The 535,294-nt window shown below is 49.8% G+C and overlaps 9 protein-coding genes, 4 long non-coding RNA genes, 1 other non-coding gene and 1 pseudogene across 91 annotated transcripts in view, besides 25 other annotated features; 8 read left to right on the forward strand and 7 right to left on the reverse strand.

The window, feature by feature from the left end:
• Positions 1–17,995, reverse strand: part of CRLF2 (cytokine receptor like factor 2) — a 22,160-nt gene extending 4,165 nt beyond the window's left edge. The window contains exons 1-6 of one of the 4 annotated variants that reach the window (NR_110830.2): positions 17,902–17,995; positions 14,152–14,251; positions 11,779–11,945; positions 7,748–7,881; positions 4,147–4,491; positions 2,126–2,246 (exon numbers count right to left, since the gene is read on the reverse strand). Coding sequence is in view for 3 of the 4 variants with exons in the window: in NM_022148.4 (NP_071431.2) it covers positions 2,126–2,246; positions 3,908–4,070; positions 7,748–7,881; positions 11,779–11,945; positions 14,152–14,254; positions 17,902–17,980 (767 nt within the window). In the remaining variant the exon portion in view is untranslated. Of the gene's footprint in view, positions 1–2,125; positions 2,247–3,907; positions 4,071–4,146; positions 4,492–7,747; positions 7,882–11,778; positions 11,946–14,151; positions 14,255–17,901 lie in introns of all 4 variants that reach the window. The other 3 variants (XM_011546181.3, NM_022148.4, NM_001012288.3) reach the window with 3 other exon arrangements.
• Positions 9,858–10,707: an enhancer, noted in NCBI's record as "NANOG-H3K4me1 hESC enhancer chrY:1273405-1274254 (GRCh37/hg19 assembly coordinates)". NCBI's record gives its function as "activates a minimal SCP1, AML or CMV promoter by ChIP-STARR-seq in primed H9 embryonic stem cells {active_cell/tissue: H9 hESC(primed)}" and the evidence as "EXISTENCE:reporter gene assay evidence [ECO:0000049][PMID:30033119]".
• Positions 9,858–11,555: a biological region, named in NCBI's record as "hESC enhancers GRCh37_chrX:1324089-1324592, GRCh37_chrY:1274255-1275102 and GRCh37_chrY:1273405-1274254".
• Positions 10,542–11,045: an enhancer, noted in NCBI's record as "NANOG hESC enhancer chrX:1324089-1324592 (GRCh37/hg19 assembly coordinates)". NCBI's record gives its function as "activates a minimal SCP1, AML or CMV promoter by ChIP-STARR-seq in primed H9 embryonic stem cells {active_cell/tissue: H9 hESC(primed)}" and the evidence as "EXISTENCE:reporter gene assay evidence [ECO:0000049][PMID:30033119]".
• Positions 10,708–11,555: an enhancer, noted in NCBI's record as "OCT4-NANOG-H3K4me1 hESC enhancer chrY:1274255-1275102 (GRCh37/hg19 assembly coordinates)". NCBI's record gives its function as "activates a minimal SCP1, AML or CMV promoter by ChIP-STARR-seq in primed H9 embryonic stem cells {active_cell/tissue: H9 hESC(primed)}" and the evidence as "EXISTENCE:reporter gene assay evidence [ECO:0000049][PMID:30033119]".
• Positions 53,859–54,375: an enhancer, noted in NCBI's record as "H3K27ac-H3K4me1 hESC enhancer chrX:1367406-1367922 (GRCh37/hg19 assembly coordinates)". NCBI's record gives its function as "activates a minimal SCP1, AML or CMV promoter by ChIP-STARR-seq in primed H9 embryonic stem cells {active_cell/tissue: H9 hESC(primed)}" and the evidence as "EXISTENCE:reporter gene assay evidence [ECO:0000049][PMID:30033119]".
• Positions 53,859–54,386: a biological region, named in NCBI's record as "H3K27ac-H3K4me1 hESC enhancers GRCh37_chrX:1367406-1367922 and GRCh37_chrY:1317424-1317933".
• Positions 53,877–54,386: an enhancer, noted in NCBI's record as "H3K27ac-H3K4me1 hESC enhancer chrY:1317424-1317933 (GRCh37/hg19 assembly coordinates)". NCBI's record gives its function as "activates a minimal SCP1, AML or CMV promoter by ChIP-STARR-seq in primed H9 embryonic stem cells {active_cell/tissue: H9 hESC(primed)}" and the evidence as "EXISTENCE:reporter gene assay evidence [ECO:0000049][PMID:30033119]".
• Positions 66,538–67,047: an enhancer, noted in NCBI's record as "NANOG hESC enhancer chrY:1330085-1330594 (GRCh37/hg19 assembly coordinates)". NCBI's record gives its function as "activates a minimal SCP1, AML or CMV promoter by ChIP-STARR-seq in naive H9 embryonic stem cells {active_cell/tissue: H9 hESC(naive)}" and the evidence as "EXISTENCE:reporter gene assay evidence [ECO:0000049][PMID:30033119]".
• Positions 74,160–130,564, forward strand: CSF2RA (colony stimulating factor 2 receptor subunit alpha). Of its 38 annotated transcripts, none has more exons than NM_001379159.1 (14): positions 74,160–74,225; positions 80,101–80,164; positions 88,024–88,125; positions 91,124–91,266; positions 93,865–93,988; positions 94,105–94,234; positions 95,683–95,855; positions 99,674–99,807; positions 100,773–100,802; positions 105,837–105,972; positions 109,269–109,365; positions 110,792–110,873; positions 117,615–117,721; positions 130,374–130,564. In NM_001379159.1, the coding sequence occupies exons 3-13, from the start codon at positions 88,050–88,052 to the stop codon at positions 117,681–117,683; spliced, it is 1,194 nt and encodes a 397-aa protein (NP_001366088.1). In that variant the 5' UTR covers positions 74,160–74,225; positions 80,101–80,164; positions 88,024–88,049; the 3' UTR covers positions 117,684–117,721; positions 130,374–130,564. The 38 variants fall into 38 exon arrangements, 37 of the variants coding, with proteins under 37 accessions (NP_001366088.1, XP_047297802.1, XP_047297803.1 ...); XM_047441846.1 differs by lacking the exons at positions 117,615–117,721; positions 130,374–130,564 and adding exons at positions 127,811–127,833; positions 127,922–128,192 and having other exon boundaries at positions 80,101–80,188; XM_047441847.1 differs by lacking the exons at positions 117,615–117,721; positions 130,374–130,564 and adding exons at positions 127,811–127,833; positions 127,922–128,192.
• Positions 98,892–99,344, reverse strand: LOC124905238 (uncharacterized). Its single transcript, XR_007068370.1, has 3 exons — positions 99,275–99,344; positions 99,189–99,231; positions 98,892–98,928 (listed from the first exon to the last, which is right to left on the reverse strand). It is a non-coding gene; the product is annotated as an uncharacterized LOC124905238 (long non-coding RNA).
• On the forward strand, positions 99,264–99,338 carry MIR3690 (microRNA 3690). Its single transcript, NR_037461.1, has one exon. It is a non-coding gene; the product is annotated as a microRNA 3690 (primary transcript).
• On the reverse strand, positions 105,602–105,721 carry RNA5SP498 (RNA, 5S ribosomal pseudogene 498; annotated as a pseudogene).
• Positions 130,565–142,130: 11,566 nt separating the features above from the next.
• IL3RA (interleukin 3 receptor subunit alpha) lies at positions 142,131–188,035 on the forward strand. 7 transcript variants are annotated; one of them, NM_002183.4, is made up of 12 exons: positions 142,131–142,272; positions 147,074–147,175; positions 150,662–150,780; positions 153,777–153,891; positions 157,446–157,578; positions 157,668–157,852; positions 161,567–161,682; positions 164,207–164,233; positions 170,484–170,598; positions 184,005–184,110; positions 186,369–186,450; positions 187,737–188,035. In NM_002183.4, the coding sequence occupies exons 2-12, from the start codon at positions 147,112–147,114 to the stop codon at positions 187,809–187,811; spliced, it is 1,137 nt and encodes a 378-aa protein (NP_002174.1). In that variant the 5' UTR covers positions 142,131–142,272; positions 147,074–147,111; the 3' UTR covers positions 187,812–188,035. The 7 variants fall into 7 exon arrangements, with proteins under 7 accessions (NP_002174.1, XP_005274489.1, XP_005274488.1 ...); XM_005274432.2 differs by having other exon boundaries at positions 157,671–157,852; XM_005274431.6 differs by having other exon boundaries at positions 147,077–147,175.
• Positions 142,620–183,822, reverse strand: LOC101928032 (uncharacterized). Of its 18 annotated transcripts, none has more exons than XR_007068371.1 (9): positions 183,668–183,822; positions 173,302–173,436; positions 170,449–170,517; positions 166,951–167,095; positions 160,918–161,486; positions 157,966–158,064; positions 157,656–157,817; positions 146,944–147,159; positions 143,042–144,135 (listed from the first exon to the last, which is right to left on the reverse strand). It is a non-coding gene; the product is annotated as an uncharacterized LOC101928032 (long non-coding RNA). The 18 variants fall into 18 exon arrangements; XR_007068372.1 differs by having other exon boundaries at positions 166,717–167,095; XR_007068373.1 differs by having other exon boundaries at positions 157,898–158,064; positions 166,717–167,095.
• Positions 191,498–197,459, reverse strand: SLC25A6 (solute carrier family 25 member 6). Its single transcript, NM_001636.4, has 4 exons — positions 197,245–197,459; positions 194,587–195,073; positions 192,625–192,765; positions 191,498–192,105 (listed from the first exon to the last, which is right to left on the reverse strand). Exons 1-4 carry the CDS (start codon positions 197,353–197,355, stop codon positions 191,948–191,950), a joined length of 897 nt encoding a protein of 298 aa, NP_001627.2. The 5' UTR covers positions 197,356–197,459; the 3' UTR covers positions 191,498–191,947.
• Positions 196,723–197,318: an enhancer, noted in NCBI's record as "NANOG-H3K27ac-H3K4me1 hESC enhancer chrX:1510270-1510865 (GRCh37/hg19 assembly coordinates)". NCBI's record gives its function as "activates a minimal SCP1, AML or CMV promoter by ChIP-STARR-seq in naive and primed H9 embryonic stem cells {active_cell/tissue: H9 hESC(naive and primed)}" and the evidence as "EXISTENCE:reporter gene assay evidence [ECO:0000049][PMID:30033119]".
• Positions 197,319–197,913: an enhancer, noted in NCBI's record as "NANOG-H3K27ac-H3K4me1 hESC enhancer chrX:1510866-1511460 (GRCh37/hg19 assembly coordinates)". NCBI's record gives its function as "activates a minimal SCP1, AML or CMV promoter by ChIP-STARR-seq in naive and primed H9 embryonic stem cells {active_cell/tissue: H9 hESC(naive and primed)}" and the evidence as "EXISTENCE:reporter gene assay evidence [ECO:0000049][PMID:30033119]".
• Positions 197,319–197,959: a biological region, named in NCBI's record as "NANOG-H3K27ac-H3K4me1 hESC enhancers GRCh37_chrX:1510866-1511460 and GRCh37_chrY:1460904-1461506".
• Positions 197,354–204,207, forward strand: LOC124900597 (serine/arginine repetitive matrix protein 1-like). Its single transcript, XM_011546186.2, has 5 exons — positions 197,354–197,577; positions 197,688–198,109; positions 200,476–200,894; positions 201,718–202,570; positions 204,171–204,207. The coding sequence occupies exons 1-4, from the start codon at positions 197,354–197,356 to the stop codon at positions 201,736–201,738; spliced, it is 1,086 nt and encodes a 361-aa protein (XP_011544488.2). The 3' UTR covers positions 201,739–202,570; positions 204,171–204,207.
• Positions 197,357–197,959: an enhancer, noted in NCBI's record as "NANOG-H3K27ac-H3K4me1 hESC enhancer chrY:1460904-1461506 (GRCh37/hg19 assembly coordinates)". NCBI's record gives its function as "activates a minimal SCP1, AML or CMV promoter by ChIP-STARR-seq in primed H9 embryonic stem cells {active_cell/tissue: H9 hESC(primed)}" and the evidence as "EXISTENCE:reporter gene assay evidence [ECO:0000049][PMID:30033119]".
• Positions 202,371–204,758, forward strand: LINC00106 (long intergenic non-protein coding RNA 106). The gene is made up of 3 exons (NR_130733.1): positions 202,371–202,570; positions 204,171–204,304; positions 204,713–204,758. It is a non-coding gene; the product is annotated as a long intergenic non-protein coding RNA 106 (long non-coding RNA).
• ASMTL-AS1 (ASMTL antisense RNA 1) lies at positions 205,877–220,767 on the forward strand. Of its 2 annotated transcripts, NR_026711.1 has the most exons (6): positions 205,877–205,932; positions 206,808–207,571; positions 208,807–208,931; positions 218,089–218,234; positions 219,108–219,656; positions 220,089–220,767. It is a non-coding gene; the product is annotated as an ASMTL antisense RNA 1 (long non-coding RNA). The 2 variants fall into 2 exon arrangements; NR_026710.1 differs by lacking the exons at positions 219,108–219,656; positions 220,089–220,767 and having other exon boundaries at positions 218,089–218,932.
• Positions 208,485–259,102, reverse strand: ASMTL (acetylserotonin O-methyltransferase like). Of its 3 annotated transcripts, none has more exons than NM_001173473.2 (13): positions 258,964–259,102; positions 247,532–247,663; positions 244,443–244,490; positions 241,040–241,104; positions 240,368–240,429; positions 237,615–237,723; positions 233,080–233,467; positions 230,871–231,033; positions 227,004–227,188; positions 224,328–224,460; positions 223,319–223,462; positions 218,078–218,200; positions 208,485–208,835 (listed from the first exon to the last, which is right to left on the reverse strand). In NM_001173473.2, the coding sequence occupies exons 2-13, from the start codon at positions 247,580–247,582 to the stop codon at positions 208,615–208,617; spliced, it is 1,692 nt and encodes a 563-aa protein (NP_001166944.1). In that variant the 5' UTR covers positions 247,583–247,663; positions 258,964–259,102; the 3' UTR covers positions 208,485–208,614. The 3 variants fall into 3 exon arrangements, with proteins under 3 accessions (NP_001166944.1, NP_004183.2, NP_001166945.1); NM_004192.4 differs by lacking the exon at positions 258,964–259,102 and adding an exon at positions 258,094–258,255; NM_001173474.2 differs by lacking the exons at positions 244,443–244,490; positions 258,964–259,102 and adding an exon at positions 258,094–258,255.
• Positions 267,927–342,531, reverse strand: P2RY8 (P2Y receptor family member 8). 9 transcript variants are annotated; one of them, NM_001424188.1, is made up of 4 exons: positions 342,267–342,531; positions 286,321–287,455; positions 273,848–274,016; positions 267,927–271,928 (listed from the first exon to the last, which is right to left on the reverse strand). In NM_001424188.1, the coding sequence occupies exon 4, from the start codon at positions 271,902–271,904 to the stop codon at positions 270,825–270,827; it is 1,080 nt and encodes a 359-aa protein (NP_001411117.1). In that variant the 5' UTR covers positions 271,905–271,928; positions 273,848–274,016; positions 286,321–287,455; positions 342,267–342,531; the 3' UTR covers positions 267,927–270,824. The 9 variants fall into 9 exon arrangements, with proteins under 9 accessions (NP_001411117.1, NP_001411115.1, NP_001411116.1 ...); NM_001424186.1 differs by lacking the exon at positions 286,321–287,455; NM_001424187.1 differs by lacking the exons at positions 273,848–274,016; positions 286,321–287,455 and adding an exon at positions 288,510–288,596.
• Positions 271,842–272,342: an enhancer, noted in NCBI's record as "H3K4me1 hESC enhancer chrX:1585389-1585889 (GRCh37/hg19 assembly coordinates)". NCBI's record gives its function as "activates a minimal SCP1, AML or CMV promoter by ChIP-STARR-seq in naive H9 embryonic stem cells {active_cell/tissue: H9 hESC(naive)}" and the evidence as "EXISTENCE:reporter gene assay evidence [ECO:0000049][PMID:30033119]".
• Positions 286,274–286,442: a silencer, noted in NCBI's record as "fragment chrX:1599821-1599989 (GRCh37/hg19 assembly coordinates)". NCBI's record gives its function as "represses an EF-1alpha promoter that drives an FKBP-Casp9 reporter gene in an ReSE screen in HepG2 liver carcinoma cells {active_cell/tissue: HepG2}" and the evidence as "EXISTENCE:reporter gene assay evidence [ECO:0000049][PMID:32094911]".
• Positions 286,908–287,619: an enhancer, noted in NCBI's record as "OCT4-NANOG-H3K27ac-H3K4me1 hESC enhancer chrX:1600455-1601166 (GRCh37/hg19 assembly coordinates)". NCBI's record gives its function as "activates a minimal SCP1, AML or CMV promoter by ChIP-STARR-seq in primed H9 embryonic stem cells {active_cell/tissue: H9 hESC(primed)}" and the evidence as "EXISTENCE:reporter gene assay evidence [ECO:0000049][PMID:30033119]".
• Positions 287,116–287,615: an enhancer, noted in NCBI's record as "OCT4-NANOG-H3K27ac hESC enhancer chrY:1550663-1551162 (GRCh37/hg19 assembly coordinates)". NCBI's record gives its function as "activates a minimal SCP1, AML or CMV promoter by ChIP-STARR-seq in primed H9 embryonic stem cells {active_cell/tissue: H9 hESC(primed)}" and the evidence as "EXISTENCE:reporter gene assay evidence [ECO:0000049][PMID:30033119]".
• On the forward strand, positions 396,950–407,866 carry AKAP17A (A-kinase anchoring protein 17A). Of its 2 annotated transcripts, NR_027383.2 has the most exons (6): positions 396,950–397,115; positions 398,790–399,570; positions 400,730–400,878; positions 404,538–404,778; positions 405,484–405,553; positions 406,005–407,866. NR_027383.2 is itself a non-coding variant. In NM_005088.3 (5 exons), exons 2-5 carry the CDS (start codon positions 398,809–398,811, stop codon positions 406,938–406,940), a joined length of 2,088 nt encoding a protein of 695 aa, NP_005079.2. In that variant the 5' UTR covers positions 396,950–397,115; positions 398,790–398,808; the 3' UTR covers positions 406,941–407,866. The 2 variants fall into 2 exon arrangements, 1 of the variants encoding a protein (NP_005079.2); NM_005088.3 differs by lacking the exon at positions 405,484–405,553.
• Positions 413,622–413,794: a silencer, noted in NCBI's record as "fragment chrX:1727169-1727341 (GRCh37/hg19 assembly coordinates)". NCBI's record gives its function as "represses an EF-1alpha promoter that drives an FKBP-Casp9 reporter gene in an ReSE screen in HepG2 liver carcinoma cells {active_cell/tissue: HepG2}" and the evidence as "EXISTENCE:reporter gene assay evidence [ECO:0000049][PMID:32094911]".
• Positions 414,811–415,395: an enhancer, noted in NCBI's record as "H3K27ac-H3K4me1 hESC enhancer chrY:1678358-1678942 (GRCh37/hg19 assembly coordinates)". NCBI's record gives its function as "activates a minimal SCP1, AML or CMV promoter by ChIP-STARR-seq in naive H9 embryonic stem cells {active_cell/tissue: H9 hESC(naive)}" and the evidence as "EXISTENCE:reporter gene assay evidence [ECO:0000049][PMID:30033119]".
• Positions 415,396–415,978: an enhancer, noted in NCBI's record as "H3K27ac-H3K4me1 hESC enhancer chrY:1678943-1679525 (GRCh37/hg19 assembly coordinates)". NCBI's record gives its function as "activates a minimal SCP1, AML or CMV promoter by ChIP-STARR-seq in primed H9 embryonic stem cells {active_cell/tissue: H9 hESC(primed)}" and the evidence as "EXISTENCE:reporter gene assay evidence [ECO:0000049][PMID:30033119]".
• ASMT (acetylserotonin O-methyltransferase) lies at positions 420,405–448,427 on the forward strand. Of its 3 annotated transcripts, NM_001171038.2 has the most exons (9): positions 420,405–420,614; positions 428,485–428,659; positions 429,615–429,744; positions 433,049–433,117; positions 435,167–435,285; positions 438,050–438,133; positions 438,496–438,636; positions 441,784–441,906; positions 448,149–448,427. In NM_001171038.2, exons 1-9 carry the CDS (start codon positions 420,546–420,548, stop codon positions 448,358–448,360), a joined length of 1,122 nt encoding a protein of 373 aa, NP_001164509.1. In that variant the 5' UTR covers positions 420,405–420,545; the 3' UTR covers positions 448,361–448,427. The 3 variants fall into 3 exon arrangements, with proteins under 3 accessions (NP_001164509.1, NP_001403454.1, NP_001164510.1); NM_001416525.1 differs by lacking the exon at positions 438,050–438,133; NM_001171039.1 differs by lacking the exons at positions 438,050–438,133; positions 438,496–438,636 and having other exon boundaries at positions 420,479–420,614.
• Positions 423,856–424,493: an enhancer, noted in NCBI's record as "OCT4-NANOG-H3K4me1 hESC enhancer chrX:1737403-1738040 (GRCh37/hg19 assembly coordinates)". NCBI's record gives its function as "activates a minimal SCP1, AML or CMV promoter by ChIP-STARR-seq in naive H9 embryonic stem cells {active_cell/tissue: H9 hESC(naive)}" and the evidence as "EXISTENCE:reporter gene assay evidence [ECO:0000049][PMID:30033119]".
• Positions 454,896–455,415: an enhancer, noted in NCBI's record as "OCT4-NANOG-H3K27ac hESC enhancer chrY:1718443-1718962 (GRCh37/hg19 assembly coordinates)". NCBI's record gives its function as "activates a minimal SCP1, AML or CMV promoter by ChIP-STARR-seq in primed H9 embryonic stem cells {active_cell/tissue: H9 hESC(primed)}" and the evidence as "EXISTENCE:reporter gene assay evidence [ECO:0000049][PMID:30033119]".
• Positions 462,644–463,145: an enhancer, noted in NCBI's record as "H3K4me1 hESC enhancer chrX:1776191-1776692 (GRCh37/hg19 assembly coordinates)". NCBI's record gives its function as "activates a minimal SCP1, AML or CMV promoter by ChIP-STARR-seq in primed H9 embryonic stem cells {active_cell/tissue: H9 hESC(primed)}" and the evidence as "EXISTENCE:reporter gene assay evidence [ECO:0000049][PMID:30033119]".
• Positions 463,146–463,645: an enhancer, noted in NCBI's record as "H3K4me1 hESC enhancer chrX:1776693-1777192 (GRCh37/hg19 assembly coordinates)". NCBI's record gives its function as "activates a minimal SCP1, AML or CMV promoter by ChIP-STARR-seq in primed H9 embryonic stem cells {active_cell/tissue: H9 hESC(primed)}" and the evidence as "EXISTENCE:reporter gene assay evidence [ECO:0000049][PMID:30033119]".
• Positions 484,065–484,632: an enhancer, noted in NCBI's record as "OCT4-NANOG hESC enhancer chrY:1747612-1748179 (GRCh37/hg19 assembly coordinates)". NCBI's record gives its function as "activates a minimal SCP1, AML or CMV promoter by ChIP-STARR-seq in naive and primed H9 embryonic stem cells {active_cell/tissue: H9 hESC(naive and primed)}" and the evidence as "EXISTENCE:reporter gene assay evidence [ECO:0000049][PMID:30033119]".
• Positions 514,596–515,095: an enhancer, noted in NCBI's record as "H3K4me1 hESC enhancer chrY:1778143-1778642 (GRCh37/hg19 assembly coordinates)". NCBI's record gives its function as "activates a minimal SCP1, AML or CMV promoter by ChIP-STARR-seq in naive H9 embryonic stem cells {active_cell/tissue: H9 hESC(naive)}" and the evidence as "EXISTENCE:reporter gene assay evidence [ECO:0000049][PMID:30033119]".

Consider the following 535,294-nt stretch of genomic DNA (forward strand, 5'->3'; position numbering starts at 1 on the left):
ATGGGGAGTCTCTAAAAAGGTGATGATAGTAAAATGAGGTCACTAGGGAGGGTTCTGTTTCAACAGGGCTGAGGTCTTTATAAGAAGAGAAGGTTGGCCAGGAGTGGTGGCTCACGCCTGTCATCCCAGCACTTTGGGAGGCCGAGGAGGACGGATCTCCTGAGGTCAGGAGTTCGAGACCAGCCTGGCCAACACGGTGAAACCCCGTCTCTACTAAAAATACAAAAATTAGCCAGGTGTGGTGGCGCGCACCTGTAGTCCCAGCTACTCGGGAGGCTGAGGCAGGAGAATTGCTTGAATCTGGGAGGCGGAGGTGGCAGTGAGCCGAGATCATGCCACTGTACTCCAGCCTGGGTGACAGAGTGAGACTCAGTCTCAAAATAAATACATAAATAAATATATAAGAAAATGACTCAACCTCCCACCTACTGGGGAGGCTGAGGCAGGAGAATTGCTTGAACTCGGGAGGCAGAGGTTGCAGTGAGCCGAGATCACGCCACTGCACTCCAGCCTGGGTGACAGAGTGAGATTCCGTCTCAAAATAAATACAGAAATAAATAAATCAATAAATAAGAAAATGACTCAACCTCACATTTTTGAAAAGTTCTCTGTGGTCTGAAAGAATATTGTTTCGTCTAGAACTCTCACTGGATTCAAAGCCAAAAATTCAGTGAGAGATGGAGCAAAGACAATATTAGATCTTGGACCATTCTTCTTGCTGCCCTCACCAAGTTGCACAGCTTACCTGGACTTCTTTAGCTTTCTTTTTGAGAGACAGGATCGTGCTCTGTCACCCAGGGTGGAGTGCAGTGGTGCAATCACAGCTCACTGCAGCCTTAAACTCCCAGGCTCAAGCCGTCCTTCCACCTCAGCCTCCCAAATAGCTGGGACTACAAGTGCACGCTACTACGCCCAGCTAATTTTATTTTTTCCTTTTTTTCAGACAGAGTTTCACCCTTGTCGCCCAGGCTGGAGTATAATGGTGCAATCTCAGCTCATGGCAACCTCTGCCTCCTGGGTTCAAGCGGTTCTCCTGCCTCAGCCTCCGGAGCAGCTGGGACTACAGGTGCTAATTTTTATATTTTTATAAATATATATATATTTTTATATTATATATATATTTATATAATTTTATATATATTTATATATTATATATTAAATTATATATATTATATATTAAATTATATATTTATATATTTTTATATAGATTAAATTAAATATATATTTTATATAGATTAAATTAAATATGTATTTATATATTTTTATATAGATTACATTAAATATATTTATATATATTTTATATATAAATTAAATATATATTATATATATTTTTATATATTTATATATATAATTATATATAAATATAAATATATATAATTATACACCCGGCTAATTTTTATATTTTTAGTAGAGGTGGGGTTTCTTCATGTTGGCCAGGCTGGTCTCGAACTCCTGACCTCAGGTGATCCACCTGCCTCGGCCTCCTAAAGTGCTGGGATTACAGACATGAGCCACCACACCCGGCAGGGCTAATTTTTTTTTTTTTTTTTTGAGACAGAGTCTCGCTCTGTCGCCCAGGCTGGAGTGCAGTGGCGCAATCTCCGCTCACAGCAAGCTCCGACTCCCAGGTTCAAGCAATTCTCCTGCCTCAGCCTCCCGAGTAGCTGGGATTACAGGTGCACGCCACCACACCCGGCTACTTTTTGTATTTTTATTAGAGACGGGGTTTCACCATGTTGGCCAGGATGGTCTCGATCTCTTGACCTTATGATTCACCTGCCTTGGCATCACAAAATACTGGGATTACAGGCGTGAACCACCGTGCCTGACCCTAATTTTTGTATTCTTAGTAGAGATGGGATTTCACCATATTGGCCAGGCTGGTCTCGAACTCGTGACCTCGTGATCTGCCTGCCTTGGTCTCCCCAAGTGCTGGGATGACAGGTGTGAGCCACCATGCCCAGCCCCTCCGAAATTTCTTATAATCCACCATCAGAAGAGTGGGCATTGTATGGAAACTGAGGCCCAGGGAAATGACTCTATCAGGCGATTAATCTTTTTTCGTACTTCACAGACATTGTGCAAGCAGGTCCCTCCACCCACGGGCGGCAGGAGTCATCCTTACCTCCATAATTTCCATAAAGACAGAAGGAGGAGAGACACCATCAGAAGGATGGCCAGGCTGGAAATTAAAATAAATTTGGACAGCTTTGGTTTGGGAGGCGTTGGTGTCTCTGCACAGGCATCTGAAACAAAATGAAAAGGCGGCTGTCAGTTTTCAACATGACGTGCGGCTGTACGTTTTCAACGTGATGTTACATCTCATCCCTAACCAGTCTCCCTCATTTTTTGGTGTTCGTTTTTTTTTCTTGGTTCTCGTTGTTTGTTTTTTGTTTTGTTTTTGTTTTTTGTAAATATTCGTGTCAGCAAATCTTTTACTTTTTTTTTTTTTTTTTGAGACAGAACCTCACTCTGTTGCCCAGGCTGGAGTGCAGTGGCTCCATCTCAGCTCACTGCAACCTCCGTCTCCCGGACTCAAGCGATTCTCCTGTCTCAGCCTCCCGAGCAGCTGGGATGACAGGCATCCGCCACCACACCGGGCTAATTTTTGTATTTTTAGTAGAGATGGACCTATTTTTTTTTTTTAATGAATGTTAGTGTCAGCAAATTTTCATTCCTATGGAAAATATCCTGGAAAGAGACACCGTGTCTCTGGACAACAACACATCCCACAGCCACCCCGAGGAAGTAAGGGCAGGTCCAACATGTAGCCTTTGGAGGCTTCTGGTTGCTGGAGGTGTTTACAGCATATGAGAGCTTGCTTTCGTGTGTTGGTGGCTGTGCTCCTTAAATCATGCCCCCTGAAAACATACGTCAAAGGCCGGGCGCGGTGGCTCACGCCTTTAATCCCAGCACTTTGGGAGGCCGAGGCGGGCGGATCACAAGGTCAGGAGTTCGAGACCAGCCTGGCCAATATGGGGAAACGCCATCCCTACTAAAAATACAAACATTAGGCGGGCTTGGTGGTGCGTGCCTGTAGTCCCAGCTACTTGGGAGGCTGAGGCAGGAGAATCACTTGAACTCGGGAGGCGGAGGTTGCAGTGAGCCAAGACCGTGCCACTGAACTCCAGCCTGGACCACAGACTGAGACTCCCTCTAAAAAAAAATAAAAATAAAAAAATAAAAAATAAAAAGATTTAATCAGGTGTGGTGGCGTGTACACTGTAATCCCAGGCACTCGGGAGGCTGAGGCGGGAGAATCGATTGAACGTGGGAGACAGATGTTGCAGGGAGCCGAGATCGCGCCACTGCACTCCAGCCTGGGCACCATGAGAATGTTTCTCAAAAAAACAAAAGAAAGAAAACTCTCCCAAGTGAAAGCAGCCCGAGAATGAAACAAGGAGAGGAATTACTTTCAGATGGGGCCCTGGAGGATGACAGAAGGCTGAGCTTGCTCAGACACACCCTCCTGGGAAGGCAGGACACCCTCCCTCCCACCTCGAAGGCAGGACACCCTCCCTCCCACCTCCCAGGAAGGCAGGACACCCTCCCTCCCACCTCGAAGGCAGGACACCCTCCCTCCCACCTCCCAGGAAGGCAGGACACCCTCCCTCCCACCTCCCAGGAAGGCAGGACACCCTCCCTCCCACCTCCCAGGAAGGCAGGACACCCTCCCTCCCACCTCGAAGGCAGGACAGCCTCCCTCCCACCTCCCGGGAAGATAGGACACCCTCCCTCCCACCTCGAAGGCAGGACACCCTCCCTCCCACCTCCCAGGAAGGCAGGACACCCTCCCTCCCACCTCGAAGGCAGGACACCCTCCCTCCCACCTCCCGGGAAGGCAGTGGCTATGCCTACTCCAGCCTGGTGACAAGGCTATGGGACACTGCCGCGTAACAAGCATTACCCCGAATCTCGCCTCTCTGCCAGCATGTCACCTCTGACCAGTCGCTTGGGTATGTGTCTGGCCCATATACATCCTCCATAGCCTTCACCCTGACCCAGAAAGAGTAACACTTCTCGGCATCCAAGCCTTCTATGGTGACGTTGCAGGTATTTTCCTGTTTGGACTGGAGAAACATACACACACACACACACACACACACACACACACACACACACACACACAATGATTAGTGATGTAACCTGTCTGTCCAGAGTTTTCCTTCCGGAGGGTTCACAGTCTCGCTGACTTCAAGAATGGAGCCGCGAGGCCGGACACAGTGGCTCACTCCTGTAAACCCAACGCTTTGGGAGGCTGAGGCGGGTGGATCACCTGAGGTCGCAAGTTCGAGACCAGCCTGGCCAACATGGAGAAACCCCGTCTCTACTGATAATACAAAAATTAGCCAGGCGTGGTGGCGGGTGCCTGTAATCCCAGCTACTTGGGAGGCTGAGGCAGGAGAATCGCTTGAACCTGGGAGGCGAAGGTTGTAGCAAGCAGAGATCGCACCACTGCACTCCAGCCTGGGTGACAGAGCGGGACTGTGTCTAAAAAAAGAAAAAGAGATGGGGTCTCACTCTGTTGCCCAAGCTGGTCAACAACTCCTGGGCTCAAGCGATCCTCCTGCCTTGGCCTCCAACAGTACTGGGATTACAGGCATGAGCCACTGTGCCTGGCCTGTATTTACTTTATTATTATTTTAATATATTATTTATTTATTTACTGAGACAGAGTCTTGCTCTGTTGCCCAGGCTGGAGTGCAGTGGTGCGGTCTCGGCTCACTGCAACCTCTGCCTGTCGGGTTCAAGCAATTCTTGTGCCTCAGCCTCCCGAGTAGCTCGGATTACAGGCACCACCATGCTTGGCTAATTTTTGTATTTCTAGTAGAGATGAGGTTTCACCACGTTGGCCAGGCTGGTCTTGAACTCCTGACCTCAGGTGATCCACCCTCCTCGGCCTCCCAAAGTGCTGGGATTAAAGGTGTGAGCCACTGCATCCAGCCTGTATCTACATATCTTTACAGATATAAATGGATATAAAGATACAGATGAATGTTCTATTCTATGTATCAGTTTATACATATATAGTTTATATATGTTTGTAGATATATGTACCAATAAGATATCTCTATATGTATATTTATATATGTGTGTATATATAAGCTGTATATATAAGGTGTGTATATATAATTGTGTATATATAAGTTGTGTGTATAAGGTGTGTGTATATCTGTGTGTATAGAAGCTATGTATATAAGATGTGTATATATGTGTATATATAAGCTATGTATCTATATGTGTGTGTATATATGTGTATATATAAGCTGTGTATGTAAGGTGTGTATATATGTGTATATATAAGCTGTGTATATTAGGTGTGTATATACGTGTGTATATATATGTGTATATAAGCTGTGTATATAAGCTCTGTATATATGTGTGTGTATATATGTGTGTATATAAGGTGTGTATATATGTGTATATGTATTGTATATAAGCTGTGTGTGTATATATATAAAGTTTGTGTATCTATACATGTGTGTATATACATGTGTGTATATATACCTGTATATAAGCTGTGTATATAAGCTGTGTATATGTGTGTATGTGTGTGTATATACGGTGTGTGTATACGTGTGTATAAATATGTGTATATAAGCTGTGTATATAAGGTGCATATATATGTGTATATATACGTGTATATAAGCTGTGCACATATGTGTGTATATATATGTGTGTATATAAGATGTGTATGTACATGTGTATAAATATGTGTATATAAGGTATGTATATATGTGTGTGTATATGTGTATATAAGCTGTGTATATGTGTGTATATGTGTTTATATAAGGTGTGTGTATACGTGTGTATAAATATGTGTATATAAGCTGTGTATATAAGGTGCATATATACATATATATACGTGTATATAAGCTGTGTATATATGTGTGGGTATATATATGTGTATATAAGCTGTGTGTGTGTATATATGTGTGTATATAAGATGTGTATATACGTGTGTATAAATATGCATATATAAGGTATGTATATATGTGTGGGTATATATATGTGTATATAAGCTGTGTGTGTGTGTATATGTGTGTGTATATAAGATGTGTATATACGTGTGTATAAATATGCATAGATAAGGTATGTATATATGTGTGTATATAAGCTGTGTATCTATATGTGTGTATATGCATGTGTATATATGTATATATAAGCTGTGTACACAAGGTACGTACATATATGTGTGTGTATATGTGTGTGTGTACACACACATATAGGTAGATATACAGTCATGCATTGCTTAACGATGGGGACATGTTCTGGGAAATGCATTGTGAGGTGATTTCTTCATTATGAGAATATTCTAGAGTTTACTTACACACACCTAGCTGGTCTAGCCTGCTGCACATCTAGGCTGTATAGTAAATTGCTCTTCAGCTACACACCCATACAGCATGTTACTGTACTGAATACTGCAGACAAACCTAATGCAAGGGTAAGTATTTGTGTATCTAAACATAGAGAAGGTACAGGAAAAATATGGTATAGAAGAAAATAATTGGGACAGCTGCATAGGACAGCTGTGTGATAATCATAGGAGACTACCGTGGTACATGCAGTCTGCTGATGACCAACAGGTCGTTAGGCAGCACATGACTGTGTGTGTGTGCCTGTGTGTGTCTGTGTGTGTCTGTGCATGTCTGTGTGTGCCTGTGTGCCTGTGTTTGTGTGTCTGTGTGTGTGTGTGTGTAGAGAGACAGGTGTGTAGAGATACAGGTAGAGATAGGACTAGAGGTAGACAGATAAAGAAATGATAGATACATAGATAAAACAGAGAGATGACAGAGTTGATAGATGATACATAGACAGATGATAGAGAGATAGATAGATGATACATAGATGATAGAGCGATGAGAGAGAGATAGATGATACATAGATGATAGAGTGATGAGAGAGAGATAGATGATACATAGATGATAGAGCAATGATAGAGAGATAGATGATACATAGACAGATGATAGAGAGATAAATAGATGATACATTAGATAGAGAGACAGACAGACAGATGATACAGAGTAGATAGATAGATGATACTTAGATAGATAGAGACGGATAGATGATAGATGTATAGATACATACATAGATAGATAAATACATAGATAAGATAGTAGATGGTAGAATAGAGATAATGGGTAGGTAGTTAGATAGAGATGATAGATAGTTGAACTACATAGAGATAGGGATGATATATATAGAAGATTGACCATACATAGATAGATAAAAGAGAGTTGGTAGATAAAATAGATATGGATAGAGCCATAGAGAGATAGATAGAACAAAGAGAGTTAATAGATAAAATAGATGATAGATTGAAAGACAGAGATAGAGATAAAATAGAATGAGATAGATTGAAAGACAGGGATAGAGATAAAATAGAATGAGATAGATAGATGATAGATTGAAAGAGAGGGAAATAGAATGATATAGATACATAGATAGAGGTAGAGATAAAATAGAATGATATAGATAGATTGATAGATAGATAGATAAATAGATTGATAGACAGACAGACAGACATATTATTGGTTCTCTTTCTCTGGAGACCCCTCAGAGACACAGAGAGAAACATGAAAAAGCCAAGCTGGACTAGAGCTCTCTCAGGAAGATACAGCAGAGTGGAATTCAGGAAGGTGTAGACAGAGGGGAGCGAGGTCTGATGAAACAGCGAATCCCACAGCCCGCACCTGGGGGACGCTCAGCCACCATCGCCCTGAGTCGCGGCCGCCCGGCTCACCTGCCACTCGGTGTCGAAGGGGCTCCGGTACTGAACCTCATAGAGGAGATCCCCGTAGGACAGGTCAGAACACGTCACCGTCACTGCATCCTGATGCCACGAAAATCTCACGTGCTTCGGGGAACTGGGTTTCACTGAGAAGAAGAAATAACGGAAGCGACGTCCCTCCTCTCTGAGCTGATTGTGACAGGCTGACCTCATCCCCTTTCTCTAGCCTGTACCCCTCCTCCCCTTAATACCTTATGGTGTCTCGGGGTTCACCCGTCCTCATTACTTTTATAGGAGAAGCTTCCACCAGAGCTCCGAGAACCTGTAGGTTTGTGAAGGAAGGAACTCTCTAAAATTCTGCGGAAAATGTCCTGTGTGTCTGTTACGGGCTAAATTAAGTCCCCCACAAAAATATATGTTAAAATCCCAACTCCCCAGAAACTCAGAATGGAACTGTATTTAAAAATAAGATCCTTTAGAAGGCCGAGGCGGGTGGATCACCTGAAGTCAGGAGTTCGAGACCAGCCTGGCCAATATGCTAAAACCCCGTCTCTACTAAAAATACAGGCATGGTGGCCAGCGCTTGTAATCCCAGCTATTAGTGAGGCTGAGGCAGGAGAATCGCTTGAACCGGGGAGGCGGAGGTTGCGGTGAGCCGAGATTGAACCACTGCCCTCCAGCCTGGGTGACAGAGCGAGACTATCTCAAAAAAAAAAAAAAAAAAAAAAAAAAGGATCATTATAGATTCAGTTAGTTAGGATCATTATAGATTCAGTTAGTTAGGATGAGGTCATACTGGAGAAGGAAGGGTTCTAAATCCAATGACAGGTGTCCTTCTCGGAGACAGAGGAGGAGATGCAGACACAGAGGAGGAGGCCACGTGGAGACGGAGGCAGAGACTGGAGTGATGGGGCCACAAGCCCAGGGATGCCTGGAGCCCCCAGGAGCTGGGAGAGGTAGGAAGGAGCCTCCCCTAGAACCCTGGAAGGAACTGAATATAATTATACTGAATGGAACAGTGGCCCCCAGAAACATCTGTCCACATCCTAAAGCCCAGGACCTGGAATGAGACCGGATTTGGAAATAGGCTCTCTGCAGATGTAATTAGGTGAAGGACCTTGAGGTGAGATCATCCTGGAGTAGGGTGTCCCCTAAATCTAATGACAGGTGCCCTTGTAAGAGACAGAAGAGGAGACACAGAGGAGAAGGCCACATGGAGACGGAGGCAGAGACTGGAGTGATGCGGCCACAAGCCCAGGGACACCTGGAGCCCCCAGGAGCTGGGAGAGGCAGGAAGGATCCTCCCTTAGAACCTCCAGAGGGAATGCGGCTCTCAGAAATCTCCATCTCAGACTCATGGGCTTCAAAACTGGGAGAGAATAAATTTCTGCTGTTTTAAGCCTCCAGTTTGTGGTGACCTATTATAGCCCAGGAAACGCACCCAGTATCTGTAAGTAATTTCGCGAATAAAGAGTTCATAGTTCTCACCGGATTCTCAAACAGATCCGTTTCCCCTACCTCTAAAAAATAAAAAAGTAAAAAAGAAACCCAGCCTTACAGAATTCTAGGATAAAGAATAAACATTTTGGAAACAGGGTTTCCCTACATTTGTCCCTCATTTCCTCGCCCGAGACTTAACAGCCAGTTCTCAACGCACATAAGAAAACCAGCCTGGGCAACAGAGCAAGACCCTCTCTCTCAAAAAAAAGAGAGAACATCCAGTGAGTGGGATGAGGATGAGAGAGTATTTCCAGCTCACTCTGTGTGTGTGTGTGTGTGTGTGTGTGTGTGTAGGCAGGGCACCAGAGAGCATCTCTAATTAATTCCCTTATTTAATTTAATGAATTTATTTATTTGAGATGGAGTTTCACTCTTGTTGTCCAGGCTGGAGTGCAATGGCGCGATCTCGGCTCACCACAAACTCCGCCTCCCAGATTCAAGAGATTCTCCTGCCTCAGCGTCCCGAGTAGCTGGGATTACAGGCATGCACCACCAAGCCCGGCTAATTATGTATTTTTAATAGAGATGGAGTTTCTCCATGTTGGTCAGGCTGGTCTCGAACTCCCCACGTCACGTGATCCCCCTGCCTTGGCCTCCCAAAGTACTGGGATTACAGGGGAGAGCCACCGCCCTGGGCCTTATTTATTTTTAAATAATAAATTTATAAATCGCCCAGGCTGCAGTGCAGTGGCACCGTCTTGGCTCACTGCAGCCTCCGCCTCCCGGGTTCAAGCAATTTCCCTGCCTCAGCCTCCCGAGTAGCTGGGATTACAAGCGTGTGCCACCACGCCTGGCTAATTTTTTTTAAATTATTTTTAATAGAGACGGGGTTTCACCACGTTGGCAAGGCTGGTCTCGAACTCCAGACCTCAAGTGATCCGCCCGCCTTGGTCTCCCAAAGTACCGGGATTACAGGGGTAAGCCACCACCCTGGGCCTTATTTATTTTTAAATAATGAATTTATAAATCGCCCAGGCTGGAGTGCAGTGGCACCAACGTGGCTCACTGCAGCCTCTGCCTCCCAGGTTCAAGCAATTTCCCTGCCTCAGCCTCCCGAACAGCTAGGATTACAGGCATGCGCCACCAGCCCGGCTAATTTTTTGTTTGTTTGTTTGTTTGTAGAGATGGGGTTTCACCATGTTGGTGAGGCTGGTCTCGAACTCCAGACCTCAAGTGATCCGCCCGCCTTGGCCTCCCATAGTGCTGGGATTACAGGCGTGAGCCACCGCGCCCCGCCTTTAATTCATTCCCTTAAATCACAGTCTCCCGGGGTCATCTGGTCTCCCCACTGGGGGCAGATTCAATCCCCAACCAGTGTGCGTGTAAGAGGGAACTTCCTGGAAGGCCGGTTTCTTCCCACTTGGAGTGAGGAGCTGGGCACCGGGCTCTAGTGGCCAATGGTCCATGAGCTTGATTTTCAGAACTTAACTGAAAGTAACTGAAGGTAAGGAGATGAAGGGGTACTGAAAAGTGTGCTGGGATTGCTTTTCAATCGTTACGGTAATCATTGATCCCGCGACTTGCGAGAGCTTGCTTTTCGGTACTTATGATAATCAGCTGAAGGAAGTACTGAAAAGCATGCTGAGCTTGCTTTTCAATTGTTATGGTAATCATTGATCCCGCGACTTGCGAGAGCTTGCTTTTCAGTACTTATGGTAATAAGCTGAAGGAAATACTGAAAAGCATGTTGAGCTTGCTTTTCAATAGTTACGGTAATCATGGATCCGGTTATTTGCATGAGCTTTTTTATTTATGGCAATAAGCTGAAGGAAGTAGTGAAAAGGATGCTGGGCTGCTTTTCAATAGTTACGGGAATCTGATCCTGCGACTTGCTAGAGCTTGCTTTTCAGTACTTATGGTAATAAGCTGAAGGAAGTACTGAAAAGCATGGTGAGCTTGCTTTTCAATAGCTACGGTAATCACTGATCCAGTGACTTGCATGAGCTTGCTTTATCAGTACTTATGGTAATAAGCTGAAGGAAGTACGAAAAGCATGGTGAGCTTGCTTTTCAATAGTTATGGTAATCATGGATCCGGTAATTTGCATGAGCTTTTCAGTACTTATGGTAATAACCTGAAGGAAGTAGCGAAAAGTAGGCTGGGTTGCTTTTCAGTGGTTACGGTAATCATTGATCCAGCGACTATCATGAGATTGCTTTTCGGTACTTACGGTAATCAGCTGAAGGAAGTAGTGAAAAGCGTGCTGAGCTTGCTTTTCAATTATTACGGTAATCATGGATCCGACGATTTACGTGAGCTTTTCAGTACTTACGGTAATAAGCTGAAGGAAGTACTGAAAACTATGCTGAGCTTCCTTTTCAATAGTTACGGGAATCATTGATCCCGCGACTGGCTGGAGCTTGGTTTTTCGTTACTTACAGTAATAAGCTGCAGGAAGTACTGAAAGGCATGGTGAGCTTGCTTCTCAATAGTTAACGGTAATCATGGATCCGGCGATTTGCATGAGCTTGGTTTTCAGTCCTTGTGGTAATAAGCTGAAGGAAGTACTGAAAAGCATGGTGAGCTGGCTTTACAATACTTACGGTAATAAACCATCCAGCGACTTGCGGTGAAAACGGGGTGCGTCCCATTCCTGATGGAGAAATAGAGAATGTCGTCTCGCTGCTCTGCGTCTAGGAGGCACCCCGAAGTGTGACCTTCCTGGAGAAGGTAGTTGGTGCACTGGTCATAGGCCTCATCACCGTTGAATCTGTGGTTTAAAACGATGACCATTCAGCAACAAAACAAAAAAGCATGTCTTATTTATTTAGAGATGGGGTCTTGCTCTTGTCGCCCAGGTTGGAGTGCAATGGCGCGATCTCAGCTCACTGCAACCTCTGCCTCCCGGGTTCAAGCAATTCTCCTGTCTCAGCCTCCTGAGTAGCTGGGATTACAGGCACCTGCCACCATATACAGCTAATTTTTGTAGTTTTACTGGAGACAGGGTTTCACCATGTTGGGGCCAGGCTGGTCTGGAACTCCTGACCTCAGGTGATCCATACACCTTGGCCTCCCAAACTGCTGGAATGAGAGGTGTGAGCTACCACACCGGCTTTTTTTTTTTTTTTTTTTTTAAGATGGTGTCTCGCTCTGTCCCTGAGGCTGGAGTGCAGTGGCACGATCTCGGCTCATTGCAATCTCTGCCTCCCGGGTTCAAGCGATTCTCCTGCCTCTGCCTCCTGAGTAGCTGGGATTACGGGCACGCACCACCACCCCCAGCTAATTTTTGTGTTTTTAATAGAGATGGGATTTCGCCATGTTGACCAGGCTGGTCTCGATCTCCTGACCTCAGGTGATCCACCCGCCTCGGCCTCCCAGAGTGCTGGGATTACAGGCGTGAGCCACCGCGCCCGGCCGTTTTTTTATTTGTTCGTTTGTTTTTTGAAACAGAGTTTTGTTCTTGTTGCCCAGGCTGGAGTGCAATGGCGTGATCTCGGCCCACTGCAACCTCTGCCTCCCGGATTCAAGCGATTCTCCTGCCTCAGCCTCCCAAGTTGCTGGGATTACAGGCGCACGCCCCCGCGCCCGGCTAATTTTTTTGTATTTTTAGTAGAGACGAGGTTTCACCATGTTGGCCAGGCTGGTCTTGAACTCCTGACCTCAGGTGATCCACCCCCCCCCCCCTCAGCCTCCCAAAGTGCTGGGATAACAGGCATGAGCCAACACCCCCCCCAAGAACTGCCCCTTTTACAGAGGAAGAAACTGAGCTGAATTCTGCAACTACGTGCAAAATCCAGCACTTTTTTTTTTCTTTTTGTGAGGTTTTTGTTTTGTTTTGTTTTGTTTTTGAGACAGTCTCGCTCTGTCGGCCAGGCTGGAGTGCAATCTCGGCTCACCGTGAACTCCGTCTCCCAGGTTGAAGCGATTCTCTTGCCTCAGCCTCCTGAGTAGCTGGGATTACAGGCACCTGCCGCCACGCCCGGCTAGTTTTTGTATTTTTAGTAGAGTTGGGGTTTCACCATGTTGGCCAGGATGGTCTGGAACTCCTGATCTCAGATGATCCACCCACCTCGGTCTCCCAACGGTGAGTCTTATTTTCCAAATAACTTCGTTTTAAAATTTCCCTGTTCTGTACGCTTTGCCGTTTATCTCTTTTGTTATCAAACTGAAGAATCATCCACCCATGATTAAATTTATTGGAAAAACCCTTCCTGCAATGTTCGTACGCATACTTCTGGGTGTCTAACTAAGCCAAAGTAAAAATAAAAATAAAGTCACATCAGGGAGACACAGGGTTGGGGGTAGCCCCGGGTAAGGCTGTGAAATGTTTCAGAGACTGAGTCTTTCCCTCCCCGGCTGCCTAGCAGATAAGACTTAAAGTTCACCCAGAGCTCTGGGTGAACAAAACTCTCTGTTAATCTCCCGTGAAGAATCTAGGTGATTTTCAGTCCGGATGCCGTGGCTCACGCCTGTCATCCCAGCACTTTGGGAGGCTGAGGCAGGTGGATCACATGAGGTCAGGAGTTTGAAACCGGCCTGACCAATATGGTGAATCACCATCTCTACTAAAAATACAAAAATTAGCTAGGCATGGTGGCAGGTGCCTGTAATCCCAGCTACTCGGGAGGCTGAGGCAGGGGAATGGCTTGAACCCGGGAGGCAGAGGTTGCAGTGAGCCGAGATTGCGCCACTGCACTCCAGCGTGGCAACGGAGTGAGACTCCGACTCAAAATAAAAACAAACAAAAAAAAGAATGTAGTTGATTTTGACAGTGAGTCAGCCATCCCTTGGCAAGAAGGTTTGGGGCAATGAGATTGTGGTTGTGGTGAGGGCTGAGGGTTTCACAGAACAAACATTCCGGCTTGCACAGTCTGATGCTTTACACTTTTGTTCTCAAGCATTCCCAATCGCTGACGGCTCAGAAGAGCGATTTTGAGCCCCCTGGGCGTGGGGTTCGCTTTCTGGGGGCCACTTACCTGTAGTGGAAAGTCAGGTTGGTCCTGGAGTATTTGCTGGCATTCCATGTCACCTGCACGGTTTCTAAATTGAAGTAGATGATCTGAATCTGTACTCCTTCTGCTAGACACAGAGAGACGCATGAAGTTCACGGTGAGGCAACTCTATTTTTTTATTTTTTTAAATTTATTTTTCTTTTTGAGACAGAGTCTCACTCTGTTGCCCAGGCTGGAGTACAATGGCACGATCTCGGCTCACTGCAACCTCCGCCTCCCGGGTTCAAGCGATTCCCCTGCCTCAGCCTCCCGAGTAGCCGGGATTACAGGCACCTGTCACCACACCTGGCTAATTTTTTGTATTTTTAGTAGAGACGGGGTTTCACCGTGTTAGCCAGGATGGTCTCGATCTCCTGACCTCATGATCCACCCGCCTCGGCCTCCCAAAGTACTGGGATTACAGGCGTGAGCCACCGCGCCTGACGTATTGTATTGCATTGTATTGCATTGTATTGTAGTGTAGTGTAGTGTAGTGTAGTGTAGTGTAGTGTAGTGTAGTGTATTGTGTGAGACAGACTCTCACTCTGTCACCCAGGCTGGACTGCAGTGGCGCAATCTCGGCTCACTGCAAGCTCCGCCTCCCGGGTTCACGCCATTCTCCTGCCTCAGCCTCCCGAGTAGCTGGGGCTACAGGTGCCCGCCACCATGCCTGGATAATTTTTTGTACTTTTAGTAGAGATGGGGTTTCACTGTGTTAGCCAGGATGGTCTCGATCTCCTGACCTCGTGATCCGCCCGCCTCATCCACCTAAAGTGCTGAGATTGCAGGCGTGAGCCACCGCGCCCGGCTGCTTTTGTTTTTGTTTTTGCAAAAGGTAAGTTCACCCACTAGTGCCATGCACAGATGTATCTGTATAGATCAATCATGTATCCAACAACACATCCCCTGTGGATACCTAAGGTGGCATCGGAAACTGTCCCCATCGATCCACCTTACTGTCTTTCTCAAAACACCACACACACCAACTTCAGAAATGGACTGGCCAGGTGCAGCGGCTCACGTCTGTAATCTTAACACTGGGAGGCCGAGGCGGGTGGATCACCCGAGGTCAGGAGTTCGAGACCAGCCTGGCCAACATGGTGAAACCCCGTCTCTACTAAAAACACAAAAAAATGAGCTGGACATGGTGGTGGGTACCTGTAATCCCAGCTACCTGGGAGGCTGAGGCAGGAGAATGGCTTGAACTCAGGAGGCAGAGGTTGTAGTGAACCGAGATCGTGTCACTGCACTCCAGCCTGGGTGACACAGCAAGACTCCCTATCAAAAAAAAAAAAGAAAAGAAAAGAAAAGAAAAGAAAAGAAAAGAAATGGGCCAACCGTAAAGAAGACTTTCTACGTTTGCTAGGAAGGTTGCATAGACTTCAGTAGGTTTGATGTTTCAAGAGGTCTGGGTTTGTAATTCCGAACAGGGACAATGGAAATATTTTAGAATTGAGCAAACATGTAATGATATTTTGCATAATGAAAGCCAAGTCTCTTTTTTTTATTTTGAGACAGAGTCTCGCTCTGTCGCCCACGCTGGAGTGCAGTGGTGCGATCCCGGCTCACTGCAAGCTTTGCCTCCCGGGTTCATGCCATTCTCCTGCCTCAGCCTCCCAAGTAGCTGGGACTACAGGCACCTGCCACCATGCCCGGCTGATTTTTTGTATTAGTACAGACGGGGTTTCACCGTGTTAGCCAGGATGGTCTCCATCTCCTGACCTTGTGATCCGCCCACCTCGGCCTCCCAAAGTGCTGGGATTACAGGCATGAGCCACAGCGCCCGGCCAAGTCTCTCACTGTCAAAGAAGTCAGTTACAGGTTTGGAAAGATGGGGTACAGTGAACCTTGTCATGTTGGGTTCTAAGTGGAGGTATCTGGAGGATAGATAGATACAGATAGATAGATAAATGGTAATGTTAGATAGATAGAATTATATAGATGATGATAGAAATAGTTAGACAGACAGACACAGATAGATAGGGATGGGTAGGTAGATGGATGAATCAATGGACAGGTGGGTGTATAGGTGGAAGACAAGTGGATGGGTGGGTGGATGGGTGAGTGGATGGATGAATAAATGGATGAACAGATACACAGGTGAATGGGTGGATGGGTGGATGGATGCATGGATAGATGGATACATAGATGTGTACATGGATGGGTGGATGGATGGATGGATGAGTGGATGAAAGTGTGGGTGAATGCATAGGTGGATGGATGGTTTGATGGGTGGGTGGATGGATGTGTTGGTGGATGGATGGATAGATGGATAAGTGGATGAAAGGATGGGTGGGTGGATGAGTGAGTCAGTGGATAAATAAATGGATGAACAGATACATAGGTGAATGGATGGATGGATGGATGGATGGATGGATGCATGGATAGATGGATACGTAGATGTGTACATGGATGGGTGGGTGGGTGGATGGATGGGTGGATGGATGGATGGATGGATGGATGGATGGATAAGTGGATAAAAGTGTGGGTGAATGCATGGATAGATGGATGTATTGGTGGGTGGATGGGTGGATGGGTGGATGGATGGATGGATGGATGGATGGATGGATGGATGGATGGATAAGTGGATAAAAGTGTGGGTGAATGCATGGATAGATGGATGTATTGGTGGATGGATGGGTGGATGGGTGGATGGATGGATGGATGGATGGATAAGTGGATAAAAGTGTGGGTGAATGCATGGATAGATGGATGTATTGGTGGATGGATGGGTGGATGGATGGATGGATGGATAAGTGGATAAAAGTGTGGGTGAATGCATGGATAGATGGATGTATTGGTGGATGGATGGGTGGATGGATGGATGGATGGATAAGTGGATAAAAGTGTGGGTGAATGCATGGATGGATGGATGTATTGGTGGATGGATGGGTGGATGGGTGGATGGATGGATGGATGGATGGATAAGTGGATAAAAGTGTGGGTGAATGCATGGATAGATGGATGTATTGGTGGATGGATGGGTGGATGGATGGATGGATGGATAAGTGGATAAAAGTGTGGGTGAATGCATGGATGGATGGATGTATTGGTAGATGGATGGGTGGATGGGTGGATGGATGGATGGATGTATTGGTGGATGGATGGGTGGATGGGTGGATGGATGGATGGATGGATGATAGATGGGTGGATGGGAGGATGGATAGATAACAGCTGGGTGGATGGTGGATGGATGGATGAGTGAATGAAAGGTTGGGTGGACGGATGGCTGGGTGGGTTGATGGGTGGGTGAATGTATGAGTGGATGAATCGTTTGATAGATGGGTGGATGGATATATTAGTGGATGGATCAATGAATAATAGATGGATGGATAGTGGATGGATGGGTGATTAATGGGAAAAGATAGATGAGATACATTGATGGATAGATTAAAAATGAATATATCTACCAATCAATCAATCAATAGATAGACACACACACGCACACATACAGTTCCTAGTTCTGGCCACCGAAAGCTCATATAAGCAGTGGATATTCCGGGAGCAATAAGTATACTTAATATTCATGTATTTACTTATAAATATGTTTTGTCCCAGCTACTTGAGAAGCTGAGGCAGGAGAATTGCTTGAACCCGGAAAAAAAAAAAAAAAAAAAAGAAAAGAAGAAAGAAACCTCCATGCTCATTGTTTAAGTTTTACAAAATAAAGAGTGCCTGGTTGCAAAGCAAACCACAAACCAAAATACAACAAGAAGAGGGTGTTTAAATAATTACCTGCTCCTCCTTGCCCCAAAGCCATCCAGCCTCCCAGCAGAAAGACGGCAGCTCCCCACAGCAGAACCAGCCGCCCCATGCCTGAAACAGGAGTGGAGAGTGAGGTCCTCAGGGACCTACAACGAACAGATCACTCATGACTCATAAGCAGAGGTCACCATCGATTTTAAAAAGTCAGAAAGGAAACTAGGGAAATGATTACAGGCAGGAAGCACAGTGACAGTTGATTTTCAAAGATACACTTGTCAAGAACACACACACACACACACACACACACACACACAATCAATCCAGGATCAGGACTGCCACGCACACTGCTGAGCTGAGCCCTCCCCTTCCCTCCCCCTCCCCCATCTCCTCCCCCTCCCCTCCATTCCCTTCCCTCCCTCCCCCTCCCCTCCCCTCCCCTCCATTCCCTCCCCACTCCCCTCCCCTCCCCCTTCCCCTCCCCTCTCTTTCCTTCCTTTCCCTTCCCCTCCCCTCCCCTCTCCCCTCCCCTTCCCCCTCTCCCCTCCCCTTCCCCCTCCCCTCCCCTCCCTTCCCTTCCTTTCACTTCCCCTCCCCCTCCCCTCTCCCCTCCCCTCCATCCCCTCCCCTCCCCTCCCTTCCCTTCTGCCTCTCCCCCACCCCCTCCTCCCTCCCCTCCCCCTCCCCCTTCCCTTTCCTCCCCTCCCCTCCTCCTCCCCACCTCCCCTCCCCCTCCCCTCCCCCTTCCCTCCCCTCCCCCTTCCCTCCCCTCCCTTCCCTTCCTTTCCCTTCCCCTCCCTTCCCCTTCCCCCCCACCCCACCCCCTCCCTTCCCATCCCCCTCCCATCCCCTCATCTTTTGTCCCCCTCCCTTCCCCCACCCCCTCCACCTATCCCCTCCCCTCCCCTCCATGGATGGTATATGGATGGATGGATAAGTGGATGAAAGGATGTGTGGATAGGTGGGTGGATGGATGGATAAATGGATGAACAGATACATAGGTGGATGGGTGGATGGATGCATGCATAGATGGATACGTAGATGTGTACATCCCCTCCCCTCCCTTCCCCTCCCCCCTCCCCCCACCCCCTCCTCCCTCCCCTCTCCCTCCCCCTTCCGTCTCCTCCCCTCCCCCTCCCCTCTCCTCCCCTCCCCCTCCCCACCTCCCCTTCCTTTCTCTTGCTTTTCCTTTCTTTTTTTTTGAGCTGGAGTCTCACTCTCTGTCACCCAGGCTGGAGTGCAGTGGCACGATCTTGGCTCACTGCAACCTCCTCCTCCCGGGTTCAAGCGATTCTCCTGCCTCAGCCTCCTGAGTAGCTGGGATTACAGGCGCCCACCACCACGCCTGGCTAATTTTTATATTTTTAGTAGAGATGGGGTTTCACCATGTTGGCCAGGCTGGTCTCAAACTCCTGACTTCAAGTGATCGGCCCGCTTCAGCCTCTCAAAGTGCTGGGATTATAGGCGTGAGCCACCGTGCCCAGCTTTTCTTTCCTATTCTTTGAGACAAGGTGTTCGTCTGGTACCCACGCAGGAGTGTTGTGGTGCAATCAGGACTCACCACAGCCTCAAACAGCTTGGCTCAAGCAATCCTCTTGCCTCAACCTCCCTAGTAGCCGGGATTACAGATGCATGCCACCCACCCTGCTGATTTTTGTATTTTTCATAGAGACGGGGTTTCACCATGTTGACCAGGCTGGTCTCAAACTCCTGGACTCAGGTGATCCACCCGCCTCGACCTCCCAAAGTGCTGGGATTATAGGCGTTAGCCACCGCACCTGGCCTGAGCTTTGCTTGAAAGCATATCACAGAGCAGCCTGGCCAACATGGCGAAACCCTGTCTCTACTAAAAAAAAAAATACAAAAATTAGCCAGGCGTGGTGGCACGCACCTGTAATCCCAGCTACTCAGGAGGCTGAGACGGGGAGAATCGCTTGAACCCAGGAGGCAGAGGTTGCAGCGAGCCAAGGTCACACCATTGCACTCCAGCCTTGTTGACAGAGCGAGACTCTGTCTCAAAAAAAAAAAAAAAATATGACATGCTAACTTTCTAAGCCCGGAATTCTTGCTCTCTGCTAAATGATGAGACTCGTGGATGAGTGTGCAGTTGTGTGGTCAGTGTTCTGTGATATACTCTGCACCCAAGCTGGGCTGGACATCCAGAGACTTCATAGTTCATCTGTCTTCAGACAAACGCAGAGTTCACCTTTGCCGCTGACCAGCTTCCCAGACCAAGGGACTCAAGCTTGTAGGCATTCTCCTCGTAACACCACAAACACTGTGATGGTAGCATATGCTGGGTAGATGGGGCCCCAGTTTAAGACTGTAGAGGACCGGGCACGGTGGCTCACGCCTGTCATCCCAGCACTCTGGGAGGCCGAGGCCGGAGGATCCCCTGAGGTCAGGAGTTCGAGACCAGCCTGGCCAACACGGTGAAACCCCGTCTCTGCTAAAAATACAAAAATTAGCCGGGCGTGGTGGTGGGTGCCTGTTATCCCAACTACTCAGGAAGCTGAGGCAGGAGAATGGCGTGAACCCGGGAGGCGGAGTTGGCAGTGAGCTGAGATCGTGCCACGGCACTCCAGCCTGGGCGACAAGAGCAAGACTCCGTCTCAAAATATATAAATAAATAAATAAGTGAATAAATAAAAGTCTGGAGAGAGCTGGTTGGAACAGACATGTCATCTTAAAAGATCTCGGCTCATGCCTGGAGATTCCTTGCGGTCAAAACACAAGTGTGCCAGGCAGAGCAGGTGATTCCTGTTGGTTGCCACCACTCCTTCGTACAAGCAAAGCAGAAGTGATTGTGGGAACTGTTTAGAGATGCGGTTTGGGGACTTTCAGAGCACAAATGCAGGATCTTTCTCCAGTACGTGACGGAAGAATTTTAGGTGTTCTTTTGCTTGACAGCAGGAAGATTGGATTAACCGTGAGTGACCAGTTTGAGACCACTAACATTTGTTTTATGTTTTTTTGAGGTGGAGAGTCTCCCTCTGTCACCCAGGCTGGAGTGCAATGGTGCAATCTCAGCTCACTGCAACTTCTGCCTCTTGGGTTCAAGCAACAGGCACCTGCCACCACACCTGGCTGATTTTTTGTTTTTCTGTTTTTGAGGGGTTATTTTTTGAGACGGAGTTTCTCTTGCTGCCCAGGCTGGAGTGCAATGGTGCAATCTCAGCTCACTGCAACTTCTGCCTCTCTGGTTCAAGCAGTTCTCCTGCCTCAGCCTGCCGAGTAGCTGGGATTACAGGCACCTGCCACCACACCTGGCTCCTTTTTTGTTTTTCTGTTTTTTTGTTTTTTGTTTTTTTGAGACGGAGTCTTGCTCTGTCGCCCAGGCTGGAGTGCAGTGGTGTGATCTCTGCTCACTGCAAGCTCCACCTTCAGGGTTCACGCCATTCTCCTGCCTCAGCCTCCCGAGTAGCTGGGACTACGGGTGCCCACCACCACGCCCGGCTTATTTTTGTATTTTCAGTAGAGACAGGGTTTCACCATATTAGCCAGGATGGTCTCGATCTCCTGACCTCGTGATCCGCCAGCCTCAGCCTCCCAAAATGCTGGGATGATGGGCATGAGCCACCGCGCCCCGCCCAATGCTTTCATTATTGAGAGCTCTGAGCTCCATGGTTCGTCATGGAAGAGATAAAATAATCCAAATAATGACACAGTGTGAAAGGTTAGATGACAACGTTGACCAGAATACCATGTCTCACGGAACCCTGTAGAGAGTAGGGGACAAGAAGGAAGTGTGAGCCTCAAGAACCATCTCCTGCCGGGCTCATTGGTTCATGCCTGTCATCCCAGCACTTTGTGAGGCCGAGGCGGGAGGATCACCTGAGGTCAGGAGTTCAAGACCAGCCTGGCCAACATGGAGAAACTCCGTCTCTACTAAAAATACAAAAATTAGCCAGGCGTGGTGGCAGGTGCCTGTAATCCCAGCACTTTGGGAGGCTGAGGCGGGAGGATCATCTGACTTCTGGAGTTAGAGACCAACATGGTGAAACCCTGTCTCCACTAAAAATAGAAAAATTAGCCAGGCGTGGTGGCATGCACCTGTTATCCCAGCTGCTCGGGAGGGTGAGGCAGGAGAATCGCTGGAACCCGGGAGGCGGAGGTTGCAGTGAGCCGAGATGGCACCACTGCATTCCAGCCTGGTGACAGGGCAAGACTCTGTCTCAAAAAAAAAAAAAAAAAAAAAAAAGCATCTCTGCCCAGGACCCTCCACAACTTCTGCTTCTACAGATGACAGAAATGGCTTCATTCAATACTCACTCAAGATACATTTGTTGAGGGTCTGTTATCTCCCAGGCACTGGGGAGGTGACAATAATATCACCTAGCTCAGAGAGACAAAGTGATAATATACATAAAACATTGAGCATTGTTCTGAATTCAGCCCCCAATCAACGTCCACTGTTACTACTGGACAGTAGATACTGTCGCATGCAAAGTAGGCAAGTCTGCAGAGAGAGAGAAAGGAGGTTGGCCTACAAACAGACAGGACTCCCTGCCCTCGTGAAGAATGCGTTCTGTAGGACGAGACGAAGCTTAAATAAGTACGTATGCTCTGGACATGGTCATGGTGAGCGCTGGGAAAAGGGGAAGTGGCCGGGCGCGGTGGCTCATGCCTGTAATCCCAATACTTTGGGAGGACGAGGCGGGTGGATCACCTGAGGCCAAGAGTTCAAGACCAGCCTGGACAACATAGTGAAACCCTGTCTCTACTGAAAATACAAAAATTAGCTGGGCATGGTGGCGGGTGCCTGTAATCCCAGCACTTTGGGAGGCTGAGGCGGGAGGATCACCTGAGGTCAGGAGTTCGAAACCAACATGGTGAACCCCCGTCTTCACTAAAAATACAAATATGAGCCGGGCATGGTGGCATGCACTTATAATCCCAGCTCCCCAGGAGGTTGAGGCAGGAGAATCACTTGATCCCAGGAGGCGAAGGTTGCAGTGAGCCAAGATCACACCACTGCATTCCAGCCTGGTGACAGAGCAAGACTCCATCTCAAAAAAAAAAAAAAAAGAAAAAAAAAGGAAGCATCTCTGCCCAGGACCCTCCACGAGTTCTGCTTCTACAGGTGTCAGAACTGGCTTCATTCAACATTCATTCAAGATACATTTGTTGGCCGGATGCGGTGGCTCACGCCTGTAATCCCAGCACTTTGGGAGCCCGAGGTGGGTGGATCACCTGAGGTCAGGAGTTCGAGACCAGCCTGGCCAACATGGTGAAAGCCCGTCTCTACTAAAAATACACACACAAAAAATTTAGCCAGGCGTAGTGGCAGGCACCTATAATCCCAGCTACTTGGGAGGCTGAGGCAGGAGAATCACTTGAATCCAGGAGGCGGAGCTTGCAGTGAGCCGAGATCGAGCCACTGCACTCCAGCTTGGGCAACAGAGTGAGACTCTGTCTCAAAAAGAAAAGAAAAGCAGCCAGTCACGGTGGCTCACGTCTATAATCCCAGCACTTTGGGAGGCTGAGGCGGGTGGATCACAAGGTCAGGAGTTTGAAACCAGCCTGGTCAATGTGGTGAAACCCTGTCTCTACTAAAAATACAAAAATTACCTTGGTGTGGTGGTGCATGCCTGTAATCCCAGCTACTTGGGAGGCTGAGACAAGAGAATTGCTTGAACCCAGTAGGTGGAGGTTGCAGTGAGCCAAGATCGTGCCACTGCACTCCAGTCTAGGTGACAGAATGAGACTCTATCTCACAAAAAAGAAAAAAAAAGAGAGAGAAAAAAGGAAAGGAAAAGGGAATTGGAGGGGGAGGAAGGGCAGAGGCAGAACTGCTGATTTCTGTGGTCAGGAAGGTTTTCGGACTGAGGACCTTCAGGCGTAAAGGAAGAAGCCCCTAAACCCAGCCTTGGCATCTCACTTACCCAGGGGTTCTTGACCTCTACCCTCGTGAGATTTTAGCTGGATAATTCTTGGTTGTGTGGGCTGTGTTATGCTTCATAGGATGCTGAGAAGTGTCCATGACCTCCACCCACTAAATGTCAGCAGCCCCTCCCAGCTCTTGCTGTGACAACCAAAAATTCCACTGAGGTTGCCAAGGGTTCCCTGGGGGGTGAAATCACTCCTCATTGTAAATCGCTGCCATAGATAGATAGATAGATAGATAGATAGATAGATAGATAGATAGACAGATATATAGACAGATACATAGCTACATAGAGCGATAGATAGATAGATAGATAGATAGATAGATAGATAGATAGATGATAGATAGATAGATATATAGACAGATACATAGCTACATAGAGCGATAGATAGATACATACATAGCTACATAGAGCGATAGATAGATAGATAGATAGATAGATAGATAGATAGATAGATGATAGATATATAGATACACAGATACATAGATAAATGAATGGGTAGATATGACAGATAGATTAGATACATAGATAAATAACAGATTGATAAATAGATGATAGATAAATGGATAGATAGATACATAGATACATAGATGAATGGATAGATGTGACAGATTAGATAGATAGATGGATAGATGATAGACGATAGGTAGATACATAGATACAAAGGTAGATAGATGAATGAGTAAATAGATGATAGATAAGTGGGTAGATAGAGATTGATGACGGATGGATAGATGATAGATAAATGGATAGATGAATGGATAGATATGACAGATTAAATAGATGGATAGATGAATAGATAGATTATAGGTAGGTAGATACAAAGGTAGAAGAATGAGAGGCGGGTAAATAGATGATAGATAAGTGGGTAGATAAATGATAGACATAGATAGACAGATAGATAGATATGACAGATGGATAGATAGATGATAGATAAATGGATAGATAGATACATAGATACATAGATGAATGGATAGATATGACAGATAGATTAGATACATAGACGAATAGATAGATGATAGGTAGATACATAGATACAAAGGTGGGTAGATAGATAAGTGGGTAGATAAATGATAGATAGATAGATAGATAGATAGATAGATACATACATACATACATACATACATACATACCTGAATGAGTGAGTACATAGATAGATGATGGATGGATAGATAAATAGATGATAGATAGATAGATAAATGAATGGATAAATAGATGGATACACGGATGAATGGAAAGATAGATGATACATAGATATATAGATAAACGAATGGATAGATGACAGATAGCTAGATAGATAGGCAAATGGATAGATACATGATAGGTAGATACATAGATACAAAGGTAGATAGATCAATGAGTGGGTAGGTAGATGATAGATAAGTGGGTACATAGATAATAGATAAATGAATGGATAGATGGATAGATAGATGGATGAATGGATAGATCATAGATACATAGAAACATAGATGAATGGATAGATGACAGATAGATAGATGAATGGATAGATAGATAAACATAGATAAATGTGGGCCGGATGCGGTGGCTCACACCTGTAATCCCAGCACTTTGGGAGGCCAAGGCAGGCAGATCACGAGGTCAGAAGATTGAGACCATCCTGGCGAACACAGTGAAACCCCGTCTCTACTAAAAATACAAAAAAAAAAAAAAAAAAAACTGAGTGTGGTGGCGGGCACCTGTAGTCCCAGCTACTTGGGATACTGAGGCAGGAGAATGGGTTGAACCTGGGAGGCAGAGGTTGCAGTGAGCCGAGATCACACCACTGCACTACAGGCTAGGTGACAGAGCGAGACTCCGTCTCAAAAAAAAAAAAAGAAGCATAGGTAAATGAATGGATAGATAGATGACAGATAGATACATAGATGAATGGATAGAAAGATGATAGGTAAATACATAGATGCAAAGGTGATAAATGAGTAGGTAGATAGTTGATAGATAGCTATATAAATCCATCCATCCATACATACATAGATACATACATAGATGAATGAGTGGATAGATGATAGATAGATAGATAGATACATAGATAGATAGATACATAGATACATAGATACATAGATAGATAGATTGAATGGGCCAGGCGCGGTGGCTCACACCTGTTATCCCAGCACTTTGGGAGGCCGAGGCTGGCAGATCACAAGGTCAAGGGATCGAGACCATCCTGGCCAACACGGTGAAACCCTGTCTCTACTAAAAATACAAAAATTAGCTTGGTGTGGTGGTGCCTGCCTGTAATCCCAGCTACTCAGGAGGCTGAGGCAGGAGAATCGCTTGAACCCAGGAGGCTGAGGCTGCAGTCAGCTGAGATCACAACACAGCACTCCAGCCTGGCGAAACAGTGAAACTCTGTCTCAAAAAAAAAGATAGGTGGATAGATAGATAGATAGATGAATAGATGGATAAATGGTTAGATAGATGATAGATACATATATAGATAGAAAGGTAGAAGAATAGATGAATAGAAAGATAAATGGGTAGATAGATGATATTAATAGATACATAGAAGAATGGAGGGGTAGATAGATGATGGATGGATAAATAGATGGATACGTATATGGATGCATGGATAGATGAATGGATAGATGATAGATACATACATAGATGATAGAATGGATTGCTAGATAGATGAATAGACAGAAAAGTGATTAGATAGATGATAGATACATAGATAAATAGATTAATGAATGGGTAGATAGGTGATAGATAGGATAAATAGATGAATAGATGGATAAATCGTTAGACGATAGATACATAGATAGGTAGCAGAATGGATGAATAGATGGATAAATGGATAGATGATATTAATTGATATGTAGATAGAAAGAAGTATGGATGAATAGATGAATGGATGGATAGATAAATGATAGATGAATGATTGATAGATAGATAAATAGATAGATAGATAGAGAGAAAGAACACAAGATAAAGAGAATTTCTCACGCTAAGTCAGGGTTTCTCAACTTTGAAGCTGTTTCCGCCCAGGATATTCTCATCTGCGTCGTTCTCTGCTGTGAGGCCGTCCTGTGCATTGGGGGATGTGGGGCAAACGTCTAGACCATACCCAGTAAATGTCAGCAGTATCCCCCACCAAGTCATGACAAGCAAAAACGTCTCCATCCTTTTCCAAATGTCCACTGAAAGTTGAGAGAGAGACCTCCCTTCCTCTCCCGTCCCAACCCTCCATTGTCCCCAGCGCCGCCCCAGGGTCACTGGAGCTTCCAGCTCTTCTCCAAATGCCTTCTGGGAGCTGTGATTTCAGGAATTTTACGCAACAAGAGGAGACAATTGTAGGCTGATAACAAGGGGAGACCTGCGGGCCACAGAGGCCAATCCAAAGTCAAACTAGACAACCAGGGTTCACCTTAGTTCTTCTGAGACTCAGGAATTGTAATCTGGAGAAATGGGTCTTTCATGGAGACAGAAACACATGGTTCCTGAAAATGGATTATTACAGCTACTCAGCTCAATTAAATTTAAAAAAAGGAGTATTTGCTCTTGGGGGAACCCGTAATGCATGATGAGAAACTTGGAATACATCAAGTTCCCTTGCACCTCCTTGTCAATTACTAAGCGCATTTCCCCCGCGCTTCATAGCTCCTTCCACTGAAACACAGAATGAAAGACACGACTCTGGGAAGGGTGATACCGTGGGAAGAACACGCTTGCTGGAGTTGGGCGAACAAGATGAACTGCCAGGTGTGTTTGTTTTTTTGTTTGTTTTTGAGACGGAGTCTCACTCTGTCACCCAAGCTGGAGTGCAGTGCCTCAATCTCGGCTCATGGCAACCTCCACCTCCTGGGTTCAAGCAATTCTCCTGCCTCAGCCTCCTGAGTAGCTGGGAGCACAGGCACCCACCAACATGCCCAGCTAATTTTTGTATTTTTAGTACAGACAGAGTTTCACCATGTTGGCCAGGCTGGTCTCAAACTCCTGACCTCAGGTGATCCACCCACCTCAGCCTCCTAAAGTGCTGGGATTACAGGCATGAGCCACCATGCCTGGCTGCCAGGTGTTATATGTAAAGTTTCAGTGCCACAAAAGGAATAGCACTCAAATATAAAATTTTCTTTTTAATTCTCAGCAAGGCAAGGTACTTCTATAGAAGGGTGTCCCGTACAGATGGAACAATGGCAAGTGCATAGCTGGACAAGGGAGGGGAAGGGGTCCTTATCCCTGACGTACGTGGCCCCTGTGCTGTGTCGTTCCTCTGTTGGCTAGGGTTAGACCGCACAGGCTAAACTAATAACGATTGGCTAATTTAAAGAGAGTGACGGGGTGAGTGCTTTGGGGGGAGTCAGGGAAGAGCAGATAGCATGTAATCGGAATGAGTCAGGGTGGAGCAGGTGATCGAAAAAGTTTGCTTTACAAGGAAGTTAAAAAGTAGAAGGCAAACGATTGAACATACTAACATATTAACTCTTTGAAAAGAAACTTAGAACTCATATCTAATACGGGGAAATTCGTCAGCCACTTCAGTGCTCTGGCTTTTCCCTTTACAAGGGTATACGTTTGGGGGCATTAAGGTCTGAAGGGGCAGGCAAAGCACGTCCTCCTTTCTGGACTCCAGAGTGGAAACTTATTCTACGCACGTTCTGAAGGTCATCCTTGTCTGTCATGCAGATGACACACACCCAACTGCCCCGCTTCCTTTTTCTTCATCATCTTTATCCCAAACCACAAACCAATATTCTGTTGTTTGTGTTTCACAATAGCAGGCATGGACAATGAGTCAGCTGGGAGGAAAACAGGAGGATGGCAGCCATCAAACATCTCTTCCAATGCAGCTCAACATGGAACAGCTGCTCTAAGAAGGCCTTTCTAATTTCTTCCATAGATTGCTTTTTACTAATCCTGAGTGAGGGGATTGTTTTGGTTATCAATTGTCATGTGACACATTAACCTGGAAACATAGAGGCATTGAGGAACTCCAACTTGTTGTTATGTGGTGTGATTCTGAGGGCTGACAGGGCTCAGCTGGGAGGTTCTTCTGCTCCATGTGGTGTTGACTGGGGCTGTAGGAAACTGGAGGATTGATTGGGCAGGTGTGTTCTAGTTGGTTCAATCACATGTCTTGTAGCTGGGCTGAAGTTCAACTAAGGACTTGACTTGGGCTGTGTCTATCTGCTGGCTTAATGGATCCAGAACATTCTAGATGGCTCACTCATATACCTGGAAGCTGGGCTGTGTGTCAGCTGACTTGGGCCGTACCTATCTGCTGGCTTAATGGATCCAGAACATTCTAGATGGTTCCTTCACATACCTGGAAGCTGGGCTGAGTGTCATCTGATAGTGCTTAACTCAGGCCGTATCTATCTACAAACTTAATACGTCCAGAACATTCTCAAGGGCCCATTCATTTGGAAGCCCACCTGGAGGCTGAGTGGAAAGTCAGCTGAGAGCTTGGCTTGGACCCTATCTATCTGCAAACCTCAGAACATTCTCAAGGGCCCATTGATTTGGAAGCTCACCTGGAAGCTAGGCAGGTCAGTTGAGAGCTAGACTTGGGCTGTATCTATCTATGTGCAGACTTACTTGGTGCAGAATCTTCTGGATGGTTGACTTACATATGTGGAAGCTGGGCGGAGACTCAGCCCATTTGTGCTGGAAGGCTGATAGAACCAGAACATTCCGGAAGGTTCGCTCACATGACTTTCATTTCCACCCCATTCTATTGGCCAAAGCAAACCATGGGTTAGCCCAGACTCAATGGAAGACAAAGTGTACTCCAGCTCTCCTGGGGGTTTGGGAAAAGGGCTCTGTGAAGCATTTGCACCCACCTTTCTTTCTCCACAATAGGTACCTCCTTTAAACAAAGTCTACTGGCAGGGCAGGGTGGCTCACGCCTGTAATCCCAGCACTTTGGGAGGCCAAGGTGGGTGGATCACCTGAGGTCAGGAGTTCAAGACCAGCCTGGCCAATATGGTGAAACCCTGTCTCTACTAAAAATACAAAAATTAGCCTGACGTGATTGGGGGCGCCTGTAGTCCCAGCTACTTGGGAGGCTGAGGCAGGAGAATCACTTGAACCCGGGAGGTGGAGGTTGCAGCGAGCCGAAATCGAGCCACTGCACTCCAGCCTGGGCAACAGAGTGAGACTCCATCTCAAAAAAAAAGAAAAGCAGCCTGGCGCAGTGGCTCACACCTGTAATCCCAGCACTTTGGGAGGCCGAAGTGGGCGGATCACAAGGTCAGGAGTTTGAGACCAGCCTGGTCAATGTGGTGAAACCCCGTCTCCACTAAAAATACAAAAATTAGCCCGACGTGATTGGGGGCGCCTGTAGTCCCAGCTACTCGGGAGGCTGAGGCAGGAGAATCACTTGAACCCGGGAGGTGGAGGTTGCAGCGAGCCGAGATTGCACCACTGCACTCCAGCCTGGGTGACAGAGCAAGACTCCGTCTCAAAAAAGTATATAAATAAAATTTTAAAAATTTTTTAAAATATTTTTTAAAAAAATTTTTTTAAATTACATAAAAATTAAAAAAATAAAATACAGGCTAGTGTTACTTCAAAAAAACAAAAACTTCATTCTCGGCTTTAACTCAAGATTCGGTCTCCTCATCGCCAGGGTAAAGCCTCAATCTTAAATGTCAAACACTTTCTGTATTGAATTGAGTCAAAATGTACATTGTGAGGTGATCTCTTATCTCTAGCTGTTTCTGTTTCGAAAAATCTGCCAGACCAGCTGAATCTAATCATGAAAAAGAAATAGGGGCTTGCTGCCGTGAGCAGTGTGGTTTCCTATCAGATTAAGTGCCGAGCCAAAGCCAATTGACTCCACCTTGCTGTGAGGATTCCCCTCCCCGTCCCAACCCTCCATTGTCCCCAATGCCCCAGGGACACTGGAGCTTCCAGCTCTTCTCCAGTTGACTTCTGGGGGCTGTGATTTCAGGAATTTTACACAGGAAGCGGAGACAATTGTAGGCTGATAACGAGGGGAGACCTGCAGGCTGCAGAGGCCAATCCCAAGTCAAAATACATAACCAGGGTTCACCTTGGTCCTTCTGAGACTGAGGAATTGTGATCTGGAGAAATGGGTCTTTCACGGAGACAGAAACGTGTGGTTCCTGAAAATGGATTATTACAGCTACTCAGCTCAATTAAATTTAAAAAAAAGGAGTATTTGCTCTTCAGGGCAACCATAACAGAAGGGTTTCCCCACTCCAGCAGAGGGAACGGTTATATGCATAGTACTGCAGTGTTTTATTTTATTTTATTTTATTTTTTGAGGCAGAGTCTTGCTCTGTCACCCAGGCTAGAGTGCAATGGTGAGATCTCGGCTCACTGCAACCTCCGCCTCCTGGGTTCAAGCGATTCTCCTGCCTCAGCCTCCTGAGTAGCTGGGAGTACAGTTGCCCGCCACCACGTCAGGCTAACTTTTGTATTTTTAGTAGAGACGGGATTTCACCATGTTGGCCAGGCTAGTCTCGAACTCCCGACCTCATGATCCACCCGCCTTGGCCTCCCTAAGTGCTGGGATTACAGGCGTGTGCCGCCGCGCCCTGCCACAGCAGTGTTTTATAGCACAGGATGATGCTAGGAGTCTGTTGTGATTTCATTTGTTTGAGGCAAGATTTTGTTCTGGGCTGGGTACAGCCAAGAACTGTACTACTGCACTCCAGCCTGGGCAACAGAGTGAGAATCCATCTCAACAAAAAATAATAAATAAATAAATTGATATATGAATTGTCAGATAGATGGGTGGGTGGAGGGAGGAAGGGAGGGAGGGAGGAGTAGATGAATGGATAGATTGATGGATGGATGGGTAGATGGATAGGTAGATGAATTAATGGATGGATGAACAGATGGATAGATGAGTGGGTGGATGAATAGATGGGTTGGTAAATGGATGGATGGATGGATGGATGGATGGATGGATGGATGGATGGATAAATGCAAGAGTGGGTGGATGGATAGATGGTTAGATGGGTTGGTGGATGAATAGATGGGTTGGTGGATGGATGAGTGGATACAAGAATGGATTGAGGAATGGATGGATGGGTGGGTGAATGGATGGATGGATAGATAAATGAATGGGTGGTTGGTGGGTGGGTGGATGGATGGATGGATGGATGGATGAGTTGGTGGGTGGGTGGTTGGATGGATGGATGGATGGATAAATGGATGGGTGGGTGCATGGGTGGATGAATGGATAGATGGGTGGATGGATGGATGGATGAGTTGGTGGATAAATAGATGGGTTAGTGGATGGATGGGTGAATGGATAAATGGATGGATTGAGGAATGGGTGGATGGGTGGGTGGATGGATGAATAGATGGGTGAGTGGGTGGATGGATGGATGGATAGATGGATGGATGGGTGGATAGAAGAGTCAGTGGATAAATAGATGGGTTGGTGGATGGATGGATGGATGGATGGATGGATGGATACATGAGAGGATGGATGATCTATCTATTAGACAGATGGGTTGGTGGATGGATGGGGGCATGAATGGATGGATGGATGGATGGATGGATGGATGGATGGATGGATGGATATATGAGAGGATGGGTGAGTGGATGGGTGGGTGGATGGATGGATGGATGGATGGATACATGAGAGGATGGATGATCTATCTATTAGACAGATGGGTTGGTGGATGGATGGGGGCATGAATGGATGGATGGATTGAGGAATGGGTGGATGGATGGATGGATGGATGGATGGATGGATGGATGGATACATGAGAGGATGGGTGAGTGGATGGGTGGGTGGATGGATGGATGGATACATGAGAGGATGGGTGAGTGGATGGATGGGTGGATGGATGGATTGAGGAATGGGTGGATGGGTGGGTGGACAGATGAATAGATAGGTGAGTGGGTGGGTAAATGGATGGATGGATGGATAGATGGATGGATGGGTGGATAGATTAGTTGGTAGATAAATAGATGAGTTGGTGGATGGATGGGGGTATGGATGGATTGGATGGATGGACGGATGGACTGAGGAATGGGTGGATGGATGGATGGATGGATAGATGGATGGATGGATGGATACATGAGAGGATGGGTGAGCGGATGGGTAGGTGGATGGATAGATGGATGGATGGATGGATACATGAGAGGATGGATGGGTGGATGGGTGGATGAGTGGATGGATGGAAGGATGGATGGATGGATGGATGGATGGATGGATGGATGGATGGATACATGAGAGGATGGGTGAGTGGATGGGTAGGCGGATGGATGGATTGAGGAATGGGTGGATGAGTGGGTGAATGTGTAGATGGGATGGGTGAGTCCACAAGTCTTGCTCACCTCCCAGCTGAGAATATGTGTCCTACTTTATTTGGTCTATAGACAATGCTTAATTCTTGGACCCACAGAAGAGTGTCTTGCCAACACTCCCCCATCTCATGCCATCCATAGGTGAGATATCCTCTGGCCACTGAAGGGGCCTCTGACATCTATATTTTTTTTCCAGAAGCTCAGATCCGTTCCCAGACAAAATCATAAAACTCTTAACAAACATTATAATGATGGATGGATGGATGGATGGATGGATGGATGGATGGATGGATGAATGAATGAATGGGTGGATGGATGGATAGATGGGTGAGTGAGTGGGTGGGTTGATGGATGGATGGATATTACTATTATTTTATTTATTTATTTTTTTGAATTGGAGTCTCACTCCATTGCCCAGGCTGGAGTGCAATGGCATGATCTCGGCTCACTGCAACTTCCACCTCCTGGGTTCAAGTGATCCTCCTCCCTCAGCCTCCCAAGTAGCTGGGATTACAGGCATGCACCACCAGGCCCGGCTAATTTTTTTTATTTTTGGTAGGGATGGAGTTTCACCATGTTGGCCAGGCTGGTCTCGAATTCCCGACCTCAGATGATCCACCCAACTCGGCCTCCCGAAGTGTTGGGATTACAGGCATAAGCCACTGCGCCCGGCCCTATTCCTTTATTGTTATAAAATAATAATAATAATGTAATTAAGTAAATGGTCCTTCACCTCTCTGTTCAACCATTTTCCTACCCTTGATTTACCATCAACTGCCTTTTTTTTTTTTTTTTTTGGAAAAGTGTGGAGTTATTCCAAAGAAAACCTCCTATAGGTAATGTGTAAACATCGTGACCAGAAATCCTGGAGATCCACGAAGGCAACTACAAAGACTATGAAGGGAAACTACAGAAGTGGTTTTCTTAAAAAAATATACAGGCTATTTTTAGAGTGTTTTTAGGTTTAGAGCAAAATTTGCAGAAAGTACAGAAAGTTCTTATATATCCTCTCCCCAGCTCACAGCTTCGTCTATGGTGAACACCCTGCCTCAGCTTGGTGTGTTTGTTACAATCCATGAACTAATACTGATATATTATGAACAGAATAGTCAATAACAGTTCACATTAGAGTTCTTTTTTTTGAGACAGAGTCTCACTCTGTCGCCCAGGCTGGAGTGCAGTGGCGCGATCTCAGCTCACTGCAACCTCCGCCTCCTGGGTTCACGCCATTCTCCTGCCTCAGCCTCCCGAGTAGCTGGGACTACAGGCACCCTCCACCACGCCCGGCTAATTTTTGTATTTTTACTAGAGACGGGGTTTCACCATGTTGGTCAGGCTGGTCTCGAACTCCTGACCTCAGGTGATCCGCCCGCCTCAGCCTCCCAGTGCTGGGATGACAGGTGTGAGCCACCACTCCCAGCCCATGTTAGAGTTCTTTGTTGCTGTTGGCCGGGCGCGGTGGCTCACGCCTGTCATCCCAGCACTTAGGGAGGCCGAGACGGGTATATCACCAGGTCAGGAGATTGAGACCATCCTGGCTAACATGGTGAAACCCCATCTCTACTAAAAATACAAAAATAATTAGCCGGGCGTGGTGGCGGGCGCCTGTAGTCTCAGCTACTCGGGAGGCTGAGGCAGGAGAATGGCGTGAACCTGGGAGGTGGAGTTTGCAGTGAGCTGAGATCGCGCCACTGCACTCCAGCCTGGGCGATAGAGCGAGCCTCCATCTCAAAAAAAAAAGAGTTCTTTGTTGCTGTTGTAAGTTCTGTGCGTTTGGACAAACATATAGTGACGTTGGATGGACCATTATACGATCAAATGGAGGAGTTTCACTGCTCTAAAAATCCCCTGAGTTCTACCTGTTCATTCCTCCCTGCCTGACACCTCTGGCCACCCCTGATCATCTTACTGTCTGCATAAGTTTGCTTTCTTTTTCTTTTCTTTTCTTTTCTTTTTTTTTTTTGACACAGAGTCTCACTCTGTCTCCCACGTTGGAGTGCAGTCGCGTGATCTGGGTTCACTGCAAGCTTTGCCTCCCAGGTTCAAGCGATTCTCCTGCCTCAGCCTCCCGAGTAGCTGAGATGACAGGTGCCCGCCACCAAGCCCGGCTGATTTTGTGTTTTCTGTAGAGACGAGGTTTCCCCATGTCGGCCAGGCTGGTCTTGAACTCCCGACTTCAGGTGATCCACCCACCTCGGCCTCCCAAAGTGTTGGGATGACAGGCGTGAGCCACCGTGCCCGGACAGTTTTGCCTTTTCTAGAATGTCTTATAGTTGCAGCCATAGTCTGTAGCCATCTCAGACTGACTTTCTTTTTTCATTCAATGGTTTTTTGTTTGTTTGTCTTTTTGTTTGTAGAGAAGTTCAGGTTTAAAGAAAAACTGAGCAGGGGCCGGGCGTGGCGGCTCACGCCTGTGATCCCAGGACTTTGGGAGGCCGAGGCAGGTGGATCACCTGAGGTCAGGAGTTGGAGACCAGCCTGGCCAAAATCACTAAGCTAAAGAGAAAATTCAAGCTAGGAGGTGCTCAGGGCAAATCTGCCTCCGTTTCTATAAAAAGTCAACCCTGTGGTCATGGAGATAGATGCATATTCTGATTGCCTGCTTTCGAGAGGCTTATCAGAAACTCAGAGGAATACAGCCATCGGTCTCTCACCTACCTCGGACCTGGGAGCCCCCTGCTTGCTTTAAGTCATCCCTGCCTTTCTGCACAGAACCAGTGTACTTCTTACATATATTAATTCACATCTCATGTCTCCTTAAAATGCATAAAACAAAGGCCGGGCGCGGAGGCTCACGCCTGTCATCCCAGCACTTTGGGAGGCCGAGGCGGGTGGGTCACCTAAGGTTAGGAGTTCAAGACCAGCCTGGCCAACATGGTGAAACCCTGTCTCTACTAAAAATACAAAAAAAAAAAAAAAAATTAGCCAAATGTAGTGGCAGGTGCCTGTAATCCCAGCTACTCGGGAGGCTGAGGCAGGAGAATCGCCTGAACCCAGAAGGCGGAGGTCGCAGTGAGCCGAGACCGCGGCACTGCACTCCAGCCTGGGTGACAGAGTGAGACTCCGTCTCAAAAAAAAAAAAAAAATGCATACAATGAACTGGGCGCAGTGGCCCACGCCTGTCATCCCAGCGCTTTGGAAGGTTGAGCCAGGCAGATCACCTGAGGTCAAGAGTTTGAGAACAGCCTGGTCAACAGTGTGAACCTAGTGTCTACTAAAAATACAAAAACTAGCCAAAAGTGGTGGCGGGCGCCTGTAGTCCCAGCTACTCGGGAGGCTGAGGCAGGAGAATCGCTTGAACCCTGGAGGCGGAGGTTGCAGTGAGCGGAGATCACGCCACTGCACTCCAGCCTGGGCGACAGAGAGAGACAACATCTCAAAAAAGAAAAAAGTATAAAACCAAGCTGTAAGGCCGGGCCTGATGGCTCATGCCTGTAATCCCAGCACTTCGGGAGGCCGAGGTGGGTGGATCACCTGAGGTCAGGAGTTCGAGACCAGCCTGGCCAACATAGTGAGACCCTATCTCTACTAATAATACAAAAATTAGCCAGGCGTGGTGGTGCATGCCTGTAATCCCAGCTACTCAAGAGGCTGAGGCAGGAGAATCGCTTGAACCCAGGAGGCAGAGGTTGCAGTGAGCCGAGATCATGTCACTGCACTCTAGCCTGGGCAACAGGGTGAGACTCTGTCTCAGGAAAAAAAAAAAAAAAAAATGGCCAAGTGCAGTGGCTCCAGCCTGTAATCCCAGCACTTTGGGAGCCCAAGGCGGGTGGACTGCGTGATGTCAGGAGTTCAAGACCATCCTGGCTAACACGGTGAATCCCCGTCTCTACGAAAATACAAAAAATTAGCCGGGCATGGTGATGTGCGCCTGTGGTCCCAGCTACTCGGGAGGCTGAGGCAGGAGAATCGCTTGAACCCGGGAGGCGGAGGTTGCAGTGAGCTGAGATCGTGTCACTGCACTCCAGCCTGGGCAACACGGTGAGACTCCGTCTCAAAAAAAAAAAAAAAAAAATCAGCCGGGCGTGGGTGCCTCTCACCTGTAATCCCAGCACTTTGGGAGGCCGAGGCGGGCGGATCACCTGAGGTCAGGAGTTGGAGACCAGCCTGGCCAACATGGCGAAATCCCGTCTCTACTAAAAATACAAAAATTAGCTGGGGTGTTGTGGCAGGTGCCTGTAGTCTCAGCTCCTTGGGAGGCTGAGGCAGGAGAATTGCTTGAACCCGGGAGGTGGAGGTTGCAGTGAGCTGAGATCATGTCACTGTGTTCCAGCCTGGGTAACAGGGTGAGACTCCATCTCAAAAAAAAACAAAACAAACAAACAAAAAAAAAACCAAAAAACCAAAACAAGCTGTACCCGAAGCATGGGCACGTGTCATCAGGACCTCATGAGGCTGTGTCACGGAAACACATCCTCAGCCTTGGCAAAAGAAGCTTTCGAAGTTAAATGAGACCTGTCTCAAATTTTAGGACTTCAAATTTTTATGTATGAATTAGAATGAATAAATACATTTCCTAATGAGATAGAATGAAAGAGAAGGCCTCCTTCTGTGTGGCAGGTCTGCGAAAGTCTCTCTGATCTGAATTGCAAACCGTTTCTTGCAGTTCCTTCTGCTTTGTGATAAAAATCAACGGTTGCAGAGATCAAGGGGCTCAGAACATTGCGTGTGGCTCAGCGCTGGGCTTGCATCTTGAGATGTATGGCTTTATTCGCTCCCTACTACAGACTTGTCAGGGAGACCTGAATCTGTGACTGTATTTTCTTTTTTTCGGGACGGACTCTCGCTCTGTCGCCCAGGCTGGAGTGCAGGGGCGCGATCTCAGCTCACTGCAACCTCCACCTCCCGGGTTCAAGCAACTCTCCTGCCTCAGCCTCCCGAGTAGCTGGGATTACAGGTGCATACCCACACACCCAGCTAATTTTTTATATTTTTAGTAGAGACGGGGTTTCACCATGTTGGCCAGGCTGGTCTCAAACTCCTGACCTCGTGATCCGCCCGCCTCGGCCTCCCAAAGTCCTGGGATTACAGGCGTGAGTCACTGCGCCCGGCCGATCCGTGCCTGCATTACAAACGTGTGATCTAAACACCAGCGAGGTGAAATGTCCAAGATAAGAGGCAACCACTGGCCAGGTGCTTTGTGTGAGCAAAATAAAGCTGTTTGTTCACTCGGGTGCAAGTAGGCTGAGTCCGAAGAGACGGTCAGCGAAGGGAGATGGGGAAGTTGTGGCTTTATAGGAGTTGGGTAGGTAATGGAAAATTACAGCAAAACGTGGTTCTCTATTGTTAGCACGGGAGGGGGTTTGCAAGGGGCATGGTGAATGAGAAGGGAAGGGATAGTATAACATTATTGATAAACTACGCTAGACGCCAAGGCTCATGCGTGTAATCCCAGCACTTTGGGAGGCCGAGGCGGGCTGATCACGAGGCCAGGAGATCGAGACCAGCCTGGCCAACATAGTGAAACCCCGTGTCCGCTAAAAATACAAAAATTAGCCGGGCGTGGTGGTGGGTGCCTGTATTCCCAGCTACTCAGGAGGCTGAGGCAGGAGAATCACTTGAACCCAGGAGGCAGAGGTTGCAGTGAGCCGGGATTGCACCATTGCACTCCATCCTCGGTGAAAGAGCAAAACTCCGTCAGAAAAAAAAAAGAAGGAAGGGAGGGAGGGAGGGAAGGAAGGAAGGAAAGAAGGAAGGAAGGAAGGAAGGAAAAGATGCAACCACCATTGGATAAAGAAAATGCGGTACATTAGAGGCCGGGTGCAGTGGCTCACACCTGTAATCCCAGCATTTTGGGAGGACGAGATGGGTGGATCACCAGGTCAGGAGATCGAGACCATCCTGGGTAACAGGAGACCAGCCTGGCTAACACGGTGAAACCCCGTCTCTACTAAAAATACAAAAAATCAGCCCGGCGTGGTGGCGGACGCCTGTCGTCCCAGCTACTCGGGAGGCTGAGGCAGGAGAATGGTGTGAACCCGGGAGGCGGAGCTTGCGGTGAGCCCAGATCGCGCCACCGCAGTCCAGCCTGGGGGACAGAGCGCCAAAAAAAAAAAAAAAAGGAAAGAAAAAAAGAAAATGTGGTACATTAGGCTGGGAATGGTGGCACGCACCTGTAGTCCCACCTACTCGGGAGGCTGAGACAGGAGAATCTCTTGAACCCGGGAGGTGGAGGTTGCACTGAGCCGAGATCGCACCACTGCACTCCAGCCTGGGCGAAAGAGTGAGATACTGTCAAAAAGAAAAAAAAAAAAAAAAAAACAGAAAAGAAGAAGGTGGTACATTGACACCGAGGACTAAGATCTGATTCTTTATCTTGCCCAAGTTCCTGTGTAATCAGGAGTCACGCCTTACAAATCATAAGTTTTCATTCAGTGGGTTTTATTTATCGCTATATATCATGACTTACTTTACGGTCGGGCTGTGGTATCACATTATGTGACAAAGAAGCAAGGCAAAATATTTTGCCCCCAAACATGTTCCTTTGCTATATTTGGAAATGGCCCCGCAGAGCTGTCCTTTGTGGGGGGAAACTGGCATCTGTAAAGAATCTCTTTTGACGTAGTTAGATCTTTTTCTTCCAGGCCCTCCCAATCCTGAAGACATTAGCGGAGAGTCTAGCAGCTTTTAAAGGTCTGAATAGGGCCGGGCGCGGTGGCTCACGCCTGTCATCCCAGCACTTTGGGAGGTCGAGGCGGGCGGATCATGAGGTCAGGAGATCGAGACCATCCTGGCTAACAGGGTGAAACCTCATCTCTACTAAAAATACAAAAAATTAGCCGGGCGTGGAGGGTGCCTGCAGTCCCAGCTACTCAGGAGGCCGAGGCAGGAGAATGGTGTGAATCCGGGAGGCGGAGGTTACAATGAGCAGAGATCGTGCCACTGCACTCCGGCCTGGGCCACAGAGCGAGACTCCATCTCAAAAAAATTTAAAAAATAAGTAAATAAATATATAAATAATAAAGGTCTGAATAGGAAACATTTGTCATCTATTGTCTCTAAGGGCAGCCACCTTAGGATTTCAAAAGAACCTTGATCTGAATTCACAATCTTTTATCTTTTTTTTTATTTTTTTTCTGGGACAGAGTTTCGTTCTGTCGCCCAGGCTGGAGTGCAGTGGCATGATCTCGGATCACCGCAACCTCCACCTCCCGGGTTCAAGTGATTCTCCTGCCCCAGCCTCCCTAGTAGCTGGAATGATAGGCCCCCGCCACCACACCTGGCTAATTTTTGTATTTTTAGAAGAGATGGGGTTTCACCATGCTGGCCAGGCTGGTGTCGAACTCCTGACCTCAAGTGATCCGTCTGCCTCGGCCTCCCAAAGTGCTGGGATTACAGGTGTGAGCCACCCCGCCCGGCCATATTTTTCCTTTAAGAAAATAGCTTGGGAGTCTCGTTCACTCAGTGCTCAATGGTGCCCAGGCTGGAGTGCAGTGGCATGATCTCGGCTCGCTACAACCTCCACCTCCCAGCCGCCTGCCTTGGCCTCCCAAAGTGCTGAGATTGCAGCCTCTGCCCGGCTGCCACCCCATCTGGGAAGTGAGGAGTGTCTCTGCCTGGCCGCCCATCGTCTGGGATGTGAGGAGCCCCTCTGCCTGGCTGCCCAGTCTGGAAAGTGAGGAGCGTCTCCGCCCGGCTGCCATCCCATCTAGGAAGTGAGGAGCGCCTCTTCCCGGCCGCCATCACATCTAGGAAGTGAGGAGCGTCTCTGCCCGGCCGCCCATCGTCTGAGATGTGGGGAGCGCCTCTGCCCCGCCGCCCCATCTGGGATGAGAGGAGCGCCTCTGCCCGGCCGAGACCCCGTCTGGGATGTGAGGAGCGTCTCTGCCCGGCCGCCCCGTCTGAGAAGTGAGGAGACCCTCTGCCTGGCAACCACCCCATCTGAGAAGTGAGGAGCCTCTCCGCCCGGCAGCCACCCCATCTGGGAAGTGAGGAGCGTCTCCGCCCGGCAGCCACCCCGTCCGGGAGGGAGGTGGGGGGTCAGCCCCCCGCCCGGCCAGCCACCCCGTCCGGGAGGGAGGTGGGGGGGTCAGCCCCCGCCCGGCCAGTCGCCCCGTCCGGGAGGGAGGTGGGGGGGTCAGCCCCCTGCCCGGCCAGCCGCCCCGTCGGGGAGGGAGGTGGGGGGGGGTCAGCCCCCGCCCGGCCAGTCGCCCCGTCCGGGAGGGAGGTGGGGGGGTCAGCCCCCGCCCGGCCAGTCGCCCCGTCCGGGAGGGAGGTGGGGGGGTCAGCCCCCCGCCCGGCCAGCCGCCCCGTCCGGGAGGGAGGTGGGGGGGGGTCAGCCCCCGCCCGGCCAGCCGCCCCGTCGGGGAGGGAGGTGGGGGGGACAGCCCCCTGCCCGGCCAGCCGCCCCGTCGGGGAGGGAGGTGGGGGGGACAGCCCCCTCCCCGGCCAGCCGCCCCGTCCGGGAGGGAGGTGGGGGGGTCAGCCCCCCGCCCGGCCAGCCGCCCCGTCCGGGAGGTGAGGGGCGCCTCTGCCCGGCCGCCCCTACTGGGAAGTGAGGAGCCCCTCTGCCCGGCCAGCCGCCCCGTCCGGGAGGGAGGTGGGGGGGGTCAGTCCCCCGCCCGGCCAGCCGCCCCGTCCGGGAAGTGAGGGGCGCCTCTGCCCGGCCGCCCCTACTGGGAAGTGAGGAGCCCCTCTGCCCGGCCAGCCGCCCTGTCCGGGAGGGAGGTGGGGGGGGTCAGTCCCCCGCCCGGCCAGCCGCCCCGTCCGGGAAGTGAGGGGCGCCTCTGCCCGGCCGCCCCTACTGGGAAGTGAGGCGCCCCTCTGCCCGGCCAGCCGCCCCGTCCGGGAGGTGAGGGGCGCCTCTGCCCGGCCGCCCCTACTGGGAAGTGAGCCCCTCTGCCCTCTGGGCCCGTCTGGGAGGTGTGCCCAACAGCTCATTGAGAACGGGCCATGATGACGATGGCGGTTTTGTGGAATAGAAAGGGGGGAAAGGGGGAAAAGATTGAGAAATCAGATGGTTGTCGTGTCTGTGTAGAAAGAGGTAGACATGGGAGACTTTTCATTTTGTTCTGCACTAAGAAAAATTCTTCTGCCTTGGGATCCTGTTGATCTGTGACCTTACCCCCCAACCCTGTGCTCTCTGAAACATGTGCTGTGTCCACTCAGGGTTGAATGGATTGAGGGTGGTGCAAGATGTGCTTTGTTAAACAGATGCTTGAAGGCAGCATGCTCGTTAAGAGTCATCACCAATCCCTAATCTCAAGTACCCAGGGACACAAACACTGCGGAAGGCCGCAGGGTCCTCTGCCTAGGAAAACCAGAGACCTTTGTTCACTTGTTTATCTGCTGACCTTCCCTCCACTATTGTCCCATGACCCTGCCAAATCCCCCTCTGTGAGAAACACCCAAGAATTATCAATAAAAAAAAAATTAACAAAAAACAAAAAACAAAAAACAAACAAAAAAAAAAAGAAAATAGGTTAAACAATTTGTTAAAAATTTTCCATCTTATTTCATTTCTGTAGCAGTTGATATCTGGCTGTCCTTTTTACAATGCAGAGTAAGAACTTTCCCTACCATGTTTGAGAAATGTCCTGGTTCCGTTGCCAAGAATGTGTTGTCCAAGATGCCTGTTTAGTTTTTAAAGATGGAACTCCACTCTTTGCTTTTTCTTCTTCTTCTTTTTGACGGACTCTCGTTCTGTCGCCCAGGCTGGAGTGTAGTGGCGTGATCTCAGCTCACTGCAACCTCCGCCTCCCGGGTTCACGCCATTCTCCTGCCTCAGCCTCCTGAGTAGCTGGGACTACAGGCGCCCGCCACCACGGCCGGCTAATTTTTGTATTTTTAGTAGAGACGGGGTTTCAGCATGTTGGCCAGGCTGGTCTCGATCTCCTGACCTCGTGATCCACCCGCCTCGGCCTCCCAAAGTGCTGGGATGACAGGCGTGAGCCACCGCGCCCGGCCACCTTTGCTTGGTGTTAAGTACGTACGGAATCTTACGATAGTACATAGTCGTAGCAGTGGTCAGACGTGGAAATGGTGGGGAGACAAAAACATACATGTGAAATAAAACTCAGTATTTTAATAAAGTAGCACAGTTTCTATTGAAAAAATAAAAAACAAAATAAATAAAAATACAAAATAAATAAAATAAAATACAAATAAAATAAAATACAAAATAAATAAAAATACAAAAATTAAATAAATAATACAAAAAAAATAAATACAAAAAATACAAAAATTAATAAATAAATAAAAATAAATAAAAATACAAAAATTAGCCAGGCTTGGTGGTGGGTGGTGGGATTACACACGTGAGCCACCACTCCCGGCCTTATCCCCCGCCTTTCTACACTGAAGCAATGTTCATCTTACCCACACTGATGGATGTTTCACATCTCCCTAAAATGTATGAAACCAAGCTGCGCCCGGACCACCCTCGGCATCTGTCATCAGGACCTTCTGAGGCTGCGTCACAGGGACGAATCTTCACGTCCTCAACCTTGGCAAAATAAACTTTCTAAATTAACTGAGACCTGCGGCCGGGCATGGGGGCTCACGCCTGTAATCCCAGCAATTTGGGAGGCCAAGGTGGGCGGATCACCTGAGGTCAGGAGTTCAAGACCAGCCTGGTCAACATGGTGAAACCCCATCTCTACTAAAAATACAAAAATTAGCCGGGTGTGGTGGCGGGTGCCTGTAATCCCAGCTATCCAGGAGGCTGAGACAGGAGAATCTCTTGAACCCGGAGGCAGAGGTTGCAGTGAGCCAAGATCATACCACTGCACTCCAGCCTGGGTAACAGAGTTAGACTCTGCCTCAAAAGAAAACAATAAAAAAAATTAACCAGGCGTGGTGGCAGGTGCCTGTAATCCCAGCTGCTTGGGAGGCTGAGACAGGAGAATCACTTGAACCCAGGAGATGGAGGTTGCAGTGAGCCGAGATCACACCACTGCACTCCAGCCTGGATGACAAGACTGAAACTCCATCTCAAAAAATAAAATAAAACAGGCCGGGTGCGGTGGCTCATGCCTGTCATCCCAGCATTTAGTGAGGCCGAGGCGGGTGGATCACCTGAGGTTGGGAGTTAGAGACCAGCCTGACCAACCTGGAGAAACCCCGTCTCTACTAAAAATACAAAAATTAGCTGGGCGTAGTGGTGGGCGCCTGTCATCCCAGCTACTCGGGAGGCTGAGGCAGGAGAATCGCTTGAACCAGGGAGGTGGAAGTTGCAGTGAGCCGAGATCACGTCATTGCACTCCAGCCTGGGCGACAGAGCGAGACTCTGTCTCCAAAAAATAAAATAATAAATAAAATAAAGGCCGGGCACGGTGGCTCATGCCTGTAATCCCAGCACTTAGGGAGGCCAAGGTGGGCTGATCCCCTGAGGTCGGGAGTTGGAGACCAGCCGGATCAACCTGGTGAAACCCCGTCTCTACTAAAAATACAAAATGAACTGGGCGTGGTGGTGCACGCCTGTAATCCCAGCTACTCGGGAGGCTGAGACAGGACAATCGCTTGAACCCCGGAGGCAGAGGTTGCAGTGAGCCGAGATCACACCGTTGTACTGCAGCCTGGGCAACAGAGAGCTCTGTCTCAAAACAAAATTAAAATAAATGAATAAATAAATAAATAAAATAAATGTACTGAGACCTGTCATTGCAATGAAAAACCCACTCATCCTCAAACATAAAAAAAAAATATTCGGTCGGGCGCAGTGGCTCACGCCTGTCATCCCAGCACTTTGGGAGGCCGAGGAGGGTGGATCACGAAGTCAGGAGTTCGAGACCAGCCTGGCCAACATAGTGAAACCCCGTCTCTACTAAAAATACAAAAAATTAGCCGGGCGTGGTGGCGGGCACCTGTAGTCCCAGCTACTCGGGAGGCTGAGGCAAGAGAATGGCTAAACCCGGGAGGCGGAGGTTGCAGTGAGCTGAGATCGCACCACTGCACTCCAGCCTGGGCGACAGAGTGAGACTCTGTCTCAAAAAATAAAAATAAACATAAATTAATTAAAAAAAATTAAAAAAACACAAAAGTAAGAGACAGGTGAATTAACCAGGAGGCCGGCTCGTCTTGCGGTCTGGGAAGGGCGTAACTTCAGAGGATCCCGGGCTTTGGAAAATTTGCCAAAATGAGACATTTCGGCTCCATTTAGCTGCGGTTTCTCTCCACTCCCACTTCCCCTCTGCCTAAGTTCCCCGTATGCCGGGCGGCCCCGGGGCAGAGGTGGGGTTCTGGGGAGCTGAGACAGGGAAGTTGACCTGCAGTTGATTTGCATGTGGTCTTTGAGGGATCTGCCCGTGGGTTCCAACGTCACGGCCAGGCCTGGCTCACTGCGGTCTGGCCTCCCATGATGATAGCAGTATCTTCTAGGAATATTCCCACCCACCCACGGCGCTGACGCACGGATACGACAGGGAAGCCTCCAGACCCGTCCTCTGGTGCTGGGTGTTGTCAAGAAAAAAAAGAGCCAAACTCTGGCCAGGCGCGGTGAGTCACACCTGTGATCCCAGCACTTTGGGAGGCCGAGGCGGGTGGATCACCTAAGGTCAGGAGTTTGAGACCAGCCTGACCAACATGGCAAAAACCTGTGTCTATTAAAAATACAAAAATTAGGCCGGGCACAGTGGCTCACACCTGTAATCCCAGCACTCTAGGAGGCTGAGGCGGGTGGATCACCTCAGCCTGAGGTCAGGAGTTTGAGACCAGCTGGACAACATGGCAAAAACCTGTCTCTATTAAAAATACAAAAATTAGGCCGGGAGAAGTGGCTCACGCCTGTCATCCCAGCACGTTGGGAGGCCGAGGCGGGTGGATCACCTGAGGTCAGGAGTTCGAGACCAGCCTGACCAACACAGTGAAACCCCATCTCTACTAAAAATACAAAAATCAGCCGGGCGTGCTGGCATGTGCCTGTAATCCCAGCTACTCGGGAGGCTGAGGCAGAAGAATCGCTTGAACCTGGAAGGTGGAGGTTACAGTGAGCCAAGATTACACCACTGCACTCCAGCCTGGTGACAAAGCGAGACTCCATCTCAAAAAAAAAAGAAAAGAAAAAGAAAAGACAAGACAAGACATCCATAAAGATCCCTGAATTGCCTAGGACCACTGAACAGTCGGCCACGGCCCCATCCCAGAGGATCACGGCCCCAGCCTCGCGGAGTTCGCCGGCTGAGTGGGGTCTCTGGAGCATGGTGGAGATTTGGGGTGAGTGAAGGCCTCTGCAGGAGGGGTGATTTGGGGTGAGTGGGGGGTCTCTCTCTGAGGGATGGAGATTTGGGGTGAGCAGGGGTCTCTGTGAGCGATAGAGATTTGGGGTGAGTGGGGTCTCTCTCTGAGGGATGGAGATTTGGGGTGAGTGTGGATCTCTCTGAGGGATGGAGATTTGGGGTAAGTGGGGGGGTCCCTGAGGGATAGAGATTTGGGGTGAATGGGGGTCTCTCTGAGGGATGGAGATTTGGGGTGAGCGGGGGTCTCTGTGAGGGATAGAGATTTGGGGTGAGTGGGGTCTCTCTCTGAGGGATGGAGATTTGGGGTGAGCGGGGGTCTCTGTGAGGGATAGAGATTTGGGGTGAGTGGGGTCTCTCTCTGAGGGATGGAGATTTGGGGTAAGTGGGGGGGTCCCTGAGGGATAGAGATTTGGGGTGAATGGGGGTCTCTCTGAGGGATGGAGATTTGGGGTGAGTGTTGGTCTCTCTCTGAGGGATGGAGATTTGGGGTGAGTGGGGGTCTCTCTCTGAGGGATGGAGATTTGGGGTGAAGACCATCCATGGGGTGACGATCAGAAATGCAGTAACCTCATCACATTTTCTCTCCTGCATTTTTTCCTGGAACTGTGGGCCGGGCGCGGTGTCTCATGCCCGTAATCCCGACAGTTTGGGAGGCCAAGACAGGCGGATCACTTGAGGTCAGGAGTTTGAGACCAGCCTGGCTAACACGGTGAAACCCCGTCTCTACTAAAAATACAAAAATTAGCCAGGCGTGGTGGCGGGCACCTGTCATCCCAGCTACTCGGGAGGCTGAGGCAGGAGAATCGCTTGAACCCAGGAGACAGAGGTTGCAGTGAGCCCAGATCACGCCATTGCACTCCTGCACTCCAGCCTGGGTGACAGAGCAACACTCTGTCTTAGAAAAATATATTTTAAAAATAATAATAAATAAATAAAATTAGCCAAGCGTGGTGACGCATGCCTGTCATCCCAGCTATTAGGGAGGCTGGGGCAGGAGAATCACTTGAACCCGGGAGGCAGAGGTTGCAGTGAGCTGAGATCACGCCACTGCACTCCAGCCTGGGCAACAAGAGCGAAAGTCTGCCTCAAAATAAATAATAAATTATTTAATTAAATTAAATAAATAAATAAATGAATAGGGCTGGGCACGGTGGCTCACACCTGTAATCCCAGCACTTTGGGAGGCCAAGGCAGGTGAATCACTTGAGGTCAGGAGTTTGAGATCAGCCTGACTAAATGGTGAAACCCCGTCACTCCTAAAAATACAAAAATTCGCCAGGCATGGTGGCAGGCGCCTGTAATACCAGCTACTCGGGAGGCTGAAGCAGGAGAATCTCTTGAACCCGGGAGGCGGAGGTTGCAGTGAGCCGAGATCGCACCAGTGCATTCCAGCCTGGGCAACAAGAGCGAAAGTCCGCCTCAAAAAAATAAAAAAAATAAAAATAAGTAAATAAATAAAAAGGGCCAGGCGCGGTGGCTCACGCCTGTAATCCCAGCAGTTTGGGAGGCCAAGGCAGGTGAATCACTTGAGATCAGAGTTCGAGACCAGCCTGACTAACATGGTGAAACCCCCGTCACTCCTAAAAATACAAAAATTAGCCAGGGTTTTTGGCGGTCACCTGTAATCCCAGCTACTCGGGAGGCTGAGGCAGGAGAATCACCTGAACCTAGGACGCAGAGGTTGCAGTGAGCTGAGATCGCACCACTGCACTCCAGCCTGGACAACAAGAGCAAAAGTCCGCCTCAAAACAATACAAAAAATAAAAATAAGTAAAATAAAAAGGGCCAGGCGCGGCGGCTCACGCCTGTAATCCCAGCAGTTTGGGAGGCCGAGGCAGGTGAATCACTTGAGGTCAGAGTTCGAGACCAGCCTGACTAACATGGTGAAACCCTGTCACTCCTAAAAATACAAAAATTAGCCAGGCATGGTGGCAGGCGCCTGTAATACCAGCTACTCGGGAAGCTGAGGCAGGAGAATCGCTTGAACCCGGGAGGCGGAGGTTGCAGTGAGCCGAGATCGCATCAGTGCATTCCAGCCTGGGCAACAAGAGTGAAACTCCATCTGAAAAAAATTTAAAAAAAAACAAAAACACACAGCAACCCTCCTCTTCCCAGCTGAGTCATCCCACCTGTGGCTTCCCACTCAGTGCTTGCTTTCGGGGTGTGAGAATATGCCCTGAGGCCTAGGGCCGAACCCCACAGGAGGAAAGAGCAGGGGGGCTGGCTGGCAAAGGTACTGGGAGGCTCCCCAACCCAGGAAGGTCCCCCCACCCTCCCCGCCCAGGAAGGACCCAGCATGTGGGAGTTACACCCCGGTTTGCGGGTCTCCCAGCCCAGGATGTTTTGTCAAAACTTAGCAAACCAGAGAGCGTCCTGGCCTTCTTGAAGGCATCTGATTTCTCTTTTCTTGTGAAGATTTTTCAAGCCAAGTGCTGGAGGTGGGAAGGGGGTTTCCAAGGCACCAACATACAAGATAACTCCAGGAGATAAGGACGCTGAGAGTTTTCAGGCAGAGCCGGTTCTGCAAACACCAGGAAATAGAAACAACAAGCAACTCACAAGCAGCTCACGCCTGTCATCCCAGCACTTTGGGAGGCTGAGGCGGGTGGATCACCAAAGGTCAGGAGTTTGAGACCAGCCTGGCCAACATGGTGAAACCCCGTCTCTACTAAAAATACAAAAATCAGCCAGATGTGGTGGTGGGCACCTGTAATCTCAGCTACTTGGGAGGCTGAGGCAGGAGAATCGCTTGAACCCGGGAGGCGGAGGTTGCAGTGAGCTGAGATCACGCCGCTGCACTCCAGCCTGGGCAACAAGAGTGAAAACTCCATTAAAAAAAAAAAAAAAAAAGCAAGCTACCTAGATTTTCACAGCTGGTTCAAATACCGCCGGGGGTATCCAGTCAGGAAGGGGTACTGTCTGAGGGGGCCAGGGGATACCTGTGCAAGTTGTCAGTTCAGAATGAATTTCTGAAACCCTCACGTGGTAACAAGCTCCCAGCCTCTTTCTAATGGGCTTTGGCTAAAGGTCCAGCACGTAAAACACAAAGGCTCTCCTGGGCTTGGCTCAACAGGGAGGTAGTTCCCAGAAAGAGACCTTCCTAGCTGGGCGCGGTAGCTCACGCCTGTAATCCCAGCACTTTGGGAGGCTGAGGCAGGCGGATCACGTGGTCAGGAGTTCGAGACCAGCCTGGCCAACTTGGTGAAACCCCGTCTCTACCGAAAACACAAAAAATTAGCCAGGCGTGGTGGCGGGTGCCTGTAATCCCAGCTACCCAGGAGGCTGATGCAGGAGAATGGCGTGAACCCGGGAGGCGGAGGTTGCAGTGAGCCGAGATTGTGCCATTGCAGTACAGCCTGAGTGAGAGAGCAAGGCTCCAAAGAAAAGAAGGAGGAAGAGAAAGAAAGACAGAAAGAGAGAAAGAAAGAAAGAGAAAGAGAGAAAGAAATGAAGGAAAGAAGGAGAAAGAAACAGAGAAAAAAGAATGAAAGAAAGAAAAGAAAGGAAGGAAGCAGGGAGGGAGGGAAAGAGAGGAAGGAAGGAATGTGAAGGGAAGGAAGAAGGAAGGAAAGAAAGAGAAAGAAAGAAAAGGGAGGAAGGAAGGAAAGGGAAGGGAAGGAAGGAGAAGGAAGGAAAGAAAGAAAGAGAAAGAGAAAGGAAAGAAGAAGAAAGGAAGGAAGGAGAAAGAAAAAGAAAGAGAAAGGAAGGAAGGAGGGAGGGAAAGAGAGGGAGGGGAGGGGAGGGGAGGGGAGGGGAGGGGAGGGGAGGGAAGGGGAGGGAAGGGAAGGGAAGGGAAGGGAAGGGAAGGGAGAGCCCCAGACATCCCAGGTATCCTCATCCTAAATTCCTTCCACAGCTCACTGCGTCCCAGGTGTGGGATTAACACAAGCCTCTGGTCACCTTTGAGGCTGGCGAGACAGCTTGACTCCAGCCCCGGGGGACACTGGGTCTCCAAGTGCTGCGGGATACAGAGAGGCTTTTCCAGCCCCTCCTGCGGCCCTTTCATCGCCGACAGCTGCTGGGGGGGGCTGAGCCAGCCAAAGCTGAATTTGCAGAGGATGCTTCTGACCCCTAGTGTCCAAAACTTCCAAATTAAAGGCGTGTCCCTGAGCAAGGGCTGGGTGGGCTCAGGGGGCCTGGGGGCCTGCAGTTTAATGAACTCTGCAGAGACGCTTTAAACCCATCTATGGCCGGGCAACGTGGCTCATGCCTGTAATTCCTTTTTTCTTTTTTTTGAGACCGAATCTCGCTGTGTCACCCAGGCTGGAGTGCAATGGCATGATCTCCGCTCACTGCAACCTCCGCCTCCCGGGTTCGAGCGATTCTCCTGCCTCAGCCTCCCGAGTAGCTGGGATTACAGGCAGCTGCCACTACACACGGCTAACTTTTGTCTTTTAAGTAGAGACGGGGTTTCACCATGTTGGCCAGGCTGGTCTCGAACTCCTGGCCTCAGGTGATCCACCCGCCTCGGCCTCCCAAAGTGCTGGGATGACAGGCGTGAGCCACCGCGCCCGGCCTATAAACGGGTTATTTTTTATTATTTTTTATTTTTTGAGACAGAGTCTGGCTCTGTCCCCCAGGCTGGAGTGCAATGGCACCATCTCGGCTCACTGCAAGCTCCACCTCCCGGGTTCAAGTGATTCTCCTGCCTCAGCCTCCCGAGTAGCTGGGACTACAGGCGCCCACCACCATGCCCTGCTAATTTTTTTTTTTTTTTTTTTTTTTTTTGTATTTTTAGTAGAGACAGGGTTTCACCATGTTGGCCAGGCTGGTCTCGAACTCCTGGCCTCAGGTGATCCACCTGCCTTGGCCTCCCAAAGTGCTAGGATGACAGGCGTGAGCCACTGCGCCCAGCCTATAAACGGGTTATTAATGAGCTCTCCAGCCAGGCAAACTTGAAAGCTCCAGGGCAGCCTTTCCGTGGCCGACGACGAGCAGAAGAAGCAGAAGATGGGAGATGCAGCAGGATAATTTGTTAAGGGGTGAAATGTACGTTGAGTTCCCAACTTCCAGTCTCTGTGAATATTGGGACCTTATTTGGAAATGTAATTAAAATGTAAATTGAGATGACATCATTTTTGATTAAGGTGAGTCATAAATCCCATGAGTGTAGGTCTAAGAGACAGAAGGGGCCGGGCGCGGTGGCTCACGCTTGTAATCCCAGCACTTTGGGAGCCCGAGGCAGGCGGATCACCTGAGGCCAGGAGATCGAGACCAGCCTGGCCAACATGGTGAAACCCTGTCTCTACTAAAAATACAAAAATTAGCTGGGCGTGGTGGCAGGCGCCTGTAATTCCAGCTATTCCAGAGGCTGAGGCAGGAGAATCGCTTGAACCCGGCAGGCGGAGGTTGCAGTGAGTCAAGATCGAGCCACTGCACTCCAGCCTGGCGACAGAGTGAGACTCCATCTCAAAAAAAAAAAAAAAAAAAAAAGAGACAGAAGAGGAGACACAGACAGGGGAGGAGGCCACGTGGAGACGGAGGCAGAGACTGCAGTGAGGTGGCCACAGTCCCAGGGACGCCTGGAGCCCCCAGGAGCTCGAAGAGGCAGGAAGGATCCTCCCCTAGAGCTTCTAAAAGGAACCAAACCAAACTGCAGTGGGTTGAATGGGGATCCCCCAAAGACATGTCCAGGTCCTAAACCTTAGAATCCGTGAATAGGACCTCATTTGGAAATAGGGTCTTTGCAGATGTGTTTAAGGGAAGGATCTCAAAATGAAATCGCCTTGCATTGGAGTTGGACTCTAAATCCAATGAGGGGTGACCCCATAAGAGACAAAGAGGAGACACAGACACAGAGGAGGCCACGTGGAGATGGTGACAGAGACTGCAGTGAGGCGGCCACAAACCCAGGGACGCCTGGAGCCCCCAGGAGCTGGGAGAGGCAGGAAGGACCCTCCCCTAGAGCCTCCAGAGGGAGCACAGTCCTGAGACACCTGGATCTCAAGACTCCTGGTCTGCAGGCCTCAGAGAGGATACATTCCAGTTGTTTTAAGGCCCTCGGTTTGTTCTGTCCACCCCAAGAAACTACACACCCTACAAATGAGGACTCCAAGCCTCATTCTCCCGGCACCGCACGCCTGCAAACATAGGCATGGCCAGCAGGTGGCAGTCGAGTCCCCAAAAAGAAATTGCGTGGCTTAAGGTTCCGGGATTTGAATAAATACGGTAATAAAAATCCGGCGGGCGGATCACGAGGTCAGGAGTTCGAGACCAGCCTGGTCAACATGGTGAAACCCTGTCTCTACTAAAAATACAAAAAATTAGCCGGGGGTGGTGGCAGGCGCCTGTAGTCACTGCTACCGGGAGGCTGAGGCAGGAGAATGGCATGACCAGGGAGGCGGAGCTTACAGTGCTCTAAAAAAAAAAAAAAATCAGGCGGGCGGATCACAAGCTCAGGAGTTCGAGACCAGCCTGACCAACATGGTGAAACCCCGTCTGTACTAAAAATACAAAAAATTAGCCGGGGGTGGTGGCGGGTGCCTGTAATCCCAGCTACTCGGGAGGCTGAGACAGGAGAATCGATTGAACTCAGGAAGCAGAGGATGCAGCGAGCCAAGATCGCGCCACTGCACTCCAGCCTGAGCAACAAAGCGAGACTCCATCAAAAAAAAAAAAAAAAAAACCCACAGTGTAAGGGGTCCCAATGCAGACCTCAACAGAGGGTTCTTGGATGTCGTGCAAGAAATTATTCGAGCCAGGCGCGGTGGCTCACGCCTGTAATCCCAGCACTTTGGGAGGCTGAGGTGGGTGGATCACCAGAGATCAGGAGTTCGAGACCAGCCTGGCCAACATGGAGAAACCCCGTCTCTACTAAAAATACAAAAAATTAGCTGGGCGTGGTGGTGCACACCTGTAATCCCAGCTACTCGGGAGGCTGAGGCAGGAGAATCGCTTGAACCTGGGAGACGGAGGTTGCCGTGAGCCGAGATCGCGCCATTGTACTCCAGCCTGGGCAACAGGAGCAAAACTCTATCTCAAAAAAGAAAAGAAAAGAATCTCAAGAAAGAAAGAAGGGAGGGAGGGACGGAGGAAGGAAGGAAGGAAGGAGAGAGAGAGAGAGAGAGAGAGAGGGAGGGAGGGAGAGAGAGAGAGAAAGAAAGAAGGAAAAGAAAGAAAGAGAAAGAAAGAAAAAGAAAGAGAGAGAAGAGAAGAGACAGCCTGTACTACCCACCCGTTGAGTTGAGGGGTGAAGAGAAGAGAAGAGAGGAGAGGGGAGGGGAGAGGAGGGGAGAGGAGGGGAGGGGAGGGGAGGATAGGGGAGGGGAGGATAGGGGAGGGGAAGATAGGGGAGGGGAGGATAGGGGAGGGGAGGGGAGGATAGGGGAGGGGAGGATAGGGGAGGGGAGGATAGGGGAGGGGAGGGGAGGGGAGGGGAGGGGAGAAGAGAAGAGAGGAGAAGAGAGGACAAGAGCCTGTACTACCCACCCGTTGACTTGAGGGGGAAAGGGAGGGGAGGGGAATGGAGGGGAGAGGAGGAGAGGGGAGGGGAGGGGAATGGAGGGGGGAGAAGAAAAGAAAAGAGAAGAGGACAGCCTGTATTACCCACTCGTAGAGTTGAGGGGGGAGGGGAGGGGAGGGGAGGGGAGACTAGACGAGAGGAGGGGAGAGGAGAGGAGACGAGAGGAGAGGAGAGGAGACAGCCTGTACTACCCACCCCTTGAGTTGAGGGGTGCCGGAAAACCCCGGACTTTTCTTGTGGAGGTGGAGGGGAGGGATTCCAGGGTTAGTCACAGCTGTCACTTTTCTGCTTCTTGTTTCTGGCAGGGTTCACTGTCCTGGGTGCTTGATTCGTTACTAGCGATCCGGAGAAGAAAGGGTTAAAGGAATCCCTCCCCCACCCCTGGAATCCCTCCCCCACCCCTGGAATTCCAAAGGCGCAGCCAGGCTCGGATTTCCACGCGGGCGGTACTGAATTAACGGCTGGGCCCCGGCGCCTTTCTTTTAACTAATTACATCTGCAAGGGCCTTAATTCCAAACGAGGCGTCATTCCCGGAGACCAGAGGCGTTTGGAACTCAACGTATATACTTTGGGGCCGCGATCGAGGCGCGTCTCCCGTCTTCTGCCTCTGCGTGTCCTCAGCTGCAGAAAGGCCGCCCCTGAGCCTTCGGGTTTTCCTGGGGGGAGAGCTCATGAGGAACCCGTGTATGCCTAGCGTTCCATTATTGGAACGCTAAGCTTGTCTGAAGGCTGAAGGTCATCGCCAAGATCTGGTTTTTTACACCAAAAAAACTTGCAACCTCCGGCATAAATGGGCTTAAAGTGTCCGTGAGAGCTCATTAAACGACAGGCCCCGGGTCCCTGACCCCCCCCCCCACCAAGCCCTTGCTCTGGGACGCGCCTTGGACACGTCTGCAGATTCAGCCCTGGCCGGTTCAGCCCCCAGCGGCTGTCAGCAATGAAAGGGGTCCCAGAAAGGACTGGAAAAAGCAGATCACAACGGGAATCCCGAGGCAAGAATGCAGGAGCCAGGCTATCTGGCAAGCCTCAAATATAGCCAGCAGGTTGTGTTGATCCCGCATCACGGACGCTGTGAGCTGTGGAAGGAGCTTGGGATGAGGATTGCTGGGGATGCCTGCAGCTGTTTCTGCTGGAGCTGCCTCTGGGGCAGGAAGTGTCACGTTGCACCCCAGGAAGGTCTCTGTCCAGCGCAGACCACGTGGCCCTTCCTGGTGCTACTCAAGCCCTGGAGAGAGCCTCTAGGCTATTTGAGGTTCCTGGACTCCAGCTTTAGCCAGAGCCAGCTAGGAGGAGGCTGGGAGCTTGTTAAAGCCTGAAGGTAAGCCGGGTCAGGAAGTTGAGATTTGGAAACAGGCCTGATAGTCTGTGCTTCCTCTTCGGGGAAAAAGAGATGTTACAACGCGCTGGGCTCCACCCTCCCCCGAGAGCTTGCAGATTTCCGGCTTCTGAGGAGCTGCCCTACCACAGCTCCTTCTGTTGCTAGATAAGGGGTTGGGGTCACACCCTCCTCCCTTCTGTGGCTGGAGGGATGGTCTGTGGACAGAAGAATGTGTGGCCACAGGGAAAGTGAGCCAGTATCAGCAGAAAAACAAACTGAGGCTGGCACGGTGGCTCACTCCTGTCATCCCAGCACTTTAAGGCTGAGGTGGGCTGATCACGAGGTCATGAGTTCGAGACCAGCCTGGCCAACACAGTGAAACCCCTTCTCTACTAAAAATACAAAAATTAGCCGGGCATGGCGGTGGGTGCCTGTAATCCCAGCTACTGAGGAGGCTGAGGCAGGAGAATCGCTTGAACCCGGGAGGCGGAAGTTGCAGTGAGCCGAGATCGCACCACTGCCCTCCAGCTTGGATGACAGAGCGAGACTCCATCTCAAGAAAAAAAAGAAAAGGGAAAAGCAAACTGATATTGTCCCCAACATGCAGGATGGGGCATTCTCAACCTCGGCACTGCTGACATTGGGAGCGGGAGGATTCTCTGTGGTGGGGCTGTCCTGGGCACTGGTGGGTGTTGAGCAGCCGTCCTGGGATCCACACACCGGGGGCCAGGAGCAAACTTCCCAGGACTGACACCAAGGGTGTCCACAGATTGTCATTCTCTTGTGATTGTCTCTAGACATTGCCAAGTTTCCCCTGGGGGTAGAATTCTCCCTGGCCTGTGAACCACTGTTATAGATAGATGATACATAGATAGATGATAGCTAGATAGATAGCTAGATAGATAGATAGATAGATAGATAGATAGATAGATAGATAGATAGATGGAGTAGATAGAAAGATAGATAGACAGATAGACAGATAATAGATGGAAGAGAAGATGGACCGATATAATGAGTGATCATTACAGATATGATAGATGATAGGTGATAGGTAGACAGATGATAGATAGATCAATAGATAGATAAAACTTAGATGATAGATATAACAAATGATTATGATAGGTGATAGATACATAGATATCTATATAGATATATAGAGGGAGTAAATAGAAAGACACATAAATAATAGATGGAATAGAAGATCGATTGATATAATAAGTGATCATTATCAATATGATAGATGGTAGGTGATAGACAGATGGTAGACATATAGATAGATAAAACTTAGATGATAGATACAATAAATGATTATGATAGGTGATACATATCTATATAGATAGATATCTATATAGATATAGAGAGAGTAGATACAAAGAGAGACATAGATAATAGATGGAATAGAAGATTAATTGATATAAGTGATCATTATAGATACGATAGATAGTAGGTGATAGATGATAAACATATAGATAGATAAAACTTAGATGATAGATATAATAAATGATTATGATAGGTGATATCTAGGTAGATATCTATATAGACAGATATCTAGATAGATATCTAGAGAGAGTAGATACAAAGATAGAGGGACATAGATAATAAATGGAATAGAAGATCGATTGATATAATGAGTGATCATTATAGATATGATAGGTGATAGGTAGATAGATGATAGATAGACATATAGATAGATAAAACTGAGATGATAGATATAATAAATGATTATGATATCTATCCATATAGATATATCCATATAGATATGTCCACATAGATATACCCATATGGATATATCCACATAGATATACCCATATGGGTATATCCACATAGATATACCCATATGGGTATATCCACATAGATATACCCATATGGGTATATCCACATAGATATACCCATATGGGTATATCCACATAGATATACCCATATGGGTATATCCACATAGATATACCCATATGGGTATATCCACATAGATATATCCATATAGATATATCCACAGATATATCCACATAGATATATCCATATAGATATACATAGATATCTATCCATATAGATATATAGAGAGAGTAGATACAAAGAGAGCATAGACAAATAATAGATGTAATAGAAGATTAATTGATATAATAAGTAATCATTATAGATATGATAGATGGTAGGTGATAGGTAGACAGATGATAGATAATTGATAGATGATAGGGTAGATAATTGATAGGATAGATAAGTGATAGATGATAGATAGATAGATAGATAGATAGATAGATAGATAGATAGACAGACACATAGATAGATGCCGGGTGTGGTGGATCACGCCTGTAGTCCCAGCATTTTGGGAGGCCGAGGCGGGTGGATCACGAGGTCAGGAGTTCGAGACCATCCTGGCCAACATGGTGAAACCCCGTCTCTACTAAAAATACAAAAATTGGCCAGGCATGGTGATGCACGCCAGTAATCCCAGCTACTCAGGAGGCTGAGGCAAGAGAATGGCGTGAACCCGGGAGGCAGAGATTGCAGTGAGCAGAGGTCGCGCCACCTGCACTCAGGCCTGGTGACAGAGGAAGACTCCCTCTCAAAATAATAATGATAAACAAAGTGCTGGGATTACAGGCTTGAGCCACCACTCCCGGCCTGGGGCTGTAGTTTTCCATTTCTTTGTTCCAAAGGCCGGAGTCACCAGCTTATCTTAATTTGCCTTGTGGTCTACCTGCCAACCTTCCCACCACCCCACACAGGAAAACTCATTGAGTCTGCTTCAGCAGACAACACCCTGAGACTTTTCCCACTGGTGCCTTTACTTATTACAACGCCGAGCTGCTTCAGAGGCAGAACAGGCTTATCTGAGTCCTCAGACTTCTCTCCTTCCCAACAGCATCAACATTTTCCAGGAAAATCACGACTTGTGAATTTATTATTTTTATTTTATTTTATTTATTTTTTGAGATAGAATTTCACTCTTGTTGCCCAGGCTGGAGTGCAATGGCATGATCTCAGCTCACTGCAACGGCCACCTCCCAGGTTCAATCGATTCTCCTGCCTCAGCCTCCCGAGTAGCTGGGATTACAGCCAACTGCCACCACACCCAGCTATTTTTTTTGTATTTTTGTTAGAGATGGGGTTTCACCATGATGACCAGGCTGCTCTCGAACTCCTGACCTCAAGTGATCTGCCTGCCTCGGCCTCCCAGACTGCTGGGATTACAGGTGTGAGCCACTGCGCACGGCCCATGTGTAGATTTATTAAATGCCCCTGTTCGGCCTCCCAAAGTGCTGGGATTATAGGTGTGAGCCACCTCGCCCAACCCACCATCTAAAGTCTGTCTCTGAGCTTTACCTCATACCACCCCCCCTCCTGGTACCCATCCCTGCCCCTGAGAAAAGGGAGGTGAAGGAGACCAGGAACCACAGTTTTCAGCTAAGAGGAAACTCAGGTCAGAAAGTCCCTGCCTGGCCCACATCCCTCATTCTAAAGAGAGAACTGGGGCTTCCCAGCAAGGAACAAGGAGATGGCACAGACAAGGCTATGTCTGTTCAAACAGTGACATTCTCTGGGCCATGTGTCCATCAAGCAAAAGATATCACCATCCCCAGGTTCACAGACCAGGACAGGCACCTACAGGAAGCCGCTTACAGGTGCTGGGATGTATCTCAGAGCTCGGTCCTTTGAACACATCCCTCCGGGCCACGTTCTGGCGTTAGTACTGGAGGTTAAAGATTCACGGGACCATTGTTTCTGGAAAGGCAGGGAAGTATAAATAAACAAATGCTCAATGTCATCTGAAGGTGACGTACGAGGGAAGCGGAGAACTGAGAACTGGAGGCGGAGGGTTTCCAGTCATGGCAGAAGGCAAAGAACTGGGGCTTCCCAGCAAGGAACAAGCAGATGGCACAGACAAGGCCATGTCTGTAAAAGCAGTGACATTCTCTGGGCCATGTGTCCATCAAGCAAAAGATATCACCATCCCCATGTTCACAGACCAGGACAGGCACCTACAGGAAGCCGCTTACAGGTGCTGGGATGAATCTCAGAGCTCGGTCCTTTGAACACATCCCTCCAGGCCACGTTCTGGCCTTAGTACTGGAGGTTAAAGATTCACGGGACCATTGTTTCTGGAAAGGCAGGGAAGTATAAATAAACAAATGCTCAATATCATCTGAAGGTGACGTATGAGGGAAGCAGAGAACGGAGAACTGGAGGCGGAGGGTTTCCAGTCATGGCAGAAGGCAAAGAACTGGGGCTTCCCAGCAAGGAACAAGCAGATGGCACAGACAAGGCTATGTCTGTAAAAGCAGTGACATTCTCTGGGCCATGTGTCCATCAAGCAAAAGATATCACCATCCCCAGGTTCACAGACCAGGACAGGCACCTACAGGAAGCCGCTTACAGGTGCTGGGATGAATCTCAGAGCTCAGTCCTTTGAACACATTCCTCAGGGCCACGTTCTGGCCTTAGTACTGGAGGTTAAAGATTCACAGGACCATTGTTTCTGGAAAGGCAGGGAAGTATAAATAAACAAATGCTCAATGTCATCTGAAGGTGACATACGAGGAAAGTGGAGAACTGAGAACTGGAGGCGGAGGGTTTCCAGTCATGGTGCAAGGCAAAGGGGTAGAAGGAATTACATGGTGAGAAAGGAAGCGAGAGAGAAGCCAGGGTCTTTTTTATTTTTTTGAGACGGAGTCTCACTCTGTTGCCCAGGCTGGAGTGCAGTGGCGCGATCTTGGCTCACTGCAACCTCCGCCTCCCAGGTTCAAGCGATTCTCCTGCCTCAGCCTACTGAGTAGCTGGGACTACAGGCGCCTGCCACAGCGTCTGGCTAATTTTTTTTTTGTATTTTTGGTACAGACGGGGTTTCACCATGTTAGCCAGGATGGTCTCAATCTCCTGACCTCGTGATCCGCCCACCTCGGCCTCCCAAAGTGCTGGGATTACAGGCGTGAGCCACTGCGCCTGGCTTTTTTCTTTTTTTGAGACAGTCTCACTCTGTCACCAGGCTGCAGTGCAGTGGCGCAATCTCGGCTCACTGCAACCTCCACCTCCCGGGTTCATGCCATTTTCCTGCCTCAGCCTCCCAAGTAGCTGGGACTACAGGTGCCCACCACCACGCCCGGCTAATTTTGTGTATTTTTAGTAGAGATGGGGTTTCACCATGTTAGCCAGGATGGTAAAAGAACAAACTCTCACACGAATTCACAGAGGAGAGCTCATTTACTGTCTCATTACCTTGGGGACTGCACCAAGCTATTTACTAGGGATTCACCCCATGATCCAAACACCTACCACCAGACCCCACCCCCCAACATTGGGGATCCCATTTCAACATGATATTTGGAGGGTACAAACATACAAACTCTATCACCATCTCAATTTTTTTTTTTTAAAGAGGGAATCTTGCTCTGTTGCCGGGTTGGAGTGCAGTGGCAAGATCTCGGCTGATCGCAACCTCCACCTCCAGGGTTCAAGCGATTCACCTGCCTCAGCCTCCTGAGTAGGTGGGATTACAGGGATTACAGCTGCATGTCCATGGTGGGCTGTGGGATGGTGATAAAAGTAGGGACAGAGAAGTCTACGTTCAGCCAAGATGGAATCATGGAAATGCACTTTACCCTCCCATCTGAAACAATCAAGAAAAACGTGGAAAAATGCAACTGTGTTAATTTCTTTTTTTTCTTATTTCTTCTTCTTATTATTATTGAGACAGAGCTTCACTCTTGTAGCCCAGGCTGGAGTACAATGGCACAATTGCAGCTCACTGCCACCTCCACCTCCAGGGTTCAAGCGATTCTCCTGCCTCAGCCTCCTGAGTAGCTGGGATTACAGGCACGCACCACCACACCTGGCTAATTTTTGTATTTGTATTTGTATTATTGTTTTTTTTTTTTTTAAGATGGAGTCTCCCTCCCTCTTGTTGCCCAGGCTGGAGTGCAGTGGCGCGGTCTCAGCTCACTGCAACCTCTGCCTCTCGGGTTCAAGTGATTCTCCTGCCTCAGCCTCCTAACTGGGATTACAGGCACGCACCACCATGCCCAGCTAATTTTTTGTATTTTTAGTACAGATAGGGTTTCATCACTATACCCAGGGTGGTGTCCAACTCCTGAGCTCAGGCAATCCGCCCGCCTCGGCCTCCCAAAAGTGCTGGGATGACAGACGGGAGCCACACCAGGCTGGGCTGCTTCTGTACATTTTAGGTAGACGTGAGACATGAATCAAACATATTTAAGACACACATTGCTTCAGTCCGGAAAAATGGGGAAGCTCACAGCAAACGCTCCCAGGTAATAGGTAGATTTAAACATTTTGTGATTGGTAATTGTTTGAAATAATTTTTCTTTTTTTTTTCAGATGGAGTTTCACTCTTGTTGTCCAGGCTAGAGTGCGGTGGCATGATCTCAGCTCACTGCAACCTCTGCCTCCCGGGTTCAAACGATTCTCCTGCCTCAGCCTCCCGAATAGCTAGGATTACAGGCATGCACCACCATGCTCGGCTAAGTTTGTATTTTTAGTAGAGATGGGGTTATTTTTGAGGTGGAGTCTCACTCTGTCACCCAGGCTGGAGTGCAGTGGCATGGTATCAGCTCACTGCAAACTCTGCCTCCCTGGTTCAAGAAATTCTCCTGCCTCAGCCTTCCAAGAAGCTGGGACCACAGGCACCCGCCACCATGCCCGGCTAATTTTTGTATTTTTAGTAGAAACAGGGTTTCACCGTGTTAGCCAGGATGGTCTCGATCTCCTGACCTTGTGATCTGCCTGCCTCGGCCTCCCAAAGTGCTTGGATTACAGGTGTGAGCCACTGCGCCCGGCCTATTTGTTTTATTTTATTTTTGAGGTGGAATCTTGCTCTGTTGCCCAGGCTGGAGTGCAATGGCGTGATCTCGGTTCACCACAACCTCCGCCTTCTGGGTTCAAGCGATTCTCCTGCCTCAGCCTCCCTAGTAGCTGGGACTACAGGCGCCCGCCACCACGCCCGGCTAATTTTGTATTTTTAGTAGAGACGGGGTTTCTCCATGTTGGTCAGGCTGGTCTCGAACTCCCAACCTCAGGTGATTCACCCTCCTCGGCCTCCCAAAGTGCTGGGATGACAGGCGTTAGCCATTGTGCCTGGCCGAGAATTATTATCAATAGAAAAGAATGTCTGGGTTATAATGGTATAGGGTTTGGGGACCAAGGTTTTATCAAGCAGATGACGCCTCCAGGGAGCAGGCTTCAGAGAGACTAGATTGTAAATGTTTCTCCTTTTGTTTTTGTTTTTGTTTTTTTTTTTTGAGACAGAGTGTTGCTCTATCACCCAGGCTGGAGTGAAGTAGCATGATCTCGGCTCACTGCAACCTCCGCTTCCCGGGTTCAAGTGATTCTTCTGCCTCAGCCTCCCAAGTAGCTGGGATTACAGGTGCCACCGTGCCTGGCTAATTTCTGTATTTTTTGTATTTTTTGTAGCCACCGGACCCAGCCAATTGTAAATATTTCTTTTTCAGACTTAAGATCTGTGTTAGGCCGGGCGCGGTGGCTGAAGCCTGTAATCCCAGCACTTTGGGAGGCCGAGGAGGGCGGATCTCCTGAGGTCAGGAGTTCAAGACCAGCCTGGCCAACATGGGAGGTTGAGGCAGGAGAATGGCGTGAACCCGGAAGGCGGAGCTTGCAGTGAGCCGAGATCGTGCCACTGCACTCCAGCCTGGGCCACAGAGCGAGACTCCGTCTAAAATAAATAAATAAATAAAAATAGGACTCTGATTTTCCCTCCCCTTTTCTGTGTAAAAACTGGCCATAAGGAAATTCCATGACCTCCCTTGTTTGTCTGAAGATCCTAAGATTTCCATTCCAGAGAGGAACAGGAATTCCGTTCTTTTCTTCTGCCCCACACCCAGAAGAAAAGGAGCTCTGCTGAGAGACACCAAGAAGAATCTAGAAAGACAGGCCTGGCTGGATTTCCTCACTCATTCATTAGCCTTAGATCAGGCCTTTTTCCACCAATTCTGCTTCTACACAGGTGTCCAGACTGTGTTAAACCTAAGCTTAAAAATGAACAGTTTCACGCCTGTCACGGTGGCTCACGCCTGTCATCCCAGCACTTTGGGAGGCCGAGGCGGGTGGATCACGAGGTCAAGAGATCGAGACCATCCTGGCCAACATGGTGAAACCCCGTCTCTACTAAAACTACATAAATTAGCCAGGCGTGGTGGTGTGTGCCTGTCATCCCAGCTGCACTCAGGAGGCTGAGGCAGGAGAATCGCTTGAACCTGGGAGGTGGAGGTTGCGGTGAGCTGAGATCAAACCACTGCCCTCCGACCTGGGTGACAGAGTGAGACTCAGTCTCAAAAAAAAGAATCTGCCAAGATCATGTATCACTCTGTGGTTTTTCTGCAGACAGATCATTTGGGCCCAGGAGTTCGAGACCAGTCTGGGCAACATAGTGAGACTTTGTGTGTACAGATAAGTTTTTTTATAAAATTGCCCGGGCACGGTGATCCCAACCTGTCATCCCAGCACTTTGCGAGGCCAAGACAGGCGGATCACGTGACGTAGGAGTTCGATACCAGCCTGGCCAACGGGGTGCAACCCCGTCTCTACTAAAAATACAAAAAATTAGCCGGGCGTGTTGGCGGGCGCCTGTAGTCCCAGCTACTTGGAGGCTGAGGCAGCAGAATGGCGTGAACCCAGGAGGCAGAGCTTGCAGTGAGCCAAGATCGTGCCACTGCACTCCAGCCTGGGAGACAGCGAGACTCTGTCTCAAAAAAAAAAAAAAAAAAATTGCCTGGATACCATGATCCCAGCCTGTCATCCCAGCACTTTGCGAGGCCAAGAGAGGCAGATCACATGAGGTAGGAGTTCAAGACCAGCCTGGCCAACAGGGTGCAACCCCGTCTCTACTAAAAATACAAAAATTAGCTGGGCATGTCGCTGCATGCCTGTAATCCCAGCTACTCAGGAGGCTGAGGTATGAGAATCACTTGAACCCGGAGGCAGAGATTGCAATGTGTTGAGATCACACCACTGTACTCCATCCTGGGGGACAGAGTGAGACCCTGTCTCAAAAAAAAAAAAAAAAAAACAAGAGAAAAGAAGAGAAAAAACAGAGGTTTATAGCATCTCCACAGGCTCCTGTTATCACTAATGTAAACCACAAATAAAATTTGAATGCTTGCTCAACTATCTGAATGGATCCCTTCCCTCAACTAAGGACATTTGAAAGTTAAGGCCGGGCGCGGTGGCTCACGCCTGTAATCCCAGCACTTTGGGAGGCCGAGGCGGGGGGATCATGAGGTCAGGAGTTCCAGACCAGCCTGGCCAATATAGTCAAACCCCGTCACTACTAAAAATACAAAAAATTAGGTTGGCGTGGGGGCAGGTGCCTGTAATCACGGCTACTCAAGAGGCTGAGGCAGGAGAATGGAGTGAACCCAGGAGGCAGAGCTTGCAGTGAGCCAAGATTGCGCCACTGCCCTCCAGCCTGGGTGACAGAGTGAGACTCTGTCTCAAAAAAAAAAAAAAAAAAGTTAACCTGAAAGTCCACTTCAGGCCGTCATGGAAAGTGGGGCCGGACATGCCTCATTACAGCCTCCTGCCTTTAGAATTCAGGCACAGCTGAGCAGCATTCACGTGAAAACCAAGATCATAAGATTCACAAAACAGGCCGGCACAGCGGCTCATGCCTGTAATCCCAGCACTTTGGGAGGCAGAGGCAGGCGGATCACCTGAGGTCCGGAGTTCGAGACCAGCCTGGCTAACACGGTGAGCCCCCTCTTCCCCCATCTCTACTAAAAATACAAAAAAAAAAAAATTAGTCAGGCGTGATGGCACATGCCTGTGATCCCAGCTACTTGGGAGGCTGAGGCAGGAGAATCGCTTGAACCCGGGAGGCGGAGGTTGTAGTGAGCCGAGATTGCACCACTGCACTCCAGCCTGGGCAACAGAGCGAGAGTCCGTCTCAAAAAACAAAACAAAACAAAACAAAACAGTAGCTAATAAGTAGCCTCTGAAAAGGACATCAGTTTCGGAGTTTTTGGCCCAAACCTGGGAGAATAATAAGACGTGGGGAATTCTTTCTGTGGGCAGAAGAGCATGCAGAGCGGGAAACCCAGTCTCCGTTTCTTGGAAAGCCTGTTTCTCATCTGTTCTCAGAACCTTTCTCTCAGCCACTAACCTTTAGGATAAACTGCCAGACAAGGGAGATTTGAAATCCTGCAACTCACAGCTTCCAGGTAATCCTCGGTCCTAGAGAAGTAGAAACCGACCCCTCTGGGCCATGGGATTTTGGTTCTGGAAGTTCTGTGGGCTCCAGAGGAATGAGGGTTTTTTGGTTTTTGGTTTTTGTTATGAGACGGAGTTTCACTCTTGTCACCCAGGCTGGAGTGCAGTGGCACGATCTCGGCTCACTGCAACCTCCGCCTCCCGGGTTCAAGAGATTCTCCTGCCTCAGCCTCCCGAGTTTCTGGGAGTACAGGTGCCTGCCACCACGCCTGGCTAATTTTTCTTTCTTTTTTTGTTTCTGTATTTTTAGTAGAGACAGGGTTTTGCCATGTTGGCCAGCCTGGTCTCGAACTCCTGACCTCAAGTGATCCACCCGTCTCGGCCTCCCAAAGTGCTGGGATTACAGGCGTGAGCCACTGCGCCCGGTCAGAAACAGGGTTTTTCTTTTGTTTTGTTTTTATGTTTTCAGACGGAGTTTCACTCTTGTTGCCCAGGCTGGAATGCAGTGGCACAATCTCGGCTCACTGCAACCTCTGCCTCCCAGGTTCCAGAGACTCTCCTGCCCCAGCCTCCTGAGTTTCTAGGAGTACAGGTGCCTGCCCCCACGCCCGGCTAATTTTTCTTTTTTGTTTTTGTATTTTTATTTGAGACACGGTTTCACCATGTTGGCCAGCCTGGTCTTGAACTCCTGACCTCAAGTGATCCACCCCTCTCGGCCTCCCAAAGTGCTGGGATTACAGGCGTGAGCCACTGCGCCCGGTTAGCAAGAGATTTTTGTTGTTTTTTTTTTTTGTTTTATGTTTTGAGATGGAGTTTCACTCTCCTCACCCAGGCTGGAGTGTAGTGGCACGATCTCAGCTCACTGCAACCTCCACTTCCGGGTTCAAGCGATTCCCCTGCCTCAGCCTCGCGAGTAGCTGGGATTACAGGCGCCCACCACCACACCCAGCTGATTTTTGTATTTTTAGTAGAGACGGGGTTTCTCCCTGTGGGTCAGGCTGGTCTCGAACTCCTGACCTCAGGTGATCCGCTCCCCTCGGCCTCCCAAAGTGCTGGGATGACAGGGTAAGCCATTGCACCCGGCCTTTTTTTGATATTTTTAGTAGAGATGGTGTTTCCCCATGTTGGCCAGGCTGGTCTCGAGCTCCTGACCTCAACTGATCCACCTGTCTCGGCCTCCCAAAGTGCTGGGATTACAGGCGTCAGTCAATGAGCCCGGTCAGCAAGAGATTGTTTTTGTTTTGTTTTGTTTTGTTTTATGTTTTGAGATGGAGTTTCACTCTTGTCGTCCAGGCTGGAGTGCAGTGGCATGAACTCAGCTCACTGCAACCTCCGCCTCCCAGGTTCAGGTGATTCTCCTGCCTCAGCCTCCCGAGTAGCTGGGATTACAGGCGCCCGCCATCACGCCCGGCTAATATTTCTTTGGTGTTTTTAGTAAGAGATGGTGTTTCACCATGTTGGCCAGGCTGGTCTTGAACTCCTGACCTCGTGATCTGCCCACCTCAACCTCCCAAAGTGCTGGGATTACAGGCGTGAGCCAGCGAGCCTGGACCAGAAGCTTGAGCTTTTTGTCATGGAGAATTTCCAGTTGGGAAGGAGTTATCTGGACAGGATCATTCTGATCACGGTGCCCCAGGGAGACCCCTGTGAGGGGCGCTTTCTGTCATGTAGAGAACAAAGAACAGCCTGAATGAGAAGCTCTCTGGCAGCATCATCAATGCTCCCAACCCGGCAGAGGGCAGGTGCTCTGCAGACCCCTCCCCACAGCTGAATGGTTTCTCCCTGGGGAAGCTGAGCCCCCCTCCTTGCCCCTTAATCCCATTCCCCTGAGAGCAGAGCTTCTATTTCTTTTTTTTTCTTTTCTTTTCTCTTTTCTTTTCTTTTTTTCTTTTCTTTCTTTCTTTTTCTTTTTTTTTCTTTTTTTTTTTTTTTTGAGACAAAGTCTCTCGCTCCTGTTCCCCAGGCTGGAGTGCAATGGTGCGATCTCAGCTCACTGCAACCTCTGTCTCCCGGGTTCAAGCAATTCTCCTGCCTCAGCCCCCCGAATAGCTGGGATGACAGGTGGCTGCCACCATGCCCGGCTAATTTTTCTATTTTTAGTAGAGACAGGGTTTCACTATGTTGGCCATGCTGGTCTGTAACTCCTCTGACCTCAGGTGATCCTCCCGCCTCCACCTCCCAAAGTGCTGGGATGACAGGCGTGAGCCACCGCGGCCAGCCCAGAGCTTTTATTTCTTATCTCTGCATTCCCCCAACTCAATCTTCTCCCCAGCTCCCCTGCTCCCCTACTCCACCTCCTCCCCAACCCACCTCCTCCTTCACCTGCTTCTAGCCCCTTCCACGAAAGCTGATGTCCCTTGTGAAAGAAAAATAAATCGCCAGGCGCGGTGGCTCACGCCTGTCATCCCAGCACTTTGGGAGGCCGAGGCGGGCGGATCACGAGGTCAGGAGATCGAGACCATCCTGGCTAACACGGTGAAACCCCATCTCTACTAAAAATACAAAAACTTAGCCAGGCGTGGTGGCGGGCGCCTGTAGTCCCAGCTACGCAGGAGGCTGAGGCAGGAGAATGGCGTGAACACGGGAGGTGGAGCTTGCAGTGAGCCCAGATCGAGCCACTGCACTCCAGCCTGGGCGAGAAGAAAGAAAAATAAATCTCTGGGCCCCGCTGGGAACTGCTTAGGGCCTCTCCCTCTCATTCTATTCAAAGTGACCGTCTGTGCTCACTGAGATAGATGCATATCTAATTGCCTCCTTTAGAGAGGCTAACCAGAAACTCAAAAGAATGCAGCCATTTGGGAGGCAGACAGGGGCAGATCACCTGAGGTCAGAGGTGTGAGCCACTGCCCCTGGCCCATCTTGCTTATGTTGATTGATTTCTTATGTATCCCTAGAATGTATAAAACCCAACTGTGAGGCCGGATGCGGTGACTCGCCTGTAATCCCAGCACTTTGGGAGGCCAAGCGGGCGGATCACGAGGTCAGGAGATCGAGACCAGCCTGGCAACCATGGTGAAACCCAGTCTCTACTAAAAATACAACAACTTAGCTTGGTGTGGTGGTGGACGCCTGTAGTCCCAGCTACTCGGGAGGCTGAGGCAGGAGAATGGCGTGAACCCAGGAGGTGGAGCTTGCAGTGAGCCGAGATCGCGCCACTGCACTCCAGCCTGGGCGACAGAGTGAGACTCCTTCTCAAAATTAAAAAAAAAAAAAGAGAAGAAATTCAGTTCGTGGTGTAATTCTGAAACAAAATGGAAAACAGCCCCTTTCCCTAAGAGCTAAGGTCCAGTCTGCCTTCACAGGACTCACAAATTAGCTACAAAATTAGAAATTACAGTTTAGGGCTCCTGCAGGAGTATGTCACTGTTGTAAAACTAAGATCGATGCTTGAGATGTTTTGCAGAGCCTGCATCTGGCGGATCGGCTGACACCACCTAGACTGGCCATCTGGCAAAACCAGTTCTGCCATCCCATCCAGGAACAGAAAACAACAAGAAAAACTCACTTCAGGCCGGGGTGCAGTGGCTCACACCTGTAATCCTAGCACTTTGGGAGGCCGAGGCGGGCGGATCACAAGGTCAGGAGATAGAGACCAGCCTGGCTAACATGGTGAAACCCCGTCTCTACTAAAAATACAAAAACTTAGCCAGGTGTGGTGGCGGGTGCCTGTAATCCCAGCTACTCAGGAGGCTGAGGTAGGAGAATCGCATGAACCCGGGAGGCGGAGATTGCAGTGAGCCGAGATTGCACCATTGCACTCCAGCCTGGGAGAGAGTGCAAAACTCCGTCTAAAAAGAAAAGAAAAGAAAAATGCTTAAGGTGCTTTGTGAGGGTCGGATGAATACAATTGAATGGATCTGGCCCTAAGCTGGGAGTGAGCCGTGAGATACGAGCCATTATATCACGGTGTGCATCTGGTGTGCCATCTGGTTGAACTCGGGAATTTAAAGTTCTCCACATTGATGGTGAAACTCAGAAACAAGGTGTGAGCCATTGACAAGAAGTAGTATAACAGTGCCAGTTCCAGCAGCCTTGGTGAACCGTCTGGTTGAGCTCTTGGGAAGATAAACTTCTCTACATCAATGTCAAAAGGAAGATATGAGCCTTTGACAAGAATATCCACCATGATGCCCAGTTCCAGCAGCCTGGGTGAGCCATCTGGTTGAGCTCTTGGGAAGATAAACTTCTCTACATCAATGTCAACAAGAAGATATGAGCCTTTGACAAAAAGATCCACCATGATGCCCAGTTCCAGCAGCCTGGGTGAGCCATCTGGTTGAGCTCTTGGGAAGATAAACTTCTCTACATCAATGTCAACAAGAAGATATGAGCCTTTGACAAAAAGATCCACCGTGATGCCCAGTTCCAGCAGCCTGGCTGAGCCATCTGGTTGAGCTCTTGGGAAGATAAGCTTCTCTACATCAATGTCAACAAGAAGATATGAGCCTTTGACAAAAAGATCCACCGTGATGCCCAGTTCCAGCAGCCTGGCTGAGCCATCTGGTTGAGCTCTTGGGAAGATAAACTTCTCTACATCAATGTCAACAAGAAGATATGAGCCTTTGACAAAAAGATCCACCATGATGCCCAGTTCCAGCAGCCTGGCTGAGCCATCTGGTTGAGCTCTTGGGAAGATAAACTTCTCTACATCAATGTCAACAAGAAGATATGAGCCTTTGACAAAAAGATCCACCATGATGCCCAGTTCCAGCAGCCTGGCTGAGCCATCTGGTTGAGCTCTTGGGAAGATAAACTTCTCTACATCAATGTCAACAAGAAGATATGAGCCTTTGACAAAAAGATCCACCATGATGCCCAGTTCCAGCAGCCTGGCTGAGCCATCTGGTTGAATTCTTGGGAAGATAAACTTCTTTACATTGATGTCAACAACAGGGCATGATTCATTAAAGACAAAAAGGCCCATTATTGTGCCCACTTCCAGCAGCCTTGGTGAGTCATCTGATTTGGCTCTTGGAAAGACAAACTTCTCTACATGAATGGTGAAAGTCAGAAACAGGGTATGAGCCATTGACAAGCAGACCCACTATAGTTTGCAGTTTGAGCCTTGGTAAGCCATCTGGTTGAACTCTTGGAAAGTTAAATTTCTCTACATCGATGTCAGCAACAAAGTATGAGCCATTCACAAGAAGATCCACCATGGTGGCCATTTCCAGCAGCCTTCGTGAGCCACCTGCTTGAGCTCTTGGGAGATAACCTTCTCTACATCAATTCTGGAGAGAGGCAGCATGCTACAGTTTGGATACGGTTTGTTTGGTCCTGCCAGGTTTCATGTTGAAATTTGACCCCCTGTGTGGTAGGTGGGACCTGGTGGGAGATGTTTAAACCATGTGGGTGAATCCCGTATGAATGGCTTGGTCCTGCCCCCATAGTCATGAGTGAGTTCTCATTCTCAGTTTCCAGGAGAGCTGGTTGTTGAAAAGACCCTGGCACCTCCCCCCGCTCTCTCTTGCTTCCTTTCTGCCCATGTGGTCTCTCCACACACAATGTCTTCCCTTCACTTTCTGTCATGACTGGAAGCAGCGTGACGTCCTCACCACAAGCAGGTCCAAACACCACGCTTCCTGGACAACCTGGAGAACCACTATGAGCCGAATAAATAATCTCTTTTTTTTTTTACCTTTTTTTAAAAATTTTATTATTATTATACTTTAAGTTCTAGGGTACGTGTGCACAACGTGCAGCTTTGTTACATATGTATCCATGTGCCATGTTGGTGTGCTGCACCCATTAACTCGTCATTTAGCATTAGGTATGTCTCCTAATGCTGTCCCTCCCCCCTCCCCCCACCCCACAACAGTCCCCGGTGTGTGATGTTCCCCTTCCTGTGTCCATGTGTTCTCATGGTTCAATTCCCACCTATGAGTGAGAACATGCGGTGTTTGGTTTTTTGTCCTTGCGATAGTTTGCTCAGAATGATGGTTTCCAGCTTCAACCCTGTCCCTACAAAGGACATGAACTCATCATGTTTTATGGCTGCATAGTATTCCATGGTGTATATGTGCCACATTTTCTTAATCCAGTCTATCGTTGTTGGACATTTAGGTTGGTTCCAAGTCTTTGCTATTGTGAATAGTGCCATTATAAACATATGTGTGCATGTGTCTTTATAGCAGCATGATTTATAATCTTCTTTTTTTTTTGAGACACAGTCTCGCTCTGTCGCCGGGCTGGAGTGCAGTGGCAGCATCTCGGCTCACTGCAAGCTCCGCCTCCCGGGTTCAATTGATTCTCCTGCCTCAGCTTCCCAAGTAGCTGGGACTGCAGGTGCACGCCACCACACCCAGCTAATTTTTGTATTTTTAGTAGAGATGGGGTTTCACCATGTTGGCCAGGCTGGTCTTGATCTCTTGACCTCATGATCCGCCTGCCTCGGTCTCCCAAAGTGCTGGGATTACAGGCGTGAGCCACCGCGCCCAGCCAATGATCTCTTCTTTATCAATTACCCAACCTCAGGTATTCCTTTCCAGCAACATGAATGGACTAAGACAGCTCCTGCAGGAATGGGGAGGCTAAGACGGTAGAGGTGCAGCCTGGTCAGCCATCTTTCACCTTTGCTGATGTTGCTATCCAGGTGTTTTCCATTGCATGTGCATGAAGCCCTATGCTTTGTTTAGGCGCCAACTGTTAGTATCGTAACACATGTCCAGTCTGTTTGGTTGTTTTTTTTGAGACGGAGTTTTGCTCTTGTTGCCCAGGCTGGAGGGCAATGGCACCATCTCAGCTCACTGCAACCTCCATCTCCTGGGTTCAAGGGATTCTCCTGCCTCAGCCTCCTGAGTAGCTGGGATTACAGGCACTCGCCACCACGCCTGGCTAATTTTTGTATTTTTTTTTTTTTAGTGAGCCACTGCCCCTGGCCTGCGTGATGTTTCTTATGATTTTGTAGACAGCACAAAAGGCATCTGTATTTGTGTGTGTGCAAGTGTCTGTGCAGGTGTGTGTACACCAATATGCTTGTGCAGAGGCGTGTGCAGATGTGTGTGTAGTTGTGTGTATGGATAGGTGCACTGTGTGCAGGTGTGTGGGGATGTGTGTGTGCAGGTCTGTGTGTGCAGACATGCACGTGTATGCAGGTGTGTGTGTGTGTACAGATGTGTGTGCAGGTGTGTGTGCAGATGTGTGTGTAGTTGTGTGTATGCACATGTGCATTGTGTGCAGGTGTGTGGGGATGTGTGTGTGCAGGTCTGTGTGTGCAGACATGCATGTGTATGGAGGTGTGTGTACAGACGTGCGTGTAGGTGTGTGTGCATGTGTGTGTGTGCAGATGTGTGTATGCACATGTGCACTGTGTGCAGGTGTGTGAGGATGTGTGTGTGCAGGTCTGTGTGTGCAGACATGCGTGTGTGTGCAGGTCTGTGTGTGCAGACATGCATGTGTATGCAGGTGTGTGTGTGTACAGATGTGTGTGCAGGTGTGTGTTTGCAGATGTGTGTGCAGATGTGCATGTGTCCTTGTGTATATGCACATGTGCACTGTGTGCAGGTGTGTGTGTGTACAGATATGTGTGCAGGTGTGTGTGCAGATGTGCTTGTGTACAGATGTGTGTGTGTAGTTCTATGTACGCCCATGTGCACTGTGTGCAGGTGTGTGGGGATGTGTGTGTGCAGGTCTGTGTGTGCAGTTGTGTGTGCAGACATGCATGTGTGTGCAGGTGTGTGTGCAGGTGTGCGTGTGTAGACAAGTGTGTGTGTGCCATTGTGCTTGTTTGTGCAGACGTACGTGCAGGTGTGTGTGCAGATGTGTGTGTGTAGCTGTGTGTACACACATGTGCCCTGTGTGCAGGTGTGTGGGGATGTGTGCGCACGTCTGTGTGTGCAGACATGCATGTGCCTGCAGGAAAGTGGGGATGTGTGAGTGTGCAGGTCTGTGTGTGCAGATGTGTTTGCAGACGTATGTGTGTGCAGGTGTGTGTGCAGGACTGTGCCAGTGTGCTTGTTTGTGCAGATGTGTGTGCAGATGTGTGTGTAGCTGTGTGTACGCCCGTGTGCACTGTGTGCAGGTGTGTGGGGATGTGTGTGCAGTTGTGTGTGCAGACATGCATGTGTGTGCAGGTGTGTGCGCAGATGTGTGTGTAGTTGTGTGTATGCACATGTGCATTGTGTGCAGGTGTGTGGGGATGTGTGTGCAGGTCTGTGTGTGCAGATGTGTGTGCAAACATGCATGTGTGTGCAGGTGTGTGTGCAGATGTGCGTGTGTAGACAAGTGTGTGTGCCATTGTGCTTGTTTGTGCAGACGTACGTGCAGGTGTGTGTGCAGATGTGTGTGTGTAGCTGTGTGTACACACATGTGCCCTGTGTGCAGGTGTGTGGGGATGTGTGCGCACGTCTGTGTGTGCAGACATGCATGTGCCTGCAGGAAAGTGGGGATGTGTGAGTGTGCAGGTCTGTGTGTGCAGATGTGTGTGCAGACATGTATGTGTGTGCAGGTGTGTGTGCAGGACTGTGCCAGTGTGCTTGTTTGTGCAGATGTGTGTGCAGATATGTGTGTAGCTGTGTGTATGCCCATGTGCACTGTGTGCAGGTGTGTGGGGATGTGTGTGTGCAGGTCTGTGTGTGCAGTTGTGTGTGCAGACATGCATATGTGTGCAGGTGTGTGTGCAGATGTGTGTGTAGCTGTGTGTACGCCCGTGCGCACTGTGTGCAGGTGTGTGGAGATGTGTGTGTGTGCAGGTCTGTGTGTGCAGGTGTGTGTGCAAACATGCACACGCGTGCAAGCATGTGTGCAGGAGTGTGTGTGCACGTGTGTGCGGGCGTGTGGGAATGTGTGCGTGTGCAGGTCTGTGTGTGCAGATGTGTGTGCAGACATACATGTGTGTGCAGGTGTGTGTGTGTAGATGTGTGTGGGACTCACACTTGAGCTGTTCCACGGGCCAGTCTTTGGAGACGAGGTCAGGAGCCAATGAACTCACGGAGCAATTACAGGTTTCCCAATCCTATGAAATGAGGAAGCAGGGGAGGGAGGGGCAGGGAGTGTATGATGACACAGAGGAACTCTGAAGGGAGCTACTCAGAAGCGGGAGTCTCCGAGAGAAGAAAAGCAGGTGGAAGGAGAGGAAGCGGATGCCGTGGGGGTAAGCTAAGTTCTTTCCTTCTGTGGTCTTTGAGCATGTCGAGTCACCCGGGTACATGTTTCTGCTGTGTCTGTCGATAGAAAAGAAAGAGACTGAACTGGAACATAAGATTTCAAACGTTGGCTCGAGCCGAAGTGGGGACAGCGGCCCAGAAGACTGAGAGCCAAGGAACCTTGCATATGAGTTGTCTTCTGCCTTTGTTATATGCAGGTTTTTAAAGGCAAAATTAAAAAAATAAAATAAAATAAAAAGAGGGAGGTGTTGTTGGAGGACAGGGAGGGGGCTTCTGTGAAGCTGTTTGCTGGGAATTCTCGTTGGTTTACAGAAAAAAACAATTGATTAATGATTGGCTGTACATTGCTAAGCTACAGGGCGTTGGGGTGTAGTATCTAGCACGGAATTATCACGTGAATTCACAGCTATCTGTGGCATCCGGAAGCCGTTTCGAGAGATGAACGCGGCCGGGCGTGGTGGCTCACGCCTGTAATCCCAGCACTTTGGGAGACTGAGGCGGGTGGATCACCTGAGGTCGACAGTTCGAGACCATCCTGGCCAACATGGAGAAACCCCGTCTCTACTAAAAATACAAAATTAGCCGGGCATGGTGGTGGCAGGCACCTGTAATCCCACCTACTCAGGAGGCTGAGGCAGGAGAATCGTTTGAACCCGGGAGGCGGAGCTTGCAGTGAGCTGAGATTGCACCACTGCACTCCAGCCTGGGCAACAAGACGAGATTCTGTCTCAAAAAAAAGAAAAAGAAAAAAAAAGAGATGAAAAGAGATGAACGCAGAGCTGAAAGGGGGAGGGAGTGTGATGGTGTTACTAGTTACTAGAAAGGGGTCCTGATCCAGACTTCAAGAACGGGTTCTGGGATCTTGCCCAAGAAAGAACTGGAGGCAAGTTCACATTGCAAACTGAAAGCAAGCTTATTAAGATAGTAAAGGGGGGCCGGGCACGGTGGCTCATGCCTGTAATCCCAACACTTTTGGAGGCTGAGGCGGGCGGATCACCTGAGCTCAGGAGTTCGAGATCAGCTTGGCCAACATGGCAAAACCACACCTTTATTAAAAATAGAAAAAATTAGCTAGGTGTGGCAGTGTGTGCCTGTAATCCCAGCTACTTGGGAGGCTGAGGCAGGAGAATCGCTTGAACCCGGGAGGCGGAGGTTGCAGTGAGCCCAGATTGCACCGTTGCACTCCAGCCTGGGCAACAAGAGCAAAACTCTGTCCCCAAAAAAAGATAACTAAAAGAAAAAAGTCGTGGGGAGAGATGCTCCACTACAAGGGTGACTGATAAAGGATTCATCTTTGTCATGACTATCTTTTGCAGTAATCAATATTGTATATATACATATTATATATTTTTTATTATTATTATTTTGAGATCATCTGGCTGTGTCATCCAGGCTGGAGGGCAGTGGTGCAATCACAGCTGACTGCTGTCTTGAATTCCTGGGCTCAAGCAATCCTCCCATCTCGGCCTCCCGAGTAGCTGGGTCAAAGGCAAATGCCACCATTCCTGGCAAATATTTGTATTTTTGTAGGGACGAGGGTTTCACTGTGTTTCCCGGGCTGGTCTTGAACTCCTAGACTCAATCTATCTTCCTGCCCCAGCCTCCCAAAGTGGTGGGATGACAGGTGTGGGCCACCGCGCCTGGCCCAATATTATCATTTTTAAAGCAAAACGGATTCTCACACTATGAAAGCTTTTGTTCTGAAGATATCAACACATCAGGAGGTTTCTGTGTCTGTTCAGTCCTCGGTCTGTTTAGTAAACAGTATTGATCTGTTCACATATCTTGCGTCAGGAATGGCTGACCTCCAGGGAATGCTGCCCAGCCTGTCCCAGCCTCCCTGTTCCCAGCCCCTATTCTAGATGGAGTCCCTCTAAGCTGGGCGTGGTGTAATCCCAGGACTTTGGGAGGCTGAGGTGGGCGGATCACCTGAGGTCAGGAGTTCGAGACCAGCCTGGCCAACAGGGTGAAACCCCATCTCTACTAAAAATACCCAAAATTAGCCGGGGCGTGGTGGCGGGCGCCTGTAATCCCAATATTTTGGAAGGCTGAGGTGACAGAGGATTGCTTGAGGCCACAGCAATTCCAGACCAGCCCGGGGCAACATCGTAAGATTCCCCCATCCCTCGTGTATAAAAAAAAGATTAAATTATTACAAATTTTAAAAAAGACAGAAATGAAGCATCTTAAGTTACCACCCAGATTGGGGTACTAAGAGTCTGGATTTGGACAGCTTGTTGCGCGTTTTATAGGTGTGCTAAATCACATTTCACTCTTTTTGTTGAGACAGAGTCTCGTGCTGTCGCCCAGGCTGGAGGGCAGTGGCGCGATCTCTGCTCACCGCAACCTCCGCCTCCTGGGTTCAAGCAATTCTCCTGCCTCAGCCTCCTGAGTAGCTGGGATTACAGGCACCTGCCACCACGCCCGGCTAATTTTTGTATTTTTTTTTTTTTTTTTTTTTTTTGGAGACAGCGTCTTGCTCTGTCGCCCAGGCTGGAGTGCAGTGGTGCAATCTCCGCTCACTGCAACCTCCACCTCCCGGGTTCAAGCAATTCTCCTGCATTAGCCTCCTGAGTAGCTAGGATTACAGGCACGTGCCACCATGCCCAGCTAATTTTTGAATTTATTTATTTATTTTTTTGGAGACAGTATCTTGCTCTGTTGCCCAGGCTGGAGTGCAGTGGTGCGATCTCGGCTCACTGTAACCTCCGCCTCCCGGGTTCAAGTGATTCTCCTGCCTCAGCCTCCTGGGTAGCTGGGATTACAGGTGTGTGCTACCATGCCCGGCTAATTTTTGTATTTTTAGTAGGGATGGTGTTTCACCATGTTGGCCAGGCTGGTCTGGAACTCCTGACTTCAAATGATCCGCTCACCTTGACCTCCCAAAGGGCTGGGATTACAGACATGAACCACGGAGCCCGGCCGGATTTCACTCTTTAGATTTTTGGTTTAAACTCGAGAAGCTCTTCTCGAGGGCTGAAAGCTCTTGGTCCCCTGTAGGTTTGCTGTAGATGACAGACATGAGGCAGATTGATTAATAAGAGAAAAGACATGCACTTTTTTTTTCTTTTTTTTTTTTGAGACGGAGTCTCGCTCTGTCACCGAGGCTGGAGTGCACTGGCATGATCTCGGCTCACTGCAACCTCCACCTTCCAGGTTCAACTGATTCTCCTGCCTCAGCCTCTCCAGTAGCTGGGATTACAGGCGTGTGCTACCATGCCTGGCTAATTTTTCTATTTTTAGTAGAGACAGGGTTGTTCCATATTGGTCAGGCTGGTCTCGAACACCTGACCTCAGGTGATCCGCCTGCCTCGGCCTCCCAGTGTGCTAGGATTACAGGCGTGAACCACTGTACCCAGCCAGATTTACACATTTATAGAATGTGTATACACAAGATTCTTCAGAATGAGGACTCCACCCCACAATGAGGTTCAGAAGCTAGTACACCACATTGAGACTACAGAAGGATAGGGGATTGGATCCTGGTACAAAAAAAAAAAGGTTATAGGGTTGGGGGGAAAGAGGAATTCTATTGAGGAGCAATATATAATTTCTACTGCGGACTGAACTCTGATTTTTTTCTTTATTTTATTTTATTTTATTTTATTTTTTTGAGACAGCATCTCACTCTGCCGCCCAGGCTGGAGTGCAGTGGTGCGATCTCAGCTCACTGCAACCTCCACCTCCTGGGTTCACCCGATTTTCCTGCCTCAGCCTCCCGAGTAGCTGCGATTACAGGCACCCGCCACTACGCCCAGCTAATTTTCTTTGTATTTTTAGTAGAGACGGGGTTTCACCATGTTGGCCAGGCTGGTCTTGAACTCCTGACCTCAGGTGATCCAACCTCCTCGGCCTCCCAAAGTGCTGGGATTATACGCATGAGCCACTGCACCTAGCTTCTTCTTTTTCTTTTTTTTTTTCTTTCTTTTTTTCTTTTTTTTTTTTAGATGGAGTCTAACTTTGTCGCCCAGACTGGAGTACAGTGGCACAATCTCAGCTCACCACAGCCTCCACCTCCCAAGGTCAAGCAATTCTCCTGCCTCAGCCTCCCAAGTAGCTGAGATTACAGGCACGTACCACTACTGCCTGAGTAATTTTTGTGTTTTTAGTAGAGACAACATTTCACCAGGTTGGCCAGGCTGGTCTCGAACTCCTGACCTCAAGTGATCCACACGCCTCAGCCTCCCAAAGTGCTAGGATTATAGGCACCAGCCACCACACCGGGCCTCTGACTTTTTTTATCTTGCCCAAATTCCTATCTAAGAGGTCTGAGGAGGCAAGCCCTACAAACCATAAATTCTCATCAAATGGGATTTATTGAACCCTGTATATCGTGACTTACTTTCCAACCTGACTCTGGCAAACGTTACAAGACAGAGAAAAAAAACAACATATGTTGCCCCAAAATATGTTTCTTAGTTGTATTTTTTTTTTCTTTTAAGATGGTCTCATTCTGTTTCCAAGGCTGGAGTGCAGTGGTGCAATCTTGGCTCCCTGCAACCTCCGTCTTCTAGGTTCAAGCGATTCTCCTGCCTCCTCAGCCTTCCAAATAGCTGGCGTAATATGCATGAGCCATCGTGCCCAGATAATTGTTTTTTGTTTTTTGTTTTTTTTTTAGTAGAGATGGGGTTTCACTGTGATGGCCAGGCTGGTCTTGAACTCCTGACCTCAGGTGATCCAACCGCCTCGGCCTCCCAAAGTGCTGGGATTATAGGCGTGAACCACTGCTCCCGGCTGGAGTACAGGGGCATAATCTTGGCTCACTGCAGCCTCTGCTTCCCAGGTTCAAGTGATTCTCCTGCCTCAGTCTCCCGAGTAGCTGGGACTACAGGCGCCCGCCACCACGCCCAGCTAATTTTTTTTTTTTTTTTTGTATTTTTTTTTTTTAGTAGAGATGGGGTTTCACTGTGTTTGCCAGGATGGTCTCGATCTCCTGGCCTCATGATCTGCCCGCCTCGGCCTCCCGAAGTGCTGGGATGACAGGCGTGAGTCACCGCGCCCGGCATGAAAGGGTTTTTCATTAAAAATCCTTGTTATACCGTGGAGCCCTGTGTTGGGGTAAAATATCATGATTTCCCTCACTCTCCATCATTCTTGCTTTGAATCTGAGAAGGAAGCTTGGCGGCCTCTATTTTAGGATCAGCCGAAAATTTCCAGAAAGGGGAAAGAAAACTCATTCTGTAAACACAAAAAAGAAGAAGAGAAAAAAGTATAAGCGGTACAGACAAAACGCAAAGATGTTGCATAATTTTCCGTGAGTGCAAAATGTCCTGTAAACCAAAAAAGAGGTATCTGAGACAGGTCTCAGTCCATTTAGAAAGTTCATTTTGCCGAGGTTAAGGACGCCTGCCCATGACAGAGCCTCAGGAAATCGCGATGACAGGTGCTGTGGATACACAGGGCACAATTTGCTTTCATACATTTTTTTGGCGGGGAGGGAGCTGGGGATCCAGTCTTGTTCTGTCACCCAGGCTGCAGTGCAATGGTGCAATCTCAGCTCACTATCACTGTAACCTCCGCCTCCCGTGTTCAAGCTATTCTCCTGCCACAGCCTTCTGAGTAGCTGGGATTATAGGCACCCACTACCGCGCCCAGCTAATTTTTGTATTTTTAGTAGAGACGGGGTTTCACCATGTTGGCCAGGATGGTCTCGAACTCCTGGCCTCAAATGATCCACCTGCCTCGGCCTCCCAAAGTGCTGGGATTATAGGCGTGAGCCATGGCGCCCAGCCCTGGTATGTAATTTTTAAAACCTTTGTAGTACCTTATTTACGAATAAAATGCGAGGCAGGTTTGCCTAAGACAGTTTCCACTATAACCTTTCATGATTTTGGGGTCCTGAGACTTATTTACCTTTCACAGTTTACAGCAGGAAAATCCGTGGAGACAGCAGATCCGAGAAGCGGCGATGTTTGCGTAGAACCCTGTACGTGCTTCCTTCGGCCTGTCGGTAATGTGGTTGGGGATTTTCTTTTTTTTAAGTGAAGTCTAAAGAACTGAAATGTTTTGCTCCATAATGATGAACCAGGATAGAAGTGAGAACTCAGGGCAGAAGAATCTGAATGAGGAACTGTCTGACCTATGACAAATTTAACATGTCACGTTCCCTCTGAGACAGTACACATCCTCCTGAAGCAGCGTGACAAGGCACATCCTCCTGAAGGGTCTCCAGGCAGAAGAGACGCATGAACCTGTCAAAAAAAAAAAAAAAAAGAGCCGGCCGGGCGCAGTGGCTCAAGCCTGTAATCCCAGCACTGTGGGAGGCTGAGGCGGGGGGATCATGAGGTCAGGAGTTCCAGACCAGCCTGGCCAACATGGTGAAACCCCATCTCTGCTAAAAATACAAAAATTAGCCGGGTGTAGTGGCAGTTGCCTCTAGTCCCAGCTACTCCGGAGGCCGAGGCAGGAGAATCGCTTGAACCCAGGAGGCGTAGGTTGCAGTGAGCCAAGATCGCGCCACTGCACTCCAGCCTGGGCAACAGAGCGACAGTCCGTCCCAAACACTGCAAAATATTTAAAGAGATTTATTCTGAGCCAAATATGAGTGAGCAAGAAGGCCCAGGGAAAATAGTCTAAAGAGATCCTGAGAACACGTATCCAAGCTGGTTGAGCGGCAGTTTGGTTTTATATGTTTTTGTTTGTTTACTTATTTTACTTTATTTTATTTATTTATTTATTTATTTTGAGATGAAGCCTTGCTCAGTCTGTTAGGCTGGAGTGCAGTGGCGCGATCTCGGCTCACTGCAACCTCCGCCTCCCGGGTTCACGCCATTCTCCTGCCTCAGCCTCCCGAGTAGCTGGGACTACAGGCGCCCACCACCATGCCCAGCTAATTTTTTGTATTTTTAGTAGAGAAGGGGTTTCACCGTGTTAGCCAGGATGGTCTCGATCTCCTGACTTCGTGATCCGCCCGCCTCAGCCTCCCAAAGTGTTGGGATTACAGGCACCCGCCACCACGCCCGGCCAATTTTTGTATTTTTAGTAGCGACGGGGTTTCACCATGTTGGCCAGGCTGGTCTCAAACTTGTGACCTCACATGATCTGCTCACCTCGGCCTCCCAAAGTGCTGGGATTACAGGCGTAAGCCACAGCGTCCAGCTATTTTATTTTATTTGTTTTATTTTTTGTGACAGAGTCTCACTCTGTCGCCCAGGCTGGAGTGCAGTGGAGCGATCTCAGCTCACTGCAACCTCTGCCTCCGGAGCTGAAGCAATTCTCCCGCCTCAGCCTCCCAAGTAGCTGGCATTACAGAGGTACGCCACCACGCCTGGCTAAATTTTGTTTGTTTGTTTGTTTGTTTGTTTGTTTGTTTTTGTTTTTCAGTAGACACAGGGTTTCACTATGTTGGCCAGGCTGGTCTCGAACTCCTGACCTCACATGATCTGCCTGCCTCAGCCTCCAGAAGTACTGGGATTACAGCCGTGAGCCACCTCACCCAGCCAGCAGCTTGGTTTTATGTTTGTTTATATATTTATTTATTTATTTATTTTTAATTTTTGGAGACGGAGTCTTGCTCTGTTGCCTGGGCTGGAGTGCAGTGGCATGATCTTGGCTCACGGCAACCTCTGCCTTTCGAGTTCCAGTGATTCTCCTGCCTCAGCCTCGCGAGTAGCTGGGAGTACAGGCGCCCGCCATCACACCCGGCTAGTATTTGTATTTTTAGTAGAGAGAGGGTTTCACCGTATTGTCCAGGCTGGTCTTGAACTCCTGTCCTCAAGTGATCCACCCACCTGAGCCTCTCAAAGTGCTGGGATTGCAGGCGTGAGCCTCTGTGGCCAGCCAACAGACAGTTTTGCAGGACCATTTCAAAATATGTCAAGTAAATATATTTTGGGGTGAAATGTATTTTAAAGTGGCATATACTGATTTCCCACAGTCTTGTCTGGGGAGGCATATCCTGGCCTCCTAGAAAGCATACACAGTAGCAGACAGGTGTGGTGGCTCACGCCTGCAATCCCAGCCCTTTGGGAGGCCGAGGCAGGTGGATCACAAGGTCAGGAGATCGAGACCATCCTGGCCAACATGGTGAAATGCTATCTCTACTAAAAATACAAAAATTAGCTGGGCGTGGTGGTGCATGCCTGTAATCCCAGCTACTCGAGAGGCTGAGGCAGGAGGACCACTTGAACCTGGCAGGTGGAGGTTGCAGTGAGCTGAGATCACGCCACTGCACTCCAGCCTGGGAGACAGAGCGAGGCTCCGTCTCTAAATAAATAAATAAAGCTTACGCAGTAGCTGAGAAGACAGGGAAAAGAGGTGAAGAAATGACAGAAAGCTTAGAAGTCGCTCATTATAACCCCTTCCTACCCCATCTCATGCTTCCCTTAAAGCATAAACGAAGGGTGCTTGTGTTACAGGAAAGGGGTTCGGATCCAGCCCCCAAGAGGGGGTTCTTGGATCTCACGCAAGAAAGAATTCAGGGCGGCCGGGCGCTGTGGCTCACACCTGTAATCCCAGCACCTTGGGAGGCAGAGGCGGGCGGATCACGAGGTCAGGAGTTCGAGACCAGCCTGACCAACATGGTGAAACCCCATCTCTACTAAAAATACAAAAATTAGCCAGGTGTGGTGGTGCGTGCCTGTAGTCCCAGCTACTCGGGAGACAGAGGCAAGAGAATGGCGTGAACCCGGGAGGCGATGCTTGCAGTGAGTGGAGATCATGCCACTACACTCCAGCCTGGGCGATAGAGTAAGTCCATCTCAAAAAAAAAAAAAAAAAAAAAAAATTCGGGGTGAGTCAGCAGTGCAAAGCCAAAGCAAATTTATTACAAAAGTAAAACAGTGAAAGAATAGCTACTCCAGAGGCCGGGCGCAGTGGCTCATGCCTGTAATCCCAGCACTTTGGGAGGTGGAGGTGGGCAGATCACCTGAGGTCAGGAGTTCGAGACCAGCCTGACCAACATGGTGAAACCCCATCTCTACTAAAAATACAAAAATTAGCCAGGCATGGTGGTGCGTGCCTGTAGTCCCAGCTACTCGGGAGGCTGAGGCAGTAGAATTGCTTCAACTTGGGAGACGGAGGTTGCAGTGAGCCGAGATGGCACCACTGCACTCCAGCCTGGGCAACAGAATGAGACTCAGTCTCAAAAAAAAAAAAAAAAATTTCAGGGCGAGCAAGTTTATTATGAAAGTAAAATAGTGAAAGACTAGGTACTCCAGAGGCCAGGCGCAGTGGCTCATGCCTATAATCCCAGCACTTTGGGAGCCCGAGGCAGGTGGATCACCTGAGGTCAGGAGTTCGAGACCAGCCTCGCCAACATGGTGAAACCCCATCTCTACTAAAAATACAAAAATTAGCCAGGCATGGTGGTGCGTGCCTGTAGTCCCAGCTACTTGGAGGCTGAGGCAGTAGAATTGCTTCAACTTGGGAGACGGAGGTTGCAGTGAGCCAAGATGGCACCACTGCACTCCAGCCTGGGCGACAGAATGAGACTCAGTCTCAAAAAAACAAAAGATTTCAGGGCGAGCAAGTTTATTATGAAAGTAAAGTAGTGGAAGACTAGCTACTCCAGAGGCCAGGTGCAGTGGCTCATGCCTATAATCCCAGCACTTTGGGAGCCCGAGGCAGGTGGATCACCTGAGGTCAGGATTTCGAGACCAGCCTCGCCAACATGGTGAAACCCCATCTCTACTAAAAATACAAAAATTAGCCAGGCGTGTTGGTGCGTGCCTGTAGTCCCAGCTACTCGGAGGCTGAGGCAGTAGAATTGCTTCAACTTGGGAGACGGAGGTTGCAGTGAGCCGAGATGGCACCACTGCACTCCAGCCTGGGTGACAGAATGAGACTCAGTCTAAAAAAAAAAAAAATTCAGGGCAAGCAAGTTTATTATGAAAGTAAAATAGTGAAAGACTAGGTAATCCAGAGGCTGGGTGCAGTGGCTCATGCCTATAATCCCAGCACTTTGGGAGCCCAAGGCATGTGGATCACCTGAGGTCAGAAGTTCGAGACCAGCCTGGCCAACATGGTGAAACCCCATCTCTACTAAAAATACAAAAATTAGCCAGGCGTGTTGGTGCGTGCCTGTAGTCCCAGCTACTCGGAGGCTGAGGCAGTAGAATCACTTGAACCTAGGAGACAGAGGTTGCAGTGAGCCGAGATGGCGCCACTGTACTCCAGCCTGGGCGACAGAGTGAGACTCCATCTCCAAAAAATAAATAAATAAGTCAACCAAGAAGGCCGTACGTACAGTGGCTCACACCTGTCATCCCATCACTTTGGGAGGCCGAGGCAGGGGGATTACTTGAGATCAGGAGTTTGAGACCAGCCTGGCCAACATGGTGAAACCCCGTCTCTACTAAAAATACAAAAATTAGCCAGGCGTGTTGGTGCGTGCCTGTAGTCCCAGCTACTCGGAGGCTGAGGCAGTAGAATGGCTTCAACTTGGGAGACGGAGGTTGCAGTGAGCCGAGATGGCACCACTGCACTCCAGCCTGGGCGACAGAGCAAGACCGTCTACAAAATAATAATAATAATTAATAATAATAATAATAACTAGTGCAAGAGAAGTACACAAATATCCCAAACATTTAGTGACTCAGCAGAGGGGGCCAGTCTCAAGGAACAGGACTTCTACACCTGTTACCACCACCTGGGGAGTTGTATCTGAATCTCAAGGTCAGGCCCACCCAGACAGAACATGCATCTCTAGGGTGCCACAGGAGAGTCTGTCCAGTGCCCAGAAACACCTGCAAGACCCAGAAGCAGGCTCCAAGAAGCGGGGTGCCACAGTCCAGTGGGGGAAGCGGCCACATCCCTGTCATGTGGGCTACAGATGAGTTGGGGGGCAGGGGCAGGAGAAGAAGAAACAGGTGTGGCCTACATGCTTTTACTTCCTCTTAGCAAGCGAGGTTCCTCTTGCAGAGGAACGGTCTGAGAGACACAACCGTTTTTTTTTTTTGTTTGTTTGCTTTTCCTTGAGACAGAGTCTCCCTCTGTCACCCAGGCTGGAGGGCAGTGGCGCGATCTCGGCTCACTGCAGCCTCCACCTCCTGGGTTCAAGCGATTCTCCTGCCTCAACCTCCCGAGTAGCTGGGATTACAGGCACCCACCACCCCACCCGGCTAATTTTTGTATTTCTAGTATAGATGAGGTTTCACCGTATTAGCCAAGCTGGTCCCGAACTCCTGACCTCAGGCGATCCGCCTGCCTTGGCCTCCCAAAGTGCTGGGATTACAGGCGTGAGCCACTGTGCCCGGCCGAGAGACGCAATCTTTCAGAGAGGAGGTTTGGAGCAGGAACCTCAGGGTGGACAGATGGGTCCCACCAGGTGCAGATGCTTGAACTAAAGATGCTACAAAGGCCGGGTGCAGTGGTTCATGCCTGTAATTCCAGCAGTTTGAGAAGCTGAGGCAGGCAGATCATCTGAGGTCAGGAGTTCGAGCCCAGCCTGGCCAACATGGCAAAACAGCGTCTCTACTAAAAATGCAAAATTAGCCTGGCATAATGGCGGGCGCCTATAATCCCAGCTACTTGGGAGGCCGAGGCAGGAGAATCGCTTGAACCCGGGAGGCGGAGGTTGCAGTGAGCCAAGATTGCACCACTGCACTCCAGCCTGGGTGACAAGAGTGAAACTCCGTCTCAAAAAAAAAAAAAAAAAAAGAAGAAGAAGAAAAGAAATACATTAGTTTGGTCCATAAAGGCGGGACAACTCAAAGTGGGGGCTTCCAGGCTATAAATGAATTTAAACATTTTCTGGTTGACAATTGGTTGAGTTTGTAGCTCCTCCTCCTTCTCTTCTTCCTCCTCCTTCTCCCCCCTTCCTCCTCTTCCTCCTCTTCCTCCTCCTCCTTCTTCTTCTCTTCTTTCTTCTTCTTCTCTTTCCCCTTCTTCTTCTTCTTCCTCCTCCTTCTCCTCCTCCTTTTTCTTCTTCTTCCTTATGGGCTTGGATAGAAGTATATTGACATGGATCCACCATTTGTAGAATCATACCGAGTAGCTTCTTTTCTCCTCCTTCCTCTCCTTCTCCTCCTCCTCCTCCTCCTTCTCCTGCTCCTTCTCCTCCTCCTCCTCCTGCTCCTTCTCCTCCTCCTCCTCCTTCTCCTCCTCCTCCTCCTGCTTCTCCTCCTCCTCCTTCTCCTCCTCCTGCTTCTCCTCCTCCTCCTTCTCCTCCTCCTCCTTCTCCTCCTCCTCCTTCTCCTCCTCCTCATTCTCCTCCTGCTCCCCTTCTCCTCCTCCTTCTCCTCCTCCTCCTTCTCCTCCTGCTCCCCTTCTCCTCCTCCTTCTCCTCCTCCTCCTCCTCCTGCTCCTCCTCCTCCAGCTCCCCTTCTCCTCCTACTCCTCCTTCTCCTCCTTCTCCTTCTCCTCCTTCTCCTACTCCTCCTTCTCCTACTCCTCCTTCTCCTACTCCTCCTTCTCCTCTTCCTTCTTCTCCTCCTCCTGCTCCTTCTCCTCCTCTTCCTCCTACTCCTCCTTCTCTTCCTTCTCCTCCTCCTCCTTCTCCTCCTCCTCCTTCTCCTCTTCCTCCTTCTCCTCCTCCTCCTTCTCCTCCTCCTCCCTCTCCTCCTCCTCCGCCTTCTCCTACTCCTCCTTCTCCTCCTCCTTCTTCTCCTCCTCCTGCTCCTTCTCCTCCTCCTCCTTCTCCTCCTGCTCCTTCTCCTCCTCTTCCTCCTACTCCTCCTTCTCTTCCTTCTCCTCCTCCTCCTTCTCCTCCTCCTGCACCTTTCCTCCTCCTCCTTCTTTTTCCTTTTTTGCATAAAGAAGTATCAAATAAGAGTAGTTTCACTGCCCTAAACATCCTCTGAGGTCCATGTATTCATCCCTCCATCTGCCCAACGCCAACCAACTCCGGATCTTTTTACTGTTTCCATGATTTTGTCTTTTCCACAGTGTCCAAGTGTTAGAATGACTCAGTCTGCAGCCATCTCAAAGTGGATTCTTTCCCTTAGTCATAAGTATTTAAACTTCATTCATGTCGTTTTATGTACTCACCCTTTTTTTCTTCCTCTTCTTTTTTTTTTTTTTTTCACTTTCCTTTTATAGCTGTTGCAAAAGTCAAGATTTTTTAAAAAATATAAAAGAGCAGGGCCGGGCACGGTGGCTCACGCCTGTAATCCCAGCACTTTGGGAGGCCGAGGCAGGTGGATCACGAGGTCAGGAGATGGAGACCATCCTGGCTAACACGGTGAAAGCCTGTTTCTACTAAAAAAAAAAAAAAAAAAAAAAAATTAGCTGGGTGTGGTGGCAGGCGCCTGTAGTCCCAGCTACTTGGGAAGCTGAGGCAGGAGAATGGTGTGAACCTGGGATGTGGAGGTTGCAGTGAGCCGAGATCGCGCCACTGCACTCCAGCCTGGGTGACAGAGCGTGACTTTGTCTCAAAAAAGAAAAAAAAAGTACAAAAGAGCAAAACAAAACAAAAGTTATGAAAATGAAAACCTGAGCCATCGTTTATCTTATTTCCCCAAATCCACTAATTATTAACAGAAAGTAAAAGCTATGAAAAATGAATGAAAGTGACTGCAATTTCCTTGAAGTGTGTTAGAACCTGCCTTTAGTGTCAGCTATGGGTTCCCTCATGAAGGTCAGCTGAGCCATGACCCATGAACCATGGAAGCTTGACTCTAGATTGACCATCTTGAGATGCCAAAGATGTCCACGTCCTAATCCCATGTGGGAGACAGAATAATGGCCCTGCAGACCTTCCCAGCTGGCCATGACCCCTCATTTGACCAGGTCAGCGGCTGACCACCATCCTGGGTTTGTTTCCCCAAATCACCTCCCTGGGGTCCCCTGCCAGGAATGTCCTGGGAGAGGCAACCTTCTCACTGTGTGATATTTTCTCTCCTGCAGCTCTTCCCTTCTCTCTGACCAGCACCATGCTTCTCCTGGTGACAAGCCTTCTGCTCTGTGAGTTACCACACCCAGCATTCCTCCTGATCCCAGAGAAATCGGGTAAGTATGGAAACCTGGCTGAACCTTCTCCGCGGCCCCTGTTTAGATGTCCTGCATCTGGAGACCCATCTGGATACCTGGGTCCATCTGCATTTCATCTCTAATGTTTATGAGGGACCCAATAAGCACCAGCCAACCCACCAGAAGCTCAGAGCTCCTCTTGTTCTCACCTCCTTTTCTGCTGTTAATTCCCATCCACCCATTCTACAGATGAGAAAACGGAGGCTCAGATACCTCCACAGTTTAACCCAACGACCATCCAGGTAGTGATGGGGCCAGGATGAGGACCCATGTCTGCATGGGGCCAAAGTGTTCCTTCCTTCCTTCGTTCCTTCGTTCCTTCGTTCCTTCCTTCCTTCCTTCCTTCCTTCCTTCGTTCCTTCCTTCGTTCCTTCCTTCCTTCCTTCCTTCCTTCCCTCCCTTGCTTCCTTCTCTTCCTCCTGCCCTCCCTCTTTCCATCCTTCCTTCTCTCCTTCCTTCCATCCTTCTCTCCCTCCTGATTCATTTCTTCTCTTTCTTTCTCTTCCTTCCTTCCCTCCTTCCCTTTCTCTCTTTCTTCCTTCCATTGTTTCCTTCTTTCCTTCCTTCTTCCGTCCCTCCCTTCTTTCTTTCTCTTTCTTCCTTCCCTCCTTCCCTCTCTCTCTTTCTTCCTTCCATTGTTTTTCTTTCTTTCCTTCCTTCCCTCCCTCCCTCCCTCTCTCTCTCTCTTTCTTTCTTTCTTTCTCCTTTTTTTTTCTCCTTCTTTGTTTCTTTCTTCCTCTTTCTTCTTTCTTTCTTTCTTTCTTTCCTTCTTTCTTTTTCTTTCTTTTCAGAGTCTCCCTCTTGTTGCCCAGGCTGGAGTGCAATGGCTCAATCTCAGCTCACTGCAAACTCAGCCTCCCGGGTTCAAGCGATTCTCCTGCCTCAGCCTCCCGAGTAGCTGGGATTACAGGCGCCTGCCACCAGGCCCAGCTAATTTTTTTGTATTTTTAGTAGAGATGGGGTTTTGTCATGTTGGCCAGGCTGGTCTCAATCTCCTGGCCTCAGGTGATCCCGTGCCTCGGCCTCCCAAAGTGCTAGGATTACAGCTATGAGCCGCCACACCCAGCCTCTTGTTTGTTGACTTCTTAATAGCAGCCATTGTGACTGGCGTGGAATGATAGCTCATTGTGGTTTTGATTTGCGTTTCCGGGAGGGACCCTCTTGACTGAGGGTGTCAGGGCCTCTGCTTCAGGAAAGTATTTCCAGGTTTTTGTGACCTGGTTCAGGGAAGACAGACAAAGACAGCTTTCTGTTTCTGCAATTTTCTCAAATTCCTTCAGCTTTATATTAAACTGCCAAGGTTCCATAATTTGGGAAGTGTGTTCAGAGCCACATCACTCTGGATAAAGAGCCTTTGCCTGTTCTCATTCAAGCGGTTTTCTTTCTCTGTCTCTCTTTTTTTTTTTTTTTTTTTTTTTTTTGAGACAGGATCTCGCTCTGTCTCCCAGGCTGGAGTGCAGTGGCGTGATCTCGGCTCACTGCAGCCTCAGCTTTCTGGGATCAAGTATCCTCCCACTCCAGCCTCCCAAGTAGCTGGGACTGCAGAAATACACCACCATGCCAAGCTAATTTAAATTTTTTTTTTAATTTTATAGAGGAGATCTTGCTATGTTGCCAAGACTAGTTTTTGATTTTTTTTTTTTTTTGAGATGGAGTCTTACTCTGTCACCCAGGCTGGAGTGCAGTGGCGCGATCTCGGCTCACTGCAGCCTCAGCTTTCTGGGATCAAGTATCCTCCCACTCCAGCCTCCCAAGTAGCTGGGACTGCAGAAATACACCACCATGCCAAGCTAATTTAAATTTTTTTTTTTTTAAATTTTATAGACGAGATCTTGCTATGTTGCCAAGACTAGTTTTTGATTTTTTTTTTTTTTTTTTTTTTGAGATGGAGTCTTACTCTGTCTCCCAGGCTGGAGTGCAGTGGCGCGATCTCGGCTCATTGCAACCTCCACCTCCCGGGTTCAACCGATTCTCCTGCCTCAGCCTCCTGAGTAGCTGGGATTACAGGTACCCGCCACCATGTCCACCTAATTTTTTTGTATTTTTAGTAGAGACAGGGTTTCACCACATTGGCCAGGCTGGTCTCGAACTGCTGACCTCAGGTGATCCGCCCACCTCAGCCTACCAAAGTGCTGGGATTGCAGGCATGAGCCACCGCGCCTGGCCAGTTTTTGATGATTTCTGCAGTAAACATCTCCATGTGGAGAAGGAGCAAGCTGGGACCACAGATGTGCACCATCACACCTGCCTAATTTAAATTTTTAAAAAAAAATTTTTTTTAAAGAGATGCGATCTTGCTATGTTGCCCAGGCGGGATCTGAACCTACTGGGCTCAAGTCAGCTTTTTGCCTCAGCCTCCCAAGGTGCTGGGATTAGAGGCGTGAGCCACCACCCCCAGTCTTCAGATGATTTTTGAATATTTCTGCAGTAGAAATCTCCTTTTTCAGAAACAGCCAGGGGGCTGTGAAAAGGAGGGAAGATGGACAAGGGAGGAACAGATACCTGAGGATGTGGGACGTCCTGGGGCCATGTGGGTGACAGAGGAAAATCAGCAGGCTTCAGCCCTGAACTTCACCTCCCAGAGCCGGGTGGGAGGACAGAAAACAGGGCCGGCCGGGCACGGTGGCTCACGCCTGTTATCCCAGCACTTCGGGAGGCTGAGGCAGGCGGATCACCTGAGGTCGGCAGTTCGAGACCAGCCTGACCAACATGGTGAAACCCCCATCTCTACTAAAAATACAAAAATTAGCTGGGCATGGTGGTCGGCGCCTGTCATCCCAGCTACTCGGGAGGCTGAGGCAGGAGAATCATTTGAACCCGGGTGGTGGAGCTTGCAGCTTGCAGTGACCTGAGATCACAGCACTGCACTCCAGCCTGGGAGACAAAGCCAGACTCCGTCTCAAAAAAAAAAAAAAAAAAAAAAAAAAAAAAGGAAAAGAAAAGAGGAAATTCTGAACCCAGTGCCCGCTCCTTGCAGATCTGCGAACAGTGGCACCAGCCTCTAGTCTCAATGTGAGGTTTGACTCCAGGACGATGAATTTAAGCTGGGACTGCCAAGAAAACACAACCTTCAGCAAGTGTTTCTTAACTGACAAGAAGAACAGAGTCGTGGAACCCAGGGTGAGACGAATTTCCCATTCTCAACCCCTGTCCTTTACACACCCCTTTCTGAGTTAAAAGCAACAGGGCCGGCTGGGCGCGGCGGCTCACGCCTGTCATCCCAGCACTTTGGGAGGCTGAGGTGGGCGGATCACCTGAGGTCGGGAGTTCAAGACCAGCCTGACCAACATGGTGAAACCCCGTCTCTACTACAAATACAAAATTAGCCGGGCGTGCTGGTGCATGCCTGTAGTCCCAGCTACTCAGGAGGCTGAGGGCAGAAGAATTACTCGAACCCGGGAGGTGGAAGTTGCAGTGAGTCGAGCTCGTGCCATTGCACTCCAGCCTGGGTGACAGAGCGAGACTCTGTCTCATAAAATGCAATAAGGCCGGGTGTGGTGGCTCACGCTTGTCATCCCAGCACTCTGGGAGGCCGAGGCAGGTGGATCACCTGAGGTCAGGAGTTCAAGACCAGGCTGACCAACATGGTGAAACCCCATCTCTACTAAAAATACAAAAATTAGTCGGGCATGGTGGCAGGCATCTGTAATCCCAGCTACTCGGGAGGCTGAGGCAGGAGAATTACTGAAACTCGGGAGGCGGAGGTTGCGGTGAGCCGAGATGGTGCCATTGCACTCCAGCCTGGGCAACAAGAGCAAAACTCTGTCTCCAAAAAAAAAAAAAAATAATAAATTCAATTAAATAAAAGCGAGAGGGCCACAGACACAAACAACACAAGTGTGGTATTTGGAGAAATGTCACAGCCATAATCTCACGGGAACCGGGAAAGTGCTGTTAGCTCATGTCCACAATGTGTACCAGAGCCTGATTCCCTGAGGCAGAGCCTATGTTACCGTATTTTACCCCAAGAGAAGAGAAATCCTGGCAAATGCAGTTGGATGTGCCCCTGGGTCTGTGGTGGAAGCAGGACGGAGAAAAGTAAAGTGTCAGTCACGTTGTCAGTGTGTCACCGTCCTGGTTCCCCAAGGGATTAAGGTCAGGGTTTTTGGAACACAGGAGACAGAGACAGAAGAGCGGGGAGAGGGGAGGGAAGGAGGGAGAAACACAGAGAAAGGATAGAAGGAGGAGGGAGAGGAAGAGAGAAATATGGATGATCGATAGATAGGTGATAGATGATTTATTGACTGATAGGTGATAATAGATGATTGGAAGATTGATAATCAATTCTATAGGTAGATGCTACACGGAGGGATGGGTGGTCTTGCTATGTTACCCCAGATGACATACTTTTTTTTTTTTTTTTTTTTTTTGAGATGGAGTTTCCCTCTTGTTGCCCAGGCTGGAGTACACTGGTGTGATCTTGGCTCACTGCAACCTCCACCTCCTGGGTTCAAGCGATTCTCCTATCTCAGCCTCCTGAGTAGCTGGGATTACAGGTGCGTGCCACCACGCCTGGCTAATTTTTGTATTTTTAGTAGAGACGGGGTTTCACCATGTTGGCCAGGCTGGTCTCCAACTCCTGACCTCGTGATCCACCCTCCTTGGCCTCCCAAAGTGCTGGCATTACAGGTGTGAGCCACCGTGTCCGACCTTTATTTTTTGGGATGGAGTCTCGCTCTGTCGCCCAGGCTGGAGTGCACTGGCGTGATCTCAGCTCCCTGCAACCTGTGCCTCCTGGGTTCAAGAGATTCTCCTGCCTCAGCCTCCTGAGTAGCTGGGATTACAGGTGCCCACCACCACACCTGGCTAATTTTTGTATTTTTAGTAGAGACGGGGTTTCACCATGTTGGCCAGGCTGATCTTGAACTCCTGACCTCAAGTGATCCACCCGCCTCGGCCTCCCAGAGTGCTGGCATTACAGGTGTGAGCCACTATGTCCGACCCTTTTTTTGGGGGGATGGAGTCTCTGTCTGTCACCCAGGCTGGAGTGCACTGGCGTGATCTCAGCTCACTGCAACCTGTGCCTCCTGGGTTCAAGAGAGTCTCCTGCCTCAGCCTCCCGAGTAGCAGGGATTACAGGTGCCTGCCACCACACCTGGCTAATTTTTGTATTTTTAGTAGAGACGGGGTTTCACCATGTTGGCCAGGCTGGTCTTGAACTCCTGACCTCAAGTGATCCACCCGCCTTGGCCTCCCAGAGTGCTGGGATTACAGGTGTGAGCCACGGCACCTGGCCTCTAGTCTGGTACTTTCAGCACTGCTAGAGTATAAGATTGAGTTTTCACCTGCAAGCTGGTATTCAGCGTATCCACTCAGAGCCCTCGGAGGAAGCTTAGGGGGATGATTTCACAAAGGGAGGCAGGTGCGTGTCGCCAAATCCAGGTAAAAACCAATACCATGGCCGGGCATGGTGGCTCACGCCTGTAATCCCAGCACTTTGGGAGGCCGAGGCGGGTGGATCACCTGAGGTCAGGAGTTTGAGACCAGCCTGGCCAACATGGTGAAACCCTGTCTCTACTACAAATACACAAATTAGCAGGGTGTGGTGGCGGGTGTCTGTAATCCGAGCTACTCGGGAGGCTGAGGCGGGAGAATTGCTTGAACCTGGAAGGCGGAGGTTGTAGTGAGCCGAGATCACGCCACTGCACTCCAGCCTGGGAGACTGTAGGAGACAGAAGGTTGTTTCCTAATCGGCTCTGTCTGGTTGCAATTCTTCAGCTCAGTAACAACGAATGTTCGTGCACATTTCGTGAAATTTGTCTGCATGAAGGAGTCACATTTGAGGTTCACGTGAATACTAGTCAAAGAGGATTTCAACAGAAACTGCTTTATCCAAATTCAGGTAAGCAAGACAGCTCAGGGATCCGTTTACAGCACTGGCCCCACCACCCCGCCAGCATCAAAGTACATCCCGTTGAACTTCGGAGTGAAAATTATTTTGTTTCTACCTCTTCCCAGGAAGGGAGGGTACCGCTGCTCAGAATTTCTCCTGTTTCATCTACAATGCGGATTTAATGAACTGTACCTGGGCGAGGGGTCCGACGGCCCCCCGTGACGTCCAGTATTTTTTGTACATACGAAACTCAAAGTAAGTGTTCACCTCATGTGAAGAATTATGAGGAATGCAGGGATGGGAGAAAAAATCATGCTGGTTTTCTTTTTTTCCTTTTTCTTTTTTTAAGACATGGTCTTGCTCTGTTGCCCAGGCTGCAATGCAATGGTGCCACCTCGGCTCACTGCAACCTCGACCTCCTGGGTTCAAGCAATTTTCCTGCCTCAGCTTCCCAGGTAGCTGGGATTACAGGCGCCCGCCACCACACCAGGCCACATCTATGTATTTAGAGACAGAGTCTTGCTCTGTCGCCCAGGCTGGAGTGTAGTGATGTGATCTCAGCTCCCTGCAACCTGCGCCTCCCTCCAGGGTTCAAGTGATTCTCCTGCCTCAGCCTCCCAAGTAGCTGGGACTACAGGTGCACTCCACCACACCTGTCTAATTTTTGTATTTTTAGTAGAGACAGGGTTTCACCATGCTGGCCAGGCTGGTCTCCAACTCCTGACCTCAAGTGATCTGCCTGCCTCAACCTCCCCAAAGTGCTGGGATTACAGGCGTGAGCCACTGCACCTGGCCTGTTTTTTTGGTTGTTGTTTTGTTTTGTGTTTTTTGTTTTGTTTTGTGTTTCTTTTTGTTTTGCCTTGTGTTTTTGTGTTCTTGTTTTGTTTTGTGTTTCTGTGTTTTTCTTTTGTTTTTGTGTTTTTTTGGTTTCACGTTTTTGTGGTGTTTTGTGTTTTTGTGTTTTTGTTTTTTGTGTTTGTTTTTGTTTTGTTTTGTGTTTTGTTTTGTGTTTGTTTTTGTTTTGTTTTGTGGTTTTTGTTTTGTGTTGTGTTTGTTTTTGTTTTGTGTTTTTTTGTTTGTGTTTTGGTGTTTTTGTTTTGTGGTTTTCTTTTGTGTTTGTTTTTGTTTTGTGTTTTTGTGTTTTTGTTTCATTTTGTTTTGTTTTGTGTTTTTGTGTTTTGTTTTGTTTTGTGTTTGTTTTTGTTTTGTTTTGTGTTTTTGTGTTTTTGTTTTGTGTTTTGTGTTTTTGTGTTTTGTTTTGTTTTGTGTTTTTGTGTTTTGTTTTTGTGTTTTGTTTTGTTTTGTGTTTTTGTGTTTTGTTTTGTGTTTGTTTTTGTTTTGTTTTGTGTTTTTGTGTTTTTGTTTTGTGTTTTGTGTTTTGTTTTGTGTTTTTGTGTTTTGTTTTGTTTTGTGTTTTTGTTTTGTTTTGTGTTTTTGATTTGTGTTTTTGTGTTTTGTTTTGTGTTTGTTTTTGTTTTGTGTTTTGTGTTTTTATGTTTTGTTTTGTGTTTGTTTTCGTTTTGTTTTGTGTTTTTGTTTTGTGTTTTGTGTTTTTGTGGGTTTTTTTTGTTTTGTGTTTTTGTTTTGTGTTTTTGTGTTTTGTGTTTTTGTGTTTTGTTTTGTGTTTGTTTTTGTTTTGTTTTGTGTTTTTGTGTTTTGTTTTGTTTTCCTGATTGCTCTCTGAGCACTTTCTAATCTTTCAGGAGAAGGAGGGAGATCCGGTGTCCTTATTACATACAAGACTCAGGAACCCATGTGGGATGTCACCTGGATAACCTGTCAGGATTAACGTCTCGCAATTACTTTCTGGTTAACGGAACCAGCCGAGAAATTGGCATCCAATTCTTTGATTCACTTTTGGACACAAAGAAAATAGGTGAGAATAACACATATGATTTTCCTATTGTTTATAGGTGAAATGGAATTTGCCTTAAAATCTGTGTAACTGAGGCCACGTGCGGTGTCTCACACCTGTAATCTCAGCACTTTGGGAGGCCGAGGCGGGCCGATCACCTGAGATCGGGTGTTCAAAACCAGCCTGACCAACATGGGGAAACCCCATCTCTACTAAAAATACAAAAATTAGCCGGGCATGGTGGCGCGTGCCTGTAATCCCAGCTACTCGGAAGGCTGAGGAGAATCACTCAAACCTAGGAGGCGGACGTTGCAATGAGGTGAGATTGTGCCACTGCACTCCAGCTTGAGCGACAGAGCAAGACTCTGTCTCAAAAACAAACAAACAAAAATCTGTGTAACTTTGGTGCTGTAACAAATTAGAACTGAGCTGATTTAACTTTCCTTTTTTTGAGATAGAGTCTCGCTCTGTCACCCAGGCTGGAGTGCAGTGGTGCAATCTCAGCTCACTGCAACCTCTGCCTCCCAGGTTCAAGCGATTCTTCTGTCTTAGTCTCCTTAGTAGCTTGGATTACAGGTGCACACCACCACGCTCGGCTAATTTTTGTATTTTTAGTAGAGGCAGTGTTTCACCATCTTGGCCGGGCTAGTCTCGAACTCCTGACCTCAGATGATCCACCTGCCTCAGCCTCCCAAAGTGCTGGGATTACAGGCGTCAGCCACTGCACCTGACCTCCCTCTTTACCTCCTTCCTTCTTTCCTTCCTCCCTGCCTTTCTGCCTTTCTTCTTTTTTCTTCCTTCCTTCCTTCCTTCCCTCCCTCCCTCCTTTCCTTCCTTCCTTCCTCCTTCCCTCCCTTCTTCCTTCCCTCCCTCCCTCTCTCCCTCCCTTCTTCATTCCTTCCTTCTTCCTCTCCTTCCTTCTCCTTCACTCATTTCCTCCTTCCTTCCTCTTTTTCTTCATTTCTTCCTCACCAGCACCTCTTCGTGTCCCAGTGCCCTGCTCCTGGCTGGCCTCTTGGAGCCAGTCCCATATGCCCACACGCTCTCCTCTTCCCAAGCCCACCGCATCCCACCCGTGGACTCCTTCATCCCGTTGGACGTTCCCAGCCTCTTCAGGCTTAGGACTCTCACAGAAGTGTGACTCCTGCCCACCAAGCCCATCCCCACCTCCCACCCTGGAACCCCTGCCCCAGTGGGTATCTCTCCTGTACATGGTAGCTGCCCCACCTCCACTTGGACCCAGTGTAGACAGGAGGAGACCCTGTACCACCTCCACCTGGACCCAGTGTAGACAAAGAGGTGTCCCTACTCCACGTCCACCTGGATCCAGTGTAGACAGGAGGAGACTGCACCACCTCCACCTGGACCCAGTGTAGTCAAAGAGATGTCCCTACTCCACGTCCACCTGGACCCAGTGTAGACAGGAGGAGACCCTGTACCACCTCCACTTTACCCAGTGTAGACAGAAGGAGACCCTGCACCACCTCCACCTGGACCCAGTGTAGACAAAGAGGTGTCCCTACTCCACATTTACCTGGACACAGTGTAGACAGGAGGAGACTGCACCACCTCCACTTGGACCCAGTGTAGACAGGAGACCCTGCACCACCTCCACCTGGACCCAGTGTAGACAAAGAGGTGTCCCTACTCCACGTCCACCTGGACCCAGTGTAGACAGGAGGAGACTGCACCACCTCCACCTGGACCCAGTGTAGACAAAGAGGTGTCCCTACTCCACATTTACGTGGACACAGTGTAGACAGGAGGAGACCCTGCCCCACCTCTACCTGGACCCAGTGTGAAGGCGACCAGCCCTTCCACACATGTGGGTATTTCTCGTCAGGTGGGACGAGAGACTGAGAAAAGAAATAAGACACAGAGACAAAGTATAGAGAAAGAACAGTGAGCCCAGGGGACCGGCGCTCAGCATACGGAGGACCTGCACCGGTCTCTGAGTTCTCTCAGTATTTATTGCTTACTATTTTCACTATCTTGGCAAGGGGAATGTGGCAGGAGGACAGGGTGATAGTGGGGAGAAGGTCAGCAGGAAGACATATGAGCAAAGGAATCTGTGTCACAAATAAGTTCAAGGGAAGCTACTATGCCTGGATGCACACGCAGGCCAGATTTATGCTTCTCTCCACACAAACATCAGTGTAGCAAAGAGTCACAGAGCAGTATTGCCACCAGCATATCTCGCCTCCAGCCACAGGGCGGTTTTCTCCTGTCTCAGAATAGAACGAATGTACGATCGGGTTTTACACGGAGACATTCCATTCCCAGGGGCAGGCAGGAGACGGAGGGCTTCCTCTTATCTCAACCGCGAGAGGACTTCCTCCTCGGCACAGACCCTTTATGGATGTCGGGCTGGGGGACGGTCAGGTCTTTTTCCCTTCCCACGAGGCCATATCTCAGACTGTCTCAGTGGGGGGAACCCTCAGACAATACCCGGGCTCTCTCGGGCAGAGGTCCCTGCGGCTTTCCGCAGTGCATGGTGTCCCTGGTTAATAGAGAATGGAGAATGGCGATGACTTTTACCAAGCATGCTGCCTGCAAACCTATTGTTAACAAGACACAGCACATGTTTCTGTGAGCACAGTGTTGGGGCTACAGTTACAGCTTAACAGCATCTCAAGGCAAAACAGTGGTTCAACATACAGATCACAATGGAGTTTCTTACCTTCCTTTCTACATAGACACAGTAACAGTCTGATCTTTCTTTTTGTTTGTTTGTTTGTTTTTCTGAGACAGAGTCTCACTCTGTCGCCCACCCAGGCTGGAGGGCAGTGGCGGGATCTCGGCTCACTGCAACCTCCGCCTCCCGGGTTCACGCCATTCTCCTGCCTCAGCCTCCCGAGTAGCTGGGACTACAGGCACCCGCCACCACGCCCGGCTAATTTTTTTGGATTTTTAGTAGAGACGGGGTTTCACCGTGTTAGCCAGGATGGTCTCGACCTCCTGACCTCGTGATCCTCCCGCCTCGGCCTCCCAAAGTGCTGGGATTACAGGCGTGAGCCACCGCGCCCAGCCCCCTGATCTCTCTTTCTTTTCCCTACACAGAGTAGACAAAGAGGTGTCCCTACTCCACATTTACCTGGACCCAGTGTAGACAGGAGGAGACCCTGCCCCACCTCCACCTGGACCCAGCGTAGACAAAGAGGTGTTTCTACTCCATATCTACCTGGACCCAGTGTAGATGGGAGGAGACCCTGCCCCATCTCCACCTGGACCCAGTGTAGACAAAGAGGTGTCCCTAGTCCACATCCACCTGGACCGAGTGTAGACAGGAGGAGACCCTGCCCCACCTCCACCTGGACCCAGTGTAGACAGGAGAAGACTCTGCACCACCTCCACCTGGACCCAGTGTAGACAGGAGGAGACCCTGCCCCACCTCCACCTGGACCCAGTGTAGACAGGAGAAGACTCTGCCCCATCTCCACCTGGACCCAGCGTAGACAAAGAGGTGTTTCTACTCCATATCTACCTGGACCCAGTGTAGATGGGAGGAGACCCTGCCCCACCTCCACCTGGACCCAGTGTAGACAGGAGAAGACTGCACCACCTCCACCTGGACCGAGTGTAGACAGGAGGAGACCCTGCCCCACCTCTACCTGGACCCAGTGTAGACAGGAGGAGACCCTGCCCCATCTCCACCTGGACCCAGTGTAGTCAAAGAGGTGTCCCTACTCCACCTCCACCTGGACCCAGTGTAGACAGGACCTACTCCACCTCCACCTGGACCCAGTGTAGACAGGAGGAGACTCTGCACCACCTCCACCTGGACCCAGTGTAGACAGGACCTCTCGGGTTCAGGGGTGTGTCCTGCGCCCTCGTTACAGAACGATTCAACCCTCCCAGCAATGTCACCGTACGTTGCAACACGACGCACTGCCTCGTACGGTGGAAACAGCCCAGGACCTATCAGAAGCTGTCGTACCTGGACTTTCAGTACCAGCTGGACGTCCACAGAAAGGTCGGTGAGAGCTCCCCGGGGCTGGGCACCAGGAGGGAGGCGTACGGGACACGCCCGCACAGGAGCCTGGGAATCCCGGGGAAGTGGCCTGGGGGAAGGATGCGTGGGTGGTGAGCGGTGACTCTGGGGTGAACGCACTTCGGGTAGCGGAGGAAGAGGTGAAGGGTCTGTGGCCTGTGGAGCCACCTTGAAAGAGGTTGCAGGGAGGGTGGACAAGGATGATCCTGCAACCATGGAACCAGGAAGTGGACCGGGAGGTGTGGGGGACGATGCCACAAGCAAGGAGAGCCTCTGCTCCACCTCCAGCTGGACGCAGTGTAGACAGAAGGAGACCCTGCCCCATGTCTACCTGGACCCAGTGTAGATAGGAGGACACCCGACCCCACCTCCACCTACACCCAGTGTAGACAGGAGGAGACCCTGCTCCACCTCCATGGAGACCCAGTGTAGACAGGAGGAGTTCTTGTCCCACAACTACCTGGACCCAGTGTAGACAGGGAGAGAGACTGCCTCACGTCCACCTCGATCCAGTGTAGACAAGAGGAGATCTTGTCTCACAACCTCCTGGACCCAGTGTAGACAAGAAGAGACCCTGCCCCATGTCCACCTCGAGCCAGTGTAGACAAGAGGAGATCTTGTCCCACAACCACCTGGACCCAGTGTAGACAAGAAGGAGAGCCTGCTCCATGTCTACCTGGACGACAGGAGAACACCCTGCCCCAAGGCCAGTGGGACCTTTCTGGATGGGTTACAGGAAGATATCTGGCCAGGAAGACTTCTGTGTTTGCAGCTCCTCATCCTACCTGTCTTGTAGATTCGGGGTTTGTGGAGGGAGACCTGCCTGCCACTCCGCAGGGACTCCTTCCCATTCGGTGCCCACACCAGGGGAGACACTGTGTGAACCATCTACAGTGTTTTAGAAATGGAAACAGTGAGCCTTGTGTTGTGTTTTGTTTTGTTTCTAGAATACCCAGCCTGGCACGGAAAACCTACTGGTAAGTGAAACCACAGACCCTACTGACAACCCTCAGCGTAACCCTACGGTCCCCTACTCACCACACCTAGTGTAACTCTACAGTCCCCTACTCATGACCCCTACAGTCCCCTACCGACGACCTCCAGCGTAACCCTACGGTCCCCTACTCACCACACCTAGTGTAACTCTACAGTCCCCTACTCATGACCCCTACAGTCCCCTACTGACGACCTCCAGCGTAACCCTACAGTCCCCTACTCACCACACCTAGTGTAAGGAGGAGGAGACCCTGCCCCACCTCCACAGAGACCCAGTATAGACAGGAGGAGCTCTTGTCCCACAACCACCTGGACCCCGTGTAGACAGGAAGAGACCCTGCCCCACGTCCACCTAGCTTAATCCTACAGTCCCCTACTCACCACACCTAATGTAACTCTACAGTCCCCTACTCATGACCCCTACAGTCCCCTACCGATGACCTCCAGCGTAACCCTACAGTCCCCTACTCACCACATCTAGTGTAACTCTACAGTCCCCTACTCACGACCCCCGGAGTAATCCTACAGTCTCCTACTCACGACGCCTACAGTTCCCTATTCATGACCCCTAGCGTAACCATACAGTCCCCTACCCATGAGCCCTGGCATAACCCTACAATCCCCTACTCACCACACCTAGCATAAACCTACAGTCCCCTACCCATGACCCCTGGAGTAACCCTACAGTCCCCTAGTCACTACACCTAGTGTAACTAACCATACAGTTCCCTATCCATGACCTCTGGCGGAACCCTACACTCCCCTACTCACAACCCCTAGTGTAACCCTACAGTCTCCTACCCATGACCCCTGGCGGAACTGTACAGTCCCCTACTCACGACCCCTACACTCTCCTACCCATGACCCCTGGCGGAACCCTACAGTCCCCTACTCACGACCCGTACAGTCTCCTACCCATGACCCCTGGCAGAACCCTACAGTCCCCTACTCACGACCCCTACACTCTCCTACCCATGACCCCTGGCAGAACCGTACAGTCCCCTACTCACGACCCCTACAGTCTCCTACCCATGACCCCTGGCGGAACTGTACAGTCCCCTACTCACGACCCCTACAGTCTCCTACCCATGACCCCTGGCGGAACTGTACAGTCCCCTACTCACGACCCCTACACTCTCCTACCCATGACCCCTGGCGGAACCCTACAGTCCCCTACTCACGACCCCTACAGTCTCCTACCCATGACCCCTGGAGGAACCCTACAGTCCCCTACTCACGACCCCTACAGTCTCCTACCCATGACCCCTGGCGGAACTGTACAGTCCCCTACTCACGACCCCTACAGTCTCCTACCCATGACCCCTGGCGGAACCCTACAGTCCCCTACTCACGACCCGTACAGTCTCCTACCCATGACCCCTGGCAGAACCCTACAGTCCCCTACTCACGACCCCTACACTCTCCTACCCATGACCCCTGGCGGAACCGTACAGTCCCCTACTCACGACCCCTACAGTCTCCTACCCATGACCCCTGGCGGAACCGTACAGTCCCCTACTCACGACCCCTACACTCTCCTACCCAAGACCCCTGGCGGAACCCTACAGTCCCCTACTCACGACCCCTACACTTTCCTACCCATGACCCCTGGCGGAACCCTACAGTCCCCTACTCACGACCCCTACACTCTCCTACCCATGACCCCTGGCGGAACCCTACAGTCCCCTACTCACGACCCCTACAGTCTCCTACACATGACCCCTGGCGGAACCCTACAGTCCCCTACTCACGACCCCTACAGTCTCCTACCCATGACCCCTGGAGGAACCCTACAGTCCCCTACTCACGACCCCTACAGTCTCCTACCCATGACCCCTGGCGGAACTGTACAGTCCCCTACTCACGACCCCTACAGTCTCCTACCCATGACCCCTGGCGGAACCCTACAGTCCCCTACTCACGACCCGTACAGTCTCCTACCCATGACCCCTGGCAGAACCCTACAGTCCCCTACTCACGACCCCTACACTCTCCTACCCATAACCCCTGGCGGAACCGTACAGTCCCCTACTCACGACCCCTACAGTCTCCTACCCATGACCCCTGGCGGAACCCTACAGTCCCCTACTCACGACCCCTACAGTCTCCTACCCATGACCCCTGGAGGAACCCTACAGTCCCCTACTCACGACCCCTACAGTCTCCTACTCATGACCCCTGGAGTAACCCTACAGTCCCCTACTCACGACCCCTACAGTCTCCTACTCATGACCCCTGGAGTAACCCTACAGTCCCCTATTCAGGAGCCGTAGTGTGACCCTACAATCCCCTACTCACAACCCCCGGTGGAACCCTACAGTCCCCTACCCATGACCCCTGGTGGAACCCTACAGTCCCCTACTCACGACCCCTACACTCTCCTACCCATGACCCCTGGCGGAACCCTACAGTCCCCTACTCACGACCCCTACAGTCTCCTACCCATGACCCCTGGCAGAACCCTACAGTCCCCTACTCACGACCCCTACACTCTCCTACCCATGACCCCTGGCAGAACCCTACAGTCCCCTACTCACGACCCCTACAGTCTCCTACTCATGACCCCTGGAGTAACCCTACAGTCCCCTATTCAGGAGCCGTAGTGTGACCCTACAATCCCCTACTCACAACCCCCGGTGGAACCCTACAGTCCCCTACCCATGACCTCTGGTGGAACCCTACAGTCCCCTACTCACGACCCCTACACTCTCCTACCCATGACCCCTGGTGGAACCCTACAGTCCCCTACTCACGACCCCTACACTCTCCTACCCATGACCTCTGGTGGAACCCTACAGTCCCCTACTCACGACCCCTACACTCTCCTACCCATGACCCCTGGCGGAACCCTACAGTCCCCTACTCACGACCCCTACAGTCTCCTACCCATGACCCCTGGCAGAACCCTACAGTCCCCTACTCACGACCCCTACACTCTCCTACCCATGACCCCTGGCAGAACCCTACAGTCCCCTACTCACGACCCCTACAGTCTCCTACTCATGACCCCTGGAGTAACCCTACAGTCCCCTATTCAGGAGCCGTAGTGTGACCCTACAATCCCCTACTCACAACCCCCGGTGGAACCCTACAGTCCCCTACCCATGACCTCTGGTGGAACCCTACAGTCCCCTACTCACGACCCCTACACTCTCCTACCCATGACCCCTGGTGGAACCCTACAGTCCCCTACTCACGACCCCTACACTCTCCTACCCATGACCTCTGGTGGAACCCTACAGTCCCCTACTCACGACCCCTAGTGTAACCCCACATGACCCCCAGTGTAACCCTATAGTCCCCTACCCACGACCTATGTCTGCCTAGACCCAGTGTGATCAGGAGGAGACCCCACCTCACCTCCCCCTAGACCCAGTGTAGACAAGAAGGAGAGCCTGCCCCACGTCTACCTGGATCCAGTGTAGACAGGAGAATACTCTGCCCGACATACAGTTGAACCACTCACAACCCTAGCGTCACCCTACAGTCTCCACGAACCCTACAGTCTTGGTTTATGGGACTCTTAGTGCCAGTGTGGCCCAGGGGTGGACACGGTGGATCCTGAACCAGAGGATGCAGATCTCACACGGGTGAGGGCCCCCTCATAGTTCTCACTGGGCAGGGTCTGCTCTTGGCCTCAACCTTCGTGTCCCAATGGTTGGAATATTTATGCTCAGCCTGTTCTACTGATTTTCCCATTTTATTCCTCTTTCCTCTACGTGGGTTAAGAATATATTCTAGTGACTGTCTAAGGAGATTATGTCTCCCTCTAAAATGCTTTTAGAGTGAGTACTGTTGCCGGGTATTTACCAAGTCTCGCGGCCACTCTGACCCTCGGTATCCTCCTCTGTCCGATGAGTATGCTAGACTTGGGGATCTTAATATCCCTTGCTAAACTATCCGTCTGAAGGTCTGTTAATATCAGTTGTTGATCCTGAATCATTTATTTATGTATGTATTTATTTTTGAGACGGAGTCTCGCTCTGTCCCCCAGGCTGGAGTGCAGTGGTGCGATCTCGGCTCACTGCAAGCTCCACCTCCCAGCGATTGTCCTGCCTCAGCCTCCCTACAGAGATTCTACAGTCTCAGCCTGTAGCTGGGACTACAGGCACCCACCCCCACACCTGGCCAACAATTTCTGTTTCAGAAAATAAAATTTTAGCCAGGCACGGTGGCTCACGCCTGTCATCCCAGCACCTTGGGAGGCTGAGGTGGGCGGATCACTTGAGGTCAGCAGTTCAAGACCAGCCTGGGCAACATGGAGAAACCCCATCTCTACTAAAAATACAAAACGTACCCATGCGTGGTGGCGGGCGCCTGTAATCCCAGCTACGTGGGAGGCTGAGGCAGGAGAATGGCGTGAACCCGGGAAGCGGAGGTTGCGGTGAGCCCAGATCATGCCATTGCACTCCAGCCTGGGCGACAGAGCGAGAGTGTCTCAAATAAAATAAAATAAAAGAGGCCGGGCGTGGTGGCTCATGCCTGTAATCCCAGCACTTTGTGAGGCCGAGGCGGTCGGATCACGAGGTGAGGAGATCGAGACCATCCTGGCCAACATGGTGAAACCCCGTCTCCACTAAAAATACAACAAAAATTAGCCGGGCGTGGTGGTGGGCACCTGTAGTCCCAACTACTGGGGAGGCTGAGGCAGGAGAATGGTGTGAACCCTGGAGGTGGAGGTTGTAGTGAGCCAAGATCGCGCCACTGCACTGCAGCCTGGGTGACAGAGGGAGACTCCGTCTCAAAAAATAAATAAATAAAATAAAATAAAAAAGCTTAAAGCCTACATCACCCAAATTTTCCCAACTTGTCTCCCATCGAAATACTAACGAGGCTTGACTCTGCTTAGCTTCGAAGACCCGATCAGACCAAGTGCATTCAGAGTGGTAGAAAAAAAAGAAGAAAAAGAAAAAAAGAAAAGGAGAAAAAAACTTAAAAGACAAAAGAACGAAAAAAGGCAACCTTTTCCTCCACACAGAAGACGCCTATCTCTAACTTTCTTTTTTCCTCCAAAGATTAATGTTTCTGGTGATTTGGAAAATAGATACAACTTTCCAAGCTCTGAGCCCAGAGCAAAACACAGTGTGAAGATCAGAGCTGCAGACGTCCGCATCTTGAATTGGAGCTCCTGGAGTGAAGCCATTGAATTTGGTAAGCGTTGGGCGGAGGTAAGGGATGTTTGTGCCGTCTGCGGCCACCCTGCAGCAGGCACAGAGGTCAGGTGCTCTGTCCTGGGCGCTGAGATCGAGTTGAGCACGTCGCTGGGAGTAGTGTCAGGCTCTGAGCTTATCGCTGAGGCTCAAAAGAAGGAGGTGGTCTCGTACTTGGTCCCGCAACATTGCTTTGCTGATGTTTTTTCAGGACGGATGAGTTGGCTCCCTTAATAACCAGAGAAGGGCCAGGTGCAGCGGTTCACGCCTGTAATCCCAGCAATTTGGGAGGCTGAGGCCGGCGGATCACCGGAGGTCAGGAGTTTGAGACCAGCCTGGCCAACATGGTGAAACCCCGTCTCTACTAAAAATACAAAATTAGCCCAGCATTGTGGCAGGTGCCTGTAATCCCAGCTACTCGGGAGGCTGAGGCAGGAGAATCACTTGAACCCAGGAGGCGGAGGTTGCACTGAGCTGGGATCACGCCATTGCACTCCAGCCTGGGTGACAGCGTGAGACTCCGTCTCAAAAAAAAAAAGAAAAAAAAATACAAAAACTAACCAGGATTGGTGGCACATTCCTGTAATCCCAGCTACTCAGGAGGCTGAGGGCAGGAGAATGACTTGAACCCGGGAGGTGGAGGTTGCAGTGAGCTGGGGTCACGCCATTGCACTCCAGCCTGGGTGACAGAGTGAGACTCTGTCTCAAAAAAAAAAAAAAAAAAAAAAAGAAAAAGTAGAAGGAGGTGGTCTCATACTCATACGGGGTCATGCAACATTGCTTTGCTGGTGTTTTTTTCAGGGTGGATGAGCTAGAATCCCTTAATAGCCAGAGAAGGACCCCACTGATAGCCCTCCTAAAGTCCCACCTCCCTCTGCTCCACTGGGAAACAATCAGTCAGTCTTTGTCCGGTCAAACCGTCACCATTCCGGCTCCCTGGCCAAGGGGAAGCTCTCTCCCTCTTTTTTTCTTTTTTTTTTTTTTTTTTTTGAGACGGCGTTTCGCTCTTGTCGCAGGCTGGAGTCCAGTGGCGCAATCTCGGCTCACTGCAAGCTCCACCTCCTGGGTTCACGCCATTCTCCTGCCTCAGCCTCCCCAGTAGCTGGGACTACAGGTGCCCATCACCACGCCTGGCTAATTTTTTGTATTTTTTTTTTTTTAGTAGAGACAGGGTTTCACTGTTTTTTAGCCAGGATGGTCTCGATCTCCTGACCTCGTGATCCGCCCACCTCGGCCTCCCAAAGTGCTGGGATTACAGGCGTGAGCCACCGTGCCCGGCCCTCCCTCTTTTTTTTTTTTTTTTTTTTTTAGATGGCGTTTCGCTCTTGTTGCCCAGGCTGGAGTGCAGTGGTGCCATCTCGGCTCACCGCGATCTCCGCCTCCCAGGTTCAAGCAATTCTCCAGCCTCAGTCTCCCGAGTAGCTGGGATTACAGGCGCCCGCCACCACACCCGGCTAATTTTGTATTTTTAGTAGAGACGGGGTTTCACCATGTTGGTCAGGCTGTTCTTGAACTCCTGACCTCAGGTGATCTGCCCACCTCGCCCTCCCAAAGTGCTGCAATGACAGGCGTGAGCCACCCTGCCCGTCCGGGGAAGCTCTCTTCAAAGCCAGGTCTCGGCTGCCCAGGAGACAGGTCTATGCTTTTCTCTGAAGATGATTTTGAGGGCTCCAAATTGAAAAGGGGAAGGGGCAGGATATTGAGAAGTATGCGGTTTTCACCTCAACAAAGGGTACAGAAGAAAAATTGTGAGCTGCAGTGCAGTGGTGCACCTCTACCTCCCAGATCACACAGACAAAATGGGGTACAGGGATGATCAGAGGTGCATTCGTGTCTGGTGGGCCGGGGTGACTGCACCTGTAAGAAATTTTTTTTGTTTATTTATTTTTTGTTATTTGAGACGGACTCTCGCTCTGTCACCCAGGCTGGAGTGCAATGGCACGATCTCAGCTCACTACAACCTCTGCCTCCTGGGTTCAAGCGATTCTCCTGCCTCAGCCTCCCGAGTAGCTGGGATTACATTAGACATGCATCACGCTTGGCCAATTTTTGTATTTTTCTTTTTATTTATTTATTTATTTATTTTGAGATGGAGTTTCGCTGTGTCACCCAGGCTGGAGTTCAATGGCACGATCTTGGCTCACTGCAACCTCCGTCTCCCAGGCTCAAGCGATTCTCCTGCCTCAGCCTCCTGAGTAGCTACGATTACAGACATGCATCATGCTTGGCCATTTTTTAAATATTTTTATTTATTTATTTATTTTGAGACAGGGTCTCACTCTGTCACCCAGGCTGGAGTGCAATGGCACGATCTCGGCTCACTGCAACCTCCGCCTCCCGGGTTCAAGCGATTCTCCTGCCTCAGCCTCCCGAGTAGCTGGGATTACAGACATGCATCACGCTTGGCCAATTTTTGTATTTTTATTTTTATTTATTTATTTATTTATTTTGAGATGGAGTTTCGCTGTGTCACCCAGGCTGGAGTGCAATGGCACGATCTTGGCTCACTGCAACCTCCGTCTCCCAGGCTCAAGCGATTCTCCTGCCTCAGCCTCCTGAGTAGCTGGGATTACAGACATGCATCATGCTTGGCCATTTTTTAAATATTTTTATTTATTTATTTATTTTGACACAGGGTCTCACTCTGTCACCCAGGCTGGAGTGCAATGGCACAATCTCGGCTCACTGCAACCTCCGTCTCCCAGGCTCAAGCGATTCTCCTGCCTCAGACTCCCAGGTAGATAGGATTACAGGCACCCACCACCATGCCTGGCTAATTTTGTATTTTTTTTTTAGCAGAGATGAGGTTTCACCATGTTAGTGAGGCTTGTCTCGAACTCCTGACCTCAGATGATGCGCCCGCCTCGGCCTCCCAAAGTGCTGGGATGACAGGTGTGAGCCACCGTGCCTGGCCCAATTTTTGTATTTTTGGTAGAGACGGGGTTTCACCATGTTGGTCAGGCTGGTCTCGAACTCCCAACCTCAGGTGATCCTCCCGTGTCGGCCTCCCAAAGTGCTGGGATGACAGGCGTGAGCCACCGCATCCGGCCCATGGTGGCAAAGTTTTAACAGCTCACCAGAAATTTCCTTGTGGGCAAAACATAGGGCAGGCAGGTTGCTTTCATCTCAGAGCCATCTTAGTTAAGAACCAAAAACAGGGAGGCAGGTTTGCTGGGCCCAGTTCTCAGCTTGACTGTTCCCTTTGGCTAAATGCATTTGGACACCCGAAGAGATTTAATTTCCTTTCACATGTCCGTCAACGATTCACCGCAGACGCAAACCTGTGTGTCTCTCCAGGTTCTGACGACGGGAACCTCGGCTCTGTGTACATTTATGTGCTCCTAATCGTGGGAACCCTTGTCTGTGGCATCGTCCTCGGCTTCCTCTTTAAAAGGTAACCTGTGAAACACCTGGGCCTCCCCAATGAAAACAGGCCAGGCCGGGAGGAAAGCGCTTTGTCCAGTCTCTGTCTCTGTCTCTGAGAAAGAGAAACACAGCCTTGGCCGGGCGTGTTGGCTCATGCCTGTAATCCCAGCACTCTGGGAGGCCGAGGCGGGTGGATCACGAGGTCAGGAGATCGAGACCATCCTGGCTAACACAGTGAAACCCCGTCTCTACTAAAAAATTAGCCCGGCGTGGTCGCGGGCGCCTGTAGTCCCAGCTACTCGGGAGGCTGAGGCAGGAGAATCGCTTGAACCCGGGAGGTGGAGGTTGCAGTGAGCCGAGATTGCACCACTGCACTCCAGCCTGGGCGACAGGGCGAGACTCCATCTCAAAACAAACAAAAGAACGGAGAAAACGGGAGATCCTACAGGAATACACAGTGATGCTCACAGGGAATCTTTCTAGAATCTTCCCTCAGCCCCTCGGGCACAGGGATGGGAATGGAACAGGCAGTCAGCTGTGGGCAGCTTCAGGGAGTCTGAAGTCACTGCTGTTGAAGGGCTGAGCTCCAGAGGGGAAACGCCTGCCTTGATCCCACTAGCCTTGAAGAGCGTGGTTTCTGGGTTGGAGGTGGGTTTTTTTTTGTTTGTTTGTTTTTTTGTTTTTTGTTTTGAGACAGACTTTTGCTCTTGTTGCCCAGGCTGGAGTGCAGTGTTGCAATCTCGGCTCACTGCAACCTCCACCTCCCGGGTTCACGCCATTCTCCTGCCTCAGCCTCCCGAGTAGCTGGGATTACAGGCATGCACCACGATGCTCACCTAATTTTTGTATTTTTAGTAGAGATGGGGTTTCACCACGTTGGCCAGGCTGGTCTCTAACTCTTGACCTCAGGTGATCCACCCGCCTTCGCCTCCCAAAGTGCTGGGATTACAGGTGTGAGCCACCATGCCTGGCCTAGTTCCTTAAGATGTTTGTCATTTGGTGATTTTTTTTTGTTTTTTTGAGATGGAGTCTCACTCTGTCACCCAGGCTGGAGTGCAGTGGTGCAATCTCGGCTCACTGCAACCTCCACCTCCCAGGTTCAAGCAATTCTCCTGCCTCAGCCTCCTGAATAGCTGGGATTACAGGCAAGCACCACGATACTCAGCTAATTTTTGTATTTTTAGTAGAGACGGGGTTTCACCACGTTGGCCAGGCTGGTCTCAAACCTCAAGTGATCCACCCGCCTCGGCCTCCCAAAGTGCTGGGATTACAGGTGTGAGCCACTGCACCCGGCCTAGTTCCTTAAGATTTTCGTCACTTGGTGATTCTTAGTGAAGTTTTGCATAGTTGAGCGCAGACACCCCGCACGCAGCATCCCTCGGCACAGGGCGTTGATGGAAGGAACTCTGGTGACCCGGGGTTCATTCTCTTCACACTTTTTCTCTGTGTCTCAGGTTCCTTAGGATACAGCGGCTGTTCCCGCCAGTTCCACAGATCAAAGACAAACTGAATGATAACCATGAGGTGGAAGACGAGGTAGGCAGGGGTGGGCGGAGCAGTGACCTGGGATGGAAGGTGGGGAGTGGGGAGCGTGGGACACGGCCTCTGGGTGTCGACCATCTTGCTTCTCCACCAGATGGGACCGCAGCGTCACCACCGGTGTGGCTGGAATCTGTATCCCACTCCTGGGCCTTCTCCCGGGTCGGGGTCTTCTCCAAGGTTGGGGTCAGAGTCATCTCTGTGAGCTCCATCAGGAGAAACTGAGGCAGGGTGGTGGTCAAGAAAAGGAGGAGAAGACGGTAGAGAGGGCCAGGCACGGTGGCTCATGCCTGTCATCCCAGCACTTTGGGAGGTTGAGGCATGTGGATCATCTGAGGTCAGAGGTTCGAGACCAGCCTGGCCAACGTGGTGAAACCCCATCTCTGCTAAAAATACAAAAAATTAGCTGGGTGTGGTGGTGTACGCCTGAAATCCCAGTGACTCGGGAGGCTGGGGCAGTAGAACGGCTTGAACCCAGGGGGCGGAGGTTGCAGTGAGCCGAGATCGCACCACTGCACTCCAGCCTGGGTGACAGAGCGAGACTCCATCTCAAAAGAAAAAAGAAGGTAGAGAGGAGAGGCAGAAATAGAGACAAGAGACAGAGGCAGAGAAAGATGGAGGGAGAGAGATGGAGGAGAGAGAGAGGAATGTAGAAGAGAATGAGGAGACACAAAAGAGAGGGAAACAGGCAGACAGACTGACAGAAACAAAGGCAGACACACAGACAGAGAAACAGAGAGAGGGAGGGAGAAAAGGGAGAAGGAAAGAGAGAGACACGAGACACAGATGGAGAAACAGAGACAGATAAACAACAAACATAAAGACCCAGGCGGGGGCCGGTCGCGGTGACTCACATCTGTCATCCCAGCACTTTGGGAGGCCGAGGCGGGTGGATCACTTGAGGTCGGGAGTTCGAGACCAGCCTGACCAACCTGAAGAAACCTCGTCTCTACTAAAATTGCAAAAATTAGCCAGGTGTGGTGGCGCACACCTGTAATCCCACCTACTCTGGAGGCTGAGGCAGGAGAATCACTTGAACCCAGGAGGCGGAGGCTGCAGTGAGCCGAGATCGCACCATTGCACTCTAACCTGGGCAACAGAGCAAAACTCTCTATCAAAAACAAAACAAAACAAAAAAATCATCCCCAGCAGGGAGAGGAGAGAGACAGAGAGGAACAGAGGCACAGAGAGGGGAGAGAGACAAAGACAGAGAGACACAGAGAAAGACACAGAAAAAGAGAGAGAGAGGGAGAAGGAGACATAGAGACAGGGACAAAGAGAAAAAGACGGACAGAGAGAGAAACAGAGAGACATAGGTGGACACAGAGAGGGGAGAGAGAGAGAGAGACAGAAAGAGACAGAGAGCAAGGGATGGGAGTGGAAGAGAGAGACAGATGGAGGAAAAAGACAGAGAGGGAGGCAGATAAAAGACACACAGAGACACCGAGAGAGACAGGGAAGACAGAGGAGTCGGACTTAGTCTCAGCGAGAGCCCAGAGAGGGTGAACAAGGGCGAGGAACCATGTGACCTGCACCCTGAGACCCCATTGGCGCTCCTCTCCCACCCACCTCTCTCCGGCTCAGGGACTGCGTCTTATGTTGCAGTAGGCTGGCAGGCTGGAAAGTCAGGCCAGGGCTGATGCTGCATCCCAGAGGCAGAACTGTCCTGCATTCTCAGAGTGGGAGATGAAATTTTTAAAAAGGAAATAAAACTCTTGTCGGGGAACCTCAGCTTTTATCCTTTAGACGTTTGACTGATTAGACCAGGCCCACTCTTCTCCTTTACACTTTCGGCTGATTGAATGAGGCCCACCCTTCCCCCTTTACACCTTCGACTGATTAGATGAGGCCCACCATTCCCCTTTAGACCTTCGACTGATCAGATGAAGCCCACCCTTCCCCTTTAGACCTTCAGCTTATTAGATAAGGCCCACCCTTACCCTTTAGACTTTCAACTGATTAAATGAGGCCCACTCTCCCCGTTTAGACCTTTGACTGATTAGATGAAGCCCACGCTTCTCCTTTGGACCTTCAACTGATTAGATGAGGCCCACCCTTCCCCCTTCAGCCTTTCGACTGATTAGATGAGGCCCACCCTCCCCTTTATACCTTCGACTGATTAGATGAGGCCCACCCTCCCCTTTATACCTTCGACTGATTAGATGAGGCCCACCCTCCCCTTTATACCTTCGACTGATTAGATGAGGCCCGTCCTTCCCCCATTTAGATCTTCAACTGATTAGATGAGGCCCACCTTTCCCTTTTTAGACCTTTGACTGATTAGATGAGGCCTACCCTTCTCCCTTTAGACCTTTGACTGATTAGATGAGGCCTACCCTTCTCCCTTTAGACCTTTGACTGATTAGATGAGACCCACCCTTCCCATTTAGACCTTCAACTCATTAGATGAAGCCCACCCTTCCCCCCTTCCCCTTTAGACCTTCAGCTTATTAATTAGACAAGGCCCACCCCCTTTAGACCTTCAACTGATTAGATGAGGCCCACCCCTCTTCAGACCTTCAACTGATTAGATGAGGCCCACCCCCTTTAGACCTTTGACTGATTAGATAAGGCCCACCCACATTCTCCAGTCCAATCTCTTTTCCTGGAAATCAGCTGATTGTGGACTTGACATCTACAAAGCCCCTTCGTAGCAGCCGCTGAGTCATGGTTTCATTCAATAACTGGGGACTGTAGCCTAGTCACGGGGACACGTCATTGGTGCCGGGTATCAGAGACGAAGGCCAAGAGATGAAAGAGAAACAGAGACTGAACCCAAAAGAGGCAGACACACAGGAAGATGGAGATAGAGACCCAGAGATGGGGGTGGAAGAAGGTGAGAGGGGGAGGAAAGAGAGACAGAGAGGGAGACAGAGAAAAGAGGCAGAGAGACCGAGAGAGAGGCTGAACAGCAAGACCCCAGAGAGGGTGACTAAGGGTGAGAGACTTGCGTGACCCACATCCCAAGACCCCGTGGGTGGCCCTCTCCCACCCACCTCTCTCCAGCTCAGGGGCTGTGTCTTCCTCCCATGGGGAACTCCAGTTGCAGCCCAGGGTTGCCCCCAGCGCCCTCTTCTCTGCCACATAGGTAACATCCTCCTGGTTGCCACTTGCACACCCCCATCCTAGACCTGGCCATCTGTCATTCCATTACCTTCCACCCCCACGCCAGCCTCCTCCCCGGCCCCCGCTTTCCACTGACCCCCAGGGGTCCCCCACATCGAGGTGCCAGGATGACGGCTTCAGGCTTCAACCTTCCCTTCTCTGAGCTCCATCAGCTCCAGGGGCTTAGCACCTGCTGTACCCTGCCCAGGTTTCATGCTCACAAGCTCTTCCAAAGACCACCCTGTTCATCGTCAACTATGAGGTCCCATGGGTGGATCTGTCTCAGATCTTTACCCCAGGAAAAACCCATGGCCAGGTGCAGTGGCTCATGCCTGTCATCCCAGCACTTTGGGAGGCCGAGGCGAGTGGATCACCTCGAGGTCAGGAGTTTGAGACCAGCCTGGCCAACATGGTAAAACCCCATCTCCACTGAAAGTACAAAATTTAGCTGGTGGCGGCTAAAGGGGGAAAGGTGGGCCTCATCTAATCAGTCGAAGGTCTAAAGGGGGAAGAGTGGGCCTCATCTGATCAGTCAAATTTGTGGTGGCGGGCGCCTGTAATCCCAGCTACTCAGGAGGCTGAGGCAGGAGAATCGCTTGAACCCGGGAGGCCGAGGTTGCAGTGAGCTGAGATGACACCACTGCACTCCAGCCTGGGCAATAGAATGAGACTCCGTCTCGAGGGAGAAAAAGAAAATAAACACAGCCCACTGAGTCCCAGGCTGAGCTCGTGAAGATCTGACAGCCTGAACCCTCCTTTTTCTCAGATCATCTGGGAGGAATTCACCCCAGAGGAAGGGAAAGGCTACCGCGAAGAGGTCTTGACCGTGAAGGAAATTACCTGAGACCCAGAGGGTGTAGGAATGGCATGGACATCTCCGCCTCCGCGACACGGGGGAACTGTTTTCTTGATGATGCTGTGAACCTTTATATCATTTTCTATGTTTTTATTTAAAAACATGACATTTGGGGCCAGGCGCGGTGGCTCACGCCTGTAATCCCAGCACTTTGGGAGGCCAAGGCAGGCGGATCACCTGAGGTCAGGAGTTCAAGACCAGCCTGCCCAACATGGTGAAACCCCATCTGGACTAAAAATGCAGAAATTTACCCAGGCACGGCGGCGGACGCCCATCATCCCAGCTACTTGGGAGGCTGAGGCAGGAGAATTGCTTGAACCCGTGAGGCGGAGGTTGTAGTGAGCCAAGATCGCACCATTGCACACCAACCTGCGTGACAGAGCAAGATTGCATCTCAAAACAAACAATAATAATAAATAATAAAAACCTGATATTTGGCTGGGCGCCGTGGCTCATGCCTGTAATCCTAACACTTTGGAGGATTGCTGGAGACAGGAGTTTAAGACCAGTCTGGGCAACATAGCAAGACCCTGTCTCTACAAAAAAGGCAAAAATTAGCTGGGCGTGGTGGCTTGTGCCTGTAGTGCCAGCTATCTGGGAGGCTGAGGCGGGAGGATCACTTGAGTTCAAGCTGACAGTAAGCTATGATTGCACCGTTGCACTCCAGCCTGGGTAACAAACTAAGACCCCATCTCTCTGTCTCAAAAAAAGTGATACTTCGCAAAGATGCTTAGACTCCAAGAAGCTTTTGCATCTCTTTCCAACCCAACTACTGAGGTACTGTGTAGCCTCCTCCTTGAATAACTAACCTGGTGAGCTGAGATTGCGCCATTGCAATCCAGCCTGGGCAACAAGAGCAAAACTCCATCACATTTAAAAAAAAAAAAAAATTGATGGCCGGGCGCGGTGGCTCACACCTGTAATCCCAGCAGTTTGGGAGGCCGAGGCGGGAGGATCACGAGGTCAGGAGATCGAGGGCATCCTGGCTAACATAGTGAAACCCCATCTCTACTAAAAATACAAAAAATTAGCCAGACGTGGTAGCGGGCGCCTGTAGTCCCAGCTACTCGGGAGGCTGAGGCAGGAGAATGGCGTGAACCCGGGAGGAGGAGGTTGCAGTGAACCGAGATCACAACACCGCACTCCAGCGTGGATGACATAGCGAGACTCCATCTCAAAAAAAAAAAAAAAAAATTATTATTGTACAGTGCCAGGCCTCCCTGGGTTATAAATCCAGTTTTTAGTAGGTCCGGTTCCTTCTGGAGGACAAAGTGATGATATAGTTTGGTTGTTTGTCCCTTGCAAATCTCAGTTTGAAATTTGGTTCTCCGGGTTGGAGGTGGGACCTGGCAGGAGGTGTTTGAATGAAGAGGGGGCGGACTCCTTATAAATGGCTTGGTGCCTTTCTTGTAGTAATGAGTGAGTTCTTTCTCTATTTGTTCCTGAAAGAGCTGGTTATCAAAAAGAGGCTGGTGCCCGGGCATGGTGGCTCACGCCTGTAATCCTAGCACTTTGGGAGGCCGAGGCTGGTGGATTGCCTGAGCTCATGAGTTCGAGACCAGCCTGGGCAACATGGTGAAACCCCGCTTCTACTAAAAATACAAAAAGTTAGCTGGGTGTGGTGGCGGCCACCTGTAGTCCCAGCTACTCAGGAGGCTGAGGCAGCAGAATTGCTTGAACCCGGGAGGCGGAGGTGGCAGTGAGCCAAGATCACGCCATTGCACTCCAGCCTGGGCAACAGAGTTAGATTCTGTCTCCAAAAAAAAAAAAGGTAAAAAGAAAAAGAGGCTGGTACCTCCTTCCCTGCCTCTTGCCACCTCTCCCACCATGTAACACCAGCTCCCCTTCCTCTCCCACCAGGAGTGGAAGTTGTTGAGCTTCTCAGCAGCAGATGCTGAAGGCACAATTCCTGTACAGTCTGTGGAATCATCAGCCAAATAAACCTGTTTGTTTTTTTTTTTAAGTTGGAGTCTTGCTTTGTCGCCAGGCTGGAGTGCAGTGGCACAATCTCTGCTCACTGCAACCTCCATCTCCCCAGTTCAAGCAATTCCCCTGCCTCAGCCTCCCAAGTGGCTGGGAGTACAGGCGCCCGCCACCATTCCCGGCTACTTTTTTTTGTTTTGTTTTGTGTTTTAGTAGAGACAGGGTTTCACCTTGTTGGTCAGGCTGGTCTCCATCTGACCTCGTGATCCGCCCCCCTTGGCGTCTCCACGTGCTGGGATGACAGGCGTGAGCCACCGCGTCCAGCCAAATAAACCTCTCTTTAAAATACATCACCCAGCCTGGGGAATCCCTTTGTAGCAACACAAAACAGACTAAGACGAGACGGAAATTCATTTCCCTCCATTTCCCACATCTAGAAAAGGCTGACTTTCTTCATTGGTGGTTGCTGTCACTCAGGCCTGCTGTTGACTCCTCATATCTCACTGGACTGTGACTCTCCTGCCTCCCTCTCATAAGGACAATTATTATTATTATTATTTGAGATGGAGTCTCGCTCTGTCATTCAGGCTGGAGTGCAGTGGCACGATCTCAGCTCGCTACAACCTCCACCTCCCGGGTTCAGGCAATTCTCATGCCTCAGCCTCTCGAGTAGCTGGGATGACAGGCACCTGCCACCACACCTGGCTAACTTTTGTATTTTTAGTAGAGATGGGGTTTCACCATGTTGACCTGACCACAGGTGATCCACCTGCCTCAACCTCTCAAAGTGCTGGGATTACAGGTGTGAACCACCACACCTGTTCCTTATAAGGACAATTGTAATTACATGTCAGGCCCACGGGGACACTCCAGAATCATCTCTCCATGGCAATATCCCTGGAATAAAAGTCCTCCTTCCATAGAGAGCATTCTGTAATGTGTCCACAGCATGCTTATCCAGGTAAGAACATGCTGGGGGCCATTATTCTGTCTCCCACGTGGAATTAGGACGTGGACATCTTTGGGACCATTATTCTGTCTCCCACATGGAATTAGGACGTGGACATATTTGGGGACATTATTCTGTCTATCACATGGGATTAGGACGTGGACATCTTTGGGGCCATTATTCTGTCTCCCACATGGGATTAGGACATGGCCATATTTACGGGACATTATTTTGCCTCCCACGATCAGTGAGTAATTCAATCGCCACAGATACCGAAACATCAACTGAGATGGTGGCTGACAGGTGGTCTAGGGCCTACAGGGGACTTCAGGACTTGGAGCCGAGAGAGAGCCGAGCTTGGGATGGATCTGACGGTGAGGTGCCAGCTGTTTCCTCCCTCGTGGGTGTTCCACGTCCCTCCTGCAAACCCCAGCCGGCCCCTTGCTTCAGAGTTTCAGGGGAGATTTGACGATGGAGCAGAGGCAGCCTTCCGGAACCTTCTACCCCTGACCTTTTGATTCACAAGTCAAAGCTTGGGGAAGAGATGGAGCCAGGCTCTTGGTGGGGAGAAGCGTCTAAAACACAGCAAGGAAGAAAAAGCGTGGAATCCTCTGGGCCTGCAAGAAGTGAGAGGAGGAGACTCCCACAGGGCGCCCCAGGAAGCAGGTCCACCTCCCCAAGGGAGCACCACATTCCTGGGTATGAACCTGTGGGTTTCAGAGACCTCAGGCCCTATTTACCTCAGAAGCAGAGGCCTCCGGTGTCAAAGAGACAGCAGAGGCCGGGCGTGGTAGCCATGCCTATAATCCCAGCGCTTTGCCAGGCCAAGGCAGGTGGATCACTTGAGGTCAGGAGTTCAAAACCAGCCTGGCCAACGTGGTGAAACTCGTCTCTACTACAAATACAAAAAAAAAAATAAAAAAAGCTGGGTGTGGTGGCACACGCCTGTAATCCCAGCTACTCAGGAGGCTGAGGCAGGAGAATCACTTGAACCTGGGAGGCAGAGGTTGCAGTGAGCCAAGATCACGCCACTGCACTCCAATCTGGGTGACAGAGAGGAGCTGTGGTCAGGCACAGTGGCTCATGCCTGGAATCCCAGCACTTTGCAAGGCCAAGGCAGGCAGATCATTTGAGGTCAGAGTTCAAAACCAGCCTGGCCAACATGGCAAAATCTCGTCTCTACTAAAAATACAAAAAAAAAAGCCAGGTGTGGTGGCAGGCACCTATAATCCCAGCTACTTGGGAGGTTGATGCAGGAGAATCGCTTGAACCCAGGAGGCGGAGGTTGCAGTGAGCCAAGATCACGCCATTGCACTCCAATCTGGGTGACAGAGAGGAGCTGTGGCCAGGCACAGTGGCTCATGCCTGTAATCCCAGCACTTTGGGAGGCCGAGGTGGGCAGATCACCTGAGGTCAGGAGTCCGAGACCAGCCTGGCTAACATGGTGAAACTCCATCTCTGCTAAAGATACAAAATCTTAGCCGGGTGTGGTGGCACCTGTAATTGCAGTTGCTGTACTCAGGAGGCTGAGGCAGGAGAACCGCTTGAACCTGGGAGGCAGAGGTTGCAGTGAGCCCAGATCATGCGATTGCACTCCGGCCTGGGTGACAGGGCGAGATTCTGTCTCAAAATAAATGAATAAATAAAATAAAATTAAATTAAAATAAAATTAAATAAAAAATAAAAAACAGCCAGCAGAGATAGGGCCTAGGATGACTGAGGCCCCTGAAGGCTGTGGCGATCAGCCCCTCCCCTGTGTTCTTTGGCACCTACGGACCCTCTCCAAGGAATGGGTGGGCAGAGGCTGTCAATATTGGCTGAGAGGGAGCTTTTGCAGAACCGCACTGCACCTGCCCAACCCCACTGCACCTGCCCAACCCCACTGCACCTGCCCAACCCCACTGCGCCTGCCCAACCCCACTGCATCTGCCCAACCACTCTGTGCCTGCCCAACCACACTGCACCTGCCCAACCCCACTGCGCCTGCCCAACCCCACTGCATCTGCCCAACCACTCTGTGCCTGCCCAACCACACTGCACCTGCCTAACCGTACTGCACCTGCCCAACCGCACTGCACTTGCCCAATTGCACTGCACCTGCCCAACCCCAATGCACCTACCCAACCCCACTGTGCCTGCCCAACCGCACTGCACCTGCCCAATCCCACTGCACCTGCCCAATCCCACTGCACCTGCCCAATCCCACTGCACCTGCCCAACCCCACTGCACCTGCCCAACCCCACTGCACCTGCCCAACCACACTGAACCTGCTCAACCCCACTTCACCTGCCCAACTGCACTGCACTTGCCCAACCCCTCTGTGCCTGCCCAACCCCACTGTGCCTGCCCAATCGCACTGCACCTGCCCAATCCCACTGCACCTGCCCAATCCCACTGCACCTGCCCAATCCCACTGCACCTGCCCAATCCCACTGCACCTGCCCAACCCCACTGTGCCTGCCCAACCGCACTGCACCTGCCCAATCCCACTGCACCTGCCCAACCGCACTGCACCTGCCCAACCACACTGAACCTGCTCAACCCCACTTCACCTGCCCAACCGCACTGCACTTGCCCAACCCCTCTGTGCCTGCCCAACCCCACTGTGCCTGCCCAATCGCACTGCACCTGCCCAACCCCACTGCACCTGCCCAACCACACTGCACCAAAGGAAGAGCAATGCAGACATTCAATCCTTTGCATGCCTAAACTGGAGAAGACTGTTTATAAGATGCATGCAGGTGGGAGTCACACTGTGGGGGGGAGGGTCATCGGTCACCTGCGTGAGATCAGGGTTGTGCAGGTGGAGAAAAGAGAGGGAGGGGAGACAGATTCTATGATGAGGACAGGTGTGGTGAAAATGGGTCTCAAAAGAAATTTAAAAAATAGATGATATATATAGAAGACAGATAGATGATTGATAGATGACAGATGAAAAATATATATGATAGATGAATAGATGTATAGGTAACAGATAATAGCTAGATACATGATTGACTGATAGATATTTGATAGATAGATGATAGATGAATTTTATTTTATTTTATTTTGTTTTAAGAGACAGAGTCTCATTCTGTCACCCAGGCTGGAGTGCAGTGGCGCGATCTCAGCTCACTACAACCTCCGCCTCCCAGGTTCAAGTGATTCTCCTGCCTCAGCCTCTTGAGTAGCTGAGATTACACGTGTGCACCACCACCCCCAGCCAATTTTTTATATTTTTTGTAGAGACAGGATTTCACCATGTTGGCCAGGCTGGTCTCGAACTCCTGACCTCAAGTGATCTGCCCGCCTCAGCCTCCCAAAATGCTGGGATTACAGGCGTGAGCCACCTTGCCCAGCCATAATGGATGAATTTTAGATAGATGATAGACATAGATAGATAGATAGAAAATAGATAAAATAGATAATAGATAGATAGATAGATAGATAGATAGATAGATAGATAGATAGATAGATTAGATAGATGAATGGATAAATAGATGGATAGATAGATGGATGAATGGATAGATGACAGATAGATAGACTCTAGATGGATAATAGATGATGGATAGATTGATGATAGATGGATGATAGATAATAAATGATAGATGATAGATAAATAGATGATTGATAGAAAATAGATGATAGATGGATAGACAGATAGATAGATATATAGATAGATACATAGATAGACCAATAGACAGATAGATAGATCAATAGATAGATAGATAGATAGAATAGATAAATGGATAGATAGACACATAGATACATAGATACATAGACAGATACATAGATAGATGATAGATTAGATAGATGATAGAAGAGCTAGACAGATGGATAGATAGACACATAGACAGATACATAGATACATAGGTAGATAGATAGATGATAGATGACAGATGATAGATTAGATAGATGATAGATAGATAGATAGATAGATAGATAGATAGATAGATAGATAGACAGACAGACAGACAGAGAGGTAGTTGGGATCTATCTGCTATTTCTCAGGCTCCCTCCTGGAAGTTGGAACTGATCTCACTTGTTCCAAGACCCTCACCTTAAATCACATTGTTAGACGGTGAACCATCCAAAGCCCCCAGGCCAGCAAAGATACTACCAGGGGCCATTCCAGGACCTGAGGTATCACCACCCTCCAGCCAAGACCCAAGGCAAGACTTCCCTTTGGGTAAGGCTAGGTCTTCAGTGCACAGCGTCTAACAAGCGACAGGAGAAAGGTATGTCCTGGAGATGGGCTTGGCCCGGGAAGAGCCATGGAGACTCACGTTCAGCCCCTGCCCATCCACGCGGGAGGGAACACCGGCGTCATGGGGCTCCCCAACGCCTGGGTTCTCCTGAATGAGATCAACAGCACCACCACCTCCTACATCCGTGCCTGCGTCTCTCATCCTGTTGAGTCATGCCGTGGGGAGCAAGTTCCCTAATTCTGTCTTCCTGTGTGGACACAAAACCAGCAGCCGACGCCCCAGACACAGAGGCGTTGAGGGCGTGGGGCCAACACGCTTGCCCCCCTAACGGTTTGCTGAATAATCACTAACAATGAACTAGATAGATTACTAAGAAACAAGACATGCATATTTTCTTTCTTTCTTTTTTTATTGAGACGGACTCTCACTCTGTCGCCCAGGCTGGAGTGCAGTGGCGCGATCTCGGCTCACTGCAAGCTCCGCTTCCCGGGTTCACGCCATTCTCCTGCCTCAGCCTCCCGAGTAGCTGGGACTACAGGTGCCCACCACCATGCCCGGCTAATTTTTTTTGCATTTTTAGTAGAGACGAGGTTTCACCATGTTAGCCAGGATGGTCTCGAACTCCTGACCTTATGATCTGCCTGCCTCGGCCTCCCAAAGTGCTGGGATGACAGGCGTGAGCCACCACGCTCAGCTTTTTTTTTTTTTTTTTTTTTTGAGACAGAGTCTTGTTCTTGTCGCCCAGGCTGGAGTGCAGTGGTACAATCTCAGGTCACCACAACCTCCGCCTCCCGGGTTCCAGCGATTCTCCCGCCTCAGCCTCCCGAGTAGCTGGGATGACAGGCATGCACCACCACGCCCGGCTAATTGTGTATTTTTAGTAGAGACGGGCTTTCTCCACATCAGTCAGGCTGGTCTCGAACTCCTGACCTCAGGTGATCTGCCCGCCTCGGCCTCCCAAAGTCCTGGGGTTGCAGGCGTGAGCCACCACGCCCAGCTTTTTTTATTTTTATTTTATTTTATTTTTTTTTTTTGAGACGGAGTCTTGCTCTTGTCACCCAGGCTGGAGTGCAATGGTATCATCTCAGGTCACCATTTCTGTAACGTGCAAATTTCTGTAACGTGCACGCACAGAAGCCTTCAGAATGAAGACCCACGCTCCCAGGGAGGTACAAGCTTTTGGAGTGGAAGAAGAGGAAGAAGAGAAATTCTAATGGGGCTTGGATCTTCTCTCCTGGAGTGGGAAAAGAGGAATTCTATTGAGGGAAAGTAAGAGATTGCTAGGAAGATCCTTTGCCCAGGCTGGAGTGCAGTGGCGACTCTTGGCTCACGGCAGCCTCAACATCCCAGGCTTAAACAATCCTCCCACCTCGGCCTCCTTAGTAGCTTGGATGACAGGCATGCACAACCATGACTGGCTAATTTTTTTCTTTTCTTTTTTTTTCTTTTTTTTGTGAGACAGAGTCTCACTGTGTCACCCAGGCTGGAGTGCAGTGGAGCGATCTCGGCTCACTGCAACCTCCACTTCCCGGGTTCAAGCGATTCTCCTGTCTCAGCCTCCCGAGTAGCTGGGACTACAGGCACCCGCCACCACGCCCGGCTAATTTTTTTTTTTTAACTTTTTTTTTTGAGACAGAGTTTCATTCTAGTTGCCCAGGTTGGAGTGCAATGGCGTGATCTTGGCTCACTGCTACCTCTGCTTCCCGGGTTCAAGTGATTCTCCTGCCTCAGCCTCCCAAGTAGCTGGGATTACAGGCATACGCCACCACACCCAGCTAATTTTGTATTTTTAATAGAGACGGGGTTTCACCATGTTGGCCAGGCTGGTCTTGAACTTTCTACCTCACGTGATCCGCCCACCTCGGCCTCCCAAAGTGCTGGGATTACAGGCGTGAGCCACTGCGCCAGGCCGAAGCTGAACTTTTGTCTCCACTGGCCAAAGGGTGGTTGCACCTTCTCCTCTTACCCCCAGGCCGTTGGACTTTGCCCCACTCCCCCTGAGCCGCCGATAGCCCCTCCTGAGAGAAAGGATAGAAAAGACTTTGGAGAGGTTTGCAGATGTCTGGGAAGACAATTGCAAAGCTGACCGGGCGCGGTGGCTCACGCCTGTAATCCCAACACTTTGGGAGGCCGAGGCAGGCAGATCACAAGGTCAGGAGATCGAGACCCTCCTGGCTAACACGGTGAAACCCCATCTCTACTAAAAGTACAAAAAATGAGCCTGGCATGGTGGCGGGCACCTGTAATCCCAGCTACTCGGGAGGCTGAGGCAGGAGAATGGTGTGAACCCGGGAGGCGGAGCTTGCAGTGAGCCGAGATCGTGCCACTGCACTCCAGCCTGGGTTACAGAGCAAGACTCCATCTCAAAAAAAAAAAAGAAAGAAAATTGCAAAGCTTCCTTTCGCCCCCTGGTGATGATGATCCTTTATTTATTTTATTTTATTTTATTTTATTTATTTTTTGAGACTGAGTCTTGGTCTGTCACCCAGGCTGGAGTACAGTGGCATGATCTCGGCTCACTACAACCTCCGCCTCCCGGGTTCAAGCGATTCTCCTGCCTCAGCCTCCCTAGTAGCTGGGATTACAGGTGCCCGCCACCACGCCTGGCTAATTTTTGTATTTTTAGTAAAGACAGGGTTTCACCATGTTGGCCAGGCTGGTGTTGAACTCCTGGCCTCAGGTGATCCACCCGGCTCGGCCTCCCAAAGTGCTGGGATTGTAGACATGAGCCACCATGCCCGGCCTCCTTTTTAAATTTTTGAGACAGCATCTTGCTCCTTTGCCCAGGCTGGAGTGCACGATCATGGCTCACTGTAGCCTCAGACTCCCCGGCTTAGCGATCCTCCTCTCTCAGTCTCCTGAAGTAGCTGGGACCACAGCTGAACGTCACCACACCCGGCTAATTTTTGTATTTTTAGTACAGACGGGGTCTCACTATGTTGCCCAGGCTGGTCTCCAACTTCTGGCCTCAAGCGATCCACCCTCCTCGGCCTCCCAAAGTGATGGGTCTACAGGCATGAGCCACCATGCCTAGCCCAAGTTTTTTGTAGAGATGGAATCTCACTATGTTACCCAGACTGGTCTTGACTGCTAGGCTCCAGTGATCCTCCTGCCTCAGCCTCCCAAAGTTCTGGAATTACAGCCATTCTTCACGCCTTTGCTGTTTTTTTTTTTTTTTTTTTAGACAGAGTCTCACTCTGTCGCCCAGGCTGGAGTGCAGGGGCAAAATCTTGGCTCATTGCAACCTCTGCCTCCCAGGTTCAAGCGATTCTCCTACCTCACCCTCCCGAGTAGCTGGGATTACAGGCACGTGCCACCACGCCTGGCTAATTTGTTTGTTTGTTTGTTTGTTTGTTTGTTTTGAGATGGAGTCTCGCTCTGTCCCCCAGGCCAGAGTGCAGTGGCACGATCTCGGCTCACTGCAAGCTCTGCCTCCTGGGTTCACGCCATTCTCTTGCCTCAGCCTTCCGAGTAGCTGGGACTACAGGTGCCCGCCACCACGCCTGGCTAATTTTTTGCATTTTTAGTACAGACGGGATTTCACCATGTTAGCCAGGATGGTCTCGATCTCCTGACCTCGTCATCCACCTGCCTCGGCCTCCCAAAGTGCTGGGATTACAGGCATGAGCCACTGCGCCCGGCCTGTTTGTATTTTTATTAGAGATGGAGTTTCAGCATGTTGGTCAGGCTGGTCTCGAACTCCTGACCTCAGGTGATCCACCCGCCTCGGCCTCCCAAAATGCTGGAATGACAGGCGTGAGCCATTGCACCCGGCTAATGCTGTCTTCTTTGTGGTCACAAAACTTCCCCAGAGAGAGAATTTACAACACTCATCATTTTTCAGAGGTTTTTGCTTTTAGTCAGAAAAGGGAAGCTCCAAGAAGTTTCTTTCTAGATCTGTTGATTCTCAAATGCCTCAGTTCAGAAGAATTTATATGCCAATGTGGCTTTTTTTTTTTTTTCCGAGACGGAGTGTTACTCTGTCACCCAGGCCGGAGTGCCATGGCGTGGTCTTGGCTCACTGCAACCTCTGCCTCCAGGGTTCAAGCGATTCCCCTGCCTCAGCCTCCTGAGTAGCTGGGACTACAGGCGCCCACCATCATGCCCAGCTAATTTTTTTTTTTTTTTTTTTTTGTATTTTAGTAGAGACGGGGTTTCGCCATGTTGGCCAGGATGGTCTCGATCCCCTGACCTTGTGATCCGCCCGCCTCAGCCTCCCAAAGTGCTGGGATTACAGGCATGAGCCACTGCACCCAGCCTGTTTTGTCAACCTTATGATCTCTGTTTTTTTTTGTTTGTTTGTTTTGAGACAGAGTCTCACTCTGTCACCCAAGTTCGAGTACAGTGGCGCGATCTCAGCTCACTGCAACCTCCACCTCCCAGGTTCAAGTGACTCTCGTGCCTCAGCCTCCCAAGGAGCTGGGATTACAGGCAGACGCCACCACGTCTAGCTAATTTTTGTAATTTTTCTTAGCAGACATGGGGTTTCACCATGTCAGTCAGGCTGGTCTTGAACTCCTGACCACAGGTGACCCACCCTCCTCGGCCTCCCAAAGTGCTGAGATTATAGGCTCAGCCCCAACTTGGCATATTTTGGATTGACCCATTCTAGTCCCTTTTAAGAAGTGCAGACAGAGGCCGGGCACGGTGGCTCACGCCTGTCATCCCAACACTTTGGGAGGCCGAGGCGGGTGGATCACGAGGTCAGGAGATCGAGACCATCCTGGCTAACACAATGAAACCCTTTCTCCACTAAAAATACAAAAAATTAGCCGGGCGACGTGGCAAGCTCCTGTAGTCCCAGCTACTCGGGAGGCTGAGGCAGGTGAATGGCGTGAACCCGGGAGGCGGAGCTTGCAGTGAGCCGAGATCGTGCCACTGCACTCCAGCCTGGGTGACAGAGTGAGACTCCATCTCAAAAATAAATAAATAAATAAAATAAAAACCCAGGAGGCAGAGGTTGCGGTTGGCTGAGGTCGTGCCACTGCACTCCAGCCTGGGGGACAGAGCGAGACTCCATCTCAAAAAAAAAAAAAAAGAAACGCAGACAGCATTTCAGTACACGCTTGGGGGTTAACTTAAACAGTGACCATCACCAAGCGAAATCTTAAAATGCGAGCAACGTGGAGCTAAACGGACTGCAAAAAGAAGACCATTGTGTATTGTAGGCACTGTCACAAAAAGGCAGAACCCCGCTTCTTCAGCGTAGCTGAGAACGTCCACATCAGGCAACTCAGATTTTTTTGCCACACTGCTTATGATGCCTCTGAATGGCCACAAACTTGCCCCAAGTATCAGCCGGGTGCGGTGGCTCATGCCTGTAAATTGCATCACTTTGGGAGGCCGAGGTGTGGGTGGATCGCATCATGAGGTCGGGAGTTCGAGACCAGCCTGACCAACGTGGTGAAACCCCTTTTCCACTAAAAATACAAAATTACCCCGGCATGGTGGCTCATGCCTGTAATCCCAGAACTTTTGGAGGCTGAGGCAGGAGCATTGCTTGATCCCAGGATTTCAGGACCAGCCTGGGCAATATAATAACATCCTATTATTTATTTATTTATTTATTTTTGAGACAGTGTCTCACTCTGTTACCCAGGCTGGAGTGCAATGGCGCAATCTCTGGTCAACGCAACCTCCACCTCCCAGGTTCAAGTGATTCTCCTGTCTCAGCCTCCCGAGTAGCTGGGACGACAGGTGCCCGCCACGTCACCCGGCTATTTTTTTTTTTTTTGTATTTTTAGTAGAGACGGACTTTCACCGTGTTAGCCAGGATGCTCTCGATCTCCTGACCTCGTGATCCGTCCACCTCAGCCTCCCAAAGTGCTGGGATTACAGGCATCAGTCAGCACACCTGGCCCACTTACCATCTTAACTGTGTGTGTTTGTTTTTTTTTTTTTTTTTTTTGAAAGGTAGCTCTCCAGAGAAAGACCCTGTAAGTATCTTTTTCTTTCTCAATGACATCCTGTGATTGGGCCATGAGTCACCTCCAAGTTCAGTGCTCATTTCATGGAACTGTTTAGCTGTGGGGCCCCACTGAACCCTTTGTGGTCACGCGGCAGCTCTCGGAGGAGCCACGGTTCTCCTGAACGCCCCTGGCTCAGCTACTCAACAATCACACAATGGACAGAGCGACGTCCTTCCTCCAAAGCTGCCCACTGAGAGATTTTCAGGTCAAAAATTGTAGTGCGTTGAACAGTGACCCTTAACATTTATGTCCACGTTAACCTCAGAATGGGACATTATTTCAAAATAAGGTCTTTGCAGATGTGATGAAGGAAAGAATCTGAAGATTGGCCGGGCGCGGTGGCTCACGCCTGTAATCCCAGCACTTTGGGAGGCCAAGACAGGCAGATCACGAGGTCAGGAGATCGAGACCATCCTGGCTGACACGGTGAAACCTCATCTCTACTAAAAATACAAAAAATTAGCCGGGCGTGGTGGCGGGCGCCTGTGGTCCCAGCTACTCGGGAGGCTGAGGCAGGAGAATGGCGTGAACCCGGGAGGTGGAGGTTGCAGTGAGCCGAGATCGCGCCACCGCACTCCAGCCTGAGCGACAGAGCGAGATTCCGTCTCAAAAAAAATACAATACAATACATTACAATTATAAAATAAAATAAAATAAAATAAAATATAAAATGGTCTTTGCAGATGTAATGAAGTAAAGAATCTGAAGATGAACCGGGAGCGGTGGCTCACGCCTGTAATTTCAGCACTTTGGGAGGCCGAGGCGGGCGGATCACCTGAGGTCGGGAGTTCAAGACCGGCCTGGCCAACATGGTGAAACCCCGTCTCAGGGTGAGCCACCGCACCTGGCCCCAGTTCCTGTTATTAAACGTCCATAGTTACTAGTCGGGACTGGCAGGGATGGCTGCAGAGAGGAGCATGTCGTCAGTCACTAGAGGGCAGCAATGTCCCCCACCTTCAGGCGACCGGATTCTCACATCTGGGTGGTGGCCACAAGGACCTCCCAGCAGCTCTCAGGTGGTGCTAGTGATGCTTCCATGGACCGCACCTCGAGAAGTGGGAAGAGCTTTAGAAGCTGTCTGGGCTGGGTGTGGTGGCTCACACCTACAATCCCAGCACTTTGGGAGGCTGAGGCAGCAAGATCTCTTGAATCCAGCAGTTTGAGGCTAGCCTGGGCAACATAGTGAGACCCCCATCTCTTAAAAAAAATGCAGGCTGGGCGCAGTGGCTCACGCCTGTAATCCCAGCACTTTGGGAGGCAGAGGCGGGCAGATCATGAGGTCAGGAGATCGAAACCATCCTGGCTAACACGGTGAAACCCCGTCTCTAATAAAAATACAAAAAATTAGCCGGGCGTGGTGGTGGGCGCCTGTAGTCCCAGCTACTCGGGAGGCTGAGGCAGGAGAATGGCGTGAACCCGGGAGGCCGAGGTTGTGGTGAGCCAAGATCACCCCACTGCATTCCAGCCTGGACAATGGTGTGAGACTCCGTCTCAAAAAAAAAAAAATGCAAAAATTTAGCTGGACATGGTAGCATGTTCCTGTTGCCCTAGCTACTGGGGAGGCTGAGGTGGGAGGATCACTTGAGTCTGTGAGGTGGAGGTTGCAGTAAGCTAAGATCACGCCGCTGCACTCCAGCCTGGGTGACAGAGTGTAACTCTGCCTTTAAAAACAAAAACAAAAACAAAACAGAGGCCAGGAGGGGTGATTCACGCCTGTAATCCCAGCACTTTGGGAGGTAGAGGCTGGAGGATCACTTGAGGTCAGGAGTTAGAGGCCAGCCTGGGCCACATAGCAAGATCCTGTCTCTAAGAAAAAGGAAGGAAGGAAGGAAGGAAAAAGAGAAAGGAAAGAAAGAGAAAGAAAGAAGGAAGGAAGGAAAAAGGAAAAGAAAGGAAAGAAAAAGAAAGAAGAGAGAGAGAAAAAAGAAAGAAAAAGAAAGAGAAAGGGCAAGCAAGCAAGCAGGGAGGGAGGGAGGGGAGGGAAGGAGGAGGGAAAGAAGGAAGGGAGGGAGGGAGGGAGGAAGGGAAAGAAAGGAAAGAAAAGAAGGAAGGAAGGAAAGAAAGAAAGAGAAAGAGAGAAAGAAAAGCAAGAAAGGAAAGAAAGAAAAAAGAAAAAGGACATAAGTGCTTTGGCCCCACTGTGGATGGAGAGGTTGCTTTTGCCCAGCAGGGCCGCTTGGGCATGACCAAGAAGCACTCTCGTTGCCACCTAACAAAGGCCTGTCTGAGTCGGGACCACGCAAGATGTGGACGCACGCAGGGAAAGCTGTCAGCAGCTTACACCCATGAAGCCCTTTGCTGTCCTCACCCGGAGGTGCAGACTCTGAGGACCCCTGAGGGAAAGAAAGGCAGGAAAGTCTGACCTCCTTGTCAGAGCCCTGTGTCCAAGAACTGGGTACTCAGCGATCACAGGACGGTTGGGTTTCTCCGCCTCCTCCCTCAGGTCACAACTCAGCTGTCTGTGCCCCAAACTGGCCACCGACACCAGGTTCTCTCTTCTTTTAAAGGTTTTCCAGAGAGGTGTACCTGGTGCCCCGTCCTGAGTTGAAAACAAAACATACTTTGCGCCGTGGCTCACGCCTGTCATCCCAGCACTTTGGGAGGCCGAGACGGGCGGATCAAGAGGTCGGGAGATCGAGACCAGCCTGGCCAACGTGTTGAAACCCCCGTCTCTACTAAAATACACAAAAAAATTAGCCGGGCGTGGTGGCGGGCACCTGTAGTTCCACCTACTGGGGAGGCTGAGGCAGGAGAATTGCTTGAACCCAGGAGATGGAGGTTGCAGTGAGCCAAGATTGCACCACTGCACTCCAGCCTGCGGACTCTGTCTCCAAATAAAAAAAGGAAAGGAAAGGAAAGGAGAGGGGAGGGGAGGGAGGAAGGAGGAGAGGGGAGGGGAGGCGGGAAGGAGGGGGGGAGGAGGGGAGGGGAGAGAGGGAGGTGGGGAGGAGAGGGAAGGGGAGCGGAGGGGAAGGCGAGGCAGGGGAATCTCGCCAGGCCAGATGCCTCAAATGTGCTATGAAGGAAAAGTAAAAATGCCTGCGGTGGGTGCTGAAGACACACACCAGCCAGGAGATTCCCGCGGGAATTAGAAACACCCTGACCCCGACCTTGGGTCAAAACAATGAAGAAATAACACATGTCCTAAGAGGCCGTGGCTCCTGATCGGACAGATTTTAATTTCAAAACTTCATCCACGTCTTTGGGTTCAGGCAGGGGGAGCGATGAACAGGTGCTGACAGCCAGCATCTTTCGAAAGATTTCCTTTGTGTTGACAGACTGAGTTGACACTTGCCCAGTGAAAGAGAGATGATTTGCTCTCTCTGTGACCACCTGCCCCCCAGGAGCCGGTGACCAAGATAAGCCCCGTGTCCCCAGCCAACCAGTCAAGGTGCCACCTGCGATAGCCCCTGAGTGACTCAGGCGGTGCCCACATTACCGTCGGTGACGGTAGCTTTGGTTTTCAGAACCTCTGATCACAAAACAAGGTTTCTCTGGGACACTCTGGCTGTGGCTCTACGGATGAGCTCAGCTGTGGAGAAACTTCTGAGTGAGCAGGATGGAGTTATAGAAAAAATATCAGGCCGGGCGCGGTGGCTCACGCCTGTCACCCCAGCACTTTGGGAGGCCGAGGCGGGCGGATCACCTGAGGTCAGGAGTTCGAGAACAGCCTGGCCAACATGGCGAAACCCCGTCTCTACTAAAAAGAATAATAATAATAAAAATTAGTTGGGCATGGTGGCCTGCAATCCCAGCTACATGGGAGGCTGAGGCAGGAGAATCGCTTGAACCTGGGAGGCAGAGGTTGAGGTGAGCTGAGATCGTGCCATTGCACTCCAGCCTGGGTGACAAGAGTGAAACTCCATCTCAAAAATAATAAAATTAAATTAAATTAAATTAAATTTTTTAAAAAAAGATATCAGACCGGGCACAGTGGCTCACACCTGTCATCCCAGCACTTTGGGAGGCCGAGGCGGGCGGATCACCTGAGGTCAGGAGTTCGAGACCAGCCTGGCCAACTGGGTGAAACCCCATCTCTACTAAAAATACAAAAATTAGCCGGGTGTGTTGGCGCGCACCTGTCATCCCAGCTACTCGGGAAGCTGAGGCAGGAGAATCGCTTGAACTCGGGAGGCGGAGGTTGAGGTGAGCCGAGATCATGCCACTACACTCCAGCCTGGGCAACAAGAGTGAAACTCCATCTCAAAAAAAATAAAGTAAAATAAAATAATAATTTTAAAAAATAAAGATATCAGGCCGGTTGCAGTGGCTCACGCCTGTAATCCCAGCACTTCGTGAGGCCGAGGCGGGTGGATCCCCTGAGGTCAGGAGTTCGAGACCAGCCTGGCCAACAGGGTGACATCCCATCTCTACTAAAAATACAATAGTTAGCCGGGCGTGGTGGCGGGTGCCTGTAATCCCAGCTACTCAGGAGGCTGAGGCAGGAGAATCGCTTGAACCAGGAAGGTGGAGGTTGAGGTGAGCCTACATAGAGCCGCTGCACTCCAGCCTGGGCAACAAGAGCAAAACTCCATCTCAAAAAAACATAAATAAAAATAGATAAATAAATAAATAACAAAAATATCAGGCGAGGCACTGTGGCTCACGCCTGAAATCCCAGCACTTTGTGAGGCCGAGGTGGGCGGATCCCCAGAGATCAGGAGTTTGAGACCAGCCAGACCAACATGGTGAAACCCCGTCTCTACTAAAAATACAAAAATTAGCCGGGCGTGGTGGTGTGCACCTGTCATCCCAGCTACTCAGGAGGCCGAGGCAGGAGAATCGTTTGAACCCGGGAGGTGGTTTTGCAGGATAGATAGATTCAAGAGATCTATGGTACAATGCATGGCTGGGCGCAGTGGCTCATGCCTGTAATCCCACCACTTAGGGAGGCAGAGGTAGGCGGATCACAAGTTCAGGAGTTCGAGACCAGCCTGACCAACATGGTGAAACCCCGTCTCTACTAAAAATACAAAAATTAGCTGGGCGTGGTGGTGTGCACCTGTCATCCCAGCTACTCAGGAGGCTGAGGCGGGAGAATCGCTTGAACCCGGGAGGCAGAGCTTGCAGTGAGCCAAGATCACGCCACTGCCCTCCAGCCTGGGTGACAGAGTGAGGCTCCATCTCAAAAAATAGATAAATAAATAAATATGAGCACAGTTGGAGCCCCTCATCCCCACGACCCCTTTTAACAGTAACCCAGGGGATGGTATCTCACGTTCAGACAGAAGTGGGTCGGTCTTGCAACTGCCGGAGACCGTGGCCCCTGCCCTGGGGGGCTCTGAGCAGTAGCAGAACCAGCCACATTGCAGAAGCCGGGAACCAGGAGTCAGCCTCACGGTGGGTGGAGGGTGGGGGGCTGGAGGATCCCTCATTTCCCCGGGACAGACCTGCACGTCCACCCTCTTAGAAGCCAGGGCAAGAGCAAAGAGTGGGCACGTGGTCTGAGAGACCCACTGGTCACGGAAGGTCTCAGCAACACCATCCCCAGGAGGGTCCTTGCAGGCACCTGTGGGGCTAGTTCCTGGCTCCAGGCAGCCTTTACCGTCCAACCCAGGCAGGAGTGGTTTCCGTGACCCCAGTATTGCCCGTGGAATTCCCCTGAGACGAGGGGCTTTCCTGGCGAACTTTCCCAGCGAAAACACATCCGGTCACAGGCTTTGCAGCCCCCTCACTCCTGGGATCCCTGGGGAAGGGGGGCTGAGTTTCTGAGATTTCTTTTTTTTTTTTTTTTTTTTTTGAGATGGAGTCTCACTGTGTCACCCAGAGTGGGGCTGAGTCTTTGAGATTTGTTTTTTTTTTTTTTTTTTTTTTTGAGATGGAGTCTCACTCTGTCACCCAGAGTGGGGCTGAGTCTCTGAGATTTCTATTTTTTTTTTTTTCTTTTTGAGATGGAGTCTCGCTGTGTCACCCAGAGTGGGGCTGTCTTTGACATTTGTTTGTTTTTTGTTTTTTTTTTGAGATGGAGTCTCACTCTGTCACCCAGAGTGGGGCTGAGTCTCTGAGATTTCTATTTTTTATTTTTTTTTTTTGAGATGGAGTGTCGCTCTGTCACCCAGAGTGGGGCTGAGTCTCTGAGATTTCTATTTTTTTTTTTTTTGAGATGGAGTCTCGCTCTGTCACCCAGAGTAGGGCTGAGTCTCTGAGATTTCCAATTTTTTTTTTGAGATGGAGTCTTGCTCTGTCACCCAGAGTGGGGCTGAGTCTCTGAGATTTCTTTTTTTTTTGAGATGGAGTCTCACTCTGTCACCCGGAGTGGGGCTGAGTCTCTGAGATTTCTTTTTCTTTTTTTTTTTTTTTTGAAACAGAGTCTCACTCTGTCTCCCAGGCTGGAGTGCAGTGGCGCGATCTCGGATCACTGCAACCTCCGCCTCCCGGGTTCAAGCGATTCTCCTGTCTCAGCTTCCTGAGTAGCTGGGATCAGAGGCGCGCCCCACCATGCCTGGCTCATTTTTTGTATTTTAGTAGAGACAGGGTTTCGCCATGTTGCCCAGGCTGGTCTTGAACTCCTGAGCTCAGTCAATCCACCCGCCTCAGCCTCCCAAAGTGCTGGGATTACAGGCCTGAGCCTCCGTGCCCGACTGACTACTCCTGGTTTAATTCATCCCAGGCAAATGCAGGCTGGATATGCTGGGACCCCTCTTTCATGGCAAAGAGGTCTTTGTAGATGTTGTTAAGTAAAGGATCTTGAGATGAGATCGTTCTGGAGGGGGGTGGCCCTAAATGCAATGACAGGTGTGTTTCTAAGAGACAGAAAAGGAGACACAGACAGAGAGGAGGAGGCCACGTGGAGACGGAGGCAGAGACTGGAGTCATGCGGCCACAAGCCCAGGGATGCCTGGAGCCCCCAGGAGGCGGGAGAGGCAGGAAGGACCCTCCCCTAGAGCCCCCAGAGGGAGCTCAACCCTGAGACACCTTTTTTGTTTTCTTGTTTTTTGCTTTTTTTTGAGACGGAGTCTTGCTCTGTCACACAGGCTGGAGTGCAGTGGCGCCATCTCAGCTCACTGCAACCTCCGCCTCCCGGGTTCAAGCCATTCTCCTGCCTCAGCCTCCCCAGTAGCTGGGATTACAGGCACCCGCCACCACGCCTGGACAATTTTTGTATTTTTTAACAGACACGGGGTTTCACCATATTGGCCAGTCTGGTCTCGAACTCCTGATCTCATGATCCGTCCGCCTCAGCCTCCCAAAGTGCTGGGATTACAGGAGTGAGCCATCACGCCTGGCCCGACCCTGAGACATCTTGATCTCAGACTCCTGACCTCCAGGACTGGGGGATAGGATGTTGTGATCAAGGTGCGGCTTCTGGCATGGAGATTGGCAAGGCCCGAGATTGCTCCAGCAGGCACACAGGAGGGCTGCGTCACCAGAGGGAGACCTGAGGTCTCCAGCCATCACCCAGGCTGCGGAAGAGCAGCGGACGGAAACCCAGAGGAAGGTTAACCAAAGCCAGGTCCCATCCCACTTACCTGGCCACTGTGCACCCCTCAACATCCTCACAAGGGATGCCTCAGCCTCCCGCCTAGCTGGGATGACAGGCACCTGCCATCATGTCCAGCTCATTTTTTTCTTTTTCTTTTTGAGACGGAGTCTTGCTGTGTTGCCCAGGCTGGAGTGCAGTGGCACCATCTCAGCTCACTGCTACCTCCGCCTCCCGGGGTTCAAGTGATTCCCCTGCCTCAGCCTCCCCAGTAGCTGGGAGGCAGAGGTAGCAGTGAGCCGAGATCTCGCCACTGCACTCCAGCCTGGGCGACAGAGCAAGACTCCGTCTCCAAAAAAAGAGAAAAATTTAGCTGGACATGATGGCAGGTGCCTGTCATCCCAGCTACTTGGGAAGCTGAGGCAGGAGAATGGCGTGAACCCAGGAGGAAGAGCTTGCAGTGAGGCGACATCGCACCACCACCCTCCAGCCTGGGCAACAGAGCAAGACTCCATATCAAAAAAAAAAAAAAAAATATGAGCTGAACATGATGGCAGGTGCCTGTCATCCCAGCTACTGCGGAAGCTGAGGCAGGAGAATCGCTTGAACCCGGGAGGTGGAGCTTGCAGCGAGCCTAGATTATGCCACTGCTCTCCAGCCTGGACGACAGAGCGAGACTCCGTCTCAAAGAACAAAGAAAAAGTCGGCTGTGCTCCTGGCATGGGTGGCACACATACGAGGGTCTGCACACACAGGTGCACGCCTTGCTGCGTTAAGGAGGTTCTATTTCGGGTGTCTCCCATCTGTGTTATCTCCCAGACTCACCCACCATCCCTTCTCATTTCCTTGTTTCTGTTCCTCCTGCCCAAGTCCTGCCAAGGCCGCCACCCCTCCCGCAAGCTTCTGAAGCTATTCCCAATTGCCTCCCTCCTCTGCCACCAGCCCAAGGAGTTTTTCAGAATGACCCCTGCTGGGTGCGTGGCTCACGCCTGTCATCCCAGCCCTTTGGGAGGCAGAGGCAGATGGATCACCTGAGGTCAGGAGTTCAAGACCAGCCTGACCAAGAAGCTGAAACCCCTTCTCTACTAAAAATACAAAAATTAGCCGGGCATGGTGGCGGGCGCCTGTAGTCCCAGCTACTCGGGAGGCTGAGGCAGGAGAATCGCTTGAAGCTGGGAGGCGGAGGTTGTGGTGAGCTGAGATCTTGCCACTGCACTCCAGCCTGGGTGACAGAGGAAGACTCCATCTCAAAAAAAAAAATTAGTTGGATATGATGGCAGCTGCCTGTAATCCCATACTCGGGAGGCTGAGGCAGGAGAATCACTTGAACCCTGGGAGGCAGAGGTTGCAGTGAGCCGAGATCGCGCCACTGCACTCCAGCCTGGGCGAGAGAGCAAGACTCTGTCTCAAAAATAAATAAATAAATAAGTAAATAAGTAAGTAAATAAATAAAATGGCCCCCACCAGGCATGGTGGCTCACGCCTGTCATCCCAGCACTTTGGGAGGCCGGCAGATTGCCTGAGGTCAGGAGTTCGAGACCAGCCTGACCAAGAAGCTGAAACCCTGTCTCTACTAAAAATACAAAAATTAGCCCGGCGTGGTGGCAGGTGCCTGTAGTCCCAGCTACTCCGGAAGCTGAGGCAGGAAAATCACTTGAATCTGGGAGGCGGAGTTTGCAGTGAGCCGAGATCTTGCCACTGCACTCCAGGCTGGGCGACAGAGCGAGACTCCGTCTCAAAAAAAAAAAAAAAAAAAATTAGCTGGACATGATGGCAAGGTGCCTGTAATCCCAGCTACTTGGGAGGCCGAGGCAAGAGAATCGCTTGAACCCTGGGAGGCAGAGGTTGCAGTGAGCCGAGATCGCGCCACTGCACTCCAGCCTGGGCGAGAGAGCAAGAATCTGTCTCAAAAATAAATAAATAAATAAGTAAATAAGTAAGTAAATAAATAAATAAAATGGCCCCCACCAGGCATGGTGGCTCACGCCTGTCATCCCAGCACTTTGGGAGGCCGGCAGATTGCCTGAGGTCAGAAGTTCGAGACCAGCCTGGCCAACATGGCAAAACCCGGTCTCTACTAAAAATACAAAAATTAGCCAGGCGTGGTGGCGGGCGCCTGTAATCCCAGCTACTCGGGAGACTGAAGCAGGAGAATCTCTTGAACCTGGGAGGCAGAGGTTGCAGTGAGCAGAGATCACACCACTGCACTCCAGCCTGGGTGACAGAGAGAGACTCCATCTAAAAAAATAAAATAAAAATAAAAATAAAATAAAATGACCCCATCCCCCCAGACTCAAGGTGGAGGGGAGGTGTTGGTTTTTAAAGGGCTGTTTTCTTTGTTTTTTATTTCTATTTGTATTTTATTTTAAGTTCTGGGGTACATGTGCAGAATGTGCAGGTTTGTTACATAGGTATACATGTGCCAGTGTGGTTTGCTGCACCCATCAACTCGTCATCTACATTAGGTATTTGTCCTAATGCTCTCACTGCCCTTGTCCCCCAAGCCCCGACAGGCCCTGGTGTGTGATGTTCCCCTCCCTGTGTCCATGTGTTCTCATTGTTCAACTCCCACTTATGAGTGAGAACATGCGGTGTTTGGTTTTTCTGTTCCTGTGTGAGTTTGCTGAGAATGATGGTTTCCAGCTTCATCCATGTCCCTGCAAAGGACATGATCTTATCCATTTTGATGGCTGCATAGTATTCCATGGTGTCTATGTGCCACATTTTCTTTATCCAGTCTATCATTGATGGACATTTGGGTTGGTTCCAAGTCTTGGCTATTGTGAACAGTGCTGCAAAAACATACGTGTGCGTGTGTCTTTATAGGAGAATGACTGATCATCTAAAGGGCTATTTTCTTTCTTTCTTTTTTTTTTTTTTTTGAGACAGAGTCTTCCTCTGTCACCAGGCTGGAGTGCAGTGGCATGATCTTGGCTCACTGTAACCTCCGCCTCCTTGGTTCAAGCCAAATTCTCCTGGCCCAGCCTCCTGACTAGCTGGGACTACAGGTGCCCACAAGCACACCCAGCTAATTTTTTTTGTTTTTTGTATTTTTAGTAGAGACAGGGTTTCACCGTGTTAGCCAGGATGGTCTCGATCTTCTGACCTCGTGATACGCCCACCTCGGCCTCCCAAAGTGCTGGGATGACAGGCTTGAGCCACACATGTGATAAAATTACTTAGAACTGAATGCTTAGTAATACTGGGAACACCCAAGTAAGATTGTATCAATCTCCAGGTTGCAACATTGCAACCCTCATTTTGTAAGATGTTACCAAGGAAAAAAAACTGACCCAAGCATGCCAGGGTGTTTGTATTAATTTTTTTTTTTTTTTGAGATGGAGTCTTGTTCTGTCGCCCAGGCTGGAATGCAGTGGCACAATCTCAGCTCACTGCAACCTCCACCTCCCAGGTTCAAGAAGTTCTCCTGCCTTATTCTCCTCAGTAGCTGGTATTACAGGTGCCTGCCACCATGCCCAGCTACTTTTTGTATTTTTTTTTTTTTTGAGACGGATTCTTGCTCTGTTGCCCAGGTTGGAGTGCAGTGGCGCGACCTCGGCTCACTGCAACCTCCGCCTCCCGGGTTCAAGCGATTCTCCTGCCTCAGCCTCCCGAGTAGCTGGGATTACAGGCATGTGCCACCACAACCAGCTAATTTTTGAATTTTTAGTAGAGGCAGGGTTTCAGCATGTTGGTCAGGCTGGTCTTGAACTCCTGACATTGTGATCTGCCCGCCTCGGCCTCCCAAAGTGCTGGGATGACAGGTGTGAGGCACCGCGCCCGGCCTGCCGCCATGGTTTTCTTAATACCATTCTTTTCTGTAGCCTAGTTAATTGCAAGAATGCAGTATAGCATACACAGAGCATAACAAATATGTATGAATCAACTGTTTATGTTATCAGTAAGGCTTCTGGTTAACACTAGGCTGTTAGTTGTTACGGTTTGGGGGAGTTAAAAGTCACACTTGGATTTTTTTTTTTTTTTCAGATGGAGTCTCACTCTGTTGCCCAGGCTGGAGTGCAGTGGCGTGATTTCAGCTCACTGCAACCTCCACCTCCTGGGTTCAAGCGATTCTGCTGCCTCAGCCTCCTGAGTAGCTGGGATGACAGGCATGTACCACCGTGCCTGGGTCATTTTTGTATTTTTAGTAGAAATGGAGTTTCGCCATGTTGGTCAGGCTGGTCTTGAACCCCTGACCTCAGGTGATGCACCCACCTTGGCCTCCCACAGAGCTGGGATTACAGGCGTGAGCCACTGGGCCCCGCCCTGTATTTGGATTTTTGAGTGCACGAGGTGGCAGTGTCTGTAACCTGCACATTGCCTAAGAGTTAATTCTGTATCAAAACATCTTGTTTGTACGTTAAATATATCCAGTTAAAAAAAAATAAGGAAGCGGTTAGCCATGAGTTGACATCACATTTACAACCCCATCATTTCAAACTTCCTTTTCTGGGTGTGGTGACGGGCACCTGTCATCCCAGCTACTCGGGAGGCTGAGGCAGGAGAATCGCTTGAACCTGGGAGGCTCAGGTTGCGGAGAGCTGAGATCGCGCCACTGCACTCCAGCCTGGGTGATAGAGCAAGACTCCATCTCAGAAAAAAAAAAAAAAAAAAAAAAAAAAGATATCTTAGTGGTCAGGTGCGGTGGCTCACGCCTGTCATCCCACCACTTTGGGAGGCCAACGAGGGTGGATCACCTGAGGTCAGGAGTTCGAGACCATCTGGCCAACATGGTGAAACCCCGTCTCTAGTAAAAATTTAAAAATTAGCCGGGCGTGGTGGCAGGTGCCCGTAATCCCAGCTACTTGGGAGGCCGAGGCAGGAGAATCGCTTGAACCTGGGGCAGAGGTTGCAGGGAGCCGAGATCGCACCATTGCACTCCAGCCTGGATGACAGAGCAAGCAAAGCGAGACTCCGTCTCAAAGAAAAAAAAAAAAAAAAACAGGAGCCGGGCTGCAAGGTGGAGGCTCTGGGGAAGGGCTGAGGTTGGGGTGGAATTTGGGAAGGGTGCCGAGAACCAGAGAAGAGTTGATACATTCAGAGGGAAGGGAAGGGCTGTCTGGGAGTGCGCGTGCTGAGTAAACAGAAATAACAGATTTCAGCGTTGGAAAGAGAAGCCCGGGACAGGTTGGTGAGTGCCCCATTCAGGGCTGGACTTTACTAAGGGTTTTTGTTTGTTTGTTTTCTGTTGAGACAGAGTTTGCTCTTGTCACCAGGCTGGAGTGCAGTGGTGTGATCTCGGCTCACTGTGACCTCCGCCTGCCGGGTTTAAGTGATTCTCCTGCCTCAGCCTTGGGAGAAGCTGGGATTACAGGCACCTGCCACCACGCCTGGCTAATTTTTAAATTTTTACTAGAGACGGGGTTTCACCATGTTGTCCAGGCTGATCTTGAACTCCTGCCCTCAGGTGATCTACCCGCCTCAGCCTCCCAAAGTGCTGGGATGACAGGTGCGAGCCACCGCGCCTGACCACTAAGATTTTTTTTTTTTTTTTTGAGACGGAGTCTCGTTCTATTTCCCAGGCTGGAGTGCAGTGGCGCCATCCTGGCTCACTGTAACCTCCGCCTCCCAGGTTCAAATGATTCTCCTGCCTCAGCCTCCGGAGAAGCTGGGATTATAGGCACCCACCACCACGCCTGGCTAACTTTTTTCTTTTTACTAGAGACGGGGTTTCACCATGTTGGTCAGAATGGTCTCGAACTCCTGACCTCAGGGTGATCCACCCTCCTCGGCCTCCCAAAGTGCTGGGATGACAGGTGTGAACCACCGCACCTGACCACTAAGATATCTTTTTTTTTTTTTTTTTGAGACGGAGTCTTGCTCTATCACCCAGGCTGGAGGGCACTGGCGCCATCCTGGCTCACTGTAACCTCTCTCCCAGGTTCAAACTATTCTCCTGCCTCAGCCTCCAGAGAAGCTGGGATTACAGGCACCTGCCACCACGCCTGGCTAATTTTTAAATTTTTACTAGAGACGGGCTTCCACCATGTTGGCCAGATGGTCTCAAACTCCTGACCTCAGGTGATCCGCCCTCATCGGCCTCCCAAAGTGCTGGGATGACAGGTGTGAGCCACCACCCCTGACCACTAAGATATCTTTTTTTTTTTTTTGAGACCGAGTCTTGCTCTGTCGCCCAGGCTGGAGTGCAGTGGCGCGATCTCGGTTCACTGTAACCTCCTCCGCCTCCCAGGTTCAAGCGATTCTCCTGTCTCAGCCTCCCGAGTAGCTGGGATTACAGGTGCTCACCACCACGCTGGGCTAATTTTTGTATTTTTAATAGAGACGGGGTTTCACCATGTTGGCCAGGCTGGTCTCAATCTCTTGACCTCAAGTGATCTGCCCGCCTCGGCCTCCCAAAGTGCTGGGATGACAGGCGTGAGCCACCGCACCCGGCCACTAACATATCTTTAATAAGATCTGTCATCTGAGACCGGGGGCCACCTCCCTGTCTGGGTGCTGTTTCCCACGAGACAGGGAGGAAACACAGGCAGGAGCCCCTGGACACCAGCGTTCACGCCTCCAAGGCTGAATTTACTATGTCAGGAAGTTGCCCAACCCTGCCTGTATAGCCAGCAAGAATTCTAATTATAGCAAACAGAAACACTTGCAGAAAAAAAAAAAAATGAGAACGGGAACATGATAATTTTCAAAGAAAGAGTCTTTCTTTCAAGGAAAGTCAGGTTCATGGTTACGAAGCTGCTGACCCCAGGATCCCAGCCCGTGGGAGAGAAGGGGGTCTCTGACAGCCCCCACCCCTCCCCACTGCCAGATCCTTATTGGGTCTGAGTTTCAGGGGTGGGGCCCCAGCTGGAGGTTATAAAACAGCTCAATCGGGGAGTACAACCTTCGGTTTCTCTTCGGGGAAAGCTGCTTTCAGCGCACACGGGAAGATATCAGAAACATCCTAGGATCAGGACACCCCAGATCTTCTCAACTGGAACCACGAAGGCTGTTTCTTCCACACAGTACTTTGATCTCCATTTAAGGTAAGGTCCCCCCTCCAGGGTGGGATGAGGGAAAAAGAGGGCAGGCAGGGGAGGCGGTGGACTGTGGGTTCCCAAATCCAAGCTGGCAGACACGGGGCATTGGCATGTAACAGGTTTCTGCTGAGACCTGCTGTCCGTGTGGGCACCACACCACACATAGAATGACCCGGTACCAGAGAAGTATGTTTGCGATCTCATTCACCCTTTTGTAAGTGGATCGGACGCTGAAGCCATCATAGCATGTTAGATGCCTTGGGTTTATAAAGGTGATAGCATTAGGAGTAATTTGACAGTGCTTTCTGCTTTTTCTGTGTGCTTGCTAGAAAATGTACACACCTACACATGGCTAGAGTTCTCTGTTTATTAGAAAGCGCTGGTTCAGTTAGTCAATGAGCTCACGCCCAGGGCGAGCTGACTGCCAGCCGGGGAGCCGCTTTTGGGGCTGGGACCCCAGCCTGCTTGTAGTGTTTCTCAGTGGTTTTCAAAGGCTGGCGGGACTCAGAATGTTCCAGATGGCTGGTGAAACCTCAGGTCCCTCCTAGCAGCTTTATTCACAGTAGCCAAGAGGTGGAGACAGCCCTCGTACCCATCTATAGATGAATGGAAAAATATAATGTCCATCCACACAGTGGAATATTACGCAGCCATGAAAAGGAACAAGCAGCTTTATTCACAATAGCCAAGAGGTGGAGACAGCCCTCATACCCATCTATAGACGAATGGATAAATATAATGTGGTCCAGCCACACGGTGGAATATTACACAGCCATGAAAAGGAACAAGCAGCTTTATTCACAATAGCCAAGAGGTGGAGACAGCCCTCATACCCATCTATAGACGAATGGATAAATATAATGTGGTCCAGCCACACAGTGGAATATTACACAGCCATGAAAAGGAACAAGCAGCTTTATTCACAATAGCCAAGAGGTGGAGACAGCCCTCATACCCATCTATAGATGAATGGAGAAATATAATGTGGTCCAGCCACACAGTGGAATATTATACAGCCATGAAAAGGAACAAGCAGCTTTATTCACAATAGCCAAGAGGTGGAGACAGCCCTCGTACCCATCTATAGATGAATGGAGAAATATAATGTGGTCCAGACACACAGTGGAATATTATACAGCCATGAAAAGGAACAAGCAGCTTTATTCACAATAGCCAAGAGGTGGAGACAGCCCTCATACCCCCATCTATAGATGAAGGGAGAAATATAATGTCCATCCACACAGTGGAATATTACACAGCCATGAAAAGGAACAAGCAGCTTTATTCACAATAGCCAAGAGGTGGAGACAGCCCTCATACCCATCTATAGATGAATGGAAAAATATAATGTCCATCCACACAGTGGAATATTACACAGCCATGAAAAGGAACAAGCAGCTTTATTCACAATAGCCAAGAGGTGGAGACAGCCCTCATACCCCATCTATAGATGAATGGAGAAATATAATGTGGTCCAGCCACACGGTGGAATATTACACAGCCATGAAAAGGAATAAGCAGCTTTATTCACACTAGCCAAGAGGTGGAGAGAGTCCTCATACCCATCTATAGATGAATGGAGAAATATAATGTGGTCCAGCCACACGGTGGAATATTACACAGCCATGAAAAGGAACGAGGCTCTGCCACAGGTGGCAATGTGGGTGAATGCTGAGGACATCATGCTTCCTGAGAGAGGCCAGATACAAAAAGATACATAGTGTCTGTATGATTCCATTTATTCCCTATGTCCAGATACAGGCAAATCCACAGAGACAGAAAGTGGATGAGTGGTTGCCACAGGCTGGGGAAGAGGAAGGACGGGTCTTTAATGGGTCTGGAGTCTCCTTTTGGGGTCGTGACAATGTTCTAGAAGATAGAAGTGGTGGTTTTTTTTGAGACAGAGTCTCGCTCTGTCGCCCAGGCTGGAGTGCAGTGGCGCGATCTCAGCTCACTGCAACCTCCACCTCCCGGGTTCAAGCAATTCTCCTGCCTCAGCCTCCTGAGTAGCTGGGACTACAGGCACCCGCAACTACGCCTGGCTAATTTTTGTATGTTTAGTAGAGACTTTGTATGTTTAGTAGAGTAGTAGAGATTTTGTATGTTTAGTATGTTTTGTATGTTGGTCAGGCTGGTCTCGAACTCCTGACCTCAAGCAATCCACCCCCCTCAGCCTCCCAAAGTGCTGGGATTATAGGCGTGAGCCACCGCGCCTGGCCAATGAAAATATTAATCAATAAATGTTAAGAGCACAGATTTCCCAACGTTCTGACTCAGGCATCTTCCTGGACCACAGCCCCTACAGGCAAGTGTGACTGTGTGTGGTGAGCCCATGAGCTGAACACAGGCTCTGTCCGAAAGGAGACTCTAGAGATTGCCTGTTGCCTTGGAGGTGGGCTGCGGTCCCTCTGCCCAGGCAGGAAGGGGCTCCGAGGCCTCTGGAACCTCATTTTACCTTTTCCCTGCTGCCCTCAGTCCCGTCCCCAGCCTCAAGGGGCTCAGCTTTTTCCAGGCTCACCCCTTCCATTTATAATTTGGAGACAAGCAAGGTCCACTGACGCTAACGCCATTTGGTTCTTTAAAAGATGTTAGGCCGGGCGCGGTGGCTCACGCCTGTCATCCCAGCACTTTGGGAGGCCAAGGCGGGTGGATCATGAGGTCAGGAGTTCGAGACCAGCCTGACCAACATGGTGAAACACCATCTCTACTAAAAATAGAAAAATTAGCTGGGTGTGGTGGCGGACACCGGTAATCCCATCTACTGGGGAGGCTGAGGCAGGAGAATCGCTTGAACGTGGGAGGTGGAGGTTGCAGTGAACCAAGATCGCGCCACTGCACTCCGGCCTGGACAACAAGAGTGAGACTCCATCTCAGAAAAAACAAAACAAAACAAAACAAAAAACCAGAAAAGACAGCTGCCACCCCAGAGCACAGTGTAGGAGAGCCAGCCTTTCTGGGATGCGGCAGAAAGTTCCAGTGCAGGAGGCTGAGGTCCTGTACCCCCTTGTTACGGTAACTGCAGCCACTTAGGAATTTCCGTGTGTTGATTTCATCATTGTAATTATACTTCCTTCCACTGCTTTGTCATCTGAGCTTCCTGGTGTGCCGCAGAGGATGTGTTTTCCTGGTTTGTGGATACAGCTCGAGCCAAGAACGGGCTAAACCCCCAGGGCAGCAACTCTTTCTTTTCTTTTCTTTTTTTTTTTTTTTTTTGAGACGGAGTCTCGCTCTGTCGTCCAGGCTGGAGTGCAGTGGCGCCATCTCGGCTCACTGCAAGCTCCACCTCCCGGGTTCAACTGATTGTCCTGCCTCAGCCTCCCGAGTAGCTGGGATTATAGGCACACTCCACCACGCCTGGCTAATTTTTGTATTTTTAGTAGAGACGGGGTTTCACCATGTTAGCCAGGCTGGTCTTGAACTCCTGACCTCGGGCAATCTGCCCACCTCTGCTTCCCAAAGTGCTGGGATTACTGGCATGAGCCACTGCACCCAGCCGGCAGGGCTTCTTTCAAAAGGGAACGGCTGACACACACACAGATGCATGCACATACATGCACACATACACACTGATGCAAACACATTTGTACACATACATTCACACATGCATGCACATAAATATGCACTTCTAGGCACATGCATGCACACATACAGACTCATGCATGTATATTTGTGTATGCACATATATTTATGCACATGTGTGTACACGTGGAATGCATGCACAGATACATATGCATTCAAACACAAAGACTGTGTGTACCTGCATGCATGAAAACACACAAACACAGCCGGGCACGGTGGCTCACACCTGTAATCTCAGCACTTGGCGAGGAAAAGGCGGGCGGATCACCTGAGGCAGGAGTCCGAGACCAGCCTGGCCAACATGGTCAAATCTCTACTAAAAAATACAAAAAGTGGGCTGGACGCGGTGGCTGACGCCTGTCATCCCAGCACTTTGGGAGGCTGAGGTGGGTGGATCACCTGAGGTCAGGAGTTCGAGACCAGCCTGGCCAACACGGTGAAACCCCGTCTCTGCTAAAAATACAAAAATTAGCCGGACATGGTGGTGGGTGCCTATAATCCCAGCTACTCGGGAGGCTGAGGCAGGACAATCGGTTGAACCTGGGAGGCGGAGGTTGCAGTGAGCCCAGATCACGCCATTGCACTCCAGCCTGGGCAACAAGAGCAAAACTCTGTCACAAAAAATAAATAAATAAATAAATAATACAAAAATTAGCCAGGCATGGTGGCGAGTGCCTGTAATCCCAGCTACTCAGGAGGCTGAGGCAGGAGAGTCGCTTGAACCTGGGAGGCAGAGGTTGCAATGAGCCGAGATCATGCCACTGCACTCCAGCCTGGACGACAAGGGCGAGTCTCCATCAGGAAAAAAAAAAAAAGAAAACACACAAACACTTATGTGTGCACACAGATACACACGGGCACAAAAATGTACACACGTGCAAGCACACACACACACAGACACATGTACACAGTACCCGTGTGTGCACAGGCATGCATGCAGTCCTGCAAATGTGCAAACAGACATGGCTACATAGAGGCATGCACACATATAGACCCATGTACACACACACGAATATTCGTGCACACATGTAGAAGCACACTCTGATGTGCATGCATGTGCAAAGGCGCATTTGCACACAGACACATATGCACACTCACCACCGCTTTCCCTCCAGAAGCAGCTCCTTCTGCTGTGAGCACCAGGCTCTGGAAGGGGCAAGCATCCTTCATTACCCGCAACCCAGTTTCACAGCCAGTCCCCGCTGCCTGACTCTCGTTTCTCCTGCAGCAGGCACCTCTGTCCTGCGTTCCGGAGCTGCGTTCCCGATGGTCCTCCTTTGGCTCACGCTGCTCCTGATCGCCCTGCCCTGTCTCCTGCAAACGAAGGAAGGTAAGAACTGGAGAAAAAATGCACGTGCCACCTGGGGAGCGGTGGGGGTAGACAGACACACAATGTCAGCGTGCCGTCCTTCAGGGAAACTTTTCATGCTGAGCTCATGGCAGAGTCTCATGCAGTGGTCGGGAATGACTCAGACACTTCCCTGTACCCGTCACCAAGTTCCCTGTAATGCAGCATCTTGCAAAACGGTAATACGACCTCACAGGCAGGGACCTGATCGTGACACAGATGCCATGTGAGGTGTTTTGATGAAACTCACACGCTGGGATCAACAGCACCAATAACAATTTCCAGTTTCCTTCATTGTTTATCTTACTTTTTCATTTTCTTATTATTTTTATTTTGGAGACAGGGTCTTACTGTCTTGCCCAGGCTGGAGTGCAATAGTGTGATCTCGGCTCACTGCAACCTCTGCCTCCCGGATTCAAGCGATTCTTCTGCCTCAGCCTCCCGAGGAGCTGAGATTACAGTCGCGCACCACCATACCCGGCTAATTTCTGTATTTTTGATAGAGACGGGATTTCACTATGTCGGTCAGGCTGGTCTAGAACTGCTGACCACAAGTGATCCGTCTGCCTTGGCCTCCCAAAGTGCTGGGATTACAGGTGTGAGCCACAGCGCCCGGCCTTTTTTTTCATTGGTTTTTACAGTCTATTACTGCAGGGTTTCACTTTACCTTGAATTTCTTTTAACTTTAATTTGCTTTTCATTCTTTAACTTCTTTTTTTTTTTTTTTTTTGACACAGAGTTTCATTCTGGTCGCCCAGGCTGGAGTGTAATAGCGTGACCATGGCTCACTGCAACCTCTACCTGCTGGGTTCAATTGATTCTCCTGTCTCAGCCTCCCAAGCACCTGGGATTACAGGTGTCCGCCACCACGCCCAGCTAATTTTTCTGTTTTTACTAGAGACGGGGTTTCACCGTGTTAGACAGGATGGTCTCGATCTCCTGACCTCATGATCCGCCTGCCTCGGGGTTGGGATTACACACTTTGGGAGGCCAAGGCAGGTGGACGATCACAAGGTCAGGAGTTCGTGACCAGCCTGACTAACACGGTGAAACCCCGTCTCTACTAAAAATACAAAAATCAGCTGGGCGTGGTGGCGGGCGCCTGTAATCCCAGTTACTCGGGAGGCTGAGGCAGGAGAGTCGCTTGAACCCGGGAGGAGGAGGTTGCAGTGAGCCTAGATCACGCCATTGCACTCCAGCCTGGGCGACAGAGTGAGACTCCGTCTCAAAATGAATGAATGAATGAATGAATTTCTTATAAGAATTTTTTTCCCCAGACAGTTTGTTTTAAGGGATAAATTATCCTTCTAAGTTAGAAGAAAATAATGCCAGAAGTCTAGACATTCTTATGCTTTGGTCCCGCTTATCAAACCAAGGTTGCTGACCTTGATAACCACTCAAGATCCTTACAGTTTATAAAGTCATTTCCTCAAGTTTTCTAAGTGGCCGATCAGAGATAAACCCTAGAGAAATAGTTGATGTATGTTTCTAGCTTTGGGTGACCAGCAAAATGTGATAGAATATTGCCTTTTACTGGCCGGGTGCAACGGCTCACGTCTGTAATCCCAGCACTTTGGGAGGCTGAGGCGGGTGGATCACTTGAGGTCAGGAGTTCAAAACCAGCTTGGCCATCATGGTGAAACCCCGTCTGTACTAAAAATACAAAAAAATTAGCTGGGCGCGGTGCTGTGCACCTGTAATCCCTGCTACTCAGGAGGCTGAGGCAGGAGAATCACTTGAACCCGGGAGGCGGAGGTTGCCGTGAGCCAAGATCACGCCATTGCACTCCAACCTGGGTGACAGAGCGAGGCTCCATCTCAAAAAAAAAAAAAAAAAAAGAATATTGCCTTTAACATCTTTGTACAGGTCATTTATGAAATATCTTGAGCTCTGTGATGGCTAAGAGAGACCTTCTTTTTCTTTCTTTCTTTTTTTTTTTTTTGAGACGGAGTTTTTTTGTTTTTTTGAGATGGAGTCTCGCTCTGTTACCCAGGCTGGAGTGCAGTGGCACGATCTCAGCTCACCGCAACCTCCGCCTCCCGAGTTCCAGTGATTCTCCTGCCTCAGCTTCCTGATTAGCTGGGATTACAGGCGCCCGCCACCACGCCCAACTAATTTTTGTATTTTTAGTCGCGACGGGGTTTCACCGTGTTAGCCAGGATGGTCTTGATCACTTGACCTGGTGATCCGCCCACCTTGGCCTCCCAAAGTGCTGGGATGACGGGCGTGAGCCACCACGCCCGTTTGCTTTATGACTTCTACCAGCTCACAGAAGTCTCCTGTGTACATAGAACTCCACTTCCCAGCCAGGCTCAGTAACTCACGTCTGTGATCCCAGCACTTTGGGAGGCTGAGGCAGGCAGATCATGTGAGGTTGGGAGTTCGAGACCAGCCTGGCCAACATGGTGAAACCCCATCTCTAGTAAAAATACAAAAATTAGCCGAGTGTGGTGGCAGGCACCTGTTATCCCAGCTGCACAGCAGGCTGACACAGGATAATCGCTTGAACCCGGGAGGCGGAGGTTGTAGTGAGCCGAGATCGCGCCACTGAATTCCAGCCTGGGCGACAGAGTGAGACTCCGTCTCAAAACAAACAAGCAAACAAAAATACCCATTACAATGTTGTTTTAAGATTGTTGTATATCAACTGGGCATGGTGGCTCATGCTTGTAATCCCAGCACTTTGAGAGGCCGAGGCGGACAGATCACGAGGTCAGGAGATCGAGACCATCCTGGCCAACATGGTGAAACCCCATCTCTAGTAAAAATACAAAAATTAGCCGGGCGTGGTGGTGGGCTCCTGTAATCCTAGCTACTCGGGAGGCTGAGGCAGGAGAATCGCTTGAACCCGGGAGGTAGAGGTTGCGGTGAGCTGAGATCGTGCCACTGCACTCCAGCCTGGGTGACAAGAGCAAAACTCCGTCTCAAAAAAATAAAAAATTTAAAAAAATAAAGAACTCGACCTCCCAAAGGTATTGGCTAACTCCACGGGCAAAAAAACCATACCCATTACAATGCTGTTTTAAGATTGTTGACCTGGTGCGGTGGCTCATGCCTGTAATCCCAGCACTTTGGGAGGCTGAGGCGGACGAATCATGAGGTCAGGAGATCGAGACCATCCTGGCTAACACGGTGAAACGCCATCTCTACTAAAAATACAAAAAAAAAAAAATTAGCCGGGCGTGGTGGCGGGCGCCTGTAGTCCCAGCTACTCGGGAGGCTGAGGCAGGAGAGTTGCTTGAACCAGGAGGCGGAGCTTGCAGTGAGCTGAGATCGTGCCACTGTAGTCCAGCCAGGGCGACAAGAGTGAAACTCCATGTCAAAAAATTTAAAAAAATTAAATAAAAGAACTCCACCTCCCAAAGGTATTGGCTAACTCCACGGGCAAAAAAAAAAAACCATACCCCTTACAATGCCGTTTTAAGATTCTTACGTATCTCTTCGAACTCCAACCTGTCACCGTTTTAGATCCAAACCCACCAATCACGAACCTAAGGATGAAAGCAAAGGCTCAGCAGTTGACCTGGGACCTTAACAGAAATGTGACCGATATCGAGTGTGTTAAAGACGCCGACTATTCTATGCCGGTAAATCATACTCTCTATTGTTTTTTTATTTTTATTTTATTTATTTATGTATTTATGTATTTATTTATTTTTTGAGACGGAGTCTTGCTCTGTCGCCCAGGCTGGACTGCGGTGACCCGATCTCCGCTCTCTGCAACCTCCACCTCCCAGGTCCATGCCATTCTCCTGCCTCAACCTCCCGAGTAGCTGGGACTACAGGCGCCCGCCACCATGCCCGGCTAATTTTTTTGTATTTTTAGTAGAGATGGGGTTTCACTGTGTTAGCCAGGAGGGTCTCGATCTCCTGACCTCGTGATCTGCCCGCCTCGGCCTCCCAAAGTGCTGGGATTACAGGCGCGAGTCACCGCGCATGGCCCAGACTCTCTAATGTTGACGAACAAGACGTTTCCGTCTTCTGCAGGAATCTCAGAACCAATACTGCTCCCATCGCTGGTGTCATGACTACCTGGTTTCTGCCCCGAAGTCAGGTGTGGGATTTGAAGTGACTTTGGAGGGTCTGGTTCCCCGTCCGCGGGACATCTAAGATGGCACACACTGGACAGGGTGGATGTGAAAGTGAAATGAGGCTAAGCTATGACTGGTGCGAAACCCAACCCCACGCTGGGCGTGGTGGCTCACGTCTGTAATCCCAGCACTTTGGGAGGCTGAGGCGGGCGGATCATGAGGTCAGGAGTTCGAGACCAGTCTGGCCAACACGGTGAAACGCTGTCTCTGCTAAAAATACGAAAGTTAGCCGGGCACAGTGGCTCACACCAGCACTTTGAGAGGCTGAGGCGGATGGATCACCTGGGGCCAGGAGTTCGAGACTAGTCTGGGCAACATGGTGAAACCCCGCCTCCACTAAAAATATAAAAATTAGCTGGGCATGGTGGTGGGCGCCTGTAATCCCAGTTACTTGGGAGGCTGAGGCAGGAGAATCGCTTGAACCCGGGAGGCAGAGGTTGCATTGAGCCGAGACTGTGCCACTGCACTCCAGCCTGGGGGACGAGAGCAAGACTTCATGTCAAAAAAGAAAAAGAAAAATTAGCCGGATGTGGTGGCACATGCCTGTAATACCAGCTATTCAGGAGGCTGAGGCAGGAGAATTGCTTGAACCTGGGAGGCCGAGGTTGCACTGAGCCGAGATTGTGCCACTGCACTCCAGCCTGGGTGACAGAGTGAGACTCCATCTCAAAACAAAAACAAAAACAAAAGCAAAAACAAAACAAAAGTGTGTGCTCAGGAAACAAGGTCCTCATCACGAAATCCTTCCAAATCCCCCATCTTGTCATCACCTGCGTTCTCAGGGTTTGAGAACAGCGCCAGACCTCATGGGGTGGCCCAGGTGACACTGTGAGCTATTTACAAGTCAGTGTCTTATGGGAAAGGAGCACGTTTCCCTGAGAACCTATTTGGTCCCCTCCAAGAGCTATGTTCGTTCAATACAATTCAAATCACGGCCCTTCATGCGTCTGCTCGGGCCACCATTATAAAATCCTACCCCCAGCTCCAAATACAGTCCCATTGAACTTTGTGATTTTGGAGAGTAGAGATAAAACAGTCTAGAATCCCAGAGCGATTTTACCATACCATGGCAAACTGACTCTCAACTTTAGAAACACAAATGCTGAAAAAAAAACTAAGGAAATTTTGAAAAAGAAGGTGAATGAAGGAGAACCTGCCTTACCTATATCAAAAGGCACTGAAAAGTTCATACCCAATGTGCGGATTGCTATAAGAATACACAAGTAGGCCGGGCGTGGTGGCTCACGCCTGTCATCCCAGCACTTTGGAGGCCGAGGCGGGTGGATCACGAGGTCAGGAGATCGAGACCCTCCTGGCTAACACGGTGAAACCCCGTCTCTACTAAAAATATAAAAATTAGCCGGGCGTGGTGGCTGGTGCCTGTAGTCCCAGCTACTCGGGAGGCTGAGGCAGGAGAATGGCTTGAACCTGGGAGGCAGAAGCTTGCAGTGAGCCGAGATCGCGCCACTGCACTCCAGCCTGGGCGACAGAGCGAGACTCTGTCTCAAAAAAACAAAAACAAAAGCAAACAAAACGAAGAATATACAAGTAGATTAATGAAATGTGGCCGGGTGCGGTGGTGAGGCAGGAGAATTGCTTGAACCCGAGAGGTGGAGGTTGCAGTGAGCTGAGATCGCACCACTGAAGTCTAGCCTGGGCAAGCGGAGTGAGGCCCTGTCTTAACAAAAAAACAAAGAAACAAAAAACAAACAAACAAGAAAAAAACAAAGCAAAACAAACAGAAAAGTATTTCACTAATATTTACTGCTAAGTGGGATTATTTTTATTCAAGCTTTTGTATCTTTAGAAAAAAATTGTGGCCGGGCGCGGTGGCTCACGCCTGTCATCCCAGCACTTTGGGAGGCCGAGGAGGGTGGATCACGAGGTCAGGAGATCGAGACCCTCCTGGCTAACACGGTGAAACCCCGTCTCTACTAAAAATATAAAAATTAGCCGGGCGTGGTGGCGGGCGCCTGTAGTCCCAGCTACTTGGGAGGATGAGGCAGGAGAATGGCATGAACCCGGGAGGGAGAGGCTACAGTGAGCCGAGATCGCGCCCCTGCACTCCAGCCTGGGCGACAGAGCGAGACTCCCTCTCAAAAAAAAAAAAAACAGAAAAAAGTCTTGGCCGGGCACGGTGGCTCACGCCTGTAATCCCAGCACTTTGGGAGGCTGAGGCAGGCGGATCACATGAGGTCAGGAGTTCGAGACCAGCCTGACCAACATGGTGAAACCCTGTCTCTACCCAGAAAAATACTTTAAAAATTAGCTGGGCGTGGTGGCGGGCACCTGTAATCCCAGGTGCTCGGGAGGTTGAAGCAGGAGAATGGCTTGAACCCGGGAGGGAGAGGCTGCAGTGAGCCGAGATCACGCCACTGCACTCCAGCGTGGGCGACGAGAGCGAAACTCTGCCTCAAAAAAAATCTGAACATCATTAGCGTCAAATTAAGCATGGTCTGTCAGCAGCCATCATAGTCCTATGTCTCTCTTAGGCAGTGAACAATAGCTATTGCCAGTTTGGAGCAATTTCCTTATGTGAAGTGACCAACTACACCGTCCGAGTGGCCAACCCACCATTCTCCACGTGGATCCTCTTCCCTGAGAACAGTGAGAAAAATGTTCATTGTTTGTTTATTCTCTATTCCCTCCCTCCTTCCCTCTCTCCCTCCCTCTCGCCTTCGCTGTGTCTTTTTTCTTTTCTTTTTCTCTTTCTTTCTTTCTTTCTTTCTTTCTTTCTTTCTTTCTTTCTTTCTTTTTCTTTCTTTCTGTTTCTGTTTCTTTCTTCCTTTCTTTTTCTTTCTTTCTTTCCTTCTTTCCTCTCTTTCTTTTCTTTCTCTTTCCCTCCCTCCCTTCTTTCTTTTCTTCACTTCCTTCCCTCCCTCCTTCTCTCCTTTTCCTCCCTCCTCCTTCCCACCCTACTTCCTCTCTCTCCTTCCTTCCCTTTCGTTTTCTTTTCCTCCCTGCCTCACTCCCTTCCTTCCTTCTCTCCCTCCTCTTTTCCTTCCTTCTTCCCTCCTTCCCTTTCTCTCTCTCTCTCTTTCTCTCTTTCCCCCTCCCCTCCCTTCCCCTCCTCTCCCCTCTCCTTTCCTGACACGGTCTTGCTCTGTTGCCCAGGCTGGAGCGCAGTGGTGCAATCACAGCTTACTGCAGGCTTCACCTCCTGAGCTCAAACAATCCTTCTGCCTCAGCCTCCCACGTAGGTGGAACTACACCCATGTACCACCATGCCCACCTAATTTTTTAAACACCTTTTTTTTTTTTTAGACAGAGTCTCACTCTGTCCACCAGGCTGGAGTGCACTGGCGCGATCTCGGCTCACTGCAACCTCTGGCTCCCGGGTTCAAGCGATTCTCCTGCCTCAGCCTCCCGAGTAGCTGGGATTATAGGCGCCCACCGCCACGCCCAGCTAATTCTTGTATTTTTAGTAGAGATGGGGTTTCACCATGTTGGTCAGGCTGGTCTCAAACTCCTGACTTCGTGATCTGCCCGCCTCGGCCTCCCAAAGTGCTGGGAGTACAGGGGTGAGCCACCGCGCCCAGCCTTAAATACTTTTTGTAGAGATGGGGTGTCGCTATGTTACCTGAGCTGGTCTCAAACTCCTAGGCTCAAGTGATCCTCCCGCCTCAGTCTCCCAAAGTGCAGGGATTGTAAGCATCAGCCACCACGCCTGGCCTCTTCTTTGTTTTTTAATTAATTAGAAGTCCATGGTTTATTTTTTTGTTTTGTTTTGTTTGTTTTTCTGTGATGGAGTCTTGTTCTTGTCGCCCAGGCTGGAGTGCAGTGGTGCGATTTCAGCTTACCGCAAACTCCGCCTCCCGGGTTCAAGCGATTCTCCTGCCTCAGCCTCACAAGTAGCTGGGATTACAGGCACCCGCCACCAAGCCCGGCTAAATTTTGTATTTTAAGTAGAGACGGGGCTTCACCATGTTGGTCTCGAACTCCTGACCTTGTGATCCACCCGCCTCAGCCTCCCAAAGTGCTGGGATGACAGGCGGGAGCCACTGTGCCGGGCCTCAATTTAATTATTTTTAAGTTTAATGGATTTCCAGGGAGTTATGCCGAGTCGGAAAAAAAAGACCACTCCAGAGCGTGACACACACAGTGATTTCATTAATACAACTGTCTTGAAATGGCAAAATTTTACAAATAGAAAACAGTCTCCTGGGTTGCAGGGATATAAGCAGGAGTGAGAGCTGAGAGAGGTGGGTTTGGCTGTAAAAGTGCTCCTTGGGGAGGCCGGGCGCAGTGGCTCACGCCTGTAATCCCAGCACTTTGGGAGGCCGAGGCGGGCGGATCACCTGAGGTCAGGAGTTCGAGACCAGCCTGGCCAACATGGTGAAACCCCGTCTCTACTAAAAACACAAAAATTAGCCGGGCATGGTGGCTCACGCCTGTAATCCCAGCACTTTGGGAGGCCGAGGCAGGCGGATCACCTGAGGTCAGGAATTCGAGACCAGCCTGGCTAACATGGTGAAACCCCATCTCTACTAAAAATACAAAATTAGCCAGGGGTGGTGGCACATGCCTGTAGTCCCAGCTACTCAGGAGGCTGAGGCAGGAGAATCACTTGAACCCGGGAGGCGGAGATTGCGGTGAGCTGAGATCGTGCCATTGCTCTCCAGCCTGGGCAACAAGAGTGAAATTCCATCTAAAAAAAAAAAAAAATTAAAAAGAAATTAGCGGCCGGGCCCAGTGGCTCACACCTGTAATCCCAGCACTTTGGGAGGCCGAGGTGGGTGGATCGCGAGGTCAGGAGATCGAGACCATCCCGGCTAACATGGTGAAACCCCATCTCTACTAAAAATACAAAATTAGCCAGGGGTGGTGGCACATGCCTGCAGTCCCAGCTACTCAGGAGGCTGAGGCAGGAGAATCACTTGAACCTGGGAGGCGGAGGTTGTGGTGAGCCATTGAGCTCCAGCCTGGGCAACAAGAGTGAAACTCTGTCTTAAACACACACACAGATGCACACACACGCACACACACACAAACAATGAAAGAAAAACATCTGTAGTCCCAGCAGTTTGGGAGGCTGAGGCGGGTGGATCACTTGAGGTCAGGAATTCGCGACCAGTCTGGGCAACATGGTGAAACCCCATCTCTACTAAAAATACAAAAATTAGCTGGGTGTGGTAGTGGGTGCCTGTTGTCCCAGATACTTGGGAGGCTGAGGCAGGAGAATTGCTTGAACCCGGGAGGTGGAGGTTGCAGTGAGCCGAGATGGCGCCATTGTACTCCAGCCTAGGCGACGGAGCGAGACTCTGTAAAAATGAATAAATAAATCATTAAAAGAATATGCAGGATCTCTCCATATTATTATTATTTTTTACAACGGCTTGTGTATCTACCATGGTCTCAAAATACAAAAGGCACTCTAAAAAGGAATTAGAGTTTTATTTTTTTTTTTGAGACGGAGTCTCGCTCTTGTCACACAGGCTGGAGTGCAGTGACGTGGCCTGGGCTCACTGCAACCTCTGCCTCCTGGGTTCAAGAAATTCTCCTGCCTCAGCCTCCCTAGTAGCTGGGATTACAGCGGCCCGACATCACGCCCGGCTAATTTTTGTATTTTTAGTAGAGGCAGGGTTTCACCATGTTAGCCAGGCCGGTCTCGAACTCCGGACCTCAGGTGATCCTCCTGCCTCGGCCTCCCAAAGTGCTGGGATTACAGGCGTGAGCCACCATGCCTGGGTTTGTTTTTTTATTTTTTTGAGACGAAGGCTCACTCTGTCGCCCAGGCTGGAGTGCAGTGGCGTGATCTCAGCTCCATGCAACCTCTGCCTCCTGGGTTCAAGAAATTCTCCTGCCTCAGCCTCCCGAGTAGCTGGGATTACAGCGGCCCGACATCACACCTGGCTAATTTTTTATATTTTTAGTAGAGACTGGGTTTCACCATGTTAGCCAGGCTGGTCTCGAACTCCGGACCTCGGGTGATCCACCTGCCTCGGCCTCCCAAAGTGCTGGGATCACAGGCGCGTGCCACCAGACACAGCTAATTTTTGCATTTTTAGTAGAGATTGGGTTTCTCCATGTTGGCCAGGCTGGTCTCGAACTCCTGACCTCATGTGATCCACCCGCCTCGGCCTCCCAAAATGCTGGGGTGACAGGCGTGAGCCACCGCGCCCGGTCCCGATTCGAGTTCTCTTTCATGTTTGTGAACCCAGGTGGGAAGCCTTGGGCAGGTGCGGAGAATCTGACCTGCTGGATTCATGACGTGGATTTCTTGAGCTGCAGCTGGGCGGTAGGCCCGGGGGCCCCCGCGGACGTCCAGTACGACCTGTACTTGAACGTTGCCAAGTAGGTGTGCCCGTGGGCAGAGGCCGGGCTGTCCCTGGTGCGGGTGCCATCGGCGTGGGGTCGTCCCCCAACCTTACCGCTTACCGCAGCAGGCGTCAACAGTACGAGTGTCTTCACTACAAAACGGATGCTCAGGGAACACGTATCGGGTGTCGTTTCGATGACATCTCTCGACTCTCCAGCGGTTCTCAAAGTTCCCACATCCTGGTGCGGGGCAGGAGCGCAGCCTTCGGTATCCCCTGCACAGATAAGTTTGTCGTCTTTTCACAGATTGGTGAGTAGCCCGGGACACTCCCTCCCACCCTCAGTTCTGTGATACCACGGCTTTAGCGCCAGGCCAGATCCCACGGGACCACGTGGCTCCCAACGCAGACGTTGGCCTCTCACATTTCCAGAGGCTGGACGTTGGAGGTCAGCGTGCTGGCTGGCTGGGCTCCTCGGGAGGTCTCTTCCTGGCTTGGAGAGAGGGTCATCTTCTCACTGTGTCTTCACGTGGTGTAGAGAGAGAGAGAGATGAAGTTCTGGGGTCTCTTGTTAGAAGGGCACTAACACCATCATGGGTCCCATCATGGGTCATAGGATCCCTCACCATGGGTCATGGGACCCCCCATCATGGGTTCCATCATGGGTCCCATCATGGGTCATAGAATCCCCCATGATGGGTTTCATCATGAGTCATAGAACCCCCTATCATGGATTCCATCATGGGTCATGGGAACCCCCATCATGGGTCCCATCATGGTTCATAGGATCCCCCATCATGGGTTTCATCATGAGTCATAGAACCCCCTATCATGGATTCCATCATGGGTCATGGGAACCCCCATCATGGGTCCCATCATTGGTCATAGGACCCCCTATCATGGGTTCCATCATGGGTCATGGGACACCCCCCATCATGGGTTCCACCATGAGTCATGGGATCCCTCATCGTGGGTTCCATCATGGGTCATGGGACCCCCCATCATGGGTTCCATCATGGGTAATAGGACCCCCCCATCATGGGTTCCACCATGAGTCATGGGATCCCTTATCATGGATTCCATCATGGGTCATGGGACCCCCTATCATGGATTCCATCATGGGTCATGGGACCCCCCCATCATGGGTCCCATCATGAGTCATGGGATCCCTCATCATGGGTTTCATCATGGGTCATAGGACCCCCATCATGGATTCCATCATGGGTCATGGGAACCTCCATCATGGGTCCCATTATGGGTCATAGAATTCCCCATCATGGGTTCCATCATGAGTCATGGGACCCCCCATCATGGGTTCCACATGGGATCCCTCATCATTGGTTCCATCATGGGTCATAGGATCCCCCATCATAGGTCCCATCATGGGTTCCACATGGGATCCCCCATCATAGGTCCCATCATGGGTCATGGGACCCCCCCCATCATGGGTTCCATCACGGGTCATGGGACCCCCCCCATCATGGGTTCCATCACGGGTCATGGGACCCCCCCCAATCATGGGTTCCATCATGGGTCATGGGAACCCCCATCATGGGTTTCATCATGGGTCATAGGATCCCCTATCATGGGTTCCATCATGGGTCATGGGACCCCCCCCATCACGGGTTCCATCATGGGTCATGGGAACCCCCATCATGGGTTTCATCATGGGTCATAGGATCCCCTATCATGGATTCCATCATGAGTCATGGGATCCCTCATCATGGGTTCCATCATGGGTCATGGGACCCCCCCCCCCATCATGGGTCGTGGGACCCCCACCCCCATCATGGGTCATGGGAGCCCCCATTGTGAGTCATGGAATCCCTCATCATGGGTCTCATCATGGGCCATGGGTCCCACCATGGGTCATGGGAGCCCCCATCATGAGTCATGGAATCCCTCATCATGGGTCATGGGTCCCATCATGGGTCATGGGAGCCCCCATCATGGGTCATGGGTCCCATCATGGGTCACGGGAGCCCCCATCATGGGGGTCCACCCTCATAACTTCAGCCCACGCCAGTCACCTCCCAAAGACCCCACCTTCTAACACCGCCCAACCAGGGGTTAGAGCTTCAGTGGAGGAATTTGGGACAGAAGGACACACACTTTCAGTCCACGATACCCGAGCTCCGAGGAACCTCCCAGGTGGTGAGAATGTCAATATGCCCAGAGCTGACGTGCCCTGAACCCAAGGGCAGGGTGCTCGGATGCTTCAGAAGAGGAGGGGGAAACGAGGAAGAGGAGGAGAAGGACAAGGAGAAGAGAAGGGAGGAGAGGAAGAACATGAGCAGGGGGAGGAGGAGGAGAAGGAAAAGAAACAGAGGAAAAGGAGGGGGAGGAGGTAGAGATGGAGAGGGAAGGAAGAGGAGGAAGAGAAGAAAACGGAGAAAGAGGAGGGGGAGGAGGAGGAGGAAGAGAAAATGGAGAAAGAGGAGGGGGAGGAGGTGGAGATGGGGAGGGGAGGAAGAGGAGGAAGAGAAGAAAACAGGAGGGGGAGGAAGAGAAGAAAATGGAGGGAAAGGAGGGGGAGGAGGTGGAGATGGGGAGAGAAGGAGCAGGAGGAGGAGAAGAAAGAAGAGGAAGAAAGGAGGAGGAGAGGGTGGAGGAGGAAGAGGGTGAAGGAGAGAGGGAGGAGAATGGAGAGGAGGAGGAGGCGGGGGAGGGAAGAGAAGGAGGTGAGGAGGAGGAAGGGGAGGATAGAGAAGGTGGGGTAGAAGGGTGGTGAGGTGGGGAGGGAGAAGGAGGGGGAGGAGGAGAGAGGAGGACTGGGGGGAGGAAGGGGGAGGAGGGGAGAGAGGAGGAGGGAGGAGGGAGAAGGAGGGGGAGAGGATGGAGGAAGGGGAGCAGATGGAGGAAGGCGAGCAGGAGGGGGAGGAAAAAGGAGGGGCAGGAGGAAGAAGGAGCGGGAGGAGAGGAGGAGGAGGAGGAGGAGAATGGGCAGGGAGGAGGAGAGGGAAGAAAAGGAGGGGGAGGAGGAAGGAGGGGGAGGAGGGTGGAGGGGGAGGAGGGTGGAGGGGGAGGAGGGTGGAGGGGGAGGAGGAAGGAGGGAGAAGGAGGGGAGAGGATGGAGGAAGAGGAGCAGGAGGGGGAGGAAAAAGGAGGAGGGGCAGGAGGGGAGGAGGAGAAAGGAGAGTGGAGGAGGAGGGTGACAAGGAGAATGGGGAGGAGAGAGGAGTGGTAGAAAAAGGAGAGAGAGGAAGAGTAGGAGCGGAGGGGGAGGAGGGGAGGGGAGGGGAGGGGAGAAAGACCAGGAGGGTAGGAGGAGGGGGAGGAGGAGGAGGGGGCCAGGGCTGGACTTCCTTCCAGGGGCCCAGGGGAGACCCAGCCAGGCAGCCGGACACACAGGGCTGGGCTGGTAGTCGGGTCACACCTGAGGATGTGGAAGTGCCTGGGGTTCCCGGGAAGTGGAGGATGTCCTGGGCCACTGGGAGAGGCGGCACATCCCCTGGGGGGCGGAGGTGGGGGAGGTGAGAAGCCAGGCAGGGGCCAGGAAGTGGAAGCTTCAGGAGGATGTGTGCAGGTCAAAGTGTAGGAGTCTGCATCTTGAATGATGCAGAGAGGGCCTCCAAGGCTCCAGTGTGCTGCAGGTGGGCAGAGGGGGCATGGGAAGTAGGGGTTGGCCCTGGGCAGGGGTGGGGAGTGGGCCAGGCTGCCCAGCGGGGCTGAGCCTAGAGATGGAAGGGGCAGGGACAAAGATGTGCAGCTGCCAGTCCTTGGAAAAGCTGAACGCCTGGTACTTCAGAGAACAAAAGGGTGGTTCTGAAGGCTGCTCCCAGGACAGTGGGGCTCCGAGGGTGCAACCCCAAGGCTCACTCCTCCCAGTGCCCCCAACGCGGCTCAGTCCTGTGTCTCTGCCTGTAGAGTTTCTTTGTTCCCTCTTCCTTCCTGGTGTTTTTCTCTCCCGCTCTCCAAATGCATAGGAGAAGTAATTTGAAGTATCTCCAGAAAAAAAAAGAGAAAAAGAAAAAGAATTGATTTCTTGTACTCCTAAATCCTAAAAGTGTTTTTCTCGTTGCTAGAGATATTAACTCCACCCAACATGACTGCAAAGTGTAATAAGACACATTCCTTTATGCACTGGAAAATGAGAAGTCATTTCAATCGCAAATTTCGCTATGAGCTTCAGATACAAAAGGTAAACTTTCACCCCGCCCCCAGCCCCCCCACCCCCGTGGACATCCCTTATTTTTGGTAAGTCGCACTCTGGGGCCTTGAAACGGGCAACAATCTCCTCTGATAACGTCACAGAAGGCATGGATCATTAAAAAACAAAAACAAAAACAAAAGGCCGGGCGCTGTGGCTCACGCCTGTCATCCCAGCACTTTGGGAGGCTGAGGCAGGTGGATCACAAGGTCAGGAGATCGAGACCATCCTGGCTAACGCGGTGAAACCCCGTCTCTACTAAAAATACGAAAAAAAATTAGCTGGGCGTGGTGGCACGGTCTTGTAGTTCCAGCTACTGGGGAGGCCGAGGCAGGAGAATTGCTTGAACCCAGGAGGTGGGGGTTGCAGTGAGCCGAGATCGCGCCATTGCACTCCAGCCTGGGCGACAGAGCGAGACTCCGTCTCAAAAAAAAAAAAAAAGTTTGAGACTGTATGTGGTCTGTTGTTTTTTATTTTTATTATTTCTATTGTTATGTGGTTTTTTAATTTTTTCTTGAACTTTCTTTTTTCTTTTGTAGTGATCTACAGATTCAATGCAAGCTTCCCAGATATTTTTGATCCACAGTTCGTTGGATCAGTTGAACATAAATATTGATTTATTTATTGAGCCACTCTGGCTCTGTAGCCCAGACTGGAGTGCAGTGGCTTAAATCTTGACTCACTGCAACCTCTGCCTCCCGGGTTCAAGTGATTCTCCTGCCTCAGCCTCCCGAGTAGCTGGGATTATGGGCACCCATCACCACACCCAGCTAAGTTTTTGTATTTTTAGTAGAAACAGAGTTTCATCATGTTGGCCAGGCTGGTCTCAAACTCCTGACCTCAGGTGATCCACCCGCCTCGGCCTCCCAAAGTGCTGGGATTACAGGTGTGAGCCTTCGTGCGCAGCCTATGTGTTATATTTAGTTTGTATTTTATTTTATTGTATTTTATTATTTATTTATTTATTTTTGAGACGGAGTCCTGCTCTGTCACCCAAGCTGTTTGTTTGTTTGTTTGTTTGTTTATTATTTTTGAGACGGAGTCCTGCTCTGTTGCCCAGGCTGGGGTGCAGTGGCATGATCTCAGCTCACTGTAACCTCCGCCTCTCGGGTTCAACCAATTCTCAGCTTCAGCCTCCTGAGTAGCTGGAATTACAGGCACCTGCCACCATGCCTGGCTAATTTTTTTTTGTATTTTTAGTAGAGATGGGGTTTCACCATCTTGTCCTGGCTGGTCTTGAACTCCTGACCTCATGATCCACCCGCCTCAGCTTCCCAAAGTGCTGGGATTACAGGCGTGAGGCACTGTGCCCCGCCATATATTTATTATTTATGCTCAAATACTAATTATTTCATATGCAATTTTTCTGTAAGTCTAAATCTGCTAAAAAACGTTAGGTCTATTAATTTCTTTTATATTACCAAGTGTTTTTTAGCCAATCTGTTTGGGTTTTTTTTTTTTTTAAGAAAATAAATGGCTGGGTGCAGTAGCTTACGCCTGTAATCCCAGCACTTTGGGAGGCCGAGGCAGGACGATCACGAGGTCAGGAGATAGAGACCATCCTGGCTAACATGGTAAAACCCCGTCTCTACTAAAAATACAAAAAAAAATTAGCTGGGCGTGGTGGCGGGCGCCTGTAGTCCCAGCTACTTGGGAGGCTGAGGCAGGAGAATGGCGTAAACCCAGAAGGCGGAGCTTGCAGCGAGCTGAGATTGTGCCACTGCACTCCATCCTGGGCAACAGAGTGAGACTCCGTCTCAGGAGAAAAAAAAAAAAAGAAAATAAATACAGCACAGACTTCTTTCTTTCACTGATTTGAGGGAGCAGGCATAGCTGCAGCCACAGGCAGAGTCGTAGCTAGTCTGATGTTGCACCCCCTACCTAGTTCGCTGGCCTGGCATAGGCTGTCTGTGGCTACCCCTGAGTGCATCTGGACACAGTCTGGGAGGACGGTGGGTCTTGTTTGTCCACCGGCCTCACAAAGCCCCCTCCCACCAAGGTCTTGCCACAGTGGCCCATAAGAAACCTTTTGGGCCAGGCGCGATGGGGCATGCCTGTAATCCCAGCACTTTGGGAGGCCGAGGTGGGCAGATCATGAGGTCAAGAGATCAAGACCATCCTGGCCAACATGGTGAAACTTTGTTTCCACTAAAAATACAAAAAATTAGCCAGGCGTGGTGGCACGCACCTGTAGTCCCAGCTACTCGGGAGACTGAGGCAAAAGAATCACTTGAATCCGGGAGGCGGAGGTTGCAGTGAGCCGAGATCACGCCACTGCATTCCAGCCTGGGTGACGGAGTGAGACTCCGTCTCATAAATAAATAAACAAACAAACCTTTTGGTCAGGTGCTATTTACTCCTAAGCTCATTATTTTGCCCCCACTGCTGCCCGAAGGCCTTCCCAGAGCCCTCACTGTTTTGCTGGTTTTCCTGGAGGGAGAAATTTGAGTTTGGGAGGAGGAGGCTTTCAGGGACGGTCCAGACACTCAAAAGTTTGCTTGCTTTTGTGTTGCAGAGAATGCAGCCTGTAATCACAGAACAGGTGAGTGTTCCCTACCCCCAGCCGCTGTACTTGACATTGCAAAGGGTGAGTTTTATTATTATTAAGAATAAAATGATAAAAAATATTAATAATTCTTATTAATAAAATAATGAAAATATTATTAATAATAAATGTTATTATTCAATGTTCAGTGACTTTCATTGGACAGACTCTTGAGTGTCACCCTTACTGCGATCTTGCAAAATTGGGATATTTCACATCCCCAAATTGAGGGATGGGAAAAGGAAGAGTCAGGGATGACACCTCCCAAGGTGTGAGAGCCAGATGCTATGGCTGGCCAGGTGCTGTCCAAACGAGGTCCACCCATTTGCCCCAGATTCCTTACCCTGGGCCAGGCAGCCCCAGTCCAGCAGGAACAAGCTACCAAACCATAGCTCCACCCAGCAGAGACAAGCATTCAGACAGGTGGCCCAGACCTCAGACAGAGGACCCTCCCCCAGCCCCTGCCTGGGATCTGCAGGAACAGACAGCCGGACCACAGCATTCTCTGTCCCCTCTCTCTCTGTCCATCTCTTTCCCCGTATCTCTTTCTCTGTCTCTGAATCTCTCTGCCTTTCTCCCTCCCTCTCTTTCTCTCTCTCTCGTCTCTATCTCCCTCCCCCTCTCTGTATCTCCCTCCCTTTTTCCCTCCCTCTATCTTTCTGGCTCTCTCCCTGTGTCTATCTCTCCCTGTCCCCATCTCTCTCTGTGTCTCTTTCCCTCCCTCTCTCATTCTCCTTCCCTCTCTCTATCTTTCTCTCCCTGTCTCTATCTCCCGCTCCGTGTCTGTCTCTATCTTTCTCCCTTTCTCCCTCCATCTCTCTCTCCCTGTCTCTCTCTCCCCGTTCCCATCTCTCTCTCTGTGTCTCTGTCTCTCCCTCTCTCATTCTCCCTCCCTCTTTTATTCTCCCTCCCTCTCTTTCTCTCTCTCTCTCTCTCTCCTGGTCTCTGTCTCCCCCCTCCCCATCTCTTTCTCTGTGTCTGTCTCTGTAACCTTCTCCATTTCTCCCTCCATCTCTCTGTCTCTCCCTGTGTCTATCTCCCACTGTCCCTGTCTGTTTCTCCGTGTCTGTCTCTGTATCTCTCTCCCTTTCTCCCTCCATCTTTCTCTCTCTCCCCCGGTCTCTATCTTCCCTTCTCCCCATCTCTCTCTCTCTGTCTGTCTCTGTATCTCTCTCCCTTTCTCCCTCCATCTTTCTCTCTCTCTCCCGGTCTCTATCTCCCCCTCTCCCCGTCTCTTTCTCCGTGTCTGTCTCTGTGTCTCTCTCCCTTTCTCCCTCCCTCCATCTTTCTCTCTCTCTCCCGGTCTCTATTTCCTCCCTCCCCATCTCTTTCTCTGTGTCTGTCTCTGTATCTCTCTCCCTTTCTCCCTCCATCTTTCTCTCTCTCTCCTGGTCTCTATCTCCCCCTCTCCCTGTCTCTCTGTGTCTGTCTCTGTATCTCTCTCCCTTTCTCCCTCCCTCTCTTTATCTCTCTCTCTCTCTCTGCCTCTATCTCCCACTGTCCAAATCTGTGTCTCTGTCTCTCCCTCTTTCATTCTCCCTCTCTTTCTCTATCTCTCTCCTTGTCTATATCTCCCCCTCTCCCAGTCTCTCTGTATCTCTGTATCTCTCTCCCTTTCTCCTTCCCTCTCTTCATCTTTCTTTTTGAAACGGAGTTTTTCTCTTGTTGCCCAGGCTGGAGTGCGATGGCACGATCTCGGCTCACTGCAACCTCCGCCTCCCAGGTTCAAGCGAATCTACTCCCTCAGCCTCCCAAGTAGCTGGGATTACAGGCACTCGCCACCATGCCCAACTAACTTTTTTTTTTTTTTGTATTTTTAGTAGAGACAGGGTTTCACTAGTGGGCCAGGCTGGTCTCGAACTCCTGACCTCAGGCGATCCACCTGCCTCATCCTCTCAAAGTGCTGGAATTACAGGTGTGAGCCACCGTGCCCGGCCCCTCTCTTTATCTTTCTAGCTCTCTCCCTGTCTCTCTCTCCCTTCCCCTCTCTGTCTCTCTCTCCCTTCCCCTCTCTGTCTCTCTCTCCCTTCCCCTCTCTGTCTCTCTCTCCCTTCCCCTCTGTCTCTCTCTCCCTTCCCCTCTCTGTCTCTCTCTCCCTTCCCCTCTCTGTCTCTCTCTCCCTTCCCCTCTGTCTCTCTCTCCCTTCCCCTCTCTGTCTCTCTCTCCCTTCCCCTCTCTGTCTCTCTCTCCCTTCCCCTCTCTGTCTCTCTCTCCCTTCCCCTCTCTGTCTCTCTCTCCCTTCCCCTCTCTGTCTCTCTCTCCCTTTCCTTCTCTGTCTCTCTCTCCCTTCCCCTCTCTCTCTCTCCATTCCCCTGTCTCTATGTCTCTCCCTTTCTCTCTCCCATTATTTCTCTGTGATTGTCTCTTTCTTTCTCTGCCTCTGTCTGTCTGTCCCCCTGTATTAGTCCATTGTCACACTGCTGATAAACATATACCCAAGACTGGGTAATTTATAAACAAAAGAGGGTTCCTGGACTCACAGTTCCATGTGGCTGGGGAGGCCTCACGATCACGGCAGAAGGTGAAGGAGGAGGAAAGGCATGTCTTACATGTCAGCGGGCAAGACAGAATGAGACAGTCGCCGGGCGCAGTGACTCATGCCTGTAATCACAGCACCTTGGGAGGACGAGGTGGGTGGACCACGAGGTCAGGAGTTCAAGACCAGCCTGGCCAACATGGTGAAACCTAGCTCTACTAAAAATAAAAAAAATTACCCAGACGTGGTGGTGGCAGGCGCCTGTGGTCCCAGCTACTCGGGAGGCTGAAGCAGGAGAATCGCTTGAACCCGGGAGGCAGAGGTTGCAGTGAGTTGAGATCGCGCCACTGCACTCCAGCCTGGGTGACAGAGTGAGACTCCGTCTCGAGAAAAAAAAAAAAAAAAAAAAAATGAGAGCCGAGAGAAAGGTTTCCCTTATTAAACCATTAGATCTCGTGAGACTTATTCACTACCCCGAGAACAGTGTGGGGGGAAACTGCCCCCATGATTCAGTTATGTCCTACCCAGTCCCTCTCACAACACGTGGGAGTTATAAGGGCTACAATTCAAGATGAGATTTGGGTGGGGACACAGCCAAACTACATCACCCACTCTCTCTGTCTCTCTGCTTCTGTTTTCCTCTCTGTCTCTGTTTTTCTTTCCCTCTCTCTGTCTCTTTGTATCTCTGTCTCTCTCTCTCTGTCTCCGTTTCTATCTCTGTCTCTCTCTGTCCATCACCCACTCTGTCTCTTTGTCTCTCTATGTCTCTCTGTTTCTGTTTTTCTGTTTTTCTCTTTCCCTCTCTCTTTGTATCTATGTCTTTCTGTCTCTCCGTTTCTGTCTCTCTCTCTGTCCATCACCCACTCTGTCTGTCTTTGTCTATGTCTCTCTGTTTTTCTGTCTCTTTTTCTCTTTCCCTCTCTGTCTCCCCTCTCTGTGTCTCTTTGTATCTCCGTCTCTCCCTGTCTGTTTCTATCTCTGTCTCTCTCTGTCCATCACCTACTCTGTCTCTTTGTCTCTGTCTGTTTCTGTTTTTCTTTCTTTTTCCCTCTGTCTCCCTTCTCTGTGTCTCTTTGTATCTCTGTCTCTCTCTGTTTCTATCTGTCTCTCTCTGTCCATCACCCACTATCTCTGTCTATGTCTGTTTTTCTGTCTCTGTTTTTCTCTCTCCCTCTCTCTGTCTCCCCTCTCTGTGTCTCTTTGTATCTCTTTCTCTCTCTCTGTCTCTCCCTGTCTGTTTCTATCTCCGTCCTCCTGTATTAGTCCATTTTCATGGACTAATGAGGATCCTTCCCGCTTCTCCCAGCTCCTGGGGACTCTGGGGTCCCTGGGCTTGTGGCCATATCACTCCACTCTCTGCCTCCGTCTCCACATGGCCTTCTCCTCTGCATCCGTGTCTCCTTTTTATTTATTTATTTATTTATTTTGAGACAGAGTCTCGCTCTGTCACCCAGGCTGGAGTGCAGTGGTGCGATCTCAGCTCACTGCAACCTCCGCCTCCCAGGTTCAAGCGATTCCCCTGCCTCAGCCTCCCGAGTAGCTGGGACTACAGGTGCACACCACCACGCCTGGCTAATTTTTGTATTATTAGTAAAGATGGGATTTTACCTTGTTGCTCAGGTTGACCTCGAACTCCTGACCTCAGGTGATCTACCCACCTCAGCCTCCCAAAGTGCTGGGATTACAGGTGTCAGCCACCGCGCCCGGCCACGTCTCCTCTTCTTATAAGGATATTGGTCATTGCATTTAGGGCCCCCCCTGATCCAAAATGACATCATCTCAATCTATATCTTAACGACATCTGCCATGAACAGGTATTTCATCATAAGGCCCCATTGTAAGGTGCTGGGGGCTAAGACTGCAACATATGAATTTTGGGGGATCACAATGCAGCCTCATTCTTTTGTACCCATCAAATATGAATGGTCTTTTCTTCTTTTTTTTTTTTTTTTGAGACGGAGTCTCGCTCTGTCACCCAGGCTGGAGTGCAGTGGCGCAATCTCGGCTCACTGCAAGCTCCGCCTCCCGGGTTCCCGCCACTCTCCTGCCTCAGCCTCCTGAGTAGCTGGGACCTCAGGCGCCCGCCACCGGGCCCGGCTAATTTTTTGTATTTTTAGTAGAGACGGGGTTTCACTGTGGTCTCGATCTCCTGACCTTGTGATCTGCCCGCCTTGGCCCTCCAAAGTGCTGGGATTACAGGCGTGAGCCACCGCGCCTGGCCGAGCTATTTCATCATAAGGCCCCACTGTAAGGAGCTGGGGGCTAAGACTGCAACATATGAATTTTGGGGGATCACAATGCAGACTCATTCTTTTGTACCCATCAAATATGAATGGTCTTTTCTTCTACTTTTTTGTTTGGTTTTTAATTTCAGACAGGCTCTCACTCTGTCACCCACGCTAGAGTGCAGTGGCACAGTCACGGCTCACTGCAATCTCTGCCTCCTGGGCTCAAGGGATCCTCCTGCCTCAGCCCCCCAAGTAGCTGAAACTACAGGCGTTTGCCACCAGGTCAGCTCATTTAAAAAAAAATTTGGCTGGGCGCGGTGGCTCACGCTGGTAATCCCAGCCCTTTGGGAGGCCGAGGCGGGTGGATCATGAGGTCAGGAAATCAAGACCATCCTGGCTAACATGGTGAAACCCTGTCTCTACTAAAAAAAAAAATACAAAAAATTAGCTGGGCATGGTAGCGGGTGCCTGTAGTCCCAGCTACTCGGGAGGCTGAGGCAGGAGAATGGCATGAACCCGGGAAGCGGAGCTTGCAGTGAGCCGAGATCACGCCACTGCACTCCAGCCTGGGGGACAGAGTGAGACTCCATCTCAAAAAAAAAAAAATTTTTTTTTGGCTGGACGTGGTGGCTCACACTGGTAATCCCAGCACTTTGGGAGGCTGAGGCGGGTGGATCACCGGAGGTTGGGAGTTCGAGACCAGCCTGACCAACATGGAGAAACCCCGACTCTACTAAAAATACAAAATTAACCGAGCGTGGTGGTGGGCGCCTGTAATCCCAGCTACTCGGGAGGCTGAGGCAGGAGAATCGCTTGAATCTGGGAGGCGGAGGTTGCGGTGAGCCGAGTTGGTGCCACTGCACTCCAGCCTGGGCAACAAGAGTGAAACTCTGTCTCAAAACAAAACAAAACAAATTTTCTTCTAGAGATGGGGTCTTGGTTTGTTGCCCAGGCTGGTCTCAAACTCCTAAGCTCGAGGTATCCCCCCACCTCAGCCTCCCTGGTAGCTGGGACCAAAGACATGTGTCACCACGTCTGGTAATTTTTACAGTTTTTTTTTTTTGGTAAAGATGGGGTCTTGCTATGTTGCCCAGGCTGGTGTCAAACTCCTGGGCTTAAGGAATTCTCCCACCTCAGCCTCCAAAAGTGCTGTGGTGAGAGGCATAAACCGTAGCACCCAGCCCCTCTTTTCTTCTTTTATTTATTTATTTATTTATTTATTTATTTATTTAGAGACAGAGTCTCACTCTGTTGCCCAGGCTGCAGTGCAGTGGTGCCATCTCGCCTCACTGCAACCTCCACCTCTCAGGTTTAAGCTATTCTCCTGCCTCAGCCTCCTGAGTAGCTGGGATTACAGGTGCCTGCCACCATGCCAGGCTAATTTTTGTATTTTTAGTAGAGACAGGGTTTCACCATGTTGGCCAGGCTGGTCTCGAACTCCTGACCTCAGGTGATCCACCTGCCTTGGCCTCCCTAAGTGCCCAGGTGAGAGTCATGAGCCACCATACCTGGCCCCTCTTCTTTATTTTCTTTCAAACCACAGGTCAGAGACAGAACCTCCTTCCAGCTACTCAATCCTGGAACGTACACAGTACAAATAAGAGCCCGGGAAAGAGTGTATGAATTCTTGAGCGCCTGGAGCACCCCCCAGCGCTTCGGTGAGTGGGCTGTGCGGGGTGCGCGGGGTGAGCGGGGTGAGCGGGGTGCGCGGGGTGAGCGGGGTGCGCGGGGTGAGCGGGGTGCGCGGGGTGAGCGGGGTGAGCGGGGTGAGCCGGGTGCGCGGGGTGAGCCGGCTGCGCGGGGTGAGCGGGGTGAGCGGGGTGAGCGGGGTGAGCGGGGTGCGCGGGGTGAGCGGGGTGAGCGGGGTGCGCGGGGTGAGCGGGGTGAGCCGGGTGCGCGGGGTGAGCCGGGTGAGCGGGGTGCGCGGGGTGAGCGGGGTGAGCGGGGTGCGCGGGGTGAGCCGGGTGCGCGGGGTGAGCGGGGTGAGCCGGGTGCGCGGGGTGAGCGGGGTGAGCGGGGTGAGCCGGGTGAGCCGGGTGAGCCGGGTGCGCGGGGTGAGCCGGGTGCGCGGGGTGAGCGGGGTGCGCGGGGTGAGCGGGGTGCGCGGGGTGAGCCGGGTGCGCGGGGTGAGCGGGGTGCGCGGGGTGAGCGGGGTGCGCGGGGTGAGCCGGGTGCGCGGGGTGAGCGGGGTGAGCGGGGTGAGCCGGGTGCCCCGGGTGAGCGGGGTGCGCGGGGTGAGCCGGGTGCGCGGGGTGAGCGGGGTGAGCGGGGTGCGCGGGGTGAGCCGGGTGCGCGGGGTGAGCCGGGTGCGCGGGGTGAGCCGGGTGAGCGGGGTGAGCGGGGTGCGGGGTGCGCGGTGCGCGGGGTGAGCGGGGTGCGCGGGGTGAGCCGGGTGCGCGGGGTGAGCGGGGTGAGCCGGGTGCCCCGGGTGAGCGGGGTGCGCGGGGTGAGCCGGGTGCGCGGGGTGAGCGGGGTGCGCGGGGTGAGCGGGGTGCGCGGGGTGCGCGGCGTGAGCCGGGTGCGCGGGGTGCGCGGGGTGAGCGGGGTGCGCGGGGTGCGCGGGGTGCGCGGGGTGAGCGGGGTGCGCGGGGTGCGCGGCGTGAGCCGGGTGCGCGGGGTGAGCGGGGTGCGCGGGGTGAGCGGGGTGCGCGGGGTGAGCCGGGTGCGCGGGGTGAGCCGGGTGAGCCGGGTGCGCGGGGTGAGCGGGGTGCGCGGGGTGAGCCGGGTGAGCCGGGTGCGCGGGGTGAGCCGGGTGCGCGGGGTGAGCGGGGTGCGCGGGGTGAGCCGGGTGCGCGGGGTGAGCGGGGTGCGCGGGGTGAGCGGGGTGCGCGGGGTGAGCGGGGTGCGCGGGGTGAGCCGGGTGCGCGGGGTGAGCGGGGTGAGCGGGGTGAGCCGGGTGCCCCGGGTGAGCGGGGTGCGCGGGGTGAGCCCGGTGAGCCGGGTGCGCGGGGTGAGCCGGGTGCGCGGGGTGAGCCGGGTGAGCGGGGTGAGCGGGGTGCGCGGTGCGCGGGGTGAGCGGGGTGCGCGGGGTGAGCCGGGTGCGCGGGGTGAGCGGGGTGAGCCGGGTGCCCCGGGTGAGCGGGGTGCGCGGGGTGAGCCGGGTGCGCGGGGTGAGCGGGGTGCGCGGAGTGAGCGGGGTGCGCGGGGTGCGCGGCGTGAGCCGGGTGCGCGGGGTGCGCGGGGTGAGCGGGGTGCGCGGGGTGCGCGGGGTGCGCGGGGTGAGCGGGGTGCGCGGGGTGCGCGGCGTGAGCCGGGTGCGCGGGGTGAGCGGGGTGCGCGGGGTGAGCGGGGTGCGCGGGGTGAGCCGGGTGCGCGGGGTGAGCGGGGTGCGCGGGGTGAGCCGGGTGCGCGGGGTGCGCGGGGTGCGCGGGGTGCGCCGGGTGCGCGGGGTGAGCCGGGTGCGCGGGGTGAGCGGGGTGCGCGGGGTGCGCGGGGTGCGCGGGGTGAGCCGGGTGCGCGGGGTGAGCGGGGTGAGCCGGGTGCGCGGGGTGAGCGGGGTGAGCCGGGTGCGCGGGGTGAGCGGGGTGCGCGGGGTGAGCCGGGTGCGCGGGGTGAGCGGGGTGCGCGGGGTGAGCCGGGTGCGCGGGGTGAGCGGGGTGCGCCGGGTGAGCGGGGTGAGCGGGGTGAGCCGGGTGCGCGGGGTGCGCGGGGTGCGCCGGGTGCGCGGGGTGAGCCGGGTGCGCGGGGTGAGCGGGGTGCGCGGGGTGCGCGGGGTGCGCGGGGTGAGCCGGGTGCGCGGGGTGAGCGGGGTGAGCCGGGTGAGCGGGGTGCGCGGGGTGAGCCGGGTGCGCGGGGTGAGCGGGGTGCGCGGGGTGAGCCGGGTGCGCGGGGTGCGCGGGGTGAGCCGGGTGCGCGGGGTGAGCGGGGTGCGCGGGGTGAGCGGGGTGCGCGGGGTGAGCCGGGTGCGCGGGGTGAGCCGGGTGCGCGGGGTGCGCGGGGTGCGCGGCGTGAGCCGGGTGCGCGGGGTGCGCCGGGTGCGCGGGGTGAGCGGGGTGAGCCGGGTGCGCGGGGTGAGCGGGGTGCGCGGGGTGAGCGGGGTGCGCCGGGTGAGCCGGGTGCGCGGGGTGAGCCGGGTGCGCGGGGTGAGCGGGGTGCGCGGGGTGAGCCGGGTGCGCGGGGTGAGCGGGGTGCGCCGGGTGAGCGGGGTGCGCGGGGTGAGCGGGGTGCGCCGGGTGAGCGGGGTGCGCGGGCTGAGCGGGGTGCGCCGGGTGAGCGGGGTGCGCGGGGTGAGCGGGGTGCGCCATCCTGGGTCACGGAAACACTCCTCTCCTGCAAAGGAGAGGAGATTCACTCCCCCAGTTTCTGTGACCCCAAAAAGGACCCTGAACCCGACGGTGAACTCACAGCTTGCTCTTACTCACGAGAGGAGACGTGGAGGGGAAACAAGGTCGTCCCACTGACAGACACCCCCTGGGCCTTGTAATAAAGACCGAGGCGGGCGGATCACAAGGTCAGGAGATCGAGACCATCCCGGCTAACACGGTGAAACCCGGTCTCTACAAAAAATGTAACAAATTAGCCAGGCGTGGTGATGGGCGCCTGTAGTCCCAGCTACTCGGGAGGCTGAGGCAGGAGAATGGCGTGAACCCGGGAGGCGGAGGTTGCAGTGAGCCGAGATCGCGCCACTGTGCTCCATCCAGCCTGGGCGACAAGAGCGAGACTCCATCTCAACAACAAAACAAAAGGATCGCCTCAGAGTAGAACTTCTGGCCGGGCACGGTGACTCATGCCTGCCATCCCAGCACTTTGGGAGGCTGAGGTGGGTAGATCACCTGAGGTCAGGAGTTCGAGACCAGCCTGACCAACATGGAAAAACCCTGTCTCTACTAAAAATAGAAAAATTAGGTCAGGTGCTGTGGCTTAAGCCTGTAACCTCAGCTACCAGGGAGGCTGAGGCAGGAGAATCGCTTGAATTGTGTTCCCTCAAAATTCGTGTGTTGAAGCTTTGATCCCCCAGGACCTCAGAATGTGACTGTGTTTGGAGTTGGGGTGTTTAAAGAGGCGATTAAGGTAAAATGAGGTCATTAGGGTGGGCCCTAATCTAACAGGACTGGGGTCCTTATAAGAAGAGGAGATGAGGACACAGACACACACAGAGGGACGACCCTGTGGGACACAGGGAGAAGACGGCGTCTCCAAGCCCAGGAGAGGGGCCTCAGGAGGAACCAGCACTGCCCACACCTGGATCTCAGACCTCCAGCCTCCAGGGCTGTGGGAGAATCAATGTGTTTTGTTTCTAAGCCGCCCAGCCTCTGGTATTCTGTGACAGCAGCCTGAGATGGACTAAGCCATCTCATAAGAAGAGACGAGGACACAGACACACACAGAGGGACGACCCTGTGAGGGCACAGGGAGAAGACGGCGTCTCCAAGCCCAGGAGAGGGGCCTCAGGAGGAACCAGCACTGCCCACACCTGGATCTCAGACCTCCAGCCTCCAGGGCTGTGGGAGAATCAATGTGTTTTGTTTCTAAGCCGCCCAGCCTCTGGTATTCTGTGACAGCAGCCTGAGATGGACTAAGACATCTCATAAGAAGAGGAGATGAGGACACAGACACACACAGAGGGACGACCCTGTGAGGGCACAGGGAGAAGACGGCGTCTCCAAGCCCAGGAGAGGGGCCTCAGGAGGAACCAGCCCTGCCCACACCTGGATCTCAGACCTCCAGCCTCCAGGGCTGTGGGAGAATCAATGTGTTTTGTTTCTAAGCCGCCCAGCCTCTGGTATTCTGTGACAGCAGCCTGAGATGGACTAAGACATCTCATAAGAAGAGGAGATGAGGACACAGACACACACAGAGGGACGACCCTGTGAGGGCACAGGGAGAAGACGGCGTCTCCAAGCCCAGGAGAGGGGCCTCAGGAGGAACCAGCACTGCCCACACCTGGATCTCAGACCTCCAGCCTCCAGGGCTGTGGGAGAATCAATGTGTTTTGTTTCTAAGCCGCCCAGCCTCTGGTATTCTGTGACAGCAGCCTGAGATGGACTAAGCCATCTCATAAGAAGAGACGAGGACACAGACACACACAGAGGGATGACCCTGTGAGGGCACAGGGAGAAGACGGCGTCTCCAAGCCCAGGAGAGGGGCCTCAGGAGGAACCAGCACTGCCCACACCTGGATCTCAGACCTCCAGCCTCCAGGGCTGTGGGAGAATCAATGTGTTTTGTTTCTAAGCCGCCCAGCCTCTGGTATTCTGTGACAGCAGCCTGAGATGGACTAAGACATCTCATAAGAAGAGGAGATGAGGACACAGACACACACAGAGGGATGACCCTGTGAGGGCACAGGGAGAAGACGGCGTCTCCAAGCCCAGGAGAGGGGCCTCAGGAGGAACCAGCCCTGCCCACACCTGGATCTCAGACCTCCAGCCTCCAGGGCTGTGGGAGAATCAATGTGTTTTGTTTCTAAGCCGCCCAGCCTCTGGTATTCTGTGACAGCAGCCTGAGATGGACTAAGCCATCTCATAAGAAGAGACGAGGACACAGACACACACAGAGGGACGACCCTGTGAGGACACAGGGAGAAGACGGCGTCTCCAAGCCCAGGAGAGGGGCCTCAGGAGGAACCAGCACTGCCCACACCTGGATCTCAGACCTCCAGCCTCCAGGGCTGTGGGAGAATCAGTGTTTTGTTTCTAAGCCGCCCAGCCTCTGGTATTCTGTGACAGCAGCCTGAGATGGACTAAGCCATCTCATAAGAAGAGACGAGGACACAGACACACACAGAGGGACGACCCTGTGAGGGCACAGGGAGAAGACGGCGTCTCCAAGCCCAGGAGAGGGGCCTCAGGAGGAACCAGCCCTGCCCACACCTGGATCTCAGACCTCCAGCCTCCAGGGCTGTGGGAGAATCAATGTGTTTTGTTTCTAAGCCGCCCAGCCTCTGGTATTCTGTGACAGCAGCCTGAGATGGAGTAAGACATCTCATAAGAAGAGGAGATGAGGACACAGACACACACAGAGGGACGACCCTGTGGGACACAGGGAGAAGACGGGGTCTCCAAGCCCAGGAGAGGGGCCTCAGGAGGAACCAGCCCTGCCCACACCTGGATCTCAGACCTCCAGCCTCCAGGGCTGTGGGAGAATCAATGTGTTTTGTTTCTAAGCCGCCCAGCCTCTGGTATTCTGTGACAGCAGCCTGAGATGGACTAAGCCATCTCATAAGAAGAGACGAGGACACAGACACACAGAGAGGGACGACCCTGTGAGGACACAGGGAGAAGACGGCATCTCCAAGCCCAGGAGAGGGGCCTCAGGAGGAACCAGCACTGCCCACACCTGGATCTCAGACCTCCAGCCTCCAGGGCTGTGGGAGAATCAATGTGTTTTGTTTCTAAGCCGCCCAGCCTCTGGTATTCTGTGACAGCAGCCTGAGATGGACTAAGACATCTCATAAGAAGAGGAGATGAGGACACAGACACACACAGAGGGACGACCCTGTGAGGACACAGGGAGAAGACGGCGTCTCCAAGCCCAGGAGAGGGGCCTCAGGAGGAACCAGCCCTGCCCACACCTGGATCTCAGACCTCCAGCCTCCAGGGCTGTGGGAGAATCAATGTGTTTTGTTTCTAAGCCGCCCAGCCTCTGGTATTCTGTGACAGCAGCCTGAGATGGACTAAGCCATCTCATAAGAAGAGACGAGGACACAGACACACACAGAGGGACGACCCTGTGAGGGCACAGGGAGAAGACGGCGTCTCCAAGCCCAGGAGAGGGGCCTCAGGAGGAACCAGCCCTGCCCACACCTGGATCTCAGACCTCCAGCCTCCAGGGCTGTGGGAGAATCAATGTGTTTTGTTTCTAAGCCGCCCAGCCTCTGGTATTCTGTGACAGCAGCCTGAGATGGACTAAGCCATCTCATAAGAAGAGACGAGGACACAGACACACACAGAGGGACGACCCTGTGAGGGCACAGGGAGAAGACGGCGTCTCCAAGCCCAGGAGAGGGGCCTCAGGAGGAACCAGCCCTGCCCACACCTGGATCTCAGAACTCCAGCCTCCAGGGCTGTGGGAGAATCAATGTGTTTTGTTTCTAAGCCGCCCAGCCTCTGGTATTCTGTGACAGCAGCCTGAGATGGACTAAGACATCTCATAAGAAGAGGACATGAGGACACAGACACACACAGAGGGACGACCCTGTGGGACACAGGGAGAAGACGGGGTCTCCAAGCCCAGGAGAGGGGCCTCAGGAGGAACCAGCCCTGCCCACACCTGGATCTCAGACCTCCAGCCTCCAGGGCTGTGGGAGAATCAATGTGTTTTGTTTCTAAGCCGCCCAGCCTCTGGTATTCTGTGACAGCAGCCTGAGATGGACTAAGACATCTCATAAGAAGAGGAGATGAGGACACAGACACACACAGAGGGACGACCCTGTGGGACACAGGGAGAAGACGGGGTCTCCAAGCCCAGGAGAGGGGCCTCAGGAGGAACCAGCCCTGCCCACACCTGGATCTCAGAACTCCAGCCTCCAGGGCTGTGGGAGAATCAATGTGTTTTGTTTCTAAGCCGCCCAGCCTCTGGTATTCTGTGACAGCAGCCTGAGATGGACTAAGACATCTCATAAGAAGAGGAGATGAGGACACAGACACACACAGAGGGACGACCCTGTGAGGACACAGGGAGAAGACGGCGTCTCCAAGCCCAGGAGAGGGGCCTCAGGAGGAACCAGCCCTGCCCACACCTGGATCTCAGACCTCCAGCCTCCAGGGCTGTGGGAGAATCAATGTGTTTTGTTTCTAAGCCGCCCAGCCTCTGGTATTCTGTGACAGCAGCCTGAGATGGACTAAGCCATCTCATAAGAAGAGACGAGGACACAGACACACACAGAGGGACGACCCTGTGAGGGCACAGGGAGAAGACGGCGTCTCCAAGCCCAGGAGAGGGGCCTCAGGAGGAACCAGCCCTGCCCACACCTGGATCTCAGACCTCCAGCCTCCAGGGCTGTGGGAGAATCAATGTGTTTTGTTTCTAAGCCGCCCAGCCTCTGGTATTCTGTGACAGCAGCCTGAGATGGACTAAGCCATCTCATAAGAAGAGACGAGGACACAGACACACACAGAGGGACGACCCTGTGAGGGCACAGGGAGAAGACGGCGTCTCCAAGCCCAGGAGAGGGGCCTCAGGAGGAACCAGCCCTGCCCACACCTGGATCTCAGAACTCCAGCCTCCAGGGCTGTGGGAGAATCAATGTGTTTTGTTTCTAAGCCGCCCAGCCTCTGGTATTCTGTGACAGCAGCCTGAGATGGACTAAGACATCTCATAAGAAGAGGACATGAGGACACAGACACACACAGAGGGACGACCCTGTGGGACACAGGGAGAAGACGGGGTCTCCAAGCCCAGGAGAGGGGCCTCAGGAGGAACCAGCCCTGCCCACACCTGGATCTCAGACCTCCAGCCTCCAGGGCTGTGGGAGAATCAATGTGTTTTGTTTCTAAGCCGCCCAGCCTCTGGTATTCTGTGACAGCAGCCTGAGATGGACTAAGACATCTCATAAGAAGAGGAGATGAGGACACAGACACACACAGAGGGACGACCCTGTGGGACACAGGGAGAAGACGGGGTCTCCAAGCCCAGGAGAGGGGCCTCAGGAGGAACCAGCCCTGCCCACACCTGGATCTCAGAACTCCAGCCTCCAGGGCTGTGGGAGAATCAATGTGTTTTGTTTCTAAGCCGCCCAGCCTCTGGTATTCTGTGACAGCAGCCTGAGATGGACTAAGACATCTCATAAGAAGAGGACATGAGGACACAGACACACACAGAGGGACGACCCTGTGGGACACAGAAGACGGGGTCTCCAAGCCCAGGAGAGGGGCCTCAGGAGGAACCAGCCCTGCCCACACCTGGATCTCAGACCTCCAGCCTCCAGGGCTGTGGGAGAATCAATGTGTTTTGTTTCTAAGCCGCCCAGCCTCTGGTATTCTGTGACAGCAGCCTGAGATGGACTAAGACATCTCATAAGAAGAGGACATGAGGACACAGACACACACAGAGGGACGACCCTGTGAGGGCACAGGGAGAAGACGGCGTCTCCAAGCCCAGGAGAGAGGCCTCAGGAGGAACCAGCCTTGCCCACACCTGGATCTCAGACCTCCAGCCTCCAGGGCTGTGGGAGAATCAATGTGTTTTGTTTCTAAGCCGCCCAGCCTCTGGTATTCTGTGACAGCAGCCTGAGATGGACTAAGACACCTCATAAGAAGAGGAGATGAGGACACAGACACACACGGAGGAACAACCCTGTGAGGACACAGGGAGAAGACGGCATCTCCAAGCCCAGGAGAGAGGCCTCAGGAGGAACCAGCCCTGCCCACACCTGGATCTCAGACCTCCAGCCTCCAGGGCTGTGGGAGAATCAATGTGTTTTGTTTCTAAGCCGCCCAGCCTCTGGTATTCTGTGACAGCAGCCTGAAACGGACTAAGACATCCCATAAAAAGGAGATGAGGACACAGACACACACGGAGGGACGACCCTGTGGGACACAGGGAGAAGACGGCGTCTCCAAGCCCAGGAGAGGGGCCTCAGGAGGAACCAGCACTGCCCACACCTGGATCTCAGACCTCCAGCCTCCAGGGCTGTGGGAGAATCAATGTGTTTTGTTTCTAAGCCGCCCAGCCTCTGGTATTCTGTGACAGCAGCCTGAGATGGACTAAGCCATCTCATAAGAAGAGACGAGGACACAGACACACACAGAGGGATGACCCTGTGAGGGCACAGGGAGAAGACGGCGTCTCCAAGCCCAGGAGAGGGGCCTCAGGAGGAACCAGCACTGCCCACACCTGGATCTCAGACCTCCAGCCTCCAGGGCTGTGGGAGAATCAATGTGTTTTGTTTCTAAGCCGCCCAGCCTCTGGTATTCTGTGACAGCAGCCTGAGATGGACTAAGACATCTCATAAGAAGAGGAGATGAGGACACAGACACACACAGAGGGACGACCCTGTGAGGGCACAGGGAGAAGACGGCGTCTCCAAGCCCAGGAGAGGGGCCTCAGGAGGAACCAGCCCTGCCCACACCTGGATCTCAGACCTCCAGCCTCCAGGGCTGTGGGAGAATCAATGTGTTTTGTTTCTAAGCCGCCCAGCCTCTGGTATTCTGTGACAGCAGCCTGAGATGGACTAAGCCATCTCATAAGAAGAGACGAGGACACAGACACACACAGAGGGACGACCCTGTGAGGACACAGGGAGAAGACGGCGTCTCCAAGCCCAGGAGAGGGGCCTCAGGAGGAACCAGCACTGCCCACACCTGGATCTCAGACCTCCAGCCTCCAGGGCTGTGGGAGAATCAATGTGTTTTGTTTCTAAGCCGCCCAGCCTCTGGTATTCTGTGACAGCAGCCTGAGATGGACTAAGCCATCTCATAAGAAGAGACGAGGACACAGACACACACAGAGGGACGACCCTGTGAGGGCACAGGGAGAAGACGGCGTCTCCAAGCCCAGGAGAGGGGCCTCAGGAGGAACCAGCCCTGCCCACACCTGGATCTCAGACCTCCAGCCTCCAGGGCTGTGGGAGAATCAATGTGTTTTGTTTCTAAGCCGCCCAGCCTCTGGTATTCTGTGACAGCAGCCTGAGATGGAGTAAGACATCTCATAAGAAGAGGAGATGAGGACACAGACACACACAGAGGGACGACCCTGTGGGACACAGGGAGAAGACGGGGTCTCCAAGCCCAGGAGAGGGGCCTCAGGAGGAACCAGCCCTGCCCACACCTGGATCTCAGACCTCCAGCCTCCAGGGCTGTGGGAGAATCAATGTGTTTTGTTTCTAAGCCGCCCAGCCTCTGGTATTCTGTGACAGCAGCCTGAGATGGACTAAGCCATCTCATAAGAAGAGACGAGGACACAGACACACACAGAGGGACGACCCTGTGAGGGCACAGGGAGAAGACGGCGTCTCCAAGCCCAGGAGAGGGGCCTCAGGAGGAACCAGCCCTGCCCACACCTGGATCTCAGACCTCCAGCCTCCAGGGCTGTGGGAGAATCAATGTGTTTTGTTTCTAAGCCGCCCAGCCTCTGGTATTCTGTGACAGCAGCCTGAGATGGACTAAGACATCTCATAAGAAGAGGACATGAGGACACAGACACACACAGAGGGACGACCCTGTGGGACACAGGGAGAAGACGGGGTCTCCAAGCCCAGGAGAGGGGCCTCAGGAGGAACCAGCCCTGCCCACACCTGGATCTCAGACCTCCAGCCTCCAGGGCTGTGGGAGAATCAATGTGTTTTGTTTCTAAGCCGCCCAGCCTCTGGTATTCTGTGACAGCAGCCTGAGATGGACTAAGACATCTCATAAGAAGAGGAGATGAGGACACAGACACACACAGAGGGACGACCCTGTGGGACACAGGGAGAAGACGGGGTCTCCAAGCCCAGGAGAGGGGCCTCAGGAGGAACCAGCCCTGCCCACACCTGGATCTCAGACCTCCAGCCTCCAGGGCTGTGGGAGAATCAATGTGTTTTGTTTCTAAGCCGCCCAGCCTCTGGTATTCTGTGACAGCAGCCTGAGATGGACTAAGACATCTCATAAGAAGAGGACATGAGGACACAGACACACACAGAGGGACGACCCTGTGGGACACAGAAGACGGGGTCTCCAAGCCCAGGAGAGGGGCCTCAGGAGGAACCAGCCCTGCCCACACCTGGATCTCAGACCTCCAGCCTCCAGGGCTGTGGGAGAATCAATGTGTTTTGTTTCCAAGCCGCCCAGCCTCTGGTATTCTGTGACAGCAGCCTGAGATGGACTAAGACATCTCATAAGAAGAGGACATGAGGACACAGACACACACAGAGGGACGACCCTGTGAGGGCACAGGGAGAAGACGGCGTCTCCAAGCCCAGGAGAGAGGCCTCAGGAGGAACCAGCCTTGCCCACACCTGGATCTCAGACCTCCAGCCTCCAGGGCTGTGGGAGAATCAATGTGTTTTGTTTCTAAGCCGCCCAGCCTCTGGTATTCTGTGACAGCAGCCTGAGATGGACTAAGACACCTCATAAGAAGAGGAGATGAGGACACAGACACACACGGAGGAACAACCCTGTGAGGACACAGGGAGAAGACGGCGTCTCCAAGCCCAGGAGAGAGGCCTCAGGAGGAACCAGCCCTGCCCACACCTGGATCTCAGACCTCCAGCCTCCAGGGCTGTGGGAGAATCAATGTGTTTTGTTTCTAAGCCGCCCAGCCTCTGGTATTCTGTGACAGCAGCCTGAAACGGACTAAGACATCCCATAAAAAGGAGATGAGGACACAGACACACACGGAGGGACGACCCTGTGGGACACAGGGAGAAGACGGCGTCTCCAAGCCCAGGAGAGGGGCCTCAGGAGGAACCAGCCCTGCCCACACCTGGATCTCAGACCTCCAGCCTCCAGGGCTGTGGGAGAATCAATGTGTTTTGTTTCTAAGCCGCCCAGCCTCTGGTATTCTGTGACAGCAGCCTGAGATGGACTAAGACATCTCATAAGAAGAGGAGATGAGGACACAGACACACACCAAGGGACAACCCTGTGGGACACGGAGAAGACGGGGTCTCCAAGCCCAGGAGAGAGGCCTCAGGAGGAACCAGCCCTGCCCATGCCCATCTCTTGATCTTGGACCTGCAGCTTCCAGGACTGTGGGAGAATCAATTCCTTTTTTCTTTTTCTTTTTTCTTTTTTTTCCTCTTTTTCTGAGATGGAGTCTCACTCTGTCGCCAGGCTGGAGTGCAGTGGCGTGATCTTGGCTCACTGCAACCTCCACCTCGCAGGTTCAGGCCATTCTCCTGCCTCAGCCTTCTGAGTAGCTGGGATGACAGGCGCCCGCCACCACACCCGGCTACTGTTTGTATTTTTATTAGAGACGGGCTTTCTGGCCATGTTGGCCAGGCTGGTCTCATACTCCCGACCTCAGGTGATCCGCCCGCCTTGGCCTCCCAAAGCGCTGGGATTACAGGCGTGAGCCACCGCGCCCGGCCAAATTCCTTTTTTCTGAAGCCACCAAGCTGTGGGACTTTTTTATGGCAGTCCCAGCAGACAGATCCACCCTCGTTCCAAATAAGGTTATCGTCATAGGTTCTGGGGGTGAGGTCATAGATGTATGTTTTTTTTTTTTTTTGGAGAGAGAGTCTCTCTCTATTGCCCAGGCTGGAGGGCAGTGGCGCGATCACGGCTCACTGTAGCCTCGACCTCCTGGGCTCAAGCGATCCTCTCGGGAGGCTAAGAGAGGAGAATCGTTTGAATCCGGGAGGCAGAGGTTGCAGTGAGCTGAGATAGCACCACAGCACTGCAGAGCGAGACTCTGTCTCAAAAAAAAAAAAAAGAAAAAAGAAAAAAAATAGGCCGGGTGCGTGGCTGACGCCTGTAATCCCAGCACTTTGGGAGGCCGAGGCGGGTGGATCACTTGAGGTCAGGAGTTCAAGACCAGCCTAACGAAGATGGTGAAACCCCATCTCTATGAGAAATACAAAAATTACCCGGGCGTGGTGGCGGGCGCCTGTAGTCCCAGCTACTCGGGAGGCAGGGGCAGGAGAATCGCTTGAACCTGGGAGGTGGAGGTTGTGAGCTGAGATCGTGCCACTGCACTCCAGCCTGGGCGACAAAACGAGACTCCATCTCAAAAAAAAAAAAAAAAGAAAAAGAAAAAGAAAAAATTAACACACACACACAAATTCCATGATAAACACAAAATCAAGTTCAAAGCACGCACGCCAGTGCTGCCTCTGCTGCCCCTCCATGCTGCCCACACCCAAAGCACCTGCCGGCCTGCTGGGCACAGTGGAAGTCCCTGGCGCTCCCCGTGTCCCGAGCACCAGGCAGACAGGGATCCCTGGTGGTCTTTCCGCTCCCTTAGGGTTCCAGACTGGGGCTGGGAGGTCCGGAAGTCGCTCCCGGTCCTGGTACTCAGGTGGCCTGCAGGTGGCCCGCAGGTGGTCACGGTCTCTGTGCAGGTGGCACTACTGGGGTGTCCCCCCCTGGACGCCACCCCATATGGCAGCCACCTCTCTGCTTCCCAGGGCCCCGGGGAGAGCTTACAGTCCCTGGTCCCCCCAGGACGGCCCCCGGTCTGTGACCCTCTCACCCTTTACCCCTAGAGTGCGACCAGGAGGAGGGCGCAAACACACGTGCCTGGCGGACGTCGCTGCTGATCGCGCTGGGGACGCTGCTGGCCCTGGTCTGTGTCTTCGTGATCTGCAGAAGGTGAGCCCTCGAGGGCGTCCGCGAGCGTCGCTTGTTTCCAGTGTGACCCTGAAAGTTATTCACAGAACCATCCTGAGAATTATCATTATTATTTTTGTGATGGAGTCTCGCTCTGTCTCCCAGGCTGGAGTGCAGTGGCACGATCTGGGCTCACTGCAGCCTCTGCCTCCTGGGTTCAGGCGATCCTCCTGCCTCAGCCTCCCAAGTAGCTGGGATTACAGGCACCCAGCAACACACCCAGCTAATTTTTGTATTTTTAGTAGAGACGGGGTTTTGCCATGTTGGCCAGGCTGGTCTTGAATTCCTGGACTCAGGTGATCCACCTGCCTCAGCCTCCTAAAGTGCTGGGATTACAGGCGTAAGCCACCTCGCCTGGCCCATATTATTATTATTGTTATGATTATTATTATTTTTTGAGTCTTGCTCTGTCACCCAGGCTGGAGTGCAGTGGCTCGATCTCGGCTCACCGCAGCCTCCACCTCCCGGGTTCAAGTGATTCTCCTGCCTCAGCCTCCCGAGTAGCTGGGATTACAGGTGTGCAACACTGCACCCAACTAATTCTTGTATTTTTAGTGGAGACGGGGTTTCACCATGTTGGCCACACTGGTGTTGAACTCCTGGCCTCAAGTGATCCCCCAGCCTCGGCCTCCCAAAGTGCTGGGATTACAGGCGTGAGCCACCGCACCTGGCCCCTTGAGAATTATTCACAAAAGACCAGGGGCCAGGTCCTCTCTGCTAGCTGCCCCCTGCCAGGAGGTCTGTAGAGCCAAAGCTGAGGGCTCTGGTGGGACCAAGGGTGTCCCCAGGGTGGAGGAAGCAGGGCCGGTCCTCCCCTGCCCTGCCCAGCGGGCCTGACACAGTCAGAGGGCGAAAGGCCAGGCTTTCTGGTCGGGAAGGGGCCTGGGCGAACGTCACAGCTGTCCACTTGGATGGGCCAGGATCCGTCATGCAGACCAACTCGAGGTTTTTGGTCACCAGCTGGGTCACCCCAGGTCCTGTCTCCTTTTTTTTAGAGAAGGAGTTTTGCTTTTGTTGCCCAGCCTGGAGTGCAATGGCGCCATCTCGGTTCACTGCAACCTCTGCCTCCTGGGTTCAAGCGATTCTCCTGCCTCAGCCTCCCTGAGTAGCTGGGATTACAAGGATGTGCCACCACGCCTGGCTAATTTTGTATTTTTAGTAGAGATGGGGTTTCTCCGTGTTGGTCAGGCTGGTCTTGAACTCCTGACCTCATGTGATCCACCCGCCTCGGCCTCCCAAAGTGCTGGGATGACAGGCGTGAGCCACCATGCCCGGATAATTTTGTATTTTCAGTAGAGACGGAGTTTCTCCGTGTTGATCAGGCTGGTCTTGAACTCCTCACCTCAGTTGATCTGCCCGCCTGGGCCTCCCAAAGTGCTGGGATGACAGGCGTGTGCCACCATGCCCAGATAATTTTGTATTTTTAGTAGAGATGGAGTTTCTCCATGTTGGTCAGGCTGTTCTCGAACTCCTGACCTCAGTTGATCTGCCCGCCTGGGCCTCCCAAAGTGCTGGCATTACAGGCTTGAGCCACCATGACCAGCCAGGCCCTGTTTCCTTCCTGCTGGGCATCAGAGCTTCACAATCTGTCAAATGGGTGCCATGGTGACTTCTGTCTCCCGGGGGAAGGGGGAAAAGGGGAGGGGGAGGGGGAAGGGGAAGAGGGGGGAGGAGGGGGGAAGGGAGGAGGGGGAAGGGAGGGGGGAAAGGAGGGGGAAGGGAGGAGGGGGAAGGGAAGAGGGGGAGGAGGGGGAAGGGGAGGAGGAGGAGGGGGAGGAGAGGCGAGGGGGAGGGTGGGGGAGGGGGAAGGGGGAGGAGGAGAGGGGAGGATGAGTGGGGAGGGGGAAGGAGGGAGAGGGGGAGGGGGAGAGGGAGGGGTAGGGGGGAAGGGGTGGAGGAGGGAGGAAAAGGGGGAGGAAGAGGGGGACGAGGCCCTTCCTGCAAGCTGTCTCAGGTCGTAAACTCAGTGACCTGAGGCACCAGGGGTCTGTCTTTGCAGCTGCACCCCTGGGTGGCTCCGGTACCAGCGCCCTACTCCTTTAATTAGACACCAGCGCCTGCCTATGATGATGGTCGGGGGCGTGTCAGGGCCTCAGGGGCCGGGAAAATAGAGACCCCTCGAGTAGATGACTTGAGTCTTTTGCTCTGTCCTGGCACTGTCTGTCCTGGACACGCTGTGTCCCAGATGATGAGCTGGTCGGTTTTGGGTTCAGAGCTGGGCCATTTCTCTTTCCTCCGAGGTATCTGGTGATGCAGAGACTCTTTCCCCGCATCCCTCACATGAAAGACCCCATCGGTGACAGCTTCCAAAACGACAAGCTGGTATGTTGTTTTTTCTGCCTTGGGACGGGTCTGGAGGCGTGGTGGCCACTTTGGGAGGCCCAGGCGGGCGGACCACTTGAGGCCAGGAACTGGAGACCAGCCTGGCCAACATGGAGAAACTCCGTGTCTACTAAAAATACAAAATTAGCCGGGTGTGGTGGCGGGCGCCTGTAATCCCAGCTACTCGGGAGGCTGAGGGAGGAGGATCACTTGAACCCGGGAGGTGGAGGCTGCAGTGAACTACGATCGAGCCACTGCACTCCATCTGGGCGACAAGAGTGAAATGGCCTGGACTAGGAGGCTGGACACCTGTCTGCTGGCGCTGGTGGGCGGCTGGGAAAAGCTGCAGGATGAAGGGAGTGGGGGGACACTGGGCTCCCAGCCCACCGTGATCACGGGCCGTCTCCGCACCCTGCACACCAGAGCAGAGCAGATTTTTTTTTTTTTTTTTAGATGGAGTTTTGCTCTTGTTGCCCAGGCTAGAGTGCAATGGTGCGATCTTGGCTCACCACAACCTCCACCTTCCCAGTCCAAGGTTCAAGCGATTGTCCTGCCTCAGCCTCCCGAGTAGCTGGGACTACAGGCACGCACCGACACGCCCAGCTAATTTTGTATTTTTAGTAGAGACGGGGTTTCACCATGTTGGCCAGGATGGTCTCGATCTCCTGACCTTGTGATCCCCCTGCCTCGGCCTCCCAAAGTGCTGGGATTACAGGCATGAGCCACCATGCCCAGCCTAGTTTTCAACAAGTTTTTAGTGATACCTGTGTCCCTAAGAGAAAGGAAGGGCAGAGGAAAAGGAGGCAGACATCTCTGTCAGAGTTTTTTGTTTTGTTTTGTTTTGTTTGTTTTTGTTTTTGAGACGCAGTTTTGTTCGTTGCCCCGGCTGGAGTGCAATGGTGCAATCTCGGCTCACTGCAACCTCCACCTTCCCGGTTGAAGGTTCAAGCGATTCTCCTGCCTCAGCCTCCCAAGTAGCTGGGACTACAGGCATGCACCAACACACCCAGCTAATTCTGCATTTTTAGTAGAGAAGGGGTTTCACCATGTTGGCCAGGATGGTCTGGATCTCCTGACCTTATGGTCCGCTCGCCTCGGCCTCCCAAAGTGCTGGGATTACAGGTGTGACCCACCGCGCCTGGCCCAAAGTGCTGGGATGACAGGCGTGAGACACCATGCCTGGCCCACAGAGCAGATCTGAGATGGGACAGGCCCCCGCAGATCAGGACGTGGGCTCTGTTATCTGGGGGGTGGCCGACTCACCCTGCCTCCTCTCGTCTCTGCAGGTGGTCTGGGAGGCGGGCAAAGCCGGCCTGGAGGAGTGTCTGGTGACTGAAGTACAGGTCGTGCAGAAAACTTGAGACTGGGGTTCAGGGCTTGTGGGGGTCTGCCTCAATCTCCCTGGCCGGGCCAGGCGCCTGCACAGACTGGCTGCTGGACCTGCGCACGCAGCCCAGGAATGGACATTCCTAACGGGTGGTGGGCATGGGAGATGCCTGTGTAATTTCGTCCGAAGCTGCCAGGAAGAAGAACAGAACTTTGTGTGTTTATTTCATGATAAAGTGATTTTTTTTTTTTTAACCCACTCACTGGTCCCGGTCTCTGGATTCAGCCCCATTCCTCCAACACTACTAGAGAGACTGTTTCCCCGGTTTTTTTTTTTTGGAGATGGAGTCAGGATCTGTCTCCCAGGTTGGAGTGCAGTGATGCAATCTCAGCTCACTGCAACCGCTGCCTCCCGGGCTCAAGCAATTCTCCTGCCTCAGCCTCCCAAGTAGCTGGGATTACAGGCACCTGCCACCACCCCTGGCTAATTTTTATATTAGCCGGTCTCGAACTCCTGACCTTGTGATCTGCCCGCCTCTGCCTCCCAAAGTGCTGGGATTACAGGCGTGAGCCACCACACCTGGCCTTTTTTCTTTTTTCAGACCGAGTCTCGGTCTGTCACCCAGGCTGGAGTGCAGTGGCACCATCTCAGCTCACAGCAACCTCTGCCTCCTGGGCTCAAGCGATTCTCCTGCCTCAGCCTCTCGAATAGCTGAGACTACAGGCACATGCCACCACGCCCGGCTAGCTTTGTGTTTTTAGTAGAGACGGGGTTTCACCATGTTGGCCAGGCTGGTCTGGAACTCTTGACCTCATGTGATCCGCCCATCTCGGCCTCCCAAAATGTTGGGATTACAGGCTGGCCTGTAGTCACCGAGTCTGGCCCCCCACCACCCCTGTTTGTTTTTTTGAGACAAAGTCTGGCTCTGTCACTCAGGCTGGAGTGCAGTGGCACAATCTCACCTCACAGCAACCTCTGCCTCCTGGGTTCAAGCAACTCTCCTGCCTCAGCCTCTCGAGTAGCTGGGATTAGAGGTATGCACCATCATGCCTGGCTAACATTTATTTTTAGTAGAGACAGGGCTTCTCCATGTTGGTCAGGCTGGTCCTGAACTCCCGACCTCAGGTGATTCACCTGCCTCACCATCCCAAAGTGCTGGGATTACAGAGGTAAACCACTGAGCCCAACTGGAACTGTGATTTTGATAGTACCCACAAGGCAGGATTCTCTTAAAAACAGCTATGCCACCATGTATTACTGTCTATGAAGTTATCTCCAACACTCAGCTTGCTGAGAGCCTCAGCATTTCAAGATTGTGCAGGACTGGCCAGGCACAGTGACTCATGCCTGTCATCCCAGCACTTTGGGAGGCCGAGGCGGGCGGATCACGAGGTCAGGAGATTGAGACCAGCCTGGCTGACACGGTGAAACCCTTGTCTCTACTAAATACACAAAAAAAATTACCGGGCTGTGGTGGCAGGCGCCTGTAGTCCCAGCTACTCAGGAGGCTGAGGCAGAGAATGGCGTGAACCCGGGAGGTGGAGCTTGCAGTGAGCTGAGATTGCGCCACAGCACTCCAGCCTGGGTGACAGAGTGAGACTCTGTCTCAAAAACAAAAAAACAAAATTAGCCGGGCATGGTGGCGGGCACCTGTAATCCCAGCTACGTGGGAAGCTGAGGCAGAATGGCTTGAACCTCGGAGATGGAAGTAGAGTTGAGCCGTTACCACACCATTGCAGTCCTGCCTGGGTGACAAGAGACTCCATCTCAAAGAAAAAAAAAAATCAAGGAGTAAACTTGTTGGTCTTTGAATTGTAACTTTGGAGAACCTCCCCGCCACTACCGAATTCCCCAAAGTCCAGTGTACCATGTAGGATTTCACTTGATCCGCGGAGGAAACCATGCCCCAATTACTAGGTTAAAATCTATTAAGTGCCGGGCGCGGTGGCTCACACCTGTAATCCCAGCACTTTGGGAGGCTGAGGGTGGATCACCTGAGGTGAGGAGTTCGAGACCAGCCTGACCAACACAGTGAAACCCCGTCTCTACTAAAAATACAAAAATTAGCCGGGCATGGTGGCGGCTGCCTGTAATCCCAGCTACTTGGGAGGCTGAGGCAGGAGAATCGCTTGAACCCAGGAGGCGGAGGTGGCAGTGAGCTGAGATTGCGCCACTGCACTCCAGCGTGGGGGACAGAGCAAGACTCCGTCTCAAAAAAAATAAAAAAATAAAAATAAAAAACTATTAAGTATCAGGAGTGAAAATACATCCAAGAGTGAATGAAGCAGTGACCACAGCTCCAGGCAGGAACTCGGAGCCCAGGTCCCCGTGGGTCGAGGCTGTTTTGTGGAGGGTGTGCAGGACCCACAGGGCTGATGGTGGAAGGTCCTGCTTTGCCACTTGCCTCTGGGCCGAGTCACGTGACCAAGACGAGGGCTCACGGAGCTTTCCTGATCTCTGATATCATCGGGACACAAATGAGGGTTTCTACCTGGCCAAGTGCAGAGATGTAGAGTCTGCCTTTCGGGCCAGGAGCGGTGGCTCATACCTGTCGTCCCACCATGTTCGGAGGCTTAGGTGGGCGGATCATTTGAGTCCAGGAGCTCGAGAGCAGCCAGGTAGGTAAACATGGTGAAACCCCATCTCCACTAAAAATACTAAAATCAGCCGGGTGTGGTGGCGCATGCCTGTAGCCCCAGCTACTTGGGAGGCTGAGGCAGGAGAATTGCTTGAACCTGGGAGGCAGAGGTTGCACCACTGTACTCCAGCCTGGGCGAGAGCGAGACTCCATCTCAAAAAACAGATTCTTTTTACTATGGCTGGGATTTCTGGAGAGCACGGGAGAGCCGGCTCTGGAACCCCAGGGCTGTAGTCTCTGTGGCCCTGCCGTGCGCTGACACCAAGGCCCAAGGTTCGGCCCGGTAGAGATTCAACACGGCTTTTCTTGCCCCGCAATGAATGTTTGAGCAGAAAGAGCTTGAAGGAAGCTGTCGTGCCTCGCGGTGGGTACCCCTTGTGGTGGATTCTCACGGGTGAACCCGCGGACACACAGCTGCCACTCTGGGGACCCCGACCGACTCCACTGTTCATGCTGGAATGGGGGCTGGAGTGGCCCTCGGGAGCTACAGGAGGTGGAGAGGAACGCAGGGTGTCACGCCTGTTTCAGTTTCCCCAAGATTCACGCTGAAAACGCCCCTCTCCCAAGTGATGGCGTTGGGAAGTGGGGGTCTTTGGGAGTCATGAGGCCTCATGGATGGGATCAGTGCCCTTACAGAAAGGACTCCAGAGAGCACCCTGGCCTCATCCATCATCTGAGGACACACAGGGAGAAGGCGCCATCTAGAAGCCAGGAACTGGGTACTCACCAGAGACTGAATCTACCATACCTTGGTTTTCTGGGACCTCCAGCCTCCAGAGCTGAGACATGAGATCATACAAATGCTCTCAGAGAGGGTACAGTAAGTGCAGGTGCCCTGGGGTCCTCCAGCATTTATCAGGGAGCCCGGCTACACTTCTGCCAGCCTTGGTTTCTACCCCCCGCCTCTTCCCAGCTGTGACCCTGCCCTCTGTGCCCCAGGGGTGCTGGGGAGGAGGCAGCACTGCAGACCAGGAACGTGGGCCAGCCACGGGCAGAGCGTGGCCCCATCTGCGTCCCGTGGGCCCAGCGCCCATCTCCAGACCCCAGGCCGCCCTGTGGAGAGGTGCGTGGCCAGGCAGGAGGACCTCTGCGTCCTCTGTTTATTGTTTTGCAGCAGGAGGCCCAACATAGAACATACTCGCCAGTACTCGGCTGTGCAAAACAGGGGCTAGCGCTGAAGTACAAATGGGAAAACGTGATTCTTTTGTTTTAAATAAATACTTAGAACACGACTTGGCTCCTACAAGCATCTGGACTCTAGGTCTCAGTACTGGAGTGTCTCACCCATGGGCCCCACGCAGGGACGCCACGGTTCCCTCCCACCCCGTGATCAAGACACGGAATCGGCTGCCGATGGTTGGATCGCAATGCGCCCCTTTTCTAGAGCCTTCCCCGGCCATCTACAGGCAGGATGCGGCTGGGAAAAAGACAACTGGAATTTCTCGAAGGTTGATGGTCCGCACGGTTGAGGATTCTACGTGGTTCTCTTGGTTCCCCTGGTGTGTGTGTGTGTGTGGAGGAGGCCGCGGCCCTTAGATCACCTTCTTGAGCTCGTCGTACAGGACCAGCACGAAGGCGCCCCCCATGCCCCGCAGGACGTTGGACCACGCACCCTTGAAGAAGGCCTTGCCCCCCTCATCTCTGAAGATCTTCCTCCAACAGTCGACGGTGCCCGTGTACATGATGTCAGCTGCAACGACAGGGAGACAGTGAGGGCCTCGCCGCCAAGCTCTTCAAGACACGGACGCCACCTGCACCCACAAAGACGTTTCACAGAAATAACACCCCAGACGCCTGAGCCACAGTTCTGATTACAGGAGGGATACCTGAGGCTCCCCCAGCTCAAGCCCTCCTCCTAAGCCACTGTCTCAGGGAGGGCTGGACACAGGACTTCAGGCCCCGCCCTGGGTGTCCCCCATCTCCACCCCGGGGTCCATGCAGAGAAGGCAGGATCGAGGGTGTGGGTGCAACCAGAGGTTCTAGGAGGCGGGGATTTAGAAACTGCCGCCCGGACCATGAAACCCCAAAAAGATCAGAAGCCCATCGTTCAGGAAAATCCTTCCACACAGCCAGGTTACTTTCGGACACACTTGCTTGTCTCACACGCCCTGGAAGTGCCTCCTTTGATGGTTCCTGACCTCCCACGGGCCTAGGGCAAGGAGCTTGGTTCCCCTTCCCGGCAGCAAGGGTCCCCCGCCCCCCCGAGTACCTCCTTTGCGCCCGGACTGCATCATCATGCGCCGCCGCACCGTGTCGAAGGGGTAGGACACCACGCCGGCCACGGCCGTCACGGTCTGCGCGATCATCCAGCTCACCACGATGTGCGTGTTCTTGGGGTCGGGGAGCATGCCTGCGCGGGAACGGCACGTCACCGTCTCCAGCGCCTGCACGGCCACCCGAGACCAGGGTCGGCCCCCAGGGTGTGCTCACGGCCCCCTGAGGTGGTGCCGAGCTCTTCCGAGACCACCAGTGCCCCCTCCACGTGGCTGCTCAGTGCCAGCTGACGTTTACAACACGAGAGGTCGGGGCAGGGCCAGAGGGGAAAAGGCCGCCTGCCACCTACCGGAGCCCAGCAAGACAGTCCCAGAGGCCGGGGTTAGGCCTGTTTGGGGAAGGGAATAGGGCCCTGACCTTCTGAAGGGTCACCGTTACTATGGGAGTTACACTCTGTCCTCAAAATCCACATGCTGAAGTCCCACCCCCACCCCAGGACCTCAGGATGCAACTGTACTTGGATATAAGGTCTTGAAAGAGGTAAGACTAAAGGAGGCCAGTAGGGTGGGCCCTGATCCTACGACCCCAGTGTCCTTCTAAAAAGAGATGAGGACACAGACACACGGAGGGATGACCCTGTGAGGACACAGGGAGAAGACGGTGTCTACAAGCCAAAAAGAGAGGCCTCAGAAGGAACCAGCCCTGCCCACTCCTTGATGTCAGACTTCCAGCCTCCAGGACTCCGGGAGAATCAATGTCTGCTGTTTATAAGCCACCCAGTCTATAGTATTGTTTTAGGAGCCTGAAATGGACTAAGACACCTCATAAGAAGAGCAGATAAGGACACAGACACACACAGAGGGATGACCCTGTGAGGACACAGGGAGAAGACGGCGTCTACAAGCCCAGGAGAGAGGCCTCAGGAGGAACCAGCCCTGCCCCACACCTTGATCTCAGACTTCCAGACTCCAGGATTATGGAAGAATCAATGTCTGTTGTTTACAGTCCACCCACTCTATGGTATTCTGTGATAGCAGCCTCAAATGGACTAAGACATCTCATCAGAAGAGGACACGAGGACACAGACACACACAGAGGGACGACCCTGTGAGGACACAGGGAAGACGGAGTCTCCAAGCCCAGGAGAGAGGCCTCAGGAGGAACCAGCCCTGCCCACACCTGGATCTCAGACTTCCAGCCTCCAGGACTGTGGGAGAATCAATGTCTGTTGTTTCTAAGTCACCCAGTCTATGGTGTTCTGGGATGGCAGCCTGAAATGGACTAAGACATCTCATAACAAGAGATGAGGACACAGACACACACACAGGAAAAAGCCTGAGAAGACAGCATCTCCAAGCCCAGGAGAGAGGCCTCAGGAGGAACCAGCCCTGCCCATGCCTTGGTCTCAGACCTTCAGCCTGCAGGACTGTGGGAGAATCAATGTCTGCTGTTTACAATCCACCCAGTCTATGGTATTCTGTGATAGCAGCCTGAAATGGATTAAGACATCTCATAACAAGAGGAGATGAGGACACAGACACACACAGAGGGACGACCCCGTGAGGGCACAGGGAGAAGACGGCATCTACAAGCCTAGGAGAGAGGCCGCAGGAGGAACCAGCCCTGCCCACACCTGGATCTCAGACCTCCAGCCTCCAGGACTGTAGGAAAATCAATGTCTGTTGTTTATAGTCACCCAGTCTATGGTATTCTGTGATAGCAGCCTGAAATGGATTAAGACATCCCATAAGAAGAGAGGATGAGGACACAGACACACACAGAGGGATGATGCTGTGAGGGCACAGGGAGAAGACGGCGTCTCCAAGTCCAGGAGAGAGGCCGCAGGAGGAACCAGCCCTGCCCACACCTTATCTCAGACCTTCAGCCCACAGGACCCTGGGGGAACGTCTGTGTGTTGAGCCCGTCTCTGGGACTTCGCGATGGCAGCCACACGTACCCTTGGCCGTATCGTACACGCCGAAGTAGGCCGCCCGGTAGATGATGATGCCCTGCACGGAGACACTGAAGCCCTGGTACAGGCCCCGGATGCCGTCGGACTTGGTGATCTTCACCAGGCAGTCTCCCAGGCCTCGGAACTCGCGCTCTGTGCCTGACTTTCCCACGTCCGCTGCCAGGCGGGTTCTGGCGAAATCCAGCGGGTACACGAAGCAGAGGGAGGTCGCGCCGGCCGCACCGCCGGAGGCCAGGTTGCCCGCAAAGTACCTCCAGAACTGCGTGTGCTTGTCCACGCCCCCCAGGAAGATCTGCTTGTACTTATCCTTGAAGGCGAAGTTGAGGGCTTGAGTGGGGAAGTAGCGAATGACGTTGGCAAGGTTGCCCCTCCAGAAGGACAGCACGCCCTGCTCCTTGGGGATGCGGACAATGCAGTCCACGATGCCCTTGTACTGCTTGTCGGCGGCGATCTGCTTGCTGGCGTGCTGGACCTGGGGGACGCAGAGGGTGTTCAGACCAGACCCAGGGCCAACCACCCAGAAACATCCCAGCTACAGGGTGCATCCTTTTTTTGACACAAGTCACTCTTGTTGCCCAAGCTGGAGTGCAATGGGGTGATCAAGTGATTCTCCTGTCTCAGCCTCCCGAGTAGCTGGGACTATAGGCGCCCACCACCACGCCCGGCTAATTTTTTTGCTTATTTAGTAGAGACGAGCGTTCCACCATGTTAGTCAGGATGGTCTCGATCTGCTGACCTCGTGAGCCACCGCACCCGGCTCTTTCTTTTTTTAAAAAGACAAGGTCTCATGCTGTTACCCGGGTTTGAGTGTAGTGGTGCGATCTCACCTCACTGCAGCCTCCAACTCCTGGATTAAGCCATCCTCCCGCCTCAGTCTCCCGAGTACCCGGGTCTACAGATGCACAACCATCAAGCTCCACTAAGTTGAAAAATTACTTTTAGAGATGGAGTCTTGCTACGATGACCAAGCTGCTCTCAAACTCCTGAGCTCAGGTGATCCTCCCTGGGCCTCTTGAAGCGCTGGGACATCCCGCCCTGCTAAGTTTAAAAAAATTTTTTAAGCCGGGCACAGTGGCTCATGCCTGTAATCTCAGCACTTTGGGAGGCTGAGGTGGGTGGATCACGACGTCAGGAGATCAAGAGCATCCTAACACGGTGAAACCCTGTCTCTACTAAAAATACAGAACATTAGCAAGGTGTGGTGGCAGGTGCCTGCTAGGGAGGCTGAGGCAGAATGGCGTGAACCCAGGAGGCGGAGGCTACAGTGAGCCGAGATCGTGCCACTGCACTCCAGCCTGGGCGACAGGGAGAGACTCCATCTCAAAAAAAAAAAAAAAGGTTTTTTTAAGATGTGGGGTCTTGCTATGTTACTCTGGCTGGTCTCAAACGATCCTCCCTGGGCCTCTCCAAGTGCTGGGACACCCCGCCCTGCTAAGTTTAAAAAATTTTCTTAGAGACGGGGTCTTGCTACGTTGCCCTGGCTGGTCTCAAACTCCTGGGCTCAAACGATCCTCCCTGGGCCTCTCCGAGTGCTGGGACACCCCGCCCTGCTAAGTTTAAAACTTTTTCTTAGAGACGGGGTCTTGCTATGTTGCCCTGGCTGGTCTCAAACTCCTGAGCTCAGGCGATCCTCCCTGGGCCTCTCAAAGTGCGGGGACACCCCGCCTGCTAAGTTTTAAAAATTTTCTTAGAGATGGGGTCTTGCTATGTTGTCCTGGCTGGTCTCAAACTCCCGGGACACGCCACCCTGTACTAGGTTTAAAAAATTATCTTAGAGATGCGGTCTTGCTCTGTTGCCCAGGCTGGTCTCAAACTCCTGAGCTCACGCGATCCTCTCCGGGCCTCTCAATGCACTGGGACGTCCTGCTTCGTTAAGTTAAAATAATTTTTTTTGAGGTGAGGTCTTGCTGTGTGGCCCCGGCTGCTCTCAAACTCCTGGCCTCAAGCAATACTCCCCGGGCCTCTCAAAAGCGCTGGGATCGCGGGCGTGACCTGTCCTTGCAGCCAAGCCTATTCATTCCCATCACCGAGCTGTCACTCGGAGTACAACGTTAGCAAGGACGTCCTGGCGGCAATGTTCCTAGGCATCATGCTACTTTCTATAAGCCTCTCCCAAAAGACAAAAAATGCATTGCTCTGGATCAGAATTGCACAAATGAGCTAAGAAGGGGGTAAGAACCACCAATAACCATATCCTGGTTATTCCAGGACACCTGCGGGCAGGCTCGTTGCCCTATTGGCCTTAGAATTACCCTTCACGGTGGAGGGAGCAAGAGCAGACACCTGCCAGGCATCCACCGGAAGGGTTGGTCCCAGCCGGGGGACCCGCAGGATTGAGCTCAAGGTCAAGGCCCGCCAGCCGCAGGGTCCGTCCATGGGCCCTGCTCAGCGCGCATGCGCCCTCCAATCCGTGCCGCATTTCCCCCCGCCCGCCGGGCCCAGTGCGCACGCGTGGACGTCGCCACGCCCTGCAGCAGCGGTCACGTGACGCGGCCCCCGGAAGCCGGCGGCGCGTGGACAAAGCGATCGCGGCCTTCCACTTCCGGCGCCCGCCTGCAAGGCTCTGCTGCCCACGTCCCCGCCCGACCCGGCCACTCGGTTCCCGTCCCCTAGTCCCCGGAGCGGCCGCGCCCGCGTCCCCACCTGCAGCAGCAGCTTGACCCGCTCGATCGGAGCCACGGCCGTCTTGGAGATGGCGGCGGCGATGCCTCCGGCCAAGAAGTCTTTGGCGAAGGAGATGGCCTGTTCCGTCATGGTGGCAGGGCGGGCAGCGGAACGGGAGGACAGCCGGAGAACGGGCGCGGAGAGTGAATGGAGGGCGTCGCTGGCTCAGCCCTGCCGCCGCCTGGACCGAAAGGACGGAGCAGCCACCGCGCAGCCGCTAAGACGCCGACGCCACGCCCACTCTCCGCCCCCGCGCCTCCTCGCGCCGCGCTCATTGGCTGCGCCGCCAGGCCCCGCCCCACACCAGCCTGCGTGCCTCGCCTCTGAGGGCTGCCGGGAATCCCGCTGCGTCCCGCCCCGCACTCCAGCGAACCGCGCCCATTGGCTGCGCTCCCCGGAGACGTCCCGCCCCGCACCCCTAGGTATGCCGGGAGCCAGGCCCCGCCCATGCGCCGTAGGGGCCGCTGGGGGTTCCGCGGCAGCCTTGACCTTGTGAAGGTCAGGCCGCTGCCAGTACCCGAGCGGGCGGGAGGGCAGCTGCGGAGTCAGAAGCCCACCCTGATGCCCAGTTCGCTCCGAGTGCGTCGTCCGCTTTCTCCCGGAGGCCGCGGCGACCCCGCCGGGATGTGCGACATGTGGTGCCCCGACCCCCGACCCTTGACCCTTGACCTCCGGGCAGCTCCGACCCTTTCAACACTCTCCGGGGTCGTGCGTCGGGAGACCCCGGCCCCTGCCCGCGTGCACCCGGGGGGCCCCGCGCGAAGCCTGCGGCGGCTTCCACGTGGGCGCGGCTCAGTCCCGCTGCCGATCCGTGACTCCGCGCCGCCCTCCGCGCCCGGCCTAGGTTGGTGGGGGGGGGATCTCTCTGGGCCTCCGTTCTTTGACCCCGCGGTGCCCTCCGCGCCGGGGCTGGGGGTTCCGTGGGCCGCGCCCACCCGCCCGGGCTCCCCTATTTCCCCGTGTCTGTGCCCGTGTCTGCCCGGCGGGGGCTGCGGCCGGGGTCCTCCTTCGCGACCTCCCACTCCGCCCTTCCTCCCTCCCTCCCTCCCTCCCTCCCGCCTCCCTCCTCCCTCCCTCCCGCCTCCCTCCTCCCTCCTCCCGCCTCCTCTCCCTTCCCGGCTCTCTCCCGCCCGCCCTTTTCTCCCCGTCTCTTCCTTCCCTGCTTGCCTTTGCTTTTTGCTGCTTTCCCGCCTCCCTCCTTTTTCTCCGTCTTTCCGTCTCTGCCTTCGTTTCCCTCCCTCCCTTTTTCTTTCATTTCTCTCTCCCTTTCTCCTTCCTTTCTTGCTACGTTTCTTCCCTCTTTTTCATTTTTTTCCTTCCTTTTTCTGCTTTTCTCCCTCCGCCCTTCCTCTGTTTTTTCTTTGCTCCCTCCCTCTTTTTTCTCCCTCTTTCCGTCTCTCCTTCCCTTTTCCTCTTTCCTTCCCTTCCTCCCTTTTCTGCCTTTCCCTCCTTCCCTCTCTTTTCCTTTTCCTCTTTATTTCCTGTCTCCCTTCCTCTCGTCCCTTTCTCCCCTCTCTCTTTTCCGTTTTTTTTTTCTTTTGAGACAGAGTTTCGCTCTTGTTGCCCAAGCTGGAGTGCAAGCTCCGCCTCCCGGGTTCAAGCGATTCTCCTGCCTCAGCCTCCCAAGTAGCTGGAATGACAGGCATGCGCCACCGCGCCCAGCTAATTTTATATTTTTAGTAGAGACGGGGTTTCGCCATGTTGGTCAGGCTGGTCTCGAACTCCGGACTTCAGGGGATCCGCCCACTTCGGCTTCCCAAAGTGCTGGGATGACAGGTGTGTGAGCCACCACGCCTAGCTGTCTCTTTTCCATTTTTTAATTTTTTTTTCATTTTTCCTCTCTCCCTTTGCCTCTCTTTTTCTTCTTCCTTTTATTCTTTCCTGTCTTGTTCTTTCCTTCCTCTCTGTTTCTCCCTTTCTCCCTGTTTTCCTTTTTTTTTTTTGAGATGGAGACTTGTTCTGTCACCGAGGCTGGAGTGCAGTGGCGTGATCTCAGCTCACTGCAACCTCTGCCTCTCAGGTTCTAGAGATTCTTGTGCCTCAACTTCCCAAGTAGCTGGGATTACAGGTGCCAGCCACCCCACCCGGCTATTTTTTTTTTTAAGGACAGATGGCGTTTCACCATGTTGGCCAGGCTGGTCTTGAACTCCTGACCTCAGGTGATCCGCCCACCTCGGCCTCCCAAAGTGCTGGATTACAGTCGTGCGCCACTGCGTCCCGCCTCCTTTTCTTTTTTCTTCTCTCCTCCGTCTTTTTCTATCCTACCTCCCTGCCTCTTTCCTCTCTCCTCCCTCCTTTTCCTTTTTCTTCTCTCCTCCCTCCCTCCTGTTTTTCTCCATCATTCCCTCTCCCTTCCTTTCTTTTTCTCCCGTTCCCCGTTTGCCTCCCTCCCCTTTTTCTTTCCTGTCTCCCTGTCTCCTTTGCTCTTTTCCTCCCTTTCTCCCGTCCCTCCCTCCCCGCCTTCCTTTTCACTTCTTTCCCTTCCCATTGCTTCCTTGCGTTTCCTGCCTTTCCCTGTCTCTCCCTTTCTTTCCTGCCTTTCCCTGCCTCTCTCTTTCCTGCCTTTCCCCATCTCTCCCTTTCCTGCCTTTCCCTGTCTCTCCCTTTCTTTCCCTCTCCTCCCACTCTCCCTCCTTCCTCCCTTCTTTTCTTTCCTCTTCTTTCCCTGTGTCTTTCTTTTTTCTTTCCTTCTCTCTTCCTTTTCTCTCCCTGTGTCTTTCTCGCTCTTGTTTTTCCTTTCTCTCCTTTGTGTACTGAGAAAATGACAGTCCCCGGCTGTGGGTGGGCAGGAGTGACCCGCCCCAGAGAGCGGGGTCACCCTGGGTGACTCCTGGGTGCAGCTGTGAGCCCTGCCTGAGGCTTTTCCTGACCTCTGGGGAGGGCGGCTCAGCCTGGGGCTGGAGGTTGGGGCCAGCTCTGGAGGCTGGAGTGGCTGCTGGGCGGCGGGACGGGTGTCTCAGAAGTCACTGAGGCATGGGTAGGTCTAACCTTGGGACATTGCTGTGGGGAGGGCTGTGGAGACCAAGCACATTCCTGAGGCTCTGCCAGGGCAGCGGGGGTGGACAGTGTCCCCTGAGGACCCAGGACCAAGCCAGGCTCGCTACAGGGGTCCTGGAATAGAGGACAGAGGCCAGGAGCGCTGTGGGTGCTGGGCAGGGGTGGGGAGTTTGCTGGGGAGCTGCGCCTTACAGACCTGTGTTTGTTTCCCAGCCTCAGCGAGGCCGGGCTGGACGGGGCCCTGGTGCTGGTTTTCAGTGCCTCAGCGAGGCCGGGACCAGAGCTGCTATTTCCAGATGAGGCTGGCTCGCATCTGCTCTGGCCGGGGCTCCAGGCCTGAGCCCTGCAACACGGCGTTCCCTTTCCAAGTCTGCAAAGCCTGTCTTAGGGGAGAGAAGAAGTTTCCTTCCATGCGGGTGGGGACGGCTAACCATGTCCAGACACTGAGACCGGTGCTCTGTGTGCTCAGCCTTCAGCCTGCACTGGCTTGGTGGCTTGGTGACCCGCCAGCAGGGTGGTGCTGTCTGTGGGCTCTGCTCAAGCTCCTCTCAGAGCCAGGAGGATGCCCGCCTGCTTGGGCCTGGCTCCCAGGATGTGCTTGGCAAATGCTTCTGGGATGGATGGATGGATGGGTGAGTGGATAACGGATGGATGGATAATGGATAGATGGATAATGGATAGATGGATGGATGGATGGATGATGGATGGATGGATAATGAATGGGTGGGTGGATGGATGGATGTGCTCGATCGGCAAATGCTTCTGGAATGGATGGATAATTGGATGGGTAATGGGTGGGTGGATGGATAATGGATGGATGGATGGATAATGGATGGATGGATGGATAATGGATAGATGGATGGATAATGTATAGATGGATGGATGATGGATGGATGGATGGATAATGGGTGGATGGATGATGGATAATGGGTGGATGGATGAATAATGGATGCTTCTGGGATGGATGGATAATGAGTGGGTGGATGGATAATGAATGGGTGGATGGACAGATGGATAGATGGATATGTTTGCTTGGCAAATGATTCTAGAATGAATGGATGGATGGATAATGAATGGGTGGGTGGGTGGATGGATGGATGCACTCTGTTGGCAAATGCTTCTGGGATGGATGGATGGATAATGGATGGATAGATGGATAATCAATGAGTGGGTGGATGGATGGATAGATGGATGTGTTTGCTTGGTAAATGATTCTGGAATGGATGGGTGGATGGATGGATGGATGCGCTCGATCGGCAAATGCTTCTGGAATGGATGGATAATTGGATGGGTAATGGGTGGGTGGATGGATGCATGGATAGATGGATGTGCTCACTCAGCAAATGCTTCTGGAATGAATGGATGATGGATGGATGAATAGATGGATGGATGGATGAATGGATGGATGGATGGATGGATGAATGAATTGCTAATTGGGGCTGTTTTTCCATACAGAGTGCTGCACGTGGGACTTAGCCTTGGACACTAACTCCTTTGCCCCTCGTATCTGGGAGGGAACAACACAGTTGCTATGCCTGACTAGGGCATGACCTGGGAGGCCTTTGGGGCCACACAGCCTCCTTGGGAAAGGAGGATCAGGTGGGCCTCACACCCAGGAATTGGAAGTGGGAGAGACAACAGCTGCTGGGTAGTGGGGGTAGAGCTGTGTCTCTCACTGCCCTGCCCCTCCAAGGACCAAGAAGAAAGGAATGAGCCCCGATCCGCCTGCCAGGTACCCACCCATGAGAACCCCTTCTCTGCCAGCATCTGATAAAATTACCTGCGTAGCTTTAGAGATCACTGCTGCCTGACCAGCAGCCGCTCTGCTGGAATCTGTCCAGAAAGCCCCTTGGGGCTCAGAAAAGTAGGTGGGTTAATAATAGAAGTAGATGTGGGTTTTTTTGTTTGTGTGTTTATTGAGACGGAGTCTTGCTCTGTGGCCCAGGCTGGAGTGCAGTGGCGTGATCTCGGCTCGCTGCAATCCCTGCCTCCCAGGTTCAAGCATGTCTTCTGCCTCAGCCTCCCAAGTAGCTGGGATAGCAAGTGTGCACCACCACGCCTGATTTTTGTATTTTTAGTAGAGATGGGGTTCCATCCATCCATTCCAGAAGCATTTGGCAAGCACATCCTGGGTGCCAGGCCCAAGCAGGCTGGTCTCAAACTCCTGACCTCAAGTGATCCGCCCACCTCGGCCTCCCAAAGTGCCGGGATGACAGCTGTGAGCCACCGCGCCCCGCCCAGAAGCAGAGGTGTTTTAACGGGAAGACTTCAGGCTTCATCGGACGGCCGGGAAGGAATCAGAGCAGGGGTGAGGTTGGCTTTGTGCGGGGTGGGGTGGGGTGCCAGGCTCTGTGTCGGGTGGGGGCAGCAGCACATCTTTTGTAATTAATCATTGCCGAGGCTCTGCCTGTACGAAGTGTGGTCCGGGGAGGGCTGATGAGGCTGCAGGATGAGGGGGCTTGACAGACCCCTTTCCCCAGAAGAGGGCCCCCAAAAGGCATTGCCCCTGAAGAGGGCTCCCCAAGACCTCATCCCTGAAAAGGGACTCCCAGGGTCACCCCCCTGAAAAGGGCTCCTCAAAAGGCCCCCCGAACGGGGTCCCCCCAAGACTGCCCTCTGAAGGAGGCCCCCGAAGACTTCCCCCGTGAAGGTGCCCCCCAAGACCTGCCCCCTGGAAGAGGGCTCCCCAAGACCTCTCCCCCTAGAAGAGCCCCCTAAGACTTTTACCCTGGAAAAGGGCTCTCTGCAAAGCTTCCCTGGACGTGCGCCTTCGAGCTGGGCAGGTAGGGAGGAGCTGTGTACTCGACATCATCCTTAGGATCTGTTGTCCTCCCGCTTCCCCTGCCCCGGCCCCCAGATGAATCCAGAGGCTGTTTTAGAGCCAGACGGACACTCCTGGTATGCACCAGACACTCATAGTGCAGTGCTCGCTGAGTAGAGGAGGAGTTAGTGGGTGAACCCGGCCCGCCAGGCTGCCCTGCACAGAATTCCAGCCTTGTCACCCCACTGGTTTTTAAATCATCACAATCCTCGGGATGTTCTGTGCATGCCACACACAGACTCTTAAGAGTCCAGAGGTCCTGTTTTTGCACAGTTACTCCAATGAATAAAAAGACGGGCTGGGCGTGGTGGCTCACGCCTGTCATCCGAGCACTTTGGGAGGCCGAGGCGGGGTGGATTGCCTGAAGTCAAGAGCTGAAGACCAGCCTGGCCAACATGGTGAAACCTCGTCTCTACTGAAAATACAAAAAAATTAGCTGGGCGTGGTGGTGGGCGCCTGTAATTTTAGCTATTGCGGAGGCTAAGGCAGGAGAATCGCTTGAACCCGGGAGGCGGAGGTTGCAGTGAGCCGAGATCACACCACTGCACTCCAGCCTGGGCGACAGTGAGACTGTCTCAAAAAAAAAAAAAAAAAAAAATTTCTAGCAGACACTGAAGGGAGAGGGAGAGGAACAAGCCCCAGGGACCCTTTATCCGACTTCCTTCCACCTGGGGGACTCCCTCCACGGGCCCTTGCTTTAAGGGCAAATGGCGAGGGCACCAGAACACAGGGAGGCCATGCCGGAGGTCCCTGCTGCAACCATGCGGCCCCCCAGCTCACTCCCAGCAGCCAAGACGAAGGGGGGCCTGGGCTCCCCCTAGGGCAGGCGCCTCTGATTCTCTCCACCGAGAGGCACCTCCCATGCCGGCCTCTTCCTGGGGTGACTCCCAGAACCTTCTTGGACCCATGAACATTTCAATCTGGGGTGGGGCCTTCCCTGGGCATCCAAGTGGTGGGAATCTGTCCCTAGCCCCTAGAACTCCTGGAGGGCTGGGCCCACCTCTGTCTGCATCCCGTCCCCATTCCCCGCCCCGGGTGGCAGGGGCTGGAGAGGAAGGAGCTTCAGGCTTCAAAACCATCAAAGCAGGTTTCTTCCGAGATGGCCAGTGGTCACCTGAGATGGAGCAGAGAGCACCTGTGGCGGGCATCTTCTCTAGAAGCCGCCTGTGAGCCCTACGGAGGCCCTGGGCTTCGTGCCGTAAGACAGACGGTGTCCTGCAGGTACGTGGGGGAACCCTGTAGGCAGGGACTTTGCCTGCTTTCTCAGAACAGGACAGAGGAGTTTGGCTGGGGCAGCCCGAGGTGACCGGGATGCTGTCGCCCCAGCTCTGGGCCAGGCTGATGTGGGAAGGGAGGAAGGAGGGACAGTTACGGGCCAGGCTGACGTGGGAAGGGAGGGAGGAGGGAGGTAGGAGGGACAGAGGCCTGGCTGCTCTGCAGGGCTGGGCTCCGTGGCATCTCCTGGTGGCTGTCAGGTCCTGCCTGGCCCCACGCTGAGGCCAGTGTGATGGAGGGGCCTGGAAGCCTCATCCTTCTTGATTGCCACGCGGTGAGGGCCACAGGCATGCGCCACCGCACTGGACTCCCCCTTTCATCATCAAAGCCAAATTTTCTTCTTGTTTCATCTAGGCCTCCCATGGAGACACCATGTGTGATTGTAAAAAAAAAAAAAAAATGAGTCAGGCCGGGCACGGTGGCTCACGCCTGCAATGCCAGCACTTTAGGAGGCCGAGGTGGGCAGATCACCTGAGGTCAGGAGTTCGAGACCAGCCTGGCCAACATGGTGAAACCCCGTCTCTACTAAAAATAGAAAAATTAGCCGCGTGTGGTGGCGCATGCCCGTAATCCCTGCACTGTGGGAGGCCGAGGTGGGCGGATCACCTGAGGTTAGGAGTTCTAGACCACCCTGGCCAACATGGTGAAACCCCGTCTCTACTAAAAATACAAAAATTAGCTGGGTTTGGTGGTGCGTGCCTGTAATCCCAGCACTTTGGGAGGCCAAGGTGGGCGGATTACCTGAGGTCGGGAGTTCCAGACCAACCTGGCCAACATGGTGAAACCCCATCTCTACTAAAAACACAAAAATTAGGCGGGCATGGTGGTGGGTGCCTGTAATCCCAGCTACTCAGGAGGCTGAGACAGGATAACTACTTGATCCCGGGAGGTGGAGGTTGTAGTGAGCCAAGATCGTGCCATTGCACTCCAGCCTGGGCAACAGAGTGAGATTCTGTCTCAAAAAAGAAAAAAACAGACCAAAAAAAAAACGGAGTCTGTCCAGAATTATACACAGTCACCTGTGCCAGGTAACAACCCTTCAGTCAACAACGGCCTTCCTAGACAGCGGAGGTCCCAGGAGATGGTAATACAGTAGTTTTCGTGTGCCTTTATTTGTAGACACACAAATCCCTACCATTGTATTACAGCAGCCTGCAGCACTGGGCACACTCACCTGCTGTCCAGGTTTGTAGCCCGGGAGCCTGGGGCCCTGCCGCACAGCCCAGGTGAGTAGCAGGCTGTATGTGCCACGGCGGTATGTGTGAGTGCACCCCGTGATGGGCACACAAAGAGAATTGCCTAAGGATGCATTTCCCGAAACAGGTCCCTGTCATTCAGTGACACACGTGACTGTGTGTGTGTGTGTGTGTGTGTGCGCACAGATGGGTGTGTATGTGTATGTATACACACCTGAACACTCACACCTCTACACACGTGCCTGTACACGGATAGAACACATAATTTACAGAATTTATGGAACACATAATTTATATTACATAAAATATATAGAGATCAGTTTTGTTTTCTTTTATTTATTTATTTAGACGGAGTCTCACTCTGTCGCCCAGGCTGGAGTGCAGTGGCACAATCTCGGCTCACTGCAACCTCCACCTACTGGGTTCAAGCCATCCTCCTGTCTCAGCCTCCCCCCTGTAGCTGGGATTATAGGCTCCTGCCACTATGCCCGGCTAGTGTTTGTATTTTGTGTAGAGACAGGATTTCACTCTGTTGGCCAGGCTGGTCTCGAATTCCTGACCACAGGTGATCCGCCCACCTCAGCCTCCCAAAGTGCTGGGATGACAGGCGTGAGCCACTGCACCCAGCCTATTTCAGCTGTTTTCTTAAAGCACAAAGCAACCTACACATTCTTTTGTGATACCAGGCCACTGTAAGGGTGGAGCAGCATGTGACTTTGGTGTTATTGAGATCATCCGTGACCATTGCAGAAAACCACTCCCATCTGTGCAGTGAGCACCTTGAAATAGGCCGCCCAGGAGGCAGAGGGTGCACCTTGAAATTGGGCTAGGAGGCGGAGCTTGCGCCTTGAAATAGGCCGCCCGGGAGGCGGGGCTTGCACCTTGAAATAGGCCGCCCAGAAGGCGGGGTTGCACCTTGAAATAGGCCACCCAGGAGGCGGGGCTTGCCCCTTGAAATAGGCCGCCCAGGAGGCGGGGTTGCACCTTGAAATAGGCTGCCTGGGAGGCAGAGCTCGCACCTTGATATAGGCCGCCCAGGAGGCAGGGCTTGCCCCTTGAAATAGGCCGCCCGGGAGGTGGGGTTGCACCTTGAAACAGGCCGCCTGGGAGGCGGAGCTTGCACCTTGTAATAGGCCGCCCGGGAGGCGGGGCTTGCACCTTGAAATAGGCCTAGAAGGTGGGGCTTCCACCTTGAAATAGGCCGCCCAGGAGGCGGAGTTTGCACCTTGAAATAGACTGCCCAGGAGGCGGAGGTTGCAGTGAGCCGAGATTGCATTATTGTACTCCAGTCTGGGTAAGAAGAGCTAAACTCCAGAGTCTGTCTCAGAAAAAGGAAAACAGCTGAAATATAGGAGACTGACGCCCAGCCCAGGAACAGGTAAGCTGGGTGCACGCGCCGTGAAAACAGCACCTAGGCCTGCTCCGGTTCTCGCTTTGCAGATGCCTCCTGAACCTCAGTGCCTCCTAAGGTCAAGGCTGTGAGTTAAAGGGCTCCACCCCAGCCCAGCCCCAGGTTGGCCCAGCCATTCCCTGGTGGAGGGGCCAGGGAGGAAAGGGGGCTGTGTGGGCACCAGAGGGTGAACTGAGGTCTGAGGGTCGGGACACAGGCCGGGAACAGCAGCTGGGAGCGGAGCACGGGGGAAACGTGGATGCGCTGAGCTCCCTACAACCGCAGTGAGCATGTGCCCAGGAGGGCCTCACGGGGTGGGTGTGAGTCTGGCCTGCCTGGGCTCGGGGTGGGGGGTGTTTACAGACGCATTTCAGCCCCGCAGCAGGGGCTGGGGAGGTCCCGCTCGTGACAGTCTCTGCACCAAGGCAGGAGAGATGGAAGCCGCCCAGAGAACTGCCACTCCATAGCCTGTGGGCATCCAGGGGTGAGCGGCAGCGATGGCGCCCCATGGAGGAAACACACTGGAAATCGTGCAGAAGATGGGAAGATGCAGGCTGGAGTGCGGAGAAGGACTGAGACCCTGCCTGGTAGACGGCACCGTCACAGCAGCCGTCTGCCTGCTAGGAGGTAGGAGAAAGCCCTGTCCCCACCGCCCTCCCCGGGAGTCCCCACTGGCTACTCTGGAAGGCTGCTGGTTCCCAGAACATCCGTGGGCTGAACAGTTATTCCTGGCTGTCCCTCCGTCCCCTCCTCCCCGAATGCAGCCTCCATCTCCTCCTCTAAAAATGCAGCCTCCATCCCCTCCTCCCCCAATTCAGCCTCCGTCCCCTCCTCCCTGAATGCAGCCTCCTTCCCCCCTCCCAAAATTCAGCCTCTGTCCCCACTCCCCAAATACAGCCTCTTTCCCTTCCTCCCCCAATACAGCTTCCTTCCCAAAAGCAGCCTCCTTTCCCTCCTCCTCCCCAAATGCAGCCTCCTTCCCCCTCCCAAAATGCAGCCTCTGTCCCCACTCCCCAAATGCAGCCTCCTTCCCCTCCTCCCCAAATGCAGCCTCTTTCTCCTCGCTCCTCCCCAATGCAGCTTCCTTCCCCCTCCCAAAATGCAGCCTCTGTCCCCACTCCCCAAATGCAGCCTCCTTCCCCTCCTCCCCAAATGCAGCCTCTGTCCCCCTCCCCAAATGCCACCTCCTTCCCCCCTCCCCAAATGCAGCCTCTTCCCCTCCTCCCCGAATGCAGCCTCCTTCCCCTCCTCCCCGAATGCAGCCTCCTTCCCCTCCTCCCCGAATGCAGCCTCCTTCCCCTCCTCCCCGAATGCAGCCTCCATCCTCTCCTCCCCGAATGCAGCCTCCTGTCCTCCCCAAATGCAGCCTCTGTCCCCCCCTCCCCAAATGCCGTCTCCTTCCCCTCCTCCCCAAATGCAGCCTCTGTCTCCTCCTTCCCAAAAGCAGCCTCCTTCCCCCACTCCCCAAATGCAGCCTCTGTCTCCTCCTCCCTAAATGCAGCCGTCTCCCTCATCAAAACCCCTATGGAGGAGGCAGAGACAGGCTTTTGCTTTCTTTATTCAGTCACGACTACACGCTCCTATGTGACTGTCCTATGGTACTTGGGGACCGGGCGGTCCACCTGCAGCCTGGGGGAGGACATCCCTATAATGAACATGCTGCCTGGGCTTCAGGGGGCCACTTTGGTGGCCAAGATGGCATCCAGGACACCCCCCAAGTGCACCACCTGCACCTGGTGGAAGCCGTGCAGCTCCAGCAAGCACTGATACTCGCCCAGGCTCCGCTCCTTGCCTTCAGTCTGCACCAGCATGTTCAGTGACTGCATCAGGGCGCGCTGCGCCACCCTCTTCTCCTCATCCAGGAGCGTCTCCACCAGCAGCAGGCCGGCCCCTGAGGGAGACAGCAGAGAGCTGGAGTCCTGGCCAGCCAGGCGGGGATCCTTCAGCAGGACACAGGGGACACAGCAGGCAACAGGAGCTCAGAACGGTGAGCAGAGGCTGCTGAGAACCCTTGGCCAGGGGGCCCACACAGGTAGGGGAGGGGAGAGAGACAGAGACTTGATGCAGGGCGGACAGACAGGGAGAAGGAGATTTGATCGAAAGATGGATGGATAGATGGATGCATCACCTGGGCCTTTTCCGGTTCTCCTGGATGCATGGATGAACAGATGGTAGATGATGGGTGGGTAGGTAGGTAGAAAGATGTATGGATAGGTGGACGCATGGATGAGAAGGATGGATGGATGAACAGATGGTAAGTGATGGGGAGGTACATGGATGGATGGATAGATGGATGCATGTATGAGATGGATGGATGGGTGAATAGATGGTAGATGATGGGTAGGTAGGTAGATGAGTGGATGGACAGATGGATGCATGGATGTGATGGATGGATGGGTGAATAGATGGTACATGATGGGCAGGTAGACGGATGGATAGATGGATGCATGGACGAGATGGATGGATGGGTGAATAGATGGTACATGATGGGTAGGTAGGAAGATGAATAGATGGGTGCATGGATGAGATGGATGGTTGGGTGAATAGATGGTAGATGATGGGTACGTAGGTAGATGGATGGATAGATGGATGCATGGATGAGATGGATGGGTGAATAGATGGTAGATGATGGGTAGGTAGGTAGATGAATGGATGGATAGATGGATGCATGGATGAGATGGATGGATGGATGGGTGAATAGATGGTAGATCATGGGTACATAGATAGATGAATGGATGGATAGATGAATGCATGGATGAGATGGATGGGTGAATAGATGGTAGATGATGGGTAGGTAGGTGGATGGATGGATGGATGGATGCAGGCATGGATGAGATGGATGGATGGGTGAATAGATGGGTAGGTAGGTAGATAGATGGATGTATAGATGGATGGATGGATGGGTGAATAGATAGTAGATGATGGTTAGGTAAGTAGGTAGATGAATGGATGGATAGATGGATGCATGCATGAGATGGATGGATGGGTGTATAGATGATAGATGATGGGTAGGTAGGTAGACGAATGGACGGATAGATGGATGCATGGATGAGATGGATGGATGGGTGAATAGATGGTAGATGATGGGTAGGTAGATGAATGGATGGACAGATGGATGCATGGATGAGATGGATGGATGGGTGAATAGATGGTACATGATGGACAGGTAGATAGATGAATGGATGGATATATGGATGTATGGATGAGATGGATGGATGGGTGAATAGATGGTAGCTGATGGATAGGTAGGAAGATGAATAGTTGGATGCATGGATGAGATGGATGGTTGGGTGAATAGATGGTAGCTGATGGGTACGTAGGTAGATGTATGGATGGATAGATGGATGCATGGATGAGAGGGATGGATGGGTGAATAGATGGTAGATGATGGGTAGGTAGATGAGTGGATGGATAGATGGATGAATGGATGAATAGATGGTAGATGATGGGTACGTAGATAGATGAATGGATGGATAGATGGATGCATGGATGAGATGGATGGATGAGTGAACAGATGGTAGATTATGCGTAGGTAGGTAGATGAATAGATGGGTGCATGGATGAGATGGATGGTTGGGTGAATAGATGGTAGATGATGGGTACGTAGATAGATGAATGGATGGATAGATGGATGGATGGGTGAACAGATGGTAGATGATGGGTACGTAGATAGATGAGTGGATGGATAGATGGATGTGATGGATGGGTGAATAGATGGTAGATGATGGATCGTTAGGTGGATGGATAGATGGAGGCATGGATGAGATGGATGGATGGGTGAATAGGTAGGTAGGTAGATAGATGGATGTATAGATGGATGCATGGATGTGATGGATGGATGGGTGAATAGATAGTAGATGATGGTTAGGTAGGTAGATGAGTGGATAGATAGATGGATGCATGCATGAGATGGATGGGTGTATAGATGATGGGTAGGTAGGTAGACGGATGGATGGATAGATGGATGCATGCATGAGATGGATGGATGGGTGAATAGATGGTAGATGATGGGTAGGTAGATAGATGAATGGATGGATAGATGGATGCATGGATGAGATGGATGGATGGGTGAATAGATGGTACATGATGGGCAGGTAGATAGATGAATGGATGGATATATGGATGTATGGATGAGATGGATGGATGGGTGAATAGATGGTAGATGATGGGTAGGTAGGAAGATGAATAGATGGATGCATGGATGAGATGGATGGTTGGGTGAATAGATGGTAGCTGATGGGTACATAGGTAGATGGATGGATGGATAGATGGATGCATGGATGAGATGGATGGGTGAATAGATGGTAGATGATGGGTAGGTAGATGAGTGGATGGATGGATGAATGGATGAGTAGATGGTAGATGATGGGTACGTAGATAGATGAATGGATGGATAGATGGATGTATGGATGTGATGGATGGGTGAATAGATGGTAGACGATGGGTAGGTAGGTGGATGGATAGATGGAGGCATGGATGAGATGGATGGATGGGTGAATAAATGGGTAGGTAGGTAGGTAGATGGATGTATAGATGGATGCATGGATGAGATGGATGGATGGCTGAATAGATGGTAGATGATGGGTAGATAGATGAATGGATGGATGAGATGGATGGATGGGTGAATAGATGGTAGATGATGGGTAGGTAGGAAGATGAATAGATGGGTGCATGGATGAGATGGATGGTTGGGTGAATAGATGGTAGATGATGGGTAGGTAGGTAGATGGATGGATGGATTCATGGATGAGATGGATGGATAGGTGAATAGATGGTAGATGATGGGTAGGTAGGTAGATGAATGGATGGATAGATGGATGCATGGATGAGATGGATGGAGGGATGGGTGAATAGATGGTAGATGATGGGTACGTAGATAGATGAGTGGATGGATAGATGGATGTATGGATGTGATGGATGCTTGAATAGATGGTAGATGATGGGTAGGTAGGTGGATGGATGGATGGATAGATGGCATGGATGAGATGGATGTATGGGTGAATAGATAGGTAGGTAGGTAGATGGATGCATGGATGTGATGGATGGATGGGTGAATAGATAGTAGATGATGGTTAAGTAGGTAGATGAATGGATGGATAGATGGATGCATGCATGAGATGGATGGATTAGTGAATAGATGGTAGATGATGGGTAGGTAGGTAGATGAATGGATAGATACATGGATGCATGCATGAGATGGATGGATGGGTGAATAGATAATAGATGATGGGTAGGTAGATGAATGGATGGATAGATGGGTGCATGGAACAGATGGATGGATGGGTGAATAGATGGTAGATGATGGGTACATAGATAGATGAATAGATGGATGCATGGATGAGATGGATGGGTGAATAGATAGTAGATGATGGGTAGGTAGATGAATGGATGGATAGATGCATGGATTGGATGGATGGGTGAATAGATGGTAGATGATGGGTAGGTAGATGGATGGATGGATGGATGCATGCATGGATGAGATGGATGGGTGAACTGATGGTAGATGATGGGTAGATGGATGGATGGATGGGTGAACTGATGGTAGATGATGGGTAGGTAGATAGATGAATGGATGTATATAGATGGATGCATGGATGAGATGGATGGCTGGGTGAATAGATGGTAGATGATGGGTAGGTAGGTAGATGGATGGATGGATAGATGGATGCATGGATGAGATGGATGGATGGCTGAATAGATGGTACATGATGGGCAGGTAGATGAATGGATGGATAGATGGATGAGATGGATGGGTGTATTGATGGTAGGTGATGGGCAGGTAGGTAGATGAATGGATGGATATAGATGGATGCATTCATGAGATGGATGGATGGGTGAATAGATGGTAGATGATAGGTAGATAGATGAATAGATGGATAGATGGATGCATGGATGAGATGGATGGATGGGTGAATATATGGTAGATGATGGGTAGGTAGATGATGGATGGATGGATAGATAATAAATGATAGACAGATGACAGGTGACGGAGCATTGTTAGAAGGCCAGACGCAGTGGCTCACACCTGTAATCGCAGCACTTTGGGAGGCAGAGGTGGGAGGATGGTTTGAGCCCAGGAGTTTGAAACCAACCTGAGCAACATAGTGAGACCCTGTCTCTATTTTATTTTTTTTAAAAAAGGATGATAGATGTATAAAGAGAGACAGAGACAGGGTGGAGAGAGGGAGGAAGAGACAGAGAAGATAAAGGAGGAAGGAGGAGAGAAGAGAAACAGAGATTGATGATGATAGATGAGATACCTAAAAAGACACAGAGAGGAGGAGACAGAGAGGAAGAGGGAGAAGAGAGAGAAAGAGAGACAGAGGCCGGGTGCAGTGGCTCATGTCTTTAACCCCAGCATTTTGGGAGGCTGAGGCAGGAGGATCGCTTGAGCCCAGGAAGGGTAGCCTGGGCAACATCGCAAGATCCCATCTCTACAAAATTTAAAAAACCCTAACAGGGCATGATAACAAATGCTGGTACTCCCAAATACTCGGGAGGCTGAGGCAGGAGGATCGCTTGAGCGCAGGAGGTCAAGGCTGCAGTGAACTATGATGGCAACACTGCCCTCCAGCCAAATGCTGGTACTCCCAAATACTCGGGAGGCTGAGGCAGGAGGATCGCTTGAGTGCAGGAGGTCAAGGCTGCAGTGAACTATGATGACAACACTGCCCTCCAGCCAAATGCTGGTACTCCCAAATACTCGGGAGGCTGAGGCAGGAGGATCGCTTGAGCCCAGGAGGTCAAGGCTGCAGTGAACTATGATGACAACACTGCCCTCCAGCCAAATGCTGCTACTCCCAAATACTCGGGAGGCTGAGGCAGGAGGATCGCTTGAGTGCAGGAGGTCAAGGCTGCAGTGAACTATGATGACAACACTGCAGTCCAGCCAAATGCTGGTACTCCCAAATACTCGGGAGGCTGAGGCAGGAGGATCGCTTGAGCCCAGGAGGTCAAGGCTGCAGTGAACTATGATGACAACACTGCCCTCCAGCCAAATGCTGGTACTCCCAAATACTCGGGAGGCTGAGGCAGGAGGATCGCTTGAGCCCAGGAGGTCAAGGCTGCAGTGAACTATGATGACAACACTGCCCTCCAGCCAAATGCTGGTACTCCCAAATACTCGGGAGGCTGAGGCAGGAGGATCGCTTGAGTGCAGGAGGTCAAGGCTGCAGTGAACTATGATGGCAACACTGCCCTCCAGCCAAATGCTGCTACTCCCAAATACTCGGGAGGCTGAGGCAGGAGGATCGCTTGAGCCCAGGAGGTCAAGGCTGCAGTGAACTATGATGACAACACTGCCCTCCAGCCAAATGCTGCTACTCCCAAATACTCGGGAGGCTGAGGCAGGAGGATCGCTTGAGTGCAGGAGGTCAAGGCTGCAGTGAACTATGATGGCAACACTGCACTCCAGCCAAATGCTGCTACTCCCAAATACTCGGGAGGCTGAGGCAGGAGGATCGCTTGAGCCCAGGAGGTCAAGGCTGCAGTGAACTATGATGACAACACTGCAGTCCAGCCAAATGCTGGTACTCCCAAATACTCGGGAGGCTGAGGCAGGAGGATCGCTTGAGCCCAGGAGGTCAAGGCTGCAGTGAACTATGATGACAACACTGCCCTCCAGCCAAATGCTGGTACTCCCAAATACTCGGGAGGCTGAGGCAGGAGGATCGCTTGAGCCCAGGAGGTCAAGGCTGCAGTGAACTATGATGACAACACTGCCCTCCAGCCAAATGCTGGTACTCCCAAATACTCGGGAGGCTGAGGCAGGAGGATCGCTTGAGTGCAGGAGGTCAAGGCTGCAGTGAACTATGATGGCAACACTGCACTCCAGCCAAATGCTGCTACTCCCAAATACTCGGGAGGCTGAGGCAGGAGGATCGCTTGAGCCCAGGAGGTCAAGGCTGCAGTGAACTATGATGACAACACTGCACTCCAGCCAAATGCTGGTACTCCCAAATACTCGGGAGGCTGAGGCAGGAGGATCGCTTGAGCCCAGGAGGTCAAGGCTGCAGTGAACTATGATGACAACACTGCCCTCCAGCCAAATGCTGGTACTCCCAAATACTCGGGAGGCTGAGGCAGGAGGATCGCTTGAGCCCAGGAGGTCAAGGCTGCAGTGAACTATGATGACAACACTGCCCTCCAGCCAAATGCTGGTACTCCCAAATACTCGGGAGGCTGAGGCAGGAGGATCGCTTGAGCCCAGGAGGTCAAGGCTGCAGTGAACTATGATGACAACACTGCCCTCCAGCCAAATGCTGGTACTCCCAAATACTCGGGAGGCTGAGGCAGGAGGATCGCTTGAGCCCAGGAGGTCAAGGCTGCAGTGAACTATGATGACAACACTGCCCTCCAGCCAAATGCTGGTACTCCCAAATACTCGGGAGGCTGAGGCAGGAGGATCGCTTGAGCCCAGGAGGTCAAGGCTGCAGTGAACTATGATGACAACACTGCCCTCCAGCCAAATGCTGGTACTCCCAAATACTCGGGAGGCTGAGGCAGGAGGATCGCTTGAGCCCAGGAGGTCAAGGCTGCAGTGAACTATGATGACAACACTGCCCTCCAGCCAAATGCTGGTACTCCCAAATACTCGGGAGGCTGAGGCAGGAGGATCGCTTGAGCCCAGGAGGTCAAGGCTGCAGTGAACTATGATGACAACACTGCCCTCCAGCCAAATGCTGGTACTCCCAAATACTCGGGAGGCTGAGGCAGGAGGATCGCTTGAGCCCAGGAGGTCAAGGCTGCAGTGAACTATGATGACAACACTGCACTCCAGCCTGGGTGACAGAGGGGGACTCCTATCTCCACAAAAAACTTTTTTTTTTTTTTCTGAGACGGAGTCTTGCTGTGTTGCCCAGGCTGGAGTGCAGTGGCGCGATCTCTGCTCACTGCAACCTTCGCCTCCCAGGTTCAAGTGATGTCCTCTCTCAGCCTCCTGAGTAGCTAGAATTAGAGGCGTGCACCACTACGCCGGACTAATTTTTGTATTTTTAGTAGAGGCGGGGTTTCACCACGTGGCTTAGGCTGGTCTCGAACTCCTGACCTCGAGATCTGCCCGCTTTGGCCTCCCAAAGTGCTGGGATTACAGGTGTGAGCCACCGTGCCCGGTCTCAGAAAAAACTTCTTAAAAAATTAGCTGGGCATGGTGATGCATGATGCATGCCTGTACTTCCAGCTACTCGGGAGGCTGAGGTGGGAGGACAGCTTGAGCCTAGGAGGTCAAGGCTGCAGTGACCTGTGACTGCTCCACTGCACACCAGCCTGGGCAGCAGAGTGAGACCTCGTCTCAAAAAATATAATAGAGCCGGGCGAGGTGGCTCACGCCTGTAATCCCAACACTTTGGGAGTCCCAGCTGGGTGGATCACCCGAGGTTGGGAGTTCGAGACCAGCCTGACCAACATGGAGAAACCCTGTCTCTATTAAAAATAAAAAATTAGCCGGGCGTGGTGGTATGTGCCAGTAATCCAGCTACTCGGGAGGCTGAGGCAGGAGAATCACTTGAACCCTGGGGGTGGAGGTTACGGAGAGCCAAGATCGTGCCACTGCACTCCAGCCTGGGCGACAGAGCGAGACTCCGTCTCAAAAAAAAAAAAGAAGAGAGATACACAGAGAAAGAGAGAAAGAAGGAGAGACAGAGGGAGAGAAGAATGGAAGTCTCTTGACCATTTGAGCCTATGGGGAGTCCTGTTTCAACGCGCAGGTGCCAGGCCCTGGCTCTGTGAAGATAATTAACCGTTGTCTGCAAATATTCCAGGAATTCTCACTGGAGCAACAACGCTGAACTCTTGAGGGAGGCTGAGTGCCCGTCAGATTCCCTCAGGGCCAGCTGGTTCAACTGTGGAAACCCAATATGCAGCCCTGGCCCGAACCCCTGGAGCCAGGGTTTCCAGCAGCCCCACTGGGCTCCAGGAGCAGCCTGGGTGGACGGGGGAGAAACCTGATGTGAAGGCTTTGAGCCGAGATGGTGCGTGCTGTGTGTGTGTGCACGTGTGTCTGCGTAGAAACACACAGATTAGATCCAGCTGCAGAGTCCACTCATGCGTGGATTTCCCTCTGCCTCGGCCACCCCTGAGACAGCAACACCAGCCCACGGCTTCCTCCTCTGCAGCCTCCTCAGTGTGAAGACCTCCTCAAGAATGAAGACTTTTATCATGAGCCACTTCAACTTCACGAATAGTAAATATATTTTCTCTTTAGGATTTTCTTTTTTTTTTTTTTTTTTTTTTTTGAGATGGAGTCTCGCTCTGTTACCCAGGCTGGAGTGCGGTGGCGCAGTCTCGGCTCACTGCAACCTCCGTCTCCAGGTTCAAGCGATTCTCCTGCCTCAGCCTCCTGAGTAGCTGGGATTACAGGCACCCGCTATCAAGCCCGGCTTATTTTTTGTGTTTGTTTTTAATAGAGACGGGGTTTCACCATGTTGGCCAGGCTGGTCTCAAACCCCCGACCTCAGGTGATCCGCCCGCCTCGGCCTCCCGAAGTGCGGGGATGACAGGCGTGAGCCACCACACCTGGCCACACTGGCCAACTTTAAATACAGCAGATTTACCCTCCACAATTTAGCGGGCCTCTCACCCAGACGCTGGACCTGCCAACCTCCAAAGTCACATAAGCCAATTCTTTTTTTGTTGTGGTTGTTCTTTTTTGACACCGAATCTCACTCCGTCGCCCAGGCTGGAGTGCAGTGGCGCGATCTCGGCTCACTGCAGTCTCCAGCTCCCGGGTTCAAGTGATTCTCCTGCCTCAGCCTCTGAAGTACCTGGGATTACAGGTGCGCACTACCACACCTGGCTAATTTTTGTATTTTTAGTAGAGACGGGGTTTCACCATGTTGGCCAGGCTGGTCTCGAACTGCTCACCCCGGGTGATCCACCTGCCTCAGCCTCCCAAAGTGCTGGGATTATAGGCATGAGCCACCACGCCTGGCTAATTTTTGTATTTTTAGTAGCGATGGGGTTTCACCACGTTGGCCAGGCTGGTCTGAAACTCCTGACCTCAGGTGATCCGCCCGCCTCGGCCTCCCAAAGCGCTGGGATGACAGGCGTGAGCCACCGCGCCCGGCCTCCTTGTAAAACTTGAACCCAAAATACTACGTCTTAACAAAAACAGCTAACCTGACGATGGGCTCTCACCTGGCTTGCAGCTCTCGGCGACCCTGCTGAGTAACTTGTGGACTTTGTCGTCTGGCCAGTCATGCAGGATCCGGCACAGGACGTACAGCTCAGCGCTGGGGAGGGGGTCCCTGAAAAAGTCACCTGGTTTAAAGACAAAACGAGATACGTCCGTCAGGTATGGAAGAAGCAGTCCTCCCCGGACAGATCCTGGGACGGCCACCCGCATCCTAAATCAGGGACAGAGAAGAGAGGGGTGTGGGCGGGAATGGGTCTTCCTGAAGTACATCCCCGTGGGGACTTGAACAGAGCTCCATGAGGAGCTGGTTAGTGATGTCACGCCCGTGCGGTTTGACTCGGGCTGAGAAAACGCTGGGGACAGTGGCTCACACCTGTAATCTCAGCATTTTGGGAGCCTGAGGTGGGCAGATTGTCTGAGCTCAGGAGTTCGAGACCAGCCTGGGCAACACGGCGAAACCCCATCTCTACTAAAAATGCAAATTAGCTGGACAGGGGTGGCGGGCGCCTGTCATCCCAGCTACGCGGGAGGCTGAGGCAGGAGAATCGCTTGAACCTGGGAGGTGGAGGTTGCAGTGAGCCGAGATCGCGCCATCGCACTCCAGCCTGGGCGACAAGAAGGCAAGGGAGGAAAAAAGCAGGGAATTCAGGGGCAGCACCTGGGCGAGGCAGGCAGAGTCGGCGCACATGGGCGTGTGCCAGGGAGAGTCGGGGCCGCACTGCCGGTGAGTGGGCAATGGCAGGGCCTTCTCTGGTGATCCCCTGATTCAGGCGCCCCAGGAGGGTTGCCTGTTGCGGGGGGCGCATGTAGCTGCACGCCCCTCTGTAATTGCTGAAATAAAAAGATGGTCTGCTGTAGTGCAGTGAATGGTGTCCCCTTAAAAGATATATTCAGGTGCTGACCCTCAGTCGCTGGGAATGGGACCTTATCTGGAAATAGGGTCTCTATGGATGTCATTGAGTAAAGAATTTCAAAATGAGATCATCCTGGAGTAGGGTGTCCCCTAAATCCAATGACAGGTGTCCTTCTAAGAGACAGAAGAGGAGACAGACACAGAGGAGAAGGCCACGTGGAGACGGAGGCAGAGACTGGAGTGATGCGGCCACAAGCCCAGGGACGCCTGGAGCCCCCAGGAGCTGGAAGAGGCGGGAAGGATCCTCCCCTAGAGCCTCTCAGAAAGAATCAAACACAACTGCAATGGGTTGGGTGGTGACGTCCAAAAGATCTGTCCAAGTCCTAAGCCCCAGAACCTGGGAATGGGACCTCATTTGGATAAAGTTTCTTTGCAGATGTAATTAAGGATCTGGAGATGGGATCATCCTGGAGTAGGGTGGGCCCTAAATGCAATGGCAGGTGTCCTTCTAAGAGACAGAAGAGGAGACACACAGAGGAGAAGGCCACGTGGAGATGGAGGCAGAGACTGGAGTGATGCGGCTACAAGCCCAGGGACACCCGGAGCCCCCAGGAGCTGGGAGAGGCAGGAAGGATCCTCCCCTAGAGCCTCCAGAGGGAGCACAGCCCTGAGATGCCTTGATCTCAGACCTCCGGTCTGCAGGACAGGGAGAGGATAAATAGCAAGCTGTGAGTTGCATGAGGGGAAAGAAGGGGCGGGAGAGTGTGCGGTGGGAAGTCTCCAGAGCTGTTTTCCCCCAGCTGCGAGGAGAAGGTGCTCTTTCAGGGCTCATGATTTTAAACTTTAGCATTTCCGGCCGGGCGGGGTGTAATCCCAGCACTTTGGGAGGCCAAGACGGGTGGATGACCTGAGGTGAGGAGTTCGAGACCAGCCTGGCCAACATGGTGAAACCCCATCTGTACTAAAAATACAAAAGTTAGCCAGGCGTGGTGGCGGGCACTTGTCACCCCAGCTACTCGGGAGGCTGAGGTGGGAGGATCCCTTGAACCCAGGAAGTGGAGGTTGCAGTGAGCTAAGATCACGCCACTGCACTCCAGCCTGGGTGACAGAGCGAGACACCATTCAAACATAAATAAATTTCAGCATTTCTGTCTCTGCAGATCTGGCAAATCAGAAGCACAGCTATCATGATGTCCTGCAGGAGGAGCTGTAGGGTGGTTGCGTTTTGTTTTTTTAAAAACGAGAAAAGCATCCAGGAACCTCTGGGGGAGGGTTGTGGAGGTCCCCAGCACCTGTGCCCACAGGCCTGGCCGCTGTCGGATGGTGCTGAGTTACAGCACGTCAGCTGTCTCTTTTTTTATTTTTTTATTTTTTTTGAGATGGAGTTTTGCTGTGTTGCCCAGGCTGGAGTGCAGTGGCGCGATCTCGGCTCACGGCAAGCTCCGCCTCCCGGGTTCAAGCGATTCTCCTGCCTCAGCCTCCTGAATAGGTGGGATTATAGGCACCCGCCACCATGCCTGGCTAATTTCTGTAATTTTAGTAGAGATGGGGTTTCACCATGTTGCTCTGGCTGGTCTCAAACTCCTGACCTCAGGTGATCCACCCGCCTCAGCCTCCCAGAGGGCTGGGATTCCAGGCGTCTCCTGTCAATCCGTCCTGGCCTCAGCAGCTGCCACCTGGAAGTTCTCCTTCAAGTCTAACCTAAGGCCACACTGTGACGGCTCTCGGGTCAGTTCCTTCCGTGACCTCGGCACCGTGGATGCCCATGAATGCTGATCTCGGCTGTTCCCCATCTCCACTCCCCTCACGTCTCGGCTACTTGCACTGATGATAACTTCACACAGTCGTCCACCTGTTTATTTTTATTTATCATTATTATTATCATTGTCTTTTTTTTTTTGAGATGGAGTTTCGCTCTTGTTGCCCAGGCTGGAGTGCAGTGGTGAGATCTCAGCTCACTGCAACCTCCGCCTCCCAGGTTCAAGCGATTTTCCTGCCTCAGCCTCCTGAGTAGCTGGGATTACAGGCGCCCGCCACCACGCCCGGCTAATTTTTGTATTTTTAGTAGAGATGGGGTTTCGCCATGTTGGCCAGGCTGGTCTCGAACTCCTGACCACAGGGGATCCGCCCGCCTCAGCCTCCCAGAGTGCTGGGATTACAGGCGTGAGCTACTGTGCCCAGCCTTGTCCACCTGTTTGGAGATGCCCTCGTGTCTGTGTGGACCCGCAGAGAGACACGCACAGGCAGACCCACGGACGCACAGACACAGACACAGGCACACACACATATACCCATCCAGATGCACAGAAATGCAGACACAAAGGCACACATGCAAGCACACGCCACAAGACATGCACACACGGACACATGCAGGACACAGATACACTGACAGGTACACACATGGACACACAGATACAGCAAGACAGGCACACACACACACACGGACACAGATACAGTGACAGGCACACGCGCACAGAGACAGACATGCACAGATGGGCACACTCACGCACGGACACACAGTGATACACCAACAGGCACACACAGACGCAGACATGCACAGATGGGCACACACACATGGACATACAGATATAGCGACAGGCACACACAGACGCAGACATGCACAGCAACAGGCACACACAGACGCAGACATGCACAGATGGGCACAGACAGACACGCACGGACACACAGATACACCAACAGACAGGCACGCACACAGACGCAGACATGCACAGCTGGACACACACACACACGGACATACAGATACAGTGACAGGCACACACAGACGCAGACATGCACAGATGGGCACACACACACACGGACATACAGATACACCAACAGACAGGCACACGCACATAAACATAGACATGCACAGATGGACACGCAGACACACATGGACATACAGATACAGCGACAGGCACACACACACGGATGCAGACATGCACAGATGGGCACACGCACGGACACACAGAGATACCCCAACAGGCACACAGACGCAGACACACAGACATACACACATATACCCACACAGACGCACAGAAACACACATACCCTCACACATATGCAAGCACACACCACAGAGAGTTGCACACACACAAACGCAGATGCAGACACAGAGACACATTCTTACGCACGCACACACAAGGACATACCACACACAGTCAGTCATGCACACACAGACACATGCACACACAGACGTACACACAAGCACAGCAGTGACATGCACACACACCATGCACACAGATACAGATGGGCACACAGACATGCACACACAGACATGTACACATATATCCACAGACACGCAGACACACATACCCTCAGAGACATACACACCACAGAGGTGCACACACACACACGGACTCAGACACAGAGACATTCTGACGTACAGACACGCATGCAAGGACATACCACACAGAGATGTGCACACACAGACTCAGAAACACACAGAGACACAGACACAAGCACAGCAGATGCTCACATATCCACACAGACACACACCATGCACATAGATGCAGACACACAGACAAGCACACCCAGACACATGCACACAGACACACAACCACAGCAGTCACATATGCACACAACCACCGGCCCACAGCATGCACACAGATGCAGACGTACACACAGACACATGCACACAGGGACACACAACCACAGCAGTCACATACACACACACACCTACCAGCACACAGCATACACACAAATGCAGACACAGACGGGCACACAGACGCACATACACAGACATGCACACATATATCCACACGGATGCACACACATCACCTCACAGAAACATATGCAACCACACACCACAGAGACTTGCAGACACGTGGACACACAGTCTCATGCACAGACACACACACAAGGACATACTACACAGACGTGCACACACAGTTACATATGCACGGAAGACACACACCATGCACACAGATACAGACACAGACATGCACACACACACACATGCACACAGACACACAAGCACGACAGTCATATGCACACAGACACCCACCGGCTCACAGCATGCACACAGATGCAGACACACACACACAGACATGCACACATATACCCACACAGACACACACACATACTCTCACAGAAACATATGCAACCACACACCAGAGACGTGCACACACATGCGGATGCAGACACACACACACACAGACATGCTCACGCACAGACATGCTCCATGTCACAGGTATGCTCCAGGGCATACCACACACATGCACACAGAGAGACACACACACACAAGCACCGTAGACAGTCCCATTTGCACACACATACCCACCATGGAAACGCCCAGGCAGAAACACAGGTGCACACACAGCCATGCCCTCTGTCTAGAAAGAGATGCTGCAGTCTGGAAAAGGTTAGCAGGGTGAACAGGAGGAGGGCTCACCTGCTGCGAAGTGGATCTGCACTGCCTGCGGTCCGGGGGGTTGGAAGTGGGCGGCCAGCTCGATAATGTCTGGGAGGTCAAACACAGTCACCTGCATACGAGGGTACTCACGGGCCAGCTCTCGGGCCAGTGCACCCGTGCAGCCTGCGGGGAAGCAAATGCATGCTCTGTGGCTGGGTCGTCTATGGAACTCTGACGACTCTCCAAAGCTCAACTGGGGCAGAAGTAATGTTCAAGGGCATGGCATTGATTCCCATGCTGGAAGGGAAAGCCAGTGGTGGGGAGCTCGCTGGTATCCCAGACAAGACTGTACAAGCAGGTGAGTGTGGGGGCACAGACCTGCAGGGAAATCCTTCCAGCCCAGGGGTGGAGGGCTGTACTCCCTTCTCCTTCCTGCCGTGGGGATGTAGACACAATGGCCGGTGCTACAGCAGCCACTCTGGGCCACGTGTAGGGGGCACAGACCTACAGGGAAATCCTTTCTGCCCAGGGGTGGGGGCTGTACTCCTCCCTTCTCCTTCCTGCCATGGGGATGCAGACACGATGGCTGGTGCTACAGCAGCCACTCTGGACCACAAGGAGGAGAGGCATTCAGAGGTTGGGGAAATGTAAGCTGATGGTGTGAGAATCGTCCCAGGCCCCGATCCCCCAGCAGCCCTTGGGAATGTGTCTACTGCTCCACCCACTGTCCAGGGCTGGGGTGGGGTGGAGGGTGAGTCAGGATATAATCAGACTTGCTGAGGGGAATCCAGGGGTTCCAAGGTGCTCTGCCTCAGCTCCGCAGCCAAAAGAGAGGGCCCCGGAGTTTCTAGGGGGGCATTTAGGCATCCCCGGGGTCCTCCTGGAACTTGGGAATATCCACCCATGATCTGGGACTCAGCCTGGCCCGGTTCAGGTCGTTATCAGGTTTGTCAATGGAAAAAGGCAGTTGGTAGGTGTCCTGAGCAGGGAAGATACCTGTGGCTTAATAAACGAAAGTAAGGAGAGCCCTGGCGGGGGGGCCACCCACCTCCCACGTCGCAGGCGGAGGAGAAGCGGGACAGATTGAAGGCCGTGGCCACCTGGCACGCAGTCAGCTTCGTCATGCCGTGCATGGCCCGCATGAACCTCAGCCGCGTCTCCGGGCTCTGGTAGTACGCATCCTGGAACACAGCAGGTGCTTAGGGGCACCAGAGAACACGGGGCGAGGGCTCGCCCAGCCTCTCCCTGGGGGTCGGGGGGAGAAGTGCAGGGCTCCAGAGCGTGGGGGCTCAGCCGCGCCTGGGCTGCAGAGCGGGCTTCATGCCACAGCTGTGTGGGCTACTCTTGTCTGTGTGGGGGCTGGGCTGGCTGGGGACAGAGGACCCCAAAGTGGTGGACGATCTCCTTGGAATCACTTGGTCCACACCACAGCCTGAACTCCAAGCGTCTGACTTTCGCAGTAGGCTTTTCACAATAAAGCTTTTCACCCTGGAGGCTCCGGGTGGCCCACAAACACCTCACTGGAGAAAACCAGGAGAGAAGCCACAATGTCTCTGCAGGTGCCCCGGCTCAGCCTTCACCACAATGGTGCGGTGTGCAGAGGGGGCTCCTCCGAGAATTCTGGTGTGCAGAGGAGAAGCTCCTCCGAGCTTCTCCAAGTCCCCCCAGTGGCACCTACCCCGGGTCCCAGAGGAGCCCAGGCTCATCCTGGCTCAGTGCTGTGTCCAGGGTTCGCCTGGACATCCCGTCCCTGCAGGGCAAGCAAGCCCAGCTGAGGATGCTTCTGAGCCCCGCTCCCAGCAGGACAGCCGGTCTCCATCCTGGCTCCCTAAATCTCGCGGGGGCTCCCCGGCCCTCCCCTGCGTGGGTGGCAATCATGGGGCTCAGGGATCTGTCCTCTGCGATGCCCACGCTGGCTGCTCACGCCAGCTCAGGGCCCCTGTCCGTGCCTCTCGGCTTCTCCACCACTGGCTTCTCTCTCTGACTCTTTCTCCCTTGGTCTCTGTCTGTCTGTCTCTGTCTCCGTCTGTGTGTCTCTGTCTTCCTCTTTCTCTCTCTCTGTTTCTGTCTCCTGTCTCTGTTTCTTTCTATCTCCCTCTGTCTCTGTCTCTATGTCTGTCTCCTGTTTCTGTCTCTATCTGCCTCTATCTCTGTCTCTCCAAGCCTCCCTGTCTCTGTCTCCCATCTCCCTCTATGTGTCTGTCTGTCTCCATCTTTGTTTCTGTCTCCCTATCTCTGTCTCCGCCTCCCTCTGTCTCTCAAGTCTCCCTGTCTCTCCATCTCTCTCCCTATCTCACTATCTGTCTCCCATCTCCGTGTCTGTCTCACTCTATCTCTGTCTCTGTCTTTCTGTCTCCCTGTTTCTGTCTCCCTCTATCTCCCTGTCTCTGTCTGCCTCCATCTCTGTCTGTCTCTGTCTCCCTCTATCTTTCTGTCTGCCTATCTCTCTCTCTGTGTCTCCCTGTCTGTATGTCTCTCCCCAACATCTGCAGGAAGCCCCCGGCTCCCTGGGGCTCATCTCTGCATCACACACACACACCCTGACTCCGTGCTCACTGCCACAGAAGCTCGGCCAGCGCTGCCAAGGAGGCATGAGGCCACGGCCAGCCGAGCCCACAGCAGACTCCCCACGCCTGGCTGGCACAGCCCTGCAGACCGAGACCCACCCATCTGCACAGGCCCCACGGACCCCACCATATCTCACACGTCCACCTCAGGAAGGTTCTGGGCGGGGAAAGGGGAAGGAGGGGCGAGAGGATGCAGGGAGCGCTTTGCAAACAGCGGCCTCAGATAAGCAAGTGTCAGTTCCATTGAAGCAAAGAAGAAACAGGGCATTCATTTAAGGCAGCCTGTCCAACTCCTTCCTATTTCTATTTTTCAGACAGAGTCTTGTTCTGTCACCCGGGCTGGAGTGCAGCAGCACCATCACGGCTTACACTGCAGCCTTGACCTCCCAGGTTCAAGTGATCTTCCCACCCACCTGGGCCTCCCAAAGTAGCTGCCTAATCATACCTGGCTAATCGTTAATTTTTTTTTTTTTTTTTGAGATGGAGTTTCGCTCTGTCACCCAGGCTGGAGGGCAGTGGCGTGATCTCAGCTCACTGCAACCACCACATCCCGGGTTCAAGTGATTCTCCTGCCTCAGCCTCTTGAGTAGCTGGGACTACAGGCACGCGCCATCATCCCCAGCTAATTTTTTTTTTGTATTTTTAGTAGAGATGGGGTTTCAGCACGTTGGCCAGGTTGGTCTCGCACTCCTGACCTCAGGTGATCAGCCCACCTTGGCCTCCCAAACTAGCTGGGATTACAGGCTCATGCCACCATGCCCAGCCTAACTGTTAATTTTTTGTAGAGATGGGGGTCTCACTATGTTGCCCAGGCTGGTCTCAAACTCCCGGGCTCAAATCATCCTCCCAACTTGGCCTCCCAAAGTGCTGGGAGTGACAGGTGTGAGCCCCTGAGCATGGCCTTCAAACCTGTTTCTAGGAGGAAATTCTATTTTCATCAGCTGCTGGATAACAGTGGAGGATGTCTAAGTTGCACCTGTTCCAGGGCTGAGTGACACAAGAGCCACGGCACTAAGTTCTCCAGGCAGAACGAGCCAAGCCTTTGGGATCTGTCAGACTGGAGACAGACTGGTCAAGGTGCCTACTGATCTGTGTGTCAAAGTGTTTTAGCAAAATGCACGCTAGACGGAAAGGTGTCCGCGGGGGTGTTATGCTACCTGGAACAGATCTTCCGCCTTCTTCCCCAACGCCCTGTGGTGCTGGTTTGTTCCCTCTCGGATGGCAAACTCCAGGTATGTAAAGAGGTTCCATGTGAGGTCATTATTGTGCATGATGAAGCCGTGCAGAGAGTATTCGCCATCCGATGCCAGGTAGACGTTCGCTGTCTCTGTGTTACTGTAACCTGGAGAAATGGGGACAGTCGTGTGACCTCCTAACGAGAAAACCCAAGGAAACCTGACCGTAGGGGATGTATCATTGAGATGTTAAAATAAACATCACCCATCTGACTATAGCAAACCGTACACTCAAGGAAACCTGACCATAGGGGATGCATCATTGAGATGTTAAAATAAACATCATCCATCTGACTATAGCAAACTGTACACTCAGGGTCAGCTGGGCAGGAAAACAGCAGCCACCACGCCCCAGCTGTCAACTGCTGTAACTGTTACCCACTGAGGCTGATCCTTTCTTCATGATCGTGGCCACGCTCAAGTTCCCAGTTATGCAGGCAAACACCCATCTAGATGTGGCTGTGGAGGTGTGCTGTAGCTGGCGTTTGCATCTACCATCAGTTTGACTTTAAGGAGATTAACCCCCCAAAATGTGCATTGGCCTCATCCAGCTCATTGAAAACCCCAGAAGCAAACATTGGGCTTTCCTGGAGGAGAAATTCCACTTGAAGATGGCAGCAGCAGCTCCTGCCTGAGCTTCCAGCCTCCTGGCCTGCCCTGTGGATTTTGGACTTGCCAGCCTACACAATCACGTAAGTCCTCAAGATAAATCTCCTAGGTTATATCCTAGGGGTTCTGTTACCCTGGAGAGCCCCAAATGATACAGGGAACTTCATTCTCCACCCACTTCATGCCCAGGTCAGCTGTCCATAGACCCAGTCCCCAAGCTCCCTTCCAGGATGCCCCCTCCCACAGAATGGGAGGCTGGAAGGTGGAGAAGTTGTTGGTGGAGACCCGTATATGGAAACAGATGGCCTCGCACCACTCCGGTCCTCCTATGTAAGAAACAGCCCTGTGTTCATGTTAATGATGAAATGTTACTGTTTTCCCACCGAGCTGACCCTGAGTGTACGGTTTGCTATAGTCAGATAGATGACATTTATTTTCATCATGAATAAATGATGAGACCTATGGTGAAGCAGGAGCAGCCTCTGCAGACGTGGAACTGCTCCTAGGACTCAACTGCACAAAGCGTTGTCAAAAGGAGTTGGAACAAGCTTGCATGGTGCCGGTGATGAAAAGCCTTTCTCCATATTCATCATTATTTTCTTTCTTTTAATTTTTTAATTTTTTTTGAGATGGAGTCTCACTCTGTCCCCCAGGCTGGAGTGCAGTGGCACGATCTCAGCTCACTGCAAGCTCCGTCTCCTGGGTTCATGCCATTGTCCTCCCTCAGCCTCCCGAGTAGCTGGGACTACAGGCACCCGCCACCGTGCCCGGCTAATTTTTTGTATTTTTAGTAGAGACGGGGTTTCACCGTGTTAGCCAGGATGGTCTTGATCTCCTGAACTCGTGATCTGCCTGCCTTGGCCTCCCCAAGTGCTGGGATTACAGGCGTGGCCTATTCATCATTATTTTCAATACGGGAGAATGGTCCTGAACTGCTCTGGCTGGGGAAGATGTTCTGGCTTCTATGTTCCAGCCTCTAAGGATATAGTCACATGTCTCTGTGGTAAGGGCACAGCCTTTGGAGCCTCAACCAGGGCATGCTTTGTCTCCTAATCACAGAAGCACAGCCACCTCTGCCCAGGTGTCATCTGTTGTCCTGCCCTTCCCAGGCTACTCAAGGACTTGGTCATGTGCTCTCTATTCTAGCACCATGCTGAAGAGTTCTGTTCAATTCAGAAAACACATTGTCATCCATCCATCCATCCACCCACTCACCCACCCATCCAGTTATCCACTCACCCACCCATCTAGTCATCCACCCACCCATCTGCTGATCCACCCATTCATCACTCATCTATGCATTCCCCCACCCATCCAATCCACCGATCCACCCATCTACCCACTCATCCATCCATTCCCCCACCCAGCTACCCATCCAGCAATCCACTGATACATCTATCCATCCATCCTCCCATCCATCCGTCCACCCACCCATCCATCTATTCACCCACCCTCCCAATCATCCACCCAGCCATGCACCCATCCATCCACTCATCCATCCATTCACACGCCCACCCATCCACATGCCCACTCATCCATCCATCCACCTACCCATCCATCTATTCACCCATCCACTGATGGATCCACTGATCCATGCACCCATGCATGCATCCATACATCCACATCCATTTATCCATTCATTCCCCCACCCATCCAATCACTCATCCATCCATCTGTCCATCCATCCATCCATCCACCCACCCACCTACCCATCCATCCACCCATCCACTGATGGATCCACTGATCCATCCACCCATGCATGCATCCATCCATCCACATCCATTTATCCATTCATTCCCCCACCCATCCAATCACTCATCCATCCATCCATCCACCCACCCACCCACCCATCTGTTCACCCACCCTCCCCATCATCCACCCAGCCATGCACCCGTCCATCCATTCATGCACTCATCCACATGCCCACTCATCCATCCACCCATCCAACCACCCACCTACCCATTCATCCATCCATTCCCCCACCCAGCTACCCAACCACCGATCCACTGATATATCTGTTCATCCACCCTCCCATCCATCTGTCCACCCACCCATCCGTCTATTCACCCACACTCCCAATCATCCACCCAGCCGTGCACCCATCCATCCACTCATCCATCCATTCACACGCCCACCCATCCACACGCCCACTCATCCATCTATCCACACATCTATCCACTCACCCATCCATCCACACATCCATCCATCCATCCATCTGTCCGTCCATCCATCCATCCAGCCACCCATCCACTCACCCACTTATCCATCCACCCATCCATCCACTTACCCACCCATCTATGCACTCATCCACCGATTCATCGATCCATCCATCCATCTACCCACCTTTATCCATCCAGTCATCCACCCATCCATCCACACATCCTTCCATTCACACATCCATCCATCTATCCACTCACCCACTCATCCATCCACCCATCCATCCACTTACCCACCCATCTACCCACCCTTCCATTTATCCATCCACCTCTCCATCCATCCATCTATCCATCCACCCACCCACCCATCCATCCACCCATCCACTGATCCACCAATCCATCCACCTTCCCATCCATGTATCTATCCATCCATTGATCAATCCATCTGTCCATCCATCCATCCATCCATCCCTCCTCCCATCCATCTATCCACCTACCATCCATCCATCCATCCATCCATCCTTCCTCCCATCTATCCACCTACCATCCATCCATCCATCTATCCATCCATCCATTTATATATCAACTCTACCCATCATCTATGTATCTGTCATCTCTCTATCGTCAATCTATATCAATGTATCTATGCATTTATCATCTATCTATGTATCTGTCTACCCATCCATCTACGTTATTTGTCTATAAAAATAAATAAGCAACTAAATCAATGTCTGTGTACACCGTATTGGGTTCTGTTTCTCAGGAGAACATGGACTGATACAGCCCCTTTGAGACTAGAGCCCATAAGGAGGTCACGCTTCTCCTATGTGCTCGCGGCTGCCACTGTTCCCTCTCTGTCATTCACCCTCTGCTTCTCAACCTTTCGGGAAAAGCAGCATTCCTGAGGGCAGAGGGACAGAAGGTGTGGGCCTCCTTCCTCGCTCTGCCCAGGCTCCAGGTCACCTTCCCTCAGTGACTTCCACCTGCAAAGATCCTCAGAGCAAAACCCGCTGGGTCCTGTCACCTTGCTCTGTCTTCTCCAGGAGCCCCATGGCAGCACAGATGTCCAGAAGCCTCTCCATTCCACACGCAGAGGCGTCCACTTTGCTGGCAATATCCGCAGCCTTCTGGGGTGCTTCATCTTTTAACAAATCGAACACCTTCAGTTTGCAAGCGGTGAGCAGGCCCTGTTAAAAGCAAGTGCAGAGAGACTCATTAAGTCCCTTGTCCAGTACTTTCTACTCCCACAGACTCAAAAGATGGAGGCCAACGCTGTCGGAAGTATACAACTTGGCCATTGAGCCTTCTTTCACAGAGAACGGTGGGGATTTATAGGATCAAGTCCCCAGCTATAAAACAAGGTGTACACAAGGAAAAAGCACATCAACGAATATCATGCAGAAAAACTAGCCCATGGGAGAAAAATCAACATGCTGCCGATATGGACTGAGTTCAAAACCCAGATGTTGAACTCCTAATCCCCCCAGTCCCTCAGGATGTGACTGTATTTGTAGGCAGGGTTTTAAAGAAGTGATTCAGGTAAAATGAGGTCATTTGGGTGGACCCTAATCCAATAGGACTGGGGTCCCTATAAGAAAAGGAGATGAGGACACAGACACACACACAGGGACGACCCTGTGAGGACACAGGGAGAAGACAGCATCTCCAAGCCCAGGAGAGAGGCCTCAGGAGGAACCAGCCCTGCCCACACGTTGATCTTGGACCTCCAGCCTCCAGGACTGTGGGAGAATCAATGTCTGTTGTTTATAAACCACCTGGTGGTGATTTAATAATCACCACTTGGTAAATTAGAGGCACAGACGGAATGTGCTGTAACCACCTTTATTCCTTATTCACTGCATGTTCTCTCTCCTGATGATGAATGGCAGGAGGTGTCATCAGCCCGTCTCCCTGTCTCCCAAAGCCTGCGTCCCTCCTGCACCCGACATCCCCACCTCTGCTTCCCGGAGGACGCCCTGTGAGGGACCCCTGGTGTTGGGAGGGCTGCATCCCTTCTAGGCTGCCACCGTGAGGGGCCCCTGAACAGAACAGCTGAAAGATGGGGCCTCAGGCCGGGCGCGCTGGCTCACGCCTGTAATCCCAGCACTTTAGGAGGCCGAGGCGGGTGGATCAGCTGAGGTCAGGAGTTCGAGACCATCCTGGCCAACATAGCGAAACCCTGTCTCTACTAAAAGTACAAAAATTAGCCGGGCTTGGTGGTGGGCGCCTGTAATCAGGAGGCTACTCCTGAGGCTACTCAGGATCTCCTCTTGAGATTCTTAATTACATCTGCTAAGACCCCTTTTTAAAACAAGGTCCCATTCACAGATTCTGGGGATCAGGCTATGAACAGATCTTTCAGGAGGACCACAGTTAGGAGGCTGAGGCAGGAGAATCGCTTGAACCCGGGAGGCAGAGGTTGCAGTGAGCCGAGATCATGCCACTGCACTCCAGCCTGGATGACAGAGCCAGACTCTGTCTCAAAAACAAAAACAAAAACAAAAAAAAGAGAAAAAGAAAAAAGGGTCTTTGCAGACGTAAGTAAGCTAGGGGACTTCAGATGAGTTGGAGTCAGTGGATTAGGGAGACCTCAAAATCCAATGACAGGTGTCCTTCTAAGAGACAGAAGAGACACAGACACAGAGGAGAAGGCCACGTGGAGACAAAGGCAGAGACTGGAGTGATACGGCCACAAGCCCAGGGATGCCTGGAGCCCCCAGGAGCTGGGAGAGGCAGGAAGGACCCTCCCCTGGGGCCTCCAGAAGGAACTGGATACATCTGTAGTGGACTGAACTGTGGTCCTCCTGAAAGATCTGTCCATATCCTGATCCCCAGAATCTGTGAATGGGACCTTGTTTTAAAAAGGGGTCTTGGCAGATGTAATTAAGAATCTCAAGAGGAAATCATCACGAAGAAGGGTGGACTCCAAGTCCAATGACAGGTGTCCTTCTAAGAGACAGAGGAGGAGACACAGACACAGTGGATGAGGCCACGTGGAGGACGTGGCAGAGACTGGAGTGATGCGGCCACAAGCCCAGGGATGCCTGGAGCTGTCAGGAGCTGGGAGAGGCAGGAAGGACCCTCTCCTAGAACCTTCGGAGAAAGCATGGCCCTGAGACAACCTGACCTCAGACTGCCAGCCTCCAGGACAGTGAGAAGTAAATTCCCTTTGATTTAAGCCGAGTGTGTAGGCTCATTTGTGAAATGTGGCCTGAGGAGACAGACACAGGTACCTTGGATAGCATAAAGCCCTCAATCAGCTCCAGGAGGCGTGTCGGGAACGGAGGCAGGGTCTCCCGAGTCCTGTGACACTCAGCCTCTGCCGTGGCCTGTCCCGCCTCTCCCGCCTCGGCCTTCTCATCGCGGCTGCCCGCGTCCCTCTGAGTGGGCTCCGAGCCGCCCCCCTCCACGTCACTGAGGTCTTCGAAGGTGTCCGCGGCCGGGATGGAGTCGTGCTTGACACTCCGCCGCAGGTCCTCCGGACGGGGCGGGTAGTAGAGCTTCACCAGCTGCTTGCAGAAGTGGTTCAGCGGGAATCCCACCACGTTCAGAAAGTCCCCGTGTACGGACTCCACCAGCATGCCGCCCAGGGCCTGGATCCCGTAGCCGCCAGCTTTGTCCCTGGGTGGGCAGGGGAAGGTAAGAGGTGACAAGGAGGAGAAAAGTTCCTGGGTCTGAACATTTCACGGCTGGGAGGCGGAGGTGGGTGGATCACGAGGTCGGGAGATCGAGGCCATCCTGGCTAACACAGTGAAACCCTGTCTCTACTAAAAAAAATACAAAAAATTAGCCAGGCGTGGGGGCAGGCGCCTTTGGCATCTCAAAAAAAAAAAAAAAAAGAAAAACAATTTCACAGCAAGGCTGGGCGCAATGGCTCACGGCTGTAATCCCAGCACTTTGGGAGGCCGAGACGGGTGGATTACTTGAGGTCAGAAGTTCAAGACCAGCCTGGCCAACACGGTGAAACCCCATCTCTACTAAAAATACAAAAATTAGCCGGGTGTGGTGTGGTGGCACACGCCTGTAATCCCAGCTACCCAGGAGGCTGAGACAGGAGAATCACTTGAACCCAGGAGGAGGAGGTTGCAGTGAGCCGAGATCGTGCCACTGCACTCCAGCCTGGGCGGCAGAGGAAGACTCCGTCTCAAATAAATAAATAAATAAATAAAATTTCATGTGTTAAATGGGATGTTTTGACATATGTATACATGCGTCATCATTAAATCAAGCCAATTATCCCATTCAGCATCTCATCTACGAATTGTGTGTGTGTGTGTGGGGAGAAGACTTCAGATCTAGTGTGCTGGCAATTTACCAGTAAGACACTGTTCCTATAAACCACAGTCACAGGCTGTAAAGAGCCTTGAACTTCTTCCTCCTGTCTCACTTTTTTATTTTTTATTTTTATTTTTTAAAGACAGAGTCTCGCTCTGTCGCCCAGGCTGGAGTGCAGTGGCGCGATCTCGGCTCCCTGCAACCTCCGCCTCCTGGGTTCAAGCGATTCTCCTGCCTCAGCCTCCCGGGTAGCTGGGATGACAGGCACCTGCCAACACACCCGGCTAATTTTTGTATTTAGTAGAGACGGGGTTTCACCATGTTGGCCACGATGGTCTCGAACTCCTGACCTCAGGTGATGCGCCTGCCTCGGCCCCCCAAAGTGCTGGGATTACAGGTGTGAACCACCACGTCTGGCCCTCTTTTCTCTTTCTTATTTTATCTATTTTTTTTTTTCAAGACAGGGTCTCACTCGGTTGCTCAGGCTGAAGTGCAGTGGTACATTCTTGGTTCTCTGCTCCCTCAAAATTCTGGGCTCAAATGATGCTGTAATCTCAGCCTCCCACGTAGCAGGGACACACTCAGCTAGTTTTATCATTTTTTATAAAGATGGGGTTTCACTCTGTTGCCCAGGCTGGTCTCGAACTCCTGGGATGAAGTGATCCTCCCGTCTTGGCTTGAGCTACTGTGCCCGGCCTGTCTTTCTTTAAATGTATGTAAACATTAAAGTATGTATGAAAGTGCAGGTGTTGGGCTGGGCGCGGTGGCTCCCAGCACTTCGGGAGGCTGAGGCAGGCAGATCACCTGAGGTCAGGAGTTCGAGACCAGCCTGGCCAACATGGCAAAACCCCTTCTCTACTAAAAATAAAAAATTCGCCAGGCGTGGCGGTGGGTGCCTGTAGTCCCAGCTACTTGGGAAGCTGAGGCAGGAGAATCGTTTGAAACTGGAAGGTGGAGGTTGCAGTGAGCCAAGATCGCGCCACTGCACTCCAGCCTGGGTGACGGAGGAAGACTCCGTCTCAAAAAAAATTTCATGTGTTAAATGGGATGTTTTGATATATGTATACATGTGACATCATTAAATCAAGCCAATTATCCCATCGAGCACCTCATGTACCTATTCTGTGTGTGTGGGGAGAAGACTTCAGATGTAGTGTGCTGGCAATTTTCCAGTAAGACACTGTTCCTGTAAACCACAGTCACTAGGCTGTAAAGAGCCTTGAACTTCTCCCGTCTCACTTAATTTTTTTTTTTTAAAAGACGGAGTCTCGCTCTGTTGCCCAGGCTGGAGTGCAGTGGCGCGATCTCGGCTCACTGCAACCTCCACCTGCTGGGTTCAAGCGATTCTCCTGTCTCAGCCTCCTGGGTAGCTGGGATTACAGGCACCTGCCACCACACCGGGCTAATTTTTGTATTTTTAGTAGAGATTGGGATTTGCCATATCCAGGCTGGTCTTGAACTTCTGACCTCAGGTGATCCGCCTGCCTCGGCCTCCCAAAGTATTGGGATGACAGGCGTGAGCCACCATGCCTGGCCCTGATTTAAATCTTGTATCCTTTGACCAAGTGCAACTGTTTTATATTCCATATAAGTGAGATCCTGTGGTATGTGTCTTCTTCTGCCGGGCTTATTTCAATTGATGTAAAATCCTCTAGGTTAATATACATATATATTACGCAGACTCCATCTCTACAAAAACTAACAATAAAATCGGCCGCGTGTGTTGGTGCGTGTCCTGTGGTCCCACCTACTCAGGAGGCTTTGGTGGAAGGATCGCCTGAGCCCAGGAGTTCAAGACCAGCCTGGGCAACATAGTGAGACCCCATTGCTACAAAAAATAGAAAAAATTAGCCAGGCGTGGTGGTATGCGTCTGCAGACCCAGCCACTAGTGGGGCTGAGGTGAGAGGATCATTTTGACTCAAGAGGCTGACGCTGCAGTGAGCTATGACTGTACCACTGCACTCCAGCCTGGGTGACAGAGTGAGACCGTGTCTCAAAAAAATAAATAAAATTATTTATATAAATATATAAAATAAACATATATTTTATACAAATGTATTTATATACATATATTTATATATTTATATACTTTTATAATATAAAAATATATTTTATATAATTATATATTTATATAACACATAATACATTATATATTATATATAACTAATATGTATTACATATATTTAATTAATATATAATTTACATATAATCACACTTTATATTATTATGTAATATGTATTAATATGCAGTTACATATATTAATCATATTTAATACATATTACATATTATCCATATATTCATATATTTCTATATTATATAAATATATAATTATATTTTATAATATATAATCATTTTATAATTATATATATAATTATATATAATTTATATTTATATAATTGTTTATAATTATATATAATTATATATCATTTATAATTAATTATATATAATTATAAATTATATTTATATATAATTATAAATATATGTAATTATATATTTATATATAAATAAAATTAAATATATAAAATATATAAAATTATATATTTTATATATAATTATAAATAATTATAAATATAAATTATATAATTTATATATAATTATAATCGATTATAACTACCTATTATATAATCTATTTTAACAGTTATATAACCTATCATATAATCTATTATAACAGTATATATTATAATAGATGGTATATATTACATTAATATTAATCACTACTTATTAAAATTAATCATTAAAAATCATTAAATTTCAATCAAAAGTGTTAATATATAATCTATATTATAATATCTATATGTAATATAGTATACATATTACAGTATAATCTATTATAGTATATAATACAATATATTATAAATATATATTATATAATTTGTATAATGTAGATTATATATAATTAATAGAATATATAATGTGGAATACATAAATTATATATAATTGTAAATATATATCATGTTACATTATATAATGTATAATTATGTAGACATTATATGACATATGATGTAGATAAATATAATACATATAAACGCAAATGGTGGGTGATGAAGTGAAGCTGATTGGTGCACGCATACTTCCCGTGCTCACCAATCTGTGGACGGGACGACAGGTAGAATCACCTCTTAGGGTGACTTTGGATCACAGAGTTTATTCGTGTTAATTGCAGCCAGCGTCCTGGGCACAGACCTCTGGGGTCTCCTCCTCCCACCACGTGAACTCCTCTACCCCTGCCCAGCGCCTCCCCAGTCCCCACCGCAGCCCAGCGTTGGCTCCCACCCTGCCCCTCTCTGTCCTGGGAGTTTGCCTCTTTGAGCCTCCATGGGTCAGTGTGGTCGTGAAGGGTTTGTGCTTCTGAGCCGGGCGGCTCTCCCTGTGCCACACGGCCCCCGGAGCGGGGCCTCCTTCTTTCCCAAAGGCTGGGTGGGACACCCCACGTGTGAGGGTGGCCAGGCTTCCACACGTGTCCCCCGTCCCCCCACCGCCCCCGAGACTCACATGGGCTCCCCGCTGTGGACGTATTCCCAGAGCAGCTCCTCGGACAGCTCCGAGAACTTCACCTTCGTTTCCTCGTAGAATTCCGAGACCCTGGTGTCCAGCTGATGGTCTGCAAGGACACAGCCGTGGGGGTGAGCGTGGACGCCAGCTTGTCACCTCCGTGCCCTGACAGCTGCGTGGCTGTGCTGTGGAGGTGTGTACTCGAGCGCAGCGCACAGTTCAGATATGGATGCTTCATGGGAGAATAAGGTTCATTTCGGACAAGAAAAGGGAGAAAGGGGCCGGGCGCGGTGGCTCACGCCTGTCATCCCAGCACCTTGGGAGGCCGAGGCGGGTGGATCACGAGGTCAGGAGTTCGAGACCATCCTGGCTAACACGGTGAAACCCCGTCTCTACTAAAAATACAAAAAATTAGCCAGGCCTGGTAGTAGGTGCCTGTAGTCCCAGCTACTCGGGAGGCTGAGGCAGGAGAATCGCTTGAACCCGGGAGGTGCAGGTTGCAGTGAGCCGAGATCGCGCCCCTGCATTCCAGCCTGGGCCACAGAGCGAGACTCCGTCTCTAAAAAAAACAAAAGAAACAGCAGTTTGGGCGGCCGAGGCGGATGGATCACCAGAGGCCAGGGGTTCGAGACCAGCCTGGCCAACATGGCGAAACCCCGTCTCTACTAAAAATACAAAAATTAGCCGGGCGTGGTGGCATGCACCTGTCATCCCAGCTACTCGGGAGGCTGAGGCAGGAGAATCGCTTGAACCCGGGAGGCGGAGGTTGCAGTGAGCCAAGATCACGCCACTGTACTGCAGCCTGGGCGACAGAGCGAGACTCTGTCTCAAATAAATAAATAATAAAAGAAACAGATGTTTGGTCTGTGCCTCAGGGTCCGGACACAGAGCCCCTGAATCCCGGGGAATCTGTTGAGTGACAGGAGCGAAAGCAGGCGTTTTGCTATGTGGTGACAAGCCCCTTTCATCCGCAGGGGACCTTATGTTAATGAGGGGCCTTTTGGAAAGGGCAGGCTTTGGTTGTCATGGGAACAGGGGGAGGGGGCTGGAGATGGAGTTTGCTCCCCAGTGGCGGATGATGTCGTTAATCCTGGCCTTTTAAGAGACCCAGAAGGGACCGCGCGCGGTGGCTCACGCCTGTCATCCCAGCACTTTGGGAGGCCGAGGCGGGCGGATCACAAGGTCAGGAGATCGAGACCCTCCTGGCTACCACGGTGAAACCCCGTCTCTACTAAAAAAAAAAAAAAAAAAAAAATAGAAAAAATTAGCCGGGCGTGGTGGCGGGCCCGTCGTCCCAGCTACTCGGGAGGCTGAGGCAGGAGAAGGGCGTGAACCCGGGAGGCGGAGCTTGCAGTGAGCCGAGATGGCGCAAGTGCACTCTAGCCTGGGCGATAAAGCGAGACTCTGTCACAAAAAAGAAAAAAAAAAGAGACCCAGAAGGACAGGGTTCAGGGAGCTTCTGGTGGGTGAACACATCAGGGTGTTGGCAGAGCTGTGCCACGGCGGGCATGGAGGCTCCATACATCCTGCACCCAGCACCCTGCGCTGTGCCTGGCTTCTGTCTGGCACTTCCTGACCTGCTCCTTCATAACAAAACCCCAAGCTGGGAAGGAAAGTGCTGTCCCGAGTTCTGTGAGCCCCTCGAGCAAATGACCCAACCTGAGCAGGTGCTTGCAGGAGCCAGCAGTGAGCGGCAGGTGGGTGAGAAAACTACAGGTGTGACCAGGGATATGGGGCTGGGATTGTGCGTGGAGGTCCCATGGGACCCGGCCCTTCACCTGTGGGATCTGCGCTAACTCCGACGGCTACTGTCAGAACTGACTGAATTCTACGATGCCTCCTGGTGTCCGCCAACAAGCTGGGAATGGGTTGGTGCAGGAAGAACCCAGCAATATGGTGATACAACTGCCTGGGCCGGGCACCGTGGTGCACACCTGCAGTCCCAGCAATATGGTGAACACCTGCAGTCCCAGCACTTTGGGAGGCTGAGATGGGAGGATTTCTTCAGCCCAGGAGTTCGAGACCAGTCTGGGCAACATAGCAAGACCGCACCTCTATAAAAAATACAAAAATGAGCCAGGTGTGGTGGCGTGTGCCTGTAGTTTCTGTGACTGTAGGGGCTGAGGCGGGAGGATCGCTGGAGCTCAGGAGGTCGAGGCTGCAGTGAGCTATGATCACACCACTGCACTCCAGCCTGGGTGACAGAGGGAGACCCTGTCTCAAAAAAAAAAAAAAGAAAGAAAGAAAGAGAAAGGCCGGGTGCAGTAGCTCACACCTGTAATCCCAGCACTTTGGGAGGCTGAGGCGGGTGGATCACCTGAGGTCAGGAGTTCGAGACCAGCCTGGCCAACATGGTGAAACCCCGTCTCTACTAAAAATACAAAAATTAGCCGGGCATGGTGGTGGGCACCTGTAATCCCAGCTACTGAGGCAGAAGGATCACTTGAACTTGGGAGGCGGAGGTTGCAGTGAGCTGAGATCGTGCCACTGCCCTCCAGCCTGGGTAAGAGAGCGAGACTCCATCTCAAAAAAAAAAAAAAAAGAAAGAAAAAGAAAAAGATAAAACCACACGTTTTCCTTTGTCCTGCAGACTTCCAAATCGGCGGACAACTTTCCCAAGCAGGACATAGGCACAAACCCCTCCACAGGTGGGGGTGAGCAACCGTCCTCCTCCCTCAAGCCAAGGGTCCCGAGAATGTCCCGGGTCCTTGTCTCGGCCTCTGGGGCTACCCCGAAACCTGGGCCGCGGTTACCTTTGCTGGAGCAGTGGACGATCGCGACACCTGTGAACACGCTGTGTTCTCTCCCACTCAACCTGTAAGACAACAACGGGTGACCACGTGACCATGCTGTGACCCGTGGGAGCTACAAAGCGAGTTTCTCAAAACCAGGGGAGGCAGCGAGGCGTCCTTAATCCTGGATCCGTCCCCAGCATCTTCTCCCCGATCGTCCCGCTGTGGGGTCTCCAGGGAAACCTTTACGGAGAGGCCGAGGGAAGGGGTCACAAATCCCACCAGCAGTGGCCCTGACGGGAGGCGCCAGGCCAGGCAGCTCTCAGCTGGGCCTATGGCGGGCAGGGGGTGCATCTCTTCCACGTCCTGGGATGGGGATGACGTCCCAGGCTACGGGCTCAGGTCCAGGATGCCCAGTGGGAAGGACAGGACACTGCCAACTTCTCATGACCCCAACAGTCTGCAGTGGGCATGAGACATTCTGGGATCAGTGCTGCAGAATCCTAGACAAGGATGAGCATGGAGGGATAGTGCCTGCCTCCCTGCATAGCTCAGACAGCACAGCTCAGACAGCACAGCTCAGACGGCAGAGCTGACAGAGATCCACCCTGCTCCCCAGGACACCCGGCCAGATACCACAGCTACTCTGTGGCTCAGAACCCGAGAGGGCTCAGAGGCCAACATGGTGCTTACCGGGACAGCATCCTGTAGGCGTCCTGCTTGTCCACCGGCTTCTCCAGAATCAGCCCCCCGACTGTCTGTGAGAGGAAGGGACAGAGGGAGTTGGTTCCCACCGGCTGGGTCAGGCCTGTGCAAGTCCCACGGTCCCATTCGCAGAAGTCACTTGTTTTATGGAAATGAAGCTGACACGTCCTGAGAGTCGCCATTTCAAACAACTAACCAGAGTTGCCATGTTGTACCACCACTACCTGCCTGGTTCCAGGATGTTCTCTTCACTCCAGAAGGAGACCCTGTCCCCACGCAGCTGTCCCTCCCCAGTGCGCCTCCCCAGATCCTGGTAACCGCCCATCCTCTTTCTTTCACCGTGCGTTTGCCTGTTGCGGACGTGGTGTAGTCATGGAATCCTGCAACGTGTGGTCCTCCGGGGCTGGTTTCTGTCACTGACCGTGATGTCCTCAACATTCATCCATGTTGCAGCCTGTTTCACAGCCTCGTTCCTTTCCTTTTCTTGAGATGGAGTCTCACTCTGTCGCCCAGGCTGGAGTGCAGTGGCACGGTCTTGGCTCACTGCAACCTCCGCCTCCGGGGTTCAAGTGATTCTCCTGCCTCAGCCTCCCGAGTTGCTGGGAATACAGGTGCACACCACCATGCCTGGCTAATTTTTGTTATTTTTTATTTATTTATTTTTTGAGACAGAGTCTCGCTCTATCACCCAGGCTGGAGTGCAGTGGCGCGATCTCGGCTCACTGCAAGCTCCGCCTCCCGGGTTCACGCCATTCTCCTGCCTCAGCCTCCCGAGTAGCTGGGACTACAGGCGCCCGCCACCACACCCGGCTAATTTTTTGTATTTTTAGTAGAGACGGGGTTTCACCATGTTGGCCAGGATGGTCTCGATCTCCTGACCTTGTGATCCACCCGCCTCGGCCTCCCAAAGTGCTGGGATGACAGGGGTGAGCCACCGCACCCGGCCAGCCTCATTCCTGTTCATGGCTGCATAATATTCCACTGTGTGTGGATGGACCATGTTGTAATTTCCCATTTACCCACTGACAGACACTTGAGCTGTTTCTGCCTTTTAGCTGTTGTGAATAGTGCTGCTGTGAACATTCATGTAGAAGGTTTTGGTGGAACACCTGTTTTGAATCCTTTTGGGTACATACAAGAGTAGATGTATTAGTCTGACTGGGCCACCATAGCAAAGTCCTACAACCCAGGTGGCTTAAACTACAGACATTGATTCTCCCATCGTCGTGGAGACTGGAAGGGCGAGATCCAGGTGTGGGCAGGGCTGGTTCCTCCTGAAGCCTCTCTCCTGGGCTTGGAGATGCCATCTTCTCCCTGTGTCCTCACAGACTCGTCCCTCTGTATCTGTGTCCTCATCTCCTCTTCTTATGAGATGCTTTAGTCCATCTCAGGCTGCTGTCACAGAATACCACAGACTGGGTGGCTTATAAACAACAGGCAGTGATTCTCCCACAGCCCTGGAGGCTGGAGGTCTGAGATCCAGGTGTGGGCAGGGCTGGTTCCTCCTGAGGCCTCTCTCCTAGGCTTGTAGACGCCGTCTTCTCCCTGTGTCCTCACAGGGTCATCCCTCTGTGTGTGTCTGTGTCCTTATCTGCTCTTCTTATGAGGTGTCTTAGTCCATTTCAGGCTGCTAAAACAATACTATAGACTGGGTGGCTTATAAACAGCAGACATTGATTCTTCCATAATCCTGGAGTCTGGAAGTCTGAGATCCAGGTGTGGGCAGGGCTGGTTCCTCCTGAGGCCTCTCTCCTGGGCTTGGAGACGCCGTCTTCCCCCTGTGTCCTCACAGGGTCGTCCCTCTGTGTGTGTCTGTGTCCTCATCTCCTCTTCTTATGAGATGTCTTAGTCCATTTCAGGCTGCTATCACAGAATACCATAGACTGGGTGGCTTATGAACAAAAGACATGGGCCGGGCGTGGTGGCTCACGCCTGTAATCCTAGCACTTTGGGATGCCGAGGCGGGTGGATCACAAGGTCAGGAGATCGAGACCATCCTGGCCAACATGGTGAAACCCCGTCTCTACTAAAAATACAAAAAATTAGCCACACGTGGTCGCGCGCACCTGTAGTCCCCGCTACTCGGGAGGCTGAGGCAGGAGAATCATTGAAACCCGGGAGGCGGAGGTTGCAATGAGCTGAGATCATGCCACTACAGTCCAGCCTGGCGACAGAGTGAGACTCCATCTCAAAAAAAAAAAAAAGGAGAAATGGGTCTTTGCCTAGGTAATTAAGATGCGGTTGGACAGAATTAGGATGCGCATTTTATGAGTGGTGTTGTTAAAAGAAGGGGAAAATTTCAGCCGGGCGCGGTGGCTCACGCCTGTCATCCCAGCACTGTGGGAGGCTAAGGTGGGCAGATCACTTGAGGTCGGGAGTTTGAGACCAGCCTGGCCAACATGGTGAAACCCCGTCTCTACTAAAAATACAAAAATCAGCCGGGCGTGGTGGCGGGTGCCTGTGATCCCAGCTACTCAGGAGGCAGGAGAATCGCTTGAACCCGGGAGGCGGAGGTCCCGGTGAGCCGAGATCACGCCACTGTAATCCAGCCTGGGCAACACAGTGAGACTCTCTCTCAAAAAAAAAAAAGAAGAGGGAAATTTGGCCACAGACACCCAGAGGGGAGAAGGCCACATGGAGATGGAGGCACAGATAGGAACCACAGGGCCATGAGCCAAAGGAGACAATGGGTTGCCAACAGCCTCTAGGAGCTGGAGAAAGACCAAGACCAACTTCTCCTCAGTACCTCTGGAAGGAAGAAACCCTACAGACACCGTGATTTGTGGTTGCTGGCCTCTAGAACTGCGTACCTTCCTGTGCCTTTTGAGACGGAGTCTCGCTCTTGTCACCCAGGCTGGAGTGCAGTGGCGCGATCTCGGCTCACTGCAACCCCGCCTCCTGGGTTCGAGCGATTCCCCTGCCTCAGCCTCCCGAGTAGCTGCGATTACAGGCGGAGTCTGTATTCTGTATCATTGATGATATAGAATTAATGTAGCTTATCTGTTACTATGTGTTATAATATTCTCTTGCAATTGATATCATATAGTATCACTTATGATACTATCAATTAGCCACCACGTCTGGCTAATTTTTGTATTTTTAGTAGAGATGGGGTTTTACCGTGTTGGTCGGGCTGATCTCGAACCCATGACCTAAGGTGATCCGCCCACCTCGGCCTCCCAAAATGCTGGGATGACAGGGGTGAGCCACGGCGCCTGGCCCCTTCCCGTGCCCTTAGGCCCCTCATCTGCTGGTAGTTTGTGATGGGAGTTTCTGGAAGCGAGTCCACTGCTGTCTTAAGGGGAATGTACAACATCCACAAGAGGCAGAATCACCAAGCACAGGAAAACCACATCGGACATTAGAAACGAGGCACCCTGGCCGCACTCACCACGATCGTGTCCGCTCCAATGACCACGTCGGGGGCCCGCAGGTCTTTCTGTAAGAAAACCAGATTCCGGTTTACCGGTGACGTGCCGTGGGTCTCACAGAGAAGTTTTCCCGTCGGTACGGGCGTGAAAGAGCACCGCAGGGGCGAAGCCAGGCCGACTTTGGAAGTGAAGGCTGGGGGTGCTCAAGGTCACGAGCAAGGACACAAGTGGGTCCCGCCGGTGGTCGCCCTGCAGGGGCTGGAACGTGGGTGAGGCCGGGGCCCACGGGGGCTGCGTGATCAGGGGTCAGGCACTCACGGAGCATCTCACGGGCACTACGGGAAACGCAATGCCTGTTCCGTAAGCTTTTGTTCTTCCGGGCGGCAGGTAAGGTTTGATTCAGGGGCCCCAAACCTCCCTGAGTTACCCAGAATTAAGGCCAAAAGGTTTTTGATCCGTTCAATGTAATTTCAGAAAAAGCTACTTAGGGCTGGGCGCGGTGGCTCACGCCTGTCATCCCAGCACTCTGGGAGGCCGAGGCGGGCGCATCTCCTGAGGTCAGGAGTTCGAGACCAGCCTGGCCAACATGGTGAAACCCCGTCTCTACTAAAAATACAAAATATCAGTCGGGCACCTGTAATCTCAGCTACTCAGGAGGCTGAGGCAGCAGAATCGCTTGAACCTAGGAGGCGGAGGTTGCAGTGAGCCAAGGTTGCGCACCTGCACTCCAGCCTGGGTGACAGAGTGAGACTCAGTCTCCAAAAAAAAAAAGAAAAAAAAAAACAAGGAAAAGAAAGAAAAAGAAAAAGGTACTTAGGACGATAAAACAAATCCAGGTTGAAAATTCAGCCTCAGAGCAACAGGCAGTCACAGGACATCTGTGTGCAGCTTTGACCTTAGCTCAGCCCCGCACTGGCCTCCCTAAGCTGTGCACTGCCAAAACCCACAATCAATACTCCTGTCTTGATAGCACGACTCACAACAGCCTTACCTCTAATGTATTTCTTTCTTTCTTTTTTTTTTTTTTTGAGATGGAGTCTCGCTCTGTCGCCCAGGCTGGAGGGCAGTGGCGCGACCTCGGCTCACTGCAAGCTCCGCCTCCCGGGTTCACGCCATTCTCCCGCCTCAGCCTCCCGAGTAGCTGGGACTACAGGCGCCCGCCACCGCGCCCAGCCAATATTTTGTGTGTGTTTTTAGTACAGACGGGGTTTCACCGTGTGAGCCAGGATGGTCTTGAACTCCTGACCTCGTGATCCGCCCGCCTCGGCCTCCCAAAGTGCTGGGATGACAGGTGTGAGCCACTGCACCCGGCCCCGAATGTATTTCTTATATTAACAGTAATGGTATATTGTGTGGTAACACACAGCAGCAGGGAAGCTACATTAACTCTATATCCTAAATGATAGCATTATATTCATTGTAACAGCAAGTTAAAACACACAGTAATAGCTATGTTAATTTTATATACTGTGACTGACATTATGTTAGAGTCATATATAACATATAGTAATTGATAAGCTACATTAATTGTACATCCTAAATGACAGTAGTGTATTAATTATAATAGTGTATTACGGTGGGGTGCGGTGGCTCACGCCTGTAATCCCAACACTCCGGGAGGCCGAGGCGGGTGGATCACCTGAGGTCAGGAGTTGGAGACCAGCCTGGCCAACATGGTGAAGCCCCATCTCTACTAAAATAATATGTATTACATAGGAGCATATAGTAACAGATAAATGACATAATTCTACATTATGATACAATTATATTAATTGTCATAGTATATTACATAGTATCACACAGTAACATATTAATTCTATGTATCACAACACATAGTAATGGATGTTAATTCTATATCGTAACTGATATTACTATATTAATTGCAATATTATATTCAAACATAGTAACAAGCTACATGAATCTTAAATCTTAAATGATAGTAGTATATTAATTATAATTGTATATTGCATTGTAGCATACAGCAACAGATAAACTGCATAATTCTATATTATAAATGATATTATTTTAATTAAAATCCGATATTACTTAGTGGCATGGTAATAAGCTACATAATTCTATATCATAAATGATACTATTATATTAATTGCAAGAGAATATTATAACACATAGTAATAGATAAGCTACATTAATTGTATATCATCAACGAGACTATTATATTGATTGCAAGATAATTTTTGTTTTAATTTTTTATTTTTTGGAGACGAAGTCTTGCTCTGTTGCCTAAGTTGGAGTGCAGTGGGATGATCTCGGCTCACTGCAACTTCCGTCTCCCAGGTTCACGCAATTCTCCTGCCTCAGCCTCCTGAGTAGCTGGGATTACAGGCACCCGCCACCACGCCCAGCTAATTTTTGTATGTTTAGTAGAGACGGGGTTTCACCCTGTTGGTCAGGCTGGTCTCGAATTCCTGACCTCAGGTGATCTGTCCGCCTTGGCCTCCCAAAGTGCTAGGATTATAGGTATGAGCCACCGCGACCGGCCACAAGAGATTATAATACATAGTAATAGATAAGCTACATTAATTCTATATCATAAATGATACTATGAAATCAATTGCAAGAGAATATTATAACACATAGTAACAGATAATCTACATTAATTCTATATCATAAATGATACTGTGATATCAATTGTGACAATATTATAACACATAGTAATAGATAAGCTACATTAATTCTGTATCATCAATGATACTATGATATCAATTGCAAGAGGATATTATAACACATAGTAATAGATAAGCTACATTAATTGTATATCATAAATGATACTGTATCAATTGCGAGAAATTATTATAACACATAGTAACAGATAAGCTACATTAATTGTATATCATCAATGATACTGTATCAATTGCAAGAGAATATTATAACACACAGTAACAGATAAGCTCCATTAATTCTGTATCATTAATGGTATTATTAGGTTACTGCAATAGTGCATTACATTATAACATAGCAATAGCTAAGCTGTGCCACCAACTGCATCTTTTGAATGACGTTTATTTGTGTCATGTATATTTACCACCCGCAAATCCCCTCATCACAGCAAAGGAATTTTCATAAGGGCCGAAGGGCAGGGGCCCCTTGCCTGGTACAGCCGGTTGGCCACCTCCAGGGCCTTCTGCTTGGCGGTCTCCATGGCGTACCCATACGGAGTAGCGAAGGAGGCTTTGTCCAGCTTCTCTTTAAACTTGGAGGGGACCACCTCAAACCTGAGACCCTGCAACAGTAGAAAAGGGGTCAGAAGGGTCAATGAAAGACCCTATGAAAAGTGAATGGGACATGCAAGATTTGCAGGACGCACATAGCGTTTGCTACACTCCCCGACCCTGTCCCAGGTGAGCTCATCCATCCGCCAAGCTTTCCCTAAGTGTGGCTGGGGAGCCGGGGACTGACCAGGGCTTTCCCTAAGTGTGGTTAGTGGGCCGCGGACTGACCAGGGGCCTTCAGGGACTGACCAGGGGCCTTCTTGGCTCTCGAGGGAAGAGATTGGCAAAGGAAGAAGCCAGGAACAAAGAGGCCAGCAGGGAGGTATTGACTCGGGCCTTGAACCCACGAGCCAACAGTGTCCGAGGATTCCCAGAGACCTGAAGGTTGGGGCAGAGTACAAAACCCAACCTGCCCACAGGAAATTCAGGAAAAACGCCAGCAATGATGGCTGTGGGAAGGGAGACAATGATGGCTCTACGTCAATCCCTGGTACCCAGGAAGAGACAACACCGCCCCTGGGGAGGCCTGGCCTAGAGGTAGTGACCCCTGCAGAGACCGTGGGGTCAGGAATGATGGTGGTAAATGCCTCCAGTGGGGGAGCCCCTGGCTGCCACACCCTGCCAGGGTGCAGGGAACTCCGCATCTCCCCTCTGACCATCTCCCCTCTGACAGAGCAAAAGCATCGCCATCTTGGACACACACCGCCATCTTGGAGAGACACCACCATCTTGGACGCATACCACCATCGTGGACACACACCGTCGTCGTGGACACACACTGCCATCTGGGACACACACCGTCGTCGTGGACACACACCGCCGTCGTGGACACACGCCGCCATCTTGGACACACACCGCCATCGTGGACACACACCGCCATCGTGGACACACACTGCCATCTGGGACACACACCGTCGTCGTGCACACACACCGCCGTCGTGGACACACGCCGCCGTCTTGGACACACACCGCCATCATGGACACACACCGCCATCTTGGACACACACCGCCATCTTGGACACACACCGCCATCTTGGACAGACACCGCCATCTTGGACACACACCACCATCATGGACACACGCCGCCATCTTGGACACACGCCGCCATCTTGGACACACACCGCCATCTTGGACAGACACCGCCATCTTGGACACACACCACCATCGTGGACACATGCCGCCATCTTGGCCATCATGGACACAGTGTCATTGTGGACACACACCGCCATCTTGGACAGACACCTCCATCTTGGACACACACCGCCATCATGGACACACACCGCCATCTTGGACAGACACCGCCATCGTGGACAGACACCGCCATCGTGGACAGACACCGCCATCATGGACACACACCGCCATCATGGACACACACCGCCATCGTGGACACACACTGCCATCTTGGCCATCGTGGACACACACCCCCATCGTGGACAGACATCATCGTGGACACACACTGCCATCTTGGCCATCGTGGACACACACCCCCATCGTGGACAGACACCATCGTGGACACACACCGCCATTTTGGCCATCGAGGACACACACCACCATCGTGGACAGACACCGCCGTCGTGGACAGACACCCCCATCATGGACACACACCGCCATCTTGGACAGACACCCCCGTCTTGGACAGACACTGCCATGTTGGACACACACTTCCATTTTAAGTTCCCTTGATTAAAAACTGCCTAAATCCAGCCCCCAAACATCAGCCTAATGGCTAATGTCAGCATGACCAGAAACATTCCAGCCGTGGGATAAACCCCTCTGTGACCAGAAACCTCCCCTCCGACCAGAGACAGTCCAACCCCGCAATCAATTTTCCCTCACACAGAAACATTCCGAGCCTGCGAGAAGCCCCCTTTTCCAAAACCCTTTGCTGAGCCACTTTTTGTATTTTTTTTTTTTTTTTTGAAACGGAGTCTCGCTGTGTCGCCCAGGCTGGAGGGGCAGTGATGCCATCTCGGCTCACTGCAAGCTCCATCTCCCAGGATCAAGCGATTCTCCTGCCTCAGTCTCCCGAGTAGCTGGGATTGCAGGTGGGCGCCACCACACCCGGCTAATTTTTGTATTTTTAATAGAGATGGGGTTTCACCATGTTGGTCAGGCTGGTGTCGAACTCCTGACCTCAGGTGATCCGCCCGCCTCGGCCTCCCAAAGTGCTGGGATTACAGATGTGAGCCTCTGCGCCCAGGCTCACTTTCTATATTTGTTTCCTCCTTCTTAAACTCTTACATTTGGTGCCGAAACCCAGGACAGGTGTTACGGACAGAGGCCCTTTTGCAACCCAGGATGCAGTGGGCAGGGGCAGCCTGTCCCGGGCTAACTCCTGGATCCTTTAGAGCCTCTGGCCCTCTGACCCTGTCCTTTCTCTCTCTCCCTCTTTGAGTGTTGGGAGTGGAGGTTCTCTTGCAACCCAGGAAGCTGTGGGCAGCAGCAGCTCATCCTGGGCTAACTCCTGGATCGTGAGGGTCTCTGGCCACCCCTCCCATCTTTTCTCTCCATTCACCTTCCAAGCAATTTGTGTGAGGAAGACAACTCATGTAAAGGGGACTTAGAGGCTCAAGCTGGAGGGTTCTCAAAACCCTCAGGTCTCAGAAATCCACCTCTGACCCCCTGCAACAGGTATTTCGCTCCCTAACCCTTGCTTCGTCTTCCTCTCTCTTCGTCCGTCTTCTTCCCTCTTCTCTCTCTCTCTCTGTCTTCCCTGCGCGGCTCCAGTTTGGGAGCCCCTTTGCCAATTCCAACAGGAACATCCAACATCAGACACAAATCCAGCCGTCTGGTAAGATCTGCCCTCCTCTGACTTTTGGTACCCAGGAAAAGTCAGGTCGGCCATCCCAGTCCTCGGAGGACCAGCGGCACTAAGCTAGAAGCGATCTTGAGGGATGCCCAGTATCTTCTCAGCTTGGCCGTCCTCCTTATAAAGAGGATTCTGGGTCTCTGTCTTTTGTCTGGGGTTGCCTAAAACACAAACAGACACTCTCGGCTTCCTTTTACCAGCCCACGTGGGTGCCAAACAACCCGACATTCCTATGTCCTCCTCTCTGGGATGTCTCCTTTCCAACCTGGCCAAACTTGGCTTACAGAGGAACCTAAAGCCAGAGTGTTGAATTTTTTATTGCAATAGTCTGGCATCAATACAAACTACATAATGACAGCAGATGGCCCGAACATAGCACCTTTAACTTGCAAATTCTCAGGGACCTTGACAACTTTATCACCAGGAAATGGCAAGAGGTTCCCTATACTCAGGCTATCTTCTACCCTCCCTATGTCAAGTTGCACCTCTCATTGTGGGCGGCAAGACACCCAGGTGCTGAGGCAAGAGACCGAGGACACGAGCTCTTCCGGTATATGATAAAATATAAAACGAGAAAGTTATACCAGATATAGATCTTAGATATGGTTATATATGAATATCATTAATCATTAGTTGGTAGTAATTACTCTTTATACCAATCTTATAATAATCCTTGCTCTAGAATCATAATGTAGGAAAAGCCAGGCCATACAGAGATAGGAGCTGAGGGGACATGGTGAGGTGCGACCAGAAGACGAGCGCGAGCCTTCTGTTATGCCCAGACGGGGTCACCAAAGGGAGTCTCCCTTTCCCTGGGGGGGTTTAGAGAAGACTCTGCTCCTCCACCTCCTGTGGAGGACCTGACATCAGTCAGACCCGCCCGCAGTTATCCGGAGGCCTAACCCTCTCCCTGTGGTGCTTTGCTTCAGTGGTCACACGCTCCTAGTCCGCCTTCATGTTCCATCCTGTACACCTGGCTCTGCCTTTAGTTAGCAGGAGCAAATTAGTGAAAGTACTAAAAGTGTCTGATAAGCAGAAATAATGGCGTAAGCTGTTTCTCTCCTTCTCCTCTCTCTCTCTGCCTCGGCGGCCAGGCAGGGAAGGGCCCCCTGTCCAGTGGACACGTGACTCACGTGACCTTACCTATCATTGGAGATGGCTCACACTCCTTACCCTGCTCCTTTGTCTTGTATCCAATAAATATCAGCGCAGCCTGGCATTCGGGACCACCACCAGTCTCCGCGTCTTGGTGGTAGTGGTCCCCCGGGCCCAGCTGCCTTTTCTTTTATCTCTTTGTCTTGTGTCTTTATTTCTACACTCTCATGCCTCCGCACACAGGGAGAGATCCACTGACCCTGTGGGGCTGGTCCCTACATCTCATGACATTTTTTTTTTTTTTTTTGAGACGGAGTCTTGCTCTGTCGCCCAGGCTGGAGTGCAGTGGTGCCATCTCGGTTCACTGCAACCTCTGCCTCCCAGGTTCAAGCGATTCTCCTGCCTCAGCCTCCCAAGTAGCTGGGACTGCAGGCGCCCGCCACCACGCCCGGCTAATTTTTTGTAATTTTAGTAGAGACGGGGTTTCACCATGTTAGCCAGGATGGTCTCGATCTCCTGACCTCGTGATCCGCCAACCTCGGCCTCCCAAACTGCTGGGATTACAGGCATGAGCCACCATGCCCAGCCCATAATTTGTCTTTTAATAAAAGTGGGAAAACTGGAAAAAGAAAAATCGTGTTTGAAAAACTATAGTTACCCCTGTCGTGAAATTCTAGTCTTGCCTAATGGTTTTCAGTTTTTATTCTTTTCTACGGTTTGAATTAAATTCTAATTTTTCTGGCTACATGTCTCCAAGATAATGTTTTGCATTCTTTTCCTTTTTCTTTTTCTCCAATTTTTCCTAACTGAAAACCTCTGAAACCCAAGTTCTGCTTTCTTAAAGCCCTGTGAACTAAAAGCTAGATGTTTCAACGGGTGCTGCTTGGAAGGCCCCTAAAGAGTGCTACCAGGAACAAATCAACCTCTTCCCCTCCAGGGCTGTGTTTGGTGACCCGTAATAACCACCTCCCTCAGCAGGAAGTGGCCAGAAAGAACACACCACCCCTCGTCCTGTTATAACTAGAGGGTCTGGATTCACAGAGCAGGAGCATTGCCATCTTCGACACACACTGCCATCTTGGACCCATTACACCATCTTGGACACACACCGCCATCTTGGATAAGCACCACCATCTTGGACACACAACATCTTGGACACACATGGCCATCTTGGAGAAGCACCACCATCTTGGACACACACTGCCATCTTGGATAAGCACCACCATCTTGGACACACACCATCTTGGACACACACGGCCATGTTGGAGAAGCACCACCATCTTGGACACACACCGCCATCTGGGAGAAGCACCACCATCTTGGACACACACCATCTTGGACACACACGGCCATCTTGGATAAGCACCACCATCTTGGAGACACACCATCTTGGACACACACCGCCATCTTGGATAAGCACCACCATCTTGGAGACACACCATCTTGGACACACACCGCCATCTTGGAGAAGCACCACCATCTTGGACACACACCATCTTGGACAAGCACTGCCATCTTGGACATGCATGGCCATCTTTGACACACACCACCATCTTGGACACACACCGCCATCTTGGATAAGCACCACCATCTTGGACACACACAGCTATCTTGGATAAGCACTACCATCTTGGACACACACCATCTGGGACACACACTGCCATCTTGGACCCATAACACCATCTTGGACAAGCACCGCCATCTTGGACACACCGCCATCTTGGATACACAACACCATCTTGGAAAAGCACCACCATCTTGGACACACACCGCCATCTTGGATAAGAACCACCATCTTGGACACACACCATCTTGGACACACACCGCCATCTTGGATAAGAACCACCATCTTGGACACACACCATCTTGGACACACACAGCCATCTTGGATAAGCACCACCATCTTGGACACACACCATCTTGGACACACACCGCCATCTTGGATAAGCACCACCATCTTGGACACACACCGCCATCTTGGATAAGCACCACCATCTTGGACACACACCATCTTGGACACACACTGCCATCTTGGATAAGCACCACCATCTTGGACACACAACATCTTGGACACACACCGCCATCTTGGATAAGCACCACCATCTTGGACACACACCATCTGGGACACACACTGCCATCTTGGACCCATAACACCATCTTGGACAAGCACCACCATCTTGGACACACCGCCATCTTGGACACGCCACCATCTTGGATACACACCACCATCTTGGAAAAGCACCACCATCTTGGACACACAACATCTTGGACACACACTGCCATCTTGGATAAGCACCACCATCTTGGACACATGCCGCCATCTTGGACACACACTGCCATCTTGGATAAGCACCACCATCTTGGACACACACCATCTTGGACACACACGGCCATCTTGGATAAGCACCACCATCTTGGACACACACCGCCATCTTGGATAAGCACCACCATCTTGGAGACACACCATCTTGGACACACACTGCCATCTTGGAGAAGCACCACCATCTTGGACACACACCATCTGGGACACACACCACCATCTTGGATAAGCACCACCATCTTGGACACACACCGCCATCTTGGATAAGCACCACCATCTTGGACAAGCACTGCCATCTTGGACATGCATGGTCATCTTTGACACACACCACCATCTTGGACACACACCGCCATCTTGGACAAGCATTGCCATTTTAAGTTCCCGTGATTAAAAACTGCCTAAAACCAGCCCCAAAACATCAGCCTAATGGCTAATGTCAGCATGACCAGAAACAGTCAAAGCCTGAAATAAACCGCCTCTGACCAGAAACATCCCAAGCCCAAGATAACCTCCTTCAGACCAGAGACATTCTAACACCTCAGTCAACTTTGCCTCACAGGGAAACATTCCGAGCCTGCGATAAGATTCCCCTTCCTAAACCCTTAAATACCCTTAGTCTGTAAGAGAGAACACTCCTGACCTAACTCAGCCAGAAGCCCCGCTCAGGCTTGTTCTCCAAAATAAACCCGTCTTTGACTGTGAAGCTGCTTTTCTTTTTTCGTCTTTCTTCCACTCTTCTACACTCCTCAGCGCTCCTCACCTCTTGAAGGTGCCCCCAGATCCTGGCCCTGACGCCCATCCTGGTCTTCAGGGCACCAGTCACCAAGCCCTGGACCTGCCCTGCAGATCTCAACCCCAGATCATATAGACCCCTGCCCTATGCCCTGTCACCCCCAATCATGGAGACCCATGCCTTCTGTGAGGCACCCTGACCACTCTCATCCCCGTCACTAGGACCAGGCATGTGGTGTCCCCCCTCCCAGGGTACCAGACCTCCAGTCCGTAGTCCCCAAGAGTAGACTCCTGCCCCACTGCACCATCCATAGGCAACCAGTAACTACCCTACCATCACCAGTAACTTCTCTGCCATCACCAGTAACTACCTCACATCACCAGTAACTACCCCCCATCACCAGTAACTATGCCCCATCATCAAACCCAGTAACTACCCCCCATCACCAGTAACTATCCACCATCACCAGTAACTATCCCCCATCACCAGTAACTATGCCCCATCATCACCAGTAACTATCCCCCCATCACCAGTAACTATCTCCCATCAACAGTAACTATCCTCCCATCACCAGTAACTATCCCCACATCACCAGTAACTACCCCCATCACCAATAACTATGCCCCATCATCAAACCCAGTAACTATCCCACCATCACCAGTAACTAACCCCCACCACCAGTAAATATGCCCCATCATCACCAGTAACTATCCCTCATCACCGGTAACTACGCCCCATCACCAGTAACTATCTCCCATCACCAGTAACTATCCCCCATCACCAGTAACTATCCTTCCATCACCAGTAACTATGCCCCCATCACCAGTAACTATCCCATCACCAGTAACTATCACCCCATTACCAGTAACTATCCCACATCACCTATAACTATCCGCCTGTCACCAGTAACTACCCCCCATCACAAGTAACTATCCCTTCATCACTAGACCGTCTCCTCCATGTGATTAGGGCTCCAGAGAGAGGCAGACACCCACTACCTAGGCGTCCTACCACCCGGAATAAGATCCTCATGGGGGCACCAGGAAACACTTCCCATACCCCAGCTACAAAGTCCAACCATCAGTCACAGGGCCCACTCCATCCCTAGAAGTCCTGAGTCACTCACCTCCCCAATCCCTAGGGGTCCCAGGTCACTCCCCTCCCCCACCCCTAGGGGGTCCCGGGTTACTCTCCCCTCCCCCATTCCTAGGGGTCTTGGATTACTCTCCCCTCCCTTATCCCTAGGAGGTCCTGGATCACACTCCCCTCCCCCATCACTAGGGCATCCTGGGTCACTCTCCCCTCCCCCATCCCTAGGGGCTCTGGGTCACTCTCCCCTCCCCCATCCCTAGGGGTTCTGGGTCACTCTCCCCTCCCCCATCCCTAGGGGTTCTGGGTCACTCTCCCCTCCCCCATCCCTAGGGGGTTCCGGGTCACACTCCCCAACCCCATCCCTAGGGGTTCTGGGTTACTCTCCCCTCCCCCATCCCTAGGGTTCCCGGGTTACTCTCCCCTCCCCCAACCCTAGGGGTCCCAGGTTACTTTCCCCACCCACATCCCTAGGCGGTACTGGATCACTCTCCCCTCCCCCATCCCTAGGGGTCCCGGGTCACTCTGCCCTCCCCCATCCCTATGGGTCCCGGGTCACTCTGCCCTCCCCATTCCTAGGGGGTCCTGGCTCACTCTCCCCTCCCCCATCCCTAGGGGTCCTGGGTTATTCTCCCCTCCCCCATCCCTAGGGGTCCCGGGTCACTCTGCTTTCTCCATTCCTAGGGGGTCCTGGGTCACTCTCCCCTCCCCCATACCTAGGGATTCCGGATCACTCTCCCCTCCCCCATCCCTAGGCGGTCCTGGATCACTCTCCCCTCCCCATTCCTAGGGGGTCCTGGGACACTCCTCCCTCCCCATCCCTAGGGGGTCCTGGGACACTCCTCCCTCCCCATCCCTAAGGGGGTCCCAGGTCACTCTCCCCAACCCCATGCCTAGGGCGTCCTGGGTTACTCTCCCCACCCCCATCCCTAGGGGGTCCTGGGTTACTCTCCCCTTCCCCATCCCTAGGTGGTCCTGGGTCACTCTCCCCTCCCCATTCCTTGGGGGTCCCGGGTCACCCTTCCCTCCCCCATCCCTAGGGGGTCCTGGGTCACTCTCCCCAACCCCATGCCTAGGGGTTCCAGGTCACTCTCCCCTCCCTCATCCTTTTGGGTCCCGGGTTACTCTCCCTACCCCCATCCCTAGGGGGATCCCGGCTTACTCTCCCCTCCCCCATCCCTAGGGGGTCCCAGGTTACTCTCCCATCCCCATTCCTAGGGGGTTCTGGGTCACTCCCTGCAACCCCATGCCTAGGGGTTTCGGGTCACTCTCCCCACCCCCATCCCTAGGGGGGTCCCGGGTCACTTGACCTCCCCATTCCTAGGGGTCCCGGGTTACTCTCCTCTCCCCCATCCCTAGGGGTCCCGGGTTACTCTCCCCACCCCCATCCCTAGGGGGGTCTCGGCTTACTCTCCCTATCCCCAACCCTGGAGGTCCCGGGTTACTCTCCCCATCCCCATGCCTGGGGGTCCCGGGTTACTCTCCCCATCCCCATCCATGGGGCTCCGGGGTCACTCTGCTGTCCCCATCCCTAGCGGTCCTGGGTCACTCCTCCCTCCCCATCCCTAGGGGGTCCCGGGTCACTCTCCCCAACCACATGCCTAGGGCGTCCTGGGTTACTCTCCCCACCCCCATCGCTAGGGGGTCCCAGGTTACAGGTTACTCTCTCCAACCCCATCCCTAAGGTGTCCCGGGTTTCTCTCCCCTCCCCCACCCCTAGGGGGGTCCCGGGTTACTCTCCCCTCCCCCATCCCTAGGGGGTCCTGGGTCACTCTCCCCAACCCCATCCCTAGGGGTCCCGGGTTATTCTCCCCAACCCCATTCCTGGGGGTCTCGGCTTACTCTCCCCATCCCCATGCCTGGGGGTCCCGGGTTACTCTCCTCTCCCCCATCCCTAGGGGTCCCGGGTTACTCCCCCACCCCCATCCCTAGGGGGGGTCTCGGCTTACTCTCCCCATCCCCAACCCTGGAGGTCCCGGGTTACTCTCCCCATCCCCATGCCTGGGGGTCCCGGGTTACTCTCCTCATCCCCATCCATGGGGCTCCGGGGTCACTCTGCTGTCCCCATCCCTAGCGGTCCTGGGTCACTCTACCCTCCCCATTCCTAGGGGTCCCGGGTTACGATCCCCTCCCCCATCCCTATGGGGACCCAGGTCACTCCCCACCCCCATGCCTAGGGGGTTCCGGGTTACTCTCCCCTCCCCCATCCCTAGAGGTTCCGGGTCACTCTCCCCAACCCTATCCCTGGAGGTCCCGGGACACTCTCCCCTCCCCCATCCCTAAGGGTCTCGGGTCACTCTCCCATCCCTATCCCTAGAGTTCCTGAGTCGCTGGGCCCTCCGGGGTTCAGCCCCTCCGTCCCCGGTCCCCTGCCCCGCCCAGGCCCAGGCCGTACCGCGTTGCTGAGGATCTCCTGACGGCGTGGGGAGGCGCTGGCCAGCACCACGCGCTTGTGCAGCAGCTTCCCAATCACCGGGCACAGCACCATGGCGTCCACGCCGGGAGCCGGGCGTCCGCACTTCTGAGCCCGGAGCCCGCGGTGCGCGCAGCGCGGCTGCAAAAAAAACAGGCGGCCAGAGTCCCGCCTCCGCGAGGCCACGCCCCCGCCCGCCTCCGCGAGGCCACGCCCAGTCCGCGCCTTCAGTGGCCTCCCCGCGAGACCGCGCCCAGGCCACGCCTCCATTGAACACTCCGTCAGGCCTCGCCCAGGCCACACCTCCATTGCCCTCTCCACCAGGCCACGCCCATGTCACGCCCCATTGATCTCCCCTGAGACCACGCCCAGACCACGCCTCCATTGCCCTCTCCGTCAGGCCACGCCCAGGCCACACCTCCATTGCCCTCTCCGCCAGGCCACGCCCATGTCACGCCGCCATTGACCGCTCCGCCAGGCCACGCCCAGGCCACACCTCCTTGCCCTCTCCGCCAGGCCACGCCCATGCCACGCCGCCATTGAGCTCCCCGTGAGGCCACGCCCAGGCCACACCCCCGCCCGCCTCCCCCCCGGGCACCGCCCCGGCCGCTTGGTGAAGCACCGCCCCCAGCTCCGCCTCCCGGGCCCCGTCCCCGCCCCCGGCGCTCGCCCCGCCCCTCCCCACCCCGCCTGCGGCGCCAAGACCTGCAATGGCGCAGGCAGCTGCGGGGTCCCGGGGAGGAAAGGCTGGCGTGGATACTTGGGGTTCCTTGCAGGCGCGGCGTGGGGAGTGGAAATGCTGGGTTTCCGCAGCTGCGGTTGTGGGCAGTTGTGGGGGTGGGGGGTTCTTACCCGCACGTGGAGGGGCCCGGCGCAGAGATGGGGGTCTTGTGGGAGCCGCGTCGGGGAAGGTAGAGATAGGGGGTTCCCCGCGGACCCGGTGCGAGTGGCGTGGGGATGGGGATGTCCTCGTGCCTGGTGGGAGGGGAGTGGAGATGGGGGTGTCCACGGGCCTGGTGGGAGGGGCGTGGAGATGGGGGTGTCCACGGGCCTGGTGGGAGGGGCGTGGAGATGGGGGTGTCCACGGGCCTGGTGGGAGGGGCGTGGAGATGGGGGTGTCCACGGGCCTGGTGGGAGGGGCGTGGAGATGGGGGTGTCCACGGGCCTGGTGGGAGGGGCGTGGAGATGGGGGTGTCCACGGGCCTGGTGGGAGGGGCGTGGAGATGGGGATCCCCGCGGGGATGGTGGGAGGGGTTTGGAGATGAGGGTCCCCGCGAGAATGCTCGGAGGGGTATGGATATGGGGGTCCCCGCGGGCCGGGTGGGAAGGGCGGGGAGATGGGTGGGGGGGGGGTCCCCGCGTGCCTGGTGGGAGGGGCGTGGAGAAGGTGGGGGTCCTTGTGGGAGGGGCGTGGACACTGGGGATCCGCGCGGGCGTGGTGATGGGCGCGGCGTGGGGACCCCCTGGGGGCGCGGTGCTGGGGGCGCAGGGATGGGACCAGGGCGGGCGCTGTGAGGTGGGGGACGCCCGGCTGTGCCTTCCCTCCCTAAACGGAGCCCACCTCCAGGGCAGCGGGTCCCTTGCGCGCCGCAGGCTGCAGGGGGCGCGCGTGAGCTGTGCGAGGATTTTTCTTAAACCCCAGAGCCCAGCCGCACCTGCTCCACATAAACCCAGCGTGGCGTGGAGACTCCGGGCACTGTTTCCCCAGCCTTTGTGACTCAAAAGATTTTAAAATAAAATGTCAAAAATAATAATATACCCAGAGCCTATGCCAGTGATGTGTAGATGCAGAAAATGGAATCCTACAGTTAATTTTGTTAACTGTGGAATGACATCCGAGGGTGTCCAACACATTACGGAGAAAACGAAAAACTGTAGTCAGAGAAGTCACAGAAGAGCCAAATAAAAGAGAGGAAAAAAGCATCTAAACCATGTGATGTCTGATTTTCAATATTGTGAGTTTTTGAAAAAAAATTTTAAAAAGCACATAGATTCACATTTCAGAATTTTGGAGAAGTAACTTTCTTCGTTTTGAAGCGATAGAAGGAATCATAAGTTTATAAACTGTACTGCATATAACATAAACTCCATGCAGGTGAAGGTTTTTGTTTGTTTGTTTCTTTCTTTTCTGTTTGTTTCTTTCTTTGTTTTTTGAGACCGAGTCTCACTGTGTCGCCCAGGCTGGAGTGCAATGGTGCAATCTCGGCTCACTGCAACCTCCGCCTCCCAGGTTCAAGCGATTCTCCTGCCTCAGCCTCCTGAGTAGCTAGGATTACAGGCACCTGCCATCACATCGAGCTAATTTTTGTACTTTTAATAGAGATGGGGTTTCGCTGTGTTGGCCAGGCTGGTCTCGAAGTCCTGACCTCAGGTGATCCACCCGACTCAGCCTCCCAAAGTGCTGGGATTACAGGTGTGAGCCACCGGGCCCAGCTGCGGGTGAGATATTAAACATAAAGAAAAATAGCAAAGGAAATTACAGTAATTCTCTATAGAAGATGAAGTGAAGGCTGCCTCTTCCTACACGGGTACAGGCAAAGCTGGAGGGTTTAGTGACCTACAGTGGGGGTTGCTGGTAACTGTCACTCAAAACCCTGGGGCTTAAAACAGCAAAACTTAATTGTATTACAGCTCTGGAGCCCAGACATCTGAAATCAAGGAATAGGCAGGGCCACGCTCCCTCCGAAGGCTCTAGGGGAGGGTCCTTCCTGCCTCTCCCGCTCCTGGGGGCTCCAGGCATCCCTGGGCTTGTGGCCGCATCACTCTAGTCTCTGCCTCCGTCTCTACGTGGGTTTCTCTGTGTCTGTGTCTCCTCTTCTGTCTCTTACAAGGACACCTGTCATTGTGTTTAGGGCCCGTCCTTCTCCAGGATGATCTCATCTCCAGATTGTTAATCATATCTGCAAAGATCCTTTTTCCAAATGAGGTCCCATTCCCAGGCTCTGGGGCTTAGGACATGGACATATGGTTTGGAGCTCACCATCTAAACCATTGCAATTGTGTTTGCTTCCTTCTGGAGGCTCTAGGGGAGGGTGCTTCCTGCCTCTTCCAGCTCCTGGGGGCTCCAGGCATCCCTGGGCTTGTGGCCGCATCACTGCAGTCTCTGCCTCCATCTCCACGTGGCCTTCTCCTCTGTGTCTGTGTCTCCTCTTCTGTCTCTTACAAGGACACCTGTCATTGGACTTAGGGTCCACCTTAATCCAGCATGATATCTTGAAATCATGAACTAATTGCACATGTGAGGACCCTATTTCCAAATAAGGTGCCATTCACCAGGTGGACATATCTATGGGGAGGCACGAATCAACTCAGTCCCCCATACCAGCATTCCAGAAGGAGTGCTAACCAGAGATGGGGTCCAGCAGCCTTTAACATGCCTGTATTTATCCCTATAAGTTCTCCATTACGGCCACATCATTGAAACCCCAGCAGGCAGAGGTTTAACTGCTCTGGAGCCCTGACTACTGCAGCCTCCTCCTGCTCTCAATGTGCCCTTCCGTGACTTTCAGATTTTTCTTTGCTTTTTTTTTTTTTTTTTAGACTGACTCTTGCTCTGTCGCCCAGACTGGAGTACAGTGGCACGATCTTGGCTCACTGCAACCTCCACCTCTCAGGTTCAAGTGGCTTTCCTGCCTCAGCCTCCCGAGTATCTGGGACCGCCACCACACCTGGCTAATTTTTTGTATTTTTTAGTAGAGATGGGGTTTCTCCATGTTTGCCAGGCTGGTCTTGAACTCCCGACCTCAGGTGATCCGCCCACTTCAGCCTCCCAAAATGCTGGAATTACAGGCATGAGCCACTGTGCCCAGCCAATGCCTGTTTTTTGTTTGTTTGTTTGTTTTGTTTTGTTTTGTTTGTTTGTTTTTGAGATGGAGTCTCGCTGTGTCACCCAGGCTGTAGTGCAGTGGCGCGATCTGGGCTCACTGCAAGCTCTGCCTCCTGGGTTCATGCCATTCTCCTGCCTCAGCCTCCCAAGTAGCTGGGACTACAGGCACCCGCCACCGCGCCCGGCTAATTTATTTTTCTATTTTTTAGTAGAGACAGGGTTTCACCATGTTAGCCAGGATGGTCTCGATCTCCTGACCTCATGATCTACCCACCTCGGCCTCCCAAAGTACTGGGATTACAGGTGTGAGCCACCGTGCCCGACCAATGCCTGTCGTTAATAAGCAACCCAGTCTATGGTATTCTGTGATAGCAGCCTGCAATGGACTAAGACATCTGATAAGAAGAGGAGAAGAGGAGCTGAAGACACAGACACACATGGAGGGACGACCCTGTGAGGACACAGGGAGAAGACAGCGTCTCCAAGCCCAGGAGAGAGGCCTCAGGAGGAGCCAGCCTTGCCCACACCTTGACCTCAGACCTCCAGCCTCCAGGACTGTGGAAGAATCGATGTCTGTTGTCTAAGCTGTACAGCGTACAGGACTTTGCTATGGCAACCCCAGCAAACTCATACACCCCGTCCCACCAGGCTGGGCTTCCATCCTTAATGTTCTGTTTTGCATTGAGCCAGCATTGCATGGTTGGAGGTTCAAAGATTCTCAAATGTGTGCATGTGTGTGGGTTTTGTGTAATTCAGTTGCCAGCAACTGAGGAGATCCTACCGTCCAGGAGACACCTGGCAATGTCTGAAGATATTTTTGGCCATCACGTCTGGAGGTGTGCGTGCAGTGCAGGGGTGCTGCTCCCATCTGGTGGGTGGAGCCCAGGGTCTCTGCTCAGCACCGTACAGTGCCCAGGATGGCCCCACCACAGAGAGTCCTCCAGCCCCAAATGTCAGCTGTGCTGAGGTGGGGGAACCCTGAGTCAGCATGAGAGGGTTTGTCTATCATCTATCTATGTATCCATGTTATCCATCATTTATCCAGCTATTCATCTGTCATGTATCCATCTATCTTGTCTATGTATCTATCACTCTTCCATCTATTTAGCCATAATATCTATGTATCTCTCTATCCATCTATGTATGTATGTATGTATCTATCTATCCATCTATGTATGTATGTATGTATGTATCTATCATCTATCTATCCATCTATGTATGTATGTATCTATCATCTATCAATCTATGTATCTATCCATCTGTCTATGTATGTATGTATCTGTCAATCTATCATCTATGTATCTATCCCTCTATGTATGTATGTATGTGTCTATCATCTATCAATCTATGTATCTATCCATCTGTCTATGTATGTATGTATCTGTCAAACTATCATCTATGTATCTATCCCTCTATGTATGTATGTATGTGTCTGTCTATCATCTATCAATCTATGTATCTATCCATCTGTCTATGTATGTATGTATCTGTCAATCTATCATCTATGTATCTATCCCTCTATGTATGTATGTATGTATCTGTCTATCATCTGTCTATCCATCTATCTATCTATGTATGTATCTGTCTATCATCTATCAATCTATCCATCTATGTATGTATCTGTCTATCATCTATCAATCTATCTATCCATCTATCTATCTATGTATGTGTCTGTCTATCATCTATCTATCCGTCTATGTATGTATCTGTCTACCTATCATCTATCTATCCATCTATGTATGTATCTATCATCTATCTATCCACCTATCTATGTATGCATCTATCATCTATCTATCCATCTATCTATGTATGTATGTATCTATCTATCCATCTATGTATGTATGTATCTATCATCTATCTATGTATCCATCTATGTATGTATGTATGTCTATCTATCATCTATCTATCTATCCATCTATGTGTGTATGTATCTGTCTATCATCTATCCATGTATCTATCCATCTGTATGTTTGTATGTATCTGTCTATCATCTATCTATCTATCTATCTATCTATCTATCTATCTATCTATCCATCTATGTATCTATCATTTGTCTATCATCTATCAATCTATCCATCTATGCATCTATCATTTGTCTATCATCTATCAATCTATCCATCTATGTATCTATGTATTATCATTTATCTATCATTCATCTGTCTATCTATCATTTATCAATCTATCATCTATGTATCTATCATCTATCATTAGATATATCATCTATCAATCTACCCATCTATCATCTATCTTTCTATCTATTCTACCTACCTATCATCTATCTATTGTATCTACCTACCTATCTCATCTATCATTTATCCCCTCCTTATGTTGTCTATGTATTTATTATCCATCTGTGTATCCGTTATCTACCTATCATCTATCTAGCTATCATCTATTATCTATCTATCCATCCATTCTGTTTATCTATGTATCCATCTATCATCTGTATAACTATCCATCTATTATCTATCTATCTAACTATCATCTATCTATCTATCTTCTATCCATCTACCCATCTTTCTATCTTTCCATCATCAATCTATTATCTATCTATCTTCTATCCATCTATCTTTCCATCATCAATCTGTTATCCATCTATCCATTTATCCATCATCTATATATTAATTTATCATCTATCAATCTATCATCTACCTATCATCCATCTATCTATCTATGTATGTATCTATCATCTATCTATGTAGCTATCCATCTATCTATGTATGTAGGTATCTATCATCTATCTATCTATCTATCTATCTATCTATCTATCTATGTATCTATCATCTATCTATGTATCCATCTATGTATGTATGTATATATCTGCCTATCTATCACCTACCTATGTATCTATCCATCTATCTATGTATGGATGTATCTGTCTATCATCTATCTATGTATGTATCTATCATCTGTCTATCTAGCCATCTATGTATGTATGTGTCTGTCTATCATCTATTTGTCTATGTAAGTATCTATCTGTCATCTATCTATCCATCTGTGTATATATGTATGTATCTGTCTATCATCTATCTATCCATCTATCTATGTATGTATGTATCTATCATCTATCTATCCACCTATGCATGTATCTATCATCTATCTATCCATCTATCTATGTATCTATGTATCTATCATCTATCTATCCATCTATCTATGTATGTGTCTATCATCTATCTATCCATCTATCTATGTATGTATCTGTCTATCTATCGTCTATGTATCCATCTATGTATGTATGTATCTATCACCTATGTATCCATCTATGTATGTATCTATCATCTATGTATGTATGTATGTATGTGTCTATCATCTATGTATGTATCTATCCATCTGTATGTATGTATGTATGTGTCTATCATCTATCTATATATCTATCTATCCATCTATGTATCTATGTATCTATCATTTGTATGTCTATCATCTATCAATCTATCCATCTATGTATTTAGTATTATCATTTATCTATCATTCATCTGTCTATCATCTATCAATCTATCATCTATGTATCTATCATCTATCATTAGATATATCATCTATCAATCTACCCATTTATCATCTATCTATTCTACCTACCTATCATCTATCTATTTATCTACCTATCTATCTCATCTATCATTTATCCCCTCCTTATGTTGTCTATGTATGTATTATCCATCTGTGTATCCATTATCTACCGATCATCTATCTAGCTATCATCTGTTATCTATCTATCCATCCATTCTGTTTATCTATGTATCCATCTATCTATCATCTGTATAACTATCCATCTATCATCTGTCTATCATCTATCTATCTATCATCTTCTATCCATCTACCCAACTTTCTATCTTTCCATCATCAATCTATTATCTATCTATCTTCTATCCATCTATCTATCCATCTGTCTATCTTTCCATCATCAATCTGTTATCCATCTATCTATCCATCTATCCATCATCTATATATTCATCTATCCATCTATCATCTATCATTCATCTATCTATCTATCTATCTATCTATCTATCTATCTATCTCTTATCACCCATTTATCAATCTATCATCTATCTACCTGTGTATGTACCTATCTATCCATCTATCATGTATCCATTTGTCTTTTTTTTTTTTGAGGCAGAGTCTCGCTCTGTCACCCAGACTGGAGTGCAGTGGCATGATCTCAGCTCACTGCAACCTCTGCCTCCTGGGTTCAAGCAATCCTCCTGCCTCAGCCTCCCTAGTAGCTGAGATTACAGGTGCCCGCCACCATGCCCGGCTAATTTTTGTGGTTTTAGTAGAGACGAGGTTTCACCATGTTGGCCAGGCTGGTCTTGAACTCCCGACCTCGTGATCCACCTGCCTCAGCCTCCCAAAGTGCTGAGATTACAGGCTTGAGCCACCACACCCGGCCCCAGCCTCTAGAACTGTGGCAAGCAATGTCTATTGTTTGTGAGCCACCCAGTTGATGGTTGCGATGGTTAATACCAAGAGTCAACGTGATTGGATTGAAGGATACAAAGTATTGATCCTGGGTGTGTCTGTGAGGGTGTTGCCAAAGGAGATGAACATTTGAGTCAGTGGACTGGGAAAGGCAGACCCCCCCCCCCTTAATCTGGGTGGGCATCATCTAATCAGCTGCCAACGAGGCTAGAATATAAGCAGGGAGAAAAATGTGAAAAGGAGAGACGGGCCTAGCTTCCCAGCCTCCATCTTTCTCCCATGCTGGATGCTTCCTGCCCTTGAACATCTGACTCCAAGTTCTTCAGTTTTGGGACTGGGATGGGTTCTCCTTGCTCCTCAGCCTGCAGACGGCCTATTGTGGGACCTCATGATCATGTGAGTTAATACTGAATCAACTTCCCTTTATTTATTTATTTATTTTTATTTATTTATTTTTGAGATTCACTCTGTCACCCAGGAAGTTTACTTAATAAACTTCCCTTTATTTATTTTTATTTATTTATTTTTGAGTTGCACTCTGTCACCCAGGCTGGAGGGCAGTGGTGCGATCTCGGCTCACTGCAAGCTCCACCTCCCGGGTTCAATCGATTCTCCTGCCTCAGCCTCCCGAGTAGCTGGGATTACAGGCATGCACCACCACACCCGGCTAATTTTTGTATTTTCAGTAGAGATGGGGTTTCACCATGTTGGTCAGGCTGGTCTCGAACTCCTGACCTCAGGTGATCCACCTGCCTCGGCCTCCCAAAGTGCTGGGATTACAGGTGTGAGCCACTGTGCCTGGCCTGAAACTCCTCTCTCTCTCTCTCAATCTCTCTCTCTCTCTCTCTCTCTATCTATCTAATATATCTACTATCTGATCTATCATCTATCTATCTATCTAATCTATCTATCTGATCTATCTATCTGATCTATCTACTATCTATCTATGTAATCTATCTACTGTCAATCTATCTATCTAATCTATCTACTATCTATCTAATCTATCTACTATCTACCTATCTATCTAATCTATCTACTATCTATCTATCTAATCTATCTACTATCTATCTAATCTATCTACTATCTATCTACTATCTAATCTATCCACTCTCTATCTACCTATCTAATCTATCTACTATCTATCTATCTAATCTATCTACTATCTATCTACCTATCTATCTAATCTATCTACTATCTATCTAATCTATCTACTATCTATCTATCTAATCTATCTACTATCCATCTATCTATCTACTATCTAATCTATCTACTATCTATCTATCTATCTAATCTATCTACTATCTATCTAATCTATCTTCTATCTGTCTGTCTGTCTGTCTGTCTATCTGTCTGTCTATCTATCTATCTATCTATCCTATTAGTTCTGTCCCTCTAGAGATCTCTGAGTAATGCAATGGTGTTTTGTTTGTTTGGTTTTTTGTTTGTTTCCAGCAGGATAAATGGACCAAGACAAGGAGCCTATGAAGAGGATAAGACATTGGATCCAGCATAAAATGGGATCTGTGTTTAAAATGCAAGCCCTGCAGAAATCAGAGACAGAAACACATTTGCCCTGTGCACTTCAAAGCTCATGTTTTTTTTTAATGTTTTATTTTTATTTTTTACAGAGATGAGTTCTCACTGTGTTGCCTAGGTTGGCCCTTGAACACCCGGACTCAATCAGTCCTCCCGCCTGAGCCTCCCAAAGTGCTGAGATTACCGGCATGAGCTGCCACGCCTTGATGGAGGCTGAGACTTTTTGGAATCCCTCCCTCTCTCCATGTCCTGCCAAGAACAGAAGTAAAGTTTTCCATCTTAAAACATGTGTGTGAGTCAATAGACCTGTGTTATCTTTTCACTCAAAGCTCAACCAGTGAACAGACTGAGTCAGCTTCCAGGAAACATCCACGGCTGTAAGAGGGGGTGTCGGCTGCTCTCCATAGCCAAGTGGCTGCAAAAATCATCATACTGACAAAAAAAAAAAATCGACGCATTTTGCCTGCTTGCAACGTCTTCCTTTGCTGGGGGACGTCAGGGTTCTCGCACGTTGTCGAGGAAGGATATTGTCTCGGCTTCCTCTGACTCAAGCTCTCATTTTTGTTTACAAGGCAGTTTAGGGATCGTCCGTGCGTTACTGTGAAGATGCTACTCTGAGGTTTTTCACAGTTTTTTTTCCCCCATGAGACACACCCAAGGCCCACGCTCAGCACTTGCGACCTGTACTCCTGCAGCCTGGATGCTTCTGTATCAGCTTTGCTTTCTAGGGTTCAGCTTTGGAACAGTCTAGAGAAGCAGGAGGTTAATTTTCCTCCTTCTGTGGAAGTTCTGGGTCTCTTACGCATCCTCCAGTTCCCCCTGGAGGCTCTAGGGGAGGATCCTTCCTGCCTCTCCCAGCTCCTGGGGGCTCCAGGTGTCCCTGGGCTTGTGGCCGCATCACTCCAGTCTGCCTCTGTCTCCACGTGTCCTCCTGCTCTGTGTCTGTGTCTCCTCTTCTGTCTCTTGGAAGGACACCTGTCATGGCATTTAGGGTGCTTAATAATCCAGCACAATCTCATCTTCATATCCTTAAGTAATTACACATGCAAAGTTCCTTATTACCGAATAAAATCTATAATAATTTCAGGTTCTGGGCTTTAAAACAAGACATGTCTTTCTGGGGCAACTGTTTAGTGCACTCTGCAATTGTATCCAGTTCCCTCCAGAGACTCTAGGGGAGGGTCCTTCCTGCCTCTCCCAGCTCCTGGGGACTCCAGGCATCCCTGGGCTTGGGGCAGCATCACTTCAGTCTCTGCCTCTGTCTTTATGTGGCCTCCTGCTTTGTGTCTGTGTCTCCTCTTCCGTCTCTCATAGGGACACTGGATTGGGCCCATTGTAAATGCAGTATGGCCTCGCCTTACTTAATTACATTTGGAAAGACCCGATTTTCAAACATGGTCCCATCCTGATGTTCCAGGTGGACACGGGTTTGGGAATGATAATTCATTACTAAACCATCTCTGTTTTCCTGCCATAGTGATGACGGCAGGAGAGAGGCACCAATAGAGGGCCTCCGAACAGCAGCTTCAGCCTCCATCAGCGTCCCCAGTGCACAGAAAGGGAGGGGCCGGGCATCCAAGGCCACCCACTGCGGAGACGCAGAGCCCGTGGGCAGACAGGCAGCTCTCCCACTCCCACCTCCAGAATGGTCTTTCTCGCCCAAGAGAGCCTGGGATCCAATTCCACGTGATGTCCCAGCACCCCTGGAGAGTCAGAGCTCTTCTTTGCGCTAAACCAGCTCAGGTGTTGGGGCTGGTGCAGGCACATGCCGTGTAGAAGAAGACAGACAAAGACCCAGCCTGCTCACCACCCACACAGCAGGGAGGGGGCTCAGCGGCTGACACCCCTGTAGGTTCCTGGGGTCCACACCTGCATCTGCTGCTTGGTCTCCAAACGGTCTCATGGGTCAGGCCAGTTGCCTGCTTCCTGGACTCCAGATGGACTTGCCATGGCTGAGGCTCTCCATGGGGTAAAAGGACGCGGAGAATGGGCAGGAGGTGGGGAACTCCCGAATCAAGCTGCACCCTTGTGTTGGGATGGGCTGGACCCCATCTCACGGAGCCTCCTTTCCGCACCTGGGCCTCCCGTGGTCCTTGTCCTGAGTCAGGGAAGCCTGAGTGTGTTCCAGGGGCCTGATGGGACCTCCTTCTCTATCAGGGACTCACAGAAGCAGAATAGGGGTGGGGTCCCACCAAGCCAGGCCAGAACAAATGTGCCAAAAATCACCTTGGTCAGCAACAGGGTGGGGTGTGTGTGTGGGGGGAAGTGGGCACGGAGAGTAGCTGACTTGCAGGAGCCCCAGGCGCTCCTCTGAAAGAAGAATTCCAACCACAGCAACCACAGTGCCCCTGAGTGAAATAAACAGAAATTTCGGCGTGCACCGGGCTACGGAGACCAGAACCCCTGGAGGAGAATGGAGAAGGCCAGAACCACAACTAAGGGACGATGTCAGCAGGGAGAAGAGCTGGGAATGGGGCTCGCAGTTCGCCCACGGAGGATATCCAGAAACCGAGTCGGGTAGGCGGTGGGGCTGGTTGAATATCCACCCTCGGGTATGGACAGGTGTGAGGAGTGTCTAAGGAGCTCGGGGGTGACAGCCCAGCTCTACTAAAAAAAATACAAAAATTAGCCGGGCGTGGTGACACAAGCTGTCCCCTGACACAGAGAGGCAGAGGCACCCTCTGCAGGATAACAAGCACCCTGTGCGCTGCTGGGCTTTGCTTGTTTCTCTACCCTGAGTGAAGCCTGGAGACCCTTCCTCACCGGTGCCTCTGCAGTGCCTGGGAGGAATAAAGCCTGGAGACCCTTCCCCACCGGGCCTCTGCAGTGCCTGGGAGCAACGCAGCTGTTCTCCCTGAACCTCTGGCACCGTGGCCTCTCCATGCGCCCCTGGATCTCCAAGCTGCGCCCCCGGCTCTCCAAGCTGCGCCCCCGGGACTCAGAACACACTCTCCTGCCTCTGGAGGCCGGGCCTGGTGGCTCCCTCCATCCCTTCAGGGTGCGCACCGGCCTCGGAGCGCACGGACGTGGTCCTGGCGGAGAAGAGGCTCTCGCGGCGCGTGTCCAGGGTGTCTCTGGGCACCCGGCGGCAGCCCAAATATTCCCGCAGGCGCAGCTGGAATTCCCGGGACGCAAAGTAATAAACAAACGGGTCCAGACAGTTGTTGAGGCAGCTGAGACACAGCGTGAGCTTGTACACGTGGTAGTAGCTCTTGCCGTAGAACAGGCGGCTCACGATGTGCGCCAGGAGCACGAAGTTGTTGGGGGCGAAGCAGGTGACAAAGGCCAGCAAGACCACCGCGGCCAGGCCCACCGCGCGCCTCCGCTGCTCCCGGCCGTGCGCCTCCTCCGTGCGCAACAGCTTGAGGATGGTGGCCGTGTAACAAGCCACGGTGATCACGAACGGGATGAGGAACAGCAGGATGAAGATGGTGAAGAGGAACACGGCCCACATGGCCACGCTGGGGAGCATCGTCCACTTGAGGACGTCGAAGCAGGTGATGATGCCCAGGGCGTGCACCGGGTAGGTGAGATCGGTGCGCGCCAGCGGGGACAGGGCGGTCAGGAGCAGCAGCCAGGTCCCTGCACACGCGGCCACCGCGTAACGACGGCGGCGCCAGCGCTTGGAGCTGAGCGGGTACAGGACCCCCAGGAAGCGCTCCACGCTGATACAGGTCATGGTGAGGATGCTGGAATACATGTTTGCGTAAAAGGCCACGGTCACCACGTTGCAAAGCAGCACCCCGAATACCCAGTGGTGGCGGTTGCAATGGTAGTAGATTTGGAAAGGCAACACGCTGGCCAGCATCAGGTCCGTGACGCTCAGGTTGATCATGAAGATGACCGACGGGGATCTGGGCCCCATGCGCCGGCACAGCACCCACAGAGAGAAGAGGTTGCCCGGGATGCTGACCGCCGCCACCAGCGAGTACACCACGGGCAGGGCCACCGCGATCGCCGGGTTCCGCAGCATCTGCAGCGTCGCGTTGTCCGGGCCGGTGCTGTTCGGGACCTGCATCCTGGAGGGGTCCTCGCCCGGGCTCTGCAAGGGAAGGAGGGAAGGGTGTACGGGTCAGGGGCGCAGGTAAAGAGGCGGCTGCCGGGAGGGCTCCTGAGCGCCGCTCCCCGGGGACCAAGGCGGGGGAGATGCTTTAGCAGGGCCTGCTGTCTCCTCCCTCCCTCCCTCCCTTAGTTCCTCCTTCCCTCTCCTCCTTCCTTCCCTCCCTCTCTGCCTCCTTTCTTCACCCTGTGTCATTCTTTTCTTCTTTCCTGTCTTCTCCCCTTTCTTCTTCCTTCCTCCTCTCTCCTTCCTTCTCTTCTTCCCTCCTTCCTTCCTTCCTTCCTTCCTTCCCGCCCTCCCTCCCTCCCGTCCTTCCTTGGATCAGGGAGGTCATTGGAGACCTCGGCCCACGTCAGAGGCTGAGACTCTTAGATGATCCACAGTGGGGCTGTGGCTCCCCTGGGCAGGTTGAATGCATTGTCATACAAACCTCAAGACTCAGTGTCCCCCGTGGACGGAAACCACAAAGCCACCGTCAGCCCCCAGGGTGGTCTTAATGGGAATTCTTGACACCCTGGCAGTATTAGTCTGGGTATGAGTCCTCTCATCTCAGGGGCATCCACCCACAAAGTGTCTATCAGCAGAAAACACACACTCCGAGTGCCAGGAGACCAACCCGCAGCCTCCAAAGTCTTTCCAGCTTTTAACACCCGCGTCAACCCACGGCTCCTCCCTGCTCTTTCTTCCTCCAGAGGAGACCTGCGACTTCTTACCAACTGCTCTACAAACAGCTTCCTCAAGCTGGCTTTAAAATGGCCCGGAGTTTTCGTTTCAGTTTCAGGGAGAAGTTTTCTGACCCGCCGGTCCGTGCCCAGGTGTGAAACCTACAGTTATGCACGAGTCAGCACCGCTCCCCACGGCCAGCTGGGCACCTCCAGCCACCTATGGCTTCAGGAGGAAAAGCAGACCCTTCCTTCTTTGGGTTCCGCTTGGTGTGGCCGTGGGGGACGTCTGGAAGGAGAGACGCTTTATCCATGAGCTGGTGATGAAAAAGTGTCTGTCAAAGGGACACTACTTTTATTTTGAGAATGTAAAGTGGACAGAGCTGGAAACAGGGGTGCCCTGGAATTGTTCTTTTGTTTGTTTGTTTTATAGATATGGGGTCTTGCCTTGTTGCCCAGGCTGGAGGGCAGTAGTGCAAACGTAACTCACTGCAGCCTCCAACGCCTGGCCTCAAGCAATCCTCCTGCCTCAGCCTCCTGAGTAGTTGGGACTACAGGTGAGAGTACAACCACGCCCAGCTAATATTTTTATTTTTTGTAGATACAGAGTTTTGCTATGTTTCCCAGGCTGGTCTCAAACTCCTGGCCTCAAGCAATCCTCCTGCCTCAGCCTCCTGAGTAGCTGGGACTACAGGTGACAGTACCTCCGTGCCCAGCTAACATTTTTATTTTTTATAGATACACAGTTTTGCTACATTTCCCAGGCTGGTCTCAAACTCCTGGCCTCAAGCAATCCTCCTGAGTACCTGGGACTGCAGGTGCATGCCACCCTGCCCAGCTAATATTTTTATTTTCTGTAGACATGGGGTTTGGCTATGTTGCCCAGGCTGGTCTCAAACTCCTGGCCTCAAGCAATCCTCCTGCCTCGGCCTCCCAAAGCATTGGGATTACAGGTGTGAGCAACACACCTGGGCTGGAATTTGTTGCTTTAACTCTCCACGTAGGCAGCAGTGCCTCGCACACATTTAAACACCACGTGCTGTTGAAAGTCCTACGGTGGCGGCCTCACCCGGCCACCCTCGTGTCTGTACCTGTGTGGTCTGGGGATCCAGCAAGCAGCCTCTTGGCAGCCAGATCTGTTGCCATTTCGAGTCTGTGCCCTGTGGCCACCGGACAGCCCCCGGGGAAGACAGACAGCCAGGACTGCTGAGGAACGCGCATGACTAATCAAGAAATTACCTCTAACTGATGCCAGCTGCCCTGACACAGGAGGCACAGGCTTGCGGTTTGGGCCCCGCCGGGGCTCAGCGGGCAGGATGGAAATTTTAGAAAATCAGCACAACGGTTGTTCTTGGCGGTGTCTGGCCTGCAGAGGTGGCTGTCCAGAAATTTCTGGGCACTGAATTGTCTGAAGCAACGGACAGACCACAGGTGGGCGCTCAGGGGCTGTAGGTGGGACCCTCCTCTCCTCTCTCCTCTCTCCTCTCTCCCCTCTCCCCTCTCCCCTCTCCCCTCTCCCTCTCCCCTCTCCCCTCCCCTTCCCTCTCCCCTCACCCCTCCCCTTCCCTCTCCCCTCACCCCTCCCCTTCCCTCTCCCCTCTCCCCTCCCCTTCCCTCTCCCCTCTCCCCTCCCCTTCCCTCTCCTTCCCTCTCCCCTCTCCCCTCCCCTTCCCTCTCTCCTCTCCCCTCTCCCCTCTCCCCTCTCCCCTCTCCCCTCTCCCCTCTCCTTCCCTCTCCCCTCTCCCCTCCCCTTCCCTCTCCCCTCTCCCCTCCCCTTCCTTCTCCTTCCCTCTCCCCTCTCCTTCCCTCTCCCCTTCCCTCTCTCCTCTCCTTCCCTCTCTCCTCTCCTTCCCTCTCTCCTCTCCTTCCCTCTCTCCTCTCCTTCCCTCTCTCCTCTCCTTTCCTCTCCCCTCTCCCCTCTTTTCTTTTCGCAGTCTGTCATCCAGGCTGGAATGCAATGGCGTGATCTCGGCTCACTGCAACCTCTGTCTCCCTGCTTCAAGCGATTCTCCTGCCTCAGCCTCCTGAGTAGCTGGGATTACATGCATGCACCACCACGCCTGGCTGATTTTTTACTTTTTGTAGCCCCAAAAAGAGTTTCACCATGTTAACCAGGCTGGTCTTGAATTCCTGACCTCAGGTGAGCCACCAGCCCCGGCCTCCTAAAGTGCTGGGATGACAGTCGTGAGCCACTGCACCTGGCCAGGTTGGACCCTTTTTCTTATGCTTTGCAGGTAAATGCACACCTGTCTGGCAGCAATGCATCCAGCAATGTTTCTCTCCTCTTGAGGGTCTGTGTGTATCTCCTCCAGCCCTCTCACTTATTTCTTCTTAAAACAGCTTTGCCAGCCGGGCACGGTGGCTCACACCTGTAATCCCAGCACTTTGGAAGGCCGAGGTGGGCAGATCACGAGGTCAGGAGATCAAGACCATCCTGGCTAACACGGTGAAACCCCATCTCTACTAAAAAAACAAAAAAACAAAAAAATTAGCCGGGCGTGGTGGCATGGTGGCGAGTCCCAGCTACTCGGGAGGCTGAGGCAGGAGAATGGCCTGAACCCGGGAGGCGGAGCTTGCAGTGAGCCGAGATCGCACCACTGTACTCCATCCAGCCTGGGCAACAGAGCGAGACTCTGTCTCAAAACAAAACAAAACCAACAAACAAAAAAACAGCTTTACCAAGACGTGAGTTACGTACCATAAGCTTTCACTCATTCATACAGTTCAATGGTTTTTAATATATTCACAGATGTGCAAACAACACCATAATGCAATTCCAGAACCATTTTTATCCCTAAACAAAACTCAGGACCTGGCCGGGCATCATGGCTCACACCTGTAATTCCAGCACTTTGGGAGGCCGAGGCAGGTGGATCACCTGAGGTCAGGAGTTCGAGACCAGCCTGGCCAACATGGTGAAATCCTGTTGTTACTAAAATTAAACAAACAAACAAACAAAAACAAATGGGCCAGGCGCGGTGACTCACGTCTGTAATCCCATCACTTTGGGAGGCCGAGGCAGGTGGATCACCTGAGGTCAGGAGTTCAAGACCAGCCTTCCCAACATGGTGAAACCCTGTCTCTACTAAAAATACAAAAAAAATTAACCGGGTGTTGTGGCACATGCCTGTAATCCCAGCTACTCCAGAGGCTAAGGCAGGAGAATCGCTTGAACCTGGGTAGGGGGCAGAGGTTGCAGTGAGCCGAGATCACACCATTGCACTCCAGCCTGGGCAACAAAAGCAAAACTCCATCTCAAAACAAAACAAAAACCCTTCAGAACCCCACAACTGCTAATCCTGTTCGTTCCTGTCCCCAGCCCCTGTGAACCTCAAATCTGCTTCCTGTCTCTGTGGATCTGCCTATTCTAGATATTTTATAAGAATAAAATTCTACAATATGTGGTCTTTTGTGTCTAGCTTCTGTCACTGAGCCAGGGGTCTTCAAAGTTCATCCACGCTGCAGCCTGGGTCAGAGCTTGAGTCCTTTCAGTGGGTGCATAATAGTCTACTGTGTGGATAGACCACATTCTGTTTATTCATTCTCCTGTGGATGGACATTTTTGTTCTTTCTGATTTTTTTTTTTTTTTTTGAGATGGAGTCTTGCTCTGTTGCCCAGGCTGGAGTGTAGTGGTGCGATCTTGGCTCAGTGCAACCTCCGCCTCCTGGGTTCAAGCAATTCTCCTGCCTCAGCCTCCCAAGTAGCTGGGGCTACAGGAACCTGCCACCACGCCTGGCTAATTTTTTTGTAATTTTTTTTTTGAGAGGGAGTTTCGCTCTTTTTGCCCAGGCTGGAGTGCAATGGTGTGATCTCGGCTCTCGGCAACCTCCGCTTCCCCGGTTCAAGCAATTTTCCTGCCTCAGCCTCTGGAGTAGCTGGGACTACAGGCATGCATCACCGCACCCAGCTAATTTTTGTATTTTTAGTAGAGACAGGGTTTCACCATGTTGGCCAGGCTGGTTGTGAACTGCTGACCTCAGGTGATCCACCCTCCTCAGTCTCCCAAAGTGCTGGGACTACAGACGTGAGCCACCGCGCCCAGCCCATTTTTTTTTTTTTTTTTTTTTTGTAATTTTAGTAACGACGGGGTTTCATCATGTTGGCCAGGCTGGTCTCAAACTCCTGACCTCTGATGTATGATCCACCCTCCTCGGCCTCCCAAAGTGCTGGGATTACAGGCACGAGCCATCACACCCAGCCCATTTTTTTTTTTTAATAATTTTAGTAGCGACAAGCTTTCATCATGTTGGCCAGGCTGGTCTCAAACTCCTGACCTCCCATGATCTGCCCGCCTCGGCCTCCCAAAGTGCTGGGATGACAGGTGTGAGCCACCGCGCCTGGCGTGTTCCTGATTCTTGGCTATTGTGCATAAAGCTGCTCTTCCCTCATTCCCAGCCCTGGGAACCCCTTTCTAAAGGGTTCAGATGCTGAGTGCAGTGATCACTACAGTCTTGTTCCGGGTGGACCTTACAGGGTTGGGATGAGAAATAGACAAAAGGCATCTCCTCGTGGGCAGCAGGGATTGCATGCCGGTGACAGACCCTTTTTTGCCAGCTATTGTCTTCTGGCTATAACCACCCCTCTTTCCTGAGTGCTGGGGGCTGTCCCAGCTGTTGAACACACAGGGGAGTGAGAGGCCCCAGCCCTAAGGAACCACAAGCCAGCCCCGTGCTTGTCGTCTGCTCTCCTTTCTGTTTTCTGGGGGTGTTTGCACCACCCAGTTTGTGGTTCTTTTGATAGGGCTGCCTCAGGAGGCCCTCAACCCCAAAGACAGCAAATGGCACTCTGTTGGAGCTGTGGATTTGGAAGACAAAACAGACGCTGGCTTCAATTACCTACTTTGATTACGTAGAAGGAAGTTGTCGTGGGCCACACCCTGGCTGATACTCTCGGTATTATGGCCATTTCTTACTTAGAAATAGGGTCTGCGTCTATGTCATTAGTGAAGTCAAAATGTGGTCATAATAGAGTAGGGAGAGGCCCTAATAAAATTCACTGGCGTCCTTAGGAGAAAGAGAAATTTAGGCACAGACACAGAGAGAAGGCATGGAAAGATGAAGACAGAGACGAGAGTGGATGGATGGGTAGATGGATGAATAAATGGATGGATGGGTGGGTGGATGGATGGGTAGATGCATAGATGGGTGGATGAATGGGTACATGGGTGGGTGGATGGATGGATGGGTGGGTGAGTGGATGAGTGCATGGGTGGGCAGATGGGTGGGTGGATGGATGGGTGGATGGGTGGGTGGGTGGGAGGGTGGGTGTGCGGATGAATGGTAGGTGGGTTTGTGAATGGGTGGGTAGGTGGGTGAGTGGGTGGATGGCTGGATCAGTGTTTAGATAGGATGTGTGGGTGGATGAATGGATGGGTTGATGGGTAGATGGATGGGAGGATGTATGGATGAATGCATGGATGGGTGGATGGGTGGGAGGGTGGATGTGTGGATGAATGGTGGGTGGGTGGGTGGATGTGTGGATGGATAGATCAGTGTTTAGGTGGATAGATGTGTGGGTGGATGAATTGATGGGTTGATGGGTAGATGGATGGGTGGATGTATAGATGAGTAGGTGGATGGGTGGGTGGATGGATGAGTGGCTAGATGGATGAGTGGGTGGATGGGTTGGTGGATGGATGATGAATGGATGTGGATGGGTAGATGGATGGGCGGGTGAGTGGATGAGTGCATGGGTGGGCGGATGGGTGGGTGGATGGATGGGGGTGGGTGGGAGGGTGGATGGGTGGATGAATGGTAGGTGGGTTTGTGAATGGGTGAGTGGGTGGGTGGATGGGTGGATGGATGGATTAGTGTTTAGATAACTGGAAGTGTGGGTGGATGAATTGATGGGTTGATGGGTAGATGGATGGGTGGATGGATGGGTGGGTGGATGGATAGATGAGTAGGTAGATGGATGGGTGGATGGATGGGTGGGTGGATGGATAGATGAGTAGGTAGATGGATAGATGAGTAGGTAGATGGGTGCGTGGACGGATGGGTGAATAGATGGATGAGTGGGTGGATGGGGGGTTGGATGGATGATGAATGGATGGGGATGGGTAGATGGATGCATGGGTGGATGAATGGTGGATGGGTTTCTGAATGGGTGAGTGGGTGGGTGGGTGGATGGGTGGGTGGATGGATCAGTGTTTAGATAGATGGATGTGTGGGTGGATGAATGGATGAGTTGATGGGTAGATGGATGGGTGGATGTATGGATGAGTAGGTGGATGACTGGGTGAATGGATGGATGCATGGATGGGTGGATGGATGGGTGGGTGGGTGGATGAATGGTAGGTGGGTTTGTGAATGGGTGGGTAGGTGGGTGAATGGGTGGATTGATGGATCAGTGTTTAGATAGGTGGATGTGTGGGTGGATGAATGGATGGATTGATGGGTAGATGGATGGGTGGATGTATAGATGAGTAGGTGGATGTATGGGTGGATAGATGGATGACTGGGTGGATGGGTGGGTGGATGGATGATGAATGGATGGGGATGGGTAGATGGATGGGTGGGTGGATGAATGGTGGGTGGGTTTGTGAATGGGTGAGTGGGTGGGTGGGTGGATGGGTGGATGGATGGATCAGTGTTTAGATAGGTGGATATGTGGGTGGATGCATTGATGGTTGATGGGTAGATGGATTGGTGGATGTATAGATGAGTAGGTGGATGGGTGGGTGGATGGATGGGTGGATAGATGGATGAGTGGGTGGATGGACGGATGCATGGATGAGTGGATGGATGGGTGGGTGGATGGGAGGGTGGATGGGTGGATGAATGGTAGGCGGGTTTGTGAATGGGTGGGTAGGTGGGTGAATGGGTGGATGTATGGATCAGTGTTTAGATAGGTGGATGTGTGGGTGGATGAATGGATGGGTTGATGGGTAGATGGATGGGTGGGTGTATGGATGGGTGGATGAATAGATGAGTAGGTGGATGGGTGGGTGGATGGGAGGGTGAATAGATGGATGAGTGGGAGGATGGGTGAGTGGATGGAGGATGAATGGATGAGGATGGGTAGATGGATGGGTGGATGGATAGATGGGTGGCTGGATAGATGAATAGGTGTATGGGTGTGTGGATGGATGGATGGATGGATGGATGGATAAGTGGGTGGGTGGATGGATGGATCAGTGTTTAGGTGGATGGACGTGTGAGTGGATGGATGGGTGGATAGATGGATGAGTGGGAGGATGGGTGAATGGATGTATGATGAATGGATGAGGATGGGTAGATGGATGGGTAGATGGATAGATGGGTGGCTGGATAGATGAATAGGTGTATGGGTGTGTGGATGGATGGATGGATGGATGGATGGATGGATGGATGGATGGATGGATGGATAAGTGGGTGGGTGGATGGATGGATCAGTGTTTAGGTGGTTGGACGTGTGGGTGGATGGATGGGTGGACAGATGGATGAGTGGGAGGATGGGTGAATGGATGTATGATGAATGGATGAGGATGGGTAGATGGATGGGTGAATGGATGTATGATGAATGGATGAGGATGGGTAGATGGATGGGTGGATGGATAGATGGGTGGCTGGATAGATGAATAGGTGTATGGGTGTGTAGATGGGTGGCTGGATAGATGAATAGGTGTATGGGTGTGTGGATGGATGGATGGATGGATGGATGGATAAGTGGGTGGGTGGATGGATGAATCAGTGTTTAGGTGGTTGGACGTGTGGGTGGATGGATGGGTGGACAGATGGATGAGTGGGAGGATGGGTGAATGGATGTATGAGGAATGGATGAGGATGGGTAGATGGATGGGTAGATGGATAGACGGGTGGATGGATAGATGAATAGGTGTATGCCTGTGTGGAGGGATGGATAAGTGGGTGGGTGGGTGGGTGGATGGATGGATCAGTGTTTAGGTGGCTGGATTTATGGGTGGATGAATGGATGGGTTGATGGGTAGATGGATGGGCAGATGTATGGATGGGTGGATGGATGGATGAGTGGGTGGATGGGTAGGTGGATGGATGGGTGGATGGATGGATGAGTGGGTAGATGGGTGGGTGGGTAGATGGGTGGATGGATGAATAGATGATGCATGGATGGATGCTTCTATCCACCATGAAATGCCGATTGTTTCCAGAAAATCACCAGAAGCTGCAGCAAAGCTTGGAACAGATTTTCCCTCAGAGCCCTAATGAGGAACCAACCCTGCCAATACCTTCATCTCAGACTTCTGGTCTCCAGGATGGGGAGAGAATGCATTGCTGTTATTTAAGCCACCACATCAGTGGTAATTAGTTATGGCAGCTGTCGCAAACCAATACACCGAGAAAAGAGAGGAAAAGTTTTAACCAACAGACTTCAAAGAAATTAGAGAAAGCGTCATCATACCAAATAAAAGAGAGGAAGAACCTTAAAAGAAAGATAAAGCATGAAAAGCACAAGATTATAGGATAAGAGAAAGAAATGAGGAACAAGCCAATGGGCCTCAGAAACTCAATGGAAGACAAGGATCTCAAGACTTGAAGATATAAAGACGGCACTGCAAAGCAATAACAACAACAACATGTATTCATGCAGTCCCCCTTTCTTTGGTTGACTTACTGTTGAGAAATGTCCAACACTAGCAGAGTGGAGCATATAGATTATGATGTGATTTGCCAAAGCCCAGGAGGAATGGCTGCATAGGACCCTCTCCTCACCTGCCATGGTTGCATTGAACCACTAGGGTAGGGAAGGAAGCAAGGCTCAGAGCTCCCTGCTCAAGCATCTCCCTGCAGGGGCCAAGACATCTTCTTGACCTTTGACATGTGGATCTATGGCACAGGGGCTGTCCAGAGCTCTCCATGACCCAGGCATCAGACCCCTTCCAGCTCCAGGAGGGAGGAGGTACAGGTATACACCTGGTGCTGACCTACAAGGGTCACAGGAAGAATCCAGCTTTGGGACACCTCCTATGACCAAGTTGTTCAGGATTTTACAATGTGGTCTCAGGGTCACTGTTAGTGCACCCAGACCTGTTTGAGCAAGAGTCCTTGATATCGATTTAGAAATATAATGGGTCGGCTGGGCACGGTGGCTCATGTCTGTAATCCCAGCACTTTGGGAGGCTGAGGTGGGCAGATCATGAGGTCAGGAGATGGAGACCATCCTGGCTAACACGGTGAAACCCCTTCTCTACTAAAAATACAAAAAAGAAAAAAAAAATTAGCCGGGCGTGGTGGCGGGTGCCTGTAGTCCCAGCTACTCGGGAGGCTGAGGCAGGAGAATGGCATGAACCCCGGAGGCAGAGCTTGCAGTAAGCCTAGATGGCACCACTGCACTCCAGCCTGGGTGACAAAGTGAGACTCTGCCTCAAAAAGAAAAAAAAAAAAGAAATATAATGGGTCATATAGATGTTTGAGAGGTAGCCAAGGGTGGCTGATGCCAGGTCTAGAAGAACAAGGGTCACCTAGAAGGCTTCCCCTACCCTCAAGAATAGTTGGAAATGTAGGAAACATCCCTGGTTGCCACAACTTAAGGAAGGATGCTACTGGGATCTGGTGGGTGGAGCCCAGGGATGGTGCTCAACACCCTACCATGCACAGGAGGGTCCCCACCACAGAGAAGCATCCAGCCTCAAATATCTACAGTGCTGAGGTTGACAACCTGGCATGAGCATAAGAACTTCACCGTCAGCCTGGAGCAGTGGCTCACACCTGTAATCTCAGCACTTTGGGAGGCCGAGGTGGGTGGATCACCTGAGGTCAGGAGTTTGAGACCAGCTTGGCCAACACGGTGAAGCCCCGTCTCTACTCAAAATACAAAAACTAGCCAGGTGTGGTGGCGGGTGCCTCTAATCCCAGCTACTTGGGAGGCTGAGGCAGGAGAAGCACTTGGACCTGGGAGGCGGAGGTTGCAGTGAGCTGAGATTGTGCCATTGCACCCCAGCCTGGGCGACAGAGCAAGACTGCATCTCAAAAAAAAAAAAAGAAGAAGAAGAAGAAGAAATTCACCATCTGTCTATCCATGAATCCATTTGTTGATCTAACCCCTGTCATCCATCTATCATCTATCATCTATCTATATCAATCGTCTTGCAACCCTTGATCTATCATCTATCTATATCAATTATCTATCAATCGATCATCTATCTACCTATCAATTTTCTCTCTATCAATTACTTATCTATCTAGCAATCATATCTATCAATTATGAATCAATCATCTTTCTATGGATCTTTCATCTATTCATATCAATTACCTACCAATCAGTTATCTATTAATTACATCTATCATCTGTGAATCAGTTATCTAACAATCACATATACGTGTTCATCAATCTATCAATTATTTATCTATGCATCAATTATTTATCCATTCAATAGTTTGCAAATGTGAATGATTCAGGTATCATAATTGGGAAGATGCGTCTGGCATCTGGTGGGTAGATCCCAGGGACACTGCTCAACACCCTACAGTACACAGGATGGCCCCACCACAGAGGATCATCTGGGCTGAAATGTCAGCAGTGCTAAGGCTGAGAAACCTGCCCTCAAGCAACTGTGTGACAAGAGCAGCCTTCAACAAACACACAGAGCTCAGGAGTACTTTCCAAAGAATGTCTGCAAGAGGCTTTCGGGGAGAGAAAAGACCCCAGGCAGATGTTCCTAGCAAGAAGCTGGTGTCGTGGAAAGGGACAGTGGTCTCATCATGGTTAGTGACCAGCTGTGGATGAAGAGCGATTCCTTAAAATGCCTGCACGTGCCCCTCATTGCCTTGCCGTCACGGACCTCCCACCCCATCACAGAGGAGGAGACCTGGTCTTCAGGAAGACAGATGGAACATGAGCTAAAGCATCTCTTGGGCCCCTGAGCTGGGGTGGGGTCAGACGTCAGAGCTGTGGCCAGAAGCAATAACAAAGAGAAGTTCTTGACTCATGTGGAACCTTCCATTGGTATCTCCTGTTTCCAATCCTAAGCATTTCTCTGTATGATGGACACCAATGCTTTTAAAATGAAAAATGGTGCTGGCAGGCGTATGTGTGTGTGTGTGTGTGTGTGTGCCCAGCAGGGAAGCAGAAATTATTACCAACATATCTTTTGCAAACAGGGATCATATAAACTAGAGAGATTGCAGAAGGCAGACTGTAGATAAGAGATTGCAGAGAGGTTGTAGGGTGACAGACAGGTCCTTTTGGGAGGGAGGAAGTAGGAAGAGAGTTGGTGGTTTTCAATATGGGAAGCTGAAGTGGCACAGGTATCTTTTATTTATTTATTTATTTTTTTGAGACAGAGTCTCGCTCTGTTGTCCAGGCTGGAGTGAAGTGGCACGATCTCGGCTCACTGCAACCTCCGCCTCCCGGGTTCAAGCGATTCTCTTGCCTCAGCCTCCTGAATATCTGGGACTACAGGCGCCTGCCACCATGCTTGGCTAATTTTTGTATTTTTAGTAGAGATGGGGGTTCCAGCATGTTGGCCAGGCTGGTCTCGAACTCCTGACCTTATGATCCACCCACCTCGGCCTCCCAAAGTGCTGGGATTGCAGGTGTGAGCCACTGCTCCCGGTACAGGTATCTTTTTATGTGAACATAGATAGCAGGGGCTGGGAAAACAGAGAAGCTAGGTGGTGGGCTCATGGTGCAAAGACTATCATGGAATATACCAGAAGCCTCCTGCCCCCTGCTGTCTGCCTTTCTGGTGGTCCCTCCCCACTGAACTGCAACTTATCCTAATAAAACCGGGGTTGATACCACCACTTCCAGGTTCCCACATTCCAAGTCCCCTCAGCCACAGAAGCAGATGCAACCTCTTCTGAACTTCCAGACACCATTGAGTTTTCAACTTTGGTTTAATTTTTAGATCTTCCAATTACAGAACACACACACACACTTGTTATGAGTAAAAGAATAAAGAGAAATAGAGAGCTCTGTATTCGTGTTTGTCTTTGGATCTTTCCCCTCCAGGTCCCACTTCCCTTCAGAAGTAACCTCTGGGAGTTCGTTTGCTCTGGAGCCTCCTTTCATACACAGGTAAGTTTTATTTTGCATAGTAGGACATACACCCGTCACCACTTTTGTGAATGTCTTGTGGTGTCTCTAACCATATGCCCCACAGTGAGGGGATTTGGATGGATCAACTCTGCTTCAGCCTGTGTGCTTACACACACTCCTCTGTAAGTATTTTTATGCATACCTGTGAGAACATTTTCTAGGATCGATTTCTAGGAGAAGATCTGCTGATTTGAAGGGTTTGCATATTTTAAATGGAATGCATGTATTAGAAAGGAAGTAAGATCTAAAATCAATAATTTAAGTTTCCACCTCGAGAAACTAGAAAAAGAAGAGCAAATTAAATCTAATGGAAGAAGAAAGAAATAAATCATAAATATTAGATTAGAGGAGAAATCAGTGGATTTGAAAATAGGAAATCCATAGAGGACAGAAATCAGTGCAATTGAAAACAGCAAGTCAATAGACAAAAATCAAAACCATAGGCTTGTTCTTTGAAATAACAATCAATGAGAGTAATAAGCTTCTAGTCAGGCTAACAACAACAAAGAATGAGGACACAAGTTACTAATACTGTAAATGAAAGAGGAGACATCACTACAGATCCCATGGACATTAAAAAGATCATAAAGAAATATTATAAACAATTCTGTGCCCATAAAATTGATCACCTAGATGAAAAGAACAAAAGGATAAAATCTGACAACTCACACAAGAAGAAACAGCCAATCTGAGTGAGCCTATATCTCTTAAAGAAATTGAATCGATAATTTAATAACCTTCCCAAACAAAAGGCTCCAGGCCCAGATGGGTTTACTGATGAATTTTCCCCAACATTTAAGGAAGAAATTATATTGATTCTCTACCATTCCTTCCAGAAGATAGAAACACAGGGAATATCACCAAATATCCACCCAATAAATTTCACCAATATGTGCTTACAGCTGATAGACAAGGGCAACACTCATTCTCACACCCTCATCAACAAGGGTGACAGCAACTAGCCTGAAGGGTGAGAGGTTTCAACTCATATTTTCATCACAGCAACAGAGGTTGACATGTTTCTTTCTTTTCTTTCTTTTTTTTTTTTATTGGCTGAGTCAGAGTTTCCCTCTGTCTCCTGAGCTGGACTGCAGTGGCACGACCTTGGCTCACTGCAGCTTGCGCTTCCCGGGTTTTTTTTTTTTTGAGACAGGGCCTTTCTCTGTCAACCAAGCTGGGGGCAGTAGTGCAATGACCGCTCACTGCAGCCTCGAACTCCTGGCCTCAAGAGATCCTTCTGTCTCAGCCTCCTGTGTAAGCTGGGACATGGATGAAGCTGGAAGCCATCATTCTGAGAAACTAACAGAGGAACAGAAAACCAAACACTGCATGTTGTCACTCATAAGTGGGAGTTGAACAATGAGAACACATGGACACAGGGAGGGGAACGTCACACACCAGGGCCTGTCGGGGGGTGAGGGGATAGAGGAGGGAGAGCATTAGGACAAATACCTAATGTAGATGACGGGTTGATGGGTGCAGCAAACCACCCTGGCACCTGTACACCTATGTAACAAACCTGCATGTTCTGCACATGTACCCCAGAACTTAAAGTAAAATAAAAAGAAAATAAAAGAACTTTTTTTAAAACAAAGAACCAGTATGCAAAATGTGCCAAAAAAAACTCTTAAGATTCAACCACTGGAAAAAAAAAAAACCATTTAAACATGGGCCACCTCACGAAAGATGCTTTGCAGGTGGCAAATTCACCTACGAAAAATCACTCCATGTCGTAGCTCATCAGGGAATTGCAAATTAATACCGCCGAGACATGCCGGCCGACAGGTCTCAGGGTGACTAAGATCTAGAGATACCAACAGATGAAGTACCGGAACTCTCATTGAATGCTGGTCACAAGAAGACGGTCCCTGCACCCTCTGACCTTTAGGTCACTCTGCAGCACGCAATACATTTTTTTTTTTTCTTGAGGCTGAGTCTTGCTCTGTGGTCCAGGCTGGAGTGCAATGGCACAACGTCGGCTCCCTGCAACCTCCGCCTCCCGGGTTCAAGCCATTCTCCTGCCTCAGCCTCCAGAGTAGCTGACAGGCACCTGCCACCACGCCTGGCTAAGTTTTGTGTTTTTAGCAGAGATGGGATTTCACTATGTTAGCCGGGCTGGTCTTGAACTCCCGACCTCAGGTGATCCACCTGCCTCGACCTCCCAAAGTGCTGGGATTACAGGCGTGAGCCACCGTGCCCGGCCAGGTAGTCACATTTTCTTCAAGCTTTGGGTTTAAGGGATCCCAGCTTTGGGCTTAAGGGATCCCAGCTTTGGGTTTAAGGAGCCCAGCTTTGGGTTTAGGAGAGTCCAGCTTTGGGATTAGGAGAGTCCAGCTTTGGGATTAGGAGAGTCCAGCTTTGGGATTAGGAGAGTCCAGCTTTGGGTTTAGTGGAGCTCAGCTTCCAACCCTCGCACCCTCAAAGTTCCCCATCTTTGTAGACCCAGTGACCCCTGTTTCTGTGATAACACCTGCCTCTGAACGAACTCTGTGTTCTACTGACTTCAAAGTGACCCACCAGCCCCAGTGAACTGGCAGCTGGCAGGCGTCAGGGGATAGAGGACCTGCTGGCGTCGGCCTCAGATCACAAGGCAAGAATCCTCCTAGCTAAGCACAAAAACGCGTAGGAAATGCTCTGAGCTCTGCCGCTGTGTGTTGATTTTCCTGTATTGCATCACCCAACGAAGCAGACCGTTTGCCCAGCGAGATTTGCATGCTGTCCTCCGCAGACGCCCCGTGGAGATTTTGATCTGCGTCTTCTGCAAAGGCAGCGGCCGCGTTTCTCTGATTTCTGTATCTCATTCTCAGAGTATATAGCACGGGGCTTCATCGCTGGCCAGAGAGCAGATTCTGAGAAACATAAGAAGCCCCTTTTTGAAACAAAATTAATTTGTGTGTGTGGTGTGTGTGTGTGTGTGTGTGTGTGTGTGTATGGGTGAGGATGTCTCAACAGCAGCAAAATCGGCCTCACTCTGGAAGGCAGGAAGCCACTGTACGTGGAATTAAGCTAATTAACATGAAATGCCATTTGGTGAAAAAAAAAAAAAAAACCCAAAGTGGTTGAGTGTGTGGCTCCTGCCCTGCTGCAAAAGAAGAGTGTGGAAATAGCACGTATGCTGAAATTTAAGCACTTCTGCCGTTACTGAGCCACAGTGCCCATGGTTTTAGCAGGTTATGGCAGACAGATTCATTTAACAGATGAGAGAGAGGTGACAGGAAGGTTCGCAGGCTTGACTTCCTAACAGCTGCTCTCTGTTTAAAGATCGTTGCTCTAGACATGAAGTCCTTGCCCATGCCTATGTCCTGAATGGTAGTGCCTAGGTTTTCTTCTAGGGATTTTATGGTTTTAGATCTAAATTTAAGTATTTAATCCATCTTGAATTAATTTTAGTATAAGGTGTAAGGAAGGGATCCAGTTTCAGCTTTCAACATATGGCTAGTCAGTTTTCCCAGCACCATTTATGAAAATGTGGCACATATACACCATGGAATACTATGCAGCCATCAAAAATGATGAGTTCATGTCCTTTGTAGGGACATGGATGAAGCTCGAAACCATCATTCTCAGCAAACTATCGCAAGGACAAAAAACCAAACACTGCATGTTCTCACTCATAGGTGGGAATTGAACCATGAGAACACATGGACACAGGAAGGAGAACATCACACACCGGGGACTGTTGTGGGGTGGGGGGACGGGGGAGGGATAGCATTAGGAGATATACCTAATGCTAAATGACGAGTTAATGGGTGCAGCACACCAACATGGCACATGTATACATATGTAACAAACCTGCACGTTGTGCACATGTACCCTAAAACTTAAATGAAAGATAAAATCAATTATTTTAATTTAAATAAATAAATAAAGATCGTTGCTCAGTGTGAGTTGACGCGGACTTGCCTTAGGATACTTTAATTGTGATCTGGTGGATTCTGCTCATCCTGTTTCCAGCCATGTGCTCAGCAAAGCAGTCAAAGAGAAAGATCCCTGGAGAAGAAACCGAGACGGTCTCAACTACCTTGTTCCTGCCCGAAGTCAAAGCTGGGCTCCCTTAGATCCAAAGCGGGGTTTCCTTAAAACCCAAACAGGAGCCAGGCGTGGTGGCTCATGCCTGTAATCCCAGCACTTTGGGAGGCTGAGGTGGGTGGATCACCTGAGGCTGGGAGTTCGAGACCAGCCTGACCAACATGGAGAAACCCCATCTCTACTAAAAATACAAAATTAGCCAGGCATGGAGGCGCATGCCTGTAATCCCAGCTACTCAGGAGGCTGAGGCAGGAGAATTGCTTGAACCCGGGAGGCAGAGGTCGCGGTGAGCCAACATTGCGCCACTGCACTCCAGCCTGGGCAACAAGAACAAAACTTTGTCTAAAGAGAGAGAAAAAAAAGAAACAACCCAAACAGGAGCTCCATTAAAACCCAAAGCTACCCTCCCTTAGACTCAAAAACAGGCTTCCTTAAAACCCAAAGAGGGGCTCCCTTAGACCCAGAGCTGAGCTCCCCAAAACCCAAAGTTGGACTCCCCTAAACCCAAAGCTGAGCTCCCTTAACCACAGAGCTGGGCTCTCCTAAACCCAATGCTGACCTCCTTTAAACCTGAAGCTGGGCTGCCTTAGACCAAAAGCTGGGCTCTCCTAAACCCAAACCTGAGCTCCCTTAAACCCAAAGCTGGGTTTCCCTAAAACTCAAAGCTGGGATCCCCTAAACCCAAAGCTGGGTTCCCCTAAACCCAAAGCTGGGCTCCCCTCAACTCAAAGCTGGGCTCCCTTAGACCCAAAGCTGGACTCCCCTAAACCCAAAGCTGGGCCCTTATATACCTAAAAAGCTGGGTTCCCCTAAACCCAAAGCTGGGCTCCCCTAAACTCAGGAAAGATTTTCATCTTTGAACACAAAGGAGTGTGTTTTTCTCTTGCTCCCTGGACCCAAACCCCCAATGACGGGAACCCTCAGCTGTGACAAGCCTCCAGTATACGTATTTCCCCACGTGTGAGCCAGTTTCAATCTCTCTCCTCTGAAAGGTGAAAGGGTCCCAAGGTAGCAGTGATCATAGACAGAGACTCATTTCTTTGTTCTCTTTGTGACCTAAGGGAGGTTCTCAGGCCCACAGAAAAGGATATTTTAAAAGATTTCAAAGCAGTACCCATCCTAGGCTACCCCTCAGCACAAGAAATTAACATTACAGGCCGGGCGCGGTGGCTCACGCCAGTCATCCCAGCACTTTGGGAGGCTGAGGCGGGCGGATCATGAGGTCGGAAGTTCGAGACCAGCCTGGTCAACAAGGCAAAGCCTCGTCTGTACTAAAAATACAAAAAAAATTAGCCGGGTGTCATGGCAGGTGCCTGTCATTCCAGCTACTCGGGAGGCTGAGACGGGAGAATTGCTGGAACCCGGGAGGCGGAGGTTGCAGTGAGCTGAGATCACACCACTGCACTCCAGCCTGCGTGACAGAGCAAAACCCTGTAAAAAAAAAAAAAAAAAAAAAAAAGAAGAAGAAGAAGAAGAAGCGGCAGCTGGGGAACCTTCCTGAGCAAAAACTAGAATCCTCTGTGTCCCATTCAAGTCCTGCGTGTTTGCAAATTGACTCCAAAAATCACCTGGTGTGTCCTCAAATAGTTAACCATGTCATGCACCAATTCTCCTCCTAGGTAAAAGCTGGAGACAAATAAAGACAGGTGGAGAATTTGTTAAGCAAACATCTGATTCCTTAATGATGTAATAATGTCTTTTTTTTTTTTTTTTTTTTTTTTTAGAGACAGGATTGCAGTTTGTTGCTCAGGCTGGTCTCCAAGTCCTAGACTCAAGAAATCCTCCTGCCTCAGCCTCCAAAAGTGTTGAGATTACAGGTCTGAGCCACTGCACCCAGCCCTTAGTAATGTCTTTTTTCTTCTTTTGAAGGTGGTTTCTCACTCGGTCGTCCAGGCTGGAGTGCAGTGGCTTCATGGCGGCTCACGGCAACCTTCACCTCTGGGCTTCAAGCAGTTCTCGTGCCTCAGCCTCCCGAGTAGCTGGAACTACAGGTGTGCACCACCACGCCCAGCTACATTTTTGAATTTTAGCAAAGATGGGCATTGTACCATGTTGCCCAGGCTGGTCTCAAATTCCTGAGGTCAGGCAATCCACTTGCCTTGGCCACCCAAAATGCTAGGATTACAGGCGTGAGCCACTGCGCCCAGCCCCTTAATGATGCCTTACTGTAAATTATGGGTAAATGTGTACACATTAAATTAAATATTACCTTATTAACATTTTATTTACTTTTGTTTCTCTTTTATATTGTAATTAAGGCTATATGGATATGTAAATTTAATATGTAAATAATATACATAATCATATAAAGTGATATAATGTATAAATTATTATTATATAATATTACATATATTATTTATATATATTATTGTTATATAATAATTTATTTACAACTTATTTTATTATAAATTAAACATGTTATATTGTATGTATATTTAATAATTATATACGATATATTGTATAGTATCATTTATATGTTATATATAATTTGTGTATTATATGTAACATATTGAACATAGCATATATAAAATTATATACAACATATTTTATAGATCACCTTATGTGTATATATAATTATATGTATAATACATTATTTCTGCATGTCATTTTGGTAAGTGAAGGTAGCATTAGAAAATGTATAAAAAGGGGCTAGGTGTGGTGGCTCACACCTATAATCCCAGCACTTTGGGAAGCTGAGACAGGTGGATCACCTGAGGCCAGGAGTTCAAGACCAGCCTGGCCAACATGGTGAAACCCTGTCTTTACTAAAAATACAAAATTATCTGGGAGTGGTGGCAGGCACCTGTCATCCCAGCCACTTGGGAGGCTGAGGCAGGAGAATCGCTTGAACCCGGGAGGCGGAGGTTGCAGTGAGCGGAGATCATGCCATTGCACTCCAGGCTGGGTGAAAAGAGTGAAACTCTGTCTCAACAACAACAAAAAATGGTTGCACCCATAAAAACTTGCATATGAACGTTCCCTGCAGCACTCTTCACAACAGCCAAAAGGTGGAAACAGCCCAAGTGTCCGTCAACAGACAGACAGATAAACACAACGTGGCCCCCCCATGCACACAGTGGAATAGTATACAGCCATGAAAAGGAAGAAGGCTGTGACCGAGGCTACACTGTGGATGAACCTTGAAGACATCATGCTCAGGGAGAGAAGCCAGACACAGAAGGCCACATGGTGTAGGACTCCATTTCAATAAAATGCCCAGAACATGCTGATCCATATAGAGAGAAAGCAGATGACCATGGCTGGGACTGGGGATGGGGAAACGGGGAGTGACTTTCCCCCTAAAGGGGGTGTTTCCTTTTGCAGGAATGACAAAGTGGTGGAAATAGACAGAGGCGGCTGTTGCCCAGCACTGTGAAGGTCCTAAATGTCCCCCAGTTATTCGCTTTAAAACGGTGAGTTCATGTCAAGCATAATCTCAACAAGAAACAATTGTCTCTTGAAGCAGGAAGGACATTCCTCAGGTTTCTGGTTTACTTCCTGCGTCTGAGCTGGCCCTTCCCCTACACCCTCCTGGCTGACTCCCTGCCCGCGCTGAGTCCTGAATGCTCCTGCAGTCTCAGTGCTCCCCCGCTTGTTGCTTGGGTCTTCCTGTCCCTCAGAGAGCCCCGGTCACAGCCAGGCTGACCCTTTCTCCCCGGGACAGGGCAGCCCCAGGGCCGAGCTTCCGCTTTTGGGGGATGCAGTCGTCACTGGGGCCGTAGCCAGCCTGGCCTCCTCATCCCTCAGGTCCCTACCGGGGTGTCTGGGGCCGGCTGCGCAAGCCTTCCCTGTCTGTGGTCACTATGGCTGATTTGAGCTTGGCTGGGCCTGAGTGGAGGGGAAGCAGTGGCCACCACTGTGTGAACCAGTGACCTCACGGTGTCCCTCAGGGAGCCACAGTGAAAGGCGTCCAAGTTCTCAAGTCCAGCATTGTTTCAATTTCCTCCTTGTCTTTCCCGGCCACACAGAGCTTCCTTCCTAGCTGCCTGGAGATGACAGGGAAGGAGAAGGTCAAGTGTGCTTGAGTCCTCAGGTGACATCGCCTGTTCTTAGAGCAGACGTCACATTGAATGTTTGCAAACGTTTTTTTGTGCACCCGTCCTAGGAAGACGCGCTTATCATCTTTGCTTTACATATGGGGACACTGAGGGGCAGAGGGCATAAGGAACCTGGGCCATGAGTGACAAGGGGCGTGGTGCTTGGGACCCAGACTGTAGGTTTTCTGGGCATGTAGAAGATGCCGCACTCTGCCTTGCAATAATCTCCAAATACACGCATCTGAGTGGAAACACACCTGCGCCTCTGAGCCTGAACTCTGCACCTGTCTCTGGCTGCCTGTCTCATCCTCCCTGCCCTCCCAAGGGGATTTCAGGGACCATACTGCATACTGAGAGCTCCCCAAGGAGAAGAGACCTGAAGTGTATCATCCTGGTGCTCCCTGAGGCTGGAGCATAGTCCTGGCCTGCTGGGCAGGTGCATTTGCACCTGCTCTTTGCAGGGGTTGGGGACAAGTCAGAATACGGGTAAAAAAGAAGGCCGGGCCAGGCGCGGTGGCTCACGCCTGTCATCCCAGCACTTTGGGAGGCCGAGGCGGGTGGATCACGAGGTCAGGAGATCGAGACCATCCTGGCTAACACGGTGAAACCCCGTCTCTACTAAAACTATAAAAAATTAGCCAGGCGTGGTGGTGGGCGTCTGTAATCCCAGCAACTTGGGAGGCTGAGGCATGAGAATCGCTTGAACCTGGGAGGTGGAGGTTGCGGTGAGCCAAGATCGTGCCGCTGCACTCCAGCCTGGCCAACAAGAGCAAAACTCTGTCTAAAAAAAAAAAAGAAGAAGAAGAGAAGTGGGTCTCAACAGGGTCCCCAGTGTATCACTAACAGCTGAGCCCCCAGGAGCCCCTCAGCCTGCCTGAGTTATTCCTGGAGAGGCAGAACGAGCTGAGGAATCTCACTGCCTGGTTCTGCCCTAAACCACCCTCCTGGGAAGGGGTGAATGCAAAGCTACCAAGTGACTACTACTCAAAGGCTGGGGTGGTGTTTCCCCTGCTCGCTGTCAGGCACAGATGATGTGCTTATGCCAGTTTCCTTGGTACAGTGGTCTACCTGGCCCTGCAGAAAGCTGTGTCCCCACAGCGGTGGGACCAACTCACAGATATCTCCTTGCCCTAGCTCCTGTGATTCCTCTGGCCCATGCAGCTCCTTATGCCTGTCTGCACCCAGCACAGTCTTGAGTGACACCTTCAACCCTCCTTCTTGGGGCATCAGCCCACCATGGACCTGCCAGAGCCTCTTGGAAGTCTGCATTTCATTCCAGCCCATGGGTGCCAGCTCCTGCCTCCATGAAGACCCTCTCCTCCCCACCAGGTACCTGCTGCAAACTCCTTTGGGTCTGCTGTCCTTAGCTTAGAGCTGTGCACCCAGGATGGTCTTGGTAAATGCAGGGTGTGTGTGTGTGTGTGTGTGTGTGTGTGTGATACAGGACATTCCCAATGACTGTGGAGGGAATGAATGGGTGCATGTATGAATAACACTCAGAGCGTCCACACAAATGTGGAGAGAATGAATGAATGACATCCAGGATTCAGTTATGCAAATGTGGAGGGAATGAATGAATGATACCCAGGGTTCACTCCCACAAATGTGGAGGGAATGAATGAATGAATGGCATCCAGGGTACACTCCTGCAAATGTGGAGGGAATGAATGGATGATACCTAGGATTCACTCCCACAAATGTGGAGGGAAAGAATGAATGACACCCAGAGATTCATTCCCACAAATGTGCAGGGAAAGAATGAATGACACCCAAGATTCTCTTCTGCAAATGTAGAGAAAAGTAATGAATGATGCCCAGGGCTTCCCCACAAAAGTGGAGGGAATGAATGAATGACACCCAGGATTCACTTCGGCAAATGTAGAGAGAATGAATAAATGATACCCAGAGATTCCCCACAAATGTGGAGGGAATGAATGACTGACACCTAAGGATTCCCTACAAATGTAGAGGGAATGAATATCACTCAGAGATTTACTCCTGCAACAGTGGAGAGAATGAATGAATGAACGACACCTAAGGATTCCTCACAAATGTGGAGGGAATGAATGACTGACACCCAGGATTCACTTCCGTAAATGTAGAGAGAATGAATATCACTCAGAGATTTACTCCTGCAACAGTGGAGAGAATGAATGAATGAATGACACCTAAGGATTCCTCACAAATGTGGAGGGAATGAATGACTGACACCCAGGATTCACTTCTGCAAATGTAGAGAGAATGAATGAATGATACCCAGATATTCCCTGCAAATGTGGAGGGAACGAATGAATGACATCCAGGGCTTCCCTGCAAATGTGGAGGGAACGAATGAATGATACCCCAGATTCACTTCTGCAAATGTAGAGAGAATGAATGAATGATACCCAGATATTCCCCGCAAATGTGGGGGGAATGAATGAATGATACCCCAGATTCACTTCTGCAAATGTAGAGAGAATGAATGAATGATACCCAGATATTCCCTGCAAATGTGGGGGGAATGAATGAATGACATCCAGGGATTCTCCACAAATGTGGAGGGAATGAATGAATGATACCCCAGATTCACTTCTGCAAATGTAGAGAGAATGAATGATACCCAGATATTCCCCACAAATGTGGGGGGAATGAATGAATGATACCCCAGATTCACTTCTGCAAATGTAGAGAGAATGAATGAATGATACCCAGATATTCCCCACAAATGTGGGGGGAATGAATGAATGACATCCAGGGATTCTCCACAAATGTGGAGGGAATGAATGAATGATACCCCAGATTCACTTCTGCAAATGTAGAGAGAATGAATGAATGATACCCAGATATTCCCCACAAATGTGGGGGGAATGAATGAATGATACCCCAGATTCACTTCTGCAAATGTAGAGAGAATGAATGAATGATACCCAGATATTCCCCACAAATGTGGGGGGAATGAATGAATGACATCCAGGGATTCTCCACAAATGTGGAGGGAATGAATGAATGATACCCCAGATTCACTTCTGCAAATGTAGAGAGAATGAATGAATGATACCCAGATATTCCCTGCAAATGTGGAGGGAATGAATGAATGATACCCCAGATTCAGTTCTGCAAATGTAGAGAGAATGAATGAATGATACCCAGATATTCCCTGCAAATGTGGGGGGAATGAATGAATGACATCCAGGGATTCTCCACAAATGTGGAGGGAATGAATGAATGATACCCCGGATTCACTTCTGCAAATGTAGAGAGAATGAATGAATGATACCCAGATATTCCCTGCAAATGTGGGGGGAATGAATGAATGACATCCAGGGATTCTCCACAAATGTGGAGGGAATGAATGAATGATACCCCAGATTCACTTCTGCAAATGTAGAGAGAATGAATGAATGATACCCAGATATTCCCCACAAATGTGGGGGGAATGAATGAATGATACCCCAGATTCACTTCTGCAAACGTAGAGAGAATGAATGAATGATACCCAGATATTCCCTGCAAATGTGGGGGGAATGAATGAATGATACCCCAGATTCACTTCTGCAAATGTAGAGAGAATGAATGAATGATACCCAGATATTCCCTGCAAATGTGGGGGGAATGAATGAATGAATGATACCCCAGATTCACTTCTGCAAATGTAGAGAGAATGAATGAATGATACCCAGATATTCCCCACAAATGTGGGGGGAATGAATGAATGATACCCCAGATTCACTTCTGCAAATGTAGAGAGAATGAATGAATGATACCCAGATATTCCCTGCAAATGTGGGGGGAATGAATGAATGACATCCAGGGATTCTCCACAAATGTGGAGGGAATGAATGAATGATACCCCAGATTCACTTCTGCAAATGTAGAGAGAATGAATGAATGATACCCAGATATTCACTGCAAATGTGGGGGGAATGAATGAATGATACCCCAGATTCACTTCTGCAAATGTAGAGAGAATGAATGAATGATACCCAGATATTCCCCACAAATGTGGGGGGAATTAATGAATGACATCCGGGGATTCCCCACAAATGTGAAGGGAATTAATGAATGACACACAGAGATTCATTCCTGCAAATGTGGAGGGAATGAAGGAATGAGTAGCACACAGGACTTGCTTGATAAACGAATGGGTGAATACATAAATCAATGACGTGTAGGGTTTTCTCCCTAAAAGTGGAGTGAATAAATGAAAGAGTGAATGCATGATGCCCACTAGTTCCTGACAAGTGTGGAGCAAATGAGTAAATGAGTGAATGAATGAATGCCACTCTGAGAATGCACAGCCAATGAGTGACGGAATGTGTGGAGCAAATGAGTAAATGAATGAATGAATGAATGAATGCCACTCTGAGAATACAGAGCGAATGAGTGATGGAATGTGTGGAGCAAATGAGTAAATGAGTGAATGAATGAATGCCACTCTGAGAATGCACAGCCAATGAGTGACGGAATGTGTGGAGCAAATGAGTAAATGAATGAATGAATGAATGAATGCCACTCTGAGAATGCAGAGCGAATGAGTGATGGAATGTGTGGAGCAAATGAGTAAATGAATGAATGCATGAATGAATGCATGAATGAATGCCACTCTGAGAATGCAGAGTGAATGAGTGATGGAATGGACAGAAGGCGGCAGGGGCAGTGTGGACGTTAGCCCCACCGCCTCCCTCCGGTCCACTTTGGTCCAGCTTGCTACTGGCCCTGACCTCTCTGCTGCATCCATGGAAACTGTGCACCCAGCACCCCTCGCCCCTGGGGTCACTCCCTGTCTGGGCTGTGTGGTTCTCCAGGACTGCCAATCAATGAGGAGAGGGGTGTGGTCCAAGCCTTTCAATCACTGAGGATAGGGGGGTGTGGTCCAAGCCTGTCAATCACTGAAGATGGGGGTGTGTGGCCAAAGCCTGTCAATCACCCAAGAGAGGGGTGTGGCCCAAGCCTGGCCAGTTAGGGGGCCACCCTCACCCTGTTCATAAAAATTATCTCAAGCAGTGGTCATTTGTTTCTGACATGGCTGGTCGGAACCCTTCAGGAGGTGTAACTTGTGGGTGCCAGGAGAGAGAGGGTGTCTCTTTTCCCATTTGATTCTGCTCTGAAAAGATGGGGACCCCAGGCTACCAGAGACCCTCTTTCCATCCCTATAGAGAAAGTGGTCTTCCTCCAGTGATTCCACACCCTGCAGCTGAGGGAGGCAGAAAAAGGTGGGGCTGAAACGTGGGAAGAGAGAAAGAGAAAGAGGAGAAACTGACAACCATGTAAGCTCCTGGATCCAGCCATGCCTGAAGCCCCCATAGAAATCCTAATTATCCAATTTGACAATTTCCACCTTGACTTCAGCTAGCTCGACTCAAGTTTCTATTGCTGGCCATAGAAGACAGTTATGCCTCAAGCACTAGGGGTAGGCAGGTTGGGCTCCCAGTTGAGGGACAGAATTGTCCTAGTTCCAGAGAGAGGGCCCACGGAGCCCAGGCCACCTGCCCTGGGCTGAGACATGGTTGTTTCAAAGGCAGTCACGTATCATTCATCACTAATTCCCCAGTGCAGTGGTTCAAGGCTAACGAGCAGCACTCAGCGCCCACCTCTGCCTCTTTCTGGTTGTAGGTCTTGAACACACCCCCGCCTCCATGTCTGCCTCAGTTTCCGTTACTGGTAAAACAGGGATGATTGTAACAGCACCTGTCTCACGAAGTTTCGAAAATCCCAGAGATCAGGCCAGGCGCACTTTGGGAGGCCGAAGCGGGTGGATCATGAGGTCGGGAGTTCGAGATCAGCCTGGTCAACATAGTGAGACCCCATCTCTACTAAAAAATACAAAAAATTAGCCGGGCGTTGGGGTGGGCGCCTGTAATCCCAGCTACGTGGGAGGCTGAGGCAGGAGAATCACTTGAACCCGGGAGGCGGAGGTTGCAGTGAGCAGAGGTCACGCCACTGCACTCCAGCCTGGGCAACAGTGCGAGACAAGAAAGGAAAGAAAGGAGAGGAGAAGAGAGGACAGGAGAGGAGGGGAGGGGAGGGGAGGGGAGGGGAGGGGAGGGGAGGGGAGGGGGAGGGAGGAAGGAGGAAGGAGGGAGGGAGGGAAGGAGGAAGGAGGAGGAAGGAGGAAGGAGGAGGGAGGGAAGGAGGAGGAAGGAGGAAGGAGGGAGGAGGGAGGGAGGGAAGGAAGGAAAGATCGCAGAGATAAAGCCCTTGTAAAAGTGGCTGCTGCTTCCTCCTCACTCAGTCGACGTGAACTATTTTTATTAGCGAAAAACCAAGAACAACGTCTCCTCCCCACAAAACAAAAGCAAAATAAAAGCCAAAGACAGGTGTGAAGAAGATTTCTGGGAGAGCGCATTTTAAAGAAGGTGGGACTTTCTTCATCCGAGAGCCACCCAACCCAGCATCTCGGCGTGGGCCGGCCTGTACCCCTCGTCAAAGGAACAATTGGCTTGCAAACTGGGAATCTCCGTTAAAACGGACAAGACGATTTTGCTCTTTTCTTGCGGCAACGTCTGAAGATGTGCAAGAAGGGGGTCTGTTTTAGGCCAACCTCAGCCCTCTCTGCGACCCTCGAGAGCTTGTGCAAATGGCACAGCTCCTGCCTGGAGGCTGTGTGTCCTTTTGCAGCACTCTGGTGAGCCCGGGTTAAAAATCACACACCCCAAAGGGAGGCTGAGCTGAGGGCTTTCTCTGGCATTCAGCAGCGTCTCTGGCCTGGATATGCCCTGCTAGCTGGGGTATTTCTGCAGAGCAGCCTCTCCTACCCGAACACTCCCAGGTCCCCGTGACTTACAACGGTGGCTGCAGGGAGGGCAGACGTCCTGGGTGATGCTGGTCTGGTGGTGCTTGTCTGAGCAGCCGTCAAGCTAGGCAGGGGGTCCTGGGGGACCCTCCTCCTGGGCCAGAGGCGGCTGCCCTATGGGAGTGAGCTCCGCACAGGAGCAGGAGTGGAGGGCCAGCTCTCTGCTCTGCTGGGAAAAAAATCCCACTGGCTGTGCCTGCACCGCACCTTGAGACAGACACCAGCAGCCTCCGGAGACCCAGCAAGCTGCTCTTAGCTGCGATCTGTCATCTGCAGACTGAGCTTGGTGCATGGCGGTTATGAAACTGGCCAGAGCAACAATAGATGGAAAAGCTTCCTCTTTTTGGCCCTGGGCCCCAGGGAGCGAGGTCAGGTAATCCGAGGGGGATTTTATGTGTTTTTCTCCTAATGCGGTATTTTTCAATTAGGCTTTAAAAAAAAAAAATGAGTTTGGCCTCCATGTATGCGGGACCATTGCCTCAGAAGGGTTAGTTTAGGATTAGAAAATGGGTTAAACTTAAGGACAGCTTCTCTTGGATATATTGGATATTACTTTATGCTTTATGTGAAAATACTAATTTTTAAAAATATGTATGTCCATAGTCACTATTTGTTTTCTTTTGAGACTGAGTCTCGCTCTGCCTCCCAACCTGGAGTGCAATGGCACCGTCTCCGCTCACTGTCACTTCCTCCTCCCAGGTTCAAATGATTCTGCCTCAGCCTCCCAAGTAGCTGGGAAGACAGGCATACATCACCACACCTGGCTAATTTTTTTTTTTTTTTGTATTTTTTTTTTAGTAGAGACAGGGTTTCATCATGTTGGTCAGGCTGGTCTTGAACTCCTGACCTCAGGTGATCCACCCGCCTCGGCCTCCCAAAGTGCTGGGATTACGGGCATGAGCCACTGCGCCCGGCTGCGTATTCACTATTTAAAAGTAGTCAGTACTCATTGGATGATGCTAAGACAGTTTTTTATTTGGAAGCTTGAGGCTGCAGTGAGCTGAACTGCACTGTACTCACTGTTCGGAACTGAATTGAACTCACACCACTGCACTCCAGCCTGGGTGACAGAGCAGGACCCTGTCTTAAAAATTAAAGGGAGAGCCCTTTATTACAAACAGCGAGCTCAGTATATATTTTCTGAGTGTTGTGTCTGTTACAGGCTGCATTGTACCCTCCCAAATTCATACGTTAAAGTCCTAACCCCTAGGACCACACAATGTGGCTGTATTTGGAGGTTACCTCTTTAAAGAGTTAACTACAGTAAAATGAGGTCACCAGGAGTGGGCCCTGATCCAATAGGACCGGTGTCCTCATAAGAAGAGGAGATGAGGACACAGACACACACAGAGGGACGACACTGTGAGGACACAGGGAGAAGACGGCATCTCCAAGCCCAGGAGAGAGGCCTCAGGAGGAACCAGCCCTGCCCATACCTGGATCTCAGACCTCCAGCCTCCAGGACTGTGGGAGAATCAATGTTTGTTGTTTCTAAGCTGCCCAGTCTATGGTATTCTGGGATAGTCGTTCGAAATGGACAAAGACACCTCATAAGAAGAGGAGATGAGGACACAGACACATACAGAGAGATGACCCTGTGAGGACACAGGGAGAAGACGGCGTCTCCAAGCCCAGGAGAGAGGCCTCAGGAGGAACCAGCCCTGCCCATACCTGGATCTCAGACCTCCACCCTCCAGGACTGTGGGAGAATCAATGTCTGTTGTGTATAAGCCCCCCAGTCTACGGTATTCTGTGACAGCAGCCTGAGATGGACTAAGACACCTCATAAGAAGAGGAGATGAGGACACAGACACACACAGAGAGATGACCCTGTGAGGACACAGGGAGAAGTCGATGTCTCTAAGTCCACAAGAGAGGCCTCAGGAGGAACCAGCCCTGCCCACACCTGGATCTCAGACCTCCAGCCTCCAGGACTGTGGGAGAAACAATGTCTGTTGTTTACAGTCCACCCAGTTTGCAGTGTTTTATTACGGCGGCCGAGCTGACTACCCATCCACTCTGAAGCAGTTGGGAGAAGGCAGACGTCAGAGATGCTGCCGAAACCTAGGCTGAATGGAAGTGAACTTGGGATGCTGCTGAGACCTAGGCTGAATGGACGTCAACTTGGGTACCACTGGCTTCTCCCTGCTGTTGAATCCCAAAGACCATCTCGAGGCCATCTGGAGTCATGCTCCCCCGCCAGCTTCTCAGTAGAGACAGCACGTTACAGGGTGGGAAATGGTTATTCACAATTGTTCAGTGGCTGCCTGCCTTGGCGTTGGGGAGCCACATGAGAAGGCTCACAGCCACAGCCACAGCCCTCCCGGGTGCGACTCCCTGGGATCCTGCCCTCTGCCCTCTCAGAGGGTTTCTCTCTCTCTCCGCTCAGTTCACAGGAAGCAACTTGTCTGCAGTTCCCAAATCTACTTCTTGGAGCCTCTGTCCTCTACTATTTTCCTGGAGGGAACAGGCTGGGAAGGAAGGTGGTGTCCCCTTAAAACATTCAGTCAGCCGCGGCTTCAGACGGAGCAGTCATTTGTAGGTAACTAGGACTTGGGAAGATATTCAACACTGCTTCCTGGGAGTTTTTTTTCTTTCTTTCTTTCTTTTTTGTGAGATGGAGTCTCACTCTGTCTCCCAGGTTGGAGTGCAGTAGCGCGATGTCGGCTCCCTGCAACCTCCGCCTCCCTGGTTCAAGCAATTCTCCTGCCTCAGGCTCCCGAGTAGCTGGGATGACAGGCACCCACCGCACCTGGCCAAGTATTTTTAATATTAGTATTTTAGAAACTCAGTCACTCCGCTAGTAAACCAGTATGGATAGAAATGCAAACATCAGGCCGGGCGTGGTGGCTCACGCCTGTAATCCCAGCACTTTGGGAGGCCGAGGCGGGTGGATCACTTGAGATCAGGAGTTCGAGACCAGTCTGATCAACATGGTGAAACCCTGTCTCTACTTAAAATACAAAAATTAGCCAGGCGTGGTGGTGGCGGGTGCCTGTAATCCCAGCTATTCAGGAGACTGAGGCAGGAGAATCACTTCAACCCGGGAGGTGGAGGTTGCAGTGAGCTGAGATCGCGCCACTGCACTCCAGCCTGGGGGACAGAGTGGGACTCCGTCTCAAAAAAAAAAAAAAAGAAAAGAAAAAGAAAAAAAAGAAACTCAAACATCACAGAGAGAGATCAATGTTTTTTTTTTTAAATAGCATGTTAATTAGGGTTTTCTCTTTTTTTTTTTCAAGACAAGGTCTCACTCTGTGGCCCAAGCTGGAGTGTAGGCCGGGCACGGTGGCTCACACCTGTAATCCCAGCATTTTGGGAGGCCGAGGTGGGCAGATCGCCTGAGGTTGGGAGTTTGAGACCAGCCTGGCCAAGACGGTGAAACCCTGTGTCTACTAAAGATACACAAATTAGCCGGGCATGGTGGCGGGTGCCTGTAATCCCAGCTACTCAGGAGGCCGAGGCAGGAGAATCGCTTGAACCCGGGAGGCGGAGGTTGCGGTGAGCCGAGACCGTGCCACGGCACTCCAGCCTGGGTGACGAGTAAACTCTGTCTCAAAATAAATAAATAAATAAATAGTATGCTGACAAGCAAATATGGCCTTTTCTGTTTGTTATTACGCCTGGCATCTCCAAGAAGGTACCGGACTTGCTGAGGTGTGGAGTAGCATCCAGGCTGGTGAGAGATGGTTGGTTTGGGGTGCAGTGGGGCGGCGAGGGGCTTGTTGGGACCGGCTTGGAGGCCTGTGGGTGTCAGACCTGCAGCCTAGCGGGTCCTTGCCATCCAGGAAGCTGTGAGTATTTGGTTTGGGGCAGCTGAACCCAGGAAGCAGGACTGAGGAGGTAAGAAGCAGAGAGGGATGAGCAGTACACTCCCGCCGGGTGCCAGCCAACAGACACGGAGAGCATGAAGGATAAAAATAAAAGACCAACTGCTCCCTGCGAGCTGATTCCTGGTTTGCCCTGGAGACTCAAGCTGCTCCTGAACTTTAAACAGCACCCACAGTGTCAGAAAACTGTTGATGAGGCCGGGCGCGGTGGCTCACGCCTGTCATCCCAGCACTTTGGGAGGCCGAGGCGGGCAGATCGCGAGGTCAGGAGATCAAGACCATCCTGGCCAACATGCTGAAACCCCGTCTCTACTGAAAACACAAAAAATTAGCCGGGTGTGGTGGCGGGTGCCTGTAGTCCCAGCTACTCGGGAGGCTGAGGCAGGAGAATGGCGTGAACCTGGGAGGCGGAGCTTGCAGTGAGCCGAGATCGCGCCACTGCACTCCAGCCTGGGCGACAGAGCGAGACTCTGTCTCAAAAAAAAAAAAAAAAAAGAAAAAGAAAGAAAACTTGAAGAGGGCCAGCCCATCTTGGTTACAGCCCACAAGAGGTGACCTCCCAACACTATGGGACCTGCAACAGCCAACTCTGTATTTTTTTTTTTTCAGACGGAGTTTTCCTCTTGTCACCCAGGCTAGAGTGCAGTGGCACAATCTTGGTTCACTGCAACATCTGCCTCCCAGGTTCAAGCGATTCTCCTGCCTCAGCCTCCTGAGTAGCTGGGATTACAGGCACGCGCCACCATGCCCGGCTAATTTTTGTATTTTTAGTAAAGATGCGGTTTCACCATGTTGCACAGGCTGAACTCCTGATCTTGAACTCCTGGTCTCGAACTCCTGATCTTGTGATCCGCCCTCCTCAGCCTCCCAAAGTTCTGGGATGACAGGTGCGAACCACCGCACCTGGCCCTCTGTTATTTTTTGAGATGGAGTCTCACTCTTGTCACCCAGGCTGGAGTGCAGTGGCACGATCTTGGCTCACTGCAACTTCCGCCTCCTGAGTTCAAGCGATTCTCCTGCCTCAGCCTCCTGAGTAGCTGGGATTACAGGCGCGTGCCATAATGCCTAGCTAATTTTTGTATTTTTAGTAGAGACAGGGTTTCACCATGTTGCCCAGGCTGATCTTGAACTCCTTATCTTGTGATCCACCCGCCTCAGCCTTCCAAAGTGCTGGGATTACAGGCATGAGCCCCTGCACCCAACCCTCTGTTTTTTTTCTTTTTCTTTTTCTTTTCTTTTTTTTTTTTTTTTTTGAGACAGTTTCACTCTTGTCCCCCAGGCTGGAGTGCAATGGCACGATCTCGGTTCAGTGAAACCTCTGCCTCCCAGGTTCAAGCGATTTTCCTGCCTCAGCCTCCTGAGTAGCTGGGATTACACGAGGTGTGTGCCACCACGCCTGGCCAATTTTTATATTTTTAGTAGAGACGGGGTTTCACCATGTTGGCCAGGCTGATCTCGAACTCCTGACCTCAGGTGATCCTCCTGCCTTGGCCCCCAAAATGCTGGGATTACAGACGTGAACCACCATGCCTGGTGGCCCTGGCCTTTTCTTACGCATGAGGTAATGCTTGCCACACCTACTGGTTATGTTCCTGCAAACTATCACCAGATCGCCTCTTACGCCCAAACTTTAATGCAATGTTTCACGTACTATGTATTTACTGCGTATATTAAAACTATAACTTATGGGAAATGTGTCATTAGGTGAAACGTATTAATAAGGAAAAAAAAGAAATAAAAACAAAACAAAACAAAAAAACCCTATAATTTAAAATACTACATTCAAACAACCTGACCAAAACTTTCTAAATGATTTCCCCAAAACAGAGCCGTAAGTAACTTGGGAACAAGACAAGAGGCAACCTGGGATGTCTTTCTATTTATTTATATCTCTAATTTTTTGAATCTGTTTTTTTGTTTTGTTTTGTTTTGTTTTGTTTTTCTTTTTGAGACGGAGTCTCGCTCTGTGGCCCAGGCTGGAGTGCAGTGGTGTGATCTCAGCTCACTGCAAGCTCCGCCTCCCGGGTTCCCGCCATTCTCCTGCCTCAGCCTCCCGAGTAGCTGGGACTACAGGCGTGTACCACCATGCCCAGCTAATTTTTTGTATTTTTAGTAGAGACGGGGTTTCACCGTGTTAGCCAGGATGGTCTCGATCTCCTGACCTCATGATCCGCCTGCCTCGGCCTCCCAAAGTGCTGGGATGACAGGCGTGAGCCACCGCGCCCGGCCTGTTGTTGTTTTTTAATGTTTTTTTTTAGTTTTCGGTGTACAAATCTACTTTCATGATTAATTTCTAACTGTTTTATTCTTTTTGGTGTTATTGTTAATGTAATTGTTTTCTTATTCTCTTATTTATGTACTTATTTTGAGGTAGGGTCTCACTCTGTTGCCCAGGCTGGAGTGCATTGGCACAATCATGGCTCACAGCAGCCTTGAACTCCTGGGTTCTAGTGATCCTCCCACCTCAGCTTCTCAAGTAGCTGGGACTACAGGCGTGCACCACCATGCCCAGCTAATTTTTTTTTTTGTTTTTTGAGACGGAGTCTCACTCTGTCATCTAGGCTGGAGTGCAGTGGTGTGATCTCGGCTCACTGCAACCTCCGCCTCCCGAGTTCAAGTGATTCTCCTGCCTCAGCCTCCCGAGTAGCTGGGATTCCAGGTACACGCCACCACACCCAGCTAATTTTTGTATTTTTGGTAGAGACGGGGTTTCTACTAAATGTTGGCCAGGCTGGTCTCGAACTCCTGACCCCAGGTGATCCTCCAACCTAGCCCTCCCAAAGTCTTGGGATTACAGGCGAGAGGCCCTGCGCCCGGCCACGTTAATTCTTTAGAAGTCAACAGAGGCCCATTGCTCTGAGCCGCCGCCACCCCCAGCCCTGTTTGTGACGACCAATGGGCTGCCGTGGACATAGGATTTTGGGTGTGCTAAAACCAGGAAAGCCCCCAGCAGCACCCAGGCTCCGAGGTTCTGGGAGACACAACCTCCCCGCCAGAGGGAAATGACCCATTACAATCCCCTGGGTGGTTTTCCAGGCCAAGCAGCTGGGGCCGCCTGTCTGGCCCAGGGTGGCCTGAATCTCTCGGTTCTGTCCTGGGAGAGGTGGGGATTTTTAAGCCTGACCTTTTAACTTTACCACAGGGCTGCTATCCAGCCTTCCTTCCTGTGACAGACTCTACGCCCATCTTCCAAAGCTCACAGAGCTGGCCGGAGAGTCCCAGGGCCCTCTTGTGAACTACGTCTTGGAAGGAGGTGGCTGTGTCTTCTCAGATACCATGTCCAGGCTTACATCTGAATGTTTTCGGTCCGACTTCAAGGGACGTAAATATCAGACCCCTGGAAGCACTCTGTGCATCCCTGTGACGGTGCTTTGCAGACTTTTGGCCTGTGTTTGACTTTCTGATGCGTTTTCATTTTCACTTTCGTTTTTCTGTATTTATTTATGGAGACATAAGGTCTTGCTCTGTTGCCCCAGGCTAGAGTGCCATGGTGACATTATATAGCTCACTGCAACCTCAACTTCCTGGCCTGAACCGATCCTCCCACCTCAGCCTCCTGAGCAGCTGGGACCACAGGTGCTCACCACCATGGCTGGCTAATTATTTATTTTTGTAGACATAGGGGTCTCACTATATTGCCCCGTCTTAGTTTTCATTTTTATTTTTTATTATTATTATTATTTGAGACAAAGTTTCACTCTGTTGCCCAGGCTGGAGTGCAGTGGTGCGATCTTGGCTCACTGCAACCTCCATCTCCCGGGTTCAAGTGATTCTCCTGCCTCAGCCTCCCGAGTAGCTGGGATTACAGGCGCGCACCACCACGCCCGGCTAATTTTTTGTATTTTTAGTAGAGATGGGGTTTCACCGTGTTAGCCAGGATGGTCTCGATATCTGGACCTTGTGATCTGCCTGTCTCGGCCTCCCAAAGTGCTGGGATTACAGGCATGAGCCACCACGCCCGGCGAGTTTTCATTTTTATTGATTATTATTATTATTTTTTGAGACGAAATCTCGCTCTGTCACCCAGATTGGAGTGCAGCGCTGTGATCTTGCCTCACTGCAACCTCCGCCTCCCGGGTTCAAACGATTGTCCTGCCTCGGCCTCTTGAATATCTGGAACTACAGGCGTGTGCCACCACATCCAGCTCATTTTTGTATTATTAGTAGACACAGGGTTTTACTGTGGTGGCCAGGCTGGTCTTGAACTCCTGACCTCAGGTGATCCACCCACCTCGGCCTCTCAAAGTGCTGGGATGACAGACGTGAGCCACCACGCCTGGCCTCATTTTTCTATTTGGAAATAAAGTCCTGTCTAGGTTTATGAGGAGTGGGACCACATCACTGAAGATACACGAGCAAGAACATGGATTTGCTTATCTCTGTTTTGGTCATGTCCTCCCGGGGGGCAGGGGTGGGGGTGGCAAACCTCCTCCCCTCCCTCCCCCACTTCGAACACAGAGTGAGTGTTGGTGACACTCAGCCAGGGACAGGACCCCGCTGCGAGCCAGGTTCCTCTTTCTACTGACTCTCTGGGGACCCTGTTTGCCTCCCGGCAACACGCTTTGCCGAAGAGCCCCTGTGCTGGCTGCCACGTGAGCCGCCCCTGTCCCTACTCTCAGCAGCCTTCCCCACCTGCAAACCCAGATCGAGGGCCTCCCATGCTGGGTTGGATGGTGGCCCCCAGAGATATGTCCGTGTCCTGAGCCCTGCTATTTGGGGAGGGGGTTTCATTTGGAAAAGAGGGTCTTTGCAGATTCATTCCGTTGTGGATCTTGAGAGAAAATAATCCTGCATTGTCTGGGTGGGCCTTAAATGCAATGACAGGTGTCCTTCTAAGAGACAGGAGAGGAGACACAGACACAGAGGAGAAGGCCACGTGGAGACGGAGACAGAGCCTGGAATGACGCGGCCACAAGCCCAGGGATGCCTGGAGCCCCCAGGAGCTGGGAGAGACAGGAAGGAGCCTCCGGAGGGAACTGGATCCAATTGTAATGGGTTGAACAGCGGATCCTGGAAAGATATGTCCATATCCTAGAGCCCAGAACCTGGAATGAGACCTTATTTGGAAATAAGAACTTTGCAGATTTAATGAGTTAAGGATCTCAAGATGAGATACTCCTGGATTAGGCTGGGCCCTAAATCCAATGACAGGTGCCCTGGTAAAAGACAGAAGAGGAGACGCAGACACAGAGGAGAAGGCCACGTGGAGACGGAGACAGAGCCTGGAATGACGCGGCCACAAGCCCAGGGATGCCTGGAGCCCCCAGGAGCTGGGAGAGACAGGAAGGACCCTCCCCTAGAGCTCCTTGAGGGAGCACGGACCTGAGACATTTTGATCTCAGACTTCTGGCCCCCGGAACTGTAAGAAAGTAAATTCCTGTTGTCGAACTCCCCAGTTTGTGGCATTTTTTGTGTCAGCCTCAGGGGACTCACAGAAATGGCTTTGTCTCTGCACCCCTAAAATAATTTTAATGTTACTACTGAACAAGTTTGAAAGATGCAGGCACTTTCTGACATGCCACGAGCTTTGTTACTTAAAATACAACTGCCAGCTGGGCGTAGTGGTTCACACCTGTCATCCCAGCACTTCGGGAGGCCAGGGCGAGCAGATCACCTGAGGTCAGGAGTTCGAGACCAGCCTGGCCAACGTGGTAAACCCCGTCTCTACTAAAAATACAAAAATTAGCCAGGTGTGGTGGCTCACACCTGTAATCCCAGCACTTTGGGAGGCCGAGGCGGGTGGATCATCTGAGGTCAGGAGTTCGAGAACAGCCTGGCCAATGTGGCAAAACCCCGTCTCTGCTAAAAATACAAAAATTAGCTGGGCATGGTGGCAGGCACCTGTAGTCCCAGCTAATCAGGAGGCTGAGGCAGGAGAATCACTTGAACCCGGGAGGCAGAGGTTGCAGTGAGCTGAGATCATGCCACTGTACTCCAGCCTGGGTGAGACTTAGTCTCAAACAAAACAAAAAACAAGAAAAACCAAACACAGCTGCTTTGTCGCTGTTCTGGAGGAACTGAATAGACTGTAATCATGTTGGTGTTTTACAGGCAATTATCCACTTAAATAACCTGTAAAGGAACTGTCTTTAAAGATTTGGGAATTCTGCTGGACGTGGTGGCTCACGCCTGTAATCCCAGCACTTTGGGAGGCCGAGGCGGGCGGATCATGAGGTCAGGAATTCGAGACCAGCCTGTCCAATATGATGAAACCCCGTCTCTACTAAAAATACAAAAATTAGCTGGGCGTAGTTGCAGGCGCCTGTAGTCCCAGCTACTCGGGAGGCTGAGGCAGGAGAATCGCTGGAACCCGGGAGGCGGAGGTTGCGGTGAGCCGAGATGGCGCCACTGCACTCCAGCCTGGGCAACAGACCAAGACTCTGTGTCAAAAAAAAAAAAAGATTTGGGAATTCCACATGCTTCTTTGCCCCCCTTGAAGCTTCTGTTTCAATCTTATTGCCTCCTGATGTGATGTAGACCTGGATTTGAAAGCCTTTTAGTGGTGACCCTGTCCACCTCATGACAGCAAAACAGTTCATGTGTTGAAATTTAAACATAGGTTTCACTTCCTGCTACCATAAGGATCCCACGTGCTGGAAACTTCCCTCTGTTGAAATGTTCTCTGTGGTCAAAACTGATCAGGCTGGGTGCAGTGGCTCATGCCTGTCATCCCAGCATTTTGGGAGTCTGAGGCAGGTGGATCACTTGAGGTTAGGAGTTTGAGACCAGCCTGGCCAACATGGTGAAATCCCATCTCTACTAAAAATACAAAATTAGGTCGGGTGTTGTGGCTCACGCCTGTAATCCCAGCACTTTGGGAGGCTGATGCGGGCGGATCACCTGAGGTCAGGAGTTCGAGGCCAGCCTGGCCAACATGCTGAAACCCTGTCTCTACTAATAATACAAAAATTAGCCGGGCATTGGCCAGGCGTGGTGGCTCACGCCTGTCATCCCAGCACTTTGGGAAGCCGAGGCGGGTGGATCACAAGGTCAGGAGATCGAGACCATCCTGGCTAACACGGTGAAACCCTGTCTCTACTAAAAAAAATACAAAAATAAATTAGCCGGGCGTGGTGGCAGGCGCCTGTAGTCCCAGCTACTTGGGAGGCTGAGGCAGGAGAATGGCGTGAACCCGGGAGGCAGAGGTTGCAGTGAGCCGAGATCGTACCACTGCACTCCAGCCTGGGTGACAGAGAGAGACTCTGTCTCAAAAAAAAAAAAAAAAGGAAGAAAATCTCATGCTCAACCTCAAATTGGAAACGTGAATCAGGGCGTCTCAGAGGACCTGAGCTGGGTTTCTGTGACTGACGTGGTACTCTGGCCACTTGCCCATCACAAAAACGGATGAGACTGTGGAAAGCAGATCTTTATCTTTCTGAGAAGGAAGCAACAGAGGGCCTCGTCACCGGCCTTTCCGTTGGCCTTGGCGTCTTAATGACCACAGATAGTGTCCATGGACTGAGTTTCCTCGTGGCCAGCAAGGACAGGGCTGAAAAATGGAACCACTCCACATGGAGGCACTGGATGAGTGTCTGCAGACAACTGAAGATGAAGCTAGGTGTCTCATCAACAATTTCAGAATATTATCCACTAGCTTCGGAAGATACAAAAAGCCTTCTGGGAGGCCGAGGCGGGTCGATCACCTGAGGTCAGGAGTTGGAGACCAGCCTGGCCAACATGGTGAAACTCCATCTCTACTCAAAATATAAAACTTAGCTGGGTGTGGTGGCGGGCGCCTGTCATCCCAGCTACTCGGGAGGCTGAGGCAGGAGAATCGCTTGAACCAGGGAGGCGGAGGTTGCAGTGAGCCGACATGGCGCCATTGCACTCCAGCTTGGGCGACAGAGCAAGACTGCGTCTCAAAAACAAACAAACAATAAAACACAAAAAACAAAAAACAAAAGAATCCAGGAGGAGGACTTGCAAGTAGAGTTTCCATTTCTACCCCTGTGTAAAATTCCTTGAGTATTGCATTTTTAAAAATCATTTCCCATTTCTAAACTTTGTAACAAAAGAATATCTTTTTTACATTGAACAAAGCATCTTAATTTCTTTCTTCTTTTTTTTTTTTTTTTTTTTTTTGACACAGAGTCACACTCCGTCACCCAGGCTGGAGTGCAGTGGCACAGTCTTGGCTCACTGCAAGCTCCGCCTCCCGGGTTCAAGTGATTCTCCTGCCTCAGCCTCCCTAGTAGCTGGGATTATAGGCACCCGCCACCACACCTGGCTAATTTTTGTATTTTTAGTAGAGACGGGGTTTTGCCATGTTGGCCAGGCTGGTCTCGAACTCCTGACCTTAGACGACCCGCCTGCCTGAGCCTCCCAAACTGCTGGGATGACGGGTGTGAGCCACCATGCCTGATGCTTAATTTCCTTCTTAAAACATGCTCCCCTGTGCCCTTCCCCTTCTAAGATGAGCCAGGAGGCTAATTGGGTAGACAAAAGAAGACAGAAGTTTGTGTCCTTCTAGACAGAACTGGTGTGGCCCACCAGGCTATAGATGGAGATGTCTCTTCTGAGAGAAGACTGCCTCTTTGTCCTTTCCATTGAGAAAATGCTTCCTTTTCAGCCCTGAGCTGGGGGTATCAGGAGTCCAGGAAAGAAAGAAGGCAGAGGAGAGAGAGAGGTGTTTGGATGTAAAGATGTATCTACCACGTTGACCAGAATCTTGACGACATCACCATGAGCTCCGTGACTCAGAGGGACCCTGGACATTTTGGACGTTTGTCACTTGCTGGCCACTTTCTTTCTTTCTTTTTTTTTTTTTGAGATGGAGTCTTGCTCTGTCGCCCAGGCTGGAGTGCAGTGGCGCAATCTTGGCTCACTACAACCTCTGCCTCCCTGGTTGAAGTGATTCTTCTGCCTCAGCCTCCCGAGTACCTGGGATTACAGGCACCCGCCACCACGCCCGGCTAATTTTTGTATTTTTAGTAGAGACGGGGTTTCACCGTGTTAGCCAGGATGGTCTCGATCTCCTGACCTCGTGATCCGCCCACCTAGGCCTCCCAAAGTGCTGGGATGACAGGCGTGAGCCACCGCGCCCGGCCACTTTCTGGCCATTTTCATTTCTGTAGGCAATGGACGGGTCCTAGGAGTCCATGGATTCAGGGGTCCTAGGAGCTGGCCACCAAGAATAACTCAGACCTGGTCAAGTCTCAAGGTATCAGGTCCCTGTTTGTTCAAATCGGAGTCCTCATGGGCCCCAAAGTTCCGTGGTCTACTGTTTCCAAAAGCCTCCCGAAGCCCTTGCGTACATGCAACACCCCCAGCTGCCTCTGAGCGAAGCAAGGAGGGTCTAAGTTCAGAGGCATGATCAGGGCAGGCGTCCTCACTTGCTCTCTCTGTGCGTGTCCAAGATGAAGTCCCCTAGATTTCACCGGACGAGATGAGACCTGACATTCCACATTGTCCTTGAACACCTGTCAGTCAGCACCCACTACTTCCTGAGTCCTGGAAATAGTCAACCTCATCTCTCGTTGGATGAGGAGTTGTCCCGGGAGACACGCCAGGACCCCACCCAAGCCTTCCTAGCTGAAAATCATCACTGAGCCAGAAAAGCTGTCGCTCATATCCCCGGTGACCGCCGACGGTGGTTCGGAGCTGGGGTAGCTCATGAGTCCCTGCAGTACTGGCGACATACCTGTTGTGTGGATTGCTAAACTGAGGCTCGGGGCCGTGACGGCACCCGGTCACAGCACCCGGCGGAGTCCCCACGTGCCGGCCCCTCCTGTTGGCGACGCGCGATTTCCGCCCCCCTGCCTGACTTCCCATGTCTCCCTGCCACATTCATGAGTAGCTTCATGTTGAGTTTGAGCCTGCTTCTGGGTACACTACCCCTGTGGTGACGGGAGGGAAAGTAAAGGTTTTTCTCACTTGACAGAAGAGGAAATTGAGGTTAGCTATTAGGTCATGGCATGGCCGTGGTCAGACCCACGGCTGATAACATGTAAAGGCACGCCTGAATCAAGCCAGCCCCGTCTGGCACTCAACACACACCCCACGTCTTTGCAGCCGGGCGGGACCAGGCGGGACCCACACCGCCATCCCTCAGGAGACCTCCCTGCCGCCTCCCCCACCTCTTTCACCCCGTATGGCGTGTGCCTGATGACCTCTCATCACGATGCCCCTGTCCCCCCGACGCCCTGTGGGTTTGGGGGAAAAATCCAGCAATGGCCTAGGGCAGGTCACATAAGATTCCTCACAACAGACTCTGATGTTCTGGCAGTATTGCTGAGTGTCTCTAAAACCATGGAAAGCCCCAGGGGCTGGCAGAGCTGCAGGCAGTCAGCTGGGGAGGTGGCGTTCATGCTGCCATTAACCAGGCTGAGTGTTGATCAAAGGTTTTCAACTGGGGCCACTGTGGTCCCCAGGGGACGCTGGGCAGCAGCGACATCTCTGGCTGTCATGACGGGGTGGAGGAGCTCCTGGCATCTGGTGGGTGCAGCCCAGGGACACCGTTCAACACACTACACTGCACGGGACGGCCCTGCCACAGAGTGTCATCCAGCCCCAAAATGTCAGCAGTGCTGAGGCTGAGAAACTCCACATATCGGTTATCCCCACATGAGAGACTCCTTATATTGGTTATCTATGTATCCATCTATGTATCTACCTATCTAGCCATCCATCTATTTATCTCTCTATCTATCATCTATGTATCTATCTGTCTAGCCATCTATCTATCTATCCATCATCTATGTATCTATCCATCTATTCATCCATCTATCTATCCTGTATGTATTTATCTATCCATCATCCATCCATCCATCCATCCATTCTATCTATCTATCTATCTATCTATCTATCTATCTATCTATCTATCTATTTCTATTATCTATCTATCATCTATGTATCTATGTATCTATCCATCCATGTATGTGTCTATCATCTATGCATCCATCCATCCATCCCTCCATCCATCCATTCATCCATCCATCCATCCATCCATCCATCTATTCTATCATCTATGTATCTATGTATCCATCCATTCATTGTATCTATCATGTATCTATTATCTATCTATCCTGTATGTATCTATCCATCTATTCATCCATCTGTCTATCCTGTATGTGTTCATCCATCCATCCATCCATCCATCCATCCATCCATCCATTTATTCTATCTATGCATCTATCTATGTATCTATCTATGTATCTATCTATGTATCTATGTATCTATCTATCTATCTATCTATCTATCTATCTATCTATCTATCATCTATGTATCCATCCATTCTATCTATCTATCTATCTATCTATCTATCCATCTATGTATCTACCTATCTAGCCATCCATCTATTTATCTCTCTATCATCTATGTATCTATCTGTCTAGCCATCTATCTATCTATCCATCATCTATGTATCTATCCATCTATTCATCCATCTATCTATCCTGTATGTATTTATCTATCCATCATCCATCCATCCATCCATCCATCCATCTATTCTATCTATCTATCTATCTATCTATCTATCTATCTATCTATTTCTATTATCTATCTATCATCTATGTATCTATGTATCTATCCATCCATGTATGTGTCTATCATCTATGCATCCATCCATCCATCCCTCCATCCATCCATTCATCCATCCATCCATCCATCCATCCATCCATCTATTCTATCATCTATGTATCTATGTATCCATCCATTCATTGTATCTATCATGTATCTATTATGTATCTATCATGTATGTATCTATCCATCTATTCATCCATCTGTCTATCCTGTATGTGTTCATCCATCCATCCATCCATCCATCCATCCATCCATCCATTTATTCTATCTATGCATCTATGTATCTATCTATGTATCTATCTGTCTATCTATCTATCTATCTATCTATCTATCATCTATGTATCCATCCTATCTATCTATCTATCTATCTATCTATCTATCTATCTATCTCTATTATCTATCTATCATCTATGTATCTATGTATCTATCCATTCTATCTATCTATGTATGTATCTATCTATCTTCTCTATCATCTATGTATCTATGTATCCATCCATCTATGTAAATATTATCTATGCATCCATCCATCCATCCATCATCTATGTATCTATGTATCTATCCATTCATTGTATCTACCATGTATCTAACTATCCTCTATCTATCATCTATCTATCTATCTCATCTATCATCTTTATACATCTATCATCTACCACCTATCTGTCTCAATATCTGTCAATCTGTCATCTATATCTATGTATTACCTATCTATCTCAATAGCTAGCTATCAATCATCTATCATCTAATCTATTCATCCGTCTACCTCAATATCTATCAATCATCGAATAGCTATATCTATTCATCTATCTGTCTACACCTGGCTTAGAGCGTGATGGACTCACTACTCTGGGAGAGTAGCTGCGAGGAACACCACCAGTGTCCTCACTAATACAAGCTTTTTGTTTTTCTCTAGCAGCTGAACGAGCCCTGGCTTGGAGATGAACAATATGAAAACTGGTGAAGCTCGTCCAGCTCACAGATGCTCACTCACGGATCCCCTGCTCCACCAGCCATAACTACAACTTTGATCGCACAAGAGATTAATTTCAGCCACTTTCTCCTGGTAAGAGACTCTGACAATGGGCTGGTTCTGGATGGTTGACAGAGGCTGCACACTCAGTGCCTCTGTGTTCTGGAAGCCCCTTTTGACAGCCAGGCGCAGTGGCTCATGCCTGTAATACCAGCACTTTGGGAGGCTGAGATGGGTGGATCACTTGACGTCAGGAGTTCAAGACCAGCCTGGCGACCACAGTGAAACCCTATCTCTACTAAAAACACAAAAATTAAGCCAGGCACGGTGGCGTGCACCTGTAATCCAAGCTACTCAGTAGGCTGAGGCAGGAGAATTGCTGGAACCTGGGAGGCGGAGGTTGCAGTGAGCCGTGATCGCGTCACTGCACTCCAGCCTGGGCAACAGAGTGTGACTCCGTCTCAAAAAGAAAAAGAAAAGAGGCCAGGCACAGTGGCTCCCGCCTGTAATCCCAACACTTTGGAAGGCCAAGGCGGGTGGATCACGGGGTCAGGAGATTGAGACCATCCTGGCTAACACAGTGAAACCCCGTCTCTACTAAAAAATACAAAAAAATTAGCCAGCTGTGGTGGCAGGTGCCTGTAGTCCCAGCTACTCAGGAGGCTGAGGCAGGAGAATGGCATGAAGCTGGAAGGCAGAGGTTGCAGTGAGCCAAGATCGCACCACTGCACTCCAGCCTGGGCGACAGAGTGAGACTCTGTCTCAAAAAGAAAAAGAAAAGAAAAAAAGAAAACACCTTTTGATATAGACAGCCTCATTGGGGCACATTAAAGGTTAAAAGTCTCTACCCCCAAGTGAATGTGGAACTTCTGCCACAGGCATGTTTGTCCTGTATCCACGTGTCAGGATGCCCTTCATTAAAATTCATAGCTCCTCCTGTAACCTGTTGAATACAAGTATGCTTGGTCATCTCATTCAACATAAATTCCCATCTCTGTCTTTTCTTCTTCGAAATGTCTACTTTTAGTTTCTGCCAGAGGCTACATTTCCCAGCCTGTTAGGCTATACAAATCAAGCTCCCCTCTCCAAATGTGTACATCTTGTCATTTTTTGTTTCTTTAAGCGACGAGATCTCGGTCTGTCACCTAGGCTGGAATGCAGTGGTGTGATCACAGCCCACTGCAGCCTCCAACTCCTGGGTTCAAACTGTCCTCCCACTTCAACCTCCCAAAGCACTGGGGTGAAAGACAGGAGCCACCTTGCCCAACCAATCTCGTGATTTTAAGTTGACACCTTCCATTCTCTTGACGGCACTGAGCATTGCCTTCAACGGCATGTCTACGGATGGCCAGCTGGGTCCCTTCTGGGGCTCCAGACACGATTCTCTTAGCTGTCTGTTGTCTGAGAGTTCTTCCTGATTGACACATGGCCTCCTGCCTTATAACTTCCCCCACCTGAGTCCTCTCGTCTGTCCCACATCACTCGCTGACAACACCCACAATGGCCAGGTGTGTCCTTCTGGAATTCCAGGTGAGCAAGTGTTCTGCCTTCGGTGATATGGGGGCCCACCTGTTCCTCTGCCTTTTTTTCCTAGCTCCTTGGTCCAGGGCTCATCACACCAGATATGTAAGCAAAGAGAAGAGGCTCCCAGGCTGGCGGGGGGGTCTCCTGTCCAGGGTCTCCTGTGTAAGAGTGTCCTGGGGATATAGCAAACAATGACCCCACACTGGGGGTACTTAAACAACAGAAATTCATCATCTCCCAGTCCTGGAGGTGAAGAGTCTGAGATTAAGGTGCAGGCAGGCCCACGGTATTAGTCTGTTCTCACGCTGCTAATAAAGACATACCTGGCTGGGCGCAGTGGCTCAAGCCTGTAATCCCAGCGCACTGGGAGGCCGAGGTGGGTGGATCACCTGAGGTCAGGCGTTTGAGACCATCCTGGCCAACATGGTGAAACCCCATCTCTACTAAAAACACAAAAATTAGCCAGGCGTGGTGGTGGGTACCTGTCATCCCAGCTACTCGGGAGGCTGAAGCAGGAGAATCGCTTGAACCTGGGAGGTGGAGGTTGCAGTGGGCTGAGATCATGCCATTGCACTCCAGCCTGGGCAACAGAGTGAGACTCCGTCTCAAAAAAAAAAAAAAAAAAAGAGACATACCCAAGACTGGGTAATTTATAAAGGAAAGAGGTTTAATGGACTCACAGTTCCACATGGCTAGGGAGACCTCGCAATCATGGCGGAAGGCAAAGGAGGAGCAAAGTCATGTCTTACATGGTGGCAAGCAAGAGAAAAGGGGAAAGTCCCCTTTATAAAACCATCAGATCTCCTGAGACTTATTTACTCTCACAGGAACAGTATGGGAGAAAACTGCCCATAAAGTTCAATTATCTCTGCCTGGTCCTGCCCTTCACATGTGGAAATTATTATTATTATTATTATTATTATTTAATTTTACTTTAAGTTGTGAGATACATGTGCAGAACCTGCAGGTTTGTTGCATAGGTATCCGTATGCCATGGTGGTTTGCTGCACCTGTCAACCCATTATCTAGGTTTTAAGCCCCACATGCATTGGGTATTTGTCCTAATGCTCTCCCTCCCCTTGCCCCCCCACCCCCCAACAGGCCCCGGTGTGTGATGTTCCCCTCCCTGTGTCTGTGTGTTCTCATTGTTCAACTCCCACTTATGAGTGAGAACATGCGGCATTTCATTTTCTGTTCTTGTGTTAGTTTGCTGAGAGTGACTTTCTGGCTTTATCCACGTCCCTGCAAAGGATATGAACTCATCCTTTTTTATGACTGCATAGTATTCCATGGTGTCTATGTGCCACTTTTTTTTTTATCCAGTCTATCATTGATGGGCATTTGGATTGGTCCCAAGTCTTTGCTATTGTAAATAGTGCTGCAATAAACATAGACCCGTGAAGATTATTACAATTCCAGGTGAGATTTGGGTGGGGATATAGTCAAACCATATCAACCATCCTCCCTGTGGAGGCTCTAGGGGAGGATCCCTCCTGCCTCTCCAAGCTCCTGGGGGCTCCAGGCATCCCTGGGCTTGTGGCCGCATCACTCCAGTGTCTGCCTCTGTCTCCACGTGGCCTTCTCCTCTGTGTCTGTGTCTCCTCTTCTGTCTCTTACAAGGACAGCTGTCATTGCATTTTGGGCCCACTCTAATCCAGAATGATCCAATCTCAAGGTCCTTAACTTAATGACATCTGCAAAGACCCTATTTCCAAATAAGGTCTTACAGACTCTGAGCATTAGGATATGGACAAATGTTTCTGGTGGCCACTATTCAATCCACTACAATTGTATCCAGTTCCTTCTGGGAGGCTCTAAGGGAGGATCCCTCCTGCCTCTCCCAGCTCCTGGGGGCTCCAGGCGTCCCTGGGCTTGTGGCCCCATCACTCCAGTCTCTGCCTCTGTCTCCCCATGGCCTCCTCCTCTGTGTCTGTGTCTCCTCTTCTGTCTCTCAGAAGTGAACCTGTCATTGGATTTTGGGCCCACCCTAATCCAGGATGATCTCATCCCAAACCCTTAAATCACATCTTCAAAGACTTTTTCAGCAAACAAAGTCCTGTTTCCAGGTTCCAGGGGGTTAGGGCATGGTCCTATCTTTTGCAGGTACGCACCATTGAACCCACTACACATAGCGTTAACAACTTGTGCCCGTTTTCCTTTAATTGTCCCACTTTTAGCCCTGAGGTTCTTGTGTCCTGAAAATACCTTATAAATCCAGGGCAAACCAAGATGGATTATCTCCCCACATCCAACACCTGCACAGGTAAGTACAATTCTGTTTAATCTTGATGTCTGCTCAGGCTGGCTCTTCTCTCTGCCTACCACAGCTGGGTTCTGTGCTTGGTATGGACACCCGCCCCTTTCCTTTCCTTTTCCTTTCCTTTCCATTTCTTTCCTTTCCTTCCCTTCCCTTTTATTTTCCTTTTCCTTTTCCTTTCCCTTCCCTCCCTTCCCTTCCCTTTCCTCCCCTCCCTTCCCTTCCCTTCCTTTCCCTTCTCTTCCCTTCCCTTCCCTCCCTTCCCCTCCTTTTCCTTTCCTTTTCCTTTTCCTTTCCCTTCCCTCCCTTCCCTTCCCTTTCCTCCCCTCCCTTCCCTTCCCTTCCTTTCCCTTCTCTTCCCTTCCCTTCCCTCCCTTCCCTTCCTTTTCCTTTCCCTTCCCTTCCCTTTCCTCCCCTCCCTTCCCTTCCTTTTCCTTTCCCTTCCCTTCCCTTTCCTCCCCTCCCTTCCCTTCCCTTCCTTTCCCTTCCCTTCCCTTCCTTCCCTTCCTTCCCTTCCTTCCCTTCCCTTCCCTTCCTTCCCTTCCTTCCCTTCCTTCCCTTCCCTTCCCTTTCCTTTCCTCCCCTCCCTTCCTTTTCCTTCCCTTCCCTTCCTTTCCTTTCCTTCCCTTTCCCTTTCCTTCCCTTTCCCTTTCCCTCCCCCTCCCCCTCCCCTTCCCCTGTCTTCCTCTCCCCTCCCCTTCCCCTCCCCTCCCCTTCCCTTCCCTTTGACAGAGACTTGCTCTGCTGTCCTGGCTGAAGTGCGGTGACACTACCTCAGCTCACTGTAACCTCAGCCTCCCTGGTTCAAGCAATTCTCCTGCCTCAGCCTCCCGAGTAGAGTAGCTGGGATTACAGGCACCCACCACCACACCCAGCTAATTTTTGTATTTTTAGTAGAGATGGGGTTTCACCATATGTTGCCCAGGCTGGTCTCGAACTCCTAACCTCAAACAATCCACCCACCTCGGCCTCCCAAAGTGCTGGGATTACAGGCATCAGCCACCGCGCCCAACCTGCCTTTTTCTTTTCTTTTATTATTATTATTTTTTAAAGATAAAAACAACTTTGTAGAGATAGAATTCCTACAGCATGCAATTCACCCATCTACAGTTCATTGGGTTTAGAACGTTAAGTTGTGCAAACACCTCCGCAGTCTATTTTAGGATATTTTCTTTCTTTCTTTTTTTTTTTTTTGAGACAGTTTTGCTCTTGTTGCCCAGGCTGGAGTGCAATGGCACAATCTCTGCTCACCGCAACCTCCGCCTCCCAGGTTCAAGCGATTCCCCTGCCTCAGCTTCCCGAGTAGCTGGGACTACAGGTGCCCGCCATCACACCCGGCTAATTTTGTATTTTTAGAAGAGATGGGATTTCTCCATGTTGCCCAGGCTGGTCTCGAACTCCTGACCTCACGTGATCCACCCGCCTCGGCCTCCCAAAGTGCTGGGATTACAGGCATCAGCCACTGTACCCAGCCATTTAGGATATTTTCATCACCCCAAAAAGAAATCCTATACCCTCTGGCTCTTACTCACTGCTATTGTCTGAAGGTTTATATCACCCCAAAATATATAGGTTTCAACCCTAAACCTCAGTATGCTGTCAGGAGGTGAGAGCTCTGGGGGAGATTAGGGTGGGATGAGTTTACAGCAGAGATGCTCCATGATGAGACAAATTTCCTTATAAGAACAGGAAGAGGGCCAGGCATGGGGGCTCATGCCTGTAATCCCAGCACTTTGGGAGGCCGAGGGGTCGGGGGGTGGTGGATCACCTGAGGTCAGGAGTTCGAGACCAGCCTGGCCAATATGGTGAAACCCTGTCTCTACTAAAAAAAAAAAAAAAAAATACTAAAAATTAGCCAGGCGCGGTGGCAGGCACCTGTAATCCCACCTACTTGGGAGGCTGAGGCAGGAGAATCGCTTGAACCTGGGAGGCGGAGGTTGCAGTGAGCGGAGGTTGCACCACTGCACTCCAGCCTGGGCAAAAAGAGTGAAACTCCACCTCAGAAAAACAAAACAACAACAAAAAAAAAACAGGAAGAGACCGCAGAGCATCCACGTACTCCCTCCTTCTCTCCCTCCCTCCATTCCTCCCTTCTTCACCCCTCTCCCACAAATATAAGCACAGAGAACAACCCTGTGGGGACACAGGGAGAAGACGGTGTCTACAAGCCCAGGAGAGAGGCCTCAGGAGGAACCAGCCCTGCCCACACCTGGATCTCAGACTTCCAGCCTCCAGGACTGTGGGAGAATCAATGTCTGTCGTTTCTAAGCCGCCCAGTCTATGGTGTTCTGTGATAGCAGCCTGAAATGGACTAAGAGATCTCATAAGAAGAGGAGATGAGGACACAGACACACACAGAGGGATGATCCTGTGAGGACACAGGGAGAAGATGGCGTCTCCAAGTCCAGGAGAGAGGCCTCAGGAGGAACCAGCCCTGCCTACACCTGGATCTCAGACCTCCAGCTCCAGGATTGTGGGAGAATCAACGTTTGTTGTGTATAAGTCACGCAGTCTATGGTATTCTGTGATAGCAGCCTGAAATGGACGAGAACATCTCATAAGAAGAGGAGATGAGGACACAGACACACACAGAGGGGCGACCCTGTGAGGACACAGGGGGAAGACGTCATCTACAAGCCAAGGAGAGAGTCCTCAGGAGGAACCAGCCCTGCCCGTTCGCTGATCTCAGACTTCCAGCCTCCAGGGCTGTGGGACAATCAATGTCTGTTGTGTATAAGCCACGCAGTCTATGGTATTCTGTGTTAGCAGCCTGAAGTGGACTAAGACACCTCATAAGAAGAGGAGATGAGGACACAGACACACACAGATGGACGACTCTGTGAGGACACAGGGAGAAAACAGCATCTACAAGCCAAAGAGACAAGCCTTAGGAGGAACCACCCCTGCCCACACCTTAATCTTGGATTTCCAGCCTCCAGGGCTGTGGGAGAATCAATGTCTCTTGTTTCTAAGCCACCCAGTCTATGGTATTCTGTGGTAGCAGCCTGAGATGGACTAAGACATCTCATAAGAGGAGGAGATGAGGGCACAGACACACAGAGAGGGACGACCCCGTGAGGACACAGGGAGGAGACAGCATCTACAAGCCCAGGAGAGAGGCCTCAGGAGGAACCAGCCCTGTCCACACCTGATGTCCAGCCTCCAGGAGAATCAAGGTCTGGCTTTTAAACCACCTCAGCCTTCAGCTTGGGCCCCCGCCCCATCCCACAAACACCCCCAACCTTGTCCGCCTCTGTGTGCCTTGTGGGCAGTCCCCAGTACATGGCCTTAGACTGCTGTTCCACCCTCCAGAGTCTCAGGATGAACTGGAAGGTATTAAGGAAGTCATCTGAGGGCTCTGAGCAAAATGGAAACTAATTTCAGTGGGAAAAGAGGATCTGCAGTGAGTGAGTCTGTTGAGCTCCGGCAGAGAAGAAGCCTGGTGTCAGGGTCCTTCTGCCTGAGCCTGTGGGGCCAGGTAATGTTAACAGGAAGCATGCTCAGACCCAAGCGAGGTCTCAGAAGATTTAAGGGAAGTTCAATCTTCACACGTGTCTCTGGTTTCCAGTAATATCTGGCCCCCAATATTCTCCCTGGTCCTCAATATTTTCTGGTTCTTAGTAATCTCTCGGCCACACGCGGTGGCTCACGCCTGTCATTCCAGCGCTTTAAGAGGCTGAGGTGGGCAGACCACCTGAGGTCAGGAGTTCGAGACCAGCCTGGCCAACATGGTGAAACCCCATCTCTACTAAAAATACAAAAATTAGCTGGGCGTGGTGGTGCGCACCTGTAATCCCAGCTACTCAGGAGGCTGAGGCGGGAGAATTGCTTGAACCTGGGAGGCGGAGGTTGCAGTGAGCCGAGATTTTGTCACTGCACTCCAGCCTGGGCAACAACAGCGAAACTCCATCTCAAAAAAAAATAAAAAAATAAATAAAAATAATCTTGGCCGGGCGCGGTGGCTCACGCCCGTCATCTCAGCACTTTGGGAGGCTGAGATGGGTGGATCACCTGAGGTCAGGAGTTCGAGACCATCCTGGCCAACATGGTGAAACCCCGTCTCTACTAAAAATACAAAAATTAGCCAGGCATGGTGGCAGGTGCCTGCAATCCCAGCTACTCGGGAGGCTGAGGCAGGAGAATGGCGTGAACCCAGGAGGCGGAGCTTGCAGTGAGCTGAGACTGTGCCACTGCACTCCAGCGTGGGTGACAGAGCGAGACTCCGTCTCAAAAAAAAAAAAATAATAATAATATAATAAAATATTAAATATTTAATATATATAATAAAAAATAATAATCTCTCTGGTCTGTAATATTCTCTGATTCCCCAAAAGCTCCCTAGTCCCCCAAAACCTGTCTGTTTCCCCAAAATCTTTCTGGTCTTTAATATTCTTGCTGGGCCCAATGGTCTCCCTGATCCTCAATATCCTTGCTGGGCCCTGATCATCTTGTTTGTCCCCAATCTTCTCTCTGGTTCCCTAAAATCTCTCCAGTCCCCTCAAATCTGTTTGGTTCTCCCTGGCCGCCAATATTCTCTCTAATCCTCAATATTCTCTGTGGTTCACAATAATCTTTCCAGTCTCCAGTATTCTTTCTGGTTCCCCAAAATCTTTCTAGTCCCCCAAATCCTGCCTAACTCCCAAAGCCTGTCTAATTTCCAATACTTCCATTAAGCCCCAATATTTTATCTGGTCTGCAATAATCTTCCTGATCCCCAATCATCTCCTTGGCCCCCAATAATCTTCCTGCCCCCAGTAATCTCCCTGGTCCTCAGTATTTTCTCAGATCCCCAATATTCTCTGTGGTCCCCAATCATCTCCTTGGTCCCTAATCTCTCTGGTCCCCAGTAATATTTCTGATCCCCAATATTCCTCTGGTCCCCAATAATCTTTCGGCTCCCCAATATTCTCTCTGATCCCCAATCATCTCCTTGGTCCCTAATAATCTCTCTGGTCCCCAATCACCTCCCTGATCCCCAGTAATCTCTGAGATCTCAATATTCTCTCTGAGCCTCAATATTCTCTCTGAGTCTCAATGTTCTCTCTTGTCCCCAATAATCTCTCTGGTCCCTAATAATCTCCCTGCTCCCCAATATTCTCTCCGATCTCCAATTATCTCCTTGGTCCCTAATAATCTCTCTGGTCTCCAATCATCTTTCTGATTCCAATATTCTCTCTGGTCCCCAATATTCTCTCTGGTCCCCAATAATCTCCCTGCTCCCCAATATTCTCTCTGATCTCCAATAATATCTCTGATCCCAATATTCTCTCTGGTTCCCAATAATCTCTCTGGTCCCCAATCATCTTTCTGATTCCCAGTAATCTCTCTGGTCCCAATATTCTCTCTGGTCCCCAGTCATCTCCTTGGTCTCCAATATTCTCTCCAATTTCTAATATTGTCTCTAATCCCCAATTATCTTCTTGGCTCCCAATCACCTCCCTGGTTTCTAATATTATCTCTGTTCCCCAATATTCTCTCTGATCCACAATCATCCCCTTGGTCCCTAATCATCTCTCTGGTTACCAATCATCTCCCTGGTCCCCAAGATTTTCTCTGATTTCTAATATTGTCTCTGATCTCCCCCAAATCTCCCTAGTTCCCAATATTTTCTCGGATCCCCAATCATATACTTGGTCCCTAATAATCTCCCTGATCCCCATCATCTTCTTGATCTCTAATAATCTCTCTGGTCCCCAAAAATCTCCCTGGTTCCCAATAGTCTCTCTGGTCCCCAATCATCTCTCTGGTCCCCAATAATCTCTCTGGTCCCCAATATTTTCTCTGATCTCCAATTATCACCTTGGTCCCTAATAATCTCTCTGGTCCTCAATCATCTCTCTCTGGTCCCCAATAATCTCTCTGGTCCCCAATATTCTCTCTGATCTCCAATTATCACCTTGGTCCCTAATAATCTCTGGTCCCTAATCATCTTTCTGACCCCCAATAATCTCTGTGGTCCCCAATATTCTCTGTGCTCCTCAATTATGTCCTTGGTCCCTAATAATCTGTCTGGTCCCCAATCATCTTTCTGATCCCCAATAATCTCTCTGATCCCAATATTCTCTCTGGTCCCCAGTCATCTGCTTGGTCTCCAATATTCTCTCTGATCTCTAATATTGTCTCTAGTCCTCAATCATCTTCTTAACCCCAATAATGTCCCTGGTTTCCAACATTATCTCTGGTCCCAAGTATTCTCTCTGATCCCCAATCATCTCCTCGGTCTCTAATAATCTCTCTGGTCCCCAATATTCTCTCTGGTCCCCAATCATCTTCTTAGCCTCTAATAATCTCCCTGATCCCCAATATTCTCTCTGGTCCCCAATCATCTCTCTGATCCCCAATAATCTCTCTGATCCCCAATATTATCTCCGATCCTCAATTATCTCATTGGTCCCTAATAATTTCTCTGGTCCCCAATCCTCTCCCTGATCCCCAATAATCTCTCTGATCCCAATATTCTCTCTGATCCTCAGTCATCTCTTTGTTCTCTAATAATCTCCCTGGTCTCCAATATTCTGTCTGATTTCTAATATTATCTCTGGTCCTCAATCATCTTCTTGTCTCCCAATAATCTCCCTGATCCCCAATAATCTCCCTCATCCTCAATATTTTCTCTGATTTCTAATATTGTCTCTGGTCCCCAATAATCTCCATAGTACCCCCAAATGTCCCTGGTTCCCAATAATTTCCCTTGTCCCCAATAATCTCCTTGATCCCCAATCATCTCCTTGGTACCTAATTATCTTCCTGGTCCCCAATCACCTCTTTGGCCCCCAATCATCTCCTTGGCCCCCAATCATCACCCTGCTCCCCAATATCCTCTCTGATTTTTCTTTTCTTTTTTTTTTTTTTTTTTTGAGACAGAGTCTCACACTGTCGCCAGGCTGGACTGCAGCGGTGCGATCTGAGCTCACTGCAGCCTCCAACTCTCTGGTTCAAGGGATTCTCCTGCCTTAGCCTCCTGAGTAGCTGGGATTACAGAGCTGGGTTTACAGGCATGCTCCACCACGTCCAGCTAATTTTTGTATTTTAGTAGAGACGGAGTTTCACTATATTGGCCAGGATGGTCTCCATCTCCTGACCTCGTCATCCGCCCGCCTTGGCCTCCCAAAGTGCTGGGATTACAGGCATGAGCCACCGCGCCCGGCCTTTATCCTCTCTGATTTCTAATATTCTCTCTGTCCCCAATAATATCTCTGGTCCCCAATATTCTCTCTGATCCATCACCCCTCTCTTATGGTCCACTGTAATCCTTATGCTCCACTTTAATCCGTCCCAGTATGGACAAACCCTAAGATCATTGAGTACCCAGCATGGAACACGGCTTGCAACCACTGTCACCCTGGCATCAGCAGGAACCTTGGCATCAAAGTCACAGGCCGGAGGACACTCTGCATTTGTCTGCAGGAAGTCAATTCACTTGGACCCTGCCTGCAGGAATGTGGACCGTCAGTCATTTGCATGAGTGCTTAGAAACGGCAAAGGAAGGTGTGTTTACTTAGAAGTGAGTTGCATGGGGTGAAGGAAGCCAGTCAGCCGCACCTCAGCTGGGTATTTGGTGGTATTTGGTGGAGGTTTCAGAAACTCCCCTTCCTTTGCTTCCGGTGAGCGTGACGGACAACCTCCTAATTCCTGTGCAGCCCGAAAAGGGTCCCGCGAAGAGTGTTTATAGCCCAGAATGAGGAAGTGAGACAAGGGGTATTGCATGGTTATTTTTTCTTATGTCTTTCTCTTTCTCTCTCGCTCTCTTTTTTTTTTTTTTTTTTTTTTTTTGAGATGGAGTTTTGCTCTTGCTGCCCAGGCTGGAGTGCAATGGTGCGATCTCGGCTCACCGCAACCTCCGCCTCCCGGGTTCAGGTGATTCTCCTGCCTCAGCCTCCCGAGTAGCTGGGATTACAGGCATGCACCACCATGCCCAGCTAATTTTTTGTATTTTTAGTAGAGACGGGGGTTTCACCATGTTAGCCAGGCTAGTCTCGAACCCCTGACCTCAGGTGATCCACCCGCCTCAACCTCCCAAAGTGCTGGGATGACAGGCGTGAGCCACCATGCCCCGCCCTCTTTTTCTCGCTTAAAAAAAAAAAGGTGAGGTTTACATAATGAAATCAATCATTGTAAACGGAATACCTCAGGGGGATTTATTGCATTCATGCCTCCGTGCAGCCAATACCTCGATGTAGTTTCAGAATATTTTCCTCACCTCCCACACACGTGTGTATTGTAACTTTAAATGCAATCCTCAGATGACAAGGCTCGGAATCGTCGTGCACGCACAGAGATTCAACAACCAAGATGCGATAATTATAGTACACTGGCCAGGCACGTTGTCTCATGCCTCTAGTCCCAGCACCTTGGGAGGCCAAGGCAGGAGAGTGGCTTCAGGCCAGGAGTTCAAGATGAGCCTAGGCAACATAGCAAGACACTTTCATTAGCCGGGCGTGGTCAGTGCCTGTAATCCCAGCTACTTGGGAGGCTGAGGTGGAAGGATTGCTTGAGGCCAGGAGTTAGAGGCTGCAGTGAGCTATGATGAAGTCACTGCACTCCAGCCTGGGCAACAGAGCAAGACTCTGCCCCTAAAAATAAAAATTAAGGCCGGGCGTGGTGGCTCACACCTGTTATCGCAGCACTTTGGGAGGCTAAGACAGGCGGATCACTCGAGGTCAAGAGTTCGAGACCAGCCTGTCCAATATGGCGAAACCCCATCTCTACTAAAAATACAAACATTAGCTGGGCATGGTGCCACATGCCTATAATCCCAGCTACTCGGGAGGCTGAGGCAGGAGAGTCACTTGAACCCGGGAGGCAGAGGTTGCAGAAAGCCGAGATTGCACTACTGCACTCCAGCCTGGGCGACAGAGAGAGACTCCATCCCCCACTGCCAAAAATAAATAAATAAATAAATAAATAAATAAATAAATAAATAAAACAAAAATTGAAAAAAATAAAAAAAAGATATAGCAAATAGTTTGGAGTAGCAGTTAAGGGTGTGACCTTTGTGGCTGGTGCAGTTGGAGGTAATGCCCCAGCCAGGTGAGGGTGTGCCTTCCTTTCTGTGTCCCTCAGTTTCCCCTAAGCAAAATGGGGATGTCAGCAGAGCTTTCTCAAAGGGTGTCACTTTAGTCCCTAAAATCTTCCCTGTTCCCCAATATTCTCCCTGGTACCTAATCGTCTCCTTGGTCCCTAATCATCTCCCTGGTCCCCAATATTCTCTGAGTTTCACAATTCTTGCATTTAGCATAGAATTTTTGAGGTTCATCCATATTGTAGCGGTATCAATACTTTCTTCCCATTTAGGCTGAAAAATATTGCAGATTTGTGATTGCCAGAGGGAGGAGGGAAGGGAGAAGTGGGAGCGATTGCAAATAGGTACAGGTCTCCTTCTGAGCGTCATAAAAATGTATTGGAAGTACACAGAGGTGATGATTGTACAACACTCTGAACGAGCTAAATACCACTGCGTTGTATTGAAGATGGTAAATTTATTATTATTATTATTTATTTCTTGAGACGGAGCCTCCCTCTGTCGTCCAGCCTGGAGTGCAGTGGCACGATCTGTGTTCATCACAACTTCCGCCTCCCGGGTTCAAGCGATTCTCCTGCCTCAGCCTCCCCAGTAGCTGGGATTATAGGTGCCGCACCACCACGCCCGGCTAATTTTGTATTTTTAGTAGAGACAGGATTTCACTAAAAAACCCTGTTGGCCAGGCTGGTCTGGAACTCCTGACCTCAAGTGACCCACCTGCCTTGGCCTCCCAAAGAGCTGGGATTACAGGCATGAGCCACTGTGCCCGGCAAAGATGGTGAATTTTGTTATGTGAATTTCACCTCAATAAATTAAAACAAATAAAACAGCAGTATTTATTTTGGTGACTGAGTTTTTTGGCATTGGAGTGTCTACACGTCTCCCCGTAACCCCGTTCCTGTTTGATTTTCTCATCTGCAATGTAGCGATGGGGTAGAATTGGGTCTTGTACTCAGGGTTGTTTCAAGAGTTTGATGGTGTGGGGGGAGCATTGAGAATGTCCCTTTGTACACAGTAGGCTTGTCACACTTGCCAGCTGCTTACCCCCCTCTCTTCTGCGGATCCACTCATCCCTTTATTCACTCATTCATCCGCTCATTCATTCCTCATCCATCCATGCATCCATCCATTCATCCATCCATCCATCCATCCACTCATCCATCCATCCATCCATCCCTCCATCCATGCATGCATCCATCCATCCATCCATCCATCCATCCATTCATCCATCTATCCATCCATCCATCCATCCATTCATCCACTCATCCATCCATACATCCACGCATCCATCCATCCATCCATCCATCCATTCATCCATCCATCCATCCATCCATGCATGCATCCATCCATCCATCCATCCATCCATCCATCCATCCATTCATCCATCTATCCATCCATCCATCCATTCATCCATCCATCCATCCATACATCCATCCATCCATCCATCCATTCATCCATCCATCCATCCATCCATCCATCCATCCATCCACTCATCCATTCATCCATCCATCCATACATCCATGCATCCATCCATCCATCCATCCATCCATCCATCCATCCATCCACTCATCCATTCATCCATCCACTCATCCATCCATCCATCCATCCATCCATCCATCCATCCATCCATCCACTCATCCATTCAACCATCCACTCATCCATCCATCCATCTATCCATCCATCCATCCATCCATCCATCCATCCACCCACCCATCCATCCACTCATTCATTCACCTGTCTACAGTGAGGGTCTGTGTCCATTCAGCTGCTCAAGAAGGTGGTCTCAGGGTGGGGGCAGCTTCTTCACCCTCTCATAGTCCTGTAGCCAGGGTCTGTCACCTTGCAGGGAGTTGTGCTCCACAGCAGTGCAGAGGGTTTGAGTGGGGACCCCCCAAAATCCCTATTGGTGCAATAAATCCTCTCTCCTCCTCTGATTAGGCCAAGGAGCTCAGTGTTTTGTGAAGAATTTGTTTGGAGAGTGTTTTGAGTTGGATTGCATCCCTTTGAAAGACACATTCAAAGCCTCAACATAGGTACCTGTGAATATAGGACCTTATTTGGAAATAGGATCTTTGCAGATGGGATTAAGGTGTAAGTTAGGATGACATCATACTGCATTTGGGTGGGGACTTAATCCTATGGGACTGGGGTCCTTCTAAGAAGAGACTGGGACGCAGACATGCACAGAGGGAAGATTGCTGTGTGAAGACAGAGGCAGAGATTGGAGGGAGGCATTCCCAAGCCCAGGGACGTCAAGGATGGCAGAGGATCAGAAGCTGGAGAGACGCAGGAAAGATTCTCCCCAAAGCCTCAGAAACAGTATGCATTAATTCGGGGCAATTGACTGGAAATCAGCTCCTTTCTTGTTTCATCCGTCTATTCACCTATTGACTCAATCATGCATCCATCCATTCATCCATTCATCCATCCATCCACCCATGAATTCATTTATCCATGTATGTATTCATGCATCCATTCATTCACTCATTCATTTATCCATCGGTTCATTCATCCACTCACTCATTCCTTATCCATCCACTCATCCATCCATCTGTCCATCCATCCATCCATCCATTTATCCATACATCCACTATTCATTCGCCCATTCATTTATTCATGCATCCATTCATTCACTCATTCATCTATTCATTCATTCATTTATTCCTTATCCATCCACTCATCCATCCTTCCATTCATCCATCCATCCATCCATTCAGTCATCCATCCACTTATCAATACACCCACTATTCACTCACCCATTCATTTATTCATGCATCCATTCACTCACTCATTCATTTATTCATTCATTCCTTATCCAGCCGCTCATCCATCCATCTATTCATCCATCCATCCATCTACTCAGTCATCCATCCATTTATCAATACACCCACTATTCAGACACCCATTCATTTATTCATGAATCCATTCGTTCACTCATTCATTCATTCATTCATCCACTCATTCATTCCTTATCCATCCACTCATCCATCCATCTGTTCATCCATCCATCCATTTATCCATACATCCACTATTCATTCACCCATTCTTTCATGCATCCATTCATTCACTCATTCATTCATTCCTTATCCAGCCGCTCATCCACCCATCCATTCATTCATCCATCCATCCATCTACTCAGTCATCCATCCATTTATCAATACACCCACTATTCACTCACCCATTCATTTATTCATGCATCCATTCATTCATTCATTCATTCATTCGCTCATTTATTCCTTATCCAGCCACTCATCCATCCATCCATTTATCCATCCATCCATCCATTCAGTCATCCATGCATGGATGGATGGATGCATCCACCACTCATCCATCCAAAACTCACTCATTCATCCATTCATTCATTTATGCCTTTAATCATTCACCCATTTATTCAGTAATTCATTTATGCATCCACTCATTTATCCACTCATTCATTCCTTATCCATCCACTTATTCAGCATTCATCCATCCATCCATCCATCCAATTCATCCATCTATCCATCTATACAGCCATCTACTCATTCATTCATCCATTTACTTACTCATCCATCCATTAATTCATTTATCCATGTGTTTATTCATGCATCGATGAATTCACTCATTCATTTACCCACGCATTCATTCAGCATCTATTTATTCACTAAATCATTTATTCATCTATTCATTCATTTCTTTTCTTTTCTTTTCTTTTTGAGACCGAGTTTCACTCCTGTTGCCCAGGCTGATGTGCAACAGCTCGATCTTGGCTCATTGCAACATCTGCCTCCCGGGTTCAAGGGATTCTCCTGCCTCAGCCTCCCAAGTAGCTGGGATTACAGGCGCCCACTACCACGCCTGGCTAATTTTTGTATTTTTTAGTAGAGACGGGGTTTCACCACGCTGGCCAGGCTGGTCTTAAATTCCTGACCTCAGGTGATCCGCCTACCTCAGACTCCCAAAGTGCTGGGATTACAGGCGTGAGCCACCGCGCCCAGCCTATTCATTCATTTCTTATCCATCCACCTACCTATCCATCTGTTCATCCGTCCATCTATTTATTCATTCATCTACTCATTCATTCATTCATCCACTTATTCATTCCTTATCCATCCACTCATCTATCCATCCATCCATCCATCCGTTTATCCATCCACTTATCCATACATCCACTATTCATTTGCCCATTCATTTATTCATGATCCATTCATTCACTCATTCATTTATCTATTCATTCATTCATTTATTCCTTATCCATCCACTCATCCATCCATCCGTTCATCCTTCAATCCATCCATTCAGTCATCCACCCATTTATCAATACACCCACTATCATTCACCCATTCATGTATCTATTCATTCAATCATTTATTCCTTATTCATCCACCTATCTATCCATCTGTTCATCCATCCATCCATTTATTCATTCATCTACTCATTCATTCATCCATCCAATCATCCCTTCATTCATTCATTCATCCACTCATTCATTCCTTATCCATTTACTCATCTATCCATCCATCCATCCATCCATCCATTCATCCATTCATCCACTCTTCATTCACCTGTCTACATATCCATCCATCCACTCACTAATGTACTAATCCACTCATTCACTCATTCATTCATTTATTCATTCACCCATCTATTTATGCAGCCATCCATTCAACCATCCAACAAACAGTACTGAGGCCATGTTAATCTATTCTGGTCTCTCATCTACAAAGTCACAGCCCCTACAGGGACCCTGCTCATTCATTCCCTGTGGCTGAGACTGAAGGGGTATCTCCTGTTTCTATTCCACGTGTGGCCACCTGCTGGTCTGTCCCTGTCCTGAGTGCAGGAGTAGTCTCATTCTCCTCCACCCCAAGAACAGATGAGTGATAAATAAATACCTGGAGACAGAATGCCTCCAACCCCAGGGTAATAGCCTGAGTATCCTAGAAGTTTCCTGTGTTCATGCCAAGAGCTTGTGATGGACATATGGACACTGTAGATGGACAACAGCGCCTTCACTGAGCAGCTAGTGCCTGGGAGGCCTCCAGCTTCACTGAGCCTCAGGTTTCATCTATTGCATCTCACAGAGAGGCTGTCTGCAACATGCCCATTTCAACCACTGGCTGAGAGGCTCATGCAGGTATGCATGTGACAGGGCTCCTTGCTGGAGAGTGGGTTCCTGGAGATTCCATCAGAGCTACTGCTGCACAACTGCCCCTTGAGGAGGCCATCACAGCTCTGAGCAGCAGGCGCTGCCAGTCAGCACCGTGTGAACTCAAAGTCTTGCATTCATCCTCATACGACATCTTCAAAACCACTTTAAACGTCCCAGGGAAGCCCGGAGGAGCAAGTGCTTCCAAGAGGCTGGCTCTGGTCTTTGGATTGAGTGTGGATTTGAGTCTCTTTGAATGAGTGTGGATTTGAGTTTCTTTGAATGAGTGTGGATTTGAGTCTCTTTGAATGCGTGTGGGTTTGAGCCTCTTTGAATGATTGTGGACTTGAGTCTCTTTGAATGAGTGTGGATTTGAGTCTCTTTGAATTCGTGTAGGTTTGAGTCTCTGAATGAGTGGACTTGAGTCTGTTTGAATGAGTATGGATTTGAGTCTCTTTGATTGCGTGTGGGTTTGAGTCTCTTTGAATGAGTGTGGATTTGAGTCTCTTTGAATGAGTGTGGACTTGAGTCTCTTTGAATGAGTTGGATTTGAGTCTCTTTGAGTGTGGATTGGAGTCTCTGAATGTGCGTGGATTTGAGTCTCCTCATTCCTGCACTTTTTCAGTTCCCTTTGTTGCATGGGACAGTATAAATGACGCTCCCCATTGATCCAGTTTTGCAAGTAAAAATGTCACATGTGGAAGCCAGCATTTAGTCCTCGGGCAGATAAGCATGTTTGATGAGAATAACACGTACACACAGCGGGGCCCTTGGTCTTGGAAAGGTGGAGAATAAATCCTCCATTTCCCCTGAGACCTGACCTGCACAGGGAATATCTGCTTAATCTACACATGTGTGGCTTGTAACGACAGAGTCTCTTCAATTCTACTTACTTTATTATAGTAACAAGAGCATGCATACAGCACATTGGGAGATGGAGAAATGGAAGGAAGTGATCCAGAGTCCCTTGACCCAGCCCATTCTCTCCCTGAGACCTGGGGGATGGGACATGATCTTGCTTCTCCTTCCAGGTCTCTGGAAGGATCATCTTGTCTTATCTTGCCTGCCTCTCACCCTGTGGTTCAGAATTGCGGGAGATTCTGTTCCAGTGGGGATGCTTGTCTATATCTTGGGCAGTTTGGGGTGTCACAACTGGAGGGTGTACTCCTGGGGCGTGGTGGGTGGAGCCTGGGAAGATGCTCAGTGCCCTGCAGTGCACAGGATAGGCTCAACACAGAGAATCCTCCAGCCCTACATGGCAGCAGTGCTGAGGCTGACACCCTGCCTGAGCATGAGAGAGTCTCTGTTAGTGACTATCTATCCATCTATATCTATCTATCATATCTATCATTTATCAATTTATCTATATATCATATCTAGCTCTCTGGCACCTATATCTATTTATTTATTAATCTTCTCTGTCTGTCATCTATCTATACCTTTCTAGCATTTATCTCTCATCTCTATCATTTATCTGCCTACCATTTGACAGTGGTTTCAACTAGGGGTGATTTTTCTCATCACGGCACACTGGGTAATGTCTGAGGACAGTTCTGGTTGTCGCAACTGTGGGGGTGCTCCTGGCATCTGGTGGGTGGATCCCGGGGATGCTTCTCAATACCTTACACTGCACAGGATGGCCCCACCACAGAGAATCACCCGGCCCCAAATGTCTATAGTGTTGACGTGGAAAGATCCTGCTTTTAGTATAGAGAATCTCTCCTCTCTCTCTCTCTCTCCGTCATCCATCTATGTATCCATGTATCTATGTATCTATGCATCTATGTATGTATGTATGTATGTATGTATGTATGATCTATCTATCTATCTATCTATCTATCTATCTATCTATCTATCTATCTATCTATCTATGTATCCATGTATCTATGTATGTATCTATCTATCTCTATTACCTATCATCACCATTATCTATCTATCTATCTATCTATCTATCTATCTATCTATCTGTCATCTATCTATATGTATGTACATATCTATCTATCTTATCTATTGCTCATCTATCTAGGTATCTCTCTAATCTATCATCTATCTCTCTAATCTATTAATGCACCTATGTATGTATCTATGTATCTATCTATCTAATCTATTTATCCATGTATGTATGTATGTATCTACCTATCTAATCTATGTATGTATGTATATATGTATCTAATTTATGTACGTACATATGTATGTATCTATTCTATCTATGTATCTATCTATCTGATTGATCTATCTCTCTATCATCACCATTATCTATCTATATGTATGTGTGTATCTATCTATCCTATCTATCTATCTCTCATCTATCTATGTATCTCTCTAATCTATCATCTATTTAATCTATGCATCTATATATCTATCTATCTAATCTATTTATCCATGTATGTATGTATCTATCTAATCTATGTATGTATATATCTATCTAATTTACGTATGTATCTTTTCTATCTATCTCTATTATCTATATATCTATCTGTCTATCATCACCATTATCTATCTATATCTATGTATGTATTGTCTATTCTATCTCTCATCTATCTATATATCTCTTTAATCTATCATCTATCTATCTAATCTATGCATGTATCTATGTATCTATCTATCTAATCTATTTATCCATGTATGTATGTATGTATGTACCTATCTAATTTATGTATGTATGTATATATCTATCTATTCTATGTATCTATTTATCGATTCTATCTATCTGTCTGTCTGTCTGTCTATCTATCTATCTATCTATCTATCTATCTAATTTGTCACCCATCTATCTTTAAGACAGTGATAGATGAGCAAGTGATTTTGCTACCTGGAGACATTGAGTAATATCTGGAGACATTTCTGATTGTCACAACTGTGGGTGCTCCTGGCACCTTGTGGCTGGAGCCCAGGGACGCTGCTCTACACCCTACAATCCCCAGGATGGCCCCACCACAGGGAATTCCCCCGCCCCAAATGTCACTAGTGCTCCAGCAGACAGCCTGTGCCTTTTGTGTCTCATGAATGGTTCTATCCCAAGATCTGTCCTTGCCCCATCTTCCTGCATGCCCTCTCCATCAGGGGTCCCCCTGCTTACAGGGTCCCCCGTAAACAATGTCCAGGCCCCCTCCCAGCCTGACTGTGCCCAGCCCGAGGGGTTAGCATGCTCAGCCCACCCCCAGCTCATGAACTCCTGGGGAGCCTGGACAGCACATTGCCATTCCACCAACTCATCATCCGAAACCAACACAGCCTGGCACCTGCCACCTGCTTCTGTCTGTGCCACTCCCTGCCCAGCCATGGAGAGTCTCATAGGACTCCTCCCTCCCATGGAGACCTTCTTGGCTAGAAAATCACACATCCTGCTTCCACAAAGTCCCTCTGCTCAGGGCACCAGCACCTTTCCCCTGGAGCAGGGCACTCTGCACAAAAGCATCAACGCAGTCCTCAAGGTCCCAGCCCGGCTCAGCGGCATGAAAACACGCTCAACATCACGAATGATCAGGGAAATGCAAATCAAAAGCAGAATGTGACATCACCTCACTCCTGCAAGAATGGCCACAATCAAAACATCAAGAAATAGCAAATGCTAGTGTGGATGTGGCGAACAGGGAACACGTCTGCACTGCTGGTGGGAACGTAAACTAGTACAGCCACTATAGAAGACAGTGTGGAGAGTCCTTAAAGAGCTAAATGTAGAACTACCATTTGATCCAGCAATCCCACTGCTGGGTATCTAGGTAGAGGAAAGTAACTCATTATATGAAAAAGATACTTAGAGGAAAGTAACTCATTATACGAAAAAGATACTTGCACAGGCATGTTTATAGCAGCACAATTTGCAATTGCAAAAATGTGGAACCAACCCAAATGCCCATCAATCAACAGGTGGATAAAGAAACTGTGGTGTATTTATATATATAAATGCCGGCACTGACACACACACAAACACACACACATATATGTCATATATATGTGTGCCATATATATACACACACGTATATATACACATATATGTATATGATGTGTATATATACACATATACGTATATGATGTGTGTATATGCACATATATGTATATATGTATATGATGTGTATATATACACATATATGTATATATGTATATGTGTATATATACACATATATGTATAGATGTATATGTGTATATATACACATATATGTATAGATGTATATGATGTGTATATATATATACATATACTTATGATGGAATACTACTCAGTCATGAAAAAGAATAGCATTTGGAGTGGCCTGGATGAGATTGGAGACTATTATTCTAAGTGAAGTAACTCAGGAATGGAAACCCAAACATCGTATGTTCTCACTCATAAGTGAGAGCTAAGCTATGAGGATGCAAAGGCATAAGAATGCCACAACGGCCGGATGCGGTGGCTCACACCTGTCATCCCAGCACTTTGGGAGGTCGAGGTGGGCAGATCACAAGGTCAGGAGTTTGAGACCAGCCTGGCCAATATGGTGAAACCCCGTCTCTACTAAAAATACAAAAATTAACCGGGTGTGGTGGCACATGCGTGTAATCCCAGTTACTCAGGAGGAGGCTGAGGCAGGAGAATCGCTTGAATCCGGGAGAAGGAGGTTGCAGTGAGCCGAGATCGCGCCACTGCTCTCCAGCCTGGGCAACAGAGTGAAACTCTGTCTCAAAAAAAAAAAAAAAAAAAAAAACGAAAGAAAGAAAAAAGAAAAAAAAAGGAATGACACAAAGGACTTTGGGAACTCCAGGGCAAAGATTGGGGAGAGGATGAGGGATAAAAGGCCACAAACCGGGTTCAGTGTATACTGCTTGGGTGACGGATACCCTGAAATCTCACACATCACCACTAAAGAACTTCCTCGTGTAACCAAATGGCACGTGTTTCCCCAAAACCTATGGAAGTAAAAAGTGTAAAACAAACCAACAAAAACACACATCAGCTTCTGAAAAAATCTTCTGAGGAGTGTGCTTTCTTGAGGCAAATAAAAGAGATTGCCAAAAATAATATATATATATTCATATATTACATATTTACATATTTATTATTTAAACATATATTTATGTATTTTTTATTATTTATATATTATATATTTATATATTTATTATTTAAATATATTGTATATTTATATATTATTTATTCTTTATATCTTATATACTTATATATTTATTATTTAAATGTATTGTATATTTATATTTTATTTATTATTTATATATTATATACTTATATATTTATTATTTAAATATATTATATACTTATATATTTATTATTTAAATATATTATATATTTATATATTATTATTTACATATTTATTATTTACATATTTATTATTTAAATATATTTTATATTTATATATTATTTATATATTATATACTTATATATTCATTATTTAAATATATTATTCATATATTATTTATTATTTATATATTATATACTTATATATTTATTATTTAAATATACTATATATTCATATATTATTTATTATTTATATATTATATACTTATATTTATTTAAATATATTATGTATTTATATATTATTTATTATTTATATATTATATACTTATATATGTATTATTTAAATATATTATATATTCATATATTATTTATTATTTACATATTACATAGTTATATATTTATAACTTAAATATATTATATATTTATATATTATTTATATATTACATATTTACATATATTATATACTTATCTATTTATTATTTACATATATATTTGTATATTATTTATATATAATATATTTACATATATATTTATATATAATATATTTACATATATTATATATTTATATATATTTACATATATATTTATATACAATATATTTACATATATTATATATTTATATATATTTACATATATATTTATATACTTACTATTTATATATTATATATTATTTATATATAATTATTTATATAATTATATATGTAATACATATATATATACACACACACAGATAGGTGTATCTGTTGCTTTATCCTAAGTGAACACAGATACTGCATCACTAGGGAGCGACATTGTGAACCGCAGAACACTCCCTGCAGTCCCCTGAGCTCAGTCTGGTCCTTGGGGGTGATCCTGGGGGCACCCATCACGCCCACGCCCTTTCCGTACCTTAACAGGTGTAGGCAGGGTGTTGTGTGTCTCCCAGGGGCCGTGCAGAATCTCCTAACCCGAGAGAGGAAGAGCAGGGTTCCAGGTGGACACTGGGATCCCTGGACCCTGCCCCGCCCACCCCACTGCCTCTAGGGACAGAAGAGGGGCTGGGGGAGGGAGGTTGGGGACCATGCCCAGACACAGCCAATGAGGAGGTCCTGATGGAGAGGCAGGGCTGAAGGAGAGGGCGCAGGAGAGAGACTCAGACGAGAGGGGGCCATCTGCCCGGGGAAAGGGCCTCTCCAAGCGCAGGGCTGTACGTATGCACCACTGGCAACAGCTACCCTGCTGTTGTTAATCCTAAGCCATCGCTTCTTCCCTGGAACTTTAAGGGACAAACTCAGAACTGCAGTGTGGGTAGGGTTGGAGGGAGGGAGCGTCTCTGTGGTTCTCCAAGGGGACCTCACCTCTCCCACCCACCCCAAGGTTGGTCAGTCTGAATGGTGCAGCCAGGCGGGGACCTGGCAGAAGGCATCTGAAAAGCATGTGCTTTTACAAACACAGGGTTGCCCACCGTCCCGTACGTCCCATGCACGCCTCTCTCAGCCTCTGACCTAATTGTCCTCTTGTGGGGTGGGGGAGGCCAATATTTGGGAAAAGGGGCAGCATCCTGGTGCACGTAGGACGCTGGCACCTGTCTGGCAGTGCCTAAATGAAAGTACTGCTTTTCCAATGTGGGATAATTCCTTTTTTTTTTTTTTTTTTTTTGAGACAGAGTCTCACTCTGTCACCCAGGCTGGAGTGCAGTGGCGCGATCTTGGCTCACCGCAACCTCCGCCTCCTGGGTTCAAGTGATTCTGCTGCCTTAGCGTGCCGAGTAACTGGGATGACAGGTGCCCGCCGCCACACTCGGCTAATTTTGGTATTTTTAGTAGAGACGGGGTTTCACTATGTTGGCCAGGCTGGTCTCAAACCCCTGACCTCAAGTGATCCACCCACCTCGGCCTCCCAAAGTGCTGGGATTACAGGCGTCTGTCACCGCCGTAAACACAAAATATGCTACTATCTGGCGCTGCTTGCCAAAGTCAAGTGGGCTATGCAAGGAGGAACGGAACGGGAAGGAGAGATTGAACGGCGCAGTCAGGTGCACCTGCTTCCCCACGGGCTTCAGCTCCTCAGCGGTTTTCACTTAGGGCTCTCGCGCTTCAGACTTCTCATCCACGTTACGTAAAGATAACAACATGGGAAGAAACAACCACACACACACACACACACACAGACACACACACAGACACACACACACACACACACACAAACCCTTTTCTTTTTGGGAACAGAGCCACGTGACCATGGTTCCCCTTTATAGAAATGGGACCTAAAGCGCCACAGCAGGCCTTGTTGTGTGTGGCCTGAAATTCCCAGAGCAGCTCCCTCTGCCTTTTCTCAGCTTTTTAGGGGACAGATCTGACAAGACCCAAGGAATTGGGGTTTCTAAGCGGACCTGTACAAATGAGGTCTGAGGTGGCCGTGAGACCCGGGTCTGGGGTCTCCCTGGCACCGAGGGGGTGACGAGGGGCCACCGTGCTCATCCAGGCACCCATAGGGCTTTAAAACCCGTTTAATTTATGCTTACTCTTCCATTATTGGAACGCTAAGCATTTGGGAGTTATTTATATCCCACGGCTCAAGGTCATCGCCAAGGTCTCATTGCAAACATTGAAAAAACTGCAATCTCAGGCGTAAATGGGTTACGTGCAGCAGCCGCAGCTGCTTACCCTCTCTAAGGTTAACCTCAAGAGAGGCGCATTTCATGGAATGAGTTTTTTTTTGTTTTTTTTTTTCTAAACAGAGTCTCGCTCTGTCGCCCAGGCTGGAGTGCAGTGGCGTGATCTCTGCTCACTGCAAGCTCCACCTCCAGGGATCATGCCATTCTCCTGCCTCAGCCTCCCGAGTAGCTGGGACCGCAGGCGCCCACCACCAAGCCCAGCTAATTTTTGTATTTTTAGTAGAGACGGGGTTTCACCGTGTTAGCCAGGATGGTCTCGAACTCCTGACCTCAGATGATCCACCCACCTCGGTCCCCCAAAGTGCTGGGATTACAGGCACCTGCCACCACGCCTGGCTAATTTTTGTATTTTTAGTAGAGACGGGGTTTCACCGTGTTAGCCAGGATGGTCTCGAACTCCTGACCTCGTGATCCGCCCACCTCGGCCTCTGAAAGTTCATGGAATGAGTTATTAAAGGAAGGGTGGCTTGCAGCCCTGGAAAATTTGAGCATTTCTCCCCTAAGTGACGAAGCGGCTGTGCAAAGTCTTCCTCCCAGGAAATTTGCACTCCTGGTCTGCTCTAGCGTGAGGAGAACACGCCTCATGGAGTTTGCACCGTCTTCCCCCATGTTCTCACCGTACACGGACCCTCCCAGCGACCCTGTCTTCTCCCTTGACAGTGCAGGACAAGCATAAAAGTCCAGCTCGGCGGCTCACCTGTGCAGAAGCAGCGGCAGAAGTAGCAGGTGAGAGCTCAGAGGGTCTCCAGGTAACAGGATGCAACGCTTAAGTCGACGGCCGTGCCTCAGAGCCCGGGACTCGGGGGGCCAGCCACCAGCTTGCAAGCCGTGGTCACTCAAAGTGCTTGAGAAGGTGTTCGTGGGCGGCAGACGGCTGCCCTTCCAGTTCCATCTGTCCAGCAACCTTGCAAAGGCGGCCGCTTCGCTGGGTGGCCCACCGGCTGGCACGACTGTCTCCGAATGCAAATTCTGCAAACTCCACCTCCCAGCGCACCACCACGGTTGCGACTCAGGCTTAGGTGGAAAGGAAGTGTGTTGTGACATTTCCTCTGTAACTGTCTGAACACTCATGTGCAGGGCTGAGCCCACTGGAGTAACGTCGCTGTGTCTCTGGGCAGCACCGTTAACCGCCCACCTCCCTATCACTGGCTCGCAGGGGGCCCTACTCTTAAGAGAACCCTGAGAGTGAGGAAAAGAGGGAGAATGATTTTTCTAAATTTTGTAACCAGCAGTGAAGAGCCGTGGCATGCTCCAGAACCGATTCCTGTTTCTTCTGAAATAACAAAACAAAACAAAGAAAGAACAGAACACGTTTCCTTTTAGACTCTAAAGCTGTGCTCATTGCGACATCTCTTGGTACACAGCCAGACTGTGACAAGCGAACAGACCTTGGGCACTGATCATTCCGGCTCTCACAGTTGGTCACGGGCGCTGCAGGCTCATATCCTCAACATCCCATGGGGGATCGGCCAGTTTCAGGAATGAGAACCAGGTTTCCGAGCTCTGGTATCCTTGCTTGTGAGGAGCAACGGTTGGTTCTTGTCACTCGTGGGAGGAGGTTGAGAGGGAAGGATCTGTCACTGAGAAAGAATGAATGAATATTGAACCACTGCTCAGGGAAAAGACATGGTAGAATCAATCCCTCAAGCCAGGCTGGGTGTGGTGGCTCACGCCTGTAGTCCCAGCACTTTGGGAGGCCAAGGCGGGTGGATCACTTCAGGTCAGGAGTTTGAGACCAGCCTGGCCAACATGGCGAAATCCCGTCCCTACTAAAAACACAAAAATTAGCTGGGTGTGGTGGTGGACACCTGTAGTCCCAGCTACTGGGGAGGCTGAGGCAGGAGAATCACTTGAACCTGGGAGGTGGAGGTTGCAGTGAGCCAAGATCAGGCCATTGCACTCCAGTCTGGGTGACAGTGAGACTGTCCCAAAAAACAAACAAACAAACAAAAAGACCAGGCCTGCTGGCTCACGCCTATAATCCCAGCACTTTGGGAGGCCAAGGCGGGTGGATCACTTGAGGTCAGGAGTTCGAGACCAGCCTGGCCAACATAGCGAAATCCCGTCCCTACTAAAAATACAAAAATTAGCTGGGCATGGTGGTGGATGCCTGTAATCCTAGCTACTGGGGAGGCTGAGGCAGGAGAATCACTTGAACCCGGGAGCTGGAGGTTGCAGTGAGCCAAGATCAGGCCATTGCACTCCAGCCTGGGTAACAGAGTGAGACTGTCTCAAAAAAAAAAAAAAAGTCGAGGCCTGGTGGCTCACACCTGTATTCCCAGCACTTTGAGGTGCCAAGGTGGGCCGGATCACTTGAGGTCAGGAGTTCGAGACCAGCCTGGCCAACATAGCGAAACCTGTCCCTTAAAAATACAAAAATTAGCTAGGCGTGGTGGTGGACGCCTGTAATCCCAGCTACTGGGGAGGCTGAGGCAGGAGAAGCATGTGAACCTAGGAGGTGGAGGTGGCAGTGAGCCCAGATTGGGCCATTGTACCCCAGCCTGGGTGACAGAGTGAGACTGTCTCAAAAAAAAAAAAAAAAAAAGGCCAGGCCTGGTGGCTCACGCCTATAATCCCAGCACTTTGGGAGGCCAAGGCGGGTGGATCACTTGAGATCAGCAGTTCAAGACTAGCCTGGCCAACATGGCGAAACCCTGTCTCTACTAAAAATACAAAAATTAGCTGGGTGTGATGGTGGGGGCCTGTAGTTCCAGCTACTGGGGAGGCTGAGGCAAGAGAATGACTTGAACCAGAGAGGCAGAGGTTGCAGAGAGCCGAGATCATGCCACTGCACTCCAGCCTGGGCAACAGAGAGAGACCCTGTCTCAAAAAAAAAAAAAAAAAAAATCAAAAGAATCCTTCAGGCCCCTGGTCACAGTGTTTTCTTCAACAGATCAATAAGTAGCTTTATATTATGTGTGTTTCTGTTTGAAAACACCTTATTAAGGAAATCGTTCTGTAAAAGGACATCCACACTCACAGTTCATCACAGCACTATTCACCATAGCAAAGACACAGAGTCAACCCAGGTGCTTATCCACCATGCATCGGATAAAGAAAATAGGGTACGTGACCGGCGGGTGCAGAGGCTCACGCCTGTAATCCCAGCAGTCTGGGAGGCCGAGGCAGGTGGATCACCTGAGGTCAGGAGTTCGAGACCAGACTGGTCAACATGGAGAAACCCCCTCTCTACTAAAAATACAAAAAATAATCTTGGCGTGGTGAAAGACACCTGTAATCCCAGCTATTTGGGAGACTGAGTCAGGAGGATCGCTTGAACCCGGGAGGCGGAGGTTGCAGTGAGCCGAGATCATGCCGCTGCACCCCAGCCTGGGCAACAAGAGCGAAACTCTGTCTCAAAAAATAAATAAATAAACAAATAAAAATAAAAAATAATAAAATGGGGTACATAGACACCATGGAATAGTACAAAGCTGTGAAAAAGAATGAAATCATGTCCTTTGCAGCAACTTGGATCCAGCCGGAGGCCATTCTCCAAAGTAAATTAATACAGAGACAGAAAGCCAAATACCGCATGTTCTCACTTATAAGCAGGAGGTAAACACAGGGTACTCATGGACATAAAGATGGGAACAACAGGCCAGGCGTGGTGGCTCATGCCTGTAATCCCAGCACTGTGGGAGGCCGAGGTGGGTGGATCACCTGAGGTGAGGAGTTTGAGACCAGCCTGACCAACATGATGAAACCCTGTCTGTACTAAAAACACAAAAATTAGCTGGGCATGGTCACAGACACCTGTAATCTCAGCTACTCGGGAGGCTGAGGCAGGAGAATCGCTTGAACCCGGGAAGAGGAGGTTGCAGTCGCTACTAAAAGTACAAAAATTACTCGAGCATGGTGGCACATGCCTGTAATCCCAGCTACTCAGGAGGCTGAGGCAGGAGAATCGCTTGAACCCTGGAGGTGGAGGTTGCAGTGAGCCAAGATCGCACCACTGCACTCCAGCCTGGGCAACAGGAGTGAAAATTCTGTCTCAAAAAAAAAAAAAAAGATGGGAAGAAGAGGCGTTACAGACTCCTAGAGTGGGGAGGGAGGGAGATGAAGGGCTGAAAAACTACCTACTGGGTGCTAAACTCAGTAGCTAGGTCATGAGATCATTCATACCCAAAATCTCAGCATCACACAAGATACCCTTGTAACAAACCTGCACATGTACCCCCGGAATCTAAAATAAAGTAAAGGCTGGGCACAGTGGCTCATGCCTATAATCCCAGGACTTTGGGAGGCCGAGGTGGGCGGATCACCTGAGGTCAGGAGTTCAAGACCAGCCTGGCCAACATGGTGAAATACTGTCTGTACTAAAAATACAAAAATTAGCCGGGTATGGTCACAGACACCTGTAATCTCAGCTACTAGAGAGGCTAAGGCAGGAGAATCGCTTGAACCCGGGAAGTGGAGGTTGCAGTCTCTACCAAAAATACAAAAATTAACCAGGCGTGGTGGCATATGCCTGTAGTCTCAGCAACTCGGAACGCTGAGGCAGGAGAATTGCTTGAACCCGGGAGGCAGAGATTGCAGTGAGCCGAGATCATGCCACTGCACTCCAGCCTGGGCGTCAGAGTGAGACTCTGTCTCAAAAAAAAAAAAAAAAAAAAAAAAAAAAAAGGAAAGAAAATCAAAGGCAGAGTCTATTCATCAGTTTGTGAAGTGTTTGTCTTCAGGATTACAGTGGTCCCTCCTTCTTCATGGTAGACGTGGTCCATAAAGTCGGAGCAAACGCTGAGTTAACAAATACAAACCGTCCTGCAAAAAGTCCACACTTAGACGCCTGTAGCTTTTGTACCTCTGGTCCCCAAATTTTTCACAGCTGATCCATACATAACCTTATTTTACGTGTGTTTCTGTTTAAAAAGCCGTATGGAGTCGATATTGTGGACGCAGTCACATTGAACTCACAGCCAACGGCATTATAATTCATGCCTGGGCAAAGCGTCTCTAACACACCTATTTTCTCCAGAAGACGCGCTGCAGTCTTCATGGGCTTACGGATGCTAGGCAGCTTTGCAGCTTCTGGGGCTTTTGAAACAGAAATCGCCAACAAAATGCACAAAAATGTAAAAATACCTGGCACTCAGTATACCCCCAAAAGGATGAGCTGATCCCGGAAGGCCCCCATTTTTCACCACTGTGTATCTGTTTTTGAACGTTTGCAAAATCGTCATGAGTCTTGGTTTTGGGGTTCCAAATAAATGTTAGTGTGTGGAGGAATTCACAGATATAGAAGTCGAGAATAATTTGCATTTCTTTCTTTATTCAGTCTGTCTCACTCAGGCTGGAGTGCAGTGGTGCGATCATAATTCACTGTAGCCTCCAACTCCTGGCCTCAAGCAATCCTCCTTCCTCAGCCTCCTGAGTAGCTGGGACTATGGGAGCATACTCTGCCACACCTGGCTAATTTTTTTTTTTTTTTTGAGACAGAGTCTCACTCTGTCGCCCAGGCTGGAGTACAGTGGCACAATCTTGGCTCACTGCAACCTCCATCTCCAGGGTTCTAGCCATTCTCCTGTCTCAGCCTCTGGAGTAGCTGGGATTACAGGCATGCACTACCACGCCCAGCTAATTTTTTTTATTTTTAGTAGACACGTAGTTTCACCATGTTGATCAGGTTGGTCTTGAACTCCTGACCTCAGGTGATCCACCCGCCTCGGCCTCCCAAAGTGCTGGGATTACAGGTGTGAGCCATCTTGCCTGGCCGCACCTGGCTAATTTAAAAAAAAAATTTTTTTGTGGAGTCCGGGCGTAATGGCTTATGCCTGTAATCTCAGCACTTTGGGAGGCCAAGGCAGGTGGATCATGAGGTCAGGAGATCAAGACCATCCTGGCTAACACGGTGAAACCCCATCTCTACTAAAAAATACAAAAAATTAGCCGGGCGTGGTGGCGGGCACCTGTAGTCCCAGCTACTTGGGAGGCTGAGGCAGGAGAATGGCGTGAACCTGGGAGGCGGAGCTTGCAGTGAGCTGAGATCACGCCACTGACCTCCAGCCTGGCCGACAGAGCGAGACTCCGTCTCAAAAAAAAAAAAATTTTTTTTTTTTTGTAGAAATGGGATCCTCTGTGTTGTCCTGGCTGGTCTTGACCTCCCGGGCTCAAGCCGTCCTCCTGACTTGGCCTCCCAAAGCTCTGGGGTGACAGACATGAGCCACTGCACTGGATGGATGGAATCATGAGAATTGATTATCTTTGCTAATCAGACAGAAGTGAAACAGCTGTCCCAAGGCAGACTCAGGGTCACGTGGCATTTGGAAGAGAGTCCTTTGAAAATGGGCTCTTCACGGCGAAAGCTGTGATCTTCTCTCTGCCCAAGTGTTGCTCAAATAAGTGGAGGTTGTAGGAATATTTGGACACCTTCTTCAGCTTGCTGTGAGGATGACCCATGGAGTAGGGGGATGGCCTGTAATCCCAGCACTTATGTATTATTATTATTATTACTATTATTATTATTATTATTATTGAGATGGAGTCTCACACTGTCACCCAGGGTGGAGTGCAGTGGTGTGATCTCAGCTCACTGCCACCTCCGCCTCTTCGGTTCAAGCAATTCTCCTGCCTCAGCCTCCTGAGTAGCTGGGATGACAGGTGTCTGCCACCACACCTGGCTAATTTTTTGTATTTTTAGTAGAGACAGGGTTTTGCCATGTTGGCCAGGCTGGTCTCGAACTCCTGACCTCAGGTTATCCACCCACCTTGGTCCCCCAAACTGCTGGGACTACAGGCGTGGTGGCGGGTGCCTGTAATCCGAGCTACTAGGGAGGCTGAGGCAGGAGAATCACTTGGATCCGGGAGGTGGAGGTTGCAGTGAGCTGAGATTGCATCATCGCGCTCCAGCCTGGGCAACAAGAGTGAAACTCTGTCCAAAAATAAATAAATAAATAAATAAGAAAATGGGGTACATAGATACCGTGGAATAGTATGCAGCAGTGAAAAAGAACGAAGTAATGTCCTTTCACCTTGAAATCATGTAATTACATAACGGAATCATGTAGTTTCGCCTTGCAAAGCTGTGCACAGATGGGACAGCTCCCGTCAGAAAGACACGAAGCTTATGGCTTGCAGTCGTCAAGGGCTGGACATTCAGACGGAAGAGGGAGGTGCATTGAGAAGCAGACAAGACTGGGCTATGGTTGCAGCTGACGGTCCCAGCAGAGCTCTCTGGCTACAAGCTTGCAGGCGGACATTTGGGGTCCAGGCTGCAGTGAGACCTGGGGGAGTATGACCAGGAGGGCTTGGGCTGCGAGGCCCAGATCCACTGTCTCTAAGATACGTAACCCTGGACTGTGTCGGGAGAGGCAGAAAGAGGAGATCCGGTTGCAGATGTCGGGGTGGTCAGCAGCTGGCTCGTTGGTGCTGCTGGGTTTTGTGGGATCCGTGCCTCTTCTCTCCCCATAAAAAGGGCAGGAGGCAGCCGGGCACAATGGCTCACACCTGTCATCCCAGCACTTTGGGAGGCCATGTGGGCAGGTCACAAGGTCAGGAGTTCGGGACCAGCCTGGCCAATATGGTGAAACCCCGTCTCTACTAAAAATACAAAAATTAGCCAGGTGTGGTGGCAGACACATGTAATCTCGGGTACTGTGGAGGTTGAGGCAGGGGAATCACTTGAACCCGGGAGGCGGAGGTTGCAGTGAGCCGAGATCACAGCACTGAACTCCAGTCTGGGCGACAGAGCGAGACTCCGTCTCAAAAAAAAAAAAAAAAGAAAAGGAAGGAGGCTTCAAAGTCTAGAGAACACCACTGCTGCCATCGTTCCAAGCTGGAAGTCACTGGGACACCTCTGAAACTTCGTGCTGAGGAAACTCAGATGTTGGGCTCAGCTCCTAGGCTGAACTCAGCAGGTTGGCCTGTGAAAACTTCTGTATTAACAAAGGAAAGGACTCACCAGAAAGCAACAGCTATTATCCTGGGCTTGGCAGCAAACAAGAGAACAGGTAGTGAAAATCCGGCAGTCTTTTTTCATTTTTTTTTTTTTTGAGATGGAGTCTTTCTTGCTGTTGCCCAGGCTGGAGTGCAGTGGCATGATCCTAGCTCACTGCAACCTCCGACTTCTGGGTTCGAGTGATTCTCTGCCTCAGCCTCCTGAGTAGCTGGGACTACAGGCGCCTGCCACCACGCCTGGCTAATTTTTGTATTTTTAGTATAGACGAGGTTTCACCATGTTGGCCAGGCTGGTCTTGAACTCCTGAACTCAGGTAATCCGCCTGCCTCGGCCTCCCAAAGTGCTGGGATTACAGGTGTGAGCCACTGCACCCGGCCCTGTGGTCTAATTTTAAAGGTCCAAAATCATTTGTTTCTAAAGTTTGCCCTTGTGCTAAAGCACCAGTGTATGTGTGTAATACTTGATTTGGTTATAAGCGATATTTCAAGGTAGATATTACTGTAGTAGGTTATGTAATTAAAAAGCCTTAAGCTGCTAAAACAGTATTTTTCAGAGATGTGAAATGCAGTATGGGACTAATTATTATTATTATTTTTCCTTCACTAAGTCTAAAGATAAACTATGAAATGCTCCATCATGGTGTTTGAAGGGTCCTTCCAATCTTAAAGATTCATGTTAGCTGATGAGACCCTGTCTCTACTAAAAATACAAAAATTAGCTGGGTGTGGGGGCAGGCACCTGTAGTTCCAGCTACTCGGGAGGCTGAGGTAGGAGAATTGCTTGAACCCAGGGGGCGGAGCTTGCAGTGAGCCAAGATCACGCCACTGCACTCCAGCCTGGGTAAAAGAGCGAGACTCCCTCTCAAAAAAAAAAAAAAAAAAAAAAAATTCATGTTGGCTGGTGAAACCCCATCTCTACTAAAAATACAAAAATTAGCTGGGCGTGGTGGTGGGCACCTGTAGTCCCAGCTACTCAGGAGGCTGAGGCAGGAGAATCACTTGAACCTGGGAGGTGGAGGTTGCAGTGAGCTGAGATCGCGTCACTGCACTCCAGCCTGGGTGACAGAGCGAGACTCCATCTCAAAAAAAAAAAAAAAAAGATTCATGTTGGTTTTCACTATCTCATAACGTAGGCTCCAAAAATGGTTTAGAGTATGGAGCCAAGGGTGTTTGTTTTTTGTTTGGTCAAGAGTACGTGCAAGCCAAGAGAACACTTAGCAAAAGATGTAAACTCTCTCGTAATAGATTGATGTGTTTTTTCTTTTATCAGAGTAAATGCTAAATATCAGTTAACCCAATAGCAAGTTAAAAGAAAAAAGTATGTGAGTCAGGTGAAAAATTCTGATGGTTAATGTCCTAAAGACAAGTTTGTTATTTATAAATGTGCATAATATAATTTTGCAACATAAAATTTTAAAAAATAAAATTGTTTACCCCCCTGAAAAAAGATATATCGTTATATGAATTGGTGTTCTCCAGGGAAAAGAATCAATAGAATATCTTTTTATATATACATAAGAGATAAATTTTTATCTGGGTGTGCAATGTTTATATATGTAAATATATGTGTTTTATTACATATATCTTTTGGTAGATAAGGACATATGCATATATATTTCTTTTATAGAATTTATAAATATTTATATAGTCTATACATATTACTTATTTATAAATACACACATATATATATTTTAACAACTATACAATATATGCGACTTCTTGGAAGAAACTGACTCATAGCATTATAGAGATTAAGCTGTCCCACAATCTGCTGTGTGAAAAGCTGGAGACCTGAAAGAGCCAAGGGTGTGAGTTCCCGTCTGAGTCTGAATTTCTACCTAGGAGAGTGGAGGGTATGACTTCCCATCTGAGTCTGAAGACCTGAGACCCAGGAGAGCCAAGAGTGTGAGTTCCAGTCTGAGTCTGAAGGCCTGAGACCCAGGAGAGCTGAGGGTGTGAGTTCTAGTGTGAGTGAATTTCTGAGACCCAGGAGAGCTGAGGTGGTGAGTTCCTGTCTGAGTCTGAAGGCCTGAGACCCAGGAGAGCAGAGGGTGTGAATTCTGGTGTGAGTCTGAAGGCCTGAGACCCAGAATAACTGAGGGTGTGAGTTCCTGTCTGAGTTTGAAGGCCTGAGACCCAGGATAACTGAGGGTGTGAGCTCCTGTCTGAATCTGAAGGCCTGAGACCCAGGAGAGCTGAGGGTGTGAGTTCTAGTGTGAGTCTGAATTTCTGAGACCCAGGAGAGCTGAGGTGGTGAGTTCTAGTGTGAGTCTGAATTTCTGAGACCCAGGAGAGCTGACGGTGTGAGTTCTAGTGTGAGCCTGAAGGCCTGAGACCCAGGAGAGCTGAGGGTGTGAGTTCTAGTGTGAGTCTGAATTTCTGAGACCCAGGAGAGCTGAGGTGGTGAGTTCCTGTCTGAGTTTGAAAGCCTGAGACCCAGGAGAGCTGACGGTGTGAGTTCTAGTGTGAGCCTGAAGGCCTGAGACCCAGGAGAGCTGAGGGTGTGAGTTCCAGTCTGAAGGCCTAGGGAGACCAATGTCACAGCTGAAAGCCCATCAGGCAGAAGGAATTCCCTCTTAGTTTCTGGGGAGACGGCTGTGCATAGCTGTCCACCTGCTTGACCTCTCTATGGGGCAGCTGCAGACCCTCAGGCTGGGTGCTACAGACCGATGTGGTTCAGTCATGTTCATTTCCGCATCTCGTGGGGCCATGCGTTGTATCTTGTGAGTCCGCGTTGCAGGTTGCAGGGAAAAATATGTTCATCTCTCTGACATGGTGTTTGAAGGTGTCTGAGCCGATCTGAGCTGATCCGAGGATGCCAGCTGAACCCCAGTGGGTTTAGTGACCGCCGTAAGGTTGTTTGGGGCTGTTTCTCTGAAGGAAACCAGGAACAGGATGTGTTCATGTCCCGGGAGAGCTGAGGGCCTGATGTTGAGAGAGGAACGGAAAACCGACAGGGCCTGGAGGAAGAGAGGGACAGAAATAGCAGCCCGGGCCAGGCCCCCACGTCTGCCCTGGGAAACGAGGCTGCCTGCTTCCAGGGGATCCTGTAAAGCCTGTTGTTGACCCGTAAGTTCCTGGCTGTTAGGAGCTGCCCTCCCAATGTGCACACCCAAGGGACAGAGAGACAAGGCGGCCAGGGGCTGCGGTGGGGGCCAAGCCATCGTGCCAGCTTCTCTGCTGGGTACGCAAGGTTTCAGGGCTGAGTATACCCTGAATTTTTGGGGGGTGTGTTCACCCAGGCCTGGGTGGCCTAGACAGCCCCAGGAATAGAATCCCAGACCCAAAATCAAAGCATATCCATGCAGGCCAAGTGTGGAGATGTTAGTCTATTTGCAGCAATTGGTTTAGGGATGGGGAGTGTGTTTAATGCTGCTTCTCATACCCCTTTTTCAAAATAATTGTAGGTTCACCCCCTGAATGTGGGAAACGAAGCTCATTTGCAAGTAAGGTCTTTGTAGATGTGAGAAAGGTTAGGAACTGGAGGGCTGTAGGCTCAGTTGTTCCTGCAACACGTCCTAAGCAAAATCCTGGGCATAGGCCAAGCATGGTGGCTCACGCCTGTAATCCCAGCACTTTGAAAGGCCGAGGCGGGCAGATCACTTGAGGTCAGGAGTTCGAGACCGGCCTGACCAACATGGTGAAACCCTGTCTCTACTAAAAATACAACAATTAGTCGGGCGTGGTGGTGGGCACCTGTAATCCCAGCTACTTAGGAGGCAGGAGAATCACTTGAACCCAGGAGGTGGGGTCTGCAGTGAGCTGAGATCGTGCCATTGCACTCCAGCCTGGGCAACAGAGTGAAACTTAGTCTCAAAAAGAAAACAAAAAAAAAAGGCCAGGTGCGGTGGCTCACGCCTGTAATCCCAGCACTTTGGGATGCCAAGGCGGGCAGATCACCTGAGGTCAGGAGTTCGAGAACAGCCTGACCCACATGGTGAAACCCTGTCTCTACTAAAAATACAGCAATTAGTCAGGCGTGCTGGCACACACCTGTAATCCCAGCTACTCAGGAGGCTGAGGCAGGAGAATGGCTTGAACCCAGGAGGCAGAGGTTGCAGTGAGCCGAGATCGTGCCATTGCACCCCAGCCTGGGTGACAGAGCGAAACTTAGTCTCAAAAAGAAAAGAAAAAAAAAAAAGGCCGGGTGCAGTGGCTCACGCCATAATCCCAGTACTTTCGGAGGTCGAGGCAGGTGGATCACGAGCTCAGGAGTTCGAGACCAACCTGACCAACATGGCGAAACCCTGTCTCAACTAAAAATACAACAATTAGTCGGGCGTGCTGGCGCACACCTGTAATCCCAGCTACTCAGGAGGCTGAGGCAGGAGAATGGCTTGAACCCGGGAGGCAGAGGTTACAGTGAGCCAAGATCGTGCCATTGCACCCCAGCCTGGGCAACAGAGAGAAACTCAGTCTCAAAAAGAAAAAAAAAAAAGGGCCGAGTGCAGTGGCTCACGCCTGTAATCCCAGCACTTTGGGAGGTCGAGGCAGGTGGATCACGAGCTCAGGATTTCAAGACCATCCAGCCTGGTCAACATGGTGAAACCCCGTCTCTACTAAAAATAGAAAAATTAACCAGACATGGTGGCACGTGCCTGTCATCCCAGCTATTCAGGAGGCTGAGGCAGGAGAATCCCTTGAACCCGGGAGGCGGAGGTTGCAGTGATCCCAGATCGCGCCATTGTACCCTAGCCTGGGCAGCAAGAGTGAAACTCTATCTCACAAACACACACACACACAAAAAAAAAAAGAAAAAAAGATTCTGGGCATGGATGGAGATGGGGAACAGGAAAGAAAGAGAAAGAGAAGAAAACACAGCATGGGTGGGGTCCGAAGAACCACCCAAGGCTCCATCGTCCTGGGACCTTTGAGGGATCATGTGGGACCCGCCTCAGAGCCATCCCTCTGAGACAAGTGAAGGATGGACATTGTGGGCTGAGCTGGTTTCCTCTGAACCTGGGGCAGCAGAGGAGATGGATGTGACTGTGGTCACCCTGGGGTTGTTCGGAGGACGCAGGTCTCACTGAGCCTCTGGGATCCTTGTCTTATGAGATTAATTTTTACCCATCTGTGTGCACCATCAACCTCTTAATCTTGCATGATTGACGGCCAAGCCTATTGCAGCGAAAGGCTGGTGGCTGTTTGTGGGGTGAGAAGCCGAGTGTATTTTGGGGGTACGATGCCTTGGGGCCGTTCCTGGTGTGAGTGAGGCGGTATTGGTCACCGACAGTTACTGGGCTCTGTGTGCCAGGTGGATGCACAGACTTTCTGTCATCAAACATATGTGTTACAAGAACGCTCGGGGCCGCGTGCGGCGGCTCACACCTGTAATCCCAGCACTTTGGGAGGCCGAGGCAGGCGGATCACTTAAGGTCAGGAGTTCGAGACCAGCCTGACCAACATGGTGAAACCCTGTCTCTACTAAAAATACAAAAAATTAGCCAGGCATTGGGGCGGGTGCCTGTAACCCCAGCTACTTGAGAAGCTGAGGTGAGAGAATGGCTTGAACCCAGGAGGTAGAAGTTGCGGTGAGCCGAGATCGCGCCACTGTACTCCAGCCTGGGCAACAAGAGCACAACTCCACCTCAAAAAAAAAAAAAAGGCTGGGCGCAGTGGCTCATGCTTGTAATCCCAGCAATTTAGGAGGCCGAGGCAGGTAGATCACCTGAGGTCAGGAGTTCGAGACCAACCTGGCCAACATGATGAAACCCCATGTCTACTAAAAATACAAAAATTAGCCGGGTGCGGTGGCACATACCTGTAGTCCCAGCTACTCGGGAGGCTGAGGCAGGATAATCACTTGAACCTGGGAGGCAGAGGTTGCAGTGAGCCAAGATCACGGCACTGCTGCACTCCAGCCTGTGTGACAGAGCAAGACTCTGTCTCAAAAAAAAAAAAACAAAAAAAAAAAACCACTCAGAATAGTTACGCCATTGGCCCAAAGCCCTGGTGGATCCCAAAGTCTGTTTCTAATGGCATGATTTCCTTCCTCATGGCAAATCCCACTGCAATGTCCCACAGAACCCCACCCTGGCATTCCGTATCTCCTTCCTGGGATGGGGTTCTCTGTTCTGTGCCTGCAGTATTAGTCCCTTGTCACACTGCTATAAAGATTGGCCTGAGACTGGGTAATTGAGAAAGGAAAGAGGTCGCATTGACTCACAGATCCACATGGCTGAGGAGGCCTCAGGAAACTTACAGTCCAGTTGGAAGGCGAATGGGCAGCAGGCACCTTCTTCACAAGGTGGCAGCAAAGAGGAAGCGTGCAGAGGGAGAACTGGCAAACAGTTATAAAACCAGCAGGCCGGGTGCGGTGGCTCACGCCTGTAATCCCAGCACTTTAGGAGGCCGAGGTGGGTGGATCACGAGGTCAGGAGATCAAGATCACCCTGGCTAACACTGTGAAACCTCGTCTCTACTAAAAATACAAAAAATTAGCCTGACCTGGTGGCGGGTGCCTGTGATCCCAGCTACTCGGGAGGCAGAGGCAGGAGAATCGCTTGAACCCAGGAGGCAGAGGTTGCAGTGAGGTGAGATCACACCACTGCATTCAAGCCTGGGCAACAGAGTGAGACTGTCTCAAAACAAACCCAAAAGAGGGCCGGGCACAGTGGCTCACGCCTGTAATCCCAGCACTTTGGGAGGCCGAGGTGGGTAGATCACAAGGTCAGGAGATGAGAGGCTAACAGGGTGAAACCCCATCTCTACTAAAAATACAAAAAATCAGCCGGGTGTGGTGTTGGGCGCCTGTAGTCCCAGCTACTCGGGAGGCTGAGGCAGGAGAATGGCAGGAACCCAGAAGGCGGAGGTTGCAGTGAGCCGAGATCGCACCACTGCACTCCAGCCTCGGCGACACGGTGGGACTCCGTCTCAAAAAAGAAAGAAAAAAAAAAAGCAAAGCGGTTACGTTGACTCACATATCCACATGGCTGAGGCCTCAGGAAACTGACAGTCATGGCGGAAGGTGAATGGGCAGCAGGCACCTGTTTCAGAAGGTGGCAGCAAAGAGAGCGCAGGTGGAGACAGAACTGTCAATCATTTATAAAACCAGCAGGTCTCTTGAAAACTCATTCAGTATGCTGAGAAGAGAGTGGGGAAAACCTCCCTCATGATCCAATCACGTCCCTCCCTCAACACGTGGGAGTTACAATTAGAGACGAGGTTTGGGTGGCGACACCGAGACAAACCATAGCCTCTGCTAATGCCTGGCTGATATAAGTGACTTATGTGCTTTCTTCTACCCCCAAACACAGCCTTCAGGCCGGTGGAGGCCAAAATAATTCTCCACTCTTCCCTATGCACCTAGCACAGTGTCTGGTACACCAGAGACACCCCATCACTCATTACTGCATGGGAATAAAGCAGGAAATAGAGCATGTCGGCTGGGTGCAGTGGCTTACACCTGTCATCCCAGCACTTTTGGAGGCTAAGGCGGGTGGATCACCTGAGGTCAGGAGTTCGAGACTATCCCTGCCAACATGGTGAAATCCCGTATCTACTAAAAATACAAAAAATAGCTGGGTGTGGTGGCAGATGCCTGTAATCCCAGCTATTTGGGAGGCTGAGGCAGGAGAATTACTTGAGCCTATGAGGGGGAAGTTGTAGAGAGCTGAGATTGAGATTGCACCACTGCACTTCAGCTTGGGTGACAGAGTGAGACTCTGTCTCAAAAAAAAAAGAAAAAAAAAAAGACAAGAAAGGAGGAAGGAAAGAAAGAGAGAAAGAAAGAAAGAAAAAGAGAAAGAAAGAAAGAGAAAAGAATACAAGAAGCAAGAAAGGAAGGAAAGAGAGAGAAAGAAAGAAAGAAAAGAAGGAAGGCAGGAAGGAAGGAAAGAAGGGGAGAGAGAATGAAAAAGAAAAGAAAGAAAGAGAGAAAGAAAAAAGAAAGAAAGAAAAGGAAGGCAGGAAGGAAGGGGAGAGAGAATGAAAAAGAAAAGAAAGAAAGAGAAAAGAATACAAGAAGGAAGGAGGGAGAGAGAAAGAAAGAGAAAGCAAGAGGAAAAGAAAAGAAGGAAGGAAGGAAGGGGAGAGAGAGAATGAAAAAGAAAGGAAAGAAAAAGAAAAAAGAAGGAAGGCAGGAAGGAAGGAAGGGAGAGAGAATGAAAAAGAAAAGAAAGAAAGAGAGAAAGGAAAAAGAAAGAAAAGAAAGAAGGCAGGAAGGAAGGAAGGGGAGAGAGAATGAAAAAAGAAAAGAAAGAAAGAGAGAAAGAAAGAAACAGAAAAGAATACGAGAAGGAAGGAAGGAGAGAGAAAGAAAGAGGAAAAGAAAAGAAGGAAGGAAGAGGAGAGAGAGAATGAAAAAGGAAAGAAAGAAAGAAAAAGAAAGAAAGAAAGGAAAGAAAGAGAAAGAAAGAAGGAAAGGAAGGAAGGAAGGAAAGAAGGAAGGAAGGAAGGGCCCTGACTGCGTAGAAGTCACCCCCCGGGGACGATTCCTCAGACTGACGGGCTGAACATTAACCTGGTACATCTTGGAAACGGCGCACACATCACACCTTTTCACGGTAAAGTGAGTGCAGACGGGTGAAGACGTTTTGTATGCGAGAAAGTATGGAACACGAGAAATCATTTCTTCCATCAGGTTTCCCCTACAGTTTGTGGGAGAAATGAAGACATTCTATAAATGGAAAACCAAAAAATCATTTATTCCATGAGTACCTTCCTACAGTTTGTGGGAGAAAGGGTGACATAGGAGAAAAGTGATTTGGGACAGAAAAGAGTCTCTGATTTTCCCAACTCACACAAGTCCAGGGACTTCCTTTCACATCCAGTCTCAGGAACAGAGAATTTGGTTCTTCACTATTCACATGGTGTAGGCTGATCTGGTTGCCACAGACAACTTCAGCATGACCGGGTGGCCAGAGAGCCACCAGCACAGCCTTGCTCATCTGAAATCCTAAGACTCATCCACTTGGGGTCTTTCCAGTGGAGAGAGGGTCTGCTTCCTATCTGCTCCTGTGTGAATGTTGGTATCCTCCTAAAATTTCCATGTTGAAATCCTCACTCCCAAAGTGATGGTGTCAGGAGATGGGACCTTTGGCAGGTGATGAGGTCATGGAGATGGAGCATCATGCATGGGATCAGCGATCTCATACAACAGACCCCAGAGAGCTTTCTCGCCCCTTCTACCATGTGAGGACATGGTGAGAAGGCACCATCTAGGAACCAGGAGGCGGGTTCTCAGTAAGACGCTGAATGTGGCATGCTTTGATCTTGGACTTCCAGCCTCCAGAGCTGTGAGCAACAGATCTCTGTTGTTTCTTTCTGTTTTCTTTTTTTTTTTTTTGAGACAGAGTCTTCCTCTGTCGCCCAGGCTGGAGTGCAGTGGCACGATCTCAGCTTACTGCAAGCTCCGCCTTCCAGGTTTACGCCATTCTCCTGCCTCAGCCTCCTGAGTAGCTGGGACTACAGGCGCCCGCCACCATCCCCGGCTAATTTTTTGTATTTTTTATTTTTAGTAGAGACGGGGTTTCACCGTGTTAGCCAGGATGGTCTCGATCTCCTGACCTCGTGATCTGCCAGCCTCGACCTCCCAAAGTGCTGGGATGACAGGCGTGAGCCACTGCGCCTGGCAAATGTCTGTTGTTTCTAAGCCACCGAGGCTATGGTATTCTGCTATAGCAACGCAAACGGACTAAGACATCATCCTGAAACATGAAACTTCCAGCCCCAGGGAATGGGTGAAAGATGTTTACTTACTCAAGGTTTGTAACCCGCCACAACTCCCATGATGAAATCCTCAGTCCCCAAGGCAATGGTATTTGGAGGTGAGGACTTTGGGAGGTGATGAGGTCATGCAGGTGGAGTGTTATGAGTAGGATTTGTGCCCTTATAAAAGGGACCCCAGGCCGGGTGCGGTGGCTCACGCCTGTCATCCCAGCACTTTGGGAGGCCGAGGCGGGCGGATCACGAGGTCAGGAGTTCCACAGCAGCCTGGCCAACATGGTGAAACCCCATCTCTACAAAAAAATACAACAATTAGCCAGGGCCAGGAGTGGTGGTGGGTGCCTGCAATCCCAGCTCCTCGGGAGGCTGACGCTCACGCCTGTCATCCCAGCACTTTGGGAGGCTGAGGTGGGTGGATCACAAGGTCGGGAGTTTGAGAGCAGCCTGGCCAACATGGCGAAACCCCATCTCTACTAAAAATACAAAAAACATTAGCGGGGCATGGTGGCGGGCACCTGTAATCCCAGCTCCTCGGGAGGCTGAGGCAGGAGAATCGCTTGAACCCGGGAGGCGGAGGTTGCAGTGAGCTGAGATCGCGCCACTGCACTCCAGCCTCAGTGACAGAGCGAGACTCCATCTCAAAAAACAAAAACAACAACAAAATAAAATAAAATAAAATGGACCCCAGAGAGCTCCCTCACCCCTTCCAACACCATGTGAGACACAGCAAGAAGGCGCTGTCTATAGATCAGGAAGCCACTGGTTCATAGACCACCAGACACTGAATCTGCCACACCTTAACCTTGGACTTCCAGCCTCCAGAACCATGAGACATAGATGCCTGCTGTTGAGAAGGCCCCCAGCCTATGGTATTTCACGATAGCAACACATACGAACTAAGACACTCTCCTGAAATATGAAGGTTCCAGCCCCAGCAAATGAGGGAAAGGAAAGAGTCATCCACGTCCAGGGAGGGTCAGGGTTGAAGCTGATGCTACCAGGGCCCTCTTGAGTTGGCGTTTAGGGCCAGATGCCGTGCGTAGAGAATGTGTACGGGGGAATGGAGACGGCCACCGTTTCTCATCTGTGCCGTAAAGTCCCAGGCACTCGGGCCGTCCTGGGACCCAGTGCCTGGCAAACATACTTCAGGATGGCTTTCACGGGAACCCTGTGAAACTCTGCCGGGGCTGTGTAGCCACCGCCTTTCACTTCTCATGAGGCTTTCCTGAGTAACCCAGTTGTCTCTCTGGCTGTTGGCAGCCCTGGGGAGGTCTGTTGTTGACTGCAAAGGTGGTACGGGAAGAGGAAGTACCACACCCTCCAACTTTCTGCATCGCGAACCCTATCTGACCCTCCTCATCTAGGGGTGCTGTTTTTCTGCAGAAGTTGGCACTACAGTCTTGAAGAAAACAAAACAAAACAAAACACCAAAGTACTGGCTACAGGAAGCCCAGGCTACCAATTTCATTTCCTTATAATCTCAGTTCTGGGGTCTTGATTTGAACATGATGCTCCAGTGTCAGGAAGGGGTCAAAAAAGGGAAGCATGTCTGTGACCTTCAACTCAGGAGGAAAACACTTTATGGTTGTTTCTTCTTTTTAAATTAAATCTATCGAGAGGCAGAACCACTGAGGAATATGCATAGCAGCACACAATAGCCGAAAGGTGGAAACAACTCAAATATCCATGCACACACGGGAGTGGATATGCAGGATAAATCCATGCAATGGAGTACTACACAGCCATGCAATGGAACACTACGCAGCCATGAAAATGGGATACTATGCACCCTTGAAAAAGGAATGAGGTTCTGACGCAGGCTGCCGCATGGATGAACCTTAGGACATCATGCTCAGTGAGAGAAGCCAGACACAGAAGGACACACTTTGTAGGATTCCATTTCTATGAAATGTCCAGAACAGGCAGATCCATACAAATAGAAAGTGGATTTGTGGTTGTGAGGGGCTGGGGAGTGAGGATTGGGAATTCATGCTTAATGGGTACAGAGTGTCCTTTTAGGTGATGAGAATGTTGGCAGTGATCGTTGTGCAATCTTCTGAATGTGGTAAATGCCACTGAATCACACTCTTCAAAATGGTTAATTTTGGCCGGGCGCGGTGGCTCACGCCTGTAATCCCAGCACTTTGGGAGGCCGAGGCGGGCAGATCACGAGGTCAGGAGATCAAGACCACCCTGACTAACATGGTGAAACCCCGTCTCTACTAAAAATACAAAAAATTAGCCATGCGTGGTGGGGCACACCTGTAGTCCCAGCTACTCGGGAGGCTGAGGCAGGAGAATGGCGTGAACCTAGGAAGCGGAGGTTGCAGAGAGCCGAGATCGCACCACTGCACTCCCGCCTGGGCAACAGTGCGAGACTCCGTCTCAAATAAAATAAAATAAATAAAATAAAATGGTTAATTTTATGTTCTGTGAATTTTACCAAAAGAAAAAAAAATGGTCGGGCATGGTGGCTCACATCTGTAATCTCAGAAGTTTAGAAGGTTTAGGTAGGAAAACTGTTTGAGCCCAGGAGTTTGAGACCACCCTGCACAATATAGCCAGACCCCATCTCTACAAGATTTTTTTTAAAAAAATAAGCCAGGCATCACGCCTGTAATCCCAGCACTTTGGGATGCCAAGGTGGGTGGATCACGCGGTCAGGAGATTGAGACCATCCTGGCTAAGGTGAAACTTCGTCTCTACTAAATATACAAAAAATTAGCCGGGCGTGGTGGCGGATGTCTGTAGTCCCAGCTACAACCTCACTGCAACCTCCATCTCCTGGATTCAAGCGATTCTCCTGCCTCAGCCTCCCAAGTAGCTGGGATTATAGGTGTGCACCACCATGCCCAACTAATTTTGTATTTTTAATAGAGATGGGGTTTTATCATGTTGGTCAGTCTGGTCTCGAACTCCTGACCTCAAGTGATCCACCCACCTCGGCCTCCCAAAGTGCTAGGATTCCAGGCGTGAGCCACCTCACCTGGCCAGACATGATGTGTTTGTGTGTCTGTGGTGAGAACACTTAACATCCACTGTCTTCGAGATTTTTTTTTTTTTTTTGAGATGGAATCTCGCTCTGTCACCCAGGCTGGAGTGTAGTGGCGCGATCTCGGCTCACTGCAACCTCCGCCTCCCAGGTTCATCCCATTCTCCTGTCTCAGCCTCCCAAGTAGCTGGGACTACAGGCATCTGCCACAGCACCTGGCTAATTTTTTGTACTTTTATTTTAGTAGAGACGGGGTTTCACTGTGTTAGCCAGGATGGTCTCGATCTCCTGACCTCGTGATCTGCCCGCCTCGGCCTCCCAAAGTGCTGGGATTACAGGCGTGAGCCACCGCACCCGGTCTGCGAGATTTTTAATACACAATTCAATGTTATTCATTATAGTCACTGTGTTGTACCAAAGATCTCCTCAGCTTACTCATTCTGTCGGAATGAGCATGGTTTTTTTATTTGTTTGTTTGTTTGTTTTTGTCCTTAGATCAAACATCTTTTCCATTTTAGCTGTTTTTTTGTTTTTTGTTTTTTTTGAGACAGGGCCTTGCTCTGTCACCCAGGCTGGAGTGCAGTGGTGCAGTCTTAGCTCACTGCAGCTTCAACCTCCTGGGCTAAAGCTATCCTCCCACCTCAGCCTCCTGAGTAGCTGGGACTACAGGCACACACTACCATGCCCAGCTAACTTTTCTTTCTAGAGATGGGGTCTTGTTATGTTGCCCAGGCTGGCTTCCAACTCCTGAGCTCAAGCATTCCTCCCACCTCAGCCTCCCAAAGTGTTGGGATTACAGGTGTGAGCCACAATGCCCAGGCTTGCACATTTGTCCATCCATCTTCTATTCATCCATCCATTTATCCATCCATTTATCCATCCATCCATCCATCCATCCATCCATCCATCCATCCATCCATCCATGCATCCATTCATTCATCTATCTTTATCTATCTATCTATGTATCATCTATCTGTGTATCTATCATCTATCTATCATCTATCAATCTATCTATGTATCTATCTACCTATCATCTATCTTATCTATCTATGTATCTATCTATGTATCTATCTATGTATCTATGTATGTATGTATCCATCTATCATTTATCTATTTATCATCTATCTATCTATCTGTGTATCTATCTCTGTATCTATGTATCTATCTATCATCTATCTATCTAATCTATCTATCCATCTATGTATCTATGTGTCTATTTATCTATCATCTATCTATCTAATCTATCTATCCATCTATGTATCTATCTATGTGTCTATTTATCTATCATCTATCTAATCTATGTGTCTATCTATGTATCTATGTATCTATCTGTCATCTATCTATCCATCATCTATCTATCTACCTACCTATCGTCTATCTATCTACCTATCTATGTATCTATGTATGTATCTATGTATCTATCTATCATCTATCTAATCTATCTATCTATCTATCTATCTATCTATGTAGCTAATCTATCTATATATCTATCTATCATCTATCTGTCTACCTACCTACCTATCATCTATCTTATCTATCTATAATCTATGTATCTATATATCTATGTATCTATGCATCTATGTATCTATCATCTATCATCCATCTATCTACCTACCTATCATTTATCTATCGTATGTATGTATGTATGTATGTATGTATCTATCATCTATCATCTATCTAATCTATCTCTGTATCTATGTATCTATCTATCTATCATCTACCTATCTAATCTATGTATCTATTTATCTATCATCTATCTATCTAATCTATGTATCTATCCATCTATCTATTATCTATCTATCCATCATCTATCTACCTACCTATCATCTATCTATGTATCTATCTATCTATGTATGTATCTATCTATCATCTATCTAATCTATCTATCTATCTATCTGTCATCTATTATCTATGTATCTATCATGTATCATCTATCTATCTATCTATCTATCTATCTATCTATCTATCTATCTATCATCTATCATCTTCTGTATTAAAGTGGTTCTCAACTGGAGAAGATTTTGCTGTCCATGAGACATCAGTAAAATATGGAGTCATCCTTGGTTCTCACCACTGGCTGGAGCAGGAGGTGCTCCTGTCATCTGGTGGGCGGAGCTGAGGGACACTGCTCAATATTGTACAGTGCACAGGACGGCCCCACCGCAGAGGATTCTCCAGTCTCAAATGTCAGCAGCTCCAGGCCTGGCATGTTCTTGGATAACCCCCTCTCCCCACATCCTTTCTGGGATGCCCCATTGTGGCTGCCTTCATCATCTTTTCAATTAGGGGATGGTGAATGAAGACACTGGAGACTATCTGGGTAGAGAGTTTCTCTCTGAGTTCCCAGGGATGCCTCTGTCCTGGACCCCAGCACAGATCACCACGGGCAGCCCCTAACCATTGCCGGGCTCCTGAGGAGGGTCACCCTGCGCTTACTCCCCGTCATACCCATCTGGGGAATGGGTGGCTTCCACAGACTCACCAGGCATCTCCCTGTATCCCTGTACCCGCTGGAGGGTGCTACGTTGTCTCCGATTTACAGGGACAGTTTGATCAACCAACCCAGATCCCCAGATAGTGAGATGGTGTCTGGGCTACAAACCCAGGCCACCGATGTTCCTTGCTATTTAGGAATAAAGATATTTATGTCCCCGTTGTTTGGGGGAGTTCGTCCACCAGTAAAACTACAGAAAAGTGGAATGCTGTTTAGTTTTGTGTTGTTTTTTTTGTTTTGTTTTGTTTGTTTTGAGAAGGAGTCTCGCTCTGTCGCCCAGGCTGGAGTGCAGTGCTGACTGCAAGCTCCACCTCCCGGGTTCACACCATTCTCCTGCCTCAGCCTCCCGAGCAGCTGGGACTACAGGCACCCGCCACCACGCCCGGCTAATGTTTTGTATTTTTAGTAGAGACGGGGTTTCACCGTGTTGGCCAGGATGGTCCCGATCTCCTGACCTCATGATCCGCCCGCCTCAGCCTCCCAAAGCGCTGGGATGACAGGCGTGAGCCACTGCGCCCGGCCTAGTTTTTCTTATAATCATGCAGTGTTGTTTGTAGGATACTCTACAGGTTTGTGAGTGCGGAGACCCCAAACAGGCACGAAGGGGTGGAAAAGGGATGTACTGGAAAAGAGGACAGACAGAGTGGGGTCCCACGGCTGTCAGCAGAGAGGCAGCTGCAGGTACCCACCACTGGAGGCTATTGTCATAGAGACCCAGCAGGGGGGACATTCGGCTGCCTCCTCAAGCTGCGTCTTTGAATGCAACTAGGGGGAGCAGCTGAGCTTCAGGGATTCACGGATTCTATCAGGACAGCAGATGAGGGACTGGCGGGCACTTGGGCCCTAGAGCTTGGCACCTGCAAAGCAATGTATGCTTTTTTTTTGTTTTTGGAGACAGGATCTCACTCTGTTGCCCAGGCTGGAGTCCAGTGGTGCAGTCTCAGCTCACTGCAGCCTTGACCTCCCGGGCTCAAGCAATCCACCCGCCTCAGCCTCATCTCTGTTGCAGTGAGACGAGATCGTGCCACTGCACTCCAGCCTGGGCAACAGAGTGAGACTCTGTCTCAAAAAAAAAAAGAGCCGGGCGCGGTGGCTCCTGCCTGTCATCCCAGCACTTTGGGAGGCCGAGGCGGGCGGATCACGAGGTCAGGAGTTCGGGACCATCCTGGCTGACACGGTGAAACCCCATCTCTACTAAAAATACAAAAAATTATCTGTATGTAGTGACAGGCACCTGTAGTCCCAGCCACTTGGGAGGCTGAGGCAGGAGAATGGCGTGAACGCGGGAGGTAGAGGTTGCAGTGAGCCAAGGTTGCGCCACTGGACTCCAGCCTGGGCGACAGAGTGAAACTCTGTCTCAAAAAAAAAAAAAAAAAAAAAAAAGGAAAAACAAAGAAAAGAAGAAAGTGTTTGGTAGTTTCCCCTGTGGTTGGTCTCTCTCTCTTTCTCTCTCTCTCTCTCCCCTGCCACCTTGTGAAGGTGTGCCCACTCTGTTGCCCAGGCTGGAGTGCAGTGGTGCAGTCTCAGCTCACTGCAGCCTTGACCTCCCGGGCTCAAGCGATCCTCCCGCCTCAGCCTCCTGAGTAGCTGGGACTACAGGCACAGACCCCAACACCCACATAATTTTTGTATTTTTTTATAGAGATGGGATCTCACTATGTTGCCCAAGCTGTTCTCGAACTCATAGGCTCAAGTGCTCCATCCACCTCAGCATTCCAAAGTGCTGCGATTATAGGTGTGAGCCACTGTGACTGGCCCATACTCTCTTCCCTCCCTCCCTTCCTTCTTTCCTTCCTTCCTCCCTCCCTCCTTCCCTCCCTCTCTCTTACTTTCTTTTGCTTCTTTATTTCTCTCTTCTTTCTTTCTGTTTGTTCTTTCTTTCTCTTTCTCTCTCTCCTATCTTTCTTTCTCTCTCCTTCCTTCCTTCCTTTCTCCCTCCCTCTCTCTGTCTTTCTTTCTTTTCCTTCTTTCTTTCTCTCTCTCTTTGTTCTTTCCTTCTCTCTCTATCTTTCTCTCTTTCTCTCTCTCTCTCCTTCCTTCCTCCCTCCCTCCGTCTCTCTCTCTCTGTTCCTTCCTTCCTTTCTCTCTCTCTCTCTCCTTCCTTCCTCCCTACCTCCGTCTCTCTGTTCCTTCCTTTCTCTCTCTCCTTCTTTCTTTCTTTCTTTCTTCCTTCCTTCCTTCCTTCCTTCCTTCCTTCCTTCCTTGACAGGGTTTTGCTCCTGTCTCCTAGGCTGGAGTGCAATGACATGATCTCAGCTCTGCCTCCTGGGCTCAAGCAATTCAGCCTCCCAAGTAGCTGGGATTACAGGCACCCACCATCAAACCTGGCTCATTTTTGTATTTTTAGTAGAGATGGGGTTTCACCACGTTGGCCAGGCTAGTCTCGAACCCCTGACCATAGGTGATCCACCTGCCTTAGCTTCCCAGAGTGCTGGGATTACAGGGGTAAGTCGCTGTGCTCAGTTGCCATACACTTAAAAAAAAAAAAAATGAGGAGATAATCCAATTATAACAAGAGGACAGGGTGCATTCCTCAATGCTGTGGGGCAAACAGTTTTTGTTTGTTTGTTTTTTGAGAGAGGGTTTCGCTCTTGTTGCCGAAGCTGGAGTGCAATGGCACGATCTCGGCTCACTGCAACCTCTGCCTCCCAGGTTCAAGCGATTCTCCTGCCTCAGCCTCCCGAGGAGCTGGGATTACAGGTGCCCGCCACCACACACTTTAAAAAAAATGAGGAGATAATGCAGTTATAACAAGAGTACCAGGTGCATTCCTCAAAGCTGTGGGGCAAACAGATTTTTCAAAGGTCATTAAAGACCAATTGTTTTTTCAGGCCTGGTGCAGGAGATATAAGGTACAGAGGAGTTTTGACGTCTATTCATAGCCTGTGAATTGGGATTGCCCTTCTCATCTCTACTTTCCCTGGCCAGGTGACCCTGTCCCGGGGGAGCCCATGAGAGGCTGACTTCAAAACATCCTTCTCGAAGCCTTTCTGAATTCCGTTGCTTTTTTAAAAAAAGTCCTTAGGAGTTGGGTATTTTTTTGTTTTTTGAGACGGAGTCTCGCTCTGTCGCCCAGGCTGGAGTGCCATGGCGCAATCTCAGCTCACTGCAACCTCTGCCTCCCTGGTTCACGCCATTCTCCTGCCTCAGCCTCCTGAGTAGCTGGGACTACAGGTGCCCGCCACCACACCCGGCTAATTTTTTGTATTTTTAGTAGAGACGGGGTTTCACCGTGTTAGCCAGGATGGTCTCGATCTCCTGACCTCGTGATCCACGGAGTTGGGTATTTTTTTTACTTCATCAGAGTGAAATAGAAGAAGAGTTATATTTGTTTACTATAACTATGATGAAAGATCTAAGTTATTTTACACTAAAAGTTATATGAGGTTTTGATTTGTGACATCTCCAAAGTAAGCTTTGGAGGAATGAATGAAAAGAATATGGTCAGGGGCATTGGCTCACGCCTGTAATGCCGGCACTTTGGGAGCCCGAGACGGGTGAATCACCTGAGGTCAGGAGTTTGAGACCAGCCTGGCCCATATGCTGAAACCCCATCTCTACTAAACATACAAAATTAGCTGGGCGTGGTGGCACATGCCTGTAATCCCAGCTACTTAGGAGGCTGAGGCAAGAGAATCCCTTGAACCTGGGAGGCGGAGGTAGCAGTGAGCTGAGATTGCGCTATTGAACTCCAGCCTGGGTAACAAGAGCGAAACTCTGTCAAAAAAAAAAAAAAAGAAAGAAAGAAGAAAGAGAGAAAGAAAGAAAGAAGAGAGAGAAAGGAAGAAGAAAGAAAGAAAGAAAAAAAAGAAAGAAAGAAAGAAAGAAAGAAAGAAAGAAAGAAAGAAAGAAAGAAAAGAAAGAAAGAGGGAGGGAGGGAGGGAGAGAGAGGAGAGAAGAAGAGAGGAGAGGAGAGGAGAAGAGAGGAGAGGAAAAATGTTTATAGTGCCAGGTGCAGTGGCTCATGCCTGTAATCCCAGCACTTTGGGAGGCTGAGGCGGGTGGATCACCTGAAGTCAGGAGTTCGAGACCAGCCTGGCCAACATGGAGAAACCCCGTCTCTACTAAACATACAAAATTAGCTGGGTGTGGTGGTGGGCGCCTGTAATCCCAGCGACTCAGGAGGCTGAGGAAGGAGAATTGCTTGAACCCAGGAGGCAGAGGTTGCAGTGAGCCAAGATCGTGCCATTGCACTCCAACCTGGGCACCAAGAGTGAAACTCCATCTCAAAAAAAAAAAAAAAAGAAAAAGAAAAAGAAAAAAGAGAAAGGAAGAAAGAAAGAAAGGAAAGAAAGAAAATAAAAGAAAAGAATAAACGTTTATAGTGCCGGGTGCAGTGGTTCATGCCTGTAATCACAGTGCTTTGGGAGGTCAGTGTAGAAAGATAGCTGGAGGCCAGGAGTTTCAGACCAGCCTGGGCAAGATAGCAAGAGCCCACCTCTACAAAAAAATTAAAAAACATTAGCCCTACATGGTGGTATATGCCTGTAGTCCCAGGTCCTCAGGAGCCTGATGCAGGAGGATTGCTTGAGCCCAGGAGGTGGAGGCTGCAGTGAGCTGAGACTGCACCACTGCACTTCAGCCTGGGCAATGGAGCAAGACCCCGACTCCAAAACAAAACAAAACACAAAGTGTTTATAGTAATATTTGCAATTGTATAGGGTTTTGATGGTGATTACGCTTTGCCACAATCACTTCCTCTGCCTCAGCATCTCCCTTTTGTCTGCTTGTTTTGCTCTGGTTCTTTTTTTTTTTTTTTTTCCACCTTTCTTTAGATTGTAACAAGAATGCACGTGGACAAAAACTGGGACTGAGGCCATCCCATTACTGGGTATATACCCAAAGGATTATAAATCATCCTGCTATAAAGACACATGCACACGCATGTTTATTGCAGCACTATTCACAATAACAAAGACTTGGAACCAACCCAAATGCCCATCAATAATAGACTGGATTAAGAAAATATGGCACATAGACACCATGGAATACTATGCAGCCATGAAAAAGGATGAGTTCATGTCCTTCGTAGGGACATGGATGAAGCTGGAAACCATCATTCTGAGCAAACTATCGCAAGGACAGAAAACCAAACACCGCATGTTCTCACTCATACGTGGGAATTGAACAATGAGAAGACTTGGACACAGGGTGGGGAACATCACACACCAGGGCCTGTCGTGGGGCGTTGGGAGAGGGGGGAGGGAGAGCATTAGGAGATATACCTAGTGTAAATGACGAGTTAATGGGTGCAGCAAACCACCATGGCACATGTATACGTATGTAACAAACCTGCACGTTGTGCACACGTACCCTAGAACTTAAAGGATAAAAATTTAAAAAAATTTTTAAAAACTGGGGCTGAGGGTGTGGGTGGGGAAGCTCATGAACAGCCTCAGCTCTTCCAGTGGAGCTTTGCTGTGGGCAGAAGGTCAATGTCCTCCCCGAATTCCCACATTGATGTAACCACCAACAAGATGATGTTAAGAGGCTTTGGGAGGTGACGAGGTTGTGAGGTTGGAGTCTCATGAATGGGAATCATGCTCTCATAAAAGGAACCCCAGAGACCTCCCTGGCCCCTTCCACCATGTGAGACACAGAGAGAAGGCGCCATCTATGAACTAGGAGACGGGTCCTCACCAGACACTGAATCAGCCACACCTTCATCTTGGACTTCCAGCCTCCAGCACCGAGAGACGTAAAGGTCTGTCTTGATAGGCTGCCCAGGGTATGGTGTTCTGTGACAGCAACACGAAAGGACTAAGACAACCTTGCATTTAATCGTGAGAATTGTTACATTGTTGCACGCTGTCTATGGATAATGCTACATTTGCTTCAATTGTTTTTCAGTAATTACTATAGCAGCATTCTGCAAATAGCAACATTTCTTTTCTAATAGTTACATATGCAGCAAAAATAACTGTATAAAACTCTTTTTTTTCTAAACATTATGGTGAAAACTGAAACTCTTTATTTGCATTGGTTGAGATAAGGATTTACGATGGTGTGGGTTGCTTCCTCCCCCCTCCTTCTCTCCGATGCTGCCAGAGTCTGTATTTATTTAAGCATTTCACATCTTTTATTTCCAAACTCTATTCTCTAAAAATATTTTTCATCTTAGAATGTGTTGTACTGATACTAATTAATACATATACTATTACTATACTGTATATTTTCATACATTGTGCCTTGAAAACATTTTTTATGAATCTTCTTCTGTTTTATGGTTAACTGCCAATCATTTTGTACCACAGCTTCCCCATTTTAAAATTCTTAATTTCATTCATTTCTGGTTTGGCTGGAGTTACTTTGGCTGTTGTTGTTGGTTTTTGTTTTTTTTTTTTAAGATGGAGATTCACTCTTTGTTGCCCAGGCTGGAGTGCAATGACATAATCTCAGCCCACTGCAACCTCCTTCTCCTGGGTTGAAGCAATTCTCCTGCCTCAGTCTCCCAAGTAGCTGGGATGACAGGCATGCACCACCACGCCTGGCTAATTTTTGTATTTTTAGTAGAGACAGGGTCTCACTATGTTGGTCAGGCTGGTCTCAAACTCCTGACCTCAGGTGATCCACCCGTCTCGGCCTCCCAAAGTGCTGGGATTACAGGTGTGAGCCACCGTGCCCAACCTGTTGTTGCTTTTAAAAACACTTGTTTTTTTCCCCCCCAAAAGGGGACCTAGGCCTGGTGGTACACGCCTGTGGTCCCAGCTACTCAGGAGGCTGAGGTGGGAGGATCGCTTGAGCCCAGGAGTCCCAGGCTGCAGTGAGCTAGGACTGCACCACTGCACTCCAGCCTGGGAGACAGAGGGAGACTCCCTCTCTGAAAAAAAAAAAAAAGGAGTTGGGGGATATAAAAAACATATTTGCATCCTTGAAAATACATGCCTCTAAGATGACAGATTTTTTCAGTGCAGGATTTTGGGGAGGGGAACTTTTCTCTATCAAAATGATCTACTGGATAGAACATAGTGTCCAGAGTCAAAGATACTGTATTGTATACATAAAAATTTGCTAAAAGAGTAGATCACATGTGAAGCGTTCTTATCACAACAAGAAAAAAAAACATCATCATCATATCGAGAGGGAAGAGGAATCTTTTGGAGGTGATAGATATGTTTATGACATAGATATGTTTATGACATAGGTGACATATGACTTTCAAGGATGTGTCTTTTTCTCCCAAGTTATCAGGTTGTATACTTTAAATATATACAGCTTTTTGTATGTTAAACAAGCCTCAGTACAGCTATTTTGTTTTTTATTGCTTCAGGCCTTTGGTTATTTTGTTCTGTAGATGGCTGATGATGTGTTGCTTTGTAAAATAATCTGCTTATTTCTCCTGGGCATTACAGGATATGATTTATCTTGAATATTTAAACAAATTTCCAGGAATTTCCATGTGTATCTTTTCATTAAGATACTTAAAGGGCTTTTTGTTTGTATGGTGTTATTCAGTGCGGAGATATTTTTCTCTGTTATTTCTTTGATTATTCTTTCTGCTCTATTCTCTTTGTGGAATTTATGTTGAAAATATACCATATATGGGAGATATGTATATATACGTATATGTGAGATGAATTTATGTTGCAAATATAACATATATGGTAGATATTATACACGATATGATATATTTATATATGAGATGAATTTATGTTGCAAATATAACATATATGGTAGATATTATACATGATATGATATATTTATATATAGATGAATTTATGTTGCAAATATAACATATATGGTAGATATTACATATGATACATGATATGTATGTATATAATATATGTGTACATGAGATGAATTTATGTTGCAAATATAACATATATGGTAGATATTATATATGCTATAATATTTCTATACATGGGATAAATTTTTGTTGTAAATATACCAGATATGGCAGATATTATATATGATATATGTGTGTATATATATATATATATATCAGATGAATTTATGTTGCAAATATAACATATATGGTAAACATTATGTATGAAACACTTATATATGAGATGAATTTATAACACAAATGTAACATATATGGTAGATATATATGATATAATCTTATATATGAGATGAATTTATATTGCAAATATATATGGTAGATACATATGATATAATATATATGGGATGAGTTTATATTGCAAATGTGACAGATATGGTAGATATGTATATATATGGGATACATTTATGTTGTAAATATACTACATATGGTAGACATTATATATGATATATGTATATATCAGATGAATTTATGTTGCAAATATAACATATATGGTAGACATGTATATATGCTATAATACATGTATACATGGTATAAATTTATGTTGTAAATATACTATATATGGTAGATACTATATCTGATATATGTATACATGACATGAATTAATGTTGCAAATATATTTGCCTATATGGTAGATGTATATATCTAATATGATACATGTATACATGAGACAAATTTATGTTTCAAATATTTTATATATATATATATATATATATATATATATATATTAGCTATGAATACAGTCATCCCTCAGTAACATTGGGAAATTGGTTCTGGAACCCATCTGAGGACAGGAAAATCCAGGTATGCTGAGGCGCCTGATATAAAATGGTGTGGTATTTGCATATAACCTACCCACATCCTTCCATATGCTTAAAGTCATCTGTAAATTATTTATAACACCTAATATAATGTAAATAGTTGTTATAGGGTGGGTGCAGGGGCTCACGCCTGTAATCCCAGCACTTTGGGAGGCCAAGGTGGGTGGATCACAAGGTCAGGAGATCGATACCATCCTGGCCAACATGGTGAAACCCCATCTCTACTAAAAATATAAGAATTAGCTGGGCATGGTGGCGTGCACCTGTAGTCCCAGCTACTTGGGAAGCTGAGGCAGGAGAATTGCTTGAACCAGGAAGGTGGATGTTGCAGTGAGCCAAGATTGCACCACTGCACTCCAGCCTGGTGACAGAGTGAGGTTCTGTCTCCAAACAAAAACAAAAACAAAAACAAAAAACAAAAATTAGCCACGTGTGGTGGCGTGCACCTGTAATCCCAGCTACTCAGGAGGCTGAGGCAGGAGAATCGCTTGAACCTGGGAGGTGGAGGTTGCAGTGAGCTGAGATTGCACCACTGCACTCCAGGCTGGGCAACAGAGTGAGACTCTGTCTAAAAAAAAAAAAAAAAAAATATATATATATATATATATATATATATATATATATATGTAATATATATGTGTGTATATATATGTATATATGTATATGTGTGTATATATGTATATATATGTGTGTATATATAGTTGTTATACTGTGTTTTTTATTCATAGTTTTATGTTTTTCAAACATTTCTGATCTGAGGTTGGTTGCATCTGCAGATGTGGAAACTGTGGATATGGAGAGCTGAATGCATAGGATAGAATATATAAGTGAGGTCCCTTCTCTGGTTAAAACAACTCCATATGTGCCAGGTGGCTCATGCCTGTAATCCTAGCACTTTGGAAGCCAGGGTGGGTGGATAGCTTGAGCCCAGGAGTTTGAGACCAGCCTGGGCAACATGATGAGACCCCATCTCTACTAAAAAATATATATATATAAATTAGCCGGGCACGATGGCATGCACCTGTAGTCACAGCTGCTTGGGAGGCTGAGGTGGGAGGATCACTTGAGCCCAGGAGGTTGAGGTTGCTGTGAGCCGTGAAATCACACGACTGCACTCCAGCCTGGGAAACAGAAAGAGACTCTGTCTTAAAAAAAAAAGTGTATATATGAGATGCATTTGTATTATAAATAGCATATATATGTATATACGCTAGATATGTATAGAGGATAGAATATATGTTTCTGTGAGAAGCATTTGTACTGTAAATAGTATATATGTGTGGGCTGGGAGTAGTGGCTCATGCCTGTAATCCCAGCACTTTGGGAGGCTGAGGCGGGTGGATCACAAGATCAGGAGATCAAGACCATCCTGACTAACATGATGAAACCCTCATCTCTACTAAAAATAGAAAAAAATTAGCCAGGTGTGGTGGTGGGCGACTGTAGTCCCAGCTGCTGGGGAGGCTGAGGAAGGAGAATGGCGTGAATCCGGGAGGCGGATCTTGCAGTGAGCCGAGATCGCGCCACTGCATGCCAGCCTGGGCGACAGAGAGAGACTCCGTCTAAAAATAAAAATAAAAATAATAATAATAATAATAATAATGAAATGAGATCATGTCCTTTGCAGGGACATGGATGGAGCTGGAGGCCATTATCTTTAACAAACTAACACAGGATCAGAAAGCTAAATAATACATGTTCTCTCTTATAAGTGGGAGCTAAATAATGATGACACTTGAACACAAATTAAAAAACAACAGACTCTGGGGGCTATGTGAGGGTAGAAGGTGGGAAGAGGGAGAGGAGCAGGAAAAATACCTATTCGGCACTAGGCTAAGTACCTCGGTGATGAAATGATCGGTAGCAAAATCCCCCATCTCACGTACCTCCCGAACCTAAAATAAAAGTTAAAACATCAAAAAGGAAAAAGAGCTAACTTGAAATGATACAGTTTGAAGTTTATTAAAAATGCGGACGCGTCACAAGACTCTCCAAAAGTGGGCAGGATGATGGTTTTAAAGTTACGTGTATTTTACCACAATAAAAAAAAATTGGGTTGGACATGGTGGCTCGTGCCTGTAATCCCAGCACTTTGGGAGGCCGAGGTGGGTAAATCACCTGAGGTTGGGAGTTCGAGACCAGCCTGACGAACATAGTGAAACCCCATCTCTATTAAAAATACAGAAATTAGTGGGGCATGGTGGTGCACCCCTGTAATCCCAGCCACTCAGGAGGCTGAGGCAGGAGAATCACTTGAACCCGGGAGGCGGAGGCTGCAGTGAGCCAAGTTTGCACTGATGCACTCCAGCCTGGGTGACAGAGTGAGACTCTGTCTCAAAAAAAAAAAAAAAAATTGTAGAAACCTGACAAGACTCACAAAAAAATGGACAAGATGATGGCTGGGTACAGCGGCTCTCGGCTGTAATCCCAGCACTTTGGGAGGCTGAGGTGGATGGATCACGAGGTCAGAGTTCAAGACCAGCCTGGCCAAGATGGTGAAACCCCGTATGTACAAAAAATAAAAAAAATTAGTCAGGGTGTGGTGGCGAGCACCTGTCATCCCAGCTACTCGGGAGGCTGAGGCAGTAGAATTGTTTGAACCTAGGAGGCGGAGGTTGCAGTGAGCTGAGATCACGCCACTGCACTCCAGCCTGGGTGACAGAGTGAGACTCCGTCTCACACACACACACACACAAAAAGGACAAGATGATCGTTTTTGTGTTATGTATATTTTACCACAATAAAAAAAAAGTTTTGGAGGACGGGGTAAGCAATACGGTAGGGGAGGATGGCTGCTTGCCAACCATTTCCTGACTCCTTCCTGTCCTATTTCTACCGAATCATTCTGCAGGCATCCTGCGGCCTCTGTGTTGAGATGGGCAGGCAGAATTGCAGAGACGTTTACAGCTGTAACGAGGCGTTGGGGGCCACATCCTACCTTCCCGTGTTCTTCCCGTAAAAAGAGTCAATGCTTACCGTGCCTGAGTCGTGACACCAGCCAGTTTCCTAGTCTTCTCATACTCCTGCCTCGTGGCACAGGCACCTCTGAAGAAACTCCCTCCCCATAAGGACCTGCTCAGCTACCCCAGCCTGACACCTGGGCCTTCACAGAAGCCCCTGAGCTCTTGCACCTGAGCCTGCAGGGAAGGGTCCGGAGCCCAGACCTCTGACTCCGACTGACACCATGTACCCAAATGCCCAGTCCGCAGGGGGATTTCAGCTTCGTCATTTGTCAAGGGAGAGGGATGACAGCAGGATGACAGATGAGAAACACAACCTGTGAACCCAAGATAGCAACATAGCAGTACAGTGGGTACCGCCGGGAACACCACACACACACACACGATAGGAAGCTCATTTTCCCCTGTTGAATGTTCAGTATTATGTGCACTGCTTAACCAGAAAAAAAAGCCAGGCTCCATTCAACGTAATCCTTGCATCGTGGTGCCACATGTAGCCATGGAAAAGTAAACTCCTTGATAAAATAATGAGAATTCACAGGTAAGTTTACAGCTTGTCCTGTGGGCTGCTGGCTTTCTAACTTGTTTTTTTTTTTTTTTTTTTTTGAGACGGAGTCTTGCTCTGTCACCAGGCTGGAGTGCAGTGGTGCAATCTCGGCTCACTGCAACCTCTGCCTCCCGGGTTCAAGGGATTCTCCTGCCTCAGCCTCCCAAGTAGCTGGGACTAAAGGCATGCACCACCATGCCTGGCTAATTTTTGTAATTTTAGTAGAGAGGGGGTTTCACCATGTTGGCCAGGATAGTCTCGATCTCTTGACCTCGTGATCCACCTGCCTTGGCCTCCCAGAGTGCTGGGTTTACAGGCGTGAGCCACCGTGTCTGGCCTTTTTTTTTTGAGATGGAGGCTCGCTCTGTCACCCAGGCTGGAGTACAGTGGCACAATCTCAGCTCACTGCAACCTCTACCTCCCGGGTTCAAGCAATTCCCTGCCTCAGCCTCCTGAGTAGCTGGGACCACAGGTGTGTACTACCTCTCCTGGTTAATTTTTGTGTCTCTTTTAGAGACGGGGCCTTACTACATCGCCCAGGCTGGTCTCGAACCTGACCTCGTGATCCACCCATCTCAGCCTCCCAAAGTGCTGGGATTGCAGGCATGAGCCACCGTGCCTGTTGTTTGTTTTTTTTTTTGAGACGGAGTCTCGCTCTGTTGCCCAGGCTGGAGTGCAGTGGCATGATCTCAGCCTACTGCAACCTCTGCCTCCTGGATTCAAGCCATTCTCCTGCCTCAGCCTCCTGAGTAGCTGGGACCACAGGCGTGTACTACGTCTCCCAGTTAACTTTTGTGTCTTTTTTAAAGACGGGGCCTTGCTACATCACCCAGGCTGGTCTCGAACACCTGACCTCATGATCCACCCATAGCCTCCCAAAGTGCTGGGATTACAGGCATGAGCCACCATGCCTGTTGTTTGTTTTTTTTTTTTTTTTTGAGACGGAGTCTCGCTCTGTCACCCAGGCTGGAGTGCAGTGACATGATCTCAGCTTACCGCAACCTCTGCCTCCTGGGTTCAAGCCATTCTCCTGCCTCAGCCTCCTGAGTAGCTGGGACCACAGGCATGTACTACCTCTCCCGGTTAATTTTTGTGGCTTTTTTAAAGACGGGGACTTGCTACACCGCCCAGGCTGGTCTTGAACTCCTGACCTCGTGATCCACCCGCCTCGGCCTCCGAAAGTGCTGGGATTACAGACATGTGAGACACTGCGCCTGGCCTTCCAACTTGTTTTCTAACCTCATCCTAGAGTGACGAATGCATACATAGGATGACCCAGGATACACACATGCATTTCCATTTCATTCACCTGCAAAACAGACATAAGTGTTTCACCTCGGAGGAGCTGCACACCTGGAATCACTGCCTTTGAGCTTGGAGAAAATCGGATAGCGGCAGTCATGAAAAGCCAGGTGGCAGAGAAGGACGGACATGCAATTGCTGAAAAACCCCAAATCCAGAAACACTGGGTGAGAATTTCTCCTTTTTTTCCAATTGCCTCTCCTTGGGGAAGCCGTAAGAATATGTCGCCTTGGGGCGGGGCGCGGTGGCTCACACCTGTAATCCCAGCACTTTGGGAGACTGAAGGGGCTGGATCACGAGGTCAAGAGATCGAGACCATCCTGGCTAACACGGTGAAACCCTGTCTCTACTAAAAATACAAAAAATTAGCTCGGCGTGGTGGCGGGCACCTGTGGTCCCAGCTACTTGGGAGGCTGAGGCAGGAGAATGGCATGAACCCAGGAGGCGGAGGTTGCAGGGAGCCCAGATCGCGCCACTGCACTGCAGCCTGGGCGACGGAGCGAGACTCCGTCTCAAAGAAAAAAAAAAAAAAAAGGAAAAAAGTAAATCTCTCCACTGTCTCTCTGTCTTGTAACGCACAAATGGCATTTTGGGTCAGATGTGGAAGCTCACGTCTGTCATCCCAGCACTTTAGGAGGCCGAGGTGGGCGGATCACCTGAGGTCAGGAGTTCGAGACCAGCCTGGCCAACATGGTGAAACCCCATCTCTGCTAAAAATACAAAGAATAGCCAGGCTTGGTGGCAGGCGCCTGTAATCCCAGCTACTCGGGAGGCTGAGGCAGGAGAATGGTGTGAACCCGGGAGGCAGAGGTTGCAGTGAGCCGAAATCGCACCACTGCACTGCAGCCTGGGTGACAGAGCGAGACTCCGTCTCAAAAAAAAAAAAAAAAAAAAAAAACGGAAAAAAATAAATCTCTCCACTGTCTCTCTGTCTTGTAACTCAAAAATGGCATTTGGGTCAGATGTGGAGGCTCACGTCTGTCATCCCAGCACTTTAGGAGGCCGAGGTGGGTGGATCACCTGAGGTCAGGAGTTCGAGACCAGCCTGGCCAACATGGTGAAACCCCATCTCTGCTAAAAATACAAAGAATAGCCAGGCGTGGTGGCGGGCGCCTGTAATCCCAGCTACTCGGGAGGCTGAGGCAGGAAAATCGCTTGAACCTGGGAGGTGGAGGTTGCAGTGAGCTGAGATCGTGCCACTGTGCTCCAGCCTGGGCAACAGAGCGAGACTCCGTCTCAAAAAAAAAAAAAGGTGTCACCCTTGGGGTCAAGCTCTGGAATCTCTGGCATCCCTGGCAAAGAAATATGTCTGAGGATTACAACAAGGAACTCCAGGAAGGTGAGACACACCGGGGAGGGAGCAGCGTGAGAGAATTGAGGGATATGCTTATGATACAAAACCTGAGGGGGTTCCCCAAACCCAGCAACCAACATAACTCATCATGTCATGCAATATTTATTTTATTTTTTTTTTTTATAGAGACAGCGTTTCATCATGTTGCCCAGGCTGGTCTCGAACTCCTGACCTCAAGTGATCCACCCACCTCGGCCTCCCAAAGTGCTGGGATGACAGACGTGAGCCACCGTGCCCGAACCTCATGCAATATTTAAACAGCAATAAAGGCCAGGCGCGGTGGCTCACACCTGTCATCCCAGCACTTTGGGAGGCCCAGGCGGGCAGATCACCGGAGGTGGAGAGTTTGAGACCAGCCTGACCAACATTGAGAAACCGCGTCTCTACTAAAAACACGAAATTAGCTGGGCGTGGTGGCACGTGCCTGTAATCCCAGCTACTCCGGAGGCTGAGGCAGGAGAATCGCTTGAGCCCAGGAGGCGCAGGTTGCAATGAGCCGAGATGGCGCCATTGCACTCCAGCCTGGGCAACAAGAGTGAAACTCTGTCTCAAAAAACAAAAAACAAACAAATAAATACATAAATAAAATAGGCATAAATATTAAGGCAAAAATGCCATGAGAAACAAACCATTAAAATTTTAAATAAGGATGGGACTAGTATGCTGATGGTAATTAAACATGAAAGCTTGATGGTCACTTGGTCAAGAGAAGTTGACAAACATGACAATCCTATCCATTGACAATGATACAAGCAAAAATGAAAGTTTGAGAGTATTTTGGTAAGCATGCTTTCATTCAAGCCAGGAAAGTAGAATTACTCCCCAAAAAGTCTGGTTTTGATAAAAAAAAATTTAAAAGTTAAAGTAATGCTCTGAATTTTCATATACCCGTGTATCCTTGTAATATTTTCCAACCATTTTAATGTTCTGGAAAAAAACACATGAAATATGTCCAGAGGGGCATGAATTTTTCCTTTTCCATATGTTTTGCTTCAGGCTCCAATCAAAAATATCAGAGCACTGCTGAATCCTGTATTTGTTCACAGTATTGATGATTTATTCATGGTTGTTTATTTGAATTAATTTTGATTTTAAAATATTGAGTGAATTTGATTTTATAATATGGATTATAGGGGTTATGGATAGAGGGTGGATAAATAGATGGATGAGTGGGTTAATGGATGGTAGATGCTGGAAGGATAGATGGATTAATGGATACAGAATATATGGAGGGATGGATGAATGGATGGATGGGTGGGTGGTTAAATGGGTGGGTTAATGAATGGAGGGTGGATAGATGATGGATAGATAGATAGGTTAATGGATTGAGGGTAGATGGATGGATGAGTGAATGAGTGAATAGGTCGATGAGTAGGTTAATGGATGGATGGGTTGGTGGTCGGTTGAGTGGGTGCATGGGTGGAGAGATGAAAGGATGAATGAACAGATGATGGATGGATATATGGATATATGGGTTAATGGATGAAGGGTTGGCTGGCTGGCTGGCTGGATGGCTGGATAGGTGGATGGATACATGGGTTAATGAATAGAGGATGAATGAATGGACTAATGAATGGATGGGTTAATGGATGAAGATTTGGCTGGCTGGAGGGATGGATGGCTGAATAGGTGGATGGATATATGGATTAATGAATAGAGGATTAATGAATGGATTAATGAATGGATGGGTTAATGGATGAAGGCTTGGCTGACTGAATGGATGGATGGCTGGATAGGTGGATGGATACATGGGTTAATGAATAGAGGATAAATTAATGGATTAATGAGTGGATGGGTAAGTAGAAAGTGGGTGGGTTGATAGCTGGGTTAATAAACAGAGGGTGGATAGAGGATGGATAGATAGATACACGGGTAGATGGTTTAATGGATGGAGGGTGGATGGATGGGTAGATGGATGGATAGATGGGTGAATGAATGAATGAGTAGGTAGATGGATACATGACTGGGTGGATGGATGAATAGATTGACAGATTAATGACTGGCTGAATGGGTGGGTGGGTGCATAGATGCATGAACAGAAGAATCGACTGATGGAAGCATGGATGGATGGATGGGTGGATGGATGGATGGATATGATAAACGCGGGAGAATTAAGATCTCTGACACTGGATTCTAGTTTAGTGAACTGGTCCCTGGGATTCTCAATCTTTGCAAAACCCTCCACCTCCTACCTCAAGGTGCAGCTCTAGGAGAAGAGTCCCCATGCTTGAGGGTCAGGCCTTTGCTCACTGACCTCACAGTGCTGGACCCTGCCTGGGAGTCTCTCGAAGGAAGACCCCACTCCTTGGAAGCATCTTGATAAGGACCACAGTCCTGGGCCTCCCTCATTGTCACCTGCTGCTAGGACCTTCCAGATGATTTGTTCCCTGCATGGCCTGCTCTGCATAGAGTGGCTCACCCTGTCCTGGCATCGTACACACTTTTCTGAATTATACCTCAATTACTTTAAGGAGAAAAGGGAAGACCGTTGCATGAGAAGAAATGCAAGGAAGTAATTTTCCTCAAGGGGAAGGCCCACTCCCATATCTTTGTTTTGTATCTTTATTTCCTGTTTGAGGCTGCCGTTTTATCTGATCTTTACAACGTCTGTTTCTCTAGTCTTCACATGGGAGATAACATGCTGATCTGCAGTGGTATATCTCCTTGAAATATCAGTTTCACATCAACATTTAATAAATGCATCCCACACCACAAAGCAGCATTTTCTCAGCAGGCTATGTTTTCAATGAAATTTTCTGCCCAATAACTGAGTATCAACCTCACTGGTTATCACAGATAAACCTGAGTAGTAACCTCTGTTCCTTCTTTTGGAAGGTATTTGATTCTTATGATGTTATGAATGAGGCTGGACTCGGAATTCCCCTTTCTTGCTTGTGGCCAAGGGGTGGTAGACAGGAGAGAGAAGTCATCCAGCCATTTGCAGTGAGGGATGAATAGATTGATAGGTAGATTTGTGAATGGCTGAATGGGGAAAGTATAGATAGATGGGTGGATGAATGGACGGATAGGTGGGTACATTACTGGATGGATGGGTGAATAAATGGATGGGTGACTAGACGGATGGATGGATAGATGGATGGATGGATGGATGGATGAATGGATAGATGGGTGGGTAAATGGATGGATGGGTGGGTACATTAATGGATGCATGGGTGAATAAATGGATGGGTGACTGGATGGATGGATGGATGGATAGATGGGTGGGTGGGTGAATGGATGGTTGGGTGGGTACATTAATGGATGGATGGGTGAATAAATGGATGGGTGACTGGATGGATGGATGGATGGATGGATGGATGGATGGATGGATGGATGGATGAATGGATGGATGGGTGAGTACATTAATGGATGGATGGGTAAATAAATGGATGAGTCACTTGATGGATAGATGGATGGATGGATGAACGGATAGATGGGTGGGTGAATGGATGGATGGGTGGGTACTTTAATGGATGGATGGGTGAATAAATGGATGGATAGATGGATGGATGGATGGATGGATGGATGGATGGATGGATGGATAGATGGGCAGGTGAATGGATGGATGGATGGGTAAATAAATGGATGGGTGACTGTATGGATGGATGGATGGATGGATGGATGATGGGTGCATGAATGGATGGATGGGTGGGTACATTAATGGATGGATGAGTGAATAGATGGATGGGTGACTGGATGGATGGATGGATGGATGGATGGATGGATGGATGAATGGATAGATGGGTGGGCAAATGGATGGATAGGTGGGTACATTAATGGATGGATGGGTGAATAAATGGATGCTTGGCTAGATGGATGGATGGATGGATGGATGAATGGATGGGTGGATGGGTGGACAAATGGATGAACAGATTAACAGGTAGATTGATGACTGGCTGAATGGGTGGGTGGGTGGATAGATAAATGGATGGATGGATGGATGGATAGATGGATGGATGGATGGATGGACAAATGGATGAACAGATTGATAGACTGATGACTGGCTGAATGGGTGGGTGAGTGGTTAGATGGATGAATGGATGGATGAACGGATGAATGAATGGGTGGACAAATGGATAAATAGATTGACAGATTAATGACTGGCAGAATGGGTGGGTGGGTGGATGGATGGATGGATAGATGAGTGGATGGGTGGACAAATGGATGAACAGATTGACAGATTAATGACTGGCCGAATGGGTGGATAGATGAATGGATGAATAAAGTGAAAGACACATGAGTAAGACATCCAGGTCATCTGCAGTGATGGGATGGCTTCTCTCTCCTGTCTACCACCCCTAGGACTCTGTATCTCAAAATGAAAGTCCCATACTTGGTTCTAAGATCTTTGTTTGATTAAGGCCAATGCTTTTTTTAAAACTTGTTTCCACAGTCTCCAGTTACTCACCATAATAGCTTGAATTTTGTCCCCCAAAAGACATATCTAAGTCCTGCCCCCTGGTGAATGAGACCTTATTTGGAAATCGGGTCTTTGCAGATGTGATTAAGAATCTGGAGATGAGATCATCCTGGAGTAGGGTGGGTCCTTAATCCAGTGACAGGTGTCCTTCTAAGAGACGGAAGAGGAGACACAGACACAGAGGAGAAGGCCACGTGGAGATGGGGGCAGAGACTGGAGTGATGCAGCCACAAGTTCAGGTACTCCTGGAGCCCCCAGGAGCTGGGAGAGGCAGGAAGGATCCTTCCCTGGATCTTTCAGAGTGAGCACAATCCTGCCCACATCTTGACCTCAGACTTCTGGTCTCCAGAACCATGAGCTAAATCACATCTGTTGTTTTAAACCCTTGAGTTTTAGGCAAATTGTTAGGGCAGCCCCAGGGCATTCAAGCACCCATTAAATGCATGATTCTATATTTCTGCGGTCCCCACCAATTCCCTTTACTTTGGTCATCAGCTGCAAATTCAAATTCAGGGGTCCCGGGAAGCACTCTCACTTTGGACCAGCTGGCTAAAACTTGTAGGGTCCCAGTGACCACATTCAGGGTGAATAATTTCCTAGAATGACTCACAAGAACTCAGAAAAACACTGTGCTTCTGATTAAAGTCTTATTATACCGAATAGATACAAATTAAAATCAGCCAAGCTGGGCACAGTGGCTCATGCCTGTAATCCCAACACGTTGGAAGGTCGAGGTGGGAGGACCGCTTGAGCCCAGGAGTTTGAGACCAGCCTGGCCAACAGAGCGAGACCTCATCTCTACAAAAAATAAAAAATTAGCCAGGGACGGTGGTGCACGTCTGTCATCCCAGCTACTCAGGAGGCCGAGTTAGGAAGACTGCTTGAGCCCCAGAGGTCGAGACTGTAGTGAGCTGTAATTGCGTCACTGCACTCAAGCCTGGGTAACAGAGTGAGACCTTGACTCAAAAATCAATCAATCAATTAATTAATATCAGGAAGAAAAGAGATGCATAAAACAGAGACCCTACCTTAAAGTCAATTAATTAATTAAATTAAATAATATTAGCTAAGGAAAGTGAAGTATGAGTGAGACCCCGCCTGAAAATCAATTAATTAATTATATTAAATAATGTCAGCCAAGAAAAATGATGCCTAAGACAGAGTGAGACCTTGCTCAAAATCAATCAATCAATATCAGCCAAGAAAAAGGATGCCTAAGACAGAGTGAGACCTTACCTCACAATCAAGCAATTAATTGAATTAAATAATATCAGTCAAGAAAAGAGGTGGATAAGAGAGTGAGACCCTACTCAAAATCAATTAATTAATTAATTAATTAAATAATATCAGCCAAGAAAAGAGATGCATAAAACAGACTCTACCTCAAAATCTATCAATCAATTAAAGTAAATAATATCAGCCAAGAAAAAATATATGAGAGTGAGACCCTGCCTCAAAATCAATCAATCAATTAATTAATAACAGCCAAGAAAAGAGATGCCTAAGACAGAGCGAGACTGTGCCTCAAAATCAATCAATTAATTAAAGTAAATAATATCAGCCAAGAAAAGAGATGTGTAAAACAGAGACCCTACCTCAAAATCAATCAATCAATTAATTAACTAATATCAGCCAAGAAAAAATATGTAAGAGAGACCCTGCCTCAAAATCAATCAATTAATTAATATCAGCCAAGAAAAGAGATGCCTAAGACAGAGCGAGACTGTGCCTCAAAATCAATCAATTAAAGTAAATAATATCAGCCAAGAAAAGAGATGTGAAAACAGAGACCCTACCTCAAAATCAATCAATCAATTAATTAAATTAAATTAAATATCAGGCAAGAAAAGAGATGTATAAGAGAGCAAAACCCTGCTCGAAACCAACCGATTAATCAATTAAACAAATAATATCAGTCAAGGAAAGAGATTCATAAAACAGAGACCCTACCTCAAAATCAATCAATCAATTAATTAAATTAAATAATATCAGCCAAGAAAAGAGATGCCTAAGACAGAGCGAGAGTGTGCCTCAAAATCAATCAATTCAAGTAAAAATATCAGCCAAGAAAAGAGATGCGTAAAACAGAGACCCTACCTCAAAATCAATCAATCAATTAATTAAATTAAATATCAGGCAAGAAAAGAGATGTATAAGAGAGTGAAACCCTGTTCGAAACCAACCGATTAATCACTTAAATAAATAATATCAGTCAAGGAAAGAGATGCATAAAACAGACCCTACCTCAAAATCAATCAATTAATTAAATTAAATAATATCAGCCAAGAAAAGAGATGCCTAAGACAGAGGGAGACTGTGCCTCAAAATCAATCAATTAAAGTAAGTAATATCAGCCAAGAAAAGAGATGCGTAAAACAGAGACCCTACCTCAAAATCAATCAATCAATTAATTAAATTAAATAATATCAGGCAAGAAAAGAGATGTATAAGAGAGTGAGACCCTGCTCGAAACCAAACAATTAATCAATTAAACAAATAATATCAGTCAAGGAAAGAGATGCATAAAACAGAGACCCTACCTCAAAATCAATCAATCAATCAATTATTAAGTTAAATAATATCAGCGAAGAAAAGACATGCCTAAGACAGAGTGAGACCCTGCCTGAAAATCAATCAATGAATTAATTTAATTAAGTAACATCAGCCAAGCAAAGAGATGTACAAGAGAGAGTCAAGGAGGAGCTGAGACCCACAGCTTCCATTGTCCTCTCCCCAAGGACTCACGGGTGCTGTTCCCTCCTCTTAGCATCAATGTGTGATGACAGACGTCAAGTCAGCCCACCAGGGAAGCTGATCAGAACCTCAGTGTCTGGAGTTTTTACCGGGGCCACCACCACCTTCTGTCTCTGCCACTGAGCTTTACTCTCCAGCCCCTCCTGGAGGTTGAAACTGATACTGCATGTCCCAATATGCCCACCTCTTAGACATCTCTTTTCTTGCCTCTTATTATTTAATGAATTGATTGATTGATTTTGAGGTAGGGTCTCTGTTTTCACATCTCTTTTCTTGGCTGATATTATTTACTTTAATTAATTGATTTTGAGGCACAGTCTCGCTCTGTCTTAGGCATCTCTTTTCTTGGCTGATATTAATTAATTCATTGATTTTGAGGCATAGTCTCTCTTACATATTTTTTCTTGGCTGATATTATTTACTTTAATTAATTGATTGATTTTGAGGCACAGTCTCGCTCTGTCTTAGGCATCTCTTTTCTTGGCTGTTATTAATTAATTGATTGATTGATTTTGAGGCAGGGTCTCTCTTACATATTTTTTCTTGGCTGATATTATTTACTTTAATTAATTGATTGATTTTGAGGTAGGGTCTCTGTTTTCACATCTCTTTTCTTGGCTGATATTATTTACTTTAATTAATTGATTGATTTTGAGGCACAGTCTCGCTCTGTCTTAGGCATCTCTTTTCTTGGCTGATATTAATTAATTGATTGATTGATTTTGAGGCATAGTCTCTCTTACATATTTTTTCGTGGCTGATATTATTTACTTTAATTAATTGATTGATTTTGAGGCACAGCCTCGCTCTGTCTTAGGCATCTCTTTTCTTGGCTGTTATTAATTAATTGATTGATTTTGAGGCAGCGTCTCTCTTACATATTTTTTCTTGGCTGATATTATTTACTTTAATTAATTGATTGATTTTGAGGTAGGGTCTCTGTTTTCACATCTCTTTTCTTGGCTGATATTATTTACTTTAATTGATTGATTTTGAGGCACAGTCTCGCTCTGCCTTAGGCATCTCTTTTCTTGGCTGTTATTAATTAATTGATTGATTTTGAGGCAGGGTCTTACTCTCATATATTTTTTCTTGGCTGATATTATTTAATGTAATTGATTGATTGACAGATTTTGAGGTAGAGTCTATGTTTTATGCATCTCTTTTCTTGACTGATAAATTACATTGTTAGACCCTCCAGGGGCCAAAGCCCGCTTAAGATGACCACACCTGGCTAACTTTTTATATTTCATTTATTTATTTATTTATTTATTTATTTATTTATTTATTTTGTAGGGATGGAGTCTTGCTATATTGCCCAGGCCGGTCCTGAATTCCCGGGCTCCAGCAATCCTTCCAAGAAAAGAGGTAGACGTCTGTTTGGAAATCATTACAATTCTTTTTTTTTTTTTTTTTTTTTGAGACAGAGTCCAGCTCTGTTGCCCACGCTGGAGTGCAGTGGCAAAATCGTAGTTCACTGCGGGCTGGAACTCCTGGGCTCAAGCGATCCTTGTGCCTCAGCCCCTCCCGAGTGGCTGAGACTACAGGTGTGTGCCACCACGCCCAGCTCATTTTTTTCTTTTTCTTCTTTTTACAGACGGGAGGGTCTCGCCATGTTGCGCAGGCTGGCCTTGAACTTCCGGCCTCAAGTAATCCTCCCCCCTCGGCCTCCCAAAGTGCTGGGATCACAGGCATGAGACACTGCACCTGGCCAACGGCATGCTGAAATCTTCACTGCAGAAAAGCAAAGCACAAATGGCTTCAGCTGATGATAAGCACTTTGCAGAAGAATACAAAACGCTGATATTAAAAAAAAAAAATGACTTGGGCTAGGGTGTGGTCTGCCGAGGAGGACAGAGAAGGGATATTAAGCGGGGGGCGGATGTATTTTTCACAGGAGAGATTGTAGGAACCGTCCGTGCTGCAGAAGGATGGAATGGCCGTGGGTCTAGATGAGTGTCTGAGTCATACATGAGCTCATAGCGTCCAGGTAGAGCCTGTGGTTGTGTTGTGCTGAGTTAGAAATCTGTTTTTATCTGTCACTTCCTCTGGCCCGCACGGCCTCTCACGCGATGGTGGAGAGAATTACCCCGTTTCCCGGAGTGGAATGTTTGTTTACTGAGTGCCCTCCTCTGGTTCAAACACGGACTCTGCATTTTCAGCGTGGTTTGCTGTTTCTTTGGGCAAATGGGTCAGTGTCCTCACGCCTTAAAATCTCCTCTGGGACTTCTGGACAGTATTCCTTAAATCTCCATCTTTCTTCCAACATTTAGCAAGATGAGGACTGGAATTTTCTTCCTATATTTCTTTTCTTTTCTTTTCTTTTCTTTCTTTCTTTCTTTCTTTCTTTCTTTCTTTCTTTCTTTCTTTCTTTCTTTCTTTCTTCCTTCCTTCCTTCCTTCTTTCTTTCTTTCCTTTCTTTCTTTCTTTCTCTTTCCTTTTCTTTCTCTCTTTTTTTTTTTTGTGAGATGGAGTCTTGCTCTGTCGCCAGGCTGGAGTGCAGTGGTGTGATTTTGGCTCACTGCAACCTCCACCTCCCGGGTTCAGACGATTCCTCTGCCTCAGCCTCCTGAGCAGCTGGGACTACAGCCACGTGCCACCACGCCCAGCTAAGTTTTTTGTATTTTATTAGAGATGGGATTTCACAGTGTTCGCTAGGATGGTCTTGATCTCCTGACCTCGTGATCTACCCACCTCGGCCTCCCAAAGTGCTGGGATTACAGGCGTGAGCCACTGTGCCCAGCTGGAATTTTCTTTTGAAGTGTACCAGCGTCCCCTGTATAAGTCTGTGGAAGAAAATGCATGATTATTATTGTGCTTATTATGATTATTGTCATTATTATTTTGAAAAAAGGTCTCGCTCCTTTGCCCGGGTTGGAGGGCAGTGTTGCGATCATAACTCATTGCAGCCTTGACCTACCGGGCTGAAGTAGTCCTCCCACCTCAGCCTCCTAAGTAGCTGAGACTACAAGCACATGCAACCACACCTGGCTAACTTTTTGTATTATTATTATTATTTTTTTTTTTTGTAGAGATGGAGTCTTGCTGTGCTGCAGAGGCTGATCCTGAATTCCTGGGCTCAAGCAATCCTTCTAAATCAGCCTCCCAAATAGCTGGGATTACAGGCATGCACCAGCATACTCGACTAATTATGTTTGCAGAGATGGGGTCTTGCTAGGTTGCCCAGGCTGGTCTTGAACTCCTGGGATGAGGTGATCCTCTGGCCTCAGCCTCTGAAAGCAGTGGGGGTACAGGCCTGGGCACCCCATCTTGGCAAAGTATTACGGATGGAAGGTGCAGACAGAGAGGTGTATGTGGTTGTCTGTGAGTTCATCACTGTCCAGTGTGTTGTACAATAACCACCACTGAATCTCTCCTTTCAAAGGGCAGAGTCAGAAGCAAGCAGTTAAACCATGAAGGAATAGGCTCCTTGCACCTGCTCTCCTGTTTCTCTTGGGTCCATCCAAAAGTAACTGTGGGTTTTGCCATTGAAAGTAATGCCAATGAATTACTTTCAATGGCAAAAAGAGCCATTTCTATTGCATACTTCTGAACAGGTGGACAGAGTCAGAAACAGACTTTGCCGGCTGGGCACGGTGGCTCCACGCCTGCAATCCCAGCACTTGGGGAGGTCAAGGTGGAAGGATCGTTTGAGCCTATGAGTTTCAGACCAGCCTGGGCAACATAGCAAGACCCCATCTTTATAAAAAAAAAAAAAAAAGAAAAGTAAAGAAAGAAACAGATTTTTCAGGGCGGGTGCCATGGCTCACGCCTGTAATCCTAGCTATTAGGGGGGCCAAGGCAGGTGGATCACTTGAGGTCAGGAGTTCAAGACCAGCCTGGCCAACATGGTGAAACCCCATCTCTACTAAAAATACAAAAATTAGCCAGGCATGGGCCGGGCGTGGTGGCTCACGCCTGTAATCCCAGCACTTTGGGAGGCCAAGGCGGGCAGATCTCGAAGTCAGGAGATCAAGACCATCCTGGCTGACACGGTGAAACCCCGTCTCTACTAAAAACAAAAAAAAAATTAGCCGGACGTGGTGGCAGGCGCCTGTAGTCCCAGCTACTCGGGAGGCTGAGGCAGGAGAATGGCGTGAACCCGGGAGGCGGAGGTTGCAGTGAGCCAAGATCGCGCCACTGCACTCCAGCCTGGGAGACAGAGCGAGACTCTGTCAAAAAAAAAAAAAAAAAAAAATTAGCCAGGCATGTTGGTGTACCTGTAATCATAGCTACTCGGCGGCTTGAGGCAGGAGAATCCCTTGAACCCAGGAGGCCGAGTTTGCAGTCAGCTGAGATTGCATCTCTGCACCCTAGCCTGGGCAACAGAGCGAGAGTCCGTCTCAAAAAAACAAAACAAAACAAAAAAGATATTTCAGGGAAACAGCCCACCTCAGAAGCATCATGCAGAAATTCCTCCCATTCATCCAGGTCAACCCAAAACAGCTGAAAACCTTTTTCTCCATTTTTCAGGTGAAGAGATGCAGAGGGTCCAAGAGGATTTCACAGAGTTCACAGAAACCAGCTCCTCAAGAGACATCAAGTCACCCAAGAATAGACAAGCAGGATGATGCACGCAGATCTTCCAGATGCTTCCAGATCTTCCAGATGCTCCCAGAAGAGCTAGAGCAGAGGCAATGAGGCTGAATGTCCGAGGAATGTGCTGTGGACTCTTCTCGTTTTTTTATTTTTGTTTTTTTTGTTTTTGTTGTGTTTTTTGTTTTTTGTTTTTGTTGTTGTTGTGTTTTTTGTTTTTTGTTTGTTTTTGTTTGTTTGTTTGTTTTTGAGACAGAGTCTTGCCCTGTTGCCAGACTGGAGTGCAGTGGCATGATCTCGGCTCACTGCAACCTCGGCCTCCCACGTTCAAGCGATTCTCCCGCCTCAGCCTCCCGAGTAACTGGGATTACAGGTGCACGCCACCACGCCCAGCTAATTTTCATATTTTTAGTAGAAACGGGGTTTCACCATGTTGGCCAGGCTGGTCTCGAACTCCTGACCTCGTGATCCACCTGCCTTGGCCTCCCCAAGTGCTGGGATTACAGGCATGAGCCTGTTTGTTTGTTTGTTTGTTTGTTTTGAGACAGAGTCTCGCTCTGTCGCCCAGGCTGGAGTGCAGTGGCCAGATCTCGGCTCACTACAAGCTCCGCCCCTCCAGGTTAATGTATTTTTAGTAGAGACGGGGTTTCATCACGTTGGCCAGGCTAGTCTCGAACTCCTGACCTCATGATCCACCCGCCTTGGCCTCCGCAAGTGCTGGGATTACAGGCCTGAGCCACCGCACCCAGCCTTTCTTGTTTATTTATTTTTTTTAATGTATTTATTTTTTTTGAGACAGAGTCTCGCTCTGTTGCCCAGGCTGGAGTGCAGTGGTGCGATCTCGGCTCACTGCAAGCTCCGCCCCTCCAGGTTTAAGCAATTCTCTGCCTCAGCCTCCGGAGTAGCTGGGATTACAGGCGTGTGCCACCACGCCCAGCTAATTTTTTGTATTTTTAGTAGACATGGGGTTTCACCATCTTGGCCAGGCTGGTCTCGAACTCCTGACCTCGTGATCCACCTGCCTCGGCCTCCCCAAGTGCTGGGATTACAGGCGTGAGCCACCGTGCCCAGCCCCAGACCTTCTTTTAAAGTGCTCACCTGATTAGGTCGGGCCTACCTAGAATACTCTCCTGTTTGATGATCTTGAAGTCTGTTGACTAGAGAGCTTATTGCATCTGGAAAGTTCCAGCACCTTTGCTGCAGCATCATGAGACTGATATCTCAGAATCTTTTTATTTGCCTTTCATGCTCAATTCATGGAAATGATACAGACTGGGTACACAACAAAGACTCATGGCTACCTCCCCATGACAAAGGATTACGGCTGCAGATATCCGAGAACTTTGTTTTTTTATTTCTGGGGTACATTCAGGAGAGGGATGTTTTGCTCCAAAATGCTTTAGGAGGCCAAGCATTTTCCTTAAAGGTTTTCCAGATTATTATAACCATCCTTTGGTGCTTGCTGGTTCTGAAGGAGTGAATATCTCCTTCTGAATTTGCTTTGCAAATACCTTCAGGGAACTAGCTGAGTGGCAAAGTGGTTTCCCAATTTAACAGCTCCCCCCGGGAAACACACACCAATGGTATGTAAAGCAGCAGCAGCGAGAAGAATTTTAAAGAGAACCCCAAACGCTTTCGTGTCCCTAAGAAGAAGAAGAATGTACATGCAGGCAGCAAAGGGGTGTGTCTCACTGAGAAGCCTGCTTGGGTTCACAGAATGGTCCCCGTCCTGGGGACCCTGGTGTGTTTGTTTTCTCCTTGGTCAAGTAGAGACTCATAATCATATTAATATTAGCCTTTATGGACATCATGGCTCACACAATGCAAACGCCCCCCCAAATACCCACAAGCCCTCTTCTTCCTTCCCCTCCCCTCCCTTCCCCTCCTCTACCTTCCCTTCCCCTCCCCTCCCCTCCCCTCCCTTCCCCTCCTCTCCCTTCCCTTCCCCTCCCCTCCCCTCCCCTCCCTTCCCCTCCCTTCCCCTCCCCTCCTCTCCCCTCCCTTCCCCTCCCTTCCCCTCCCCTCTCCTCCCCTCCCTTCCCTTCCCCTCTCCTCCCCTCCCTTCCCCTCCCCTCTCCTCCCCCCTTCCCCTCCCCTCCCCTCCCCCTTCCCCTCCCCTCCCCCCTTCCCCTCCCCTCTCCTCCCCACTTCCCCTCCCCTCTCCTCCCCCCTTCCCCTCCCCTCTCCTCCCCCCTTCCCCTGCCCTCTCCTCCCCCTCTTCCCCTGCCCTCTCCTCCCCCCCTTCCCCTCCCCTCTCCTCCCTTCCTTTCCCCTCCTCTTCCATTCCCTTCTTTCCTCCCATCCCCTCCTCCCTTCCCCTCCCTTCCCCTCCCTTCCCCTCCCTTCCCCTGCCCTCCCCTCCCCTCCCCTTCCTTCTCCTCCCCTCCCCTCCCTTCCCCTCCCCCCTCCCCTTTCCTCTGCTCCCTTCCCCTCCCCTCTCCTCCCCCCTTCCCCGCCCCTTCCCTTCCCTTCTTTCCTCCCATCCCCTCCTCCCCTCCCTTCCCCTCCCCTCCCTTCCCCTCCCCTCCTTTCCCCTCTCCTCCCCTCCCCTCCTTTCCCTCCCCCTCCCCTCCTCTCCCTTCCCCTCCCCTCCTCTCCCTTCCCCTCCCTTCCCCTCCCCTCCCCTCCTTTCCCTTCCCCTCCCCTCCTCTCCCTTCCCCTCCCCCCCTCCCCTCCCTTCGCTTCCCCTCCCCTCCCCTCCCCTCCCTTCCCCTCCCCCCTCCCCTCCCTTCCCCTCCCCCCTCCCCTTTCCTCCACTCCCTTCCCCTCCCCTCTCCTCCCCCCTTCCCCTCCCCTTCCCTTCCCTTCTTTCCTCCCATCCCCTCCTCCCCTCCCCTCCCTTCCCCTCCCCTCCCTTCCCCTCCCCTCCCCTCCTTTCCCCTCTCCTCCCCTCCCCTCCTTTCCCTTCCCCTCCCCTCCTCTCCCTTCCCCTCCCCTCCTCTCCCTTCCCCTCCCTTCCCCTCCCCTCCCCTCCCCTCCTTTCCCTTCCCCTCCCCTCCTCTCCCTTCCCCTCCCCTCCTCTCCCTTCCCCTCCCCCTCCCCTCCCTTCCCTTCCCCTCCCCTCTCCTCCCCCTTCGCCTCCCCTCCCCTCCCTTCCCTTCCCCTCCCCTCCCTTCCCCTCCCCCTCCCCTTTCCTCCACTCCCTTCCCCTCCCCTCTCCTCCCCCCTTCCCCTCCCCTTCCCTTCCCTTCTTTCCTCCTATCCCCTCCTCCCCTCCCCTCCCTTCCCCTCCCCCCTCCCCTTTCCTCCGCTCCCTTCCCCTCCCCTCTCCTCCCCCCTTCCCCTCCCCTTCCCTTCCCTTCTTTCCTCCCATCCCCTCCTCCCCTCCCCTCCCTTCCCCTCCCCTCCCTTCCCCTCCCCTCCCCTCCTTTCCCTTCCCCTCCCCTCCTCTCCCTTCCCCTCCCCTCCTCTCCCTTCCCCTCCCTTCCCCTCCATTCCCCTCCCTTCCCCTCCATTCCCCTCCCTTCCCCTCCCCTCCTCTCCCTTCCCCTCCCTTCCCCTCCATTCCCCTCCCTTCCCCTCCCCTCCCCTTCTTTTGAGATGGAGTCTTCCTCTTGTCATCCAGGCTGGAGTGCAATGGCGCAATCTTGGCTCATTGCGACCTCCACCTCCCGGGTTCAAGCAATTCTCCTGCCTCAGCCTCCTGAATAGCTGGGATTACAGGTGCGCACCACCACGCCCAGCTAATTTTTGTATTTTTAGTAAAGACAGGGTTTCACCATGTTGGCCACAATTGTCTCAAACTCCTGACCTCAGGTGATCCACCCGCCTCGGCTTCCCAAAGTGCTGGGATTACAGGCATGAGCCACTGTACCCGGCCTAAATCACAGACTTTTATGTCTCACGGTTCTGGAGGCTGAGAGTCCAAGATCAATGAGTGGGAGGTTCAGTGTCTAGTGAGGACCCGCTTGCTGGTTCACAGGTGGTTCCTTCTGGCTGTGTCCTCACATGGTGGAAGGGGTGAGAGAGCTCTCTGGGGCCTGTCTTCTAAGAGCACAAATCCCACTCATGACCTAACCACCTCCTAAAAGCACCACCTCTAATACTCTTGCAGTGGGAACTGAGTTTGAACTTGAGTTTTGGAAGGACAGAAACATGGAAGGCATAGCAACCCTCTTACACAGCCCGGCCCCTCTGAAGCCTGCCTGGGTTCACAGAATGTTCCGTCTTCCTCAGGCCCCTGGTGTGTTGGCTTTCTCCTTTGTTGATAGCTGATGTTGAGCAATGCAAGATTTCTGTTCTGATTATCTGACCCTGGATATCCAGTTTGGGGACTTGTGACATATTTGGGACGTCAGAAGCACGTACCTCTCACATAGAGCATGGCATACTTAATAAACAATAAATTATAATAAAAAATGAATAATGCATTATAAATTATCATTACTTATTTATTTATTTATTGGAGACAGAGTCTCGCTCTGTTGCCCAGGATGGAGTGCAGTGGCGCCATCTTCGCTCACTGCAACCTCTGCCTCCTGGGTTCAAGTGATTCTCGGGCCTGCCTCAGCCTCCTGAGTAGCTGGGACTATAGGCAACCACCTCCACACCCGGCTAGTTTTTTGTCTTTTTAGTAGAGACGGGGTTTCACCATGCTGGCCAGGCTGGTCTTTTTTTTGTTTTGTTTTGACATGGAGTCTCGCTCTGTCAACCAGGCTGGAGTGCAGTGGCACGGTCTCACTGCAAGCCCCACCTCCCAGGTTCACGCCATTCTCCTGCCACAGCCTCCCGAGTAGCTGGTAGCTGGGACTACAGGTGCCCACCACCACGCCCGGCTGATTATTTTTTGTATTTTAGTAAAGACGGGGTTTCATCGTGTTAGCCAGGATGGTCTCGATCTCCTGACCTCATCATCCGCACATCTCGGCCTCCCAAAGTGCTGGGATTACAGGCATGAGCCACCGGGCCCGGCCCCAGGCTGGTCTTGAACTCCTGACCTTGTGATCTGCCCGCCTTGGCCCTCCAAAGTGCTGGCATTACAGACGTGAGCCACCGCACCTGGCCTCATTTATTATTTTGTAATCACATTATAAATTGTCATTTATTATTTCATAATTACATTATAAATGATCATTTCAGAATTACATTATATATTTTCATTTATTTCATAATTACACTATAGATTATCATTTATTATTCCAAAATTACATTATAAATTATGATTATATTATACAATAGCATTTGCTTCATAATTACATTAGATTATCATTTATTTTTAAATTACATTATATTTATTTCATAATTACATTATAAATTATCTTATAATTAGAAATGATCATTTATTTCATAATTGCAATATAAATTATTATTAATTTCATAATACCATTGTAAGTTATCATTTATTATTTCATAATTACATTATGTAATGGTATGCGTTAATAATTATTAATATACAATTAATAATTATTAACCATTCAATTAATAGTTAATTAACTAGCAATTTATATGTAATTCTATAATTACGTCATAGAATATGATATCTAATTTATACATAAATTATATTATTCAAGTATATTACCCATAATTTGCAAGTATAGTATAGAATCCCGTTATAGGATCCTATTACATTTTAGAATTTTGTTATATATATTTGACTCTACAATTGGAATTTAGACCCCACACCGGCCCCCCTCCTGTTTGGCTTAAGGGCTATGACCACAGACCCTGGCCCAAGTACCTCCCCTGGTTACCCGCAGGCAGGTGGCACCATGGGGGCGGGGCGGACTCGCGCACGCGCAGTGCAAAAGGTCGGGCTCCCGGAAGTCCCTCCTCCCGGGGGCGGAGCCAGGGCAAGAAGGAGAAACCCGGTGCTGCCGCGCGGCCTCTTCCGCGAGCCCGCGCGCCGGAAGTGGAAATGCGTCATAGAGGGCGGGCGGCGACGGCGGTGGCGGCGTCGGAGGCGCCTCCGGGGGACGGTGGCGGCTCCCGGCGGTGAGGCCGCGCCTGTCCGGGGATCGTCGAGGGACGGCGGGAGCTTGGGCCAGCGGCGGCGGCGGCCTGGGACGCAGGCGGAGCCCCGCGCAGGTGAGTGCCGCCCCCGTGCCTCCCGGGCCTGGCTGCAGCCGGCGAACGCTTCGCTCCTAGGGCCGGGCCCGGGGGGCCGGGGCTTGGGAGGCGGCGCCTAGGGGCCTCGGAGGTGACGGGGCTGGGGTTGGGGGGCGTGGGGTGCCACCGGGGGGCTGGGAGCGCCTGAAACTGTACGGGGGAATCGGGGGCTGGGGAGGTCTGCGGTCGGGGTCCGGGGGTCCCTGGAAGTAGGGGTAGGGGCTGGAGCGGTTCCTGGGACTGCACCGAAGGAGCTGAGGCCTGGAGCGGTGTCGGAGGGCTGGGAGCTCGGGGGATCGGATGGGCGGGAGACTAGGAGGCCTGGGACTAGGGGACGTGGCGCTGCGGTCGCTCCTAGGTCTACAGTGGGAAGCAAGGGGCTGTCCGGGGTTTTCGGAGGCTGGGGCGGTGCTGTGTAGGTTGGGGTATTGGGGCTCATCCAGGAGGGTGGTGGGGAGCGGGGAACTGAGGAGCTGAGGGTACCGAGTGGCCAAGGGCCTGAGAATGTGTGGGGCCCTGCCAGGGGTGCCAGCGGCAGCCTGAGGCCATGCTGGGGGGCTGCGGTAGGTGGGAATACCAGGGGCAATGCCGCGTACTGGGGATTGGGCAGCCAGGTGTACCGGGGTGGTCGGAGGGCGCTGGAGGCCAGAGTGGGGAGGGTTCCTCGGTGGTGAAGTTGCTGGGGCCGCTTGGGTTCTGGGGGAGGGTTCACTGGTCTCTGTCCAGACTGGAGCCCCTCCCTGGTGCCCCACTGACCTTTTCTGGTCGCTTCTCCACCCTCCCTCCCTTCTTTCGCACCTCCCACCTCGGGCTTGGGCGAGGAGGCCGTCTCCTGGGCCTGGCAGGAAGCCTCCAGGTTGATGGGGTGGGCGGCCGGGCCGGAGGCGGTCACCTGAGATGGTTGGGTTTCTGCGAGTGAAGCTTCCTCTACTTGGACTTGGCCGTCAGGAAGTGGCTGCCCGTCAGCTCAGCAGGGAAGAGGTGGGTTAATGAAGGTGGGCGGAGAAAGAAGGCGCAGACGGGGGACTCCGGCCCCTAACTTGTGGAAAGTTCGTTGTACTTTTTGGCTTTGAGTGGGTTAAAGCTGGGATACGTTTGGCCTTCGTGGAGATTACTAGGGTTCATGGTTCTGGATTGTTGTTGCAGCCCGAGACTTCCTGTTTTATCAGGGCAAGTACAGGGCCGCCGCCCCCTCCACAAAACCTTTCCAGATGCCTGCAGCTGTGCTCTCCCTGGCCCCTTCCCTTCCCCAGTGTCTCTCTGCCCCTTCCCGTGGAGCTAGGCGTTTGTAGCGTCCCCGTTCCTACTTGACCTGTGTGAGGGGCCTGGTCGTGCTCAGCTTCCTATTCTGCAGGCCTTGGGAGCTGCTGGCTGCTGGATGTAGGGTGTCGGGCAGTGCTGACCGAGGCTTTGACACTAACCTGTTCTTTATCAGCTCGGCTCTTTCCCCTTTGGTGTACTCTTAATGATTTCAAAAAGTAAAGAACTCCGTTGAGATGGCTGTTAACAAAGTGGAAACCGGTCTCTGACACGGCAGAGAGACACTGCTGTTTCTCTTCTCCGGGTCCAGAAAGTGCCTGCTGGCTTGGCCCCTCCTCATTGGCGGGGGAGGTGGGGGGTGCTGGTGCTGACTGTCTGCGTCTTATGTTTCAGGCCCAAGGTCCCGGAGGCTATGGCAGCGGCTACCATCGTGCACGACACGTCTGAGGCCGTGGAGCTCTGCCCTGCTTACGGCTTGTACCTGAAGCCCATCACCAAGATGACCATCAGCGTGGCACTCCCGCAGCTGAAGCAGCCGGGGAAGTCCATCTCCAACTGGGAGGTGATGGAGAGGCTGAAGGGCATGGTGCAGAACCACCAGTTCTCCACGCTGCGTATTTCCAAGAGCACCATGGACTTCATCCGCTTCGAGGGGGAGGTGGAGAACAAGAGCCTGGTCAAGTCTTTTCTGGCCTGCCTGGACGGCAAGACCATCAAGCTCAGCGGCTTCTCCGACATCCTGAAGGTGCGCGCGGCCGAGTTCAAGATCGACTTCCCCACCCGCCACGACTGGGACTCCTTCTTCCGCGACGCCAAGGACATGAACGAGACCCTGCCGGGGGAGCGGCCGGACACCATCCACCTGGAGGGGCTGCCCTGCAAGTGGTTCGCCCTGAAGGAGTCGGGCTCCGAGAAGCCCAGCGAGGACGTCCTGGTCAAGGTGTTTGAGAAGTTCGGGGAGATCCGGAATGTGGACATCCCCATGCTGGACCCCTACCGGGAGGAGATGACGGGCCGCAACTTCCACACCTTCAGTTTCGGGGGGCACTTGAACTTCGAGGCCTATGTGCAGTACCGCGAGTACATGGGCTTCATCCAGGCCATGAGCGCCCTGCGCGGGATGAAACTCATGTACAAGGGCGAGGACGGCAAGGCCGTGGCCTGCAACATCAAGGTGAGTCCTGGGCACCGAGAGAGCCACGCGCTTCCTCCCTCTGGCGACTTCCTTCCAGCAGGGTCAGCAGAACGCTCCCAGCCACACCCCTGAGGCTGTGGGGACCTCCCCTAAGTAAAATGGCAGCAACAGTCCTGTGCCTGTCCAATTTCAGAGGCACAGGCGTGAGGTGGAGTAGGGGTCCCGTGCTGTGGTTTTGGAAATTTGGTATCTTAAGGAAGATGTGGGGGAGACACAGGTCATATAGTAGGTGAGGGATGGAGCCTCAGGAACTCTGACAGGGATTTGAACCGTGTCAGAACCAAGAGAACCCGGCCTTCCCAGAATGCACCTTGAAACCAGGGCTGAACGTTCCCTTTAGCCTCATGTGCTTTTTTATTTTTTTTATTTTTTTTATTTTTATTTTTTTTTCGAGGCAGAGTCTCGATCTGTTTCCTGGACTGGAGTGCAGTGGCGCAATCTTTGCTCAGTGCATCCTCCGCCTCCTGGGTTCGAGCGATTCTTCTGCCTCAGCCTCCCGAGTAGCTGGGACTACAGGCGCGTGCCATCACACCTGGCTAATTTTTGTATTTTTAGTAGAAACAGGGTTTTGCCGTATTGGCCAGGCTGGTCTCGAACTCCTGACCTCATGAACTGCCTGCCTCGCCCTCCCAAAGTGCTGGGATTACAGGCGTGAGCCACTGCGCTCAGCCTAGCCTCGTGTTTTGACCGTGTTGGCTTCACAGTGACAAATGAGCCAGCCTCCTGGAGGGGGTTTTGTGGCCTTAAGATGTGCCCTGTGGGTGTGGGCAGGCGGCCTGCTCAGTGACTGTGGCCACAGGGAATGGTGGAGCCGGGTAGCGGAAGGGGAGCTGTGTCTCGCAGCGGTGGCGTGTCACTTGTGTTCAGTAAGTGGCGAGGGCTAGTTGGTGTTCCTCGCTGAGTCGTAACTCCGTGGGATGAGCTAAGTCTTGAGCCACTGATGGTGACTTGAAGGGATTGGTTTGGCTTCTGGGCTCCACTGTCTGGGTCTGCACCGGACATGAGTGGTGAGCGGTGAGCGGTGAGCGGGCGCTCAGGCTCTGAGGCCACTCGGCCCTACGGCCCAGGAGAGGGCGCCTGGCCGTGTGTCTGGGGGGTTTTGGGGGAAGGCCATCTGACACTGTTTTTGCTTTTAAAGGTTTCTTTTGATTCGACCAAACACCTGAGTGATGCCTCAATTAAGAAGCGGCAGCTGGAGAGGCAGAAGCTTCAGGAACTGGAGCAGCAAAGAGAAGAACAAAAGCGCAGAGAGAAGGAAGCGGAGGAGAGGCAGCGAGCGGAGGAAAGGTACCTTCTGCGGGAGCGGGCCCTCGGCGCTGGTGTCCGGCACCTGGGAGTGTGCGCAGACCCGTGTGCGTGTGTCTGCATGTATTCCTGTGCGTGTGTGTGTGCATGCATGCTTGTGAGCTTGTGTGTGTACCTGTGTGCATGGACGCACGTGTGCCTGTGAACCGGTGTGTGTACTTTGTATGTCCCTATGTGCGCCCGAGTGTGTGCCTGAGCATCTGTGTGCACGTGTGCCTGTGTGTGCGTGCATGTGTGTGAGCTCGTGTGTGTACCTGTGTGTGTATGTGCACGTGTGCCCACATGTGTGTGCTTCTGTATCGGCACATAGCACACATGTGCCTGTGTGCATGCGTGTGTGCCTGTGAACCCGTGTGTGTACTTGTGTGTGCACGTATGGGTGTGTGTGCAGGCCTGTGGGTGCTCAGCTGTGCACGTGAGGACCTGCGTGAGTGGCTGTTTGAGACGCAGCAGAATATGAATGTTTCTCTTTTTCTTGTCACACGTCGTGGTCTGACACGATCTCTGCCGGCTCCCAGGACCGCGCCTTGCCCGAAGAGCCACCTCTTCTCCCTCCACATGCTGTTCACACCTCCCGCTGAAACAAGCAGAATGCCTTGGCTGTTTGCAAGTTTGCATTTAGGTTGAGGCTACATTTACAAAATGAAGTAGAGGGTTGATGGTGATGGCCAGATTTAAAAAAAAAAAAAAAAACAAAAAACCAATGATAGGACAAAAACCCGGTTTCACATAAGAGGCCTTTAAAGCAATTGCCTGGGTCGTTCACTGTGGTTGGGGTACCAGAGACAACCTCAGGTCACTCTTTGTAGCCCCTTTTATCTTCTTAGCATTGCAGGAGGGAACCAACAACTTTCTGTGAATCCCCTGAGGCGGAATCCTCCTCCTCCTCCTCCTCCTCCATCCCTCCCACCCTCCTAGTGAGGTGGATTCCTCCTCCTCCTCCTCCATCCCTCCCACCCTCCTAGTGAGGCGGAATCCTCCTCTTCCTCCTCCATCCCTCCCACCCTCCTAGTGAGGTGGATTCCTCCTCCTCCTCCTCCATCCCTCCCACCCTCCTAGTGAGGTGGATTCCTCCTCCTCCTCCTCCATCCCTCCCACCCTCCTAGTGAGGTGGATTCCTCCTCCTCCTCCTCCATCCCTCCCACCCTCCTAGTGAGGTGGATTCCTCCTCCTCCTTCTCCGTCCCTCCCACCCTCCTAGTGAGGTGGATTCCTCCTCCTCCTCCTCTTCCTCCTCCATCCCTCCCGCTGTGCCCTCCTAGTGAGGCGGATTCGTCCTCTTCCTCCTCCATCCCTCCTGCCGTGTCCTCCTAGTGAGGTGGATTCCTCCTCCTCCTTCTCCGTCCCTCCCACCCTCCTAGTGAGGCGGAATCCTCCTCCTCCTACTCCTCTTCGTCCTCCGTCCCTCCCGCTGTGTCCTCTGACGACTTTGGTGCGTCCTGCACGTCTGTTGCGCTTCATGTCGCCGATATCAAGTCTGGGACGTGTTGGACTTGGCTGGGGGGCTCCTGGACAGCCTCTGGTGGGACCGAGTTGGTCCGTTTTGTTTCCATTTCTCACTGCTTTATGTGACGCTGGTGCCAGCGTGTTGATGTGTGTGGCTGGTGATGTTTGCACGAGAGTCCCGGCACTGAACTCCTGGGAGCAGGTCCATCCTGCCCGTGGTGTTCTTTACGTAGCCCCCGTTGCCTCCCCAGGGGAGAGTCGGGTTGTCAGCCTCTGAATCTGAACCCCGAGGGCTCCTTAGGTGAGGCAGGTGCAGTGTGTAAGCGAGTGGCCGTGAATGTGCTGGGGGGGCCCATGTCAGCCGTCAGGATTCCCAGGACCTAAGGCAGGCAGCACAGAGAGGCAGACGCCCTGGGAGGGAGGGACATGCTGCTGCGTCGCCATCCTGGGAGGCGGTCCCTGGGAGGGGCGGTTCGGATGTGGGGTTGAGTCCGGGTCCCCTGTGTCAGCCACTGTCAGGCCGAGCAGGACAGCTGGGGTGGGAGACAGTCCTGGGGCGTTACAGGGACTCTTCCAGGCTGCAGACACAGCCCAGGCCTGGCTGAATGTGCCTGTCCACATTCTGGAAGTGTGGAGTGGGACTCAGAGCCTCGGACCTCTCGGTGTCGCAGGAGTGTCCCCGCAACATTTCAGAAAGCAGCTTGCGGGTGCGGAGAAGAAGCTGCATCCTTGATCTTTCCCTGAGGAGAGATGGACGTTGGAGTAGTGGAGTGTGTCTCTGCAGGGAAGGGACCCCGTCTGCCTGGCCAGACCACAGAGGGATTGGGGGAAGCGGGGCCGGGCCATGAGGTTCTCGAGAGCAGGATGGGGTGTCCAGAGCCCCGGGGAGGGGCAGGCCTGTTGTCTGGGGGAGCTGGCCAGGAGGGCTCCACACGCAGGGCCGTACTTGTCCCCGCTGTCCCCCACTGTCCTTCCTCAGAGGCTGAGCATGAGGGGAGGCCCAGGGCAGCCTCCTGCATTTCTTTCTGGTGGGTGGAGATGAGGCATGTTTGCTTGTTCAGCCCTCACGTGTAACTTTGAGCTTGATGAGAGCTGTCCTCTGAAAGCTGCCCAGCCTCGAGGCGTCGCTGTGGGTCCCGCCTAAGGGCGTGCTGTGTGCTGGGCTGCCCTGAGCCGCCCTCCGAGCTCGTGGGGCGGTGACAGCTCACAGGGCGGTTAAACCTTCAGCACATGAAACTGCCTGAGGACCTGCATGCCCCGCCCGGAGACCGTGTGGATCACTGTCTGGGCGTCGGCACCTGGCCCGGCCCCCTTCTTGGGGTGGCAGAGCGTGGGATGCCTTTTCTCCCGGCCTGCTCCTCCTTGTCCCCGTGTCTCCTCTCCCCTTGGTGTCTGCGTGGGTCTGTGTCACCCCGGCGGGCTTTGTGGCCTCACTAGGCGGTTGGCGGCGCCCACCCGGGCTTCAGAAGTCTCCGCCTCCGTGTCGTGTTCCATAGGAACAGCTGCGACTTGTTCCCATGTCCGGTGTTGGTTGAAATGCATTTGAGAGCTGCGGGGCGGGGGAGGCTGAGCTAGGGAACTCCCCACTGTCTCTTGTGGACTCTCTCTGGGGACCGCGCCCCTCCCCGGCCGCATTCATCCTCACTTCCTGGACACCCCTCTCCACAGGAAAAGTGCAAGGAGCTGAGTGGCGTGGCTGTGGTTGGATTTGTTTAGAGAGAGGTCCCCCCGTGCCAGTGCTGTGTGGTGCCCTCACAGGAGTCCTGCACAACAAGGAGTCACCCAGCGCGGTTCCTGGTGGGCAGAACCGGCGTCCTCCGCGCCGCTGTGCATCCCGGGGCCTTGTTGGGCCTGCTGGGGTTCCTCTTTCACCCGTCCGTCTGCCCATCCGTCTTTCCCCTGACTGGGGGCGTGGCTTTTGATGTGGTCGGTCCAGTGGTCGTTTTCTTCGTGGTTTCAGGGTTGGGTCACACTTAGCAGGACGGTGTGTTGGAAGGTCACGGAGGTCCTCGCCCGGCTCACTCCTTCCACCTCTCGGGCTGCTTTGAGTCAACCGAGGTCCACCTTGGGATAAAGAGTTAAATGCTTAATCGTTGGACCGTGGCCTGTTCCGCCGTGTTTGGAAAGCCGCTTGTATGGTGTGTGGTGTGTTGGCTGCGGCGCTCTCTGTGACCACCCCCGGTGTGTTCCACACAGGAAACAAAAGGAGCTGGAAGAGCTGGAGCGAGAGAGGAAAAGAGAAGAGAAGCTTCGCAAGAGGGAGCAGAAGCAGAGGGACCGTGAGCTGCGCCGGAATCAGAAGAAGCTGGAGAAGCTGCAGGCGGAGGAGCAGAAGCAGCTGCAGGAGAAGATCAAGCTGGAGGAGCGCAAGCTGCTGCTGGCCCAGAGGAACCTGCAGTCCATCCGGCTCATCGCCGAGCTGCTCAGCAGAGCCAAGGTACCCGGGGGCTCCCTCTGCAGCCGCCAGCCGCGCCCGGGCTGCCCTCAGTGCCCTCCCCTGAAATGCGGGCGGCGTCACGGCGCCGTTTCCCCGCCGGCTGCAGCTGTAGCTACGAAACCAGCTTTAATGCCGAGGATGACGGCTCCTTCCCGGGAGGGTGTAGCGCTCGTCTGTCGTTCCCGATGATTTCAGAGCTGTGACGGTTTCCTTTTGCAAAGCTGGTGCATTCAGGTTCCCCGAGCAGGCTGGCAGCCTCCCGGGGGCCAGGGCAGAGGCTCTCTGTTTCCTTTGGGTCGGGGCAGTGGCAGAGAGTGCAGGGGGCCGCTCCCTCTGGCCCGCGCCTCTGTGTGTGGTCAGCTGGCCTGGCTGTGACCTCACCAGTGGCCCAGAGCAGAGGGGCAAGGTGGGCTGGGGGGAGGGCTGAGCGCACAGAGGGGGCCTGCCGTGGGCCCGGGTCCCTCCTCCGCAGCGTGAACCTGACAGGTCTCACCAGCGCCGGTACTGACGACCCCCTCAGCACCAAGAGCCTCCCTGCTCCTCCTGCAGGCGCGACTGGTAACTCCCATGAGCCCGGGGCCAGGGCCCACAGACAGACAGACCTCCCCAGGACAGACGTCCCCGGCACGCTCCTTGTCCTCAGGAGGGCTGCGTCCCCCTGGAGTCCAACGCGGGGCGACCCCATAACCTGTTGTCTGATTACAGTTGTGATAAGTCCCCGGGAAGGAGCATGACAAGAGGCTGAGACATGTGGCAGCCCAGTCCTTACCTCATGGTGAATATTGAAGACACTAACCCAGGCTAGGCCAGGCTCGCCCCGCAGCTACGGCGGTGGCATGCGTCTGCGGCGTCATCTCAGCTCCCTGTTGCTGGCGGCCGCTTGTGACCTAACCGCAGGCGCCTGTGTGCAACGTGGTGGGGCTCCCGGCAGGGCTCGGCTCTGCCCAAGAGGCCCGCCCTGGGGCTGCGCCGAGCCGCTTTGCCAAGGGGTTTCCTTCTCACTCAGACGCATGATGGCCCCAGGTGTGGCCGCGGGAGCCGAGGGATGGACGGGCTGGACCTGGCTCGCCGTAGGAGACGCCCCCCACCCCTGGGCTGGAGTCCAGCCAGGCCGCTGATCCTGCATCCCCAGACCATGGGGCCTCCAAACACCTTCCCAGCTCCTGTCCCACGTGTCCGGCCAGGCTCAGGAACCGGGCTCAGCTGCACTTTCCTCTTCCCCGCAGGCTGTGAAGCTACGGGAACAGGAGCAGAAGGAGGAGAAGCTGAGGCTCCAGCAGCAGGAGGAGCGGCGGCGGCTGCAGGAGGCCGAGCTGCGGCGCGTGGAGGAGGAGAAGGAGCGCGCGCTGGGCCTGCAGCGGAAAGAGCGGGAGCTGCGCGAGCGGCTGCTGAGCATCCTGCTGAGCAAGAAGCCGGACGACAGCCACACACACGACGAGCTGGGCGTGGCACACGCCGACCTGCTGCAGCCCGTCCTGGACATCCTGCAGACCGTGTCGTCCGGCTGTGTGAGCGCCACCACGCTGCACCCCCTCGGGGGCCAGCCCCCGGCCGGTGCCCCCAAGGAGAGCCCGGCCCACCCAGAGGCCGACGGCGCTCCCAAAAGCGTGAACGGGAGCGTGGCCGAGGAGGCCCCATGCAAGGAGGTTCAGAGCTCCTGTCGTGTGGTCCCCGAGGATGGCTCTCCAGAGAAGAGGTGCCCGGGCGGCGTCCTCTCCTGCATTCCTGACAACAACCAACAGCCCAAGGGCATCCCTGCCTGCGAGCAGAATGTCTCCAGAAAGGACACCCGGTCAGAACAGGACAAGTGCAACCGGGAGCCCAGCAAGGGCCGGGGCCGGGCCACCGGAGACGGGCTTGCTGACCGGCACAAGCGGGAGAGGAGCCGGGCCAGGCGGGCCAGCAGCAGGGAGGACGGGAGGCCACGCAAGGAGCGGCGGCCCCACAAGAAGCACGCCTACAAGGATGACAGCCCCCGCCGGCGCAGCACGAGCCCGGACCACACCCGGTCCCGGAGGTCCCACAGCAAAGACAGGCACCGGAGGGAGCGGAGCCGGGAGCGGAGGGGCAGCGCCAGCAGGAAGCACAGCCGCCACCGCCGCCGAAGCGAGCGGTCGCGCTCCCGGTCCCCGAGCAGGCACCGCAGTACCTGGAACAGGTAATGACGGGCACGGCCTCCCCACGGCCTGTCCGGGAAAGACCAGGACCTGCTCGAGCCTCCTGGCCGCTCCTTGGCCGCTCTCCGTCCACCCCTGCAAAGCCAAGACCCTTCTGCAGCCACGAATGTCCACGGAGCCCGCCGGCAGGAAGGAAGACACCATGCTTTAGAGATCCATCTTTCTCCACTCACCGCAGCGTACTTGGCACTTCAGTTTCAAACACGTAGTCCTTTAAAACTTGATCCGATAGCTTTAATGCGGCCGGTCCTCTCTCAGTCAGGAAAATTGCACAGACCGACAGTCGTGAGGATGGCAGAGCTGCTGCATTCCCCCACACGGGGATTTCTGTGTCTGCTTGGCGACCTCCCTGCGTGCACGGCCTAGGAGGTGCACGGGCCACCATAGTCACACTGGCACTGAAAAGAAAGCGTTGCCCTGGTGATTCTTTCCCCCCCGTTTGTAATGTTAACTGATCAGGAAGTGCAGTTTGGGTGGGATGCCGAATCGTCGTGCTGACATTGAGTCACGGATGAGGAAGGTACAAGTCCTTTAAGATCAAAACTCAAACGGGCCGTTCTTTCTAAGGTGTCGGTATGTGGGGAGTGGTACAAAATGGTCTGATGCTCCTTCAAAAACATTCACTTTTTACAACGTCAAGGAATTAAGCATAAAAAAGATTGGTTAAAAGCTTTGGTTTCTAGTAAAGGTTAGTGTGTGTGGTTTTTTTAAGAAGCTGTTTTGCTAAATTATTTTTACTTGGAATGTTTCAAACAGATTTCAGGCTGCAAACTTGTTTTATAATCGTTTGCTTCTCCAAGTGAAGCTCAGAAATACCTAAAAATAGCTGTAACGTTCGCGTTAGGAAAGATGGTGTTTATTCCAGTTTGCATTTTTATGGTGAAATAAAATCCTTTTCCAATGAACTAAAATTTTTCACGCTTACGATTTTTGTGTTTTTATGTTCCTTGGACTGCATTATTCAGCTGAGGCTAGCCAAGTGTGCGTGAAACCAGTAGAGATCGTTCGCTTTTCCTAGAACTGCTGATTCAACGATGACATATCCCACAGCTCTCCCGCAGCTGTACGGTAGTAACCTTCTGAGAGGAGAATCCTGGCTCTTAAGAGGCATCTGATTTGTTTGCTGAGAACATAAACTTAGCCAAATTCCCAAAACCAATCTTTTTTAAAGCCAAGGAGCTGTTTTTAAAGCAAATTTAAAAGACGGTCGTTCTTTTTTTTTTTTTGAGCCGGAGTCTCGCTCTGTGACCCAGGCTGGAGTGCAGTGGCACGATCTCAGCTCACTGCGAGCTCCGCCTCCCGGGTTCACACCATTCTCCTGCCTCGGCCTCCCGAGTAGCTGGGACTATAGGCGCCCGCCACCGTGCCCAGCCAATTTTTTTGTATTTTTTAGTAGAGACAGGGTTTCACGGTGTTAGCCAGGATGGTCTCGATCTCCTGACCTCGTTATCCGCCTGCCTTGGCCTCCCAAAGTGTTGGGATTACAGGCGTGAGCCACCGCGCCCGGCCAAAGACGGTTCTTTTCCCCGCCTAAAGTAGTGGTCACAGGTAGCGTAGGCACTGCCTGCTTGACCCAGGGTGGAATAGTCTGTTCCTCTGTTTAATTAAAACACAAACGTTCTTGGGGACTGGAGGGCTGGACACGTGCCTGTTGCACCCCCAAGCTCATATCACTAGCAGACAGATGAGCACTACACACACACCTTTCTCTCAAACGGCTCTGTCTGGCCTGAGACCAACTGACAAGATGCGTCCAGACACAGAGTGTTTGCAAACACGGACCTCTCAGAAGTCTGCATCTGGCCGGGCGCGGCAATTCAAGCCTGTCATCCCAGCACTTTGGGAGGCCGAGGCGGGCAGATCACGAGATCAGGAGATCGAGACCATCCTGGCTAACACAGTAAAACCCCGTCTCTACTAAAAATACAAATTAGCCAGGCGTGGTGGCGGGTGCCTGTAGTCCCAGCTACTCGGGAGGCTGAGGCAGGAGAATGGCGTGAACCGGGGAGGTGGAGCTTACAGTGAGCCGAGATCGCGCCACTGCACTCCAGCCTGGGCGACAGAGCGAGACTCCTGTCAAAAAAAAAAAAAAAAGCTGTGTATCTGTGTCAGTCTGTCCAGCCCAGCACTGAGCTTTTTGCCTGTTCAGTAGTTATTAGAGCGTTGCCAGGGCCGGGCATGGTGGCTCACACCTGTTATCCCAGCACTTTGGGAGGCCGAGGTAGGTGGATCACCTGAGGTCAGGAGTTCAAGACCAGCCTGGCCAACATGGTGAAACCCCGTCTCTACTAAAAACACAAAAAACTAGCCGGGCGTGGGGATGGTCACCTGTAATCCCAGCTACTCGGGAGGCTGAGGTAGGAGAATCGCTTGAATCTGGGGGGCAGAGGTTGCAGTGAGCCGAGATCACGCCACTGCACTCCAGCCTGGGCGACAGAGCGAGACTCCATCTCAAAAACAAACAAACAAACAAACAACGTTGCTAGGACCAGGTGTTGCTCTGGGCACCTGGGATATGGTGCTGGAAAAGACAGCACTCCCTGCAACGCTGAGGAATGTGTAGATACAGGGATGAGAAGTCCCAGTGATAGCTTCTCGAGAGAGCTGTGTGCGCAAGACAGAAGGGTGGACGTGGTGTGTCTGAGGTCAAGAAGTGCATGTGGCCGGGGGAAGGAGTAGGCAGAAGAGAAGCAGGAAAGGTGGACATGGAGCTGATCGCACTCATGAGGCTGACCCACTCCAGACTTTTGGGACGAGAAGCAAGAGGGGCTGTAAGCTGGGAGTGTGATGAGTGTGGCGGCTTGAAGTGCTGGTGGACTGGGCTAGGGGTTGATGGGAGAGAAGGTGGCAGAAATTGAATGCGTGTTGCCTTGTGATATGTTAGATGTGGGCAGTCTAGGAAAGCTGGAGAGCACCACCCCCAGGCCTATAGAATTGGGTATCTATGGAAGAGATTTAGGAATCTGAACTCCTTTTCTCTGTTTTCTCTTTTGTCTATCGCTCGTGCTCTCTCTCTCTCTCCTTCCTTCCTTCCCTCCCTCCCTTTCTTTTCCTTTTCTTTCCTTTTCTCTTTCTTTTTTCCTTTCCTTCCTTCCCTCTTTCCTATTTCTCTTTTATTTTTTGAGACGAATTCAAAAATTCTAAAATTTTTGAATTTTTAAGTAGAGGCAGGGTTTCTTCATGTTGGCCAGGCTGGTCTTGAACTCCTGACCTCAGGAGATCCACCAGCCTCGGCCTCTCAAAGTGCTGGGATTACAGGCGTGAGCCACCGCGCCCGGCTGAAATTTCTCTTCTTTGCTGTAGGGGTCAGTAGCAGTAAGTAGCGGCTGATAGGTGAGAATGGAGATTAATTGAAGCAACGCTGTTACTGATTAGATTTTGTCTTTACACTTGAGCCTGGAAGGAAGAAATGGAAGCATTCGACCCGAGGAATGTTGCCCCACAGATTTCTGGGGGGAGCATAGGAGATTGGTGTGTGCGTGCCCTGCCCTCCTCCCTCTCTCAACCCCTGTCAGTCTCTCCCCTGTTTTTCCCTGCTGTCTCTTCTCTCGCCCAGCTTCCCCTCTGCTTGTACTCTCTTCTGATCTCTGTTTTTGTCTCTGTCTCTCCTCCTTTCTTTTTTTTCTTTCTTTTTTTTTTTTTTGAGATGGAATCTCACCGTTGCCCAGGCTGGAGTGCAGTGGCGCGATCTCGGCCCAGTGCAACCTCCGCCTCCTGGGTTCAAGCAATTCTCTGCCTCAGCCTCCCAAGTAGCTGGGATTACAGGCACCTGCTGCCATGCCCGGCTAATTTTTTGTATTTTTGGTAGAGACGAGGTTTCACCATCTTGGCCAGGCTGGTCTTGAACTCCTGACCTCGTGATCCACCTGTCTTGGCCTCCCAAAATGCTGGGATTATAGGCGTGAGCCACCGCTCCCGGCCTGTCTCTCCTCCTCTCTTAATCCTTCCTTCTCTCCTCTCGCCCAGCTTCCCCTCTGCTTGCCCTCTCTCCCTATCTCTATTTTAGTCTCTCTTTGTCTCTCTCGGTCTTGTGATTTAGGGCACTTTGTGTTCAGTCCCTTTCTAGTGATTGGGATTATTATCCACTTAAAATATCCACAATAGGCCGGGTGCAGTGGCTCATCCCTGTAATCCCAGCACGTCGGGAGGTCGAGGCTGGTGGATCTCCTGAGGTCAGAAGTTCAAGACCAGCCTGACCAACATGGAGAAACCCTGTCTCTACTAAAAATACAAAAATTAGCCAGGCGTGTTGTCACATGCCTATAGTCGCAGCTACTCAGCAGGCTGAGGCAGGAGAATTACTTGAACCTGGGGGGCGGAGATTGCGGTGAGCTGAGATCGCACCATTGCACTCCAGCTTGGGCGACAAGAGTGAAACTCTGTCTCACAAAAAATAAAAAATAAAAAATAAAAATCCACAAGGAATTTCACTTCCATGTGGCAGAACAGAAAACGAATGGATTTATTGCAAAATACGAGTGAGAAAGTGTGATTCTCTCGTTCATACCCTTTTATGACACTTAGTTCTGAACCGATTTGCCTCGTGTCTTCAGTTGGGATCTCAGGATCTCTTTCAGCCAAAAAAATCAAACTTCCCTGTTGAGTATGGCCTGTGTCACGGTGACCATCCTCGGCTCCTTCCGTTTTTTTGTTTTTTTTCAAGACAGTCTCGCTCCGTCGCCCAGGCTGGAGTGCAGTGGCACAATCTCGGCTCTCCACAACCTCCGCCTCCCGGGTTCAAGTGATTCTCCTGCCTCAGCCTCCCAAGTAGCTGGGATTACAGGTGTCTGCCACCACACCTGGCTATTTTTTTTTTTTTTAATTTTTAGTAGAGATGGGGTTTCACCAGGTTGACCAGGCTGGTCTCAAGCTCCTGACCTCAGGTGATCCACCTGCCTCCCAAAGTGCTGGGAATATAGGCATCAACCACCGCACCCAGCCTCACCAGGTAAACTTTCAAGTTCAAAAGTGCAGCTTGGAATTCCAGAGGGAAGGAGGATGGGGATACGGGTACGTGTGAATAAAGCAGCGCTGTGTCTACGATTCCACTCTCTGTGCTCACGTGAACACATTACTCAGCTCCCACTCAGAAGTGAGAACACGCTGCGTTTGACTTTCTGTGTCTCTGTGATTTCAATTAAAGTAACGGCCTCCAGGGTAACGAAACTGCACTTCTATGCCCTAAATCTATAATAATACATCAAGGTAAAAAAAAAAAAAATGGGCCAGGTGCAGTGGCTGACGCCTGTCATCCCAGCACTCTGGGAGGCTGAGGCAGGCAGATCACCCGAGGTCAGGAGTTCCAGACCAGCCCAGCCAACACGGTGAAACCCCATCTCTACTAAAAATACAAAAATTACCTGGACATGGAGGTGCGTGCCTGTAGTCCCAGCTACTCGGGAGGCTGAGGCAGGAGAATCGCTTGAACCCGGGAGGCGGAGGTTGCAGTGAGCCGAGATCACCCCACTGCACACCAGCCTGGATGACAGAGTGAGATTCCATCTCAAATAAATAAATAAATAAATAAAATGTATTTCAAAAGTGCCAATATGACATGAACTGCTGTTAATTTGTTCACCTGTATTGTTAAAATGGGTGAATACGGTTACCAGATTGTGATCATGTTCAAATTCCATAGGCCGCAGCCTTCGGGATGAAGCAAAGAGTTTTTGAAAAATTACATATTCTATGTCTAAAATGGCACCATCTGCATTTTTGAAAAATTTTAGATAATATTACAAATGCGTAGGTTGGCTCATGCCTGTAATCCCAGCACTCTGGGAGGCCGAGGCAGGAGGATAGCTTGAGCCCAGGAGTTTGAGAACAGCCTGGGCAACATAGCAAGACCCCATCTCTACAAAGATAATTAATCAGGCTTGGTGGCAGGCACCTGTAGTCCCAGCTACTCAGGAGGCTGAGGCAGGAGGATTGACTGAGCCCAGGCATTCGAGACCAGCCTGGGCAACATGGTGAGAGCTTGTCTCTAGCAAACATACAGAAACTTTAAAGTTTTTAAAGTAGCTGGGCGTGGTGGTGGGTGCCTGTGGCCCCAGCTACTCGGGAGGCTGAGGCAGGAGGATCGCTTGACCCCAGGAGTTCAAGGCTGCAGGGAGAAATGATGGTGCCCCTGCACTCCAGCCTGAGCGACAGAGTGAGACCCCATCTCTAAAAGAGAGACCCTCTGTCTCTAAAAAGAAAAACAGACCGGGCGCGGTGGCTCACGCCTGTAATCCCAGCACTTCGGGAGGCCCAGGCGGGCGGATCACGAGGTCAGGAGATCGAGACCATCCTGGCTAACACGGTGAAACCCCGTCTCTACTAAAAATACAAAAAAAACTAGCCGGGCGTGGTGACGGGCGCCTGTGGTCCCAGCTACTCCGGAGGCTGAGGCAGGAGAACGGTGTGAACCCGGGAGGCGGAGCTTGCAGTGAGAGGCGATTGCGCCACTGCACTCCAGCCTGGGCGACAGAGCGAGACTCCATCTCAAAAAAAGTAAAACAATAAAGAGTATAGAAAAACATGCATGCATGGGGGGTATAGGAGAGGTCCCAGCCCTCAGCCGTAGCCATGGATGTCCAGGTGGTGATGTGTTGCCCTGGCCCGCCCCGCAGGCCTCCAGCATCTCCAACAGCGGCTTCCCAGGGGATGCTGAAGCTGCGGCCGGACCGGCCAGCTCGGGCAGGGGTGAGCGGAGCTGCATCACCCAGGCATCCCGTCTGGGACCTCCTCCCATGCCTCCTTCCTGGGCACCTGCCCCTCCTCACTAGCTCATCCTCCTTCCCACCTGGTGGAGGACACGCACACCCTCCTGGTGGCGTCCTCAAGCCCCGTCCACCTGCCCAGGAGCTGGGGCATCCTGTGTCTCCCGCCTTGCTCTCCTGCACAGCCTGACTCAGAGCGGGAGCTCGACCCCCTACCCTCCCCGCTGTACGCTGCCCCAGCAAACCTCCCGAGTTTGCACCCGGCCACTGGATCGGCCTGCACAGGGGCTGCCGCCTCCGTCCCAGATGGCAGGGGCTTTTCCCTGCACCCCACCTCACTCAGCTCATGCCTCTGCTCCTGGTGAAAAACTTTTCCCATCACTCCGTCCCGTCCCCTCTCTGCAGCAAATGACTCTTGTCCAGGCTGTCCAGGCTGCCAGAGACCACCGAGGCACTCAGTCCGGAAGCCCATCTGTGCCAGGGTCATTGGGAGGTAAAGGCAACAGGCTTTACCTCTCCAGGCCACCCCTGCGCCTACTCCAGCTAAGACTCCAGGCCACCCCTGACCCTACTCCAGCCAAGCCTCCAGGTCACCCCTGCCCCTACTCCAGCCAAGCCTCCAGGTCACCCCTGTCCCTACTCCAGGGGCTGAGCGCGGTGGCTCACGCCTGTAATCCCAGCACTTTGGGACTCCGAGTTGGGCGGATCACGAAGTCAGGAGATCGAGACCATCCTGGCTAACACGGTGAAATGCCGTCTCTACTAAAAATACAAAAACAAAATTAGCCGAGTGTGGTGGCAGGTGCCTGTAGTCCCAGCTACTGGGGAGGCTGAGGCAGGAGAATGGCGTGAACCCGGGAGGCGGAGCTTGCAGTGAGCCAAGATCACGCCACTGCACTCCAGCCTGGGTGACAGAGCGAGACTCCGTCTCAAAAAAAAAAAAAAAAAGCAACAGTATGTTCCCCTGGGAGAACGGAGGGGGCGGCTGTTTACAGTTGCCCCAGGGCAGGACCTGCACACTGGACCATCCAGGGCCAGTCACCCCACAGGCATCTCAGACTCCACACATCCCCGCCAAACCCCAGCCCTGGGTCTTCTGCATTCTGGGGACATGGGGACACCACGCTGGTCGGTAGGGTCCCAGGCTCTTCTCAATCTCTCTCGGGCCCCTCCTCTCCTGCTGCCGCTGCCGCGGTGAGACTCCGAGGCCTGTAGGAAGCTTCAGGTGCCTGAGCCTCCAGTACAGCCCTTCCCCTACTCCACCCAAGCCTCCAGGCCACCCCTGTTCCTACTGCAGCCAAATCTCCAGGCCGCCCCTGTCCCCTACTCAAACCAAGCCTCCAGACCGCCCCTGTCCTCTACTCCAGCCAAGCCTCCAGGCCGCCCCTGTCCTCTACTCCAGCCAAGCCTCCAGGCTGCCCGTGTCCCCTACTCCAGCCAAAGCTCCAGGCCGCCCCTGCCCCTACTCCAGCCAAAGCTCCAGGCCACCCCTGTCCCCTACTCCACCCAAGCCTCCAGGAGGCCCTGTCACCTACTCCAGCCAAGCCTCCAGGCCAGTCCTTCCTTTACTCCAGCCAAGCCTCCAGGCCACCCCTGTCCCTACTGCAGCCAAACCTCCAGGCCGCCGCTGTCCCCTACTCAAACCAAGCCTCCAGGCCGCCCCTGCTCCTCCTCCAGCCAAGCCTCCAGGCCACCCCTGTCCCCTGCTCCAGCCAAAGCTCCAGGCCGCCCCGCCCCTGCTCCAGCCAACCCTCCAGGCCGCCCCTGCCCCTGTTCCAGCCAAGCGTCCAGGTCGCCCCCGTTCCTACTCCAGCCAAACCTCCAGGCCACTCCTGCCCCTGTAGCAGGACTAGCCGCGGATAAAACCCCTCAGACACCAGGTTTAGGAAGGTTTTGGCTTTATTCGGCCGGAAGCGTTGGCGGACTCACGTCTCGAGAACCGGGCTCTCCGAAGACAGAGCTCCTGGCCCTTTGAAAGGCTTACAACTCTAAGGGGTTCCACGTGAAAGGGTTCTGATAGATTGAGAGCACGTGTGGTTAGAGTCGGGGGTTAATGTTTTAACCTCAGGCCTGGTCAGGGGTGCCGGCTGGTCTTGCCACTGACTTCATTCCTGTTGTTTTTCAACTTTTACTTCCTCCTTCTCTTCAGAGACAGGAGATAGTAAAATAAATGGCCTCTCTCCCCACCCCGACTCCAGCCAAGCCTCCAGGCCGCCTCTGACCCTGCTCCAGCCAAACCTCCAGGCCTCCCCTGCCCCTACTCCAGCTAAGACTCCAGGCCACCCCTGACCCTACTCCAGCCAAAACTTCAGCCCGTCCCACTCACCCAAGTTATACAAAAGCTCCTGGGCTTTCCGGCCAACTCTGTGTCCCAAACATCCCATCCCCAAAATGGCAGCTTCTGACTGTGTCCAGACCATGCAGGCCTCTCCTGAAACCGTCCTGCCAGACGCTGTCTCAAGGTGGTGAGGGGTTCCGTGCAATGTCCCTGAGGGCTTTTAAAGCCACCCTGTCTCCTGTCCATCGGCCCCCTCCCCTCCTCTCCCTCTGTCTTTCCAGATGCTCCACCCATGCAGGGTTGTTGTCTCTTCTTTGAACAGCCCGGACGCACTGCCGCTACCCCACGGCCTCCGCACCTGCTGTTCCCTCTGGCAGAGACGGTCTTTCCTGGGAGCACCCACCCGGTCCCTCCTGCCTCGGATTTCAAAGACTTCCAAAACCACCTTCACCCCAAAATCCAGCTCTCCCTCCCCTCCCCTTCTGTCCACACCCCCAAATCACCTTCTAACATCTTCATCTTTTTTTTTCTTTGTTTTGAGATGGAGTCTCCTTCTGTCGCCCAGGCTGGAGTGCAGCGGCGCGATCTCGGCTCACTGCAACCGCCACCTCCCGGGTTCAAGCGATTCTCCTGCCTCAGCCTCCCAAGTTGCTAGGATAACAGGCATGCACTGCCACGCCCAGCTAATTTTTTGTATTTGTAGAAGAGATGGGGTTTCACCATGTTGGTAGGCTGGTCTCAAACTGCTGACCTCAAATGATCCAGCTGTCTTCGCCTCCCAAACTGCCCAGATGACACATGTGAGCCACCACACCTGGCCCAGATCTGATGGTTTTATAAATGGGAGGTCCCCTGTTGCACACGCCCTCTGGCCTGTCACCAGGTAAGACATGCCTTTGCTTCTCCTTGGCTTTCCTGCCATGAGTGTGATATGTATTTATCAGCAACATGAAAATGGACTAATACAATATGCTTGTCAGCCACGCGTGTGTCTTCTTTTTGAGAAGTGTCTGTTGGCCGGGCGCGGTGGCTCACTCCTGTCATCCCAGCACTTTGGGAGGCCGAGGCGGGTGGATCACGAGGTCAAGAGATCGAGACCATCCTGGCTAACACGGTGAAACCCTGTCTCTACTGAAAATACAAAAAATTAGCTGGCTGTGGTGGCTGGTGCCTGTAGTTCCAGCTACTCTGGAGGCTGAGGCAGGAGAATGACACGAACCCGGGAGGCGGAGCTTGCAGTGAGCTGAGATCGAGCCACTGCACTCCAGCCTGGTGACAGAGCGAGACTCCATCTCAAAAAAAAAAAAAAAAAATTACCCAAAATTACCCAGTCTCAGGTATGTCTTATCAGCAGCATGAAAATGGACTAATATGCTTGTCAGTCACGTGTGTGTCTTTTTTTGGAGAAGTGTCTGTTGGCCGGGCGCGGTGGCTCACGCCTGTCATCCCAGCACTTTGGGAGGCCGAGGCGGGCGGATCACGAGGTCAAGAGATCGAGACCATCCTGGCTAACACGGTGAAACCCCGTCTCTACTAAAATTACAAAAAATTAGCCAGGTGTGGTGGTGGGCGCCTGTAGTCCCAGCTACTGGGGAGGCTGAGGCAGGAGAATCTCTTGAACCCGGGAAGCGGAGCTTGCAGTGAGCTGAGATCGTGCCACTGCACTCCAGCCTGGTGACAGAGCGAGATTCCATCTCAAAAAAAAAAAAAATTACCCAAAATTACGCAGTCTCAGATATGTCTTTATCAGCAGCATGAAAACGGACTAATACAATATGCTTGTTGGCCACGTGTGTGTCATCTTTGGAAAAGTGCCTGTTGGCTGGGTTCAGTGGCTCATGCCTATTATCCCAGCACTTTGGGAGGCTGAGGCAGACGGATCACCTGAGGTCAGGAGTTCGAGATCATCCTGGCCAATATAGTGAAACCCTGTCTCTACGAAAAATACAAAAATTAGCCAGGTATGGTGGCAGGTGCTTGTAATCCCAGCTACTCGGGAGGCTGAGGCAGAAGAATCGCTTGAACCTGGAAGGTGGAGGTTACAGTGAGCCAAGATTACACCACTGCACTCCAGCCTGGTGACAAAGCGAGACTCTGTCTCAAAAGGAAAAAGAAGAAAAAAGAAAAAGTGTCCGTTCATGTCCTTTGTAAGACTCCACTCTCTAGTAACCGTGTTCCTGCCCTTCTCAATTCCTAAGGTAATCGCCTTAACTCAGATCCCTGAGAAATCCCCACAGCAGGCAGAGATTTGGTCTCCTGACAGTAGCTTTGGGATTCCATTAAGCAAATATGATTGGGGGCCAGCCCCTTCTGTCTCCAGGTAAGGTGTCCCCAAGGACCCTTCATCGCTCTGAACTTCAAGGATTTCTTTTTCTTTCTTGCTTTCCTTCTTTCTTTCTTTCCTTCTTTCTTCCTTCTTTTCTTTTTCTTCCTTCCTTTCTTTCTTCCTTTCTTTTTCTTTCTTTCTTTCCTTCTTTTTCTTCCTTCCTTCCTCCCTCCCTTCCTTCTTTCTTTCTTTCTGTATCTCTCTCTCTCTTTCTTTCCTTTCTTTCTTTCCATTTCTGTCTCTCTCTCTTCTTTCTTTTCTCTTCTTTCTTTCTTTCTTTCTTTCTCTCTCTCTCTCTCTCCTCTCCTCTTTCTCTCTCTCTGTTTCTCTCTTTCTTTCTTTCTTTTTGATACAGACCTCACTGTGTTGCCCAGGCTGGAGTGCAATGGCCCAATCTCGGCTCACTGCAATCTCTCCCTTCCAGGTTCAAGTGATTCTCCTGCCTCAGCCTCCCAAGTAGCTGGGATGACAGGCACCTGCCACCATGCCCGGCTAATTTTTGTATTTTTAGTAGAGACGGGGTTTCACCATGTTGACCAGGCTGATCTTGAACTCCTGACCTCAAGTGATCCTCGCACCTCAGCCTCCCAAAGTGCTGGGATTACAGACATGAGCCACCTTACCTGGCTAATTTTTATATTTTTAGTAGAGTCGGGGTTACACCGTGTTAGCCAGGCTGGTCTCGATCTCCTGACCTCATGTGATCTGCCCCACATTGCTGGGATGACAGGCTGTGTTTATATTTTTCCCCTAGAAAATCACTCTGGAGGCTGGGAGTGGTGGCTTACGCCTGTCATCCCAGCAATTTGGGAGGCCGAGGTAGGCGGATCAGCTGAGATCAGGAGTTCAACACCAGCCTGACCAACATGGAGAAACCCCGTATCTACTAAAAATACAAAATTAGCCGGGCGTGGTGGTGGGTGCCTGTAATCTCAACTACTGGGAGCCTGAGACAGAAGAATCACTTGAACCTGGGAGGCAGAGGTTGCGGCGAGACATGCATCCTCAGAAATGGGGTAGAGACCTGGCACGGTCACTTTTTTTTTTTTTTGAGACAGATTCTCGCTCTGTCGCCCAGGCTGGAGTGCAGTGGCGCGATCTTGGCTCACTGCAACCTCAGCCTCCCGGGTTCACACCCATTCTCTTGCCTCAGCCTCCCAAGTAGCTGGGACTACAGGCACCCGCCACCACGCCCAGCTAATTTTTTGTATTTTTAGTAGAGACTGGGTTTCACTGTGTTAGCCAGGATGGTCTCGATCTCCTGACCTTGTGATCCGCCTGCCCCGGCCTCCCAAAGTGCTGGGATGACAGGCTACCACGCCCAGCCCTGGCACGGTCACATTTTAATTATGTGCAGGCATTTAGATTGTCCAAATAAACGTTGCAAGATATCTAGGCTGAAGTGGGAGGATCTCTTGAAGTCAGGAGTTCAAGACCAGCCTGGGCAACATAGTGAGACACCCCCCCCCCACCCCGATCTCTACAAAGAATTAAAAAATTAGTCAGGCACATTGGCTCATGCCTGTCTTCCCAGCACTTTGGGAGGCCGAGGTGGGTGGATCACCTTAGGTCAGGAGTTGGAGACCAGCCTGGCCAACATGGTGAAACCCTGTCTCTACTACAAATACAAAAATTAGCCAGGTGTGGTGGTGTGTGCCTATAGTCCCAGCCACTCGAGAGGCTGAGGCAGGAGAATCGCTTGAACCCAGGAGGCAGAGGTTGCAGTGAGCTGAGATGGTGCCACCGCACTCCAGCCTGACGACAGAGCGAGACTCCATCTAAAAAAAAAAAAAAGGGGTCTCACTATGTTGCCCAGGCTGGCCTGCTGGCATCTTGATGTTGAACTTCCAGCCTCCAGAAGTGTGAGAGAACTGGTTTCTTGAGCCACCCAGTTTGCAGAAATTCGCACGACCCCCAGAAATGAATGCAGGACCTGCTCAATCCATAAGACGATTAATGAGTGCTAATGATGGGTGAGCATATTGGTTTGGGATCAGTTCTACAGCTGATGAGTCAAGGGCTCGGGGGGGCCTGATGCAGACTATTTTAGGGCTGCGGAGGGGCGCCCAGAAAGCCAGGGAATCGCCACACGCTTTGTGATCCCCTAATACGGTTAATGCAAATTTCTAGAGTGATCCGTCTTTGTTTGAGTACTGGGCAGGCAGCAGGGAGAGTCAGGCAGCAGCTGTGAGCGGGTGGCTCTTCCCCACCTTGCCAGCAGGCTCTGTGCTCCTTGAAGCAAGCGCTCCAGAGGCTCCGGAAGCCACGGCTGGATTGGAGACAAGATGGGATCCTCAGAGGACCAGGCCTATCGCCTCCTTAATGACTACGCCAACGGCTTCATGGTGTCCCAGGTAGGATACGCTCTGTGGGACAAGGGGGAATAGACTTCCGTTCATCACACTCACGTTCCATTGTTGTGTCAGTCGAGAAAAATGATGAGTCTCCATCATTTTAGGAGGTTTATTTTCCACCGTGAAAGACGTACACCCACGATGTAGCCTCAGGAGTTCCTGAGGACATGTGCCCAGGGTGGTCTGGGGACAGCTTGGTTTGATACATTTTACAGAGACATGAGTCATCAATCAATGTATGTAAGTACATTGGGCCAGTCGTGGTGGCTCACACCTGTGATCCCAGCACTTTGGGAGGCTGAGGCGGGCGGATCACCTGAGGTCGGGAGTTCGAGACCAGCCTGACCCACACAGAGAAACCCCATCTCTACTAAAAATACAAAATTAGCCAGGCTTGGTGGTACATGCCTATAATCCCAGCTACTTGGGAGGCTGAGGCAGGAGAATCGCTTGAACCTGGGAGGCGGAGGTTGCAGTGAGCCGAGATCGCACCACTGCACTCCCGCCTGGGGGACACAGCAAGACTCTGTGTCAAAAAAAAACCAAACAAACAACAAAAAAAAAGAAACAAAGCTTAAGATGAAATACATAGGATTAGAAACAAGACAATGTTTATTGAACTGCAAGTGTTGAAATTTTTAAAACATTTCATGATAGAGTAGTATATGTGGTTGTTTATTAACCCAGTAAATAATTACACTGTGCGTTTATCATAGAGGTGAGTTTTGAGGGTTCACCCGTAGAGGAGCAACACCTCATTCCTTTTTTTTATTTTTTTGAGCTGGAGTCTCACTCTGTAACCCAGGCTGGAGTGCAGTGGCACGGTCTTGGCTCACTGCAACCTCCGCCTCCAGGGTTCAGGCTATTCTCCTGCTTCAGCCTCCCGAGTATCTGGGATTACAGGCACCCACCACCACGCCCGGCTAATTTTTGTATTTTTAGTAGAGATGGGGTTTCACCATGTTGGCCAGGCTGGTCTCGAACTCCTGACCTCAAGTGATTCACCTGCCTCGGCCTCCCAAGGCCTCATTTCTTCTTCTCACAGAATAACATCGTGCTCAGTGAAGGAAGGCTGACGTGAAAGGCCCCATATGGTATGACTTCATTTATATGAAATGTGCAGAGCAGGCAAATCCTTCGAGGTGGAAAGTGGACTGGTGGTTTGCAGAGGCTGGGCAGGACTGCGGAGGGAGTGTTTAACGGAGACAGTGTCCCTTTTTGGGGTGATGCAAATGTTCTGGAACCCGGCGGAAGTGCTGGCTATACAACATCACGAATGTACTAAGTGCCCCTGAATTATGCTTGAAAAGGGTTAATGATGGCCGGGCTCAGCGGTGACACCTGTCATCCCAACGGTTTGGGGGTCCGAAACGAGGGAATCGCTTTAGCCCAGGAATTCGAGACCAGTCTGGGCAACATAGTGAGACCCCCCATTTCTACAAATTCTTTTTTCTTTTTGAGACAGAGTCTCGCTCTGTCGCCCAGGCTGGAGTGCAATGGCACGATCTCGGCTCACTGCAAGCTCCACCTCCCAGGTTCACGCCATTCTCCTGCCTCAGCCTCCCGAGTAGCTGGGATTACAGGCACCCGCCACCACGCCCGGCTAATTTTTTGTATTTTTAGTAGAGACGGGGTTTCACCGTGTTAGCCAGGATGGTCTCGATCTCCTGACCTCATGATCCGCCCGCCTCGGCCTCCCAAAGTGCTGGGATTACAGGCGTGAGCCACTGTGCCTGGCCAAAAATATTTTAAAAATTAGCCAGGTGGGGTGGTGCACACCTGTAGTCCCAGCTACTCAGGAGGCTGAGGCGGGAGGATCGCTTAAGCCTAGGAGATGAAGGCTGCAGTGAGCTATGATTGCACCACTGCACTCCAGCCTGGATGACAGAGCAATACTGAGTCTCTTTAAAAAATAAACGGCAGGGCGCGGTGGCTCATGCCTGTCATCCCAGCACTTTTTGGGGTCCAAGGTGGGCGGATCACTTGAGGTCAGGAGTTCAAGACCAGCCTGGCCAACATGGTGAAACCCCGTCTCTACTAGAAGTATAAAAATTAGCCAGGCATGATGGTGGGCACCTGTCATCCCATTTACTCGGGAGGCTGAGGCAGGAGAATTGCTTGAACCCGGAGGAGGTAGAGGTTGCAGTGAGCCGAGATTATGCCACTGCACTCCAGCCTGGGTGTCGCAGTGAGACTCTGTCTCAGAACAAAAACCAAAAACCAGCATCATCGTGAAAGGGGGTCGTGTGCTGACGATATTTTGAGATGTCTGCAGCAGCTCTCGTGTGACTTGAAAATATCTGTGGTTTCTCTCCGTCAGCAAGCCACCGGTTTTTTTTGTTTGTTTTTTTCCTTTTTTTTTTTCAGACAGAGTTTCCCTCTTGTCGCCCAGGCTGGAGCGCAGTGGCGCTATCTCGGCTCACTGCAACCTCTGCCTCCCGGGTTCAAGCGATTCTCCTGCCTCAGCCTCCCGAGTAGCTGGGAGTACAGGCGCGTTCCAACACGCCCAGATAATTTTGTATTTTTAGTAGAGATGGGGTTTCTCTATGTTGGTCAGGCTGGTCTCGAACTCCCAACCTCAGGTGATCCTCCTGGCCCCCACACTTTCTTCTATCATGGCTGTGGTTTGCCAGTACGCTCATGGTTGAAGGGAACACCACATCTTAGGAAGAGGTAGTGAAAATTAGAGTGAAGTCTCTTCTCCTTCCTGGTTTGTAGAGCCCGTGAATTTTACCTCTAGGCCCCCAAGGGTTAAAAATACCTATTCCCCAGCCACTGATACGCAGAGCGGCCTCCGCCTACGGGGTTCAAGCGATTCTCCTGCCTCAGCCTCCTGAGTACCTGGGATTACAGGTGCCTGCCACCAAGCCTGGCTAACTTTTATTTTTATTTTTATTTTTATTTATTTTTCTGATATGGAGTTTCACTGTTGTTGCCCAGGCTGGAGTGCAGTGGCATGATCTCAGCTCACTGCAACCTCTCCCTCCCAGGTTCAAGCAATTCCCCTGCCTTAGCCTCCTGAGTAGCTGGGATTTCAGGCGTCCACCACCACGCCCGGCTAATTTTTGTATTTTTGGCAGAGACGGGGTTTCATCATGTTGGCCAGGCTGGTGTCGAACTCCTGACCTCGGGCGATCTGCCTGCCTCGGCCTTCCAAAGTGCTAGGATTACAGGTGTGAGCTACTGCCTCTGGCTAATTTTTTGTAGTTTTGGTAGAGATGAGGTTTCATCATGTTGGCCAGGCTGGTCTTGAACTCCTGACCTTGGGCAATCTGCCTGCCTCAGCCTCCCAAAGTGCTAGGATGACGGGCGTGAGCCACTGACATCCAGCTAATTTTTTGTATTTTTGGTAGAGACGGGGTTTCATCATGTTGTCCAGGCTGGTCTCGAACTCCTGACCTCGGGTGATCTGCCTGCCTCAGCCTCCCAAAGTGCTAGGATTATAGGCATGAGCCAACATGTCTGGCTAATTTTTCTATTTTTTAGTAAAGGTGGGATTTCTGTTACTGTCCCAGACAACAGTAACTTGCTACCTTTGCCTCCTTTGACCGCAGGCCTCCTGCTGGGGCTATTGACTGCTCATTCAAAGACTGTCGCTGGTTCACAGCGGTGTTCAGGGAGGTGGTCTGGTGGGTTCTAAATCTTGGAAGAGCAGTCACTTTAAGGCACATGATACCATGTCATGGGAGTTGTCAGAAGTTTCACAGAACCAGAGTTAATGCAGAGTTAATACCACCTTAAGAGGATCAAACTTAGTACACCCTTAACAGAAACAATTAGCTAATGCAGCTTTCATAGACCAAGAGTGAATATCGCCTTAAGAAGATAACATTTAGTATACCCTTGGCCAGGCACAGTGGCTCACGCCTGTAATCCCAGCACTTTGGGAGGCCGAGGCGGGCGGATCACAAGGTCAGGAGTTCGAGACCAGCCTGGCCAATATGGTGAAATCCCATCTCTACTAAAAATACAAAAATTACCTGGGCGTGGTGGCGGGCACCTGTAGTACCAGCTACTTGGGAGGCTGAGGCACGAGAATGGCGTGAACCCGGGAGGTGGAGGTTGCAGTGAGCCGAGATCACGCCACTGCACTCCAGCCTTGGGGGCAGAGCGGGACCCTGTCTCAAAAAAAAAAAAAAAAAGTGGGGGCTGGGGAGGGAGAGCACTAGGACAAATACCTAATGTAGGTGACGGGTTGACAGGTGCAGCAAACCACCATGGCACATGTATACCTGTGCAACAAACCTGCACGTTCTGCACATGTACCCCAGAACTTAAAGTATAATAATAATAATAATAATAATAATAATAATAATAATAAAAAGTCTTTGGGAGCAGAAAAAAAAAAAGATCAAAGTTAGCGTACCCTTAACAGAAACAGTTAATGCACCTTTCATAGACCAAGGGTGAACTCAGCCATAAGAAGGTAACATTTAATATATGCCCTTAAAAGAACAATTAATTGAGACAACCCCAAAAGGAATGAATACAACTTTAATGAATAAAACAAAACAGAACGCTAATTTAAAAAGGTTAATACGGGCCGGGCGTGGTGGCTCATGCCTGTAATCTGAGCACTTTGGGAGGCCGAGGAAGGTGGATCAGGAGGTCAGGAGATTGAGACCATCCTGGCTAACACGGTGAAACCCCGTCTCTACTAAAAATATTTTAAAAATTAGCCGGGCGTGGTGGTGGGCGCCTGTAGTTTCAGCTACTCGGGAGACTGAGGCAGGAGAATCCCTTGAACCCGGGAGGCGGAGCTTGCTGTGAGCCGAGATCGCACCACTGCACTCCAGCCTGGGTGACAGAGCCAGACTCCGTCTCAAAATAAATAAATAAATAAATAAATAAAAAAGAAAAAGGTTAATACAACATTAAAGAACAAGAATTAATATAGCTTTTTTTTTTTTTTTTTTTTTTTGAGACCTAGTCTCACTCTGTTGCCCAGGCTGGAGGGCAGTGGCATGATCTCAGCTCACTGCAACCTCCGCCTCCCGGGTTCAGGCGATTCTCCTGCCTCAGCCTCCCGAATAGGTGGGATTACAGGCGTGCACCACCATGCCTACTTTTTGTATTTTTAGTAGAGACGGGGTTTCACTATGTTGGCCAGGCTGGTGTCGAACTCTTGACCTCAAGTGATCTGCCTGCCTTGGCCTCCCAAAGTGCTGGGATGACAGGTGTGAGCCACTGCACCTGGCCTAATATAGCTTTAATAGAAAAGGAGCTAATACAAGCTTAGAATAATAAACTTTATGCAGACTTACTGAAACAAACAGTCAATGCAACCTTAACCAAACAGGAATTGATAACAGTTTAATAAAAAAGCTAATACCACTTGAATAGAATATATCTTACTACAACCTTCATAAGAAAAACAACTAATACACTTTGGGAGACCGAGGCAGGCAGATCACGAGGTCAGGAGATCGAGACCATGGTGAAACCCCGCCTCTACTAAAAATACAAAAAAATTAGCCTGGCATGGTGGCGGGCACCTGTAGTCCCAGCTAGTCGGGAGGCTGAGGCAGGAGAATGGCTTGAACCTGGGAGGTGGAGGTTGCCGTGAGGCGTGATCGTGCCACTGCACTCCAGCCTGGCGACAGAGCGAGACTCTGTCTCAAAAAAATAATGATAATAATAATAAACAAATAAAGATACCAAAAAAAAAATACAAAAATTTAGCCGGGTGTGGTGGCACGTGCCTGTAATCACAGCTACTCGGGAGGCTGGGGCAAGAGAATCACTTGAACGCGGGAGGCGTAGGTTGCCGTGAGCCGAGATTGCACCGCTGCACTCCAGCCTGGGTGACAGAGCGAGACTCCGTCTCAAAAAAAAGAACAAACAAAAAGATAGTGGTAGGTGTAATCTGTGTTTCTTTCCCCATGCTGTTGAAATAAAGCTAACTGTAAGTATCCTGGAAGACACGTGGCCTGAAGAAACCATCTTTCCCTGTGGTTTGTTTATGACTTCCTGTCACTAAGGTTGCCTGAGCCTTGGCACCCATCCAAAACGATGTGTGCAAGAAAAGAAATGCATGGATGATTTATTCTTGTTTTATTTTTTTTTTGAGATGGAGTCTCGCTCTGTTGCCCAGGCTGGAGTGCAGTGGCGCGATCTTGGCTCACTGCAATCTCCACCTCCAGGATTCAAGCAATTCTCCTGCCTCACCCTCCCCAGTAGCTGGGACTACAGGCTCACACCACCATGCCCAGCTAATTTTTATACTTTTAGTAGAGATGGGGTTTCACCATGTTGGCCAGGTTAGCCCTGAACTCCTGACCTCAGGTGATCCGCCCACCTCGGCCTCCCAGAATGTTGGGATTACAGGCGTGAGCTACCACGCCTGGCTGATTTATTCATTTTTTATAGTTTGTGTATTATTTGAAGGCATTACCTGATTACTGCTTTATTTTATTTTTATATGTATTTATTTATTTATCTATTGAGACGGAGTTTCGCTCTTGTTGCCCAGGCTGGAGTGCAATGGCACGATCTCGGCTCACCACAACCTCTGCCTCCCGGGTGCAAGTGATTCTCCTGCCTCAGCCTCCCGAGTAGCTGGGATTACAGGCATGCACCACCACACCAGGCTAATTTTGTATTTTTAGTAGAGATGGGGTTTCTGCACGTTGGTCAGGCTGGTCACGAACTCACAACCTCAGTTGCTCCACCTGCCTCGGCCTCCCAAAGTGCTGGGATGACAGGCGTGAGCCACCGCACCCGGCCTATTTATTTTTTTTGAGACGGAGTCTCACTCTGTCCAGCCCAGGCTGGAGTGCAGTGATGCGATCTTGGCTCACTGCAACCTCTGCCTCCCGGGTTTACGCCATTCTCCTGCCTCAGCCTCCCGAGTAGCTGGGATACAGGTGCGCACCACCATGCCTGGCTAATTTTTGTATTTTTAGTAGAGACGGAGTTTCACCATGTTGGCCAGGCTGGTCTCGAACCCCTGACCTCAAGTGATCTACCCTCCTAGGCCTCCCAAAGTGCTGGGATTACAGGCGTGAGCCACCACGCCCGGTCCTCTGTCTCTGTTTTTGAGACAGAGTCTTACTCTGTCACCCAGGCTTGGAGTGCAGTGGTGAGATCTCGGCTCACTGCAACCTCCGCTTAGCAGGTTCAAGCGATTCTCCTGCCTCAGCCTCCCAAGTAGTTGGGATTACAGGCATGAGCCACCACGCCCGGCTAATTTTTGTATTTTTAGTAGAGATGGGGTTTCACCATGTTGGCCAGGCTGGTCTCAAACTCCTGACCTCAGGTGATCCACCCACCTCCCAAAGCGCAGGGATTATAGGTATGAGTTAAAGCACCCAGCCAGGAGACATTTTTAAATGAGGTTGCACGGCTATGGAAAACAGGGTGGGGCCAGGCGCAATGGCTCACGCCTGTCATCCCAGCACTTTGGGAGGCCGAGGCTGGCAGATCACGAGGTCAGAAGTTCGAGACCAGCCTGGCCAACATGGTGAAACCCCATCTTTACTAAAAACACAAAAATTAGACAGGCATGGTGGAACAGGCCTGTAATCCCAGCTACTCGGGAGGCTGAGGCAGGAGAATGGTGTGAAGCCGGGAGGCAGAGGTTGCAGTGAGCCGAGACCGCACCACTGCCCTCCAGCCTGGGTGATACAGTGAGACTTCAACTCAAAATAAATAAATTAATTAATTAATAAAAATAAATAAATAAATATGACTGTTTTCCATAGTGGTGCAATCTCATTTGACTCTGTCTCAAAAAAAAAAATAAATAAATGAATAAGAATATAAATAAAACAATGCTTTCCTCCCTAGCCTGCCATGGTATGGGGTGTTTCTAAGACTGTGGTTCCCAGGAGGCTGAGCCCTGACCTTTTATTTCCGCTCCTGCTCCAAGGTTCTCTTCGCCGCCTGCGAGCTGGGCGTGTTTGACCTTCTCGCCGAGGCCCCAGGGCCCCTGGACGTGGCGGCAGTGGCTGCAGGTGTGAGGGCCAGCGCCCATGGGACAGAGCTCCTGCTGGACATCTGTGTGTCCCTGAAGCTGCTGAAAGTGGAGACGAGGGGAGGAAAAGGTGAGGACACGGGCGTTTTGAAGGAGGCATTTTACATAGACACCCTCTGCAGCCCACGTGTTCTGTAAAAAGTGAAACAGTCTCCATCCTGGCTCACACAGTGAAACCCCGTCTCTACTAAAAAAAATACAAAAAATTAGCCGGGTGTGGTGGCGTGCACCTGTCATCCCAGCTACTCAGGAGGCTGAGGCAGGAGAATGGCATGAACCCGGGAGGCAGAGGTTGCAGTGAGCCGAGATCGTGCCACTGCACTCCAGTCTGGGCGACAGAGCGAGACTCCATCTGTATTTGCAGGTTTGGGGGTCGTGTGGTTTTTGTGGCAGCTACCGACCTCTGCCCTGGGGACGTCAAAGCTGCCAGAGTGTGAGACCCAGGCTGGGGGATTCCTTGAGCCCAGGAGTTCGAGACCAGCCTGGGCCACGTATTTTTAATAGAGACAGGATTTCATCACGTTGGCCAGGCTGGTCTCGAGCTCCTGACCTCAGGTGATCCACCAGCCTGGGCCACTTATTTTTAGTAGAGACAGGATTTCGTCACGTTGGCCAGGCCGGTCTCGAGCTCCTGACCTCAGGTGATCCACCCGCCTCGGCCTCCCTAAGCGCTGAGATTACAGGTGTGAGCCACCACGCCCGGCCTCAATAAGTTATTTTAGACATTCTGTGGAATGTAACGTACGTTTCCTCTCGTGGCTCATCTGCCTTTGTACTTGCTGCACCCAAACTCCCGATGGGGATTTGTACAAACCGAACCCGACGGGGGTGCTAGCCGCCCCAGGTCACCTTTGCGCCTTCCACAGAAGGCTCCAGCTGTACAAGGCAAGAGGAAGACCCCATCTCTAAAGAAGAGATGGGCTTGTAATCATGTTGAAATCACGATGTTGTCGAGCTGGGGAGCGTCCGCCGGCAGGAACTCGGAATCTCACTGCTTTTTCCCTGTTTTTTTGTGTGTGTTTCAGCTTTCTATCGAAACACAGAGCTGTCCAGCGACTACCTGACCACGGTCAGCCCGACGTCACAATGCAGCATGCTGAAGTACATGGGCAGGACCAGCTACCGGTGCTGGGGCCACCTGGCAGACGCCGTGAGGTGGGGGCTGCCCCCAGGCAGATGCTGGGAGGTGGTGGCTGCACCCAGGCAGATGCTGGGAGGTGGGGGCTGCCCCCAGGCAGATGCTGGGAGGTGGTGGCTGACCCCAGGCAGATGCTGGGAGGTGGGGGCTGACCCCAGGCAGATGCTGGGAGGTGGGGGCTGCACCCAGGCAGATGCTGGGAGGTGGGGGCTGCCCCCAGGCAGATGCTGGGAGGTGGTGGCTGCACCCAGGCAGATGCTGGGAGGTGGGGGCTGCCCCCAGGCAGATGCTGGGAGGTGGTGGCTGACCACAGGCAGATGCTGGGAGGTGGGGGCTGACCCCAGGCAGATGCTGGGAGGTGGTGGCTGACCACAGGCAGATGCTGGGAGGTGGGGGCTGACCCCAGGCAGATGCTGGGAGGTGGGGGCTGCACCCAGGCAGATGCTGGGAGGTGGGGGCTGCACCCAGGCAGATGCTGGGAGGTGGGGGCTGCACCCAGGCAGATGCTGGGAGGTGGGGGCTGACCCCAGGCAGATGCTGGGAGGTGGGCGCTGCACCCAGGCAGATGCTGGGAGGTGGGGGCTGACCCCAGGCAGATGCTGGGAGGTGGGGGCTGCATCCAGGCAGTGACCAAGTCTCAGGACTACCGCCAGGGGCTGGTGAAGTGGCAGTGGAGGAGGTGAAAGGGAAGGTTTCTTTTTCTTTGTTTTTTCTTTTCTTTTCTTTCTTTTTTTTTTTTTTGAGATGGAGTCTTGCTCTGTCACCCAGGGTGGAGCGCAGTGGCGCCATCTCGGCTCATTGCAAGCTATGCCTCCCGGGTTCACGCCATTCTCCTGCCTCAGCCTCCCAAGTAGCTGGGACTACAGGAACCCGCCACCACACCCGACTAATTTTTTGTGTTTTTGGTAGAGACGGGGTTTCACCATGTTAGCCAGGATGGTCTCCATCTCCTGACCTCGTGATCTGCCTGCCTACATGGTGGCAGGCACCTGTAGTCCCAGCTACTCAGGAGGCTAAGGTGGGAGAACTGCTTGAACCCAGAAGGCAGAGGCTGCAATGAGCTGATTGTGCCACTGCACTGCAGCCTGGGCAACAGAGCAAAAACTCTGTCTCAGAAAGAAGGAAACAGAAAGAGAGAGAGAGGGGAGAAGGAAGGAAGGAAGGGAGGGAGGGAGGGAGGGAGGGAGGGAAAGAAGGGAAATAATGGAAAGTAAGAGAAAGAAAGAGAAGGAAGGAAAGAAAGAGAGAGAGAGAGAGAAGACCTGGACTCAATAGAAAGGAGTGTCTGGGTGGCCGGACGCAGTAGCCCATGCCGGTAATCCCAGCACTTTGGGAGGCTGAGGCGGGCGGATCACGAGGTCAGGAGATCGAGACCATCCTGGCTAACACGGTGAAACCCCGTCTCTATTAAAAATACAAAAAATTAGCCGGGCGTGGTGGCGGGCGCCTGTAGTCCCAGCTACTCGGAGAGGCTGAGGCAGGAAAATGGTGTGAACCCGGGAGGCGGAGGTTGCAGTGAGCCAAGATCGCACCACTGCACTCCAGCCTGGGCGACAGAGCGAGACTCCATCTCAAAAAAAAAAAAAAAAAAATAGGGGTGTCTGGGTTAACATAGGGGGTTGTGGAGACCAAATTCTTATTATGTAGATGAAATCTCCAGGTAGCAGGCTTCAGAAAGAATAGACTGTTACTGTTTCCTATCTGACTTGGTTCTCTCCTGGATCAGAAAAAAGGAAGGAAAAGGAAGGTGATTCTCTCCAGAACGTAGATTTTCTCCACAACAGGTAGCTTTACAGGAGTATTTCAAGCTATGGTAAAGAGAACATGTTTGGGGCTAAAATATTTTTATTTCCTTTTTTTTTTTTTTTTTTGAGACAGAGTTTTGTTTTGTTGCCCAGGCTGGAGTGCAGTGGTATGATCTCGACTCACTGCAACCTCCGCCTCCTGGGTTTAAGTGATTCACCTGCCTCAGCCTCCCCAGTAGCTGGGAGTATAGGCATCCACCACACCTGGCTGATTGTTTGTGTTTTAGTAGAGACGGGGTTTCACCCTGTCTTTGAGGCTGGTCTCCAACTCCTGAGCTCAGGCTATCTGCCCCCGTCTTGGCCTCCCAGAGTGTTAGGATTATAGGTGTGAGCCACCACGCCCAGCCTTTGATTTTCTTCTTTATCTGTGATGGGTTGTTATGCCAGAGTCAGGTTGGAAAGTGAGCCACGTAATATAGGGTTAAATAAAACCCATCTCACGAGACTTTATAGTTATAGAGCATAACTCCCTAGGCCCCTTAGATAAGAATTTGGGCAAGGAAGAAAAAGGTCACGTGTAACAATTAAGTCCTCAGGTTTAAACAATTAAGCAACAGCTGGCCAGGCGCGGTGGCTCACGCCTGTAATCCCAGCACTTTGAGAGGCCGAGGCGGGTGGATCACCTGAGGTCACGAGTTCGAGACCAGCCTGACCAACATAGTGAAACCCCATCTCTACTAAAAAATACAAAAATGAGCCAGGCATGGTGGCGGGTGCCTGTCATCCCAGCTACTCGGGAGGTTGAGGCAGGAGAATCGCTTGAACCGAGGAGGTGGAGATTGCAGTGAGCCAAGATCGCGCCATTGCACTCCAGCCTGGGCGACACAGCGAGACTCCGTCTCATAAAATAAAATAAGGCCAGGTGCGGTGGCTCACGCCTGTAATCCCAGCACTTTGGGAGGCCAAGGCGGGCAGATCACCTGAGGTCAGGAGTTCGAGACCAGCCTGACCAACATGATGAAACCCCATCTGTACTAAAAAGTACAAAAATTAGCCAGGCACGGTGGCAGGTGCCTGTAATCCCAGCTACTCGGGAGGCTGAGGTAGGAAAATCGCTTGAACCCGGGAGGCGGAGATTACAGTGAGCCAAGATCGTGCCATTGCACTCCAGCCTGGGCGACACAGCGAGACTCCATCTCCTAAAATAAAATAAGGCCAGGTGTGGTGGCTCACACCTGTAACCCCACCACTTTGGGAGGCCGAGGCGGGTGGATCACCTGAGGTCACGAGTTTGAGACCAGCCTGACCAACATGGTGAAACCTGTCTCCACTAAAAATACAAAAATTAGCTGGGCGTGGTGGCGGGCGCCTATAGTCCCAGCTACTCGGGAGGCTGAGGCAGGAGAATGGCGTGAACCCAGAAGGCAGAGGTTGCAGTGAGCCGAGATCGTGCCATTGCACTCCAGCCTGGGCTACAGAGCTGAAATGAAATGAAACGAAATGAAACGAAATGAAATGAAATGAAATGAAATGAAATGAAATGAAATGAAAATCAGCCTTCTCTCTCTTTTCTTAGAGAAGGAAGGAACCAGTACCTGGAGACGTTTGGCGTTCCCGCTGAAGAGCTTTTTACGGCCATCTACAGGTAACACCCATCACTTTGAAACCAACAACTCAGATAAGATTCTGTTTATTTTTAAAGGACTTAGGAAACCCAATCCATTTACTCAAATGGCACAACCCAGGAGGAAGCTGCCATTTAATTTAAAATAACATCCCCTATCCCCACTACTACCCCAGATTTTGCTCATCTGATGTTTAAATTGATCAAATTCCTGAGGAGGTGCAACGTGACCCTTCCTTCGAAAGGACTACTCACAAACTCAGTGTTTATGTAGAAAATGGAGGCACGCGCCGGGCGCGGTGGCTCACGCCTGTCATCCCAGAACTTTGGGAGGCCGAGGCAGGTGGATCACCTGAGGTCAGGAGTTCGAGACCAGCCTGGCCAACAGGGTGAAACCCCGTCTCTACTAAAAATACAAAAATTAGCCGGGCGTGGTGGCGGACGCCTGTAATCCCAGCTAGTCGGGAGGCTGAGGCAGGAGAACTGCTTGAACCCGGGAGGCGGAGGTTGCGGTGATCTGAGATCGCACCACTGCACTCCAGCCTGGGCAACAAGAGTGAAACTCCATCTCAAAAAAGAAAAGAAAAGAATATAGAGGCCCAGTTTTTGATTTGGTCAGAGGTGAAGGTGAGGCCAGGTGAGACCTCAGCTCTTCACTTTGCTTTGCGATGTGGACACAGCTTTGGCCTTTGCCCGAAGCTCTTACCTAGAATTCCCAGATGGAGGTGAATTGATGGGCCCGTCCAGTGTTCCAGCTGGCTGAGGCATGGAGTAGGGAAGGGTATGAAGGACAAGGGGATGCCTGAGTGGTTCGCCTGCCCCCCAACCTCTCCTCTCCTCCCCTGCTCTCCCCTCCCCTCTCTTCTCCTTCTGTCCTGTTCCCTCTCTTTTCCTCTTCCATCCTCCTCTCTTTCTCTCCTTTTCCTTCTCTTCTCTTCTCTCCTCTCTTTTCCTCTCCATCTTCCCCCTCCTCTCTCCCATCTTCCCTCTCTTGTCTCCTCTCTCTTCTTCCCTCTCTCCTTTCCTCTCGCCTCCCTTCCCCTCCCTTCACCTGCCTCTCTCCTTCTCCTCTCCCGTCTTCTTTCTCTCATCTTCTCTGTTTTCATGCCCCGTATTTCACCTCCTTTTCTCCTCCTCTCTTCTCCTCGGTCTGCTTTCCTTTCCCCCGTTTCTCTCTTTCTTTCTCTCTCTCTTTCTTTCTTTCCTTCTTTCTTTCCTTCTTTCTCCTTCCTTCCTTCGTTCCTTCCTCTTTCCTTCTGCCTGCCTTCCTTCCTTCCCTCCCTCCCTCCTTTCTTTCTTTTTCTTTCTTCCTTCTTCCTTCTTTCCTTTCTTTATATATATATATATGTGTGTATACATGTGTATGTGTATGTGAATATATGTATCTGTTTAGGGGGCACAAGTACCCATGTCTTCCATGCTTACATGTTGCACCTTGCAGCCTAGGCTTTTAGTGTGCCCATCACCTGAATAGTGACCGTGGTACCTAAGAGGCAATTTTTCAGCCCTCGCTACTCTGAGGCAAACCCCTACAGCAGGCTCTGCAGAGAGGACAGGAGGAGAGAGGGAGCTGTGGGGGGGGAGGAGCAGGAAATGCTTCCAACACCAGAGCCCTGTCCGCCTCTGTGTCCACCTATCCTTCTTGGCTCCATCTCACCTGCCTCCCTTCCTAGTTCCTGCCTTTTCTCTAGCCTCTTCCCCAGGATGTGTGGACCTCCCACCCGCTTCCTGGATTTGTCCTCTGGGGCTGAGCTCTGTGGATGGGGGAACGTATTATTGACTTTCCTCTTAGAAAACATCTAAACTCCTCTTCAGATAGAAATCCCTTCCCATCCAGAGAACAATCGTCCGTTCTGAATCAACTCCAGGTTTCCCGGAGCTGGGTACACTTTGCTGGCTGACCTATGGTTCCCCCATCCCGAATGACTTCCTGTTCCATTTCACAAATGCAAGCCTTCCAGGTGCACCTGTGGGGTATAGCTCCGTTCTCAACAGGGGGTTATGTACACCCTTGCTCTGGGCACGTCCCCAGATCCTCACCATCTTGACAAGCGTGGTTTTGCATGCCAGGTCCGAGGGCGAGCGGCTACAGTTCATGCAAGCTCTGCAGGAGGTCTGGAGCGTCAACGGGAGAAGCGTGCTGACCGCCTTTGACCTGTCAGTGTTCCCACTTATGTGTGACCTTGGTGGTAAGTACCCCTCACCACTAATACCTCGGAGGTGTGGCTTCTGTTCTGTATGGGGAATGTGTTATTCATGTCTTTTATTTTCTGCATTCTGATGCTTTGACATGTGCGGCCTTACTGGTCTTAGAGGAATCATTCCTCCCAGCACTGGGCACTTCCTAGAGTCAGCAAACATCTCCTCTGCGAGCACACGTTTCTTTTTCTTTTCTTTTTTTAAGATGGAAGCTTGCTCCATCGCCCAGGCTGCAGTGCAGTGGCATGATCTCGGCTCACTGCAACCTTTGCCTCCTGGGTTCAAGCGATTCTCCTGCCTCAGCCTCCCGAGTAGCTGGGATTACAGGCACCTGCCACCACACCAGGCTAATTTTTTTTTTTTTTTTTTTTTTTGAGATGAAGTGTCGCTCTGTCGCCCAGGCTGGAGTGCAGTGGCACGATCTCGGCTCACCGCAACCTCCGCCTCCTGGGTTCAAGCGATTCTCCTGCCCCAGCCTCCCGAGTAGGTGGGATTATGGGTGCGCACCACTCTGTCAGGCTAATTTTTGTATTTTTTAATAGAGACGGGGTTTTGCCATGTTGGCCAGGCTGGTCTCGAACTCCTGACCTCATGATCCACCCGCCTCGGTCTTGTTTTTAGTTTTTGAGAGAGGGTCCTGTTTGTCACCCAGGCTCGAGTGCAATGGTGTGTTGATAGCTCACTGCAGCCTCAGACTCTCAGGCTCAAGTGGTCCTCCCACCTCAGCCTCCCAAGTAGCTGGGATTACAGATGACTGCCGCCACACCTAGCTCATTTAAAAACTTTTCTGTAGAGCCTGAGTCTCTCTACGTTGCCCTGGCTGGTCTCAGACTCCTGGGCTCATGCAATCCTGCTGCCTCAGCCTCCAAAAGTGCTGGGATTACAGGCGCCCGCCACCACACCCAGGCTGAGCTGAGCTTGTTTTATTTATTTATTTATTTATTTATTTACTTGTATTTATTTATTTATTTTTTTTTTTGAGATGGAGTCTTGCTCTGTCACCCAGGCTGGAATGCAGTGGTGCAATCTCCACTCACTGCAAGCTCTGCCTCCCGGGTTCACGCCATTCTCCTGCCTCAGCCTCCTGAGTAGCTGGGACTACAGGCGCCCGCCACCACGCCCAGCTAATTTTTTGTTTTTTTTTTTAGTAGAGACGGGGTTTCTCCGTGTTAGCCAGGATGGTCTCGATCTCCTGACCTCGTGATCCACCCGCCTCCGCCTCCCAAAGTGCCAGGATTGCAGGCATGAGCCACTGCGCCGAGCTCATTTTCAAACTTTTTTGTAGAGAACGAGTCTCCCTATGTTGCCCTGGCTGGTCTCAGACTCCAGTTTCATGCAGTCCTCCTGCCTCGGCCTCCCAGAGTGAGTGATGGGATTACAGGCATGAGCCACTGCACCCAGGCTGAGCTTGCTTTTTGAATACAAATCCCCAACCCCGAGCTCACCCCTTAAGCACCTCCTCTACCCCATAGGGCTGTCACACTCCAGGCCGTGATCCACCCACCCTATCTCCCTCCTGTGACTCAGTGGATCACTCAGAACAGCTCCTGGCTGGTAGAAGGCCCTTTGCAGAGTGAGGAGCTTCTCCAAGTTTATTACTTTTAGTCACTGTGAGCAGGGATAGATAGAGTTCAGGATCCCCCTGCCTGGGGAGCAGCTTGGGAAGAAAATAATGAACAAGCAGACCGGGCGCGGTGGCTCACTCCTGTAATCCCAGCACTTTGGGAGGCCGAGGCGGGTGGATCTCCTGAGGTCAGGAGTTCGAGATCAGCCTGGTCAACATGGTGAAATCCCGTCTCTACTAAAAATACAAAAAAAGGCTGGGTGCGGTGGCTCATGCCTGTAATCCCAGCACTTTGGGAGGCTGAGGCGGGCGGATCCCAAGGTCAGGAGTTTGAGACCAGCCTGACCAACGGGGTGAAACCCGGTCTCTACTAAAAATACAAAAACTTAGCCAGGCATGACAGTAGGTGCCTGTCATCCCAGGTACTCAGGAGGCTGAGGCAGGAGAATCGCTTGTACCCGGGAAGTGAAGGTTGCAGTGAGCTGAGATCGCGCCACTGCACTCCAGCCTGGTGACAGAGTGAGACTCCATCTCAAAATAAATAAAAAGACTGACTTTCTACAGAAATAATGGACAAGGAGCATGGGGCTGGAAGTCTCTGTGGCCCATGATGGATTTTGTGTGCACGACTTACCGGGGCCTCTGAATGGGGCTTGTTATTACATCCTTCTCTTAGCTGTTGGCCGCCCTTGGCTGGACAGGTGCGCCGGCTTCAAGAACACACAGTTAAGTGCGTGGCCATATGGAAGTTTGGAGCTTGGGTCAGCCCAGCCAGAAAGACCACCTGAACTCAGGGGCCTGTAGACAATCACGTCACCGTCAAGATTAGACATGGTGGATAAAAAAGGATGAGTTCGGCCGGGCGCGGTGGCTCACGCCTGTCATCCCAGCACTTTGGGAGGCCGAGATGGGCGGATCACGAGGTCAGGAGATCGAGACCATCCTGGCTAACACGGAGAAACCCTGTCTCTACTAAAAATACAATAAAAAAATTAGCTGGGCGTGGTGGCGGGCGCCTGTAGTCCCAGCTACTGGGGAGGCTGAGGCAGGAGAATGGCGTGAACCCGGGAGGCAGAGCTTGCAGTGAGCGGAAATCGTGCCACTGCACTCCAGCCTGGGCGACAGAGCCAGACTCTGTCTCAAAAATAAATAAATTAATAAATAAAAGGATGCGTTCATGTCCTTTGCAGGGACATGGATAAAGCTGGAAACCATCATTCTCAGCAAACTATCGCAAGGACAGAAAACCAAACACCGCGTGTTCTCACTCATAGGTGGGAACTGAACAATGAGACCACATGGACACAGGGAGGGGAACGTCACACACTGGGGCCTGTCAGGGCCTGGGGGGCTGGGAGGCTGGGGGAGGGAGAGCACTAGGACAAATACCTAATGTAAATGACGAGTCGATGGGTGCAGCAAACCACCATGGCACATGGATACCTATGTAACAAAACCGCATGTTCTGCACATGTACCCTAGAACTTAAAGTATAATAAAAAGAAAAAAAAGACCAGACATGGCGGAAGGACCCAAGTTCCTGGGTTGGACCCTTCATGAGTCCATGGTGTGTGGAGGGTGAGCGATGTCTCTCAGGTTCATCTCTGAGGGTCAAACGGGCTGTGTCCCCTTCCAGGTGGGGCTGGAGCTCTGGCTAAGGAATGCATGTCTCTGTACCCTGGATGTAAGATCACCGTTTTTGACATCCCAGAAGTGGTGTGGACGGCAAAGCAGCACTTCTCATTCCAGGAGGAAGAACAGATTGACTTCCAGGAAGGTGTGTTTGTGTCCGTGGGGAAGCAGAGATGTGTCTCACGGCTTCTCCAGGGGGACTGGATGTTTCTGGGAAATGAAGAAGATGTGATGTGGTTTTCCTCTCACTCCCGGAAACACCCTCAACTCAACACTGTCTGTTATTCATGATGGATGGAAAGCTGGGTGTAGATATACAGTTTTCTTACAATTATTATTATTATTATTGATACAGAGTCTTGCTTTGTCGCCCAGGCTGGAGTGCAGTGGTGCAGTCTCGGCTCACTGCAACCTCCACCTCCTGGGTTCAAGCAATTCTCCTGCCTCAGCCTCCCAAGTAGCTGGGATTACAGGCATGCGCCACCACATCCAGCTAATTTTTTTTTTTTTTTGAGATGGAGTCTCACTCTCTTGCCCGGGCTGGAGTGTGGTGACAGATCTCGGCTCCCTTCAAGCTCCGCCTCCCGGGTTCACACCATTCTCCTGCCTCAGCCTCCCAAGTAGCTGGGACTACAGGCACCCACCACCACACCTGGCTAATCTTTTATATTTTTAGTAGAGGTGGAGTTTCACTGTGTTAGCCAGGATGGTCTCGATCTCCTGACCGCGTGATCCGCCCACCTTGGCCTCCCAAAGTGCTGGGATTACAGGTGTGAACCATCACACCCGGCCTCTTTTTGTATTTTTAGTAGAGATGGGGTTTCACCGTGTTGACCAGGCTGGTCTCAAACTCCTGACCTCAGGAGATCCACCCGCCTCGGCCTCCCAAAGTGCTGGGATTACAGGCGTGAGCCACCGCACCCAGCCAGTCATATCATTTCTGCAGTGAAGGGTGTGGCCAGGGTCTCCACGACTACCTTCAGGTTCAATAATTCACTAGAAGGACACACCGAGCTCAGAAGAGCCATCATACACATAGTTATATTTACAACAATGAAAGAATACAGATGCATATCAGCGAAGGAGAAAGGAGCATGGGATAGAGTTCGGGAGAAACCACATGTGAGCTTCTTGTTGTCTTCTCCCAGTGGAGCTGTGGACAGCAATCAATTCCCCCAACAACAAGGTTTGACAACACACACCACTCACTGCCAGCCTGGAGAGCCTCCGCAATCCCTGACATCCAAGGATTTTCTTGGAGACTGGTTACATAGACATGGCAGACACCCTGCATGGCTGACTCCAATCTTCACCTCTTCCAGAGTTCCCAAGGTGATCCTATAGTAAATCCCACTGTTAGTACAAACTATCCTGGGTGGCCCAGAGACCCAGCTGAACAAAGATACCCTTGTGAGGTAGGACATTCTTAGAGATTACAGTTGCCAATTAAGTGCCAATCCTCTCTTTAGAATGTGGAGGGTTTGGACAACACAGGCCTGCTGAGTTAACCCCCCCCCTTTTTTTTTCTTGTTTTTTTGAGACGGAGTCTCACTCTGTCACCCAGGCTGGAGTGCAGTGGCGTGATCCAAGCTCACTGCAACCTCTGCCTCCCAGGTTCAAGCAATTTTTTGCCTCAGCCTCCTAAGTAGCTGAGATTTTACAGGTGCCTATCACCATGCCTGGCTAATTTTTTGTATTTTTAGTAGAGACAGGGTTTCACTATCTCGGCCAGGCTGGTTTTGAATTCCTGACCTCGTGATCCACCTGCCTCGGCCTCCCAAAGTGCTGGGGATTACAGGAGTGAGCCACCGCGCCTGGCCTGAGTTAACTCTTTTTTTTTTTTTTTTGAGATGGAGTCTCGCTCTGTCACCCAGGCTGGAGTGCAGTGGTGGGATCTCGGCTCACTGCAAGCTCCACCTCCCGGGTTCACACCATTCTCCTGCCTCAGCCTCCCGAGTAGCTGGGACTACAGGCGCCCACCACCACGCCCAGCTAATTTTTTTTTTTTTTTTGTATTTTTGGTAGAGATGGGGTTTCACCGTGTTAGCCAGGATGGTCTCAATCTCCTGATCTCGTGATCTGCCCCGCTCAGACTCCCAAAGTGCTGGGATTACAGGCGTGAGCCACCGCGCCTGGCCTGAATTAACTCTTCACTGCACAGAGCTCACCAAGATCTCTCCCAAGATTGGCACCTTATCATTTTGCGGGAAAACTATGACAAGACTTGAGCGTTTCACATCGCACACACATAAAGGGTCAGTCTTGCGTATTTACTTTAAATCTGGAGAACAGGTCTTGACTGTAGGTTCAGTTCAGCTCATCAGTTAGGAGCTGCTGACCGAATTCCCAGGGACTCCTGGAATCCACGGCTTTGGGTGATATCAGCAGCAGTGCTTTTGCAGGGGACATCAGAAAGAAAGAAAGAAAGAACATGGGCCGGGCACAGCAGCTCATGCCTGTAATCCCAGCACTTTGGGAGGCCGAGGCGGGCGGATCACCTCAGGTTGGGGGTTCGAGACCAGCCTCAGCAACATGGAGAAATCCCATCTCTACTAAAAATACAAAAATTAGCCGGGCGTGGTGGCGGGTGCCTGTAATCCCAGCTACTCAGGAGGCTGAGGCAGGAGAATCGCTTGAAACCAGGAGGTGGAGGTTGCGGTGAGCTGAGATCAGGCCCTTGCACTCCAGCCTGGGCAACAAGAGCAAAACTCCATCTCAAACAAACAAACAAACAAAAAAACAAAAAAGAAACCATATTATGATTTTTTTTTAAAGGAGGAGGAGAGAAAGAGGCCACACTTATTCAGTATTTTCTTTCTTTTTTTTTTTTTGGAGACAGTCTCGCTGTCGCCCAGGCTGGAGTGCAATGGTGCAATCTCGGCTCACTGCAAGCTCCGCCTCCCGGGTTCATGCCATTCTCCTGCCTCAGCCTCCCGAGTAGCTGGGACCACAGGCACCCGCCATCACGCCCGGCTAATTTTTTTTGTATTTTTAGTAGAGACAGGGTTTCACCGTGTTAGCCAGGATGGTCTTGATCTCCTGACCTCGTGATCTGCCCACCTCCGCCTCCCAAAGTGCTAGGATTACAGGCGTGAGCCACCGCGCCCGACCTCAGTATTTTCTTATCTTTCTCCTAAGCCTTTTTGTTTTCTGAGGCTAGGTCTGCAGGTGACTAGCCTGGAAGACCTGGGAAAGGCGTGACCCATCCAGGTGACCTTTTGTGCCCAGAATAGGTTTAGTCAAATGGGATTGGATTGCAGGCTGACCTCGGTGTGCCTGCCCTGTGTTCCAGGGGATTTCTTCAAAGACCCTCTTCCGGAAGCTGATCTGTACATCCTGGCCAGGGTCCTCCATGACTGGGCAGACGGAAAGTGCTCACACCTGCTGGAGAGGATCTACCACACTTGCAAGCCAGGTAAGTTGTGGGGTTTGCATTTCAGCGTGTGCTTGTGACACGGGGCAGAATTGTACGAGTCACATTTAGAAGGCAGGCACTGAAATCATCCCACAGGTAAGGGTAGACATCCTGCCCAATATGGCTTTCCTTTTAGATAACGACCTGAAATAAATAGGGTCCTAATTTCTATTCTATTGATAAAACCACATAAAGATGGAAAAAGTGAAAGGCCCTCTGAAACTTCAGTGGCCTCACTTTGGTGAAATTCTTTCAGAATTAGGCTAGTATTTGTGTGTGTGATGAGGACAGTGCCCCACTGACTTCTGAGGTCCACCCATCCTGATGGTTCATGAGGATGTGGGCACAGCCTCTGTGTGTGATGGGGACAGTGTCCCAGCTCTCCTGTGAGGTCCATCCATCCTGATGGCACATGAGGATGTGGGCACAGCCTCTGTGTGTGATGGGGACAGTGTCCCAGCTCTCCTGTGAGGTCCATCCATCCTGATGGCACATGAGGATGTGGGCACAGCCTCTGTGTGTGAGATAAGGACTGTGTCCCAGCTCTCCTGTGAGGTCCACCCATCCTGATGCTTCACGAGGACGTGGGCACAGCCTCTGTGTATGATGGGGACAGTGTCCCAGTGTCCTGTGAGGTCCATCCATCCTGATGGCACATGAGGATGTGGACACAGCCTCTGTGTGTGTGATGGGGACAGTGTCCCAGTGTCCTGTGAGATCCATCCCTCCTGATGGTTCATGAGGATGTGGGCACAGCCTCTGTGTATGATGGGGACAGTGTCCCAGTGTCCTGTGAGATCCATCCCTCCTGATGCTTCACGAGGACGTGGGCACAGCCTCTGTGTATGATGGGGACAGTGTCCCAGTGTCCTGTGAGGTCCACCCATCCTGATGGCACATGAGGATGTGGGCACAGCCTCTGTGTGTGAGATAGGGACCATGTCCCAGCTCTCCTGTGAGGTCCATCCATCCTGATGATCCATGAGGATGTGGACACAGCCTCTGTGTGTGTGATGGGGACAGTGTCCCAGTGTCCTGTGAGATCCATCCCTCCTGATGGTTCATGAGGATGTGGGCACAGCCTCTGTGTGTGAGATAGGGACCATGTCCCAGCTCTCCTGTGAGGTCCATCCATCCTGATGATCCATGAGGATGTGGACACAGCCTCTGTGTGTGTGATGGGGACAGTGTCCCAGTGTCCTGTGAGATCCATCCCTCCTGATGGTTCATGAGGATGTGGGCACAGCCTCTGTGTGTGAGATAGGGACCATGTCCCAGCTCTCCTGTGAGGTCCATCCATCCTGATGGCACATGAGGATGTGGGCACAGCCTCTGTGTGTGAGATAGGGACCATGTCCCAGCTCTCCTGTGAGGTCCATCCATCCTGATGATCCATGAGGATGTGGACACAGCCTCTGTGTGTGTGATGGGGACAGTGTCCCAGTGTCCTGTGAGATCCATCCCTCCTGATGGTTCATGAGGATGTGGGCACAGCCTCTGTGTGTGAGATAGGGACCATGTCCCAGCTCTCCTGTGAGGTCCATCCATCCTGATGGCACATGAGGATGTGGGCACAGCCTCTGTGTGTGAGATAGGGACCATGTCCCAGCTCTCCTGTGAGGTCCATCCATCCTGATGATCCATGAGGATGTGGACACAGCCTCTGTGTGTGTGATGGGGACAGTGTCCCAGTGTCCTGTGAGATCCATCCCTCCTGATGGTTCATGAGGATGTGGGCACAGCCTCTGTGTGTGAGATAGGGACCATGTCCCAGCTCTCCTGTGAGGTCCATCCATCCTGATGATCCATGAGGATGTGGACACAGCCTCTGTGTGTGTGATGGGGACAGTGTCCCAGTGTCCTGTGAGATCCATCCCTCCTGATGGTTCATGAGGATGTGGGCACAGCCTCTGTGTGTGAGATAGGGACCATGTCCCAGCTCTCCTGTGAGGTCCATCCATCCTGATGGCACATGAGGATGTGGGCACAGCCTCTGTGTGTGAGATAGGGACCATGTCCCAGCTCTCCTGTGAGGTCCACCCATCCTGATGCTTCACGAGGACGTGGGCACAGCCTCTGTGTATGATGGGGACAGTGTCCCAGTGTCCTGTGAGGTCCATCCATCCTGATGGCACATGAGGATGTGGACACAGCCTCTGTGTGTGTGATGGGGACAGTGTCCCAGTGTCCTGTGAGATCCATCCCTCCTGATGGTTCATGAGGATGTGGGCACAGCCTCTGTGTGTGAGATAGGGACCATGTCCCAGCTCTCCTGTGAGGTCCACCCATCCTGATGATCCATGAGGATGTGGACACAGCCTCTGTGTGTGTGATGGGGACAGTGTCCCAGTGTCCTGTGAGATCCATCCATCCTGATGGCACATGAGGATGTGGGCACAGCCTCTGTGTGTGAGATAGGGACCATGTCCCAGCTCTCCTGTGAGGTCCATCCATCCTGATGATCCATGAGGATGTGGACACAGCCTCTGTGTGTGTGATGGGGACAGTGTCCCAGTGTCCTGTGAGATCCATCCCTCCTGATGGTTCATGAGGATGTGGGCACAGCCTCTGTGTGTGAGATAGGGACCATGTCCCAGCTCTCCTGTGAGGTCCACCCATCCTGATGATCCATGAGGATGTGGACACAGCCTCTGTGTGTGTGATGGGGACAGTGTCCCAGTGTCCTGTGAGATCCATCCATCCTGATGGTTCATGAGGATGTGGGCACAGCCTCTGTGTGTGAGATAGGGACCATGTCCCAGCTCTCCTGTGAGGTCCATCCATCCTGATGGCACATGAGGATGTGGGCACAGCCTCTGTGTGTGAGATAAGGACTGTGTCCCAGCTCTCCTGTGAGGTCCACCCATCCTGATGCTTCACGAGGACGTGGGCACAGCCTCTGTGTATGATGGGGACAGTGTCCCAGTGTCCTGTGAGGTCCATCCATCCTGATGGCACATGAGGATGTGGACACAGCCTCTGTGTGTGTGATGGGGACAGTGTCCCAGTGTCCTGTGAGATCCATCCCTCCTGATGGTTCATGAGGATGTGGGCACAGCCTCTGTGTGTGAGATAGGGACCATGTCCCAGCTCTCCTGTGAGGTCCACCCATCCTGATGATCCATGAGGATGTGGACACAGCCTCTGTGTGTGTGATGGGGACAGTGTCCCAGTGTCCTGTGAGATCCATCCATCCTGATGGCACATGAGGATGTGGGCACAGCCTCTGTGTGTGAGATAGGGACCATGTCCCAGCTCTCCTGTGAGGTCCATCCATCCTGATGATCCATGAGGATGTGGACACAGCCTCTGTGTGTGTGATGGGGACAGTGTCCCAGTGTCCTGTGAGATCCATCCCTCCTGATGGTTCATGAGGATGTGGGCACAGCCTCTGTGTGTGAGATAGGGACCATGTCCCAGCTCTCCTGTGAGGTCCACCCATCCTGATGATCCATGAGGATGTGGACACAGCCTCTGTGTGTGTGATGGGGACAGTGTCCCAGTGTCCTGTGAGATCCATCCATCCTGATGGCACATGAGGATGTGGGCACAGCCTCTGTGTGTGAGATAGGGACCATGTCCCAGCTCTCCTGTGAGGTCCACCCATCCTGATGATCCATGAGGATGTGGACACAGCCTCTGTGTGTGTGATGGGGACAGTGTCCCAGTGTCCTGTGAGGTCCATCCCTCCTGATGGTTCATGAGGATGTGGGCACAGCCTCTGTGTGTGAGATAGGGACCATGTCCCAGCTCTCCTGTGAGGTCCACCCATCCTGATGATCCATGAGGATGTGGACACAGCCTCTGTGTGTGTGATGGGGACAGTGTCCCAGTGTCCTGTGAGATCCATCCCTCCTGATGGTTCATGAGGATGTGGGCACAGCCTCTGTGTGTGAGATAGGGACCATGTCCCAGCTCTCCTGTGAGGTCCACCCATCCTGATGCTTCATGAGGACGTGGGCACAGCCTCTGTGTATGATGGGGACAGTGTCCCAGTGTCCTGTGAGATCCATCCATCCTGATGGCACATGAGGATGTGGGCACAGCCTCTGTGTGTGAGATAGGGACCATGTCCCAGCTCTCCTGTGAGGTCCATCCATCCTGATGATCCATGAGGATGTGGACACAGCCTCTGTGTGTGTGATGGGGACAGTGTCCCAGTGTCCTGTGAGATCCATCCCTCCTGATGGTTCATGAGGATGTGGGCACAGCCTCTGTGTGTGAGATAGGGACCATGTCCCAGCTCTCCTGTGAGGTCCACCCATCCTGATGATCCATGAGGATGTGGACACAGCCTCTGTGTGTGTGATGGGGACAGTGTCCCAGTGTCCTGTGAGATCCATCCATCCTGATGGCACATGAGGATGTGGGCACAGCCTCTGTGTGTGAGATAGGGACCATGTCCCAGCTCTCCTGTGAGGTCCACCCATCCTGATGATCCATGAGGATGTGGACACAGCCTCTGTGTGTGTGATGGGGACAGTGTCCCAGTGTCCTGTGAGGTCCATCCCTCCTGATGGTTCATGAGGATGTGGGCACAGCCTCTGTGTGTGAGATAGGGACCATGTCCCAGCTCTCCTGTGAGGTCCACCCATCCTGATGATCCATGAGGATGTGGACACAGCCTCTGTGTGTGTGATGGGGACAGTGTCCCAGTGTCCTGTGAGATCCATCCCTCCTGATGGTTCATGAGGATGTGGGCACAGCCTCTGTGTGTGAGATAGGGACCATGTCCCAGCTCTCCTGTGAGGTCCACCCATCCTGATGATCCATTAGGATGTGGACACAGCCTCTGTGTGTGTGATAGGGACCATGTCCCAGTGTCCTGTGAGGTCCACCTATCCTGATGGTCCATGAGGATGTGGACACAGCCGCTCTGTGTGTGATGGGGACAGTGTCCCAGCTCTCCTGTGAGGTCCATCCATCCTGATGGTTCATGGGGACGTGAGCACAGCCTCTGTGTGTGTGTTGGGGACAGTGTCCCAGTTCTCCTGTGAGGTCCACCCATCCTGATGGTTCATGAGGATGTGGGCACAGCCTCTGTGTGTGTGATGGGGACAGTGTCCCAGTGTCCTGTGAGGTCCACCCATCCTGGTGGTCCATGAGTACATGGACACAGCCTCTCTGTGTGAGATGGGGACAGTGTCCCAGTTCTCCTGTGAGGTCCACCCATCCTGGTGGTCCATGAGTACATGGACACAGCCTCTCTGTGTGTGATAAGGACAGTGTTCCAGCTCTCCTGTGAGGTCCACCCATCTTGATGGTTCATGAGGACTTGGGCATGGCCTCTATGTGTGTGATGGGGACAGTGTCCCAGTGTCCTGTGAGGTCCACCCATCCTGATGGTCCATGAGGATGTGGGCACAACCTCTTTGTGTGTGATGGGGACAGTGTCCCAGTGTCTGTGAGGTCCACCCATCCGATGGTTCATGAGGACGTGGGCACAGCCTCTGTGTGTAATGGGGATAGCATCCCAGTGTCCTGTGAGGTCCATCCATCCTGATGGCCCATGAGGATGTGGGCACAGCCTCTGTGTGTGTGTGTGTGATGGGGACGGTGTCCCAGTTCTCCTGTGAGGTCCACCCATCCTGATGGTCCATGAGGACATGGGCACAGCCTCTCTGTGTGTGATAAGGACAGTGTTCCAGCTCTCCTGTGAGGTCCACCCATCTTGATGGTTCATGAGGACTTGGGCACAGCCTCTGTGTGTGTGATGGGGACAGTGTCCCAGTGTCCTGTGAGGTCCATACATCCTGATGGTCCATGAGGACATGGGCACAACCTCTGTGTGTATAATGGGGACAGTGTCCCAGTGTCCTGTGAGGTCCACCCATCCTGATGGTTCATGAGGACGTGGGCTCAGCCTCTGTGTGTAATGAGGACAGTGTCCCAGTGTCCTGAGAGGTCCATCGATCCTGATGGCCCATGAGGATGTGGGCACAGCCTCTGTGTGTGTGTGATGGGGACGGTGTCCCAGTTCTCCTGTGAGGTCCATCCATCCTGATGGTTCATGAGGACATGGGCACAGCCTCTATGTGTGTGATGGGGACAGTGTCCCAGCGTCCTGTGAGGTTCACCCATCCTGATGATCGATGAGGACGTGGGCACAGCCTCTGAGTGTGTGATGGGGACGGTGCCCTGACTGTCCTCTGAGGTCTGGCTGTCCTTATGGTTCACTGGGACTTTGGCACAGTCTGTCTGTGTGTTTGTGTGTGATGTGGACTGTGCCCCTCCCTTTCTAGGTGGTGGCATTCTGGTAATTGAAAGCCTCCTGGATGAAGACAGGCGAGGTCCTCTGCTCACGCAGCTCTACTCTCTGAACATGCTTGTGCAGACGGAAGGGCAGGAGAGGACCCCCACCCACTACCACATGCTCCTCTCTTCTGCTGGCTTCAGAGACTTCCAGTTTAAGAAAACAGGAGCCATTTATGATGCCATTTTAGCCAGGAAATAACTGTTTCTTGTGACCTGGAACTAACGTCAAAGCACACAAGACATAATAATAAAGACATGTACCTCCAGTGGCTTCTTGTTCTTGGTGTTCACATGATAAGTGACTGGAGGCTTCTGTGGACAGGGTTGGACTGCTTCTACTTTGTAGATTATTTCCCAGGCTTTACTGAGGACCACGCTGATGGGGGTGTGAGCTCAGCTTTGATATTGACTGTAAGCAAAGTTTTGGTCCTCTTCATGCTGTAAAGTGGGACTCCAGTGTTCACCTTGAGGGGTGTCTGTTAGAAGCTTCACCCTGAACAGAACTTTGGCACCAGTGATGGATGTAGCAACTATAGGTGTCTATGAAATATGAGGTTCTCCTTTCAGGCTGCCTTGCACAGCTCTGTGACTTATTAGTGATGCCATTTCAACCGTGAGAAAGGTGAGGCTTTCTGTCTCTCTCTCTCTGCCTCAGACAGTCCCATCTGTCTCTCCTGTATGGATCTGTACTCAAATCTCTTCATGTAGCCACCATGAGAGTGCGGGCATTTGCCGCCAGATTAGATCACGCCACATCTGTGGATACAGAGAAATCAGCAGATGCTACAGAAGAGGAAAATATTTCCCTCCTACCAATCTCATACCCATTTCTCCCTGGACCTCTTCCGCAATGTCAACAAGGTTTTCTACTTCTTGTTTTCCTCTAGTGTACATTTTAGATTATTTTGGTACTTTCTTTACTCTCAGTCTAAACATTGTTTTTTTCAACTAAAAAGATGAGAAAACAAAACAAAATGGAATAATCGTCAAAGCAAGTTGTTGTGGGTTGAATTCTGTTCCCCAAAAGATATGTCCAGGCTGTGGCCCCTGGAACCTGTGAATGGTATCTTATTTAGAAGTAAGATCTTTGCTGATGAAATCAAGTTCAGATGAGGTCATTAGGATGAGCGCTAAATCCAATATGACTGATGTGCTTATAAGAAAACAAGAGACACAGAAACGCACAGAAGAGAGGGGAGAATGCCACATGAGGACACAGACACAGGTGAGAAGGCCACATGGAGACAGAGGCAGAGACTAGAGTGATGCGGCCACAAGCCCAGGGACACCTGGAGCCCCCAGGAACTGGGAGAGGCAGGAAGAGTCCTCCCCTAGAGCCTCTGGAGGGAATGTAGCTCTGCAACATCTTGATCTCAGAATTCTAGTTTGCAGCACTGGGCAAGTTTATTATTATTATTATTATTATTATTATTATTATTATTATTATTTTGAGATGGAGTCTTGCTCTGTTGCCCAGGCTGGAGTGCAGTGGCATGATCTCGGCTCGCTGCAAGCGCCACCTCCCAGGTTCACGCCATTCTGCCTCAGCCTCCTGAGTAGCTGGGACTACAGGTGCCCGCCACCACACCCAGCTAATTTTTTGTATTTTTAGTAAAGACACGGTTTCACCATGTTAGGTGGTCCTAACAAACTCATCTACAAGAAAGGTAAGGAATGGTGTGCACATTTCAAATTTTAAGTTTGAAAAAGCACAAGAGAATCTGCTTCTTTTTGCAATGTCTAATCTGTTTAAAAGGCATCTTTCACAGAGAGTGTGATTTGGGAATATTTGCAGAGTTGCATGACACCTTTTAAAATTAGATTAAACAGGAAGAAAAGAGACTCAGGGACATCTTAATTCTCTGTTGAGGAGTTCTCATAAACTAAACGGTCTAATTTCAAAATGTTCAAGCTGAAGTTTGGAAATGAACTCTTTCGAAAAACATGCTTATGTCAGTTGCTGGGAGTTGCAGCTGGTGGTCATCCCCGAGAACATGCATTCACCACAAGTCCATGGAGGCCTTATTCATGCCAAGAGTAGTGGAGTCCAGTCCCTCAGAGTGCCCTGTGTGCCCTGCTGCAAATAGGACCTTTTCCTGGGTATTCAGTGATGCACAGGCAACTAATTATAGGGGAACGCTTATTTAATAAGGAATGAAGATTTTATCTTCTTATTTATTTTTCAGAGATGAAGTCTTGCTCTGTTTCCCAGGCTGGAGTACAGTGGTACAGTGATAGCTCACTGCAGCCTCCAACTCATGGGCTCAAGCGATTCTCCTGCCTCAGCCTCCCTAGTAGCTGGGACTACAGGCTCAACTAATCGATTTTTTTTTTTTTTTTTTTTAGAGACAGGATCTTGCTATGTTGCCCAGGCTGTTCTCAAACTCCTGGTCTCAAGTGAGTCTCCTGCCTCAGCCTCCCAAAATGCTGGAATTACTGGCATGAGTCACTGCACCTGGCCTATTTGATCTTTCTAATTCTTGCCCCATCAATGCCCTGTCAAATTTTCTTCACCCAAGTAACAGAACTTTATTAATTACCATAATTATCTGATCGAATGGAGTTCCCAAGCCCCATCAGGTTTTTTTTGTGTTTTTTTTTTTTGAGACAGAATCTCGCTCTGTCACCCAGGCTGGAGTGCAGTGGCATGATCTCGGGTCACTGCAAGCTCCACCTTTGGGTTCATGCCATTCTCCTGCCTCAGCCTCCCAAGTAGCTGGGACTACAGGTGCCCACCACCACGCCTGGCTAATTTTTTTGTATTTTTAGTAGAGACAGGGTTTCATTGTGGTCTCGATCTCCTGACCTCATGATCTGCCCACCTCAGCCTCCCAAAGTGCTGGGATTACAGGCGTGAGCCACTGCACCCAGCCCCAAGCCCCTATCAGCTTTAAAGAAAACTTCAGTTTTTAAAACTAAGATCCTGACTTTCCTGCATGGTGAGTGCTGAGACATTCCTCCCTGATGGCTGCTCCATGGAGGAAGGGCTAGGGTCTGACTTGGGAACTGCCTCCCCTTCTGGGCAGAGAGGAGGACCAGAGCAGGCAGGGTCTTCCATCCCTACTGAAGGGGTTGGAGGTGGGCAATGGTCTCTGTCCAGGCTGACCCTTTTGATGCTGGAGCCTGGCTGGTTTTCCAAGTCCCCATCCATGTGGTAGACATGGCTATGGTGGGCATTGTTCATTGCCATCCTGTCTTCCTTTGTATTCAGAGATCCTCTTAGAGACAGCCAAGGAGTCTCCATTAGAATTTCTGGGGTGGGCATGCCTTGTGCTTGGCTGGGAGCCACCTCATCAGCACCACTGTCCTGCCTCTCCATTCACCATGAGAACCTCATGGGCTCCTCTTCCAAGTTCAGGAGCCAGGGGGTTCTAGAAGGTGCCCATTATACCATCACTCCCCATTGGACCCTCTTTGCCCCAGGTCAAGTAGGCACAGGGAGTTTTCTTCCTAACCAGAAACTTAGCAGAGAAAGACAGCTCCTCTTGTCTTCTTGTAGGCTCCCCTCAATCTTTATGAGTGGTTTTCTGGGATTTCTTTCTCTTGTCTGGGAGGAGACCCCAGCTTCTCTTTCCTGAGGCAGAGCATTCAGACAGATGCTAATTCCTTCCCACCCACCCAAAGTTTTTTGTCACTTATGCCACTGGGCTGGGGTTACTGGGAGTGGGAAGGTGTATATATTTGGGATTTTTTTTCCCTTTTGTCCTTAAATTCCAAGTCCTGGTGAGTTAATTGAGGACATAATGTACCAAAATCTATTTTTTCCTCCTATTTCTTCCTCTCCTTCCTTCCTCCCTTCCTTCCTTCCTTCCCTCTTTCTTTCTCTCTCTCTTTCTTTCTTTCTTTCTTTTTTTTTTTTTTTAACAGAGTCTCGCTGTCTCCCAAGCTGGAGTGCAGTGGTGTGATCTCGGCTCACTGCAAGCTCCGCCTCCCAGGTTCACGCCTTTCTCCTGTCTCAGCCTCCTGAGTAGCTGGGACTACAGGCACCTGCCACCATGCCCGGCTAATTTTTTGCATTTTTAGTAGAGACGGGGTTTCACCATGTTAGCCAGGATGGTCTCAATCTCCTGACCTCGTGATCCACCTGCCTCAGCCTCCCAAAGTGCTGGGAATACAGGCATGAGCCATCACGCCCAGATTCACTCTTTCTTTCTTTCTTTCTTTCTTTTTCTTTCTTTCTTTCTCTTTCTTCTTTCTTTCTTTCTTCTTTCTTCTCTCTTTTGTTCTCTCCTTTCTTTCCTTGTTTCTCTTTCCTCCTTTACCTCTTTCTTCTTTTTCTTCCTTTCTTCCCTTTCATTTCTCTCTTTCTTTCTTTCTTCCTTTCTTTCCTTTCTTTCTTTTCTTCCTTTCTTTCTTTCTTTCCCCTTTCTGATTTTCTATCTATCTAATGCTCTAAGTCGTAAAAAGAAGAAAAAACGTGAGCATTTGTCACTGCTTTTTCTTCTTGCAGACAGTTTCATTGGGTGGTTGTATTTGGCTGGGTAGTGACCTGTAGCTATTAGTGACCTGTAGCTGCTGTAACAAGTTATCACAAATGTGGTAGCTGAAAACAACACAAATTAACTGTCTTGCAGTTATGAAGAACAGAAGGCTGAAGTCAGTTTCCCTAGGCTAACATAAAAGTGTTGGCAGGACTGCTTTATTCTAGAGGCTTTGGAGGTGAATGCATTTTCTTGCCTTGCCAGCTTCCAGAAGCTGCCTGCTTTCCTTGGCTCATGGTCCCTTCCTCCACTTGCAAAACCCACACCCACATCACTCCGGGCTCTGCTTCCATTGTCACCTCTTCTATAACTTTGATCCTCTTGCCTCCCTCTCATAAGGAGCCTTCTGATGACAGATGGCCAACCCAGAGAATCCAGGACAGCCCCCCTCTTAGGATCACTAATTAAACCACAGTTGCCAAGTGTGTTTTTCCAGGTGAGGTCACATATTCACAGGTTCTAGAGACTGGGATGTGGACAGCTTTGGGGGATATTATTCCTCTACCATATGGGGAGTGGGATGTATAAATCTTTGGGGCCATTATTCTGTCTATCACATGGGGATTTGGGTGTTGATAACATTTTTAGGGTCATTATTCTGTCCACCACGTGGGGATTAGGATGTGGACATCTTTGGGGGCCATTACTCCTTCTACCACATGGGATTGCAATGTAGACATCTTTGGGGGCCATTTTCTGTCTCCCACATGGGATTAGGATGTGGACATCTTTGGGGCCATTATTCTGTCTACCACATGGGGATTAGGATGTGGACATCTGGCTGGGCGCAGTGGCTCACGCCTGTAATCCCAGCACTTTGGGAGGCTGAGGCAGGTGGATCACAAGGTCAGGAGATGGAGACCATCCTGGCTAACATGGTGAAACCCCATCTCTACTAAAAATACAAAAAATTGGCCAGGCATGGAGGCGGGCGCCTGTAGCCCCAGCTACTAGGGAGGCTGAGGCAGGAGAATGTCGTGAACCCGGGAGGCAGAGGTTGCAGTGAGCCGAGATCGCGCCACTGCACTCCAGCCTGGTCGACAGAGCGAGAGTCCATCTCAAAATAAATAAATAAGTAAAATAAAAGCGTGTGTATACGTTCATATATACAGACGGTTTCCAGCTTACAGTGGTTGGATTTACAACTTTTCAGCGTTACGATCAGTGTATCAAGATACTAAATGCATTTTTAAGTTAAGGTATGTGGACCCATGATAGACTTGTGGGGAGGTAACCCCACTGTAAGTCAAGGGGCATCCCTCTGTGAGTATATAGATTCTCCACCCCCTAAAAAAATTATAAGCACTGTGACCACCCCTAAAGTGGCTCAGGCTCATGCATGTAGCCCGCCTGGGCTTGAATGCTCTTTGCAAACATACGTTAGATCTGGACAGCCCAGTTCTTCAGGGAAACCCTCTTGGGGCCATGGCAACATGTGGACCATTCCGGAAGAGCGAGAACCGGTGCCTGCCAGCAGGTGGCAGCATGGGGCAGCTGATGTAACCCGGCTTCCTTCGCTCCAAGATTGCACCTGTCAGAGGCAGTCAGGGCTGGGGTGACCATGAATGGGGAAAAAGCAACCCCCCGCCCCAACTTTAGTGCTTTGCCGCTTTTTTTTTTTTTGAGATGGAGTCTCGCACTGTCGCCTGGGCTGGAGTGCAAAGGCAAGATCTCGGCTCACTGCAACCTCCACCTCCTGGGTTCAAGCGATTCTCCTGCCTTGGCCTCCCAAGTAGCTGGGGTTATAGGCACCTGCCACCACGCCCGGCTAATTTTTTTTTTTGTATTTTTAGTAGAGACGGGGTTTCACCATGTTGGCCAGGCTGGTCTCGAACTCCTGACCTCGTGACCCGCCCGCCTCGGCCTCCCAAAGTGTTGGGATTACAGGCGTGAGCCACCGTGCCCAGTCTGCTTTGCTGTTTTAAATGTTGGTTTTCACTAAAAACAATCCCACATCCAAAAGGATTTTTTCATTATTTTCCCCCATCAAGGGCAGATACACTAAAACTTCAGAGGCTGGCCTGGCGCAGTGGCTCATGCCTGTAATCCCAGCACTTTGGGAGGCCGAAGGGGGTGTATCAGTTGAGGTCAGGAGTTCGAGACCATCCTGGCCAACATGGTGAAACCCTATCTCTACTAAAAAGCACAAAATTAGCTGGGCGTGGTGGTGGGCGCCTGTAATTCCAGCTACTCGGGAGACTGAGGCAGGAGAATCGTTTGAACCCGGGAGGTGGAGGTTGCAGTGAGCCGAGATCGCGCCACTGCCCTCCAGCCTGGGCAACAAGAGCAAAACTCGGTCTCAAAAAAAAAAAAAAAAAAAAAATCGGAGGCTTACATTTTCTCTTGTTGAAAAATGAGGAGAGGGATATTTTCCCACTTTCCGCCCCGCCCCCCTCCCCAGCAAACTGGTAGCTGCAAGTTCTTTGTCGGCCTTTTTCAAATGTGTGTAAATCTTTTAAAGAAAGCGGCACCATAGCTCAAGAATGTTTCCTGCAGTGTCTGGGAGGAATCTCTTTGAAATGTGATCCCCAAGGGGGAGGAAAAAAAGCCTCATCCCCCGGGGTCCACAGAGGAGAAGAGCTTAATTTAATCTGTCACCTCACTCCAAATTGCAAAGCCTACACCTCCAGTCAAAATGAGTCCTTGTTTAGTTTCAGAAAACGAAAGGAAAGGGCTGTCTCCACTTTGCTGCGTAAAAGGATGAGATTTCTTTCTTTTTTTCCTTTTCTTTTTTTTTTTGAGACGGAGTTCTGCTCTTGTTACCCAGGCTGGAGTGCAGTGGTGCGATCTTGGCTCACGGATACCTCTCCCTCCCGGGTTCAAGCGATTCTCCTGCCTCAGCCTCCCGAGTAGCTGGGATTGCAGGCACGCACCACCATGCCCGGCTAATTTTTTGTATTTTTAGTGGACACAAAGTTTCTCCATGTTGGTCAGGCTGGTTTCGAACTCCCGACCTCAGGTGATCCACCTGCCTCGGCCTCCCAAAGTGCTGGGATGACAGGCGTGAGCCACCACACCCGGCCCATAAAAGGGTGAGATTTCTTTCTGTGTTTCTGATCCCTTTCACGGATGGCCTGGGGTGTATATCACATTTGAATTGAATGCTTGTTCTGTAGAAAAATGGTTTTCTTTTTCTTCTACCCTTGAGGAGAGGGGTTAAGGAAGGAGTTCCTGGATCGGGAGGAGATTTTTTTGCTTTTTTTTTTTTTTTTTTTTTTTTTTTTTGAGACAGAGTCCCTGTGACTCAGTCTGGAGTGCCCTGGAAGATCTCGGCTCACTGCAACCTCCGCCTCCACGGTTCAAGCGATTCTCCTGCCTCAGCCTCTCGAGTAGCTGGAATTACAGTTGTGCACCATCATCTCTGGCTAATTTTTGTATTTTTTTTTTTTGAGATAGAATTTCTCTCTTGTTGCCCAGACTGGAGTGCAATGGCGTGATCTCAGCTCACCACAACCTCCGCCTCTCAGGTTCAAGCGATTCTCCTGCCTCAGCTTCCCTAATAGCTGGGATTACAGGCATGTGCCACCACGCCCAGCTAATTTTTGTATTTTTAGTAGAGACGGGTTTCACCATGTTGGCCAGGCTGGTCTCGAACTCCGGACCTCAGGTGATCCACCTGCCTTGGCCTCCCAAAGTGCTGCAATTACAGGCGTGAACCACCGTACCCGGCCAATTTTTGTATTTTTTTGGTAGAGACAGGGTTTCTCCATGTTGGTCAGGCTGGTCTCGAACTCCTGACCTGAAGTGATCTGCCCACCTTGGCCTCCCAATGTGCTGGGATGAGAGGTGTGAGCCACTGCACCTGGCCTTTGGTTGTTTTTTTTTTTTTTTTTTTGAGACAGAGTCCCTGTCACTCAGTCTGGGGTGTCGTGGCTGATCTCGGCTCACTGCAACCTCTGCCTCCAGGATTCAAGCGATTCTCCTGCCTCAGCCTCCTGAGTAGCTGAGATTACAGGCCTGGCTAATTTTGTATTTTTTAGTAGAGATGGGGTTTGATCATGTTGCTCAGGCTGGTCTCGAACACCTGACCTCAAGTGGTCCGCCCGCCTCGTCCTCCCAAAGTGCTGGGGTGACAGGCATGAGCCACCACTCCTGGTAGAGATTTTGCTTTTTAATTCTATTTCCTTAACACCTTGAACATGTATGGCTTGGGCTGTTCCTCATCTCAGCCTTATGTTTTGATTCGATTGCCTTCCAATGAGCACCTTATTATTTAAAAGTGGACTTCAAGATGGGACTGTACCGTTTCCTTTTCTATCACACTTCACTGTTGGACCGTGAACTCTATTATTATTGTTATTTTTGAGATAGAGTTTCGCTCTTGTTGCCCAGGCTGGAGTGCAATGGTGTGATCTCAGCTCACTGCAACCTCTGCCTTCCGGTTTCAAGCGATTCTCCTGCCTCAGCCTGCCAAAGAGCTGGGATTACAGGCACACACCACCATGCCCGGCTAATTTTTGTATTTTTAATAGAGACAGGGTTTCACCATGTTGCCCAGGCTGGTCTGGAACTCCTGACTTCGTGATCTGCCCGCCTCGGCCTCCCAAGGTGCTGGGACTACAGGCATGTGCCACCACACCCGGCTAATTTTTGTATTTTTAATAGAGACAGGGTTTCACCATGTTGCCCAGGCTGGTCTCAAACTCCTGACCTCATGATCCGCCTGCCTCGGCCTCCCAAAGTGCTGGGACTACAGGCATGTGCCACCACACCTGGCTAATTTTTGTATTTTTAATAGAGACAGGGTTTCACCATGTTGCCCAGGCTGGTCTCGAACTCCTGACCTCATGATCCGCCTGCCTCGGCCTCCCAAAGTGCTGGGACTACAGGCATGTGCCAGCACACCCAGCTAATTTTATATTTTTAGTAGAGACAGGGATTCTCCATGTTAGCCAGGATGGTCTCGAACTCCTGACCTCGTGATCCACCCGCCTCAGCCTCCCAAAGTGCTGCGATGACAGGTGTGAGCCACCACACCCGGTCACCATGAACTCTAATGTCAGAAATTACCGAGGCGCTGTTTCTGCATTTTTTTCTAGTATGGATCCTGGTAAGCCACATCCAGAAGAGATTTCTCTGGAAGAACTTTGCCTTGAATGGAAGCAATTGTCCTGATGGCCACTAGGGGGAGGAAGCATCGTTTTCTCTCTTCGAATTGTAAGGCGAGAAGGATCTGAGGCCAGGTGTCCATAATTGAGGAAGTTGACTTTGCCAGGGTGGAGGACACCACGACATAACCTCAGGAGGTCTTGATGACGTGGGCCCAAGGTGGTTGGGGTGTAGCTTGCTTTTATACATTTTAGGAAGACTTGAAGCATCAGTCAATACATGTAAGATGTACGTTGGTTCTATCTCGAACGGCAGGGTGACTCAAAGCGGGGTTACACTTAAACATATTCAGGGCCGGGCGCGGTGGCTCACACCTGTCGTCCTAGCACTTTGGGAGGCCGAGGTGGGTGGGTCACCTGAGGTCAGGAGTTCGAGACCATCCTGGCCAACATGGTGACACCCTGTCTGTACTAAAAATACAAAATCAGGCCGGGCGCAGTGGCTCACACCTGTCATCCCAGTACTTTGGGAGGCCGAAGCGGGCAGATCACGAGGTCAGGAGATCGAGGCCATCTTGGCCAACACGGTGAAACCCCGTCTGTACTAAAAATACAAAAAAAAAATTAGCCTGATGTGGTGGCGGGTGCCTGTAGTCCCAGCTACTCAGGAGGCTGAGGCAGGAGTTTGCAGTGAGCCGAGATTGCGCCACTGCACTCCAGCCTGGGAGACAGAGCGAGACTCTGTCAAAAAAAAAAAAATTAGCTGGGTGTGGTGGTGTGAACCTGTAATCTCAGCTACTTGGGAGGCTGAGGCAGGAGAATCGCTTGAACACTTGAGGCCAGGAGTTTGAGATCAGCTTGGCCAACATGGCGAAACCCGGTTTCTACTAAAAATACAAAAAAATCAGCACAGCGTGGTGGCACATGCTTGTAATCTCAGCTGCTAGGGAGGCTGAGGCATGAGAATTGCTTGAACCTGGGAGGTGGAGGTTGCAGTGAACCGAGATCACGCCACTGCACTCCAGCCTGGGCGACACATGGATACTCTGTCTCAAAACAAACAAACAAACAAACAAAAACATACTTATTGGCAATTGGTTGAAAGAGTTATTATCCGTAGTAAGGAATGTCTGGCTTATGATGGTGTTGTAGAGACCGAGGTTTTATTATGCAGATGAAGCTTCCCAGGTAGCAGGCTTCTGAGAGAAGAGACTGCAAATGTTTTTTTTTTCTTTTCTTTTTCTTTTCTTTTTTTTTTTTTTTTTTTAACGGAGTTTCACTCTTGTCATCCAGGCTGGAGTGCAGTGGCGCAATCTTGGTTCATTGCAACCTCCGACTCCCAGGTTCAAGTGATTCTCCTATCTCAGCCTCCCGAGTAGCTGGGATTACAGGCATGCACCACCATGACCAGCTAATTCTTGTATTTTTAGTAGAGACGGGGTTTCACCATGTTGGCCAGGATGGTCTCAATCTCTTGACCTCATGATCTGCCCGCCTCGGCCTCCCAAAGTGCTGGGATGACAGGCGTGAGCCACCGCACCCGACCAGAGACTCCAGATGTTTCTTACCAGACTTAAGGTCTGTGTTGATGTTCATGCTGAAAATATCAGAGGTGTTTGAACCAGAACGACTCCACCTTGAATAGAGGCTGGGTAAAATGAGGCTGAGACTTACTGGGCTGCATTCCGAGATGGTTAAGGCATTCTAAGTCACAGGATGAGATAGGAGGTTGGTACAAGGTACAGGTCATAAAGACCTTGCTGATAAAACAGGTTGCAGTAAAGAAGCCAGCCAAAACACGCCAAAACCAAGATGGCCACAACAGTGACCTCTGGTCGTCCTCACTGCTATACTCCCACCAACACCATGACAGTTTTCAAATGCCATGGCAACGTCAGGAAGTTACCTTATATGGTCTAAAAAGGGGAGGCATGAATAATCCGCCCCTTGTTTAGCATATCTTCAAGAAATAACCATAAAGGCCAGGTGCGGTGACTCACGCCTGTCATCCCAGCACTTTGGGAGGCCGAGGCGGGCGCATCACGAGGTCAGGAGTTTGACACCAGCCTGACCAACATGGCAAAACCCCATCTGTACTAAAAATACAAAAATCAGCCCAGCGTGGTGGTGCATGCCTGTAGTCCCAGCTACTCGGGAGGCTGAGGCAGAAGAATCGCTTGAACCTGGGAGGCAGAGGTTGCGATGAGCCGAGATCATGCCACTGCACTCCAGCCTGGGTGACAGAGCAAGACTCCGTCTCAAAATCAAAAAAAAAAAAAAAAAAAAAAAGAAAGAAAGAAAGAAAAGAAAGAACGAACCATAAAAATGGGTAACCAGCAACCTTGGGGACTGCTCTGTCTACGGAGTAGCCATTCTTTTATTCCTTTACTTTCCCAATAAACTCGCTTTCCCTTTGGTCTATGGACTTGCCCTCAATTCTTTCTTGCATGAGATCCTAGAACCCTCTCTTGGGATCTGGATGAGGACCCCTTTCTGGTAACAGAGGGGTGTGGCGAGGCCTGGCCAACCTCCACTTCCCAACATGGCATGAACTTTAAATTGAAATTGAAATAATTTCATGTTAAATTTTAGAGTGTCCTGGCCAAGGAGGGAGTCCATTCAGATTTTTATTTTTGCTTTATTTATTTATTTTTTATTTTTTTGAGAAGGAGTCTCGCTCTGTTGCCCAGGCTGGAGTGCAGTGGCCCCAACTCGGCTCACTGCAACCTCCGCCTGCCGGGTTCAAGCGATTCCCCTGCCTCAGCCTCCCAAGCAGCTGGGACTACAGGCGCCCGCCACCATGCCTGGCTAATTTTTTAATTTTTAGTAGAGATGGGGCTTCACCATGTTGGTCAGGCTGGTCTTGAACTCCTGACCTCGTGATCCGTCTGCCTCAGCCTCCTAAAGTGCTGGGATCACAGGCATGAGCCACCACGCCCGGCCTATTTTTGGTTTATGAGAGGAGCTGCTGATACCTGGAGACTTGATACCCACAAGCTCCCCTTAGCCACAGTTCCAAAACAGGACATGGCTCAAGACCGCGTCTGGGGAGGAGGGGGAGACAGGATAATTCAGGCCTGCTGGGTGCTGCCTGCTGGGGGTACCCAGGGTCTGTAGATGTGTAAAGCCAGAGAGCTGGGACCAGAGTCTGCTGTTTCATTTTGCCCAAGACTTTCTGTGGGCCTCCTGGAATAAGGCAGACCAGCTGATGGTTGTTTTTTTTTTTTTTGACAGAGTCTTTCTCTGTCACCCAGGCTGGAGTGCAATGGCGCGATCTCGCCTCACTGCAACCTCCGTCTCCCAGGTTCAAGTGATTCCCCTGCCTCAGCCTCCCGAGTAGCTGGGACTACAGGTGCGCACCACCATGCCTGGCTAAATTTTGTATTTTTAGTAGAGATGGGGTTTCAGCATGTTGGTTAGGCTGGTCTTGTACTCCTGACCTCAAGTGATCCACCAGCCTCGGCCTCCCAAAGTCCTGGGATGACAGGCGTGAGCCACCACGCCAGGCCCGGGTAATATCTCTTATAGCTAGAGTGATTTTAGAGTGACCTTCGCATATCGTGACCCGTGAGTGAGTTTCCTGGGCGTGATGGTTAATACTGAATGGCAGCTTGATTGGATTGAAAGATCCAATCAAAGCGTTGTTCCTGGGTGTGTCTGTGAGGGTGTTGCCAAAGGAGAATAACACTAGAGTCAGTGGACTCGGAGAGGCAGAACCCCCCTCAATCTGGGTGGGCACCGTCTCATCAGCTGCCAGTCTGGCCAGAATAAAAGCAGGCAGAGGAGCGTGAAAAGGCTAGACTGGCTTAGCCTCCCAGCCTCCATCTTCCTCCTTTGCTGGATGCTTCCTGCCCTGGACCACTGGACTCCAAGTTCTTAATCCTTGGGACTCAGACTGGCTTCCTGCCTCCTCAGCTTGTAGATGACCTATGGTGGGACCTCACCTTGTGACTCTGTGAGTTAATTCTCCTTAATAAACTCCCCTTCATATATATATAATTCATGTGGACTCTTTCTAGACCATATAGATTGTATTAGTCAGGGTTCCTTAGAGGAATAGAACAAATAGAAGATACACACACACGCACACACACATATATATGTACGTATATGTGTGTATATATACACGTGTATATATACACACATATATACACGTGTATACACACACATGTGTATATATACATGTATACACATATATGTGTATATGCACATGTGTATACACACATATGTGCATGTACACATATGTGCATATACGCATATATACACGTGTGTATACGCATATATACGTGTGTACACGCATATATACACGTGTGTACACACATATATACACGTGTGTACACGCATATATACACGTGTGTATACGCATATATACACACATACACACATATATACACACATATACACACACACATATATATACACACACAATACATATATATGTGTGTGTGTGTGTGCGTGTGTGTGTATATATCTTCTATTAGTTCTATTCCTCTAAGGAACCCTGACTAATACAATGTATATGGTCTAAAAAGAGTCCATATGAATAATCCACTCCTAGTTTAGCATATCATCAAGAAATAACCATAAAAATGGGGGCCAGGTGTGGTGGCTCACGCCTGTCATCCCAGCACTTTGGGAGGCCGAGGTGGGTGGATCGCCTGAGGTCGGGAGTTTGAGACCAGCCTGGCCAACATGGTGAAACCCCATCTCTACTAAAAATACAAAAAAAATTAGTCGGGCATGGTGGCAGTTACCTGTAATCCCAGCTACTCGGGAGGCTGAGGCAGGAGAATCGCTTGAACCCGGGTGGCGGAGGTTGCAGTGAGCCGAGATCACGCCACTGCACTCCAGCGTGGGTGACAGAGTGAGACTCCATCTCAAAAAAAAGAGAAAAGGTTGTATTCTTTTGAGTCCTTGATAGCCTCTGACTGAATACATCATGTATTAGTTTGGTGTAGAAGTAACGGAGTGAAAACAAAAACAACAAAACAACCACCACCACCACCACAACAAAAAACACCCAGGCACAAAAGTGCAAAATGGCACAATATCATTTGCATGAAGTGTCTAGAATAAGACTGCTTGCAGAGTCAGAGAGCAGATGGGTGATTGCTTAAGGCTGAGAGCAGGGAGACTGGGGAGTGACGGTTTAATGGGTATGGGGTGTTTTTTTTTGGGTTACGAAGGTGTTCTGGAACTAGCTAGGGCCGGTGGTTGTGTAAAATGCTCAGTGCACTAAATCGTCTCTTCATTGTGCAATTTTTAAAATGGCAAACTGTGTGTGATGGGTATTTTCCCACAGTAAGAAACAGCAGCAGCACAAAGGGAGGTGATAACTCACGTCATATCACACCCTGCAGGCCCCATCACCCTTCCTCCTTCCTCTGTTCACCTCCTCCTCCTTTTCCGGGCTCTGCAGACGAGCCCGGGCAGCCCTCCCCGCTGGCCGTCTGGACCCAGGCCTGCCTGTCTTGGGTGCATTTTAGGACATTAAGTCTGGCTGGAACCTGAGAGCATCAGCCATGCGGTAAGTCCCCACATCCCTCCAGCAGTCTGGGAGGGGAGCTCTCTCCTTTGCTTTTGTACACTCTGGAGAAAATTGTCAGGCAGCAGACATGAAGAGCCTCTGGGGAGATTCAGTGAGGGCTGGCAGGCAGGTGTCCAGGAGCCTGAGTGACTCACGAGAGAAAGGACATATTCCTTAAAGACAAATTCATCAACGGATTGGTTTAAATAATTCCTGCTCAGCACATCCCAAATTAAGCTTCGTCATCAGACACTGCATCTGTTGCCTTTTCTAGAAACATGAGCTCTAAGCTCAGTGACACCGTCTGTCAGGGTTTCAACGTTTCACCTCCCCCCTCCAGGGGAGCCGGTTTCCATACACCAAAGCTCTCCAAGGTCCAGTTGTGAGGATGGGGAACGCTGGCTGTCTGGTGACGGCCTTTCCAAAGCTGCCCTGTCCTCTTGCATTAAGAAAGATTAGTTTGTACTCCGGGAGGAGAGGCGCAGAAGGTTAACAAGATTAGAGAGAGCTCCTGAGACCTGCGGTGAGATTCCCTGAGGGATGTGGCTAATAAAACTGTAAAAACAACGCAGGCGGTGTCTCTCACCGCCGGGTCCTGATTTCAGGGCCGCAAATGTCTACCTCTTCTAGGCAGTTTGCTACCTCAATAATTTAGGTTGTCAGTTGTGGTATCCAAGCCCCAGCACACTTTTTTGTTTGTTTGTTTGTTTGTTTGTTTTGCAGTTTGCAGGTGATAGTTTCTAAAGATGTGTTTTTCTATTTTTCTTTCTTTCTTTCTTTTTTTTTTTTTTTTTGAGACAGAATCTCACTCTGTCGCCCAGGCTGGAGTGCAGTGGGGCGATCTCAGCTCACTGCAAGCTCCGCCTCCCGGGTTCACGCCATTCTCCTGCCTCAGCCTCCCGAATAGCTGGGACTACAGGCGCCCGCCACCACGCCCGGCTAATTTTTTGTATTTTTAGTAGAGACGGGGTTTCACTGTGTTAGCCAGGATGGTCTCGATCTCCTGACCTCGCGATCTCCCCGCCTCGGCCTCCCAAAGTGCTGGGATTACAGGCATGAGCCACCACGCCTGGCTAATTTTTTGTATTTTTAGTAGAGACGGGGTTTCACTGTGTTAGCCAGGATGGTCTCGAACTCCTGACCTCGTGATCCGCCCACCTCAGCCTCCCAAAGTGCTGGGATAACAGGCGTGAGCCACCGCGCCCGGTCTATTTTTCTTAACTAAGAAATGTGTATGTGTGTGCATATGGTTGTGTGGCTGGTAGAGGTGGAGAGCTTCAGGAATGTGTGTATGCGTGTGTGTTTCTGCGTGTGTCTGTGTATGTGTTTGTGTGTTATCTTTGCTTGTGATTATGTTTGTGTCTGTACATATGTGTGTGTCTTTGTGGATGTGTGTTTGTATATGTATGGCTGTCTGTGTGTGTTTGCCTCTTTGTGTATGCATGTGAATGTGTGTGTTTATATTTGTGTATTTATGTCTGTGTAAGTGTATTATGTATTTGCACATGAGTGTGTTTCTGCATGTGTATATTTGGGTGTCTGTGTGTGTGCATGTGTGTGTATATGCATGCTAGTGTGTGTGCAGTTGTTTGTGTATGCATTTGTGCATATGTGCATGTGTGCATTTGTGTGTGTAGATATGGATATGGATGAGCGTGTATATTAATGTCTGTATGCATTTGTGTGTATGTGCATGTGTATATTTGCGTGTGTAGATATGGATATGTATGAGCATGTATATTAGTGTCTGTATGCATTTGTGTGTATGTGTGCATATGTGCATGTGTGCCTTTGTGTGTGTACATATGGATATGTATGCACGTGTATGCTGGTGTCTGTATGCATTTGTGTGTATGTGTTTGTGCATGTGTATATTTGGGTGTGTGTAGATATGGATATGTATGAGTGTGTATGCCTGTTAGTGTCTGTATGCATTTGTATTTGTATTTGTGTATGTGAATGTGAGCATTTGCACATGTGTGTATACGTGTGTCTGCATGTGTGCATCTATGTGTGTGCGTGTATGTGCAAGTGCGTATGTGTATAGGCACATGCTGATTTGTGTGTGTGAGAGGAGGGGCACAGGCAGACACTCTCTGTGTGGTCCCAGGTGAGGCCTGGTGGCAACGAGCCTGGTGCGTTCAGCCCTGGGTGGATGTGGTAGCGGAGGGAACAGCAGGGCAGCGTCCGAGGTGTGAAAAAGCACAACCTGCCCCGAGAGAGCCCTGCGCTCTGGGCCATCTCGGCTTCTTGGGCCATAGGTACATTCCTCACAGGTGACCTGAGTGTGGAGGAAAGGCCGTCTCTGCAGGCCAGGGGGCTCGCTGGTTAGTGCTCACACCCAGAGTGCACCCGGACGGCACCAGAGATCTTCCTACCTCCCAGGAGCCGTTGCACGATCTCCGGGCATCGCCACCCCCGACCTCGGGCACCACGAGACTCCATTTACAGACGGGAAGCGACCTGGGGCTGACCTTGATAAAACCCCTGTCCGGCCTCGATGGGTCTGAGCGGCAGGTGCCATTGTCTTCCCAACAGCGGCGTGTGTGACCCAACACGAGTTCGGGAATGCGAACAGTCTCCTCTCCGAGCTTCGCAAGCTGTTTTAGCACAAACTCACTGCTCAGCAGACTTCTTTGAACAAGGAGTCTTCTTAAAAATGACCCTTAAGCCTGTAATCCTAGCACTTTGGGGGGCCGAGGCGGGCGGATCGCTTGAGGTCAGGAGTTCGAGACCAGACTGGCCTACATGGAGAAACCGCATCTCCACTGAAAAATACAAGAATTAGCCAGGGTTGGTGGCGCATGCCTGTAATCCCCGCTACTCAGGAGGCTGAGTCAGGAGAATCGCTTGAACCCGGGAGTTGGGGGTTGCAGTGAGCCGAGATTGCACCATTGCGCTACAGCCTGGGCAACACAACGAGCCTCTGTCTCTAAAATAAAATAAGATAAAAAGTAAAATAAAGTAAAATGAAATATAAATATAATAATAAAAATGTAATAATAATATAATAATAATAATATCTGCCTACATAGGTCAGTGTACAGGCGGCGAACTGACTTCTTGCTCCGTGGCGTCAGAGCCTTGGAGAAAAGGAGGGTCACTGAGAAGGGGGGGCGGGTCAAATGAGAAGAAAACGCCAGGGAGGCTGATGCAAATCCCAGACCTCAAGGAGCAAGGGAGGGGCTGTTCTATCAAGTCCTGACGCCCAGGGCTAAAGGTAGAGGAGAAGGAATCCGTTCTTTGCCTTCTTTCTCTTCCCGCCCCCTAGCCCCTGCGCCTGGACCCCATTGGCTGAGCCCTGCTGAAGTCACCCAGCCAGGGTGACGCCAGTCAGAGCCAGGCAGATGTCAATTACACAGGGCCTTCTCTGTCTTCCCGCCCCCTAGTGCCTGCACCTGCTCCCCATTGGCTGAGCCCTGCTGAAGTCACCCAGCCAGGGTGATGTCAATCAGAGCCAGGCAGATGTCAATTACACAGGGCCTTCTCTTCCCGCCCTCTAGCCCCTGCACCTGCTCCCCATTGGCTGAGCCCTGCTGCAGTCACCCAGCCAGGTGATGTCAATGAGAGCCAGGCAGCTGTCAATTACACAGGGCCTTCTCTTCCCGCCCTCTAGCCCCTGCACCTGCTCCCCATTGGCTGAGCCCTGCTGAAGTCACCCAGCCAGGTGCTGTCAATCAGAGCCAGGCAGATGTCAATTACACAGGGCCTTCTCTCTCTTCCCGCCCCCTAGCCCCTGCATCTGCTCCCCATTGGCTGAACCCTGATGAAGTCACCCAGCCAGGTGATGTCAAGCAGAGCCAGGCAGATGTCAATTACACAGGGCCTTCTCTCTCTCTCTCTCTTCCCGCCCCCTAGCCCCTGCACCTGCTCCCCATTGGCTGAGTCTAGCTGAAGTCACCCCGCTATAGAGCCAGGCAGCTGTCAATCACACAGGGCCCACCACAGCCCAGAGTTGGGTTGAGTGCGAATCTAGCGAACCCTGTGAATCACGTCAGCGCCTGCACAGTGGGAAGGGGTCCCCCCTGGCACGTTGCTGCCAAGTTTCAACAGCGCTTAGAGGGGAAGCGGCAGAAGCAATTCGGCTTCTCGATGGGCTTGCCCCGGCGTGCACTTGCACGAAGCATTGGCAGGAAGGAAGCTTACAAATTCATCTGGGGCCACCAGCTTCCGGGGATCCGGTGAGATGCGGGGCATGGAGGGTTTGTGAAAGCAGCAGAGTGAGTTCTGTGTCATTTACTGCTGTTCTCTTCGGTCACATTGTTCTTTTGTTTTTTGTTTAAAAATAGGTGACTTTTACGCCGTACGCAGTGGCTCACGCCTGTAACCCCAGCACTTTGGGAGGCCAAGGTGGGAGGATCACCTGAGGTCAGGAGTTCGAGACCAGCCTGGCCAACATGGTGAAACCCTGTCTATAATAAAAATACAAAAATTAGCCTGGCGTGGTGGGGGGTGCCTGTAATCCCAGCTACTTGGGAGGCTGAGGCAGGAGAATCACTTGAGCCTGGGAGGCGGAGCTTGCAGTGAGCCGAGATCGAGCCACTGCACTCCAGCTTGGGCAACAGAGCAAGACTCCGTATTAAAAAAAAAAAAAAGTGACTTTTAGGTCGTATACAGTGGCTCACGCCTGTAATCCCAGCACTCTGGGAGGCCGAGGTGGGAGAATCACTTGAGCCCAGGAATTTGAGACCAACGTGGGCAACATAGCAAAACCTCGTATCCATTTATTCGATTAAAAAAGAACAAGTGACTTTTATTTGTCAGAATGAGTTATACAAATTCTGTGCTTTTTAAAATTTTTATTCTTTTTTTAAAAAATTTTTTATTTTTTGAGACAGTCTCACTCTGCCTCCCAGGCTGGAGCACAGTGGTGCGATCTCAGCTCACTGCAACCTCCACCTCCCGAGTTCAAGCGATTCTCCTGCCTCAGCCTCCTCAGTAGCTGGGATTACAGGCAAGCGCAACCACACCCGGCTAATTTTTTTGTATATATATATATATATATATATATATATTTTTTAGTAGAGACGGGGTTTTACCATGTTGGTCAGACTGATCTCGAACTCTTGACCTCGTGATCCACCCGGCCTCCCAAAAGTGCTGGGATTGCAGGCGTGAGCCACCGCACCCGGCCTTATTTTATTCTTTTTAATTGAGAAAAATGGCACATATTCACGGGATACATAGTGATGTTTCTATCCATATAGTGTGTAATTATCAGATCCTTATAGCATATAATGATCAATGTATAATTAATGATCAGATCCATATAATCTATAATGAGATGATTGATAGCATGTCCATCACGTCGAACTGCCTTTCCTTCCTTCCTTTGTTCCTTCCTTCCTTCCGTTCTCTCTCTCTCTCTCTCTCCCCTTTCTTTCTCTCTTTCTTTTTCTGTCTCTCTGTCTCACTTTCTCTCTTTTGGTCTCTCTCTCTCTTTCTTTCTGTCTTTCTTTCTTCTCTCGCTCTCTCATCCAGGCTGCAGTGCAATGGCATGATCTCGGCTCACTGCAACCTCCACATCCAGGGTTTGAGCAATTCTCCTGCCTCAGCCTACCAGGTAGCTGGGATTACAGGCATGTGCCACCACAGCCAGCTAATTTTTGTTTTTTTAGTAGAGACAGAGTTTTGCCGTGTTGGCCAGGCTGGTCTGGAACTCCTGACCTCAGGGGATCCACCTGCCTCGGCCTCCCAAAGTGCTGCGATTACAGGCATGAGCTACCATGCCCATCATTTCTTTGTGTAGGGAACATTTAATATCCTCCTTCCAACTATTTGAAACTGTAGAATATATTATTGTTAACTATCATCATTCTACAGGGCTTTAGAACACTAGAGTTTATTCCACGTGTCTAGCTGTAATTTTGTACGCTTTAATAATTGTTTTCATATGGACATAATAGCTCTCCGGGAAGAAAAAAATATAAAATAATAAATGTCACTCAGAACAGTAATCAGTAATGCTGTCAAAACTTTATTCAGGCTGTGTGTGGTGGCTCATGCCTGTAATCCCAACTCTTAAGGAGGACGAGGCGGGTGGATCACTTGAGCTCAGGAGTTTGAGACCAGCTTGGCCAACATAGTGAAACCCTGTCTCTACTAAAAATACAAAAAAAATTAGCCGGGCGTGGTAGCAAGTGCCTGCCATTCCAGTTACTCAGGAGGCTGAGGCACGAGAATCACTTAAATCTGGGAGGCGGAGGTTGCAGTGAGCTGAGATCGCGCCATTGAACTCCAGCCACTGCACTCCAGAGACAGACTCTCTTTGTCTTTTTTTTTTTTAATTTTTAAAAGGCAGGCGGATCACCTGAGGTCAGGAGTTCGAGACCAGCCTAGCCAAAATGGTGAAACCCCGTGTCTACTAACAATACAAAAATTAGCAGGGTGTGGTGGCGGGCACCTGTAATCCCAGCTACTCAGGAGGCTGAGGCAGGAGAATCGCTTGAACCCGGGAGGTGGAGGTTGCGGTGAGCCGAGATCACGCCACTGCAATGTGGCCTGGGCAACAGAGAAAGGCTTTGTCTCAAAACAAACAAACAAAAAATTGATGTTATGCACAGTATTTAATAAATTACATGAGACAGTCAATACTGTATTCTAAAATAGTCTTTGCGTTAGGTGATTTTGCCCAACTGTAGACAAATGTGAGTACTGTGTTTAAGGCAGGCTAAGCGATGATGTTTGGAAGGCTAGCTGTATTAAATGTCTTTTCAAGCAAGGATCTTTTCAACTTACAATGGGTTTATCAGGACGTAAGCCATTTTAGGTCAAGGAGTATCTGTATTTTGCTTTGATGAACATTTGACTATTCAGTCCTTTTAAAGTGGTGCATTCATGTGGCAGTTTGAGAGACATTAACAAAAAAAAAAAATAGAACACCTCCAGCAAGTACCAGAAAGATCACCTTTCTCCGTACAACTTCAGATTTGATAAAGCAGGCTTTTAAAAAGTGCTCTAGGGAATTGCAGGTCAGGTTAACAAAAACACATATTCAAATACCACAAATACAGCTATTAACATTAAAGCTGGCAGGGCACGGTGGTTCACAGCTGCAATCCCAGCACTTTCAGAGGACAATGTGGGTGGATCGCTTGAGGTCAGGAATTCAAGACCAGCCTGGTCAACATGGTGAAACCCCGTCCCTACTAAAAATCCAAAAATTAACCGGGCGTGGTGGCAGGTGCCTGTAATCGCAGCTACTCGGGAGGCTGAGGCAGGAGAATTGCTGGAACCCGGGAGGTGGAGGTTGCGGTAAGTCGAGATCGCGCCACTGGCTGGGCAGCAAGAGTGAAACTCCATCTCAATAAAACAAACAAACAAACAAAACCCTCCAAAACACGAGGATGATGGGGTTTGTCAAGACAAGGACCCTTTGTGTCTTTGTGTCTTTGGACTTGAGGGAATGGTCCCTCACAACCTCTAAAAGTCAATACATTTGATGTTTTCAAGGGTAGGTGGTAATCTTGCTATAATCACTGACTTCAGAGCTATCGTTCATCCCTCGGATTGGGGTATATGGGTAGGGAAAATAACACCCATGATGATGGCCACATCCTAATTCCTGGATCCCTGCACCTGTGAACATGTGACTTCACGTGGCAAAATGAATGTTGCAGGTGCGATAAAGGTAAGGATCTGGAGATGGGACATGATCCTGCATCTTGGATGGACCCAGTGTCTTCACAGGGTTCTCAGAAGAGGAGGTAGCATGGGCAGAGTCAGAGAGATTGGAAGAGGCTATACAGCTGGCTTTCAAGATGCAGAGAGGGACTGTGCATGAGGCATTGCCAGGTAGCTTTTGCTGGACTACAGTTCAATCCATTTCAGTTGCATCCAGTTCCTTTCGAAAGCTCTAGGGGAAGGTCCATCGTGTCTCTCCCACCCCCTGGGGACTCCAGGTGTCCCTGGGCTTGTGGCCTCATCGCTGCAGTCTCTGCTTCCGTCTCCACGTGGCCTTCTCCTCTGTGTCTGTGTCTCCTCTTCTGTCTCTCTTTTTTTTTTTTTTTTTCTGAGACTGAGTGTCACTCTGTCGCCCAGGCTGGAGTGCAGTGGCGCCATCTCGGCTTATTTCAAGTTCCACCTCCCGGGTTCACGCCATTCTCCTGCCTCAGCCTCCTGAGTAGCTGGGACTACAGGCACCCGCCACCACGCCCGGCTAATTTTTTTATATTTTTAGTAGAGACGGGGTTTCACCGTGTTAGCCAGGATGGTCTCGATCTCCTGACCTCGTGATCTGCCCGCGTCGGCCTCCCTAAGTGGTGGGATTAGAGGCGTGAGCCACCACTCCCGGCCTCCTCTTCTGTCTCTTGTGAGGACAGTGGTCATTAGATTTATGTCCACTCTCCTACAGGATGATCTCATCTCAAGCTCCTTGAATTAATTATGTGTGCAGACACGCTGTTTCCAAATAAAGTGTCACTGACAGGTACTAGGGGCTTAAGGCAACAGAAACTCATTCTCTCTCACTCCTAGAGAACAGAAGTCTCAGAACAACGTGTCTTAGGGCCGTGCTCCCTCTGGAGGCTCTAGGGGAGGGTCCTTTCTGCTTCTCCCAGCTCCTGGGGGCTCCAGGTGTCCCTGGGCTTGTGGCCGCATCACTCCGGTCTCTGCCTCCGTCTCCACATGGCCCTCTCCTCTGTGTCCGTGTCTCCTCGTCTGTCTTTTATGAGGACTGTGGTCATTAGAGTTAGGGTCCACTGTTGTCCAGGATGATCTTATCTCGAGCTTTTGAATTAATTATATCTGCAGAAACCGTATTTCCAAATAAAGTCTCACTGATAGGTACTAGGGGATTGAAACAACAGAAACTCATTCTCTCTCAGTCCTGTAGACCAGGAGTCTCAGGGCCACACTCCCTGTGGAGGCTCTAGGGGAGGGTCCTTCTTGCCTCTGCCAGCTCCTGGGGGCTCCAGGTGTCCCTGAGCTTGTGGCCCCATCACTCCAGTTTCTGCCTCCATCTCCACGTGGCCACCTCCTCTGCATCTGTGTCTCCTCTTCTGTCTGTTAAAAGGACACCTGTCATTGCATTTAGGGCCCACCCTATTGCAGGATGATCTCATCTCCAGATCCTTAATATAACTACATCTGCAAAGACCCCTTTTTCCAAATATGGTCCCATTTACAGGTTCTCAGGTTTTGATGTGGACTCATCTTTTGGGGGACACCACTCAATCTCTTCCAGTTGTATTCAGCTCCCTCCAGAAGCTGCAGTGGAGCGTCCTTCCTGCCTCTCCCAGCTCCTGGGGGCTCCAGGCATCCCTGGGCTTGTGGCTACATCACTGCAGTCTCTGTCTCTGTTTCCACGTGGCCTTCTTCTCTGTGTCTGTGTCTCCTCTTCTGTCTCTTAGGAGGACACCTGTCATTGCATTTACGGCCTACCCTGCTCCAGGATGATCTCCTCTCAAGATCATTAACTAATTACATCTGCAATGACCTTATTTTCAAATAAGGTCCGGTTCACAGATTCTGGGGGTTAGGACATGGACAGATCTTTTGGGGATCACCATTCAAGTCTTTGCAATTGTGTCTGGTTCCCTCCAGAGGCTCTAGGGGAGGGTCCTTCCTGCCTCTCCCAGTTCCTGGGGGCTTCAGACATTTCTGGGCTTCTGGCCGCATCACTGCAATCTCTGCCTCCATCTCTACGTGGCCTTCTCTTCTGTGTCTGTGTCTCCTCTTCTGTCTCTCAGAAGGACACCTGTCATTGCATTTAGGGTCCACCCTAACTCCATATGACCTCATCTCTACATACTTAAGTAATCATATCTACAAAGACACTATTTCCAAATAATGTCCCACTGCAGCTTGTGGACAATAGCACGTGAACAGATCTTTCAACTACATGCAGCTCCCTCCGGAGGCTCTGGGGAGGGTCCTTCCTGCTTCTCCCAGCTCCTGCGGGCTCCAAGTGTCCCTGGGCTTGTGGCCGCATGACTCCAGTCTCTGCCTCCGTCTCCACATGGCCTTCTCCTCTGTGTCCGTGTCTCCTCTTCTGTCTCTTAGAAGGACACCTGTCAGTGGATTTAGGACCCAAGTTAAATGCAAGATGATCCTATTTCAACATCCTTAACTATATCACATGTAGAAAGACCCTACTTACAATTAAGGACACACTCTGAGGTTCTGGGTAGACGTGAATTTGTTTTGGAGGGGGGATACATTTTAACCCAGTACAGCGTCTTGATTAGGGAAGGAAATGAACTCATTTCATTCATAGAATCATGAATTGTTCATTCCTTGTGTTTATCAAGCATTCTCTAAAATGTTCCCGAGCCGACTGTGGAGCTCTGAGAACTCTTGAACAAACCTGTCCATAGTGGTTTCTGCCTTCTGTGCTTTATAATTTAGAGAAATTCGGCTGGGCGCGGTGGCTCACGCCTGTAATCCCAGGACTTTGGGAGGCCGAGGCAGGCGGATCACCTGAAGTCAGGAGTTCGAGACCAGCCTGACCAACATGGAGAAACCCCATCTCTACTAAAAATACAAAATTAGCCAGGTGTGGTGGTGGGCACCTGTAATTACAGCTACTCGGGAGGCTGAGGCAGGAGAATCGCTTGAGCCCAGGAGGTGGAGGTTGCAGTGAGCCGAGATCCAGCCACTGCACTCCAGCCTGGGCAACAAGAGGGAAACTCCATCTCAAATAATAATAATAATAATAATAATAATAATAATAATAATAATAGTTTAGAGAAATTCATTATTTCTGTGCCCGGTGAATTGGCGTGCTTTCGCTGGTAAGGATTACAGGATTTTTATCTTGCTTGGGACATCTCCAGGGATGAAAGTCAGGTCCTGGACTTTTTTTTTTTTTTTTTTTGAGACGGAGTCTCACTCTGTCACCCAGGCTGGAGTGCAGTGGCACAGTCTCGGCTCACTGCAACCTCTGCCTCCCAGATTCAAGCAATTCTCCCGCCTCAGCCTCCCGAGTAGCCGGGATTACAGGCATGTGCCACCACGCCCAGCTAATTTTTTTGTATTTTTAGTAGAGACGGGGTTTCGCCATATTGGCCAGGCTGGTCTCGAACTCCTGACCTTGTGATCCACCCACCTGGACCTCCCACAGTGCTGGGATTACAGGCATGAACCACTGCGCCCGGCTGTTTCTTTGTTTTTGAGATGGAGTTTTGCTCTGTTGCCCAGGCTGGAGTGCAGTGGCACAATCTCGGCTCACTGCAACCTCCGCCTCCCAGATTCAAGCAATTCTCCCGCCTCAGCCTCCGGAGTAGCTGGGATTACAGGCATGTGCCACCACGCCCAGCTAATTTTTTTGTACTTTTAGTAGAGACGGGGTTTCGCCATATTGGCCAGGCTGGTCTCGAACTCCTGACCTTGTGATCCACCCACCTGGACCTCCCAAAGTGCTGGGATTACATGCGTGAGCCACCGCGCCCGGACAGGTCCTGGACTTTTAAAATCAAAGGCCAGTACGTTTAATGACCATTAGAGAGAAAGATAAAAGCTGCCACAAGGTTCCGTTTGTCTAATTGAGCATTTGCAGGCTGAGGAGTGGAAAGGTTGTTTCTGATGTCCGCAGGGGACCGTTTTACACCTGGAAACCTGACATTTCATTCACCGCAGCCCGCCGGGCGTGCCGGCCACTTCACTTTTCACCCCCTCTGACTCCTCTTTCTTTGAAGCTAAGAGAGATGATTTTCATTTCCAGCAACGTTCATGAGGCTTTCTGGGCACTCGCCTGTGAGCAGGAAAAGGCTGAGACAGGTATAACCTGTCTTTGGGACAGGCTCTCCTTCGGAGGCCGAGGCGGGCAGATCACCTGAGGTCAGGAGTTTGAGACCAGCCTGGCCAACATGGTGAAACTCCGTGTCTACTAAAAATATAAAAATTAGCCGGGCTTGGTGGTGTGTGCCTGTAATCCCAGTTACTTGGGAGGCTGAGGCAGGAGAATCATTTGAAGTCGGGAGGCGGAGGTTGCAGTGAGCCGAGATTGCGCCACTGCACTCCAGCCTGGGCGACAGAGTGAAACTCCGTCTCAAAAACAAACAGGCAGGCGCGGTGGCTCATGCCTGTAATCCCAGCACTTTGGGAAGCTGAGGCAGGCGGATCGCAAGGTCAGGAGTTTGAGACCAGCCTGGCCAACATGGTGAATCTCCGTCTCTACTAAAAATACAAAAAATTAGCCCGGCATGGTGGCGGGTGCCTGTAGTCCCAGCTACTCAGGAGGCTGAGGCAGGAGAATGGCATGAACCCGGGAGGCGGAGGTTGCAGTGAGCTGAGATTGTGCCACTGCACTCCAGCCTGGGCGACAGAGCGAGACTCCATCTCACAAACAAACAAAGAAGAAAGAAAAACAAAAACAACTCAGAGACATATATCATTATGTTTTCTTTCATTTCTATGGGGAATCAAACATCTTATGAGTCTGGCTTACTAGGGGTGGCTATTGTTTGAGTTACTATTTGCTTGTTTACTGTGTTATTCATTCACGCCCCGAATGGTTGTAGGGCTAGCTAGCTGCCCAGAATGTCTCTTGAAGAAACTCACAATTTTTCTTTTTATTTCCATGCCTCGAGGTGGGGGGTGGCAGGACCTTTGGAGGGGTCTCTGGTCCTTCTCAGCCATTTGTTTTTTTTTGTTTCTGTTTTGAGATGGTGTTTCACTCTGCTGCCCAGTGCGGAGTGCAATGGTGTGATCTCGGCTCACTGCAACCTCCGCCTCCGGGTTCAAGCGATTCTCCTACCTCAGCCTCCCAAGTAGCTGGGACTGCAGGCGCCCACCACCACGTCCAGCTATTTTTTTTTTTTTTTTTTTTTTTTTGTATTTTTAGTAGACACGGGGTTTCACCATGTTGGCCAGGCTGGTCTCGAACTCCTGACTTCAGGTGATCCGCCCGCCTCGGCCTCCCAAAATGCTGGGATTACAGGCGTGAGCCACTGCACCGGGCTCTTCTCACCCACTTTAAGCTTTCTTCCATCCCTAAACTCCTCTGTGTATCCTCTTCCAACTTCATGTTACTGCTTAGGGGTGCATTTGCCTCTCAAAGGCCTTTTCTTACAAACAGTGCATTTCCAGACTTTCAGGCGTCCGCAGGTGTCTAGGACAGCCAAAGACCCAACACTGGTCTTTAAAATTTCCATACGTATTGTTTTCCACGCCACTGACGCAGCCTTGGACAGCTCCTTTGTGGACTGATTGTCAGGTCACCCCTGTGACCTGCATGTATACATCTAGATGGCCTGGAGCAACTGAAGGACCACAGAAGATGACATTCTACCATTGTGATCTGTTCCTGCTCCACCCTTACTGATCAGTTGACTTTGGGACAATACACCCTCCCCGCCCTTGCAGTCGTGTACTTTGTGATATTCCCCTGTCCTTGTGAATGTACTTTGTACGATACAGCCTCCTCACCCTTGGAAAGGTACTTTGTAATATCCTCCCCCGCCCTTAAGAAGGTACTTTGTAGGCCGAGCGCGGTGGCTCACGCCTGTAATCCCAGCACTTTGGGAGGCCGAGGCGGGCGGATCACGAGGTCAGGAGTTCGAGACCATCCTGGCTAACACGGTGAAACCCCGTCTCTACTAAAAATACAAAAAAATTAGCCCAGTGTGGTGGCGGGCGCCTGTAGTCCCAGCTACTCGGGAGGCTGAGGCAGGAGAATGGCGTGAACCCGGGTGGTGGAGGTTGCAGTGAGCCGAGATCGCGCCACTGCGGTCCGGCCTGGGCGACAGAGCGAGACTCCATCTCAAAAAAAAAAAAGAAGGTACTTTGTAATATTCTCCCCACCGTTGAGAATGTCCTTTGTGGCATCCACTCCCTGCCTAGAAAAAATTGCTCCTAACTCCACTGCCTATCCCAAACCTATAAGAACTAATGATAATCCCGCCACCCTTTGCTGACTCTTTTTTATGGACTCAGCCCGGACTCTCTTCACACGGACGCGTGTGACACCGATGTGTGTGAGCAAGAGATTTTGAAATTAAGAGGCAGGAGAGAAGGAAGCTGAGAGCTTGCTATTTCTGTGAACACTGGTTGTTACTGTATCGGGCCCCGTTAGAGTGGACCCTAGCTCAGAGGAGACATTTGATAACTGTGGGAAAATCAATGAATGAATGAAGACGCTAAATTTCTTGCAAGCACTGATGTCTAACTTTTATTCATTTATTTATTTTAGACACAGGATCTTGCTCTGTTGCCCCGGCTGGAGTGTAGTAGTGTAATCCTAGCTGACTGCAGTCTCAAACTCCTGGGCTCAGGCAATCCTCCTGCCTCAGCCATGTGAGTAGCTAGGATTATAGGCCTGTGCCACCATGCTTGGCTAGGTGTTTTTAAAATTTTTTTGGCTGGGTGCAGTGGCTCATTCCTGTAATCCCAGCACTTTGGGAGGCCGAGGTGGGAGGATCTCCTGAGTCCGGGACATCGAGGCTGCATTGAGCCAAGATCGTGGCATTGCAGCCTGGGTGACAGACTGAGACCCTGTCTGAAATGAAATTTCAATAAAATAAATAAAATCATTTCTTTATAGACAGGATGTCAGTATGTTGCTCAGGCTGGTCTCAAACTTCTGGACTTCAAGTGAGCCTCCCACCTTGGCCTCCCAAAGTGCTGAGATTACGGGTGTGAGCCACCATGCTGGCCCTGAGTCTTAACTTTCATAAAAACAATTCTTTTGTGTCTGTGTGTGTGTGATGGAGTCTCTCTCTGTCGCCCAGTGTGTGTGTGTGTGTGTCTGTGTGTGTGTCTGTGTGTGTGTGTGTGTGTGAGATGGCGTCTCGCTCTGTCGCCCAGGCTGGAGTGCAATGGCACCATCTCAGCTCACTGCAACCTCTGCCTCCCGGGTTCAAGTGATTCTCCTGCCTCAGCCTCCTGAGTAGCTGGGGTTACAGGCGTGCACCACCACGCCCAGCTTATTTCTTGTATTTTTAGTAGAGACAGGGTTTCGCCATGTTGGCCAGGCTGGTCTCAAACTCCTGACCTCAAGTAATCCGCCCACCTCAGCCTCCCAAAGTGCTGGGATTACAGGCGTGAGGCACCACGCCTGGCCTTTCATAAGAATACTTCTTAGTAGAATGCTGCCTACCGCAGAATTGCCTTACCTCTCCCCTCACTTTGTGTCCAAAGGGAATTCACAATCTCCATTCCAGGGTTTGAGCTCAGGCTGAGATGAGATTCAGCTCGTCTGGGGACTTGCAAATGCTTTGAAAAGATATGAAAAGGGTCGGGCATGGTGGTTCACGCCTGTAATCCCAGCACTTTGGGAGGCTGAGGCAGGCAGATCACGAGGTCAGGAGTTCGAGACCAGCCTGGCTAACCTGATGAAACCCTGTCTCTACTAAAAATGCAAAAATTATCTGGGCGTAGTGGTGCGCGCCTGTAATCCCAGCTACTCAGGAGGCTGAGGCAGGAGAATCTCTTGAACCTGGGAGGCGGAGGTTGCAGTGAGCTGAGATCTCACCACTGCACTCCAGCCTGGGGGACAGAGCGAGACTCCTTCTCAGAAAACAAACAAACAAAAAACCAAAACAACAACAAAAACAAACAAAAACAAAAAACAAAACTCATAAAGGTATGAAGGGGAGAGGTGCATTCCTGGGTGTAATATTCTCAATGAACACCAGGAGGCGGTGGTGAGGCACCATCCACACAAGCTGTCTTGAAGCGTGAACTGCCTGAAATGGTGAATTTTGTATCCACAGTACCTGGTATGTGGTCAGATACTGGGCTACATGGTGCTGTGAAGGTATCTTTCAGATGAGATGAACATTTTGTTCAGAGTCTGAATGAAGCCAGGGACCACGCACGATGAGGGTGGGCCTCGTCCCATCAGTTGAAGGTCTTAAGTGCAAAGACCAATGTTTTCCAAGGACAAAAGGATTCTGCCTCCCGGGATTCGGGTTCCAGCTGCAGCATTAACTCTTCCTGAGTTCTGCAGCCTGCTGGTCTACCTGAAGAATTTAGTGTTTCCCCTCCAGAATCATTGAGCCAATTCCTTAAAATCTTCCTTTCTTAGGTATCTGTATACACATGCATAAAACCAACATATAACGCCTTCATAGCCAATTCCTTAAAATCTCTCTCTCTCAAATATCTATATGCATGCGTAAAACCAACATACACCGCCTTCATAGCCAATTCCTTAAAATCTCTCTCAAATATCTATATGCATGCATATAACCAACATATACCTCCTACATGGCTATACCTCCTACATGGCCAATCCCTTAAAAATCTCTCTTAGATATTTATATATGTATGTGTAAAACCAACATATGCCTCCTACTTAGACAATTCCTTAAAATCTCTCGCTCAAATATCTATATATGCATGCATAAAATCAACATAAACCTCCTACTTAGCCAATTTCTTTCTTTTTTTTTTTTTTTGAGACAGAGTCTTGCTCTGTTGCCCAGGCTGGAGTGCAGTGGCACGATCTCGGCTCACAGCAACCTCCATCTCCCAGGTTCACGCAATTCTCGTGCTTCAGCCTCCCGAGTAGCTGGAATTACAGGTGCCCACCACCACATCTGGCTGATTTTTGTATTTTTAGTAGAGAAAGGGTTTCACCATGTTGGCCAGGCTGGTCTCAAACTCCTGACCTCGTGATCCGCCCGCCTCAGCCTCCCAAAGTGCTGGGATTACAGGCGTGAGCCACCACGCCCGGCCTTAGCCAATTTCTTAAAATCTCTCTCAAATATCAATACATGTATATATGAAACCAACATATACCTCCTACTTAGACAATTCCTTCAAATTTCTTTCCCTTTCTCTCAAGACCTATAGATGTCTGTATAAAACCAATATATACTTCCTACGTAGCCAATTCCTTAAAATGTCTCTCCTTCAAATATCTATATGTATGTATAAAACCAACATATACTTCCTTCATAGTTAATTTCTTAAAGTCGCTCTCTGTGTATATAGATTTATATAGACATAGATATAGAGATATTATATGTCTACATATAGCTATGCATGAATAAAGCCAATATGTACCTATTATGTATACAAATCCTTAAAATCTTTCCTTTCTCTCTGTATGTATATATATAGATATATCTATATATAGATCTGTATGGATAAAGCCAATAGGTACCTTCTATATTGACAATTCCTTAACATCTCTCTCTCTGTGTATACCTATATATAGATATATAGACATTATATATCTATATGTATGTAAAAACCAACATATACCTCCTACATAGACAATTCCTTAAAATCTCTTTGCCTCTCTCTCTGTCTCTTTTTTGAGACCGAGTCTTGCTCTGTCACCCAGGCTGGAGTGCAATGGTGTGTTCTTGGCTCACTGCAACCTTCACCTCCCGGGTTCAAGCGATGCTCCTGCCTCAGTCTCCCAAGTAGCTGGGGTTACAGGTGCCCACCACCACGCCTGGCTAATTTTTTGCATTTTTACTAGACACGGGGTTTCACCATGTTGGCCAGGCTGGACTCGAACTCCTGACCTTAGGTAATCTGCCCGTCTCGGCCTCCCAAAGTGCTGAGATTACAGGCGTGAGCCACCGTACTCGGCCTAGATAGAGATATATAGCTATTATATATCTATATATTGATATGTATGGACAAAGCCAATATGTACCTCCTATACTGATAATTCCTTAACATCTCTCTCTCTCTGTGTATTTTATATATAGATGTATAGATAGTCTCTGTCTGTGTATATTTATATATAGATATATATTGTATCTATATAGATATATATTGTATATATATATAGATATATAGTATATATAGATATATATTGTATATATAGACATATATTGTATATATATATATATATATATGCATGTAAAAAACCAACATATACCTCCTACATAGAAATTCCTTAAAATCTCTTTGCCTCTCTCTCTCTCTCCCCCACCCGCCTCTTTTTTTTTTTTTTGAGACGGAGTCTTGCTCTGTTGCCCAGGCTGGAGTGCAATGGTGTGATCTTGGCTCACTGCAACCTCCACCTCCCGGGTTCAAGCAATTCTCCCACCTCTGCCTCCTGAGTAGCTGGTACTACAGGTGCCCACTACCATGCCCAGCTAATTTTTTGTATTTTTAGTAGAGACGGGGTTTCACCGTGTTGGCCAGGCTGGTCTCAAACTCCTGACCTCAGGTGATCTGCCCGCCTCGGCCTCCCAAAGTGCTGGGATGACAGGCGTAAGCCACCGTGCCAGGCCTACATATAGATATGTAGCTATTATATATCTCTATATAGATATGTATGGATAAAGCCAATATGTACATCCTAATATTGAGAATTTCTTAACATCTCTGTCTTTGTGTATATTTATATATAGATAAATAGCTACATAGACATTATATATCTATATGTATGTAAAAAACCAACATATACCTCCTACACAGACAATTCCTTAAAATCTCTTTGTCTCTCTCTCTCTATATATATTATCTATCTATCTATCTACCTGTGTCTATATAAGTGTGATTAAAGCCAATATGTATTTCCTATATAGACAATTCCTTCTATATAGACAATTCCTTAACATTTCTCTTTGCATGTGTATGTGTGTGTGTGTATATATATATATATATATATATATATGTAATATCTATATGTATAAAACCAGTAGCCAATTTCTTAAAATCTCTCTGTAACCTATCTACATGTGTGTTTACATGTCTGTCCATAAGTATGTATAAAACATCTACCTCCAGGCTGGGCGCAGTGGCTCACACCTGTCATCCCAGCACTTTGGGAGGCCAAGGAGGGTGGATCACGAGGTCAGGAGTTCGAGACCAGCCTGGCCAACATGGTGAAACCCTGTCTCTATTAAAAATAAAAAGAAACATTAGTCGGGCATGGTGGTTGGCACCTGTAGTCCCAGCTACTCGGGAGGCTGAGGCGGGAGAATCATTTGAACGTGGGAGGCGGAGGCTGCAGTGAGCCGAGATCGCACCACTGCACTCCAGCCTGGGCCACAGAGTGAGACTCCATCTCAAAAAAAAAAAAAAAAAATCATATCTACCTCCTATTGATTTTCTCCATCTTATTGGTTCTGTTTCCCTGTCTGATACACCACCGAAGGAGAGAGAATAAGGGGTCCTCGTGGGTTTGCGGGGTGACTGAGAGAGTCACAGATGACCTGTGGGTGCCTGGATTCCGGGAGGGGACGGGAGGACTCAGGGAAGAAGGACAGGGTGGAATCATCGGAGTTTCCCTCCAGTGGGAGGCCAGGAGCTTCCAACTGCCTCTGTACCCCCGACCCAGCACACAAAAGGACGAGGAGAAGCATATCCTCGTCTCTAAGCATCAGCGCCAATCACGGCAGGTGCCGTGGTAGCAGTGAGCCTTGGCACTCAGCGTTTTTCTGCACTGTGGGTGAAAGTCCGGGAAGATATCAGAACCTGTGGGCCCTGAGTGTCAGTCTTGCCCCTGTGGGTGGAGGGTGCAAGATTCTAGAGCAGTGGTCCTCAGGCTGGGGCTGGGTTAACTCCAGGAGAATCACCCTCTAGAGAGAGAGATGTTCCAATGCAGAGTCCCAGGCCTGCCCAGGAGAATCCAGCTCAGGAGTCTGTGGGTGAGTTCCAAAGGGTGTGACCAGGGATTGCTCACTGATTCAGGCGACTCAATGATAAAGAAGAGTGAGCCTCTTTTTTTTTTTTTTTTTTTTGAGATGGAGTCTCACTCTGCCTCCCAGGCTGGAGTTCAATGGCACGATCTCGGCTTACTGCAATCTCTGCCTCCCGGGTTCAACTGATTCTCCTGCCTCAGCCTCCTGAGCAGCTGGGACTACAGGTGCCCACCACCATGCCTGGCTAACTTTTTGTATTTTCAGTAAAGATGGGGTTTCCCCATGTTGGTCCGGCTGGTCTCGAACTCCTGACCTCGTGATCTGCGCGTCTCAGCTTCCCAAAGTGCTGGGATTACAGGCGTGAGCCATCGTGCCCGGCCGATCCTTTTTTTATGGGCTAAACTGTGTCCCCTCTAAAATTCCTAGGTTGAAGCCCTAACCCCAGGGCCTCAGAATGTGGCTGTATTTGGAGGTAGGGTATGTAAAGAGGTAATTAAGGTAAAATGAGGTTATTAAGGTAAAATGAGGTTATTAAAGTAAAATGAGGTTACTAAGGTGGACCCTGATCCAGTAAGACTGACGTTCTTGTAAGAGGACATTGGGAATGGAGACGGTGGCTCACGCCTATAATCCCAGCACTTTGAGAGGCCGAGGTGGGTGGATCACCTGAGGTCAGGAGTTCAAGACCAGCCTTGCCAACATGGCAAAACCCTGTCTCTACTAAAAATACAAAAATTAGCCTGGCATGGTGGCAGGTGCCTGTAATCCCAGCTACTCAGAAGGCTGAGGCAGGTGAACTGCTTGAACCGGGGAGGCGGAGGTTGCAGTGAGCCGAGATTGTGCCATTGCACTTCAGCCTGAGCAACAGAGCGAGATTCTGTCTCGAAAAAAAAAAAAAAACGGCCGGGCGCGGTGGCTCACGCATGTAATTCCAGCACTTTGGGAGGCCGAGGTGGGTGGATCACGAGGTCAAGAGATTGAGACCATCCTGGCCAACATGGTGAAACCCCGTCTCTACTAAAAATACAAAAATTTGTCCGGCATGGTGGTGCATGCCTGTAACCCCAGCTACTCGAGAGGCTGAGGCAGGAGAATTGCTCGAACCCGGGAGGCAGAGGTTGCAGTGAGCTGAGATCGTGCCACTGCACTCCAGCCTGGGCAACAAGAGTGAAAACTCTGTCTCAAAAAAAAAAAAAAAGATATTGGGACACAGACACACACAGAGGGATAATCCTATCAAGATATAGGGAGAAGGCAGCCATCTGCAAACTGTAAATCAAAAACTATGTGAGACAGATCTCATCAATATGGACATTTATTGTGCCAAGGTTAAGGACCGTGGCCCGTGACACGGCCTCAGGAGGTTTGGAGAATTGCCCAAGGTGGTTGGGTTACAGCTTGATTTTACACATTTTAGGGAGACAGACGTTGCAACAAACACATACATCCATACATGGAAGGCGTACATTGGTTTGGGCCAGAAAGGTAGGACATCTCTACGTGGGCGCCTCGGGGTCATATGTGGATTCAAGGATTTTCTGATATGCCGTTCAATTTAGCAGAAAGAAATGCCTCAGTTTACATGATGGGGGTTGTGGAAGACAAGGTTTTTGTGATGTAGATGAAGCCAGCAGGTAGCAGGCTTAGAAAGAATGGATGGTAAATGTCTCTCTGTTTTGTTTTGTTCTTGTTTTGAGACAGAGTCTCGCTCTATCACCAGGCTGGAGTGCAGTGGCACAATCTCCACTCTCTGCAACCTCCGCCTCCCAGGTTCAAGCAATTCTCCTGCCTCAGCCTCCCAAGTAGCTGGAATTACAGGCACCTGCCACCCAGCCGGGCTAATTTTTGTATTTTTAGTAGAGATGGGGTTTCACCATGTTGGCCAGGCTGGGGTAAATGTCTCACATCAGAGGTTAAAAGCTGTCGGACTCTCCAGGGAAGACGTGATGAGAGAAGAGGATTGATATGGTTTGGCTGTGTCCCCACACAAATCTTACCCTGAATTATAGCTCCCATAATTCCTACATGTCTTGGGAGGGACGTGGTGGGAGGTAATTGAATCATGGTGCAGGTTTTTTCCATGCTGTTCTAATGAGTGACTAAGTCTCCCGAGATCTTGTGGTTTTATAAAGGGGAGTTTCCCTAACCAAACCGCGTCTTGCCTGCCACCACGGGAGACGTCCCTTTGCTCTGTGTTCATCTTCCACCATGATTGTGAGGCCTCCTGCAGCCATGTGAAATGGTGAGTCCGTTAAAGCTCTTTCCTTTATAAATGACCCAGTCTCAGCCATGTCTTTATTAGCAGAATCAGAACAGACTAATACAGGGAATCTTTCCCTTCTTTCCTTTTTTTTTTTTTGAGATGGAGTGTGACTCTGTCGCCCAGGCTGGAGTGTAGTGGCTGGATCTCGGCTCACTGCAACCTCTGCCACCGGGGTTCAAGAGATTCTCCTGCCTCAGCCTCCCAGGTAGCTGGGATTACAGGCACCTGCCACCGCGCCCGGCTGATTTTTGTATAGGGATTCTTTACAGAATGCAAATTTCCCCCACAAGAGATGGCTTTGCGGAGATGTGCCAAGATAAGTGAAAGACAATATATTTTGCAGAAAAATATGCTGATTCCTTCAGGGCCTGCTATCTGTCCTTTGATGCCATACCAGAATTAGGTGGGAATTTGGTATCTTATTGGTAGAAAGGGTCTCTTTGATCAGTCTTGTCTCAAAAAATAAAGAAATAATTAATATAGAAAACTGTTCTCTTTAGACCAGGCTCGTGGCTCACGCCTGTAATCCCAGCACTTTGGGAGGCCGAGGCGGGCGGATCACGAAGTCAAGAGATCGAGACCAGTCTGGCCAACGTGGTGAAACCCCACCACTACTAAAAATGCAAAAATTAGCCAGGCGTGCTCGTGCGCGCCTGTCATCCCAGCTACTCGGGAGGCCGAGGCAGGAGAATCATTCGAACCTGGGAGGCGGAGACTGCAGTGAGCTGAGATCGTGCCACTGCACTCCAGCTTGGTGACAGAGCGAGATTCCGTCTCAAAAAAACAACAAACAAACAAACAACAAAAAAATCCTGCTCTCTTTAGATAAGGTAGCATGGTACTTTGGCTCCTGGCTGGCGTCTGGGAACTTGCGTGTAGAAGTTTCACCATCCTAAATGACAAGGGTGCCTCACTGTGTAAAGCCTCTTCATAATGTGATTTATGCCAAACACCTGCTTTCCTTCTGGGTGGGACCCTGGAATTTGGGGAGGTACTTGGGGGTGGTTGCCTATGGGACCAGCCCCTAGTAAACAGCCCCCAATTAGGCTGAGTCTCCAATGAGTTTCTGTGGTCGACAGCATTTGACTGACATGTGTGATCAGGACCTGTTGCTCGGAGAACTGGGTATATCGTGTGTGATTCCACTTGGAGACTCTGAAGCTTGACCCTTGCTTTTCCCAAACTTTTCTCAATGTGCATCTTCCCTTTGTTCATTTTGTTCTGTGTGCTTTGGCTATAATAAATCATAGCTGGCCGGGCGCGGTGGCTCACGCCTGTCATCCCAGCACTTTGGGAGGCCGAGGCGGGCGGATCACGAGGTCAGGAGATCGAGACCATCCTGGCTAATAGGGTGAAACCCCATCTCTACTAAAAATACAAAAAAATTAGCCAGGCATAGTGGCAGGTGCCTGTAGTCCCAGCTACTCGGGAGGCTGAGGCAGGAGAATGGTGTGAACCCGGGAGGTGGAGTGTGCAGTGAGCTGAGATCACACCCTGCACTCCAGCCTGGAGGACAGAGCGAGACTCCGTCTCTAAATAAATACATAAATAAATAAATAATAAATAAATAAATAAATCGTAGCTGTGAGTGTGACTACACGCTGTCTTCTGCGAATGCTTCTAGAAAGTCAGCAAACCTAGGAGTTTCCAAATAATACGCTTCAGCATTTCAATATGGAAATAACTTTCCTTACTCAGGAGAGGGAAAATAGCAGCACAGATGGAATTAATTCAAACAGAGACACCAAAAGAGGAGAACATGAAAGATTCAGGTTTCAACGTTTAGGAGCTGGAAGAAAAAAAAATAATAATTGGTATATCCTTTTTTTTTCCAATTGAAGCTAGCTTTCTTTCTCTCTTTCTCTCTCTTTCTCTTTCTCTCTTTCTCTTGCTCTCTTTCTCTTTCTCTCTTTTTCTTTCTCTTTCTCTCTCTCTTTCTCTTTCTCTCTCTTTCTCTTTGTCTCTCTTTGTCTCTCTGTCTCTCTGTCTCTCTGTCTCTCTCTTTGTCTCTCTCTCTCCTCTTTCTCTCTCCTCTCTCTTTCTCTCCTCTCTTTCTCTCTTTCTCTCCCTCTCTCTCTCTCCCTCTCTCTCTTTCTCTCTTTCTCTCTCTTTCTCTTTCTCTCTCTCTTTCTCTCTCTCTTTCTCTCTCTTTCTCTCTCTTTCTCTCTTTCTCTCTTTCTCTTTCTCTCTCTCTCTCTTTCTCTTTTTCTCTCTTTTCTTTCTCTTTCTCTCTCTCTCTCTTTCTCTCTTTCTCTCTCTCTTTCTCTCTTTCTCTCTCTCTCTCTCTTTCTCTCTCTCTTTCTCTCCTCTCTCTTTCTCTCTTTCTCTCCCTCTCTCTCCCTCTCCCTCCCTCTCCCTCCCTCTCCCCCTCCCCCTTTCTCTCTGTTTCTCTTTCTCTTTCTCTCTGTTTCTCTTTCTCTTTCTCTCTGTTTCTCTTTCTCTCTGTTTCTCTTTCTCTTTCTCTCTGTTTCTCTTTCTCTTTCTCTCTGTTTCTCTTTCTCTGTTTCTCTTTCTCTGTTTCTCTTTCTCTGTTTCTCTTTCTCTGTTTCTCTTTCTCTGTTTCTCTTTCTCTCTCTCTTTCTCTCTTTCTCTCTCTCTTTCTCTTTCTCTCTCTCTTCCTCTTTTTCTCTCTCTCTCTTTCTCTTTCTTTCTCTCTTTCTCTCTCTCTTCCTCTTTCTCTTTCTCTCTCTCTCTTTCTCTCTTTCTTTCTCTCTTTCTCTCTTTCTCTCTCTCTTTCTTTCATTGTACTTTAAGTCCTGGGGTACATGTGCAGAACGTGCAGGTTTGTTACATAGGTATACACGTGCCATGGTGATTTGCTGCACCCATTGACCCGTCATCTACATTACGTATTTGTCCTAAAGCTGTCCCTTCCCTAACCCCCAGCCCCTGACAGGCCCCGGTGTGTGATGTTCCCCTCCCTGTGTCCATGTGTTCTCATTGTTCAACTCCCACTTATGAGTGAGAACATGCAGTGTTTGGTTTTCTGTTCTTGTGTTAGTTCGCTGAGAATGATGGTTTCCAGCTTCGTTCATGTCCCTGCAAAGGACATGAGCTTATTCTTTTTTCTGGCTGCATAGTATTCCATAGTGTCTATGTGCCACATTTTCTTTATCCAGTCTATCATTTATGGGCATTTGGGTTGGTTCCAAGTCTTTGCTATTGTGAACAGTGCAGCAATAAACATATGTGTGCATGTGTCTTTATAGTATGATTTATAATCCTTTGTGTATATACCCAGTAATAGGATTGCGGGGTCAAATGGTATTTCTGGTTCCAGATCCTTGAGAAATCACCACACTGTCTTCCACAATGGTTGAACTAATTTACTCTCTCACCCACAGTGTAAAAGCATTCCTATTTCTCCAATTCTCTCCAGCATCTGTTGTTTCCTGACTTTTTAATGATCGCCATTCCCATTCTAACTGGTGTGAGATGGTATCTCATTGTGGTTTTGATTTGCATTTCTCTAGTGAACAGTGAGGAGGAGCTTTTTTTCATATGTTTGTTGGCTGCATAAATGTCTTCTTTTGAGAAGTGTCTGTTCATATCCTTTACCCATTTTTTGATGGGGTTGTTTTTTTCTTGTTAATCTGTTTACGTTATTTGTAGATTCTGGATATTAGCCCTTGGTCAGATGGATAGATTATAAAATTTTTCTCCCATTCTGTAGGTTGCCTGTTCACTTTGATCATGGTTTCTTTTGCTGTGCAGGAGCTCTTTAGTTTAACTAGATCCCATTTGTCAATTTTGGCTTTTGTTGCCATTGCTTTTGGTGTTTTAGACATGAAATCTTTGCCCATGCCTATGTCCTGAATGGTATTGCCTAGATTTTCTTCTAGGGTTTTTATGGTTTTAGGTCTTACATTTAAGTCTTTAATCCATCTTGACTTAATTTTTGTATAAGGTGTAAGGAAGGGATCCAGTTTCAGCTTTCTACATATGACAATGAATGTCAGGCATCCATCTCTATAGCCAATTCCCAGTTCACGTATCATCCAGGGAAGGGTTAGATAGTCAAAGAGGCTGCCCTCCCACCCCCTGTCAGGCAGCCAGTGGGGGTGGAGGCTTGTCTTCTTCTCACCTGATCCTCTCATAAGCTTCACACGCAGCTGCATAGTTTCTGCTATTCTGATGTTCACTTCAAGAGATGGTGGACACTCATCATCAGATGTGTCTTCCTTCTCGATTTCTTTTCTGGTTGGAATATATCAATTCATTTTTTTTTTTTTTTCAGTTTCTAAACTTTGAAACCTGTGTTTTTCATTTTCTTCTCTTTTGATGTTCCAGTTTGAATTATTTCATCCCTGCTGCTATTTTCATGCTCCTGAATAACGAATGTTATTTATATATGGAGATGCTGAAGTGTATTATTTGGAAAGGGAAATTTGTTACCTCTGATATGGGTTTGGAGATTTATTAAAAATAAATATCTTGACATACCAGCTTGAAGAGAGATTTCACCTAATCAGGAACTTATGAATTCTATGAATATTTGAATTAAGTTGCAGGTGTATTTCTCAGATTAATTTCTGCTCTGGGGTGTTGGAGGGATTCTTGTCCATCTTATATACAGACAGTTTTTTGCTGCTGTAGACACTGTAAGACACCTTTAATTTATCAGCCAATTCTGTGGGTAAAATATGATGATTAGAAGGTGTAATGAGATTAATTATTTTCTCCTAAAATACATGTCCACGTCCTAATCTCTCTAGAGCCTGTGAAGGGGACCTTAGCATTTGCAGATATACCTAAATACAATGACAGGTGTCTTTGTAAGAGACAGAAAAGGAGACTCAGACACAGAGGAGAAGGCCACGTGGAGATGGAGGCAGAGAGTAGAGTGATGCGGCCACAAGCCCAGGGATGCCTGGAGTCCCCAGGAGCTGGGAGAGGCAGGAAGGGGCCTCCCCTAGAGCCTCCGGAGGAAGCATGGTCCTGCTCACACCTTGATCTCAGATTTCTGCCTCCAGAACTGGGAGGAGAGAAATTCTTACTGTTTTAAGCCTCCAGTTTTTTTGTTGTTGTTGTTGAGACAGAGTCTCACTCTGTGGCCAGGCTGGAGTGCAGTGGCCCGATCTCGGCTCACTGCAACCTCCGCCTCCCTAGCTCAAGCTACTCTCCTGCCTCAGCCTCCCCAGTAGCTGGGACTACAGCTACTATGTGTCTATGCTGCTATGAATAGTTCCACCGTTAAATAAAAGAGGCAGGGAAAATACACTCCCTCGAGTTTTTTGTAAACCCCAAAATCCCTGGAGAAATAACACACCCCAAGAATAATTCTAAAAATTGGCACGTGCCATGGTGTTACTGTAGAGGAAATCTCAAATGCTCAAAAACAAAGTGGACAATGAAAGAAGGTAATTATGTGGAAATAGAGCCCAGACAAAGAATGCAATACTGTCCCAGAATAAACCGTCACCCATGACTCACACCGGGCGTTCAAGATGTCCACAGACGTGTGGGAAAATGAAACCCAGCCGTCTGCCTTCTCTTCTTTCTTTGAAATCTCTCATCCATCAGCAGCTCTGTTGGGCCATCCCTCCCAAGGCAGGCACCTTTTATCTGAGTGAACTCAGATAAAAAATTAGCCATGCCCGGCTAATTTTTGTATTTTTAGTAAAGACGGGATTTCACCATGTTGGCCAGGATGGTCTCGATCTCCTGACCTTGTGATCCACCCGCCTCAGCCTCCCAAAGTGCTGGGATTACAGGCGTGAGCCACCACGCCTGGTCTTAAGCCTCTAGTTTTGTTAAATTATTACAGTGGCCCCAGGAAGGTACTAGAGAGAGGAGGTTTCTGTAGTAGTTTTTCCCTCAGAGTATGTTCACAGTCTGCTTTTTCTAGTCTGTCTCAGGTCTTAGCCCATCACAGAGCTATGTAGGGTATTCGGTGACTGTTTCATTTTGGGCTGGTACTGTAGATGTATCTATAATGTGTCCCTGTCATTGATGCAAACTTGAATCAAGCTATACAGCATCATGTATCATGCCTAATTTGAGGTAGTCCTATTGACACTTTTGCTACTTTCCAAGGAATCCTGAAAGCCACATTCATCATTTCTGAATGAGGACAAAGCCCTGTTGATCCCTTGTCTAGCAAAAGCCCCAGAGAGTTCACTCAGATAAAAGGTGCCTGCCTTGGGAGGGATGGCCCAACAGAGCTGCTGATGGATGAGAGATTTCAAAGAAAGAAGAGAAGGCAGACGGCTGGGTTTCATTTTCCCACACGTCTGTGGACATCTTGAACGCCCGGTGTGAGTCATGGGTGACGGTTTATTCTGGGACAGTATTGCATTCTTTGTCTGGGCTCTATTTCCACATAATTACCTTCTTTCATTGTCCACTTTGTTTTTGAGCATTTGAGATTTCCGCTACAGTAACACCATGGCACGTGCCAATTTTTAGAATTATTCTTGGGGTGTGTTATTTCTCCAGGGATTTTGGGGTTTACAAAAAACTCGAGGGAGTGTATTTTCCCTGCCTCTTTTATTTAACGGTGGAACTATTCAGAGCAGCATAGAACACGAATGTCCAACAATCATGGACTGGATTAAGAAAATGTGGCACATATACACCATGGAATACTATGCAGTCATAAAAAATGATGAGTTCATGTCCTTTGTAGGGACATGGATGAAGCTGGAAACCATCATTCTCAGCAAACTATCGCAAGGACAAAAAACCAGACACCGCATGTTCTCACTCATAGGTGGGAATTGAACCATGAGATCATATGGACACAGGGTGGGGAGCATCACACACTGGGTACTGTTGTGGGGTGGGGGGAGGGGGGAGGGATAGCATTAGGAGATATACCTAATGCTAAATGACGAGTTAATGGGTGCAGCACACCAACATGGCACTTGCATACATATGTAACTAACCTGCACATTGTGCACATGTACCCTAAAACTTAAAGTATAATAATAATAAAATAAAAATAAAAAAACACGAAGCTTTCTTGGCACTTCCCAAGAGTGGATTTAACTCTTCTCCTGGGACAGCAGGGACCACCAGCCCACAAAGGAGGACTTATTATCTCCACTTCAGTCTTGCCTGAAAATCTGCTCTAGTTTTGAACAACATCAGAGCTAAACAAATCAGAAAGAATGTGATTGTTTTGGTCGGGTGTTCTCCGGAAGAAGCTATTGCCTCCTCCTGTGAATGCCAGCTGGGCAAAATATTCCTAAAGCATCTCACAAATTCATCAGTGGTTTCTGCTCTTGGACAGCTATTTTCTTTGATGATAAAGACTTAGGCAATGCATGGAATTCTAGATGTATTAATATATACTCAGACAAGCACTGAACAGACTTTGCTTTCCTAGTTAAAATCTAAGTGATACAGGTACAATCAGCTGCCTGTAATCCCAGCTCTTTATAGGCTCATGCCTGGAATCCCAGCACTTTAAGAGTCCGAGGTAGGCAGATCACCCAAGGGCAGGAGTTCGAGACCAGCCAGGCAAACATGGAGAAACCTTGTCTCTACTAAAAATACAAAAATTAGCCGGGCATGGTGGTGGGTGCCTGTAGTCCCAGCTACTCGGGAGGCTGAGGCAAGAGAATTGCTTGAACTTTGGAGGCCAGGTTGCAGTGAGCCGAGATCACACCACTGCACTCCAGGTAGGCGACAAGAGGGAAACTCTATCTCTTAAAAAAAAAAAAAAAAAAGGCTGGACATGGTGGCTTATGCCTGTAATCCCAGCAGTTTGGGAGGCCGAGGCAGGCAGATCACGAGGTCAGGAGTTCGAGACCAGCCTGGCCAAATGGTGAATCTCTCTCTACTAATAGTACAAAAATTAGTCAGGCGTGGTGATGGGCACCTGTAATCCCAGCTACTCAGGAGGCTGAGGCAGGAGAATCACTTGAACCCAGGAGGCAGAGGATGCAGTGAGCCAAGATCGTGCCATTGCACCCCAGCCTGGTGACAGAGAGAGACTCCATCTCAAAAAAAAAAAAAAAAAAACCCAGGTGCGGTGGCACCTTGGGAGGCTGAGGCAGGTGAATCACTTGAGGTCGGGCATTCGAGACCAGCCTGGCCAATGTGGTGAATCTCTGTCTTTACTAAAAACACAAACATTAGCTGGGCATGGTGGCAGGTGCCTGTAGTCCCAGCTACTTGGGAGGCTGAGGCAGGAGAATTGCTTGAACCCAGGAGGCCAGGTTGCAGTAAGCCGAGATCGTGCCACTGCACCCCAACTGGGGGACAAGAGTGAAACTCCGTGTCTTAAAAAAAGACACAAATAGTGGACTTGGGGCTCACCCTAATCCATGATGTTCTCATCCCTAACTCCTTAACTAGATTACTTCTGCAAAGAGTCTTATACCAAACGCGGTCCCATTCTCAGGTTCTAGGGGGTTAAGCCATACTCATATCTTTTTGAGGAGACACCGTTGAATGGACTGAATTGTACTGCTCCCCAAATTCGTTTGTGGAGCCGTAACATCCAATGTGATGATATTTGAAGATGAGGACTTTGGGAGGTACATAGAGTTACTCGAAGTCGTATGTGAATGAATTATATTTTGTTACTTCACTCTTCTCTCGATGGACAGATTGTAGATTTTTGAGTAGGGCACTCACATGCGTTTCACTAAGGTTTTTAAAAGATCCCTTTACAGCGGTGTCAAGAGTAAATTATAAGCCAGGTGCGGTGGCTCACGCCTGTGATCCCAGCACTCTGGGAGGCCGAGGCGGGCGGATCACTTGAGGTCGGGAGTTCGAGACCATCCTGGCCAACAAGGTGAAACCCCATCTTTACTAAAAATACAAAAATTAGCCAGGTGTGGTGGTGCGCACCTGTAATCCCAGCACTGTGGGAGGCTGAGGCAGGCAGATCACCTGAGGTTTGGAGTTCGAGACCAGCCTGGCCAACATGGTGACACCCCGTCTCTACTAAAAATACAAAAATTAGCCAGGTGAGGTGAGGTGGTGCGCACCTGTAATTTCAGCTACTCGGGAGGCTGAGGCAGAAGAATTGCTTGAACCCAACAGGCGGAGGTTGCAGTGAGCCGAGATGGTGCCACTGCACTCCAGCCCGAGTGACAGAGTGAGACTCTGTCTCGGGGGGAGGGGAGGGGGGAAAGTAAATTGTGGGGAACAACTGTGTAAGCCGGTAGGATAGGAGATGGTTGCAGGAATGCGGGTCAGGAGATAGTGACATGGAGTTAACAAAGGAGGTGGTACAGAGTGCTTAGTTCTGAATTTTTTGAAATTCTTGAATGAGTTTCTTACGGGGGTAAGGTATACGTAACCTAAAATTTACCTGTTTTGGCTGGGCGCGGTGGCTCACGCCTGTAATCCCAGTACTTTGGGAGGCCAAGGCGGGTGGATCACGAGGTCAGGAGATCGAGACCATCCTGGCTAACGCGGTGAAACCCCGTCTCTACTAAAAATACAAAAAATTAGCTGGGCATGGTGGCGGACGCCTGTAGTCCCAGCTACTCGGGAGGCTGAGGCAGGAGAATCGCTTGAACCCGGGAGGCGGAGCTTGCAGTGAGCCGAGATCACGCCCCTGCACTCCAGCCTGGGCAACAGAGTGAGACTCCAGCTCCAAAAAAAAAAAAAAAAATTTACCTGTTTAACCATTTTTAGTTACTTATTTATTTATTTTGAGAAGGAGTCTCGCTCTGTCACCCAGGCTGGAGTGCAGTGGCGTAATCTCTGCTCACTACAACCTCCGCCTCCTGAGTTCAAGTGACTCTCCTGCCTCAGCCTCCTGAGTAGCTGGGACCAGAGGCACAGATGGGGTTTCACCATGTTGGCCAGGATGGTCTCGATCTCCTGACCTTGTGATCCGCCCATCTTGGCCTGCCAAAGTACTGGGATTACAGGCATCAGCCACTGTGCCCGGCCATTTATTTATTTATTTATTTATTTTTCAGTTTTCCCTAAGGTAATTTATTTTTTATTTATTTTTTATTTATTTTTTTTAATTTTTTTTTTCTTTATTATACTTTAAGTTTTAGGGTACATGTGCACATTGTGCAGGTTAGTTACATATGTATACATGTGCCATGCTGGTGTGCTGCACCCATTAACTCGTCATTTAACATTAGGTATATCTCCTAATGCTATCCCTCCCCCCTCCCCCCACCCCACCACAGTCCCCAGAGTGTGATATTCCCCTTCCTGTTATTTATTTATTTTTTGAGAAGGAGTCTGGCTCTGTCACCGAGGCTGGAGTGCAGTGGCGCGATCTCGGCTCACTACAACCTCCGCCTCCTGGGTTCAAGTGATTCTCCTGCCTCAGCCTCCTGAGTAGCTGGGACTACAGGCGTGTGCTGCCGTGCCCGGCTAATTTTTGCATTTTTAGTAGAGATGAGTTTTCACCATGTTGGCCAGGCTGCTCTTGAACTCCTGTTTTTAACCTTTTTTAAATGTACAGTTCAGTAGCATTAAGGACATTCTCATTATTGTGCAGTTTTCACCACCCTGCACTTCCCAAGCTTGTTTATCTTCCGCAACTGAAACTATGTCCTCATGAAACACTCTCAGGGCCGGGCGCGGTGGCTCACGCCTGTCATCCCAGCACTTTGGGAGGCCGAGGCCTGTGGATCACCTGAGGTCAGGAGTTCAAGACCAGCCTGGCCAACATGGAGAAACCCCGTCTCTACTAAAAATACAAAAATCAGCCCGGCGTGGTGGCGCACGTCTGTAATCTCAGCTACTCGGGAGGCTGAGGCAGGAGAATGGTCTGAACCCGGGAAGAGGAGCTTGCAGTGAGCCGAGATCACGACACTGCACTCCAGTCTGGGTGACGGAGTGAGACTCCCTCTGCAATCAAACAAACAACAACAACAAAAAAACAGTCCCTCCTCATTCCCCTCCCACAGCCCCTGGCTGTAAGAGTTAAAGAAAGAGGAAAGAAATAGGAAAAGCGGCTTAACAGTTAAAGACAGGTTTATTTTGGTAAATAAACCTGAGAGACGATTTGGGCCAATTTTGGTTAGGAGCAGTTTTTTTTAAACAGACCTAAGAGTTCTTAAGGGTTTAGGGTGGGTGAGCTTATTACAGGCTTGGAATGTTTTTGTGGGTTTTTTTGTTTTGCTTATTTGGGAGGGAGAGTTTTGTGTGTGTTTGTTTTTTTTTTTTTTTTTTTGGAGACGGAGTTTCACTCTTGTTGCCCAGGCTGGAGTGCAGTGGCACGATCTTGGCTCACTGCAACCTCCACCTCACGGGTTCAAGTGATTCTCCTGCCTCAGCCTCCTGAGTAGCTGGGATTACAGGCATGCACCACCACGCCTGGCTAATTTTTGTATTATTTATTTATTTATTTATTTATTTATTTATTTTTTGAGACGGAGTTTTGCTCTTGTTGCCCAGGCTAGAGTGCAGTGGCCTGATCTCAGCTTACTGCAACCTCCGCCTCCCGGGTTCAAGCGATTCTCCTGCCTCAGCCTCCCGAGTAGCTGGAATTACGGGCACCCGCCACTACGCCCGGCTAATTTTGTATTTTTAGTAGAGACGGGGTTTCTCCATGATGGCCAGGCTGGTCTCGAACTCCTGACCTCAGGTGATCCGAAAGTGCTGGGATTACAGGCGTGAGTCACTGCCCCTGGCCTGTGTTTGTTTTTTTCCTTTTTTAATTTGTTTTTTTCCTGCAGCTGCAGGCATACCCACCCCCAAGTTTCCCTTCGGCTTTTCTATTTTAGTGCACCTAAAAGGAAAGGAATGTGCTTATTAGGGCCCATTGTATGAGTTTGAAGTTTGGTGGTTAAGCAAGAAATTCTTCTCCCTCCCTTTGTGCCCGAGCTGTTTTATTTGTGTTTTACAGTTTGCTTTTTCTGGCTGCTTGTTGTTAGAAGAGATTTTCTTGAAATGCATGAGGTTAGCAAGGGAGCAGGAACTTAAAATGGCAACGTTTGTCACCGTTACTGGGTATATACCCAAAGGACTATAAATCATGCTACTATAAAGACACAGGCACACGTATGTTCATTGCGGCACTATTCACAATAGCAGAGACTTGGCACCAACCCAAATGTCCATCAATGATAGACTGGATAAAGAAAATGTGGCACATACACACCATGGAATACTATGCAGCCATAAAAAAGGATGAGTTCATGTCCTTTGCAGGGACATGGATGAAGCTGGAAACCATCATTCTCAGCAAACTAACACACTGCGTCGGCCTCCCAAACTGCTGGGATTACAGGTGTCAGCCACTGCGCCCAGCCTATTTATGATTTAACTTAATTGACAAATAATTGTACAGATGTACCATGTATAGCATGATGTTTTGAAATATGTATACATCGTGAAATGGCTAAATTGAGCAAAATAACATTCGCATAACCTCACATATTTATCATTTTTGTGAGAGAACCCTTGAAATGTACTCTGTTAGTGATTTTCAGGAATATAATACACGGTGGCTGGGCGCGGTGGCTCACGCCTGTCATCCCAGCACTTTGGGAGGCTGAGGTGGGTGGGTTGATTGAGTTCAAGAGTTCAAGACCAGCCTGGCCACTATGTTGAAACCCTGTCTCTACAAAAAATACAAAAATTAGCCAGGTGTGGTGGCATGTGCCTGTAATCCCAGCTACTTGGGAGGCTGAGGCAGGAGAATTGCTTGAACCCGGGAGGCGGAGGTTGCAGTGAGCTGAGATCACACCGCTGCACTCCAGCTTGGGCAACAGAACGAGACTCTGTCTCAAAAAAAGTAAAAAAATAACCAAACACGGCATGTTCTCATAAGTGTGAGTTGAACAATGAGAACACATGGACACAGGGAGGGGAATGTCACACACTGGGGCCAGTCGGGGGGCTAGGGGAGGGATAGCATTAGGACAAATACATAAGGTAGATGATGGGTTGATGGGTGCAGCAGACCACTATGGCACGTGGATACCTATGTAACAAACCTGCACGTTCTGCACACGTACCCCAGAACTTAGAAGTATAATTAAAAAAAAAATTAACTCCAAAAAAAAAAAATAGAAGTGTTCATACAAAATCTTGGCTCACCGCAACCTCTGCCTCCTGGGTTCAAGCGATTCTTCTGCCTCAGCCTCCTGAGTAGCTGGGATTACAGGTGCCTGCCACTGTGGCTGGCTAGTTTTTATATTATTAGTAGAGACGGAGTTTCACCATGTTGGCCAGGCTGGTCTCAAACTCCTGACCTTAGGTGATTAACCCACCTTGGCCTCCCAAAGTACTGGGATTACAGGCGGGAGCCACTGTACCCGGCCCCAATTTTTTTTTTTTTTTTTTTTTGAGACGAGTCTTGCTGTGTCTCCCAGGCTGGAGGGCAGTGGTGCGATCTCAGCTCACTGCAAGCTCCACCTCCTGGGTTCATGCCATTGTCCTGTCTCAGCCTCCCATGTAGCTGCGACTACAGGCGCCCGCCACCACACCCAGCTAATTTTTTTGTATTTTAAGTAGAGACGGGGTTTCACCATGTTAGCCAGGATGGTCGCGATCTCCTGACCTCGTGATCCACCCGCCTCGGCCTCCCAAAGCGCTGGGATTACAGGTGTGAGCCACCGCGCCCGGCCTTTTTTTTTTTCTTTTAATTAGCTATGTGTGGTTGTGTCTGTAGTCCCAGCACTTTGGGAGGCTGAGGCCATAGGCTCGCTTGAGACCAGGTGTTCGAGATCAGTCTGAGCAACATAGTCTGACCCCATCTCTAAAAATGTTGAAAGAGAAAAAGAAAGTCAGCATTTTGCTCTTTTTTCCTAAGAGATTTTTGACTCCCCTGCACCATCCTTCACTAAGTGAAGCAAGCAAAAGAATTCTGCAAGAATACATGTTGACTTTTTTCTTCTTTTTTTTTTTTGAGATGGAGTCTCGCTCTGTGGCCCAGGCTGGAGTGCAGTGGCACAATCTTGGCTCACTGCAACCTCCGCCTCCCGGGTTCAAACGATTCTCCTGCCTCAGCCTCCCAAGTAGCTGGGACTACAGGCGCCCGCCACCACGCCCGGCTAATTTTTTTGTATTTTTAGTAGAGACGGGGTTTCACCGTGTTAGCCAGGATGGTCTCGATCTCCTGACCTCGTGATCCGCCCGCCTCGGCCTCCCAAAGTGCTGGGATGACAGGCATGAGCCATCATGCCCGGCCCTTTTTCTTTTTCTCTTAGAGATGGTGTCTCACTCTGTGGCTCAGGCTGAAGTGCGGTGGCACAATCATAGCTCACCGCAGTCTCCACCTCCCAGGTTCAAGCGATCCTCCTACCTCAGCCTCCTGAGTAAATGGAGCTACGGGCACACACCACCATATCTGGCTTATTTTATAATATTTCTCACCAGCAATCGCCTCTCCCTCGAGCGATGTTCTTGAAAGCTGAACTACAACCACAGTGGAAAAGCCGGCGTGTCAGGCCTGCATAAGTTTGTCTGTTGTGGTTTTGTAAAAATTAATTGTGAAATACACATCACAAAATTCACCGTGAGTACCAGGGAACAAAAGCACAGGCCGGGCGCGGTGGCTCACGCCTGTAATCCCAGCACTTTGGGAGGCCAAGGCGGGTGGATCACCTGAGGTCAGGAGTTCTTGACCAGCCTGACCAACATGGAGAAACCCTGTCTCTACTAAAAATACAAAAATTAGCCAGGTGCAGTGGCTCACACCTGTAATCCTAGCACCTGGGGTTGGGGGTGGGGGTGGCGGATGACCTGAGGTCAGGAGTTCGAGACAGGCATAGCCCATGTGGGTAACCCTGTCTCTACTAACAATACAAAAATTAGCTGGGCATGGTGGTGGGCGCCTGTAATTCCAGCTACTCTGGAGGCTGAGACAGGAGAATCGCTTGAACCTAGAAGGCGGAGGTTGCAGTGAGCTGAGATCACGCCACTGCACTCCAGCCTGGGTGATAGAGCGAGACTCCATCTCTGAAAACAAACAAACAAAAAAAACAAAAAATTTAGCTGGGCATGGTGGTGGAACCCTGTAGTCCCAGCTACTCAGGAGGCTGAGGCAGGAGGATCGCTTAAACCTGGGAGGTAGAGGGTGCAGTGAGCTGATATTGTGCCACTGCACTCTAGCCTGGGCGACAGAGCGAGACTCCATCTCAAAACAAACAAGCAAATACAATGTTGTACAACCACTGTTGCTTTCTACTTTCAAAATATTTTCATCCCCCCAAAGGGAAACTCTTTTATCCATTAATCATTTGCTCCCATTCTCCTGCCCTCAGCCCCGAGGAAGCACGAATCCATTTTCTAGCTCTATGGATTTGTCTTTTCTGGACGTTTCAGAGAAATGGAATCAGACACTCTGTGGCCTTCTGTGTCTGGTGTCTTTCACTGGCCATGATATCTTCAAGGTTCATTCCCGTTGTTTCCTATATCAGGACTTTTTAAAATCTTTCTTTAAAAAATTTTATATGGAGGTATTACTATTTTTATATTTGCAGAATGATCTGGAATATTTTCAAAGGTTTATTTCTGATGTATTTTTATATATTTATTTTTTTGAGACACAGTCTCAATCTGTCTCCCAGGCTGGAGTGCAGTGATGCAATCTCAGCTCACTGCAACCTCCGCCTCCCGGGTTCAAGTGATTCTCCTGCCTCAGTCTCCCCAGTAGCTGGGACTACAGGCACACACCACTACAAGGGCTAATTTTTGTATTTTTAGTAGAGGCAGGGTTTCACCATGTTGGCCAGGCTGGTCTCCAACTCCTGACCTCAGGTGATCCACCTGTGTTGGCCTCACAAAGTGCTGGGATTACAGGTGTCAGCCACTGCACTCAGCCTATTTATGATTTAACTTTTTAATTGACAGACAATTGTACAGATGTACTATATACAGCATGATGTTTTGAAATATGTATACATCGTGAAATGGCTAAATTGAGCAAAATAACATTTGCATAACCTCACATACTTACTATTTTTGTGAGAGAACTCTTGAAACGTACTCTATTAGTGATTTTCAGGAATATAATACATGGTGGCTGCGCGCAGTGGCTCTCACGCCTGTAATCCCGGCACTTTGGGAGGCTGAGGTGGGTGGGTCGATTGAGTCCAAGAGTTCAAGACCAGCCTGGCCGCTATGCTGAAACCCTGTCTTTACAAAAAATACAAAAATTAGCCAGGCGTGGATGGCATGTGCCTGTAATCCCAGCTACTCAGGAGGCTGAGGCAGGAGAATTGCTTGAACCCGGGAGGTGGAGGTTGCATTGACCTGAGATCGCACCACTGCACTCCAGCCTGGGTGACAGAGCGAGACTCTGTCTCAAAAAATAATAATAATAATAATAATGCATCATTATAAACTCTAGTCACCATGATGTACAATAGAGCTTTTTAATGTATACGTTCTAACTAAACTTTGTATCTTTTTTTTTTTTTTTTTTTTGAGATGGAGTCTCACTCTGTCACCCGGGCTAGAATGCAGTGGTGCAATCTTGGCTCACTGCAAGCTCCGCCTCCCGGGTTCAAGTGATTCTCCTGCCTCAGCCTCCCAAGTAACTGGGACTACAGGCGTGTGCCACTACGCCTGGCTAATTTTTTGTATTTTTAGTAGAGACAGGGTTTTACCGTGTTAGCCAGGATGGTCTGGATCTCTTGACCTTGTGATCTGCCTGCCTTGACCTCCCAAAGTGCTGGGATTACAGGTGTGAGCCACCGCGCCGGGCCACGTTGTATCTTTTGACCAACATCTTCCAACCTTCTCCAGCGCCTGGTAACCACCATTCTATGATTCTATGATTTATGGTTCTATGCTCTGATTCTATAATTTCAATTTTTTTGATTCTATGTAGAAGTGAGATCATGTGGTATTTGTCTTTCTGTGACTGGCTTATTTCAGTCAACATAATGTCCTCCAGGTTCATTTCCACGTGGTCAAAAATGACAGGATTGTCTTCCTTTTAAAGCCTGAATAGTGTTCTGCTGTGAGTATATACCACATTTTCTTCATCTGTTCATCTGTTGATGGGCATCTGCGTTATCCCATACCTTAGCTATTGTGAATAACACACATACTTCATATTCCTTTTCATGGCTGAGTAATATTCCCCATATGGGTGGACCATGTTCTGTTCCTCCATTCATCTGTTGATGGGCACCTGGGTTATCCCATACCTTAGCTATTATGAATAACACACAGACTTCCTATTCCTTTTCATGGCTGAGTAATATTCCCCGTATGGGTGGACCACATTCTGTTCCTCCATTCATCTATTGATAGACACTTGGGTTATCCCATATTTTACCTATTGTAACTACTGCAGTGAGGACTTCATTCCCTTTTCATGGCTGAGTAATATTCCCCTCTATGGGTGGACCATGTTCTATTCTTCCATTCATCTGTTCATGGGCACTAGGGTTATCCTATACCTTAACTGTTGTGAATAAAACAAAGACTTCCTATTCCTTTTCATGGCTGAGTAATATTCCCCGTATGGGTGGACCACATTCTGTTCCTCCATTCATCTATTGATAGACACTTGGGTTATCCCATATTTTACCTATTGTAACTATTGCAGTGAGGACTTCATTTCCTTTTTATGGCTGAGTAATATTCCCCTGTATGGGTGGACCATGTTCTGTTCCTCCATTCGTCTGTTGATGGGCACTAGGGTTATCCCATAACTTAGCTATTATGAATAATGCCAAGACTTCACGTTCCTTTTCATGGCTGAGTAATATTCCCCTGCATGGGGGGACCATCTTCTGTTCTTCCATTCCTCTATTGATAGACACCCATATCTTAGCTATTGTAACTAATACAGTGAGGACTTCACTCCCTTTTTATGGCTAAGTAATATTCTCCTGTATGGGTGGACGATGATCTATTCCTCCATTCATCTGTTGATGGGAACTTGGGTTATCCCATAACTTAGCTGTTGTGAATAACACAAAGCCTTCCTATTCCTTTTCACGGCTGAGTAATATTCCCCGTATGGGTGGACCACATTCTGTTCCTCCATTCATCTATTGATAGACACTTGGGTTATCCCATATTTTACCTATTGTAACTATTGCAGTGAGGACTTCATTCGCTTTTCATGGCTGAGTAATATTCCCCTCTATGGGTGGACCATGTTCTATTCTTCCATTCATCTGTTGATGGGCACTAGGGTTATCCTATACCTTAACTGTTGTGAATAAAACAAAGACTTCCTATTCCTTTTCATGGCTGAGTAATATTCCCCGTATGGGTGGACCACATTCTGTTCCTCCATTCATCTATTGATAGACACTTGGGTTATCCCATATTTTACCTATTGTAACTATTGCAGTGAGGACTTCATTTCCTTTTTATGGCTGAGTAATATTCCCCTGTATGGGTGGACCATGTTCTGTTCCTCCATTCATCTGTTGATGGGCACTAGGGTTATCCCATAACTTAGCTATTATGAATAATGCCAAGACTTCACGTTCCTTTTCATGGCTGAGTAATATTCCCCTGCATGGGGGGACCATCTTCTGTTCTTCCATTCCTCTATTGATAGACACCCATATCTTAGCTATTGTAACTAATACAGTGAGGACTTCACTCCCTTTTTATGGCTAAGTAATATTCTCCTGTATGGGTGGACGATGATCTATTCCTCCATTCATCTGTTGATGGGAACTTGGGTTATCCCATAACTTAGCTGTTGTGAATAACACAAAGCCTTCCTATTCCTTTTCACGGCTGAGTAATATTCCCTGTATGGGTGGACCACATTCTGTTCCTCCATTCATCTATTGATAGACACTTGGGTTATCCCATATTTTACCTATTGTAACTATTGCAGTGAGGACTTCATTCCCTTTTCATGGCTGAGTAATATTCCCCTCTATGGGTGGACCATGTTCTATTCTTCCATTCATCTGTTGATGGGCACTAGGGTTATCCTATACCTTAACTGTTGTGAATAAAACAAAGACTTCCTATTCCTTTTCATGGCTGAGTAATATTCCCCGTATGGGTGGACCACATTCTGTTCCTCCATTCATCTATTGATAGACACTTGGGTTATCCCATATTTTACCTATTGTAACTATTGCAGTGAGGACTTCATTTCCTTTTTATGGCTGAGTAATATTCCCCTGTATGGGTGGACCATGTTCTGTTCCTCCATTCGTCTGTTGATGGGCACTAGGGTTATCCCATAACTTAGCTATTATGAATAATGCCAAGACTTCACGTTCCTTTTCATGGCTGAGTAATATTCCCCTGCATGGGGGGACCATCTTCTGTTCTTCCATTCCTCTATTGATAGACACCCATATCTTAGCTATTGTAACTAATACAGTGAGGACTTCACTCCCTTTTTATGGCTAAGTAATATTCTCCTGTATGGGTGGACGATGATCTATTCCTCCATTCATCTGTTGATGGGAACTTGGGTTATCCCATAACTTAGCTGTTGTGAATAACACAAAGCCTTCCTATTCCTTTTCATGGCTGAGTAATATTCCCCGTATGGGTGGACCACATTCTGTTCCTCCATTCATCTATTGATAGACACTTGGGTTATCCCATATTTTACCTATTGTAACTATTGCAGTGAGGACTTCATTCCCTTTTTATGGCTCAGTAATATTCCCCTGTATGGGTGGAACATGTTCTGTTCTTCCATTCATCTGTTGATGGGCACTACGGTTATCCTATACGTTAACTGTTGTGAATAACAAAGGCTTCATATTCCTTTTCATAGCTGAGTAATACTCCCCTGTATGGGTGGACCATGTTCCATTCCTCCAATCATCTATTGATAGACACTTAGGTTATCCTACCTCTTAGCTATTGTGAATAACACAAAGACTTCTTATTCCTTTTCATGGCTGAGTAACATTCTCCTGTATGGGTGGACCATGATCTATTCCTCCATTCATCTGTTGATAGGCACTTGGGTTATCCCATACCTTAGCTATTGTGAATAACACAAAGACTTCCTATTCCTTTTCACGGCTGAGTAATAGTCTTCTCTATGGGTGGACCATGATCTATTCCTCCATGTTCATAGATACTTGGGTTATTCCATATCGTAGCTATTGTAACTAATACGATGAGGACTTCATTCCCTTTTTTTGGCTGAATAATATTCGAGATACAAGATGTCAAGGTACAATGATGAAGTTTATGACTTCCCAGTTTTTTCTTTTTCTTAGGGAACAGCCAAGAACTAACATGTTTCCTACACTTTCTATTTTCCTTTCCAATGAATGGTCTCTCTGTGATTTCATTAGGAAAAATACCCCAATTTCCTTACATGCCAATGTATAGAGAACAGGTAGAGATCCAGATGGAAGATTAGAGATCAATTGACCTTTTAGTTTGTAAGTGTCTTATGTATATGAACATAAGCATGTTTTAAAGTAGCCATGTGATTTGAAAAATATGCAGATGAAAAGCATTTTTAAAAATTGGAGGACAGGTGCAATGGCTCACACCTGTAATCCCAGCACTTCGGGAGGCCAAGGCAAGTGGATCACGTGAGGTCAGGAGTTTGAGACCAGCCTGGCCAACATGGTGAAACCCCGTCTCTACTAAGAATACAAAAAATTAGCCAGGCATGTTGGTGCATGCCTGTAATCCCAGCTACTCGGGAGGCTGAGGCAGTTCCTATATTCCTATAGGGTTCCTATATTTGCATAATTCATTAGTAGAGAAATTCAGGTTTCTCATAATGAATCTTCTGAATATCTAACCATGTTAGTTATGAGTTGGCCATTCCTAATAGCTTTTATGAAATAAAATCAAGCTTGACTTTTTTTCTCTTTTGCTGTCAAAATTCTCATTATTAACTGGAATATTCATGGGAAAATGGCAGATAATGTCAAGCCAGTCATCCACTTTGGCTTTGCGTTTTTAAAATTGATAAGTCAACCTTCTAAACTGTCTTTTAAAAATTTTATTTTATTTTACTTCAAGTTCTGGGGTACATGTGCAGAACGTGCAGGTTTGTTACATAGGTACACGTGTGCCATGGTGGTTTGCTGCACCTGTCATCCTGTCATCTAGGTTTTAAGCCCTGCATGCATTAGGACAAATACCTCCCCTTGCCCCCCAGCCCCCAACAGGCCCCGGTGTGTAATGTTCCCTCCCTGTGTCCATGTGTTCTTGATGTTCAACTCCCATTTTTGAGTGAGAACATGCGGTGTTTGGTTTTCTGTTCCTGTGTGAGTTTGCTGAGCACGATGGCTTCCAGCTTCATCCATGTCCCTGCAAAGGACATGATCTCATTCATTTTCATAGCTGCACCTTCTACACTTTTAAATTTTGGAACAACTGCAGACTTACAGGAGGATTACAAAAACAGTACAGAAAGTCCTTCGCACCCCTCTCAGTCAGCTTCCTCTGCTATCTTACATAACCTGGGTGCATTTATCACAATGAGACGTCAACGGCGATGCAACACGATTAGCAAGTCTGCAGAGTGTGTTTGCATTTCGCCAGATTTTCCGGTCCTTTCTTTTATTTAGATTCAAGTTCCCATCCAGGGTGCCATATTGCACTTAGTCACTGCCTGGTCTTGGCTTTCTGCAGTCTCTGCAGAGCTCCTCAAACGCCCCTTGTTTTTTTTTTTTTTTTTTTTTTGAGACGCCGTCTTGCTCTATCGCCCAGGCTGGAGTGCAGTGTTGCGTTCTCGGCTCACTGCAACCTCCACCTCCCGGGTTCACGCCATTCTCCTGCCTCAGCCTCCTGAGTAGCTGGGACTACAGGCACCCGCCACCACGCCCTGCTAATTTTTTGTATTTTTAGTACGGATGGGGTTTCACCGTTTTAGCCAGGATGGTCTTGATCTCTTGACATCGTGATCCGCCCTACTTGGCCTCCCAAAGTGCTGGGATTCCAGGCGTGAGCCACCGCGCCTGGCCAATTCCCTTGTTTTTAAGAGCTTGACGATTTTGAAGAGTCGTGGTACAGGTGTGCTGAGAAATGTCCATCACGTTTTTCCAGGTTCAGGCTAGGGGCTGAGGAGGGTGGGAAGCGGACCACAGAGGGAACTGGAGTCATCAATGCTGGTATCGCTGAAGACGTCCCGTTGACATCTTGTACCTGCCCATGCGACGTGGAGGTGGCCTCCAACAGGTGTCTCCAGCATTGATGACTTGGTGGAAGTGGCCTCTGCCAGGTGTCTCCAGCGTTGATGACTCAGCACAGGTGGCCTCTGCCAGGTGTCTCCAGCATTGATGACTCAGCGGAGGTAGCCTCTGCCAGGTGTCTCCAGCATTGATGACTCAGCAGAGGTGGCCTATCTCGGGTGTCTCCAGCATTGATGACTCAGCGGAGGTGGCCTCTCTCAGGTGTCTCCAGCATTGATGACTCAGCAGAGGTGGCCTATCTCGGGTGTCTCCAGCATTGATGACTCAGCGGAGGTGGCCTCTCTCAGGTGTCTCCAGCATTGATGACTCAGTGGAGGTGGCCTATCTCAGGTGTCTCCAGCATTGATGACTCAGCGGAGGTGGCCTCTCTCGGGTGTCTCCAGCATTGATGACTCAGCGGAGGTGGCCTCTGTCAGGTGTCTCCAGCATTGATGACTCAGCGGAGGTGGCCTCTCTCAGGTGTCTCCAGCATTGATGACTCAGCGGAGGTGGCCTCTCTCAGGTGTCTCCAGCATTGATGACTCAGCGGAGGTGGCCTCTCTCGGGTGTCTCCAGCATTGATGACTCAGCGGAGGTGGCCTCTGCCAGGTGTCTCCAGCATTGATGACTCAGCGGAGGTGGCCTCTGCCAGGTGTCTCCAGCATTGATGACTCAGCGGAGGTGGCCTCTCTCAGGTATCTCCACGTTGATGACTTGGCGGAGGTGGCCTCTCTCAGGTGTCTCCAGGGTTGATGAGTCAGCGGAGGTGGCCTCTCTCAGGTGTCTCCAGTGTTGATGACTCAGCGGAGGTAGCCTCTACCAGGTGTCTCCAGCATTGATGACTCAGCGGAGGTGGCCTCTGCCAGGTGTCTCCAGCATTGATGACTCAGCGGAGGTGGCCTCTGCCAGGTGTCTCCAGCATTGATGACTCAGCGGAGGTGGCCTCTCTCAGGTGTCTCCAGCATTGATGACTTGGTGGAGGTGGCCTCTCTCGGGTGTCTCCAGCATTGATGACTCAGCGGAGGTGGCCTCTCTCAGGTGTCTCCAGTGTTGATGACTCGGTGGAGGTGGCCTCTCTCGGGTGTCTCCAGCATTGATGACTCAGCGGAGGTGGCCTCTCTCAGGTGTCTCCACGTTGATGACTTGGCGGAGGTGGCCTCTCTCAGGTGTCTCCAGGGTTGATGAGTCAGCGGAGGTGGCCTCTGCCAGGTGTCTCCACGTCGATGACTCAGCGGAGGTGGCCTCTGCCTGGTGTCTCCACAGAGAAGTTGCTATGTTTCTCGTTCTATCATTTCCTCCTTGGAAGCCAGGCCAAACTATCCGAGCAACTCTCTCTTACCGGGGATTATATTCTACTTGACTTCTCCTGCTTGGAGTAGTGGGGAAGTGTCTGGTGGAATAATAGGAATTCTTTTGTAAGGGAGGTTGGGCTCTTCTCCCATGTTTATGTTTGAGTTAATCCTTTTATAAAGGTATATATAATGTATATATATATATATGTAATACACATAAAATATGCCATATACATATACACAAGAAATACAAATATCTATATATAACATTAATATGATCTCAGTATAAATTCATATATATACTAGTATAAACTCACTAGTATAAGTATAAAGTATATTAGTATAATAAACATATGTTACTGTAAACTCTGTATTATATATTAGCATAATAAATATATATTTGAATTCAGTATAAACTCATATATAGTAGAATAAACTCATCAGCATTGGTATAATATAAACTCATTACTATTAAGTCATATATATACTAGTATAAACTCATTATTACTTAAATAGTATAAATATATGTATTAGTATAAATTCATTAGTATAAATACATACTAGTATAAACTCATTAGTATACGTAATATATGTATAATATATATATTTTTTTTATATCAGACAAGAATTTTGTACTTTATTCTGTAGGCAATGAGGGGCATTGAAAGTAGGTCCTTTAGCAAGAACGGGGCATAGTCAGAGCTTTAAAAGAAAGATCAATACGTCAGCAATTGTGAAATAAAATGTCATCATTATTATATAGCAAATAAAAATGGAAACATTAGAATTCCAATAGGTAAGATCCCAGAATACAATGATTCTTAAGTAAGATATTCACCTTTCCCAATTATTGCTTTTTTTTTAAATTTTTTAAGTTTATTTCTTTTATTATTTAAATTTTAGGGTACATGTGCACATTGTGCAGGTTAGTTACATATGTATACATGTGCCATGCTGGTGCGCTGCACCCACTAACTCGTCATCTAGCATTAGGTATATCTCCCAATGCTATCCCTCCCCCCTCCCCCCACCCCACAACAGTCCCCAGAGTGTGATGTTCCCCTTCCTGTGTCCATGTGTTCTCATTGTTCAATTCCCACCTATGAGTAAGAATATGCTGTGTTTGGTTTTTTGTTCTTGCGATAGTTTACTGAGAATGATGATTTCCAATTTCATCCATGTCCCTACAAAGGACATGAACTCATCATTTTTTATGGCTGCATAGTATTCCATGGTGTATATGTGCTACATTTTCTTAATCCAGTCTATCATTGTTGGACATCTGGGTTGGTTCCAAGTCTTTGCTATTGTGAATAATGCCGCAATAAACATACGTGTGCATGTGTCTTTATAGCAGCATGATTTATAGTCCTTTGGGTATATACTCAGTAATGGGATGGCTGGGTCAAATGGTATTTCTAGTTCTAGATCCCTGAGGAATCACCACACTGACTTCCACAATGGTTGAACTAGTTTACACTCCCACCAACAGTATAAAAGTGTTCCTATTTATCCACATCCTCTCCAGCACCTGTTGTTTCCTGACTTTTTAATGATTGCCATTCTAACTGGTGTGAGATGATATCTCATAGTGGTTTTGATTTGCATTTCTCTGATGGCCAGTGATGATGAGCATTTTTTTTATGTGTCTTTTGGCTGCATAAATGTCTTCTTTTGAGAAGTGTCTGTTCATGTCCTTCGCCCACTTTTTGATGGGGTTGTTTGTTTTTTTCTTGTAAATTTGTTTGAGTTCATTGTAGATTCTGGATATTAGCCCTTTCTCAGATGAGTAGGTTGCGAAAATTTTCTCCCATTTTGTAGGTTGCCTGTTCACTCTGATGGTAGTTTCTTTTGCTGTGCAGAAGCTCTTTAGTTTAATTAGATCCCATTTGTCAATTTTGGCTTTTGTTGCCATTGCTTTTGGTGTTTTAGACATGAAGTCCTTGCCCATGCCTATGTCCTGAATGGTAATGCCTAGGTTTTCTTCTAGGATTTTTATGGTTTCAGGTCTAACGTTTAAGTCTTTAATCCATCTTGAATTGATTTTTGTATAAGGTGTAAGGAAGGGATCCAGTTTCAGCTTTCTACATATGGCTAGCCAATTTTCCCAGCACCATTTATTAAATAGGGAATCCTTTCCCCATTGCTTGTTTTTCTTAGGTTTGTCAAAGATCAGATAGTTGTAGATATGTGGCATTATTTCTGAGGGCTCTGTTCTGTTCCATTGATCTATATCTCTGTTTTGGTACCAGTACCATGCTGTTTTGGTTACTGTAGCCTTGTAGTATAGTTTGAAGTCAGGTAGTGTGATGCCTCCAGCTTTGTTCTTTTGGCTTAGGATTGACTTGGCTATGCGGGCTCTTTTTTGGTTCCATATGAACTTTAAAGTAGTTTTTTCCAATTCTGTGAAGAAAGGCATTGGTAGCTTGATGGGGATGGCACTGAATCTGTAAATTACCTTTGGGCAGTATGGCCATTTTCACAATATTGATTCTTCCTACCCATGAGCATGGAATGTTCTTCCATTTGTTTGTATCCTCTTTTATTTCCTTGAGCAGTGGTTTGTAGTTCTCCTTGAAGAGGTCCTTCACGTCCCTTGTAAGTTGGATTCCTAGGTATTTTATTCTCTTTGAAGCAATTGTGAATGGGAGTTCACTCATGATTTGGCTCTCTGTTTGTCTGTTGTTCGTGTATAAGGATGCTTGTGATTTTTGTACATGGATTTTGTATCCTGAGACTTTGCTGAAGTTGCTTATCAGCTTAAGGAGATTTTGGGCTGAGACAATGGGGTTTTGTAGATATACAATCATGTCATCTGCAAACAGGGACAATTTGACTTCCTCTTTTCCTAACTGAATACCCTTTATTTCCTTCTCCTGCCTAATTGCCCTGGCCAGAACTTCCAACACTATGTTGAATAGGAGTGGTGAGAGAGGGCATCCCTGTCTTGTGCCAGTTTTCAAAGGGAATGCTTCCAGTTTTTGCCCATTCAGTATGATATTGGCTGTGGGTTTGTCATAGATAGCTCTTATTATTTTGAAATACGTCCCATCAATACCTAATTTATTGAGAGTTTTTAGCATGAAGGGTTGTTGAATTTTGTCAAAGGCCTTTTCTGCATCTATTGAGATAATCATGTGGTTTTTGTCTTTGGCTCTGTTTAATATGCTGGATTACATTTATTGATTTGCGTATATTGAACCAGCCTTGCATCCCAGGGATGAAGCCCACTTGATCATGGTGGATAAGCTTTTTGATGTGCTGCTGGATTCGTTTTGCCAGTATTTTATTGAGGATTTTTGCATCAATGTTCATCAAGGATATTGGTCTAAAATTCTCTTTTTTGGTTGTGTCTCTGCCCGGCTTTGGTATCAGAATGATGCTGGCCTCATAAAATGAGTTAGGGAGGATTTCCTCTTTTTCTATTGATTGGAATAGTTTCAGAAGGAATGGTACCAGTTCCTCCTTGTACCTCTGGTAGAATTCGGCTGTGAATCCATCTGGTCCTGGACTCTTTTTGGTTGGTAAGTTATTGATTATTGCCACAATTTCAGATCCTGTTATTGGTCTATTCAGAGATTCAATTTCTTCCTGGTTTAGTCTTGGGAGAGTGTATGTGTCGAGGAATTTATCCATGTCTTCTAGATTTTCTAGTTTATTTGCATAGAGGTGTTTGTAGTATTCTCTGATGGTAGTTTGTATTTCTGTGAGATTGATGGTGATATCCCCTTTATCATTTTTTATTGCGTCTATTTGACTCTTCTCTCTTTTTTTCTTTATTAGTCTTGCTAGAGGTCTATTTTGTTGATCCTTTCAAAAAACCAGCTCCTGGATTCATTAATTTTTGAAGGGTTTTTTGTGTCTCTATTTCCTTCAGTTCTGCTCTGATTTTAGTTATTTCTTGCCTTGTGCTAGCTTTTTGAATGTGTTTGCTCTTGCTTTTCTAGTTCTTTTAATTGTGATGTTAGGGTGTCAATTTTGGATCTTTCCTGCTTTCTCTTGTGGGCATTTAGTGCTATAAATTTCCCTCTACACACTGCTTTGAATGCGTCCCAGAGATTCTGGTATGTTGTGTCTTTGTTCTCGTTGGTTTCAAAGAACATCTTTATTTCTGCCTTCATTTCGTTATGTACCCAGTAGTCATTCAGGAGCAGATTGTTCAGTTTCCATGTAGTTGAGCGGTTTTGAGTGAGATTCTTAATCCTGAGTTCTAGTTGATTGCACTGTGGTCTGAGAGACAGTTTGTTATAATTTCTGTTCTTTTACATTTGCTGAGGAGAGCTTTACTTCCAAGTATGTGGTCAATTTTGGAATAGGTGTGGTGTGGTGCTGAAAAAAATGTATATTCTGTTGATTTGGGGTGGAGAGTTCTATAGATGTCTATTAGGTCCGCTTGGTGCAGAGCTGAGTTCAATTCCTGGGTATCCTTGTTGACTTTCTGTCTCGTTGATCTGTCTAATGTTGACAGTGGGGTGTTAAAGTCTCCCATTATTATTGTGTGGGAGTCTAAGTCTCCTTGTAGGTCACTCAGGACTTGCTTTATGAATCTGGGTGCTCCTGTGTTGGGTGCATATATATTTAGGATAGTTAGCTGTTCTTGTTGAATTGATCCCTTTACCATTATGTAATGGCCTTCTTTGTCTCTTTTGATCTTTGTTGGTTTAAAGTCTGTTTTATCAGAGACTAGGATTGCAACCCCTGCCTTTTTTTGTTTTCCATTTGCTTGGTAGATTTTCCTCCATCCTTTTATTTTGAGCCTATGTGTGTCTCTACACGTGAGATGGGTTTCCTGAATACAGCACACTGATGGGTCTTGACTCTTTATCCAATTTGCCAGTCTGTGTCTTTTAATTGGAGCATTTAGTCCATTTACATTTAAAATTAATATTGTTATGTGTGAATTTGATCCTGTCATTATGATGTTAGCTGGTTATTTTGCTCGTTAGTTGATGCAGTTTCTTCCTCGTCTTGATGGTCTTTACATTTTGGCATGATTTTGCAGTGGCTGGTACTGGTTGTTCCTTTCCATGTTTAGTGCTTCCTTCAGGAGCTCTTTTAGGGCAGGCCTGGTGGTGACAAAATCTCTCAGCATTTGGTTGTCTGTAAAGTATTTTATTTCTCCTTCACTTATGAAGCTTAGTTTGGCTGGATATGAAATTCTGGGTTGAAAATTCTTTAAGAATGTTGAATATTGGCCCCCACTCTCTTCTGACTTGTAGGATTTCTGCCGAGAGATCTGCTGTTAGTCTGATGGGCTTCCCTTTGAGGGTAACCTGACCTTTCTCTCTGGCTGCCCTTAACATTTTTTCCTTCATTTCAACTTTGGTGAATCTGACAATTATGTGTCTTGGAGTTGCTCTTCTCGAGGAGTATCTTTGTGGCGTTCTCTGTATTTCCTGAATCTGAATGTTGGCCTGACTTGCTAGATTGGGGAAGTTCTCCTGGATAATATCCTGCAGAGTGTTTTCCAACTTGGTTCCATTCTCCCCATCACTTTCAGGTACACCAATCAGACGTAGATTTGGTCTTTTCACATAGTCCCATATTTCTTGGAGGCTTTGCTCATTTCTTTTTATTCTTTTTTCTGTAAACTTCCCTTCTCGCTTCATTTCATTCATTTCATCTTCCATCGCTGATACCCTTTCTTCCAGTTGATCGCATCGGCTCCTGAGGCTTCTGCATTCTTCACGTAGTTCTCGAGCCTTGGTTTTCAGCTCCATCAGCTCCTTTAAGCACTTCTCTGTATTGGTTATTCTAGTTATACATTCTTCTAAATTTTTTTCAAAGTTTTCAACTTCTTTGCCTTTGATTTGAATGTCCTCCCGTAGCTCAGAGTAATTTGATCGTCTGAAGCCTTCTCTCAGCTCGTCAAAGTCATTCTCCGTCCAGCTTTGTTCCGTTGCTGGTGAGGAACTGCATTCCTTTGGAGGAGGAGAAGCTCTCTGCTTTTTAGAGTTTCCAGTTTTTCTGTTCTGTTTTTTCCCCATCTTTGTGGTTTTATCTACTTTTGGTCTTTGATGATGGTGATGTACAGATGGGTTTTTGGTGTGGATGTCCTTTCTGTTTGTTAGTTTTCCTTCTAACAGACAGGACGCTCAGCTGCAGGTCTGTTGGAGTACCCGGCCGTGTCAGGTGTCAGTGTGCCCCTGCTGGGGGGTGCCTCCCAGTTAGGCTGCTCGGGGGTCAGGGGTCAGGGACCCACTTGAGGAGGCAGTCTGCCCGTTCTCAGATCTCCAGCTGCGTACTGGGAGAACCACTGCTCTCTTCAAAGCTGTCAGACAGGGACATTTAAGTCTGCAGAGGTTACTGTTGTCTTTTTGTTTGTCTGTGCCCTGCCCCCAGAGGTGGAGCCTACAGAGGCAGGCAGGCCTCCTTGAGCTGTGGTGGGCTCCACCCAGTTCGAGCTTCCCGGCTGCTTTGTTTACCTAAGCAAGCCTGGGCAATGGCGGGCGCCCCTCCCCAAGCCTCGCTGCCGCCTTGCAGTTTGATCTCAGACTGCTGTTCTAGCAATCAGCGAGACTCCATGGGCGTGGGACCCTCCGAGCCAGGTGCGGGATATAATCTCCTGGCGTGCCGTTTTTTAAGCCGGTCTGAAAAGCGCAGTATTCGGGTGGGAGTGACCCAATTTTCCAGGTGCCGTCTGTCACCCCTTTCTTTGACTAGGAAAGGGAACTCCTTGAACCCTTGCGTTTTCGGAGTGAGGCAGTGCCTCGCCCTGCTTCGGCTCGTGCATGGTGCGCGCACCCGCTGACCTGCGCCCACTGTCTGGCACTCCCTAGTGAGATGAACCTGGTACCTCAGATGGAAATGCAGAAATCACCATCTTCTGCGTCGCTCATGCTGGGAGCTGTAGACCGGAGCTGTTCCTATTCGGCCATCTTGGCTCCTCCGGCTGTATAACATATATTAATGTAAACTCTAGTATAAACATGTATATACTAGTATAAACTCATGTATATACTAGTATAAACTCATGTATATACTAGTATAAACTCATGTATATACTAGTATAAACTCATGTATATACTAGTATAAACTCATTAGTATTTGTATAATATATATTAGTATAATAAATTAGTGTAAACTCATTAGTATAAGCTCATATATAGTAGAAAAACCCATTACTATTTGTATAATATATATTAGTATAATAAAGATATAGGTATAAACTTATTAGTATAAACATATATGCTAATATAAACTCAGTATAAGTGTAATATATATTAGTATAATATCAACATAAACTAGCAGAAACTAATATATATACTAGTATAAACTCATTAGTATTTGTATAAGTATAATATACATTAGTGTAAACTCATTAGTATAAACTCGTATAGTAGAATAAACCCATTACTATTTGTATAATATATATTAGCATAATAAATATATAGGTATAAACTCAGTATAAACATATATGCTAATATAAACTCATTAGTATAAGTGTAATACATATTAGTATTATAAATATCAACATAAACTCTAGTAGAAACTAATATATGTACTAGTATAAACTCATTAGTATTTGTATAATATATATTAGTATCATAAATATATATTACTGTAAACTCATTAGTATAAACTCATGTATATAGTAGAATAAACCCAGTAGTATTTGTATAATAATATTAGTATAATAAATATACATTGTTATAAACTCATTAGTATAAACATATATAGTAGTATAAACTCATTAGTATTTGTATAATATATTAATATGATAAATTAATATACCAAATATACCAATAAAAATTGGTATAAATTCATTAGTATAAACTCATATATACTAGTATAAACTCAGTATCTGTATATTAGTATATATTATAAACTCATAAACACATATACTAGTATAAACTCATTAGAATTTGTATTATATATTAATAGTATAAACTCCTATATATACTAGTATAAACTCAGTATTTTTATAATATAAATATGTTAGTAGAAACTCATCAGTGTAAAGTCATCTAAATTAGTATAGTAAATATATACTAGTGTAAACTCATGGCTATCTGTTAACAAACAGGAAGGTACAGAGCTGATGTCTTGAGCTAGCTGGAGATTGCCTTCCGTGGTGGGTTATAACCCAGTACTATCCTTAGCTATTTTTAATTTTTATTTTTATTTTACTCTGTGGCCCAGATGGTTTAAGTCTTGCCATTGGTTGGTCTTGGGAAGATCTTCCAGACTGGCTGCGGCATTGTGACCTGTGCAGTGTCCCTCATTTTGAGTTTTTCTGATGTTTTCTCATGGTTAGAGGGAGGCTTTGCATTTTTGGAAGTCCTCTGTTTGTTAGGATGTCAGTGTAAGGCGATGTTACCATGATGTCTACACACTCTTTTTTTTTTTTTTTTTTTTTGGAGACGGAGTCTCACTCTGTCACCCAGGCTGGAGTGCAGTGGCGCAATCTCAGCTCACTGCAAGCTCCTCCTCCCAGGTTCACGCCATTCTCCTGCCTCAGCCTCCCAAGTAGCTGGGACTACAGGCGCCCGCCACCACACCCGACTAATTTTTTGTATTTTTAGTAGAGACGGGGTTTCACCGTGTTAGCCAGGATGGTCTTGATCTCCTGACCTCGTGATCCACCTGCCTCAGCCTCCCAAAGTGCTGGGACTACAGGCGTGATCCACCGCACCTGGCCCTGTCTACACATCTTGACATCTTGTTTCTAGTGATGTTAATCTTGATGGTGAAGGTGGTATGTGCTGGAAATAATCAATGGGTTGGGGGGTATAGACTTGAAGACTATATGCAAATGTCCTGTTTCTTTTTCTTTTCTTTTCTTTCTTTTTTTTTTTTTTTTTTTTGAAAACGAGTTTTGCTCTGTCGCCCAGGCTGGAGTGCAATGGGATGATCTCAGCTCACTGCAAACCTCCGTCTCCCTGGTTCAAGCGATTTTCCTACCTCAGCCTCCCAAGTAGCTGGGATTACAGGCCTGTGCCACCACACCTGGCTAATTTTTGTATTTTTCGTAGAGACGGTTTCACAATGTTGGCCAGGCTGGTCTCAAACTCCTGACCTCAGGTGATCCACACACCTCGGCCTCCCAAAGTGCTGGGATTATAGGCGTGAGCCACTGTGCCTGGCCTTCCCCTCCCTCCCTCCCTTCCTTTCTCTCTCTCTCTCTCTCTCCTTCTCTTTCTCTCTCTCTTTCTCTCTTTCTGTCTCTCTTTTTCTTTCTTTCTCTTTCTTCCCCTCACACCCGTCTCTTCTTATTTTTTTTTTGAGATAGGGCTCTCTCTGTCACCACCCAGGCTGTAGTGCTGTGGCCCAATCTCGGCTCGCTGCAGCCTTGACCTCCGAGGCTCAAGCAATCCTCCCACCTCTCAGCCTCTCAGGTCTCTGGGACCACAGGTGCATGCCACCATGCCCAGCTAATTTTTTTTTTTTTTTTTTTTTTTTTTTTTTTTGTAGAGACAGGGTCTTGCTATACTGTCTAAGCTGGTCTTAAACTCCTGATCTCAAGCGATCCTCCAGTCTCAGCCTCCCAAAGTGATGGGATTATGGTGTGAACCACCGTGCCCAGCCCTATTTCTTCTTAAACCTCTTCATCAGTAATTTTAACATTCACAGTGAATAAGAGATTTTTGATATTTATTCAGAGTGTAGAAGGGGCAGGAAGATGAATCAACAGATGTGGTTGGATTATAAATACATACATAACACATCAGTCCTTTTTTCTTTCTTCTTTCTCTGTTTCTTTCTCTTTCTTTTTCTCTTTTTCTTTCTCTTTTTCTCTCTCTCTTTTTCTCTTGCTCTCTCTTTTTCTGTCTTGCTCTCTCTTTTTCTCTCTCTTTCTTTCATCTCTCTCTCTTTTCTTTTTTTTTTTCAGACAGAGTCTCGCTCTGTCACCCAGGCTGGAGTGCAGTGGCGTGGTCTCAGCTCACTGCAACCTCCACCTCCTCGGTTCAAGGGATTCTCTTGCCTCAGCCTCCCAAGTAGCTGGGAATACAGGTGCCCACCACTACGCCTGGCTAATTTTTGTATTTTTAGTAGAGATGAGGTTTCACCATGTTGGCCAGGCTGGTCTCGAACTCCTGACCTCAAGTGATCCACCCGCCTTGGCCTCCGAAAGTGCTGGGATTACAAGTGTCAGCCACTGTGCCTGGCCATATTTCTGTTCAAGGAGTATTGAGTTTCTTATTTCCTTGCCAGAATGTGGAAATGAGATAAAGACCCCCACAAAAGAGAACAAGCAAAGGCTACTTATTCAGTGCTTGCTGTAGCAGGGGTCCGCCACCATCACAGAAACTCAAAGACAGACAGAGGAGGGGAAAAGCTTTATCGTGGAAAAAGGGAGGCTCAGGTGTGCCCTGAAGAAAGGCTTTGTCCTCCAGGGAAGCTGGAGGCAGCTCACTGGAAGCATGGTGGCGTCCTGGGTGAGTGGTTAGGGGGCATATTTGACTTCCTCTTGTTGGACTTAAATTGGAAATGGGAAGAAGAATTAGGAAAGCTTTCAGGTATTAATGAAGCCTTGGCCACTGGGGGCCAATTGCTGCAGAGGGAATGGATCAGAGTTCTCTCTTTTTTCACATTACAGCCTGTGTGTGACGTGCTATTACATACGGCCCACCACTTGTTTTTTTGTAAATAAAGTTTTATTGAAATGCAGTCAACCCCATCATTTGCATAATGTTTCTGGCTGCTAGTTTTGTTGTTGTTGTTATTTTTTGTTTGTTTGTTTTTTGAGACAAGGTCTCCCTCTGTTGCCCAGGCTGGAGTGCAGTGGTACCATCATAGCTCACTGCAGCCTCTACCTCCCAGGCTCAAGGGATCCTCCTGCTTCAGCCTCCTGAGTAGCTGAGACTACAGGCACATGTCTACAAGGTCTGCTAATTATTTTAGTTTTTGATGATTACTAGATTTTTGATTACTAGTTTTTGATTACTAGTTTTTGATTACTAGAGATGGGGTCTCGCTTTGTTGCTGAGGCTGGTAGAGTTCTCTTTTTATATATGGTCCTAGTGACGGAATGCTGGTGATGAATATGTCAAGATTCGCGCCTCCCATCTCTCAAACTAGGAGAAGCAAATGCTGATGAGACACTAAGACAATTCCAAGGCACAGGGCAATGTTTTCTCGGCTGGCAGTTCTGCTGCGTTTTGTCATGGCACATGTCCTACATATTGGAATTACTCCATCTGCAGAGGAGGAGGAGCCTCAATCTTCAGCTTCAGTGGTGCCTTTGGCAGCAAGGACCTGGAGATTGTTCACTTGTGAAGGATGCAGGGGACAGATTCAGGGCCAGGTGAGCACGTCCATTTAGGGTTTGGGAGCTGGACGGCAGCTCTGATTTTTCAGCCTTCCCATCATTGTTGCAGAAACAGCCATCTCCTTGGGGGATTATCGCATTTCGGTCAGGGAGGCGTGTTTCCCCAACCTCCCCACACCCTGCATACTTCATCCTGTATCTGGTCTTCAGAGCTGTGTCTTCCTCATCAGCCCTCGCTGATGGGGGGTGGCTGGGAGTATCCAGCCTTTTCCACCTGTATTAGGGCATCGGGGGAAAGACAAGAGACGGGAACTGGGTGTGCCTGTTTCTCAACCACCAAAAAGGTCCATCAAAAGTTTATATACTTGGCCGGGTGCAGTGGCTCACGCCTGTAATCCCAGCACTTTGGGAGGCCGAGGCGGGCAGATTACCAGGTCAGGTGATCAAGACCATCCGGGCCAACATGGTGAAACCCTGTCTCTACTAAAAATACAAAAATTAGCCGGGCGTGGTTGCATGTGCCTGTAGTCCCAGCTACTCGGGAGGCTGAGGCAGGAGAATCACTTGAACCCAGGAGGCAGAGGTTGCAGTGAGCCGAGATTTGTGCCACTGCACTCCAGCCTGGGCGACAGAGCGAGATTCCGTCTCAAAAAAAGAAAAAAGGAAAGTAAAAAGTTTGTATATTTAATCCCAGCACTTTGGGAGGCCAAGGCAAGCAGGTCACCTGAGGTTGGGAGTTTGAGACCAGCCTGACCAACATGGAGAAACCCTGTCTCTACTGAAAATACAAAATTAGCTGGGCATAGTGGCCCATGCCTGTAACCCCAGCTACTTGAGAGGCTGAGGCAGGAGAATCGCTTCAACCTGGGAGGCAGAGGTTTGGTGAGCCAAGATCGTGCCATTGCACTCCAGCCTGGGCCACAGAGGGAGACTCCATCTCAAAACAACAACAAAAAGCTTATATAGTTTATCCAGTCTATTACTGATGGGCATTTGGGTTGGTTCCAAGTCTTTGCTATTGTAAATAGTGCTGCAATAAACATACGTGTACATATGTCTATAAAGAAAATGTGGCACATAGACACCATGGAATACTACACAGCCATGAAAAAGAATGGGATTGGCCGGGTGCCGTGGCTCACACTTGTAATCCCAGCACTTTGGGAGGCCGAGGCAGGCGGCTCACCTTAGGTCAGGAGTTCAAGACCAGCCTGGCCAACATGATGAAACCCTGTCTCTACCAAAAATTCCAAAAAAAAAAAATTAGCTGGACGTGGTGGTGGGCACCAGTAATCCGAGCTACTCAGGAGGCTGAGGCAGGAGAATCGCTTGAACCCGGGAGGCAGAGATTGCAGTGAGTGGAAGTCTCACCACTGCACTCCAGCCTGGGCAACAAGAGCAAAACTCTGTCTCCAAAAAAAAAAAAAAAAAAAAAAAAAAAGGATGAGTTCATGTCCTTTGCAGGGACATGGATGAAGCTGGAAGCCATCCTGCTCAGCCAACTAACTCAGGAACAGAAAACCAAACACCGCATGTTCTCACTCATTAAGTGGGAGTTGAACAATGAGAACACATGGACACAGGGAGGGGAACATCACACACCAGAGCCTGTTGGGGGCTGGGGGACAAGGGGAGTGAGAGCATTAGAACAAATACCTAACGCATCCGGGACTTACAATCTAGATGACGGGTTGACAGGTGCAGCAAACCACCATGGCACATGTATACCTATTGTATACCTATGTAACAAACCTGCACGTTCTACACATGTATTCCAGAACTTATCCCAGCACTTGGGGAGGCTGAGGTGGGCAGATCATGAGGTCAGGAGATCGAGACCATCCTGACCAACATGGTGAAACCCCGTCTCTACTAAAATAAAAAAAAAATACAAAAATTAGTCGGGCGTGGTGGCGCATGCCTGTAGTCCCAGCTACTTGAGGCTGAAGCAGGAGAATCGCTTGAACCCGGGAGGTGGAGTTGTGGTGAGCTGAGATTGCGCCACTGCACTCCAGCCTGGTGACAGAGCAAGACTCCGTCTCAAAAAAAAAAAAAAAAAGTTTGTATACTTAACCATGTGGAGTTTGCCTTATACTTTGAACCCTTCCAAGAGCTGGGTGGCGCAAAGATCTTTAACTGAATCCCAGACTCATCTATTAGAAGTTCTCTGCATCTTACATGAATTTCAAGCTCACTTCATTTATTTTCTATAATCCCTTCTTTGGGGATTTGTGTGTAGTGTCTAAGTCAGCCATTTTATTCTTAGCAAAAGCTGTCATTGCTTTGTAAGATGTTGTAATTCAAGAATATTTATCATCTATTTATATAGATCTTCATAATTATCTACCTTCATTAATATCTACCTATCCATTATCTAATCTATCATCTATCCATCATCTGTGTATCTCTGTCTACCTATTTATCTATCTACCTATCTAATCTATCATCTATCCATCTATCATCTGTGTATCTCTACCTATTTATCTACCTATCATGTATCGTTGTCTATTCATATATTATCATTTACCTCTTCTATCTACCTACCTATCATCTATCCATCTATCATCTGTGTATCTATGTATTTATGTATCTATCTATCACCTATCATTATCTATTAATGTATTATCTATCATTTACCTCATCTATCCATCCACCCAGCTATTTATTTATAGATCTATTTATCTACCCATCACTTATCACCTATCCATATTCATCTATCATCTGTTCATGTATTCTTTCTACTTATCTTGCCATTTACCTATCATCTATCTTATGTACCTATCATTCTATCATCTGTCTATTGATCAGTTATGTAGCAATCTATCATCTCTATCATCTATCTGTCATCTCTCTCCATCATCTGTCTGTGTCTACCCTATTTATCTATCTATCTACCTACCTACCTACCTATCTATGTCTCTATCTACATATCTAGGTCTTTATTTATTATCTATCAATTTTTCTCCTCCCCTTCTTTTTGCTCCGCCCTCTGCATTGGGCTTCAAAGGAATCCAGTTGGAATGTGAATTTCAGGGATAGCATGAAATGATGCCTGGGATCCCAGCACCGATACCCTACATCTGACCTCAAAGCTTCTAGAAAGAGTGTTACTCAACCATGTGCTCCTTAAGAGATGGGTGTTAATAAAAGAGGAAAAGCCAAGTTTTCTAAGGTTTCAAGGCATCAGGCTGTTCTCAACCACTGCTCCGTTCACCTCCTAGAACAGAATCGGGCTCAAAGAGAATGTGCGTGATGAGTATATGCGGCAGCAATAAATGCTCAGCCGCCAATAAATGCTCAACATCTGCTTGACTTTTCTTCAAGATGCCCCAGATGTGGGAGTGCTTCCTTCCTGGGGAAGTCGCTTGTGTCATCAAATGTAAAATCTCCTCTTACATCTCCTGTTCTCTGGGATATAATTACATCGTTTGCCAGAGATTTTCTTCAAGCGTGACGGCCAATGTTGTTACCTTGTGACAACTTTCTCTTCTCAGTCCTGGTTCAGTGCTAGAGGTAAGGTAGCGGCCGTGTCAGAATTCTGAACACATTTGGTTCAGAATAAAATCAGTGCTCACCATGATCCTTATGAGTCTGACCGATGTTTGTGTCTGCACTTTGGCCTCTTGGCTCTTTAAGTGAAAGTTGTAAATTTTCTGTTGTAAACAGCCCAGAAATGTCAAATCCTTGACCCAGGGAGAAAGAGAATAAATCAAGCCCCTAATGTGTTTCATATTCAGAGAAGCATTCAAAGGTTGATGAGAAATAAATGTTTATTTAAAAGATGATTTTTCTTTTTCTTTTTTTTTTTTTTGAGATGGAATATCGCTCTGTCACCAGGCTGGAGTGCAGTGGCATGATCTGGGCTCACTGCAACCTCCGCCTCCCGGGTTCACGCCATTCTCCTGCCTCAGCCTCCCGAGTAGCTGGGACTACAGGCGCCCGCCATCACGCCTGGCTAATTTTTTGTATTTTTAGTAGAGACGGGGTTTCACCGTGTTAGCCAGGATGGTCTCAATCTCCTGACCTCATGATCTGCCAGCCTCGGCCTCCCAAACTGCTGGGATTATGGGCGTGAGCCACCGCACCCAGCCAAAAGATGATTTTTCTTTAACTGTTCTCTGTCTAGTTGTTAAATCAATTGTGCATATTGTTTCTGAATTTCTCCTTAAATAATTTTCAACATAAGCAGAACTTGGAAAGATCATGATGAATGTCAATGGTGTATATTTTGAGCCTCTAGCATTCATCAATTCTGAGACCTTTTCTACATTGATTGATTGATTGATTGATTGATACACAGGAGGTCAAACTATACAAATAAATGGTCATTATTAGTCCTTAAAATATATCTTAGCCGGGTGCGGTGGCTCACACCTGTAATCCCAGCACTTTGGGAGGCTGAGGCGGGTGGATCAAAAGGTCAGGAGATCGACACCATCCTGGCTAACACGGTGAAACCCTGTCTCTACTAAAAATACACAAAATTAGCTAGGTGTGGTTGCGGATGCCTGTAGTCCCAGCTACTCAGGAGGATGAGGCAAAAGAATGGCTTGAACCTGGAAGGCGGAGCTTGCAGTGAGCCAAGATTGTGCCACTGTACTCCAGCCTGGGCAACACAGCAAGGCTGTCTCAAAAAAAAAATATATATATATATGTATATATATATATATCTTGTATTCTTACTGATGTGGCCATGAGCAGGTTGAATAGTTACTGCATGGTTTTCCTTTTAATGTGGGATTTTCTGTTCATGGCCATAAGCTGAACATCTTGTCTAGGTTGTGGTTAAGGCTAAGGAACATATAACTCAAGAGCAGGCATTTTCCTTAGCCGAGGGTGTGAGTTCCAGTCTGAGTCTGAAGGCCTGAGACCCAGGAGAGCTGAGGGTGTCAGCTCCAGTCTGAGTCTGAAGACTTGAGACCCAGGAGAGCTGAGGGTGTGAGTTCTAGTGTGAGTCTGAAGGCCTGAGACCCAGGAGAGCTGAGGGTGTGAGTTCCAGTCTGAGTCTGAAGGCCTGATCTTTCAGCTCAATCAGAGAGCTTTTTCAGTGCTTTTAAAATCCATTTGTCCATATTGAGATTATTGTTCTCAGCTGTATTTTCAATGTCGTCACACTTCTGAGTTTATCAAGCCTGGTACATTTGCATGTGATTGTGTGAATTTGTGTTTATTTCTGGGCCAAGGTAGAAAGAATAATGAAATCATTCTTATTGAAAGATGAATCAAGTCCATTCCCTAATTATTTCCTCCTTCATGCTGGTGGCCTTGGGTTTCAGAGATGAGAGTGGAGGAAGAGGAGGTATCTCAGAAGCTATCAGGAGACTGCATTCCAGCTGGGTGACTCCTAAGTTGGGCGGGGGAATTTTAAAAAACACCAGTATCTCTTCCTCCCCTTTGCCTGCCTGGACTTTGATCTACCATCAGAGAATGGTCCTTTTCAGGGCCACGCAGGGTACCAGGAGGGGTCCAGGAGGAGGTGGGGCTTGGCCATCCTGATGCCATTCTTGCCTCAATAGCCTCTGAATGACAAAAAACAAGCAAGTGGGCTGTTAGGTTGCATTGCTGAAAAATGTCACAGGCATCCCCTCTGCAGCACGACATCACCGGACCTCAAAAGCAGCCTCCTTGGTGGGGCATCCTGGTCCCAGAAGTCAGGAGAGTCTAGAGTTGCTTTCATTCCTGTTTACCTGGAATCACGCATTGCAAGTGTTCATTCCCTTGTGGAGTCCTTCTTTCCCTCCCTCCCTCTCTTCCTTCCTTCCTTCTTTCCCTTCCTTCCTTCTTTCCTTCTTTCCCTTCCTTCTTTCCCTCCCTCCCTCCCTCCCTCTCTCTTCCTTCCTTCCTTCTTTCCTTCTTTGCTTCCTTCCTTCCTTCTTTCCCTTCCCTCCCTCCCTTCTTTCCCTCCCTCCCTCCTTCCCTCCCTTCTTCCTTCCCTCCCTCCCTCCCTCCCTCCTTCCTTCCTTTCGTCCTTCCTCTTGTCTTGCTCTGTCGCCCAGACTGGACTGCAGTGGTGCAATCTCAGCTCACTGCAACCTCTGCCTCCTAGGTTCAAGTGATAATTCTGCCTCAGCCTCCCGAGTAGCTGTGATTACAGGTGTCCGCCACCACAGCCGGCTAATTTTTTTTTTTTTTGTATTTTTAGTAGAGATGCAGTTTCACCATGTTGGTCAGGCTGGTCTCGAACCCCTGACCTCAGGTGATCCACCCGCCTTGGCCTCCCAAAGTGCTGGGATGACAGGTGTGAGCCCCTGCACCCAGCCGGTAGCTGTCTTTCCTTGGCTGGGGTGTCTACGCAATTGAGCTTGGGTTAGGGGCAACTATGCATTTAATGCAGGTTGGTCAATTATATGGTTTACTCTTTAGGGTCTTCCTTTGCAAAGAGTGTACAGTAATGGATGCCATGTGGGTGGCTGGGATGTGGCAGACATTCTCTGGAATAATGCTGGCAAAATGCTCTTTCCTCCTAAGAGAAAAAGATGCCCATCTGTCCAGGAAGATGCCTGAGAAAACAGTCATCAATCGGGAAAGAAAAACATAGCCGTCTCCATTGCACGCCGCATTTGAGCCGCTGCTATATTTCTCTCTTTAGTTGTGTGTGTCTATGTGTGTGTCTATGCCTGTGTGAATGTAGTATAAGATCCAGACTGAAAGCCTGAGACCCAGGAGAGCCGAGGGTGTGAGTTCCAGTCTGAGTCTGAAGGCCTGAGACCCAGGAGAGCTGAGGGTGTGAGTTCCAGTGTGAATCTGAAGACCCGAGACCCAGGAGAGCTGAGAGTGTGATTTCTAGTCTGAGTCTAAAGGCCTGCATCTGGAACTGACACTGTCAGCTTTGTGTGAGAATGTACAAGGATTGTCAAAGCTGCTGAGGTCGTTAAACATTTCATACTCTCTCTCTCTTTTTTTAATCATACTGCAGCCATTCTTTTTTCCCCTAAGTGATTTATGTTTCTAAACCACTGAGAAGCAATAAAGTGTCATCAACCGCAAATTGTGCCTATTGCAAAGTGAAGTCTTACATTGCTTTAGCCTGCAAAAAGCATGAGGATTCTGAAGTAAAATATCAGCAATGCATTCATTATAATGATTTTGTGGTTCAACTGAAGCTTATATGTCAGAGAACCCATGCTTATTTTTATTTACTTTGTTTTTTGAAAGTCAAAATTTACCTTTATTTAAAAGTTTTTCTTTTTTTAAATTTTTATTTGAGGTACAAGGGACCATGTGAAAGTTTATCATGGGGGTTTGTTGTATAGATTATTTCTTTACCCAGGTATTAGCCACCAGTACCCAATAGTTATCTTTTCTGCTCATCTCCCTTCTCCCACCCTCTACCTTCAAGTGGACCCTACTTTCATTCTTCGTGTGAAGAAGTTCTCATCATTTACCTCCCACTTATAAGTGAGAACATGTAGTATTTGGTTTTCTGCTCTTACATTAGTTTGCTTAGGATAATGGCCTCCAGCTCCAACCATGTTCCTGCAAAGGACATGAACTCATCCTTTTTTATGGCTGCATAGTATTCCATGGTGTCTATGTGCTACATTTTCTTTTTTTAATTTTTTTTATTTTTTTATGATTATACGTTAAGTTCTAGGGTACCTGTGCACAATGTGCAGGTTTGTTACATATGTATACATGTGCCATGTTGGTGTGCTGCACCCATTAACTGGTCATTTACATTAGGTATTTCTCCTAATGCTATCCCTCCCCCCTCCTTCCACCCCACGACAGGCCCTGGTGTGTGATATTCCCCTTCCTGTGTCCATGTGTTCTCATTGTTCAACTCCCACCTATGAGTGAGAACATGCGGTGTTTGGTTTTTTGTCCTTGCGATAGTTTGCTGAGAATGATGGTTTCCAGCTTCATCTGTGTTCCTGCAAAGGACATGATCTCATCCTTTTTTATGGCTGTATAGTATTCCATGGTGTATATGTGCCACATTTGCTTTGTGCAGTCTATCATTGATGGGCATTTAGGTGTATTCCATGTCTTTGCTATTGTGAGTAGTGCTGCAGTGAACCTATGCATGCACGTGTCTTTTTTTTGTTTTTTAGACAGAGTCTTGTGGTGTGATCTCAGCTCACTGCAACCTCTGCCTCCCGGGTTCAAGCGATTCTTTTGCTTCTGCCTCCTGAGTAGCTGGGATTACAGGCGCCCATGACCACGCCTGGCTAATTTTTGTATTTTTAGTAGAAATGGGGTTTTACCATGTTGTCCAGATGGCCTTGATCTCCTGACCTCGTGACCTGCCTGGCTCAGCCTTCCAAAACCATGCCCGGCCTTGCACGTGTCTTTATAATAGAATGATTTATATTCCTCTGGTTATAGACCCAGTCATGGGATGGCTGGGTCAAATGGTTGTTCTCTTTTCAAAATGCTTAGATTTAAAAAATTTGACTCTCACCATTCATTGCAATGAAACCTGCAAATGTGTCCTTAAAATAAATAAATAGGCCGGGCACGGTGGCTCACGCCTGTAATCCCAGCACTTTGGGAGGCCGAGGTGAGCGGATCATGAGGTCAAGAGATCGAAACCAGCCTGGTTAACATGGTTAAACCCCGTCTGCACTAAAAATACAAAAACTAGCCAGGCGTGGTGGCATGCGCCTGTAATCTGAGCTACTGGGGAGGCTGAGGCAGGAGAATCGCTTGAATCTGGGAGGTGGAGGTTGCGGTGAGCTGAGATGGCGCCACTGCACTCCAGCCTGGGGAGAGAGCAAGACTGTGTCTCAAAAAATAATAATAATAAAAACAAATAATAAATAAATAAGTAAAACCTGCCTCCAGACAATGGAATGATTTTCAGTGCTAAAGTGAAATGAGCTATCAAGCCATGAATAAGCACGCAGGAACTGTGAGTGCATATTACTCAGGGAAATAAGTCAATCTGAAAAGGCTACCTACTGTAGCATTCCAACTCCATGACATTCTGGAAAATGCAGAATGATGGGGACAGTCAAAAGATCCCTGGTTTCCAGGGACTGCGAGTCTTTCATTGACTTCTCTGCAATGGGGCTATAGAGTTCTAACATTTGTAGAGATAGTTTCTTCAGTAAATTGGTTATGTGGCAGCCAGATGTTAGCTACTGGTTGACTTGGGCAATCATTAATTAATAATAACCTTCATCTATTTTATTTATGTATATATGCACACATATACAAACCCATATAGTGGATGGAGTATGTGGTAGGTTTGTTAGATGGTGTCTCTCTGTCCATCTCTCTCTCTCCATGTATGTCTATGTGTGTGTGTATAGACAGATGGTAGATAGATAGATAGATAATAGGTATGGGTGGGCAGATGATAGGTAGATAATAGATAGATGAATAGATAGGTACATACATAGATGGACGTATAGATGGATGATAGATACATACATAGATGAATAGATAGATGATAGATAGACAGATGATGATAGGTAGGTAGATAGATATGGGTAGGTAGATGATAGGTAGATAATAGATGGATGACTAGATACATACATAGATGGACTTATAGATGGATAATAGATACATACACAGGTGAATAGATGATAGATGGGTGGATAGATGATAGGTAGATAGATATATAGATAAATAGATATGGGTGGATAGATGATAGGTAGCTAATAGATGGATGAATAGATAGATACATACATACATAGATGGACTTATAGATGGATGATAGATACATGGATGAATAGATAGATGATAGATGGATACATAGATGATGATAGGTAGGTAGATATGGGTGAGTAGATGATAGGTAGATAATAGATGGATGAATAGATAGATACATACATAGATAGATGGACTTATAGGATGATAGATACATACATAGATGAATAGATAGATGATAGATGGATACATAGATGATAGATAGATGACAGATATTGGTGGGTAGATGATAGGTAGATAATAGACGGATGAATAGATAGATACATAGATGGACTTATAGATGGATGATAGATACATACATAGATCAATAGATGATAGATGGATACATAGATGATGATACATACATGCATACATACATACATAGACAGCTATAGATAAATGATAGATGACGTGTCTATCTATATTTCTATGTATCTATGTTCTCATCCATCCACCAATCCATCCGTCCCTCCATCCATCTGCACACATATGTAGTCATGCACCACATAATAACATTTCAGTCCATGATGGACAACATATACAATGGTAGTCCCATAACATTACAATATGGTAGTTTTCCTGTACCCTGTTCTATGTCTAGGTATGTTTAGATACATAATTACTTATTGTTGTGTTACAATTGCCTACAGTATTCAATACAGTCACATGCTGCCCAGGTTTGCAACCTAGGAGCAATAGGCCATATTGTGTAGCCTAGGTGTAGAGTAGGCTGTACTATCTAGGTTTGTGTAAGTGCACTCTCTGATGCACATACAAGAATGAAATCATGTCATCATGCATTTCGTAGAATCTATCCAAGTGACCCATGACATGTCTGTAATGACTGTATATGGTAGATGAGGTATCTATCTATATATATATCTGTCATAATCATCTATCTATCCCATCCATCTATTCATCCATCCTTCCATCCATCCATCGATCTATCCATTCAACCATCCATCCATTCATGTATCCATCCATCCATCCATTTATTCATCTACCCACCTTGTCTATGCAATCTCATCCATCTACCTACCTTGACTATCTATCTATTTATCCATCCATCCATCCAACCATCCATTTATCCATCTACTCACCCTGCTATCTATCTACTGATGTATGTGTATGTATGTATGTATCTATCTAGTTATCTAGCTATCTAATCTATCCATCTGCCCACCCATCCAATCAACCATCCATACGTCTGTCTGTCCATCCATCCATCCATCCACTCACTCTCTCTCTCCATCTCTATTCAAGCTCATCAGTCTATCCATTCATCTACCCACCCACCCTACCTGCCTGTCTATGTATCTATGTATGTATGTATGTATGTGCATATCTGTCTATCCATACATCCATCCATTAATCCATCCACTTACCCTGCCTGCCTGCCTCTCTTTCTCTCTCTGGTAGATAAAAGTTACAATTAATTAATGATTTTCAAAGTAACCAGTAGCTGAAATCTGGCTGCTATATGACTGGCTCACTGAAGAAAGTATCTCTAAGTCAGAATATTAGAACTCTATTGCTCCAGAGCACTTAATGAAAGAAGATATATTTCTGAAGTTAATTTATTTTTTACCAGAGGTGATTTTTTTGGGGACTTTTAAATGGAAGAGGGTTTGAATATATTGCAGAGATCAATACATTCTTATTTGCCTTTCCATAAATTAGAAGACAATAAAGTTACTGATTGTGAGGTGCAGAATAGTGCTCCCCCATACCCTCTCAAAACAGTCTGCATCTTCATCCCTGGAATCTGCAAGGACGTGACGTGGCAAAGACGAATGAAGGTGGCAGATGGAATTAAGGTTTCTAATTAGGCAATCTTAAAATAGATTATCCTGATTCTCTGGGGAGAGCCTAATGTCATCACAGACATCATTATCAGTGGAAAAGGGAGGCAGGGGAGACAGAACGAGAGGGACTGCAGAGTGAGAAAGAGCACTCGTGGCTGGCTTTGCTGATGGAGGAAGGGGCCACTGGATACAGGTGGCTTCTAGAAATGGAATCGGCAAGATTTTCCCCTCGAGTTTTGAGGGCAGCATAGCCCTGCTGACACCTCAGTTTCAGTCCACTGCACTTTTGATCTCCGAAACTATCAGATACTACATTTGTGTGTGTGTCTTTGTTTGTTTATTTAAGACAGAGTCTCACTATGATTCCCAGGCTGGAGTGCAGTGGCGAGATGTTGGCTCTTTGCAACCTCTGCCTTCCGGGTTCAAGCGATTCTTCTGCCCCAGCCGCTTGAGTTGCTAGGACTACAGACACCCATCACCATGGCTGGCTAATTTATATATATTTATTTTTTAACAGTGACGGGATTTCACCATGTTGGCTGGTGTCGAACTCCTGACCTCAAGTGATCCACCCACCTCAGCCTCCTAAAGTGCTGGGATTACAGGTATGAAACACTGTGCCTGGCTGTAAAATGTTTCTTATCGGACCTAAAAGGGTGCCTGGCTCTTAGTTGATTATCTGCTGGTCCTGGAAAGGAAGGAGAAAAAAAGGCAGGGGAAAGGGGATTCTCTGTAGAATGTGGATTTTTTTTTTTTTTTCCCTGCAAGGGACGGCTTGTGAGTTTGAAGGTCTGAGACCCAGGAGAGCTGAGGGTGTCAGCTCCAGTCTGAGTCTGAAGGTGTGAATTCTAGTGTGAGTCAGAAGGCCTGAGACCCAGGAGAGCCAATGGTGTGAGTTCCAGTCTGAGTCTGAAGTCCTGAGACCCAGGAGAGCTGAGGGTGTGAGTTTATGTTTATAAACATACGTATGCATGTGTCTTTATAGGAGCATGATTTATAATCCTTTGGGTATATAACCAGTAATGGGATGGCTGGGTCAAATGGTATTTCTAGTTCTAGATCCCTGAGGAATCACCACACTGACTTCCACAATGGTTGAACTAGTTTACAGTCCCACCAACAGTGTAAAAGTGTTCCTATTTCTCCACATCCTCTCCAGCACCTGTTGTTTCCTGACTTTTTAATGATTGCCATTCTAACTGGTGTGAGATGGTATCTCATTGTGGTTTTGGTTTGCATTTCTCTGATGGCCAGCAATGATGAGCATTTTTTCATGTGTCTTTTGGCTGCATAGATGTCTTCTTTTGAGAAGTGTCTGTTCATGTCCTTTGTATGTTTATTGTGGCACTATTCACAATAGCAAAGACTTGGAACCAACCCAAATGTCCAACAATGATAGACTGGATTAAGAAAATGTGGCACATATACACCATGGAATACTATACAGCCATAAAAAATGATGAGTTCATGTCCTTTGTAGGGACATGGATGAAGCTGGAAACCATCTTTGTCAGCAAACTATCGCAAGGACAAAAAACCAAACACCACATGTTCTCACTCATAGATGGGAATTGAACAATGAGAACACTTGGACACAGGAAGGGGAACATCACACACCGGGGCCTGTTGTGGGGTGGGAGGAGGGGGGAGGGATAGCATTAGGAGATAAACCTAATGCTAAATGACCACTTAATGGGTGCAGCACACCAACATGGCACATGTATACAATATGTAACTAACCTGCACGTTGTACACATGTACCCTAAAACTTAAAGTATAAAAAAAAATATGGCAGAGAAATGTGTTTTGGGGGTAAAATATTTTGATTTTCTTCCTTGCCATGCCAGAGTCAGATGGGAAAGTAAGTCACGATCTACGGGGTTAAATAAAACCCATCTGATGAGAATGTATTATGGTTTGTATGACATGACTCCCCCCCAGACCCCTTAGATAGGAATTTAGGCAAGATTAAAAAAAAAAAAAATCAGAGCTTCGTCCTCACACATGAGGCTTCAGTAGGATGTTGTGTTGGTGCCCCAGCCATGTGATGGACTCATAGCAAGTCCCAGCTGCTGTGAGTCCTGGCTGCTAATGGCTCCCGGCTATCCCCTCCTCGTCGGAATTTCCCTGGGCTGGTGGATGCCGCTTCAGCAGAGAAGCCTGGATGGTGAACTGATTTCTCATTAGAGCAGACAGCCCATGACTAATAGGACAGAGCCATGACTCAACCTTCTTCCCCAAACTGGGGCAGCCTGGGGAGGAGGGGCCGTGCTTTCTCCAGGTTTCCCCGGGGATCTGGCAGGTGCACGTCGGATATCACTTCTAGGGAAGTTGAGCTCAGACAGGTCACTTAGGGATCCTGGAGGCTCCGAAAGAGAGGGTGTCTTCCTTCCAGGCAGCTCAGTCTGAGGGATGAGACACTTCCATTGTCTTCCAAGTATGTGAATATCCCAGGTATGTGGGAAATGCACGCATAACTTTTTTTTTTTTTTTTTTTTTTTTTTTTTTGAGACAAAGTTTCGTTCAGTCGCCCAGGCTGGAGTGCAGTGGCAGGACCTCAGCTCACACAACCTCTGCCTCCCAGGTTCAAATGATTCTCCTGCCTCAGCCTCCCAAGTAGCTGGGACTACAGGCGCCTGTAATCCCAGCACTTTGGGAGGCCGAGGTGGGTGGATCACCTGAGGTCTGGAGTTCGAGACCAGCCTGGCCAATATGGTGAAACCCTGTCTCTCCTAAAAATACAAAAATTAGCCAGGCATGGTGGTGACACATATAGTCCCAGCTACTCGAGAGGCTGAGGTGGGGAATTGCTTGAACCTGGTAGGCAGAGGTTGCAGTCAGCCGAGATTGCATCATTGCACTCCAGCCTGGGCAACAGAGTGAGGCTCTGTCTCAAAAAACAAACAAACAAACAAACAAAAAATACAAATGCCAACAGTCTTCTTGTTTAGAAGTCATGCAAACCAGAATTCAGAGAGTGATCTGTTTTAAGTGCTGAAAGGTAAACCAACAATCAACAAACAAAATCTGTCTGCCTGGAATAACATACCAGTGAAAATGCCTTTTAAAGTAAAGCAGAAACAAAGGCTGACATCATCAGAAATGGAGAGAATTCAGACAGCCAAATGTGAACCCAGAAAATCTGAGACAGGGCTCAGTTAATTTTTATTTTATTTTAAAGACTGAGTCTTGCTCTGTTGCCCAGGCTGGAGTGCAGTGGTGTGATCTCAGCTCACTGCAACCTCCGCCTACCGGTTTCAAGTGATTCTCCTGCCTCAGCCTCCCAAGTAGATGGGACTACAGGCACCTGCCACCACGCCCAGCTAATTTTTTTTGTATTTTTAGAAGAGACGGGGTTTCACCGTGTTAGGCAGGATGGTCTCGATCTCCTGACCTCGTGATCCACCCGCCTTGGCCTCCCAAAGTGCTGGGATTACAGGCGTGAGCCACCATGCCTGGCCAAGCAACTCCTAATCTTAATAACAGAGAAAGAGGGAGACTTAGGGCTCTGTGCAATTCCCAAAAAAAGTATGGAAGCATCAGTTCCTCAAGTGACAGAAACAAAAGAATGACATCCGGCCGGGCGCAGTGGCTCACGACTGTATTCTCAGCACTTGAGGAGGCTGAGGCAGATGGATCATGAGGTCAAGAGATCGAGACCAGCCTGGTCAACATGGTGAAACCCCATCTCTACTAAAAATACAAAAATTTAGCTGGGCATGGCTGGGCGTGGTGGCTCATGCCTGTAATCCCAGTACTTTGGGAGGCTGAAGCAGACGTATCACGAGGTCAAGAATCGAGACCAGCCTGGCCAACATGGTGAAACCGTCTCTACTAAAAATATAAAAATTAGCTGGGCGTGGTGGCGTGGGCCTATAGTCCCAGCAACTTGGGAGGCTGAGGCAGGAGAATCGCTTCAACCCGGGAGGCGGAGGTTGCGCTGAGCCGACATTGCGCCACTGTACTCCAGCCTGGGTGACAGAGTGAGACTCCATCTGAAAAAAAAAAAAAAAAGAAGGATATCTTCATAGACCCTATTCCAAAAGCTGTCTCATTCCTATTTTGCAGGGGTAAAGAACACAGACATTGCTTGTAACACACTATCCTTCCCTAAACTAATTTCTGCAGACAATCACATTTCCACGCGTGTTTTAGTCTGATGTGCTTTCACGTTTTGGGGCTGTTGAAGGCACCCAGGTCTGGGTGAACACCCCCAAAATTCAGCACTTTGCCAGCGTGGGGAAGAAGAGGGCTGGGAGAGTAAAATCTTGCTTCAGTGTTTGCATGGGGAGATCTTGCACATCCAAGAGAGGAGCAGGTACACTGGCTGTGCACCTGCAGCCCCACGCTGTCTTCTCTCTCTGTCTCCAGGGTAGGCACTTTGGGGCAGAAGTGGTCA

This window comes from Homo sapiens, chromosome X, assembly GCF_000001405.40.
Source record: "Homo sapiens chromosome X, GRCh38.p14 Primary Assembly".
NCBI classification, from domain to species: Eukaryota; Metazoa; Chordata; class Mammalia; order Primates; family Hominidae; genus Homo; species Homo sapiens.

Bases quoted from the DNA above. Each gene is read 5' to 3' on its own strand.
- CSF2RA (NM_001379154.1), top strand. From the start codon at position 88,050: ATGCTTCTCCTGGTGACAAGCCTTCTGCTCTGTGAGTTACCACACCCA. The intron at 100,803-105,836 runs GTAAGTGAAACC...TTTCCTCCAAAG, and splicing joins CTGGCACGGAAAACCTACTG to ATTAATGTTTCTGGTGATTT. The intron at 105,973-108,606 runs GTAAGCGTTGGG...ATTTTGACACAG, and splicing joins GAGTGAAGCCATTGAATTTG to GGTCTCACTCTGTCACCCAG.
- IL3RA (XM_047442090.1), top strand. From the start codon at position 146,932: ATGCACACTCACCACCGCTTTCCCTCCAGAAGCAGCTCCTTCTGCTGT. The intron at 157,579-157,667 runs GTAGGTGTGCCC...CGCTTACCGCAG, and splicing joins CTGTACTTGAACGTTGCCAA to CAGGCGTCAACAGTACGAGT. The intron at 170,599-184,004 runs GTGAGTGGGCTG...CTTTACCCCTAG, and splicing joins GAGCACCCCCCAGCGCTTCG to AGTGCGACCAGGAGGAGGGC.
- LOC124900597 (XM_011546186.2), top strand. From the start codon at position 197,354: ATGGTGGCAGGGCGGGCAGCGGAACGGGAGGACAGCCGGAGAACGGGC. The intron at 198,110-200,475 runs GTTGGTGGGGGG...TTTGTTTCCCAG, and splicing joins GCCCTCCGCGCCCGGCCTAG to CCTCAGCGAGGCCGGGCTGG. The intron at 200,895-201,717 runs GTGAGTGGATAA...TTTTCCATACAG, and splicing joins TGGGATGGATGGATGGATGG to AGTGCTGCACGTGGGACTTA.
- SLC25A6 (NM_001636.4), bottom strand. From the start codon at position 197,355: ATGACGGAACAGGCCATCTCCTTCGCCAAAGACTTCTTGGCCGGAGGC. The intron at 195,074-197,244 runs GTGGGGACGCGG...TGCGTCCCCCAG, and splicing joins GGGTCAAGCTGCTGCTGCAG to GTCCAGCACGCCAGCAAGCA. The intron at 192,106-192,624 runs GTACTCGGGGGG...CTGTCGTTGCAG, and splicing joins GCAGTCCGGGCGCAAAGGAG to CTGACATCATGTACACGGGC.
- ASMTL (NM_004192.4), bottom strand. From the start codon at position 258,186: ATGGTGCTGTGCCCGGTGATTGGGAAGCTGCTGCACAAGCGCGTGGTG. The intron at 240,430-241,039 runs GTAAGCACCATG...GTTGTCTTACAG, and splicing joins GCCTACAGGATGCTGTCCCG to GTTGAGTGGGAGAGAACACA. The intron at 224,461-227,003 runs GTAGCATAACAC...GCTGTGTTCCAG, and splicing joins AGGCGGAAGATCTGTTCCAG to GATGCGTACTACCAGAGCCC.
- P2RY8 (NM_178129.5), bottom strand. From the start codon at position 271,904: ATGCAGGTCCCGAACAGCACCGGCCCGGACAACGCGACGCTGCAGATG.
- AKAP17A (NM_005088.3), top strand. From the start codon at position 398,809: ATGGCAGCGGCTACCATCGTGCACGACACGTCTGAGGCCGTGGAGCTC. The intron at 399,571-400,729 runs GTGAGTCCTGGG...TTGCTTTTAAAG, and splicing joins CCGTGGCCTGCAACATCAAG to GTTTCTTTTGATTCGACCAA. The intron at 404,779-406,004 runs GTACCCGGGGGC...TCTTCCCCGCAG, and splicing joins AGCTGCTCAGCAGAGCCAAG to GCTGTGAAGCTACGGGAACA.
- ASMT (NM_001171038.2), top strand. From the start codon at position 420,546: ATGGGATCCTCAGAGGACCAGGCCTATCGCCTCCTTAATGACTACGCC. The intron at 428,660-429,614 runs GTGAGGACACGG...TGTGTGTTTCAG, and splicing joins GGAGACGAGGGGAGGAAAAG to CTTTCTATCGAAACACAGAG. The intron at 438,134-438,495 runs GTGGGAACTGAA...GTCCCCTTCCAG, and splicing joins CCGCGTGTTCTCACTCATAG to GTGGGGCTGGAGCTCTGGCT.